The 565,081-nt window shown below is 39.2% G+C and overlaps 1 protein-coding gene and 2 long non-coding RNA genes across 5 annotated transcripts; all 3 read right to left on the minus strand.

Moving 5' to 3' along the window:
* Nucleotides 1-4,350: 4,350 nt before the first annotated feature.
* LOC133217968 (uncharacterized) lies at nucleotides 4,351-7,341 on the minus strand. Its single transcript, XR_009727020.1, has 2 exons — nucleotides 6,272-7,341; nucleotides 4,351-6,233 (listed from the first exon to the last, which is right to left on the minus strand). It is a non-coding gene; the product is annotated as an uncharacterized LOC133217968 (long non-coding RNA).
* A 2,258-nt stretch (nucleotides 7,342-9,599) lies between these two features.
* PDE3A (phosphodiesterase 3A) lies at nucleotides 9,600-257,826 on the minus strand. 3 transcript variants are annotated; one of them, XM_061363860.1, is made up of 16 exons: nucleotides 256,707-257,826; nucleotides 99,767-99,817; nucleotides 49,510-49,770; nucleotides 46,521-46,675; nucleotides 43,694-43,809; nucleotides 39,766-39,985; nucleotides 35,263-35,348; nucleotides 34,633-34,802; nucleotides 33,212-33,349; nucleotides 27,958-28,069; nucleotides 25,238-25,351; nucleotides 23,623-23,822; nucleotides 22,192-22,395; nucleotides 18,719-18,874; nucleotides 14,931-15,171; nucleotides 9,600-11,921 (listed from the first exon to the last, which is right to left on the minus strand). In XM_061363860.1, exons 1-16 carry the CDS (start codon nucleotides 257,571-257,573, stop codon nucleotides 11,674-11,676), a joined length of 3,339 nt encoding a protein of 1,112 aa, XP_061219844.1. In that variant the 5' UTR covers nucleotides 257,574-257,826; the 3' UTR covers nucleotides 9,600-11,673. The 3 variants fall into 3 exon arrangements, with proteins under 3 accessions (XP_061219844.1, XP_061219845.1, XP_061219846.1); XM_061363861.1 differs by having other exon boundaries at nucleotides 9,600-11,910; nucleotides 14,923-15,171; nucleotides 256,707-257,171; XM_061363862.1 differs by lacking the exons at nucleotides 99,767-99,817; nucleotides 256,707-257,826 and adding an exon at nucleotides 94,727-95,300.
* Nucleotides 257,827-266,389: 8,563 nt separating this feature from the next.
* Nucleotides 266,390-283,046, minus strand: LOC133218025 (uncharacterized). The gene is made up of 3 exons (XR_009727032.1): nucleotides 282,869-283,046; nucleotides 267,545-267,769; nucleotides 266,390-266,812 (listed from the first exon to the last, which is right to left on the minus strand). It is a non-coding gene; the product is annotated as an uncharacterized LOC133218025 (long non-coding RNA).
* Between the last annotated feature and the right edge of the window lie 282,035 nt (nucleotides 283,047-565,081).

Here is a 565,081-nt window from a genome sequence, read left to right on the forward strand (position 1 = left end):
AGCACAGTAATAAGCAATTGCTATGTGCAAAGGATTGTGAAGGGAAGTAATTCACCAGCAACAACAAAAGTCACTTTAAATGAAGCCATCATGCAGATCAAAGAAGAACCTTCTGCTTTGTATTTCCTGGCTTCAGAGAAGCAGATGTTGCAGCATGTTATCTGTATCAGATTCACAAACGATTACAAGCACATATATCCCAGGTTATTTAGCGATTATAACTAGCAGTCTGGATTGGGTGTGACACAAGCTATCAAAACCTTGGGTAAATCTTTAAAGTTGCATGTTTTCTTCAATGGCTCATGAATTAATGCAATGATGGTATCACCCCTTGTCTGTGAAACTGTTCCAACAAATTAGCTGGCTTTGACAGTTTCTATCTCAGCATGCCAAGTCTTTGGGATCCTTTTACTTAAAAAATCTCTGTTGGACTGCATGAGATGACTACTCAAGAGGTACAGACCCTACCGGTCAGGGTAGCACCTGAAAGTTACACGTGACTTGTCAAAATAATTTGCTGGTTTACCCCTGTATGAATCACTGGCAAATACACAGGGAGTCCATGGTGGCATGAGGGATAATGTCAATTTCCACAGAATTTTGGTCAGAAAATTGAAGAAATGTTAAAAGAAAGCATTGCTAAACAGAGCACTGAGAGTTCTCTGAGATTTCTATTTTCAGTGAGACATTTTAAGTGCTTTTAGGAAAGTGAATTTGCTGGGGCAATTGAGAGTAATTTGAACACCTGGAAAATGAAACATTTAATTGAGCTTGTACTGACTGTGCCTCATGGCCTCCTTTATGTTTCACCAGAACCCCAGGAGAGGCATGCTCATGTGTGGTCTCATTAGCAGATTGACTGCTTCTGCTCTGTGTTTTGTTGCTCATCAATTCCCATGGGAACATATTGCTGTTTGGAGAGCTCTAGAGAGACTTTGCAGTTTTTCAAAGACAGTGCTTTCTTTACCTTGGTAGGTCCTATTCTTTGTGAAAAGCAGTACTGAAAGAAAAGTTTTTCTTTGCTAATCCAGTTGTATGCTTCTCTGTAGGCAGCAGTGAATATTTGGATCAAATAATTCCATGCTATGAAGTTATTAAGTGTTTGGGACAGACCAGCTGCAGGCTTATAAGCAGTTCCCTTAGAATAGGTATGACCAGATTCTACTTTCATACAGGCAATGATGCAAAACAGTACCTTCCTAATCACGCTCCCTGGTGCAAATTTCCTTACATTTTTGCCATTCATAGTTTAAGGCAGATGCAAAATAAACCTGTGTGACTTCAAAACTGACAGCCAGATATTTGGCTGACCCTTTTCCATATTTTGAAATCTGTTAAATTTTAAATTGTCGGAAATGGGGCTTTGAATACACACTTGATCCAGCTAATCTGTATGCAGCCATTTCAAATAAAGCAGCTGAAGAGCTCTCCAGATCTTTGATGAAAGAAGGCAATAAAGCTAAAAAATGGGGAAAACTTTTGACAGCTGGAAGATGCTTTTCTGAAATTGAAAGCAGTGAGCCAAGAAAGTAGCTAGATGTCAATCCTAGCCCACATAATGGACTAGCAAAATCTTTCACTGAAGAATGATGGTATACATACCAATATAATTACAAGAAAATTGATTTCACTTACTGATATCCCACTTTAACAGATTACTTCTGTGATTAATAAGGAAAACACTGTTAAGATAACACGTTTCATTTTCTCTGGAAGCGTTAGTCACTCTGCATCACTACGGCTGAATAGCGCCACGTAATACAAACCACATTCAATCAGTATGGTCCATATTAATTGGGCAGAACACACAGATGACACGTTGAAATATCTGTCATCATTAGAGAAAGATATTTACAATGAGACCTTTCACAGATTGGTTTAGCCACACAGCATTTAACATGGGATTTATTAGTGATCTGACATAAAGTGCAGAGTACTTAAAAAGTAAAAGTTGCAGGTAACTGGATACCAATAAATGCGAGCACGGTTCACTAACATCAAGCAGGGCTGGCAGCTAAAATGGTAAATGAATATATGCTAGCTTTACTGGATTTGAATCAGTGTTTGAAGAGGCTACAGGTGCTTAAATTGAGAGCTGGGCACTGAAAGCCCATTGGTTCAATAAAGGAAAAAGAAACACAGCAAACAGGATACCACAGAATTATATTTATGTTGTACATTTGTCTTCACATTGCAACATCCACATTGTTCATTTTGTGACAAGTATTACTAATAATATTGAATACATATTTACTGTATAATACATTTTACCAAGAGGCACTTCCAGTAATTCTGGCAAAAAGGAGCTTCATTATAGTGTCTAACTTACAAAACAGTAAAAATAAATAATGTTTATCTAAAAGATTTTTTTTTCCTGTACAGAATCTATTTTGTACAAAACATTTATCAGCCATTAACTAAATCACTTAACAAATACTTGTGAAGAGAATATATTAAGTATTGCTACATGTATTGAGTGCAAGATACTAGTGAAAGGAAAAGAATTACTCTGTTTATGAAAATCACCTAAAAATACAAGGCCTTGTTCCCGAAGTGTTTAGAAAGGAGAAGCTCGGTTACAATATTGACAATATATAAATATAAATTAATGTATGTAGTACTTAGTGAAAAGAACACTGTGTTAAAAACTGGTGTGTACAAATCCTAAACAAGATGGCACTTTTCTGCATTGCCACTTTGGCTGGCAGTTAGTTTTTAAAATATTGCTTCAAAAGAATTATAAAGGTACACAAAACCCTTTTCAAATAGAGCCGTATAAAATTACATTCCCCCCACACACTCCTTTTTCTCACTTTTTGAAGTGAAAAAACTCATGGAGGGATTAATTTTGAGATACACGGGTGATTTGCAGAAACTTGTTACTAGAGCTGAGTCTGAATGAGCATCATAAAATAGTTCTGTCTGAGGCACAGTGCCCCAGGGTCTCAAGCCAGGAGTCAAAACTCACAGCATAGGATGTATAGCGACCAAATTTCTCCACGTTTTCTCCAGTAGAAAAACTTTGGTTGGCCTTTTGGGAATTTGAAAATACAAAATTTTTATGATTCGGCCCCAAAATCTGGTCGGGGATCAAGTGCTTCAATTATTATCGAGACATGTAAAATTTTCATTCAGAAAGGGTTTTGACCTTGCTGGATTAATTTTGTGATTACTTTAATCAAAATGAGATTATCCGCTTTTTAAATCACATCTTGTACATGATATAAATGCTTGTATACTGTTACCCAGATGGCCAAACTGTACTGGAAAAAAAATATATCTGAAAAGTATCACTTCCAGAACTGGAGGCAAAGGTTACAAAAATGTGTTGCTGTTGGAAAAAATCCTAGATTTTCTTCTATCAAAAGCACTAGAAAAAAAACTGCCACCCCTCAGTGAAAATGTTAACCCGTCAAACAAACATACAGTATGAATCACGTCTTTTTAAAAAGTGAACTTAAATTACTTTCATCATGCAAACATCTTATACTGATTACTCAAGAAAAGAAGACTTAACTTGAGAAAAGTAATGACCAAATGTATGCTGACATGGTTGAAATATTAAAAATATTGACACCACATAGCAGATATTAATGCTCTCTTTGATCTTTCAAGATACCATCTGCAGTACAGTATTAAGGTTTGCAAACACCTGAAAAAGAAAATTTTGCATTCAAATGCAGATTTTCATCATCTGTCAGAGTCAGGTAGGAATTCTGAAAAGGAAAGATAGTTTTAACTGACAACAGGCTTTCTACCTCGAGTAGTATGTACACACATGGCTAACGCTGGAGTGTTTTCTCTCTGATCAGATTACAGACCTTTTATGTGTTTTTCCTTTTTGTGAATGCATAAGGGCAAAATTAGTAAGGCTGGGGAGGAAAAAACCCAACCACAACAAAACCCAAACACTTCAATATACTTTAAATAAATATTTAAAAGCAAAGAGTGATTGCTAATTCACACTAATTGTTTGTGTTTGTTGTGGTAAAGGAAGATGCTGTTGAAAACTAGAGCATCTAAGACCACTGCCTTGGGGCTATCACTGTGAGCAAACCATAGTGAGGTACGTACAGAGTTGGAATACTTAAAGTATTTCTACTTTGACAACAGCCACCTGAAATTCAGCATTTGTTCTTTACCTTCCCCCAGTTCCTCCCCCCATGCCATGCTGTGCTGCCTGGGACCCCACACCATTCGCAGGCCAAAGGTCCAAGCGCAGCTCCATCTGTACTCCTGAGGGAGACCAAGCTAACTCACACCTGCCTCGTCAGGGCCACAGCACACACTGTCTTTTGCTTATTTGATCTAATTTCTACATGTTGTTCGCTTTTTTGGTTTGGTTTGGATTTTGGTTTTTTTTTAATTAGGACAAGAGAATTCAATCATGACAGGTACATGGTCCACAGCTGTGGCAAAGTCCTTTATGCATGCTCTTGCACTTCCAGACAGACAGAAGAACTGGGTGTCCCTATATAATTCACTGATGGCATACATTTTTCACACTTGCAGATTTCAGAGCTACTCCTTGCTGCACACAGCTCCCATATGTTCTGCCATCTACAGCAGAACAAGTCTCATCTGTTGTTCCACTTCTATACCTTGGCATTGCAAGTAAGAAACAATGGCATGGACTAACCACCTGAAAAGCTCAACTGAAATAAGTATCATCATAATTTTTCCTCCTCTAGCACCAAGAAAATTTTCTTTAATGAGGGAGAAATAAAGCACTTACATCAAAAATTTGTCTTAGTTTACTAGTTTACTACTAATGTCTTTCAGCATGATAGATCATGTGCAAGACTAACTGGCTTTACCTGAACTCATCACCTTCCAGAAGAAATAGTTTTACATGTGCAAGCACTTGGGGAATTTTGGCACACACCTCTAGTGACATTGGCAAGCTTTCAAACTCCATAATGATTACTGGTGTTTCAGTTTTATCAAAGAATTGTTTTAACTGGCTCAAGCTTTTGCCCCCTTTTGTCATTGCAGGAATAGAATCCCCCCAAGTCCACCCGCACTCCTCTGCCTGCAGGCTCCTGAGGAGCTTATATTGTCCTAAGAATTCAGGTGGGTGCTCATGCAGGCAAGTTCTGCATCCTACCGAGGAGGCATGATGTATTTTTCTTCAAGAGAACACCTGCCTGCCAGGAAAATCCCACTAATGGCCTCTGAATAAATCATAATGAGGATGTAAATGGAGGATAACTCTCGCACTGCTCCCTTCACCACTGGGATTCAATAACTGCCACAGCAGGGGCTAAACCCCTGCTTTGATTTACCTCCAGAGGAATGTTGTTTTGCTAAATGAAAGCGATGAAAAGTCAAAGAAAGATTTATCACACTAAGTTGTTTTCAAAAGTACTGGTCCTATTTTGCTCTAATTCAAAGTTTGCCTCCAATAAACAGTATTTTTTGCTCGCTCTCCCAATGACTGCTAAGACAGCTGCCACGTAATTTCAATTATTCCCCCACCTGTTCAGAAACACTTAATATGAATTTTCTTCAGCAGGCATGGACACTCTTATTTGTTGGGTCACCTAAAAATATACATACCAAAAAAAGACACTTCCCCCCCTCCCCCAATGGGAACAATTACCTTCTCTGCAGTACTGCCACTCTTTTGACTAATGTTGCAACATCAAACAGTAATTAAAAGCCCAGAAACTCCATCGCTACTTCTTTCTAGGGGGATTACATTTGATTTTGAAAGAAAGGGAATACTGTGCTGTACAAAGTTTGTTTCATACTGGACTACAATTTCCTTTTCTCTTTCCCAAGAATTGCCAGTTTAACTTTCTCCCTGTATTATCTACAGCTCCAGCAACTTGAGGACTAATTACACCAGAGCTGTGCTAACAGCTGATGAATACCCCAAGTTCTCAGGCCAATGTCCAGGCCAAAGACTGGAAAGAGAAAGCAACCATCCATGCCTGCCTCCCAGCTACAGTGCCTGCAGCAGACCTGGGAGAGGCAGGTTCTCTTCTCCGGACATGTGACTCAATCTAATCTTCCACCTATGAGGCAACAGAATAGATGCTGAAGCAAGTCTCACATTTGTCCTTGAATTAGAAACCTTTCTTCCTTAATCTAATAACACTGGAACATCTCAAACATAATAGTACTTGCAAAAGTAGTAGCAAATACACATTTTTATGAATTGCAGGTTTTCTGACAGTCAAAAGTCTCACAGAAAAGACACAGGATGTCATTGCTGCCCTCCCAACCTCCTGGATGCCATGTCAGATGGCACAGCTTCAGAATGAACCACAGCACATCTGTGTTGCCTCTTCCATGCTTGAATCAGCTGGTGCATCTCATGGGGTATTTACTGGTCAAGTGTCATGTGCCTTCTCTGGATCACAGCCCTGGGCAGAGCTGGGTTTGCTGGGCTGCCCAAGCTCACACTGCCTGGCGTATCTGGCTGTGCGTATGGAAAATCAGTGAGAGAGTGGACTCAAACCTGCAACCATCTTTATCAACACCAAAGCCCTCACCATTACCAGCACATGATCACACCACATCGACCAAGCATCATGTGCCACATATTTAACGAGACTTTGCACAAGCACTTAATTAACACCTGGGGCCAATCACAAACTTTTTGCTGGACTATACTTACAGTAAAAGTTACAAAAGTGCCTAAATTCTACTTTGGAAATTGACAAAATTCTCTAAGATACCAAGTCCCACTAAAAAATGGTAGGGCTTAGGCTGCCGAATACCCAAACTGACAGCTACCCCAGACCTGCTCAGCTCACAGCTCAGCAGCATGGGCACAGTGCTGGATATCAACATGCCTCATGGGCTGCACCACTGACTGATGCTCAGTGTGATAAGATCCTTGACTTCTCCACAAGGCATTCTACTTTCTGGGATGTTTCTGAAGCAAGTAAGAAAGATGTGGCCTGAATTTCAGAAAAAAATTGTATCTAAAAAAGCAAACAGAAACTTAGGGGATCTTTCTGAAGGAAACATATGAACTTAATGTCCAGCATGGAAAGCATAAAAAGAGAGGTGGGTACAGAATTTGCTTGGATGCTAAATGGCACTTTAAGAAGCATCCATCTGAGCCATTACAGACTTCCTTTGAAATTCAGACCATCAAGATCTCATGAACTTTTAATAGTTCACTAAGGGATAAAACCTTGAGGTTTTATCCAAATGCATCCACTCAGAAGGTCCTGAGCAAGCACAATCTTGGATTTTAATTGATGATGATACAGAAAGACATTCACACATGATATCAGGGTAAAAATTGATGAAAAACTATCCTTGCATTGCTAAAAAATGCATTCTCAAATTACATCTGGCCTAGGAACCATTTACTACCGGAATGCGACTTATTTGCCACATGGGTGGCCATTGCTGACACACAGCTATTTCCCCAGCTTTCTGTAAGGATTTCACTCTGAGAGGAAGGGAGTTCCCAATGCTGCCAAAAGCACAATAAAATCCCTTTTTCCTAGTAGATTTCTGCAACTGACTTCTGACCCATGGCTTGCAACCGAACACCCTCTTCCTACTGGAGGAGGTAGATGATTTTCAGAGATGCGCATCAACATGCTCTGTGCACAGACTCAAAACAAACCAAGAAATGCCAGGTTCCCTTAAGACCCAGAACATAAATAGTAAACTATGGCCCTTCGTATATGGTGGAAATTGTTACTTGTAGACACAGGCATTTCAGGGTTCTTGGATACTAAAGTCTCAGACTTGTCCTCAAAAGTAATAATATAAACAGTTTGGGGCTTTCTCACTCTCTACTTTTGTGTGTTACTTCTGCAACACAAACATAATGAGAGAAGTTATATTCCACTATTTATAAACAGCACGTGACTACTGAGCAAACTGGGAATATGGGTACAAAAGGGCTTACATGTAATTGCTACATGAGGGGCAAAGTGTTCACTGCACTGGAGCTGCCAGCACTGCAAAAAAACTTTCCCTGCTTTTAAAGAACTCAAAAACTAAAATACATAAATTTTTGTTACTGCAAAACACTGTTTAAATGGGGTTTGCTTTCTCTGCTATCTAACAAACCTCTCTGCATACTGTATATACCAGAAACCCCTATCAACATTGTAAACCCACCTGAGTTCTGATCACTTTGCTGATAGAATGCAATTATTTTTCATTATTGTTTTTTCTTTTTCCATAAAAATATTGCACAGGCCGTGGTTTATTTGGGGTTTGCAACACCAAACGACTACACAAAGTGGAAAACCATCAAGATCTAGACTCTGAAAGTTTGCTGCAACTGCAGGTCAAAAGCTTTGCTTCCTTTAGACTAGGAACTATTATAACCCCCCCTGAACATTACCTGTTTCATTATCTACTAAAAAGCCCACAAATAAAAAATGGTATTCACATACTTGTAAAATTTCTCTGAATTTTCTTTTGTGTTATATTTAATCCAAGCTGGGAAATTTCCTGATCGTTGCCTGCCAGAAATGCACGGCAAAGACTATAAAACTCAGATTCGCAAGGATTGAACACCTGCAGAAACTGGATTCTATTACTAACCACTTGGAGTGTAAAAAAGGTCACCTCTTACCAAGTTAACCACTCCCAGCTACTTCAGCTTCTTCACTGGTATTCCTTCCAGTTTGGACAGAATCAACAGTCATTCTGATTTTAAGCCTGTCAGCAACTCATTTGCTGTAAAAGACCTCAGTTAATCAACTATATCCACAAACAGGTTTCTGTAACAATTCACTAGCAATTTATGACAGCTACATTGGCAATACAGAAAGAAACCTTAACAAACTAGAAACTGACACTGATTTTATGTAATGGCAACCAAAAATGATGACTAGAAAATGAGTAATTCCAAATACAGTAATTCCATTTTAGACCACTTTTAGGATAATTTGTCTTAGTTCAACCCTGTGTACGCCTGCATAGGGGAGTATGTGAAACTCCACTTGCAGGATTTTGCCTCATTCTTGAATGCCTCTCTGTAATTTTAACAACTGGGCACTCATTAACACTTTCTGCTATAACTTCTTTTTCCTTCTTCTAGCAAAGACAATATAAAAATAGATATAAAAAATCCAGTCCCAGTGATCATGCACTGAAAATGGAGAAGAAAGTGCTTGGAGATGTGACATTTTAAAATATCTCTTTAATTTTTATAAGGACAGAATGAGGCATATTAAATTATTTTCATACTGTAAGGTATGAGAACTTGTACAAGAAAACCCCAAATAAAATGATTAATCCAAGTGACTGAAGAGGTGTGAAAACAGTGCAAATTGGGATTGGCAGAGACTTGCTGAGGTCTTGGAGACATCTGTTTTTTCTTTTGAATGAAGTCAGCTGTATACTTTCTCTTTAAAATGAGTGCAGTTTGGATCTTTGCTTTTCCAATTTCATTGAGAAACACTTACTGAATATTTCTGCTAAGAGCATTCAGAGCTATGCTCTAGAGTCACTCTGCTGAAAGGCAAACACCTTCTCTAGTGGTAGGAATAAGACTGGGGCAGTATCAGGCAAATACAACTTGTAAGAAATCACAATCCTGTTTTGAGTAAAAGCTCATGCTAATTGAAATGCAAAGCAAAAAGAAACTGAAGTAATAACACACATGATGATTGGCTTTGATAGAAAATGTTTTCCAACATTTTTTGGGAGGTACCAATAGGGTCATGAAATACAGTGAATGTATAACAATAGCAAAAAGTGATGGATAAAATGTTGGAAATTCAATATAGAAAGGACTTCTACAAACTCTGCCTTTCACAAGCATCCTTACACAAGCAATCCTCTTCTTGGCAAGGGGCTGCAGGATCAAAATATAAAAAGCATACGCAGTCAAATGATTTCTGAGTGATACTGAACTTTATATATATAATTCATTTTGTGGGAACAAAACTCTAAATTGTGTGGTACTGGTTGGTGCTGCCAGTCCCAAAGAGCATTAATATATTAAAGCCTTGATTCTGTAGACCACTGGCTTCCCAGAAGGGCCTCTACAAATTACTCAAGACTTTATTTGGTGGGTTTGGAAATGGCTACACTGTATACAAAAATTTTTGTATTTATTTTTTAAAAAATTAGCTTTACAAAAAAACTTTTCCCTTTTTTCTTTTTTTTTTTTTTAAGATATCATTATCTACAGGAACCCATAAAAATTTTTCCATATTTACATCTAGATAGCTAATCATTGACAAATATAATATCGTGAAATAAAATATTGAAAGTGAATATCCAACCTTTTAAATAGACATTTGGCTCACAGCATAAACAACAGAAAAAACAAATAAACAACAACAACAAAAAGATCTGTTCTTCCTACAGGCCTGATCTTTTCCTTTGTCTTAATAAAAAAAAAAAAAAAAGAAAAAAAAAAAGTATATTGGTGGGGTCAAACATGCTGCTTCTAAGTAGAATGCCAGCAACAAACTGCTCCTATCCAGCACCTCACACTGAAAAAACAAGTTCTCTGAAGCTCATGTGAGTGAACTGAGATATACACGTGTCCTGTTGATGCAGAACTGGCACCTGTCTCCCACACTGCTCCTAATGCATCGTTTGCCTTTTATTCTGAGGAAGGGCATGGCCCCACACTCCCCTTCTGTTCTTAAGAGATACAGTCTAGCTTCATTCTTAAATTATGTATTTGGCCACTGATGCATGGAGGCGTAAGATTAAGGTAGGAAGAGGACAGCATGCCTCTGCCTTCCAAGGACATACATTTGCTCTCACCTCTTCTGCCCAAAGATGCACACTGCCCCACACAGCTATTCGCGCACTCAGAAGTATACAGAGGGCCAGGCCCTCTCAAGAGGAACAGACCAGCATGCCACACTGACCCTTGTAACCCCCTTCGGAAAATAAGTTTCCTGGCATATCCCTTTTGCCAGCAGTCTGGGAAGTGCCAAGGAGAAGGAAGAAGAGGAGACAGAGGAACTCACACAGCTGGATGGGGCCAGGCCAGCAGCCTGGGCCACCATGTCCCCTGCTGAAATGCTGCTGCTGGCAGCTGTAAGTGCAAACTGGGACTTGGAGTGAATGCAAATCTCCTCAAATTGGTCTCCAGTTCCCTTGTGGGGACAAATTCTCTGAAATTCAGGCCTTTTGTTTGTTGTCGTGTACTGGGACATGTGCTACAGCTATTGGAATAAGAACTCAAACTATGCTATATTACGTTACTTCCACTCACACCCACAAACACCTCTTCATGCACACATAGATGTTGGCAGGTTATATCAGCATTCATATAAAGCTTTGGAACTTTTATCCCTCAGCATTAAGAGCAAAAGCTACTTAACTGGTACCTTACTGTTAACTGCAAATGTGCTTTAGAAGCAGCATTTCCTTAGATAACTTTCTTCTGTAAATATCACAGTGACCATAATATATCATTAAATGTATTTTGCTGAAGTGCGCAGCCAATAACCATGGCTATATATATATTTATATAATTCCACCCACCCCCAAATCTCTTTAAAGAAAGTCTGTAAAAGCCGGTGTCGCAGTGTGAAAGCTTCCTTGAGCATAGGAGTTTAAACAATGTACCTCACCATTAAAAGGAAAGAGAAACAAATTAAACAGCTGTAGGCGCATTATCCCATACTTCTACAGTGTTGTGTCTAAATGCTGTGCTGGCTTGAGAAAGCATCTGTGCACAAATCAATCTGTCTTAAAATACTGCTGTAAATATTGTCATTGGTTTGGTTCTACAGTTGTGTTCTCCTCTTCATCCCTCTTGGGCTTCCCTTTCTCTTCCTCCTCTTCCCTGATGGCCTGGATTTGTTCTGAAGACTGATGCAGTGTGGACTGTTCCGTGCCTTGCTTCTCTGTCCCAGCTAACCTCTCCTCGTCCTCAATCACTTTCTTCCACATTTTATGGTTCTGAAGCAGGTGCTGAGTGATCTGGCAGTAGATTTTCCTCCTCTTGAACTTCTTCTTTCCTGCAAAATACCGTGTGGCATTAAGGTACTATTTTCTGTGAGAGAAGAAGAAAAAGGGACTGAAGGTGTAGAAAGCACACAGGGTGTACTACGGCATATAGGAACTGAATCAACAGATTTTGAAACTCACAAACTTTAACAGTCTTAAATTCAAAAAGCTATGCCTCTCCAGACCTCCAGAAGAACAAACTGGTTTCCTGCATAGTTTGAGCCTCAGCTTCATCCTATCATAAGCTGCATGCTGTCCCTGACTATGCAGCTCATGAACACATCCAGCGCTTCAATGATTAGCATAAAACATGCTGCTAAGCTGTTCCTGCTAATTTTTTTGTATCAAGTACTTAAAGACTGATCAACTTACTCCGTAACACACACATCACATTCTGTGCCCTCTCCCCCCCCCCGCCCCCAATGGATCCCTGCTGAATGCCCTGTAAAAAACCAGTCACAATTTTGTTGTCTCCACATTTTAGCTCTGATCTGAGCTGTAGAAGAATAATGAATGTGCAAACATTAGTAATTAAAGGAGATAACACATTCCTATGCTCCTTTTTCAAAGACAGAGATTGACCATTCCACCTTTGGGGTGGAGATGACCTTAAAGCCTTTGCACAGCACTGCTTCAGCAAAGGAGACTGACCACTAAACACTATCAGGGAGCTTGCTCGTCTTTGGTTTGGAAGCATCAGTTCCCTGCTGCTAAGCTATAAAATGTTTTTCAAGTGGTAGTTCTCATGGCTCCTGACACAGCTGCACTGCAAGTGTTTTGCTGTCTGAAGTGTGTTTTTTTCTGTATCAGTATAGCCTGTTCAACATAGATTCTTAACTCCTGAATGGTACAGAGCTTGAAAATTTCCCTGGTCATCAATAGTGGCAATGGCAGTCACACAACTGAAATAATAACCCCTCCAAAGACAACTGCTTATTTCTCTTAAAAAAAAAAAAATGACGCAGAGGAATGTTTTGTACCAAATCAATTTGCGTAGATTAGTACTTGCAGGTTGCCTAAAGTATGCCTGTGTCAGGTTCCAAAATGTTTAGTCCTTGAAGCTTTTGAACTGGAAACAAAGAGCTTTTCACTGAGCACAAACCAAATCCAGTTCAATCCTTCATTAGAAAGCCCTTGGTTCCCTGCAGGAAACCTTCAGGTTTAGCACTAGTAAGAAGTCTCTATTCTGCCAAAGTTGCAGCAGGACATTCTCTTCTGGGTTTCCTGGGTGACCCCGCATCTTGCTGCTCTCTGCAGACACCAGCAAGCACTTGCTGTGCTCTGAATTACTAAAGACTGAGTTTGGTTTAATTCTTACGCTTGCATCACAACTTTGGGGGAATTACCTACATAATATCAAAAAACAATTTTAAGCTACCTTAAGGTTCAATTACTATTTTTCTCAAATGCTTTAGTGAATTATCGGGACCTAAGTGAAGTGTTTTCTTCTACAATTATATTTCCACCTGCCTAAAAGGCATTTCCATCAAGAAAAAGAGTTTTCCCAACGTTTTCACAACTCTCTGTATGTATGTATCTGACATCTTAACCTCTTGTTTCACTGAGAAAGTTTAGAACATCCAAAATTGTGTAGATGATAGATATAAATTTCTAATGACCTGTAAGACCCCTATATTGGTACAAATTTGCTGTATATACCTGATTCAGGTCCACACAATCACATAGAATTCAGGGAACTGGAAGAAAACAGTCTTCAACATGCTCGTATGATCAAGAAACAAGCACCCCACATTTGGTAAGAATGAAATAGAAATAACTCATTTGGGTATTTCAAAACTTCTGATACATTAATTTTTAAGGTTTTGAAAAAATGATAAAGAGTCTAAAAGCACCAGGTTGAGTATTAAAGTACTGTCATGGAGTAGAATGTGAAAAAGAAAACAGAAGACAAATAAAAAAGGTCTGTTTGCAATGTGACAAGGGTTAAAATTGGTCCGTGCTTTTAACCTGAAAGTAGCACTGCTGGACTTGACTAGCAGTGATACAGAAGGTAAGTTAATAGAGAAATGAGGTGAAAGGGAACGAAGGCTTTTAAAGTAAGGCTAGACACTCCAATGGATAAATCAGAAGATCCTTTATCTTTTTTTTTAATACCGCAGTATCATTTTCAGGCTTTGGGGTCTATGTTGGTTACTTGCCACATAAGCTTTCCCCCTCTAGGTGATTCCGTAAGTGCCAGTCTGCCACTTCAATATGTGGCTCTGCCTGCTATTACAGAGCTGATAGACCATAAGGTGCCAAAACAAACCTTTGTGGGCTGTATTACCTACTATTTGGTGTTCTCAACAACATCTTTTGTGCATGAGAACCTGCTAAACTTATGATACAAGCAAATGTGTGTGACTTAACAACAGCAATGATTTCTTAATTATAAAATGTATAACCCTGGATCTTACTAGATACGTAAGGTCAATTATGCACATCAAGAGATGAAAATTTTAGTTCCACATCCTTATGTGACTTGTTGTAATCATCAAATCTTTCTACTTCTCAGCTTCCAAGACAGAAAACAGGGATAGGCATGAAAATGTGTGGGAAAGAACAGAAAAAGTGAGGCTGTTAAGAGAAAAAAAATAATAAATCACTATTTCACTGGTGCATGTAAGGGTGATGCTTTGCAGAAGGATTAGATATAGAGGAAGGGGAGAAAGATGACCAGGAGGAAGGAAATAAAAGAACAGTAGTAGGAAATTTGGGGGAAGGAGGAACACAAAAGAGAGGAAAAGTTAAAGCATGCAGGATTAAATGAAGGCAGAAATGAGTAGCAGATAAGAACAGCAATACACATCAGTCCTGAAAACATGGAGGATCCCCATTACCAATGTAACTGGCTATATTCCAGCTTTACCAAAGGCAGCACTGAATCACTGTAACTCTGGAGAAGCCCATGTTGAACTTCACCAGTTCACAGTCTCTATGCTTTTACAATATGTCTGTTTAGCTTTTTGGCCACAATATGAAACTTTCTCTGTTGAAAAATTTAAGTGTGACCATCTTACTGGATTCAGCATTTTCACAAGTTTCCATTTCTGCTGTTTCTTCCTCTTCATGCTCATCAGTGTCTTCTGATTCATCACTATCTTCTATCCATTTTCCTGGCATCAGCCCCGCTGAGTCATAGGAGTTACACAGTGGTCCCACAATGTGAGTGATGAAAGATTCCTGGAGGTGTGCCAGCTGAGGAGCAGAGCGATCCATGAAAGGGCTGATCGGCAAGCCCAAGCTAGCCTCTTCATCGCCCTGCAAATGAAAAATAGCGGTAATTTCTCTGAAGTAAATGAAAAAAAAAAGTCATGAAAAGGAGCAATGCACATCAACCAATTAAAAATGATGAAAGAAAAAGAATTCACCTCTAATGCCACTTCCATAGCACACCAGCATGAAATTAGTGACATCACATCAATTGGTTAATCAAAATTACAGCTTTTTTCTTGTAAGAGAACCCACCAGCGATAGTGTGAATTTAACAAGGATGTTAGTTGATGACTGTGCAAAATGATACCCACTGCCCTTGTCCTGTACTGTACACTGTGAGTGTGAAAATGTGAAAATAATTAATTTCTTCCTTTCTTCAAGTTACTAAAAAAAAAAAAAAATCCCGTCTGATTCTGTGATTCTTATTAGTTCAACAACCCTGTAGTCAGCCACCTGTTTGCAGGGAACAAGACTGAACTTCTACATGCACAGGTTATCTCACTGAACTAGTTTTCTTATTAATTTTGTCCTTACTAAGCATGGAAGGGTCCTCTTGGCTTGATGTTGTAAGTATTTGTTTTCTGGGACTATTAGAATGATCCCTATGAAAGCAGGGGTTACTCAGAAGCAGTAAATCTTTGCCATAAGGTTTTTCCTAGGTTTTCTTGGGGAAAGAGGGTAGAGGGCAGGTACAGGAAGACCTTTTTTCTCCCTCCTCTCATGATGTAAAAGAAAGTAAAATTTGCAGAACCAAGTCTGGCATACTCACTCATCCCTACCACAGCAAAGATTCTGGTGATACCAGTGAGTTTTCAGCTGAGTGGACATGTCAAGACTGTATGCCATCTGCCCGAGCAAAAAATCTAATCCCACTAATCAAGCCTAATATGAAAATTAGTTTTTAATACAATACAGAGATCTATATTTGAGAACAAAGATTAGAATTTGGAAAGATATTTTCAGTTTCCATTATTTAGGTTACAAGGAGAATTTATCTCCTTGTAACCTAATTTTTCCAAAAGTCATGGACAATGAATTTAATCAGGCCAAAGAATAAGAGTTAAATTTTGAAGTATGCACAATGAATATGTAAGTTCCTTGTGTTTCGTTATTTTATGATAACCTATCCCCAAATGTTATGTTCAAAGATTAAATGCAAAATATTAGTATTAACAAAACACTGAAACATGCCATCCAATCCTGAAATTGCAAGCAAATTAAGAAGAGGTGGCAGCTCACTCTTCTTTATAGTAACACATCTGAGATTTCCTGGATGTGAGGTGTCAGTAATGGGAAGAAAGCTGACTCTTGAATATTTATAAGTTCTTTTTTCATCATCTGTTAAAACATAATTCATTATGTGAAACATCTTGCAGTGTGTTTTTAGTTCTTTTTAATATGTCTAACCTGTCTTCAAATAAGTGTTGAGTATGGAGAGGGAAGAAAAGGAAACATGCTATAGCTATATAACACAGGATTTTGAATGTTTCTATTCAACGTGCTTTTAATTAGGAATTTTTATTTATATATGAGTTTTTTAATTTGGTGTTTATTAAAGGAAATTTAAGAAATATTTCATTACTTTCACAACAGAGGTTGAATGCACATATGTTTTCTGATAACAGTCTTAGGGAAATGCAAACTTCCCACAAAAAACCTCTTTTTAAAAATGAGAAAATAAAGACGTTTTCTCTCTCTGAAAAAAATCTGATAATCAAAAGCACTTGAGAAGCTTGATACACCTCTCAGACCATATTACATTAAAGAAAATCAGCTTTTAACCTAGGTTAAATAAATTGAGAATCTAGATAACATGTTATTCTGAATCAAATTTTGCAGAGAGGAGAAATTGTGAATGTAGATTTATTTATCGATTTACAGGATTATGAGAAAGATAATCTCCAACAGCACTCTGGAGCAGCTTCCAAGAGCATGAAAACATTACTAGCACACCTTTCTGACTGGTGGAAAGTAACCCAGACTCCTACTCTGGAACAGATAACACAGTGTCCTGACACACATGCTCCTCTCAAGTTTGATTTAGATCTCACTATCCAACACTTTGACAATATTAACGTACTGGAGCACCTACTACCCTCTGACATTAATTACGTGGGACCAAAGAAGAGTCATACCATTTATCTGAGCAACAGACTTTGTCTGCATGCAGTAGTCACCCACATAAGCTATGAACACCACCAGAATTAAGTGAAGTACAGTTTGTTGGGAGAGTTTTAATGAAAACAAATATGAAGTATCTCCTGAAGGAGTACTTGGGACATGAAGGTTGACCTCTTTCTATGGGACTCTCTTTCTTTAAGGAAAGAATGAAAAGAAAAATGGAACCAACTATGTATGTAATACATGTAAGGGTTATTGTTCTCTCTTTTTCTCAGGACACCTAACATAAATGAAGGAGCTTCAGGTCAGTGTCTAAATTTTATCCCTTTTCCTATTTCTTTACATACTCCATATGGCAGCAGCAGCAGAAAATCCTGTTTTTTTTTCAAACTGTAAGTACAATAAATTTAAGAGAAGATGAAAAGGCTTTAAAAGGGATTAGTCTGAGACTTCAAGTTACTGCACAGCCTCCTTGAGAAATCTGTGGGGTGTCTGGTTCAGTGATTTAACCTGCTTGCTTCTTCTCAAAAAGACAGGATGTAGAGTTTTGTCTAATCAGCACATTCAAAATATGTTCCCACTTTGGAAACAGAGGAATAGTGTGGGAACAGCCCTGTCCCTTGCACTCAGCAGGGCTAAATAGGTTATAATGAGAAAAGGTTTAATTAAGGGCTCCTTTACACCTAGCAGGAGAGGACCAGTGCCTGGCTCTATTCCCAGGTCTTTGTAAATCAGTGACTGTCCTCCTTCCTTGTGCTACCATCAGCTGAGCCTTGCATAATTACTGCAGTTCTACTGACAAATCCTCTGAAAGCTGAAAGTATTATCTTCAAAAATAAGAACAGTCAGGATCAATGTGTAGCAAGCAGATATGGTTAGTCTGTAATAAACTGAAAGTCAATGCTATAGTCGTGTTCAGCCCATAAGGGTCCTGTGTGTGTGAACAGAGATGTGGCCCACAGGGAAGCTAAAAATGATTCCTCTTCTCTGTTTAGATCATTTCAAAAAGGGTGTTGTGTCCACTTTTGGAGTCTGCATGTCAATAAGCATGACAGCCACCTGGAGTGACTGCAGAAGAGAGCAATGAGAACAAGCTGATGTCTTGAAAAGAAGAAAGGATGAAAACGTAGATTGCATTAAAGAAGACTGAAAGGAGACATGAACACTGCAAAAATAATTTAAAAAAGAAAACATCAAAGGAAAGGAACACTTGTTCACCATGTCCACTGTAAAGGTAGTGCAATAGGGGAACAGTTAAGCCTGTAGAAACCCCATTATAAAAGGCCTTTGAGGACACATCAGAAGCATCTGTGACAAATTGGCTTCACTGATCCAGCAAAAAGATGGACTAGTGTAGCCATCCCCTTCACCCCTATTCTCTGTGATTTTCAGTTATCACCTGCATGATGCAGGACTGTTTAACACAAGACTTGCAACCAGCAGATGTCACTTTGGACATGCATTTGTTTACCTGTTCGTAAAACTCATTGACAATGCCTTCCGTCCATTGCAGATGCAAATCTTTGCATTTGGCAGGGCCATTTATATCGGCCAGTTTGATGCACATCTGACAAACCAGCAAGCGGTCGTTCTCATTAGTCCAGTCAATTCCAACATCATCATTCACCTAGTAGACAGAAAAAGGAAAGCCTTGACACTAATCCTGGGTAAAAGGATGCATCCACAAAAAAGTTCTGCCCTGGGGTATCTTACAGCATATTTAGCTGTGTAACAAAATCACGAGTGTAAGCAGGTGAGCTAATCCAAGGTTGGAATTTGCAATCAGTTGTAGAGCGATATGTAAAAAGAAAAAATGTGAAAAACAAAGAACACTGAGATAAATGATAAGAAATTAATATTTAGCAAATGATGTGCTTGTTTGAAAGCCTTTGCTAAGAAAACAAATGCAATCTTCCCATAGCATTTTAAAAGAAGTTATTACCTAATTGGTGTACAAAGATAAATTACCATCAAACACCATAGTGATTTAATTGCAATGTGAAGACACATGTAACAAGCTTATTTCTCTATTTGATCTAAGTCTGTCTGAAAGTATTCCCTATGATTTTCCTTTTCTCTGTTTTTCCCATACATCCCACCATAAAAGTTATATATACTAATAACTGCTCTAAAATAAAAGCATCACATTAAAGAACTGAAGAAAGGTTGAGGTTGGAAGGCACCTTCGGAGATCATCCAGTCCAACTCCCCTACTAAATGCAGGGTCAGCTAACACAGGCTGTTCAGGATCATGTCCAGTTTAACTGTGAGTATCTCCAAGAAGCGAAGCTCCACAACCTCTTTGGGCAACTTCTTCCAATGGACAACCCTCATCCCTTCTTGGTTTTAAATGCGAATTCCTGTATATCAGCTTCTGCCTGTTGTCTCTTGTCCTGTCACCAGATACCACTGAGAAGAGTCTGACTCCATCTGCTTTACTCTCTCCATCAGGTACTTATACACATGGCTGCTTCCCATCAGGTCCCACAGGCTTCTGTACATCCAGTTTGTTTAAGTGCTCCCTAACCTCATGCCAATGACTGAGGATAAAGCCTTCACCATTTCAGACTTTCTCTTACACCTCAGGGACCTGTGATTCCTGAATCCAGGTCTTAGTTCCAAAGACTGAGGCTGGGAAAGCATTGAGGACTTCAATCTTTTACATCTCCAAATGGTCAGCCATAGCGCCCTTTACTGCCATTAGACACATTTTCTCATCTCAACCTTTACTTCTAGAATATCTCCTGGTGTGGGATGGGTTGTCTTAATTTTTGAAATTCAAATCCCTTCATGAAACACAGCTTTAATTGTCAAGCTTGCAATAGTTAAAAATGGATAGAAAGTTGTTGTGCTATGACTAGACGAAACTTCCATGTCCTCTGTCAACATGTCCCCTGCTCCATATGCCAGTGGGCCCATATGGCGAGGGCTTTGCTTTTGGTGCACTAATAACGTCAGAGAACAGCAAGTGCTCCAATGCACTGATATCATCAAAATCTTGGTCACTAAGCTTCCTTCATTATTTCTTCTTAGTACTTTCCAGACTGCAAGTTTTCTGGTGGGAGGATGCTTACATTACATACGTTTACACTGCTTCTGAACAGAAGGGTCTCTGAGTGTAGCCTTGATATACTCAACTACAGTTCAGCAACTCAATCAATAATATGATCATTTAGAGCTAATTTTATCAGTTATAATGCCTCCACCCATAAACTAACATTTTGTGTCTGCTCTCTGAAAACACTCTAGTACAAAAGCCTTTTTTGCCAACCAAACATAAGTAACTTATTTTAAAGCAGTGATTACTCTGGGAAAGCCAGGCTCAGCCAGAAGCACTGGTTAATATGCTCACCTTCGCCACTTTTTATTCCATGGATGATCATTTGACTATTTGAGCAATAAGGAGAGAGAAAAAAGTTAACAGATGTCCTTAACAAATCTACAGAGAGCTGGCAGGACTTGATACCTCAGACTGTTCTCCAATTTATCTGCAGTGTCTTGTGTATCACCTTCCTTGGTTACAACACTGCTGTCCAGCCCGATAGGTTTAGTTTTCAATATCCACAATTTACGCCTAATACTTTGGTCAAACTTGTCCTCTTCCACAGTTAAGACAGTCTCTGTGACAAAGCCACAGTAATCACTTGGTTTAACCTGTCTTTCTTCATTCCTCGGTTACGTTCACATAAGTGAAGGTCTTGGTTCAAACTGTTGAATTCAAAGGATATATTCAGACAGCTTAAATTATTTGTGTTTTATTGTCATTGTAGCCCTGATAGATAAGAATCTGCCAAATCTGTTCAATACTTCATGAGGAAATCAGGCTGGTGAAAATGGTCCCAGAGCTTAAACTTTAAGACCTAAAGAAACCTCCCCGATACTACAGGAGGTTTTAGGACATGACTAGGAGGCGTGCAGAAGGTATTCAGTCTTTTACGGATCTACAGATCAGTTCTGTCTGCCCTGGACCATAATTTAAGGCATTTCTTTACAGCTTCTTAAAGCCTAACAAAGACACGGATGTTACAGGGAAATGGAAAACAAAACCAGTCATACAACTGGAGGCTTCAAACTTTCAGGATACAGATCCATCCTAAGCAACATCACAAGAAAACATTTTATGTCACCAAACTATCTAGGAGGTCCTAGTCCTGGAAGAGAAAAATGCTGTGCTTAGTGTGCTTCTCACAAGGAACAAGAAGGCAGTACCAGCTCCAAAGACAGGTATAATCTAGGCAACATGCCAACAGCTTTGACGGATGATGGAGTTTATTAAAGTAACTTGATATGTGGTGATTTCCAATAACTTAGGTTGAAACTGCACAAAAATTTTTAGGAATGGTTTCACAGGGTTGTAATTTTATATTCACTGAATGGAGCATGCAGGAAAGATCTTTAGTCACCTTTTTTCTGGGGTCTACCCTTTTGAAACAAAGTAGGACAGAAAGATCATGCTTTCACAGCATTTGAAATTAGAATTAAATAATTGTTATTATTTCTGTGCTTTGATAATGCAACAGTATGATTAAACCAATAAAAATTCACATTAAGTATTTAGCCATTATGGAAACTTTGCAACACCTTTGATTTTCTTCCCAAGTGCTTTGCTAATAGGTCTACAATGCCATTAAACGAGAAAACAATGTTGAAAAGTAGGATGTAAGTGGGATTTATATTCAAATAGTCTGCAAGATCCTTAGCCTTAAACTGCTTTCTGAAGAAAATAAAACATATATAAAGAAAAGAATCTGTACTACTAAATTAAGTAAAAAATAACAGCTGTATTACCATTCAACAGAATGTTTTACAGCAGCCAAAAGGACATTTAGAAGAAAGAGCAACCCAACAGCCTTTCTAGCTTTCTAGCCTTTTTCACTATTGTGCTACATAGTGATCCACAATCTGTTCTGACCATCCACCACAAACCTGAACCCATCTTCTTACCTTGGCATTGAATTTGGCAACAAAATCAAAGTGTTTCTTCAGATCAGTAGCTAAAATGGCTTCAATGACAAGGAAGCGGAAATGCTTGAACTCCACATGGTCAAGATTGACCAGGAAGTTGTACTCTGGCCTGGACATGAAAAGGTTCCAGGCAGCAGCAGCATGGTGGTTCTCCAGGACAGAGCGGTCATTGTACAGCACTGCCTGTGAAAGCAACAGAGGCAGCTGAAAGTTGAGAAACCTCTTAGCAAAAGAAACACTACAATGCAGAAATGAGAATGACACGGGCATGACACAGGAGTGAGGTTCTGGTTGGTTATTTGCGTGTTCAGGTTTTTTTAAAGAACTTCTCAAGGTTTGAAGATGTGATTTTGTCAGGACTAATAGCAGACACTTAAACTGTTGTGATGGTGAAAAATTATTGGAAGATTTGATTTGAAAAATCTTGGTCTTTCATGCTCACGGGTTTTCAGCTCCTGACTGAACTGCATCATATGTCAAGAGATTATTCTGTTTCAGGCCACAAATTAATGACTAGTATAATATAGGTGTGTGCTTCCCCGATTTTAATCTCACTTAACAGGGATTATTGTCTTTGGTGTTTGTACTTTGCAACTGTGTCCATACTGGCCTGATTCCAAACACAGAAACAAGTGCAATTCCAGTTTGCAACCTGTCAACACACACTCAGCCTGACACAATGCTAACATCCAAAATTGGTTAAATCTTTACCAAAATAAGATGCATAACTCTCACAGTGATAGCAATATGGTATTCTTGTTTTTTCAGAACATTACGCTGAAGCCAGGCAGGTCAGCTGCGTAAAGCAAATATGATCTCTCATCTAAGCCAATAAACAGTGACTCAGAATTGCTGAATTCAACTTCCAACACTGGCAGCAACTTCTGTGTAACCTTAGGTAAGTCTCAATTCTTCATTTATAAAACTGAGATTCATTTCCACACATACTCCTGCCCTGGTAGACGCATAGTGTAAAAATACCTTCATAAAAGACTGCAGCTGCTCATACTCTATAGGAACAACAGAAAATAAGTTACAGTCATGCATAAAATAACTTGCATGGCACATCGTGTTTTTTATTGTATTTTAATCTTTCTGTGGCTTACTGGGTAGAATAATTCTTCCTTTATTTCACAGTTACAGATTCTCTGTCAGTCAGCAGAGCGTTAACTTCTCCTTCACTAAGACATTTTATCAGTACCTTTCTTAACAGCTCTACTAACTGAAGGTGGTGAGGGTGGGTAAGAAGACTCTTTCTGGCAATCCCTACATGAAGTGATTTTTTTTGTCACTGATAAGCTGTTTAAAAATATTTGGTAGACTTGTGCATAATGGAAGCCGCAAGGCAGGAAGAAGCTGCTACTGAGAACTTTCCAAACTTAACAGCAACACTGCTTGAGATTTATTTACCTGCGGAGCACTTGTTGCTACCAAAAAGGCATTAGTCCTTCCTGGATGATCATAATCATGCATGGCTGCAGCCACATAAAGAGCCATCAATTCAAGGGCAGGGATGTTGCCAGCTAGGCATCCGTAGCTGTCATCTGTAGGTGTGTATGTCTTCGAAAACACATAACCCATATGGCCATGAGTGATTCCACTATCAGAGTCTGAGCAGAAATAAAAAAAAATTGAGAAAAAAAATAATCCTTACCACTTTTTCAGTGATTTATTGAAACTGATAGAAGCAACAACACAGGAAGAGAAGGGACAAATTTACAACACATAATAGAAGAATAAACACATCCTGACCCCAGCAGTTTCTCATACTGTGCACATGATCCAGTGCAATAAGGCATACAACTGGAAGAAACAAACTCATTCCATCTGGGGATCTTCCAGCAATGCAGCAGAGTCAGTAGCCATAAGCCATGGATTCATGGCCATTCCAGAGTTTTGTGGGTAACTCAGTCTTCTCACTCCACCATCTAATTGCTTCACCATATAGATTAGCCTATAAGACACTAACAGTCCTTACTTAAAACAATGGACTAGTATTTATTAATTCAATTATGCTTCATACTTTCTAATCCAAAGGTCTACACTTTGGATCTTTGCTGATAATCCTCCTCTGTTTGAAGCAGCTTGAATGTGCCTGTCAGACACAGATAGTAACTGAGATGTTTTGCTAATTTAATTTGCTTGAATAGGCCTTACATGCAGCTGAACAAAGCCTTTCAAATAACAAACACCAAAAAGCCACAAAACTCAACCCCTTTCATTCCACCTGTTTTATCCCACTTAAAAAGCCTCCAACAACCCCTGCTAATAAAGTTTTCTAGGAATAAAAATGTTTCCCACCCCACCAAAATATCCTGAAGAGTTTAACAAATGATATGCCACAAAAACACCACCAAAAAAAGCAGAAATGGAAGAGGTTTCCTTCAGAACTCCCACAAACTATAGCAAGGTCCTCTAGTTGTTACAGCTGTACCTGGAGAAGTTAATATAAAAATGGAGTAAGAGCAGCTTCTTGCAAGGAAGAAACATAAAAAACAGACGTGTGGTCTTGCAAGCTGGTTGTAAAATGGTAACAAGTCTCCTTCCTTGGAGACAGCCAGGAGAAGCAAGGGAACAGTTCACGACAGCCAAGTAGTGGCAATGGTGTATGCCTCAGAGATTTTGTAATAGTGAAACAATGCAGGGTTTGAGGATTTAAGTCTACACTGCTTCTGGAGCAGCACTGAAAAGCACTACCAATACAGTGAAATACTATGAAAAAAGTTATTGTAAAAATCAAACTGTAACAAACTGTAGCACCCATTGCAAAAAAACTGCCATGGGTGACACAAAGGCTTGCATTCACACGTTGTTAAAAGTATTAGGCTTTGAAGGACCAATTCCATTCTCTTCAAAGCTATATAAACATACTTTAACACCCTCAACATCCAAGTTACCATTGAACTTAAAAGTCTATATGATAACAAATATCGTACGCAATCCTCAACTGCTGGCATTCTTACAGCAAATCTCAGGACAAAAAACTTTAAAAATACAACATATACACTTGCACATTTAAATATACCTGAATCACTTGCTGACCCGTGATCATTAATCACAGTTGGGAGTCCTGGGATGGGCTGAGTAGTAAGGTACCAAACAGCATGTAGAACATCAGTTGCATGGATTCGGTTGTGATCTGTGATACAAAGCAAATTACCCTGCTATTAAACTCTGATTTCCCACAGAAGGAAATCAGCACCATCTAGTGGGTACTGCATGGCAGTCAATCCAGAGACAAATCAAACATTACCAGACACATGCGAACCAGCTGTATTCAGTAAATGCTCAGATTTTCTTTCACTGAAGTCAAAGCACATTCAATGGTATGTATCACAACAGTCCAGAAAGAGAAAACAGAGAAACAGTGGGACTTCCTATGCTACCAGCTCCAATCCTTTACTCAAGTGGTTGCTTTTAGCTTCTTAAATGCCATCATGTAAAATATGCACTGTTAATCTCTGATTCAAATGAAATCAGTGGGAAAATCTCACCCACTTCAGCAGTCAAGGTTTCACCTAGCTTCTAAATACAAGGCAGGTAATACTTACCTGACTCTACCTGAGGAAATATAAGTGCTGTGCTAGCAGCTGCTCTGCAAAAAAAAATCAAATTCAGGATAGGTGTACACTGCACAGTTAAATTAGGTTCTTTCTGAGGATTTCTGGCCAGAGATAAGAGTTATGGTCCTGCATCTTGTAATCTGACTTACTACAAACTCTCTTTGCAGAAGTGAGAGATAAAAGTCACCCCATGGCTCATAATACCAAATCCTACAAGGCAAGATAAACTATTCCAGAGCCAACACAACTGGCTGAAAAAGAATCACACGCTAGTTCAGCACAAAGTATGATCTAAATGCACATTAGCAAAAAGTAACCATGATGCTGAAAGAGGGCTAATGCTTTGCTGCACCAGGACCAAAGCTTGCACTTGGGGTTAAATCACCAAAGGACAAGCAGTTCAGCTTGTGATTTAGGCTAATTCTGGGCAGAGCACAGGTATCTTCACAAGCACACCTTCACAACACAAAGAAATCTGCTAATCAAAATGATAACCTATGGCCGCATTACTCCTACTGCAGTTCTGGAAAGATGCATTTCAGAGGACAAAGCACAGAAATGTGGGACTCTATTGCTTTGTCACTCCCATCAGTAAATCTCACAATGGTGGAAAAAGCCCTCTGTACTCTGGGGGAGCAGAAGAGACTGGCAGCAAGAAGTGCTAGCAACCTGGTTACACCTGCTGCATCCTAAAGATAGGCAGTGTATAGCAGATAGGGGTTTCTCAGCACTGACACTGAACTTCACCTTGAGGCCACTCCATCTATAAGGTATTTTTGAAAAGAAGAAAGTAAAATCAGGAAGGACCCCCCCTCTCCCCTGCCTTCCTTGAAGTACTAAGAACATCTCTCCTGAGACACCAATCTCTCTCATGCAAAACCTAGATGATGGCCCTGCACAGGGGTCTAATGCTTTTCTCAGGAGTAAAAGCTGGATTGCCTCTTCTGAAACTTGTATTGATTTAATTCAACTGGGATGGTCACCATAAATATTGTGTGAATAACCCATTTTTCAGTTCAGCAACCAGAAGAAAGAAACGGTTAAGTTCAAACAAGTTGCTTAGGTTTTTACCCCTTCACAGAAATGAAAAATTGGAAGGCAAATTAATTTTTATGAGACAAAATATTCTGCTTTATTAAACCAAAACATGCTTAAGAAAAACCAATGTAATGAAGGGCTAGATTCATAAAAAAAATCCTGAGACTCTATGAATATTTAAATGTTTTAAATAAAGAGGAATGTCTCCAGTAGGACAGACCAACTGCGGGACATCCACCTATAACTCCTTTAGGCTACACTCTGCTGCTTCAAATCCCCAGTCTGGCTCAAACACAAGGAAAGATTTGAAGTTTGATCTCTCACTTTCCAGAAGAGAGTCCAAAAGTCCTGACTGGAAGGCAATTTGAGGTAGCTTTCCTTCAATCCCTTCTACTGAAGATGTTGCAATTGGTATTTAATATTTTAAGAGAAAGACTATATGACTTATTAAACCAATCTTTCAGCCATTTTTCTGGGAGGTGGGAGGAAACAGCGTGCCCTATATTCCTCAGCACTGGGGTTATCTACCAGCTAAAGGGGGTAATAACTCCCTCTCTCCTCATGGAAAAAATGAGACTTTTGCAGTTCGCTTAGTAAACTTGATTTGAATTAGTAAATACTTTGGGGATGACGGAAAGCAGGATTTTCAGTGAATGAATGATTCACATGGAAAAATATCAGCTGAGCTGTAGTTTCAGTGTAGTTGCACTCAACTACTTGGCATATTTTTTCTGCTTTACAAAGCTCCTCTCCTTTGGCTGCATAGTACTGCAACTGTGCAAAAATCCAAATTGCTTATAGGGCAGAAATGTTTCAGTAAACTCCAACTGGGGCACTGGGGTACACTTGCAGCATCAGCAAACAGTTCTTTGCACTTATAGTAGCTTTATATGGTTTTAGGCTTGCATAGAGTTTTGCCATGAATTGCTATGAAACAACATGAAACATTAAACACAATGAGAAAAAGAAGAGAGACTGTGGTTCAGCATCAGCCTGAAACTAGAGAGCCATCCATTTGGTGTGATGTACCAGAAGAAAAAAAGTAGCTGTTATAATGAGAGAAGAAAGGCTTCAATAGCAAAAAGTGTGAAAAATACCCCAAACTTTAAGGACACATTATTATCTGCTGGGAATTTTTACTTACAAGGTATATCTCGGTATCCACACTCCAAGGCATGAAAGTAGTTCATAAATTCCCTTACTGGTATTTTAAAGGTTTCAAACAGCCCCATGTCTTCAAATAGTCTGTATGATACCTGAAAAAACAAAATAACCATGCTGCTAAGTAGGCCAGAAAAACTAATAAAAATCATTCTATTGAATTATCCCATGAAAACCTGCTTTCTGATCTGTGTATAGCTGCACCTATTTGCACTTCCACAGGGATGTGGCTACATAGCCAAACAGACAAGCTATTAGTACCAAAAAAGACCTCATTCTTTTGTTATACTGTTGCAGACGTTCTTATCGTCCTTTCAGGTATATGGATCCCCCAAATTTTGCAACACCTCAGAAACACACACACACAAAGGATGATGTCTAGAGGTCTTTAGTGTTTTTTGTAAAAATTCCAAGGAGAATCCATGAGTCAAGTCAATTCTGAGAAAAATCAGGAACAAATGAAGGAAAGACAAAAGGAGAGAATAATATGAATCTTATGCATTATCTCCTTTCTCCCCTATTTTAGAAGTGAAATGACAGAAGTGACTTCTCCAAAAGGATTTCAAAGGCAGCAAGCAACTTAGGAAGCAGAGGTGCTCTAAGTGTTCCTGCATGAAAATATGACTGTAGACATCCAGGAGAAGCCATACTGGAAGGGAGACTGTGATGGATGAGTGAGGAGCTGTTCAGAAGGGACAAGTGCTTGGAAATACAGACAGAAACTGCTGCAAGATGGAGACTTTTGAAGACAAGTTTGAACACGACATACAGAACAATGGGACATAGCAAATTTACTGCCTGACCTTTTGACTTCATTCACAAATGGGACCCTAAAGCCATTTGCTTCTTTATTTACTGCTGTTAGCTAAATTCTGTCCTTTTGATGCCATCTGTCTGGTAATGATCTGCCTAGAGCTAAGCGAATTGAAGCACACTTGGAATGGTGAATGCTGCAGCAATAAGAAATTTGTAAAAATTGTATTTCGTGTTTTACACCCAAATGTAAATCAAACAGCTATCCACACCCATTTCTTTCACAGAATCACAGAATGGTTTGGGTTGGAAGGGACGTTAAAGCTCATCTGTTCCCAACACCCTTGCCATGGGCAGGGACGCCTTCCACAAGATCAGGTTGCTCAAAGCCCCATCCAACCTGGCCTTGGTTTCTTTCCGTATGTTGTGTATAATTTTTTTTCTGAATATTGTGTATGTAAATTGGGACCTGTGAGCTGCACCTAAAGTTTAATGACATAAACTTCAAATGTCCTGTCACTGTGGATTTTTACAGTAAGAATAATAAAAGAGGATATGAATTTGCAGCAGTAATAATCTTCCCCTGCCTAGCTATTGCCTACCAGGGAAAATCTGCATGTGACAAACTCTGCTAAAGCACTGCAACAGGCAGTGACGATGCAGAGACACAATGAGTGTCATGCCTGACGCTGTCCACGATGCCTGATGACACATGTTTGAAAGCTGGGGTTCTGCTGGTGGCCCCAGCTCTTGCTTCTGTTTCTACCATAAGTGTGTAAGTGCCATCGGCATGCCTGTGGTAATTTCTCTTTGTGGCCATTGCTGTTGCTTATAAAGTGAAAAAAAAGTACAAAGTAAAAAAAAGCAAGCATAAAGAAATACTGTTCTGCAGAACCAAACCTCCCTGGTCTATGGTACCAATACCAGACAGGTATTTCACACAAAAAATGTTATAAAAGCATGTTTTTCCTCCCCTTGTATTTTGGGGTGTGGGAAATTCAACAGCAGTTGAAAACAAGCAAAGCTGACTGTGATGGATATGAATGATAGCTCTTGCCCATGACTTGGAGTAAAATGACATTATACCCTATGATCATTAGAAACAATAAACAGCCAAATAGGTAATTTTGACATTTTTGTGATGTTTTCTTTCTTTCTTTCTTAGCAAATGGGGAAGAGTAAGGGATAAGGGCAGGCCAGAAAGAGGAAAAAGCACACTGATGTCTTCCAGAAAATCAACTAACTAAATTCTTTCATTAAAAAGAAAAAATGAAAAGACAAATTGTGCAGTTTTGTTTATTCATTGCTCTGGATTAAACATTTTTAAATGCTCCTGTCTTTTAAAATCCTTCCTTCCCAAACCACATGCTGTTTCATTTAGCTCCCTGGGAGTTATAATCCCATGGGCTGAGCATGGCACCCTTGCAGCCACAGTGTGGTCCCTGCTGCCAGGGGCAAGCCCAGGGAATCTCCAAGGGCTTGGCAGTAGGTGCTCCACACTGCCTCTTCCTTCCAGCCTCCATATTCAGCTTGTCTCCGCAATGATTGCTAATGCTTGAATGAGTCATGTATAACTCAGATACTTTTGGTGGCGATGCCTGAAGAAGGACAAGCATTTCTCCTGAATGGACACGCGCAAAGTTTAGATTAACGGTTCCCTACTTGTTTAAAGGCAACCCTTTTGCACTTCTCTGTTCTCTTGCATTTACTTTCTTCAAACATACATTCCTTCTAAGTTACTGGCATCCTGTCTCCAGCTCTGACAGGCACAACTCCTCATGAGGGCTGCTGTAATGATCCCCAGAACATCCCATTCCCCAAGGACTGATTTCCTTTCCTCCTTCATTTAATGGCTGCAGTTTCTCTCTACAGAAGCCATGCATGATTATGAGATGAACAAACAATCCTCTTGTCACTATCCAGGGACACCTCACAACACACACAGGAATGATGCCACCCTGCCTCAATGCTGCTCATGTACTGAGAGCACAGGAGCGCCACCATTCATCATCTCTATGGGCCCAGTAATAAAAGCTAGAGAGACACTTTGACTTCAGCCTATTCTTTTTTTATTTTTGCTTTCTAAGGCAAATGAGTTTCTCTTCCACAGGTTTTAGTTTCATAGGAGCTTTAAGAAGAGTGTTAAGTGTGACTGAAGACATTATCTAACTTTATGACCTGATGTGAAGCATCAACTCTGTTGAAAGCCTGCTGCTCCTTTCTGAAATGAGACTGGTATGTAAATTGCTCTCTAACCCCCATCATGTGTAGCTGTTAGTGCCACACTTAGAGTGCATGCCACTCTACTTTGCACAGATACTTTTATGGCCGCTGACTGGTTTGGGGTCTTTTTATATGTCTAAACCAATTTAACATTCTGGAAAGAAGAAACAGACATCTCAAGCAGCTTTAAAGATGCCAAGCCAGCACTTGCTTTCTAAACTGAATGCTTCCCTGGAGGCACGTGTCAGCTCTGCTTTGTTCCATCTCATAAATTTAAGCTAGCAAGGCAAACATAGTTAATTCAGCTTGTTAATTTACTTATTTTTAATGGATGAGTCCATTTAATGGCAAAATATGGAGAATAAATCATTACAGCTTTTGTTTTCCTCTGTTTATAATATCCCAGGATTTAAAAAATATACAAGAAAAAGACAATACTTCTGATTGGGGAAAAAAAAAAAGATTTATTTATTTTAGTTCTCTTATTTTGGAAAATAATTCTGTTGGGAGCATCTGAATGGGTAGGGAAAGAACTAAAAGATATATCTTTATTTCATGAACAAAGTTGAACTTGCCACATTCTGCTCTTAGGGAGTGGGAGTTACTACAAGCAGCTGCTACAGAAAAATGTTGAATTTTGATCACAAATACTATTTATTAAAGCTTCCCTATTTTATTTCACAGGTCTTACTTTGCAGCACTGCAAAATGAATAACATGCTCAGAAGCTGTGCAAAAAGCAGATGTTGGGAATCAGAGTGTGGAGCTTTAGCACAAATTGAGGGAGGCACAAGGGAATTGTACTGAGAGGTACAGAACTATGCAACTTGGAAAAGCATTTAGAACATATAGAGGTACCCATGTAAAACCAGAACAAGTTTTTGCTCATCCAAACTGTTGGATATGCCATTAAATAAAGAGCTCTCTTTTCCCTTATGTTTCATTTTTCATTCTATGCTGTTACAAAACAATATGAAAAAAATACGCTCTAGAAAAGCATTTTAATCACTATCGAATGCTTGTTATCTAATGTGTCTCAATAATGATCACTGAATTTATATCAATATCCCCATCCAGCCATAGTTTGCCTGTTTCTCTAAAATCAACCTAGAGAGCTTGCAGACTGTAAATACAAGCCAACGAACAATAAAAGGAACACCACAGGGTATATTTGAATTCATGCTTTGGTTTTCCTGGTTGACCACTGGATAACTGAATCTAGCTGAATAATAGTTAAACACCAATGGACCCAGATTTGATACAGCATTCTCTGGAGCTCACTGCACTGAGATGTGCGTGACACACCAACCTCTGTGTTTGTGGGGAGTGTTAATTATCCCACATTATACCAATTAACATAATCTCTTCTTTCCAGTACTCATCACTACATAATGCCTTGTAAAGTGATACTAGACCAGTCAGATTCTCTTATTGCTTTGTTTTGTGGTTGCTTTTTTTTTCCCTTCCATCCCTCCATAACAATAATTACTTTCCTTTGCTGCTTTTCTGTAAGAAAAAGAGGCTGATTTGTTAGTGTGCAAGGAAAAGGGGCATAATACAGTAGAAAATTCATCCAAGAAAGTGGTTCTAGAAGTGACACTGAGGTGGGTAGATATGGGCTCTGCCAGTACCTGCATTCAACTAGTAGGAAATAATGAAAAAACAACAGTTGAAAGAAAGTCTAGAAAGATCTCACATCCTGATTCACAGTAAATTAGTCTTCCCTATGTATAATGACATGAATTTATTATTAATGTGCTGACCTTTTAAAGGTGAGGGAATATAGAAAGGACTATTTTCATTCCCACTTCCTGAAACTTTTCTTTCTTGCACAGCCTGAAATCTCCAGTATAAAAAAGGTACAAAATTTTTGTATTTCCTCCATCAACTGAATGTATTTATAGTTTAGCCCTCCCATGCTGAAACCCATGAGAAATCCTTTCACAAAAAATTCAACAGAGGGTGGCAGCACCTCCTGCAGATAGAAAAGAATATTCAGACAGGTTTATGTACACTCATTGGCAGAGAAAACCAGGAAAAATATGTGTGTGTTTTTTAATTTCACATTTTTAAATTTTAAAGTATATAAATTTAAAACTAAAGGGTGTAATGAGACGGAGTTCATAATGGCAGCTTTGAATTAGGTGCCACAGATCACAATTCATGGGATGATGACCTTGTAAGGACAATGGGTCATAACACTACTTTGTCTAAATCTGTCAATTATCTAGCCAGTCTCTGCAGACAGGATATCCTTCTCACCTGACTGAGAATCCGACCACACTTCTTTCCAATTTTTTCCACCAAATCAAAAATTGGGAAGTTCCAACTATTTAGCTGCTCCATCAAGGGATCCAAGTTGTCCATAATTAGAGGCTCTGGAGCAAGTACAGGCTTGTCCTGTTCCAGAAATCAGAATAAAGAGGAAATTCAGTTCTGTGAAACACCTCATGCAAAAACTTACGCTCTTAAAAACTAACATCACATTGACATCTTCTGTAAATTGTCGGTACTTTGCTCAGCTCAGTGAAGATGTCCCTGTTTCTACTAGCCCTACAGCTAGTCACTCTTCTTTATAATTCGTTTCACCTGAACGAATAGGAATGTCTGTGTATGAAACGTCAGCCTCTGAACTTATCCATGAGACACGTTCATTTGTTCATTCATGGGAATCATTCATTCATTTCCAAAGAAAATGTTTTCTTCATTGTAAAACATGCTGCAGTACAGAGGGAAAAGTGTTCAGTTTCTACGCCTGTATTCATTACAATCTAACATGGCTAAGCTCAGTCCAAGTGAAAACTTGTACTTCTTAAACTGAAACCTACCTGTTTTTCAAGGTCTGCAAATAAAAGATGGGTTGTGCCCCTCCTTTTACATTTCTCCCTCTATATTTTGTTGAATTTCATTATTACTAAGAAACTGCAGATGAGTAAATGCCAAAATATCTCAAGAAAAATGCCTTCTTTCAGCATGTCCAACTCCAAGAGATTACAATAAATTTTTTCAAGAGCTCAAGCCAACTCAAAGTTATTAATGTGGTTGCGAAATAGGCTGCTAAAAATTTAACTAAACAAAGCTTTCCCTCTCCATCTTGATCAAGATGACAGCTGAATACAGCAGTCATGAGAAGATCAGCCCTTGTTCGCCATACCACAATGTTCCTATGCTCAAGACATCCACCACCAATAACGTTATGCCAGCGCCCTCAGAAAAGTGTTAATTTATATTAAAATAAGGATCATTGTATATATTAATTAAGATTACAAGGCCACTGAGAAGGCTGAACAGGAAGACTATGTATCATGCTGGTAGTCTGAGCAGATAATTTCTCTTCCTTACAATCCATTCCCTTTAAGGTCAGGCTAACACAGAAGCCAAATATTTCAGAAATGACTTATGATGGATCCATAAACTTATATTTATTCATTGAAATAGATGGCTAGTGCTCCACAAGTGGCCAGTGCTTAGCAGCTGGTACACATTTCAATGGTTCCTTTCCATTCTTGAAAGACAATCCTCCTACTGCAAGGTAGAAACCTGCTACAATTGTTGCTTAAAACCATGGTTACAGTCTTTAGACAACTCTAAGGGTTTTTGGGGGGGCGGTTTGGGTGTTTTGTTAGTTTTTTATTTCTCCTCTCTCCTTTATCTATTGTGTGAGTGGAACTTAAACAAGCTACCTCAGGTGGTATCAAGGGATGCAGAATGATGGTCTCAGGTGTGTACGTCCTACAGACGGATCCCTTACGTGTCTGCTCTTTGGAGCAATCTGTCTCATCGTCATTTTGTACAATATCACTGCTATCACTGTTGTTGGTCTCATAATCAGAAGTGGCTTGCGCAGGATCATCTACAAAACAAATCACAAGGCTTGTTGTGTTAACAGCAAGGACTGCATCAAAGTCATTCTGTGACCTTCTGAATAATGGCAACAGGATCTCTGACTCATAATACATATGTGCTGCTTGGCTGGGTCCAAAGACAGACAATCTGTCCAAAGGCATTAAAGCGTATACCCTGCAGAGTGCAAAAAAATGGGATCAGGGACTGAAGAGTGAGAAAAATTTTAAGGACCATTATCTGAACTGACAAGATTAGATGAGGGAAACCATATCCCCCTCATATTTTAACTCTATTCTTCGTTAGCATTTTGCATGTTGCATATACAAAATAGAAAGAAGCCTCAAAGACAATTTGCATGGTCTCACCTATTTAAGATCTTCTTTTATGACAGACAGGCATATATACCCTTTCAGTGAATGACTACTGAATTTTAAGGGATGAGAAGTTTTTGGTGGACAAAAAATTACCTGTTCTGTTCAGGGTGTGTGTGGTACCACCATTTCTATCTAGTGTCCCATCACTGGCCGCTATTTGGTTATAGGGTCTGCCACAGCTGAAATAAATCAAGAAATGTGAACAATATAAAGAACCATACACATTAGACAGTCTTATGTAAAATTATGTCCTGCTGAGAAGTGTGAGATTATGTCATACAGTATAAGCTATAGTACAGAGTGCATTCTCCAGACAAAATTACAAGAGTGAGCTGCAGTTTATTGGAAGCTAGGAATGTAAAAACCAACAATATAAAGATGTTGGGTTAACTGGCCACCACCATTAAATCTATGTTACCTAGGGTAAACCTATACCATGTGGGGTTTTTTTTTAATGCATTTTTTTTTTTCTTCCCTAAGTTTATCAGTTAAAAAAAAGGATAAATTCCCTGGTTTTGTACTACAGCTGTCCTATGAATTAAAATGATGAAAATTTGCCAGAGTGCCATGAAATTTTATATAATTCAACCTGAACACGGATATCATGTGGCTTTACTCTCCTTTTCTTCCTTAAAACTTGAATATGTTCCTCTTAAGAAAGAAGGCATTTTGCCACTACTTCAGTGACAACATACCACGTACATCAGTACTAAAGGGGTTTTTCGACAGAGCACAAGGTGTGTGATCTGACATTTAGATGTTTAGCAATGAAACTAGAAAACAGAGTTTGCTTCATTATTCCCAGAACAGAAAGACATCGTGGGTGGGATCACAATATCATGGCCTTTCCAAATGACTGGCTCTTCCCTTCTATTAAAAGGCCTTATTCCTTGTGTGAATTCCTTGCCCTGAACGTGAACTCAATACCAGCTGGAACATTTAAAATTACAAGGTCCCAGTATGATTGAGTCTAGGTCCTGAAGGATATGTATCATGACATCTCATGAAAACATGAGAGAACTTCATAAATCTGAAGCCTCACTTAGCAGTATTATATCAAATCTGTCCATGAAAAAATGACACCTTAACATTGCTTTCTCTGGCTTTCCAGGTGGCTTTTAACTGGGTCATCCAGAACATATTCTGAAGCTTGGTATGCCCTGAAAATGGAATGAATTCCTGAAAAAAATTAAATAAAAATACAAATCTGTATACAATGATACCTGTAGTGCACAGCCAAGCAAATAAATCTTGTATCACTCAGTTTTATGAACAACATGAAAAAAAAACCCTATTAATTTCTTTTTCCCATATTTCTTGTGGTTTCTATAAGGTCAAGGCAAACAAATCAAAAAGTAAGAGAAAAAGAACCTTTGACTGGTTGTAACGCTACAAGGCTTTTGTGCCATTATGAGTGTACCTCTTTATTTCCAGAACATATGCAAACTCACTGATTTATTACGCATGGTCCACATAAAATACTATACTAAGAAAAAAAATTACTGAGCTACCTAGTAGAGCACTTGAAATCTGCTCTACGTCAGAGGTAAATGTGCCCATGCAACTTTAACTTAATCCCCTTCATGAACAAGCATTATAATACACTTTTTAAGCACAGGATTGTTTATTTTTTTTCCCCACAGGATTCCTGCATCATCCACTAAGCAGAATTAAAAATTATTATCACAGTATCACAGTATCACAGTATCACAGTAGGTTAGAGATTGGAAGGGACCTCAAAAGATCATCTAGTCCAATCCCCCTGCCGGAGCAGGAACACCTAGATAAGGTTACACAGGAACGTGTCCAGGCGGGTCTTGAATGTCTCCAAAGAAGGAGATTCCACAACCTCCCTGGGCAGCCCGTTCCAGTGTTCCGTCACCCTCACTGAGAAGAAGTTTCTTCTCAGGTTTAAGTGGAACCTCTTGTGCTCCAATTTGTACCCATTACCCCTTGTCCTTTCATTGTTTGCCACTGAGAAGAGCCTGGCTCCATCCTCGTGACACTCCCCCTTTATATATTTATATACACTAATAAGGTCACCCCTCAATCTCCTCTTCTCCAAACTATAGAGACCCAGCTCCCTCAGTCTTTCCTCATAAGGGAGATGCTCCACTCCCTTAATCATCTTAGTTGCCCTGCGCTGGACTCTCTCCAGCAGGTCCCTGTCCTTTTTAAACTGAGGGGCCCAGAACTGGACACTTCCAGATGAGGTCTCACCAGGGCAGAGTAGAGGGGAAGGAGGACCTCTCTCGACCTACTAACCACCCCCCTTCTAATACAACCCAGGATGCCATTGGCCTTCTTGGCCACAAGGGCACAATGTCGGCTCATGGTCACCCTGTCGTCCACCAGGACCCCCAGGTCCCTCTCCCCTACACTGCTCTCTAAAATTATTTACAAGTTATTTTAACAGCATTGCCTGGTATATGTTCTTGTTTAATGCAGTTTTCAAACTCTGCTCTCCTTCATGTTTCACTTCTCAAGTGAAAAAAAAGTACAGTAAAACTGCTGCCTGGATGCCACTGCCTGAGTGGATCTGATTTAAAGCACTGAACCCATCAAAAGTTCATTTCCTCCTTTGTTATTATTGGGGGAGGGATTGGTTTGGTGGTGGTAGAGGTTTGCTCACTTGGTATTATTTCCTAGCAAGGCATCATTTTTGGCAGTAAATGTAGGGGATTGCATACCATGAAGGCTAGCAATCTATGATGTGAAAGCTCAAATATCAGAAGACGTACTTCCAGTTTCTGTTAATTTAACTCTCTTAGCTTGTCTGAGCCATTTAAGTTCTGTGGGGGGTGTTTGGTTTGTTGTTTTTTTTGGGGGGGGGTATTGTTGTTTTGGGGTTTTTTTCCTTTTTTTATTAAATTGTGCTTACATTACTAAGGAGAGCATTATTTATGTGCTGTTGGCTCAGCTTTAATCTGTGGATATAACATCTCTATTTGATTTTTCAATGGACAATACAGGAACATGACAATTAGTGGATGCCAATCCTAATAGCAGTCATTACACCATAATATTTTAAATAATGTGTATGTTTCAAATAATCAAGAACAAAGTCTAAGCAGTGTAACTACTTGTAATGCCTACACAGCTTAAGCAATTGAAACAAGGAAATTAAGAACCTACATATGCCACACAACCCACACTGATCACACAAAAGAGCAGCCACATAAAAGCTAAAGAGCATTTTACCAATGATAACACTGAAATCAAAGTCTACCCATATCAAATAAATATATTTCATTACTATCTACAACTTTACATTGCTGCTTTTGACATTTTTTATACAACTATTAACTGTTCTTTTTAATAGAAGGCTCCCACAGATAACTGTTACTAGTTAAAGCAATAATATTTTGTTGAAGGAGTAATAAAGGAACAGTTTAATATGACAGTAGCATGTTTATAGTATTTTTCTTACGTGTAATAGCCTTCATTTCAAATGAATCAGTGCAAATCCCCAGTTTTGCAATGCCTTTGGAAAACTTTTAAAAGCACTTGGTTTCTATTTATTCGAAAGTGCTTAGTTTCTATTTAGTCACCTAAATATGTCTTAAAAGCCTGTCAGGATTGAATTCTAGTGGGAATGACTCCTTCAAACAAACCTGCAGTCTCACTTCTGACTTTCTGACACCCACTATCTAGGCCAGCATACTGAGACACATCCAAAGTCATGTGGCAAAAGCCAGAAACGAAAAACTGCTTCCGAAGATAGACAAACTTGGTAACATTTAACCCAGCCTCAGATGATGTCCACTGGCTAGCCGATAATCACAAACCACTCACAAAGTAACATCTAATGAGTAAGGTAAGCTCAAAACTGCACTGGAACAGGATTCTGAATACCAGTGTATCCCACTATTCTGAGCTGGACACATACTGCAAACTCCAGTAATTTAATTTAGCAACTGAGTCTTTTTGAGAAGATAAGCAGATCAACTTTCTTTCCAAAATGCTGATTTTGCAGAGCAGGTCTGTGTAATATGATAATAGGCTACTCTAAAGTGTGAAATTATAACTGTAGAAAGAACTTGGATGTAGTTGATTTCTAAAAAAAAAATAAATAAATAAATCCCAATGCTGCATAATCTGACTCTGACTAGGGAGAATAGGAGCCACTCTTTCTGAGAGAGCACTCAAAATTCAGTAGTCTTCAGGCACTGTTGGCATATCTTTATTTGAAGGCTGCAGGCCAGCAGCTTTTAGACCCTACCAGTCAGATTTTTCTATCAAACATCATGTGCCTGCTCTGAAAGATTCTGCTTGTGACCTGAAAGTGACTGTTCATGTTAAGGGCATGCTGTGAGAAATCCAGCTTTGGGATCTGTAAGCTACTGATGAAGAATTTATGAATCAGACTGTGCATCTGACATGAGTAAAAGCAAGGGTAGCTAACCATCTTGCACTTTAAAAGCACCTTGTAGCATCAATCTACATTATTACTCACGTACTAAGAAATGCTTAAATATAGTGAAATATCAATACACAATTCTGTAGCAAATCACAGAAACTTGCATGTGAGCCAAAGGAACTTGCTCATGAGAGCAACGTGAAATTACTCCAATACATGTGAAATTACTATCTTACCTGCTGCAGATGACAGAGGGACTGATAACAGGGTCTGACAGGCTAGGGGCGCTTTGAGTAGAAGTTAAGACTTTGTGTGGCTTTAAGCCTTGCTTGGTGTCAATATCACTGTAGTCTGGAAATGACACAGAAGATGTTTTTCCAGTAGGACTTGTGGCAGGCGTCCCCTGAATTGGTGAATGGCATGGGGAGGATAGAGGTGAAATATTTGGCGGGATACCTGGCAAGACAAAAGAAAAGTCTTGTCAATTAACAGAAGTGGCAGATGGTTGTATGAGTTCACTGTGCAGAAATACACCTTTGAGATGCATGGGTACCAGCATAGCTTCCAAATGGAAAAATAAGAGAAAACCCTCCTTCACTCTGAGCCAAGTCCACTGCTGTCATAGAGAAATGGAACTCCATTATTATCAGCCTCTTCTACCTGCTGAAGGTTTGGCTCAAAATATGAAGCATATTTTCCCTGTTGAGCAGGATGCACTAACTGGCAGGCATGAAATGAAAGACATACATTAGTGGCATGACTATTGGTATCAACATGCTCTAGTGACAGAAACCGCCAAATAGGCAGCTTCCAGACCCATCTGCAGTTTCTCTGTGCTTCAACGTCTCCATCTGAAAAGGAGAGACAAGAAAGGCTTACGCATGTTCCCACCAAATTTGAATTTCTACATGTTTGAAGACTAGCAAAAAACAACAAAGCAAATGTTAGTAGTCATACATAATATGAATATAAAATATTGCACTTCTGGTGCCATTTCTGCATTCCTCACAGATTTCAGCCTTGACCTCATGCATCTTAAGTTTATTTTTCACTATCTGTGGCTCACTATGGGATCCTTGTGACCATCACCTGTACCACATGGTATTGTACTCCCAAGCTAGTGTATCAGAAACTGCAATATCCACGTGTGAGCACTAGCAAGATGTAGTTCTCTCTGTCCTATTTTACCTAACCATCACTGCCAAGATGAAATGCATCATCTAGTCCAGTGTTTGAGATGAAGTGCTGTCTTCTTTTTGAATCTATTTACATTTTCTAATCTCAGACAAAAAGGTCTCATTCACAATAAAGCACAGATAAGAAGACATAATTTATCTTAAAAGAAAATGCATGTAAATTGACTTACCTCCTGTTCAAAAGTTTGTAGGAACTCAGCCCCAGTTCATTTAGCATGTTCATCTTCAAAGCCAAATGATATAATGAACTTAGATACTTTAACTGGTTTTATGTTTGAATTGTGCCCACTATTTAAATACATTCCAGGCACAAAAAATTATCTTAGAATAAGGCAATATGTTGATCTAAGTCTGTGAAATACTAACCTTGCAGGATATATAAGTACAGCTCCAGTGCCTTTTCCTGATAACAACTTACTGTGATATGAGGTTAAGATATGATTTATGGTTGACAAATCAAGAGTTAAAAATGATCCCTGGCAGTTACTACACTGTAATTTTGAGATCTTCTGAGTAGGGTACTTCTTCAGCAAACATATGGTATGTATTACTGCCTTAATTCAATGACTGCAACTAGGATACTACGCTAGTCTTGAGAACAGAAACCTACAGCCTACAGAGCAATTAAAAGTTATCAGATGGCCATGACATATGGAAATTGCTTTAGAATACAGAAAGCCTGTTTCACGTTTATTAATCCTTTGAGATATCTGCTTTCTTTCCAACAAAAATATGCGTTTAAAAACATCTCAGAGTCTGTTAGTTGCACGGGGGATTGCGTTGGAGTATTTTCTATCTCTGAGCTATATATTACCAGGTAATCTTCATGAACGCTAGAGAATACAATAAATACGGTCGTCTTTCAACAATTTAAAGCAAGTCCTGGGAATTTAAACGGCAATTTTCACAAGAATGTTTCTAATCACAGCTGGCTTTCTGCTGCTAGTCTGGGCTCACATCTCTGGAAATATTTTTGGTTGTGTTGTTTTTTTGTTTGTATGGGTTTTTTTGTTTGTGATGTGGTGGTGGTGGTGTTGTTTTTTAACAGTAATTTGCCAGGGTAGGTAACAAAAAAAAAAAAAAAATTTACTGGAGAAATGCAAACCTATTTTCAATAAGCCAACATTTAACCATTTATTGGCAGCAGTGAGAGAAAATGTGTCTTGCTACAGCAAAGGATATTGAACAACCAAGAGAAGAATAACAATATAGGGATAATTTTTTTAAGTACGTCCATCTGGTTAGGTCCTTCAGAACTTTTACACATGTGCAGAGTTGAAGAAATAAAAGAGTAACTTCAGTGTGATTTGAAATTACATATAAAAAGCTCGAGCTTACCCCAGAATTTTACCAAAGTACAGCTAGCAGTATTCCAAAATGCTTTCATGCATGCAGACACATTTTATAAGTTAACAGATTATAGATTTAGCTGTATCAGCTTCTACCAAGAATTATTATATATTGCCAATTGTGCTAATGTATAAAAGTCTATTTTGTATTAAGTTTTGAAGCAATTGTTCTTGCAAATTGAAGCAATTTTTTAGTTGGAACACAAAACCAATTCACAAGTAAAAATGCATGATTATAAACAGTCTAAAACATGAAAGTATCAATCTTCTGCATAAAATGCTGAGCCAAAATTTTTACTCCTATCAATTGGTACCCTTAGGAGCTCTCCATCACATGGGAGTTTATGTATTCAGGCAAGAGACATGACTACTAACACTTTTTGGAAGCAGGACAAAGGTAAAATTTACTGACAGAGTTAGTAAGTCTTGTTTTCCAAATATAAAATATTATAAACAACTCCCCCGCTTCAAATTAATGGGTTAATCTTCAAAAAATCACGTCTTAAATTGAATTTGTTTTGTTCTAATTCCTGGATACCTGGTACTTTATTTCCATTATTTTCCTGGTTCAATTTTATTAATTTGCCTATATGCCTGTTACCTTTTGAGATTATGTTTTGCTACCTAATCTTCACTGCAATATAACAAGGCAGCGTCTGTAGAAGGAGACTAAATAACCTCTTCAGTTTGAAAAGGAAATGTGTTGTGACAGTGCTGGATACGCAGAATAATTGTGCAGCCATATCTTCAAACCCATCTCTAAATTAGGATTCTCTGACTTTTCCAATGTCAGGCCTGAGGCATCTATCAGTTTCCATATGATGTCTGGGTGGTCAGTATCCCTGGGTAACATTATCTCAACATTATTCCATGGGCTGATTTAAAAAAGGAAGGCCTTGCGATCAATTTGAACTGCAAGTTAAAGCATGGGTAAACATTACTTTATCCTGCATTTGTACAAGGAAGAGAATCACATTACTCTGGATTAAGGCTGCTTCATGGCTGTCATACTGCACATTTCATAATCAAGAAGCCACCTTCTCAATTTCTTTCCCTCAGTTAAAACTGGAGTAATTTTTTAAAGGCCCCAAAACCTGGGTAACAAGCCCCATATTTCTCATCTCTAAAAATCAGTAAGAACTATCTGGACTTTCGCAACAATGAAAATACATCAGATATAGATCACTGAGTTATAACGTCTTTGTCTTGGATATGTTTGTGTAAGATAGGTCAGTTTCTGCCTACAGCTCCAAATGGCATTATGTAGGTTGTGCTTCAGGGAATCTCAGGCCAAATACACAGACAGTTAATCTAATAAATGTTATAGAAAACACTGTTCTCAGCCCTGTTGTCGTAAAGGGAATTACATGGACATAAATCACAACACTTGCTGTATCATATCATGACTAACCTCTATAAATCATAAAAGTCAAAACATTTACAATAGGATCACTATGAGCTGTATTATTTTAAGCCACCGAGGGTTTTTTGTTTTAAATAAAGGAAATAACTATATTTTAGAAAAGTCACAGATTGGACAGAGATCAAAAGCAGCTACATATACTAGTCATGGAAAAGCAGCTGCAGTGAGCCTGACAGAGTCACGGATGCCCACTCACCTTGCCGGCTCTGCCTTTTGGTATTCAGGTGGTTGGTAGAAGACATGGTGTAGGAGGTGGAGAAGGACCTGCTCTTCGTGATTGTCATCAGAATTGAGCTGTTCCAGGAATCACTACTGCAATACCAGAGCACAAACAAGCATTGTTTGACACACTAAGAGACGTCAATGACAGATCTTAAGAAGCTAGAAGCCATTGCAAGAAGTACACAAAACTGAGATAGTACAAAATCTGACGAGGAGAGCAGCATCTATCTGCTGGCTGAACTGCTTTTTGTGAGGCGCTCAGTATTGTATTCAGCAAAAGAAACAATGCAGACACTCCAAAGCTGGACTTCCTTCAGTGCTGAGGCCTATTCACTTTATTTATACAAAGATGTCTTCGTCATATTGTTCTGACAGTACAAAGAGGCTTAAAAGTTGACTCAAAATAAGTTAAATTTATATCCTCTTTTAACGCCTCCTTACAAGAGCCAGAAGTGTCAGAAGTTTCAGAGTAACTGAAAAATCAGCCTCCTTGACTCGTCTGCTGCAATCACCAAGGCAGATACTCAGTAACCCTTCGGGCACTGGATTTGCTCCTTAGGAGGCTGGATGAGGCTCAGAAGAGCCCTGCATTACTGCTGCTAGTGGTGTGCCTCTTCTCTGGTGAAGCATTTTACACTCTAGCCAACTGAAACACCAGGTCCATCTCAAGAAAAAATTCTGTTGACAGTCCCTGAAGACACTGGTCACTGATTCAAGAGAAACTCACTGAAGGAAAATAGAGTGTCTGTGTCTGTGCTTGTGGGGAACAAATGCTGATCCCCTACAACAGGATGGATACGTGCTTTCAGCCTTCAGGCTGCAACTGTGTATGAGAAGAGGCCAAATACTTCTGCAAAGCAAGAGAATTGTATTTATCATTGTTTCCCTGAATGACACCTATCCTATGTCAGCTGTTTGCACGGATGCAGGACTGGCTCTCATTATCACAGAATCATAGAACAGTTAGGGTTGGAAAGGACCTTAAGAGTTCTATTTCCAACCCACTGTCATGGTTGGTGATACCTGATGAGGCTTATAACTTCTCTGGACAGATCTGCTCTCTGCGAGTGGCCTCTCAGGCTCCACATTTTTCCTCATGGCCTCACATCCAGACAACGTGATGACACGCATGGCAGAAGACAGCCTTTCAAACCAGCCTAGTCCTGGCTAAATTTGAAAAAGAAGTGTTCTGTAACAAAAACCATGTAACATTGTCTTAACTCTACAAACACCTTTTTGTTTTGGAAGAGCAAGTACTACCTACAAAAATATTTGCTGGGTGTCTTCATTGGCCCAATCTGTGGTGAAGTAAGACAAAGAAAGAATCCAGCTGTGTTTTAATTTTCTTTTTGCTTTGTGGTTTTGTTTTTTAATTGACAGAAAAAATATAACACACTGCCCCACTGTAAAGAAAAACCAACCCAACCCTCCCAAACCACGTTCTCTGACTTCTTAAGGGAGAATCACTCCATATAGAAGTGACTGAGGAAAGGAATGAGGAAGCTTTATTGTCCTTCCCAAACCATTTGAAACTATAGGAGGATCATGTCTTACCTGTTTAGTGACATAGGCTTAGAAGTGTACAGGATTGCTAATCTTAAGAACAGGCGATTTTTGCATATATCCAACTACAGAGATCCAGAGGCAGTGCCCCAGACTGTTGAAAAACATGCAAATTTTCTAACTGCAGAATCTGCTGCAGGTAATTCCAGTGTAATTTTCCCTGTCCTACCCTTCAAGCCGTGAAATGTTTCTTTCTCTGTTACCTGTGGCATGCTTGAATTTGGTACAGGTGAACTGGCAGATAATCAAGATTTTTTTTTTTTTTTACTTCAGTTCAAAAACTCTTTTCCTTGAAATCAAATCTGTTTTGGTCTGCCAGAATGTTTAAAGCTAGACTTACAGGATTGATTTTTCCCCTTTCTAGAATACACATTGTTTTTCCTACTGTAAAAGAAGAACTGCAAACAGTAGGCTGGGAAGCTTGAGACAGAGCTATAATTATAAAATTGGCTACATTAAATGCAGGAAGAATTGACAGCCTGCTTAGCTGCTCATCAAGCAGTTATATAACATCCATAGAAAAGGTCCAACAGCAATATTTAACTGCTTTCCTGTTCCCTCTGATTCCCATCTTAGGATACTCACATACTACGTAAACAGTCAGGGATCTACAGTATAAATCAAATGCACCCTGAGAACCACAGGCCAGTGACTGAAGAACATTTCCATTTGGTTATAGCTTCTTTGTATTTACTCTCACTGAGATACAAGGGACTCCTCACAAAGGGAACTTAGCATAATCATGTATTTTTATTGCACCAGATATTCAGTGTACTCCGCTGCCTGGAGCACCTAGGTACCCTACATGAGAGCCTCATCTATAGGAAAAGTCTACATATTCGGAAGAGAGCTCTTTGGGGCTGCAGTCACACAAGATACCAACAGCAAACACTGGTGATGTTGGGCCTTCTCAGGTCCTATCTTTTTCTCCACTACTGGCACCAAATTTTGAATTGTAGAAAAACACTTGAGTCTTCTATTATCACAGCTCTGAATTCTCTTCTTGAATTTGGTGCTTTTGCACTTTGCTAGCACGAACGGATTTATTTATTATTTTGGTTCCTAATAATAGTAATAGTTTTGGCATAATCTGACTAAAACTGGGAATGGTACTTCACTGGTAACACAATTTGGAGAAGCATGAACAAGTAGTTCAAATGCACTTTGGAGTCAGCATTTTTAAATGAGGGACATCATCACACAGAACCAAAGAAATTCACCCAAGGAGAGACACAAACCTGGATGAAGATGGTTCATGAGGTTTGATGCTGGCACTGCGATCCCTTCTCACTGGAGCTGGCTCCAGTGTAGGTAATCCTGTGGCTGATGTCGTTGTGGTCCAAGTTGAAGACACTCGTCTCAGCAGTCCTGGAGGCAAACTTCTCCTTAAGCGCTAGAGAGAAATCAGTTGGCTTAAAGTTTATATAGGTGTACAAGAGCTTTAAACATCAGAAGAAAACCATTTCTATTTGATTAATTCTGCCTGACAACACCGTAAGTACTTTAAGTATCTTAAATCTGTATTCTCCCAGGTATTATAGTGCCTGCCTTCTATTCAAATCAACACAGCTGGTGCTTTAAATGCTTAGAGGATCTGGACCATCCTCCCTATTTTAAGGTTTAAAAAAGTTATGTATCCACAGCCCCATAGCCACTGATGTTCAACACTTGGAGCTCTCGCTGAAGTCAGCGAATGATAGTTGTGCTCTTTAAAAATGTTGGTCTTATATGATGTGGCCAAAGGCACTTAAGTCATCATGGCCACAAAGCTGACTGATGGATTGAAGCATCCATCATAAAAGGAAAGGCTGAGAGAGTTAGGATGGCTTAGCCTGGAAAAGAGAAGGCACAGGGAACATCTTACCAATGTATATAAATACCTGAAGGGAGGGTGTAAAAAAGATGGAGCCAGGCTCTTTTCAGTGGTGTCCAGTAACAGGATAAGAGGCAATGGGGCACAAATTGCAATATAAGAAATTACATTTAAATGTAAGAAGTGTTTTTTACTTCAAGGATGATTTAACACTGAAAGAAGTAGCCCAGAGAGGCTGTGGAGTCTACACCCGTTGAAATACTCAAAACCCAACTGGACACCCTCCTGAGAAACCAGCTCTAGGTTGAGCCTAGAGAAACCTGCTCCAGGTTCAACATGCTTGAGCTGAGGGACTGGATGAGATGATCTCCAGATGTACTTTCAACCTCAACTATTCTGTGATTTAAGCTGTCATGAATGGAACAAGAGACTCAAGGTAAGACAGGCTGTAAGAAAAACAAGGAAGGGGAGCTCCAACTTCTTTTCCTGCTATACCTACCCAATGTAAAGATCACTGACTGAAAGTAAACTTTCCTGCTCTGGGGTATGTCTTCTCCTGAAAAGCTTAGAGAAAGCATCACCATTTACAGCAGTTTCTTCTTGACCACCCTGCATTTTTCTTTCACCTGACTCTTCCTTTTCTCCACTAAGAGGACTCACACTGTTCCTCCAAATTTTTGAAGTCAGAGGTAATAAAAGATGATGAAACTTTATGGGTCCAGATTTGGTGTTACAGATGCTAAAATTCTGTAAGATATTTCCCCTGTACTTTTTCTGAAGTATTTATACAGGTAAGAGCTAAAATAATTAGTCTCTGTGATGCAGCATTTTGACTTTGCCAGAGGGCTAAGAGATATGAAATGGAAGAGATTTGTAGTTCTAAAGCTCAAACTTACAGAAAAATATGTTAACATACCATCTCCCTATCCAAAGTGCTCAGTGTCAGATGGTTAAGGTAAAGACCCCAAATCTGTATTTAGACACTTCAATAAAGGACTGCAATGTTAGTCTTATGAACTGTAATACATTTAGGTCAGTGAGTTCTTCAGTCAAATTAATTCTCTGTAGCATTAACTCATTTCTTCATCCTTCACTTCTTTTCTCCTCACTAGATATTATGCAACAGCAAACTGGTATCTGTTTGCTGTGTTTGCTCATGTGATGGCACTGTTCTTCCACTTAACTTTTCCCCTCAGAGCCTAGAGTACAGCAATGATAGACACATACACTAAAATAAACTGGGAAATGCTCTTAAGAACATGTGAACATCCTTTTCATACATACAGCTGCTACATAAGCAAGTAGCGTGGTTATTATCATCACACTGAAATATATTAAAGGAAGAATCACAAGTGTTGCAATTCAGATGCCGGGAAATGCTAGAATGAATCCTGGCTGTGCCATTTGGACTGCTGAAAGCTTGTGCCTGTGCAATGTACTCTGACTGTATTTAATTTTACAAGGGAAACTGCAGTACAAAATTCCAAAAGTATTTTGGTTTAGTTTCAAAAGTGAAGTGTAAGCCTTGCAGGACAGCTAATTAGCAACAAACCTACAATTCAAACTACTTCAAAGCTGATGTGTTCCTTCTAGTTGTTCATTTACTAAATGTGGGTGGTTATTTCCTGTTGGATTCGTGAGCATTTGTAAAGCCATCTGTCAAGGCAGTAATGTACACATCTTTTTGGTTCAGTCCTCTTTTTCTTCTCAAAACTTACTTACAATGAGCTTACAATATTTGTCATACTAAGTATTGTGGAGATCTCTTCTGTTTGTTTGGCATACAACATTCTAAACTTGATCCAAAGCACCTGGAGGTCCCCAGGAGAGACCTTTTCATAGACTTCTACAGGTTTCACACCTCTAGCTAATGGAAGGAAGGAGAGACGGATTTTCAAATTCCAATCTTCAAAGTAAGCAAAAAGGTTTCCCATACTACTACTTAATTCTCCACTGCTCATTCATTGACTAGAACAGTCACCCTACATGCAGTGCCTCAAATCCTTTGAGTGGGAGGGGAATTTCTGCATGAGAAGTAATAGAGCAGACTTGTGAGGCTGGATGCTGAAAGGCTTTGGCTTGCTCTGCTTCCTATCACTTCTTTTCTCTTAAGCTCCGAATAGGAGAGGAGAGGAAATACACATACCACCTATGATGTCGGCTATCCTGTGTCAAATATCATCTTCTGAAGATGCCTGAACCAAAGTCAACCTAGCTATGAGTTGAAGGATATACAGGAATTGTCTTACTATGAAACCTAAATTCTACTTAGCTGTCCATTTTATATTAACAGTATGATCAGTGTATAAAATGTTAATCTGAAGCAAATAAACAAAAAGCACAGTGACACACTCCATTGCTGTCCCTTTAGGGATAGACAAGTTACAAGACAACAGACAGGGTCCAGTACCCACCTTGGGGATAGCTAGTTTCTCTCCCTTCTCTGGACATTCCTCTGAGTCGGAGCAGGTGTAGTTCTCACTGAAGGACACCAAAGGGTTTACCCTTGGTTTGTGGATGGCCTGGAAGGTTAACTGCGTATTAAGCAGGTTGCTCACTGTTCTCAGTGAAGTACACACGTTGGGGGGCAGCGAAGGATCTGCCAGAAGATCTGTAATGAGCCCATGTGCTTCTCCCATGACAGCAATATCCACTGTAATACTGGTGCCAGAAGACTAAAGAAGACAAAAATAATACATGTAATACAACAGAATTGAACCTGCTGAGCAGTATCGAAAGCTGTGGTGAACTCTCTGCACAACTTTTGCTAAAGCAGTTGCCCATAAAGTGGAAAAATAGTAACATGAAATAATTCTTTAAATAAGAAGAATCATGCTGAATAGATTGATCATCAGGCATAACGTTCACCGTCCGCAAGGAGTTTGGAATTTCATCGTATCTAATTTCACAGCTTTCACCATCTGCAGCTGACTTAACCCCATCTGAATGAATTGTTCAGGCTCCCTACAGAGACATAGTCAATGGCCAGGGGCTATTTGTCCAAATAATTTTGGAGACATAGCTTAGGATGGGAGGAGTCCCTCTTGAGACTCTTTCTACTAACTGGAGGCATCTAAAACAACTAATGTCCAATGAAATGAATCTCACGCATATACTGAGATTTTTTAAATATCTGCAAGCTATGAATACATAACATTCTGGTATGGTGGCAGCAACCTTCTTCTACCAGCAGTTGCAAATTGGGCATCTATACCAAAATAAAAATTGAGTGAAAACCAATTTTATTCAGACAGAAGTGATGAGAATAGTTATTCAATAGGCTTGTATGACCAATTCAGCCTGCCCTTACTTTCTCTTGTGTTTTTTTTTCTGGGTTTGAAACATATAACTGCTTTACATATATCATTTAGGAAGAATTATTACGTAAAGTGATGCATGAACAGAAATAATACCAAGGAGCAGCTCAGATCAGTGGCAAATCTTACACACTCTTTGCAGTACATGTATATAAATGATCTGTAATTGATGCACTGCAAACCAACTGTGGCCCAGGAAAACTGTCTTCATATATTCTTCTTCACACCATTTTTCCTATGTTGTGTTTCTGACACATAAGCTCAATTTTGCTGTTACTGTTTGGGACTTTTCAGCAGGTGTAGGTGTAGTTTGCCAGAGAGACCATTCCAGAAGATTTGTACTAATTTTATTATTATTTTTTTTTATGTACTGCTGAAAAATCCCCAAGATACACAGTTCTCCAAAAAGGGAAGTTATACCTGTGAAAAGAGCATGCGGGTTTCTTAGAGTGGCAGGTATAGAACATGAAGAATTGGGCAGGCTGCTTAGCAGGAGGGTGATCAGAGCCCCAGCCAGGAGTGACTCACCAGTGACAGCATTTATCACAACACATCAGAGAACAGCATAACAGGGCTTGACACTGCTTCATTCTCAGAAATGGCTCTACCGGCAACAGCAACGTATTTCTGAGGTAAGCGATATATTAGCTAGGTATTGCTAAACCCGTCCCCACTATCTTCCCGGTTGCGTAGTGTGGACATTAGGCTCTTTGCAATAGCTGTTTCACTCCAGTAATCCAATCCTCATGTCCTTTTTCTAACATAGGATCCACTCCTCATGTCTTGCTTCTTGCTAACACAGAAGTAAGCTGCAGGACCAGAAGACAGGGCTCCTCACTCACCATCCTCCCACAGAACCAGAAAATCAGCCTCTTCTTCCCACATTTATTTTCTTTGCCATGATATGAAATCAAATAAACCAGAAACCTCTTGATATACTGAATCTTTATTTCATCCTACTGAAAAAAAATTAATGGTTGAAGTTAATTTAATGGCTCTTCCATTGCTTACCCTCTCAGGAGTGCATGCAGAAGGTTCTGGCAGATGCTAAAGAAAATTCTTAAATTAAAAGACAAGGCTTGGGATGGGAGTAATTAATTATCTATCTTAACCTCAGCCCTGAAAAACAGACCAAAGGGGAGTGCAAGAGAATACATCATTCAGAGTGGGATAGAAGCCTCAGATTTTCAGCAAAACTGCATTATCTACAGTTTGAAAATTCTATTAAGCCTGGAGCCTGGAGCTGTTGACTGCCAATCAGAGACAGAGATTAATACTTCAATGAAGTAAACAAGTCTGACTCAGCGAGCCATAAGCAGAGGCCCAGACTTTGTACAGCACTACTAATATTTTGCAAAGCAGCCAGCATTGTTCTCCATGATTAGTACCAAGTGGGAAGAGGGGAACCCTTCTCCTCTCAGCAGTGAATTTCTGCCACATGGCATCTGACATTGTCATGGGAGGCCTTGTCACGTCTTGGTGACTCCAACCTTGACTCTGGGACCCAGCAGACTTGTCCAACTCAAATGCCAAGCTGTGCTGAGTTACGCGAGAAGCTGGTGCTGAGGCCACATGGCACAGGAAGAGGGATGCCACACACTGGGTCTGCATCCTCCCTCCTAAGCTCTGCCTACACCTCACCAGCAAGGACAGTCTGCACCCAAATTGAGTTAGGTACTTACACAAGTTAGACAGTAACAGTGCTGCAGCCCATGCCCCACTAGAACTAATCCATGGAAACAAAACAGTTCTCTTTGGAAGACTGAGAAAGGCTTTAGAGCATGGGAAGAGCACATCTCATACCAACTCACCCCCTGCACAATGTGCATGGTGGCAGGACCTTCTGCACTTTTTGACCAAAAGGGCACTATCTGCAGATCTGACATTTTCAGTTGACACCTCACATGAAATCCCTGCAGCCATCCACCTTGCCTGCATGAAGCATGCCCAGATAGGTCAGATATATACCTATAAGAAGGTGCACGCTGAGCATCCCTCACCAGATCTGAAACAAGACATAGATCCTGCCAGCACAGACCAGCCTCGATCACCATAGTGATCATGCATCAACAGTTACCAGTGTATGCAACATGACACACTGCATTGCAAAGACGTCAGGTGAAAATAAAGTTTTTCAAAGGCATCATTGTAGTGAACTGCTTTTAATGACACATATATACCATACCTACAGTACTGACTGAACTACACAAAATGCTTAGAATCCTTAGTGAGAGTATATGCAAAAGGAGAACATACCCAAGCTTAAATTCTTCTCAAAGAAAGAAGAGGGCAAACACTGATATAATGCATCATTTACAGTACACTAACATCACATCCTAATTTGGCACGGTTTATATGTTGTAATTTAATTGCACTGAACTTTTATCCAGGAAAACAGTTTCTTTTTCAAGCAGTTTGAATATTTCATCTATCACAGGATGAATTTAGAGCACTATCAGACTAGCCTGACTAGATAAAATTACAGTTATTCAAATCATCATTTTCTAAAAACGGTTACCAACTGAATATATGAAAACATTTTAAAACAGTTTTTTGATTCTCTACTATAAACCAGTAGAGAACAGTGTATGCTTTGCAAACCACTACTCAGAAAGTAAACTAAAATGCATTTCCCTAAAGGAAAAGGAAACTGAAATTTATTATAAAATGTGTAGGATGATGTGAAACAAAAGATTCACATAAGACAGTAAATTGCTGAAAAGTTTAGACTGACGTAATTGCTTATATGCATATCCAGACACTTGCACACGTATAGACACATATGGTCTTTTTTAAGGGTAAAAATGCATACAAAATCCATGCTCAGACTTTGTAAGTAGTTTCCTACTAACATGAAAAGACTCTGCATGAACTGATCTGGATTATTTCCAAACCACTTTACTCATCGAAACTCAAAAGCCGGATACTTGGGAATAGAGGCATGAATAACATGTTTGCATCACTAACAACTAACTTGGTAAAACAAAACAAAAAAGCCAAAGAGTTAAGCTAAGGCGAATTTAATTTCACACTGGTCAGTATTCATTTATCAATCTATGCTAATGATTGGAATGTTTCCTCACATGAATTTTGGAGAAGATTGGCTTACTGTTCACTTTGTGACTTCATCTGAAATCTGATTTAGGAGATGTCATGCAGTGACTAAAACTGTAATGCTCTAGGGCATGAGAATGAGAAAGCAAAAAGACTGGAAACAAAAGCCTACCAACTAAAGAGGATCACTGATAACCCAGGTGAGGAGCAAACCAAATTCTTTTTAATGCTGCAAACCGGCTGGTGTTGTGCTTTCCTTCCCATGCCCCCGCCCCCTTTTTTTTTAAACTAGCATTCAGGTGGTTTACTCTGTGGTACCACGTGAACTCCTGAGTCCAAATGTGCTTGCTCTATGTTTTGTGCCATCTTTTTGTGTTCAAAAATAAAAGAAAGGGGTTTCCCCTAAGGAACTCATATGAAAAGTAAGATGGCCAGATCCCAATAGGATGCATTAGAGACCAGGAACAGACATATGCAGTACACAGCACCAGTTGTCCAATCATCTAAATTTGAATAGGTGGGAGCTTACTTGGAATTTGCAAGAAAACTTTCATGTACCAAGCAGCACACATACTGATGCACCTGTAGAGCCAAATCACAGGTAGAGTGTCCCACTGTCACACAGACAATTTCTGTCAGGGCAGGAAACCTAACTTCAAGAAAACACTCTTAAGTGAAATATGAAAAAATATTCTGGCAAATTTTAATGATCGCTTAGAATTTTTAGGTTTGAATAGTTTGGTTTGGATTCTGTAACACGGCTAGAATACTTTCAAAATCTGCATAACCTTCTGTAGCCTTTTATGTTACATTTCACAAAATTCCATTTGTTTTCCTCTACTAAATTATATTATGCATAAACCCCTAAGAATAGATTTTTACTTAGTAGAGCAAAAAGCAGATAAAATTGTATAGAAAAAATTGATTTAGGAAAATAGGAATAATAAATTACTTTATCCGTAAGAACTGATAGATAAATTTAGTTTACAAATTGGTACTAGTTAAGAAACAGCTGACCCAACAGTGAAGCCGATTTGACATCATTATACTTAACAGATGCCTTACTGCAAATAAAAGTCATCACCCCTTCCCCCCCACAATTGGTGTTTTGCATATGACTCATAAAACTGAACTCATCCACCTTAAGTAAAAAAACGCTGCTTCTCTCCACCCTCTAAGGAAAGACGATTAACATGACAACAGAAAACCAGTCAAAACTTAAGCACAATAAGAACACAGAAGAAAGGGGAAAAAGTAAACCAGTTATCAAGCACAAACCACAATTCATTTCACACAGCTTCATGTTAGGGAAAAAATAAAATCCTCATCTGCTGTGGCTTGTACAAGGAAAAGCACTGAAGGCTTTTCATCACATTACACTCAAGAACACTCTCTAAGTGAAAGAATGGGGGAGGCAAGGAGGAAAAAAAGGAAAAAAGCAGCATCTAGCATATCTTCAATCTTCACACAATTATGAGCAACAGTAAATCACAATCTAATACAGTTTCCAAGTCACATCATGAATGTTCAGGCCAAGCTGTCTGGAAACAAAATTAAAAGCAAATATAATTCTCCATTATTTTAATGTCCACAGAGCGATTTGAAGGATAAACATGAATTGGCTTCTATGGAAATAATGAATCATTTTAAAGGCGCCACAGACTTAACTACTCCACCTTTCACTAGACGACTAAGGAGAAAAGAAAAGTGTATATACAATTTTTGACATTTTACTTTTCAGTATTTAAATCTTCAGGACTGGAGTTTTACCCAGAAATCTTATTTTACTCTTATTTTGTACTAACACAAGATTTCATGTTTTCTCTTCTCTAGTGAGCAAACAGGATATTTATGAAACACTTTCCCCCACCTTAATGAAGCACAGCTTTTCCACTGCTCTCTGGAGCTAGATCAGCTGCAACCTCTGTAAGCTATATTCTTTAGTGGTACTGAATATAGCGCCTTCTTTTTTTCTCATCACATTGATCAAATAAAACCTTTCCTAACTCATCAATGCAATCACTGATTTTGCTGCTGATTATTTAAAGTACTCAGAACCATGCAACTGAAGCACAACAGATGAGCCCATAGTGAGGGAAAACTCTAAACCTTGAGCAAGCCAAAATGATTATGGTTTTGACCCCTGGGATGGCACCACCACAGCTACACAGCCCTTCCTGGTAACAATTACACTGAACTCTGATCTGCAAAGCAGAAAATGTCATGACTGCCACACGCAGTGCATCTAGAGTCGGAGCACTTGCCAGCACGTTGCCTGATTCCAAGGATCACAGCGTAGCCAGAGGAAATACTTGACAGCAGTTCTGCAGAGGATCTAATGAAACGGGGCTCAATGAAGAGTTGTATGTTTTGCCCCCTCAGCACTCACCGTATTTGCAATAATCTCTTTCCTCAGCAACAGCCCCGTGGCCACTCAGTCAGCAGGACGCAGTCGTGTTGGGGACTATGCGCATGCTGATGAGCAAGCAGGCTTATACGGGGCTCCTTTCTTAATCTCACACTGTTTTAAACTGTCAGTCATCTACTACCATTAATTTGGACCTACCTCTGGTATCCCACCATAGGTTATCATAAAATTTCCAGGAGGATAATCCTTTCTGATGTTTCCTTCCATCTGCCATATTTGCCTGAAACTGTTGGACAGCATTATCATGTAAGCCTACTTTCTTTAGAAAACCAGGATGAAAACATCATTCTTAAATGCCTCTAACATTTAATCTACTGAGAGTAATTACAACCTTTGCAAACATTGAACTGTAAGCCTTTAAGAAAGAAGCACTGGTTTGAGAAGGAGATACATTTTTTTTCTTTATTACAAGACTTGTGGAATGTATAACTGTTTATAGCACACTTTGTCTGGGGCTGCAGTTGATGTCACCACATCCTGCACCTCTACCTTAGGTGACACCATTCATAGCTAAATTTCTTCCATCACAGGACCTTTCAGTTCGTGATAGTTTTGTCAGCCAAAGAGCTCAGACTGAAATGTACGCTGCCAGGTAGTTGTCTGGGATGAATTATTTCAGCATTTGAGAAAAAATTGTTCAGACATTTACAAGAACACTGTTGAAGTGTTTTATTCACGCTAAAAATTCCTAGTAAACTGATACCATTTAATCTGCAGCAGGCACAGAAGGTGCAGTAAGGCCTTTTGCTTTCCCTGTCCTGATATGCCCAGATTTACTTATATAGCTTCTGGGAAAAATAAAACAAGGCTAGCCTTGCATGACCTTCGTGGGTTGTCAGAAACCATCCACCAAAGTGCCTGAGAATGCTGTCTGCCCTAAGTGCGTACACCTCCACAAGATGCCCACATGGCCTTGTGCACTGTGCTCAACATCTCTAGGGTCAAAGGATCTCATTTAATTCAAACTGCACTGTCAGTCTGCAGCTCAGACTTACACCTCAATTATACTTCCCTCTTGTTGACTGACAATGTTATAGTAATTGTTAGCACTGCTACCACCGTGATAATTTCTCCTCTCTTCAATGTGCAATGCCCAGGCTTGGGTCAGCATCTCCCTGGATGGAAAAGTCTCTTTCACAGCTTTAGCAAAAATTACTACATGTTTTAAAAAAAATTTAAGATTCTTTTGCATATCATAATCAATAGACAAACCAACATGCCCTCAGGAAAGCATGGCTTTAAGGTCTTCACAGATAAGCATGAGGGAGGGAAGTTTTGGTGCCATCTGTAACTTTCAAGGGAGTTCCAAGTTCTTTCTTTCAGATCACCTAGCAAGCTTTTCCAGATTTGTAACTTACATCAAAACAAAACCTCCTAGTGGTTGTTGACAGGCAGGCAAGCAAGCAACAAGAAAAACATAGATGCAAAAATCATCTCAAGAAGTGCGATAATTAGAGTTGGTAAGATTCAAGACCTACAGACTAGGAAAGTCTGCACCTCTGTGGACACAAGTACTGGACATAACCCAATGCAACAGAAATCCCCACCATTTATATCGGACAGAGAAGACCTCGAATTAACAAACTCTACTGGTACTGACATAAAGTACTACCTAATTTACCACATTTCCTTCTCACAGTAGAGCACAAGTATTTCAGCTACTGCTGGAAAGCCCCAGAAAGCGTAGGGAAAATGGGCAGAGGGCTGTCACCCAGAGCATGTGCCATGGGTAGCACCACCGCCACTCTATTGCAAGTAAGAATGGCAAGGGGCAAGCTGGAACCAGCCATACATGTGCTCTGCCTTGGGCTCCTGGGGAAATCCCAGCTCAAATGAAGATACTCAGAGAGTTTGGTGACCTTCTGTGTAAGGCATCCCACAAGGACGATCCAGGGAATGCAGCTCCTGGAAGGAGGCGAGATCACAGGGTGAACTTCCTGGCTAATTGTCACCGGCCGCAGCTTGGAAACCTTGTGGAAACTCTGACGCTGATGTTTGATGTTCTCGGCAGAGCCTTGGGGATTCAGTCACCCAGTTCCAAGGGACTTTCCATGCAATTTGGCTGCCTAAAAGCCTTAAACTATCACGACTATCCCAGACTGAAGAACTACTTGACGACATAAATCAGATAACAGTCAGTCACAAACGATCAGTGTTTATTATTTAAAACGTAGACACCACTCCAACTAAACTCAGAACTTTAAAAATTATTACTTTTCTTTAAAACACAGCAGATGGGAAAAATTAAATTCTAAATGGGGCTCAAATCTGCTTTGAATAACACAAACTGAGGAAAACAAGTCTGTACTTCAGAGACTGTCCTCAATTGTCTTACATTATTGTTCTTCAATTAGTACATCAGATGATCACAAATTGGTAGCTTGAAGCTGATAGTCTGTGTTCATGTGAAGCAAACAGTGACAACTGTCTTCAGTCTCAACTTGAGATGCAGGAACACCAGCTGGGACCCAGCAGGAGCAGGACGCTGGGTGCACATACAGCGGAGGATATGCCATCTATTAATACCTGGGATCTTAACCATTTGAGTTTACAGCTCCAGTATCCTAACTGCCTGCTTAACATAGGAAGCTATTTTAATTGCAGCCAAATACACAGCATGAGTTAAAAAAAGACCCATTGAAAGCAATAATCACCATTCTGTCTCCTGCATACTAACTAATCCTCCCCAATTTTCAACTTGACAGTCTCAGTTACACTAGAACAAAGGCAAAGGAGCCACTCACTGCCATATTATCCCCTTTTAATATATCTCAGAATCTTTAGGGAGGCAACTTGTGAAGCAACATCACAATTAGCAGCAAGTTGCAGAAATACGTATGAAAATTATCCCATCAAAAGATTCACAGCAGTCGCTAAGGACTGTTTAACAGTATTAAGCAGAACAGCATTACTAAATATCATTAAAAACATACTGCAAATAAATGCAGCCTCCAAAATAGGACAAAAGATAAGGTACAGGGGGACAGAATAAAGAATTGATACGGAGGGTGTCTAACGTGCCTTTAAATACTAAAAAGAAGTTGCCAACAGAGGAATAAACTTTAAAAAAGCAAACTTGGTGAAGTTTTAAGAACTGAGTGTTGAAAACCAGGATAAACTAAAACAAGAAAATAAGAAACTAGGAAATAACCATCACTGAAGTTGCAGATACAGTGTCTTTAAAGTTCAGACTGCTCTTATTGAATTTACAACAGGGATTTAGAAGTGACAGCAGGAGCCAGATATGTATCTTGGGCCATGTTTTGCATATGCCGTAGCAATAGGAACAGGAAGATCTCGTGAAACTCTCCAGGTGATCAAGAACATTAATAATATTTAGTGGCCCATTTTTTAGAACATGCTTTCACAGAAGCAAAGACAGGGAGAGATATTCTGCACCTTCTGAAAAGGATAAATCCTGTGCTTATGGAAGTGATTGCCTCACTGCAATCAAATTGGTCAAATTTTAACACATTTTTGTTCTCCATCAGACCTTGTGGTTTGCATTATTTTAGTTTTCCTGATACAAAGCACTCACACTAATACCAGTTAATAACCATCTAGTGTTACAGATGCTGCCTCCTCTTTCTCATGACTTTATGGCACTAATGAACTCCTCTGTGAAAAGAATTAATCATTTTTTCTTTAAGACTTGACTTTGGATTCTTATATTATGACTCATTCAAGAAAAGCAACTGTAGCCTTAGGGACTTGCAGCCCCCAAATCTTTCATCATAAGTGCTGCAGAGCTGTAATTTATCTAAAATACAAGCTGCTTCAACATCTAAAGACAAGATCTGCAAAAGGCAGAAAATCCCCCTCCTTTCCTAGACTATTTGTACCAGGCAGTTCGATGAAGATCAGAACAGAGAGAAACAGTAATTCATACAGAAGAAAAAGAAAACACTATCATCTACATGTCTTCTATGATATTAAAATGATTTTTTTTCACTTAGCACAGATATAAGATGACAGACTAGCAAGCCCTGAGGACTGCTTCCAACCTACTTCATCCTTGCCCTGCAAGGATCAACTTCAAGACACTAGGTAGTTTATAGTATAGGCTTATTTTGACTTTGTTGTCACAAATGAGAAAAAATATTTGCTTGCTGACACACAAAGTATACAGACGAGCACAACAATTGGTTAATGCTTATGTAAGATGGCCATTGTCAGCCACTATTATTCTGGCCTACAATCTATGAACCAGATGTTAAAGGTTCTAGGACTTTCCGAGCAACCTCAGCAACCACTATATTTTTTCATCAAGCTGGTGACTGATTTGTCCTGTGCACAGTTTTAATCTAAGAGAATTCCCACTTTCTACTTGTGGCTTTTAGGTTGTGAGAAGTTTTTGACTTGCATATCAGAAAAAAAAAAAATAAAAATTACAGACAGTATCCCTAATGCTGGCTGCTTCTTAATTCTATTTAGGGACTGCGCCAATCTGCACTTCTGCATCATGAGTATCTCGCCATACTGAACTTTGACCATCTGGCTGCTCAGGGTCTACGCTTTTTGGTGAGGGTCAAACACTTCTTGTTTTTGGAAAGCTTGAATTCAAACTCACATCTAAATTTAGCAGCACTGGCTTCTCATTTACAAAAGGCAACATAACCATAGAGACAAAAAAAAAAACAACAAACCCACCAGACACAGACTGTGAAGTGTTAGTGCTTATGCTGGCAACTCAACAAGACAATGATTTCTATTTCTACAGTGACTTGTGTTTTCTGCTTGGACATCGGTATTAAGAAAACAAAATATCACCTGTGGGTTACATGTGTTTTTTTAAAAATGTTAAATCCCCTTGTGAAGCTGAACTTCAGCTGAATCTACTCCAGCAAGAAATCAGTGATTATGTACCAGTGAGTGCAACAGAGTCCCTTACTACTACTGTGTGGACGAGACAGGCCTAATTTTGAGGGACAAGACAATCCACTGAAGCTCTGTATCTAGAACTGCTACTGAACTCTTACAAGCGAAACACTGAAATCACATTTAGAAGAGAACACTGAATGCAGCCCACTTAAGGCATAATCACAGAATAGTTGAAGTTGGAAGGTACCACTGGAGGTCACCTTGTCCAACCTCCTGCTCAAGCAGGGTCACATGGAGCACATTATTCAGGATTGTGTCCAGATGGCTCTTGAATATCTCCAGGCAAGGAGACTCCACAACCTCCCTGGGCAATCTATTCCAATGCTCAGCTACCCTCACAGTAAAGAAGTTCTTCCTCATGTTCAGGTGGAACTTCCTGTGTTTTAGTTTATGCCCGTTGCCTCTTGTCCTATTGTCTGGCACCAACAGAAGAGTTTGGCCCCATCTTCTTGACACCCACCCTTCAGATACATACATACACAGATCAGATCCCCTCCTGAGCTTTTTCTTCTTTAGACTGAACAGGTCCAGCTATTTCAGCCCTTCCCCATATGAGAGACACTTCAGACTCTTAACCATTCTAGCAGCCATTTGCTGGACCTGCTCCAGGAGCTTCATGTCTCTCTCTTACTGTGGAGCCAAGAACTGGACACAGTACTCCAGGTGAGGCTTCATCAGGGCTGAGCAGAGAGGAAGGATTACCTCCCTCAACCTGCTGGCAATGCTCTTCCTAGTGCACCCCAGATACCAGTGATAGCACTTCTGGTATCATGGTATCATCACTTCTTTCTTAGCACACAAACCATCTGACACAGCAGACACAGCATCAGTGCTGACGTTCTGGCCTTTTAAAGCTACAAGCCCAAAGTGCTACTACCTGTGCCGACAATTAAAACCATGTGCTGTAACAGTGCTGCTATAAAATAACTACGAAGTCCTACGTGACCAATGCAAAATAAGCAGCATATGATGGGTAAGTCACCTGCAGCACTAACAGTTATTTCTCTTCAGACAAGTAATAAGGTACCTCTGCCTGGATGCATGCACATGCAGGTATGTGAATAACTAAACATTTTATTTCTTCAACACCCAGTTATCCATTACAGACTGGGCAAGCTCTACCAAGAGGGTCAACAATGAGCAGAGTGTTGTACTCTGCGCCGCCAGCTGGCACACCGTGTACAACCCTGGCACCAGCTCCTGAGGGATGAAGCCTGCCAGCACTGGAAGAGAGGTCCAGTGCCCAACCCAGCCACCACCAGGCATTATCAGTATCTGCCCTTGAGGGCATGAAAAGCAAAGAGAAGTATGCAGATGTATGAAAATGTATGGAAGCATGGAGGAGTATGGAAACATATGGAAAATGTGGAAAGGCAGGACCAGAGACATGAAGAGGAAGAAAAGCTGACAAGCTGAAATCAAGGAGGAGGACACAATGAGGGCCAGTTTCAAAACAGCTGGAAGTGGTGCATTAATCCCATATAGAAATTCACATTTTCTGACAGACAGGTTAAAAGGCTGCTCTGAATATATACCTCTTTTTTTTTAATATATAGAAAACTAGTATCAATATGCAAATCTCTCTTTTAACACTGAAAATCAACCACTTTAAAAGATACATCAGCACAAGGCCTTGGTATTTATCTCTGGAGGAATTCTGTTAGTCAGTGGACACCATATTGAGCTATTTGCTGATAACACTTCACTTCTAATCACACAAATTTGCCACAGAGCTCCCTTAACACTGAGAACAATGATGTCCTCACAAAGAAACAGCAGTTCAAACTAGGCAGCGGAAGGATTCTTGCTGTATTGACAGCTTCAGACAAACATCAAAAATATTTTCTACTCTGACAGAAAAATTACTGGGTTTGTAATTTCTGGCAACTGAAAGGGGTTGTTTTGACTTTGCTTCAGCAATTCTAAACCATTTTTATTAAAAGATAAGAACAAGAAGTCATGTTAACTTTGCAAAACTTAAATCTTCACTTTGAAAATACTTGATTTTTTCAAAAAAGTTATGACTTCCCCTGCATGTTTTGTTGCATCAGACTGCTGCAGAGGCTTCGTGTTTCTCTTCCAGTCAGAGGCTTGCTGCTGCCTTAAGTGAGACTAATCCATAACGTATTGGACTCTAGAGATGACTTCAATATTCAGGTGTGCTAACACTGGTGACCTAATAAAGGTTTCTAAAGGTCTCCCCCAAAAGTCAGTTTAACTTTGGGTGGTTAAACTCAGAACAACAAAGATAAAAGACAACTTTAATCGCAAGAAAACACTTGACTTCATACCACTGACCTTCTTCTCTCATTGAAATGTTTTACGTAAACATATTTGCTAACACATTGGAAGAGACCACAAGTAAAATTGTTTGCAAAAAATACAGTGTTCTGACAAATCAGTTGATGAAGCATATGGATCCAGTCTTCTTACTTGTGTGCCATCTCCCTGACTGCTCCAACCTGAATGTTACAAGTGGCCCCAGGTACCATGCTTATTCTATTAAAAATTAAAAAAGAAAATGAAAATTATTGATCAGTTCCCTCTGTTCACCCCTCTTCTACTCCTAATGCATTTGGATGAGATTTTTGGCAATAACGTTAGGAAGAAGCATTCTACAGAAAGAAGAATTACTTCAGTTAAATTATTTGTTCTTTTAATTACTGTCATTCCTACCAAAATGCTAACATAGAGCAGAAAATGTGTATCAGGAATGCTCGCTCTGTGCAACACACCGGCATTTTGCCAGTAACGTGAAGATTGCCCTTGATCTGAATACAAATTTACTTGTATCCATTTCCTTTTTTAATGCAAACTACAATTGCTCTGAAGAATAATGCTGAAGCATTCTATATGATATTACAGCAAAATGAAATACCCAACTAAATTAAACATGCACCACATTTTATCCACTTGCCCTTTTTATCTTCACTGACAGATGAAAGAAATGTGTTTGACTTCCTGTCAATAGAATCAAAGTGGCAAAGAAGGCAATGTGATGAGGTCCCACTTATAGGAAAGATGCCTTCAATTAGGATGTGATTTTTCCGACATGATATGACTATGCCTTTAAGCCATAACTAACTATATAATGATCCAATTCTACGCAGAGCCATTGTAATATACGTCGCAGTTAAACATGTTAATAGCTCAGTTTAAATGGGGGGGAGGAGAATTAACTGGAAAGAAAGGAATTAACATTTAGTTTGCCTTTTTTAAACAGAGAAGAATATGCAAATTGAAAGCTGTCTGTAAAGACTAGCTAATCCTTTGTGGATAAAGAGAACCATATGAACCCATGCCAGCTAAAAACAGACAAGTTACAAATAGATCGCCATATTTAACTCTAAAGCCTGATTTGTGTAGATTTGGGTGTACTTAGTAAATAGTCAATAAAGATAAAATCATATTCTGACTCTACATAAAATTTAAGGGTTTCTACTCTGCTTTAAGGGCTTGCTTATGTGATCAGCCTAAACGAGAACCAGTTACAGGATGTTTCACCAAGTGCACAAAATAAATTATTTTAAATAAAACCTGTCCATTGGCAGACTCCTAACCACAGACAGTATCTATTTTTGCTTGTAAAATGATGTTTGTTTAGCTCTGTATAAACAATTTATGAATCTATCTTTAACATAACACCACCTTTTCTCCCTGCACCAAGCTGACAGCCGTGCAAAACCTCACATGGCTCAGGAGCAGCAGACTGAACTTTGCTTCCCCTTGGGCGGTGGCAGCATTAGTGATGATCTGCATGCCAGCCCTTCATTACTGATGAGAACATAATGAGAAAGGAGATCAGAGCGCAGGTCTTCTGCTGGAAGAGAGCCACTGCCTCACTTAGAAACTGAGCGATTCAGACCGTGAGTTCCCAGCAGGATGGAGCAAGGAAGCACAAACTGTCACTCATCTTTCTACGGGTTACCGCCTCCCGGATGGCGTTCTAGTGTCCCATGGGGTCAAAGACACAGTAAAAGGAGAGAGGGCAGGAGACGGGTGTGAAGCACAGCTATGAGGACATCCAGCTGCAGAAGTGAAAATCACAACAGGAAAGGGGATGAAAGCTTCATAGTGGGGATGCCAGTGAGAAAATTACAGAACAGCTGGTTTGAATTCATATTCAAGGCTATAGCACAAATATTTCCATCAGTGAGCACACTTCCTAGGATACCTAATGCTAGACAACCTTTTAAAATGAGTCAGTGCTTCAGGAAAGGGTATAATATAACAGCAGTGGTACCACTGAGCAGAACTTTAATACAGCATATTACGATCCTGCAGCTTTAGGTGCAGGAAAGCCTTTCTCAGAGATCACCAGGTGGCACTATTCTTCCTTCAAATTGAGACTGTAACTGCTGTGCACATGAAATGCTACCATCAATTTCGAAGGAAAAAGATCTTCAAATTTTTTATATATTAGCCCAGTAATCTCTTACTGTTCACATTCTTTCCAACGAGTCTGAAAATCCTGTATGCACAAAAAATAAATTACTGCATCTGGGGGAAGTGAAGGGAATCTCATAAAATTTTGAACAGACCCCCCTACTAAAATATTTCCTCATAGAAGAATTACCAATATTTCTGTAGGAGCACAAGACTCCCCAGCAATACATGCAGTGCTTTACAGCTCTATTAAGAAAGCAGAATTTCTTTCAGAGAAATAAATCAAACATATAAGGATAACATATACATGTCTCTCTTCCTATTTTTCATTTGTCTGCTACCAGAGCTGCCGAAGATGCTAAACTCCATCTAAAATTGTGCAGTCTCTAATATGAAAGTACTCCCTAAATTTTTGCACTTTTTTTTTTACCCTTTGTAAATTATAGCATGGGGTTTTTTTGTTGGTTATGTTTGTTTGTTTGGGGTTTTTTTTGTGTGTGTGTGGTTTTTTTTTTTAGTAAAGCTGCTGACAGTATCAACATACAAGTAATAACAGAAGAGAAAAATTTAAGAGTATTCCAAAAAATGCTAATAATGAAACATCAGCACACACACAGACACAAAAGACAGTGTCAACATGTGCCTGTTGGTGTAAGCATGCTTCCTATCAGTTTGTGGATGTGATTTGCAAAATGATGCAAAGCATTCAGCAACATGCTGGCAATTAGGTACAAGCTACAGAGGCTGTGGAAGCAAATCCAGAATACAGCTAATGTGGGATGGAAGTACAGAAGGGACAAATTCATACTGAAGTCTCAAAAACCTCTATTCCTTGTTAGGAAAAAGTGTTCTCTCTTTTTTTTGTTTAATCCACCAAAGGACCCATCTGCACTCAAGACTCTAACTTCAGCAGGAGTCACAGCAGAACTTTAGTCTGCCTGCTGTGTACACCAGCCGAATTCCCTCACAAAACAGATTTTGTTTTCCTCCAAGCAACTCTTCCCCCTTTCAGCACCCTAGAAGTTAAGAGGCTGCTTCCTGTTCCATGATCTGTGAATCACAACATGAACACCAATTGCTACTCCCCTGTGAAATTCAATTAGGTATCAGAGCACAGCATGAGCAGTAAGTTTGCCTAAGATGCCAGCCATAAAGAAACTGTACTCTTTCTTCCCTCAGCTGAAGAATGGAGTTATGAAAGCAGGGTCAAGATGGTTATTACTCTTCGTACTCTGCACAATCAACCAGTCTGCTCCGAGCCAGCTTAATATACTTTCTCTACTTCCTAGTCATGAATATAATGGTACAAAATTCAAAGAGTCCAATAATTCATTATATTTATTTGTGTGTTTTTCTGTAACCACTTAACGCCATGTGAACTGCAGCAATACTTAACATATACAGAATACCATGATAAATCACCAGAAGTTAGTGCATGTCATACAGCTGGAAAACTGGTAAGACAAGGGTAAGCAGTATTAACACATGGTTTATCAAGCAGGAAAGGGGAGTATGTGATGCTGCTTGTCTCAAAGTGCCTTTCAATAGCACTTTGTTAAGCCATAAAATAGTCACACTTGGAAAGATCATAGAGTTATGTTGCCCCATTTTTTTTTTTCAGACAGATGGCCCTCTGTAACTTATGTGCATCTTTGTCACTGTACTGTACTCTGAGCAAGGAAGCACCATAGGAGCACATTTGAAAGCTGAAATGGGTAGAAAATACAATAGTGATGTATTAAAACAGTGATGCATATTAAAAATATGATATAAAAAAGTGATGTAAAAATAGTGATGTACAGGTAAACTCATACAGGTTTAGGGGAGTTTTAGCTTTAAATTGTGATGTAGGAGTCAAAACCAGACTACTTAGCCTCCTTTCTGCATCACCACAGAGCCCATGTGCTCCAGCAAAGATACCTTGCATTTATCTTCAGATAAAAATTGCTCCTGCCTTTCAATCTCAGACAGAAATGCACTTATCCTTCCTTTGACCTCTAAAACTAGTTCAAGGATCAGCTTCATAATCTGCAAGATGCAGGAGGCTTCTGCTGATTCGTGCTCCCCAAAATTAAGCCTGGTTTTTCCTTCTCCAGTACCCATGTGTTCCCTGGTGGGCTTTGCAGGATGACTTCTCCTACGACTCAGTCCACTGAAAATCTAATCACGAGCCCTTTCTCTTCTGGATTAGCTGCCACACAGGGGCTTCTGGTGGAGTTACCACATCAGTAAGAGACTGTTCTGCCCTTCAAACATTGCCATGTCCCATGCCCAGCTGCTGCAGGGATGGCTCAAGCACAGCAAAGTAAATTGGTTTAATCTTGTGCATCTGGTACCGAGTTCCCAGTCATCTGTTTACGGGTATAAAGGGACTATGTTCCATTTCAGCACTTTGATCATGTCACAGTCCAGCTCTAATGTTAGAGCCTAAAAACTTAAAAAAAAAAAAAAAAAAAAAAAAAAACCAGATAACTCCTCTTCTCTGCTAATATTTTCACACTGTTGGACTTGTATGTTTGTTTTGCAAGCTACTGAGTCACCTGGACCTGAGAGACTATCAGTAGCCTTCTTATAGCTAAGCCATAGGTCTGTTTATTACCCTAAGTTTGCAAAGTATTCCTTTGTCATTTTAAAAGGAAATCCACAAAACCTCTGCAAAGCACAACTGTCTGGAGGTTTTTGGTATTTGATATCCAAATGAAAGTGCAGCAAAACTTTGATCTATGTGTGCCTCTTATAGGATTCACTTAAGGTAACAATATCCCACAGGAGGCCCTCTGGGTCTCTGGAAGGTGCAGAGCACTGCCTGAACAGTGAGCAAAAAGCTTTAGACCACTTCTGGGAATGCAAATGAATGGGATCCACGTGACCTTGGTAATAAAAGGCTCCTGTCTCTTTGCAAAGCATTGAAATGCCATCTGGCAATTCTGTTGACGTCAGCAGGCGCAGAAAAACAACCACCACCTCCCCCCAAAAAAAGCAAAAGCCTTGGGCAGGAGGGGGAGGAATGCAGCTTTCATGGTGCGTGTGTGCTTCAGGCTGGTGTCACTAAAAACCTGCAGCAGTTCTGACAGCCCAGAGACCCGTAACTCTGTGGGAAGCAGCACAGGCAGGCACACCGTCTTTCTCCTGATCTTGCCCGTGTTGACTTCCTTAAGAAAGGGGGGGTGTCTCAAGCTACTGAGGGTTTTCAAAGGAACTGCATAAGTCTCTTTCAGAAGTTGTTTTCAACTCTTAGGAACTGTTGGTAGCACAGGGGGTAAATGAAGAACACTGTGCATCTAATCTCTGATCTGGCAGAAAGCAGGAGTCTGTCACCTTATGGTACTCTCTATTAACAAGCCCCAAAGCATGCAGAGAATGCACTATAACCTGTTGCCTCTATTTTATACCACTGAGCAGCCATGGGTTCTCTTGCACCTTAGTATCAGAGACTGCTACCAAGCAAGATGGGAGACAAATGGAGGGAGGAGGTCGACCTGACATATAGGGTCACAGATTTTGCATGCTCCAAGTTTTCTCATTGGTGTAACATAAAGCATATTCCTAAGGCTCTACAGGATCAAGGTCTCACTGACTGACATATACAAACCTGCCTCAAGTAACAGTCCTTCTTTTCCCTGCTTACTTCCCCCCCTTTCTCCCTCCTTCGCCACATCTCCTCTTACTGAATGAAACCGAGGAATTTTTGCTTACAAAACAGCTCTTTGAATTCCTAATCTCTGCCTCAGTGTAATTTTTTAACAGCAAGTCAAAGCGGCACTGTGTAAATAACTGCAATGAGACAGCTCTGCCTGGAAACTGGAAAATTTTCCTTGCTTGTATCTTAAGCTTGAAAGCTTATGCTTAATTCAATTAAGAAAATTTATGGGTAATTCCACAGTTTCACCCTAAATTCTTATGTTTTCAGGCAGCCAACCCAAAAATGAACAATACCCCTGACAACTGACTACCTTCTGCTAGCACATGGGCAATTATGAGGAAAGTGTGTGTTTAATTGAGTTAGTCATAAATCCCGATGTAGGAATGTATCAGAGGATGGAGAAGAGATACAGCTATTTCCCTGCTGCCATTTCAGGTATAATCACTTCTGCTTCACGTCTTTTTATTAACTTCAGAAAAAACATAAAAGCCAAAACCAACCTTCCATAATTTTATGGGTATTAAGCCCCCACTTGAAGCTGTAGGAGAAAAAGCTACAAAGGTGACAGACAAGACACAGATTTTCCAAATTTTCCTCCTATCTCTCAGATCTGCATTACATCATGTCTGTTTTAAATATAAAGAACTTTTAGACTTTATAACTAAATCCTACTCATTAATTCTGGTTAGAGCAATCGTCAGTGAAGTTTACATTCAGCAATAAATAAATTTTCATGCCTTCTTTCACTGGTCCCAGGCTAATACTTCAATGAACTAATGAGAAATAGAACCCCTGTACCTAAATGATCATCCAGAGGACTGTGTTACTTTCAAAAGCAGCAAGCTTCCCCTCCGTCCATTCCAAACTTTCACTCAAAAGAAAGCCAACCTATCAATGTCCATGTGACAAGTGCATGAGCTTCACCTTCTGAAGCTGTTACAGGTCCTGGAACTTTTCAGCTAACCAAGAAATGGCTGTTTTGATATTCCCAAGGAGACCCCTCAGGAGCTCCACTCTACTGAACTTTCAGCTTCTCATTAACACGAAGTCCAGAAGGACAGCCAAAATTCAGGACTCTGAAATTAATCTCATTTTCAAGGTTTGTGAGGATTACCCAGACCCTGACATTCATTTTAATATGCGTATGCTAAATATAACACATTTAAAGGGAGCCCATCACTCTGACAACAGTAAGTAGCATGGCAGGAAACCAGTGCCAGTTGCAGATTCTCCTCTACAAATACCTGTTTATCCTTGTATGAACACCACTTCCTATTGCTATTTCCTCTTTTACAGTTGTACTCTTCTGCTTTCATCTCTCTCATCAATGTTCCATCTTCCCCAGCCAGGAACACCTGAAACTTTATTTGGGTAAATTTGTCTACTGTTCCAGCTAATGCAATACCCCAAAATAATGGGCTCCCCATGGGAAGTAAATACACAGGCCTTGAGGAAAACACTTGTCCCTTCATTGCCCTTCCAGATTGATTGCTCTCTCTTGGAGATCCTTCCATATTTCTGTTTGGAGAACAGAGCTGAGCAACTAAAACCCCCAGCAGTCCAAAGTGGGCTGGGAATTTTCAACCTGGCCGTTACTGGGATAAACTCAGCACAGAAGGTTGACAGGTGACCAGTGGCCCTGAAGGACTTCTCTAAGCTAGGAGGCTTTGCAGGTAGTAACTCAGATGATCTGCTGACAACAGCATACAAACACAGACCCAATTTTATGTTACTTGCTTTAATTTCTTACATAGTCTCTGTGTGTGGGATGTGGTGGGGAGTCAGGCATTGTTTATCCAGTATTAGGCTGATTCTTGTAAACTGAAAGCCTTTAAAAAATGTTTCAGACTCCTGAATTTAATACTGAGTTGTTCAACAAAAAAATTATATAAACCCAAGAACATCCATGCAGTCATGCCATTTGAGATGATTCTTCTCCCTGTATGTGTGCCAACCCCTTGCCCAGAGCTCTGCATTTCCCTGTTCACAGCTGATAGTGCCGTAAACACCTCTGGCAGTGGAAAGAATGTGGCCTTGACACAATCTGGGCAGCCACTGCAGACCCAGTGAGGGAGGTAAAATATGGAAATCCTAGCATCAAGCACTGGTGGCTAAAATGCTTGCAAGGTTCCCTTTTCATCACACTGGTGAAGCAGAGAGCACCATGCTTACCAAGTGCATGAAAGGGTCCCATGGAACCCTCACTGGCTTCCTCCAGAGACTGGGCATCCTCATCTGAGGACAGTTTCACAGTTTTACAACACCACTATAAATCACAGTCAGAAACTCAACCAAAGGTTTACAATGCAGGTGCTATGCTTACATTTTTATAGGCCATTCTCAAACAAGCTAACTAAACCTTTCCACTAGGCCAGACGTGCAAAAATATTAATATCCTGGGAAGAATAAAAATGTCAAAGGCTCTAGATAAAATCTTTGTACTAAGATGAACAACAATAAGAAATTACAGGTCATTTAATTACATTACTGATATAACTGCCATGCAAAGTTGTGGATCACTGAGGGAGTATGACCTTACCCTCTCCAAAGAGACATCAAAGAGTAAAAATTGCATAACAGGTTCCAATCCAGCTTGTGTTTAAGTAAACACAAGCAGGTGTTTACTTAATTATTGTATTAATTCATAATGGCATTATCAAATTTGGTTTTCATGCTAAGGTCCTTTAACACCTTTATAGCAGCCTTCAGAAGCTGGTGTGTACAACTGTAATTTTTTCCAAAAGAACAGACCTGTGACTAATGACAAGTCACAAGTAAGACAAGTAACTAAAACCATGCTTAAGCCACAGTTTCACTATCACCACAGTGAGAGAAAGGATTTCAAGGTAAATGGGAAACTACCAAGAAGCCACATGAGACTTCAAACTATAATTGTGGTTACAGGCAGTTCTCTCACCAAATCGGGGCCACTGCAAGTAAGAGCTCTGCCAGCACATCCAGTGTTAGCTGATGTAGAAACACTGCACTTGTATTTAAGCTTTGCGATCACTTCTTTAACTTTCCAATTTTATCAAGAGAAAATTATTTCTGACAAAGGGTAGCTAATTCACATTTGAGAACTTGCCTTTTTGCTAACCCCTGTGGTCTCTGCTGTGCTTGACAATCTAGCATATATATAATTGTGAAGAGTTTTAAATTTAACTTACCACTGCACTGAATTCTTCAGCATGGAGCAACGTGACAAATTTTACCAACACTTATTAAAAAAAAAAAAAAAAAGAAAAAGAAAAAAAAGAAGGGAGCAAGCCATAAATAAAATAAAGTGCTAGCAAAGCCTGGAATGCAATGAATACATCTGCACTTACAGCAGTGGCCAAACCATAGTGCTTTATCATAGAAAAGTAGCTTGAAATAACTTTTCAGTGTATTTGATATATGATACTGCTTTTTTAAAACCAAGACTAAAGCAAGTTTGGGAACTTCAAAGAGAAGCTGTTTCCGGTGGGAGGTTTATTTTGTTACGAGCTTGACATACTGTAGCTGTGACACTGAGCAGAGTTGCAATGTCAGGGTTCGGGAAGTTCACCCACACTCTAATGACAGGAGACCACATGAGCTTGGCTGCAAAAAATGTCATGGGTGGGGGGTTCTTCCAAAGTTTAATTTCCCAAGCAGTTTATCTGCACACCCCATACTCAAATCTCAACACAGGATGATGGCTGAAGCGAATCTCTGAATTTCTTTCTGTCTGGTGTATAATAAATCTAATTCATGGAAGGCAGTTCTGGCACTAAGTTATGTATTTGCACATTTCTGTTGGCTTAAGTCACACTTTCTGTTAGGAAAGCTGTTCAGAAAAGGTTTATTTCCTCCACTGTTATAAATTGTTGGCATAAACAACTATTAAAAAATTTAACCTCAGTTATTTGGCATTCTAATGATTTACACTGAAGCCCGCAAACCTGGTTTCTTGCTAAAATCAGTGTGTGAATTTAAGTGTAATAACCTTCAAAATATTTAAATTCAAGCTCGGAGAATAAGAAGGGGGTGGAAGCCATCTGACAGCTACAGCACTCGTTTCTCATTTCCACTGCTGTCTCACTGGAGAGTGGCACGGGAACCCAGTTCAGGATTCGTCTGAATCCTGATGTGAAGTGCAAAATAATTCATCTGAATCCTGAACTGCGAGGAAGATGAGATGGAGAGATATAATATTTTTCCTTCCCCCCTTCCATTTCTATGCAAGCTTCTCTGCAAAACAGTGTTTCCTGTCTCAGCACTGCCGCCTTCTTGGTCTTGGTTCCTTTCTACTTCAACTATTTTTCAATTATTTTTTGGGGGGAGTTCGGGGTGAGAAGAAGCTCCACAAATAGCATAAACACTTTAGATAAGAAGCTACACAGTAACTTCAGAGGAGTGTAGTCATATGGGGCAAACGGTTTGGTATGGAACACCAGAGTACTTCCACAGTGGCATGGATTCACCTGAGTCATGCCTGCCGAGTGCTGCAGTATATTCAGTCTGAAAATGGGGAGATGAATAAAACATGCATTCAGTCACTGACTCATACACATGCAAGCACACAAACTCTCTGTCATTTCTTCCCCCTCTGAAATAATGCCCACTCCAAAAAAAAATCCAAACAAAAAACATAAGGAAAATGATTTTTCACTTCACAAATTCTGTTATATACAGAATATATACAAGAAAAATATTTGTTCATGCAGCTGGAACTGAGCCTTTTGAGAAAAGTACTGAAGCATTGACTAAGTCTTTTGTGACTTCCTTTACCTAAAACTCAATCAGCCATTGACATGAAAAACACACTTTTCAAAAAGGGTTGTAACACATCTACCATGGGAAGAGAAGCAGTGCCAGAATGACATCGTACTGTTCCTAGCTTGCTACTAACTCAGTATCTGGTCAGTTAAGAGGTCCTTAAATGAGTTTCCTGACACCTTTGCTATGCCATCTGAGACTGGGAAATCAAAGGCAGCTTTCTGCTCCCACAGTTTCATTGGTGATAAACACTCAGCAGCTGAGTATGGAGGCAGTGTTGGTAATAGTTTACAGGCAGGATTAAATCTAGTTCACTCATTCAGAGGACTTTTTTTCTGTCCACACAAGAAAAAGCAGAAAGAGAAAGCAGGCCAGTTAGGTCAGGAGTGCTTTTCAAGAAGCCCTTACTCCTCTGACGTGAGCTGCACATTTAGCTAGTGCTAATGCAGTATCTGACATAGCAGGAGAGCAGAAAAGCAATCCACCTGGTGCAGTTTCCTGCACAGGATGATTACAGATGTGGAGTTTCCACGTTGTACAGTATCTTTTCATTACAGCCCAAAGATAAAACACTCTGATCTCAGGCAAGAGGGAAAGTCTTTGTCAATGAGCATGAGGAGGGAATTTCCACTATATCCTAACCCTGGGATCGAGGTGCTGGGGCAGATTTACTCACCTGAGTGGACCTGCCACTGCCTCCCTTGTTACCCTGTTACCCCAGCTGCTCAGGAGCTCACACAAGCGCTTTGTTCTCAATGTACCACCACAGAAACAACCTTGTGTCTCTGTAACTTGAGCCCCCTGCACTTACTATGCCAAACAGCGCTGCTTTTTGGTTTTAGCTGTGTTGGGGTGGGGTTTTTTTTGATTGCTTTTGATACAAAATTTGCTCTCTCTTGTAACTATATCCACTGCACCTGGTGTCTTCCTCACATGAAAACAGTTGTATTTGAGTAATCTTTCTCCAACTGTCTCAGAGATGAAGGTGAAAGAAAACCAGAACACAAAAACCAAGTAAATAGTTGAGCAGTTACAGATAGTCAAGGCCCCTAACACTTGCCATAAGCCACAGATGCTCAGTGGTTTAACTGTGGTGTTACAGAGTGATGTAGCATGGTACAGGGATACCAAAACTAACCAGGAAAGATCTCTCCATTACTAGAAGCAGATAAGCCAGGTGAGCTAAGAAATTGATTGTGTCATTGAGGATATCTACCTGAGTCAGTATAGCCTGATCTATTCTCAATACCAAAGCTAGTTTGCTTTTATCTACACATCACTGTACTGGCAAAATCAGTGCTCTTCCCACAACAGGTTCATTTTGGTAAGTTAGGTAAGAAACAAAGATGCCGTACTAGAAGAACCTTTAATCTTGCAGTTAATAGCTTGTCAGCTCAATTCAAAGACTTTTGTTTTGCGCCTTCTCCCTATGTTCTTACAGGTTATGTTCACCATGAAATTTTACACTGGAAGTCTTGAACAAAAAAAACCCAAAACCAACAAAACAACCAAAACCAAACAAACAACAGAAAACCCCAACATCCCAGACCCCACCAAACGTACCCCTCAAAACTCAGGTAGTGACTAGACACTGTCACTTGTAGGTAGGCTAAGCAAATTAGAGATTGGAGAGGTCAAAACTGAGGCAGACAAACATACTCCTTTACTGCTTCTATACCCTTGGCTACCTCCCCTAAAAACACACGTCCCAGCAATGGTGACAGAAACTCTGTCGGATCACAAACTCTATTTGAAAAGAGTTTAAAAATATTTCGCTCCTATTTCTAATAAAATAATTCAGATATGAAGACTTATACTGTATCCAATTTTGGGCTCCCATGCAACACAGCAGCATTTAAGCAGCACAGAAGATGGAAATTTGTTTTGCCTCTTTGCTGTGATTACATACTCCTTTTGTTCTTTTTAATGTTAATGTTATTGTATTAATTTTATCAGAAAACAGAGGGAGGGAAGGTGATCTAATTTCAGTGGGAATGTCAAAGGAAATTTGTATCTGATGTGGCAGCAACTAACGATGTGTCTGTATCAAAGAAATGTATTCTTTCATTTGCACTCCTGCTGGGAAGTGCAAAACTTCTTCTGAAAGACCTACAATCCTGTTCTTTAATATATGTATTTTACATGAATGCTACCAAGTATATTATTCATTTTACACTCAAACATGGAAGTAATCAGCACAGTAATTACAGATACGTGATAATCCACAATTAATAAGCAGTCCTGGAAGTATTGTATGCTCCTACGCATGTCAACAAACTCCAACACACAGCAAACAAAATAATTACCAGAACAGGCTAAGAAATGTTTTAGTCTCAACAAACCATTCTTGGCTGGAAATACCAGTTATTTGTAACAGTCTAGTAGAATCATAGAATAGTTAGGGTTGGAAAGGACCTTAAGATCATCTAGTTTCAACCCCCCTGCCATGGACAGGGACACCTCACACTAAATCAGCTCAGCCAAGGCTTCCTCCAACCTGGCCTTGAACACTGCCAGGGATGGAGCATTCACAACCTCCCTGGGCAACCCATTCCAGTGCCTCGCCACCCCAACAGGAAAGAATTTCCTCCTTATATCCAATCTAAACTCCCCCTGTTTAAGTTTTAACCTGTTACCCCTTGTCCTGTCACTACAGTCCCTAACGAAGAGTCCCTCCCCAGCATCCCTGTAGCCCCCTTCAGATACTGGAAGGCTCCTATGAGGTCTCCATGCAGTCTTCTCCAGGCTCAACACCCCAACTTTCTCAGCCTATCTTCATAGGGGAGGTGCTCCAGTCCCCTGATCATTCTCATGGCCCTCCTCTGGACTTGTTCCAACAGATCCATGTCCTTTTTATGTTGAGGACACCAGAACTGTACATAATACTCCAAGTGAGGTCTCACAAGAGCAGAATAAAGGGGCAGGATCACCTCCTTCGACCTGCTGGTCACACATCTTTTCATGCAGCCAAGGATATGGTTGGCTTTCTGGGCTGCGAGAGCACACTACCGGCTCACGTTCATTTTCTCATCAACCAACATCCCCAAGTCCTTCTCCATAGAGCTGCTCTGGATCTGTTCTGTGCCCAACCTGTAGCTGTGCCTGGCATTGCTCCGACCCAGGTGTAGGACCTTGCACTTGGCATAGTTAAAACTTCATGAGGTTGGCATCAGCCCACCTCACAAGCGTGTCAAGGTCCCTCTGGACCCTCCCTTCCCTCCAGCGTATCAACCGAACCACACAGCTTGGTGTCACCAGCAAACTTGCTGAGGGCGCACTCAATCCCACTGTCCATGTCAGCGACAAAGATGTTGAACAGGATTGGTCCCAACACCAATCCCTGAGGGATACCACTTGTTACTGGTCTCCAGCTGGACATTGAACCACTGGTCACAACTCTTTGCATGCGGCCATCCAGCCAGTTCTTTATCTGTCGAGTGGTCCATCCATCAGATTGATGTCTCTCCAATTTAGAGACAAGGATGTCGCGTGGGACAGTGTCAAACGCTTTGCACAAGTCCAGGTAGATGACATCAACTGCTCTACCCCTGTCCATCAGTTCCGTAGCCCCATCATAGAAGGCCACCAAATTGGTCAGGCAGGATTTCCCCTTAGTGAAGCCCTGCTGGCTGTCACCAAGCACCTTGTTGTTTTTCATGTGCCTTAGCATTCCTTCCAGGAGAATCTGCTCCAAGATTTTGCCAGGCACAGAGGTGAGACTGACTGGTCTGTAGTTCCCCGGGTCATATCATCTCTTTTTATACATTGGCAGTATTTTACCAAAATAGAGCTAATACCGTGGTACCCCTCTTCCTGTCCATCCCTTAGAATCCTTCTGAAACAGCTGAAACCTCTTGGCTGCTCTCAACCAAGTCTGACAGCAAAATAAAAGCTAAATGTATTTAAATTCTGGCAAAACTCTTTTCCATGATCACCAGTTTTCATGAAAGGCATGCTTGGTGTGGCCTCCAAAGTGGAGAGGGAAAGGCTTCAACATAAGGTCAGTAGTTGCCTGGCCTGGCCAGCACACCCCTACCCTCAGTTGTCCAGCTGATTCTTAGCTGATATACAGCAGTGACAGGGATTAGGGAATCGGGGTGTATATAGGTGAAACATAAATTACTGACTAATTAGGTTTAATCTGATTTTCTGCTTGTAGAGCCACCCATTTAGCTTAAGCTGTAATTTCAAGCTATCTAAACCTAAATGATTACATTTCGACTAGGAGCACTGCCTAGCTGCTCTCCATCAGCACTTACTCCATGCTCCAAACCGGAACAGTTGCTCTTTCCCAAGATTAGTACTTTCTGTCTGCCTTCTAAAAGATAACAAAATGATTCAATCAACAGAAAATGAATCACTTTAAAACAGCCAAAAACTCATTACTTCCCAGAAAACTCCTCAAACTAAGAAAGGCTTCATGCAACTTAGCTGGAGAGCCAGAAGACGTGGAGCTGCAAACCTACTCACTCTTCTCCACAGGACTCATTATCAGGGAGCAAACAACAGCCAAGAACTTCTTTTAAAATCCTGCAGTGCAGACATGTTGTATAGTCAGGAAGTAATTTCCAGAGCTGAAAATACAGGCTCTGCCCAGATGCTGCTTCTGCTTTCTCCATAGCTAGTCCTGGAACCAAACAATCCAGCACAACACACACCTAAGATGTAGCTGGTTCTTCAAAGCAGATTTGTCTGATACATCAAACTCAAATAATCAAAAACAGAAATAAGATTTTTTTAACAAAGACATGAAACATTTCCTCATGCTTTAAAATACTTTTTTCTTTTTATATAAGACAGCTTTTTAAATGCAGGAGACACCCACATCCCTCCCCTGTGTGGTCTATACATATACCTATGGAAAATATATTATTTAAACATTACTTACAAAAACTGTAAACCTGAATAAACTCCAGCTTGACAGAAGGGCAGAAAAAAAGCTGTACTCAATTGCTAGACTTGTTCCACAATATCTGACAACCCAAGCATCTGAGAAAGGGATGTGATCTAATACCCTTTCTTAGATACGTAAGGTATATGTTATGGGCTATTATGATATAAAGTCATTCAACATCACAAGTATAAAGTGCTGTCATTCTCTTGCTGAGTCTCTGCCAGAAATGCCTGGGAGAACATCTGCCAAAAGGACAATTCTGCATCTGACATCATCAGCTCCCAAATCAGCACACACAGCTTCATGAGAAACACTCCCTAACACAGGTTCCCAACTTAGTTTAGGTAACAAGGCACTACGATTACTTCACTGCAGGCATCATCTGTGCCACTTACCAGCTGTGAATTGAAAGTGTTACCTGTCTTCCCTTTAAACTCTAGATAGAGAAAAGAAGGCACACCTTAGCAAAGCATCCAGGTAAGTTCCTGATTACAATACTGACACCAAAATTGTAATAGGAAAAATAAATCAATAAAATGCAATTCTTGATTGCATCTAAGCAGTATGTTCCTCTTTAACTGCTTTAACCAGGTAATCTAGGGGAGAAAGACAGATGACTGGCAATTTACTCCATCTCCTGCAGCTATTTGCTCTGGACAAGTCTTCTGGTTTTCTATCCCCTTGTGCAAGATGGAATATTTGTTCTGCCTTTTTCTTCAACTGCTTTTTCACATAACCAAATGAAATACAACTTTAAAGGGGTGAACGGCCATGAAAACTCAGTTCTTGCTCTCTAGGACTGGAATCCTTCCTGCTCCTTTTTTTCTCTGGAATTAAGTTACAACATATGAGGAAGACTACAGGGATGTTATAATGTTATGCAGGGAGAAAATTAGAAGAGCCAAAGCCCAGCTAGAGCTTAATCTGGCTACTGCTGTAAAAGACAACAAAAAATGATTCTTTAAATACATTAGCAAGAAAAGCAGGGGAAGGAGAATCTCCACCTTTACTGGAAGCAGTGTGAAACATAGTGACAAAGGATGAGGAAAAGGCAGAGGTACTTAATGCCGACTTTGCTTCAGTCTTCAGTAAGATCATTTGTTCTCCAAGCACCGAGCTCCCCTGAGCTGAAAGCCAGTGATGGGGAGCACAATGAAGACACCATAATCCAAGAGGAAATGGTAAGATGTTACAATACTTATACTCACAGCAGTATGGGGCTCGGTAGGATCCACCCAAGGGTACTGAAGGAGCTGGCAGAAGTGCTCACTGAGCTACTTTCCATCAGCAGCCCTGGCTAACCAGGGAGGACCCCACTAACTGGAAGTTAGCAAATGTGACACCCATCTATGAGAAGGGCCAGAAGGAGGATTTGGGGACCTTAAGGCCTCTTCAGTCTGACCTCATTGCCAGGGAAGGTTATGAAACAGATCACCTTGAGTGCCATCACACAGCACATACAGGACAAAGAGGTGACCAGGCCCTGTCAGCATGGGTTTATGAAAGGCAGGTCCTGCTTGACCAACCTGATCTCCTTCTATGACAAGGTGACCTGCTTAGTGGATGAGGGAAAGGCTGTGAATGTTGTCTACTCAGCCTTTTGTAAAGCCTTTGACATGATTTCCCTCAGCATTTTCCTGGAGAAACTGGCTGCTTATTGCTTGGATGGGTATACTGTTTGATAGATTGTTTAGACTGGGTATTAGGAAGAATTTCTTCACTGAAAGGGTTGTCAAGCATTGGAACAGACTGCCTGGGGAAGTGGTTGAGTCCCCATCCCTGGAGGTATTTAAGAGATGCGTAGATGTGGCACTTAGGGACATGGTTTAGCGGTGGACTTGGCAGTGCTAGGTTAAGGGTTGGACTTGATGAAAATGTCTTTTCTTACCTAAAGAATTCTCTCATTCTGCTTTACAAGATTAAAAATAACTTTTATACTTGATTTATGTTCTTTCCTTTAATCAGATACCTAGACCCACTCTAACTTACATCCAATTTACCCAGAAAGTTGAATCCTAGCTAACTGCAACAAATGCAGCTAGTTGATGTAAACAGTCTTCAGATGAAAGAATAAAATAGCCTATGAGCAGATTAGAGAAAGCAAACACTATCTAACAGTCTGATGGCTGAGAGGGGATATGGTTACTCTTTAAAATACTCTGGAGCAGGGGCTTGTTTATGCTACAGGATAATGTTGGATTTTAACAAATGGGATGGACATACAGGTAGGAAATTATCACTTACCACTAGAAGATAACTGGGGGGTTAGGGGGAAAGGGAGGGAGAGAGATGTGAAGTAACTGTTACACAGAGCTCGGATTAGGTTTATGAAAGGATTATACAGCACTTTCTTGCTATAGGAGGCAGCATCAGAATTGTCTTTTCTTATTAACTCAAATATTGCTAATTCATTCCTATTTCTTCCTTCTACAGCAAACATGGAGCATGGAAAAAATCTTGTATTCTGCAGCTGGCTTTCTCCTAGTATGGGAGAAAGCCAGCAAGATTTTTTGCATTAAGTTTTTGCCTCAAAACTTAAACCAGAGAGTCATGAAATGAACAACTTGAGGCAAATGGTGACGTCAAGGTCTCACAAGGCGTTCATCCACACTAAATAATTGATAAGTCTTCTGACAGTTACTGAGCCTAGAAGGCAAACCTGCGTGCAGCAATAACAGCTGAGGAGATGACACAGTGCAGGGCAGTTTTCTGCCAAGTTTCATTTCAAAAACTGAATACACAGTGAGTGCTCTGGCGTACTGGCAGCAGCGGAAACCCCCAAACCAGGCTGCTATCCCCCCAATACCCTTCCACCCCCATGGCATACTCAGTGCACAAAAGAAATCTGGATACATGAGTACCGAGCATATCCTAGATGCTGGCAAAAAGTAAAAGGCAGTAAGTCATTTTCTCACACTTATGCAAAAATCTTGCTTGATGTTAGTATCACACAGACAGAACAAATTAAGGCATCACCTGGATGGCAATTCTCACTGAGCAATATTTCCGGCTGCCAGGAATTTAGAAATGAGGTTACACCCCGCTAAGGCATCCGGAGCACATTAGACAGACACAGGGCAAGCTATTCCATCTCCCTAAACAGAGGGGCAATCCTTCCTTGGATTTTCACAGTTTTTGCCACCTACTCTTATTTATAATTGCATAGCCCTGGTACTTTTAAATCATTTATCCTCCTTAGTGAAGCATGATGTAATTTTTCTTTAATGGAAAGAAGGCAAACAAAGTCAAATTACATAAAACAGACAAAGACTAGATTTTTACCAACTGAAATACCAGTACCAAATTCACTTTGTCCTTTGAGTGGCATGCCCCCAAAATGCATAAACCATCAAAAACATGGTCACATCATCTGTTATGATGTTTCTGTGAAAGTACAGTTGCAGAGATGGGCATTTTTTACCACCCAAGTAAAAAAAATATAGTACTATGAGAGACAATTTTTGGTTGTAATTTAATAAAGGCCATAGAATTTGGCTTATAAAACATAACAGCAACAAAAATGAAAATATATTCTGAATCAAAAAACTCCACCCAACAAACACTAAAGATCAGCAGAAAAAGAAGAAAAAAAAAAAAAAGAGAAGTTATAAAGATGTTTGAGAAAGTCATCTTTTGTTTTCCTGGTTTAGAGAGAGTCACTAGTCATGTGGCACAGTGAGAGCTAAGTTCAGATACAGGATAAAAACTGAAAGGTATACACAGGCTCTGATCAGAGCAGATCAAAGCGTTAGAAGGAGTAAGAGATGGACAAGAATAATGAGAAGAATTTGAAGATTTTATCCTTAACTGAAAAGGGCATTTTTTAAAGATCAAAATAATGGATGTTGCAAGGATTAAGGTTTAAATACTGAGAACCCAGATTGCATTCTGCAGGTGGGAAAAGTAGAAACTGCAAAAGGAAAAAAAGGTTGGCAAGGCTAAGGCAAATTTGCTTGGATTCAAGAGCTCAGGCAGAGTTAAAGATGATCCACAGCAAGCCTGAGAGGAATCTAGAAGGGCATTAGGAGGAAGTATAGGTCTGAGTTCTATATCCTAGGCTTCTCTCAAGTCAAAAAGTAAAGTTAAGAGACATTCAAATTTTTTTTAAAAAGGGGGGAAAGGGAAGAATGCAGGCCTTAATACAGTAAAACAAGCATATAAAAGAATATCACCAAATGTGGAGGCAAAGAAAAGTTAGTAACCCTTGACACGCACCCTGGTCAGCTGAAAACATGTCTGGGATGGCACTAGTACACAGAAATTTTCATAAAGAACTGGGCAGGCATTACAGTTGAATGGGAGTAGGAGTTAGGCTGGGGTCTCCGAAGTAATATCCGAAAAAATAACAATCATACTACTGAGCTAAAAAATTGCATTTAAACCAGTCCAAGAATCAGCATGCATAAGCTTTTACGGCAGTGTTAAGAAACTTACAGACAAGACTCATTTAAATTCCAATGTCCCTGTAATTGCCAAAAAGGTCCTTTGATATCATCAGTGTTACTCCAGCATGGCAGGGGATATGAGTTCTGACCAGTTAGCTTCATACTGAGAGGGAGGATCAGGCAAGTGAGAGGAAAACAGAGAGAAGTACTCCAAGTGCTGTGATGGGAAGAACCATACCAGTTAAAATAGCAGTGCTTATTTGTCTTCCTAGCCAAGGCATCTAAGATCAAGAGACACCAATTTCTAATTAAAAGGAAATAGGAGGTGCACTTCAAGTATCACCATAAGGAAAGCCTTACCTGAAATTGTGCTATGCTTTTATGTCACCTCGTGTGGTTCCCTCTAGAGCACACATGAGAGGTGCTGACAAAGGAAGGCTCATCTACATTACTACAAGGACTCCAAAAAGCCTGACTTTGAGAAACTGGTAGAGTGCAGGTCACAGATCCATTACCCAATAAACACCTTCCAAGCACTGAAGAATGAGGCAGAGTTTTCAGTGAAAGAGAGGTGACCATTAGAAACTGGACTGGGACCACCAGATCTTTTCTCTCAAGTCAGCTGTTGCTAACATTGTCTTGACGTTTAAGTAGAGCACTTCCTTTCAGCAACAGAACTACGTGTGCCATATTAAAATATCTTGGATTTGATTCTTTCTGCTCCTATGGTGAGCACTTGCTAAAAATTTCTGGACTTCAGAACTCCAGCAATAATTCCAAAACAAAATGTTGGAAGTACATTTTTTTTAAATGCCTGCTGCAACAAAAATAGCACATCCCTAGGACCTTGAGAATCTCAGGCATCCATCACCCAGTTGCATAACTTCTCCAGTTTCTTCCCAACTCTAAGACTCAGTATTGTAGGGAGGAGTAGAGAAGGAACATTGCAGTCCTGAAAGAAAGGTGCTGTCTATGCCATCCCAAAGCCAATGAGATAACCCCCACACATCAAAAGATTAAGAGATTTACTCTAGAAAATGTGTCCGGTACAGGATAAGACACAGGACGGTGTGCCTTACTGATTCACACCCCTCTTAAAGCACTTACATTTCAGTTTCTACTTTTTCTCCTCTTCCATGCTCTACTTGCTTTTCAGTAAAAATAATCATATACTGCACAGCATGCCATTTTCTGCTGTAGCCTAAGCATGCTGAGTGGGGGTTATCACAGTTGAGATGCTGATGTACCACTGTTCATCTGAGCTGTATCCTTTGACAAAGGAGAAACTGTGACTTATGTTGCTCCTCCACCAATATCAAGCTGTACCCATCATGGATGATAATATCAGTAATAGCTCAAAAAGGAAAGCTAGTCTCTGTAAAACAGGGCGAGGCAGCTACATACAGAAACCACATGTACAATCATACTTTTTAACAACTCCTATCTGGACAGAAATGAGTCAAAATCTACAGTGTGATTTTGTCCAGGAGCTGTTTCTGTGATGAGAATGCAACCACATCAAAATCCCAGCAACAATCGCCATTCTGAGACAGAGTTGTCTCAAAGGCGACGTTGATCCTTTAAGATCCTAATCACTGACTTCAGCTATTCATAACTTCCACGTCCCACAGAGTTGTAAGGAATAGAAAGTACTACTGCAGCTTCTCTTGTCAGCTACCCCCCTTCTTTCTCTGCATCTTAATGAAAAACTTAATATAAAATAATTATTCGCAGATCGCTCACTAACTCCAACTGTTAATTTAAAAGAAGCAAGTACATAAAACCCTGCAGGAGTCCTGAAACACAATCTCTATATGCACAGTTATTATTTTTAGACACCTATAAAAATTGGTTTGTGATAATGACACAGAAAAAGCTTATCACCATTCCACATTTCTATCATATCCACCACCTAACTTTGAAGATTCAGGTCCCCCTATCCTGGATGTAAAATCTGAAAATGCCGCATATGTGGGGTTTACTCTGAAGCTGAGGGCACATATGTGAGAACAGCCTATGAACTTTCAAAACCACACATGACATTTCAAATTGTTTGCCTGTCAGATAACAAGAATAATAATAGACAATATTAACGTGACATTTTCTCATTTTTTAGCTCATTTTTGGTGAAGTGAGATTTTGGGCTTCAAAAGCAAAGTTACTGGAAACCGAAGGAAAGGTTACCTGGGTTTCTACCAAAATACTATCCATGTAGTCTGAAAAGGGATTATATGTTTTAAATCACTGCCTTGGTAGCCAGTTTTTAATAAAGCTCCAGCTCTGCTTGGAAAGATTTTTCTCTGGCTCCCCCTCTACATCTACAGCTTTTTTCCTTCCTCACGATCTTTGCATGCGTGTAGGGAGAGGTGTAGGGAAAATGAGAAGGCAAACATCTGCTACTGCCACCTGTCTTCCAGCTACTGGATAGGGCTGGGATGTAGAGACGATGAATCTTTACAGCTCTGCAAGCCCACCTTCTGCTTCCACACCCCAACAAGCAGGATAGGATCACTAACACTGTGAGCTCCATTCCCCTTCTTTCCAGATGGTTTCTCTGACTTTTACCAGCATCATCCAGACACAAGAAGGACACCAGTTAACACATAATGACCTGTAAATCCCACAGAATAATGTGCTGCAGCACTACACTCAGCAGCACCTTCTTGGCAATTCTGCTTACCCGCAAAAATGTGAATATTAGCAGAGACAAGTACCTAATAGCACTAATGCACCTCATCACAGATTTGAGATGCTAAATTTAGTGGGAAAAAATCCAAACAAACCAAAACAAACTTCCTGTAGTTTAAGGGAAAAAACCAGTGTCCCATGGAAGTCAATCTTCATGACAACAAGGGACAGAAGAGTTGAGGGTAGGAAGGGAACTCTGGAGATCATCCAGTTCAAGTACCCTGAACATAGCAGTGTCACCTACAGCAGGTTGCTCAGGACTGTATCCAATTGGGTTTTGAGTATCCCAGAGCATGAAGGCTCCTCAACCTCTCTAGGCTACCTGTTCCAGTGCTCAGCCACCCTCACAGTAAACAAGAAACAAATTTCTTATTTTTAAATAGGAATTCCTGTATTTCAGTTTGTATCCATTGCCTCTTGTCCCATCACTGGGAACCACAGAGAAGAGTCTTGTTCCATCTCCTTTACTGTCTCCTGTCAGATATTTATACACACTGACAAGATCGCTCTGAGCCTTCTTTTTTTCAGGCTGAAGAGCCCCAGTTCTCTCAGCCTCTCTTCTTAGCACAGATGTTCCAGTCCCTTAATCACTTTTATGGCCCTTTTTTGTACACATTCCAATATTTCTGTGTGTCTCTTGTGCAGGGGAGCACAGACCAGTACCCAGCACTCCAGATGTGTCTCTCCAGTGCTGAGCTGAGAAAGATCACTTCCCTCAACCTGTCAGCAATGTTCTGTCCAATGTAAGTACATGATTTTGTCAGTTTTCTTTGCCATAAGGACACAGTACTGGTTTATGTTCAACTTGGTGTCCACCAGGACCCCCAAGGTTCTTCTCTGCAGGCCCCCTAGCCAGTCAATCCATAGTCTGCACTGGTGCCTGCAGTTATTTCTTCCCAGGTGTGGGAGGACTTTTTCCTACTGTTGAACTTCATAAGATTCCTCTTGATTAGTTTCTCCAGCCTGTCAAGGTTCCTCTGAATGGAAGCACAACCACCTGGTGCAGCAGCCAGTCCTCCCAGTTCTGTATCATCTGCAAATTTACTGAGGGTTCACTCTGTCCATCATCCAGGCTTATTAATAAAGGTACCTTTTTTGTGCATTGTTTTCTTTCTTTTTTATATTTTTGCAGTTCAGTAACTGATGCCTCTACCTCTCCTCTAGGGGCTTTTCTACTCACCATAACAAGTAGTTTTTTTAGTCATGCATGAAGCCCAATAACTCAGTAATTATGAACTCTAGATTCAATGTCTGATAATCTCTGGGCTTCCTTTATGGACTGCATGAATTCATACTGCTCTTGTAACTTTTGAGGTTATTGAGGAATTGAAAATTTGAGCAATGCATAGCCATTACACAATGAACCTTTGATCTTTAAAATCCAGCCCAACATGAAATTTTCTTTCTTTATGACTTGCCTTCAAGATTTACTCCAGCTCTGGCTTATTCGAAAATCTCAGGAGGCTGCTCCAATAATTCATTTTGAAACTTTGAACACTGATCCATCAGACACAGAACAAAATTATGGCTCACTACTAAAATCAAGCAGAAAAAGAACATCTGCTGTTGAGAACAGCTGATCAGTTGTGAGCCTTTCCACTGGGAAATTCATGAAATGAGCTACTAGAGAGTTCAGCATGTGTTCTTCTAAGGAAAGAACAATAGGAAATACTTTCACTTATTTATGCTTTAAAACTATCCCAGGGAGCAGCAATTACAGCTTACGTATCTTCCCCAGTATGGACACAAAGCACAAGGGAAAAAAAACCCAACAAACCAAAACAGTATTAATAACAATGCTTTTAAAACAAAGTTTCCATTATAGAGTGAGGTCATTCAGTTAATTTTGTCCTTGTTACAGAAAACATCTTTCGACACTAACGGCATTGTAAACTCTGTAAGGAAGGTTAGAGCAGCCCACATCCTCTAGCAATACTACTATTAACGTACGGTGGAAGAATCTTGGCTGAAGACTAGGTATAATCACCACTCAGTAAAAAAATATGTACAGTAATCATGTTCCATGTTCATTCCCTAACTGGGTTAATCTCTGAAAACAGGAAGCCAAAAATTTGTAATGATTGTGTTCAACAACTTGTTTTGGAAGGCAAAAAATACCTGAAGCACACATATGCAATAAGTGAAATTTCAGATGTTACTGGAAATGAAAAGAACACTGTGGCACAACTCTCAGATTTAATAGTTGTGAGGAACCAAAACTTACGTCTTTATCATCACAAAAGCCACAGTCCTACATCATTTTAATGTGTTGGATTTTTTTTCTTGACAAGGAAGCTATCTATATTGCCCATTATTACATTGGCCATCGCTTCCTTTCATAAGACCTGTTTTCAATCATTTATACTTTTTCAAGACTTTAAACATTTGCACTGACATTTTGCCTTGCCTGCTGGTTAGCCTGTATTTGGAAAATTTTATCCAGCATAGCCATTTCCAGAAGATGAAGGAACACTGTTTTATTCATCATTAACTACTAACCTCTTTGAGGTTCACCACTTTGAACTCAGACCATTCTCAGTAGAGTTTTTGTTTCAGAGACTGGCATATGGATGCCCCAATTTCAGCAATTTGAAGAATCTGCAGTCTGAAAACCTGCAGATAGTTTAGCTTGTGCTAAAGCAGAGAAATTGAATTTCAGCAGAGTGAACCCTCTGAAAGTCTCTACATTTCTCTATGGATACTTAAAGGTAACCAGCATCTTTAACTGTGAGATGCCAATACATTTCAAATCCCCCTAAATCCAACACACAAGTGTAACGGAAGCCCTAAGCATTTTCCCTAACAGTTTGCAACTTTGATAACTAAAAAAACAACCAAACAACCTGAAGACCATAAACCTCTGAACAACTTCAAAGGAATTTGCAAAGAAGCAATTGAGAAATGGTCCCACAGTCACAGCTAGTGCCTGTGGCTCTACTCCACACTTGCAAAGAAGCAAGGCCAAATCTGAGGCACAATATTTCTCCAAGATAGCTTTCTGCATTATGTCACTCATTTTCCACATTAGAAAGCAAAAAAGTATTTTATAGATCATTTCTTAATCACAGTCTCAGCTTTCTGCACCTTTCCTAATGTGCAAAGCACCTTTCTTCCTCTAGCTCCACCGCCATATTCCAACCAACCCACAATCTTCCCATGAGGCCTCTTTCTCATAAAATCCCAAACTCCACAAATCTCTGCTTTGCCAGTAAAGCTTTGAAAACTTGTCTGCTGAATGAAAGGATAATGTAAGGTTTTATTAACAAATAATAACCTAGAAAACCACAAAATCATACTTAAAATAAAATATTTATTAAAAATCTATTTTCAGGTACAATAAGAGGGATTGGATTAGATACAGGATCACTGCTGGGATGTGTCCCAGCAGGAACTCTGCTTCAGACATGTATTCCCCATTCTAATGTGAAGGCTGGGGGAGAGATGAACTATGACTGAACAGGCTGCAACACCTGGCTGCATGGACGTGAATAAGCTGGAGATGCAAGGGGAGCTGGGGACTTCCACTTTGTTCCTGTGGTCATCTGCACTGCTGCTCCTGCAGCCCGTCTGACACTGCTGGCACACACTTCTAAGTAAATGCAATGAATGCAATGATACAAGGCAGCACACTGCCTCCACCTTGGCTTATTCTGCTTCTCAGGAATGTTTATCAGTGTATGTTTATTACTCTGCTCCCATTGAAACCTCCTCAAGTTATCATGTATTGTGGTGGTAGTGCAAGCATACCTCACCAACATGCACCATAGCCTCCCTGGATTGTTACGCAAAGGGAATAACCAGGCACAACCCACAGTCAGAGGCGCTTGAAAGGAAAAGTAACATACTGGCCCCAGCTCTGTTGCACACCCTCCTAATTCTTAGGCAATCTTAGAGCCAGAAAGACCTACACAGTTCCACACAAACTGCCTCTTCGCCCACAACCATCGTTTCATACCCTTCCGTGTGAAGAGCTTCATGCCTTTGCACAGAAAGGAGGGACATACAAAGAATCATTGCTGCACTGAAAGTTTTCTTCCAGGTCCCTAACACTGTCCTTCTTGTAAAAGCCTCTGCCATGGCTCTTCCCTATACAGACATTCATACTGATGCATTCATGCCTGCTGTTGAGATGCAAGAAGTGCTCTCTTGCAGACTCTTCTGCTTCCTCAGCATGAAGCTCCCAGTGAAGCTGGCTCTGGCCAAAGACAATCAGCAGTGCCATACTGCTGTCAGGCTGCTGGATGCAAGGGCAGCTGGACCACAGCAGGGAAAAGTTTGAATTTAATGGACATCTGAGAGAAAAGTAAAGCACTGGAGCTCCAGCCTTCTCATAAAGATAACAGATACGATGCATCCATCCTCATGGGTGTATAGGGGTTATGAGTGAAAATCATTAAGAGCAGAAAGTCAACTAATTAGGCATTAATTAGAAAAAAGTGAAAACATAGTTCCCAATTCTGACAAAGTGAACTTCTTCCATTTCTTTAAAAGCAGCTTTATTCCATCAGAATTATATCATACAAGAACACACTGAAAACATGGTAGCTGTGTGATGCAATGTTATATTAAACTCTCTTAGAAAATCCCTTGATTTATCATTTCACAGTTATGATTCAAGTGATACTGGGATCAGTTTATTTGCTGTTTAGCACACTGCATGGGTTGTAGGCTATGGAATTTCTCCTATCTGCCAGATCAGTGGTAAGGAACAGGATACGGCACTGCACGTGTAAACTGACTTAGGCACTCCTGTGCTATAAATCACTAGCAGGTAGGAGAGGTACCACTTCATGGGATTTACCAAATCCACCAAAAATCATGGGATTTACCAAATCCACCAAAATCTAAACTGGTGATTTAGTAGTACAGAAATATGAAGCTATTTCAATTTATGTGTTCAGCTGAAGTTCAACAAAGGCAAGTGCAAGGTCTCGTGCCTGGGCTGGGGCAATCCCAAGCACAAACACAGGATGAGAATTGATTGAGAGCAGCCCTGAAGAGAAGGACTTGGGGTTGTTGAGAAGCTCAACATGAGCTGGCAGAGCGCACTCAAAGCCCAAAAAGCCAACCACGTGCTGGGCTGCATCAAAAGAAGCATGACCAGCAGATTGAGGGAAGTGATCCTGCTCCTCTGCTCTTGCAAAACCCCATCTGGAGTTCTGCATTCAGTTCTGGGGCCTCCAACATGAGAGGGATGTGGACCTGCTCAAGTGAGTCCTAAGGAGGGCCATGAAGATGCTCAGAGGGCTGGAACATCTCTTATACAAAGACAGGCTGAGAGAGTTGGGCTTGTTCAGCCTGGAGAAGAGAAGGCTCTGGGGAGACCTTACATCAGTCTCCCAGTACCAAAATGGCGCTTACAGAAATTCTGGAGAGGGACTTTTTACATGGATAAGTAGTGAAGGGATAAGTGGGAATGGCTTTAAACTGGCAGAGCAGAGATCTAGATTTGATGTTAGGAAAAAAATCTTCACTGTAAGGCTTGTGAGGTGGTGGAATAAGTTGCCCAGAGAAGCTGTGAATGCCCCATCCCTGGAAGTGTTCCAGGCCAGGTTGGATGGGGCATTAAGCAACCTGGTCTAGTGGGAAGTGTCCCTGCCCATGGCAGACGGGGTGGTACTAGGTAATCTTTAAGGTCCATTCCAACTCAGACCACTCTATGATTCTATTGGGTTATTTAGCTTTTACATTCTTGTATAATTCTAAAATTTTAAAATTCACAGTCACCAAAGAAACAAAAGTTTCCATTATGGGCTAATGTGTGAAGATTTTTCTTGTTGTAGGACTGGTATCAAATACAACTTATGCTCAAAGACTATGGCTCATGAAATCTACAGGAATTTCAGGCAGAGGGGAATACTCAACATCCTTACAGCATATGTTTAACACCTTGTCACTTTTAGGTTATTTGGTTACCACAGCATTTTAAATACTCAGCCATTCAGTGAAATCATTCTCAGTTGCAGTTACCAGGGATAAAAAAGTCAGGATCAGTCCAAGAAACAAGATCCTCAGGCACATGCACAGAATAAAACCAACAGAGAATTGCCACCCAAACCTTTACTGAAACTCCAAAAAAATACTTTCAGACAATCCTATCTGTTGCATGGACAACAAAGAAAAGCATTCAGAAATTCTTTCCTTAGATCTATAAAGGTAGTTCCTTCTGAAATTACTGAGAGATATAAAGACATTCAAGATTAAAACACTGATACTACACTTTGTTGATTAGAGGCTAATATATGTAACTCATCATCATTCACCTTAAATTTACCTATGCAAAATGCCCACAGGATAAAGCTCTTCTACATACAAAAATGTATAGCCAGGTAAGGCAGTTTACATCAACCAAAATCAAAAAGATCAAATTTAGTGCTCATGCTCAAATCCACTTTCCTCAGTCTTTCACACACGCAAAATGTGAAAAACCAATCAACCAACCAAAAAACTCCCTTGCCATAGCAGACCCTGGAAAGACTTCTATATAATGTCTGTGAGTGTAAACGATGCTCAAAAGATCAAGAATAGTATTACATAACAACCCAGCCCTTCCACCCTATACCCCACTCAACAGTATTGTCTATAGCCATGGTAACCACTCTTGTTTTTTCTCTACCCGTGCTTCTCAGCCCGCTCACCCTTGCCGAAACAGTTCTGCGTTTAATTCAATTTGACGTTAAGAACGTACAGTTATGAATAAAAAACACATAATGACTTTTAAAGGATAGAAAGTATGTTCAAATAGAGTATCAGACTTCACTGTGGACTTACAGCTCTCATGTCCTTACAAGTCAGATTTGCCATATTATTTTAAACTAGAAAGAAGATCAAGCAAAAATCCAACTTTCATAAATCGATTTTATTTCCTTCTTTTAGTCTTAGAAAAAAAAAAGAAGAAAGTAATAAAGTAAACCAGTTTGGAGAGCTGTTGTCATTTTTAAGATAAATATCTTTCTTCTCCTCTGAAGAAATAACCTACAATGTTGCTCCTTATCTATCAAAACACAATATTATTTTCTCAAGGTTAGCCTAGAACATCGTAAGCTTGTGCATCTCTTTAAGGACTAAATAATGAATTGTCATCAAAAAGCAGAGCTATTATTTTTAAATGAATAACTACGTGAACAGGATCAATCCAAATTGCACTTTGTGGTTGCCATCATGCACAGTAACTCCATTTTCCTGTGAGGCACTATTGAGCAATGGGGAGAACAAGTAGAACAGCTCCACTCCACCTGTGCCACCCAGTGTAACAAGCATTACAAACAGCCAGAGAAATATTTGTCTTTGAAGCTGAATATCATCTTCCCTCCCTTAGTTTACATTCAGGCAATCTCTACACATTCACACTATGCTCAAGTCAACCCTATCTACATGCATCACTTACTGTGTCTCACTTCTCCCAGACTGGTAGATGGGTCAAGGAAATTTCCTTTTCTCTTTTAAAACCTTACAGAGGTGTTGAGGGGCTGATGAAGCAAAGGATACACCAGCTCTGTGCAGTCAAGCACACCTCACACCTAGGTATGGAACACTTACTTTTTTGTCAGATATATCATACTGTAACACAGTATGATGCAATGTAACTTCAAGGTTAGAGTGATTAAAAGCAAAGGAAAGCACTGGCTAAAATACAGCTTTCCTTTGAAAATACATTAGTGCCTCTGTAACTTCGTAACAGAAAAAAAGATGACAAGTGACTCACTTCATAGCACAGCATTTATTTACCCTTCTTTTACCAGTAGATTTAAGACTGCCTGATTGAACTGGATCAATTCAATTAATGAAATTGGATTCATCAACAATGCCTTATTATTTTTATTGTGAATTACCAGAGAATCTGATTCTTTTGCAAATTAGTATTTCAGCTAGTTTAAAGGATAGCAAACCAAAGTACAAGAATTATCTAGGTAGCCATTCAGGAAAAAAAAAAATTCTGAAAGAGGGCTTTTTAAATTTGGCATTCAAATTGTAGCAAATTGGTATGGTGGAAAATTTAAATTAGAAGAAGTCAAACAATAAGGCACTATGTTAAAAAGAGACAACATTTTAAAATACAAAAATGTTATAAAATACGGATTATTATTCATCTGAAGTCTTTAAATTAAAACTGGATATATTAAAAAGACATATTTAACCAGAAAACATGGGCCTGATGTGACAGGACATGACAGCATGGCATTTTCTGACTAGTAATATGTCTGAGATCTCTAGATGCTCATAGTGGTCCAATTTGGCTTTAAAAATCTACAACTCTATAAAATATGGTATGCAACCTGCACTTCTCTTTCCCTTCTCAATGAAAAAGGATCCTTCTCAAAAACTGGGAAGTATTTCTGTAGCCCATCTGTCTTTCTGTTGAAGAATTTTCTCCCAAATTGCCTCTTTCCCAATGATAAAGACATCCCTTCATAGTCAACTGCTTTATAAAAAGAAAATTTATTACAAAAAACTGAGTTGTAATAAGCTACTACCTCCACTTTACTTTCAATATTATTTCTAGAATTATTTCCTCTAGTGTCTTTACATTCCAAGGTATTAAAAGTGAATTTACAGAATCTGGAGGGGCTGGAGCAAGAAATAAAAATGTACTAATTATACTCCCGTTCAACACATCTTCATCCTTCTCATGGTGACAATGCTCGCTCCAAACATCATCTCATGATTTTTACATTACATCTGCTTTTCCCAGCAGATCTTTACATATATTCTGTTTACATCTGCTTTACTCTCATCCTTGTTAATGCATTTGAAATGATGCATCAACCAAGATGATGCACCAAGAAGGTGCTGAGGTTCTGTAAATGCATTACATCTATTTGTAATCAGAGATTTCAAACATACATGTAAGATGAAATGCAACAAAGACATGGCCAAGGAACCCATCAGCAGTAGACTACACTTTTCCTTAGCAACTCAGTTTTAAATACTCCTAAGCCCTTTAGAAAAGTCTCATTTTTGAGACAGGGGATTCTGTTGGTTAAGTAAGTCTGCAGTAGTGGGCTGTCATGGCACGGCAACATGTACAAGCACATGCTCTTGCAAAATCATTTTGCACATTTTGTACTATTCATCATGGAAATGACAAGTAACTATCAGCTGGTTCTCACTGTATGCAGAAGACCCCAACCACCACCATTAAATCACCATAAATCTCTTCACAGTGGCATTGCAAGGGAAGACAGAGACACAACATATTCACCAGAGCACAATACCTGGTCAGTAGCGGGAATAGACTCCCACCTACGCTTCAGCAAATACAGAGATTTCCGGCTCATGATTTTGAACCTGCTCTAGAGGTTTTCCCACACTTGAGAAAAAGGCTTCTCCTAAATCAATGTCAAGAGCCTTATTCTGGATTCCCGTGCTTCATTTCTGTAGATGGCAGAGCTCCCCGATATACAGAAGTTTTTTCAAGCTGCAAGGTTGAGACTGGTCACACGCAAGCTTCTCCCGTTTTTCTAAAGCGTTCGTTTCCTTACAGTACCACAACAAAGGGAGTCGGGTGAGAGAGTGAAAAGCCCAGCTTTCACCGACGAATTGCCTCGCAAAAGCCTGAAGTAGGTAGACAACACCAGACGCAGTCAATCTGAAAATAGCTGTTGCTTAGGAACTGGAGGGGTAAAATGCAGCACCTCAGAAATATAATTGAGAGCTTTTATATTAAAAAACACTGGACATCTGTGTTTCTCTCCCGATTAGCATCCTTTTATAATGTTGAAGGAATGGTTGCTTGATTCCACTTGCTCCTGGAGCTACGCCTACATCTTCAGCAAGCCAAACAAGTCTTGACGACAGAGCAACAAATAACTCCCACACACTCAAGGTCCCTCCTAAAAACGTGTGCACAAAGCGTGCCATGTGTCCCACCTAAAATTTCTTAGAAGTATCAAGCATTATGTTTTCCTACAGCTATTAAAATACAGTTTGTGTATTTTTTCTGCAGAGAGATAATATGACAAGGATGAATTCTGCTAGTCACATTTTCTTGTAGCGTGTACAGATAAGAGAAATGGCTTTGACATTTTCTCCTCACATCAGTGAGATGCTGCGGTTTTAAAGACTGCGTGTGTGTATTTGAGAGAAAGAGTTTTCTTTAGGTGGGTTAAACATTTCTAAACGTTTAGAAATATCCTTAACTTGGAACTCAATTTCAAAGTTCTGTGATTAATCGTAATCTGTATTAATTTTAAAAACTAAGTAAGGAACATAACAAAGTTCACTTTGCACTTTCTGCATGATTTCAAATCCAGAGAGTAAGTTCTCTGCATGAAGCATTTACAGCAGGGAGTGTTATCAAAAAAAAAGGGGGGGGGGGTGGGAGTAGTAGGTAGCGAGGAATTCATTGCTCTTTGTAAGGCAACCTATAATTCACTCTAATTACGGCAGTCTTAATAGTAGGATTATTCTAAAAGAAAAGGAATCCTATGACATATACATATGCATACATATGTGTGTAATCTATAAAAAAGTGAGTGTGGTGTTGGTGTGGAAGTCAGGAGCAAGTTAAATATTGTAAAGACAGCTTTTTTCTTATCCCATTTACATTCGATTGTATCACAGATGCTTATCAGGAGACAAACTCCTGCAAACAGAAATTCCCATAAGCCTCAGTGTATTTCATTTGACATCCATCATTACCTGTAACTATAGCATTTTGCATTAAACTCCCACATGCAGAAAAGGAATGTATTCCAAGTGGGCCATTAAGAAGAATGACATGCACTGTAGTAGTTTCCTCTTGTGTTTCAACACATACCAGAAAAAACCTACTTGCTCTTAAGAAAAGAAAAAAAAAAAAAAAGGCTTAACAGAATTAGTTTTCTTTAATGAGTCTTGGTAGAACAATTTTACAAGTTTATATGTGGATTTTAGTTTTATATTATGGCAAAACATTGGTTCCATTTCCTTTCTCATAAGTTACACTACAAACACTCAGACATGCAAGTGGCTTCTTCAGATCTATCTTCTCACTTTCTTCATTTTACTCCATAAGAATATAAGATCATGGAAGACTAATAGATCGCCTTATAATAATGTAAACCTGAACTCCTTCCTCCCCTCTCGCTGCTTGCCAAAGCAGCGCAGACTACCACTGGCCAGCAGAAACCTTTCCTCCCAAGTCCAGTATTTCCCTGCTGCAGGAAAGCCTTGCACACCTAGGGAAGCACCATAAGCAACCCTGGCAGATCCTAAAGGCAAATCTTTAAACACCTGATGCACTGAATTTGAAGCAAAAATCTTTTTAACAGATTACTCATCTGAATTTTTAAGAAATCCATTGTTTAACAAAGTGTACATTTATTAAGGATGCAAATTGACAACACTGCAACTAAATCACTCAGGGATAAAACAGGTCTTTTATATTACACACAAAACCAGAAAGTTTCTAATTTCGCCTAACCTTTCAAGCAACTACTTAAATCAGGTTTAAGACCACTTCTATCAAAGACAGTTTTCAGAGACATATGAAAGACAGTCTGAGGATAGAGTGGAATAACTGAGGTTTATTTTCTTCCTCCAAACAAAGGTTTTCTTCCTTGCTTCTTGTGACTGGGCACTAGGATACCATATGGTAATCAGAGAGTTTGGATCATTTTCTTTTCCCACTCTATTTAAGATCCTTTAACATTTCTGTGTTACAACACCTTGATTCTTGGTTTTATAATGATTAGCTTTCTAGATGGTTTGCAGAACACACAGCAGAAATGAAATGAAATAAAATAAACATCATAGGATGAAATTGACTAAAACGATGCACCTCTTTTTAGATGGATTTAGAAGGAAACACCTCACTGCCTTGTGAAGGTAACCTTAGGCAGGCCGATTTAATCCTGTTTTGAAGGAATGTGCTCTTGGGGGTGAAGTATTTTTGCTTATTTTGTTAAAAAGATTAAAGACATTCTGCCTAAAAAAAAACAATAATCAGTTTTCTACATGAAAAACTGATACAGAATTTTCTAGACTAATGTTTTTAATGAATCAACAATATCCTTCAGGAAAGGTTCAAACAAGGCTGAATTGCAGAGAATACCACCGGACTTCTATCCCTCCCCTCTTTTAGTTTAATATGAAATGCTGGTGAATTATCTAAAACAACACACAGGGAAGACACAAAACCATTCTCAGAAAGAGAAATCTTTAAAGTTTATATAGTTACCTTCTCACAATTATCTCAGCCTCTACTGAAACCCAGAGAACTTCATCTACATATTTAGCAACCAGTTATCTCATTTTGCCAAAGTACAACCTTCCCTAACAGTACCCTACAAATGGCTTTACTTGCACTTCGTATAGATGGGCATTTGCAGCAACTAAGTTAATGCCCTGGAGACCTCCTTCTTTGAAATTTGGCTGTGCCAGGCAAGCCCTCCTTATTCTCAGGAAGGGGTGAAAGAGAGAAACCAGGCAATATATTAATTTCTCTGGAATGCTCCTTGGAAGAAACCATGGCCTCATGAGAAAAAATAATTAAAAAATTCTTTGGCAACTATTTCATCCTGTGAGCTCACTTTTTCAGAAAACTCAAAGGGGATCTATTAAACAGCCCAAGTCCAATTTCCTGCAGCAAAATACATTTTTGATAGTCAACTTGATCCATCTTACCTTTTAATTTAAAATCTATTTAGACCAGACTTATTCTTCTTACCTTCCACTAAAATCCCTTTCTCTAACATTTCTTATTGGCTAGTTGTAAATCTTCAAGCGTCTAGCCAAAAACAAGAAAAATCCTTCAAGCATGGAGGCACATAGCCAACAGGATTGTATCAGGCATGAGGATTCAGACAGGACTTAGTTGTTTGTCTCTGATGCAACACCAGCACAGACTTCATATGCACCCCAGTCACCAGTCTCTTAATATTTTGCTGCCACAGGCAAAGCATTAGGACTCTAAGACATGGTTCAGAGCACACAAAAGACTACCCGTATTTTCAGATGCATACAAAAATTGGATGAAGATTTGTAACAATGCTAGAAATGTTTAAGAAGTCTAAGTCACCTCAAGAGTCCTTCAAGTGACTGCCTTGCTCTCAACAGTAGAGTCCAATTTATCTTTCACTCTTTAGACCAGAAGAACACAACATCAGATGAGGCAGGAGACATTACGTACTGAACTGGTCTCACCTTACTGGATAGGCTTTCCCTGATTTCTGAAATGCCTCAGTTTCCACTGAAAACTAGCTTACTTTCTGTTTTATCTTTTTGAAATGACAGACTGTCACCTGAAAAAAACAGACCTACAACCCATCTTAAACTGTTTAATGAAATACTGCATTTCCTGCAATTTCAACATGGTTTTGAAAATAAGATGCAAGACAAAAGCTTAGAAAGCTAAAAAAGAAATGTAGAATTCTGCCACAAGCGCAAAAATTTCAAAACTTAGTAAATGAATTTTGCACTCAAACTAGTAAATCTTGTCTATTAAAATAAGTAGCAGCTTCCTGATTAACATGAAATTTCTTCCTACTGAGATTAAGGTTGCAAACATAGCTCCACAGCAGCAAAGCCTGTTTATGATAGATTTCGATATAGATGTTCACATTCATATAAAATCCTTCACTTGAAGGAAAAGCATTTCCAAAGTACCAGAGCCTTAATAATGTATTTACAGAATTTCAACACCAGATGGGAAAGACTGCTTTACCCAAGCAGGAAAATTCCTGAATATCAGTATTGGTAGGGATGTCTTCTTCACAGCAACTGTAATTCTATGGGTAATTTAAAAATATATCAGCATGATGGCACTGACATTAACAGCACAATTTCCTTTCAGTGATGCACCAAGAGCAAACCAGTAGCAACACGTTTTTCTTGCACCTCCCCACACAGTTCTAACACCACTAATCCCTTTATTACTGAACAAGGTGACAGGACCATCCAAGTTTTACAAGTTTGTCAGGTTTAAAAAGCCCAAAACACCACAAACCATACACACATTATTTGAAATCACATTCCTTTGATATCCTTATGGAGACAGCTGAGTAAGAAATGCTTTCTCAATACATCTAAGCTATCTTTCTGCTACTGAAAGAAGCTTTCTGTTGCATGACTCCACTCTCCCTGAATCAACTGTTTGGATTACAGCTCAAAAATTAAATTAATGAAAGGTGTCACGGGTTTAGGCTTTTTTCCATTGATTCAGTCCTGCAAATATTAACAAAATGACAACATTGACAACCTCAGATGGAAAACTTGCTTAAATACCTCCAACTTTTAAAAAGCCAAAACCAAACACAAAATAATGAGTAACTGACCTGTGAGCCTCTGGGTCCTCTTTTGTGATCCCATTCAGAATGCCCCATGAGCTGGAAACCACAGAAAAGCAAAGGTAAGTGATAGATTGCACTCATCAGCTTTGATTAAAACATTCACACTTTCATATACATTACACAATTTCTTTGAAAAAAAAAAAAACAGGTTTGCTTTTACAGTTTATTTCTCACAGATTTTAGCTTCATAATGAGAGTGAGAAGACTTGGGAGTTGCTGCTATAACTTTGTACCTTTACATTCAGAGCCAAAACACATCTAGCATCACAACACTGCTCCTGCCAATAAAATTCCCACTGCCATAGATATGGCTTTAGGCAAATGTTTAACACTGACCTAGCAAAAGGAGAGCTAATATATCAACAAGATTACCAAAACCAGGTGACATTTGATTAATCAGCAAAGCATGTTTTATCCTAGGAATGAGTTAGTGAGAGCTTTAATTCTGTCTACCACTGAATTATTCTTGGTGTAATAAATAATTAGAGGTGCACCCTCCAACAGAAAACATGTGGGGGATCATTATATTGCAGGGGAAAGCAAAGAGAGAGTTTAGAGATGATGGGTTCTTGTGAAAATTAAGATCTGCGATGGTATACAGCTCCTCAAGTTAAAGCAAAAAATGAGAAGGCAAGAATTAACTGTAGCCCAAATTTAGCTCTCAAATCCTCTTGCAATCCTACAGTGCATTGTGTTGTAAGACATGGTCAGACACTGGATGGTACAGATGGAGTCCAGAAAAAATAATTTGTCTTCTCCCATCTTTTTTTCTACTGTACTTCATAACTGTATGTTAACATAGGCATTCACTCTCTCTCTTTAAGCAACATGCAATATGCACACATAGGCTCTTTCAATGTAAGTCATAGTGGGGGACAAAAAAAAAAAAAGGAGCAGAGAATACCCAGCAGGCTTTAATATTGCTGCTTTATGTATCCAAAGATTATGGGCAAACATGAACTGCTGACAGACTGCAGAAGAGAAGGCTGTGTGGAGACCTCATAGAAACCTTCCAGTATCTGAAGGGGGCTACAGGGATGCTGGGAATGAACTATTCATTAGGGACTGTAGTGATAGGACAAGGGGTAACGGGTTTAAACTTAAACAGGGGAAGTTTAGATTGGATATAAGGAGGAAATTCTTTACTGTAAGGGTGGTGAGCCACTGGAACGGGTTGCCCAGGAAGTTGTGAATGCTCTATCCCTGGTGGTGTTCAAGGTTAGGTTGGAAAGAGCCTTGGGTGATATGGTTTAGTGTGAGGTGTCCCTGCCCATGGCAGGGGGGGTTGGAACTAGATGATCTTGAGGTCCTTTCCAACCCTAACTATTCTATGATTCTATGACAATAAAGCTATCCTCAGCCTGGAAAGCACCAGGGAGTGCCCAGACACAACCCTGGTGAAGCCCAAGCTGTGCAGGATGCAAGGCAATGCTGCTGCTAATCCTGCCTCTGATCAGTCAGCTAGTATGTGTTCCAGCCTGGGAGCTGGTTTTTTTTTGACAGCTACTCAGGGATCTCTTCTGGGTAATGCTTTTTTTTTTTTTACTCATATGAGCATAGCTTAATGCAACTATAAAAATATGTGCATAAAAATAGGAGGATTAATGTGACATGTAATGACTTACAGTCATGAACATTTCTTTGCTCATTTTCTCCCCAACACTGGCTCCCAAAGGAAATGCCTTCTCCCAGGTCAGAGGTAGGCAGTGAGATTTACAACCTAATTATTGCAGAACATGCTTTCGAAACACTCATCCCAGGACAACAGATTATAACTACTTTGAAAAATGAGGAAAGCCACATACATCTCTCTTATTACTTAGAATTACCTACCCCATAACTGGAGACAAACCACACATGCAGATAGGCATCAAAGATCGGAAATGTCACCCTATTTTTTTACCTGATACAGCCTCACAACTGACCCCCTCATTTTACTGTTATTATTTCCTTTTTCTATTCACTGTTGGTGGAAATACTGTCTGTTCCAGGTTTCCTTGTTTGTTTCTCCATACTGTCATGTTTACTCATTGCTGTATGAAACTGAGCTTTGATGTTTATGAAAGCTGGCCTCTCAGTAAATAACTGGCATGCAAAAGCTACCAAGAGATGCATCTACCAAAGGTTATGTGCTTCACAGAACCTCTGCCAAAACCCTCATACCTGTGCTTCCTCCCTGGCTCCTGCCACTCTGGACCAAGAAAACCTCTTCAGTTTTAACTCCTCAGCCCCTATGACTTGGTGGGGAAGTGCTGCCTGCTGCTTTCTTAATTTAGTTGGCTAAAGAAAAATTAATTTAGCTTGAGTCTGACCACCTGCAATTCCCAGCATGGTAAGAGATATCTTTATCTGCAACTTCCTACCAGTGACATAAGCACAAAGAGTATGCCTGTTATTTCACAGTTAAGGAAAAAAGATTAATGTTACAGGTCTGGCTATGGTTACTGTAGTTCTCCAGGCTCTGACATTTGGTTTTGAGCATGTGGTATGTGCTGCCAAGTGTAGCATAAGATCCCACTGCCAGGTTTTTCATGCTCCCACCCTCACTGAATCCATATTTTACTGAAAAGTGATGGGATTTCTTTACTATTGTCACCAAAAATAGGAGAGTTAAGAGTCAAGCTTGGAGTTACAGTTACCACTAGAGGAGGTACACTGAATATAGGGATGCTTCCAGTCCAGCCAAGTCCCAGGAAACCAGACTGACGTGTGCCAGGGGTGGTTACTTGTGATCACCAGCAACCCTCAAGTCCAAATCAAGTTCTCTTAATGATTCATACTTCTTCAGGCACAATTTGCCCACCCTGTTCCCTGTTTCTCAGTTATTGCCTAGTGCTTCACATCAACACACAAGAGATTTTCAGCCCCCAAAGTGTTCTCCTGTGCTTCCTCAGCCACACAGCCAACCCCTGCTCTACTCCACTGCTTCTCCTCCTCTACAGTTTGCAGGTGCCTTTTGGCCCTGGTTCCCCATCTCTAGCCCTGCTCCTCTAGGAGTGGGTCAATCCTTGGATGCTCCACAGATGCAATGTTACAGCAACAACTAATGTTACAGCAAAACATAAGTCTGAAGGCTGTGACAACTCATCCTGGCTCCATTTCTCAGCATCTATCAAAATCACAGTAGAGAGGCCAAACTCATCAATGAAGCAACCAGTCATAAGCCTGTTGGAACCAACGGCGTTACCCCTTGCTTATCCTGGCACAATTTTATTAGCAAACTGCTAACTCCTAACAGCAAATTACACAACCTGCATTTCATTTTATTTCTCTACAAATGTGCCTTTGTGGAATCAGACCTGTTTCTATTTTTGCTGATAGATCCATTGCCCCTAGAGTAAAAGCATTTCAACACCATTGTTCTTTCTTTGTGTGTCACACACTATGCCTAGATGCTCTGCTGAATTAACCCCTCTGGTTATCACCTGGTAAAAGGGTGAGCACAAGGAAGCAAAGAAAGAGTTCCAGGATGGTAAGAGATCTTGTCAATTCTAGGCAGTTTTTAAGCATGGTAGGAATATTCATGACTGCAAAGCCAGCCTTTTTCTCCCATTTTTATAACCTACCAAATCTTACTTGGCTTTAAATGTATTTCTTCCTCACAGGCTAGAAAACAGTTTTTATCTCATGCCAGAATGTTTCTGGCATATCTGTAATGGTCCATAGTAACAAGGGAGTGAAGTAGGGGAAAAAAAATAAATTAAGTGTATCACACAAAAAGGCCTCAAGCTTTAAGATGAAGACGGAAAACAAAACAGGTCGATCAGTTATAACAAAATCTCTGAAAGGCCAACAGAAGCATGATTGCCTCAGTATGACACCCTTTAGCGCAATGTTGTGCTACACTACTGCTGAACCTGGGAAAGATTTTCTTTGAATGGACAAAAAGTAAATGCTGAGGAATATGCAGAAGTATGCAGAAGAGGAGGAAAGCAAGCATGTCTGACCTATTGGGCTACTGGAAGTCACAGTTTCTACAACAGAAACCAAAAGATGAAGAAAACAGCATTAAAAAAAACCCATCACAAGCCAACACAAAAAGCCCCAAACACCAACCAACCATAAACACACAGACAGTGTGCATAAATCCCCCTCAGTCCAACTCAGCCTTTTGAAATCAGAAAAAAAAAAAAAAGTTATGTCTTTTAATTGGTGCAGGCATGAGAACAGAGACTTCCATCTCTAAAAATTATGATGAACTGATCTAGTCCAGAGTGATGGTAAACAGCCTCACACCATTCAATTACTTTATCATTTTTACTGATCAAGTTGCTGAGGCTGAGCATACCAGCATCAGAGAAGGAGGGATGAAACAAAAATCAGACTCCCACAGGGCTTATATTCATGCAGTCTCCCTCAAAAGGAAAGTATCTACTCTGCATTTCATCTAAAACTGTCCTGGAAACACAGCTCTGACAGCTTTAACACTTAGAGATGAAGGCAGCTTTCAGCAACAAAAGCAACTCTTGCATGCACAAAAACATGGGCTTCACTAAAGCCAGCTGGCTCAGTCTACCCTACTAATTCACTAACAGGTCTCCATGGAAAACAGCCTCCCCCAGTACAACTGTGAGGACTGTGAATGGAAGACAAGGAAGGAATGGAGAAGACCCCAATACCAAAATCATGGTCACAGAAAGAAAAAGAGAAGTGCAACATGGCTGGCTCACTCTGAACACGTAGGGTGGTAGTCTGTGTTCTAAAACTCAAGCTTTTGCTATGAACAGTATGAAGTCTCTAGGCCTTGTGGTTGTAAAACCAAATTTGATATGTAAACCAGATGTTCACAAATGCAATGATACTGGCAAGTGAGTAAGGAATGGTACAAGGGACTGTCTGTATTAGGTATACCATGCCAAAGTAGAACAAAACCATAAAAATTATCATCTTCAGCTCTCACATCTCTAAATGCAGTTGGTCTCCTATTTGGTGACTTAATTAAAGCCCCGACATATGATTACATAACAATCTCAACTTTCATTAAAATTCATGAATCGTGAATTTAAGTCTCCTTAGTATTAGAGAACTGCAGGAAAATGTGACCCACACATGCTGTAAAAGATAGAAACAAACAAAAAGACAGAAAGTAAAGAATGACAATACAAACTTTCTTAGCTGTTTCTAGGTCTTGTTTTTTCCTTAAATCGTCTTTTCTGGCCTAGGTTTTTGATTTTGGCACCCCTGAACCAGCAACACTGCTAACTATGTCAACAAGCAAACAAACAAAAAAACCAACTCCCCAAAGAAAAACAACTCACAGAAATAGAAAAGGCACAATCTTATAATGAGGACCTCCCTAGTTGGGCACAAGTGGGAAAAAATACCAGTGTTTAGAATACGAGCAGTCCCAAGTATATTCACAGGGAGCAGACAGAGTCCTCAGTAGCAGACTGCAACAGCATTGTGAAACTGCAGGGGGTTTTTATTAAGTAAATCTAACACTTAGCACAGTTTCATTAGAAAGAATGAGCAGATCTTTTCACGGCAAGTTTTTAAGAGGACCAATGAAGAAATCACGCTTAGTATTTAATAAAAGACTTTAAATAATTCAGAACCTATTCTAATTTCATTCAGATTACAGTCTACAACTCTGGATTTTTATCTAGCTATATATTTACATATAAGCAACACTTCCAAAGTTATAAAAAAAATCAGTTGTTGATGACAAAGGTGAGCTATGCCAGCCATAACACACCAAATCTTGTAAATGGTATTCAACCAGACTGAAGCAGGATCACATGGTCCAAATGCATATGTATTCTGGCTTCTTCCCTTGGACTTTAAAGCTTTCAAACTGTAGCCGGACACCACATTTCCATTTCAGCGAGGAGAAGACAGCCCTACTCTAGTGAATAAATGAAAGGCAAGAACAAAGGAAAGCACAGGAATGCTTGGGAGACAAACATTTGGTATCAAGTATTGCCTGTTGAACTGGCTGTTACACATGAATAGGATATCCTGAGTTCCCCAAACATCTGAGGGACCTGTAAAAATGCCTTTTTGCCACTCCTGCAAACATTTAGAGCATTTAGTAGCAGGAAAAATTAATTATCAATGAGATTCTGAGAAGTTTTGTCTGGGTGGTAGCCAGCAGTTTTAAGAATTGTTTAATATTTGGGAATCAGTGTCTAGTAGAGCCAGATAGAAGCATCCAATCTGGCTGGCACCTGGTTTCAGCTTTTGCCAAAATAGAGGAGCCTGTATTTAAACATGAGCATAACATCTTCCCTCTTCGGAAGAGATTTTATTGAATGGACATGTTGAGGATGTGGAACAGTGTCTTACTGTTGAGTTCTTTGACACTGCCTCCTTACAGCTTGGGCTGAATGGACACAGTATGATACATATTCTCTGACTGAATGGGTATTAGCTATGCTTCAGTCAGGATCATATTTCCACTGGTAGAAAGAAACTGTTTGTTACCAGCATGTAGGCACAAAATGTTTCAGATAAATTTCTTTTTTAGTAACAAGAAAAGAACAAATTATTTCCTTGATTACATATTAGAAGAAACATTTATTTTTGCAAATATGCAGGAGTCTGGTCATACAGAAACTAACTGGGGTCATTTTGCAGATGCTATTTTGAACAGGATTCCTTCTATGTGACAGACTGTTCCCTGCACTTTCATGGTAATCATGATATAAGAAGTGATTTACTGACTCAATTGACTTGGGGATTTGGTTTTGATGTGGACACCATCAGCAGAAGTGAAGCAGGCTGTAGCTGCTGAGATTTGGCACTGCCAGATCCTGATAACATAGCGGAGGAGCAACTGCGTGTGTGGCTGCACTGGCCACCCTCTCCATCCACTGGCACAGCTGCAGCTTTCCCTCCAGGCATCCAAAGCATCAGAAATGTCCTCCTTGCTGTGTGGTAAGCATGATCATACACAGGCACGTGTAGACTATGACACACAGATAGCAAAGTGCTCCAATATTTGGAAAAACAAGCCCTTTTCCACAACCACTTGCCAACTCCCAGGGTCAGCTTAAAGCACAAGATGTCAGCGCTGCACTGTTCAGCCAGATATGTGAGCTGCACGCTCGCCCCATCGTGGCCTCTGGCTGTGCAGTTAGCGGGGAGGAAACTCCCCACCCAAATGCTCCCAAAGCATTGGAGTCCTGCAAATCATCAAGGTCAGCCCCCGTTCTGAGGCTGGCTAAAAAACAAAACAAAAAACCCTAACCACAATAAAATAACTAAACGAGTAAATTGGGGGGGGGGGGGGGGGGGGGGGGTGTAAGAGCCTTTCAGCTGCCTCCTAATCAAATAAGTTGTTTCAAAGATTTGTGGGCTGCTGGACAACAGCTGGAAGCAGAGGTAAGATTTCTGAACGGAGGCACAGGCAGAAATGCTTTGAAACTTGGCACTGCCTTGAACTGGAGGCAGGGGCAGCCAGACAGAAGGATGTGAGAGGAGCTTCAGCGAATGGCTTCCCTGTGGGATAAGCTTCATGTAGGGATGGAGTTAAGTCCTCTGAAGCTGGTATCCTGGTGAAGCTGGAAGCCTTAGAAGAAGTTGCCTCCTTGACCCCTACGGCCCTCTCACAGCCTGGCTGGCAGGTCAAGCAATGAACCACAGCACTGCCAGGCTACACAAACAGGTTAAAGATATATATGTCAAGCAGATACCCTGTCGAGACAGTGAACATGATACTGAGCTGCTGTGGCAGAACGGAATGCAGAAAATAGGGCACTTGGTGAGGTAAGGCTGAGGGGAGGCAAATGAGCACTGCAGCACAGGAGAGCAACGTGAAAGGCACCAGCAATGACTGTCCCACAGGCACGACAAAGAAACCATCCCCAGCACTTAACCAGGGACTCAGCTCCAAAGGAATGAGATCATATCTGGCGCTGGGTGAGACGGCAAGAGAGAGACTACATTTTTGAGGACTTTTCTCATGGCAGCATATGACCTTTTAGAGTATTTCCAGACAATAAACTGCATCTGACTTCTTCAGGATCCTGGCTCCCTTGCATGGGGGCAGGAGCACAAAGATGTATGACACAGCAAACTGGAAGCGGTGGGTTTGTGCACAACTATTGTGCCCCTTGCCCCACACCACTTCTTGAAACGAGCAGGTTTAACTTTAGACAGTATGAAGGCACTGTGAAATAAAAAAACGTAGGTGGAAAAAGAAAAGGCATGGGAATATCCACCTCCACACCCTGTATCTGGATTTATAGAAATTTTTGTCACAACTACTTAAACAGATGACAGCAGTAAAACAAATTCATACAGGTTTCTATTATTTTTAGTCCCACCATTGCATTCCTTGGGTTCCTATTAATTTTTCACACATCAAACAAGATTTTAAACAATGGGGTTTGTAGGCAGAGCTGCAGTAAAACACAGAAAATGACTGTTTTTTGTTTTTTATTAAAGAAAAGCAACTCAGTAATCTCCAAGAATGGATGCAGATGCGGAATAGATTTCTTTCAACAAAAGATTCCTAGGTTAAGAGCTTTATCTTAATCTGGATATTTAAAAGACTTCCAGAATAAATGAACAGAACAAATAAATTGATAATAACAAGATTTCTTATCCCTTACACTGATCTGGAGGATTAATAATAGGCAGGTTGATCTGATGCACTAGTATTTAACAAGCAAAATGTTCAGTTTTCCACGTAGTCAATTTCCCATTCTGAGCATAATCATGAAATCAAAAGCCCTAGAAAAAAATACTATGCAGATGAGATAAAAAATGAGGGCACAGATACTCTGACATCCTCCCACCTTAGCCATGGCAGTAATTTACAGACAGCAACCTACAGAAGAAAATTCCTTGGTATGGGGATGCCAGGGCAACACAGCAATATCAAGACTCCTAAGTGTAACAGCAAGCTGACAAAAGAACAATAAGAGATCGTTAAAAAGAAGAAAATTACTATTTAAACCATGCTTGCTATTCAAAGTAGACACATTAAGTTCCTGGATTTCAAAGCCATGCAGTCAAATCTATTCTGCTGTAACTAAGTTCCTAGAAAAAGTCAGAAAGCTTATTTACTTTTTTTCCATTGGGAATCATTAACACTGCATTAAGAACCCCAGTCACAATACCAAGCCTGGCACAGGCTTGATATACTAGCTAGGTACTGCAGCAGACGAAGTCAGCATAGTTGGAAAGTACACTTAGATATCGAAAGCATATTATGCATTTTTTAAGGGACTCTAAGGACTTCTACAAAAAAATCCGCTCTGCAACGTGTTACCAATGCCATTCTCTCTTTAGTGCACAGTTTTTCTTTCACTTTCCACCTTTTTAGAGATTCTGGTCTCATATACAGTATTTCCACTTTCAGTTGCTACTCAACACAAGCCACAAAGATGACATGCTTTTTCTGGCTAGTTATCAGTGCATGGGAGGGTCTCTGCTTCCAAAGAAATTACTTCCTTGAAGATACGAGAGGATGTCTTTTTGCATAGCAATTAAAACCCCACTAAAAGAGTAAGAAAACTTTTAAGGGATTTTTCAGTCAAACTCTGATTTTAGGTGAGTCATCTGCAATACTAACACAAAACATGAAAAGTCATATTGAAGGCAACTTAGTCCAGTTAGTTTAGTAAGTGCATTAGTCAAACAGCTGACCACTCTGGTAGTCTGCATAAAAACAGGGATTTCCGAATTCAACTCCCAGTGGATAAGTGTCTACCTCACAGGAAAAAAAACAGCACAAAACACAAAAAAAACACAAACAAACAAAAAGACAAAAAACCCCCACCAAAACATCAAAGGAAAAACAAACAAAAAAACAAACCACCCCTCCCCCCAAAAAAGCCCATAAACCAACAAGAAATCCAAACAAAACCAAACCCCAAAATATTGTCAAATTGACATCCTTACTGGCAGTTACAGCAGAAAAAAAAACCCTTAGGACTGAGTAAGCATGGTGTTTTCACCAGACACGTGACCTTCAGAAATGGTTCCTCTGCAACAGAACTGAGCCACATCAGCAGGAGTAGGGACAAGCACGACTTGCTTGTGCCTCCTTTGTACTTCCCTTGTGGGTGCAGGATGGTGTTTCATCATAGCTGTCAATGCAAAACCTCTCACCAGAGCAAAGGGCCAGTTACCAAGAGGAAGGGGGTAGAGGAGAAGGACAAAGAGAGAGAACCTCCAAATCCCAACTGCCTGTTCAGAGAGGTCAAATAAAGGCTGCCATACCACTGCCCCCCAAAATTATGTAAGCAACAGAATCCAATAGTTTGAATAAATCAGATTGCTAGCATACAGGATGAAAGAAACTTTGCTTTTTTTTTAATATCACAACTTAATGTTCACATGGTGCAAAACACAGTGATTACAGCAATCAGCCTTTGGTGATGCTAAAATACAGCGAGGCAGAAAGCCAGAAACATAATTTCTTACAGTTTCAGCAGCTTGTTTTCCTGAAATGCATTAACTTTAATGGTAGCACACTGAGCAATAGCTGAGATTTCAAAATGAAAATTTTGAGATACTGAGAACTCAGCCTCCCTCACAGAGCAGGTTGACCCACAGTGCTTTCTCCCACCATAAGAGCAGCACTACATCTGCTCAGGTGAAGCTGCAGATTCCAGGGTTGGCCTGGAAAAGACGAGAATATTGCTCTGCTAAGCAAGTTCCAGCTTGACACCCACACAAACGAGCCACTTCTTTCATTAACACACCATTTTCTCGGTTTTGAGGCTTCACAATGTAGAAGAATAGCACTGACATTTCAACAGCTAGATCCTAGCTAGCAAATGTCCTGAAATTACACTGTAGAGCTTGGTATCTTACTAAAAAACCTCAATGTCAAAACTCAAAGTACATTAGTTTAAACACACCCCTGGGGGGATTTTATACTACTTTCTATTTCAGACTATTCTCTTTAAGCTCAACCAGCAATGCTACATCACTCATCCAGGAAAACTCCCCTCTCTGCCACCCAATCTCAATCAACCTGCCAAATTAATTATCACCCTGCATTTGTCTATTGCTAAGGGGAGGGGGGGGGGGGGAAGGCAAATAGATGAACATAGCAGTGACCCGAGCAAAACTGAATCCTCTGAAACAGAACTAATTAAATCAGTTCAGTGATCTTCTTCCAGCACAACGTTTCACCCTCCCCTTCCCCATTAGACCAGTTCCCGCATCTCCTTCAACTGTCCTCACATGGGGCTCAGGTGTCTATCCAGCAGCAACCTAGGGATCTTTCCTACTCCTCCTTGTAACTGCATGGTTTAAAATAAAGAAGAAAACAACTGTCAGAAAATTCACCATGATAATTTCACACTGACATTTACATGCAGGTTCCTGGCCACAGAATATGTGTTGCAGCCAGACAGCAGTAGGATTCGATTACCTACCTCAAATTTATGGGACCACAGGCACCAAACCTTGGTGCTTCACTGGCTCTACAAAATGAGCAGAACTCAAACCTCTGGCAGAGCAAGGCTTCCCCTTTGGTCCTGCAGTCAGGCCTTATAGGAGAGCTGGCAGGACTAACACACAGAGAAACTACAGAATTTGTGGATTTAAATCACTGCCATGAGTCAGACACCAAACCTTGAGCTAACTACATTCCTAACCTAGCAAGTACATGTGCATGCACGACTGCAGAATTGGTGACACTGCTGACTCAAAAGCAACTACTTCAAGGAAACAAGTTACACATGCATTTTAGACTTTCCCATCCTATAATTTTAGGTGACAGTCCAGCTGAAATGCATGCAAAAATACAGTTGGGCCATACATTTTCCCGTCAATGGAAATAGTGTAATTTTTGTTGCACTCATGCTGTCAGACAAAGCATGAAATTATTTTGAGGCTGATGACATTAAGTGAGAATATTGGAAGTTACAGGTGTAGGACTGCAATAGAAACACCAATCTCTCCTCTCTCAGTGCACTTCACTTCCCATTATTTTTCTCTTTATGCAGAACATGTTCAGAGCAAGAGCAGAAAATGGAAAGGGCAAGAAATGCAGGGTGACAGGCCCACTTGTGGAACAAAAAGAAACCAAAGAAGGTTTCCCTTTGTTAGGGAATTTGAATATAAAGTCAATCCCAGTTTGCTTTTCTCCCTATACAATTTTTAATACGGTCAGTGGTTCCTTAGAAAGCAGGCACATCACGAATGGAGTACTGAAAAATACTGAAATCTGGATGTCTGCATAAGATTCCTGTCAAGATAGGTAAAGGTTCAGAGGCAGGAACCCTGACAGTGCCATCTTTGATAACAGTACACAGCAACAGAACACCACACAGAGGTAGGATTCTGAGTAATCTCTAGGTGGGTGCCTACACAGGCAACAGTTTGTCATTCACACCCATCTGCTACTCCAAATCACACACACAGGCTGTCACACACTTTTCCCCATCTGGATTGCAGAGATGCTGGATATAAACAGGCAAAAGCCAGGAAGATGAGTATCAGGCTTGTGCTGTACAAAGGGGAACATTCAGTCAGCTTCATTCCCTCGAATGAGAATAATTTCAATGGAGATTTCTAGAAGTCAAAGTAAAAACAGCTATTTCACAATGGCTGCAGGTTTTTCCATGATTTGAAATCCTGTCTTTCAAACCAGTATGACTCTTTAAAAGCTTTGCTTCTGAGATTTTATTTTTAAAGTAATAAACCCACGCATGTTGTCTTAAGAGGGATATCATAAAATACATTCCCCTGCAACAATGTCTGCCAATGTTTAATTCCACGTAGTCACCCAAGCCATATTTCCACAATGTCACAGTACTGCTAACAGCAAAACCAGAGCCCACAAAAGGTGCAGTCTCTATCATGGTGCAAAGGATGCAGAGAATATATGCTACCCAGGGGTGTCACGGTGCAAATGGATATACCAGGTGGTGTTTTACAGTGAGAAGGAGAAAGGCAGAGCAGAGGAGAGGATTGGTTTGGAAGGGCTGACCTCAAAAGAATGGGCTTGAGACACATATGGCTACCACATCTCCTTTGTTTTGGGACCCCAGTTTTGGTTCAGTTAAATCGAGTCACACAAAAGCTGCTGAAATATGCTCTGGCAGAAGAATCTTCCATTGAAAATATATCATTTTGACTAATCTGCCTTTCAGAAACAGGTTTCAACAAAATTTAGGAGCATTTCTGTGACTGAAAAAAAAGAAGTTGCCTGTCAAAAAGGTCCACCTATTCAAAATAGTTCTGAAATTTGCTTTCTTTCATATGAGCAAATACTTCCTCTTCTACCATTGGTCTTCCCCAGAATTTCTGTCTTTGCATAACTTAACTTTGTATGCTGTTGAAAGACACATCTAAACCGAACTTCATCAAAAAGGTAGTAGTTCCTCCTCTTACAACAAGCTGCCCAGCACTCTATTAATCTCATTATGTTTTTATCCCCTGCTTTTTTTGCTGAAAAAGTAATTCAAGTTCCTTCTTCCTGTGTCCAGATATTTTTCTTTCATCTTCTTAGGTTCAACTTGTGTAAAAATGTTATTTTGATTCAGCAGAAGTGGTATTTTAGTAGACAGTAATACACATCATTTTACCCTAACCAGGAGAGTCTAGATGGAAAGGTATTTACATTTCAAGCTACAAAAACAACAATAACAAACAGACAAAACCTCCAAAACACTACCCCCCCCCCCCCCATACCCCTTAACCAGACCAGTCAAATAAAAACACACACAAAAAACTACCCACCAAAACTACACATCTTGGCAGTGCTAAGCAGCTGTGCAGATCTGGTCCTATGACTATGAAAAGAGATTTCTAGATTGTATTGGTTAGAGGTGCAATCCTGATCTCCTAATGCTAACAACACTTTGATCAATTCAGCTTAGCCTGGATGTTATTCTTCGCTTTTCCTTTTGTACCTGGGAACCAGCCTCGTCTTCTGGGGGACACAGCTAAACACAGCTAGTCTGCCACTGTAAGGCAGTTTTGAGTCTCTCCCTGCTACTATATATCAGCTGCAAATTAGAGAAATCTCAGAGACAACCACTTCAAAAGCACATTTCCAGACTACCATAAAAACTGTTAACGCAGACAGGACCTTTATGAGAAAAATAATGTATTTATCTCCATTTTACAGATGGAAAACTAAGACATTTACCCAGCACAGCACTACAAAACTGGGAATAGAAACTAAGCATCTTCAGTTCCTGGGGTTAGATCATAGGCTTCATTTTGATCTACCATTTACGCCCAAAGTCTTTTCTGGGGAAGTCGAGCCATAGAGCAGGGAACAGAATTATTCTAATTTTCAGCTACCAGGAGATCTTATCACTCTTTTTGAAAACAAACTGTTCAGCCTTCTAAATATCATCAAGAGGACAGGCTTTGCATATCAACAACTTTCTCTTTTAAGAAAGCACTAAAGTGAAACAGAAAAGACAGGAAACCTCAAGGGATCAGAAAGTGAAAGTTTCTCCCCTATATCTGTGGCATCCTGCATCCTCTTTCCCCAGTTAGAAGGACTTTAGCTAGAGAAGATGACTTGAACAAAGTGAAAAACCAACAGCTGTGCCACAGACCTGAACTGAACCTTTAAAGAAATTGAGTCCACTTCAGCTCTTCACATGGAGACAGAGATGAGCAGTGAGAGGAAGATATGAAAAGCTGAAATGCCAGGAGAAAATGCATTCTTATGAAGTTTTCTGATATATTCATCAAGACCAAATGCATGAGGAATCTCTAGCATGAGTGTTCACCACAAAAGCTCCATGAATTGGGAAGTATGTTCTCTCTTACACTTCCCATTTTTAGATGTAATTCCTTTTTCAGAAAGAGAAATCATAGATAATGGAAGTTTACCTACTTTACTGGTATCAAGACCCATATGACAGATATTGCCAGGAGATAAGCAGTTGCATACTGAACATTGGGTGCCTGTGTGCCTTTGGCCTTCTCAATGAGTCCCTTTCTTAGGACAAAGCCTCCTTGAAGGAGAACTAGAGCCACCAACAACCTTGGTTCAGGCAATAGTGACAGAGGCCGAGAAACAGATGCTTTATAAGCTTGAGAGAACTGCAGAAGAAAAAAACTTCCCTTCTCATCCCTAAATATAGAATGTAAATAAAAATATGTATGTCCTAAATATTTTTCCTATCCTAATATTTTTCTTCTCACACATCTGCCCTGCTCCCCCCTAACACAGAGTGTGGTCCTGGAACAGGCATTTTCATTTGTTTTCAGGGAGTGACAGTTCATGTTAAAACACCCGTGCTGGTTAATGAGGAAGTCAGAAAGCCCAAGGTGGACCAAGGAGCTGCCTACATGCAGTCTGATGAGAGAAAATTAAGTTCTTACCAAGGAGCTACACAAAAGTGAGTATGTGAAGTGTAGAGAAAACACCCTCCTCAATGGCAGTGTGGAGAGTGATGCTGAGGAAAAGGTGGTCACAGAGGGGAATAGGGGTTCCCAGGCAACACCCCATTAGAAGTTTGTAATGCCACACTATGTTGGACCTATGACTAAAAAGGGCAGTTGAGCCTCCATATACATAATGCTACCAACACCTTCCAGGATCAAGAAAAAAGGGGATGGAATACGGGAATGCAGGCAGTGCCCACACATGGAACTAAAAATAAGCTCAAAATATTTGAAACCTCTTAAGATGACAGTACTAAATACACTTATTATAACTTACAGAAGACACACATGCTGATTTTGTGCAGTTGTACAGATGACATCTGAAGTGACAATATTTCTCACAGCATTTCAAGTTTTCTTAGAAACTTCAGTTCCTGGAATCTGAATTGTAGGAAAACAAAACAATAATAAAAAAGAAAATAAATTTCCTCTAAGAGAGAAAGAAGGTTTCTAACCACCAGGCTGCAAAGAGGAGGTGGAAATTAAATACAAGGACTGAAACCAGGATTCATGGATGATCTGTGATCTCCAGAACACAGACGGCTGCCCCTGTATTGATGGGAAAGCTGCCAAAAGATAAACCTCAGCTCTGCCTGGTATCAAAAGTCATCACACTAGATATGGTAAACCATCATAAATAAGCTGCATCCTTCAACTCCATGAGGAGGATGGGCAGGACAGAACAAAATACCAGAACTAAAGCAAGCAATTGCTAAAAATAACTTTTATCTCTCCTTCTTTATTTCAAGGGCCAAATTATCTCAGTTGCTACTTGAGAAGACTACGCAATGCCAGCATCAGAAAGGTCAGAAAGCATGTGAAAATTTACCCAGTAGCTTTTCCACTGCATAAATATCTGCTATTGCAACAGGACATGAAAATTCCTACTGTCTTGCTACACAAATATATGCTCAATCTTTATCTGAAGAGCATGAGAGTTAAACTTGCACTACAGAAATACCATAGCTCTAATGTCCTCATATACTAATACATAAGGGGTTTTGGTTTAATTTTATTCAATGAAATAGCCTTCTGATTATTTACTAAAAAGTGCTTTCAGACTGAAATGAAGCATCTTGAAGAGGTACAGACTAATTCCTTGTCCCCAGAATGCAAAGGGCACCTGACTGCAAGAATTAAAACCAGGTTTCTTCAATACTAAAATGCTTCACAAACTGAATTTGCTGAAGATTTTGTTTTGGATGCAAAATGTGGAAAGGAGAAAGACATCAGAACCTCCTGTTTTAGTATCTAGGGACAACAGTGTTACAGTTTTGTTTTAGTACAGTGTTGAAATTAAAATTTGAAACGGGGGGGGAATCAAACAAAAAGTCCCAAACGAAGCCCGGGTGGGGGGGGAAACCCACTACTGCTTCAATGTCTGAAGGGTTTTACTGACCCAAATTAGCTCTTCTGCTGTTGTGGTAAAGAAACTTCATTCACAGTTTTGCAAAACACTGAAACTGCTTCTGCTTGGGAAGGAAAAAAACAAAAACAGACAAACAAAAAAAAACAAACAAACAAACGAAAACACCAACACCACTATTCCTCCCCCCCCCCCCAAGAAAAAAAGAGAAAAAGAAAAAGCAGCTGCATTTGGAAGTCTTTCCTAAAATGCTTCCCCAGTCCTCCTTGCAAACCCGGTCATTGACTGGCTCTCAATTTAGAAAGAATGGTGAAATTTTCTGACCTTACAGGCCAGCCAATCTTTCTAAGGTCAAGAGGCACAAGATGCACGCACTGGAGAGCTCAGGGGAAAGGGAGCCAGGATTGGTTCACAAGCAGGAGCTGACAGCAGCTCACCAGGCTGTCTGATGCCTTGCTGGGAGACGCCCCCACAAGGCTGAGAGTGCTGTGGCTCTACGAAAACTCGCTATGCTGAAGCCTGGTTTCCTTCCTCACCGTTTTCAGTTCTGGATCACCCCAGGGTAGTGCAGACATCCCAGAGACCTGGTACACAGGAGCAAGTCAAGCTCCTTGTGAGCTGCTTGAGAGCCATCCTTATGCCACTGCTTGGGCCCAGCAGAACAGCTCCTTGGGTGCAGAACAGTGAAGATAACACTAATAAAGAGAAAAGCTGTAAGGACAAAGGACCCAGCGGATTTCACAGGATGTAGATGTCAGAGAGCAAAGACAGAATGAGGTCAGAGTCTGATCTATAACCCAGGGAGCCCAGCAAGCTATATCTAGGCCAACAGTTTGCTGTAATCTTATTACTTAATGGGAGGCAGAGGGAGAAGAGGGAATATCTTTGGAACTCATACAACCACCAAGTAATATGTGCTTAAAAGCAGGCTAGATTAGGAGTACAAACTTAAACCACTCTAAACCATACCACAAGCACTTCAGCTCACTATCAGGCACTGTCTGTTACATAGCTACAATGTGGTGCAAAATGACTTTTGAATTATGACTGCAGGTTCTCCCGTTTGTGACTCACACCTTGACAGCCATCTTCTGCCAGGACAGCATCAGCTGTGTGTCTTCTCACGTGCAGACTCACCTCTGCTTGGGGACCCAGTTCTAACACATTCCTACCCTTTTGTCTTCATAACTGGGACAGGGCAGAGTATAGCTGTGTTTATTCCTGGAGGAGCCTTTAATTTTCATTACCATCTAAGTTAATTTCCTATTAGGAAGAGGTTGGAAGCAGAATGTCAACTTTCTTGGAAGGAAGAAGGAAAAAAATTGCAACCAAACAACAAACGCAAAACAGAAATATGCTAAGAACATGGCAAGCAGATGGCTGTTTTTGTTTTGCTGTGTGTGTGGGAGTCATAGGTCCAGGATTTCACTTTTACAGCTATCAGCAGAAAGCCTTTCTAATGCTGCTTATATAGTGACTTTGAGCCAAACACACCCTCTGTACATCACATGCTTTTGATACCCTGGCTACTCTGCTCAGTACCAGCCCACCCTGTGCTGCTGTGTAGGCTTTGCCTGGCTGTATACAACTGCTCTAAGGCAAACATGCAGACAAGTGCCATGTTGTAAAGATTTGTCCAACATAAAAGCATGGACTCTCTCTCTGATTAAGGTGGGGCAGAAGGATGAAGCATTTTAACAGGGAGGTAACAGGCTCACCAGGAAGGAAATATATTTCCTCTCCCGCTCTTAATAACAGCATGGAGAATTTTCTGACTCTCAAAGTATTAATCATACATAAGTTATGGACACCAATCTGCATTTAATGACAACGGAGGGCATCTCTGCAGAAAGAGATGATTAATAAACAATACTTATGGAAAGCCTTAGGCTCAACCAAATCTCCATGATCCAACAGGGATAACACTGGGCATGCCAGGCCATGGTGAACCTTTTGCTTTGGCTCCAAAGATGTCAAGAAAATATGAGGGACAGGGCATACAGCTCACCCTTCTGTCTAGTTGCTACACCTAACTGCTCAATGAACACAAAAACACTGACTGGGGTTTTTTGCTTGTTTTTTAAAAGGCCACACTATTACCAAGGGATGCAAAACCCATCTCTAGATTAAGCAAGTGAACAAGAGTCAGTGATCAATCAGCCAATTTAGCGACTCCAGTCTTCTTCACCTATCTCCTCTAATTGTCCACAAGTCCCTCTGGAAACAACAGAAAGCAGTAACATCACATTAAAGGAGAAGAGACCCATGGGACTAGCTGTACCAGCGTAGTGTTAATTCATGATTTTTGTCAGATCCTAGCCAAGCCCAGAAGAAAACACCTGTCCCACTGACAGAGTAGAAAGTAGCTTGAAGACAGTAATGGCTCCATACTCAATGAAATAGAAATGACTCCATCAAGAAAAATTCCAAGAAACAATTGCACAGTGACTCAGCTGTACACAGTCGCTTCTTAGTTCACGGGGTGCGTAAGGCATCGCCCACACTCTGCACACCTAGTAATTCTACCTCTTGCTCTGGGTGCTCCACTGCTTGCGCAGGGTATCCCACCTGCTTCAAGAGAATAATGATAAAAAGCACCCTCTGTGTCACTCTTGATGCACCAGGATTTGAATTAATTTCCACAATAACGCACCAATTTAATCAGCAAGTGCAGAGTACAAAGTAGTTTTAATGCAACTTGAAAACTATGAAGTACTTTATCACTATGCAGTACTATCGCTATGCAGGCTGTCTCTACCACAGGGCAGATAAAGCTAAAAAAAAATAAAACACAATAATAAATAAATAAATAAATAAATAAATAAGTTATTTTATTGCCAAGGAACTTTCTGAACACAGGCATTTTGTGTGTGCATTTCAGACAGCCGTAGGCTTAACTATGGGAACCTGAGATATGAAAAAAGCATGAGACAAGAGGTTAATTTGTATTTTGAGGAGTCAGGAAAAAAACATGAAAAGAAGAGCCCAGCCTTCTTTTTAGCTCTTGCCTCTTTTTAATTTTATTAGCATGTCTCCTAAGCTCTAACTATTTATTTTCAGTTTTTACCTCATATAGTGCATTCCCCAACAAACTCTTAACTGCTAAACTGGTGACTCTTCAGGACCAAGGAGACTATGCACTGCTGGGCAATTTTTACAGCCCTAAGAGGATGCAATCAGTACAGCAACAACACCTCAGCTTTCAGCGGCCAAACAGTTGCTTTGTCACAGTTGCAAAAAAACCCCAGTAAAACAATCCACTGCATTTTAGAATATGAGTTTCTCAATGCAAGGGATATGCTCTGATATACGCTGAATATCATATCGGGGATGGGTAGTATTGAAACAGTTCAAGGTAAAACTTTGTTTAAGCCAAAACTCAGTTTGACTGTAAATTCTCTGGGATAGAGAAAGGGTCTTTCTGTCCTGGTTTTATGCAGCTTCTAGACCAATGGGGTCAGGTCCCCCTAAGGGCTACTGTCTTGTACATAGCAAAACACCAAACCAGCATTTACACTTGACAAAAATCTCTCCAGCTACCACTGTAAATACGGATTTAACTACGTAATCAGCCTGAAAGACTAATAAAGGTCCAGGATGATCATGTAAAGTACCAGTTATCACAGTAACTGATAAAGGAACAGCATGATTGTGCAGATCTTAAAAGAGAGACTAGATGCCTAGATCTAAGAAAAGCTTATTACTGAGATTGTTAGGCTGCAAGGGAAAGAGGTTTTAAAAACACACTCAAATAGCAACACTCCTTGAAAACAACTGTGCTTATAGGATCCTGTAATAATAAACTAACATGGGGAAAAGCAAGCAAGCAAACAAGCTTGAATATCTACATGAGATAAAATAATAACAACCAAAAAACCCAGGCAGTACTGAGTCTATTCTGAGAATGTTCTCAAAAATAAAACTTCCTTCTCAAAACAGAAACTATCAGTCCTGACAAACTCACTTCACTTTATATACAAAACAGATTTGAGTTAGTTACAACATGATAACTCCAGTCGAAGAAATCTAAGGAAAAAATAATACTGATATCAAGTTTCTGCTTCTCAGACTCCTCAACCTAGGGACTGATTCAGTTTAAAAAGAAGTTAAACAACAATATGATGAAAAAAGAGGCCATGCCCCTGGCATATGGTATTATAAACACAGGAAAGTGCCAGTATAAACCTTTATTGGGAGACTGGTTTCTTTGTCAAGCCGTGCCTTTCTTCCAAAACATCCTTGCTGCCATATGTCTGCATCTCGCCAGCTGCAGACCTAATAAGAGACTTCTTATTCATGCTGTATAATGTTTTACAGGTTTGCCACGGGGGTCACTCGCTGTGAGTCATTTACGTCACAACCCCAACAGCCTTGGAGCTGCCAGGAGCCAAGAAATGTAGGTTGGTGGAGGGGAGAGGAGGGGGGTGAGAGGAAACGACACATCAGGCTCAGAGCAATGTGATTTTGTCTCCTCACTGGCGCGTTGAAAGCTGGGCTTTCTGACTTGCTCTTCTGCCCCAAAGGGCTCTGAGGCCTTACTGCTGTTTTTACACTTAAGAGAAGAGGGGAAATTAAATACACATATTTAGATGAAGGCTGCTGAAAAGATTTTATTCCCCTTACTCTTGTTCCGCACCTCATTATTTGCACTAACTCTGCAGTTATAACAGGCCAGCCATCAGTTTTTGCAACCTATTTCGAGTATTTCATGCATTTCTAAAATACAGATGAAAGACACGCCACGCACGCGATGTAGAGGGTGTAGGCATTTATCTGAGGAGAAATGGAGCTCGCTGCCTGATGAAGTCAGGTTTTCAAAAGAAAAACTGCTACCCTACCCTCACAATTTATCACCCTGATCTGGCTCTCCATAGTGGTTTTGGTTTTGCTTCATATTTGAATGGGTATCCACTAATTGTAGGGAAAATGGCTTTTCAAATCTATGCATTACTTACTATGGTACCGGAATCATGGAGAAGAAAGAAACAATCACTACAGCAAAAAATAAAAGGCAAAGGACTAAATCTGAAACTGTGACTGGAGGGATCAGCAAGCGTCTTCCATCTGCCTTCAATGTTGAAGGCAGGGAAATACTTGCCTTTCCTCCTCACTCCTTTTCCTATAAACAGAGAATGACAGAGATGGGTGGAAAAATGAGGGCAAGGTAGAAATTTGCTCTTTTTGCTGCTGGAATAATTTGCTGATTTAATGGCCAATGGACTCAGTGTTGAACAATCCAGTCCGGCACACCCGATTCAGAGCCATGCCAATGAATCTGTGCACTGTAGGCAGCAAAGTTGCCATGTATTCACCCAATAAGTGATGAACAACAAAAGGTGGATCTTTTAATTGTTCATTTCCAGTTGAGTCAACATTTCAAGGACTTTTGGTTTTAAGAGCTGGTATTCAGAAGGTGTAAAACTGAAAAGGGAGGGGGCACATTTCCAGTTCTTGCTTCACTTTGCACAGGGCTTTTGCTTTCCTTTCTGTCTGACTCGGGGGCAGGAAGCATTTTACTTCAGTGTACCCCCATTACCTTTTAAAGGTTTCAAACTATCCAAGTGTGAAGTCCACAGAAAGGTGAGGCTCACTCAGATGATCACTTTTTTTTCGAATGCTAGCAAGTCACTAACAAGGCAGGACATTTTATTTGGTAAGGAAACAGTTGCAATGGAACGTATCTTGGAAAATATGAGGCAGGTTCTTCCATGGAAAGTTTAATTGCTACAAGAGCCCATTTGCGAAAATTTTCAGCATTTAAATGTGTTAGTTTTTTGGGGTATTTTTCAGATAAAAGTTTTCTACGTACCTCACCTGATCGCTATACAGCCATGATTTGAAAGTGCACATCAGTGTGCTTTAAGAGCTCCAAGTCTTGAAGTCATATAGCCATATGAAAACTGCAACTAACCTTCAAAATGCTAGTCTTCCAGACTGAGCCCGTCACACCAAACCAAACTTAGAAAATCAGTAAGGACAGAAGGTGAAAGCCATAACCAAAGCAGCAAAATATGCCAAAAGACTCTTTTAAATAACTTTCTTTGGTCAAAACTATGTATGGCTGAAGATGTAGCACCAGTCCTTGTAGGCTATAAATTCACTATCTGCATAAGTGCAACAAAACCCTGTGCATCCTCCCATCTGCAGCTTCTGTAGGAGTGGAGAGGGATGGAGGAACAAAGCAGGCTGGGCAAATCCAGAGAGACATTTCTGAATTCAAGAAAGCCGCTCACCAGAGAAATACAGATCTTTCAGGTCAGCAATCCCTAATCAAGGCTGAAAATAGCACTTCACAGCTATGACGCATTTTATAGCGGCATGTTAAAATTAGTTCTTATGAGCACTGAAACTACAGTAGCTCTGCCGAGAGTCCTGTTAATGAATGTACAGGAAGTGTAGCACTAAAGTCCTGTGGCACATACACGTGCACACGATCCTGTCAACTAACCTATAAACATTATGCGCACTAAATCCAAAGTCACGGCCCTAGTCTATTTTTTGCCATTCTTCCCATAAGAGAAACTAAAAATAGGCCCATGAGAACCATGCATGAGACTCTACTCTCCAAACATTTAACTTTTCCAGCAAGAAAACTGCCTAGCACTGTTTTTGAAGAGATTCTTCAAGGAGCTTGCATTATATAGATGAAGAATATATTTTTATATACACACACACACACACTAAGTTAAACATAAACCTAAGAAATTGTGGGTGCACACTATTACCTATTTCCATATATCTCCAAAGTTTACCTATATATTACTTATAAAGATAAAAATAAAGACCTGCAGAAATCAGGCACATGACCTCATGCAACTCTTCTGCATAATCACTGCCATGTAATCAAGGGTGGTTACAGAGCCAGGTGTCAAAGAATCATGCTGATACATTGGAAAAAGTAAGAGCTGTTAAATTTAAAATGAAAGACATGCCAGCCAGAAAAAAAGGAACAAAACCTTGCATATGCAGCACCTGCTGTTTCTGCTACAAGGTCTTTCCCATGCAGTATGCAAGGCAGACAAACTGCAGGCAGACTACCCTCAAACGCTGCAAGTATCAAAAAGCCATAGAAGAATGGGAACCAGGAAACCTCCACATTCCCCCCCTGCTCCCCCAGAGAAATGCTACCCTGGTATTAGGATAAATAATCTTCCTGTTGCTATGCCTCTGACATCAGAAAGGGCATCTACAGTCTCTGGCTGCAACAAGCTCAGGGGAGCAGATGGCTGCAGAGGCAGATGGCAGCTTGCACAGGTTCTGCCGGGCTGGGAACGCACAGTTCTGCATCTTCCAGTGAGGAAAACAAATGCTGAGAGACACCAAACCAAGGCTGAACTGACTTCCTTAAAGCCTAAGATGTTTAGTTTCAGGTGCCAACACTTCAGAATAAAAGTGCTAGATTTCTGCAGTGAAATGTCTTGGAAGACTCCCTACACCTTGGTGGAAAATTGCCTGAGTGTTTGCCTCAGCCTACCATCAAGAACTCCAGTTATATCTCATTTCATTCATTAACAGTAGTACTTTGTGCTTACGGACTGATGAACTGCTTCTTCACAGATTTTTAAATACCTTTGAGGAGACTGAACAGCCTTATCTCCTTGGCAAAATAAGGAAACAGAGGGGTAAAAAGTTCCATTATCTTCTGCTGTAAAGCTGAGAGTCACCGCCAGGAAAAAAGCCTGAGTGGCTTAGCTCCAGAGCATGCTATGTCCACCACAAGTGACTGCAAAGTGATAAGGTCATGGGGAACTGGAGGGAAGGCGGAACAATCCTGGTAAGAAATCTGCAGTACCAATGAACAGGGACACAGTGAAGCTTGATACCCATGGTGGGACTCAGCAAGGAGCTGGGATTAGCCAGATCATAGTGGGAACCGATGGAATGAAAGAGAAGGGGAGCCCATAGTACAGAGGAAGAGAACAGGACAGAGTAAGGACTCGGATCTTCAGCAAAAGATGCCACCAGTGAACTTCTTAATGGTGACAACAGGCTGGGGACTATGAGGATAGATGAGAAATTTGAGCCAGGTGAAAGACTTGTAAGATGCATCAAAGACAGAGAGACCTGGGAGAAGTGTGCCAAAGCATGCATCCCACAGAGCACACACACATTTGAAACATGGGCTAGGAGACGTGACAATGTCGTGGCCAGGAGGCAGTCACAAATCCAGTCATTCTGGGTTACTGGTTCACCTGAAGAATGAAAACTTTAGGGAGATCTTTAACTCAAAAGTCCAATTTTACTTCACTCTGTATTCTATTATGCAGCATGCAGCGTAATAAAATGGCCACAAAATATTTCACTGCAGAGTCTTGTCTCCTTTGGCAGGCCGAATAGGTGCTGCCTACAAAAATGTCTGAATGATGAGGCTGCATTTTCTTCAGTATATATAACACTAAAATTTCTTAACTCCAAGCTCCGGAAATTCTCCGTATCTTTTTTCCTTGGAGCTTTTAACATTCATCACCATAGCACCTGCAAGCTTCAGAAATACTTATTTGAATAAGAATTCCTTAAGAAGAGAGCAATAAGACAAAGACTGTCAGGTCAAATACATCTACTAATTTGAAAGGTACAGTATGAGAAAACAGAGGCCTATTTCTGAGAATTCTTCATATTGTATTAATAATTTCCACATTCAAAACAGTTCCCATTGATCTCTGGAAGCATTCAGTAAATAAGATAAGGAGTCGAGCAGTCATAAAAACAGGAACTCACTCATAAGAAGCTGGATTTTAAACAAATTGCCTAGTACTGCACAAAAAGTCAGCGCTCTAGGGCATCATTCACCTATGTTAACCCTGAATTTTTTCCTCCTGCAATCTCCTGACTCATTCTCTAAACACATTCTGGCATCCTCAAAAATGTAATCTAAAAGCACACTGCTTCCCTCAGTACAGAGCAGTTTTACACCCAGCAGTGACTAGGTCAAGGAAAAGAAATCTGCAGAGATGCATAGCAGACGTATGTTATCTTTTTAAAGGCTTAGGAACCAAAGTGAATACGAATGGGATAATGGGATATAGGCTAGTTAAGCTCATGCAGGCTACCATAATTTTAGCCTTCTCCTTGTTTCTGACAGCTCAATAAATACTTTTACAATGTTTTTCAGTGGAGTTTTATGAGGTATACAGTCAGAAAAGTGAGACCTGTCTTCATTTCTGCTTCAAGTTTCATGAATATTTAAAAGATGCAGCAAGTTAAATCATCCAGTGTGAACAGGCTCAGAAATTGTGTCTTGTTAAAGTATAATCAAAAAACATTTTAGGCTCATATTTATTTTTTTCTCAGTTACACAAGACAGCTTCCATTTACCTGATTCAGCAGAAACATTAGTCTCTATCGGAAAGAAGAAACCAACCCTTCAATCATAAGTACATGTAGCCACATGCTGTCTTTAAGAAGAAAATAAAAAAGGTTAAACACCTCTCCTGATTTCTAAAAGTATTCTTTATTTTAAGACCAATACTGCTTTGCTAACTATCTATTATCCTGAGACCTTATTCCTTACCTAATAATTTCTAAACTTGAGTTTATTTCAATAGTGTTCTTCCAGATGGGGTTTTTGACATGCACTGTTATTTAGTTCTTGGTGCTTCTAAGTAATTTACTTCATTCTGGAGGAAAGGAAAAAGGTGAGAAACAACATTACAGTGAAGCCTGCTGAAGGATAAATAAGCACTTGCATTTTAGACTGCTGCTTTATCAGATGCCCAATTCAATGAAGGATGTTGATGTTTGTGCTCAGACCAGGGAAAGACAGACGGAATGAACATTTGAAGTCCAATTGGTACAGCAGCGATTAGCTGAGTTCATAGAGACTGTAAAAACAAGGGAGATCTCAAGGTCAATTTGCTATTTAAGCCCTCAGACTTTCTCCCTCATTCAGAGTTAATTCTTAAATTTTTTTTTCCTCTAGCAAACAAGTCTGTAAAGCTGAATATTTACTGATTCCAAGCTCCAAGCAGGAAAGCTGCAAAATATCAAAATAACTAATTACAAAGAGGATCTTTATATTGAAACATAAAACTTTCTTACAACAGCCCTACTGCTTACAGTAGCTCTAGTGACCTGGTCAACATGAAGAAATCTGCTTTATTAAAATATTAACATTTTTATATCCCATATAAGTGCCTTTTGGGGGGGGAGGGGTTTTGTTTGGGGTTTTTTTTGGGGGGGGGAGTGTGGGGGTTTTGGGGTTTTTTTGAAACCATATAAAGGTCTTGGTGTTGAGTTCAAATTAGCTTTTACTCTGTACTGGGTTTCAAAGACTAATTGTATCTACTACTGCACATTTAGCCGAAAACATATGCTTATTATAATTATGTTTTTAAAAACCCTAGGCTTCTTCAGAAACACAGATCTTTGGCTACATGTGCTCTATTGCCCAGAATTACCTTTGCCTAAAAAATTTAAATTCTACCAAAAAATTAAGCTGCCTTTTTTTTTTTTTTCTTTTTTTTTAACTCACTCTCCTCAATCCAAAACAAAATGGTTAAATTAAGCTACACATAATTTTGCTGGCTCACTTTAGACTGTAAAGATAGGAACATCAATGTTCCAGACCAAATCGAACTCCTCCTCAGCAAACAAGACTCAGTGAGACACCACACTACTGGTGCTAGCTCTAGCCTACCATTCCCTAAGGTTGCAAGACATTATCCCTCCTGAGCTGCTGAAAACACAGCTCTCACTTGACTTCATGGGCATGACAAATCGGCTGCACAGTCACGGTTTCTCTGATGCAGAGGGTGCTAGAGCCACTGGGGTCTCCTAAAGTTGACAGGTCTCAAAAACTCCACTCAAAGCCACCAAAGGAATGGGGAGAACTTCAAGTAGTATCAGGAATTAAAGAGGTCAGATTCAGCAATCAGAAAATGCATATGAAAAAGACTAGTGTCACAGTGAGAGTCATAAGTGCTTTTTGGACAGAAGGGGACATATCAAACATGTTTACTGCACTAACAACCACACAAATGATCACTTTGTAATCAGAAACATCTGACTAAGGAAAACTTATAAAGTCCAAAACACAATTGCTTTCTCCTTTTCTACCTGTAATAGGGACTCATGTTCAAATATCAGTTGTGTCCCCACCTCTTTCTCCTAAAGGAATAAGGAAATGAGGAGAAAAGCTAGAGCTGGAGAGAAGACACAGAGCTCCAGGCAAGGAGCCTAGGGAACAGGCAGTACCTTCTTTTGATTTCAGGAGCTTTGACATGTCTCCCCCAGTAAGCCATGAGGAAGAAGGCCAGTCACTTCATCTGAGCTGTGGGTCTTCATGGGGGACAGAGGAAAATAACCATAAGGAGAGGGAGGAAGGCCTGGTTTTGAACCAAGGAACTCAGGAATGGCTGGCCAAGCGAACCATTTGGTCCTCACTGCTGCCACCAACTCCCTTCTCATGGCTGGAGACAGGGCAAAAGCTCCTGTGTCTCTTCATGAAAGGTGTGCAAAGGCAGTGGAGATACCAGGCAGAAATCTGTCCTGCCTGTCCCTCCTCCATACCCCTTTGGGCCAAATTCTAGCAAGAAGCAGAGAACGGGAATGGTGAACAAATATCTTGCCTTTTTCTATGTTATTTAGAGCTCCAGCTTGCTTTCCACTCTGCTTTTGACAGTTTGAAGTAGTAAAAATAACATAAGCAATATCTTTTGACTGCTGCCCTAGGCAGGGAGATGGCACAGAAGTCACATCTGGGTCAAAACAGTCAGGTTGCACATTTTAATGTAAGTTGCAGTAAATTCTACAATATAAAAAAACCTGCTAACTTGATCAGGAGAGGCCACCCAGCATTATTTCCTTATGAGGCGCAATGACAGTACTTTGTAAAAGATACAAAAGGTCTTGTCTCATGATAATTATGAATTCAGTAGAAAAACATGGGAATTCCTAAAGGTAGGAAAATATCTCCATTCTGAAAATACTTAGCATTTCATTTCTCTGCATCAGACCCACAGGAGAGGCTGCAGTAGGTAGGTGAGTACTGCAGAGCTGCTATCGCAGTATCTTCAAAAGACTGTTTTAAGGTTTTCCCAGTGAATCAGCTTGTACTGGTGGGAGGGAAAAAAAAAAAAACCCAATAAAATAAAAACCTCAACAACAACCTCCACCACAACAACAAAATAGAAACAAACAAACAAAATACCTAACCATCAAAAACCAAAACGCAGAGAAGAACCCAAAGCAGCCAACTGCTCATCAGTGCCTCTCTTGTGAGGAGAGGTCATACTTTCCAAAGTCAACATTTTTTCTTCCCTCTCTGGTTTTGGGGGAAGAAAAATAATTTATTGACAATTTACAGACCAAAATAAGATGAAGCAGAATGCTTTTTAATTTCATCTACACAGTGACTAAGACAGGCTAGAGAAAGTTCTTCAGTTCCTTTGTCCAGACCTGAAGTTGGTTAAGAGCAAGATGTGAAAGGTACCACTTCCACATTTTTTTCATTACATCACTAAATATGACTTCACAAGCAAAGGAGCCTACATGATGCAAGCTAAACCTCTTTGGAGAGGAAGACTGTTTCTTTTGGACTTCCTTACAAGCTTCTGAGGCCAACGGCACAGTTGAAATTCAAGTATTTGAAAATCCAAACATGGAATTTTCTTCCTCAAATGCTCTATCTAGCACCAGTAAGTGAAGGAGCAGCAAAAAGGCCGATTCTCCCCATCCCTCTCTAATTTTCCATTTTTCATTCATTTCTCTTCCAACTTCTTCCCCCTCCCCCCCCCAAAAAAAGAACAAAAAAAAAAAAAAAGAACCAACAGGAGAACTTTCTTGCTTCCCTCCTTTTTGTGGGCAAGGAATAGGAAATAGGAACCTGAAGCAGCTTCCCAGACCATTCTAAACATGTGGGCAGCCTGTTCAATTCTCCAGCTCTCCCACTGGCTCCTTTCCATAATGAGCTCAGAAAACACGGAGCCATCCCCAAATATTACAAGCACCAGACTGTTCTGCTTCTTCAGACTTCATCAGTGAAAATGATGAAGCAAGTCAGGAAAATATCCCTCCTGCCCCTGCCTTTAATTTATAATTGACCCCTTAGATCCTCTCCTTGGAAGTGTCTGAACTTTTCCTTGAGGTAGGCCAGCCTAATGACAGAAAAAACAAAATCTCAATATTCACTTTAAGAAACATCAGGCATAAAAGAATGAAGTCCCTGAGGAAAAGTGAAGGGGAAACTTGGAAGTGGCAAGACTACCTACCTCCTGAAGGAGGACAAACCCATGACAATGTAGTCTTTCTTGCAAGCATGTCTGCGAATTCCTAGATTACTCAAGCAGTGCTTTTCATACTACTTGCTAGGGAAACAAGCAACAACAACAACAAAAAAAGAACCCCAAAAGCAACACACTTTTTATAATTATTATTATTATATGTAGCTTGTCATTTTTGTCAGAAAGAACACCAGGGACCCATGAGAAAAAGTAGATAATGTAATAGGTACTGTGTATCTGTGAGTAGATAATAGCACCTGAGATACAAGGAGCTAGTAAGAAATAGTTATTCTTCATAGTTATTCTGTCTAGAGACTGAGAAACTCAATACATTTGTCTAATACATTTTATCATCTGTGTTATTGCAATAACAAACATCCTGAAAAGACACGGAACTATTACCTTGTCATCTTGACCTTTCAGGGTACATCACCACCACTGCGAAAAACCATGAAGCCACAAAAGCCCACAGGACTAGCTACAAATTTGGGGTTACTATGCATGATGATAAAGGCTAGAAGAGAAGCTGGTACTTCACTGCCACAGATCAACACTGAAGGCGCACTCCCAAAAGAACATTACAAGGTTTGGTCACAACCTGAATCCAAAGCCCAAACCTGCACCAGTCACAGTTCTACAGTCTCACATCCTGAAAATTTAGATTTTATTTTCTATGAATGCAAAGAAAAATCTTGATCTCCAAATCTAACAAAGAAACTATCAAGCTTAGAATGGCCAAAGTTCTTTAAGAAAACAGGACAATTAAAACATTACAGGTAAATACCAATCTGGATTAATTATGAGGTTACTGAACTCTGAGAATCCACTTAAACATGCAGTTTATTGAATCATGAATAATTTAGATTGAAAAGTACCTCTCAAGGTCATCTAGTCCAAATGTCTGTTTAAAGTAGGGTTCACATTAATGTTAGATTACTTTAGGGTGCTTTTCAAGCGAGCTTTCCATCCCTAGGGTAGATGTGCCATAGACTTTCTGAGCGTGGTTCTGGTGTTAAACTACCCTCGATATGAAAAATTCTATTTAATCTGATTTTCTTTTGCTCCACTGATTGCCTGTGGACTTTACAATATACACCTTTGAGTAAACTTGGGTCCAGCTTCCCTATAATCTCCTTTTAGTTAGTCTGAGGACAGCAAAGAGATCACAGCCAGCTCCTCAGCCCCTGTTCTCAGCCTTGGTGGCCCCTCCACTCGACTTACTCCTGCTTGGCACAGGAATAAAGCACACATGGCATATCACAGGATGCCTTAGGATCCTGGGAGGGAAGGATTACTTCCATCAGCTGGCCAGCTGCACTCTCCAAAGGGCAGCGGGCTCATGGTGAGCCCCCATGGCCAGGCGGGTGCAATGATGACTCAGGGTCTGGCCTGACTCGTTGCTTACTCATTTCCCTGGAACCATGGTTGCCTTTTGAGCTAATCAGTCAAGAGTGCTAATGGACTGCTGAAAAGGGTAAGTTGCTACTTTTGTCCTCATTAATGTATCCTGATTCAGAGTATTCTGCCTACTGCTGACACCAGAGTGCTTTGACCCAGTGCACCAGGACTAACTGATACTGTGACAAATGTCAAAAAAGTAGTTTTTGTGAGAAAGACAAAAAAGTGTCAGTATCTGACTTAACATCACCTATACAAAAAAAAGACTTTGTATGGAAGAACAGGCAGCTGTAAGGCTGACAGCTGTTCAACAGATCCTGGACTAATGCCATAGTGCCATGAAAATCTATCCTCTTAAATTAAAGAGATTCTTAGTGTTACAAAACAAAAAGACAATCAGTAACCCAAAATAAATCTCCCTCTTACTCCTAATATGAAACAAAACAAGAAAACCACATCAACTAATCATCAAACAAAACACCTGCTTTCCGGCATACAGCCCTCAACTCTGCACTCAATCACACTTTTGGACTTGTCATACTATGAATAGGGAGGAAATACTTTCATCTGAAAAGCAAATGCAATTATATTAATGAAAGAAGGCAAGTGTTCAATCTGCTGGCATCATAGCTCCATCTACCTTCCTAGCTTCCAGAGCATGTCCAGCTTGCAGAGCAAACTGCAAGTCATTTATGCTCCCAGGTGTTTCTTCCGAGAACAGACCCACACTGCTTTAGTAGCACCCAAGTAAGTGTCAGTGCTATGTAGAGAACATTTACCCAAGGCTTCTGCACCCCCACCCCCCGCAAAGAATACTTATCTTACAGCAGGCACAGTATAATGCTATCTTAATTGTTTTAAGTTCTTCCCTCCATCATGCCAAAAATCTTTTGAGGTTCTGCCAAGATTATTTAACTAACTGCTCCCTTAGGTGGTAAAGGAAAAGCTCCATTTCCTCAATTATTTTTTTTTTTACTGTCACATTACCAGAGATCAACTATGAGCAATATATGTTTCAAATCCTACCTACCAACAGGAGAAAAAAACACAATTGTCTGGATCTCTCCCTTGCAAAGTCCAATCCAAGTGACTATCCGTGGCTTTCTTGGTATGGACTACTTTCCAAGCCTCAGTGAAATATAGACTATTTAATAGCCAATGCAGTCATTGGCTAGCCATCAAATAAAGACTGTAAGAAGTTAAAATGACATTTTGCAGACAGACACAAGTCACTTTGTTCATGCCTCAAGGAAATGAAGTTTCTTTTAGTGTAATGTCAAACCCAGGTAAAAAGTTGGCTTAAATTAATCTGGTTCTCTTCATGCTAAAATTAAATGGGAGCTCTCTGACACTCTGTGTCTCAGTTAAGGGAGAAATGAGGAACAGCTGTGTGGTGGTAACCCTGTAAACCAGTATCACTGAACGGTGAGCAAATATCACACTATGTCCCAACCTCAAAAGAATCCCGAACACCTTTGGTAACCAATTAGTGTCTGGTCTTCCGGACTGGTTAGTAAAGAGAAGCACATGATGGATACCACTGAGCTGCATAACTGTCATGAAAAGCAATTCCTCAAAACAGTAGAATCCATGTGAGGAAGGTCAACTCATTTCACTTTTAGTCAGGCTCAGTCTGATTGTCAGCTGGATTCCTTCTGTAGAAGACAGAGGAAGGTGGGCATCTTCAAATATGTCATCATTCATCTTGTACAGCAAAACACCTGGCAACCTTAAAGGAAAGAACTGATGATCTGTTCAAAGCAAGCAATATCAACACGGCTATCTCCTGACCCTACCGTGTCCTTGGGTCATGCTGCATGGATGTTTATTTCCTTTACATTTTATCCCTAAACTCAAAGTCCACTTACCACATTCCACCACTATCCCACCCCTCTCCAAGTCTTCTATATAATACTGTGCTTTCTTATACATGATGTAGCAACAGGAATTGATTTAAATAATATCCTTCTCCATACTGAACAAAATAAATAGAGCTTTCCAGGTTATCTCTAACAGTGAGATGCAGCATGTCACAGAGAGGTCGTAAGACTTTCCTGACAGAAATGCCTTTTCTCTCTACTGACCATGAAAATGCACCCTGGTGGACAGCTCAAATGCAGTTAATTTTGCCAAACAAATCGCATCTTTACAATCACAAGTTACCCATAAAGCATAGTTGGAACTCAACTATTACGGACATGTGCTTGCAACAACATAGGGATATGCCTTGTCTATAAAATCCTTTTCAAGAGTCTTTCCTGTGTACAAAACAACCTGTGCTACATTCACCTTTAACACCAACAAGTTACTCTTTTTCCCTTAGCAGATGTTATCCCAGGATTGGGCCAACTTCCTACTATTTGCTTGCTCCAAATGATACACAGGGCTTGACAGGGAGATATGTTTACTTCTGTACACACAGATGAAGTTAGACTCCACTTTGCCAGGCTAACTCACCAGCCAGCTGAAGTTAGATGTTAAAGACTACCAGAAAGGAAACTGATAGTGGTGAGACTATTAGCACACACAGATCTCTTCAACAACTTCCTTATTTTGGGGTGGGAGTTGCAAGGGAGTGGAGGCAGGTGTGAAGCAGGGAAACAGTCACTCCTCTGGAGAATGCTCAGATCTGTTTAGTACATTATATGGATCACTACTACTATCCTTTTTTTGACACCATCTGAGAGTATCATGCTGTTATTCTTAACACTGAAGTAATTATGCAGTTACTCTACAGTTATTAAATTGTTCAATCTATTGCTTGGAATGGCATATAGCTTGTAAGGGGCCAGGCAGGGGTTGTGACGTGATTGATGGAGCTGTTACAAACATGTAACATGCAGTGATGGACAGGTGTATCCAACAGGCAGCAGTAAGAACTCAGCATCCTTGGTTTCCAGTACTGACATGTCCATAAGTACAACAACTCTTTTAAATTAAATAAGGTCATGAGAAACCAACTTTTCTAGAAGTCTAGCCTACAAGGGAAAAAGAAAAGCTAGAAAATGAGCAACTTTTTAATCTGACTGGATGACATTTTAATACTAGCCTGGAGTGCCAACAAACTGGAGTATCAAAGATTTGTTGGATTAATAAACTGTACTACATTATGAAGAAAATAAAGAAGTACTTTAATAAAAAAGCCCATCAGGATTTTACTGATCTTACTGCACACAACTCAGAGGTCAGAGGGCTCTGTGTGTGCACATTCACGGACAAGTGCACACGGACTTGCAGAGACTCAGGAACAGAAAAGCACTCATACCTATATATGGCTCTGTTATATGGCACTGCAAATAAGTGAAAACACAGTAAAATATATGGAAGGACTCATACGGTGATCAAAATAAAAACACAGACAGATTGGAACATTTCCCACTAAAACAGAATTCATTCCTGAGGTATTCATTTCAATGGAAATATGGGGTTTTTTCTTATTAAATGTATTAAGGAGATCTGCCAGTTATTACAAATGCAGAAGAAACAAGTTACCCTGAAAGTCAAGAACATTAAATCCTACAAGTATCAAAAGGTTTGTCACTTTTAATAAAAGGCTCAGTATGGTAATCAAATCAATTCATTATAACTATTACACTGTACATCAAAGAATGCAAAGCCTCTGGAAATGGGATATGGAACTTGTCAGCTCACACTTATCAGGTCAAATCTAACCCAGGTCAATAGCAGCCAAAATCATTACCTGTCTGATAACTGTTTGGTAGCTTCTGCAAAACAAGTTAGGTAAGTCTACACCATGTAATTACAACACTGTGTGAGGCTACAGGAGCCAACTCAGGTACAGGAAGCCGCCTTGCCACGTCAGTGTGGTACAGTGCCCAGGCTAATTAGTGGCTTCTTGGAGCACAGCTACCCTGCTTCCAAGACCACAGCTGTACTCCCGGTACTGCACTTTGCTATCCAGACACACCAGCCCATTCAAAGCCAGTGCTTCCTGCCAGTCCTGCACAGCTCAGCACAGAAAGGTCTTCAGTATAAGCCATCACTGCACTCGTGCTGGCTCTAATTTGGAGCCCTGACCAGAGGTGCCAAGGACAGAGCAGACAGGAACTCAACCCATGACACGTCCTGAAAATGTCCTCTGCTGACAAACATAGGACTAAGTGATGAAAATGAGCTGCACAGATTTGCTCCAACTTCCCTGGTCTAATCACAAGCAAGCTTGTGCTACTATCCGTCCAGCACTCTGGTGACGGGTGGACCTCCTAAGTAACACAAGAGGCCTGCTACCTTGCATGCTGAAAGTTTTAAAGAATGTTACTGTTCCCCTTTATACTGTAAAAGACACATAATAGTTGGGTATACAGGAGTGCCGCAGGCACTTTCAGTTAACCTAGCTATTTTGACACCCATATGTCGTGGTTGTTTAACCCCTGCTGACAAGTACCACACAGCTGCTCACTCACTCCATGCCCCCATTTTCCAGTGGGATGGGGAGAACTGGACCCGTGGGTTGAGATAAGAACAGCTTAATATTTGAAATAAAGCAAAATATAATAATTATAACAACAATAGTCAGGAAAATGAGCCTGCAAAAAAGAAGAATAAAACCCAAGGAAAACAGGAAAAACCTCAGTGATGTACAAAACAACTGCTCACAGCCCACTGACCAATGCCCAGCCCATTCCCAAGCAATGACGGATGGCTCCCAGCTAACTCCCCCCAGTTTCTATATTGAGCATGATGTTCCATGGTATGGAATATTGGCTAGTTCAGGTCAGCTGCCCTGGCTGTGCTCACTGGCAGAGCATGGGAGACTGAAAAGGGTGCTTTGATTTACAGTAAGCATTACTTAGCAACAACTCAAACATCGGCATGTTATCAACATTGTTCTCAGACTAAATCCAAAACACAACACTGCACCAGGTACTAGGAAGAAAATTAACTCTATCCCAGCCAAAACCAAGACACCACATGAGAAAAAAATATCAATTCAGAGGCTGACAGAATTGTTAAGAAACAGAACATTGTGGTGTGTAACTGGTAGCAGAGCCCTCGTCATCCTTTGCTCTGGCACATTTATTATATGCTGGATTTCAAAGCAAAGAGCAATTTGCTTTCTACTCTCTGTAGGTAAAGCAAATGTGGTAATGAATGCAGCACTATTTCAACTAAGGAGCCCTAAAAACTCCAGAAGTGCAGAACATTTGCTCGCTCTACTGAACTGTGACGTAAAGCAACAGATGACAACCTTCTGCTTCAGTATCTTGTGACCCTTTTCTTAATAACAAGGATGAAGATGACAGTCAATAAAAAAGCACATATTTATGCCATTACAAAAATCTCACACCTGATGCTCTTTAAAACCAGTAAAAAAACCCCCAACATCATTCCAAATGACAGTAATGATGTCTCCTGTGCTAACAACAGAAGGGCATTTCTAATTTGAAGTGTAAAAATGAATACATATTGCAGCTATTTTTTTAATGACTGTTCATTAGTCTATGATTTCAGTTCCTCTGTCCTCCAATAGAGGAATTTAATTTCTCTATCCTATGATTTTAAATTCCTCGACAAGGAATTTAAAATCAGCACACCTTTACATTTTTTGTAAGGTACTGAGCTATCACTTTAAACAAGTACTTATGTCTCTGAGTCTCTATGCAATTACTCACTTTGCATTCACAGTTTCAGTATTCTAGCTAAATGAAAACACATATATAGCTAATGGTCAGTGTGATCGAAATAAAGCAGTAAATAAGGTGCAGGAAAAAAAGAGAGAGACACAGAAAGAAGTAAGGGTCCAAATGAAGATTGGGAGGAAATAATTTTAAAAAAGTTTTTATCACAAATGCTAGTTATATTATCTCCCAGTATTCCTACAGTATTATTCTCCCTTTGTTTCTTGAAGTTGAACAGCTGCTTCCAAAACTTCACCTAGTTGTTCTGGTATTTCTCTGAATGGCTTACATCCCTCTTCCTAATTTTTAGCTCCACTGCAGAGAATGGATTCTACTTCCTCCAGCAAGTTCTAATCAAATGAAAACATTCATCACTGCACTTCTTAACCTAACTATATTATGGCAGACTTCACCCTAAAGCAGCCTTCAAAAGGGTCAAACTAAATATCATTCGCATTGATGTGATCAAAAAGAAAGACAAAGTAGTGTACATTTACTAATTTGACCAGTTGCATGTGTACATACGAACATATTCTTCCCACATTAGCTTTGATCTGGAGAGCCAAATCCCGATATAAAGAATTTTAGGCTTTGGTCATCAAAATATCTATGTGCATAATTACTGCAAAAGCCCAAAGTACAATACAGATTGCCATTAAATATAGAAGTTGAAAGCAGCAGGTTTATTTCAAGTACAAGGCTGTCCTCATTCTTCTCTCAACCACGTTTCCTTGCCCTGTATATTTTTCTAGCAAAACTTAAGAATCATTTATGAAATGAAAAGAGAAAAAGCAAGCTACAAACTGTCATCTAGAATCAGATTCAGTGGTCATGATTGCCAAAAGCTCCGCTACTATGTTGGGAGTCAGAGTATGGCCACTCCTGAAAGAAATGAAGACTGGAAGGAATCTCTTAAGTTACCTAGGGTCATACCCCTGCCTTAACTCAGGATAACTTCTGGTGGTGACACTCCTGACAGACACCCAGTTACCCCTTGTTTGACAGCAGTGGTTCCAGCACCAGTGCAATTAATCCTATTCTCTAGTAATTTACGCAATAAATGATTATTTCCTCTTCAGGAGAGCCTTTTAAAAACTCATGTTACTTCTCCAGTGTTTTTTTTTGACTCAGCTCAAATCCTGTCAATCTTTGTTCAGATGTCACATTTGCTTTATCTCCAGTCATTTTAAGTACTCTCCTCTGGTTCATATCTTTCCTGGATATGGGGCCCAAAATTAGAAATAGCCAAATCTGAAGCCAAAGAATTTCAGTGCAAAGCAGAGAGGTTATGTGATTCATCTTGCTGACACAATAGTTTAGTTTATGTATTCATTATGGCACTAACCTTTTTCACAAACACATAACATTATTTTTCCAAGCGCAGGCTGTGATCCACAACAAACCCAGATCTTTTTCTAAATAGCTGCTCCGAGCAAGTTGTTCCCCATCCTCTTTAGGATTATCGAGCTACAGTAATCTCCATTTGTCAAATCAAGCTACGGTTCATTTCCCACACTACAAATGCAACTTGACCAGATAAATTGTTAAATTTAAACCTGCTCTGCAAGGTAGTGACAGTCTCTCTTACCTCTTTGGGGGTCTTCATACTTAATGAACATTCTTTTCTTCTTGAGCTGTCACATAAAGACTTTGGGTAAAGACCTCCCCCTATACATAGGATCTCAGAACAAGTACATAACAATTATACAAGGATGTAGTCATACTCTTGACTGCTCTTCTTGAGCCAAACAACCACTTCAGTATTAATCTCCTGCTAAAATTACTTACTAGGTCCTGGGCGATACTGCTTATACTTATCCATGAATTCTTTTATGGTACCCCCTCTCATTATATTAATATGCTCATATCAAAACCAGCTCTTCCAGGTTTTTTCCCCTTACATGTTTTTTCTAACCTCTTTTTTCTTCTTTTTTTTTTTCTTTAATATTGAAATACACACTTAACTTTTGTCCAACAAGTCAGAGCTCATCTGGGAATTTTGGTTAAACTGATTCCTTCTCTTTATCTTAATAAGAAAAAATATGCTTTATCCAGATCAGTGTGTGCCACTTACACAGTGATCATAATAATTATTTCAAAGTTAGAAATGAATCGGTAAGTACTACAGACTGCGCAGTGAAGAAATGAAATCAAGAGGCTTCAGAGAAGGAAGACAAAAAGAGAGCATAAGAACATGCAAGAGAGAAGTCAGACAAGCAGGCTAACTCTCTTCATAAACAACAGTGACACTCTTGTTCTATTCTCTATAGCAATAATGAGCACTGCCTATATTGTCAATACAATTACAAGCCAAATGTATAATTTGTTAACTGCAGCAGTTTGGAATAGGCTGATATAATGCCTTTGAGATTTCACTGTAACATTCTGCTTTTGATAAAGTGAATTTAAGTTTGGAAAGACTGAAGCTTCTGAATTATCCATGGTTCACATTGTTCTCAACATATTAATAACTGCTGTTCTTCCCATAGTATCTAGTTTATATTACATTGTACTACATCAGCTTTCAAGAAACAGTAGGTAAAATGGCATGCAATTTTAAATTACCATGTAGATATCAATGTAGTGTCTATGTCCTCAAAAACAATTAGTAATTTCAGATCAGGAAGTCATCATCATTTGCTGTTAAGTCCACAACATGGATGCAATACACAGCTCTGCTGCTAAGAGATTATATTTCAGATAGGTCCCTTCCTGCATCATGAATCAGTCAGCAGTCCAACACCATCACAATAATTAGGCACAGCTTTTTGTTCTTCGATGAAGATGTACTGGCTAACAGCTTGATTTTAATTCCCCACTGGAACAAGTAGCTAATTACAACCTGCATTAAAAGTTTGCTCCAATAATTTCGTAGGGTAATTTTAGAGATCTGACAGACCTCTAAATTACGTGTAAATAGACTGTTATGAATGCTTGAGAAATTAGATTATAAATTTAAAAGCCTCCTACAGAGCAAGATGAAGACAACTATGCACATGAGTCCCTTATGACAGCAATTTCAAGAAAGTCCCATCACTGAATTTAATAATGCTAACAGTTCCCTATAGCTTCTGGCCCAAATAAGTCATTAGCTATCCAGACACAAATCCAACTTTCCAGAATGAAAAAGGATCACTCAAAAAAAAAAAAACAACAAACAAACAAACAAACAAACAAAAAGAATGACATGAAATGAAGTTTAAAGTCTCGGACAAGAAAATGGTAATTCCACATCAGCCTCTTTTAAAAATACAGACCTTTATTATCACAGGATGGCCAAGATAAAAAATCTTTAGGTTTTGTCCCTAAAAGCTGATGACCAGATAACATAATAAATATCGAATAAACTGGACTGATTGCACCTGAAGTTCATTAGTTAGTACTTCGCTTAAAAGAAATAAAGGCAACAACAGTGCCTGTTCTTTGGTGACCAATGTATGCCCTTTTCCTGTGGTCTTAAAGTGTTAAAGACTGTCTTCCCAGAGGGCAGGTTAAAGCCCTTTTCCCAGAAAAATGGTGGAGGGGAAAGAAGGGGAGGCAGATTTACTTACTTAATATCAGTTTAAGAAGTGAGAATGGGAGGGTATTTACAAGAGAATTGCTGAGAGTAAACACATTACCCACAACTTTCCTGGTTCAGCAGAAACTCTGTCTTATTTCAATGAACTACACTACCACACATTGTGATTGTAAAAAACGTAATGAAAAGATTAAAATCACTCTAGAATTCAACCTGAAGATTTAACAAATCTTTGTACTCATGCAGTCAATGTCCACGAGATGCAAAAAGTTAGTTTCAGATCAGTTTTGCATTCCTAAAAGCCTTAAAAACCTCTCCTTTCACTTAAGTGGGTATGTAACAAAAGCATGGCCAAGGCAATATTGCTGTCTTTCATCTCTAAATTCAATGAGAAACTTTTTATCTTCTCAACAGAAATACACAACCTGTCACATTCCTGAGTTTTATCACAGAAATATTTCTATTTCTTTTCCATCTTTTTCACGTTTCCATCTTGCATCTGTTCAGACCTAGTTTTTCCTTTCTCAGTATTTCGAAGACAATTGTGCATGTTATGGGAAATGTGTCTGAGAATTCCTGGGTCCAAAAGGCACAGCCACCACAAGCCATCCTTTTAACACACTAAGTAAGGAGTGTCCCCTGAGTTCTGAGGGCTCCCAAGCTTCCCTGTCTGTAGCACTGATGATTCTAGCACCAATGAAAACCAGAGCAGTATTTCCCAGTTGTCAGCAAAAGGCAATGGCAAATTAATAAGGTTAAACAACTTAATCCAAGAATGGAAAAAATCACTGCATGGTACAAAAAATTAAGTATTATATAAAGGGCCCTGACATAGCTACTTTATCAGTAAGACTGCTAACATTTTAGATGTTTATTATACAGTTCTTTGGCATTATTAGCTATTCAGACATTCAATACTTCCCCTTCAAAACAGAACATAATCTGAGTTACCAGACTATGTTTGCTTTCACAACATGATGAGGTGAAGCTTTTTTCCTATACTATTATGGACTTAGACATTTTCTAATATGAACCTTGCTAATGTTTGCCCAAAGTATACTCTGTAACTAAAACATATTTTCATTTTTAGAACAATCTTACCCTCTTAGATCCCTAGCTTTCAATTTGAAACTTGAATGCCATATGTTCTAAGGGAGTTGGGTAACATACATGTGAAACAACATAACTGCCAATGTGAACAAAAGAAAGTAAGAGAAAAATCACTACCAATTCCACACAGTTTTTTTTTTATTATTAAGCGTCAGCAGTCCTTAAAACTTCCCCATTACTTTCATGTTCACATGTACTGGGGTAAAGATACCTAGTTTCTTTTTTAAAGAGCTACGTGGATTTGGTGGCTATGGCTTAAAAAGGCAAAAGTCAAGCAACCTTACAGAGGATTTTTGGGCCTTTATAGCACTTGAGAAATAAGACAGAAAAGTCTAGAAAAATATTTAACTTAATGGAACATAACTCTTGCAAAGTGTGATTAAGGTAGCTCATGCCTAAACCAAAACAAATTGGCAACCAAGGGGACTGTAGTGTCCATTCAGTGCCTGTGAAGAATACAGCTGAGTTTCAGCCACCCTCTGGAGGCTTTGGGCTGCAGGTCAGTAGTGCCTTAGATGAAGGGACACTAGAGAAGGCTCATCAAAAGTTGTCCTCTGAACAGTACAACAGAATTATTTTCCAGGCAGACCCAGAGCTACTTTTCAGGCTCCACATTTAAGTAGCAGGCAGTACAGCCCTTAATAAAGTGAAGTTTGAGTTAGTAAACATGACAGATTTGAGCTGAATCCACCCAGAGCTGCTTATGCACCCAGCACAGGGCACCAGCACCTCTGGAGCCATCAAGGTATGGAAGCTCAGTTGATAGGTGTGCAGGAGGAGGCTGCAGGCACCATTTCACTCACACCTCCTGTGCTGTCTCCACCTGGCCCTCACCACTGCCCTGGACAACCCAACAGGCACATCTGAGTCAGGATCTTGCTACAAACCCCATCCCCCCAGCCTCCCACTCCTTCGGCTACAGCACCCCACATCATGCTCAGTGATGCATAACTGGCTATCCCCTTCATCCAACACTGGGTACTGGTATGTCTACTGCATGAACTGCATTGGGCAGTTGAAAAAAACAAGAAAATAAAACAGAAAATGGAACAAAGACTCCAGGTAAGACATCCCTGTTCTCTCCTGCCCTGTTGATAGTGTCATGAGGCACTGATACAGCAATGTACGCCTAGAAAGTGCTTTAAAAAACTGCAGGTATGTGCAGAATAGCTTTGGACAGCACAAATCAAACTGCAACTCAAAAAGATTCCTGACCAAGTATGAAGCTAAAAAATCTAAAGGGAAAAGGAAGTTGTTGCTGATAAGATGCCTTTTATCTCCTTCACACATCAACTCTCACTTCTAATGGGGAAAGCTCTTGCATAAGCTTATGTAAGCAGAATAAGCTTGAAGTCGAACATACATATGTAAGTAAGATCTTCTGCATTCAGACTATTTATTTTTCCAGACGTTAAACTTAAAGACACTTTGTTACTAGAAGCCAGCCTGGTTGCTGTACTTATCACTGATCACAGACTTCCCATAAGTCTATACCTAGACATACTAAACTCCATTGGACCTACTGGCTACTTTTCACGCATCCAGACACATGCTAATGCTACTGGTGCAGAAAAAGGAAGAACATAACACCTGGTACGTGGCAAATATGCCCGTACTACCACAGAAGTGCAGAAATGCAGTTTCTTTTGTAACTGTTAAAAAGTTGCATTCTCTTAGCAAGGTATAAGCAGTTACTCTCATTCATCAAATTATAGTTCCTAAAAACTCTTCAACCTATTAAGTGTAGCTCAAGGCTGATTACTATGCCTAAAGCTGAACATAAGATTTAGGTGCCCTTCAGCCTCTTTAAAGGATTTTTTAAAAAGACCCTATCTTATTTCCACAAAATTCACCCCAGCACCAGTCAGATATTAGAGTTTTATCAAAAAAAAATGTATGATTAGACTGGCTTTCTTGAAAAACTATCCATGCTTAATTAAGCATATAAATCAGCCTGATGATAAAGAAAATTTGTCCTCTGAAGATACAGCCTATGCTGTCAACTTTAAGCCAGGAGCTATCCATACACTATTTCATTTCGCTTCATTCATCTTGCTCAGTCTGTTGTTGCTGAATTACCAAAACACGTGCACTATGCATCATGACTTCCTGTATCTCTCTGAATCAGCTCCTCAACTCTCCCCCAGACACATGCAGATGCAGATTCCTATATTCATCAAAATCATCCAGACTGTTCTCGCCTTCACTTTCTACATACCAGAGCATCTTTCCGTGCTGTGTTCTTTTGTGTTCTGGATTTTGGATCGATCCCACACTCTCCAGGAAACTCTTTCTGCATGGTTTCACCTCATACACAGCTAGACGTGGCAGAGGTTATTCTCTTTAGGGTTTATAACTCAAGATAGGGTTTGTAACTCAAGCAGTCCCAGCAGAACATGGGACAGGCAGATGTTACCTACCACCACAGTGCTCTGAGTAGGGCTGAGAAATGAGTGCTGGTCATGTCAGTCATTTCCTCTCAACTAAGGAGACCAAGGAAAATCATACAGCTCATTAATTTGTCACTAACTTTGCTCTTCTGTGCTGAAAAGCCATCTTTGTTCTGTTTTGATGAAATAGTTACTTCAGGCTACCCTGTATTACCTGTATGTGGGTCAATTTATCCACTTTCACTCTGGACTCAGCTAGAAAACCCCAAAGAAATTCCATCTAATCAGCTTCCCAGGCTTAAGTTGTGTTGCTTGTGGTTTTGTGTTCTTCTTAATTATTTGATTTAACTTGTGAAAAATATAAACTTGTAAAAATACCCCTTGGAATGTTTTTAACACTTGCCTGTAGAGACACAACTTCCCCTTTGCTGCCTCTTCCTATTTGCATGAAGCAAACCTCAGCACTCAGACAGTGCTCCTTCCACGTGCTGACCTTGGCATGCTCAACTGACCCAAATGAAAGGAGAAAGCTTTCCCTCAGACATGCAAGAAGCCACTGCACAAAGGATGAAGAGAGGCACTTGCCTGGCAACTGGTAGCACTAGAGAGATAAGGGCATGGTCAGACAGAATCTGTACTAGTGCAACTGATAAGCCAGCTGTCTACTATAAATATCAGATAATAGATGAATCCAGTCTTTCAGCCTCTCAGAAGAATACGCAGATTTTGTTTGCTGAATTTAACACACTCCAGAAATCATTCAGTCTTCTGTTTCTTTACAGATTCTTGAATACTCACCAAGGTTTAGACAATGATTTGCTACCATTAGGTTATCAGCTAGCACTCCACCCCTGGCCTTCTCTGAAGATGACTCTCACATTGCTGCAGCCCAGTAACCTTGAAGAAGTTATACAAGGAATGGAGATTCTCTTTAAGGACCAAACCCACCAGATTAATAATTCTACAACAGTATCCCTTGACTGAGGTTATGATTGCCACCTGGAATATTGTGTTCAGTTACAGGTCCCTCACTACAAGACACTGAGATGCTAGAGTGCATTCAAAGAGCACCAAAGCTTCTGAAGGGTCTAGAGCACAAATCTTAGGAACAGTGGCTGAAGGAACTTATGTTGTTTAGTCTGGAGTACAGGAGGCTCAGGGGAGACCTTATCACACTGAATAATTACATGAAGGGAGATTGCGGCAAGGTGAATGCTGGTCTCTTCTCCCAAGTAACAAGCAATAGGCCTTAAGTTGCACCAGGAGAGGTTTAGATTGGATATTAGGGCAAATTTCATCAGCAAAAGGGTTGTCAATCATTGGAACAGGCCGCCCAGGGAACTGGTTGAGTCTCCATTCCTAGGGGTATTTAAAAGGCATGTAGATGTGGCACTTAGGTATGTGGTTTTGTGATGGACTTGGCAGTGCTGGGTTAACAGTTGGACTCAATGATCTTAAAGGTCTTTTCCAACCTAATTGGTTTTATGATTCTGTACAAAAAAAACTCCCTGGAGTCAACTATTGCGAAGCAACATAAGCTTTAATTTTGCCAAACTGGAAACTGGCCTATGCAACATCTAATGAAATAAAGACATGGCATAATCCTATAATAAGAAATTGTATCCACTAAGATACTTTATCAAGCTTTTGAGGTACTTCAGGAAAATAAATTTTATTTCATCACTGTCTGGATGGCCATTAATATTGATATGTGAGGAAATTGTTTTTAACCAAGATTCATTTTGCTTTCTACAATATCCCTACATGGAACGTTCTTGAAAAAGTAACCAGGCCCTTTGAACTGATCTTCTGTCCCCTCAAACTGACTTGTTAATACCCTCACAAATGGACTGCTTTCCCACGAAGGGTTTAGTGTCTTCTGATGCTGCATCAATCAGCCTCTGCTGCAGGTCAACGACATTGTCAAAATCATGGCTTTTAACTTGTCATGGAAATAAGGTGAAGGAAAAAATGGAAAACAGGCTGTCTAGCTCACAAAGCTCTCATTCCTGCCATCAACAAGCTAAGCTTCCATTCCTGCTATCAACAAGCTAAGCCGTAGTAATGACAAGTAACAGGAGGTCTGGTGAAAGACTGCTGTGTGTAGAAAGCTGAAGAACAGAAATAGTACCATGGGAACCCAAGCTCAGGTTGTTTCAAAGAACAATGAAAGAAAGTGATTCATAGAGCGAGGTTTCAAGCATTTGCACATTTCCAGCCAAGCATGTAACCACTTATTGGTGTAAGTCTCTTCGTTAACATAAACAAAACCATACATCATATGCACACATATGGAATAGTCTGTGTGTTTAAGATAATTTTTGGTTTCTCTTTAAGGGAATTCAATCATAGTTGACACTTCAGAGCTGCTAGTAGGTGACCTTACATAACATCTGTGTTGCAATGCCTAAATGTATTACTAGGGTGAGCTAAGGATAGAAGTTAAGCCTCGGCTCTAAATTTCCTGGCTTTTTTCAGCTCATGTCAGTCCTTATTGTTATTTCCACATAGGGAGAAGAAGGTGAGATTAAGAGAAAAAATACTGTTGCTCTGCGTGACTGTTTCTTGGCAGTTGGTGAATTTTGCTAAAAACCTTATCAGAATAGACCTCTCCCTTGCTCCTGTGGCACGTACTGGAAGCATTTTCATCTGCAGAAAAAGACATGCTGTAACCAAACTGTTCCCCACCCCAATATTACAGGCAACCTCCCTGTCAGCACAGGCTTGATCCCTCTAACCTGCACACAGGAAAGAAAAGGAAGACTGCAGCTGAATCTCTTTGAAGTAGCCCTTCACCTCAAGTTACAGTACTTACTGGGAAACAAAACAAATGAGCGCACTCAGGCCAACAGATGATTCACTCCCAGCTCCACCACTACCTCATTTTACCTTTCCTGGAAACACAATCAGCTCAGTATTTTTAATTCTTTCCCTCCTCCCAGAAGTCCAGCTAATACTTGTCCAACTGTAGACACCTGTATCCCCCAACAACAAGAAGTACGAGATGTAATATGAACAATTTGAAAGTCTACAAAAGATGCTTGTTGTTCCTAGTAAACAATAAAGAAGGTCAGCAATTCATCACTGTCTGCTATCTGCACGTAAAAAGTGACAATTATTGATTAATGTGTTCCCACTTCAAGCATATTACTGAGAACTATGGCTGGTGAGAAGTCTGAACTACTACAAAACCTGCAAAAAACAACTGGTCAAACAGCTTTTGAGGCCAAATACCAACCTTACTAATTGAAAAGATGATGTCATTGGACTGATTTATGAAAGGCACTGCTGATGTTCAGGTTAGGAAAATTTACTTGAGATGGCCAAAGTAAACTTCATGACCTTTGTTTTGGATACTTTAGTTTATGAAGCTGTCATTTAAAAGAGCCATTAGAAATAAACAGATACGTGATATAATCTATTGAAAAGGTCACAGTGGTGGTGCCGCTGGATTGTTTTGTTTTTAAACCCACATACAACTACCACAGCAGTTTCCTCCAGGCTCCCACTTGTGTCCTTTCTCTAATGAGACAAGTTTCCAATACAGTTTTCTGCCTAAAATACCATTAATGATAGCAGCATATGCTGTTTACAACATGGGTCCAATCAGTGATCCAACAGCTAAAAAGTAGGGAATATTCTATATTCCCAAGAAAGACAGATGAAAACATTCTCCCCAAGTCACAAATATTCCCTAGGCCATAATTCAGGTGGTCTCCACAGACTTCAAACTGTGCCTGAAATTATTTACAGTCAGACCAGTGGATAAAGCATTCATGATGCTTGGAATTATTATTAGTTTACAGAATTTAATTACAAGTTGGTTTAGTTTTTTTTGTTTTTGTTGTTGTTGGGTTTTTTTTGTGGGTTTTTTTTACAATTTAATGTGTTTGACGTTTACTACTTTATCGCAGCTGGACACTATACAGCAAGCATGTTTTAAGGAACCTTACCTCAAAACCTTGGAGCCTTTCTTGCTTCCTTGTGCAACAATAAAACTTGTGCCCTCACATATGCTGCAGACAGACCACATTGAAACAGTGCCAGGAACAGAAGCAACCAAGTGGCATCCATCACCACAAGAAAGAGGAGAAACTAATCCAACATCTGAATGCCAGACACTGGCGTGCATATATGAAGAGAAAAGAATAATACTGTGAACTCTTTTTTTTTTTTTTTTTTTCTGTATTTACATAGGCTTATCTGTTTAACACAAAGACATGACATTACTGTGTAAAAGATGCTGTTCAGCTGAATGGGGGATGGCTATAATATACTAGTGATGTCAGTGGATTGAAAAAAATGTAATGTAAGGGACAAACAAGGTACCAGGCTCAGCTGCTCAATACAAACCAAGATCAAAGAGCATTTTAAAAGTGCCTGATTACTCACACAGAATGTGGGCTACAGACAGTCACCTCTAAAGAGAATTTACAGGCACTTGAAACAACTATACAAAGTTTGGGGTTAGATTGCAGAAGAAGAAAAAATAGTCAGAAGAATACAGGACTAAACAGAAAAGTAGTAAAGACCATAGCTGCTTTGTAATAAGGGAAAGAGAAAAAAGGCATAAGGGAATAGGGAAAGCAGCTGAAGGAGGACATCTGTTTCAATAATTTCATTGGACAGCAGAAAGAGAAATTACTTAAACGCTGGTTTGGGAGCCAGCAGCTCTTGCATATGGGGGGAACCCAAGACCCTTTTAATCATGGCCAGAGTAAAAACTAGAAAAACAAGATGCCTGATAAGTATCACACTATTAGATTTAACCTGGAATAATCTTAATACTGCAATGATAAAACCAAAGTACTGCTCTGAAAACGTTTCAGGTCTACTAAACTCCATCCCTGTCTAAAATGATACATATTGATTTTAAATGGCCCTTAATAGCCAGACAACTAGAAAATAATAAATATGGTACAGCTTTGTATTTTCTTTTTCTGCAATGAGCCTCCAAGAGCAGCATGCAAAATCTCCTTTTACACTACTGAAATATCTGTGTCCCCAGTCTATATGTTTACCTATGGATCTTAACAGTAAAGTAGCTTATGGAGGATGTAGAAGTTGCATTCACCCATATTTACCAACCTCAATGTATACTGCTTACATTCTCAATGTGCACTCAATGTACTATATTCAAAGGCAGTTATATTAGAAAAAAGGAACCAGTGAAACAGCCCAAGTCATACTGGAATATTCACAAATACATTAAAACTATAAATTCTCTTGATAGGCATAACAAATTAATTTAAAGCCTTTACCTTCCAGGTGTTGCCCTCTTTTAAGGTATGAGACACCCTAAAATGGTGTTGCTTGTAAGGCATGCTCATGAATATGCTGTTGGTCACAAAAATATCAAATGTTCTTTGAAATTATTAAGGAAGTGTTGCAGTTTTGAAATTCCAAAGACATTCACCCGTGCTTGGTGGGGGTTTTCTTCAAGCAAAAGGGAGAAGGGATATTACTGGAAGGGAAAGTTTCTACCTTACTATAAAGGCAATAAAAAAGCAAGCAGACCTCAAAATTTCCAGCTTTTAAGACCCTTAGTAGAATTCAAATCACCACACAAGTAATTCCTGGGAAGTTTAGATAAGCATTAACCAAGGAGTGGAAAACAGACTTGTTCTAAGAGGATTGCTGTGTTTTCTACCCTCTGAACCACAGTAGTTCAGAATCTGCCCTGTAACAAGTAAAAGTGATTCCACTTGGCTTCAGTAGTTTACATTGAATTTTTAATCAATGTATCTATATTAATCAATCAATCAGTAAGCAGCTTGTCAAGTCCTAGTACAGGAAAATTCCACACATGATATTCCAAATAGGAATTAAATAAAAGTGAGAAAATTTAAACAAAATCAGACAAACCAAGCAACACTTCCCCCAACTTCCCAAAAGCAACGTCTAAGGGAGTACAAAAAGTAACTTCAAATGTAAAAAATAAAAGAACTAAACCAAACAAAAAATATCCAACATACATTCTTTATACACACACAAAAGTAAAACAAACAAAAAACCACCCCAAAACAGAAAGCACCCTCACTGGAAAATGACAATGCACTCTAAGTGTCTGATCATTTTTTTTTTTTTTCAGTACTAAAATCTGTGTGGCTGTGATAACAAATGTTATGGACACAAGATGATTTCAGCTACTGAAAGGACAAGTGATGTTATGCTGCTGGCAGTTACTATGCAGTGACATCTCTAAAGGCTTTCTCAGCCTACAATAAACTGAAAGGTTTGTCAGTTCCAGGGCCCATGAGTAAGCAATTACCTGGACAACAAATCAGGATGTAGTTAAATTGTCTCCTTTAACAATACATCCATCAATCAGAATTCCTGTAAATGACAAGGCAAAGGAGTCCAGCAGTTGGTTCACACTTTGATTTAACGTAACTTTCTAAAGCAGCTAATCTAACTTAACTTCAGCTGGACACAAGTGTGATGAAAAAAACAGGCAACACAGCAAACTGCATTCATTAGAAAATCTGAGCTTAAACATTTTTTAAAGCAGTGCTGGAGCTAGAAAGCCTTATGTATGATGAAGTGCAATCACAGGTCAAACCTGGCAGGGTCCCACTGAGGAAGATGGGTTCCCCTTGCGTCTGGCTCACAAGAGCCTGCTGCCTTTGCTGCTGAGGGCAACCCAAGCATTTATTGAAGTCTGCACCATCTAAAACACTACTTGCCTGTGGATTCTGTGCTGTCTGGTAAGTAGTGCACTCCAAATGCTCAGTCTTTTCCACTACTTCCAAACTCCAACCATGGTGTGCATTTCCCTCCTGTACCTGGCTACCTGGACTGAAGAAGCTGATAGAAACTTAAGAGTTTTACCACTCTCTCCAGGGCAGCTAAAACTACCTAACAGATTAAAAGACAGGCTTTTGTTTACTTTTTGGATGCAAAAGGAGAAAATAATTGGGCATTTTCATTGAAACTAAACAGTGTAGTCATATGGCTTTATTTGGAGTGACATTATCTGCATTACTTACACAGAAATATATTTAAAAGTAGTACACAAAATAAGGGACATGCATTGAGTTATCTCTTAGAATCTGTAGTTATATAAAAAAGCAACCTCCCTCAACAAACTCCACCTCCTGATATTTCACATCATTTTGACAGAAGTTGAGTAGCAGCAATGTCTTCCAGAGTTTTACTTTTGCAAAAATTCTCTAAGATGAGGATTTAAAGCTCCAGTATTACCTCAACAAGATTATGCTGAAATACTTTAGCATACACCTATAAAACTTTTTGTAAACACTTACTAATTCATCCCTAAAACAGGAAGACAGAAGGTCTTTCGCAAGCCTACTCAGCAAATCAACAGCAAAGCAAAAATTAAAACTTTCACTCTAGTAATGCTGTGAATTTAGGAAATTCTGTTAGAATAGCATGGTTAAAGATAAAAAAGGTCTCCTTCAAAAAAGATGTGCACACTCTCATCAAAAAATGTCAAATGGCATTCTCCTAAACTCTCCAAATGACCTTCTGGAGTGTGAATAAAGAAAAATCTCAGCTCTGAATTGCCTGCAAATTCACAGCTCCTGTTTTCACGTACTTCTAACAGAAAACCCTCATTACGTAACTGCAGTGTTGTTCTTGCCATAGGAAATCTTTCAAATGATTTCCATGTAGCATGTGGCAGGTCATGCCCTTGCTGGAACAGAGACAGCTCCAGCAAAGCTGTGCTTCGGCTAACAGCAAATGATAATCAACTGCCGTATCCCTCAAAAGCTTTTGCGGTAACATCACAGATAAGCTGCAGTTGTGCCTGCTCCAGTCTAACAAACTTCAGCTATTGCACAAGATTTCCTTCACTTCTCAGAAAAAAAACCCCAACCAACCAAATAAAAACCAGCTCTAGTTGATTGACTACACTTACCCACTACAACCAAAACACTAAATCATGAAGCAACTGGTGTCAATGGACACTGTGGTACAGCTGCACCCATTTAAAAGCACAGCTGCTCAAGAAATAAAAGTACATTCTTTTCATCCAGCCACAAAACTTTCAGAAACATGAGTGACAAATCTGCCTAAGTAGATATTTATTAGTAACACTAAGGGCTCCTCCTTAGATCCCCAGTGTTTTGTTCTAGGCCCAAATCTTCTGCATAAAATTACTCATTTTTCTGACTGCCTCAGCTTCTATGAACAGCTGCTTTTGCCAACATTAATAATTATTTGTATTCAGATTTATCATATACTAAATGTTGACCATACACATGAGCACACTGTGTAAGGCTGCCAAATGCCAGCTGCTCTTTATAGCTGTTCTTACGCCTCCACTGAGCCCAACTCACCAAGGCCTGTGATGATACAGTCTGAAAGACCAGCCTCAGCATGAGCATCTGGGTTTGTGGCAAAGAAGATTTTACTTTTTCCCATGGCCTCTGTGTCATATCCTGTTTCTCAGAGTCCTCCCATTCCCCTAAACATGACTTATCTCTGCAGCACTTCTCTTTCTCAGACTCCAGGATGACTAGCCTGCTGACAGTGGAGCAGCATGAATGCCAGCTTTGCATATAATTAGATAATGCTCTGCCATTTCTTGGCTTTCGAGTACTGTAATTCCAAGAAATCAAAACTCAAGAATCTGAGGTTTGTAAAATGTTTTTGCCATTGTAAGATAAAAAGTATTATGCAGAAGTACTGTTTATATTTATTTGTTGTAATAGAACTTAGTTCAAATAAACCTTGTGAGTGATGGAAGCAAAAAGTATCAGTTTGCAAGACTACACTCTAAAATGAATAAAATATGTTTCCAGATTAAAAGTTACAGATGCACAAACAAAAGCCAAGACCAAATTCTGCTGTCCTTTATCAGGCAAGCTGACCTAAAGCTACAGCAAGTCTAAGACAGTTTACAAGAGTAAGCTGATGCAGTTTTGCCATGCCAGTGTATCAAAACTGTAAGGCAATCAGCCCGTATAAAGGTACTTACATATGAGTCTGAGAACAGATGCTGCAATAGTACCAAAGCTGGGGTGAAATTTGACAGATTTGGTTTGGTTGGAGGTTTCTTGGTGGTTTCTTTCCTTCCCTGGAAGTAATCCAGGGACAGCATATGGAAAATAGAACAGAGATTACAAAAAGGAAGGACTGTTCCTGAGAAAAACAGCATTCTCAACAGAGCTATGCATGGCTCAGGAAATGGACAACTGACCCCTGCTCAGGAAAGATTTTATCAATGAACGGCTTTTTGGTTTTACAATCAACATTACTGCAGAAGGGTGGAGGAAGGCAACACAGATTATTATATCTGCTGTATTATTTCTCAACTTTACCCAAGAGATTTAAAATACCAGTATCTCAAAGCTGGCCATTAATATGCAAAAGCCTTCTAAGGAGGAGCATAGAGCAGGGGTGAGTATCTGTTAAGCAGTTCCATCTGCTGAAGCCAGTGGTCCAAGCAGCCTCTGTGTAACCTGAAGCCTTTTCCAAACACACATTTTGCCCTGCTAGCCAAAAAATAAATAAAAGATGTACTCACATTTGGCCCAAAATTAAAGCCTAGAGATTAGTAAGGGCTATAGTGAGCACCAGTAAAAAAATTCCTCCCCCAAACACTTTTCAGGCGCAAAGGTTAGAGCAAAAATTGACTCAGTGTTTATTCAGAACTGTACAAAAAGCTGTATATAAGCCTGCTCAAACCAGGTGATCAAGCAGTCCCAGAAAAGGGGAACCCAAAAGCAGGGTGAAGTCCTAGAAGAGAGGAGATAAGGTGGGGCAGAGGGGGGAGCACAAGTGACTAAGATCAAGGCTCAGTGCTAAGTCTGAGCTCAATTCTCTTCTCTACTAGTAGGCACACATCATTACTTTGTAAAACGGACTACTGCGGTAACACACCAGAGCAGCAGTAGCTAGTTTCAGAAGATTCACTAATATATATGCCAAAAGATGCATGCAAATTTGACATTATACAGAGCCCTTTCTGTATTCAAGGGTGAAGTGAACAACTTGTTTTCTGCTAAAGCTCCTGTATCAGAACCGCACAGACAGCACACAGAATAATGCTTCCGTATTTTCCTGTTCTGAACTGACGGAAGGTGTTGGCTACAAACTTAAGGCTCACATTACTGGACTCAGTTCAAATACTTCCCAAGTTCAGTCCACAGACCTCAGAAATGGGTCTCCTCATTTTATTTTTCCTTCTTTTTGCAAACACAAGGCAGTAATGCAGACATTAACATTTATTTAAAAGACATTAAAATGCATTCTTAAGTATTCTTCATACCACAAAATACCACAAGAGGTTTCAAAACTGCTTTTTCAATATGCATCACTATCAGCTTACAGAAGTGCACCCATTTCCACAGTACTTGAGATACAGAGATAGGAGATGATACACACTTTTAAAATTGGATGATCTGATGCAGTGCAGGTGTTGAATAAAGAAAGAAGCAAGGCTCTCTCTCTAGGACACACAAATCTTTTTACATCCTTAGATCACCATAGCTACTTCTGCAATCATCTCAGGATCTCTTTCAAACACACTGATCCACTCTAAATGCATTTGCTACCTTTGCAAATTAAATTAAGTCCATTTGACGAACAATACCCCAACAACTTACGACTGAAATGCCGAGAATGGAGACTGGGTAGATGGATAGCAGCCTATACTCAGCAACAACTGTTTATCTAATCAATAACATTATTCTTTGAAACGGAATGCGGTTTGTCCTAGTACAAAAAATCAGTGTGTCAGTTCAATTGCATTTTTACACATACTGCAAAAAAAGCGCATTATTTCAATGGGATTGTGAAGAATAAGCTAGAGACTAGAGTTCTTGAGCAAAGATGAAATCCTTTTTATAAGGACAAGTACTAAGGAATAGTCTTTGCCTTGAAGAGGGATTTAGGAGGAATCTAAAAACAGGAAGAACAAAGCGGCTGAGAAGCAAACAGTAAAACATGTATTACATTAAATCTCATCTAACTCTTTGAGTCAGTGAACAAACACGAACTGTTACTGTCACTGGGACATTACATATGAATTTTTTTGTCATCTTTGTCTATCAACTCTGGGATAAAATTATATCTTAAGGACATTCCACAATTAAAAATAAGCATTTCTACACTACAGCTCCACACAGGTAGAACTGGGTTCAGTCATCTCTAGCAGTATGGACCTTTATTATCAGCCCACTTTACCCAACACACACGCTTTACTAGCAGGAGTAGCAATCCCCCAAAGGCTTAAAACCCTAATTCCAATAAAACTGCAGCAACATTACATTTGACCATTACATGAGCCATTTGAAAACTCTTAGGGAAGATTTTCAAGCCCTCTTTGTTACATTTATGTGGGTGGTGGTTGTTTAAATTCACCCTTCAAGACTTTGGCACTTCAGGGACTTGGCAGAGGCTGGCATGGGGTCACTCCTGCTGCAAATGGCTGCCAGAGGCTTGGCTGGAGAGGCGGCAGGGAGAGCACTTTTGCTGTCCAGAGAGAGGCAAAAAGCTAAAATCTGCACCAACCCATTCATGCATTTAAGGGACAATCCAGTCAGCTCCATTTTCTTGTGTCATTTTAGGAAGGGATTGACTTTGCAGTGCTTTTACCAAAATAAAACCAAAAGGCTGTTAGTCACATTTGAGGCCACAATCTGAAACTGTGTACTCCGTTATTCCTTCTATTTGACATGTTTTCCCTTTGCCCTGAGACATTCTTTCCATTGAATTTGCAACAGAATGAACATAAACCAAGCCCTAAAAAAAAAAGAAAAAAAAAAACAACTACTCTGAAATAATAACAAACAGACAAAGCCATAGTAATTTCTGTTGGCGTAAGACAAATTAGTGAAACACAGAGCCTGATGAGTACTCACACTAAAGAATTAACCATACACAGATGAAAAGATAAGGATTAAGCACTGCCAAATAAAAATTCTTACTGAAGCTAAGAGAAATCAAGTTTATAGGAAAGTTTCAAGCAAATACTAAAAGCATTGCAATGCTTGCAGAGTTTCACGCTTTTTCAGTAAGTCAGAATTAGAAACTTGTTTGATTTATGAAGAGGAATGCATAACATGCTTGACCATGATAGGGAAAAATTGGAACAGATCACACCGTATGTCCGTTCCAGACCTAAGATTTTAAGATGACTGGATACTGAATGCAAGATTATCCAGATAGATATTTGTCAGCCTGCTACCCTGCCCTTGTGATTCCTCCTTTCCTTCCCAATTCCATTTTCTCCCAGTTTCTACTGTTCTTTCAATTTCAAACAAAACATGGTCTCAGGAAGCAGTACACTAATTCAGAGCTCTAAGTTTGATGTAATTTGTTAGTGAAACAGGGTAATAATTTTAGTGATCAATTAATCTGCTTAGCATTCTGAAATGCTCGATTATATGGTTAGCATAAGCATATTAAGAGCTTGAAAGCACGGCTGAATGAGTAATGAAATTCTCTGCACTTGTGGCTCACCAGGAGGAGAAGGGAAGAGGGGGAGCAGAAATCACCTTAGGCCATGAAACAGCAACATTTCAATTTAACTCCAAGAGTAAATTAATCTCAAAATAAAGTTCTGCATGTAATTTTTGGTTAGCAGTTTTTTTAATTAATCTTTGAAAAGTGAAACATAGTTTAACATCTAAGCACAAACACCAAATTCTGTTCTCAAATAAGGCCTAACAAATTCTGTAACTAGCTTAGTTTGGTATATCTAGAATTCCTCCTATTGCCATCTTTAGTTCTGTGACAGAAACGATTCAAATCCTCATTAAAGGGGTGCTTTCATAATGAATGCGCCACTTCATAACAAGCATTTCTGTGTCATAGAATATAATATGAAATAACTGAACTTAAGAAGTAGAGAGGCAGAATTTAGGAAGCTTTTGAGAATTTCCCTGTTCAAGATACAGATCATTCTACAGATCAAAGAAATGCATTGGTTTGACAGGGTGATGGAAGGGATGTGTTTCTCTACTGACCATACTTCTCTTTGCAAAAGTCAGCAAATGCTACTAAGGTGACTCAGGAGTCTTAAAGACTTCACCCTCAGAACTATGTACACACAGCTGATAATGCCAATGTACACACACAAAAAAACAGGGGAACATGAAAAGATAGCTCATCTTGTGTTCCAAAATGACTTCCTGAAAAAGTGCTGCATAAGGAAACTACTGAGAGACAGCTCAAAAGAAAACATGAACTGTTGTCTCTGAAAAATAGTCTCTGCCATATGACAGATGTACATATATTTTACTGAAAACAAACAAACAATATTCACTGTATAATTTCATAATCTGTACAACTTGAGAATGCATTGTTAAATACTTATTTCCAGTGTAACGAATTTTTGATACTGCAGAACAGAAAAACTGTCTTGGAACATGAATGGCAGTAGGGTTCACTTTACATGATTTCTCCTTTTCAAACATATCTTTACACTTCACTTAAAAATGTAGAATGGCAGCATAATACCTCATTCATTGCTAACAGCTCTATGAATGAAAGGCTCTCTGAACATCTGTTCAATGATATTTAATGCATGGTCTAATAAGCATTGGCATTTCCCACTCACAGATTTGTAGGAATTACATATGGGAATTACATAGAATTACAAATTCTATTGACAGATCCTTGCTCTTCTGGAAAGACTCTTTGCCCAGTCCTCTAGGCTTTAGTTTAATTCCTTATGGACATTACCATATGCTTGTAACTCTGGCCAGTTTGCTAAGACAGGTTTGATCATGGCATTGGATACACATTGTCTAAATACCATGCAGCGTTAAAAGCCACTTCCCAAATTAGCTATTGCTAGGAGAGAAAAGAGGGACAGAGCAACACAGGAACGGAACATGAACCAAAATGAACCCAACCAAGTTTTTCAAAGGAAACAGAAACATTGGGGTTTCTTCACAGAGCTGGCATTTATGAGGCATTATAGAATCATAGAATCATAGAATAGTTAGGGTTGGAAAGGACCTTAAGATCAAGTTTCAACCCCCCTGCCATGGGCAGGGACACCTCACCCTAAACCATATTACCCAAGGCCTCGTCCAACCTAGCCTTCATACAGGTTTTATAGCCATGTCCACAGCCTCTTCCCAGCCACCGTTCCTTTAACTCATAGAAGAGTCAAAGCAGCTATCCCAGACAAACAGCACAGAAGCTCAGGAATCACTTTCCGTATTATAATGCAATGAAGCACAAAAAAGCACCTTGACTTTTTACAATACTTGGAACTGCAACACACATAAGTTAGTTTTGATCTGTAAATAAAAGAAAACTCATTCCCTATTTAATGTTTTAAAATCCAGCAGGGGAAGTTATTTCAAAGTTTTACTTCAGGGTAGTAGAAGGATAAGCAGTACAGAAAGGTTTTTAAGGTTTATTCCTTGTATCTGAGCATGCATGGAGATGAAAAGAAGATCTGATATTTGTGCAATATTAGTCACATTGAAGAGATCCAAGATAATGACAATGCAAAAGTAAACACAACATCTGTGTGGAAAGAAACCTGATCCAGCATCAGTTATATCTTTCTTGGTTTGTAAAGCTCCCTATGGATTTCATCCAATATACTTGTAGATCTGCTTTCTTTCCAGTCCTCCACTATAAATGTGTACTCATCTCAAGCTGGCTGCCTTCTCTGCTCTCCACATAACCTTAGCACTTCTGCTACACAAGCCAACTCCTCTTCAGTTCTTGCTTTCTGGAATAATATTCCTGAATATATCTACACCTGTATAGCTCTTCTCCTCTCTCATTCTCCCCTTCTTCAATTACTCAATTTCATGAATGGTATTACACAGCCTTGCAGTTTTGAAACACAATTCAAACCAAGAAAAAAGAAAACTTTTAGTGAAAATAAAGCCTCTGGAAACAATGTGGTATTATCTAGCATACCCACCTGTATGCAGAAATGACTGAACAGGAAAAATACAAGGATGAAAGCATGAGTACACGCAACTTCCACAATGAGGAAAAGTCCTTACCAGACACAGTGGCTGCTGCATTAGTCTGCACTGCTCAATGTTTTTTATCCTGCTGGGCTCTGCATATAATTTTCAGAAGAGACCCTTAGAAACTTTCACTAGATAACACAGTGTTTAAATATCAGCAAACTATTCTGTATACTTAATATAGGCATTTTTTTCTTTTTTTTTTTATGGTGTCTAGCACCTTCAACAGACTGGTACAAGGTCATCCTGCCTCTTGCTCACCTTTGAAAATGAGGTGGCTGTCCCCTTACACATGTACCACACATATTTACTGCTCACTGACAAAATCTCAATGCAGATAAATTGTTGAGGACAACATGGACAATGGAAATTTTAGAGCAATATTCAAACTATGCTTAGGTCAAGCTTGAAAGCATAAGGAGAAAGCTTTGCACTTCCCCTCATCCATATGCAAGATTACTCCTCTCTGTTAATAGCTCTCCCTGATAACAAGTTCTTGTAAGGTAGGACAATGTATTTTAGCACTGCCTAGAAAAACCACTCCCACACCAAATACTTTCCAAAGAGCAATGATAATTCTCTGTACTTTCAGGAAAGTAATTATAATCTCCTCTTCTTTTTTTCTTCCCTTTTTTTTATTTTCTGAAGGGGCAGTTAATTTTAGTTAAATATATACGGAGAATACAAAAGTTGCACAACTGAGGAAATCAGAAATTTATATCCCGAATTATATCCCTCAGAACCAGGTTTGTGTGAATATTACTTGCCTGCTTGGAACAAATTCTGTATTTCCCTGATGTTGAGTTCTTTTCACTAGACAGCAATACAGATTAATAAAACTTGCCTTCAGGAAAACATGTAGATTATGAAACACTTTAGACAACCAACCTTGGTAAGAACAGTGGATTCTTACAAATCAGCTTTGAATGCACAAAACTCATGTCAACAAATTAAATTGTAGGCTCTCACTTCTTCCAAGCCACCAGGTATGAAAAGAATGGTAGAAACCTTAAACATTTGGTCACTGGGCCCTGAATGTTTTGTAAGCAGCAGGCATTTCCCTAAGCCTATTAGCCTCTTGACACAAAGGATCACTTACGGCATGTAGGAAGCCTTTCCAATCTGTGTTTCTTCTTTCAAATTAAATTAAACAATAACTAACAAAATGAATGATACAGCAGCATTTTTCCCTTTATACTTGATATTAATGTGGTGATCAGGATATATCAAACAATGTTTTGCTTCACAGAGGCTGAGCAACTGGATGCCTTACAAAGACATGCAAAACATCTAGCCATTCATATCTAAAAGACCAAAATAAATTCCACAGTTGCCATAGTAAGAGCTGAGAAATGGAAAAATACAAACACTTCCTGAATATTTCAACCAAAGTAGATGGGAAAAAAAAAAAAAAATCAAATGAAGATACACTCTGGAAAGTAAATGGTAACAAACAACAACCAAAATAATTGGTTAAACATTTTAACATCATTCAGCCTATTCCAATTTCTATTACTATATAGACATATGGGATTTAGACAACCTACAACTTCACCACAGCTAAAATGAAGTGAAATGAATTCCCTCAGTCAGCACTACAAAGGACACCTCACCAGACTCTCATCTGCCCTGAAGCATGAACACACCACCAAGACCTTGATCTTGGAAGAACCTATAAACATCCTGAAGCAATAAGCTTAAGCAAATGTTCTCATGATAGCCTGGAGAACTGAAGCTAACTCAATAAAGCAAATACGCTGTTCTTGCTAGTTGGATAGTAGGGAACTGCTTGTCATTCCAGTTCACATCACTTTCTTCTCAAAAAAAAATTATCTTGCTTGTCAGATCCAAAGTTTCTCACAAGAGAAAGAAGTCGTTATCTTCCTAAAGCCAAGTCTTGATGCTGTTAAAAAGGCAAAAGCAATTCAGAAGGCAAAAATACCAGTTCAGTCGGGAATCAGAATACAAACACAACTGAATACACATCAGTCATGTTTTAATAGTATTTAAATCGTTAGAAAATTGGCATGCAAGGAGGCTGCATTCTTAAATGAAGATGACTCAAAATCTCACTGTTTGTATTAGAGTCTTGAACGCTAACCCCAAATCATACAGCACCTTACAGAAGTAGAATTGTTCCTGGCAAATGGGTTGACTAAAACAGTCAGTGACACTGCTCCTGTGTGCCTGGTATTTGCTAAGGCATCTCTACATGATCACCGTCAGCTCCTGCTGCAAATACTGCCACAAGGGAGAGAAAAAGGAAGCAGCAGAACACACAGTCGTGGCTACTTTTAAAAATGTGAACAGAATGAAAACTGTGTAAAATGGAACAGAAAAGTAAGACCAACAGTATTTTTAATTATAAAGCATTTGAAACAAAAGGAACATCCTACACACAAAAACCTTCAACATGAACAGCAAAAAGATTCAGTGCTCATTTAAAGGTTTTATCTTCAACCATCTTTGATTTAACTATTATTATTTTATAGTCATGTATCACTTATTGCTACATACTGTGAGGGGTAGGGAAGGAGGGCTGGGGGAAAGACACTTAATGACAGCAAGCAGAGTACTTACTAATTTTAATAACTCCCAAAAATGTTCTTATCTACTGAACAAACATTCCAGTGTTTTAATTAAGTCAGGCAAACAGAGATCAAATTAACATGTATATAGCAACTCAGGAGTAAATCACAGCAGTATAAGATGCACTTCTGTTCCTGAGGCCAAGATGAGCCCTTGACTTTCTTCCCCCACACTTTAAGACTACATGGGGGGAAAAAAATGTTGCGTGGGGTACTTTGTTACTTACTCCAAAATTAATTGTTTTTAGCATTTAGCTGAGTAGATAAATCACTAGTAATGCTATTACTTAAAAATAAAACTGCTGCTAGGGAGGCAGAGCATTTGGCAGTACACATTCCAAAGATTAAACTGGAATTATCAACAACTGATTGAAAGGAAAGGTTAACATCACAGGAATCAGTGTCTACTTACATTGCTCCTGTCCATTAGTGCAAGAAGCTGGAGACCAGACTGAGCTGCAGGGGCCTCCCTGACACAAATCTGAACAGCCACAAATTTCACAATGCCTTTGAAGATGCATCATTAGGCTTTTGTAGGAAGGAGTCACGCTGATTTGTTTGCTCAGCATCCATCACTGCTAGACATCCAATGCTAGAATTATGTATGGGTGTAAAATGGAAGTCTCAGATAGGCCATAAAATGGCTCTAGCAATCTGCTCATAGAGTATGCGAGGAAGCAAGACCAGGACAAACTTCAGATCTTCCTTACCGTGCTTTTGTGCTTAACTAAAGACAAAGCAGTGACAATACAAAGATGTGGTCTTAAGAACAGGTAAGACTGACAGGCATGCCCATGCAGTTGCCAGACCGTGGGTCACATCATTAGAATAGGGCAGAGAGGGAAAGAATATCTGTTTCTGAGACTGGAGGAACAAGACATGATTTGGGTCTCTTGGACTCCAGCCCCAACTATACTACTGCATTATGTGCAAGACACTTAAACTCTACTAAGGGTAATCCACAAGAAAATGCAGCAGTCCTTGACTGCTTGAGTATTCTTAAACACTTTTGATCTCCTACGTGAATTTGCTGTCTTTGAAGATACTATTTCTTTTGATTTCTTTTAAAGAGAAAATGTTTATCTTTAGAAAGCACAAGCGTGAAGTAACACATCATTGGTCACCTTGAGACTCAAGTCAAACTGAGTCAACAAGCAATGCATTACAGAAGATAAACGTGGATGGGTGCATCTTAGAGCAAATATTTCTCCATGTTATGGAAAACCAAATTTACAAGCATTCTGAAAGATGAGCAAAGAGCTTAAGGTGCAGGAAGTTGCCGTAAGATCACAGTCACGTGAAAATGGTGCAGTCCTTAATTGACAGAATAAGGAAATTACAGAACAAGTCTAGGTATAGAATTTTTTATATTTTTTTAATAGCATTCCAAGTGATCTGTTCCTTGTAATGTAGAGGAATGGGAGAATTTTCCATCCCCAAAGAATCTAAGAATATACTTCAGAAATTGACTTCAGCAGGAAAAAAGGGTAGGATAAAGAACAGTGTAGTTCTCTGTTATTTGACAGCACAGTTCTTTTCCCTTCAAAGCATCAAAGAGTTCTTCAAAACTGCTCACTTGAATCATGGATCTGTTATGGAATACCTCATTTCTTAGATATATGTCTGCTCTCCCACATCAGCATAATAATTTCAGTTGAAACCAATGCAGGTAACCTATAACCAGCAAATTTATGTCTTATGGCTGTCTTTACCTTATCACCAATCACATAAATATCTGGGGCCTCTCTTTCAAAGCAGATCTTAAATACTTCCACTAGTCAATCAAAAGATTTATAGAAGAATGTTCACTTTCTATAGGACAATTACAAACACAAAGCTCTAGACAAATCTCACTGTGATTACTTAAAAAGCATCAAAATAAATACTGTAGAATTGGTTGGCTGTATACATCCAAAGAGGAGGATAAGAACAAGCCCAATGAATTACAGAATGCATTGGCAAAATGAAGTCTGGTGACTCATGGAGAAACTTCGTGTTTATATTTAATATTCAGAAGTCAAACATAAGGACCCAAACTCTTTACATTTAAGTCTAGGCTGAGGTAGAGGATTCGGAAGAGCAGGACAGGACCCCAGTAACAAAGAAAACACACACTGATGAAAGTTTTCCCCGAGTCTATGAATTCAGGTTAATATCACTTAAAGCTGCTAAATGCTCACTCCCTTAGGTGACTCACCCTTCACTTAAGGTTACCTGTGGTTTTTTTTTAACTCCTAAATTAATGTGTTCATATGTTCCCCATTCTCAAGAACTCAAGAAAAAAAGCAAACATGAATATTGTTATTAAAATCCCCCAAAGTTACACATAAAAATTCTTTTCAAGCAAGAGACACAAGTAATCATCTTTTAAAGACCAAAAAGACTGTATTACTCCCATTCCTACTAAGCATTTATAAGTCCAAAATTAGCATTATTTTAAAAATAATGTTTAGCTAAAAATAAGCTGAGCAAATTAAATGGGAGAAAAAGAGTACTTTAAATCATCACATGTAGAAACTTTACATACATCATCTCCACAATGGCTTTTGTGTTCATTTAATTTCTCTGCAGTTCTAACCCTTCGTCTCTCAGTCATCACCATTACAAGACAGACTGCTATTGGGAAAAGAGGCTAATAGACTATATACCTCAACAGGACTTGTGCAGTAGAAAGAACAAGTCAGCAATTGTGTAAAATAAGCATTCAAGTAAGCATGAAAATAACCTTGTGTAGGAAAATTTTCAGACAGTCGGCAAGAGGCGGTAAGAAAAGGGTAGAAACATGTCTTGGTAGAAAAAGAGAAAGGAAGCAGAGCTTTTACTGGGTAAGGAAAAGAGACGATTTGGAAAATGAGGATTTTGAAGATCAAGGGTGGAAACAGGCAACTTAAAAGAAGCATACTGAAAGTCAGAAAATAGCTACATGAGAAAACAGTAGTAGGTAATGACACAGGTCCTTCTGCCTACCCTGCAAAAAAGCAAGCTAAATACTACAGTGTAAGTCATAAAACTACTCTAGGGAGTTCAGCAGGTTCTAGTCACTCTCATGCAAAGCAGGCATTTATGATGGGGAACAGATTTAACTGTGGGGACTAAAGAGAAAGCCACAAAAATTATGCTATTGCCCAATATTTCTATGCTGAAGATACAGAGATCATTAAATGGAAAGGGAGCTAGAAAGCTCCTGGGAAGCCACTTGGAGCACAGAAAGAAGAAATCACTTTAAGGGTAACAGGTCTTTCAAAAAAAAAAAAAAAGAACTCTGATCCTGAATGTGTCACCCACTGTCACAGCAAAGTCTTGCCAGGACTGAAAACAAATCAGATTTCCCCTGTGCCATTTGTGTTCTGCAGAAACTAGAAGTCAAGACACATGCATGTTCTCCTTAAAAACATCCAAGGAAGAATACAGCTTGTTAGTTTTTGGTTATTATTTTTTGGTTAGAATTCATGTCTCTTTCTCCTCCTTCACCCTCTCTATTCTGTGCGGAGGATGCTTTCTTATATATTCTTCTCCATGAAAAGAACTGACGTTTGTTTGAGACAGACATGTGAGGAAAAAGGAAGTAAATTTTTTGCTGTTTTTTTAAAGGCAATATATTTCATGAAAATGAGTACAAATGTTAAATGGCACTGTAAGCTTGCAAACCTACCACAACATCCCCCAGTTACCTCAGCATTGATATGAAGGAAGCATTGTCTCTCCAAGGGACAGAATGATCCAGTCCCAGTGAAATCAAACCTTCATGAGCCAGAAGTTCCCAATTCATGTGCTAAATTATACATATAGATTTTTAATGTGAACTCCTATGGTCAGAGCTTGAAACAGAAACATTCCATTTTAGCATCCCAAAGAGGAGGTAACAGTGTATTTCCCCTGCCACCTCCAATACACACCATTTCTGATTGCTTCTGTAAGTTTTCTTTTCCAATCCTGTTGCCCAGAACAATCCTAAACAGAAACATCTCCTGCTACTACAGGTTTTACTCACAGTGTCTAAGGCCATCATTGATCTAAATCCCACTAGCTGGTAATTCCCTTTATCATCTGTTAAATCAGTCCCAAACCTACAGAGTACTGAAATAAGTGCACTGCAGCAGCACACATTTATGTACCACTGATCCTATTCAGACCCTCTATCCTCACAATCTGTTTGGTTTTTTTTCCAAGGAGTCAGAAATGCAATGCAACTAGATACTCCAGCATCACATCAATTATGATATCTGCAACATTTAACCCAAAGGATGGAAACAATAACACTCAGGAATAAGAATTAATGACTGGCAAGGTCATGTGGTTTGATTTCAGACTCATATTTCCAGAGATTTGCATTATGAAGTTTCACTGTTCTGACCATTACTTGCTTTTCTATATGCCCATAGCAAATCCAGCACAGAACCCAAAAGTAAACAAGTCTCAATACACAATCCTTCCCATACTATCCTGGTTTTTACAGCATGCATATTCACTGCAAATCTTAGTGCACTTATGTAGGGAAGTAAACAGTGTATTAGAGGACATTAAAAAAAGATAATTTACTAACCTGAAAGGCTTATTTTCAATCCACTCTGCTTCTTTCTCTATTGTGCTCATGAAAGCTCAGAGTTCAGTTTCTTTCAAATTCCCTACAGGCAGAGCTAATTTGCTCATAATTAAGGTGAACTGGTAGGATTGATAGCTCTTTATCCATCACCCAAAGGAAATTACAGAGGGCACTATCAAGTTTGTAGATGACACCAACTTGTGGGGGCAGGGGAGGATGGCTGGGAGAGGGACAGGACATGACAGGAAGGAGAAGACAGTGCAGTAGACTAGGGGGCACAGGCTTCCATGCAGAGGGACCCAGACAGGAAGAGTGAAGGGGCCACCCAGAGCCCAGTGATACCCAGCAGGGCTGAAGGCAGAGTCCTACTCTGGGGAGGACAAGCCCCATAAGCCACATGGGCTGTGGCCACCTGACTGGGGGCAGCTCTGCTGAAAGGCCCAGGGGCTTATGGGCAGAAGAATTCAAGAGAATGAAGCCAAACTCTTCACAGTGGGGCATGGCTAGAAGTTGAGAAACAAAAGACCTCTATTTTCTGAATGGAAAACAGAGAGTTTCAGATTGGACATCTTCCCCATCTCTTCTTGAATTTGATTCGTCAAATATGGGAAATGCTACAAAGGAGAGGAAATAGTATTCTTTTCATGAGGAGGAGGTCACTACCCAACTCAACTCTTTAGCAAACAGGACCTAAATAAACTGCCTGCCCGCTACAAATAGCTTTGAAAAGAGCTGAAAATGCAACAGAACTTCTGTGAAAGCTTTTAAGATCACCACCTTAGATTTGGACCTGACTTTGGACTTGTTCCTAAAGTTCCAGTCAGCTAAATTGATTGCTGAGTGACAGGAGGAGCATTGAAGTTTGTTTGTTTTTTACGAAGTAGGAGTGTTTTGGTCTTTCACTAAGCTATGTACGTCAGTAGCTAGTAACTAGGCTTTCCAAATTTAATCTGTCTGCTAGCATGTGATAACATCAATATGATGTGAGATAGATCACTCAATGTATCTAGTACTTCACTCATTTCTCCCCGATGAAAACATCAGTTGACTGTTTAGCAAAGACATCCCTTATTAAGACCACCACATTGCAATTGCCAGTTTTCATGAAACCCTGAATCAAAAAGGAGAACTTACTGATTGGTTCTGATTAGAAGGAAGGAAAAAAAAAAAAAAAAGGCAAGCCAGCAACAACAACAAAAAGTCCTTCGTATCAATCCCCCATAGAACAGGCAATTTTCAGAAGGATTTGTTCACAAACAGCTACAAGGATGGGAAAAGCAACACCACCCTGGCCCTCTGACATCCAGGTTGATGGCTGCTAGGAACAGAGTGCAGGCAGTTTTCAAAAGCCACATTGCATAACTGCATAGGGCTCAGCACTGGACAAAAGGGTGGGACTGGAAGCTCACAGGGAGTACTTGGACATAATTTAAGAAACCAGATTTTCAAATAGACTTTATTAAAGAGGCCTCCAAACTTTATCAGCCCCTGGAGCAGCCGCTGTTTTATCCAGTCTAAACTAGAAAAACTTACTGATTGCATCTTTCTTTCTCTTTTTTTTTTTTTTTTTTTCCTGGGAAGCGAAGGAATCAGTCTGGCACACTGATTCATGGTGTTACTACACTGGCTTTCCTTAGCTGGAACATTCCTTCAGCATCCCATGAAGGGCTATTAAAATAAGTAAATCATGAGAACCATCTGTTCTGTGCAGAAAGGAGGGAATGGGGAACTGCAGTAGGTTTCCTTCTTGCTGCACAGTGTTGATCCCTTCTGCCTGTGAGACCAGCCCATGTTACCCTGAGAACTGAAGGCCTACATATGATATACAACATTTTGTCTGTTTAGTTAAGTGTTCAAGTTGCATAGGAGGAAGAACTAGACCTGGGGTCACACAGGACAAAAGACAGCATAGAGGTATTCTGGGAGTAAGGACATCATCTTTCTCTTCCCCAAACCTTCATCATCTGGGGATTTTTATGTTACATTATCTTCTTAACCTTTAGTTTATATCCTTCCTTTAGGCTAAAAACCACTACATGCTCATCAGTATATATAAATGAAAAAAGAACTTTACAACTATTCTTACAAGAGAAAAACTGAAATGAAAATTCAAGAAAATTCCATGAAAATTTACTCCTTACAACAGTGTCTGCTTTCAACTTTTCATTAAAACAACACTGTACTGAATTCTCATTTAAACCAGCAGAATATTTTTCTGTCCTCTGAGCAAAGCTCTTTACTCATCTGCTATCACCAAAACAAAGGAAGAGTAGAATGCAATTAAGCAATTAAGCAGAGAGGTGATGTGATATACAGCCTTAAATGAAAGCAAATAAAAGAGGAAAAAAATAGGCACTTTAAAAGAATCTTTTAAGAACAGTATGTTTTTGCTTTTAGATAGGCATCTAATCCTCTGTGCCTCATCAAGAGGAAACACTACTTGTCATCAAAGGAAGTTATTGTTCCCAGTTAATTAATGACTGTAACATGCCTTGGGATCTTGGAATGCAACTTATCATTGCTATTACGCAATGGTGAGGTCTTTTCAATCAGTTAAATATTTCTATTTATGTGTATAACCCAAGTGTGTTGAGCTGTTTATTTTGAACATATTCTTTCTAGGCAATTTCACAATCTTCCCCCAATCCTGCAATATACGGTTTGCAAAATCTGCAAATAGCCATAACATTATCATCCATTGCTCATTTTCAAATGAGATCCACATCCCACAAATGTTTTAAAAATGCCACTGCTTACTTTCAACCATTCCTGCTAAAGGTGGGATTATCCAACAGGACAAAAGTACACAGCGCTACTACGTTTTGCAGACAGAAAATACTTTTATAAAGTCCTGAATACTGGTCTGGTGAACTTGCAGATATGCATACAGCAATTTCTTTCACAAGCGCTGCTCCTGCGGCAACTACTGCACATGAACATCTCTCTTTACTGCAAACAACTCCTCCTGGCTTAATGGAGCAATGTGTTGCATACCACTGTAATAATCTTTGCAAATTAGGGACGTAAAGGGGTCCCAGTCACCAAGCCAGAAAACATTAATTCCTTTCTATACCAAAAGACAAGCAGTGAAGATCCACATTTTTTACTTACGATCAAAGGACACAGTGGAAGATGGCAGATTTTCTGACTTAGACCATGGACTTCACAGGAAAAGAGTAAGTGCTATATGCTGCAATACTTTCCTAATACACATATAACATTCATCTCATCGACCTCTTTACAATTTCGTTTTTTTTTCATAACCATCCTTCTCTACCTTATGATTTGAAAGTGAGTTTTGTAACTTCTTTTTTAAGAACAAAGTGGGCTTAAACCAAAACAATACCATGTTTGTCATTGCTAAATGGTGCTAGACACACAGAAGTATTATTTATGGCAACCAAAAAGATACAGTGAATCAACACATATACACAGGGCACATATTTGAACCATTCAAGTGTGGAGATACAGAAAATCACCCAAAAAGTTTAAAAAAAAAATAGGAAAACAACATATTTATATTCACAGATACAGAAATGTTCTGTTGTGCCTTAAGCATTTGCCAAAAGAACAAATTGGAATTTGATTGTTAGAACCACACAGCAATAAAGAGCGCCCCAGTCAGAACGAGCGTAAAACCACAAATAAAAAGCAGTTCAACATGCCAAAGGCTGCCTAAAAACAGAAGACTAAAGCTTTTCATTTAGCAAGGATGAAAAAGAAAAGTTCTGATGTGACTGTCAGAGAGGAGCATGTTTCACAGCCACTGAGCTGTGGAAGTACAGATCTGCCCTCTCAGAGCTTCTCAGTCCCACACAACTAGCCCTGGCTTTTCACTAGAGCCCTGCACAGCAGCAGTGGCTTCTGGCTTTAAGGTCAGAATAAGTACTCTGATGCCAAAGACACGGCAAGAAAAAGCCCTCGCAGAAAGAACATCAAGGAGCATTGCTAAGGAAAAGTTGCTCGCCACTCTGCATCTCATGGTTGAAGAATACAAAATAGTTAAGAAGTTGGATGTGCACTAACAGTTTAGAGATTAATCTAGCTCTTCAGAGTAGCAAGATGATGCATCTCTTCTGGTCCTACAGATAAAGCCAAATGAAGCCAAACACTAGTGGGCTTTCAGACTGTGAATCTTTGCCTCATCAGAAAACCAGTATGCTAAATGGTGCTGCTGTGCATCAAGACTCACCTTCTGGATCATGCACATAGAAACCTATACCTGTTCAACTCACCTCTTAGATTAATGCAAAAAGTATGGGCCTCACGAAAACTGCCTTGCCTACATGTGTCGTTTGGGACATGTTGCGAGCTCTTCAGCTAGTAAAGCATTCACCAAACCACACCTGCACTTCTCATCAGGACCTACAGCCTAAGAAAGCAAATTGCCAAAAAAGAGCAGTATTTAATATCAGAAAATGATACATTGCTTCATCAACTATCTCCTAGGAGAAAGAGTTCATGAACAGCAGTGTTAGGGCAACAAAAAGGTCTTTGCGGCCACGGTACAATCCCACTGGAAAAGTGCACAAGATGGTGAGAGGAATCACCAAGTACAACCTATGCTGCCTGATTCAACAAGTCTCTCTCTTGGAGGTTACCAAGAGTTATGTATGGTTCTGAACAACCACATATATCAAAAACACATTTACACAAGCTAATTAAGAAGTCAGTAAGAGGGCAACCAGGATGACAATGTCAAAAAGCAGTGCAGAAACGCATACAACAGTGCTCCTACCAAACCCTTACTGTCCCTGTAATATCAGAAAGCATATATTAGACAATCTAAACATGTTTAACCTTCTTGCAATCCAACATTTAGCTTTCTTTTTATCTATACCATTCAACTGCTTATGTTTCTTAAGGAGCTTTGACTACCAGAAATACAATACACTGATAGTTACACATGTATTTTACAGATGTGTCAATATTCCATCTGTATTTTAATATACGCACATTTTAACAGAGTACTCAAGAATTAGCATTGAAGTAGCCATCCTATTCAGTTTAATAAAGAAAACTGTGATAACACGTACATGAACTAACTCTTTTACTGCTTATTGGCATGAAAATTGATTTCTTTGAATTATCTGCCCTGTAACAAAAATTGATGCCAAAATACAAGAAAACAGAAACAACTTTAAAATATACTTCAAAAAATATAGTTGAATTAACCTCTCCATAGTAATTTACAGCTATACAGTAGAAAATTCTCACGTACAGGTTTTCCTTAAGGTGAAATATTACTCACAAGCTTGCTTAGTTATCAGGTATTGATTTGGAAGAAGTCTCATTGTTTATAGTAAAGACATAAAATGAAGTACAGTACTTTTGACCATTAGGAAGTTGCATTTTAATCAGTCTAGTAAGCCAAAATATAAACCAACAGTGTGCTGATGTCTCCTCCCTAAAAAGAAATTTAGAAAAAACTGTTTTAATACAAAATTCTTAAAAAATAACCTCACATGCCTGAAAGGACATGAGTGCAGTGTGATAAGAACATGAGTATGCCACTTAATGGCTACAGATCTGGATCCTTCTGAAAAACAGACCCACTCACCCAAATGTTTTCCTGATCTGATTTCTGCACAATAATGTTTAAGAGCATGACCCATTTTTTTTAATACATTTTTTATGCATTTGGATTATTTTGTATTTTGAATCTTGTAACTCACAGCCTACCAAAATCACAAAACAGGTTCTAGCAGAAACCAGCATTTCCTGACCTTTTTTTGTTATAGCAAAGAATAATATTCTAGTTGATTTACAATACACTATGTAGCAGAATTTTGAGTATTTTAGACAAACACATCCATCAAGTCACAGCTTAAACCAATTACAGACCCTTGTTGACTGGTAAACATAAAACTGGCAGTCAGATAAAAAATTCAGCTGCAGTAAATGTCAAGTCAACCCCAAGCCAAAATAACTCAGTTTTGGTTTACTGTGTGCTTTTGTTGGTTTTATTGTTGCTACCACAGCAAATAAAAATACAACTGAATAGAATACACACACTGGCATTGAGTTAGATCATGGTAACTCCCTGTTATCAAGGTTCTTCCAGGCAAACCAGAACTAACTTCAACCTTCCAAGCTTGTTTCTCTTGACCAAATAAAATCCTGCCTCTCTTTCTGCATATAAAGAAAGGTAACAATTAGAATAATTTTAGAAATTCCTGACCTAACAGACTGGGTCTATTTAACAGCTGTCAGTGCAGCTGACACAGTCTCCAAACAGCCTAATGTAAGTACTTACTGTAATTTCTAACTACACTACTTACACCTCTTGTATATCTGCGCTTGGACCAATCAATACATCATGCAAGCAGAAGCTATGGAAAGGAAACTGCATTAACACTCAGAAGAATATTCGGTATTTAGCTACAGTAAAAAGGCAATTTATTTTCTTTAAGCTGTATCTTCCAGATCAGAATAGAAACTAAATCTGCTCATGACTAAGAAAATTAGCTCATGAATCTGATGTGTTTACCTAGTTTCAAAGAATAAAAATATTTAAAACAAGCAGCAGCAAGTTCCTTTATGTTTGGACCTAGTTGCTGAGCAAAATATTCAGCAACTGACATAAATTTATTCTGTAAAGATTTATTGATACATTTTTATTGTTTTTCCTTAATACCTTATTTTGTGATCAAATTTCTGTTACAGCAACAAGCCATTAAAGATTACACATTTGAAACTGTAATATCTTTAGAAGGCATGAAATACTGAAATGCTATGAATGCATAATTAATGGAGCTCTTCAGTAGGTTTACTTTGGTGTAACCCATGTTATCTCTTGAAGCAAGGTATGGAAAAGAATCTGGGTTATACAGGTAAGAGTAATAGAAAGCCTTTTTCTTTCTTCACCTACAACAGAAGTATCTCTTTTTTCACTGCCATTAGGTTAGTCAAAGCAACCCTGACAAAGCAAAGGTTCAGAGTGTGGTGGCACATGGCACTTGTGGTTCTTCCGAATACAGAAAAAAACCCTGCCCTACTCAGGAGCTGAGAAGGGGAGACTCAAATCTACAGCTTGTTTTGTATCTGCCTTTGTCTTCAGGATTCAACCAAACCTGGGCTATATTTCAGTATCCCAGAGACTTTAGAGTAAAGTGTCACCGGTTGTGGATCCTACCTAGAAAAGCAGGAAAAATATCTGCCCGACCAAAAGGGAAGAACACACAACACAACTTGAGAGATAGGCATTCAAGACCTACCCTTCATTTAGCTATGAAGCCTCTCTTTATATTTTTAGGTAGAAATAAAAGTAATTTTCTTCTGGCAAGATAGCTGGTTCAGAAGAAGAGGTGCCTGGAGAAACAAACCCGCACTTGTTTTCTTGCAGAAAAAGAAACCAAGATTTGTTTTCCGTGTCCTGTATGGTTCTCTGTGTGGAGACAGTGGTGGGAGCTCCATAATAGCTGAGTGACTGGCAGAAGTGGCTGACAGGACAAGGCTCTGCAGCTGCTTCCACTTACTCCTTTGGCTTGGCAGAGGCCTCCCTCTCTCATCAGACTGCTGCCTGGGAGCGTGCAGCTCTCCCCAGGAGCCCAGCTGAAGCCAATGCTCCCTGGGAAGGGTCACACTGGCTGCAGCAGGAGGACAGGTTCCCACCTTTTGCATCCGATTATAAATACTCTGTACTATTACTGAACTGGACCAGCAAAAGTTCATCTTTCATTGCCCACCCACTTCTAAATACAGTAGTGACATCTAGAGAACTCGCTGGGTCTTGCTAAAATAGAAACAAACTGAACAGTTTCCTGCAACCGCCGAGCCAAGTTCCAGTGCAGTAACTGAGTCATGACATAGAAAATTAGTCTTGAACACATCAGTGCTCAAGTGCTCTCTTTAGGACAGTAAATAAGGAGACAAAAAAAACATATCATCTCACATCGCTCAATTCACACTTTCTCATGCACGTTTTTAGGGTATCTTTTGAGTGTCAATATGTCTTTGGGAGTTTCCAAGATTAAATCTTTGCAAATCCCCTACAAAATACCATTATTACAAAAGATGTATACAACAGCCAAATGGAAAAAAAAAAAAAAGTATCAGGCCTGATTCAGGAACAAGTTAAACCAGTGATTCTAATTATGCTTTTCCACACTGTTCATGGTGCTGTCCTCATGTTGCTAGTATTTCAAACACTCCACGGAGCAACATTTTCACGTTTAATAACCTGAAATTCCAGGTTAATCAAAGATTAAAAGAATCACACTGTCGAGGAAGGAATAGGCTTAAAAATCTAAACACAAGCCTTTATGTGATACTATTCCAACAGGAAAACAGTAACAGCAGGATATACAATTCTCCATTTGCTGTTTTTTCCATCTCAGTCATAAACAAGGTCCTTTTCAAGAAAAAAAAAAAGTCACAAATAATGGGACTTCCCTGAGATCCAAACATGAAAGTTACAGGTGCTAAACCACTATTTATACAGGTTTACTGAATGCCTATGGCATGTGGCTAGAGAAACAGAGTGCACCTCATGACATTCAAGTAATTGTGAAACCACAGCCTATACGCACTTTGAAAATCATGGTTTCAGAAACTCAGTTTCTAAGTATTTTGTCTAAGAGGTTTGTACTGTGATTGGAGGGGAGAAGGAAAAGCACAAAACAAAAAAAAAAAAACCACAAATACTACAAATTGGTAAGGGAATGATGCAGCAAGTTATTGTCCTTTAGGAAAGAAAGATATTTGTCTATATTTTGGTACAAAGCCTCCCGTTTCTGTATAAATGTAGAATCATCTGCAAAGTGAATTCTACTTCCCTGCATAAACCATGCAGGTTTCAAATTATTTTTACCCTCCAAAATAATAGGAAGTCAAGCAGCTTCCCCATTGGTTGGAAAAATTAGAACATGATTAAGTAACAAATAAATTCCTTTTTACAAGAAAACTTGCCTTGCTTGCATTACAATGCAGACATAATAATTTATAGATGAGTTAAGGTGAATCTCTTTATAACACACTCTCCAAATTGCACAGCCTTTTTATTAATGCACTCAAAGCATTAGGAAAGAGTGTACTTGAACATCTGGAAAATGGATTCTGTGATTGTGAAATCCAGTTTGTAAGCAGAAAATCCGTCTTCTGGGAGAGAAAAGAAAATGGACAGCCAAAGAAATTCCAAAGGAGGAAGATGGTGGGATTTTTGCCTGCCTTCAAATTCATCATGAAGGAATGAAAACAGGTTAAATAATCCATCCTTCCGGTGTACTTCACAACCAAAACAATAAAACCTAAGAATGAGGACTGCCACTCAGTGAAAGCCAAGCCACTTGTGCATTCCTGACATCAGGGGCTTCTCTAGACGGAAGAGAGGTGCACTGAAAGGTTTGAGAATTAAAGTAAGTCCCCAAAATGAACCCTGCTTCCTTCAGTGTTGGCACTTCAAGAGGAAGAACAAAACATCAATGATCATTTCTACACGTTAAGAGCTATTTTTTTCAGTTTCACAGGAATGGATGAATCTCCCAGGTGTTCCAACTTTGGCTAGCATGGAGCAGCTCCACCAACAAAATACATGGCTCGTCTTATACCACATATTTTTACCAGTATTTTTAGTATTGATGTCTGTATTAAGTAAGACCATATCATACCACTGTAACACAAAGTCTAGGAAGCTTTGTATTAAACAGCTTAAGTGTTGCTAAAAGAGGTAATATTAAAAACTGCAGAGATAAGATTAAAAAACCTCATGGAAGATACAGCTTTAGAATCTCTGGCAATGCCAACTGTCTTCAAGTCTATACAAATAGAGTAAAAAAAGGAACAAATTTGACCTCTAGATTTACCAAGGAAGATGGAAAGCCAAAGATCAGATAACTTGCCAATACACCCAGAAATATCTGCAGAAACTGGCTTCTCATATAAGCCAACATGAATGCTTGACTTGCAGGCATGATGCTGTCCAAGCGAAATAGCTGTAGCATCACAGGAAGAGAAAAAGGAAAAAAAAAAAAAAAAAAAAAAGACATCAGCTGCTGGTATGAGAAAAATCACAGGAACTACCCAAGACAGACTGGCTTGTGGTTTCCTTTGGGTTGGCAGGAATCATAAGAGTACTCTGCTGATTGCCTTACAGTAGGTATTCACCAGCAAATTACCACAATGGTTTGCTCCTAAGAACAAAGCTCAGATCCTACATCACTAAAATAGAGAGGTTCTGTTACTGATTTTGATGGCTGTTACAAGAAGTTCAAACCAAATCCTTCCTATATGACCTCTTTGGGAGCAAAATCTTAACAGAAGTTAAAAGGTAAGAGAGGGCTTTGCAGCATCAAGCTAAATGAAGTGCAGTGTGGTAACTTTTGGCAAATGCTATCATTATAAACAGCGACCATGGTAAAGAGCAGGATTATTTTTTTACTCCAGACCCTGGAGAAAAAGAAAAAATCACAGACATTTCTCTCAGAGTACATATATTAGTCTTTCTACATCATCACAATGTTTGTGTGTCAAGACCTCACTTTAGAACAGCTGCTCGTTTACTTAGCCTAATGTATATTCACATTGATTTCCTGCTAAAAAAGGAAACAAGACACATACAGCTTTTCTTTCTTCTCTCCACTGGTTGCCCAAAATGGCACACCTCTAAAAGGAGACCTGAAGAAGTTTTCAGCTGACAAACAAGGGGCAGAAAAGGGAAGCTGAGGATACCTAATAAACAAATAACAAAACGGCAGCCGCACTTTGATGTGTTATTTTTGACCTTCTTTTGTTTTTTCAAGTATATCTGTTCAGAAACAACCATTAAATTACTTTCCACTGCAGCTAGCAGGGAGAAGAAGGGGTTATAAGGTTACATATATATATAAAAAAATAAACTACTAAGCATGCTGATAGCTAAAAAATGGCTTCTTTGTGAAAGTGAGGATCAATTTTAAAAAAAGGAAATAAAATAAAATAAAATAAAATTAGAAGGCTACAGCTACCTACCAAGTTATAAATCACTTCTCAGAGTACACTGTGGTACAGGAAAATATTCTGTGCTGAAAGCAGTGTCTAGATCACATACCAAAGCGGCATCACACTACTCAAAGCAACACCTATTGTGTAAAACTGGTGACTTTGAAATCCCACCACTACTTCAATCTCCTTTCAGGAGATGCAGCAGAACAGCCTGCCCCCCCGCTGGCTCTAACCCACCAGTTAAAATCAACTCCTGTTTAGCTTTCTTAAAGGTGTGATCCACATGATTAAAATTTTCAGCTTTTTCTCTTGGAGCATAGACTTGTGCACCAGTGTATTTGTACGTAAGTGCTTAAGGTACATATAGTGCTCCCATCCTATTTGGCCATCACTGGTTTGCCTATACAAAAACATCACAAAATACTATTGACTGGAAGGGACCTCTGGAGGTCATCCAGTCCAAGCCCCTGCTCTAAGAAGAATCAGATGTCAATGTGAAATATGGGAGAAAGCATTCATACTGAAACAACCTTATTTATGAAATACAAAAAAAAAGTCTCGGAGTGATTTACTCTCTCACATGGATAAATGCCAACAAAATACTATAGAAACCTGAGCATTTCTGCTGGATATGGAGCAGCCAATGCACAGAAGGGGCCAAAAAATAACAGACCTGTTTGTCTGGTCATTGGGCTGATGCACTAGGATACAACTGGTAGGTCATATAATCATAGAATGGTTTGGGTTGGAAGGGAACTTTAAAGCTCATCCAGTTCCAACTCCCTGCCATGGACAGGGACACCTTCCACTAGATTATGTTCCTCAAAGCCCCATCCAACCTGGCCTTGAACACTGTCAGGGATGGGGAAGCCACAGCTTCTCTTGTCCCAGAGTCTCACAACCCTCACAGTGAATACAGTGAAACAGATACCCAGCAAATCCAGTTCTCAGCTACCAAAATCTCATCAACTGCACCAGAATCACATGCACATACTTGTGTTCTGACTGTATGAAATGAAAGTTAGTATCACGATTTCCTCATGAAATTGACTTTGAAGACAACTCTACCATATACTCACTGCTCTTGTGTAATATCTACCACGCCCATCATTAAAACTTCCCAAGAACAACCACAGGAAAAATGAACAGCCCCCTCAAACTCACCATCATCTATGAGTCACTCCTAAGAGTAAGCACATTTTTACTGAAATTAGGATATCTTACAATTCTGAATCAAATTCATATTTTCATTATTTTGTACCCTGCTGCCATTCTGCAATGAGGCACTGCCTTTACCTCCAAAAAATTCTGTGTACTTGAGGACTGTCACTGTGTTTAAAAAAAAAAAGGGGGGGGGGGAGAGGGGAGAAGCTTTGTGACCTAGAAAGTAGATGTACTGTATGAATGATGCACTGAGCCCAGAGAGTGAGACGTCATCATTCTAATTATATCCATAGGCAGAGGAAAAATGAGTCCTGCATAAAAATTACGTACTTCATGTGCTGCAAGAATTTTTATTTATATGAACAGATTGAAAAAAAAAAATCATGAAGACAAGAAACTTTGCGGTACAAAGAATAATTGAGCAAATGTTGATCAAATCTCATCATCTTGGCCAATTTGTTCTCTTGGGTATTTAGGTTGCCAGATCTCCAGTTGTCCAACATGAAGCAACAATGCTTCAAATCTGTGGTTTACAAGTATAGTATCAAGCCCATTTAAAAACTGTGTCCAACTGTTTCTAGTAATCTCATCAGATATTTTGAAATACCATGGGTTTTTTTTCCAGCTTTTCTGCAAGGAGTATATGTTTTCTGTCCTCTCCTGTGGCTGCATACTGAAATGGACAAGTGAGCCAGAGACACCAGTGTGGCTGAGAGGTGTCAGACCAAAACACCACCTGGACAGTTTATGGAATGGCTTTCAGAGTTTACAGAAAACAATGCAGACTTCATACCTCTGATTTTATTTCAATTCAGATTAGATAAAGTGCAAGGAGGAGGGATAGGAGAATCTATTACTACCAGGAAATCATGACATAGGACAGGCTTAGTGTCCACAAATCCTACTGTAATCTGCTAGGTGCTTTTCCTACTAAGTCGCCCTTACGTTGTCTACTCATCAAACACCATCGACACTGAGTGGAAGAAAAGCCTCCAGAATTTCTCACTTGACATCACTGGAGCCCATTTGTAAAACGTGATAACAAGAATCACTCTCTTATCCCTCCTCTTTGTTTAAGACTTAATTCAGACAACTGCCTCTCCCATTTTTATAATGTTCTGCAAAATCACTGGCAAGCATAAAAGAGCTCAGGGACCCACTCAAACACATTTAACCTATGCAGAAAGAGCTAAGGGAGGTATTTCAGCCCTGTCTTCCAAAAAAAAATAAATAAAAACACATGCAAAATCAATTACCAGTTCTTCCTATTTGAGCCCCTGGATCTAACAGATGTAGCTTACAGACTCCCTCATATCTTATGTTTATATGACAGCCCTAAGAGTACGTATTTTAGTCATGAAAAAAACAAAGACGTTGATTGCTGTTTCAGTTGTCATCAAAACAACCAGAATCTTGTCTGTTTTCATTCTGTATTTCCTTCTTTGTATTCTCCACTGACTTGCAGCTCACTGACTTGCAGCACACCCTCAAACTACCTTTTCTAGAGAATTTCCAATTTGCAATGAAACAAGGAGCTGCAGTGGTTTCACAAGCAGATTTTCTGACACAGACACCTGCAAAACATTCCCCCTGTATTATTCTTCCAAAGAAGAGGAACACATTCTCTTGGCAGGCTAAAGCTGAAACATACTAGTGAATAGGTCTAATCTCTGGAGAGAAGAGATCCACCAGTGGTCTACTGAAACATAACTGACCAGTCACAAAGTGGTAACGTGTGCAGTATAGAGGTACTAAAAGAGAAGGCACGTAACTTTCAAGTATTTTCACTAATGCAAATGCCAGTAAATAGTCTTATTTACCTTTTTTAGCAACTATCAAAGGACCTTCTTAATCCTTGCATAGATTCTGTTGCTTCAAATACAAGCAGCTCTTAGGATCACAGAATAATTAAGATTGTAAGAGACGGTCCTAATATATAGCTAGCATAAATGCCAGACCAATTCTATAGCAGCTCTAATCTTAAATCCATTTGTAGAATTAACTCTTTACAACCAAATGAAGGAACACAAGCCTGACCTAAGGAGTTAAACAGCCGATTGCAAACGCTTCCAACAGCAACAAAATCTGTTCTTCATCTATTTTTCTCACCTTTGGTTTGCCCACATTATTCAGTGGAAACTATTGTTTGCCTTGCATGCCAGCAGAATCCCAGCTAGAGTCTGCCAGTTCTGCACCCAGCCATGTGTTGTGTTCAGCATGTTGAAAAATGTTTGGTACAGTCAGACCCAAGAGTGCCAACTCATGGCTATGGAAAAACATCAAATGGTTACCAAGGAGAAAACTTAGATAAATTACCAATTGTTCACTAAGTGATTTACCCTTCTCTCTTTTTCATTGAGTCCTTCTGTCTTCTCTTAGAAAACTGTAGCTTTAGAGCTAGGACACTAGGTACTTTCCACCCGTAATACTAATCACTATCCCTAAGCCATAAAAACTACCCCAAATTAAGTAATTTTTTTTCCTTTTTAGGTCATCAAATTCTTTGACTGGCTAAAGTACTTCATTAAAAAATAGGTAACCAAGTTATGATTGTTTCTTTTATCTGGCTTATATAAATACAAAAATAAACCAGACAGCCTGCTGTTCATGATAGGTTTACTTTAGTCAAGCAATGAAGTTAGCAAGTCCAATTTTTTTTTTTTTTTTGTTTTGCTTTCATCAAGTTTTAAAGCCAAATAACTTATTTTACTGAGAAAGACTTAGGACTACACATAAACAACAGCATGAAAATAGGTCAGACTTTGACAAGTCTGAGTTACCTCACAGAAAGTCTATGAGGAAACTGGAGATTTTCTGGGAAACTTACCCACATCGTATTTCCATTACTGAACAAATAATAAAATTATGAAAACAGGAAGGAGGTTTTTCACTGTAGCCTACTGTATTTGTTTCTTTGTTTCTCATTATATTTCCAATCCTCTGGATACTTCTGAAACAATTTATTCCTAGAATGAGGAACTCCATACTTAATTTTATTTATTTATGTGTACAGTGATACAACTCATCTGCTATTATAACAAACCAATAGACAAGTCAGCCATGGAAATTTATGCTATTTATTTTCAATGAGCCAAATAGTACACAGTATGGCAAAATAAGTTATCATTCAAGGAAGAGTAAGTGTGAAAATCTAAATGTTCAACCTTCTGTGTTTTAGGTTGAGAAAGCAATTCGAGGTAGGTATGAGGTAAAAAAAGACAGGAAATGCCATACGGGAATCAGTAACTTCAGTAAAGATTAAGAACAGAGGAGGATCCCCTGACCTACTAGAAAGACATGTTAGAAAACGTATGGTGCTACTTCACCCTTTATGGAACTCCAGTGAAGCAAGATCAGGAACAAGTCCCGTGTCTGCAAACACCAAACTTTCAGTTCTGATTCATTCAAGTTAGAACATAAGGAGACAGCAAGATGCCCATTTAGGATGTGTAAAACACAGGACAGACAAATGTCAGAAAGGCAAACAGAGCTAAGAACTGAGGAGGGTCTTGCAAATTCCCATCCTACACCACCCCAGGCTCTACCAAGAGGGGCCATATTGCACAAAACCATGCAAGCAGGTGCTCAAAAGTCAATAAGAAAACAAACCTCACTGAAATCCTGCAGGTCTTCACTTTTTACTTTTGGGTTCAACACTCACAGTTAAGAGCTCTTCTGGTTCAAGGCCAAAGTATTCAGTGTTATACTTAATCATACCCATAAAAAGGATTATCAATGACCTACTTGTACATTCTTTTGCAGTGTTTCCATCCTTCCGACTACCCACCTATCTGTGCTGAAGATAACCTTTTTTACGACGTTCACAAGTTAATGATTGTCAGTAGTATGCAAGGTGTACACCATGTGCTCAACGGAGATAAAGACTTGGTGTGCCCATAAAAGCTCACCATCAAAGCAGCCAAAAAAAAAAAGGAAATGTGTAAGTCAAATTAGCAAATTTTTGAGCCCTGCCTTAACACAAGACCTTAAGACCTCAACACAAATATAAGAAGTGAAAGAAGCTGTTAGAATTCTTCTGTACTGGCATTAACAACCAAAATCCAGAATAACCACAGTATTCCAAGCAAACCTCATTAGAGAAGCTTGGGATGAGAACTCTGCCAACTGAACACACCATGATCTCCAGAAGTACAGTGTACGTGCACATTTGTATGACCCTCACAGAGACTGCCATAAGGCTATATACCATCAAAACCAGCACCTAAAGACAGTGATACCAGTGTTCAGCCTTCTTTTGTGGTTGTTTCATAATGAAAGACCTTTAACTTTCTTCAGATTTTTTAAGTTTCCCTCACACTTATGAACCTTGCTCGGTTTTAATGAAGCAGGATGCCATTTGCTTCAAAACCCTCAACTTCCTGATGAGATGCCATTTGAAAATAGGCACCTTCCATCTTACATGGATGCAGACAGCTCTCATGAAGATCTGCTCCATGCTTCAAACCACCACTACTCCAATGAAATGTAGGTCTTTTAATTTCTTGGTCCTAAAATGAAACCTGAGATCAGACTGAAAATGTCTTATTTTGTTCAACTTTCAGTGCTTGCAAGTCTACAAGCTTACAATAGCTGAGGTTTTCTCTCAAAATTGTCAGTGCCAATCTCAGAACTACATCAAGATCATCTTTTTCACTTGAAGGGGAAAAAAAAAAGATCAATATAAACCAAAACCACTAATCCCTAGTGCTGTGAGGGATATGTGTGAAGAGAGCTTGAAACACACAAACCCTGAAGATTTTCTTTTTTTTTATAGCAATATTTACTTAAATGAAATAAATAACCTTAGAACATTTCTTATCACATGATTTTCAGATTCGTCTCCTGAGCTTTAAGATGTGACATTGGTTTAGATTTTGTTGGCTTTTAACACTGTGGTTACGTAGCAGTAGATCTGAGATCAGATACATGCAGGTTGTATATGACTATTCATGCACTTGAAGTGAAATTAATCTAAGCTGCTCCAATCAAAAGCTGTAATACCAGTAGAGGGAGCAGTCATTAAGTCCCAGATTCAAGGGCATCCCTTTGAGGAACTTCCATAAACTTTTAACTGCAGGGACAATAAACGCAGAGTGCCAGCTCACATTCACTGGAATAATAAAACAGTGAGCTTATTTCTCCATAATGCTTTTGAAAATTTTATCTCAAGTAAATGATTTATGGTACCAGATTCTGTCAGGGCTGCTCTTCATTCTGCCCCCCATAGTCAAGACTATCCTTCCCTAAGGAGAAATACCTTTCAAAAAGTAGAGACAGTCTTCCCTCAATTTGTCTACTGTTGCGAACAGACTTTTAAAAGGTCTGTTTTCCCTCCTGAACCTAGACACAAACTAAATGAAGTGCCTGTTGATACTTCACTATGTGGGCTTATTCGCATGATGATGTGAATATGCCTTTTCAATGCTGTGCAGGTGCCAGGGCTTATTGGGTAAGGATCCCCTTCACTTGCACTTGAAAATAAATAAGCCTTTGGAGTGTAATCACCTCCATGTTCATTTGTCACTCCCCTCTCTCTTTTTTTTTTTTTTGAGAGTTATAAAGGATGCAATGTGCTCCTCTTTCGCTCCATGGGCCAAGAGACTTCTCTGCTCTCCAGAAGAGTGACAGAGACAGGATAAGAGAGAAAACGAAAAGACCTCTCATTGCCTATGGGATTTGGTTCCCTGCCAGAAGATACCAAACTAAACTTCATCTTCCTGACACCCTTCTGCTTCTGACAGGATACAGCAGCAGCTCCACCTTCATGCACTACTGATCTGAAAACATGCTAAGACATGCGTGAGGCTAATTCTGCATTTATGAGCAAGTACCAGAGGTACCATTTTCTCTCTTAGGGATTCAATGCACCTCCAAAGTAAACTGTGTAATTTTCATACCCACATGAAAAGCGCATGTTTTTCACCTTCTCCAGTGGACTGGCCATACTGAGATCAGAGGCCACAGCCTGCTCGTACTGTACCACACACCTCCAGCACTGCTACAGGGTCTTCGAGAATTGTTTTATTCAACCCAGAGATGGGTTTTTCAGGCAGAGAAGGGGAAATTAAGCACAGGCAGTCTGTAAAATACTTCACAAATTTAATCCTTGATTCTGAAAAACCCTAAGGTATTTGCCTTGACATCCAAATGAACTGGGCCACTGACTTCAACTGTAACACTGAACTGGAGATCACAGAGCACAGAGCATTTCCTCAATTTGAGCAATGCTCAAAACTCCAGATTATTTTGACAGGAAAGGAGGGTGACCCAGAAACACTTGCCCATAGTAACAGGCAAATTTCAAGCATTAATCTTTCCTTGTCTGTGATGATACTGTCACCAAAGCTACTTCTCCAAAGTAAACTGCTAATTTGCACAAGCTGTCTAACAGCTTAGCCTATTTATTTACATTTTTCTTTAATGACTTCTTCACCTAAGATTCTATAGGCAAAGGAATAAAAAAACCCCAAACAACAACCAACAACAACAACACCTGAACTGCACTTATTTCTCCTCTCCTTCCTTGCCCACAGCACTTCACCATGAGGAGAAAGAAGAGCTCTATTTCAAAGCAGGAGAGAGGAACAGAATGGTTAGGAGATATACCTATGGTCATGAAGACAGTCATTGCAGGAAGTAGCGTGAGAACCTGGATCTAAATACTGCTGCCCACACTAATTAAAACATTCAAATGCCCACACTTTCCTTTCCCCTCTAATGTTTTTCATTATTGACACTATGTGAAGCTGCATTTAATAGCCCTTGTGGGTGGGCATAGGTCATTTTCTGCTTTTTTTCATCTTCTGTTTTCCCCAAGAGAGGCTTATGCAATATCCTGATGTTCAAACAATAATGGAGTCATGGAAAATGTGCTCTTGCATGAAAACTTACGGAGGGGGATATGATGAGATGGAGAGTTGTCGCATTATCCTCAAAAAAATTAAACCCGCTGTACAATAAATAACTTCCTGCACTTTGACACAAACACACTGAAAGGCTACTCTCAGGAAACAAATATTTTGGGGTCAAGTGTGTATATACACTATAATGATTACACAGTGAGTACTTCCTGCTAACTCAGCAACAGCCACATGGGATTCTAACACAACTTCATTGATTCTGAACACTGTTCTGCTTCAAAACCAGGACCCAGTTTTCCACCTCTCATCATACCATTTCAGACTGGATAAGTAGTTTCCCCCAGTGTTAAGAGAGAATGGCTTCTCTAGGGAAACCTGTCTGCAACCTCTTTTATCTCTTCTATGCCAGTGATAAAACCCAAACTTTACACTAAGACCACGTACATCCCTGCTCACATCGAAGTTCCCATGTGAAATTCAAGCTGAGGTCATCTTAGGTTTTTCCTTTCAGTTGTGAAAAGGAGGGAACTGCATCAAGTCCCTTTTTCTCTCCTCCATCCAGCCACTTTTTTCACATAACTTGTAAGAAATAAGTTCCTTTCACCTTTCTATATCCTCTGAGAAATTTGGCTGCAAATAGCCACCAGGCTCAAAAGCTCTTAGAAGACATGGCAAAACACATATTAATCCAAGCAGCAAAATAATGGAATTTGTGTGATTCTAAACAAAAAAAAAAAAAAAAAAAAGCTAAAAATACTTTATGATACTTTATCATAATGTTTTGCCATATAAAAAATCCCCCCCAAATTCATTAGCAAGATACCACAATACACAAAAATTATACAGATTTATCTATGTTCCCATCATTTAAATAGTTAAGAATAAATACTACACATTTCCATTATATTAGATAATGCAAAACATGGTTTGGGTTCTCTTATTTCTGCATGGAAACACTCAAAGTATGGCCAGCTGTCAAACTCTTACCCCAAATCTCTTGTTAATTTGTGTTGTTCCCTAAAAGTTTTGATGCCTACAAGAAGATAAGAACGGGGAAACATCTGCTTTCATTCTAAAGGAAAGTTTCCAGTGACAACTAGCTAAAAAAACCTTGAGAAATGCACCAGAAAAAGAAAAAACAAAACAAAACCAAACAAAACTCTCCCAAAAGGCAAATAAAATCAATACATACACACTGTTTTATATTAACAGGTATATACACCCTAACATAAAGGCCTGTTTCTCTGTTTTTATAACATGGGCATGACATGGCTCATTCAGGTGACTATCACAATAATTCGTAACATATTTGGTTGGAAAAGTGGAGCAGTATTTCTTTTCTATCAAAACTTTTTGTATTTGTTTTGAGATTTGCTGTCCAGTTTTTCCAGCTGAGGCAGCTTTAAAACGTGCCTGATCAAACAACCGTACAAAATATACATTGCATATCTAACCTGAATCTATCTGTCAAGTCTTTGGGGCTTCAACAGCTTTACCTATGAGGCTGACTTACTCTCTTCAAAATCTTTTGTTACGTTTGAAGGATTTTTTTAAGACCCTTCATAGAACTTCAGTGCAAAAGACCAGTCATGCTGGGGGAGATCAAACCTCTTCTAGCTTCTGTGGATGGCAGAATGATGCTCTGCTAGAAGACATCAGTCAGGCATGTATGATCTCCAAAGACCCAAAATAACTGTGCAAGGCCCTGCAACTCAGAAGCCACATTCCCTCTGGGTTTCTTGTCTTGATCCACAAACCACGCAATTGTTGCTGAACCAGGCAGCTCAGCTGTTCCAAAATATCACAGTGAAGAAACATACCATTAAATTACTTTCCCATGCACATATTAATAGGTGCAGGTAGTCCATGCTGGGCTGGAAAAAATAAGGAGTGTAGGAGAGGGATGCAGCTGTTCCTTATAAGCTTTGAGATTGTGTGAGTGCCAGGCAAACACTATAGGAGTGCAAGGTGAGAGAGCAAAAGAGCAAGAATGCTGAAATAAAAGCATTGCTCCTTACTTGCTGTCACCCACTCTGTGGCCATGAAGCTTTATCAAGTAGCAAGTCTCTACCTAAAGTGAGAGGTTTTTAAACCCATTGCTCACCACTTTTATCTATGGAACTATTACAGGAGGGGAAAAGTATTTGGATTCTCTTCCTCTTCATGTTAAATGTTTGTACCGATTACTACCTTAAAGGAGCATATCCTCCCTGCTAAGATCCTGCTATATAAGACAGACACCTTTTTATGTGTGGGGATTTTTTTTTTTTATTTTTTCCTTTGTTTTGGTTTTGTTTGTTGTGAGGGATTTTTTTTAAAGAGCCTCCATAAGTACAAAGTAGGACCAATGCAGCCACAAAACTTGTCAGCATGAAGACTACAGCCATCTCATGGTATAGGGCTTTCAGTAACCTCGCAAATGTCAACCTCTGTCCTCTTGCTCAGCTCCTGCTCTCCAAATTCACCACTGATACCCTCTGCAACCTGTCGCTCCATTAATTTTTCAACATTCAACCTCTCTCAACACTATCATAATGAGGAAAGCTATTGGAGACTTTCCTGCTAATTCATTAATAATCCATAACCCATCAGTTGTTAAGAAGATCTGAAACAGAAAATTAAAAGACCTCCTTCGTTTGTTTTTAGCAATTATCTCAGCATCACAGTTTGGTGTTTTTCTCCCGTACACACAGATCACTTATCTCTTTTGTTCAGTCAGAGGCAAAAAGTAGAAACAGATTAAAGCTTGTGTAAGCATTTGCAGAGACACAGGGAACAAAGCCACAGAAGTCCTGGGGTCTGTTTGCTTCAGTGCAATTTGACTCCGGCTCCTGAAGCCCTACAAACTGACTCCTCTCAGATGAGATTCAGTGTGCTGGCACTTCCAGTCCCCTGCCAGGAGTTTTGCACAATTAATGGGAATAAACCAGAGCCATCACCGGGCAACTGCCAAGTTTGCCCCTGCATTAGCCCCAGCTGCCACCCAGCCCCTCCTGGCCTCTCCCAGCACCTGAGCTTCTCTGGCTGTTGGTCCCTACACATCTGTACTGTCTGTACACGTACCACTCTGCTGGCTTACCCCTGCAGCCTGCTTTTCCCATCTGAGGGGAATTTCCGAACAGTGGGACTATTAAAACATTAACATTAACCTAGCCTGATGAAATCCTGATGGCAAAACAGACAAGGTTTGCTGGCAAAGCATGAGTAGATAAATAGACACAAAATAATCAGTGTAGAAATGGTGCTTTTCATTCCTGTTTGATAAAGTCTGCAAAATCAACACATCAAATGCTCAGCATAGCAAACATCTGCACATAACCAGAAGGAGGAACACACCTGGCTTTTTGCAGAATTTACCTTAGAGCATTACAACAGAACTCACGAATATGACAGAAATCACTTCAAGACTGGATATAAAAGACAATACATCCAACATGTTGGAAATAAAACCACAATAAAAAGTTAATCTGACAAGTTTAGTATTACCTCCTTTTTTTTTCCCTATAAAATCTCCCCACATTTTTACTCGTTCATGCATATAAATACCACCTTTGAAAACACTGTGGTCTGAATGCATTTTTTTATTTCCTCCCTTGCTGAATCCAAAGGCTGAGGTAAAGCAGAAAGAAATGGTGATTACTAATTCACTGCCCCCCACATAGTAGAAGTATGTCTTATCTTTGGATAAGAAGACATATTAGAGAGAGAGAGCATATATAATTGCACGTGCACACATATATATGGTAGGAACTGTTTTTTCACTGTTAAAACTATTTGCTTTGAGACTGGAACATTCTGATCCTGGTGAAATGACGCAACTTATTAGTGGCAAGAAGTGACTCAGTGCCTTGCACTATTTTAGACAGCCAGATGAGACGATCATTAACTGCTACTTCAAATTCGCACACACTTCCATATTCAAACTTTATTATGGGAAAAGGAAAAAAAATAGAAGCACAATGGAAAAAAAAAACTTCAAAATAAACCCATAAGAAAGTACAAAAAACACTACATAGCTTTCAACTTGTTCTTCATAAAGCGACCAAAAATGAGAAAATACAAGTACCTGATGAACTATACTAATCAGCTTTTCTTCTAAAAGCAGATGGCTAATGTCAATGGTTTCGCCATCCGTAGCTCTTCTAATAAGCAAGAAAGAAATCAATTTAATCTAACTGCATCTGTATTTCACAAACACAGTTATTTCCTTCTGTCAGACAACCTATCTTCACCAACAGATAATCTTCAGAGACCTCTCCTCCAGGTTGCAGTTGTGTCTGAAATCCATGCTGTGTCACTGGCACAGCACATGCTACATCAGGCTAAAAAGAACATCCCAGTGGCTACCATAGATTTGCAAAAATAAAGATGGGAAGCTTTGCCCAGTCTTCAGTTCACTTTATTGCCAATCCTATTTCTCTGTATCCATAAGCAGTAATAGTTTTGTCTCTTTAAGCAAATCTTCTGAAGAAGCATTTTATGTATTTTATGTATATATGCACAATACAGATACATTTATATATGAAGGCTGTGCAATAGAGTGGTCACACCATTAAACAGAGCTAGAAGACACAGATTCCATTTTGAGCAACATCATTTACATACACTAAAATGTGAATAAGTTATCTTCTCTCTTAGTTTGTGCATCCCCAAAGTGGAACTCCCTATACCTATACGCTTTGAAATTAAGGCTTGAAAAAGTGCTAAGAAAGACAAGGTGGTATCAGATGCTCCAACTGTATCAGCCAAGCCTTCTAGCGCTCCCAGGCACCAGAAAGTGGTTTTCTTCACACAGTTTATGACCAGTTTGTACAGTGAAACAGGCTACATTAAATAAAAGTAATTTAGCTGTAATATATATATATATACACACACACAGAGGCTTGTAAGCATTAATAATGAAGAAAATAAAGTTCCATCTGTAAGTTCTAAAAGTTTGTAGAACAGATTTAACCTAAAACATATTGTGGCTCATTTATTTAAAAAAATAAAAATAAAAAAAAAAAAAGAAAGAGAAAAAGGAAGGGCTTAACATTTGATATTTCTTAGAGAATACAATAATGCCATACCGATTCTACATCACACCGAGTCTTTCTGCCCTTATGCACACATTCAACACAGAGATGCAGGCATAACACCCAGAGAAATAGGACTCTCCACATGAACCTTCCTAGCAATAGCTAAGAAAAATACAGCTAAGCATTTCTTTTATAGCTATTTCCAAAACTGCCATTTCTTTGTGGATTGTAGAATCTAGTATAGATTATAGGTGGTTTGTGTTTTGAAGCCATAGTCGACTACATAATCCTGTAATTGCATTTAGCAAAGCTTTCGCGTTCCTAACGGTGTTAATATTATGCTCAAACTGTACTACACCAAAGTTGCTAGTAATCATGTTTGATACCTCTTTATAAAGAGATAGAAACCAAAATGTACCTAGAGAGGAGGGAAAATTAGAGTAGGAGGATGAAGACAGGAATGGAAAAAACTGCCAACAAACCAGGGTGGCAGGGGAAGAGGAGAATAAATAGGGAGGATTATTCACTTAAGTAAGTTGTCTTCTGTATTGAAAGGAGATTGCAATCAGAGATCTGCCACTTACTCAACAATTAGCCTGACTTTCAAAGGCATCCTTTAGCAGATGTGTGCCATGGAGTAATCAGTGCACCCATTACATGAAAAGCCATTTATCATAGGAAGCAGGATTAGACTGAACCAAGGAAACAAAACCAACTCTCCCTCAAAGAAAATTTAATTAAAATCAAGCAGTGTATCATTTCAGACAATAATATGTTCAATGTGAAGCACCATCAAGTATGAAATGTTGGGATTAATTGGAAGACTAGAATTCAGAGATTTTTTACATCAATTTTTTCCCAGTTTAAGCCAGAAGCTTGGGTGTAAGCTGAAACACTCCCTAGAAAAGACAAGGAGTGTGCTTTATGCCACCTTCAATATCAGCCTCCCACTTTATGCTCCTGCGTAAACACACAAATTTATTACACACTGTAAAAACTTGGTTTCTCAGCAACCACAGAGCATGAGGGGTTTACTCTCCAGATCTGCACTCAGCTTTAGCACATCACACCCCCTCTGTTCATCACATCTCCTCAGGGAAGGTCATGGGCTGAGAGCTGCCTGGGACCTTCAAATGTGCTTGGTGAGCCACACATTCACGTACACGCCCCAGAGCAAAATCAAACAGCAGCAGGGGAAAGGACTTAAATGCGGCCACAGGCTCTATCAGTTGTGAACTATATCATGCCTATTGACAATAAATTCTTCACTCCAGCTTTGCAGGACTGCAACCACCAACAAAGATTTCCAGCACATAACACTCCAGCAAGATTACTAGCTCAAATGCAGGAACACACATAAAAGAGGGAAAAGATTTCTATCACCCAGTATTAAAATTATAAAGGTTTTTGCCTTATGCTTTAAAGCACTTTGGGCCCACACAGTAGTACCAAGAAGTTGTTAGCCTTCTGCTATCTTCTTCCCTTTCATTATCCATCTCAGCTGTCCAGCCTGGCAGCCTAGCTTGCCTTTGGGTCCTAAAAATGATCTGAAGACTAAGAAGCCACAAACTAGGAATGCAAAGGCGCCCATAATTACAGGTAAGAGGAAAACCAAAACCATAATAAAAATACCAGGGACATGCTTTTGATTGTAGTATCTCATTCCACAGCTAGTGGCAGCAGTTTAATAGTTAAAAGAAATTTATGGGAAATGCCCCGCTCTCCTATTCCCAACTTCAGCACTGATTTCCTGCATAACTCTGACCAAGTCATTTAACCCCTCCCTTTGTTTTAATCAGTTGTAATGGGAGGATGAAGACCTGTATCACTTGAGGTCTGAAGAAGCTTTTTTAAAGCTAGAAGATGTTCTGAAGAATAAGAAAGCAACTGAAACAGTATGAAGCATAAATGCATGGCAGTGAATCAGCTGCCATAAAATAAAATATTTCTCTTTAAGAACCAAAGATAAAATGTTTAAGTTGGCTTCCTAAGAGGCAGCAAAAGAGGCAGACTCAGATTCTACCACATCATATTATATTGCTGGGAAGCTCTGAAAATTAAGTTCCCTAAACAGTGAGTTTATATCCTATTGAAAACATTGTTCCAAAAATGCACAGTTTTATATCATATTTACATTTCTGACAGTGTCCAAATCTTACAGATTCATTAAGGTTTTAATTCCAGCTTCTTTAATATATGTGTGCATTCCTGATAATTCTCTGTGATTGTTTGCTCAAGCAATCAGCAAATGCAGGTACTGAACATGGGAACCCCTCTTCTGCATGCTAAATGTGCCCTAAAAATCCTAAATGGTTTAGCACAGACAAGCAAACACATAAGACTATGTAATACGAGCTTTTGTACATTTGACCTGGTTTGGAAACCAACACATCTTTTTCCAGTTGGTTTCTGTTCTTTCCATTTACGCAGACAATGCCATGCCCTCCCAGCATTTAGCTTCTCTGGTTAAGGAATTAATAGCAGTCATTCTTTGCTCCAGAAACCTACACACACACCCTTTTATTTAGCAATACATCTGAATGGAAGAATGAGTATCAGTGGATGAACATCTCATCTATGCCACAGTGTCATTCTGGTGCTTCTAAAAACATTAAAGAACAGAGCCAGGGTCCTAGCAGTTACTGTATGGATAGCCTTTTCATAACTCACAAAAAGATAGATGAAATTCATCTGTAATCCATATGTTTTATTCTTTGCATTGCTGACACTTTCTTGTCATTTACAATGCTGGTCATTCAACTGCTGCCCACAGGCATTCCCTGAACACCCAGCATCTAAAATAAATTATGGAACTGCTCCCTTGACCTTAAGATCCATTAAATCTATTACACTAAATAAGACTAGAAGCAAGGGAAAGCAGCTGAAATGCAGGTAACAGCACTTAATTTTACTGTCAATACAGAGATTAATTAATTCCCAAATTCACTAAATCTGGAGTGTATCACTGTAATCAACTCCATCCTGCATGTGCGACAACACAGTGCTCGGCAAAAAGCCTCACTTCGAAACATTTTGCTTACTCATATGCATATTGTAGTAGAACACCTTTAAAGTTGCAACCTGACCTCTTCCCAAGAGTGGCTTTTGCACACTATAGTGGCTGATTATGTATTTTTAACAACTCAATTCCTTAGTCCCTGTTATGAGGGAAATTTCATTGTCTCAAGTATTTTCTTGAGACAACGTAATTTCTCATTGGATGCTGAAAACAAGCATCTAAAGTATCATCTAGTACTCTAAATTATGACACTTCAATACCTGTCCCTAACATATACCTCCCTCCTAGCAGCAAAGCAGCAACAGGACTGAACAAGTGCCTGTCTAATTTGCTAGTACCAAGCTCCATGTCAGGAAAAAAGTAGATTTTGGGTTTGGGGTTTTTTTTTTTTGTTTGTTTGGGTTTTTTTTCTCTTCACTCCCTTAATGGCTCTCATTAATTGCCAGGGTCCACCTTTCAAGCAAGCAGCTCTGGTGTTTAACAACATACACAATTAGCTGGCCCTGTTACTGTTTATCTCTGAGGCAGGAACGGAAATTTCCAAGTGTGTGGTGTCTGCCATGCCCATTAGAAGGAAGAGTAAGAACAGTAGTCTTTGTGACATATGGTATTCAGATGCATCCCACTGACACAGAACATAAATGGCCTCGGGGCACTGATGGCAAACACGTAACTCCTGAAGCCATCACAGTCCAACTGTCCACCAATTTATCTTTGTCTTACAAAAGCCATGTGTATTCACTCACTCCTGGTAACTATCAATTCAAAAGACGCCGGCATGTCATTACAAAAGGGACAGTCAATAAAACTGTCAGTGTGCTCCAAAGGTTTTTCCACACTGAGCGCTTTGTTGCACACCAAGTTCTCTCATTAGGTGGAAATTACCATAAGAAATTCTGTGTGCCCACTTCTCTCTCCCCACCTGCAAATGCACATCTGTGAGCAAACATTAAAAGAACATTACTGAGGGCAATGTAAAATGAAAGCCGAATCAAACCTTCACATCTCATTTTGCTTTCATGCTTTGCAAGTTCTGTCAAATTTCTTGTAATATTGCAATTTAAAATAGGGGCATATGCAACCAGAGGAACTAGTAAGTAATTGACTGTAAGTAAGTACTGGAACAGGCTGCCCAGGGAGGTTGTGGAGTCTCCTTCTCTGGAGACATTCAAAACCCGCCTGGACACGTTCCTGTGTAACCTTATCTAGGTGTTCCTGCTCCGGCAGGGGGATTGGACTAGATGATCTTTTGAGGTCCCTTCCAATCTCTAACATACTGTGATACTGTGATGCTGTGACTGTCTGATTACCATTGTCTGCTCCTATGCAGAGCTCATTTGACAATTATGAGGAACTGCAAATAAGCTATGTAGCTCTATGAATGAATTTAAGACCAACATATTGGGGGAGTGGTGGCGGAGTAATACACTGGATCACGCCCAGGGGGGTTGTGGAATCTCCTTGTTTGGAGACATTCAAGACCCGCCTGGACACGTTCCTGTGTAACCTTATCTAGGTGTTCCTGCTCCGGCAGGGGGATTGGACTAGATGATCTTTTGAGGTCCCTTCCAATCTCAAACATACTGTGATACTGTGATCACATTTTTTATACCACTATCCCTTTGTACTGTCTCTCTTATTTTGAGCTTACCAGATCTACTACCTCACTTATTTTGAGCTTAACAGAGACACCCAAGTCAGAGATTAATGTTTTGGCTGCTACATTTAAGAAACACAAAAACCTTGCAGTAATATCCTAGCATGGCTCATAAAATATAGGTCTTGTATTCATTGTTTATCTTAATCTACATCTTTACAAGACCAATTTTCTTTCAGCTACACATAAGTAGTGTGGTTGACATGGGAAAATGGCATATGTCCAACTTCAAAATTACTTAATTTTAACATCCCCTAAACAAAAACAATCTGTTACTGACAACAACAGACTGTGGAAAAGATAAATCAAATAATGCAGGAGAAAAAGATTAGAAGGTGAAAGCTGAATATGATGTTATGTTCACTAAAACATAGAAATATTCTTTCTCTCTGTAGATATGGAACTCTGCTGGAAGGCCCTCTGCATCTGCCCTCCTAAGTATCTTTCATTGAAGTAAACACAAAATTAAACATGGGAGCTAGCTAAGGCCGCTTGAGCAGGTGACTGACTGCAACACCATGACAAGATGTGTCTGAATCTCTATGGGAGAAGACGTTCAAAGTCCCGAGAAAGGCATTCCCATACACCCCAACGTGCGGGCTCCCCTGTCCCGCGTCATTCTGGAGACTCAAGGAGATCTCCCTCGCCTAGGAAATAAATCCCAGGCGTGTCATAAATTGGGGAGATTATCAGGATTATATCCAATGAAGGGATGTGAATTTAATCCCGATTGGAAATTGATCTCCTTGATTGGCCTTGATCTCCTAAAGTCTCCAAACCTGTACAAAGCAACCGAAGAACAGTTCCCAAGAGCTACTTTCTGAATACAGTTGGGTATTTTTGATACTAGTTTGTAAGGACAGAAAAGAACTGCATTAATACGAACATAGAATAACTATTTTTAAAATCCCCCCGGGGCAATAAAAAGCTGTCACAAGGAGGGAAAATAAACTTTTCAGTTGAAATATCTTCCCTCCTATGCTCAGTATTTCTGCAAGATGGAATACAGTAATAATTAAAATAGTAGTTATGATTCCCGCCTGTTTCTATCTTTCCAAGTCTCACATATGGAGGCAAGAATTCATAAATGATTCCATAACCAATCCACCAAGGCATCTTGTTAGAGAGGCTGAAGGGGCAAGAATCCCAAGTTTTAAGTGGTCAAACAGCAAGTATGGGGAAAAAAAAAAAAACGCTGATTACTTCTATAAGAGTATTTTAACATTTCACGTTAGGTAAAAAGAATGGAGTGGAACCCTACGCTCTTGCCCTTGACATTATCTAGGAGGGAAAAGCAAACAAACAAACAAAAATCAGAAAGTTAAATACCAAAAGTTGAAAGTAACGGAAAAAAACAGTTTAACTGCAGTTCACGTAAAAAAGAAACAAAGAAAAGCAAAGTTATTCTGGAAACAAACACAAATAGGTTTAGATTTAGAAAACAGGGCATTTTAGCATTCAAATCCTCCCAGCTTCTATTAGACTCAACCTGAAGTGATGCCAAGTATTTAAAGGCCTGAATTTGGAAAAATACTATGCAAATGCCCAAGATACAAGCTGGCTAATTCAACTGCTTGAATTTCCAAAGAGGGGATATCACGACCAGGACTAAGACCAATTGCTTTTGCTGCAAGGTACAAAGACTGTCCAAATACCCATTACAATTAGCAGTGGCATGCACAACCATGCCCTTGGTGACGAAAACATATCAACGCATACATTACTTACAATATGCAAAATGTACATTGTGCTCAGTTATCACATATAAACCTGAACAAAAAAGCATCCAACACTTAAATAATCTATCTTTGCAGATTGATTTGGTTATTTCCAGTACTTCTTACTGTCCTCTAGTCAGTGCTCCAGACTAAAACTGGACTGAATACGAACACTAACCTTTTCACCCACAAAGAACAGGAGTTAACTACTCTCTTCTTTCTTAGATTTCTTTTTGAAGTGGTGTGTCTGTGAGGAAACCTTCTTCCATCTCCCACGCCCTCATCTTCGGTACCAATTGTACAAACTTGAAAACAATTCTCATGGCATCCAGTGCAAATCAAATTGGGGTATCAGTGCTATTTTCCAAATGTGAGGTTACAGGGGCACAAACACAGAGAACTGTGATGCCTTAATCCAAGTCTTCTCATAGGCTAACAGCAAAGATGAAATAAGACTGTAAGAAAACACCTATCAGCTAACTATGAGGCTGCAATGACATCTTCCACAGCATTTGTTTTTCAGCTGTTGTCACCTGTACTACAGGATGGCATCTTGCAAGCAGCTTACGGTGGTCAGCAGCATTCGATGCAGTTGCCTAATTTCCATGTCATAAACCTGACCACAACACTTGCACCAAAAGTCAACATTGATAACAATCATCCTTATATTTGACAGTCTTACGAATACAAATTTCAGTGATGTTGAAAGCCAGAAGAGGACTCTTCCTCTTCTTTGGAAGTTACAAGAACAATTTTACTATAGATCCTATTTACAAGCATCATTCAGACAGAGCGGGAAAGCTGTCAGAGAAGCAGGAAGCAAGGAATGTTAGGGGGGTAGGGCGGTATACGTGTGTGTGCACGCAAGAAATTTCCCTTCAGTAGGTCACTGGCATGTATTTTAAACCCCACAAAATAACACAGTTTTGTTATACATTTAAAAATCAGTGTCTCAGAAAATAAAATGTCTTTGCCTGTATTCAGAGCAAGTCTCAGCTGCAAGCATGGGAACATTTTTTCTACAAATCTAAAACCTCACTTTCTTCAATAAGTCACCCAGAGGACCAGATTACAGTATTATAGTCTGGATGTAGATAACATATTTTCACTATCAGAGGAAAAATCTTGATTTGTTCAAAGCTTTACTCTTGCATCAAACACACTTTGGAGCAGCATTTCGAAATCATTAGAAGACAAGGTCTTATGTTAAAAAAAATCAGACAATCTTTCACAAACTCAAAATGTAATAGTGTAGGTTTGCAAAATGAGGTTATCTACGCTAAATGTTGTTGCAAGATGGGGTAAAAAGGTATTTATTCTTTTACTATTAACAAAATGGAAAGATCTTTACATAAAGCTGAATACAAAGTGGGAGGAGTACAAATGCCTTTGGCTAGACAACTTAAACCACTTACGTTTCCTGAGCTTTAGTATACCTGATTTTTTTCCCTTAAACATTTCTCAAGGTCTCGAATGAATTTAATCCATTCACCTTACTGAGCTGGACTAAGTAGTTTTACCAAGTTCTGCTAATTTTCCATAGAGCAGCTTAGCAGAGGACAAGCACGCCACAGCACAGCTCCAGCAGCCCAGCCAAGTGCTGAGGCATATGGAGCTCGCACAGCTAAATACCATGGCTCTGCACTGCAGCAGCACTCCAGCTGCACCAGAAACAGTTTAAAAACTGTAATAATAATAAATACAGAGATTTCCCACAAGTCAAGGTGCAAATCCTGATAGCAGTCTATTATTTGTGCATCTCTAGAGCATCACAGAGATGAAGCTGAAAGCTGCACATGGACAGCACTATAAGAAGAAAGCAGGATTGTGACTGACACAGCAACAACCTACCCTTCACAAAGAAATGGAAAGCACATGTGTCATTTCAGAACTCCACATTCAGTCCCATTTTACAATGCCAACTGCAAAAAATACAACCGCAAACAGTTTGCCCGCTGACGAATTGGTACCAAAGCCCTGGAAAATCCTACAAATAGTGGTAAAGTCTTTTCATGCTAAATAATATGTCCACAGCAGAGATGAATCCAGTTCAAGGGCGATCAGAAGCAGGAAGTAATAAAGAGAGTTAGCGTCAGATTCAGTAGAAAGTCTTTAGCACCCAATTATAACTATAAACAGCAGGGAAAAGTTTTAAAATTTATTGAAATCAGGCTAGCAGTGTATGCATCCCATTTAGGTATTTTTTTCTACGAAAATCCCTAGCATATCAATCAGCTTTAAGGAATGACTAATAAATTTTAATACTGCTTTTGAAGTTCATATTAAAGCATTTTACAACAGGAACTATTAGGCTTGATATTGACTTGCCATACTAGAGTTAATGGGTATTCATTACTAATTTAAAGACAGCAGAACTGATAGAAAACAAATATTAGAAAATATCATTAATAAATACTCAGTATACATAAGATTTTGAAGCTCCTTCTGCTCGAAAGGAGGGAATCCTAAAAACATCTGAACTGCAGTCCTGCCTTCACTTGCCATTATGATTACAACTGGATCAAACAGAAAGGAATGTTACCTTATCATCCTAAACTACAACTGAGTATAAAAATTACATTAAAAGTCAAGTCTTGTGAAACTACACTTCTAAGGCAACACTTAAGAGGAGCCACCAACTACCAAAATGAGAAACTGCAGAACTCAGAAAGCCTTTTTCCATCAGCCTGAGCAAATTGCACTTACAGAGCAGGGATAGCGTAGGTAAAACGTTATGATGCTTTAGGACTGAAGAATAACTACAAGTGTGGGTAGGTCATCTGTGGGCTACCCAGTAACAGGAAAAGCTCCTGAGTCCTCTTCTGCATCTTGCCCAAAAGGTACCATTATAAAGCACTTGCACTCCCCTCCAGCCCTGAAGACATAAATCCAGCTTCCAGCAACAGTCAACAAGCCTCTTTATTACCAATAAAATTGTTAGTAGCAAACATATAAACATATTTCTAAACTATTTTCTTAAGTCAAGCGCCGTGAACTAGTTAGATTGATGGTAATTACTGAATCCTAAAATCCTAAAATCTATTTTTGCCTTGGCTGAAAAAAAAAAAAAATAATCTTAAATCCCAGCCTTGCAGTAAACACAGATTTGTTTTCTATTACAGTGTGTGGAGTTTGATGATGCAAGTACCACGGCAACAAAAAGCTTTCACTCAATTCTGTACTTGATTCAAAGGCAACTGTAGTACAGGCAGGGCTGGCAGCATCAGCTATTAGTCAGAAAGTGGCACAACACTTTCCATGATACAGCTTATTTTAAGTCACATCTGCAATAGTTGATTCTTCATTATTTGCCCATATACATAATCCATATGCATATAGCCATAATACTCATGGATTATATATATGGGTAGCTAAATGCTCACTGTGCAGGATGACAGGGAAACAGTATAATTTTATCCATGTGAAAAACAGAATTTATTTTCTCATGAGTCTTGTTTCAGATCATGAACTTGAGAGTTTGGAGGGGGGCTATGGTATGAAACATGTCATATGTTGTCCTTCCCACAAGCTCCCCAAAATTGACTATAGTATAAGATAATAAAAGTATAGTACTTCAAAATTACTACTGGAGAAACCCATTAAAACATTCAACACTGCTGCTAAGATCTCACCCATGCCTGACTTGCTCCAGGGATGGAATAAACTACATGAGGTGCCCCAAAAGATAAAAGCTTTGGTGGCAAGGTAAAATCTTGGACTATGCATTAAAACAGTTTTATTCCATCTCCAACCTGAGCACTTAACAGTCAGATATGGAAAGAAATAAAGGTACAACTGTTTTCTTTATCTGGGAGAAAATGGTGGGGACAGCTTAAAGAGAATGACAGAAAGGTGAAGACAGCAGAATCACTGCAATGCAAAACATGCTGGAATTATGAGATATGATAGAGAAGGAGAAACAGGACTGAAACAAAAGAAATGAGGAGGGAACACAGACCTATTGGGGAGCTGCGGCATCATTCAATGAGGAGTATGCTGCCCAGGGACAGAAAAACAGATTTCTTCCCCCACTTGCTCAGCCTGAGGAACCACAAATGAGAGGCAGTGGAAGCCAGCAATGGAGTACAGATGTAAAAAGTTCATGTGAGACATCAGAGCAGAGGAGATTCTGACCAAAGCCTGGGATGCCTTAGTCCTGCAACTCCTCTCCTCTCACAAAATTGCCAGCTGCCAGGGCAGGGGCACACAGCAATAACCAGCAGAAAGGACTTCACTAGCTCACCTGGCAAAGTTTGTATTCACTGTTTAGACACCTTTCATGCCTCATTTTAGTTCCGTATAAAATCTGCAAAATTTATCTTTAATGAAACACCTATTTAGTTCAGTTAAGGCAAGCAAACAAATACACAAACTTGGAATAGCCTCCCAAATGAATTTAAAAGTTAACACAGAAAGCAATAAATAAGTTGTGATTCAAGATATAAGGGCCTCTGAATTCTCTCCTGTGCTTGCTGTGTGACCTCAGTAGACAAGTAATACCACTCGTGCTTTCAGTACCTGTTTCATTATGATTTCTTCCTGCAGAGGACAACTGGAAAGCTATGCATGAAAGAAGAACACAAGGATACTGAATAGGACCTCATCATTCAGGCTGGTATCAAAACACATGAAAAAAAAAATCATATGAGAAACTGTGAGAACCCAGGTTATTAAGGTTGAAGTCACTATGAAAAACTGATAATTTTTAAAATGGGGCTGACTGTAATGTCTTTGATAATATACAGATTCCAGCTACTGTACATGTCAGAATTCCTTGGAATGACAAAAATTTAAGCCCTGTGTATTTTCCTTTGGGTCACTGATTATTTCTTCTGAGATTCACAGAGTTTTATTTCCCTTTTGCACCAAAGAAGAGGCACCTGTGTTTCTTCAGTCACTTATAATATTCAGATTCTGCTTTTGAACTTTCCTTTGCCCCAGTTTCTTGTCATCACTGCTTAGTTATCAGCATGGGGAAGAAAGCAAGTAGCTTTCTCTCTTCCCTCAGGCAATGCCATTGCTGCGCTTTGATTTGCGTCACAGAGACAAAAAAAGTAGAACAGCTGCAGACCTTAATTGCAGAAACCACGTATGTGAAGCTGCAGCTCAGTTTCACTGTTGTTCTTTCAGCTAGAAAAATTTATTAAAGGCCCAGTCCTGCTTGCTGAAAACCAAGCTGTACACTAGCACAGCATGCAACTTTCAGAGACACTGGAATACAGTCAAAAATTTAAAATCTCAACAGTTTGAAGTAGAACAAAGTCACGTTTAAGAAACACAGACTCTTGTACCAGCTTCATCACCTGAGTGCTTCCCAAAAGCCTGTTAGGCAGCAAAACCATTGTTGCTTGTTCCTGTTCCCCAGCCCTATCCTCAGAGAGGATGAATGGGCACAGGCAATTTATACTGTTTGTCAAAGTGGGTTACTGTAATAGGAAGGGTCAAGTGCCTTAGTTGTTGATTAGGTGTAGGTAGTACATTTATGTTAATAAATACAAGATCAAAGAGTCACACCTGGCATTTGCAGTGAGAGAAACACCAGCAGGCTTGGTAATATATCCCAAGTTCCTGTCTTTCCTCAGACTTCAGCCCTAGTTCTCTTTCCCACATAAATCCCCTTCTTTAAGCATCCACAGGTGTATTCCCACAACAACAACCAAGACTGGTTTTGCACTTCATGGGCATGTAACTGAAGAGCTTGTCTTTTGGAGAATTCCCAAACAGTAGAAGCTGTCACTGTGATACAGCCTAGCCAGGAAAACAATCATGGAATCATAGAATCATAGAATAGTTAGGGTTGGAAAGGACCTTAAGATCATCAAGTTCCAACCCCCCTGCCATGGGCAGGGACAACTCACACTAAACCATGCCACCCAAGGCTCTATCCAACCTGGCCTTGAACACCGTCAGGGATGGAGCATTCACAACTTCCCTGGTCAAACCATTCCAGTGCCTCGCCACCCTTATAGGAAAGAACTTCTTTCTTATATCCAATCTAAACTTCCCCTGTTTAAGTTTTAACCCGTTACCCCTTGTCCTATCAATACAGTCCCTCGTGAAGAGTCCCTCCCCAGCATCCTTATATGCCCCCTTCAGATTCTGGAAGCCTGCTATGAGGTCTCCATGCAGCCTTATCTTCTCCAGGCTCAACAGCCCCAACATTCTCAGCCTGTCTTCATATGGGAGGTGCTCCAGTCCCCTGATCATCCTCGTGGCCCTCCTCTGGACTTGTTCCAACAGCTCCATGTACTTTGTATCTTGAGGAAACCAGGACTACACACAATACTCCACGTGAGGTCTCACAAGAGCAGAGTAGAGGGGCAGGATCACCTCATTCGACCTGCTGGTCACACTCCTATTGACGCAGTCCAGGATACGGTTGGCTTTCTGGGCTGCAAGCGCACACTGAAGCCAGCTCATGTTCATTTTCTCATGACCAGCACCCCCAAGTCCTTCTCCGCAGGGCTGCTCTGAATCTCTTCTCTGCCCAGCCTGTAGCTGTGTCTGGGATTGCTCTGACCCAGGTGTAAGACCTTGCACTTGGCATGGTTAAACTTCATAACACTGGCATCAGCCCACCTCACAAGTGTTTCAAGGTGCCTCTGGATGCCATTCCTTCCCTCCAGTGTATCAACTGAACCACACAGCTTGGTGTCATCGGCAAACTTGCTGAGGGCGCACTCAATCCCACTGTCCATGTCAGTGACAGAGATGTTGAACAAGACTGGTCCCAACACCGATCCCTGAGGGACACCACTCGTAACTGGTCTCCAGCCGGACATTGAGCCATTGACCACAACTCTTTGTGTGCGGCCATCCAGCCAGTTCTTTATCCACTGAGTGGTCCATCCATCAAATTGATGTCTCTCCAATTTAGAGACAAGGATGTCATGCGGGACAGTGTCAACTATATAGCCAGACAGATGCTTATTTGGACTGGAAAATACACACACAAGTTTATCACTTTAAACTGCATCATATAATACTTTTTTCCTAATGAATTACTGTCTTTCAGATAGACAGCCCCACTGGATCTGAATGGCTGCTGCAGGATTTTATAGACACTGATCTGTTTACATACTGTCCAACTTACCAGATGCTTCCACAGAGTATTTCAAGATTTAGTTTGTTTACTGTGTAGCAGGTTATAAACAAAATTTTATATTAAGAGCATCATTATCTAATGATGATCTTTCACTTCCAAAAAAAAGAACAGACCAATTCTGAAAGGGATAATACACTAATACATTAATATTTGAGAAAAAGGATTGCATATGGAGGAGGGCTCTCTCTTTAAGCAATACTGAATACTCATCTGATCAAACCTAGAAGTGTGTTTAAAAAATTTTCCATATAGAAGCAAAAATGAAGTGTAGAAAACATTCAAGACACTGAGAAAGATAGGACCATCAATTAGAATCATAAACAACATTGATATATCATATTAGGAAGAAAGCCTGCAGTACCTCAAACCCTTAGCAAGTCACTAGACAAATTCAGAAGCAAAATGCACTCAGACTATGTAATCAAGACTAAGTTACACTTGCACTAGCCATGTGTTGGTGATGCAAGAGCTGGATAAATCCACTCCCCCATCCAACCTCCACCAGCCGACTCAATAACAGAAAGGAGCATGAGGAAATTTTCATTACACCGTTACTGTATGTGTGTTACACAGCCCTGCTTTCATGAGGAAAAAAGCCTGAAATAAAAATGCTCTACCTTAAAAGGGTACTCTATTCTCAACATAGTTACAGTGCTGCAGAAGCATAAAGTTTGGATTACTAATGTGGATTATTCACCAGCAAATTCTCAGGAAAATGCAAGCTGTAGAAAGTCTTGCTTGTTTCAATTCCTTCAGCAAAAGGCAAACCTCTTCCAGGCAACCCTGCAGTCTACTTTAAAAATGTTTCGATGCTTCTGAAATTTGCATCTTGCAAACACCACGCTTACTACCTTATAAAAAAAAAAACTTTTTGAAACACTGTTCCATTGGTTCAAAGAACAAACATCCAGTAACAGAATAATAAGTCACTAACGTGTTTTTGCTGGTATTTCCATGATCATTTTCTCTACATTACTTGTTTGTATTGGGTGAATACACTGCAAGTTCTCATCTTTACCATGATGTTTTCAGCAAATCCAGCTGTTTTGGGGAGAGCTCAATTCTGCCATTAATGTAAAACAGTCAGAAATACAGGCTTTTCTGTACTCAAGGGCATTGTTTAAACATACCAAATAGCTCTGGCTTAAAGCATAGATCTGTACATTTCTAGGAGTACTCATTTTTGTGCCTCACAACCAAGCTATGTGCTCTAAGGGGTTCTGCCCATGAACATGCTTTATTCCTGAATCTCCCTCCCAAAAATAAGGACAGGAAAAGATGATGGCAGAAACCTCTGTATCAGAGCTGTTCTCGCACATTTGCTGTCAAGTATAGAATGTACTTTTGGGCTCACAGTTGCTGACTTACTCTAATCACATTTGTCATGGGAAATTTTAACAAACATGGGGGATAACAATGTTTTCCACCTACAGTGAAATGTTCTGAAAGGCAAGATGCCTGGTGGTTAATTTTCTCCTTTTGGTAAACATGCATATAGCCTGTCTTGGTTTTGACTCAGATAATATTTAAAATATTTTTAGAGGCAACCACCAGTTAGACCAAACATTCTCCCTTTCCTGAAACAGTAGCTCTGTTTTATGGTCACTGAAGCATCCTTACTCTGTCCCTGTCTACCCTCCAAATTAAACTCAGTTCTGCTTATCTGCTTTATCAGAGCTCTCCCCCACACCTTCACAGAGACACAATTCTATACAGCCCATTCCAGCTTTTGACTACCTATCACCTAGACACTTCACTTTCTGGTCTGATCTGGAGAGAAAACAATGTGATGGTATCTCTACTCATTATATAATTATGTACAAGACAGATGGTTCTGGGCCAATGGGATCATGTGTGGAAAATGGGCCTGTTCTCAAACACAACTAGCAAGAAGAGATATGTAACAAGTTCATCCCTCCATAGGCAGTGAAACTCTTACACTAAAGATGAACCTGACTACCAAGAGTGCTGGCTGAATTTTACATCTGTCTTTCAGACGAGTACCTAATGTACCTTGATTTCATTTAAGTTTAACAAAAGCATCACAGAAGAACAAGGCGTGCATACTGGAAAAGCACCAAATGGCGACACATTTGTACTGCTACTTGGCTAGAACAATACAGTATTTATTACAAGTTAAACATTTACTCAAAACAGGGCTTCTGAAAACTTTCTGTCACAGTGTAAATTGCTGTAATACAGCATGAAGTTCCATACAGAGGAGCACACACAATGGAAGACGTAAAACAATCCTGCTGGCTTGACCTTTTCTCTTTTGTTTTTTTCCTGAGCATGGGGAGACATATTTGAATATTCCATATTTGTCTTCAAGAAGATAATGAATTACCACAGCATCTTTTCCTCTTTGATTTCACCTTGATCTAACTTAGTTAAGGAGAAAAAAAAAGTAATACAAAGATGGGGGTACAACAAAGTAAGTAATGGACTTAGGCTTTGTTAACCATGTGGCCTTGTTTGAGTTTCAGCTTTTGTTTCCAGTTGCCTAAACAGGAAGGAAGAGACAGAAATAAATTACTCGGTCAAAATAATTTTACAACACGTATCAGTACAGCTTCACCCAAATTATCCTACTTTTGGATGACAAGGAATTTGCCTTAGGGCAGCATACTATGACTTGGGCACCAACAACATGAATTTCTGGGATAAAATATCCCTCTACTCCCACCTCCCAGTTTAGAAGAGTAATGGCCTGTCCCTAGAGGGATCATCAAGCAGCTTTGCCACATAAAATCCTGTCTGGTTTTTTGCTAGCATCCAAACTTTAAAGACTGGTATTCCTTTAATGCTGTATTGTCAGTTGAATGATGATGATTTTTGAGACTGCTATAGTAAGCAGCCAAGGAATCTAGTCTTAGCTTTACTTGAGACAATTCTTATACGCTCCCAGCCCCCAGAGGAAAGAGGCTGGCCTGAAGTCTCCAATGTTTACATATTTATAGACAAAAACACACATGGACAATTCATCTTAGACTTCTCCACTGAGAAAAATGACATGAAAACCTCTCCACCCCCTAAACAGTACAACTTGGCAGAGGGACAGCCGTAACTGAGATGAGCACACAGCTGAAGAGCTTTTTCCAAATGTACTGGCTGTCCTGCCCTACTGCGAATAGTGTGCTTCTCCCTTTGAATTGACATCTGATAAAGACTAGAATGAATTAGTCCATCCACAGAACTGAAACAGCGCAGAAATGCATTTAAACAGGCGCCACAGAGACACTTACATAATTACCTAATGTGCAAGGTCACAATGCGCTGTACTAAATATTCCATGTATTGTAAACAGGCAATTTCTGCAGAACAAAAGCATGGGCAACATTGTTTTGCTCACCTATTATAGTGGCCTTATCAAGAGCATCATTACAAGAACAGGATATGTGATTAGAGAAGAAAATAATACAGATTTTGTCCTTTGCCAGTATGACTGGAGACATGGTGGTGGCCCTGCTTTCCATTACATTCAACAGATCTGTGATGGCTTTTGGTCAAAGTTTCTGTAGTAATTGGCTTCTTTCAGAAAATGTTGAAAATTTTACTACTCCCATCCTTTGCAGTGAGCTTCAGTACTCCAAGCTTTCAATGCCCTTCAGCAAGCCATTCCTCCTCACAGGCCATCACCTCTCCATTCCTCAAACATTCTCACAGCAAGCACCATGGTTTCATTTACAGAGGGATGGTGTTTCTGCCATCTGGCCACCATATTGGTGGCAAGGTTTGAAAACAGGATAGAATAAAGCAGAGCTTGTCCCTCTCCACCAGCCAATATGAAGCCCATACTGGCACTCAGCAGGCAGCCTCTACATCAACAACCAGTCAGTAATCTGTGAAGGCTAAAACCAGCAAATAGTCTTCTTGTTTCTGAGAAAGACTTTAAACAGAGTTGAGACTATATCAAGAGCCAGAAAAGGGCCTATTGAAAAAGAAGGAGGGGGAAAAAAAGATCCCATCAACTACATGTGTGATAAAACTGAGGCAACACAAAAATCCAGCTGACATTCAGGAACCAAAGATTTATTCATCCCCCTTCTGTGAAGCTCCTTGGCTTACAGCTGCTCTACCAGCCTCTCTTAATTCCAGGTACTGACTGGCTATGCTGGCACCACTCCTGAAAGCAGATGATGAATTTACTGGTGCCTGTATTTCTGGGCTGGTTGCTGCACATATTGCTACAGCCAGCCCTGATGTTCAGAGAGCAATTCCCAGTTCCTGGCTGTGCAACTGTGGCTGCTGGAGCAGCAGGGTGTTCAGCCTGACCTTGCAAAGGCATGGATCCATGCAGTCTGTGGGTCCAGGTATGCAGTGCTTTAGTAAATGTGCTATCTGATTGACTGCTTGTTCCTGGCTGGTGCAACTGCATCATACGTCTGCTAATGGCAGCACAGTGGAAGTTTTGTCACAGCCATACTTTCCTGTTACAGCAGTCAGGAAGAAAAGACAGCTACTGGGGAGAGCCATAATATGTCTGTGTGAAATTAGTTAACACAGGCAAAAACTACGTAAGAAAAGGATGCATAACTTCAATATGGTCAAAAGCTTTTGCAGAAATGAAAACTCTTTACTGGGAGCTAATTATCTGTTTGTTATTATATTCCTATTGTCTCCCATTCGGTTTGAGACTGCAAGCAGCTAGGACTGAAGACACCAGCTGCTTCACGCTAGAAGTAAATACTGCAGTGGTAATAAGTGATGCCTATGGCATTAGTGTAAAGTAAAAATCTTTGAACAGACTAAAAGCAAATTTCCGAAAGTAGGCCTTATATCAGCAAAAAACAAAAATGCCATAGGGTGCTCCACCACTCCCTCAGCCTAGAGTCTACCTTCTTTTTCCATCAAGCAGAGCCATAAAACAGTAAAAAAAAATCCCAAAATCAGATCCCACAATATTTCTAAATAGGTGCTAACAATCTGGAAATGAGACTCAGCTGGATGTTTAGTAAACAGCTACTGGAACAAAAATCATGTGTGACACAACCCAAGCACAATACAAGCATTGATCTTGCCATCTCAACATGATTCACAGCCTACTGCATTACACAGCTCCTTGATCAGTTATCAAAGGCAGAAAAAGGAGGTGTGAGCACAGACTGGAAGAGTTAATTATTAAAAAAAGGTAAATAAGTATTAAAAGAAGCAATAAATTGAAGACCTGAAACAAATCTTGTAATTTTCAGATTAAAATAAACTAACATGGTCTGAAAATTAAAAACATCCCAGATTAAAACTCAGTCAGCCACACCATTAGTACATTCCTCCCAACCAAGTGGTCTGAGGAATTTATACATTTGGCATCGTATAAAATGTGCTATTCCTGGCAGGACTTCGAAACAGGGGAAGTGAAAGGGCCAGCAAGACAGGCAGAGCAAGAGGGCCAGCCTCAAAGGAGGTTGGGGAAGGAGCCCTAGGGCTGCCCTGGCAGATTTTAATCACAAACTGAACGTTGTCTTTCACAACTAAGTAAAAGCACATTACACTTAAATGCATTATTCACCTTGCCAAGTCAGACCCCTTGCTGCTCACCCACTCTTTTCTCCTACATAAATAGCTAAGAATCTTTCACTCACTTTCAACATATTCATTAAGGACACAACGACACAGTCCTCCAGAGTACAGGTGCTAATAAACTACCTGCACAACACAGCTCGCTATTGCACGTCCTGGCTGCAACTGCCATTTCAGCCATCTGCTATTGGGTTAACCAGTTTAACAGTCGGTTAAGATTTCTGAGCACCACTATGAGCTATTTGCTGGCATTAAGCATTTTATGTCCCAAACCCAGAGCATCAAAGACTGTTAACAAGACATGCTAATCAGCCTGCCCTTTGATTAACCTACAGCTCTGATACATGTTGCAATTTGTAGGAAATACACAAGTTTAGTCACGCAATTTCTGGGTGACAACATATAGACTTTTCTTGTTCATTTAATTAAAAAGTGCAGAAGCCATGACTAGGCAGAGAAACTCCTTTTATGAGGTTTAACATGGAGCAATTCTGAACTACAAAATACTAAATCTTTTCCTTTTTCCATGATAAGGCGACACTTTGGGGGGGGTGGGGGGGGAGTGGTGGAAACAATAAAACACCAAAACCAATAGAAAATTCTTTTTCCACAAGGAAAGGCAGCTTTAAGTACAAGATTATCTTCTACCGACCAAGCAGCTGGTCCTCCTCAAGGGGTGGAAAGACTTGGGAGGTGTCTGTCACACAAACAGAAAAAAGGTAGAGGGCGAAGATAAACTGAACGACATAACAAAATCATAGAGACTCCCAAACTACCAGTAGGGATTAGACAAAAGGACTCTTGCAAATGACCATGTTTTCCGAAAGCAACAGCATCTACATAGTAAACAAAAGATTTGTTGGTTGGGCTTGATTTTTCTGATGTTCTGAGCATTGACTGCAAGTATTGCGATTCTTCCAATTTTTAGGGAGGACTCCCACATCTTAGAAAACAAATCAACTCACACCTTGTTTTCTAAGCTATACAACAGAGGTCCTTTACTGAATTCCTGGATGAAAGAAAAAGAAAGATTACAATGTTACTGGCATCTGTTCAAACAAGCTAAACGGCAGGGGATATTAAATGTACCAACTCCATCACACAACTCCAATAATTCACTTCATAGATCAATCTCATCAACCCAAGTGCTTAAGTCAGCCTTCATGGCTTACTGTCAGACATTGATTTGTGCCTCTACAACAGAAGATCATTATTCCTGTCACTCATTTAGGACCAGAGAAGTGAGAGCTTGACTGCAGAACAATCATTCACTCCAGCAAAAGAGGGAGAAATGCTATACTGTGCTTGGGAACAGGGCTGTTCTGCTTCTCTATGGTTAACTAAATTGCTGCCCAAGATAACATAGGCCTAAAGACTATTTGTTACCGAACACTGTGTTATGCCTAGGTGTTTGCTTCTATTCAAAAATGTACTCAAGAGGAATGAGCCACCTCATGACAGTGGCTCATAGTGGTCGTGGGTGCTGGCAGGGAGGGACTGAGAAGAGCTGTGGGTTATGAACTGAATGTAAATTCAGCTGCAGAAGTGCTAATCAGAAAATATTCTGGAACCAGTTGTCCAGCTTCTCCTGACATAGACAAAGAAACAAACAAAGAAACAAACGGGAAAAAAAGCCAAAATACATGCCTCAGAAGACAAACAAGGAAACCTGTACCACTGGAGTAAGAAACTATTCTCTTGTTTCCTTCTGCATCCCAGCCACGATGGCTCTGCAGACCCTTTGGCATACCTGGCATTATGTCCCACCCTGCTCTCTCAGTTTCCTGAAGATCATAAGAACAAGTTTGATTTGCAGAAGATAGAACAGATGTAGAAACAAAAAATCCTTTAGGTTTAGAGGCTAGAGAATCTATGCACTTTTCTATTCCCAAAAGCAAGGAAAAGCGAATGCAGCACTATGAATCAGAGCTTCAATGCTGATGTAAAAGGAAAGACACTAAGTAGAAAGGAAGGCAGTGATAACAACCAAAGAAAGAATTTTTCTAAATTTCACACATCCTGACATTGCCCACTTCCTTTGCACTCCCTTAATTGAATTTTGTCCATCTGAATAAGCATGTGTAATGGGAACTCAGCTCACAACCTTGCTCCCATTACCATATCTTGCATTTAATTGAAATGTGGAATCCCATGGAAGCCCAGATATTAACCCATTTGGGTGGAGTGACTATTATTACAAGCCTCATATTTTTCCTAAATCTCCAGCTGCTGGAACTGTAAGACTCTGTGAGAATATCCAAGGGCCTGACTTGCAGTATTTTTGATTTGTTTATTTTAGAAGATATCTCATGTTCTCATGCTTGTGGAGAAAAACCAAAAATAATTTTTTTAAAAATAAAAAGCTTGAAAAATGACTTGTGAGTTCCTTAAAGGCTCAGAAACCAGAAGAGCAGAAAAAGGATATTTTTTTGCCCTTTTTTTTTTTTTTTAAATCATGATTCTTTTAAGCTAGTTTCTTGACTGCAAATTCCTTTGTGGCATTTATTCTATAATAATTTCCCTCCAACAGCAATTTTTTTCAGAATGCAGTTATCCCTGATGAAAGTGATAGATTATAAGGTTCATTCTTTCTGTAGCTTTACTGACAGTGAGCTAGAGTTAGAATCATAAGAAAGGACCTTAAGATCAGCTAGTTCAAACCCCCCTGCCATGGGCAGGGACACCTCACACTAAACCATGCCACCCAAGGTCCTGTCATAGAATAGTTAGGGTTGGAAAGGACCTTGAGATCATCAAGTTCCAAGCCTCTGCCATGGGCAGGGACACGTCACACTAAACCATGCCACCCAAGGCCTCGTCCAACCTGGTCTTGAACACTGCCAGGGATGGAGCATTCACAACCTCCCTGGACAACCCATTCCAATGCCTCACCAACCTAACAGGAAAGAATTTCCTCCTTATATCCAATCTAGACTTCCCCTGTTTAAGTTTTAACCCATTACCCCTTGTCCTGTCACTACAGTCCCTAACGAAGAATACCTCCTCAGCATCCCTACAGGCCCCCTTCAGATTCTGGAAGGCTGCTATGAGGTCTCCACACAGCCTTCTCTTCTCCAGGCTAAACAGCCCCAACTTTCTGTCCAACTTGACTTTTAACACTGCCAGAGATGGAGCAGAGCATGCAACACTTCTTTAGGCAACCTGTTCCAGGGCCTCACCAACCTCACAGAAAATAACTTCTTCATTTAATGAGTTCAAGGTCATTTCTCTTCCATGCATATAAGCAAATGTTAAAAGTATTTCATGTGTTAGTTTAGACCATGGTGCCAGAGATGAGGGAGAGAGACATGCATCTGTTATCCCAAGAATTTTTAAATAAAATATAAAAAAGGTAACAAAATATTTCAAGAAAAAAAAAACAACCACCCAAAACACCACCACATTGCCTAAAAATTTTTTAATTACTTTTTAATGGCAATTTCAAATTATTTTGTGACTGTGCTTTAAGTCTCATCACATGGTTCATGGGGTTTATTTGGTTTTGAAAATGCCCTTTAGAACTAGAATAGTAGCTTCATGATGCAATGTGTTTCGTATGCACTGTACCATGCAGCATGCTAGCAAGACCACCAGCTGCATTCCCTCCACCAGAAGAGTAAGATTAGTTGTCAGAACTCGCTTTCTTCCTAGCTGTTATGAAAGAAATTGAGATATACTTTGTCCAGCTCTAACATGTTGATGTTTCCATTGAGAAAAAGAAAACATTTTTCTCTAAATATTTTCCAGCTTCGGGAGTCTCAATTTACAGAACTGAAGCCCAAGAAGCAACATAGGATCATCAGTAATAAAGATGAGCAAGAGAGACAGAATGAAGTGCAAGGAAGAAAAAGCATGTGTGTGTGTATGTACTATTATATTAAACTATGCATAAGCACAACTTGGCCAAATTAATTTTACAGTTAAACTCCAATTACTGAAACACAGTTACATGCAGTTAATTAAAAAATACATCCTAATGATGCTCACTGAGTAAAGCATACTACAGATATATAACGGTAATGGAAACATTTGCCAAAATTCACTCAGACCATTGTGCTAGCTAAATAGGGTATCTATTACAGAAGAAAGCAGAGGGGTGCACTGCTATCTCACTGTTCATGCTGCAGTCCCAAGAAGTCCATCTGGCTGAAGTTCACTGAGCTGCTTTAAAAGATCCAGCCACTTTAAATGCACTGCTCTCCCTTCTCTGCAGCATGAAAGGCTACTGACCACAGGTGGAAGAGCTAGAACAGAATGGGAAGAAGCCCTGGCTTCTAACAGTACAAACCCTCTTACGAAAAATTAATAAAAAATATCTTCTTTATTTCACCTGCAAGAACACTTCATGATTCCCAAGAAAACTTTACTGTTAACATGGATCTTTGCCTGAATGCTAAAGCCGGTGATTAAGCCCAAACTTTGCTACACACTTGCAATACCACAGAATGATGCAAGAACTAGTTTAAAAAAAATAACAAGTACCTGCTCTTGAAGCAGCCCCCATTTTTATTGTTTTTCTAACATGTCTAAAGAATTAATGGCTTTCATTTTCAGGGCAGTGACTTCTCCAACCAAAGGAAGGAAGGAAGGAATTGTTTCCTTTGGCATTCTTTTGTATCAGAACATTTACCAAACAGCTGTTACGTAGAGCTTGTCATGGTGATTCATTTTATTGCATGCAAGCCCCTCATACTGCCTCAGTAAGTATTCCAACTACAAATGAGTCATGGAACCCCTGAATGGGGTGTTGTGTAAGGAAGGCTGAATTCTCCACCAAAAGAGTTTCCAGGAAAAAAAAAAAGAAGAAATCCTATCACCATTACTTGGGGGGAGGGTGATAAAAGAATATATGAATAAATAACATGGAAGTACACAAAGTCTTTGCCCTTTTGAGCACAGCTGTTCTGCAGCATTTATAAAGTCTCTAGTTACATAGTTAAGGCCATTTCCCCAGGGAAAGAAATGCACTATATTGCACAACATGGGAATATGCACACATAGGCAATATGCGTTGACTTATCAGCAGTGAGAATAAAATAAAAATAAAAATAATAATCAATCTACAACAATTCTAAGCTGACAAACCAACCTGATCAACCTGATCAATGCTGTCAGAGAGTCTGCATGGAAATGATTACACTGGAGTCAGAATTCTTACAATGTCAAGATTCAGCTTACCACGTCAGATATCTACCTCTGCACAACAAATTTTACCTTTGAAGAAGTTATGTGGATTAGAGAATAGACTATTATAAACTGCAGACACCAAGTAAATCATTGTCCATGCTTGATTCTGAAACAGAGAACAAGCTGTTCTGCTTTGCTCTGAACTTTTCATCCACGTTCAGCATGTGTATTGACTCTGTGTATGTGTTATCTCTTGACCTATCCATTCCTGCACACAGATGTGAAGACAAGAAGTTAAATAACAATTACGCTGGCATTAAAAGACGACCAGCAAAGCAAATATGTAGGAAATTTATCAGGTACAGCATACTGGTGGAGCAGAGGCATAACACGGCCATAGAGTTGTTCAGTTTACATTAACCCAGAGAGCACAATTTTCCAATGAATTCAAAGCAATCCATGGGAGGTACCGCTCTTTTTTTTTTTTTTTCCCTTGGGGCATAAATAAACAACCAAACCTGCAGGAAACAAAGTGAGAATACATCTTTTCCACCTCTGAAGATGGGCATATACAAACACGTAACTAAAGGCACAGTCTTTTAAGACTTAAGACTACATCTTCTCATCTTAATGCAGTGTGGTACAGAGCTAGTTAAAATACCTAAAACAGTATAACTGAAGAGTGAGCCAGGCTTAATTCTCAGCCAGAGAAAAGTCATATTCGTTCTAGTAAGGAAACCAGTTGAGATTTACCCATGTCTCAGTGTGTACGTGTATTTCTTTGGCATCATACAAGTACCATAAACAAGTATCTTACTCCTGTGTTTATTTCCATCAGATTTATTCACACGAGTCATCCCATCTGTTGCAAAACCAGGTTTTCTGTGTAATGTTTATAGCTGATCCCGGTGTGACAACTTCATTGTGAAAATGAAAAATCCCTGCTTTCCAGTTCAAGACAGTAAACCATTAGTCAGAGCAATCTCCTGGCGGTAAGAAACCACTGATTGAGTTTTTACTCCACCCAATTCAAAGGTCAGAGAGTAGTTTTCCATTCTACATGACTCTGTACCACACAGACCAGGAAGCTGAACCAAGTCTTCCACGTCTCAAACCAGTCCCTTAACTGCCTACCACACATCTGCACACGCACATGCACACACTTTCTCTCTCAATTTCTTCAGAACTCTTTCATATTCATTCCCCACCCAAAAAAAACATCACCAAAAACTCACGAGTCGTGTAAAAGATTCTGGCTCTAAAAAGAAAAAGCATTTCAACAAAATTTCAAATCCAAGTTTTCTGAGTAACGCTAGTATTGTCAGCAATTGCCAAGATAACAAAACCAAAGTGCACTGGCAGAGTAAAACTAGTAATACAAGACCATGAGCTAATTAGGATGGGAAACAGATTAAGTTTTAATTAAGTCTGCGGTATTAAGCCTGTATTGCTCAGCACTTGTGAGGTTTCAGGTGGTGTTAGATCTGTAGTCTCCACTGGTACGCTGGCATGCATCTAAATCAAAAGCTATGCATGCAAAAAGGTTGCACCAACATTTTCAGGAGTGCAAAGACGAGTTAATGAAAAATAGACATAAATTTTAACATAGCCTATTTTTTAAGCTGTCAGGAGAAAAAAGCATTCTGTTTAGAAAGCCATTTTACTCCCATTGACTGTGGGGAGGGCAAAAGGAAAGAGTAAGGAAAAAATAAAAAATCAAATCAGAAGTCACATTCCTACTCCTTTGCCTTCTTGAATGAAGCCATTATGAAGCTGAAAAGGAGATTTAATTAAATCAGTTCCACTTACCAACCAAACCCTACCTGTTTCTTTGCCAGAGACACCATTCCTCCTTGTTCCCAAAGGGGTGTTGGGAGGAGGGAGAGAAGAGCAGAAAAACTGGATTTTAAAAGCAGGAAAGCAGAGGCTGCTTTTACTTTCTGTTACCCACTGAGAAAAATAGTGGGAAAAAACCAGTGATATCTAGGCATTCATTAGTGCCAAGGCACCACTGCTACAACTCTTCTCATGAGGATGTAGAACTCTTGAATACTATAAATATTCTAAAAGGGCTTCTGCTGAATTGTAGTTTCACAGCAAAAGCTGGACCAGGTCCAAGAAGAACCATGAAACTGAGACTTTCTGTATATTGCAGCCATTAAAATATGCAGTAAGTTAAATGACTGCAAGGAAACCCTGTACTGTGGTAGCCCTTGCTAAACCTCATAACCATCTCTTTCTCCTCAACTGTTGTATAAGGGGAGAAAAATTATTACCCACTGAAAATTAAGAATCAAGTTCTTTAAACAGATGAGTCAGCAGATGTAAACTTCAGCAAAGTTAATTCCCCAAGCTGCTGACATCACCACACCCAGAGACCACCTAGGAATTACTGCAAGCACGCTACCGTCTTGAAAAACAGGGGTAAAGCAGAACAATCTCCGTGATGGTAGGTGGTGGTTTACTGTGATTCTACCGAGGGTAACAGAGCCTCTGGTTACCTCATGTATTTCAAGTCCTATGCATTTTGTTCCTCAAAAGTTTTCACGTAGCATCAGCTCACGTCTAGCTGCTTTTCCCAATGTGATTGGCCTTGCTCCCATACCCTGAGCAGACAAAACGGGTCTTAGCCCTGTCTGGGGCTCTGCAGTAGCTGCTGAGAGCAAAGAGGAATCCACTTCTGAAATGGCACAAGTAACTGCCACTGCTTAGAGGCACACAGCCAACAGCAGCATTCACCCACCGCTTTGAGGTGGCTCATGTATCACCAGTGATCAGTAGCTGGGGAACCTTAACTGTCACATTATATTGCCCTAATTTGGATTTCTGCCGTGAACTAAAACAGCGCTGTATTCAACCATTTGGATTAGGAAAAGAAGGAAAACACAATGCTCTCAATATGCTTGCTGCAGATAATATTAAAAACATGCAACTGCGTCATTCCCCACACCACAAAAAAAGAAATGTTATTATTAAAATAATTTGCTGATAAAACACCTACAGTATAAGTTGGGCTTGACCGGAGCTGCCTGTGTAGGCTCACTGCCAGGGACAGAGCTGTGAAACCACGCACACAATGTGCTTTGCCAGACCCCCAGAGCAGCACCAGGCAATGACACAGCGCCCCACAGTCTGGCTCTGCCCCAAGTTTCACTTCTGCAGGAGGAGAGGGAAATCCAAGGTCACCCATCCCTGAACCTCTGTGGGCTGCCTGAGCTTCACAAAGCTCAACAGTTGCCCAATCTGATAATAAATCATGCTGCCGTCTCTGCTCTGACATTACAATGTAGGTTCACATTCACTACTGGACACATACCATGCCACAGCAGGATGCCAATTCTCATGAACAAAAGATCCAGCTAGTTAAACAGAAAAATAAATCTCAGCTGCTAATAGGAGAGAAGTGAATTTTCAGGCTAGATATCTGCAACATGTCTCAGGATTTTTGTTTAAAGTTTGGAATAGTTCAGATCTAGAAGAGTCCTGTTATACCAAACACAGTAAGGTAAATCCACAGCTATGCTAGAAATAGGCATCTGGCTTACTAATAAAAGACTGTACATTTTGCACTCTACCTAAATGTCACTGTAGAGGAAAATCTCATCGTGGCAATACCTACAGCCTTAACAAATTCCTTTGACAGTAAAAACTTAATACCACTTTACAGACACAGAAAATGATGTTTGTAGTATGGGCAATATCCATAAACTGGGAAAAGATCTCAGCAAACCGTTCTTTCTATTTCTTTAAACAAAGAGGAGAAAAAAGTAGATGAAGGAGCTGCTCACTATCTGTTTTGTAGATTAAGGTGACACTGACAAATGAACAGTCATTTTGCCAAAAATTCAAAGAATTGACTTTAACAAAGTTAACAGATACTCAGTGTATTACACCTTGCCACTGACTTTATAATGAGAACCACTGTCCTTAACCATGAAAATCAAAAAGTCAATCTGACTTGAAAACAGATCACTGTGCATTTTAGTATAAGCCATAAACAGAAAAAAGGTTTTTCTAACATATATTATAATGGACAAAAAGCAATTTTTTCCATCTGACTATCTGTCTTTTGCTATTTGTGTCTTTTACAGCAAATACACTATTAATCACTTCCCCAGTAGGCATTCAGTGCCACCCCAGTGTGTAGCCAGTTCATATTTGAAGTGCCTGTGCAACACACGGATTACCTGAGAGAAAAGCTCATCCCCAGTCAAACAAAACACAAATTGGAGTTTGACTATGTAACTATATAGGCAAAAGAAATTATCAGAAGATTCAGCACAGATGATTATACATGCCTAACCAAGTTTGAAAACAAGCCCCATGGAGTTTTAGGCTAGGATACTGATCTTCACAGCTATATGGGAATCTGCAAACAGAATAAAAATGAACAAGATGACAGTACTCGGCTACTCCAGCAGGGCTGTGTCGAAAGCCCCATGCTGTATTTACCCACAAGTCACATTAACAGATGTTGTTGATCCTTTTGACATTTCAAATAAATATGTATGAACTGTCACAAGGTCTCCAGTAAACTGATGTGGTTAACATTAAGAATATCAGTTTCAATTTTTCCTAATATATAAAACGTTAGTCCCCCCTTCCTGATGCACTTCTGCATGCTGTCCTGCAAGGGGATGAAAAAGGGTAAGGAAACACACAGCTACCTAACGTGACTTCAAACAGAGATCCTCTGTTCAGATGTAAAAACTAGGAAGTGTTTTCAGAAACGTTGCAGGCTACCAGGACAGCTGATGGGAGGAACAGCAGGATTCACACTTAATGTTGGTGTTGCTTCTGAGCTGTCACATGGTGTATCATGGAGATAAACACTGCACATGTGAAATAATTATCAGTTACTTTAGGCTGTCAAACATTTCAATGGAACATTGTCATCTCAGCGGCAGACAAGTAAAATAACTGTGTTTATGCAAGTCTACATTCATCCAAAACACACCTCATGAAATCCTAGGTTCTCAAGAGGGGGTGGAGGGAAAATAGATAGAAAGCACGCTTCATTTGCCCTTACCACACACTGAAAGTTCATGACAAACCCCTTAATGCCACATTTTGTGCCCACTCTGTGAAGTGTACCTACCTAACGCTGCTAACGTAATACAAATCCCTACACCACAGTGGTGCAATGTGTCTGGGTCTTAAAAACTTTGTTGTTTTAGCTGGCAAAGACAAAATGAAACTAAAAAAGAAATACAGTCATGCATACAGAGCCTCAGCTCTGCAGGCAGGCTAGACTGGGCCCATGCTTTGGTTATAAAATGGAGAAGATTCAAAGTCTACCACGGAAAGCAGCTATTGCCACCGTGGCACTATCTCCATTAGTGTGTAACATGGACATCTTGGAAACTTAATTGTGGTTACATCCACTATGGGGATGCCAGATAGTTGTATCCCCCAGGGCAACAGCATACTTAAAACTCACACAGGGACCCCATTATCCCTGCTGAGGGTCATGACCAGCCTCTTCAGGACATCCTCCTTGCTCTCCTTAACATAGAGAGGAGCATGTGTGCAGAGGCTTATTCACATTCATCAGGAACTGGTGTCCTGTGACTGTGTGATGCTCGCCACAAGAAGAGACGTCAGTGACCCCTTCCCCTGATATTTTGAGAAAGAAACAGTTTAAATTCCACCATGCTACATCAACCACTGCAACACAGCGCATGATGTTCATTCACAACCCCCATCCATGTTAATAGCCGCTTTATCTGTAGGAGTAAGACAATGAATCCTTAGGAAAAAACATATGGGTCTTATACCTTTCTCCCAGAGGTACAATTCTTCACTTCAAATAGTTAAATCATGACAAACCTCACACAAACGCAGCTCCCATGGTGAAAACATGCTAACCACAAATACACTTATCTTTCACAAGAGGGGCTTAATCATCACTGATACTATTACATCTACATTAGGTAGATGCATTGGTAAGAGAGGAGTTATTTATCTATAAAGGAAGAACTAAAGTAGTAAGACATGTGTACAGTCTTTAGCTAAGCCCCTTCTCTTCCAAGCCTCCTCCCTGTACATTTTCTTTCAGCCTTTTTCATTCACCTTTACCTCTCCCCCCAGAATGCTATTTTTTCTTCAAAAGTTTTAAGAGAAAAGACAGAAATACATTCACGTTCTACACGATGTGCCCAGACCTGGTCATTGCTCTGCTTCTGTCCCCAGTACAGAATCACAGAATACCAGGTTGGAAGGGACCCCCAAGGATCTGGTCCAATCTTTCTAGGCAAAGAAGGACCTAAACTAGATGTCCCAGCACCCTGTCCAGACAAATATGCAGGGCTCAACACAAAAATTGAAGTAACTGAAGCCCTGTCCATCAGGAGACTCAGTTTCTCAAAGAGAAGGTATCCAGATAAGTACCACCTGTCCAGATCATTTCATACACAGGAATGTTAAGTATTAGCCAATCTTGCAAGAATGATAAATTGCCAAAGCAAAGTAATCTGATTTTAACTAGCTGTTGCCCTGGAAAAAAAATGTGTAACTTGGTAACATGGTATAACTTATTTTCTTTAGGCAGCAACTGAACTGTAAAGCTAATAAGCTATGATTTGTGTACTTCTGGAGTTATTTCAATTCCTGAAGTGAAAGCCAAACCCTCCAGGCCTTTTATCAGGCTCTAACTTTGAATAGGATTCACCACCCTATCAGAGACCTTTTATCCTTTTATCAGGCTCTAACTTTGAATAGGATTCACCACCCTATCAGAGACCATATAAATAATGATAAAACTGTTTCCATACACACACCCTAAGTGCAGTTAAAAAACTCGGCGCACACTGGCCACAGAACTGTACTACAGAAACCCTTCCTGCTTATCTTTTGCTGCTGTGACATGCAGTCAAGGCCACATCAGTACCTAATGCTGTGCCTGAAAGTAATGAAATGCCTGGATTTCCTGTTTAAGTATGGGCAAGTCACCTACCTGGTCTACACCAGTATTAATTCACCTCTAAAAGGACAACATCTGCTTGCAGTACACTGCACAGTGCTCAAGACAGGGACTGCTGACCACCACAAGCAGTGCAAACCCTGACAGATGTTGCCTTGACCTGACCTGGTACCGCCAGAGTTTTTCTGGTTATATCAGTACCTTGCAAGCACAATGCCTGTGTAGGTTAAGAAAGAGCTGATAAACATGAAAAACATGTAGCACAGAAGCCAAGCGGGAAATCTGAGGTTGAGAGCAATGAAATCAGTCAAATGAAGACTTCTGGAAGGGCTCTTCAGTTCTGGAAAAGCTAACAGATTTTCAAAATGACTGCAAATGGCCAAGAGCTGCCTTCTCCCAATATTTAACATCTAAACCACTAGCACTAATAAAAAGGAAATATTTTTGTGAACTAAAACATGGAAAACAAAATCATTTATTTAAAAAAAAATTAAGCTAGTCTCTGTTTCTGGAGGCCTGATCTTCATTAATGTAATATTTCTGTTAACAGCCTTGTCTACATAAGGCATCTGTAGAAAGTTTTTATTGTTAACTTAATACTGAAAATCTAATACAGGTTCCATTTGAATTTTCCTATTAAACTGACGTCAATGGCAGTCTGAGAATCAGATTGTTACAACCCAGACTACGAAACAAACATTCAAGTCATATGCTATAAATGTAGCCATTGCACACTGGTAAGTGTGTTTTAACATTTTTAATCAGGTCTCTGGGTAAAGCCAAGATACACTTGGCATAGAGATGAGGGGAAAAATTATAAAAATGTAGATGTTTTTACTTGGAAAGTCAATTATAGTTTATTTCCAGGAAGACTGAAAAAAAATTGAATACATACACAGAATTGCACTTGTGCAAGCTTACGCACAAATACTGAAGCATGGTCAGATCACTAGAGCTTGATGTCTTAATCAGTACTTGCCACACAACAGACTAAAAGTGAGACATTATCTTCCCTGTAAGGCTACCTCCCAGGAACGTATTTGTGGCACACCGATCCCAAAAAGTAATAGGGAGCCTATGGCAATATTGAAGCAGCAGAAGGGACTGCATAATTGTCAGGAAATTTGAACATTCCACCTGGGATTTCAATCAGTGGGGTCCCACACCTCATCAAAACCCTTACGTGCTTTGGAAGAAACTCACCCTCCCCAAAGTTTCAGATTTTTATAGAGGCCGGCAGAAAAACAGATAAAACAAATAAATCACCAAGTGGTAAGACTGAGCTGTGCTGGAAAAAGAGATGGCTGGGATGGCCTTCTTGGCCTCTCCCATGAGAGTCTCTGGAAATCTGCTGGTTATCAGCACAGGGTCCCTGCAGCCATCCCTGCACCAAGGATGCTGCGGAGCCTTCTGCCAAAGCAGGCATGCCAGGGTGCACCAAAAAGCACAGCACTCTAGTACGTGCTGATCTCTTCTCTTGCCAGAAGCCATGATAAGATCAAAGGGAGCTTAGAAGAGCAAACAGAAAGTAAACACACATACACATGCTGTATTATTTGGAATTGTTTATTACTACCAAAGAGGGCCTGAACCCTTATCAGATTTCAAAACCTTTTAGCCATGTGTAAGATGGGTGAATCAAGAGTAGAAAACCAGCAGGTTTATGTAATTTTTCATGTAGAGATGGATTACATGGTCACATTTTCAACTCAGAAAGGAAAAGCAGTGGAGTTTTGTGATAATTATGAAATTAATTTGAATATTAGCCAAATTACAGATTCTTTTAACAACAAGAAATCCAGTGGGGTAAAAGTTTTCTTCTCCTCCAACCTATGAGATGTTTCTACAGCCTGCAATAATGAGGTTTGAAATCAAACAAGTTTTTTAAATTAAAACCAAACAATACTAAACTGCCTTTAGTAAAAAAAAAAAAAAAAAAAAAAAGATAAACTACAGTTCCCAGAACTTAAGCCCAATTCTTATTTGATGCTGAAGAGGCTGTAAATTACACATGACGTTAGAAAAATAAATCCTGTCCTCAGAAATATTTTTCAAGACTCTTAGCAATTCTAACCAGCTCAGGTTTGGACAACAGATTACTGAGAGATGTGGCACTGAAGGATAATGAGCCCTATGACCCATACTGCATGTTAGAGTAAGATCAAGGAACAGCAATGCCAATGCGGGCACAGGATACCTGCTGCCGGCCTGATCTGTGTGGAAATCAGTGACATGCTGTAACACCGTGCTGGAAAATAGTGATGGGTGTTGCTCTTTACAGAGATGGCAAGACTGGATGGGGCTTTGAGAAACCTGGTCTAGTGGAAGATGTCCTTGCCCACGGCAGGGGGCTGGAAGGTCCTTTCCAACTCAAACCATTCTATGATTCTATGTCAATACTGCAGTAGAGGATGAAGGTGCTTAAGTCCCCAACCCATCTCTCTCCCTTATAAATCTACATTGGTAAAATGCAAATAACCAACATTCAGAAAAAAGTTGTTTACTCCATGCAAAAATAAAAATATTCAACTTCCTTCCAGCAATAACCTTCTGAGATGCTGTAGGCACTGAACTTGTTACCCATCACAGCACATGGGAATGCAGCCTTGTGATTATACGCCTATGGACATTTGCTTTGCACAGAGCACCAGGCTTCCTGTGCAAGGCTGGAAAGATCCCAAGCATGATTTATGGTATATTGTTACACCACCGTCTAGACATGACTAGCTAGCTCAGGAACCGATAACAGCAAGCCCATGACAATACAAGCTCAACAGAAGCTAATATACCTTGCCAACACTGCAGTCGGCATACCACTCCAGGACAAAACCTCTCTTTCATACAACCTCCTCCACAGACCGGTCTCCTTTTCCCAGCCTGCTCAAGGTGAGGGAAATGCAAACTGAACTTTTGGAAGCTGTGATGCAGCTTCCACAATCTTCCCTGTATCAGCTATGGGGATTTTACAGCCCCTTTGTGACTCTGCCCAGCTGCAACAGGGAAGGGTTACTCAAGTTATGACTACAGTTAGAAAATTCAGTCCAAGCTGGAGCTCATTTTGCAGTCACCTCATCCGCACACCAGCAAAGTGCTGGGTGCCTGCTTCAGGGTCTTGGAAAGGATTTGATGGCTTACTTTTGCCACACCAGTAAATGCCATTGCCTAGCCAAGACACAGCTTACTTTGGCAGAAGATTTTGCACGAGGATTAGCAGCAGCATCAAGAGGACGTTCGTGCTTGGAATATGTGCAGCTACACCTGGGCTTCTGTTGACAGAATTATGCTGGTAAGAGTGGAGGGAGAGAAATGGCTTCCTGACCAACCCAAATATGCCAGCAAAATCAGTAAGAGCAGGGTCAGGCTTCAGAATAAACAACACTGCAATTCCTGGCACCCGTTGTTATAGTGGAAATTTCAATCACAATAACCTGCAGCAATTAAATGGACCACGGAAGGACTTTTGCCCTCAGGGAAGGGATAAAAAGAATAATATTTCCTTCAACAAGCTGGATTACATCCAGCACCGGCGCAACTGCGCAGGACTGGGTGTAGCAGTATCAACATCTCACGTGACAACCACTGGCAAGAAAACCAGATACAGAGGTGTGGGAAATCTGAGCATTTTTTATTTTCTCGTCAGTCACGCAGCTTTTCCTTGATATCTGAAGCTCCTGGTTCAAGGCAGAGAGAACGAGTCAGCACAGCTGACCCGATTTCAGCCGCTGTGCACTGCTGCATGGAGAGCTAGGTGTGAAACTCAACAGCAAGTCTGGAGTGTTCCAGAGAAACACTGGTCTGTTCTTCCTTCTTTCCTTCCTGCAGTAAGCTTAACAGTAGGTTAACAACAGCAGGTCTTGGAGCAAGTCTGGCCAGCCAGGACAGCCCTCAGAGGAAATAAAGGATGCAATATGGAAGGCCTAAATCAGCAGAACAAGCTAGGTAGGCTCACCAGAAGGTTCCCATCAACTGTTGCAATCCACACACTGAAAGTGTATATGGCTAAGAAAATGTATCTCCTATGCTTTAAGGTCCTAACGCTTAAGGTTTTCTTCTCTGCCACTGTTATTTCAGCATTTTGCAGACAGCAAAGATGCTGTGAGCAGCTGGCTCAGAGAGCTGTTGGGATGGATGCAGCACTGAGGCCAGAGCCCAGAGCCTAGCTCAACACAGATGTATAGGGAGGAGAGCACAGGAAAGCTGAAGCAATGAAAGAGGTGTTCCATTTCATGCACTCACATTCTCAAGCACAGATGGAAAACAGAGCTCTGTATTTTAAAATCTATCTTCATTTTGGGAAGCTGAAAAGGGCTTAATTATTCAATCTAGCACCTTTATACCATTCCACCCTTATACCAGCTTTTAGAATCTACGTATCTGAAAAGACATAGGGTTACCTTGCCAGTTCTCCATATAGTAACATCCATCCTATTTCCTGTTACTCCAATGCAGCCTTGTTTAAAGACATGTGCAATTATAAATTTATTCCTTTCTGGTTGACTTGGCAAATATTCCCCAAATCAAATGTTAGTGCCACATACATTCTCTAAAACTTAATGCTCAGTAACATGCAAAATAACATACTCTACAGTCTTTTTATGAGTCAATTTGTCTGCACTTGCCTACTAAATACCATCAAACTCCTTTTCATCAGTTGGCACAAACATTACTATGGTTAACTCCAGCCACACTCATGTATTAAACAGATACTTCTACTTGAATGTTTTATCTAATACATTTGCAAGTTTTTAAGGAGGAGAAGAAAAAAAAAATCCTTGCATTTCTAAAGTTTTTCTTCTGTCAGCAACGGTTCCTTGCTCTGGACAGTAAAATCTAATCGCTTAAAGTCTTGACCCATGTTAGACTGGCTCTTTAAAATAAGTAAATATCAAGGCACAGAGCCACAGTTACAATTCACAGCCACCAGTGATGTGCAGATACACAATCTGGGATCTCTGTAAACTTCCTACAGTACTAGGGCATATTTTCTTCCTCCTGCTTATAGACTTCTGCTGGGACAGTTTCTGGTACTATTTTTCCAAGTTTGCTTGCAAACATCTCTACGCTTTTAATCTTTGCTTCAGAAGCACAACAGCAATAAATACAAGTTTCATTCCCAGCTGAAACGCTAATTGCAACACGCAAGTCAAAGTTCCAGGAGTGAACTTAGGTCCTATGGCCTCAGGACAGGCTTGGTAGCACACACAAGCCTCCCCTGCCCATCTCCTCCAGGAGAAGAGAAGCAAGCAACAGTTTCCATCTGGAAAGAGAACATGACCCTGCCAACAGCAACACCAACCTCCAGAAAAGCAAGTCTTCAACACCAAAAGCAACATTACATTAAAAGCAACCTGAAAAAAGTATCAGTGAGAACAAGTCCTCCTGAGCTACGAAACTAAACATAACTGCAAGTGTATGCTTGGCAAGGACATAAACACCATTCACATTTACAATACCTCTGTCTCTCCAGCTGCTGGACTTGCGTGGCTCATTCAAGTCCAGCAGCTGCAACCAACTTAGGTCTCAGGACCAAGAAACAAAATTTCTATTTTCACAAGCACTTTTATCTGTCCCAAGAAAGATCTTGTAAGGGTTAAGAACTGTAGAGAATGAGAACCTCTACATTATGAAGTTTGGACTAGAAATAAACACTTAGGGCTTTTGACTGAAAAACTTGCATCACATGAATCAAAGTAACAGCAGGAAAAGCAGAACAGAACATACGGTAGCCTGTGTTTTCAACTCAATCTACGCATCCGAATTTTTATATATTAAAAAGATCCTATTTTTCCTGTAATTGAAAATGGAGTTCAAAAATCATATATATAAAGAAGTCAAAAAGTTCACAAAAAAAATAAAATAAAATCAAGTCTGCATTGATATGTAGGTGGCTAGTAAGATATAAACAAAACACTGCTGCAAACAAACGCTTACGATAGGTTAACCATTGCACTGATACAGGAGGACATCCTTCAGCAGGGCAGAACAAAGCAAACCCCCATGGGCTGGTGGGAGCAAATGGCTTCAGCACATGAGCACAGCACCTGGGAAGCTACACCGAAGTCCATTCCAGCTGCCTATGCAGAAGCAAAGCGGAGGGGATGTAGATAAACAGTACCACAAACAGAGAGGGTTTCTAAGATAAATGAGAAACAACTTGTGACCACACTACGAAGTTAAAGCTGGATCAGTTTAACAATTTACGACTCCTGTCAAGCAGGAAGAATCACGCTGTTTTTCTCAGCAAGGGGAGCAGGAAAGGAAGCACACCAGAAAGGACACCAACAACTGCCACTGCTGTCACCCCCCACTCAGCACTGCTGGCTTGAGTCAGCTACAGACAATGCCGCAGGGAGAAGAGGAGCCATAGAAGAGGAGGTAGATTCCCCTTCACAATATATGAGATCTGATTCCCCCAGCCACCTGTATTGCAGGTATGTGTATCTGCAGGTTAGAGACTGGAGGCAATAACCATGCTAAGAAGTCTGACTTTGCCCCAATACATCAGTGTTTATTTACACTACATTAAAAATAATGAATCAGATTAGGACACCATCTCTTCTGTACATATATATATCTATATATACACACTGTCAAGCACAAGGTGATCTTGATCTGCTTAGGGCCTCTAATATCAATATAGTATCAGGAACAATTAAGAGGGATGTTTGACTTCTGATCTGAACAGAATTTCTTTAGTAGAGAACAAAGTAGTAATTAAAATAAAATATAAAAAATTACCATGTTCTTAACTGCAAGCCTATACTAAGCTTCAAAAGCAGAATTAAACCTCTCTCCACAAAGAAGAAAACACAAAAAAGAATAGAAGTCCTAGCAAGGAGTTCCAGTTCAGAAGGTGAAAAACCATTTAAGAAATGGGCAATCAGAAACCAGTAAGCAGGGCAGCATACACACTTGTGCTTTCTGTGGAAACCATCCTGAATATGGTTTTTGCAAAGACCAAAATGAGCTTTGCAGTTGAATACATGTTTGAGATGTCACATAAGGGCAAACCAACCTCATGAGAAAAAATTAACCTGAAGACAGGATTATTTTGTTGATGATGTATGCATAACTTCCAGAAAGCTGCAGACAGGAAAGGCAGAAGCAATTCTGCACTCATGATCCATTTCAAGTAATTTGCTGTTGCAATCAAATTTAAAACATGCAATCAATAAATAAAACTTACCAGAGGATTCAAAAGCTTTCGCATATGTATTTAATTCTGAACTTTTTTCATTAAGAATCATTAAGGATACATCCCGTTTCTGTTAACACTGATAGTATTTCATTACACTCAATGCTATGGAAACACCATAAACCACGACATCTCCATTTTGATTAGCAGACCACTGCAATTTAAGCTCTTATAACTGACAAGGTTTCTTAAGATAGAAAGGATCTTAAGTCCCTTAAAGCTAGTTAATGCCTGTTTTAATGGAAAAAATATTTTTTTTCAGCTGTGAAGCAACCCTAAACTCCTACAGGCCTAAACTCCCACAGCCAGATTTTACTGCAGAGCATTTTCAGGATTAAAAAATTGGTTTGAGCTCAGGGTGTACTGTCAGACCACAATAGAAGGAAAATTAATACAATATGCTGGAAATACTAGTCACATTAAGAAAACACTTTCTGACAACATTAATTATGACACTGTGACTCCCTACTCTTATCACGCACAGCCTTTTCATAGCAGTTCTACAGACCTCCACCCTCTGCCATCCTAGGCATGCAACAACACAACAACAAGCCCTCTGGAGGACAGAAAAAGAGAGTTACTGCTAGTTCAAGTTCACAGAAAGCACCTGCTTTCACCAGCTTTTTTCGTCTGTTTTTCAGTTCCTTCTGTTTCACAGAAACCTCTGCATCTGTCTTTGTAGAAAAAAGTAAAAGCAAGCAGGAAGGAAGGAACAAACACTAGCAAACCAAGGAAACATCACTGTTTCCATGTTTAGGGGAAAAACAAATGAAGAAGATGGTTTAACATATTTCCATTGAAAAAGCTTGTCCAAGCGGGTGGGAAAAAAAATAAAAAAAATAAAGTGTGTTTCAAAAAAATCTCTTGGGACACTATGTCAGCTATCCAAAGCTCCATCAAAACCCTTGCCAGAGCATCTTTTAGACCTGAACACCCAAGTCATCTTTCCTTTTGTGCTGCAAACCCACAAATGAGAAACTGGTACCAAATCACACTATTTACGAGACAATCTTCTGGACCACAGCTGCAATGCAGCCAGTGGGTGATGTGCCAGTTTAATTCACACACCTGCAGCCCAGGTATGTGGCTGTGGCATCTGAATGCCAGGAGAACAGGGCTGCCCAGCAATTAATCCTACAGTGCTCTATCATCCCCACCGGAGGATGAGAGGGACAAAGAGGTGGAAAAGTCATGATGAATAAAAGGCAGTATTGCATACTAGGATAAAATGATGCATGCTGGGAATGAGGTTACAGTCAAGTCTGTACTTGGAGCTCTCTATCAAGACAACCCTACACAACCTCTTGTCTTAGCGAGACTGTGGTGCAATCTCTTCATGTTTGGGTAGACTGGACCTACCATTTTCAGACCTGCACAACAGAAAACACAGAATTAAACCAAAGCCCATAATACACAGGTGTAAGGCAGAGCTGTCCTGCAGGAAGCAGCAGCAAAGGCCTCCCCAGCAACAAGCCGAGTGTGAACACCTGCATCCCTGCTTTTGCTTTATTTAGGTAGTGGTAAAACCAGCATTTACTGCCATGGCAGCAAGACCAAGCAAAACAACAACAGCCATGTGCTCAAAGACAGAATAAACAAGATTTACTGCCCTTATGCAGAGGGCAATGCCTATGACTGCTCCTTATCACAAAGCAGTTCAAGAAACACATGTCCTATACATAGGTGCTCCTACCTGTACAGGGAAATGCAATGCTGCAGGATCAATGACCAGTAAAAGCTGGGCAGCAACTGCCTGTATGTTGCTGTTCTGGCATCTGCGGCAGGCACACAAAGTATTACTTAAGGTTTCTATAATTGTCCTTGGGTCTGTTGAATGATGGCACAGTAAGAATCCTTCAAATGTGGAGGACTTAAGTCACACGTACAGCCGTTACAAGAACAAGTCTTGAGACACAGAACTTGAATTTCTGTATTACTACAAAACTTTGACCAAATTGTCTGCTTGATGAGGACCAATTATTTTTCCTTGATAGTAAACAACATCCTAATTCTACAACAAATTGCTGTCCTACACAGTAATGCTCCCTTTAACAGAATCTACGTGTGTGGTAGTCCTTCAAAAATACTTGTTTAAAAACACACACAAAAAAGCCCCCAGACACACGCACACCCCCCAAAACACCCAAGTTATAAAAGCAAGAAACAAAGTTAAGAATCAGCCTTGTTCAACGAAATGATGTATGTACCAGCATCTTTATCCGTACTGTACTAAGGAGATTAAGCAATTATACAACTGCATGTCCAAAATCATTGGAGTTTTGTTATAAAAACATCCAGTGCATCTAACTACCTAGAAATAACCTGCCACCCTAAGAATGATGCAGATGATGTTAGTAATTCATTTTCTGACAGTCACAGTATGGCTTCTCCTGTTCAGATGTCTTTTTTCTGGATTCTGTATCACCACCTTGCAAACCTAGCCCCAGTAAAGTACCTTTATTTTTTCTTCTTGATTTTAAAACACAGGTGGTCTCCCATAGTCAGTAAACATGTCAGCACTTACATTCATTTCTTAGACCTTTTCCCACTTTGTTGTAGCAATTGGGCAAGTATGATTAGAGAGTTTGTCATATTTAGTGTGTTACAGTCAAGACACTCCTTCGGAAGGTGCAGACACTGAAATTACACAAGAGTCCCCTCTTAAATTAGTAAATTAATCTCTTATTTTTAAATCTTAAATACAAGATGGAAAGACCAGCAGTAATGAATCTCTGATGGGAGTTAAGGAAGCAGTTAGCAATCTCTTGTTATCTCCCAGCAGGAAAAAGAAGGAGCTGCTTGATTGTGCATCTCAAATAAGCAGAATTAAATAAGTACTGCCCAAATTGCTATACCCAGGCACTACAAACCACTTATTCTTTGAGTAACATAACAGAACACAGGCTACAGAATAGCCTTCCTTACAGAGTTAAATTCTTTCACTGACCTAGTTATGTTACTACTTACTCCTTCCCATTCCTGGGCAAAGCAACCAAAGCCTGTTACCTCTTTTCCAGGCAGATGAGCCAATCCCACTTCCATCAACTGCTTCTCTCTGTGAAGGATGTCAGTCAAGTCCAGACTCTAGAGATAGGTGGTGCCTGTCTGTCACTGATTTAAAAGGGAGACTTAGAGCACTTAAAAAACAGATTTCAATTCCTCGAGTCAACTCATCACCCTATTTTTATTGCTCACGTCAGGAGCAAAGCACACAAAGAATTTCTTTACCTTCAGTAAGAGGATTATTTTTTTGGAGCTTGACTGCACAAACTCCTTTTTATTTTGAAGGAACCTCAGCATCACCACAGTTTCCAAATTAGACCCTTTAAATGCTTGTTAGGCACATGTCTCCCATGTGAGCTAACAGCACAATTCGCCTTGTCAGCAAAAAGTTAATCTCCTTCTAACCTAGCTACTTTCCTCCGCCATGGCTACTCATAGATATCTCCTCCCTCTTCTACATTTCAACTCTTAAAAGAAAAAATACCAAGTAATGTGCTTGAAATAAATAATTTGCATCAAGTAGAAGAAAGTTTTACTAGCATTTTCTGCAATACAAACATTTGAAATAGATTTCAGGTTTGGTCAAAAATCTATTCAGTTACTTTAACTAAATATCACTTTTATACATACTGAGGCAATTTAAAACATCTGGAATATAAAATACTTCTTTGTATGCAGTGTTTTGGGTACAGCTCCATTAGTTTCATTAAATTTACACGTGCTTCAAAGTTGACTGAGGTGATTGAACCAGGTGTTACCTCTGAACAGCTGAGCCACAGGTAACTGCTTGTGTACAGAGCCCTTCTTGCACCCACAGCAAGAAAACACAGCATCCACAAAATGCCTTTGGGAGCATTTGCTAATGCCTTTGGGAGCTATCTGAATACCACCGGCTCAGTCACACATTCAGGAAATGGCAATATAAGCTGCATTGTAACAGCCCAGAGCACAACTGCAGCACCACCGCCTTAAGCAACCACACAAGCATTTCCTTCATGTGGGAAAATGCAAGACTGTCAGCAGGATAATCCATCCACCACCGTAAAATAAAGAAGTTATGTGCCTGACCTGATAAGGTAAGACAACTGGCAGGGCATTTTAGGATTTTTAAACGTGAGGCAGGAAACAGAATGTCATGGAACAGACATTTGTGCATCAGCAGCAAATCAACAGCTTTATGCACAGCAAGTACAGCTAATAGTTGCAACTTATTTTCCACTGGCTGCTCCTGCAGCCCTAAGAGAACCCACCAGCATCACATAGCTCGTAGATGACCCTCACATCTCCAACAAAATATCCAGGAGCATTTTTGGAAGCAGGAGAGAGGGTAAGTGTTCACTAGTCAAACAATGGAATTCAGACCTCTACACTAGTAAAAAAAAGAAAAATGGTTTTAGATTAAAAAAAAAAAGGACAGATTTAAATGTCAACTGCAAGGTTACTGCCAGGCCTCCAAGCTATTTTAATGCACTTATCTACAGTAATAAAGATCAAAACCAGTAGCTTTGCTGTTTTTTAATAAGCAGGGGAGGTTTTATTCACAATGTGAGCTAACCAGGACAAAGCAGGGGGGCATCACACCAACAGTGCCCTCAGGAAAGATGCTGCCCACAGGTGGCACATGAAGCAAGGCAGGCTCCCTCCTGCTGAGGATGCTCTCAGTACGTGTGCCAGCCACAGTTGCTGAATAAGCTCAAGGTACTGATGCAAGCTGGTTTACCCCAGTGAGCCTGTCCAGCAGAATTTGCATTTCCTATAGGTTACAAATATTTGAGAGTAAAAGGAGAGAAGAGCCAGGATTCTGGCTGTTCTTTGCAACAATGTGTGGCATTGCAGAAGGAAATAAAGAAAAGAGTTCTTTCAATCTGCCTGTAAAAAATGCATCATAGAATACCTTCCAGCTTTACAGACACTTTGTTGAGAAGTGTATTCCCTATATGTCTTCCCAGTATGGATGGCAGCTCACAAGGGAGGTAAAAGTACTTTGTATCTACCTGTATAAATAGCTGAATACCAAAAGACACCTAATACTAGGACAAACTAGTCCCTTAGTAAATAAAATATTCTTCTGTGTCTTAACTGCAGTTTGGCCAGTTACAGCCCACGAAGAACAACAAGCAGGAGATACTGACATCAAGCTGGAAAACAGCTTAAGCTTCCCTATCCCCATTAGATCAGTACTTTTGGGGTTGACTGTTTCACTCCAACATCCAGTACATAATCAGGAATGAATTTAAGGGTGTCAAGTGAGGCTAGCACAAGGTGCGGTTTCCAGGTATATATAACCATGCCAGCTAGCACTACATTGGAGATCCCTATTCTCTGCCTTGAGTGAGCTGGCCCACTGGCTAACATACTGCTGCATTATGTACTGATAATGGACCAGGCCTTGGAAACCTGCTGGTCTGTGAAGACTGCACCATGCCTGGGCTAAATTCCCTCCCCTCTTTTTTAATTCACTGAAGGTCTGTAAAGCAATGGCACTCTCCAGAGGTATTTTCTTCTGTAATTTCCAGCAGTTACAGACTCCTTGTCAGACCAGAGACACAACAACTGTTATCACGTGCACTGACATTCTCCTCCAAAAAGTCTCTTAAACCAGTGTTAAGATCTAAATTAATAAGGCAAAAGATAGGAAAAAATGACACATTTATAATGTAAGCCATAGAAACTTCAACGTAACCCGACAAAAGCAGCTAAGCAACAGGCAAGAACTGGTGTCAAATCTACGTCCCAAATTGAAATTTATTCTCAAGACCATGCAGGATGCTGAATAAAAGCACACTACTGGTACAGTTCTCCAAAGCTATTCCATCGCTGCCTGCAATTTCCTGACCTGTTCCCACATCAAGAGTAATTTCCTTTACCTTCACGCTGACTCCTACTCCTGCACAAGGCAAATCACTGAGCTCTTCTCTTCCCCCCCTCCTTCCACTGAGCCTCAGTAACCAACACGCTCCAAAAAGACTGCTTGCACAGTGCTTTCACTAGGACTCCGCCCATATCGCAAAACACATGGCTCAGCAGCCATGCAAAGCTATGCTGGCATATGCAGGGTTCTGCTGCATCCAGGGAATAAGGGTTAGGGGCCCAACGGCTGCTGCCCCTTTGCAGTGTGGTTTTAATTATCGGAGAAGAAGCCAAAGACATGTCTTGAGCTCCCCATGCAACCAGATCATCTGCAATGCAGGAGCAAATGCCCCTTAACCACAGACTCCTGCAAAAACCTCTGGCTCTTTAAATGCTGGAGCCAAAGTTGCATTTCAACACTACCAGAAACAGTTGTCTCTCACTCCTTTCCCTCTCTCTGTAATTTCGCTTTTTCAGTATGTTTAGAACGTAAACCAACATTGTAAAATACCAATGTCATCATTAAATATCAAGAAGATCACAGGAGAGAAACACAGCCACAGCCTGAAGTCTTATGCACAGTCCTCATCTATCATTTTTTTTCCAATCTACATGCTCTGTAGATGCTAGAAAGGAGCTCAAGGTTATGCTTCTCACAAATGCTTTTCTGTTATGTATTATCAGCCACTATTACTTACATTTTCATTCAGAAACAGCATCTGAGTAGTTTTTCAAGGGAGAAATTCTTTTTAATCAAGTCAGATCATGGATGATGTTAACCAGATTTGGTTTTATTTCTAGTCACTCTTCAAATTATTCGTATCATTCCCTGTAGATAAATGGTGTGGTTTTGCGATACACATTGAGTGGGAAGTGTTATTAGCACAAGGCGTTCAAAGTTTTTTTGCCAACAAGAACTGGGAACCCTTTCTGGGCAGCAGAAAGTAGAGCATCCATTTCAGTAGTATTTTCCCTCCCTTTTTTACCTAATAAAGACCTTTGGCTTCATTTCCTTAATTCCTGTTTTTGACAGACAACTGAAGCAGGAATGTTACTAAACAGTTAAAAAAACCCTTTCCAATAACAAAGATAAAAATAATTGAATGTAAGAGAGGTTTAGGGACCTGCAAGGTCATAAGTGAAGCACTGCTCTCAGACAGCTGAAGTTGGACAAGATGAACCTGCAATGTTACAAGAGCCAGATTCAACCCTGTGGGGTCTACCAGGCATTTTTCAGATGACTTCACTTAAAGCATTTAATCTCCATTTCTCTGGTTACGTATGGTGCCTGACCATTTTTCTCCCATTCCATTGTTAGTTCAGATGTTTAAGAGCTGGAAACAGATATTATGCATAGAGGAGAAAGTTAATATTTTCAAAAAACAGTTTTAGATGTCAGGTCAAAAATCAGTTAAGAAGCATTTGACAAGAGAAAAGAAATGCATCTAAAGCAAAACAAAACAACCAACATCAACAGAATCAGAGAAGGGACTAAACAGTGACTTAAAAGTGACCCTTCATGGGGACCAGGGAGGACATCTGTCTGATTTTCATCAGATACAGTTGGGCAGGAAGTCATTGAGGTGGGTTAAAATACCTTTCCTGTACATGCTTTACAAAGAATTTCCTCTGATTACTAGAATAATATTTGTTTTCATGTCAATCCTGATAAATCACAGCTGTGGCACTTTATTTCCTCTCTTCCCTCTCCTTATTTTCATCTATTAATAGGACTGCATGTACCCACACATCAATTAAAAACATACATATATACTTATTCTATGTATAAACACTTCCATCTCACAATCAAATTCCCTACATGACATCGTCCTAGTTCTGAAATGCGTCATTTGCACTTGTACTACTCAGCTCACAGCATGACCCGCTCTCCCCATTGTGAGCCCAGGATCCCAAGTATATCCTAGACTGCACAGAGCCCCATGCACCTGGGGAGAGCCAAAGGTGTTGAGAAGGTAATTCAATTAACAGCTCTACACCCACTGCAGGCTCACAAGTGTAAGTGCCGGAACAAAAGAAGTATAAGCCTATGCAACACTGCCTGTTTGGCTGTGGTTTTTTAGCTCTGATTCCCCAGTTCAGGAGGAAGAAGGCAAGATTCTGAAGAAACTTTAGTGTAATTCACAACTATTCAATTTGCAATTTCAAAGCTACAAAAGTCTATGGAACAACTTTTAACCAGGTATTTTAAACCACCAGTATGGTCAGCATCACTTCCAAATGACATTCTCCAGTATTTCCACTGCTGAATTTTGGAGTTCGGCATAGGAAGGAAAGGATTTATTGTTCAAGTTTGATCCACAAAAACTCATATTTTTTATACCATTTGACTTACAGGAGAATTATGAAAATCTTTGTTCTTGTCACAGCTTATCTCCCCCAGGTGTTGCCTACCCACTTAAAAAACAACCATGAACTAGCTCTCAGGTCCAAACACAACACACTTTCCACACTCCAGGGAGAAACTGGAGACCAGTCTGCAGCGCCATAGCCCGCTGAGTTTCATCAACTGTTCAAGTCTAAAAACTCTTTCCAACTTGAAGTTTTTCTTAAAGCCTCAGACAGTCATAACAGCTGCTTTATTTCTATGCTGAGCAGTATTAACAAGAGTTACTTGCTTTCGTTACAAGGATTTAGCACAAATGTAAAAGACTTTTATTACAGATCCCACTAATCAGTTACTTAATTCTGCACGAATCAGGTAGATACAGTTTTGAAAACAATACTCCCTTCCCAGAGAGCTACCTGGAGGCATCTGACCTATTCCTAGCAACAGTCAGTGCATTCAAAGGTCTCCCCCAGGAAAGATTATCTCCTGGAGTTAACTATGCAGTTTTACAGCTGTCATGCTGAGGTTTTAAGAGCCTTTGAGTATCAGTTCAGACTCAAATGACTTCAAAAAGGAAAAAGAAAAAAAAAAACAAACAACCAAACATGAAGTGACAATGAGCTTATCAAAACCAAGCCGACGAGAACTACTGGGCTGGGTGGTGGAGAGTAACGCACAGAACATGCTGTACCCAGCCTTATTCACCTCCTACTCCGGGAGCTGTATGCCAAGTCTAGCGCTGCTAATTCACGTGAGCAAGGGTCAGGAGGTCTGGCCCTCCAGTGCTCTTTTGTATCCTTTAAATTGCTGTCTCTTATCTGGCTGCTAAGAAACGACCCGACACACAAAGCCTAACAACTCCCAGCCACTTCATCTCATTTACACCATGTAACACCCTTTTGGCAGCCATAAAAGCATTAAGCTAACAAGTGGACTTGATAAATCAACCTACAGCTTGGCAAAAAGGAAGAGCATGTTAGGAGCCTACTTAGGACTTGAACACTATCACTCAAAGAGAAACAGTCTCCACCAATCAGAATTTGATAATGCAAACCAAAAACCAACTCCTGAATCCGAGAAGCATGAAAGCAGAAGAGATGCAAGTAATCTATCCATTTTTTTAGTAATCCTAAAGGCAGACACCTAGACTGTAAGCTCCTGTCTCCACAGTAACGTTAACATTGCACATTGCTCACAGATTGGAACATAAACAAAGCTTACTGGTTGGGCTCTGCATCCCAATAGCGAGAGGAACTAGCACTGCATGAGAATGCTGGCCAGCAGATGGGGGGGACAGCCCACATGCAGATATAGGCAGGGGAGGAGCAGGCTAGGGGAAACACTGGCAGAAACAGCTACATTTGCCTAAGAAAAAGCAGGTATCTAGACCCACTTGGAAGAACATCTTAAAGGCTATTCTAGAAGAATCTTCCATGTACACACATGAAATTTCCCTAGACAGCTTGTTGAGGTGCTCTACTACCATTATTGTTCTGAAAGTTTTCCCTTCTTTTCCTAGAAAATGAACAGGATGAAAGAAATCAGCTACCAGCAGACATGGAGCACACTATTCTTTTCTGATATCTTCTGATATATCAGGAAAAATATGGCTTTTGTTCATAGCCATTTCTGGCCTCTGGTCCTCTCGAAGAATGTTGTTTGTATATACAAAGCAGGGAGGAGCTGTAAAGTACGAGAAGAATTCAGAGGGAACTCTGGAGTTCCAGGCTTCATTCAGCAGAGACCAGATACAATGCATTTGGCTTCCCCGGCAAACAGGGGACCTCTGAGACCCACACTTCCCTCTCTTCAAACTGAATTTTATCCAGATACTTCTGCACCCTCATTTTGAACCAGCTGAAGCTAGCTGGTCTTAGGTAAATCACACAGGTGAAGCAAGAAGGTTAAATGAGACAGCCAAATACAGCACAAATCCACCTCAATTTAGTATTTCAGTTGCCTCAAGAATGGCAAACAAGATACAGTCCACCCAACAAGAAGAGCACTCAGGCTTTCCACCACTCCCAGCTTCCTAGAAACCTACAGAAGTATACAGCAACCCTTTAACTCGGAAGAGCTCACCATTAAAACGGAACTAAATTCAGTAATAGAATAGAATTCAGAATAGAACTCACGTTCTAAGCATGTCTCTGACCCAAAAAGAAATAACAGTAGCTTCCACAGCTTTTCCACAACAGCATTTAATATGAAAGCTAACACAGGATTAACCTGTCAGCAGCATAGTCATTCTTGTGAGATGCCAAGTGCCCTTACTGTCCACCCAGCTCAGCACAAGTTGAATATATAACTCACAATGTCAAGCCAGAAGTCTATGGAGTTTGCAGGATATCAATCCCACCTGCAACTGCGCAATACAGGATGCTTCCCACTGCTACCAGGTAAGGGAAAGGGACCGAAGATCCCTATGGCAGCTGTCTCTCCAGGTCCTTAAGCAGCAACAGCTCATGGTGAATATATTACCCTGACAAACATTAAAAGATACATATGAGCTTCCCACCCAGACAGGGCTTCTTTCATCGTTTTTTTTTTTCTTCACTTTGTTGTTGCTTTGGTCTTCTGAAATGGTTGCAACTTCAGTGGCAGCGGTAATAGCAGGTATGAAAACTACAGGCATTCAAGAAACAGAGATAAACAAATAGTCAGATCCTGCTCATAAGCCAGCCCTAAAAGCTAATTCATTGCTTCCTATTTCAAATCAGTATGTGCTTGCATCTGGAGTGAGCTTTGCGTATCTTACTTGCTGGGGAAAATAATACAAATATGGAAAAAGTACAAGACTCAATAGTACATGGATCAGTTACAGATCTAAACCACAATGTCTTGACTAACTACATGCCTGGGTAATTACAGTAACAGTTTAAAAGAAAACAGAAATTGTTTCAATCACACATTCCACAAGAACAGGGAAAAAATGTTCAGAATACTGGAAATAATTTCCAGGACAAAAACCTCTACCCATATGCCAAGAACACACACAGGTATTTATTTACAAAATATTTTTGTACATACAATGCATTATATCGAAAACAGAGATGAGTTTCCTAAGCAGAAAACCTTACTGCAGCTACACAGACAAAATCATGTGCCTTACTTAGCATGCAACAAACATCACCAGGCACCTCTCTCAAGGCCAGTATCAAAACTGCTAGGAAGACCTTTTCATCCAACTTCTGGCAAGTCTTTCCTGACAGGCGCTGAGCTCACTTCACTGTTGTTGCCCATGCATTTCAATTTTCACCACCCCCTGGGCTGAACTGAATTAAGACTGAAGGATGTTTTCTTTCCAGCAGTATGATAGAGGGACTTCCACTACAAACAGCAAATGTGAAATAAGAGTGCTGGGCGTGCCAAGCAAGGCACTGCTCTTGGGAGCTTTTGACAGGAGTGCCAGGGGATCCCATGAGACTTTCAGAGCCACAGACTAGGCAAAATGATACATACACAGGACACAACAAATGCACAAAACTCGATTAGTCACTAATGTTCCGTTTCCAGAAAGCTAAATTATTAAGGGACTTCACCAGAACCACCTACCATAAAGCCCATTATGAACAGCTGGACATCCTCTATGAAGGTCAGACCTTGCCCTTTAGAAGTCTGGCTAAATTTTAGATCCAAGTACCAAAAAATGAATTATGATTTCAGGTCCCTGATACAATTTCTTTCCAGCCATCACATACTGTGGGTGAAAAATATTTCCCCTTCTTTGTAGGGAATTTTGATTATGAGCACCATAAAGCATCTAGGGACATTTGGTGGTGCTGAAAGATCTCACAGCACAGTTACCATTAAATCTTTAGTGAGAAAAAAGGTAAGACATCTGGTTTACATTGTCTTTGAAATAATTAACTAATTTGTGCGTTAACAAGTGAAAATTAATTTTATTCTACTGTGAGAACGTTTGGGAAAAGTGGAAGTCTTTAGTAATCTTTAAAAAGAAAAAAAAAAAAGAAATCAAGATTAGGCCAGACAAAGAGCCAGTTCCCACAAAAGGCATGATGGAGCCGTGCCAAATGCTTCTAAGAACACAGCATTTTTTGGTTGTTTATTTGGAGCCAAATTTCTTATGCCTTCATTCTCTCTTTTATGGGTATTAATAAGATTTCCACATAAATCTGTCTCTACTTAGTCATCTTCACCACTGTCAGACTTCAGAATCCTTCATGAGGCAGGACTGCCAACACAAATGTTTGTGATGTCACACAAGCCGCACTATCACTCCAGCCATCGCTCAGAACAAACAGTCGCAAAAGGTGAAAGGCCACTACAGCATATGGAAAGCAAAGGATTAAATATATAGAGATACATATTATTAGAACTAGGAGACTCTGAAAAAAGGGCAAAAGAAATAACTCTGGTAATCAACTAAATGCGTTACCTGATGGGGTTAACAAATGAAAAGCCAGTGAGCATTTTTCTCCAATTAACATACATCCTTAAGACAGACTTCAAACGCTATCAGGAAATTTTACCTGTGCTTACCTGAAATTGCCTTTCTTTGATTCTTAAATAAATTTATTGTACAAGCCCCTCACATTCATATCACATATTGTGACCACAGTATGTGTATCATCAACATATGGAAATTTCCTCCAAGAGACCAACAGATTTTTGCATTAAAACTTTAGCATTTAGAGCCAGGTAACACAATGATCCCTTAAAATCTGAGATAGCATTAACATAGATTCAAACTTATGGATGGAGATCTCTGGTTCAGCAAACATCCAGCCCACCAAAATAAACAAACAAACCATCAGATGCTCTTGAATTTGGTTGAAGGGAAAGAAGTGAGACAAGCTAAGGAAAAAAATATTTATATATATAACCAGACAAAACTGTAGTGTTTCTTCGATGTCAGTCACTGACAGTCTGAAACGAATCTAACCCACCTTTCTTGTAAGTGGAAGTATAAGCAAGTGTCCAAAGCTCACCCTTAACTTGTTTGGCCTGTCTTTCATGAAAGAGCAAAGGGGCTTCAGATTAGCTGGGCTAAGAGGTAAAGAATGATTTAGGAATAATCAGCTCGTTTATGTAAACACTCTAGATCAAAAAAGCACATTGACTATTCAGAAGAGTGGCACTAAGGAAGCTGTTAAAGCCTGTGGGCATCCATATCATGACATTTCTCTTAAGTTTGCTTTTTTTAAAATAAACACTTGGGGAAAAAAAGGTAAAACCCAACATACATACATCTAAGAAATTAGACATATAAAATTTCATTGAAAACATCTGAGATTGCAAATTCAAGTATTCAAAAGATAGTGTACAACCTAATTATGCTTACAAACACTGATTCACTGTTTCAGATAGCAATCTGATCACAGGAAAGATAGAAAGCAACTTTCTGGCCTATCAAGTTTCTGCCTGAAGTTCCCATCTCCTTAACCTGCTATTACGAATGATTAAGACAATCAGATCTTTTCTTTTATCTCAGTTCTAAAGACCTTAACCAAATAAAAGACCCAGAGGCCCCCAGGCCAAGTTCTCATGAGTAAACTGAATGGCTGTAAAGGAAACTGCTTTGTGACTGCTCCCACTAGCTGATAATTTTTTGGGTTAGGTTTTTTAACTGCATATCAGTAAATTTTGCAATACACTGACTTCAGTTTAAAAATCAACATTTTCCTCAGCTTGTTTACACTTTCATTTGAGAAGAGACAATATGTAAAGCAAATCAGAACATGAAATGAGCACATACATTTCCCTTCCACTAAGGAGTTGTACTAATTCATGGCCAAGAATTTTATCATTGTAGATCACAGATCAGTTGCAGTTTCCAAAAGAGTAACAAATTCTGAAGATTTAAACATGACAGCATGTCCAGGCAAGAACACAGAATTTAAAATTCTGGGTTTACAAAAAGTCTGCTGAAGTGGCAGATCACAGTCCAAGACAGGAAATCTTAAAGATCTTCTTCCTTTCCTATGTTATATAAGGAAAAAAAAATTCTAGGTCCAAAGATGACACCAGCTAACACACTGGAATGAAAACCACTGAATCTATGTCTCAGCCACTGCTATCCACAAATATACAGCCTCCATCATCCCCTACCACCCTAAGACATCACATGTTTTAGGACTAGATCTACACAATACAGCAGAAGAGAAATCTGAAATAAAAATTGGATAGATTTAAGAGAAAGCGGGTGGACAATCTACCTACTACTTCACTTACAAACGTTCAAGAACTCTCCAAGAAACAGGGTTTGCCATCTCCCTCTGTCTCACCACATCACATGTATCCAGAAAGCTAGGTTTAGACATCCTAAATTTCAGGTAAGCCCCCATGCCCAGTATTTCCTATAGCTGCTCTGACTCCAAGGGCGCCTTGCCAAGAAGAAACAACAGGCTTGGATCATCAAGTAGAATTTAAGCTGGAATACATGCTTTGGTGCTAGCACCTAAATCCATCTAATTGTTGCTCTATTACCCCATGCTCCTCTAATAGAAACAAACATGGCAAGCTTTATAACAATTAGCATTTTGTACTCTCCAACCCAGAAGTCAGTTTTCAATAGCAATATTACACAGACAGTATTTGTCACTGAACAGATTTCTCAGTACAGCCTCTATAATGAGGCATGTACAAAGCCAGTGCTGCCTAAAATAATCGAATTGTACACACCAATTGGTATACCTGCCTGCTTCTGAGCAGCACTAAATGTGTTTGCTTCTCCACAAGCCACAGGAAAGATAAATGCTCTGCAACTCTGAGCAGGTCTTTCATTGGAAAGGGTAGAGCCCCCGTTCAACCCTTGCCATCCTTTAAACTTCTGAATCTCTGGCAGAGTCTTCCCCGCAGCTCTCTTCCTTGCAAGCACAGGGGAAGTACAGCATTAAATTCTTTAATAGAAAATGTTTATTCATTTGCAGCTTTGTGCAATCAGTAGACAATTAGGACTGCATTTAAATGGCACTTGCATATGAATTAAATGGTCTTAAAAAAACACTACAACTCAGTAATGGCATATGAATTATGTTGCAACATTTCAGTTCATACAGAATTCAGAATCAACAGAAATGCAGCAAATGTCAGGAAACTGTTGCAATAAATAAATTTTCAGAACTGTCTTAACAAGTAACAAATACTAACTAGTTCACAACTTCCCCCAGAACAGATACAGCAGCAATAACATCTCCATTACACAGAACAAGTTTTACCAGCTAAAGCTCATCAAACTTACCTGTAAAAATTTAAGTTGCCTATTTATTTCAACTGGTCTTGTCAAACTTCATGCTGAACCCCCATTTATGACCACAAGAATGACACCGGCTTAGGCTGTGGAGGGGCCTTATTAGCTCCTCCTGCCCAGCCAGCCCGGAGCTCCATGTCACAGATAAAGCTAATGGCAAGTGAGTCAGGGCACCAGAGATACTATGCAAAGGACCTAGGCTTGGCACCTCTATTCTAGAGTTGGAGCCCAAGTCTCCAGTTTTAATATTGGAACACATGTTTGCAAGACACCAGCATTTACTTGTTGATCAAAATCAACACTCAAATATTTTACAAATAAGAAAATTTCTACAAAACTTGGCACATATTTGCAAGTCAGGAAAGAAAAAGACTAAAACTATAACAAATAGAAAGTCAAGCCTGTGGAGACATTAGAAAATGCTATTATATACCCAGAAAGAGCAATGTCATACATAAATCAGGCTGCAGACTGCTCTCAGATGAAGAATTCCACCCCTCTGGGCTACACAATACAAATCTGAGTACATATATACACACAAGTATGTATACATGAAGATGTATGTATATGTGTGTGTATACACACATCTATAAAAGCTTGCTGCAAGGTCTCAGGTGACATTTCAAGCAGCACAACCAACATTAGCTTTGAATTACTTTAAAATAGGAAAGAAAATGGTTATCTGTTTAAAGAAAAAAATAAAAAAGAGACAGAAAGCAGCCCTCTGCAGATTCACGTATAGGAACACCGGAACACACCCTTCTGCACTAAGGATCATAGAATCATAGAATAGTTAGGGTTGGAAAGGACCTTAAGATCATCGAGTTCCAACCCCCCTGCCATGGGCAGGGACACCTCGCTCTAAACCATATTACCCAAGGCCTCGTCCAACCTGGCCTTGAACACTGCCAGGGATGAAGCATTCACAACCTCCCTGGACAACCTATTCCAGTGCCTCACCACCCTAACAGGAAAGAATTTCCTCCTTATATCCAATCTAAACTTCCCCTGTTTAAGTTTTAACCCATTATCCGTTGTCCTACCACTACAGTCCCTAATGAAGAGTCCATCCCCAGCATCCCTATACACCCCTTTCAGATACTGGAAGGCTGCTATGAGGTCTCTACGCAGCCTCCTCTTCTCCAAGCTGAACAGCCCCAACTTTCTCAGCCTATCTTCATACAGGAGGTGCTCCAGTCCCCTGATCATCCTCGTGGCCCTCCTCTGGACTTGTTCCAACAGATCCATGTCCTTTTGATGTTGAGGACACCAGAACTGTACACAATACTCCAAGTGAGGTCTCACAAGAGCAGAATAAAGGGGCAGGATCACCTCCTTCGACCTGCTGGTCACACTCCTTTTGATGCAGCCCAGGATACGGTTGGCCTTCTGGGCTGCAAGCATACACTGAAGCCGGCTCATGTTCATTTTCTCATCGACCAGCACCCCCAAGTCCTTCTCTGCAGGGCTGCTCTGAATCTCTTCTCTGCCCAGCCTGTAGCTGTGTCTGGGATTGCTCCGACCCAGGTGTAGGACCTTGCACTTGGCATGGTTAAACTTCATGAGGGTGGCATCAGCCCACCTCACAAGCGTGTCAAGGTCCCTCTGGATGGCATTCCTTCCCTCCAGCGTATCAACCGAACCACACAGCTTGGTGTCATCGGCAAACTTGCTGAGGGCGCACTCAATCCCACTGTCCATGTCAGCGACAAAGATGTTGAACAAGACCGGTCCCAACACCGATCCCTGAGGGACACCACTCATTACTGGTCTCCAGCCGGACATTGAGCCATTGACTACAACTCTTTGTGTGCGGCCATCCAGCCAGTTCTTTATCCACCGAGTGGTCCATTCATCAAATTGATGTCTCTCCTATTTAGAGACAAAATGTCTTGTGGGACAGTGTCAAACGCTTTACACAAATCCAGGTAGGTGACATCAACTGCTTTACTGCTGTCCATCAGTTCTGTAGCCCCATCATAGAAGGCCACCAAACTGGTCAGGCAGAATTTCCCCTTGGTGAAGCCATGCTGGCTGTCACCAAGCACCTTGTTGTTTTTCACGTGCCTTAGCATGCCTTCCAGGAGAATCTGCTCCAAGATTTTGCCAGGCACAGAGGTGAGACTGACTGGTCTGTAATTCCCTGGGTCATCCATTTTCCCGTTCTTGAAAATGGGGGTTATATTTCCCTTTTTCCAGTCGTTGGGAACTTCACCTGACTTCCATGATTTTTCAAATATGATGGCCAGCGGCTTAGCAGCTCCATTTGCCAGCTCCTTCAAGAGCCGCGGATGGATTTCATCAGGACCCATGGACTTGTGCACGTTCAGATTTTTAAGGTGTTCTCAAACCAATTCCTCTCCTACAGTGGGCCCAATGTCTTCATTCTCACAGTCCCTGCGTCTGCCTTCCAAGACTTGGGTGGTGCGGTCAGAGCCTTTGCTAGAGAAGACCGAGGCAAAGAAGTCATTCAGAACCTCAGCCTTCTCCAAATCCTGTGTAGCTAGTTCACCTGAGAGCTTCCTGAGGCAGCCTACGTTTTCCCTAATCTGTTTTTTATTTGCTATGTACCTGTAGAATCCCTTCCTGTTATCCTTAATATCCCTAGCCAAGTTTAATTCTAACTGGGCCTTAGCTTTCCTAACCTGGTCCCTAGCTTCCCAGACAATAACCCTGTACTCTTCCCAGGCCGCCTGTCCTTGCTTCCACTTTCTATAAAATTCTTTTTTCATTTGAATTTTCCTCAGGAGCTCCTTATCCATCCAAGGAGGTCTCCTGGCCCTCCTGCTGCACTTCCTTCTAGTTGGGATGCAACACTCCTGAGCTTGTAGCAGGTGATCCTTGAAGATCAACCAAGAGTCTTGAGCCCCCCTGCCCTCTAGGGCTATATCCCATGGAACCTTACTAAACAGGTTCCTGAAGAGGCCGAAGTCTGCTCTCTTGAAGTCTAGGGCAGTGAGCTTGCTGCACGCTCTTCTCACTGTCCTAAGGATCGCAAATTCAACCATCTCGTGGTCGCTGCATCCAAGGCTGCCCTGCAGTGCCACATTTCCAATGAGCCCTTCCCTGTTGGTGAGCACAAGGTCAAGCATGGCACCTCTCCTTGTCGGTTCCTCTATTACTTGCAGAAGGAAGTTGTTTTCCACACAATCGAGGAACCTCCTGCATTGCTTGTGCCGGGCCATACAGTCATTCCAACAGATGTCAGGATGGTTGAAGTCACCCATGAGAACGAGGGCCTGTGAGCGTGAAGCTTTTCCTATCTGCCTATAGAGTGCTTCATCCGCAGATTCCTCTTGATCAGGTGGTCTATAACATATCCCCACAGTAATGTCTCCCATCGCTGTTTCCCCTTTAACCCTGACCCACAAGCTCTCTGTTACCTGCTCACCCGTCCCCAGACAGAGTTCCACACACTTCAGCCTATCCCTAACATAAAGGGCAACTCCCCCTCCGCGCCTGCCAGACCTGTCTTTTCTGAAGAGTCTGTAATCTTCCATTCCAACACTCCAGTCATAGGAGCCATCCCACCGTGTTTCTGTGATGCCTATAATGTCATACCCCCTAGATGAGCACACATCTCTAATCTCTCTTGTTTGTTCCCCATGCTACGGGCATTTGTTTAGAGGCATCTGAGCCGAGCTTCAAATGTAGCCAGCTCATCGGCTGGAGCAGCCGGAATATCTCTGCATTGGTCCAAGCATTTATTATAGGTGCTGGCAACTGACTGGGAGTGTTGGGATGGAATGATGCCCCCCTCCCCCAACACATCTAGTTTAAAGCCTCCTTGACCAGTCTGGCAAGCCTCCTACCAAAACTGCCCTTCCCCTTCTTTATCAGACCAGCTCCACCAGCCCCCGCTAGTCCTGGCCTACAAACTTGGGTCCCATGTTCAAGACACCCAAACCCCTGACTGTGACACCACCCTTTTAACCATTTATTAACCTGGCTAATCCTCCTAGTTTTTTTCAATTCCTCCCCTGTATCCTGGAGAATAGATGAGAAGACAATCTGAGCTCCAGAGCCCTTAACCACCTCTCCCAGGGCTCCTTCTTTATGCTCCCCAGGCTACTGCTATCTATATCCCTAGCACCCACATGTATCACTAGAAGTGGGTAATAGTCCATGGGGCTTACCAGAGCAGGCAGCCTCTCTGCCACATCCCTGATCCGTGCCCCTGGTAGGCAACACACCTCCCTTGAGACCAGGTCAGGCCGACAGACGAGTGCTTCTGTGCCTTTCAAAGTAGAATCCCCTACCACTACGACCCGCCGCTTTTTCCTGGCAGCACCAGTAGAAATCTTCTTTACCAGTGCATCACCAGGCTGTTTCTGGCACAAGTGCGTTTCCTCATGAGCCCCCTGCAGGACAGCAAACCATTTCTGCGTGGGGACAACAGGTTCAGGAGGAAGTCCCTTGCTTTTAATTGTCCTTTTCCTCCTTTTTTTGTTTTTTTTTTTTGTCCCCAATTCCCAGCTTCGAGAGTTAACAACCTCCTTCTTTCCTCCCTGAGCTACAGGGGAAGCTTGAGGACTCTGCACAGTTTGGGCAGGGATCAAGCATTCCTGCTTCCTCTCAGCTACCCTGACATCTTGTAGCCTATTAATAGCTTCCCGCAGCTCAGTCACCTGCTGCAGGAGAGCCTCCACCAGGGAGCACCGAGTGCAGCCCTGCCCATTGTGTACCTTTCCCTCACCAGACCCTTGCAGGCACTCTCTACACCCCAAAGTCTGCCCTGCAGCCTCCGCTCTCATCGGCTCTGTCTGGGTGCCTACGGTGGCCCACCCCGCTCGCCTGCCCGCGCTCCCTGGGGCAGGTTTTTAACCAATCAGGGCTGGCGCCGTTCCTCCTGGCTCCGCCCCCGGTGAGTCCCTGCTCGCGTCAGCTGAGCTGCCGGCTCCTGGGCAGCTGGGTCCTGTCGAGGACTTGAGGCTCCCTCGGTGGCTCTGCTCTTGTCGCTCTGAGTTGAGGCTCCTGGACGCTGATCTCCCCCGCTCCGGTGTTCAAGGCGTCCTCTCTCGAGCTGCTCACCTCAGCAATTGAACCAGCAACTGCTACTCGGAGTAGGCAGTGTTCAGATTTCCTAATCACTGCCTTGCTTGGCATAAGGAATCTCTAAACTTCAATAAATAATAAATACAAATATCTAAGGACTTAGGAATTGCTTCACTTATACCTCATGACACACATGTTCCATGATCAGCATATATTTTTATCTCACACATCCAGACTTTTCCTAGCAGTTTCAAACTAAAACACTGGTGTCTGGAGGGGAGGTGGGGGTGGTACTTAGGGGTTTGGCTTTGTGGTTTTAGGTTTGGGGTTCTTTTTGGTGTTTTTTTGTTTTGGGCTTTTTTGGGGGGTATCTTTTTTTTCCAAACACCCTTCTATTTTTCAATTTTCACAGAAGTACCTATTCAGTACTCCTCAGTTAGATCAATTTTTACATATCCGTCTAGTCTCTTCTTAGATGATGATCAGAGGTTTGGGCTGTCTGTGGACCCCAGCCATCCATTGTGGCTGACCAAACCTCAATACAGCACTCTATACTGGGAATTTACTAATCTAATTTCACTATAATCCTTCACACACATGGACTTTTTTGGTGACCAGCAGTGCCAGCTGAGAGTTATTTTCCTGACAGGTTCCAAAATTAACAATGGAATTTCACCAGCCAAAGTCTTATAACCAGTATTTTTCCTGTACCGTATATTGTAACTTTCATTTGGCAACCCTTCAGGTGGCATTAGGAAACTATCCAGCTGCCTCCTAGGTTCAACAGTAATGAAGGGCCATTTATCTCATCAGCATATTCTGCTGTTGCACTCTTCATGTGGTATTTCCCATTTTATTTATTGATAGTTGTATATGTGAATAGAGCCATGAGGTGCCACAACAGATAAAGCAGTGGTGATTTAGCCTGTTTTTCTGGACTCTTGATGGATACAGAAGCAGCTGCTTCTTTGGACCATGATCTCCAATGATGCCCATAACTGGCTTTTCAAAGGCCAAAATCTTCCACTGCTCTTCTTCCAATTATTCAGCCTGAGAAGGCTGCAGGGAGATCTTACAGCAGTCTCTCACTACCTAAAGGGGGCCTGCAAGAAATCTGGAGGGGGACTTTTTACAGGGCATGTAGAGACATGACAAGGGGGGGATGGCTTTAAGCAGGAAGAGGGTAGATTTAGATTAGGTATTAGGAAAAAATTCTTTACTATGAGGGGTGGTGAGGCACTGGAACAGGCTGCCCAGAGAAGTTGTGGCTGCCTAGAAGTGCTCAGGGCCAGGCTGAATGGGGCTTTAAGCAACCTGATCTAGTGGAAGGTGTCCCTGCCTGTGGCAAGAGCGTTGGAACTAGATGATCTGTAAAGTCCCTTCCAACTAAAATCATTCCATGATTTGTTTGTTAGCACACCCAAAGAGCCCAGACAAATGGAGTACAACCACCTTTTGCAGCAGGTTTGTTGCTTTACCCCTACCTCATCGCGCTTCCCCAGCCATTCCACTAAAGGCAAAACATTTGACCCATTGCAGTGGAAAATGGTAAAAAAAAACAACAACAAACAAAACAACAACAAAAAACAAAAAAAAAAAAATCAAACCAAACAACACACAACCCACAATAGAAAATTAAAAAACCCAATAAATCAAACAAATAAAAAACCACAAAACATGCACAAACCCGAACCCCGATGCAGGCCCAGCTAAGTACCACGGACAGATTTTGTTTGTTAAATCAGTGACCGGTTTGGCAGGAGGCTGGGAAGGCGCAGATTGGGGCTCTCGTGCCCTCTAGGGGGCCGGCCCCGGCAGCGCCGGCCCCGGCCCCCCGGTTGCGCTCCCTCAGCACTGCCCTGGCTCCGAGGGATGGCGGGGGGGAGCAATGCCCAGCACCGCTGCACCCGAATGACGAGAATAATGCTAATGATTGGCTTGTAGCAACTGCATGAACCCACGGCGAGGGAAAAGGAAAGCAGCTCAAACTCTTCATTTTAAAAGTAAAATAGGAAAGTAAAAGCTTGGCAAAGAGGTATAGCAATTCTTCCTCTCACAACTCATTTATCTCCAAAGACATCTTAGAAAAAAGAAACATATTCCCCACAAATTAAAACTTGGCCAGAAATCACATTTAAGTGTTTTAGGGGTTTTTTTGAGTTATTTTTGCTATTTAGCAAATTGCTACCCTGATGAGAGAACTCCTGATGCTACCACTGTACTTGCAGCAAGTCTTAGAGCAAGCCAAGTTCAAATTAAAAAAAAAAAAATCATCCAAAAAAAAAACCAACTGAACACCTGCATAAAAAATGCAATCGCCTAACCCCCCCCCCCCAAAAAAAAAAAAAACAGCCAAAAAGCCCACACAACTGAAAAACTAGAGTCCAAATGGAGGCGTTTATTTCTGAGCAATAGTTTGACTAACACAGAAGAGACTTTGAGGAAAGGGTTTGGTAATACGAGAAACTTTTTCAAAACCAACCAGAGAAGAAAAACCACGCACAGAGAAGGTAAAACCCAACTTCCACTTTGTTATCTGAATCTTTACATTTGTTTCCTTATCCATCAAGTGGTATGTTAAAAACTGTGTATCTCACATTAGATTGCCGAAGTAAATCACAGTGACTAGCCCAGAGCTTTAACTGCAGCAGTGTTCTTTTTCTGCTCAAAGCAGTTAGGATGCAGGCAGCTCACCCCCATTTTCAGCCCTGCAGTTTGCAGGCACCAGAACCCAGCACTCATTCCACTTCCAGGCTGGGGTTAATTTTTTTTTTATATATATATTACTTTTTAAAGAAAAAAGCCCAAGCAATATTCCTTCAATCTGCAAAATGCAGCTATGTCTCAGTCTCTTCCAAATAAAAAGAGTTGGAACATAAGCACACTAACAGTAGATTAGGTCAAATTCAGACAAATGTCACAGTTAACATCCAAAACATCATGTGTCACTGTTTTTCCCCTCCAACCCCCAACAAGCTTCTCAGAACACATTTCATACACAGGGTCACTGTTCTGGCTGTTTATTTAATTAACATGACAACCCAGCATACACAGGATTTCTTTCAGTTCCCCGGCTTTGCATTTTCACACTTCAGGCAGAAAGAGCAGAAAGTCACTACTGTAGTTTGCTTTTTTTTGCCAATATGCCATAATGTACATTTCTTCATTTAACCAATTGACAAAAATAGATTCTAAACCAATCGCCTCAGCAGCAATTTTTACATTTCTGTGAGGGTGAAAGAAAAAAAGGAAGAAAAAAAAATCTAAGTAGAGCAGGTTTGCGTAAATGAAGCCATGCAAAAGAAAATAAAGTATTATGTCTGGAATCCCTGGGTGATTTTTCCTGGAGCCTTACTTAAATATTTTACACAGTTGTGTTTCAGCAAGTCACCAAATGACATAACTCCTCCATATTGCTTGGTTTCCAGTGACCTAAATGGTAATGCCAGTAAATCTTATCAGAGCAATTACAGCTCAATAAAGCTTATTAGCAAAAGGAGTTATATGGCATATAAAACCAGGTGTCTAACAGAAGACATAACTTTGACATACATGAAGTACAATATCTAGATTTAATCTGCCTTCTCCTGGCCAGAATTTGAAATCTCTGTATGCCACACTCTGATCTCTCCTGTTTTCAGGCCAGAGGATAGGATACATACTATTAAAAACTGGTTATAATGTAAGGGTGCATCTGTCATTTCTTTAGGGCAGAAACATAAAGAACAGGGGAAAGGGAGGGAAGCAATGTGTTCCTGCCAGTTACAAAGTTCTCACTGTCAAACAATGAGAAGAATAGATAAAGCCTTAATTTTCCCTTAGAAAAAAAAAAAAAAATCCCACCAAAAAAAAAAAACCCTAACACCAAGCCCAACAACAAATACATTTCTTTTTTCTCCTCCATTTCTTAGATCTTATCGCTGAAGAGATATCTTTGACCATGTGAACTGTTACAGTATTGTCTTCTCAACTCTGCAGACAGCCAGCGATAACGACAGTCCTGGCTCACAACTTTCCCAGGCTATAGACTGGGAACAGGCAGAGTCACCATCCAGAAAACCATGAAAAAATGGTCAAATTGAGCAAAAAACCTTCTGCTGCTGCTACAGGAAGTCAGAGGAGTCTGGCACCATAGTTACTTATCTGGAAAAGTAACTTTTCTAAAGCAGAAACAGGCAGGGAAAGATGCAGCAGCACACAACAGCTACCAAGCCTCAAACCAATGAAAAGTAAGTGACAGACCCTCAGATGTCCCTCAGTAAGGCAAACAGCTTTCTGCTTGTCCAGCCACTCAGAAGGGGAGAAAAGCAGAGTAAGAAGGAAGGAAAATGTTTAGAAAAGGTCTCTGCCCCTGGAGCCACAGGACACAGACACAGGTTTGCTCATGAAAGCTGCTGGCCTGGGGTTGAAGACATCAGAGCTGCAGGAGAAATGCCTCAATCCTGGTGCTACCCCCTGCGTGGATCGGGGCTTTTTAGCAGGGCAAGACTCAGCACCTCACTACTGCCTTCTCAAATGGGCTTGTGTCACCCACTGGTTTGGGGACTAGGAAGTACTTTAAACCCTGATGGATGCTATACCTGTGACAGAGTTCAGACTAAGGAAAAAGATCTGAGAAGTCAAAGCAGATTGAACTGCTTTCAGCAGCTGCTCTTGTTCAGTTAACATACATTTGTAATAAATCCAAGTTAGCTGCAAGCTTCCCATTTCCCCAAACAAAACAAACAAGCAAGGCTTTAAAGCAAAACTGGGAGCCTTTGGCATGGTTTAGAATTGTCCAGCTATTATACCCTCTGGAGTATTTTACCCACCAAGGCAAAATCATCCCTTTGGACTGTTGCTTGTTAGGATTAACACACACAGATCAGAGACGCAGGCTCCAGAACATACAATATTTTAATGGGAAACACCACAGAGCACATTTCTGCCCTGCCCTCCCAACATCCTCTCCACACTTTTAGGGAAAACTATTATGTTTGCAAAAAGGTGATGAAGAAACTCCAAAAGCCATTATGCTGGCAGTACTTGTGCATTTGTCAAAGAAAAACAAACAAACAAACAAACAAACAAAACCAAAACCAAACCATTTGTTCATTCATTCACTGTGTTACCCATCCATTCACAATTTCTCTCTGCAGCCTCTTTCAGATCTGGGTGAGTGAGCCCTCAAGGAGCTGAGCATCCTCAGCCAGCATTAATGAAATCACGGGGAGACAACACTCAGCTGGGAGCAGGAGGAGGCTGTTGCAAAGCTCACATTTCTCAATGACATCTACACACACACCAAACTGGAAGCCTTAATAATTTGCCAAAGTTGAAAAAGAGAGAGAATAGATATAAAAATCAACTACAAAAAATAGAATTAAGTAAAAACCTACTTAAGAACACTTTTAGCAACAAAAGCAGATTAAATCTTGGTGTGTTTTTAATTTGGATGGTGGCTTTTTTAACGAAACAGGTTTACTTTTTAAATTATTTTGGAACTTATAAGCAACTAAGATTAGACATTTCTACGAAGGAGTAATTCATGCCATAAACATTTCCAGCTACTTCTACCAGCAGCTTAAACAGAAGTATACTTTCAGTTTTAAATATGTTAATACCTTTGTGCGTGATGTTAGTTTGCAAATCCCGGTACTCTCCTTTATGGTACAAAGCCACATGGATTCAGTTCTGTATTCTAGCAGGGAAAAAGTCAGATTATAATTGAGATGTGTGTGACTAAATAAATTCAGAAATTCCGACTTCTGTAGACTCTCATATTAATAATAAGGAGGGAAACGTATTCCGGAAAAAGAAAAGCTCGATGAAATGGTCAGCAATAGGAAAGATTACACAACAGTCAATGGGAAATATCTCCAAAACTTCACCTACTGTTACTCACCAAATGAAAACGCGTATTTCAAAGCAATAAAGTAGCCAGATGTATTAACAAGCTATCTTTTGGATCAGAAACATTCAGAGCATGTTTTCTTAAAAAACGTCAGGAGGGAAGGCCTAGTTTTGTTTATAAAGCCCTCATCTCTATTTTTAACATGTTATATTTAAAAACTGCCCAAAAGAGAAACATTTACCTATGGTTTCTTTAAGTCTATGAGGAGCCGATTTTTGCTATAAACAAAAACTTTGCTCTAGGAGAGTCCTACTTCTCTCAGCATTTTTTCAGGGTCCCTACAGAGCTTTGTTTCAGCTTTTTCCATTTTTGTATCAAACATTTGTTTTAGAGGACTGCTTTTAGGGAGGAAAGGTCATATACACACAGCCACATTGTGCTTAAAAAAATAAAGACAAAAAGTCTCCCCAAACTCGAAAGTAGTCATCCCTTTCTAATCACACAGTGACGCAAGCAATACCAGACCCTGATATTGATTAATAGTGAGTGAGAACAAAAGAAAGAGAAATTTGCCAAAATCCTGCAGCGGGTAAGCTGAACTGTCGCCAGCTCCTTCCAGTGCAGCTTGCATCTTGGAAATGGGTATCGCCCGGGGCAAAGCTGACCACTGTCCCAAAGTAATGTACCACTGGGGGGGGGGGGAAATCTGCCTTGTTATCCATCACCAGTTTAGCACTTCGGTAATCATCATACAGGTGATCTGAATCCCCTCCAAAAGAAAAGGACATGATCACAAACCAGTGAGCACTGTCTCTGAATGATTACATTTAGAAATGTTAATAAAAAAGCTGCTTTTATTTGAAGTGTGAGAGTGAATGGAAATACGCTTAACACCTTACAAATGATTACTATAAGAAATCACCAGCAATACCTAGTGTCATCAAGGAAGTATAAACAATTTTAATACCTTGCCTTAGATACTGTATTTACAAATTATCCTTACACCTTTTTCTCTGCTCCTATTAAAGTCAGAACTGAGTCAGCTTTCTACTTTTTCACACTGTATTTGCCTGGACACTGTGGTAAATATTTATTTTACCTAAACAAAAATGTTAAATAAATAAGTACAGTTATTTTAAAATAAGCCTCAAGTATAGAAGGTTGTCAGGCCCTCTTCTAGAAAATGTCACAACCAACCACAAAGGGATGTAATCAAACCATTTCCAGAAACAAACTAGCCTCCCACACCATATGGTTAGATGCCATCACTTTGAAAATACTTAGCTGCTTATCCAGCAAGCAACCTGAAAGAAAATCTTTGGTGTACGGCAACACTCTTCAGCTGACCACAGTGCACAGAGTAATTTTCAATACTAATTGAAAAAGAAAGCTTAACACCATTTGCCATTTATTTTCCCTTAGGTTTCCCTTTCCACTGCTCAGCAAGGGTTGCACTGACTTTCAATATGCTCAGTTACACTCAACCCACGAAACGATCCTGTGTGGCAATCTTAAACCTCAGTTAAAACACAAGAAAAAGCTTTGAGTGCAGAACTAAGCTGACCTCGTGTCTATGACAGGACTCTACAGAGCTGTGGAGTTGAGATAATAGCGTGTGTTTCTTTCTTTTTCCTTTTTTTTTTTTTTATTTTGAGGTGTGCATTTAAGAGAATGCATTGCTGCTAACAGAGTAAGTTCTCACTGATCCATTCAAATCACTAACTCTTAAAGGAAACAAAGCTGAAAGAAATAGCATGTGCCTCGTACCAGTTCCAACAACCGCAGCGGAGCGGGACCTGTTATTGATCACAGGCGCAGGGAACAGCCCTAGGGAGGCAAAGTGCAAAGATGAGACCAGTGCTGTGCGGGACAGCCTCAGATGACATGCCATCTCACCCTGATAAGGGACCTCTTCCACGGAGGACAGGCTGCTCAGCTCACACACGCACATCCCCCTTTAAAGCTTAAAGAAAGTTTAACAGGGCTAAGCTACCTCTCTGAGAAAATAAAGGTTTGGAAAAGCAAGGTTCGTAAGTCATGCTGAACACCTGAGGGCTGTGCCGAGGGCAGGCTCCCACCATCTCCGAGAACGCAGAGGGTACCATTTGCCTCAACCCTCTGCCAGGCTTAAGAGAAGCAAGCGCCGGTGATGGCTGCAAAAGACAAGAAAACCCCGAGCTCCTTTCCCCATCGCCCGCAGCCGGGGCGAGTCAGGCTGGGGCCGGAGAGCCCCGCTCCCCCCATGACCCCAGCCCCGGCCCGGCCCGGCCCGGGGAGGCAGCCCAGGGTTCTCCACGCCGCGGGGCGCCGGGTAGAGCCCGCACCGTGCTCGGCCCTTCCAGCGGGGAGCGGCGGGAGGATAGAGCTCCAGGCGCCGCCGCCGGGACCCCCCTCAGCCACCCCGCCTCCAGCAAAGTTTGGACCCGTCCCGTCCCCCTGGCTCCTGCCCTACCTGCTCCCGGGGGATGCAGGGCAGCGATGTCCGCCGGTGGGTCTTGCTGCTGCCGCCGCCGCCCGACATCTCGGGGGAGATCATGGAACTGGACCGCCGCCTCCTCCTGAGCACTGGGGCTTCGTCCGCGACCGGGGGGTCGGCGGGAGGCTCCGCCAGCGGGGCGGCCCGTCGCGGGGGCCAGAGCCGGTCAGCGTAGCCGGCTAGAAGGATGCCCAGCAGCCCCAGCAGGTAGGCAAGGTAGGGCCGCCAGGACGCCGGGACCCTCTCCAAGGCGACGAGGGACGTGGTCCTGGCCGCGCTAGTCACGGCGAGCATGAGGACGCCCTGCCTCAGCTTCAGCACCAGCCATGTCACAGCGGCCAGGCAGCTCAGCACCACCCCCGTGGCGGCGAGGGAGAGCAAGTGATCCTCCCCCGCCGCCAGCGCCGTCTGCGCCACCGCTTCCCCCCCACAGCAGGCGACCAGCAGCAGCGCCGCCGTCCGCGCCCGCACGCCGCCCCGCACTAGGTACCGGCCCGCGCCGAAGAAGGCGCCGGCCAGGCCCAGGGGCACGGCGCCGGGGGGCACCCAGCCCCGCGGCCCCGCGCCGCCCTCCGCCGCCAGCTCCCGGCCGCGTTCCCCCCGCACCAGCCTCACCACCAGGGCCAGCAGCACGGCGAGGGAGCCGGCGCACAGCGCCGAGGAAAGTTTCCGGCGGCGCCAGGTCTCCCTTGGCGGCGGCGGCGGCGGCAGCAGCAGCGCAGCCCCGGCAGCCCCCCCTCCTCGCTCCACCGCCCCGCCGCCGCCTCGCGGGGTGCCGGCCTGCCGCCCCGTTGGCGAGCAGCGCCCGCTGCAGTCCGAGCTGCGCGCCTCGTCGCCGGCCATGGCCCCGACGGGCCTCCCGCGCACCCCCGGTAGGGTGGGCGCCCGCCTCGGGGCTTACTGCCAGGCGGGCAGGGGCCGGGAGAGACCCCCCGGCCGGCGGTCAGCGTCGGGAGGGCGGGGGGGCTACTGGCCGGGGGCACTCCCCGCCGCAGCACCGGCATTTCCTGCGGAGCTCGCCCCCCGCTCGCCTCCTTCCCAGAGCCCAGCTCAGCGCATGAAAGGCTGGGGAAGCGCGTCGCCTCCTCCGCGACCACCTTGGACGGCTGTACGTTAATCACTGTGTTCTTTCAAAGTAGGGAGGAATTCTACACAGTGTAAAAAAGGGGAACTGGGAGAAAGGTAGCTGTACTACCTCGGAAGTGCTGCTTAATTTCTAGGCCATCATTTCCCTGACCGGCGCTCCCGGCAGAGCCGGGGGAGGAGGTAGCGGCGCTGACAGCCGGAGGGTCCCGGCCGCCCCCCGTGGTCGCAGGGAAGGAGCCTCTCGGTCGTTACGGACCACAGGGACGAAGGAATGATTCCCCCCAAAAAATACCCCAGGAAAATAAATCTCTAAGAAAAAGCGAGCGGAGCCGAGGGCAGAAGTTGAGAAGTCCTGCCGGGAGGGCGAGAGAGAGAGATCCGCGGGAGGGACGTGGAGGGAGGCTGCTTAGGAAAAGAGGAAGAGCAAAGAAGGAAGAGAGAGAAGGAAAGCGCTTCCCTCCTGAACACTCCCGGGACAGTCCTTGAGTTTTGCACGGGAAAATCGGGTGATGAGAGCTCCCCCCAGCCGGGAGAGGAGGCTGCCGAAAGCCCAGAAGCAAACCCAAACATTGACAGAGCAACAACCCGAAAAAGAGCAGGGGGGGAGGTTATCGGGAGGAGTGTTTGAGGCAACGAGGAGGCGGGGGGCTGCCACTTCCAAACAGCCGGACCGGCTCCTAGGGAAGTTTTGCACCGGCGGAGGAGGCTCCGCAGCGGGAGGGCTGCCCCGTCCCTCCCGCAAGACCCGGCGGTGCCACCGGGGCGGCGGAGCTCCCTGCCGCAGGGCGTTGGAGGCCGAGGCATAAATCCGCCTGTCAGGGAGGGGGCAATTATGAGGTTGTAAAAAAGTCATAGAGATGGATGCTTGGGAATGATTATTACTATTTCTGATGTTTTAACGGGAAGCCCGATCTGGAATCCCAAAGCCACGGGCTACGGTCTTCTGAAGCATTATGGATTTGTAGGCTGTGGCTCCATCCAGACCCCCAAAACTGTTTCCTTCCTCTAAACCTGCCTCGCCTTCTCGCCAGGGGGAAGACTCCGCTGCCGGGGAGCTGCACTGTGCGGCGGGAAGCCCCCGGTCTCTGGGCTGCTGGAAACTTGCTCTTTGCGTGAGTGGAATCAGGTGCAGACTAAAAAAGCCCATGTGCAAGCTCAGGGCCTTACTCTTAAACCCCCAAATCCCACCGAAGGGCATGGAGTAATACATTTAGCACATAATAATACAAACCACAGAAAAATACAATTGCCAGCTGTGAAGTTACAGAGCATTAAGAGTCAGGTAGCAGACAGGTTAGAAGTCAGAATTTCCCAGCCTTCTCCCTCCCCCCCCCCCCACACCCACAAATCACTAATTTGAGACAGATTTATAGCATTTATGTATTTATTGGTGTAGCTGTCTGGATATTATGCCTGTCATCCAGATCTGAGTATCTGAGATGGTAGCATTAGTGAAGCATTTGGGGTTTTTTTACTAGAAATGGGTCATAAAAAATGAGTATGTTCTTCAGTAATAGTTTTCCAGCCTATTATGGAATATGGATTTATTAGTCATTTTTATGTTTGAAGCTTGGTTTGAAAACAACCTAGATATTGTTCGCAGTTTGGCTCTGAGGAATGGAAAGCCTTTGGGGTTTTTTAAAGGTTAAGGGTCCAGATTAAGAACAGCTGGAAAGGTTTACAGTTTGTTCTGGTGAGACAGCAATCAGCAGGTTTTCATACGCATCTAGAAAAACATAGCTGGGTTCCATCTCCCCCAAACATCAACATCCCAGAGGCAGAATCAGGGCCGTCATAGTAATAATCATATGACTCCCAACTCCTTTTCAGCTTTTTTATAAAGAAGATGCACCTCTTGAATCCATTTTTAAGTCTAGATGCATCAAAACAGAGTGCAAATAAATGGATATTGCAATACTGGATGACGACATGTGCAACAGTTGCAGTTCAGATGGATCAGACCTTTGACCTAATCCTTCCTACCAAGTAACACTCACATCTTGATTTATCTCCACTTTGTTACTTTACAATTAGATCTACCGATATCAGCAACATTGATACTTTAAATACAGTTGTAAAAAGAAGCAGAACAAGAGGAATAAATACTCCCTACCTTTATTTTTTGCTGCACACCCTCTTTGAATATGTGTTGCTTACGTAGATCAAAGCAGACAGTGGTCTATATTCTTTCAGTTCCTTCAGATAAAACATGAATTATTCACTTTAGATTAAAAGCAGCAGGATTTTTTCTTTGTTGTTGAACAGATTCTAGAAAAAAAAAATTGAATTTGCAATAGCTGTTAGAATAATGGGCTGATCCTAATAGGAGGGAAGGGGGGCTTGACAGTGTTTCCAACAAATTAAATGATTGAAACATATTTCTGAACTCTGCCTGCCTGGATCTCCGAGGTTACCATGAGCCCAGCTGGCAGACTGGGGTTTATAGATGTTAGGCTTCACTGAGGATCATGGCTCAAGTAACCAGTGGCTGAGCTTGCCTGAAGCTGGCAACTCTATGCCATAGAAGGCATCCTTCCAGTCTCACATGAAATGGACTAGACCTCCGCCAGACACCTGCTACTTTCTGCACTGAAGTTTGCAGAAGAAAGTCAAACTTTGGTTTGTTTTTCCTGGTACCTTGATTCTCATATCAGGGAGCTTTTAGATAATACAATGAAAGTCAAGGCTCACAAAAGCAACCTCAACATCTAGTACAAATTTGATAATCTCTAGATTTCCTAGAAACACGACTCAGACTCTTACCAGTTCCTTCTTCAGAGCACTGAGTTTTTATACTGAGCAGTACATGGGAAGCTGATCTTTGCTGTGCTCTCTACCATGTGGGAGATGATAAAATTACTTCACATTTCTGAATTAAGCAACATAATTCCTCTTATTCATCTACTGATTATGTAGGTATGTTTTAAGCATTTAAGTTCTGAAGATCTTTAACAAAAAGGCATCAGTCATGTAATTTCAGCATCTCCATTAAAATCAATGCCAGGTGTCAGAATGTGGTTGGTGATGGGCCAAACAGAAAGTAAGTTTCACAAGTGAGCAATGTTGACCATTGAGGAGGCTTTTTATGCAGAGAGACACAAAAAGAAAGGGGGGGTAGGTATTGATGTTAGCTCATTCTTTAGGATACGACTCCACCAGGCTGGGCTGTCTAGATATGATAGGTACCTCTTAAACAGTATGTTGAACAAACAGTTAAAGTAATCTGAAATGCTGTCTTCCTTCTCTAGTAAACAGAAGAGAAATTCTGGGAAGGCAGACTCGAAATAGCGAATAGCTCAAGGCTTCATTGAAGTTCTGGGGGTGTGAGCTTTTCAGCACTTGCAGAATCAGGGTCTTTTTGATTAACAGAATTCTATAATACGCCCCCCCCAGACATGGGAACCATTACATATAGTAAGGTTGTTATATAACTGTGCTGAAACAATATCAGCCATTCACAAAAGAAACTACTACTTGCACAAGATCGCGCTGTAGTGAAAACCTAGCAATACCACCCTGTTTTCCATCTGAAGAGCAACCTTACATGTTAATGGTAGAGATTTCTTAGGGAATTCAAAGGAGACAAAACTGGGAAGTTTAATGGTTGCCATCAGAGAAAGGTCTGGAAGAAAATAAAGGTGAACATCTCACTAAATAAGAATATCAAAATAGATTTACCTGGGGGAAAAAAAAACAGTTTGTGCTAGATAACAGTGGGACATGTAAGGAGGTTTTGGGGCAGTTGACTGTTCCCCAACATGTAATTGTCTCTCCTTATCCTTAGTAGTCACCAGCTCTGCTGTCATTTCTCAGTAAAGCAACCTGTCTTTTCTCCAAAGTTAAACAGTGAATTACTGGAGAAGATGAAAAGCCTTTTATTCATTACTGTGTCCAGCAGGTTTTACTCTTATCTAATCCACTCAAGAGACTTTTCATAATGCATCCATGCAGAACATACAATTCTCCATCTAAATGGGGAAAAACAATGGCTCCCCTGACTGTTAAGGAAAGGATAAAAGATTTCATAATGGAACCGCTCATACAGAACCCAGCTATCAAACAATCACCATTTGTTTGGTTTGTCCACACTTTCCTGTGGTCTTTTCTCATACCACTGCTGGTTTGCGGTTGCAGTAAGAGGGCCACAGCTGGTCTGGAAAACCACAATAAACATGTATAGGGCTGTATTCCATAAGAGGTTACGTGCCCTGTCCTCCCAAAAGTAGTACAATAAAATGAAGGTCTCAGATCGTGCAGAAATGCTGTGATTAAGCTGAAGTGAGAGGAGGCTTTTCTGGGGGTAAAGGAGCCATAGAGAAAACCAAATAAATTCCACACTATGTCATACCAAAGAGTGCCATGGGGGAAGGAAAAACAGAGGATGTCCCTAGAACTTGCTCATCCAGTTTCACCTGTATCACTCTTGGTCTGTACTTCGGGTGATTATTCATGTAGTTTTATAATTTTTCTCCTTTCTTGTAATTAAACTTTTCTCACGTTCTTACGATCTTGGACAACTTGTAAGGATAATTCTTTATCAATTTTTATAATTCCACTGAATGTTAGTGCACTGAATAAAGTTTGCCTAATTGTGAAATACACTGTGATTAAAACCCCTACGTGATGGTAATGTCCTGGACTTTATTGACACTTTTCTCTGTATCTCAAATTATTTTACAAACATTAATGAATAATTCACACCACCTCTGTTTAGGTCATGTAAATTCTCAGAACTTTAGGTGATGACCAGTAGGTTGCATGACAAATTTATAGATGTTTATCTACTGGAGCACTTAAAAATGTGCTTACTTTCCTGATTTCAGTGGCATTTCACAAAGCATATCACATGAAATGCAATTTAAAGTTTTGAAAACCATAAATTTTTCATGTAACTCAGCAAGCATCCAGATTATTACATAGTAAAAGATTTTATCATGGGTTGTCTCACCGATCAAAGATTTTGATAGTGAATGTAGCATTGAAACATTTACTATATGAATTAGATTAATTTTTATTCCATTTTTAGCAGGGGAAATAGTAAATAGAGTTATTTTGGGGTTGAATGCAGGCATGCTCAGAACACCCACACTGCATCTGCTTCATTTAATTCGCATTTTCAAGGTTTTCTTTATAATAGGATGACTGAGGTATGTAATGAACAAAAATGAAGTCCTATATTGGAGAGTATCCATTTGATAACAGATAACTTCATCAAATTTATTTGTTCACGAGTGCTTAGAAAGATTTACAATTACTGTGTTAGGAAAACAATTGCAGTACTCACACATTGTAAAGAGAGGGCTGTGATTCAGATTTTTCTGAAGTATAGAAGTGAGCTTTTCAGTCTTTGAAAATCTATTATACTTTCACTAGAGGCATTAAGGAAGTACAGACTTTATATTTCAATATAAACATTATTCAGAAATGAATGCATTAATTTTGGCTTACTACAATGGTCATGCTATAATGAAAGAGTAAAATTCTGATTTGGGGAAGGAAAGAATGTAGGGCACCCTTTTGTAGGGTATATATTGTGGCTTTTGTTTATTACTTTTTGTCTAAGTATCTTTTGTTGGTACACATGTATGGAATATTGTGCTTAGGTGGATTCCCAGTGAAGGTAATGCAACCTGGCCCCAGGGAGCTGCTTACAAGTTTGGGGTAATATATTCAGGGATTTCTTCCTTATTTTAAATACAAACTTCCACCTAGTTTTAACTGCACAGTAGTCACAGGATGTTCATTATTGACAAATGATTTTAACAGCTATTAAAAGTACAATGCTTTCAATGGTGCCCATGAAGGAAAACTAGTTTTCAAAGAGTGATGATATTTTACCACAACTGAGAATTCACAATTTGCATGGGCCACATTGAACATGATGCTAGTTACAGAAAAATTAATCTCCTGTGCTTATGCCTATGTATATAAAAAAATAACTTAAAAACATTGTTCTGGAACAAGGCATGTTTGCATTTCATATAGAAACAAGTTATAGAGCAAGTAGAGCTATAAGAAAATGAGGTATACTAAGGTATGCAGAAATCCTTCAGAAAAGCTCAACTTCCCTTTTTAGGGCCTGGAGCACAACCCTGTCTCCTCTCAGGGTTTGGCAGAGAAAGGTTCATTCCCACTGACATGCACCAAACCTTGTCCACGTGAGCTGGCTCTCCAAGGTGCTGTTCTGAGTATTGCTTGTTTTGGGAGGTATAACACAAGTATTTTTAGTAGAGTCATTTTGGAAAGAAATATTAATAGTGACATGATCACAAGCTTTTTTTTTTTTTTTTAATTTTTCAGATGGCAACTGGAAATACTAATACTAGAATGATAGGCCCAGAAATCTGGTTTTCTAATTTTTGCTAACATTAGATAATTATGCCTTTTTGTCTTTCTCATGCAGGTAGGCTCAGGAAAAGAAAATAACAGAAGAAATGCTGTATGTTATAGTTTTGAAGCTACCTGAAGTACTGGTTTTGAAGGCAAATACTCAACTCCTTTTAAATACAATAATTATAAGGACACTGGCTGTTTGTTTCAAATCTAATAGGACCCTCTTTATTTTATGCTTCAAATGGTGTTCTGTTTTCTGATAGCCAGGGTAAGGTTAACTCTTCCACTGTACTTTTTTTTTGAATGAAAATATAGGTGCTCTTAAGTATTCCTGATTTTACATTCACAAACTGCTCACTTAACAAATTTAAGTGGATACCTAAATGTTTGTGAGATGGGGCCCTACTTCCCGTAGGCTTTATTTTCACTATACTAACCAGCTGCTTGGCCTCTACAGACCAAGATTCTCTTGATCTTTCTCTTTATTTATTTTCTTCATATGTTTTCTTTTATCTATCTATCTATTTATTTATTTATTTATTGTCAGATGCGTAAGAATACTTTACATAAGACACGAGAAAAGCACAAGTGCATCAAAGAGGAATTTCAGTGCTGGTGTTCAGCTTGCCTCTCTAACATAACCTGTTTTGTGTCTGTCCTAGGAGGTGATGCTAAAAAATTGCTGTATTTGCTAACATGCATACTGTCTTTTGTGCCAGTTCCATTTTGTCTTGAGTTGCAGAGCTCACTCTACACAAAATGTTAGCAAACAGCTATTATTTTAATATAGTTCTGTATGTATACTAAGTTTTATGCCTTTTTTGTGTTTTTGTGATTTATAAGTGTGTATGCACACTCTTAACAAGGCACTCCCAGAAATGGGACGGATATTTTAAAGCATCTTTTCCTAGTAAGATGAACAAAATGCATTTCTGCTTGAATAGCTGAGAAACAGAAATGTAGGCTGGAAAAATGTTTTAGTTAGTGTATTCCAAGCAAAATGGCCAAATGTCTCAGAGTAAAGGGATGCTACAAATGATCAGCAAAAAAAAAATAAGTCATTACACTGAAGTAATTCTCACTTGACATGTAATGCAAACAATCGAAGTTACAGTGTCATTAATGACTTACTAATAACTGTCTCCCTCTGAGTCACATTAGGAAGCTGGTTTTAAAGTGGAAAAATGTAATGTGAAGTCTTGAAATAACATGCAAGAAACACAGGTTATTAAATTGATCAGGAATAAAATTGTTGCAGCTAGATAGGTATCTGAAGATGCAAGTAAATATTTAGTGGTATTTTGAAAACCATTGCTCATCTTAAGGACCCTACATCCAAAAATTCTTCAGCTATCCCTATAGTCTTCTGCTCCCAGTGTTAAACCAGGTGCCCAATGTTTTACTTTTGGGCATGTCTAGGAGTCTTACAGTGTCAGCAGAGCTGAATTCTCCATGTCTAATTCATGCTGGCAGGATCCACAAGCACAGTTCCTCCACCTGTATTGCCTGAGGAGCTGATCCCAGAGGCATGTGGTAGGCACATGTAGTAGGTTCCAAAATCACCACAAAATGGGGAGTGCTGGGTTGCAAATTCTTCTCATTCTTCAATAGAGTGCCTTAAATTCCTGGCTGAGGAATATTTTGTTAATCTTGCAAACTTTGTTGATGAATGTGTTTCACTTTGCATATATAAATAAAAAATACTTGTGGTAAAAAGAGGGAAGCAATGAGCATGATTCTGCAGCCTTGTGGCAGGAATATTCTCTGAGGGGCAGACACACCTGGAGCACAGCCTCTGTTCTGGGGGCTGGTTTAGATAAGATTTATAATATAAATATTGAATAAAAGATAAAAACATATTTAAAATAGCTAAAGCAACCAGTGGAGCAGGGACAGGTGTCTCCTTCATGATTATGCCTACTTTTTTGGGTTGCCAGACTCTTTGTCAACGAGAGCTTCAGACCTAAGCTTTTATATCTCTTGAAGCCACCATAGGTATCATGTGCTGTGTGCTGTATGCTGCATCACTCACGACACCAGAGCTAACTACACAAACAAGATGCCCCTACAAACTCTCCTTGACCTGCTCAATAGCTGTACATGGTTCAGGACTGTGTGAGCCTCTTCTCAAGGGGGAAAGATCTCTCTTATTTTCTTCTTGCCTTAGAAAAGACTTCTAGCCACACTTCAATGATTAAGGTAATTTTTTCTTTTTTTTTTTTTTTTCTGGTGGCATACAGTACTCGTGTCAGTGTTTTATAGGTAATCATGCTGTCTTTCAAAACCAAAAATCCTTAATTGTTTCTTGTAAATTTGCCCCATTTCAGGTCAGTGTGGGAAGGGGATGAATGGCCTCATGGCTTTTACTACAGAGTAGTGATTAAGGTAGGATATGTGGAGGTGTAAGAGAGGTCTGCAGTCAGAAAAGGAAATTAAACCCCGTTGATAGTGCCTTTTGTTCCATGAGTTTTAAATGTAAAATCCATGAGCCAACCCTGAAGAAGGTACAAGAAGCTGAGACTTGCTTTCCCCTTTTTTCTTACTCCCAGGTATAGTCCTTCTTTACTAGGCTGCTGCAAGATCATTTTTCTTTGCTGTCTCTTGAGCTTTGCGTTTCCCTCATGTTGTAGCTCCCTCTTGGGGATTTGGTCCCAAGTGTCTCACTGAGAAACAAATAAATCAAGAATATCTGTAAAATATTTCTGAGTTTTGAATTTAAGTCTCACTGAAAGCTGTATCTTACACTGACAGTGAGACTCATCAGCCTCTACAGGCTCCTTTCAAGAATGCTGTTCTAAATCCTGAAATCTTGACATTTTTAATCAGTTAAATCAGTGCTTAAAAGCACAAATCAGTGCTTGAAGCACAGAGAGAATATAATTAAATCTAAGATGATTGAAACACTTCCATTTTAATATCAGGTTGTTTCATATGTTTAAATACTATCTATCTCCCCTACCACCACCAAAAGGAGCAAGTGACATCCATTTCTAAGATCATGTACTCCTGTTTAGTGTCTGGATGTTTACAGGTGCTGTGCAATGTATATGTACAGATATTAGTGCTGCAAGATCTCACACCTGTCATGAGATGATTTTAGTGGAAAACTGAGAAACTCACACGTATACTCAAGTGGCTTGCACCACCATGGTAGAGGTGGGTTTAATCCCACTAAAATCAAGGGAGCTGCATATTTCCATCTCAATTCTGAACCGACTCACACAGCCTTTCAAACCAGTACAAGAACACAAGAATTTTTATCAGCAACTTTGTGGACCTTAATGAAATTAATTTCCTAGTCACACTAGCTCCTTCAATTTGTTTCGAGGTCTAATATAGGAACCATATGGAGAGAGGCACAGAAAGATAAATAGGCATTGAATGCTATTACTCACCATCTACTTAGGCAAGCTGTGCTGAGCTGAACAAGGAATGGGTCACAGCTCCAGCGACATTCGCAGGTCAGAGCCTGTCTAAGAGCCAATGTGGAGTACGACAGGTCCTAGGGAACACATGGGAAGATTTTCCTGGGGTTACTGTGCAAGTTGAGGACAGGAAGTGATCAGCTTGTGAGGGAGGAGCAGTGGATGAAGAGAAGTAAGTGCCTGAGAAGTGAAAGCCTGTGTTGAGAGAAAGGATAAAAGGTGAATGAGTTTTACAGGGATAGATGGTAAAGGCATACATGATACGTTAGTGCAAGATGCTGGCATGCAGATTATTATTGCAATACAAAGCCCTGCATTTACTAAGAGTTGGACATTTTGCCCTAGGTTTCATAACTTTATAATGTAATATTATTCCAACTGGCATTTTATCTGTGAGACCCTGTCTCTGCATAAATTATAAAACCATAAATGTATGTTAAATCATATGGCATGCATTTACTGAAGATTTATAGATTAACTTATCCACTGTAGAGCAGTGTTCTCAGAGAACCTGCCGTGCACTTCCCTGCACCTGCAGAGAGCTGGGAACGGGAGGATAATTATGAGCCTTGAGAGCCTAAGCCAGATGTGCCAGGAATGGAGAAATTTCATCTTTGGTTGGCTGGCCCCTAAAGGCAGGAAAACAGAAAAAGGAAATGTCCGTGTTTGAGCTGGCATGTGCCATGCAAATCCTTGCCTAGTCAGCGCCAGGCCCCTGCTGCTGGCAGCCAGCCACCCTTGTGCTCTTTGCCTGGGGTTATTACCACAGACCAGGCGAGTCCAAAGCCAAACACAGAATGTACGGGGAAGGCTGAAGTGTTAAGGGAAATATGGTTGTGAAATAGGAGCACATGCAAATGAAAGGAGTACATGCCCTATACGGTATACTAACAACACATTCTACAGTGCGTTGCTTCAAAAAGATTAGGTGGCATTTCTGTGCTTAATTAGATTTCAGCATTTTAGCTTTTTATCAGAAGTATGTAAGAAAATAATCAGCAGGTATGTTTATGTCATGTATCTTCGTGTTTTGTTACAAGATGATTCATATTTTTGTTTTTAAGGCAAAAGGAACTAAATAAAAGTTAGCCCCCATCTGTTAAATGACCAGCTTTGGACTTACGCTTGTCCCAGTATTGGAAACATCCATTTTCACTTCTTCTCAGCATATTAAGCAATACCAGTGAGGCAGCCCTGCTTACAATTTAGAACGAGAATTTCCACCTCGAGACAGCAGCCTTGATTCTTAAAATTATGTATTGTAAATTGAGGAACAAAATATATTCTAAATCATAGATTTAAAACACATTTTATTCAATTCATTCTTTTAATTTTCTTTTCAGAAGAGCAACTTGATACACAGTCTGTTTAATAATAATAGATTAATCTTTGTCAGCCACTTCCGGTTTTCTTAATTCATGCAAAACTATCAACATGTCCGTGGACTGCAGCATTTGATTTCAGAGAGGTCTGGAGGAGGAAGGAAAGCATTAGGGCAAGTGCAAACTGGAATATCTCAACTGAATTATACAGAGAGGTATTGTAAGATTAAAATAACAAACACTCAGAATGAATGAAAATGCCTGATGATGCAGTAGTGACAGGCACAGAAATAAGACTGTTCAGTTAATGTTTGGTTGATATGTGTCCTGATAGAATTCACACTTTTCCACTCTGAGGTGAAAAATGAGGACTTTATTTTCTATTCTTATCTGATGAAACATCACCAAGCTATCACAGTGCAAATTCTATGATGTAGTTATCCAGCTTTTGGGTGAAGAAAGACCCTTCTATCCCAATTTGGGCAACCTCTTGGGTTTTGACTGTGGAATATCTGATGCTGGAGCTGTGTCTGGAGTCCACCCAACACCATGTCCCCATCCATATATCCCTTCACTTCTCAGGCATATCCTACACTCCACACAATTGAAGAAAGGCTTAGAGGATGGCCTTACAAACTGATGTCACCTGTCTCTCCGCAAGATTCTTCCTCTGCTCAAGGAGGAGGTTGATGAACTGCCTTGCAGAACTTGAGCCATTTACCAAGGGCCGCTGCTGTGGTCAACAGGAGAACTGCATATTCTCCAGCAAGGCTGTGGTGCCCAGAAGGGCAGCTGAAGGCACACAAAGGTGTTAATGAGAGAGGCAATACCTTAATTACCTTTGTTTTCATTGTTCACGGGCTTAATTTAACCAAATGAACAAATGGGTTCTCTACCAGTACTGTTGTTAGTAGTTGTGTTGGGCTAGGGGCTTTTTGAGAGGTCTTTGTTGTTGTTATCTTAAAGTAAAAAAAAAAAGGAAAAAGAGCAAAATCAAAAGTTTTGAGGAGGCAGCAAAGACCAACAGAGGCCATTTCTTTGCACTCTACTATTCTACAGGTCCAAAAGAGGTGAGCAAACCTTGGAGTGGAGAGTTCAGCCCTTCCTGACTGTGCACTGGTTTCAAGCCTAAAGACAAACAAAACTGTGAGTTGTGAGGTAGTTTTGATTTCATCCTGCAGTCAGCAGCTGGCTCTGAAGCATAATCAAAAGTTGCCCAAGCCTATCAGAATTGTTTTAAGACAATCTCTAAAAGGGATCTGAGCCCTTTCAAATTCATAATGAAATCTTCATCCGAACAAGTTTTGTACACAGCTGACACTGATCTGGACACAGGTGATAAAGAAAAAAAAGATATTTCAGTCTCAAGAGTGACAGAATAGTTTACCTGCAAAGCAAGAAACATGCAGCTGTGATGGATCAGGAAGCTATTAACTAGTCACTGTTGGTTTAGCAAGCTGAATTTGGCATGTACTACCATATATGATTGCTTTTATTTTAAGAATAATGTAAAAATGCAAGCTTTTAAGAGTTTACTGTGCATTGAAGGCCCGCTTAAGAGCAATATGTTACTTGAGCAAACAAAATGTGAGAGTACACACATGCTCTGGGTATCTTTGTTATCTTATGGAATAACAGGAAACTTTGCTAGAGCACTGAGAAATTAGGCATTGTTTCCTACTTAGTGAACATGTTTTACTGAATGATGGTAGTTAAAATATCCCTCCAGTAACAGTAATCTATTTGCATTCCTAAGCACACTCACAGATATGTGAATGGGACACAAGCTATTAAGACAGATACCGCAGTAGGTGTTAATTCAAAGTTTAAATCACAAAAATCTATAATACAAGGACAAAACTATTTTAAAGAATTGCATTTGTTAAGCTAATGGATTAATATGCCAACTGGGACTTGCTGCTGACAGGTCCACCTCATTATATTCAGATACATTGGCACAACTGAGTCTAGTGGGAGTCTAAAAATCTCTGAGAATGTTCAAAATGACACTTGGGATATCAGGGGTGAATTTCAGCCAGGTCTTTCATATGCCCATTTGCTGCTCTGTATTTTTGGCTCCAAGTGCATGCCAAGATCAAATTCCCAGACTTTCTCAGTGCCCGAGCAAATATTGTTAAACCCAGATTTCGAACATTCATGAAACACAGACACAGCATGTTACTGTACACATCTGCTGTCACACAAACACAGTCAGACAGTGGGTCGTGAACCAAGGGTGGTGTGCAGAGCCTTGCAGTGCTTTGAAGCATCATGTCATGATGTCATGAGCAGCAAGACTGCATCTCATCAGGAATATATCACGAGATATTCACAAAGTGTAACTTTATCCTGGGGAGGTTAATCTTCTGAAAATCCTCCAACAGGCTTGGAGAGGGGAAGACAAAGCTTCCTCTAGGCAGCAATTTAATGACTAGATCACACTCCACTTCTAAATAGCTCTTTAGAGGAAACTCTCTCCACCCCAGTTCACTGTGGAAGAAGCTTACAATGTAGAGCTTGGTTCAGTTAATGCAAACTAGTAGAAAGGTAGGCTTCAATTTGCGTTTCAAATCACCATTTCCCTCTCCCTCCACTCCCTACTATAAGCTGATGTGGCCCATGTTTTTTTAACTGATAGATGACAGCAGATAAAACTGTAATGTAACAGAGCACACAGGAGTTATGGCAAGCTGTTCTTGCAATACAGTTTCTAAAATCAAGGCTAAAAATTATGCCTGCCTCAAGAAAGGCTCCCAGGGCATGGAGAATCCCCTCCCTACTACCTTTAGTTAAGGAGATTCATCCAAGAGGATGTACAAATATGAAAGATGCCTCCTGCCATCTAAGTCTCGTTAATTTTCATAAGAAAGATACTGCTGCCTTCCTTTATGATAAGCACCTGCTTGTAATTTTAAACATCCAGAAAAATTAACTTTTTTCAAAGATGGATTTTTCAATCCAGTTATATAGACGTTCTTTGTCCTAATACCTTCACTCTATTCTTCAGCACATAAACTTTGGAAAGGCAAAGGTAATAGATGATTATTGTTGTAAGGAAAAAAAAAAAGGAGTTAAAGGTTTTTAATTATAAAAGACAAAATGAGTTCTACCTCAGAGAGTGCTTTATGGGGCTTTAAAAGTTCCTCCATGGCTGAGGCCAGCATCAGGAGGGAAAGATCAGAACTTCTCAAGCATCTTTTATTTTTTTTTCCTCCTATTTCCTTCTCTCTTTTAGTTACAGGCTTGGCTTTATCTTATTAAAATTACTTGCCTGGCTTAGTGTCTTAAAACACAAAGTGGGATTTACGGCACTTCATCAACTTAAACTGAAGTCCCAGGAAGTGGAAAAAAGGGAGGAAAAGCAAAGGAACAAACAAAAAGAAGAAAAAGGACAAAAAGATTCACATGATGGAGTATACTGAAGAGGATACACCTGTATAGGTTCCCAGCTAATATTTCTTAGGTAACATCATTTAGGGACTGAAATATAGGTATTCCTGGAGAACAGTTACAGCTGTGGTGATATTCAGGGTCTTGGGGTTTTTTCCATATTCAAAAGCAAAAAGGAAAACTCTATGAAAATAGAGTTCCAGGCTCCAAAGCAGCCCTACTTTCAGAAAATACTAAGGTATCACAGCCAAACAAACAAAACAAAACAAAACACTCCAAACAACAAAAAACAACAACAACATGCACACCCCAGTGAGCTCTGTCTTGGCTGGTGGATGAATGCACACTCGCTAAACCACCAAATTGGAACTTACTGTCAAAGTGAAAGTTGCCTTTCAAGATTAAAAAGAACTCCAAACTACAAAAATAAAACCAAAGAAAAAAAAAACCAACTGTATGGTTAATGCCAACACTATTTAAGTCATGCTCACCCCACTTCAAAACAATAAAGCCTATGCAAAAGAATTTCAAAAACAAGTTCACTTGTAAATTGCAATACTGATCAGGATAGGGAAGGGTGGTATATTAGTCCTATGTAGCCTCTTTTACTTTTTTTGAGTTGTCAGTAACACATCTTCATTAAATATTCTGAAGGATTTGATTATGTTTTTCTTATTCTGATAACAAACAGAATGTCTATGTGTGCATGAGACAGAGGGCGTGAGGGTACTTTTCTTCCAAAGACATTAAAAAGCATTCAGGATAATATAAATATAGTTCTCACATACCAGCACATCATGGAATATTTCTGAGTTTCCTTATGATGCCAGACTGCAATAACACAAAAGAAAAACAAGACATTGCTGCATCCTGTATACATGGCTACCTGTACAGTTACTTGTTGCATATTAATTTCTATACTTTGTCTATGTCTGCAAATGAATATTGAAAGTTAAGATAAATCAACTGAAAATGTAACGTCAATTACTCTGAGACAAACCTCTAGATAATATAATTATATCTGAACAAAACAATCCATTTATCCTGCACTTTTCATGAAGAAAAGATTTCTAAGCACAATATTTGGAGCATACATCCCCAAGAGATTATTTCATCAGACTACTTATAAATTAATACTTTCTTTATTAAAGGGAAGGAATTTTTATCCAGTGTCTAAATTTCCCCCCCACCAAGATAAGAGTTATGATTCTGAAAATGTTTGACAAATTACCTTATTCAGGGCAAATACATCCATTAGGAGAATAATTGCCTTAAAAATACAGAAGTGCTACATCTTGCCTTCGTTAAACTGATGTAACTGGAACACCAAATAATATATGACCTGATACTTTTAAAACCTGCTCTTATCATTCAGTGACAATGCATAATAGGAATATTTGTCATTTAAATGCAATATTGTAGCATTATTTAATTTTCATATTTGATAAGTGGCTGACTACAGATATACACATACAAATTCATGTGAATAGTAATAATAGAATCATAGAATCACAGAATAGTTAGGGTTGGAAAGGACCTTAAGATCATCAAGTTCCAACCCCCTTGCCATGGGCAGGGACACCTCGCCCTAAACCATATTACCCAAGGCCTCGTCCAACCTGGCCTTGAACACTGCCAGGGATGAAGCATTCACAACCTCCCTGGACAACCTATTCCAGTGCCCCACTACCCTTACAGGAAAGAATTTCCTCCTTATATCCAATCTAAACTTCCCCTGTTTAAGTTTTAACTCATTATCCCTTGTCATACCACTACAGTCCCTAATGAAGAGTCCACCCCCAGCATCCCTATACACCCCCTTCAGATACTGGAAGGCTGCTATGAGGTCTCCACGCAGCCTTCTCTTCTCCAAGCTGAACAGCCCCAACTTTCTCAGCCTATCTTCATAGGGGAGGTGCTCCAGTCCCCTGATCATCCTCGTGGCCCTCCTCTGGACTTGTTCCAACAGAACCATGTCCTTTTGATGTTGAGGACACCAGAACTGTACACAATACTCCAAATGAGGTCTCACGAGAGCAGAATAAAGGGGCAGGATCACCTCCTTTGACCTGCTGGTCACACTCACACAGTATCACAGTATGTTAGAGACTGGAAGGGACCTCAAAAGATCATCTAGTCCAATCCCCCTGCTGGAGCAGGAACACCTAGATAAGGTTACACAGGAACATGTCCAGGCGGGTTTTGAATGTCTCCAGAGAAGGAGACTCCACAACCTCCCTAGGCAGCCTGTTCCAGTGTTCTGTCACCCTCACTGAGAAGAAGTTTCTTCTCAAGTTTAAGTGGAACCTCTTGTGTTCCAGTTTGTACCCATTACCCCTTGTCCTATCATTGTTTGCCACTGAGAAGAGCCTGGCTCCATCCTCGTGACACTCCCCCTTTAAATATTTATATACACTAATAAGGTCACCCCTCAATCTCCTCTTCTCCAAACTGTAGAGACCCAGCTCCCTCAGTCTTTCCTCATAAGGGAGATGCTCTACTCCCTTAATCATCTTAGTTGCCCTGCGCTGGACTCTCTCCAGCAGGTCCCTGTCCTTCTTAAACTGAGGGGCTCCTTTTGATGCAGTCCAGGATACGGTTGGCCTTCTGGGCTGCATGCACACACTGCTGGCTCATGTTCATTTTGTCAACGACCAGCAACCCCAAGTCCTTCTCCGCAGGGCTGCTCTGAATCTCTTCTCTGCCCAGCCTGTAGCTGTGCCTGGGATTGCTCCGACCCAGGTGTAGGACCTTGCACTTGGCATGGTTAAACTTCATGAGGTTGGCATCAGCCCACCTCACAAGCGTGTCAAGGTCCCTCTGGATGGCATTCCTTCCCTCCAGCGTATCAACCGAACCACACAGCTTGGTGTCATCGGCAAACTTGCTGAGGGTGCACTCAATCCCACTGTCCATGTCAGCGATGAAGATGTTAAACAAGACCGGTCCCAACACTGATCCCTGAGGGACACCACTCGTAACTGGTCTCCAGTCGGACATTGAGCCATTGACCACAACTCTTTGTGTGCGGCCAATAAAATGAACTTACACGCAATAGCGATATAATGTGAAGGTATGTATCTTCACATTATAACACTTTAGACATTGGCACTATTTTAGAATGAGTTTCGAAAATGAAAATGTGCAGGAAGAATGAGGAAAGATCGCACTTCTGGATACTTAAAAATAAATATGATTTTGAGATACATGGCCACTGTTATCATTTTGCCTCTTAATATTTTATGTAAACCAGATGCTTTTTAAGACACTGACCAAAATTCAATCTAGCATAAACTAAAAATCATATAGGCTATTCAATTTTTGACATATTCTTTCAGTGTTAGTTCCCTTTCTTGCAAATGCATATGGGCAGGCTTACTGAACTGCACAGGTGACTGGATCAAGATAAAAATATTTACATGCCTATGTATACATAGATGTATGTATGTGTATACACACATATATACATATATATGTATGTCTTGGTAGATTATTCGTATAAACTCATTCCAGCTACAATTTCAGTAAGCATAAACTGGGACCTCAGTGAAAATCGAGTGACAAGGATATTTAGACTTTGACAAACCAAAACAAACACAGATGGTTTGCATTATCCATATTTCTGACTTAAACCTCAGCTTTTTTTTAGGATGGACAAGCTATGAACTTGTGTGATTAGATTTGGCTATACCATATCTTTCACATTATTAAGGCTTGCTTTCACAATTGGTGCGATTTGTTTGAAATACTGATCAGCATAATTTGCATTAAAGTTTCTGAGTATTTGGAGGATGTGAAGAGATGAGGAATTTTATTGCTGCTTCAGCAAGATGAAGAAGTTCTGCAGTTCACAGTATCACAGTAGGTTAGAGATTGGAAGGGACCTCAAAAGATCATCTAGTCCAATCCCCCTGCCGGAGCAGGAACACCTAGATAAGGTTACACAGGAACGTGTCCAGGCGGGTCTTGAATGTCTCCAAAGAAGGAGATTCCACAACCTCCCTGGGCAGCCTGTTCCAGTGTTCCGTCACCCTCACTGAGAAGAAGTTTCTTCTCAGGTTTAAGTGGAACCTCTTGTGCTCCAATTTGTACCCATTACCCCTTGTCCTTTCATTGTTTGCCACTGAGAAGAGCCTGGCTCCATCCTCGTGACACTCCCCCTTTAATATTTATATACACTAATAAGGTCACCCCTCAATCTCCTCTTCTCCAAACTATAGAGACCCAGCTCCCTCAGTCTTTCCTCATAAGGGAGATGCTCCACTCCCTTAATCATCTTAGTTGCCCTGCGCTGGACTCTCTCCAGCAGGTCCCTGTCCTTTTTAAACTGAGGGGCCCAGAACTGGACACAATATTCCAGATGAGGTCTCACCAGGGCAGAGTAGAGGGGAAGGAGGACCTCTCTCGACCTACTAACCACCCCCCTTCTAATACAACCCAGGATGCCATTGGCCTTCTTGGCCACAAGGGCACAAGTTGTTTTCTTCTATATTAGAACAGAATTATCCTGCTAAGTTATGAAACTCTGTGTCACTTTATATGCATTTTAAATTCAGTAGTTCATTTAAAGTCTCCTTTAAGAGGAAATCCAAGTTGAATGCTGCCTATGAAAATTTTACCTCTGGGAAGTTCTCAAAGACTGTTCTGAAGTTCATCGCTTAGATTAAGAAAGAATATTTTAATTAAGCTCTTTTCCCATGTTCACCATTCATAAGAACTCCACATGGCACTAAGGGATCTTCCTAGAAACAACCAGAAGTTGATTTTGAAACGGTTTACATTTAATGTTTAAGCTTACAATACAGAAGGGGGGGATGCTCTTAATAATAAAAATCCTGTAAAATTACAGAATTTGTTGTTATTCTGAGAGAGTGATTAGCTGTTGAAATTAAGGGCAACTAAGCACAGAATAACCACCAGAGCTAGGAAAGTGACAGTTATTTCTGGTATGTTTTAGAAAGATAAAATACATGCAATATAATGTAGAGATCTATGCTAAAAGTGGGACTCCACAAAAGTGCTTAGGCCTACTGAATTAACTTAAGTTTTCTCTGTTATAGACAGGCATGTACAGAATAAGAAAATACTTAGCTAATATGAGAATTGAGCACATGCAAAATGGATTTTTCTGGGCAGAGACAGTATTACTAGCATCCTCACACTGACACATATTCTTAATTGTTACATGTAATTGGACCTTTCAAAGTATTTGGAAGTATAGGAAAAAACTCCCACAAAATAACTGAACAAAGGGAAAAAGGAACTGTGAACTAAATTTACCTATAATTAGTGAAATAATAAGGATACTTCACATTTAAAAATGTGCTTTGTTCTGCCACTCTCTCTAGAGAGGGTACAGATTTTTAGTTTGAAGACAAAGACTGTTTTGTCTCTTGCGAAAGAATTTGTTGGAAAAACTCCTAATAAACAGTTAAAGGTCATTAAAGGAGAATATATATACAAAATAGAATAAGTGGCATAAGAAGAAACACCTCTTTTTTTGACACATGTATAATATAATCTTAAACCACTGGAGAGATTTCCACATGGAAATGTTAATGAAAAATTGGTACTTCAGGTTTCCATCCTTCCTCTAAAATACTGGGGGGGTTGGGGAAGAAGGAAAGGAAGTTGTCAATGAGGGAAAACAATTAACATAAAATGAGTTTAGTTGAATTCAAATTTTCACCAGAAAGACCATTATTTTGTTGAGAATACAATTGGCTCTGGTGCTAAGAAAATAGCACAAATTTTATGCAAACTGTCAAAAGAGAATGAAGACTAAGCTAATTACTATAAATCAACTATAAAGTGCCAAGAAGCTTCCAATCACAGTTCTTACACTTTGGGGTTAGCATATCCCAGATCTAATTTACCACTGAAATGGCGTACAGATGCCAGTAATTCCAGGATTAGGCACAGTCCCTGAACAAGAACAACTGGGAATACAATTTATTATTGCATTTGATAGCCAAAGTCAGAAGGTTTAGGAAAAAAAAATAATTAAAAAAAATATATATATACTGGCAGTTATAGCTTTTTTAAATTAGGAATATTCCCTGTGGTTGAACCATCCCAGGAAATCTAGTAATTGCTTGCCTTCACAGTATCACAGTATCACAGTATGCTAGAGATTGGAAGGGACCTCAAAAGATCATCTAGTCCAATCCCTCTGCCGGAGCAGGAACACCTAGATAAGGTTACACAGGAATGTGTCCAGGTGGGTTTTGAATGTCTCCAGAGAAGGAGACTCCACAACCTCCCTGGGCAGCCTGTTCCAGTGTTCTGTCACCCTCACTGAGAAGAAGTTTCTTCTCAAGTTTAAGTGGAACCTCTTGTGTTCCAGTTTGTACCCATTACCCCTTGTCCTATCATTGTTTGTCACTGAGAATAGCTTGGCTCCATCCTCGTGACACTCCCCCTTTAAATATTTATATACACTAATAAGGTCACCCCTCAATCTCTTCTTCTCCAAACTATAGAGACCCAGCTCCCTCAGTCTTTCCTCATAAGGGAGATGCTCTACTCCCTTAATCATCTTAGTTGCCCTGCGCTGGACTCTCTCCAGCAGGTCCCTGTCCTTTTTAAACTGAGGGGCCCAGAACTGGACACAGCATTCCAGATGCGGTCTCACCAGGGCAGAGTAGAGGGGAAGGAGGACCTCTCTTGACCTACTAACCACACCCTTTCTAATACACCCCAGGATGCCATTGGCCTTCTTGGCCACAAGGGCACAGTGTCAGCTCATGGTCATCCTGTCGTCCACTAGGACCCCCAGGTCCCTCTCCCCTACACGGCTCTCTAAGAGGTCGTTCCCCAACCTATACTGGAACCTGGGGTTGTTCCTGCCCAGATGCAGGACTCTACACTTTCCCTTCTTATATTTCATCAAGTTATTCCCTGCCCAACTCTCCAGCCTGTCCAGGTCTCGCTGGATGGCAGCACAGCCTTCTGGCATGTCAGCCACTCCTCCCAGCTTAGTGTCATCAGCAAACTTGCTGACAGTAAACTTAATTCCCTCATCAAAATCATTGATGAATATATTAAATAATACTGGTCCCAGTACCGACCCTTGAGGCACTCCACTAGATACAGGCCTCCAACTAGACTCCGCCCCATAGACTACAACTCTCTGGCTTCTCTCCTTCAGCCAGCTCACAGTCCACCTCACTACCTGATCATCCAGACCACACTTCCTCAATTTAGCTGCAAGGATGCTGTGGGAGACTGTGTCAAACGCTTTGCTGAAGTCAAGGTAGACCACATCCACCGCTCTGCCATCATCCATCCACCGTGTTATTTCCTCATAAAAGGCTATGAGATTGGTCAAGCACGACTTCCCCTTGGTGAAGCCATGTTGACTGCCCCTCATAACCCTCTTATCCTTGATATGCCTTAAGATGGCACCAAGGATAAGGTGTTCCATCACTTTCCCAGGAATGGAGGTGAGGCTGACTGGTCTGTAGTTACCTGGGTCCTCCTTCTTGCCCTTTTTGAAGACAGGAGTGACATTTGCTTTCCTCCAGTCCTCAGGCACCTCTCCCATTTCCCAAGACTTGGTAAAGATGATGGAGAGTGGTCTAGCAATGACCTCCGCCAGTTCCCTCAGCACCCGCGGGTGCATCCCATCTGGACCCATGGATTTATGGATGTCCAGATTGCTCAACTGGTCTTTAACCCATTCCTCATCGACTAAGGCAGACCGCTCCGTTGACCTGTCTTCATCTGAGGTCTCAGAGGTACAGGGCTCTTCAGGACTGCCTCCGGCAGAGTAGACAGAGACAAAGAAGGCATTCAGTAACTCTGCCATCTCTGTATCTGCTGTCACCAGGGCACCCGTCCCGTTCATCAGCGGGCCTACATTGCCTCTGGTGTTAGTTTTATCTGCCATGTATTTGAAAAAGCTCTTTCTGCTGTCCTTGACCCTTCTCGCCAGCTTTAATTCCAAGGAGGCCTTAGTCATCCTAGCTGCCTTCCTACATCCTCTAGCAGCAGCCTTATATTCTTCCCAAGTGGCCAGCCCCTCCTTCCATGACCTGTAAACTCTCCTCTTCCACTTGAGCATACCCAGCAATTCCCTATTTAGCCACGCAGGTCTCCTGGCCCTCTTCCTTGACTTCCTACATGTCAGGATGCTCTGATCTTGAGCTCGGAAAAAGCAGTCCTTGAATGACAACCAACTATCTTGGGCCCCTTTACTTTCAAGCAGCCTTGTCCATGGGATTTCCCCTAGCAATTGCTTGAAAAGGCCAAAGTTTACCCTGCTAAAGTCCAGGGTTGCAATTCTACTTGCTATTCTACTTGTCCTACCACACAAGATCCTGAATTCCACCATCTCGTGGTCGCTGCAACCAAGGCAGCCGTCAACCTTCACTGCTTCGAACAGACACCCCTTGTTAGTGAGGATGAGATCCAGCAGCGCACCTCTCCTGGTTGGCTCATCCACCGTTTGCATGAGGAAGTTATCATCCATACACTGGAGGAACCTCCTGGACTGCGGCTGGGTTGCCGAGTAGTCCTTCCAGCAAACATCAGGGAAGTTAAAATCCCCCACGACGACCACGGCCTGTGACTGTGAGGCTGCTCTCAGCTGCCTGTAGAAGGCCTCGTCAACTTCCTCACCCTGATCCGGTGGCCTGTAACAGACCCCCACAACAGTATCGCCCCTGCCAGCCTGCCCCTTAATTCTCACCCACAGACTCTCAACTCGCTCATCATCTGTCCCCGGACAGAACTCAACGCATTGTAGCTGCTCTCGCACATAAAGAGCAACCCCACCACCCCGCCTGGCTGGCCTGTCTTTCCTGAAAAGGACATAGCCCTCCATGACTATACTCCAGTCATGTGAGCTGTCCCACCACGTCTCTGTAATTGCCACCAGGTCATAATCTCCTGACTTAACACAGGTTTCTAGCTCCTCCTGCTTATTTTCCATGTTGCGCGCATTGGTGTACAGACATTTCAGGGAGCGAGCTGAGCACACCGGTTTCACCCTAGGATTATAGGAGGCCCCCCAGTCTTCATCAATTCTGGAGTGCTGCCCCACTGGGGCAAGCCCAGCTACAACCCCATCCCCCTTCAAATCTAGTTTAAAGCTCTCCAAATGAGCCCTGCTAATTCATGCCCCAGCATCCTTTTGCCTCTGTGCGGTAAACCTTTCCCACATGCCCTTGTCCAGACTGGTGCCCTATAAAACCAGCCGTTATCAAAGAATCCAAAGCCCTGCCTGCAGCACCAGCCTCGAAGCCAATCATTTATGGACTGAATTTTCCCATTCTGTCCCACATCATCAGCGGAAGATGGAAGGAGTGAGGAGAAGATCACTTGAGCCCCAGAGTCTTTCACCATCCGCCCCAAGGCCCTGTAGTCTTTCTTCATCCCCCTGAGACTGCGGGAAGCAGCTTCTCCCTCACCCGTCTGGAAGACCAGCAGCGGGTAGTAGTCTGTTGGGTGCACCAGGCTGGGGAGCGCCCTGGTGATATCCCTGATCCAGGCTCCAGGAAGACTACACACTTCCCTATGATGAGGGTCAACTCTGCATATTGGGCCCTCTGTTCCTCTCAGAAGGGAATCACCTACTACAATGACCCTTCTTTCTTTCTTATCAGAGGCAGTCTTGAGGTGTGAAGTTGACTGCCTTTTCCTATGTGGCCTTGTAGGCGGGCCTTGCACCACATCCTCACCTACCTCTCCTTCAAGATCCAGGGCCTCAAACCTATTACGGAGGGACACCTGAATGTCCAGCAGGGCAGGAAGGGATCTTGCTAAAGAAAAATCACTGGGCCACCTAATTCCACAAAATTGTAACAGCAGCCAAGAAAGCCTACCAGATGTGGTGATGAATATGGTATATGGCTCTTTTGCAATCTCCTGAAATGCCCACTGTTGGTGAACAAATTATACACACATATATCTATGAAAACAACAATTTTTATATTTTTATATATAACACAATTTGCTTGGTACAAGCATGATGCCATTCTGCAAGTGATTACACAGGGATGTATCATGAATAGGGAAGGATGGAAAATGTGCCTGTGATACCATTTTGATTGCAAAATTTCAGTGGAATGAATAATAATAAACATGGTTTTCCCCTGTATGATGAGGAAAAAATATGATCTAAAATATCAGAACTCTTTCAGGAATTTGTTCCAATCAGCTAGATGAATGGTAACATAAGAAATGTCATCAGAAGGCAGCATCTTTATCATATTATCCAACAAATTTCAGCAAATATGTCTAAGCACAGAAAAAGCCATTAGACCTCTTGCTGTAGTGCAATCAAAGAATGAGGGTTAATTCTTTGTTTAGCAATAACTACTACAAAATTATTGTAGAGAAAATATACCTCAGGTATAAATATATGAATGTCTTATTTTACAACTCTTGTAAGATAACTGAGTGAGTTATTGAAGGTAAGTTATAACACAAAAAGTGGAAAAGAAAGCAGGGAGTGCCATGGGGTTTGTTTTCACTTTCGTTTTATGATTTGATTTCCCTGCTGGCTAAGTCATCACAAGCTTGGTTTTTCTTGGCTTCTCTTTGAAATAATCTTTCTACAGCTTTATATTTCCTTTACCTTTCAAGTAGCTATAAAATAGTTATTTCAACAGGTGAGACACATTCCAGCTCACAGATGTCCTGACACAGATCCCACCAGCACTGGCTATGAAGGCTGTAATTATATGTGGTCACATGTGAGTAAGCTTCCCAGAACAGGATCAAAGGCCAGAAGAGGTTTTCACAATGCCTGGAAGGAAAATATGTGTGAAAAGTGACTTTACATAGGTCTGTCAGAAGGTATTTAATTTGTTAGCAGCACAGGCAGGATACGTCACTTCAAATAATACAATTTAAAAAGACAAACCAATATTAAATGATACTGTTTGAGCAAGTGACACAAGGAGAAAGCTGTAGAGCAAAGCAGGTGAACAACTCTCAACCCAAAAGGAAACACCATAAAAGGCACAGGGGAGGAGGAGACACAGCTGGTGAGGGGCAGCACAGGGAGAAGAGTAAAAGCAGAGGAGAAGCAGCATCTCAGAGAAGGTATATGACCACAGGACTCACTGCTAGAAAGTTCCTCTGTGAAATTTAGGAATAAGCGACTGTCACTGGGAGATGTTATTTCTCTTATAATTCGCTTCTAGAAACAGTATCCAAATCTATATGCGCAGGCAAGTAGATAGGTTTTTTCCTTGTCTTTTTGTCCAGACACATTATTATAATTTGGGTATTTTGACCAAAGCTTGCAAAATATACATACTTTTCAAATCTGCAACTTTATTTCAAGCATAACTTGGTTATATTTAAAATTTGGTTTAATCAGTTGGAAATTGAAATGCCTGGAACCTATATTTTCCATAACAATTTTTGTTACTTGGCTTCTAAAAGGAGCCACTAGAAGAACGATTTCTGCATGAAAAGGTTGCCATATCGTGTTGCTGCCAATTGCCAAAAAGGCTGTACCTGCCTCCAGTGCCCGTCACATTTTGGGCATCATCAAAATAAACAGGCCACGGGTCTGATTTGATAGAGTGGTTCCCATGCCTATAAAATCTCACCAGATTTCAGTTCATCTCAGCAACCCTCCACCGTTTCTCTTTCCACACCCCAAGAAATCAAATTCCCATGTTTTAGCTTTCTGCAATAAATCCAGTTCAAATACTCACAAATACCTAATTACTGGAATTACATAATGCCTATTGCAATTTCTTTCTGTCATTATTCAGCAGGAAGATTCGTGTTTTTTTGTTGTTTTGGTAACAATTACTTAGTTCTGTGGAAAGGCAGCTGTGTGCTGGCACTCAGACCATGTGTCAGTCCTGCTCCTTGCTAGTGTTAGCACACAGCGTGTCAGGGTCATGGTACAAAGTGAAGTTTCCTCATTAGCATCTCTTGACCGAAAAGGGATAAAACTTAAAATGAATCCATCTGTTTTCAGTACTGCTTTGTTTACACTTTCTAATGCTGGGGTTTGGCAGGCCCAAGCGCTATTTATTCATCACTGTTGTCACTTACCCATTCATCTAGCCACAGAATTTTGAATATGAGCGTTCACTTAGGCAAAATTTTCTCTGCATATTTGTCTTTTTGGATACAAATGCCAAATATTTATTTGAATATAAAATCCCGAACAGCAGTTATGTGAAAGAGGCCGGGAGGGAAAGGGAATAAGGTATGTTTGATGGCACTCAAACTGTAGTTTCTGTCAACAGATCACACTTTTTTGTGTGTGTGTAATGATCTTTCATTGCTTTACTGGGAATCTCTCCCTTATCCTGGGAAAGAGCAAGACAGCTTGGCACCTGTTTGCAGTTTACGTATTTGGCAGTGGGTTTATTCTTAGACATATGCAAACCTCTGCTATGATCTGCAGAAAGGAATCCCTTTGAGACCCAAATCAAGGAAGAAGAGAATTACAAGGTGGATGGACACACATAAAATAGTGGAAAAACCACCAGCAGCTGCTTAGAAGGGAGCTGTGTATTATGAAAGGGCAAGCAAATGAATAGTAAATGCAATATATACATTGCATAATCTCTCCAGAAAGGCAGAGAGTAGTAGCAGGGGGGGAGCATTTGCTGCAAAATTATTTTCAGAGATTATAGAGCAATGACTGTGCCAATTCAGGGCTTCAGTGACTTTACAGTTGGGGTGCAGGTGATAGTTTCAGTCACAGTTATTAGAGTTAATGTGTACAGAAAACATAGCTTAATTGTCTAATTAAAAATGTCTAAACACATAATGGAATTGCTGAAATGACAGCTAGAAGTTCTTCAGTCACCAAATGCATGCTAACTATTTTTTGCCCTGAAAATTCGCATCATACAAAGGTCAGAAGGGACAAAATAACGAGGAAAGATTAAAATAATAGTCTTTAGAAGTCACAAATTCCTCATGAGATGTTTGATTTAAAGTCTGAGGTGTCTGAGCCTAAATATTTGTTTATTTAGCTGTAACTGACACTTCAGTTTGCAGAAATAGTTGTGAATATTTTAATAACTGTAGTCTAAAACTAGACTTTGTAGTCCACAGTCTTTAATTTCTTCACTTTAAACTCCTTAAAACTTAATCTCTGTTCACCACAGTAAATCTAGCATTCTTATATTCAGAGGAGTTAGGAAAGAATCACTCTGAGGGGAGTCATGCTCAGCAGAAAAAACATTGCATTTATGATGTTTTATATCATATGTAATTTGGGGACTGGGAGGTTTTGGCTGGCAAGAAAGAAGATTCCTTATTTTAAAGTAAACTTTTATTTACATAACCTCTACTCAAGTCAAAGACTATTTCAATGCATCTGTGAAACTACAAAGCACTGATGTAGTTGCACAGCTTCAGAAATAGGTTCTATGACTTACTAAATAGTTGTAGCTGGATCATCTAGTAACTAATCAAGAGATAATGCAGTCATATTTGAAAAATATAAGAAATTGAAGTTATTTGTTAGAAAAATGAGGTACTGTGAATAGAAATAAACTTGAAAGTAATAGGATAAAGGCTAGAATATGTTCATTTAGATAAATAAAATAGCAGAGTGAATAATCTTTCACTTGCAGAAGGATACATATAGGCATTGTATAATAATTGCATTTTTCAATTTTAGTTACGTTCAAATGAGAAGCTGCAGAATCAAAACATAAACAGAATTGTAAGTAAAAAACACATCTACATAAGAAACTCATTGTTTTATCTATTGTAATTTAATTCTGAGGAATGTATTTTCAGTGTCATTGCAGCACTTCAGAGGTCACAAGCACGTTATCAGAGTTGTTGGAATCTTCATCTTTAAATGAAGCTGCTCCAGTGTGTCAGATGCTAACTTTCACTTTGTTGCAACATTACAGTGTTTGGACCAACAGGTTTTTTCCATTGCATGGGATAACCTCCTTGAAGCCTTCCCGTCATCTAAACAGACAAGGCTGGTGGAAAGTAGAATAAAGAATTGATCTTGATCCTATTTTCTCAAACATTTGAAGAAGATCAGTCCTTCTGGTGGCTGGCAAATATTTCCTTCTCTGCTGGAGAGACTCCAATTCTCCCACTTATTCTTTGAAGCCTGTGATAATTTTTATTCTTTATTTCATAGAAAATAGCTTACATAAAAAATAGAAAAATCACTTCCTCTAAGCTCTCTCTATCCTTTTCTCAAAGTAATTTTTTTTAGTTATTCAACCAGGAATTCTAAAGTTCCATTCAGTTCTATATTACAAAGTGCTGTGACTGTTTTCAAAATAGCATCTCTCTATAGCTGCCTTTAGCATCCCCGCTGTACTGACCAATAATACAATATTAAGACTGCAAGATTAAGAACTCAGATAAAAATGTAAGAAGCCAAAAAAAAAAAACCCCAAACTAAAGGAAAATAAAATGCTGCTCCTCAGATTTCATCTAAACCAGTTGAGAGATCTTAATATGTTCCACCATAAACCTTAGGAACTAAAAAAAAACCATAATCTTTCTAGCCTGAGACACTAGTCAAAATTTACAGCTTTGCAGGATTATTTATATTAAAGGGAGAATTTGAGGGTTACAATACACTTAGCAAAATGCATCCAACTTTTTTTCCTGGCTTTCTACTTTCAACACAGAGAGTTAGCAAGATATAACTGGTCTCTTTCTTTACAGCAGGACCATCCATAAAGCTCTGGTGTGACCTACACACAGACTAATGCTTTTGGCAGTATATCAATCCCCTCAGCACTTTTTATTACATTAAGGGCACTTGGTCATCCCTCCAGTTGAAATTCTAAATGTACTTTACCTATTAGCTGGCTTTAATGCGAGCTACAGTTCTGTTTCTGTTCTACCTGTCGTCACCCATTTCTCCCTAGAGTATAGATCTGCTGCATGTAGGCTGTCTGGTTCAGTTCAGCTACTATTCTTTACCAGGCATTTAAAACATCTCTATTATTACAGTGGTACATAGTAAAATAGTATGAAATGGTTTGGTTTAGGGCTCAGCAGTCTTTTATTAATGAGCACAGTCATTAAATTTAATCTTTCACTGTTAAACTAATGAAAGAGACATTTAAAATTGAGTCAGCAAAGAGCTATATTGAACCATTAGACTTGGAAATTACCTGGCTTTCCATTCAATACCCCTTTAAAGTATGAACTTTCACGTTGAAAAAGGTTCACTAGCTCTGTCCACAGAGACCTTCAAACATTTAGATTCTCAATTATAACATAGAGTATAAGATTTAAATCTAATAATTGGTCATTTTTTAACATTTTCTTTTTTGTGCAGGTGGATGTAGCTTGAGAAAAGTACCTGGAAATCGTGAATCTGATTTAGCTTTTTTATAAAGTCTCAACACTTAGTAACATGGTCTACCCCATTTTCCTGTTAGACAAAGGTATTTTCACTCAGTGCACAAGAGATTATGAAGAGGTGTCATTTCATATTTCAGTGTCTTTGGAGATATCTGTAGATTGGTATTTTTGGTTGGTAAGCCATCTTATGGTTCTATGTCAATGAAGAACCTAAGATCATTCTTCATTCCTTAAAGAAGTAGGTGATATTAAACATTACAATTTTCATCATTCAGCTGACATTCTCTCTCCCCCAGCAAATCCTTTCATTATCTTAGAACCATGGTAGTTCTTATGTTCGAAGCTTTGTCTGTTTTACTTGAATCCCAGCTAGACATTTTGTGGGTTGAACACAGCTCTTTTTTTGAGAGACAAAAAGAGAAAACTCACATTTTTCTTTCAATCTTTTAGAAACTAAGTGAAACCTAATTTCTGGCTATACCACTTCTCAAATGTAAATTACATTTCATAGCTTACTAACTCCCATCTCCATGCTCTGAGACTTCACAGCCGCTGCCTTCCTTAACTCATTTTATTAAGTCTTTCCAATTTAAATAAAGGAAAAACATGGTTTCTGTGTCTTGGATGCTGGCATTTGTCTCTGACCCAGATGGAGGGAAATTTCCCCTTTAAAGTTATGTTTATAGAGTTAAGAATTTTAATCTATATAACCTGCTTCAGCATCACTGATCTACTCTATTTTTCTCATCTAATTTGGATTCTAGACTAAATTTCAGTGACATTTGGGGTTTTTCTACATTAGCTCAGCCAGTTACAGCTGTTCTCTATATTGTTTTCTTGATGGTTGTGTCTTCTAACCCTGTTTGATATAGTACTACAGCTTTATCATAAGGGTTAAATCTTCCTCAGTTTAGCTCATGTGGGAAGTCCCACTTTGAAGTCACTGGAACTAATTGTGTGTATAAAGTAAGCATGATACAATACACATAATCCAAAGGTGCTTAATGTGCAGTAAGCTGTCCTACATTTGGTAGAATTGTCCTACATTTCAGGAAGGCATTTTGCTTTCTTCCTCTATAATACTAAATTGGCCAAATATCCTACTTTTTGTCATTACATCTTACTTTCTTTCCTTCAGGGGAAATAAGGAAGATAAAGCATAAAGGGAATATGCAGAACATTTTTCCAGGCTATTGTGTAGTGTTACTTCTGTATTTATTTTCTGTTGTTTTTTTTTTTTTTTATTATTTTGTTTGTTCATTTGTTTTGTTTGGGGTTTTTTTGTTTTGTTTTGTTTTGTTCAACATTCATCTCAGCACCAGAAAATATAACATTAAAGGCAGACTTCGCTTCAGTCATGCCTTGCATTTAAATTAACCGATCAAGGCAATTTATAGAAATATATTAAGCTGGATTGAGCTCAGGACAGGTGCAGATGTATGTAAGTTTGATTTGTTACTGCAGCAAGAAAGGTTAAAGGATTTTTTGTGGTCATACTAGTCCTTCATAGAAAAAAAGTACAGGTCATAATTACTATGCCGTTCCCTATATTGCCTCTATTTCATTATTTTACTTTAAGAACTAGAATGACATGAGTCAAGGTTTACTATGATGTCCATTGGGGTTTTGTACATATATTTAACAGGAGAGTAAAGACAAACGAATCAGGCTATAAATAAGAAAAAAATTATTAGGTAATCACAGTTAATCACAACCACAGTTAAGCAATCAGGAATTATTTTCTATTCCAAAGTGTTCACATATCATGGACTGATATGAATAAATGATTCAAATCACTAGTAGCTGTGATGAAAACAAGGTGTTGACTTGGCTGAACATTTCTGTAACTTCTCCCTGATACTCTGCCTCTGTTCCTTTGATTCTGGATTCCTAAAGTTCAGCTTTGTTTCCAAAACAACTTTCTTTTTTAACAGAAAGTTGATTTTAAAGTTCATTGAGCCTGGGTTTTTCTTTCAAAATGCCCACAAGAAGTGGTCCCAAATGACCCTTTAGCTGGGCAAGACAGACCTTTCATAGTTCCTTCCACTTGTATGCATTCACATTCCTCCTTCCCACTCTCACACCAGAAGATGGTCCTCAAGAGGGTTCTACTCCTGCCTGAGACACATACTGGTATCCTCTTACTGCTCAGGTGTGTATAATGTCTGAACTTCTGCATGTCATGTCACAGTCTATGCAGACAGAGGACAAAGCTTTTGTGTTGAACCTGCTAGAATGTGTGGTAAAAGTAACACAAAGTTTTTGCCTGTTTTCAGCAAGCATTTTTGCTGAAAATGTATCAGTTTTAAAGGTGACTGGCTGAAGGATTGGAATGAAACTAAGGGCCCATTTAGTCTTTCTTAGTTGTAGTGTGAAAGAAAATTTCTTGTCCCAGTTGTCATGTGTATCTGGATCATAAATTTTCATCATTCCTCTTTCACTCTGAATTATGAGAGTTCTCTTTGCTGACTTATTGCAAAAAGGAGAACATATGTGAGGACACGCACACCCACACAATGATATAGGATCACTGTCTTTAGAGTGTAGAATTGTGGACACTGAAGCTAAGGGCTTAATCCTTACTTGCTGAAGCAATGACCTCTTCTCCCAGAATTTAAACTAGTACGTCTTCACAATTCAAAAAGTTGCTACAAACAGGGAAAGAAAGGACTTTAGGATATTATAACATGATGCAAAGAAGTAAAAGGAACCATGTTTGCCCAGTTCTGAAGCTAACCTCTGCCAAAACCACACTGCTGTGACTATAATTGTCTTCATTGTATATAACAGATTTATGAAGAAAAATTAATATATTGAAATGTTCAACAAACAAAGCAACAATAAAACTATGAAAGCTTGGGAAAATCCAGCTGGGATGTTCCCTTTCTAATTTCTTTGCATATAAACTTATCAAGTGCCAACCTTAATTTTTTTCCCCAGTTTTACTAAGTTACTTCCAATGCCTGAGAAAGGTGCCAGCTTGATATCTCTTGGTTTTAAGTTCATTTATTGTCCATTTCTTGGAAATGTACAATAGCCACAGATGGAGTTTTCCCATCCTATGTCAGCACTGTATTACAGTTGTGGACAAGAAGGATCTGTTTAAGAGGTAACTGTCTGGATTCTTTTGAATGCTTTCCTTGCAGAAGCTTATGATAAGCAGAAACTTTAATTAGCTCATTTGCTCATTGGCTTCTTTGTAGGAAACAGTGCTTATTACAAAATTACTGATACCTGGGCATATTTGCAACAAAACAGGCTAGCAGACCTATTTCACAAAGATCCAGAGCCATTGTGAGAAAATGGAAAGTTCTGCTACCAATGAACTGGGCTGGATGTGAACCACTGACCTGTTTCACACTCTTCATGGTTTTGTGTCATATGACCAGTACCCTTAGGCAGCCAACTTCTAATATTATTGCTAAGCAACCTGACTGAAGCGTTTGCTGCTTTGGAGACTTCTGTTGTTAAAAGTATATCAAGTAAGGTACAAATTCTCATCCATGAGCTACATCCTTTATCCTTGATAACTATCACATTTTGCACACTTACTGTAAGAATAGAGAAGCCTTTCGCCCTTTTGCTGTCCATAGCCATAGTTAAAGTACATGTAGGAACATTCTTCCTACCAGAAACTTTTGCTCAGCTGTCTAAATTAAATTGTTTACCCACAGCAATTGTTGAGAGCTCAACCATTTTGGTATGGCAGATAGCCAAAGTGCTCCTAACAAGTCACTGAAATTCCAATTTCTCAGCAGGGCTTTATGTAGAAATTCAGCCTGAAGTTCACTAGAAGGCTGCCCACGGAGATAGTGATCAATTATTCACTTATGAGTAATCAATTTATTTCTCTAACAAAGACTAATATATATTCTAATAATACTCAACTACTATTAATTTGCTTTTAGCCCTCACTATGTTATTGGTGAACCCCATTAAAGATAAATCATGTGACCAGATACAAATTAACATATTAGGACCCTTTACAGCACACATTCACAGAAAGGGACTACTGCAGTCAGCAACAGGGGAGCTCAAGGTCAACTTTTTCATTTATGTCTACAGACAGGACTTTTTTCACCAATCTGAATTCCTCTTATTCAACCTAAGCCACTTCCATTATGAATTCAGCCTCATGTTTCACAGACCCACCTCAGCCAGAAATAATTGTGCCTGCAAAATGAGTGATGGGAGCCATCCACAGCAAGCATATGCGGGACCTGTGACAGGCACCCACTGAACTGCCATTTACCCTAAGAGGATTCTTCTCAAGAGAACCCCTAACACAACAAAGCCACCCTGCTTGTAGGGGTGCTTGACATAAGCAGTACCTCCCAGCCCTTCCTGTGACTGGTCAGAGAAGCTTCACAAACCCCTTCACAGTGCTACTCACATTTCACATAAACAATGTGGCTTCCCTATGTTGACTTGGCATCCCCACTGGGTGTTTCTGTGAAGACAGGGATGGTACAGTGGGTGCTGTGGGTGTTTCAGAGTTTCTTGGTGCATTAATAGACTCTGTAGTAACCTGACAGACTGGTGTTTCCCAGCGGATCCACTAGCCTCTGATACGCAATACTCTGAGATTCTCTCCTGAATCCTACCACATCAGGGGGCACCTCACAGCCTTAGCCAGAAACATCGGAATGGTTGCACACCTCATCTCCTGTGCTGCCTGCGTACCTGGCAGAGTCACCACAGTATTACCACTAGAAAAGCATTTGTAGCAACATAGCCTCCCTGACACAATAGGTCTAACTGCTGTTAACAGCCCTTTGCACTTAGCAGAGCACCTGCCATATATTTATCTTGACAGTCTTTATCAAAAAATGTCTACACAAGAAGAAAGACACCATAAATGAGCCATTTTCATTCACAAAAGTGACAGTAAAGGCTTGCCAAATGCTTCCAATCCCACTAGGCCTCCCCCCCCCCCTCCCCCCCCAGCCCTTTGTCGGTAATCTGAGAAATGAGGTGAGTTATTTAGGCAGCTTGCAGAAATTGACCAGAACATTGCAGTTTTAGCACCACGTTAGAAAGAATTTATCTAGGAATGGATACTGGAAAGGAGCCAGAATAAACGTAGGTGGAAGTAGCTGCTTTTACAGACTCCTTTCCCTAGTCTCACAGAAGATGTGCACGCTCCAGCTGCCAAACAGAAATCCAGCTGCAATATCTGCTCCCTTCTCACAGATGTAGGGGCACTCCAAAGGTTCCTCATCTAAAGCCCAGAAGTGATCAGAATAGATGATAATGGCAAAACTAGCAGTTTTGTAGCAGTTGCTGTTTTTCCTTACACCTCCCAGATTTGGCCTATTGCTCAGCAGCTACACTCCTGCTTCTCTACTAGGAGCATTTTTTTACAGCTGAACAGGAATTCCGTAGCTGATCACTGACATCTCACACCATACTTGATCCCACCTTCATTTTGGGTTTGTCTAAGTTCTAATACAAGCTCTCTTGCAGTTCTTAACAGACCTGTGACATACGTGTCAACATTAGGATTTTTTTCCTCCTAGTTTTATCTTTGCTGGTGACTTCCTGTATGTGCAGTTAAGCTACAGAGTTGTACTGCATGATCATTGCGTATTACAAATTTGTTGGACTTCCGAAAGGTGTCCAAGATTAATTGCAGTACTGTTAAAGAGGTATACATCTCTGGCTATTTAAACACTTTTAATCCAGAAGAAATACTTGAGGATTCCATTGTCAAAAGCAGAAGACTTTACAGTGCCGTATCTTTCCAGGCACATAAGGAAGGCTCTTGGAGCAGAGTTGCTTCCAGAGAGTGAGCTACTATTTTCACTGAAATTTGGAAAAAAAAAGGGGGGGGGGCAAGGATGGGGGAACAAATTTATCTGTGTGTTGTCTGATTTTACCTATGTGTTGATAGCCTAGTCAACATAGCATATACTCAGACTTTGTAATTGTTTTATTCTCCTGCAGCAGGAAACCAGCTTTTCAAACCTGTCACTGTTTCTCAGAGAAATATCAGATTTCTAAAACACTCTTGAAATCCTCAGATGAAAAACCAAAGCGCCTTATAAAGGCCTCTGTGAATCCTGCAGCCCAGCCTTGTACCATTCATTTAGCAGGGTTGTGTCTTTTGTGATCATGAAGCGACGAAAGCTCATTGAATGCTTCAGTGTTCCAGAAGGCCCAGGGCCAAATGCCACAGCCCACAAAGTGGTCAACCTTGGCAGGAGAGATGCTCTGGTGTAGCACATCTCTTGGATTCCCCCTATCTACAAGTGCTCCAAAGGAGGCTTGTCAACAGTCCCAAACTACTCCCCTGGTTGGACCTTGAGAAAAGTTGCAATGGTACTTGTGCTTAGGATTTCCATGTTAGTGCAGCGTGGGTTAGTTTGCATTTTTTGTGTAAGCCTCTCTGAATCCAAACTGGCAAAGGTGAACAAATCCTCTATCTTACTTTTCATTCCCTTATTAAATGGTAATATTAAGCATTGACCTGCACGTCACACATTTGCCACCTAGGTCTTTAGAGAAAGAGCCTCCTATTTTAATTACATTTCTGTTCAGTAGGCTATACTGTCCTCTTACTTCAGTAAGGCTACTTGCAGATGAAGACAAAAGTCTGTAACTCTATTTAAGCATCTAACTTCCTTTAATGGTGCTATCTAACTGCCCTTCGAGACCTGGTCCCTGGCAATACTGCCATGTAAAACTTTAGGGTACTAATCAAGGATTCCTCTCTGCCATAATTACTTCTGTTTTACTCCTGCCTTACTCCTGCCTCTAATTTTCTCATGCCCTAAGTTTCCATTTGATGTGGACCAGGCTTGTAGACCGTGTGCAATCACAGTAAAATATGTGGGCTAGAGCTATTATTGTATATCTCTACAAAGCCAGCAAATTGGTAATGTAATCAATAAAAAGACTGCAATTAAAGGGTTGACAGGTGTAAATGTTATCTATCATGCAGTGATTGATAATTGTGGTGATTGTTAATACAATCTTTCCTTTACAACAAAATGACTGTTGTAGGTCTCCACAAATATCACACTTCAAATAATAACTTTATAGAGCCTTTTAGCTATTTTTTATCTGTTTTTCTTGCATAAGATTCATTAAAAGCTGTGCTTATTTCTTGAAAGTACTTTAACTCTCTGGCAAAAATAAAATATAACAAAAATAAATTAAGAACACATTCATGCAACACTCCATAACTCCGTAAACTATACTTCTTTTGAAAGTGTGACTAGAGCAAAGAGAGAAAAGAGGTCATAATCCAGTTTGGAATATAAAGAGTACATGTTTATAACTGAAAACAATTGCATAAGTTAAATGAGACCGAAGATAAGACAGTAAAAATGCATCCAAAATAGCCAGTAATCCATCATTTTGAACATGTATTTGAATGGGCAAGATAGATAATGTGATACCTCTTATTGCAACAAGAATATTTTAGAATGTTCAAGCTGGAGGTCCCAGAAATTAATTTTCTGGATGTGGTATTACATTAAGATTAGATTATTCTTGGTTCAATAAAAAGGTACCATGTTATCTGTACTGCCTTAAATTGACAATTCTTGCTCTTGAACCAATAGAGCTACATTTATCCTTTGCATACCAACAGATATTCAAATTTTCCATTAATTAGACTAAACCTCACAGTATTTAAAACAGTTGTTTGGGAAAAAAAACACCAACAACCCAGTAGTGAAGCACACTTAAATGGCAATTTTACACAGACATTCAAGACTGAGTCGGAGTCAAACAGTTTCACAGCTAACAAAACACCCCACTAAAATCCAAGAGAAATGAAGGTCTGATTTTAATTTGTCAGAACCACAGAATACAACTTAACCCATTTTCTAAAACATTGTCCCTCATTTTTCTGTTTAAAATTAAACTCTATACAAAACAGTAAATCCAGGAAAAAGGTCTGCATGGGTACATGGAAGAAATCAACAAAAGTTTTTGGTTGTTGTGAATGTGTCTTTTGTCAAAATATGATTTTGGTTTTGATACACAAAGCCCTGGAATTTGGAGATTGCTGATCTACTAATTTGTTTACTTGGTAGACTACCATCACCTACTACTATCTTCTTAATGAGATGGTCTATGTCTGAGAATTCAGAAGCCTTGATACTCCTCTGCAGTTTCATTGTGGATTTCACTTCCTCCCCAGGGCCAGGAATTTGGGCTCAAGGATGTATTTGAATTCCCATACACTGAAGACTTAACTGACTGCCTAATGGGGTTAGATTCACATTTTATTCCACAGGATAGAAAATGGCCTTAACAATTCAGCCGAGCTAATTACAAATCTGCTAATATTACCAGTGGATGAAATAAGCCATAAGAACTTGGCAAACACATTAATAATCAAGGTGTACAATCCATGAGCTACATCATCAGTAAGAATTGCAGGATTGTACTTTACGGTTTCTACTTTAAGATGTCATTGAGAGAAGTAACTTTAGTGCTTCAAGTTACAGGCATATTTTAGCTCAGCTTTGCTCATGCTAGGTTGACTTGTATTACATAGTTCTATGTCCTTCTATAAACAACTAACAGCTATATAGGTTTACATTAAATATTTCAATAATATCATGCTAGGAGGCTGCATTCAATTCTTCAAGAAGTCAAAAAGCTTCAGCTGCAGCTCTCTTAAGATGCCTGCTCTTATAAAGAGTTGCCTACACTCTAGCCACGTGGCAACAAGGGATTTTTCTTTCCAAGTGCACTCATATGACAAATGTAGAGTACAGTGTTGAAAAGTTTGACAGCACAAACACATCAGGACTCTTTCCTCACCACTCAAACCACAGAGTAATTTAGCTATGTAAGAAGGCCAGACACATTATGATAATGGGGTCCTAAGAGGAACGTGGCCAAACCACACTTGATTTTGATTCAGCTAAGCTAATCAAGAACTTCCTCAGTATCCTTTGTGCCATGGTTTAAAAGGCAGAAAAACCTGACTAGAGGAACCAGAAACAAAAATTCTTACATGAAACCGTAGTCCAGAAATGCTCTGAACAATGTTTAGACACTATGAAGAAGTAATTTCTTCTATAAATTATTTACATTGACTTTATAAATCTGTTTTCCAGTAGAAGTTACAGACATAGGGAACCCAAGAGGAGCTTACATGTATACACATATTCATGCAATGTTTGCCCTTTTTTGGGTAGATGGGGCACTTCTAGTGGTCCTGGATAGATCTTGATTAATGATTGTCAGTGAGTTCAAATGCAGTAAGTACTGTAACAAGGCTGAGGAGGAGGATGATGCTTCCCCAAGCTATGAATAGCAGTAATTCCTTGGTGTCATGACAAATAAGATATTTTTACAGAATCTTTGTACTCTCAAAATCAGAACAATGGAAGCAACCAAGCCAATAGGGAAAACATATGAATGGAAACTTTTAACTGTAACCTTTATTAATTTCAAAATATTCTTACAACAATTATGTTTTGTATGGAGAGGGAAAATTTTATCATTGTCTTGTTTTAGCTCCAGGAGATGGATTAGAGTCTTAACCTTTGGGCTTGGAGAACATCAAGTCTTCTTCCTGGAACTGGGAGTCCATCTCTTGGCAAAGTCAACTCGAATTCTCATCCTTAAAGAGTAAACGTAGGTAATATGCCTGCAGGCACAAGGAAAACGGTTAATGTTACTGTGCAAGAATCATTGCAACTGTGCCTGAAGAGGGTTGGGAATTAAGTTCATTTGTTTTCCTATGCTTTACTTTATTTTTTATGTCCTTTTTGACACGATACACAAGGGTAAAAAAGAACAGCAGCCACCCTGGGCTGTTAGCTAGGTTAGACCTGTTGAAGCCAGTACATCAGGCTTATAGGGCAATCTTATCAGTTGTCATTTATGTAGACCAACACACTGGGGGCATTGAGACACGCTGTCATTAAAATTAATGTACATTTGCTAACAAAAGGTGAACGTCACCATTCAGAACATTCACTGCAGTGCTTTCTAAGGAGAGCAGTGCCTCTGGGAGGAACAGAACTCTACCATGCTCCTAGGCTGAGGGAACTGCTATGTGTCCCAGGCCTGGCTAGATCTGTCACCCTCTTTGTTGCAGTCGCAGTCTCTTCAGCTATCTGAATAGTCACTACTAATCAAGTTTTCTACCCCAGCCCCATTTTCAGCAGCCAGCAGGAAAACAGCAAGCATCCAGGAGTACTAGTACTGCTAGTACCTTTTACTCATATAATTGAGAGCATAAATCACAGAATCTTGGGCTGCACATTGAAGTATGATACGGCCACCATCTTTTGTAGAGCTAGATAGGTAGCAAAATCCCTACTCATGGCATAAAAAAGGAAAGAACAAGCAGACTCAGATTTTCCTTCCTCTTGGGGTCTAATCTTGGGGATCAAACATGATGAGCCATTACATAAGAACTTCCTACTGAAGTTTCTAACTTCAGTGAAGTTTCCACTAAAATGGGAGTCTTCAGCCCTTTGGGCCACTGTTTTACTGGAGCCAAAAGCATCTAAAAATGGCTGAAAGTACATATGAAATTTATAGACAGGATGTACCCACTGGCTTGCTTCTATTTCTTTTGTTTTTCCATTTTTAAGTCCACTGTCCTGCTTTTACCATCCTGTATCTTCAAAAAAAAAAAAAAAAAAAAAAAAGTGGGTGATTTTTTTCTTACTTCTACTCTACTCTTTACTCCTAGCAGTTTCACTGACAGTACATGCACGTGTTTGCTGTTATTTTGAGACGTAGCTTTTTCTATCAAGTCGCAGCTTCTCAGTCTTTGTCGCTTTCATAACTAGTATTGAGAAAAGACACCAACACACTCTAAATAAAAAGGGAATTGTGTCTCCCTGCCTTTCACTAATTCTTTGGGCTTCAGTTGGATTTCCTTCCTCAGCTGCTACTATCACTGAGGTGAAGTGAACAAATAAAAAGACACAGGAATGAGAATTTCAGAACACTAAAAAAAACCAACCCAAAACCAAAACACTTTTAAACTTCCTTCAGTTTTCATAACTATTTCTTAGAAAGTGACTTCGAACACAGTGTTAATTTTATTGCACAGTTCCATGCTTCCCTATAATAATCAAGCTGTACAGAGTTTGGACTTTTACTGCCAAGAGTATATTGTTTTGCAATCAGTATTTCGGCAGTTTGTACTGACCTTGAACATCACGACCAGTAGGAACACCAGTTCATTTCACTTTTGCATACATTTTCAGTCACAGACTCTTATCATATATATAACGCTTACTACACAGAGCCTTTTATTACAAGCTGCCCTAGTCAGCCAGCTTTCAAAGGTTGCTTGACTGCTCCTCAAAGTCATGATCACACTAAAGTGGAGGATTGTAAAGCAGGTAAACTGAAGTGCCCTGTCATTTAAAGAGCAGTCTTTTCAAATGCATCTCTGAAAGTTTAATAAAATGAAGATCTACTCATTTCAGGCTAGAGCTTTTTTGAGAAGACAATCAGGAAATATGTGATGCCTACTTAACAGCCTTATGAAGATTGTCTAATTTATCAATTAATTGTACATACAACACTGCAGAGTTAATACTCTTAAAAAAAATTGCCATGAAACAAGAAATTGAATTCTCAGAGTTGCACTAATACAAATTAGTGGACTGCAGCCAATGGAACTAGTTCATGGGAAAAGGATGCATCATTTGCACATCAAGTTTCTTGGGTACAAATACAGGATGCCTCCTCTGCCCCTCTCCAGCCTGGAGCACAAGGAATATCTCAATAAAACTTCATGTTGCTGTGATCCCACACACTGCGGACAGCTGCTGGCTTAACTCAGTAGTCTACAGAGTCAACTAATTTATGATACCTCTAGATCCAGTGTCTGAAAGTGCCCTCTGGGATTTTCACATGCCATCATCTAGGAGTGCCCAAGATGATGACCCATCATCCTTCGCTCAGCCTCATGATTCCCATCTCCTTTATTTGCATTTCATATGATAACATGAATCTTTAGGTAGACTTTGACCTTTCGACTTCTCTCTTGAGCAACAGTACAGGATCCAAGTCTTCCACTAGTTACACCCAAACAATCCCATTTATATCAGAAAGGCTTACTCTAGAGTTAATGGGAAGCGACTGCTAAATTTGACCCTTAATTTTATCAGCATTGTAGAATAGTTCAAACAAAACAAAAAACAACACAGCGCAACATCAAACAGATCTGATAGTAAGTTGCTAACATTTACCACCAGCAGGAAAAGATGGCTTTATCCTGGAAAGTGAATGAAACCAACAAACCATTTCACAGGTCCTAATCACCATGACACTGAAAAAGTATATCAGAGCATTAGCTTAGCATTCCCTGTGGTAAATGGTAGCAGATCTCCATTAAATCAATAGCTCGGGCTAGCACAATCACCTTTTGCTAAGTATGTTTGTAAAGTGCAGTAGAAGTTAATATTCAGTGAAAGTTCAACAGCCATCATTGATTCAGCATATTAGTCCACAGTGAGAAATTTTCCTGATGAAACACCAGATAGCTAGCATCAGCCACATCCTATTGTGCATTTTAACATAGGCCACCATTATACAGCAGATACAGTAGAGCCTGAACTTCTGCTGTCCTCCTTATGTAGAACACCATTAGCAACAATTATCAATTCCCTATAATCATTGCAGTGGGAGTACTGAAGCCTCTCTACACACTCATCAACATGCTGATGCATGAGCCTGGTTTGCAGCATCACAGTGCCATACTGTGAATCCAGTGATGTCCACAAATGAAGGTGTATGGAAAACAGCACATAGCTGACACAGTGCATCCACCAGTCCAAGCAAGCATCACTGGAAGAGGTATCCTCAGGTTTAGAGCATTAGATGGATGCTCTGAATTTCCAAAGCTGGAAACAATGAGAGCTGTAGGTTATGCTACTTCAGCTGAATTAACTAAACTCCAGCTAGACTTACAACTACATTCATACATTCTCTGTGAAGTTATGATAGCAGTAAAAAACTCCAAAATATATAAAACATGTTCATCGGCATTTTAATGACACGTCAGATGTGCAGCTAATTGTCTTCAACAAAGAAACTAGTGCAGGTCACAGACTCAGCTAGAGTGAGGTTCCTTCACTTGTGCCTTGCTTACCCAAAATCCCAGCAGTCCCGCCTTTCACACTTTAACACTTCCTCTCTGTGCAGAGATTAATTCAATTCTAGGAAAAATATCAAGGTTCTTAAAAGATTACTAAAAAACCACCAAGCCCAAGGCCTTAAAAATATTTTTGGTAGTTCTGTCTTCAAATAACGTATGATCCTTCAGTACACAGATACCTTTCCTCCACTTGTTTTTTTGAAAGGATAATCTTAGTTCCCCTCATAGAATTGATTTTCCATTATTTTAACTTAAGTCTCAAATTACTCATGAAAAAAAATGTATATAATTATATACAAACTAACAGTAAATTCCTTGAATTGCCACGTACATCAGTGTTACCTGCATAGAAACAGTGATGAGTTCAGCTGATTCTTCTTGTGGTTTCTTAAAGCTTCCACGGCAATATAGCTCAAAAGCTACATATGTAGAGCACTTGCCTGAGCCATAAAAATTAATCTATGCAGAACTTGCTCAATTTTATCTGCTTCTAAAAAGTCTAAAACTTAGACCACATTAAAATAAAATAAAGAGGATATTACGTAACATAGGTAGAATCCAGGTATACTATACTTAGTGGAGTTCAATTCTGCAGTTAAAAACTGCAACTCAGACTCCAGTTCTGGAAGGGATAAAGTCAAGTCTTTGGATATGAAATACTGCTAACTTTTGGTAAACCAAGCTGTCTTGCTACCCATTGCCATAAAAATCACATTTTCCCAGCAATTTAAGAATCATCTCACAATACTCCATGCAGGGTAGGACGTAGGGAAATATTTTAACATAAAAAATTTCTTCCCTTCTACAGAGATTCACACAGAAGAACCACAAATGAGAAAGGACTCAATTCTGGCCTAGTGCAATAAACTGCACCTGCCTGTGTCAATTCTGAAAACACCCAGGAACAGAGTAAAATTTACTCACTGCTATTCTACTCTACTATATAGACAGTGATTGGTGGTACAGCTACTTAACAGAGAAGTCTGCGTTAAAATTTAGAGTGATAAAAGGGTTCAAACTATCCTAATTAGAATGAAACAAAATGCACAGAGCAAAGCATCATGTTATAATGATTATAAGTTATAATTAATCCACTATTACATCACAAAGCTTTGTGCTCCAGACATTTAGTCCAGAGAGGTAATGAGCATGCAGAGCTCCGTTTTCCTTGGAAGCAGTGGATATTCAGTACCAGGCAGAAATAGTCCAAGAAGATGAAATTGAAAAGAGTAACCAGTCTGTTATTATGTAAGGATTCGCAAGACTGGAAATTGAATTATACAACTTGTATTTGAATCCCTGAAACATGTCATCACCTAAAAGGAAATGATTTTACAAAATGTTACTCTACCTTGGTTTAGAATCTCATCAGCCTATGATATAAATTCTGTATAAATGCTGCTGGTTTTCTTTGTTTTTGTTTTGTTTTGTTTTGTTTTGCAGTAGCTTCTTTTCTTTATTTTGAGTCATAAGCAGTGGATTTCAGGACCTAATTATAAAAGAGAGACAAGTCCTGACCATCTTCCAACACACAGGAGACATTAGCAAAACTCATAGCAAAAGACAGCCTATATAAAAAATAAAAAGCCCAGAATAAGTATGTAGTAACAACAGATTCCAAGTACTACAAACAGTACCTTGCAGAGAATTCAGAGTTGTTTATAAAACATAAAACATTGCAACACAAACTTCTTTGCTACACAGTAAGAGACATTATAATGTGATTATGATTCTTTGCATCTAGATTTCCAGGTACTTTAAAAAAAATAGAGCTATCTACATTTTATAAGCGAGAGAACAGAGACAGAAGACACCTGGCTCAAAGTCTCACAGCGCATTAATGGCAGAACCTGAAACTTGTTTTATATCTCTTGATTTTCAGAGATGTCTCACTGAGTTTGAGGCTTTTTGAAAATAGGATAGATTCCTTATAAATTAATTTAGGAAGTTCAGCATCTGTTAACAGATCTAATTAACTGAAAAATGGCCACGTCAAAGTTCCCCAAAGTTGCCTTGAACACTTTTTTTAGAGCAGGTATGCTCAAGGAAAGTCCCAGAATATTTTTAATAAACAGAAGATGAAATAAAGACTGTGATAGCCCCTGAGAATGGTAGAAAGCAAGAAAAACAAATGCAGCAGCTGAAGTATAAATCAACTGCCTACAGTGTTTGGGGCTGAAACGATTTTTTTTCTGATAGCTTCGGAGGAGACTGTGAGTCACGGCAACTTTTTTCATTGATTCTCCAAACGAATAGTTTTCCAAGACTTCAATTATACTGTATGGGAATATGCTTCATATCCTGTCTTTGTTGGAGGAGCGCCTGTTTTTGTGGGTGCTTAACCTAGGTTGGCTACATCGATTTTAAACAACAGTCAAATCTGTCATTTAAAGTAAGCTTTCCGTAGAAATTCAAGTCTGTGAGAGACTCTGAGCTTGAATTCAGTGGTTTACTTAGCTAAAAATCCAATAAATTTGTTTCACTGCTGTTTTAATCCAGGTTAATATACTCTCATTTATCTGTAGGCCAAATATATTGCTGATATCAAGGTAAGTAAATATCATTGGGTACCATAATATGTACCCATGAGATAAACTCGGTACCATTTTGAGTTACATGCTAACAATATCAAGATAAACCCAGGCCCTGTTTACTGCTGGCACAGCCATTATTTAAGTTTTTCATTTTGTTTCTATCTGTGCCCAAGGCCTGTTTTGGGTAATTCACAAGCTTGTTCCAGAAGACAAACTTCATCTCAAAGGCTGCTTTATTTGGGAATTCCATCTGCACCTCAGGGATAAAAACATACTGATGCCTGTAGATAGAAAAATCTATAGATTATATCCCTAAATTATTCACAGTAGCCACTGGGTCCATTTTCCCAGACTTCTTATGCAACAACAAAACAAAGTTGTCTCATTTGTGTGAAAAATCAGTCTCCAATAATATCATCTTTGTTATTATCAAGCTTACAGGGACCATCATTCAAAAGAAAGGGATCATTTATAGAGGTTGAATAAGAAGCCAAGTATAACTGAAACTTGTTTTGCAGTACATGATCCACTACGGTTTAGGGAAAGTTGCAGAAAATCAGGTTGTGTTTAAAGAGCAAACACGTTTTGTTGTTTTCTTTAAATGTATTTATGATGTGCTGGAAGGCCAGCAGCAAGTCACAGAAAACTCATTTCTAATAACCACGGTATACTTAGGAATTTCAGTTATGCTGATTGGTTTGCTGCAAGCAGAATGGTAATATAGCTCATTATTAAGATTGCATAATACTTCTGATTTATAGGATCTTGTTTGATACCCAGGAAAGTCATAAAGATCTAAAGCCTCTGAGGCTGAGGTTCCCTATGCTCATGGTATGGCTCAGGCTGAATTTGTTTGGACATTTTTAACCAAAATGATTTGGTCCTCTGTAGGCATGAGATTAGAGAGCTATATTTTGTTACTTGGCTCCTTCCACTCCCCACCTGTTATTAAATAAATAAATAAATAAATAAATCAGGTGATGCTTTCTCAGGTTATTTTAGTGTTTTGAAGCATTCATAATATTTTGAAATGCTGAGAATAACACTTGGAAGGAAGTGATCTAAGGCACACCATTTCATCCGCTTGAACTCAGCTCTAATTCAACCATGTTAAAAGCACTGGAAAAAACAGTTTGCACATTCTCAGCAGAATTTTCTTCAGTTTTGCAGTGAAAACTCCTCCAAAGATGTCAGCATTGATCACATGATCAACATTCCCAGCTGCTGGAGAATAAGCGCCTGTGGTGGGTTGACCCTGACTTGGAGCTGGCTGGTATTGGCTCTATCAGACAGACGGAAATCTTCTAGCAGCTTCTCACAGAAACCACCCCTCTAGCTCTCCCAGCTAACCAAAACCTTGTCATGCAAACTCAATACAACACGTGAAGAGCAAGTGCAAATGTTGTCCCCTGTGCTCTCCATTCCCACATTATGGCACTATGAGCAAGTAGCCATTTCACTGAATGTAACACTGAAAAGAAATTTCAGGACAGGAAAAGAGAGGATTGGGCAAGGACCAGAGACAGCTAGGACAAAGAGGAGAAAAGACACCAGGGCAAGCCAGGAGACCATGCTTTCCATGTGATTGAGTAGACCACTGAAGAGAAAGAATTTCTGGTGTTTCAATAATCCCTCAGTCTGAGAGCCAGGGAAGGAGCAGACTATAATTTGCTTCTGAAACACTGAACTGTTTGTGCTGCGGAAACAGCCTCTGCTTTCTGAAATGATATAGTGTTAGGTTTTGGATGGATAGACAAAAAATGCAGGTTTTGGGTGCTAGGGAAAAAGGAAGATGTGTCAGCTTGGATTTGAATGAAAAAATTGCTGAAGCTCAAGAAAATATTCATGTATTTGGAACATTGTCTCCTGGCTGGGTCTGGTATTGAAATGGAGTTCTGCAGGAAGAAAAGGCAAGTGAAAGCTGACCAAAACCTGGATTTTAAGACTGTGTCTGTCAAAGGATGAGTAATTGTTAAAAATAAAAATTTTAGCAGCAATTAATTCTGTGCTTTGATTTAATGTACATCAAATTTATGACTCTGCAAAAATCCCAGCTGCAAGTTACATAAGGAGCTAGGCAATGAAATTATAACACTGTGATTCAATAGCCAGGAACCTGAAAAAATGCAGGCTTGCCATATGAAAAACTAGTGTGTAATTTCAACTCAAGTCTGCCTTGGGCTTCATTTTTTCTGGGTATCAGATGGGAACCTTATCAGCCCCTCATCTCACGGGATTGGTGTGAAGCTAGAAAGCCTATGTTCAGACATTCAGTGATGGGCACTGCCAAAAGAGCAAAAGGGGAAATAATTAATTCTTTCTTCTGACAGGGTTTTTGTAATGGGGAATAAAAGGCCTTATGACAAACAATGAAGTTAATAAAAGGTTATTAAATGATCACCATCTATTTTGTGCACCAAATGAAACGGGAGTCTTGTCAGAAAAAAAGTGTAAGATCATAATTAAAACCTGCCTTATGTATGGCAAAAAGACCAAATTAAAACTGTGTAGGCAGGAGTGCGGAAGCAAGGAATTATTTAATGGATTCTTCATTTTTCAAGCTTAATAAGGATATTTCTTTAAAACCTCACTTACTGTTAGCATCTTGAAATCTACAATGAGGAAATGGTTAGTTTCTCAATGCACAGCTATAGCCTTTTTTCACCTGACTTAACTCTTCTTTTAACTGACTATGCAGAGCCAAAGCTAGGTCATGCTGATGAGCACAGACTTACATAAAGTGTGTATTCCCAATTGTATACAACCTAACTGCATCCATTATAGATCACTCTAAAATGCCTGACTCTACACTGATACTTTAACAAGGTCATAGTCAGCTCCTCCCCTTTTGGTAAGGTACAGCATACATCAGACATGCTGTTAACTTCCATAGTTTTCTTAACAAAAGGTGTCAAAGTAACTTCTGTTTATTAAATGAGCCTTTCCATCTCTTTTGAAGGTAATTTTTTTTCCAAATATTAAAAGTATGATTAAATGAAGGATGTTTACATCTTCCACAAAAGGATGATGAATTTTGTCATAAATGTTTAAGGGCTCCTTTAAGGTTTCCAGAGTTAAAACAAAAGAAAACAAAAAAACACAGAACCTTTGCGAGTACAGAACATTCACAGGAATTACTTTACCTGCATTGCAAATATATCCACCTCTGGATTTTACGAAAATGATTGTTTAACATTTCACGTAAATATCACAATGAGAAACAGAGCTGGAAGCAAAGGAAATTACTGTGTCTAACTGCAGACAATTGTAAAACAGAATATAATTAACTGAGATGCAATCTTCCCTCTACCCTAAGACTGCCACATGGAAACTAAAAGAAAGAGAGAAAAAAAAAATAAAGGAAAAAAAAATGCAATGAGATGCTTATATTTCCAGAAAAGACAGGACTTCAGATTTTCCCTATCACCCTAAACACTGCAACTCTAGCAAGAAAGCTTTCTGACGCACAAATTCATTATGAGCTTTAGAACAGCCACTATTACAAATGCAAGAAGGAAATAACTTGTATTTTTGCTTTGACAGATTTGTTAGATCTAGTCCAAGAAAGTGAGTAATAGAACACATTCTCTACTGTTAGAGAAAGCCAAAATTTTAGCCAGGTCCTTAACCAGACCTCAATGAATCCATTTTTCATTGTTCATCTCTCTCTAAACTAGACATAGGGATGGCTTCGAACTTCTCCCATTTTAAAAGCAAACTTCCTCCATCAAAAAATCCTCTACAAAACAGGAAAAAAAACAGAAACCCAAATAAATAAATCTGGTTAACTCACTTTCTTCTTACAGTGAAAAGAAGATATTTTTTTTTTACATTGTCTCATTTCAATCAGATTCTTAAAAACTAAAATTAATCTAAATAACTGTCTCAAGATTTGGAAGAACCCAAAAAAGAGATAGAGCTGAAACTGTTCCATAATGAAGGGGCATGAAGTCAGCACATAATCATAGAAAGAGTCAGGTTTACAGCTATGGAGCTTACTCATGTCTGAGTTTAAAACAAAACAAGACAAGACAGAATCCTTCAGAGCTGATGGGAAACCAAACCTTGGATTTGTCTCAGTTTGCTCTTTCATGCCAAACAAATCAAGCTAAAAGAACAAGCAACTTTTAAAATGATACCTTCCATATAGTCACAGGTGAATACAATAGGCTTGAATATTGCTACGTCAAATTAAATGAAGGACTGAACTTTTTCAAAATGTATTTTCTAGCTTAGGCTAGAGCAAGGAAACTCAAGAGACTGTTACATGACAGATGGTAAAGAAAGCAGGAATTTAAAGAATAACAGTACTGTAAATTACGGTATTTCTTCATCCTGTATTCCATAATCAGTTTCAGTTCTGGTAATCTGCTTTCAAGAGCACATTATGGAGGAGTATGTCATTGACCAACTGTTTGTCCTGCAGAAATAACCTTATTTCACCTTCCATGAACTGGAAGGGTAAATGAGAGCTTCAGGTTATCAACTCCTGAGTAGCAATCATTTCATGTATGTCATCTTAACACATTTCTGTCTGTTCTATCCTAAAGTATCTCTGGAGTAGTCTATGACTAAGGCACAGAACAGACATGTAGCGAAACCACCCAGGATGCAAATTGCAGCAGTGAAGTATATAGAGTAAGAGACTATGGGAAAAGAAACCTCTTGCTATTGATTTATAACAGTTCAATACTTAATATTTTGTTTCCTCATTTACACTTAAATAAGGACACCTAGGTTAAGACAGTGTACATTATTTCCAAAATAATGAAAAAACAAATCAAGGGAAGGCTTCTAGCAGAGGAACTTAAGACCATCCTGGTTCCATGTATTAGCAGAGTATGGTTGTTTTTGTAGAGTTCAAGAAGTTAATCAGAAATATTAACATAAAAGATTAACATAACTCTGTGTGATAACCTTTTCATAAACAATGATTGGAAATTTCTCTAAGGTCAGATGCAATTGACTTTACCAATCGTTTTATATAAACTTGTCAATTTATATAAACTTGTCTATCCCAACTGTTTTATATAAACTTGTCAATTTCTTTCAGCACGCACTGTACACCTGACATTTTATTAAACAACATTAAAGATGAGACTCATGATGTTTTCAACTTATAAAATTCATTCTAGTGGTGTTCTAACATGTAAATATAACTGTGTAGATTCCAAGCACAGTAAGAAAGAAAATTATATATATTAATTATGCTGTTCTGTTCAATTTTGATTTCTTCAGTCTCTACTTCTTAAGTCTAAATTATTGGGGAAAAAAATCAGTACAAAAGTATCCATAATACCCATAATATAATAGTAATAATAGTAATAATATGGAATGGACTGTAGATAAGGTTATTTTTTGAACTATTTGAAGTTATTTAGTCACCTGAATGGAACTTTGAACTTTTATATCTACTGATTTTTCTTGCTGTTATCATAGTCTGGCATGTTTTCCAAATGGAGCAAATAATGTTTTGGAGCTTGGTTTCAAGAGAACAGAGTATATTTTGTAAACTTTACGTAGATCGTATACTAACACAGGAAGATAAAGAAGACAGGAAGCTTCAGATACCTTCAGAGTATTATGTCTTGACAGTTCTAAGGTGTAGTTCTTCAAAGGGTAATAGACATGTCTGTGTGAATGAAATTTGCAAGATTGAACCCTTAGACCCCCAAACTTGATAATACTTCTGAATGACTTTGCACATGGGATTACCCTCCTTGATCTCATCTGAGCACTCTCAACAGACTGCACAGGAAAAAGTCCAATGGAGTCATCAAATGCACAAGCCTATCCAAGATCACGGCACTGATCTGTAATCTGGGAAATGCCATGAGCTGACCTTCCATTTAAACTTCTAAGGAGCTTCAATATTCAATTAATCCAGTAAACTACAAAATTCCTATTTTTTATGCAAGAATAATTCCCACTCCATAGTCCCAGATGTTTTCCTGGATGTAATTTCAACACTATGTATCTTATTCAATGCCTTTGATTAAATTTGTAATACATTTAAAAGTCAGTGTGTCCAATCAAGTGTAAAGAGACATGTGAAAATGAAATGATTCATGCAATGGGAATTAAATCTTACACTGCCTTGTCACCTATTTATTTTAGGGATGAATTTAATTTACAACTTAAGCTTCTGTCACACATTACCAGCGACACAAACAGACAGAAAACACACTATACACTCATTAAATGTGCATTTTGAATGCAGAAATCTTATGATAAATTTTTAAACAAATATCATAGGTTCTGTGGTGAAGCCATAAATACTCAATCCTTCTTGAAAAGAAAATGCATAAAACTAGTACTCCCAGGATTTTGTAGAAATACCATAATTCAAATTTGCAGAGGTCCGTTACAGGAACTAATTTGGCAGTAAACTAAAGGTCTGCCTTTGAAGAAAGAAGCAGCCCTTTTTTCCAAAACATCTTCATAGCATGCTCAAGTATATTTTCAAAGAGGAGAAGTTGTCAGTAAATTGAGGACTGAGCAAATATAGTAGGCCAAACCTTAAGCCTCTCTAAGTTGACAACAACAGAACAAGGTTAGTGTCAGTGAAACAGAGTTGAAGTGTACTGACTAAAGATGTAATTCAGTATATGAGGAAAACAAGTTAGAATGACATGGACAGGACAGTAAGAACAGTTTCCCACTACATTTGCTTTCCTTCTCCATCAGAGTATCTGATTCAAATAAAAGAAGTTCCTGCATTTACTTCTGTTTCTTAATGTGGTGTGCTTGCCCTATATGAATAAAAGAATTACAAGAGCTAGAGAAAGATAAAACTCATGTACAACAAAATCTAGCTCTGGCAGGATGATACACCAGAACAAATGTTGCATCCAAAATTCAGTCTGAGGATGGCAGGCATGCATGTGTGTGTGCTTTAGGTGGTAGGGCAATGTTGTGTGTGTCCTACGTCATCTGTGCACACCTTTGGGCTGTTCAGTTCTTTTACCCTGGTATGTTTTGGAAGAAGGCACTTACTAGAGGTGCCCTCTCTACAAAACAAGTCCTGCCTGGAAAGTTTCAGGTCAACTTCTGAAAGTTCCTGTAGCACAGTTTCCTTACTGGCTCTGAAAGGACAGTCCTGAGGACTGGAAGCTTCCCTTCAGAGACAATTAAAGCTAACAGTGGATTTTGTGGTCAGGCCATCTGGCCACTAGAAAGACGTAATCTACCCTTTTCATGCAGTCAGTCAGGAGGAATCTCTCTCGCTCTGGGGAGAAAAGAGGGGGGAATAAGGAACTGGGATGAAAGACCAGTTGGTTAATTAACTTAAATGCTCACTGACATATACAAACTGTCCCCAGTTTCAGCTCTTCTTAGGTTTATTTACACATGCTATCTTCATCACAGGTAGAATAATGGAAAATAACACAATGCTGATAATAACAAAAGACAGAAACTAAACACTCAAACATTTACACATCATCTGTTTGAAATGTCATGTTAGAAAGGCAGAGCCATTAAATTAGTTTTTGCAATGATCTTTGGTGCTGCTTGTAGGGTTAACTGGTAATAGGAACAATGCTACATTACTAAAACTTCACCACATATTTTATGTATGTTTCTAGGCTGACAGGAACTAAGTTACACAGGCAATCTTCAGATCTGTGATCCTTTGAGGAACAGCTATTTTGATAATACTTGGAAGTCTTTGTACTAACTTCAATTCTGTACCAATTCTGTATTTCGAAACGAATTTTGCACAGGATTTTTTTTTCTTTGAATAACATAACAAGTAAAAATTTAACACAAACTTTCCTGAGTTATGACACTTCTAGATTTCAATTTGGTTGAACTATGTATTCTGCCCTGAAATAAAGGTCGTCACAAAGAGGCAGCATTGGGCAATACAGAGATGTGAGACTCCCAAAATAATTACACTGACAGTAATTTTCTGTTTTCCTTTGTTTTACTGTGACTGCATTTGTTTGATTACAGGCTTTTCCTCTTCTCAAACGAAAATTCTCTTAATCTTAATAGGGTCACAAGCATGTGTTTACAACTTCAGAATCTATTGTCTTGGAAAAGTTTGTGTGGACCCATGTTGGGCCTTTTTATAAAAAAAAAAAAATTCTTTATGCAACAAACTTATTATGAAAAAGTACAGGAGTAGCAGAGCCCCAATAGCTGCATTTTTAAATACAAATAGCTGTATTACTAAAAATACACAGAAAGTAGAAGATATTTTGCTTTGGCAGACTTAAATCCAGAACACAGATCAAAGCTAAGAGATTCATGAGAATTGTAGGAGCTACTATCCCATTCCTGAAAAATTAGCATGCTTAAGTAACAATTTACAGGCATCTGGTACATACTCATCCATTAATTAGTGATTTTCACCCCTGCTTCTTTTCTAGAAAAAAAAGCTAAAAGCAGAGAATCAGGGAGGTCAGGTAACTACATAGACCGAAGCACTGCATGCAGGGTGAATGTGCTACTCCCTGCCCTCTCTACCTAATGCTAGTAACTGCCACATGAAACGCACCAGAAGAAAAGTCAGCAAAAACTGTATCAGCCCTCAAGCTATGCTTTCCACGTGTGCATTTCTGCAGTTTCTAATCACGTTGTTTCATTGTTTTACTAGCTTTCAGGATTCGTTGTGATATGCATGTTATTTGTTTTATCTTAAGGCCTCAACAGCTGCAATCAGAAAGACAAGCATTTTCATTTTTAAAGAAGGACCCATTACTCTTAATCATAACACAGAGCATCAGAATGATTCAGAAACAGAAAAGAAAAAAAGAAGGGGAGGGTTTTCTTCAGGGTAATTTCACCGGTTTTGCAGGAAGGGGGAGGGGAAGCTAGTCTTCAGCTTGAGATTTATTTTAATCTAGGGGCAAGCAGCACATTTCTGCTACTGTTCAGAAGAAACACAGTTGTTCTTGCTATGAGTAAGCTGTTGCAGAGAAGGATGCTGTTTCCAAGTGGATGAGGTTTCTTCCTCCAGAACTACTGGAAATTTGAGAAACAAAGATATATATATATGTGTGGTATTTATTTGCATCAAAAAGGTTTGCATCTGAACGTTGAAAAATGTTATGAAACTTCAAGATAATTCCTGTTTATGAAAGTCAGATTTACATGGGCAATTTTGCAGATTTCATTTGATTAATCATCACTTCAGATATGTGCGAATGAAAACTAAGCATTAGAAACCACGGTTGCTGTCAGAATGAATCTGCAGCTTTGCTTTGACTGCAGTATATTTTCATTATTCATCCATATATAATTTCTTCAATGACTTCTGGGCTAGAGAGGCAGCAAATTCATTTCTGAGGTTTATGGCTCACGTCCTCAGAAAACACATGGCATATACTTCTGCTATTTCACATTCCAAGAAGATGCATTCAGAGATAGATGATAATGGAAGAACCATGTAGGAAAAAAATCTTAACCTGGGGAATTCAGAGGTCAAAAAGGAATAATCCATTAAATTCTCCTGGGCCAAACTCTTTGCTGGTGTAAGAAAGAGAAAACATGCCCACTGATTACAGCAGAATTGCAACAAGCTACACTGGGGGGAAAAAATAGCCTAACCAAAACAACCCACTAATAAATAAATACAGTTAGCACAGTGGCCTCTGAGAACAGCTGCTGAAACAGAGAGCACTGTGCTCTTTCTCATGTCCTAAGCAGACAAAAATATATACCTCTGTTTTACACTGCAGCTACTCATACCTAAATGTGAAAATAGGGAGTGAAAGGTGAAGAAAAAGATTTAAATATGTGTGTCTGAAGAAGTCTGGGTCATTAATGTGTAGAGATTTATTTAAAATATTTTTTTTTTCTACTAGGTTTGGTAATGCCCTCATGGTCCATCCTCAAAAGACTCTGAAAGACACCAGCATGTGCAAGAAGGCAACAAAGGAGAGCAATATTGATTACAGACTCTTAAGTGCAAACAAAAGTAATTTACTCCCATTTCTTTCCAGGCGACAAACAAGAAATCCTTAACCAAAGAAAGACATGTTCTCTCTGTCTCCTCCTTGAAGGTAATTCAAAGGAGATGAAGTGAAATGGCATCTCATCCACTTTTTGATTCCAGATTAAATCGCATGTTTTGAGCTTGGCACAGGGACTTCACTACCTGAGGTTTTGAGCACTGGCAGCAGATTTCAAGGATGGCCCAGTGGGCTCAGAAGACCACCTAACTTCTCCATGATGAGGCACATCCTACTGAAAGCACACAAAGGTCAACTTCATACCTTCTTCTCTCCACCAGGCTCTTTGGTACCCACTTTTTAGTCCTTTTATTTTTATCTCTTAAAAAAAACAGAACTTCTATATTAAAAAGTTACTCATCTAACCTGTATTCATGTGTCCCTTCAGGCAAATCTTTTTCTGGCTTGTTCAGAAAAAGCAGCCCGGATAATTTGCAACACAACCAGCAGACCCCATGCCCTTTCATTTATCCTAGCTACACTCCAAAGAAGTTCTGCTGCTTAAAGCAGCAAAGCCTCAGGGTCATGACCCCTTTCCTTGTCTTAAAATAATTTTTCAGAAACCAGCCCTGTGCCTGACATTTTTTTATAAAATAAAAAGAGTTTCAACCGCCCCCTGCAAATGGCTCCATTCAACTCAAAATGGAATATCTACCTTGGGGCAAGTGCTCTTCAGTTACTAACAGATTAAACTGGAGACTAGGGGAGCCGGAGGAAAGAGCTATTACTTTTTACTGTGATTCTACACTGAAAATTACACTCCTCGAGAAAGACAGGCCCCTACAACTATTTCTTCAGTACTGATACCTTTGTGTACCTCTGTCATAGCTAAATGATCAGCTTTCCAAAGTAACACAACACAAAAGAGTGTTCCTTCTTATATTTCTTATGTATTGAGAGATATTGAACTAATATTTAACAGATAGAAGCATCATAACCTGAGACTTTTTGGAGCACAATAGTAGAAATCTATGCAATTATTTCTAATGTGACTTATTTTCTTGAAGCAGCTAGTTTAACTGCTGATATTAATTATCTTTGGCCCACAAGCAGCTTCTTCCTTGTGCTGAGGGATGTATAAACATAGCTTCTTGTCTGACTTGAAAGACTCCAGGCAACCTGAAGCTTAAAGAGACATTCTTCCCACTAGATCTATGCCATTTACACCCTATACTTCCCTAGTATGCAGGAGTTATTAATCTGTCTTGAAACACAGGTCATGAACATGGCTAAAAGTAGACTAAGTTCAAGAAAAAGATCAGGAGTTAATTTTGACAAAGGTATTCATCAGTTGAACAGTATTTAACAGCTGAAAGATGATTTTCAAATATATAGAGCTAAAGCATATAAATTCACATTTTTCTCCCTAAGGAAAGAACTCATTTAACAAAGCTCAGCAGATTTTGAGAAACCTAATTACACTCCAGGTCCAGATAGCACTGGATATTTTGGATTAGGAAAGTTTAACGGAGTTGAACATAAAACGGACCAAGCAGGTGGTTTCTATTAAGATTGCTGATGTCATGCATTACTTGGAAGCCACACAAAGCAAGCAGGGAACATTGTGAAATGAAGTTAACGAGAGGGTCACACACTCTGTAGCTTCTGTAAGCTCAGTTTGCAGCATGCCGTAAAGGTTTTTTGCCTTCCTCCTGAGTCTGTCTTCCACACTTCCCATCTGTCCAAATCAACCTTTGTTCAAAGCCTCCCTCCCCCTTCCCAGAGATGCTGTGTCTTCCACATCTTTTTCTGTTCTACTGTACCAGTTAATGTGCAAAATTTCTACCCATTCACTTGCACTGTCCCATTCCACAGCAGTGAGTCCTCTCCCATACAGCACATCACCTACTCATCTCTGGCAGAGCAGGATCCTACAGATGTACCTTGCAGAAACTTCTGATGTTGCAGATCCCCCCTTCAGTCCACACCCAACCACTTAATACCTCCTTACTGGCCTTGAACTTGCTCTAGTATTTCTTCTTTCTTAGCAACCGAATCTCCACTTTTTTTCTGGTCCACAAGAACCAGAGAAATTTGCTTTTGAGCAACCCATTTGCCTCCAATAACAGCCTTTTTTTACCTTGGCTCTGGGTACTCCTGTTCACTCTTTCTGTCCCGGCTGGTATTTGAACTGATATCTCTCCTTACCAGGATATTCTAACTCCACAAACTACTTGTACACACTTTCTGACATCTCCCTTTTTCTCCTCCATTTCCCACCACCAACACTTTCTTAGGAAGCAGCTCATCGACATAACAAAATATTAAACAACTGTGAAAAGGAGATAGTATTTCTACTCTGCTGTACAGGAACCTTTAACCAGGTCTTTGACATAAAAGGCCTCTAGGAGCTACATGTATCTCCCACTTTCTCTTATTATTTTTCTGTGAAGTCAACAAGGTTTTGACTAGCAAAACCTGTAACTTTCTCTAACATTTTGAAAGCAATAGGGTATGATGCTGGTTTACAGACATACAGATAAATTCCATTGGGTTGAGTCTGTGTCCTCTTGAGCTAAGCCAAAAAAACAGAACAGAGGTCCTCCTCAAATAATTCCACTACAGCTGCAATATAAAATAGGACCCCGCTCAGTTCCAAAACACAGACAGTGAGGTTTCTGAAAGTGCACTTACATAAGACTTGAAGGGAAAGAAAAAAATTGGCCTCTATCCCACGCTCAAAGCTGACAATTAAGCCATGCTGAATTTTGCATGCAACTGGTTTCCTGGCTCCAACTGCAGGTTTTTGTATTTACTAGGCTTTGTATTTACAGTTCTGTGTAAGTCAGACGCAGACCCAATCATCTACAAAGCCTGGGGGTGAGAACTATATTTAGTGTTCTTTAGCATTCCATTTCATAGGTGGAGATCAATTGCAAACTTTAAATCAGACACATCTCTCAACTCAAGTTATGGGGTTTTATTCTCAGACCTCTCTCTGTTTTCTTATTTTTATTAACAGCAAGAAGTTCATTACTATTATTTCTTTTGCTTATAACAGTAAATGAAATAATAGCATTATTTAGAATTTTGTTTTTGAACTGGCAAACAAAAAGAAGAAAACCAACCCAAAACACAACAAAAAACTGGAGCTGTGCAGTTTGGAGACATTTTGTTCCAAACAGACTTTCCCAGTTGTCCTTTATAAAGCAAAGACTGTCTGTCAAAAGTAATATAGAGCTGTTCTTTGAAAATCAAAGGCCATTCATAGGATCCCTCATCCTGTGCTACTGAACTTGGTGACACCTATACATATACTTCACATCGGCCAAATTGACTGTGCTTCATAATGAAGAATAGACTGTTGCATAGCTTAACGTTAAGCACAGTTCCAAATTTAAAGCTGTACTACAAGAAGCATTTTGAAGTATAATTTCGTTTGTACATTTTCATTTACAATTATTCCTTTTTCTTCAGCTTCAAGAGCAGACATGCACACATCCTGTGCTCTGGACACATATGATATTTCTGTGAACTGGCAACAGCAATTATCCCCCTAAAATATTTCTGATGATATCTTAAGTGAAAAAAAGCCCATGAGACCAGAAGAAATTTTCCAAAGTCCACAAATGCTCATAGGCCTTCTCAAATCAGAAGAATCCCAACTTTAGCATTTCTACCTAAAGATGGTATGCAGAGGGTTAGACGATTATCAGATTATATAGGAGCTTTGAGAGCATGACCAGTATCTCAGAATCTGCTGAAAATCTAAATTAGCAAATTTAGTGACATAACGATCAGGAAAGATTTCAGCTAATAACTATCTGTTTCCAAATATATTTAAGACACGGTCCGAAGCAGAAAGGCCTACAACAGTCAGATTCTCAGATGAGAGAGGCATGATTAAGGGGTGGAGATCTGGCAGCCAAATGTGAAGGCCACATACCAACTACAGCCAAATTCAAATAAAAGAAAGCTGTCCTGGCTACTGCTTGATTATTGTCACCCAAGCATAGTTGCAGACCTGGTTGTGTTCCCAAGCTACAAACACATACAAGTAAACACTCAAATTCAATTTTATTCTAATTTTCAGCCTATCAAGATTAGGCAGATGTTCTCCAAGAGACTGGGATGTAACCATCCAAGAAAGAAAGCAAACAATGAATTCAACCATAGATAAAATATCTCTACTGCTTTCTTACTGGCCTTGGAGCCATCTCAATGTGTAAATGCAAACAAAGACAAAATGAACCCCCAGTAAAAAGCCTGATTAGAGCCCACATAAAGAATAAGACTTCAAAAAACGCCAAACCTCTTGAACACTATTCTCTAGAAAGTACAAAGACTGAAAGCACTTGACATTGACTATATATTCTTCCCAGTCCTGAGAGACAACTTAATGTCCTTTTGAGGTCAGAGGTAAGGCAAATGACAGCTCTAATACTACCATCAGGATTTTAAAAGCACATGTTAGCAGATACAACTCACCACTCGTACAGCACCTGGACTGCTATCTAGATTGTCTGGGCCAAGAAGTGCAAGTAGCACAACTGAAAGTTATTAATGAGCTTCAACAGTAATTAAATACTGGCATCCACAGGAGGACCACAAAGATGGGAGAGCTGAAGCATGACTCCCATGAAGAAAGTCTGAGAGATTTGCTCTTGTTCAGCCTGGAGAAGAGAAAGCTCCGGGGACACCTTATAGCAGTCTTCCCATATCTAAAGGGGGCCTATAAGAAATCTGGAGAGAGACTTCTCACAAGGGCATGTGGCGAAGGAAAAGGGGCAGGCTTTAAGCTGACAGAGTACATTTAAATTAGGCATCAGGAAAAAAAATCATTACTATGAGGGTGGAAAGGCACTGGAACAGGTTGCCTAAAGAACCTGTGGATGCCCCTAGAAGTGTTCAAGGCCAGCTTGAACAGAGCTTTGAGCAACCTGGTCTAGAGGAAGGAGTCCCTGCCACCTCCATGGCAGGGGGATTGGAACTGCATGATCTTTGAAGTCCCTTCCAACCCAGACTATTTTCTGACTCTGTGATAAAATAGCACCTGACTTGACTGTCAGCATGCTGCAACCTTTTCATGAGCAGCAGCTGTACCTGTGTTCCCTGAAGACAAGCTGAGTTTCCTAAAAGAAGGGAGAAATGGCTGCTGATCAGTATTATCAAGTTTCTTCTTTTCTGATGTTCTCAGAGGGTGTGCACCTGAGGAGCCAGAGCTTGGATCAAGCCCAAAGGCTCATAATTTTGCCAAAGCCGCCTTTGTCTATTTTGTAATAAGCACTACCTATTGGTCAAAATTAGCTTTAAAAAAAATCAGTACGCATTCTGCCATCTTACTGAAAAGAATAAGATGATAAAGAATCAGAAGGAAAGTTGTAAAAGAGAAAGCAAAATCACTTCTCCCCAAAAAGCACATAAAATGATCACACATGCAGTTATTTCACTTTTGCCTCTTGTAATTGATTTTAATTGTCGTCTATATGACCTGTTTCTTCCTCTTTCCCAATTAACTGCTGAAGTTGCATCACCATAAAAGTAGCTGCTCCTTAGATATGTGAAAGTCAGTGCAACAGGATGAGATATGGCAATGCCTAAAACTATTTTATTAATCCAATTATCATTTATTATGTTCTGAATTTACTTGCAATATAACTCTTTGAAGATGTTTAGCTTTCAGACAGCACAGTTTACTTAGCTGTCTGTTTTATCTTTTATATATTTATATTCTGATAATCACTACATACATATAAATTACTCTGATATATCTTGCAAATGGGCTTCAGCCACATGTTCTGCTGAAGCCTTCAAGACAGTCACTAGATGAGTTACTGTCTACAGCAGATACGAACTTGGGTTTGGCAAATAAAAGTGTTCTTTATGACACAGGCATATTAATTTCTGTTTACTTCATGGCTGAAAGTCTAATTTAATATTAACCCTTGTTTGGGTCCTACTAGTTAGATGTAGAGAGCACGTCTGTTTTAGTAGATCTTTTTTTTTTTTCTCAGAGGTAGCTGTTCCCACTGACATTAAGCTTATCTAGCCAAGGCTTGTAGTTTATATTAAAAATCAATATAAATCCACAGTTATCATATAAAGAAAGAAAGAGAAATAATAGAAGACCTAGCCACTTTCCCATTCCATTGAAATTTGCCTGTAGGTTGTGAAAATGACCTTGGGTTTGTCATGCATGAAGTTCATGTCAGCCAAAATTCATAAAATCCATCTTTCTCTTGCTACAGGAATGGTACCAACTAGCTATGCTACCTAAGGCATGCTACCAGACCTCTCGTACACTAGAAACAGAATTACTTCTTGAGACGACTGCTATTTTAAGAACCAGGCAGAAATGTTCTGAAATTTTCTGCATTGAAAGTTGGTTAGTTTTGAGTCCTGTTGTTGGTTTTGGTTGGTTTTGTTGTGATTGGTTTTGGCTGGTTGGTTGTGGTTGTTTTGGTTTGGGGGTTTGGTGGGGTTTTTGTGGTTATTTTGAGGGGTTTTCTGTTTTGTCATTGTTTTGTTGTGTTGGGTTTTTTTGTTGGTTTTGTTTGTTGGTTCTTTTTTTAATAAATATTTCGGAAAATGAAAATGAAACTGATTTGTTTAGCCTAAAAATGAACAATATGGGTTTTTGTTCAGACCTGAAATGTTTCTTCACTTACATTTCCTTTCTGATGCAGAAATCCCTTTCAAAGTTGGCATTTGTATCTGGCTAACTACTGCTATAGTATGAGAGCTAACATCTACCAAAAATTCAATCTAGATGCAAAGGACCAAGCTGCAAACACATTAACCAGACTCATGGCATGAAGTGTATCTTGGGAGACAAATTCTAGACAACAGCTATGATAAATGGCCATTGTTATTCTATTTATTCTCCCAGTGTTCATATGGGGTTGCTTAACCTTTATGATGACTGAGTTTCCTCCACACCTTGTTTCTATCTTACTATGGGAAAAACAACAACAACAACAACAACAAAAAAGGCATTTTAATTGTATAAGTTTAACCAGGGTATCTTTATTACTAGAAGGCATTGGAAGACTTATGCATCTATAAGCAAAATATGACCAAGGACTTTTTGAGTTGTTTCAGGACGTACCTATTTTCCCAAATGTCATTTGAAGATCTTGAAAATACTGGCTATGTAATTAATTTGGCTACATGGTATATTGCATAGATGCTACTGAGGGAAACACATTTTTATAAAGAAAGTGCTAATTTACTGTTTTAAATTGTCTTTAAAAAAAAAAACAAAAACAAACACAAACCAAAATTAAAACAAAACAAAACAACCCAGCAAAAACAGCACAGCAAGATCCTTTCTCAAACTGAGCTGAAGTATTAAAAAGTCACTTTTAATATTCCTCATTTCTTCTGGAAGCACCAGCTAGTGTCCTTTGCCTTAGGAACTCTGCTTTTATGTTTTCCAAGGCCGGATGGAAAAAATATCATTCTTTCTAGGTCACATATTATGTGGTTTCTTATCCAGTAATGTCCTGTTCAACATTTAGATAGTTTTCCTTTTGACATTAGGATGCTGGTGTCCTGAATCTGTACCAGCAAACTCAGACGAAATCAGCAGCCATTCCTTAGTCTTAATGGTTTTACTATATAAATATGTTTGGTTTGGATTGTTTAATATGCACAAAGCTCATAGAAGTGGTAGTGCATATCAGAATTATTGCATACATTATTTCGTGACACTGTTGCCGCCTCACTTTCAATTTATTTATTCTGCTTAGCAGCAATAATGATATTCTGTCCTGTAGATGATAAACTCCAATAGGCAGTTCATAATCAAATGACCCGTCTGGCCACTGTACCAGACTCACTGTAGTACTTGTTCTGTCTCCTCTGTCAAACAGATACCTCAAGCAGCCTTTTGTAAAATGTCACACTACTTAAAGAACTTCTTGTTTCAGAAAGCCTGCCCTTTAACGTGCTTATTATATTTCTGCGGTGACATCTCGGGGGGCATCTTATCACTATTTCTTTTATGTCTGAACATTAAATTGTGTCTTTTCCCATCTTCTGTCCTATTGCCTTAGTTTTCATGTCTCTAGTTACTTGCCATTATGGCTAATAATTCCACCGGATAGATTCTAATTGAATTATCAAGCTTTAATACAAAAAAAAAAAAAAAAAGGCAAAAACAAAAAAAAAAAGCCCACAACCGAAAAGAAACTAAAACAACCACCCCCCCCAAAAAAAACTCAAAAAGCAAGCAAAAGAATTGTCATTGTTTAAGCCCAGCCAGCAACCCAGAAACCATGCAGCGATTCGCTCACTCCCTGCCCTTTCTCTCCCCACTCCTGGAGGGATGGCAAGGAGAATCAAAGGAATGTAACTCCCACGGGCTGAGATAAGAACAGTCCAGTAACTAAGGTATAACACAAATCACTACTGCTACCACCAATAATAATAATGATAAGGGAAATGACAAGGGAAAAGAATACAACCGCTCACCACCCACCGACTGATACCCAGCGTGACCTGAGCAGTGATCTAGCCCTTCTGGGTAACAGTCCCCAGTTTATATACTGGGCATGACATGCTGTGGTATGGAATGTCTTTGGTCAGTTTGGGTCAGGTGTCCTGTCTCTGCTTCCTCCCAGCTTCCCCTCCTCCCTGGCAGAGCATGAGACTCAGAAAGTCCTTTATCAGACCAAACATCTCTGGGCAACAACTACAAACATCGGTGTTATCAGTGCTGTTCCCAGGCTGAAAGTCAAAAACACAGCACTGCACCAGCTACTAAGAAGGAGAAAAAATTACTGCTACTGCTGAACCCAGGACAAGAACAGAGAAACTTATCCCAATGAACAAACCTCATTTCCACTTTTCTTGGGCTTAGGCAATAGTGCCTTTCAATGTAGTTTAGAAGGAAAACCTCCAGTTAAAGACAACATTTGAATCCAGCCCTTTCCCCAAAATCTAACAGTTGTACTATTAGAATTTTTATACTCCTTCTAGGCCAGAATGCAATTCAAAGTTCTGTTTAACACTGAAAGCTGGGAAACACGACTCTATTTGCCCTCAGCGTGCGTTGTTTCATTCCCAAGAGGGCTTGGATACTTGGACACATCTTTAAAAGAAGCTATTTACCCTGTTACAGGCATGATCAGACAAATCTCTCCCAGTGGTACCTCTTTGGGTACCAGCCTCTTGGTAAATTCACAGCTCAAGCTGACTGCTCAGATGTGATAATTTTGATATTGGGATTATCCTGCTGGAGTAGTTTGCAGGGGAAAGAAAGATGAGTAAGAACCACCATCCAACAAAAGACACAAAATAACCTTGCTTCAAAAGCAGTCAAACTTCTAGGGAGCTCTTTCAGTCTCATGAAGATTTGTCACATGTGTACACACATATGCCAGTTATTCTTCACTAAGTTTTGGAAATATAACAAAAGTAAACATTTGAAGTGCCTAGACATTATATCTGCTCAGTACTGCCATCAGTGCCACTGAAAGCACCACTATGCAATGCAGTCCCAAGAGCTGACACCCTGAGAGGAAGGATCAGGATAGTCCCATTTAATTATGTTTCCATCTTATATCCTTCTAAATAGAAAAAAATAAAATAAAGATTTGCTTTCTTTTGAAGCATTCTGGAGTGCAGGACTTACATCCCAATATCTTCAGGCTTTGAAAACAGTAAACTGATTTTATTTTCAAGTCCTGAAACAAATAGATCTTTCAATACAAGAAAAAGCTGTATATTTCTAAATGGTCCACCTTGCATGATCTCTCTAAGCATTCAGTTCACCACACAGTTCATTGTAGTTAACGTCGTTCAATACCTTCTATACTTAGCCCAATGTATTTGCTACTGCTAAAGCTGTAAAGGTGCTACCATTTTTTGCTTGATTTTACTTCTTTTTTTTTTTTTTTAATTAATTATTTTAACATTCCAGGTACCAGTGTGGTCCAATAACTACTATCATAATCTTCACTGGATTTCATTTTGAGTGCATCTTCTTGCATATAACTTTGAAGAAATAGTCTAAACCTTTTATAATATGTCCTGCATATTAGCAGCTCAGTTCTGAACTTCAATTCCTTTCGTGGGATTTTGGGCCCCACTGATCTTCCATATCCCTGGTTATTCCTATATTTGGAGAGTTTGGGTTGGTTTGTTTTAATAACAAATAATACAGAAAACAGTATCATCTGAAGCTTTCACAAAAGTACAGTAGTTACCAAGAGTATTCCATAGAGCAGCTTAGTTTACCCATGAGTTCTGTAGGCCTTCAACTGAGCTGAGGCCAATGGTGTGAGCAGGGACATTTGACTTGCCTGAGGTAGTAATTCACATTAACAGGCTCTAGGTCTTAACTCTACATGATGTTTCAGATGTATTCTATCGGTCTGTTACAACTTCATTTTAATAGATGCTAAGCAGTTTTACAGTATCAGTAGTCCAAAAGCATGTAACAGAACAACTATGTGGCTAAAGATTAAACTTTAACAGTCAGGAACTGAGCTGCAGTGCCCTGTATTTAATCACTTTGGTAACAAGTCCTGTGTGAAAAATACCCACAGGCAAATTTGTTGTGCTTCATGAAATTTGAAGAAAATAAAACCAGAGAAAACTTACAAGAAATATGCTATTCATAAAAAGAGCAGTCTTAAAGAATTCCGTCTTTTTTTTTGCCTCCAAACAGGATGCATTTTTCTGTGAAAAATAATACAGAAAATAATTTTCTCTAAAAATGTTACCAATTAAAAAGGCTAATAATTCACCACACTGTAGTCAAATGTGTCAGTGGAAATCTTACTAGAAATAGTCCATCACATTCTTACTCACCAACTCAGATACCTTCAGATATTTTTTCTGGCTTCCTTCCCTCTCCAGGTGGCAACTTCATTTTCTTGATCATAAACTGGCTATTCCTTTTCCTAGTAAGCTAAGCGGATAGATATCCATATTCTGCACTGTACAGTATGCTGTGTTGCAGTGCTGAGCTAGAAGCCTTTCATTTGCAGAGAAATCATTCATTTGCTAAACAATTAGGAATATTCATCTGTTCTATACCATGCTTCTGTTGCTATTTCCAGCATCTTGAGATGGTAACAAAACACTTTAATCTCATATTTACTTGGTCCAATAACCATGAAAAATACATGACCAGATATCTCATCCTAAACAATAAATCTGGTATTTAAATATCTCAAGGGACAGCATAGCTGAAATTTGTCTGAGAGTTTCAATTCCTAGCATGTACTTAACAAATACTGTAATTGCTGTCACCATCAGAGAAAACCTTTGTTAAAGGTGGTATATCTTATCAATTGTAGTTATTGCCTAGTAATTTTTCTCTTGAATATGAAATACACACAAGAAACTTCTGTTTTTAAGAATTCTCTGTGATGTAAGGATAAAACACCTTTGGTTTAAAATGCAGGTATGTAAAATACGATTTTTAAGATCAAAACCTCACAAAAACAGATGTTATATAAAAAATGGAAACACCTTCATAATGAATAAACTGTGATCTATAGGTGTCAGATGGTAAGGAAGGTGCACAAATCCTGGAATACAGAAGGTTAAATCACCATATGCTATCAGCTTGAACCAAAGTCTGTTTAATATGCCCTCCTCCACTCAAATGAGAAAAAGAAATATGAAGAAAATGCAGCAAATGATACTGTGAAACAAACTTCTTGCATCTATCTTTGAAGCACTGCTTTTCCCTGGAAAATGACTCTGCAGGAATTTATTTTTAAAGGAATTATAAAGCTACTAAACTAACCAAAAGATAACCCTACCCAGCACTCCACTAGGGATTAGAGTTTCCCCCAAGTTGATGCTGATCATGTCCCGTTAAGTAAGTGTACAAAACCATAGTGTATTTCTAATCCCCAAGCAAATTTCTCAGTAGTAACTTTTTTGCAATAATTTGAAAAGTTACTGTAATTCCCCATCCTGGAAAAAAATACCCTCGGTTGCAAAGTATACTCTTGGAGTTTGTCAATCATGTCTAAGTGAAATGAAATCAGAATATCCATTAGAATAACTTACTTATCAGTTAGTTGTTTGGTTTTTAAAGATACGTAACCAGCTATCAGGTACTGACTTGTGATAATCAAATGAAACTAAAATATGAAGTACCTTCAACACAAAATTTGACTGGCCACCCTATTTTCCTTCCTAACATTCTTCCCCATGAATGAGCTTGAGAGAAACGTTGATGCACTCTAAGTTAACTGGGCAAGACTATAAACTGGTACAATCAACAAGAAATATTTACTAAGATAATGCTTCTCTAATCAGAGTGGAGATAAAAGTACTGCTTACTCTATGAGAAAACTTTACTTACAGAAGAGGCTTGGTTCATCCCTCTTCAGCCTCACAGAGCCATATTTACAGGAGACACATGCTATACAATTTGGGGAAATTTTCAGTACTGTTAGTAGTTCTGGGGTATTGCTTCTGTTCTTCAATAAAGAGCAGGCTTGCACTGTGTTGAGCACTAGAAGTACGGAATAAGGTACTGCCGCCTGAAGGTTCAGAGTTTAAAAGAGTATTGTATCTTGGTAGCTTACATTTGGCTGATATTTGAAAACCACGTTCCTTATGCCTGAAGTAAGGACCCCTTGATCCAGGTCTCCTCACCAATGGGAATGGATGAAGGAAACCAGAGGATAAGAAAGATGCAAGGAAGGACCATAATGCCCTGCTGGTGGTGTTCTGTCCTTTACTGACATAGCAGGTCTTTAGCAATTCAAGTGTTGAAAGGTGATTTCCCACAGTCTGCAAAGTGGCTGATGTACAGGAAGGAAAGGATATACACAAGACAGAAACAATATTTTTTGCAGCAGGCTCTCCTTTCAGTTGAAGGCATAACCAAAACTTGACTTCTATGATTCCCATTTAAAATTTGCTCTTAACGCCAAGGAGAGAGCTGTGCACAGATGGAAAGGAATCAGCAAGGGTCAAGCTGATTAAATGAGTGACCAATACTGAAATATGTCTCTTTTCTGTCAGCGTATATGGACTTAAAAGACTTTTGAAGATGTGCCCACTGTCATACATGTGACTACCCACAAAAAGGAAAAACAGTATGATTTTTCAGAATTTTTTAAAGATGTGAAAAGAAAAAAAGTCTGCTTAAGAAAATAGACGATAATGTGTTTGTACAGTTCATATCAATGTGTACACATTTTCCTTTAGTGAACAGGTTTATTGGTTTTGGCTGCACTCTTTGACTATTAAGAAGGTAGTTATTACACTAATTTTTGGCAGTGATTTAGTAAGAGGTGGTTACTTTAAAAATTGAACTTCAAGCACTTAAAGCACAGAGGCAGGCAGAGAAACAAATTTACTTCAACTCAAAGAACATTATGGGAGCAGTTCATATTAGCTACAGCTGCTACAGCAGTTGTTAGTGCGTGGAACTTTGTTTACGACTCCTGCAGTTTCTGACAAATTCACAGGAATCTGATTCCAAATAAAAAGCTGAAAAGCAATAATTACACATTTTAAATAAGTCTAATTAAGGTCATTAGAAAGAGTTTGGAACAGGTGCCCAACATACGCAACAATGAGGCAATTCTGATATATGGAAGGAGCAAAGACATTAAAGGAAACAGCAAATTATTGGGCTAAGTGCTGTATGAATATATGGGAAGACAAGACATGGCATATGCTTCGGCAAGTGCATATGTGAAAATTATACATCTCAGGGTTAAAAACTACTCTAAAACCACCTTTCATTTTGAAAACATATTTCATATTGTTTGAATGCACACATTGAAGCATATTGTTACTAATAATTTCCTTCTGGAAGGCATCTAACAGCTTTCCCACAGGCAGAATTTGGATTGTGGCTCTGGAATAGGTGCACTGTAAGAAATTGTTTGCACTATAAATACTTCTATGACATTTATGGCTGAGGCTCTGAAATCCCTTTTAATCAATTAGGAATGCTGTTGTGAGGTAGAATAGCAATTATTTTACATACAGACATACAAGAGTAAGTTAAAGGAACTGTTGAGATTAAAAAAGAAAAATTAAAAAAAAAAAAACACAAAAAAACAGATCAAAACAAGAAAACACACAACCCCCCCCTCAGAAAGACTCTGAAAATAAAGATACTGAGACTTCACCAGCTGAACCTGGGGGGACAGTCTAGCCCACATCTCCTGAGTTTTCTCAAGAAACCTCTGGGAAATATAGCTCACAAAATCAAAGGCTAAACAAGGAAAGTAAGGACCCATTTCTCAAAGGAGCAGGTGTATGGGAAAAGGCTTCCCAGGGAAGTGTTCAGAAACCATGTACATGAGGTCCTTGGCATCATGGTTTAGTGGTTGTCTTGACAGTCCTGGGGCAATGTTTGGACCTGATGATCTTAAAGGTCTTTTCCAACCTAGTTGATTCTATGATTCAGTGACAGTGGACAGGTGAGAGGTAGTCATTGCCTTCTCTGTCCAGTCTCTACCAACTAGGTCTTCCAGGTCTCTACAGACAAGGTTCTAGGAGGAAAGAAAATACCAGCAGTGGGTGCAGGCTGAGTAAGAGGTTAACTGTGAGAAGTTGACCCATATCAGTATTAGTCTGAGGGTATTGAGGAAACTGGCTAGTGTCACAGTGAGACCCACCTCTACTGTCTTTCAAAGGTGGAGATCAGGGGAGGTCCTGGTGAGTAGAGAAAAAACAAACTGTACCCGTCCTCAAAAAAAAGAATGGTACTTTGGGTCCTCCTTTTTGGGGTCTTTCAAAAGAATGATTCAGGGAACTATAGGCTCATCAGCTTCACTTCAGTCCCTGAAAAAATCAAGAAGTACTCTGAGAAACCACTTTCAGATGAAAGAGAAGCAAGTGATTTGGAACAGTCAGTATGGATTTACCAAGGGTAAGTCATAGTTGACCAGCCTGATTGATTTTCAATAGTAAAATGACTGGATTTGTGGATGAAGAAATCACAGTGGATGTCTCTGATCCGTACTCAGGTTCAAAGGACTTCCCTACCCTCCTGCATACATGGCAGCTAATTCACCAGTGTCAAAAAGATTGTCATAGGCCAGCATGGGCCAGTTGCTCCCTGGAGGCTGGAGCTATAGGGGGTCCCACTAGGCTGGCCAGGCAGGGTCTGTCCCACCACCCAACCAGGAGCAGGGCAGTTGGGGCATTGGAGACAGACCCAGGCATGGGGTATATTCCTGGGGATGGGCTGATGACAGGAAAGGATATGGTCCCATAGCTGGGCAGGGTTGTGGGAAAATGGAGACTACAGCATCGTTACAGCAGGGGTTGACTGTCCCAAGGGTCTGCAGCAGGGTCCTGAGCCACGGGGTACCCCCAGGCAGGTGGGAAGTGCTGTCAGACCCCCTCAGTGCCCTGGGACAATTGTCCTTCCAAAATCAAATATAACTGGAAAGTCTTGTCCCCCTTTACACCTCTCAGATAACATTGCTGCCTGTCAGAGCACTTTCCTTCTTCTTCTCCTCCTCGTCTTCTCAAGGGGAACACAGCCCCACAAGGACTCAAACATAGTGGAGGTGCTCTGTGGAGGCCCCCACTTCAGGCAGAACTGATTGATTATTTCCTACTGAATTTCCTTCTCTAATAAAAGGCTATGCATATTCAAACATCCCAGCTATCACAAACACAGAGAGCACATAAGAGCAATAAAAGAAACCAGAGGTGAAAAAATACAGGCTAAGGAGGGTATAAACACCTGTGGTACTGATTGTTCCCATCTGGGGGGATGGTGAAGCTGCAGTGTTGGTACTGGGGTGCTGATGGATTCTTCTCCGTTGAACCAGCTTCTTACTAGAGCCATATGCACTGCTTACTGGGTTTTTAACCTGGCTTCACAAGTAACAAAGCTGAACTACTTCACACTTTTACGTCTTTTTCAGAACACCATAAAGTCACCTCTCTGCTTTTGGCAAAATGTAAATTGTTGCTCTTATCTAACCTCACCTTGCAAGAACACCACAGGGATATTGAGACCTCTTACTCATCAGCCAGTTATGTCACCTCTGGAGATGAGAGAGGAGTGGGAGCTTAAAGGATTTTGGAACGTTAAAAAAAATGTGGCTCATTCACTAGGAACTAGTGTGTGGGACCTACTCAGCAAGCACTCAGATTGTCATCGGCATGTATACTACGTGCTGGTGATACGTAAGGTTAAGGATGCAAAGTAAAATGCTAAAGAGCTAGGAATTACACTGACGGAGTTAGGATGATTTCCTTGAAGAAAATTTGTCCTGGTGTAATCCTAGAAACATACAAAGGAAGTGCCATTAGGGAAAAAAGAAAAAGCAACCCCACACTATTTTTCTAATAGCTAATCATCTTCGGTATCTGAGGTATTTGAGAGGAAAAGTACTGCTTTCTGGGTGGAAGTATGAATTAGCATCAATGAAAAATATGAATAAGTACCTGTGTGGGAGACTGCATTGAAAAAATTCTATTGCTTCTACAAATCAGAGTGGTATTAAGTGGTTCTCTGCTATGCAAGTGGACAGTATTTTTCAGATAATTATTATTCAAACTTAAACAGGGGAAGTTCAGGTTAGATATAAGGAAGTTCTTTACTGTGAGGGTGGTGAGGCACTGGAACAGGTCTCCCAAAGAAGTTGTGGCTGCCCCATCCCTGGCAGTGCTTAAGGCCAGGTTAGACAGAGTCCTGGGCAACATGGTCTAGAGTGAGATATCCCTGCCCATGTCAGGGGAGTTCGACCTAGATGATTTTAAGGTCCTTTCCAACCCTAACGATTCTATGATTTTATGAAAACACATTTCAATTACATCCATATTGTGTTTACCTATGACACAGATGTGGAATGCACACACATTCTAACATCTGTATTATACACTTTCGAAGCTCTCTATCGCCTTGTTTCTTGCTAAGATTGTAGAATAATCTCTGTTGAAAGCTACTTGCTTAAACTAAACCAGAAACATTACCTTCTTAGAATATCCATTAAAACAACACATTTTGTGAAGGTAGAATTTTAATTTTATTTTTAGAGAGCTGTTTGAATAGATTTGATTTGCTTTTCTCTCCCAGTGATTTTATAGGCAATGTTCTATTTCACAGTCAACATTCAGAAAACAACTCTCCATTTGAGATGCAGAGGATAGGAGAAAGTTCTGTCCAGATGGCTAAACTATGGAAAAACATTACAGAAAAAAATATAGAAATCACAATCTGAAATGGGCTACATTTATACAAATATATATGTTTATATTTGAGACAGTCACCTAGACTTCCCAGTGGAAAGTGTTCCTAAGGTGTAAATCATTTCATCCTTAAATAAGTATCTACAATGGATTAAATGAGGCAGTCCTAGTACTAAGTGCCTTGCTCTCTCCTTCTGCATTTACTATAAACAAACAGAATAAGGGTTCAAAAGTGAATATTTCTCATAATATCTAATCCTAAGGTATTCTGGCCATAAGATTTCTATGATGTTAGTTCTAGCCAAAATTTTTTAGGTTTAAAAATAAAAATCAACTAGATTGACCTCCAAAGTTTAGAAACACTTCTACCAGAGATTTACCCATCTTGTTTGATTAAACCAAATGCTCTATCTCTGCATCACTCTTTTCTGAAAGTGGGTCAATTTCCTTCCTCAGAACCATGGTAATTCCTTCACTTCCAACTGTGGGATCGCAGCTTGCTAACAAAGACCTTATTTACGGGAACTTTGCACTTTTGTCCACAATGTAGGAAAACAGCAAAGCAAAAAATCTAGAAACAGTTTAATACTCACTTAGGCAGGTAGAACACTGCCTAAGAAAACAGACCTGATCCACAGATTTAGGATTCAAGTTTTGTCAGAGCTTTTGGGCATTCAGATTAGGGATTTTTGTCTATGATCTTCTCAAGATCCTAACTCAGGAACAATGCTCTGATTGCTGCACCTCAGCCCTGAGGCTGCTGGAGTCAGGGAATATTTTCTCTTCATTCTGTGCCAGTGGGAAACTCTTGACATACAAGCTTATTCACACTGTTGGCTGAATGCTTGCACAGATTCCCCTTCTTATCTCACTGCAAAGGATACAGTACCCAAAAGTTCTGGTCATCTCTCTTGATCCTACTGAACATTCCCTGGGCACTGTTCAGGTCTTCTCAAGATATCAGGTACAACCACCCTCTAGATGGCAGACAGCAAACCAAAGCATTCAGTCTACTACTGAATATATACCTAGTTTCACAATCCAAGCCCGAAAAAGTATCATCCTCAGCACAGTGGTACTGGACCTGATTTTGCTGCTGTCACATCATGCTGGGCGGAAGCCATACATTCAAATAGACACAGTCTGTCACATATGAATGTAAACACACTATTCTGGAGATCATACACTAATGCGTGATGCCTTTCAGTTCCTGTGGGAATGGAATGACATTTGGTATTTCTAAGGAGGCACCAGCACACTAGAGGACAAGACCCAAAGACCAGAATTTCTCCCTATTTACATTTACTAAAGCAGTAGTGTGGCATAAGCACAGAGTAGGTAGCCCTGTCTCCATGGGTTCCAAATATGCTATGGAAGAGGAAAATATTTTTGTTTTAGAATCACAGAACAGTTAGGGTTGGAAAGGACCTTAAGATCATCAAGTTCCAATCCCCCTGACATGGGCAGGGACACCCCGCACTAAACCATATCACCCAAGGCTTTGTTCAACCTGGTCTTGAACACTGCCAGGGATGGAACATTCACAACTTCTTGGGCAACCCATTCCAGAGCCTCACCACCCTAATGGGAAAGAATTTCCTCCTTATATCCAATCTAAACTTCCCCTGTTTTAAGTTTTAACCCATTACCCCTTGTCCTGTCGCTGCATTCCCTAATGAAGAGTCCAACCCCCCTGCCATGGGCAGGGACACCTCCCACTAAACCATGTCACCCAAGGCTCCGTCCAACCTGGCCTTGAACACTGCCAGGGATGGAGCATTCATAACGTCCTTCAGCAGCCCATTCCAGTGCCTCACCACCCTCACAGTAAAGAACTTCTTTCTTATATCTAATCTAAACTTACCCTATTTTATTTATTCAGTTCCTAATGCACTACATTTCTAACTAGCTGGACTCACCACTCTTTCTCTTCCTGAAGATGGGGGCAAAAAGCTGCCAAAAAGTAGCCATTTTGAATTGGTCTTCTTCAGTTTTATATGAAAACTGTATTTTTTATGTCTTTGAAAACATGGCTAAGCTACTGCACAGCGCATGCTCACTTTGCAACACACTGCATTGAGACCCACAATCTGTCTGTCATGTTCACACTTTATGTGATCTCACTCTTAGTGTCAAGATAGGGAAGACTTCAAATGACAAAAGTTCACAGAATGCAGGTCACTGCAGGAAGGAAGGCAAAGGCAGAAGAGTGGTATTAGACAGGGTGTTAGATAGAAAAGTGTAATGCAAGGCTGTGTCAAATTGAAAAGACATATCTTATTTTGAGTTTTTTACTCAGAAGTATCTTGTTACAATAGTGGGAAGAGAATGTTCCCTTGGGAACAGCAATGCTCTCTTCTTCCACTGCAGCAGCAAAATTGCTTTGGTTTAAGTACCAGGCAAAATATTCTAGTAAGAGATAAACAGAAAGATCTGCTCAGGAAAAACAGCGAAAACAGTGAAGATACCCAGATAAGAAATAGATACAACATAAGCAGGGATAAGAAGCCCAAAATGAGGCATCTAGGTACATAGAGACTTGAATAAGTACCAGGATTTTCAGAGGCGCTGGCCACTTGTGCCTCCCTGCTGTTCATGGACTTAACAGGATTTCCAGTTCCCTCACCTGTGGGATCGTTCTTGTCAGTGTGAGACATTCACATATTTGTTATACTGTCTGAACCTGCCTGAGGCAAGCCAGGCCTGTGCGGAAGTAGGGCAGCAATGTTAATGCAATCATAGGCACCAGCTAACAAGTATTCTGACCTATACCATAACACACCAGTTTGACTAAATGCCTCCTGAGCCAGCTTGTGCTTGGATAGCTCTAATTGTGAGTAAAAAGGATACATGACCACTTGTATGTATCCAGGTAAATATGACTCCAAGTACATTGTTGTTACAGAGACCTCATGCCTGACACCATCCTATGGTACATGTACCTTGAATCCCCAGACAAGCAGATCCAATCCTCCCCTCCTCAGCCATCTAGCCACTTAGCTATATTCTCCTGGTGACAACCATGCTTTGTACCACAGCTGTAAATCTTTGGTTTCTAATTAGATTTTTGAGGGACAATATGACAGATAAAAAAAAGAGCATCGGCCTTCTTAAGGAATTTCTGAGCCACAGACAGTTCACACTCAAAAATGACATCTGAAGATCTAATAGTGCTTACAAAGGCCCAAACTTGCTCTTTGCTTGCCATGGCATCTGCTATAAACACTGAGTTTGATTAGCAAACCTTCATTTTTTCCCCTCGCAGAGTTCTTTTTCTCCTGTTTCAATTTAACAAGACTGGAGCTCCCCAGAGAAGCTCCCAAAATGTAACAAGTGACACAAAAACTTACAAACTGTCTTCCCATGTGTGAAACACTTGGGTGTATCCAGTCCAAGGCAGAATGACTGTGCAAAAGCTGAAGTACGAGCGGGCAACTGCACTCTGCCAGGAACTCAGGGAAGACACCTTTCTGTCCTCCTTCAGAGAGAAAACATGAGCTGTGCCTTGGCACTGCCAACAAAGCTGTCAACCACAGCCATAGCTTAATCAGATTTTGAGAGTTCTTAGGGTGTGTAATGGGGCCTTTAATTTGCCTTCCTTTTCAAAGAAGGCATGAAATCAGCAGGCACTTGCTGTCTGTGTATCAGGGGATTATCACAAAGAATTGGAAAGAGTCAACACGCTTGGAAGCACTGCCATCGCTCTCTGAACATTTTGCTTAGGAGGCGATAGGCAAGGATCTGAACTTGAACAAGTATTCTAAATTTCAACATTGCCAGCAACAGGTCTAGAGATGAATATTTTTATTAACCACAAAACTTCATTCCTGGTAGTAAAAGTATGTAATACCCTCTATAAAGCGTGACACTTTTACATTATGTAAAATTCCAGTATTTACAGGGTGCCTATGCAGCATGGGGTTGTATAAACGATTCCTTGTTTTGCTAAGGATATTATTACACTGTATACACATCACAGTAGGGCTGAAACTAGTTCAAAACTACTGTGTATGGGTTTCTTTTTTTCCTTCCTGACTTAAAAGATATATAAATTGTACTGTTGTTTATTAAAAAAGTCTGCAAATTATTATCTATCCTTCTTAGAAGAATAATTAATTACCTGCATTTTTTTTTTCTTTGAGGAAAAAACAAACTGATGTCTATTGTTTCTTTGCTTGTTTTGGGATTTGTTCTCTTGAAATGATCTAAGGCACAATATTTGTTCAGGTTAGTTGTGAAATAAGGGAGGCCAAGCTGCTAACCAAAATAAAAAGCAATGGGGTTGTCTAGTTTGTAGCCTGAAATGGGCAGAGGAAAGTATTTTCTCTTTTATTTGTCCAGAGGGCCTTTTGTGAAGGAGAGAGCTTGAGAGGCAGAATTGTTGGTGTGGTGTTTTTTGGTTTGGTTTTGGCGGGTTTTTTTGCAGGGGAGGGAGAGTGTTTGCTTCTTTTTTCCCTTAAGAGGGTAGATTTCTTAGAGAATTTTTTTCAAGTTACAGCACTATCCGTTTCAATATCTTATTATTTGGAGTTTCAAAGCCAAAGCCCAAAGGAAAATCTACTTGAAAGCTATCCTTGTGAAGTATTTTCAAACTGTAATATACTTCTTATACATTAAGATATATTAACATATATCTGTATGTATATATATTACACATATGTAATATATTACATATATTTACATACAGATATATTAACATATACATTACAGATATATTAACCCTTCTTCCAGTGTGTCAATCCATGACAATGAAGTGTGGTGGTTTTTTGAACAAAAGAGCTACCATGCTAAAACACATTAAATTCAGAACTCTGAATTTTATTTGATGGTCAGCAAGACCAGTATTTAGTGGACATTAAGTGCCATGCCTGCATGCTTAAGGTTTTACAGTAAGATGTCTATTGCAGGTCAGCAATCTAACAACCATAATTGCTTGAAGCACTGGATGATGGAAAGGGCGTTTAGACTGTGTTCTTTCCCATGCAAATGTGTCTTGGACTTGCTGGCCTCCAGGTTCATGTGCCACTTTTTCCTATGTCGTGATGTTGGTACTTACAGTACGCTAGACACCACTCACAGAATTTAAAAACAAACAAAAAAAAAAGTTATTCATTATCTAAGTGAGATCAGAAGGGCAAAAGAAGGGCAACAAACAGGTGAAAAGAAGACTTCTGACAGGAACTGGCTTTCAGGAATGACTTGGCACTATTCTGAAATATTTTAATATATTCTTCCAGTTACTGTGGGATAACTGCACAAGGCAGCACTGTGTGAAACACTTTTCATTTTTCTTCCAAGAGGAGAAAGTTTTAGAAGGGAAGGCCATAATTCCTTACATGCCTTATTCTCCTTAAATCTCCATACCATTACTGTTACAAAAACACTAGATATATTGTTTTAAGCGAAACACTGGTGTGTTAAAATATTAAATAAGGTTTTTGGAACAGGACACAAACTTTTACATGACAGACACCTCTTCCTCAAAAATTGAATGAGAAATATTGTAGCATTCCAGACTCTTGGAGTAGAAAACAAAGAACCAGCTCAGAACTGCTAGGAAGTAATGAGGCAAGAAGGATTTGAGAGAGAAACTCCTGGCTTCTAAAAAATCATCTGGGGGGAGGAGGAGGGAGGGTGTTGAGGAAGGAGGGAAGATATTATAAAACTTTTCTGAAGGACTAATGGGCTGCAAGGTAGCTACCACAAAAGTTTATAAAAGCTGGGTTAGGGACAGATTGTACTGTAAAGGAAATCTTTCTGAAAGTCTTTAGTATTTCAACTGCACATTAATGAAGGGATAAGATCGATTTGGTACTGGTATAAACAAAATCCTACAAATAACACTCAAATAAACATCCTGAGAACTTTTTTCTTATTAAGATCTGGTGCATGAAGTATCTTAACTCTGTTAGCTGTGAATCAAATCCACCACATCATCAGTGCAGGGGAGTCAAGCCTCCCTTTCGCAACAGGTCAGAAGGGATTCAGTGTGAAAGGAAAATTCTGGAACAGTATAGAAAGAGGTAGTGTTTGGCTGATCTATACATGTGTGCACGTATGTAGCTATCTGACTTTAAATGCTGAAAAAGATGGGGTTTTGTCTAAATTCTAAATGTGTAATTTTTATCTTATTTTTCATTCTAGTCAGATTAGGGTAGTAGAAAATATTCAGAACAGCAAATGCAAACATTTGGCTTCTAATTAAGCATACTAATTTAAGTTCACAGCTTTTCTTTAAGCCCATCTTTGAAAGCATTCAAAATCAGAAAGCTATTGCCTCTGTAAAAAACATTTTGGAAAACAAACACAGTGACCTTATATCCCATCTGCCTCCAATAACAAGACACTGTGCCTGTTCGTTTTCTGCCCTCATCTCTGCATCTTCTCCATCAGCTGCACCAGGCATTCATTACCCTTAGAATTTTCAGTGTTCTTGGGTGGGTTCAGCACCCATTGCCATTTCTCTCCTTTCTCCACAGTTAGAGTAATACAATGGGAAATTTACCATCCAGCAGTTCTGCACTGATGGGATCATGTTTGCCTCCAGGTTGTTGTCAAGGCAGTAGGCATGGATCCTTTCATTTAATATTCCCACCCTCCTTTTCTTTTCCTGGGCAAATTAACTAAGTCTACAGAGGTAAAGCCACGAATTATTACCTGGCGTCTCAGTTAAGCTGTACATGATCTACAATGTCCTTGTTGTAATACTGAGTATGTACAGGGAAAAAGAATAATAGAATCCTAGCTTTCTAGACACACCAAGGTATTCTTAAATGGTAGCATTGTTTTGGGAGATGATGATACAATTTGGACAGCTATTTCTACATCACTGAATCTTTTAGATTCTTTCACCATTTTAGTAGAGGTCTTTCACCATATCCTTGTACTGGGTCATCAGTTGACTGTCATTTTATTAACTACTTTATTTTGATCCTTTCTTATTACTCATGACAATTCTAAAATTAGATGTTTTACACTAAACCCCCTCATTTCACCACAAATGAGGTATGGAAGACACAACCATAGTAGAAGATATGCTACTATTATGGTGTTTTTACCTGCCCTAAGCCTGCTTGAGAGGCTATTAGAGTAAACAGCATACGTTTAAGGTTTTGTGAACTTTCTGTACTTCTGAGTTTGAAGAAAAAAAACCCAAACAAAACAAAACTCCAAACAAAACACAACCAATGGCCCCATCTTGTCTTTCACAAGTAGCCTAATGCAGCTATGCAGCTTGAATGTGAAAATCATGTTTTGGCTGGTGTTATGAATTCCTTAAATCTGAAATTTTGCTATATAGTTTTATTTTCCCTTTTCCTCTGAGATAGAAATTCACCATAGCCTGAAGGAAAATGGAGAGTTATCTTATTCCTAGATCAATATCTCTTAATCGTAGAGGCCTCCGCCCTAGCCACCTTCCTCAATTAACTCAGACATCAGATAGATTTCTAGACTGTGTATTTCTTGAAGTTTATGGAGAGGGAGCCATGAGTCACTTTTAAATATTACCTATGCATCTTCCGTACTTCCTTCTGTCTCTTCACTGAACTTTAAGCAGTATATGCCAATATCAAACGTTTATTATTTCCTCCAACTTGAAGCCCAAACACATAAAAAGTGGTGATACGAAGCAGAAATCACTACCCATTACCACATGTAGTTCTTCCAAAGGACATTCACACTTGGCATGTTAGAAAGATTAACAACAATCTTATAGGGTTTGAGTTGGAAGGGACCTTAAAGATCCTCTAGTTTCAATCCCCCTGCCATGGGCAGGGACACCTTCTACAAGACCAGGTTGCTCAAAGCCTCATCAGGCCTGACCTTGAACACTGCCAGGGATAGGGAACCCACAACTTCTCTGGGCAACGTACCCCAACCCAAGTGCAGGACCTTGCACCTGCCTTGTTGAACTTTGTAAGGTTCACGTGAGCCCTCTCCTCAAGCCTAGCAGGGTCCCTCTGGATGGCATCTCTTCCCTCCAGCATATCAACTGCACCACACAGCTTGGTGTCATCAGCACACTTGCTGAGGTTTGTTGTGGTTTAAGCCCCGCCAGCAACCCAGATCCATGCAGTCGCTCTCTCACTCCCACACCTTTCTCCCTCCACTCCTGAAGGGGTGGGGAGGAGAATCTGCTGAACCTAGGACAGGTTTTACTCAATCCCACTGTCTATGCCAGTGACAAATATGCACTTGTTAAATAGTTCTGGTCCCCATACTGACCACTGAGAAATGCCACTCATCACTGATCTCCACTTGAACATAAACCCATTGACTGCAACTCTAAATGCAACCATCCAGCCAAATCCTTTTCCACCAAGTGGTCCTGTCAAATCAATGTCTTTCTAGATTAGAGACAAGGATTTAATGTGGGACAGTGTCAAATGTTCACTTGAGCAGCTGTTCAATGCCCTTTTAACACTTCTATATGACTAACGTCTAACAAAGCTCCTGACAAAAGCATTTTCATCTGGTATGCCTAATGACATCCTCCCACTCCACACAGCCTCCTTCAACTTCATCTAAGCCCCTTTTAATTTTCATCTTTTATGTTGCCACTACAATATAGTTGAGGACCATAGCAGTAGCTGTCTGAGCCAAAGTCTATTACAGTCTATTGAGTTCTTCCGTTGACTAGACTTTGACTAGACTTTGGACTCTATGCTTCATTTCTCTGTATTTTGCAATTAAGAAGTTAATTAAATAATCCTAGATAGATAAAAGCTGTATCCAGGCAACATATGAATTGACATTAGTTAGTACATCCCACACATTACTTGTAAAATGTGCTCTTTATTTGTCTACTACAGGGCAATTAGTTAGCATGTCTGAGAATGCCAGATGATAGTTTAGTAATCTGAGAGCATGAGAAAGGAAATTGGTGGCTAACCAAATAACCATCATCATGTTTTTTAATACACTATGATAAAGTTGTATTTAAGTCTCACAACAGAAATCGCCTTGTTGAGCTTTACAACACATGTAAAAAAGGAAATTAAAACAAGGGGCAATAAGAGTATGGCCTGGAAAAGCAATTTCAGTTTAATCTTAAAAGTAAGAGTTGGAGTTAATGTCACATCATGGTACATTCTACAGGAAAAGTCAATGTGAAGAAGAAAAGAATTTAACCTTACAGGACATCTGTCTTCCTGCCTCTCTAGGGTTTCTGATGTTCATCACTCTGGTATGTGCCTTCAGCTGGAACAAAAAGCATTCTCTGTTTTGAAGATCATAAAAGCCTTGATGGACTATACACAAGTAATTCCAGGTTCTTATTAAAAACAGACTTTTTTTTTTTTAAGAAGGTAGAAAAATTACAGCAATCCTCCATCATTCCTCATGAGGAGACATCTTTCTATTCTGTTTGCTGCAACAGAAAGTGTATTTCTTGTTCTTAGTGTCACTGAACAGTCACAGAATGGTAACAGTGAAAACAGTAAGGCATCCAGTTTGAAATGCAAACACAGAAACTTTTCTGTCATATCAGAAGAAAAACTTAAGTAATTAATGTCTTAAGAACTATGGCTCCAAACTAAACAAACTTATTCCTTCAACACTGCTACATATTTTCAACAACCTGAGAGCCACCTTCACAGTTACTCACAAAAAATCTGAATGCTCCTTACTAATAGTGGGGCATACTACTATGAAAAAATAATTAACAAAAGCAGCATACAAAGACAATCTAAAGCAGTATAAATCTTCTCCCAAAGAAGTCCAACAAGTCAGAAGATACAGAGGAGTAGCTGAAAAGTGGACAACAGCCAGCAGAGATGGAAGATAAGAAGTGGTATTTGAGCAAATAATACTAGCCAGCCAAAATGGAGCAATTATGTACTGAGCTGATATGAAAGAGCTGTTTTAAAAATGCTGCCAGTCTGTATAAAAGAAAAGGTGAAATAGAGCAGTTTCCCTGTGGCTCTGCTCTAAGTACATGTTGCACACAATACTTCTTTTTTGAGCGCCTTCATGTTATGTTTAACACATCTGTAAGAGTACAGAATTGTTTATTAACTTTTAATATTTCTGTATATAATATTTTTCATATTAATTCAAAACACTTCAATCTCTGTTACAGAAAGGATGAGTTTATAATAGCTCCTAGGAATGAAATGAATCTTGTGTCTTAAACTTCCCAGCTGATGTCCAATGCAGGTTGTGAGAACAGCCTCTTAATACAAAGTTATCTCCAGGTGCCATACAAAATGAACGTTGAACGTCTGCTATTCAGCATTTTAGGCACAGTTCTCAGGGTCTGAAACTCTTAACAAAAGCATTGCTGCCAGTACTTAAAACATAATCATTATTCTCACACATACTCACATACTGAAGTAACCCCGTTTTTTATACATATTAGGTGGAGGGCAAAGAAACCACAGTAAAAGTAGTAAATGTAATGAATAACCCATAATTTAGCTACCAAAACTACTGGAATATTTCAAATCTATGAATATGAGGAAAACACAGCAGAAAGCATGATGAACTGTTCACTACAGGTCAACCAGAACCTCCTCTAAATAAAAGATAGTTGCCACAGTTTTCTACCCTTCCTCCCCCCCTTCCATCTGCTTGGTGGAAGAGAAAGAGATGAAGAAGCAGTGTTGGAAGGTTTTAGTTAACATTATTCCATGAGCTGACCTATGAAGCATCGCAAGTAATCTGATATACCTAAGACTGCATCTTACTTATTCCAGCAGAAGCACAATGTACTGTTTATGGGGTCCCTCAGCAGCTCCATTTTTTCAGGCCTATAAGAGTCCTGAGATACATCTGTAGTAAACATTAACTGGCTCCACACCAGAAATCTGTGCCATCAGCTTATGGCAGCAAACCCAGTTAAATGCACTCTGCTGAGATGAATACAAAACCATGGGGGAGGGGGAACAAAAACCAAAACACGCACCAACCAAAAAACCCCAAATCCATATTTTCTTACATAGGATCAATCACATTAAAGCATTAGAAAACAAATCAATCTGTTCTTAGTCAGATAAATATGTTCTTGCTCACCTTATCTGGCTCAGCCAACAGTAAGAAAAACTCACTCTTTAGGCAAATAAAGATTCACATGGCTGTGCACATCTAAGGTAGACCTGTGGTAGCCCTCTGGTTCCAATATTAGGCACAAAACCAAGCTACAGTCTTGGGATCCAAATCCAAAATAATTTGGACCCACTTTACTGTTTTTAAGCTATCTACCAACTTATTTCTATCAACAAAGGTCAGTTTGGCTATAGAATTTTTTTACAAAGTAACTTTAATTCCTTAATTCCTGCCTATTCACGTTACTGTTTCTTCTCCATCCCTCTAATTATGCCTGAGTTGGATTTGAGTGCACTGAATTAACAAATTTTACATCAAATTCTTACTTTCCCCAAAAGGTCTGCTACATATTCCCAGGATAAGACAATCACTCCTTTAGAGTATTACAGAATATCTCTGTGAGCCAAGCTATACTAAAATCAGTTTACAAAAATGACTTAAAGTTCTTCCCATATCAACAGGCATTTAAATGACAGAGGTTTAGGCAGGAAATATGGCATTATACACATAGGCAGCAATTGAACCAAGTTGCTATTCTTGTTAAGAAACAAACTTATTCCTTGTTATAGGTTTATTTGTGTGTTGGTTTGTTTGGCATTTTTTTTTAATAATAAAAAAAATAAAAAGCCCTTAGTGTGATTTTATGTAGGAAGTTGCATTTTTTCCCACACTGGAAAAATTAATCAGATTCTGTGTTTGTTTTATGGATGTAATCTGACATAAAAAGGTAGCTTGTTTATCCACTGAGAATCCAAACAAAGCTTACTGTAAATACTTAGAACAGTTTCAATTACTGATCAGGAGCTGAACATCAAGAGGCTTTGTTTGATTGCATGTTTAAGGGAGGCTTAGGTGATGTCCAAACAGGTCCAACCAGAGCTTCTCATCAGGCAAGTAACGATTTTGTTCATCCCTGGACAGCAAACAAGGTGGCCCTTCTGCCCCAGACTTCCCTTAGTCTAGCACAAAACAGGTCAAGAACTTATGTAAGGCATTATCTCAATCAATTTTGATACTGTGACTTGATGTTACAGTAATAAACTTATGGGAGACTTCCATCTACAATCTAGCAATATCAGGAAACAGTGGGCTTGCAGACCTCTTCACCTCTGTTCGGAGGGAAGTTAGGAGCTATAGTCACAAAGATTTCCTACCTATGGCATTTCTCAAATCTGTGGCTACTTATGTCCATGGTGTCATAATTCATCATAAAGAATTAATGATTTGCACTAGCCTATCTTTTCCTGTATAGGTCTTGTCTACCTCTGTTTTCTGAGGTAGTCACATTTGCCAGTAAATATTTAGTTACAGGGTACTTCCTTATTAAATTTGGGGAATATTAACAGATTTCTTACTTTTTTGTTGTTGTTGTTGCATTGAATATTAAAACTACAGTTGTTCAAGATTCAGTCACTTCAAGAAAGAGTTGCTTTTCTTGGCTTATTTTGGCAGCTTAGTTTCACCACACAGCCAAATCATGGACACAGAAAGAGTGGTCCAGTCTGCACAGCATGCTAAATGTTAGCCTCACAATCTTAGTTTCACACACAGAAAACAAGAACAAATCTGTTAAACCTGTCAGGTTTACAATCTGGAAATGTTAATGGTTGATATGGAACATAAAGCATTTTATTGGAAATGAATTGCACTTGAGGAATGCAAGACATCTCTAATCCTGGAAAATAAACCTTCCTAGAATGAAGGCAACAGACTTTCAAATAAGCAAAATAATAAAGACTATATAAAAAAAGAAGGGGAGGGGAGAGGCAAATAAAAAAGAAATGGGCCTATTATCTTAATTTTAAACCATTTTTTTGGTTCAAATCCAGTAGACAGTTTGTCTGTGATCTCAGTATGAGCAAGATCAGCTCTTTCGTGTTGGAGTTTATGAAGTTGCATACCTCCCCCTCCTTGCATGATTTTGTGTCTATGCTTCTGTGTTTCTTTTCTAGTTTTTCAGAACCCTTTTCTGGGTTTTGACTGGAGACAAATCATCATAACATTCTATTAAAAAAACAACTTGTCTTTGGTTAAATGCTCTGTAAACTATAAAAAGAACTCACATGTACTCCAACCAATCACACCACCCCCTTCACTGACAGCTCCTCTAAATGATACTTACAGGCTGCATGTTTTAACTAATCTGTGCCCATAGGATTGCTGGCCCCAATCAAGCTACGCTCTCAGGTTTTTGGATCTGGCCTAGCACACCCTGAAAATAATTCTTACCACCTCACCAATTTTCCATCATCACAAATAGACAAATTTTGTGTTGGGAAACATCTCGAGCACTTCAGTGTTTTAAATCCTGTACAGTATTTGGAAAGCAAACAAACACACAGACAAAAAACAAAACAAAACAAAACAAAAAAAAACAACAAAAAAACCCACAGAACAACAAACAAACAAAAAAACCCCCAAACTTTTCAGGCACTATGGATTTCTTGTCTTGATGTCTTTTAGATCACTGGGGAGCATTTTATTCACTTTATGAACTCACCTACTTAAAACTGAGAATTCACATTAGTCACCCATATCCATCCTTTCTACCACTACCATTTCTGTGGTGGCATTGCTACTTTACACTGCTGCTACACTAACAGGAGAAAATACTCAGTTCCAGTGTTATTACTTGTGATGACAATTATTCCACTCTAAGGAGGTTTCTCCCTACTTTTGCCCACAGCTTCTGTTTGTACCCAAGAGGCGTACACTGCTCATCAGTGGGAAAGTCACTGGTGTGTAATGCAGGGTGGCCTGGGTTAGAGCTCTGTATCCCTTGGAATTAAATCAAGTCAAAAATTAAACTGTGCCATTTCTGCAAAAGTTCACAGGAGTATACACACTATTGCAGGCTTCTTGGCAGGGTGGCAGGCAGGCTTCTGCAGTCCTGTACATTCCTGGGAACATTATTTTTTTAAAGGGTGGTAGAATCTCAGTCCTTCATTCCAAATCTGTGACTGGGGCTCCCAGACCAGATGTGCCTGGCTTTCATATGGCTGTGCAGATTAAAATGTTTCCGATCTTTAGAGTACACAATCAGGATGAAGTATAATCACAGGCTTTTCTCTTAGACAATCTTTCTCAGACATGCATGAAAATGCAGGGTGCAGGGGGGGAAAGCAAGGAGGGGAAGGGAATGGATGTATGCACAGAAGAGGTACGTGAGAAAACATTGCCAAGGCCAGCAGGGCAAATGTCCCTAGTGTGCTAAAAAAATTCAGTGCTGTTCTTATCCTGACCCCATTGGCTACGTGCTCTGCCTATTCCAGTAAACAGAACAAGGCCAGGACACAGACTGAGAGCTGAGCTACAGTCATCTGTACCTCCTTACTCTTGGCATGTTTCCTGGCACAGCTAGGGCTCATTCGAAGGCTTACTCTCCTGGTCAGTGCTTGGCCTTAGTTCAGGTGACAGGTCATGCAAGGCATGGCTCATGGTTAGCAGCCTGGATGTAGCCACCTTAACGGGTGGATCTAAAGCCAGAGGGCATGAGGAAGAATGAGAACTTAAATGCACAGGCCTAAGCCATACTATATTGTGCTACTTGACCGGGTCATATCCATTTTTTAAATGGTACAGATATAACCATTACTAAAGTACGGAGATGCCAGATGTCATACATTATTGTGGCTAAATATACACAATTAAACAAATATAAAAGCCCATCCATACATGCCATAAACAGAGAAATATTCCCCGGGCATGGTCTTCTGTCCCTACACTAAACCAACCTGCTCACAGCCATGGTGTGATGAGTCCAGCTTCTGCCCCTGTTGGCTCCAAGCTAGCTCAGATACTGTGAATCCCTACCCCTGAGACCAGAATTAAATAATAAAGGCAAAGACAAAGCCTTTTCAGAGAAGGCTTCCTTTTTTTCCAGGGTCTAGTTAAAGCCTGCCCTCCAGCACCTGTGGGGCATCCTGTACTATGGAGTCGTATAGCATCTCAGCAAAGGCACCAGAAGAGAAACTGGTTCTTTTATGTAAGTATGTGCAAATAGCCTGTGTGACAAGAAAGTGACAGAGGGATTACCTTCCAGCAGCCTTCCTTTTCCCCCACAGATGATATTGAATTGCACACTCTATATTTTCTCATTAATGTGCAGGGCTTTGAAAGCCTTGCCAAAGGATTTACTGTGAAATCTATACCTTTATTTAGAGGATTACTCACAGTGGTGAATTGACTGAAATCTTACCATGCTGCTGTACAGTGCTATTCAGAACAGCAATCTTGGCATAAATTTTTCTCTGGATTTTGCAGAGATCTTTGTCATGTTTGTTTTCACAAGGTGTTTTATTCTGACTTGCCAACTCAAAACATACTTCTTACTCATTTCATTCCTTGCAAAAGCATTGTTTGCCTGGTAAATTAAAAAGGCTGTTCTTAAAAATAATACCTCACCAAAGCTGCCTATAGACCCTTCTAAAAAGAATTCAAGCTTTGAAATATATGTTTTATTTATAGAATGTCCCTCGGAAATCAGGCCAGGATGTTGCAGCTGCTGAAAAGTTAGATGTTCTGTTTAATTTTTAAACAAAATTCTAAACAACGTATTCTAGTATAAAGAAGACTTTTATGAACCATGAGTCATTTTCTGTTGATGGGAATACGATTGGTATCTCACATGACTTATTACTTCCCTGTCCTGCCCCCGCTCCTTCTATTGAAGGTATCTAACAATCTATCTTTGCTATTTATAACACACCTAAATAGACTGATAACCAACGAGAAGAGAGACTGTGCTCGAAGTCGCCATTCGAAAGGTCTTTCTGACACTACCTACTTCCTCATAACTTACCATATTCCACAGTCTCATGCTACTACTAAACGTTAAGTAGGATTGAGTTTAAACATGTATACAATTTAACAAATTTTGGATCTTTTGCCTATATACTGTATTTTCAAAACATGAAATACATTATTATTTCAATCCTGTAAATTACTTTTTACCTGAAATATCTCAGCAGAGCCATCTTTTACTTTGAGTTTTAATACCAAATTTACAGACAGGTATTTGTTCTTCATTCCTTCACATTATTGCTTCTCTGCTGGTTGCCTTTTACCTCAGGACACTACATTTCTTGTGCTTTTCAAAAATATATTTCCTAAGAATCATCATTTGATGTGGATATGGAATTCTTAGCCCATTCTTAGTCCAAAGTGGCTGCATAAACACAACAGACTGTGAAAATTCAAAAAGTTGGAATAAAGCAAGTGATAAGCTGCTACTCTCCAGATTGTAATCCTTATGACAGCATCTAGATTAAAAGTCACATTTTAATACATTTAAAATAAAAAAGGGAGCAACACAATATAAATGTACTTTAACAACTACAAGGCACAAGTATTTGGGCTGACAAGCTCACCATAAAACCATCTTGACACCACTGCCTGATTTGTGAATTAGATCTTGCTTGTATATGGTGAGTGTAGTAGTTGAAGTAAATGAAAACAGGGCCATATGCACATCTCCATTGATACAGCCTGTCATTTAGGCTGCTTGTATAAATAATGATTTATAATTTTATCAGAAAGAAACCAGCCCTGTGTCTTGATGAAGATAATGTTCATTTATTACCTGCAACATTGAAAACAGGAACTAGTTTTACGTAGGTACATTCTTGAAAAAGGGTTCTTGCCTTAAGCAGCTTACTTCCAAAAGTAGTGGCAAGTTTGATAGCTCCATTTACTGGTATGTTTTGCCAGCATCTTCTTCCTCTGGCTGCCGCAAACCTGCACTTTGTTACAAATGTTTCCTTTGCAAACTCAGGAATACAGAAGAATTCCTTTGGAAGTCTATTGTCCTGATAGGAAGCACTTACTAGCTAGTAAAGCAACACAGAGAGAGACAGAGTAGAAGCAGAGGATGCCTTACTTTCACGTATCCATGCAGAAGGGAGAGATGAGTTATGACTTTCACAGATGTCACTTGCTTAGGCATCACTTTTACTTTCACCTCTCATTGCAAGCATATCCAAACGCACAGAGCCTACTACATGAAAATAATATGGATATACCCTACTATACCAAAATGAAGTGGTCTTCCCTCAGAGTACCATTTTTTTTTCATCCTAGATGAAAACACAGAGGAAAAAAAAAAAGCTTCTGATCCTTTGGCTAAAGACATCTTGAATCAGCTACAGCAAGCAACATACCCACAAGTGGTAGGAAATGTCACAAGCACAGATGTAAGGCCTATAAATTATATAATAATCCAGTTATGGTTAGCCTAGCTTGTTTCATTTGCTTAGCATTGCACAGTTGTGTGCCTATACTATATGTATTTCTGTAACTAACAGTAGCAAGAAAGAGTTATTTGTGAATAATGAAGTATCAATCACTCCAGCAAAAAAAGACTTTTCTTTGAGAAACACAGGCACAGCATGATAGCAGAGCAGAAGCAATGTGGAGGAGTTGCATGTACAGGTTGGTATAGGATCAAGACTACAGGATGATTTCAGGGCTATAAATCCCTCTGCCACAGTAATTTAAAGAACTGGGCAAATATTATTTTAGGGTGTAAAAAAGTACTCAGTATATATAAAATATCTATGGTAAATTTGGATGCAACACAGAACTGCAGATCAAAGAAAAAGCAGGGAGCAGAGCACGTTGACAAACATAAAAATGACCACATATGGAAACTGAAAAAAACAACCCCACCCAAAACAGAGGAAGAAACAACCTACACCCTCCTTCTGGTAAAGGACTTGGGCTGCTGACCACTTGCCAAGCCCTGTGACCTTGCCAAACCAAAGCCTTTAATCCTGAAACCCAGGAGGACAGTGGAAAGGTAAGCATAGTATCAGAGAAAAGGACAGATACTATAAAGATTCTATGTACAGTGTATAATTGCAACCATAAGAATTAATATCACTGTAACACAGCCAATAAATATTTGATTAGACTGCTAGGAGTTAGATTGACAAATGAACTTTGCATATAAGGTATAATTCCTCTGCCCTTAACAAAAGGTTGAGCGAGACAAACTAGTGGGAATTCAAGCAGCTGTTCTGTAATTTGGATACAACAAAAAGATAACCCACACAAGAGAAGGGAAGAGGCCCAAGAGTGCAGATCTGCAAACAACTTCCTGCAAGAAAATCTGTTTGCCTTGCCTTTCCCTTTTTAAAAAAAATGGTGCATTAAGGAAAAGAGGTTGTTTCTAATAAGCCATGAGATCTGTTACATTAATATAGGTAAACAAACTGCAGAAATTGAAAGCTGTGGTTGCTGAGATCATTAACAGCCTTATTAGTTGGCCCAGCATCCTATGAGTTTAAGAAGCTGCAGTAATAAGCAGTTTTAGAAACCACGATTGAGTGTCTGTCTTCAAGAAGCTCTGGAGAGGATCACTGGTCTCAACTTTGCTGTGCTAATAGCTCTCTTGTGAGTGTGTAAAATACCAGGGATGCTCAGGAAGTGCTTTCAGCACCAGAGAGAGAAGGCTGTGCTCTGCAGAGGAGAGTGCAGCTTCAACAGATCCCGCATTCCCACACATGGGAAGTATATCAAGAAGGGTATAAAGCACAGCACAATAATAGGAGAGTGGAAGACAGACTCGAGTTATCTCAGCTTTTCGGAAGGAGCAAATGCATAGCTCTAAACATTGTGGTCAGGTCTGGAACCTGAAAAGCAAGCTTGCAGCATTCAAGCCAAACTGGTTTGTCCTGATAACCTTGTAAGTTGTTTTTTCCACTCTGGAAAATGAAATGCACAGAACCATAACAGTTCAGCAGCAGAGCTCCTCAGCTACAGCAAAACATCTTAGCAACAGAGGAAGCAAGTGAGTATCTTAAATGCTTTGGCTTTTTCTTGCTCGTTATGGAAGGGATAGGAGCAGCAGAAATGGTCTTGACACTTATATATGTGTAATGGATTTTAAAGTGGCTCTTGGCAGTGCAATGTATCCTTTTTGAAGGACCAGTGAGATAGCAGCTGAAACTGCAAATTCCTACAAACCAAGTATGACTTCAGAACATTTTAGCACCCAGAAGACACTTTTTTTCTCTACCCAAAGTTAAAGTAAACTTTTCATTATTTTTCTCATAAGCTCCTAGCTGTTCTTTAGTTAATATTTAGAAAGAACTGTCCAGGGTGAGGCATATCTATTTAGCATCCTTCTTGAAGGGCACCCAAAACACACTCTTAGTCTGCTCCCATTCTTCTACTTCTATACTCATTAGCAATGATTCTTAATTTTGCTAATTTGCTCTTAAAGACACTGCACTGATGTGCACGAATGTTACGTAAGTCCTGTAGGCATTGACCTCTCTTTCCAGGCAAATGGAAAGAATTATTGAGTCACACTGAATGGAAACCATCATATCACATAGCAGACTATCTGTTGGCGCTCTGAAAATTTTGGGTTAAAGAAGGGCACAAATGTGTTAAGATTGATTTTTAATTTTTTTTTTCCCAAAAAAGATTGTGTAATAAACAACAGCTAGATGGTTTTATTTCTTCCTTCATTTTTGAAGGGAATATGATCATTGCAGAAAGTTTAAAAAATAAAAACCAAGACAAAAACCTAAGCAAATCAAAAATCCCATAATCAACGAAACAACCCTGAAAAGAACTTAAAGTTCTTGATTAATTTCATTGTTTAATGGCAAGATTGGGATTTTTCCCCCAGGTGATTATATGCTGCATAATTACCTACATTAATTTTTCTTTTTGTTGCAATCTGCTTGCTAATAAAAGTAATGAGTTTGAGGGGGAATTAAATGCCCAGTTTTCTTGCTATATCATTTCCATCTAACCAAACCTTTTAAACACAAAAAAAGTTTACGAACTGTTCAGCATGAAAATAAAGTAATCACCTCCTGCCAGCAGAAATATCAGTACTTAATTAACAAGCCAGTGGAAAAAAAAAACATTGTTATTTCATAATTTTGTATAACCAAAGTATTTAAAAACTGACATAAAAGTTAGACACACTTAAGCCTTTACAATCTCCATACAAAAGCCTTTTTAATATCATGCAGACACTGCAAATGTCCTCCAAAAGTCTAACTAAAACCATTTCAAAATATTTTACACAATACAAACAGAAACAACCAAAAGGTAGATGGGATTCAAGTTGCAGACCCTCCAAATAGTTTTTCACTGTAAAGATACAAAACCAAAAAGGAGTGAATAAAGATGGCAGTGTTCAGGGCCAGGTTGGAGAGAGCCTTGGGTGACATGGCTTAGTGTGTGGTGTCCCTGCCCATGGCAGGGGGGTTGCAACTAGATGATCTTAGGGTCTTCTCCAACACAAACCATTCTATGATTCTATGGTGCTTTATCAATTAGCAATTTCTGTGAAGATGGTAAAAGCCTAATAAATTGAAACCAAAATGTATTTTCTTCTTTTTTTTTATTCCCCTACATGGACAACCCAGTGTACATCTGTAGGTACTAAAACCAGAGCATATCCATTGGATGTATGGAGAGTGCTGAGAATATGCGTGGGAGCAAAAAAGATTTCAATCATTTCCTTCCATCATCTTTGTTAGAAGTAGTTTCATGTTGATCTATACTGCAATAAAAACAATTTATTGTTTCAGTGCCTATTCCACCTCCACAGAAGACAGTCTCAGATATGGTCGTGACTGTGCTGTTCCAAGTGGGTCTTCACACTGACTTCTCATCAGAATTTTATGATACTGAATTTACTGGAATAATTTTCACCAACATGTAAGCAAGAGCAAAAATTCGTTATTGACCACAATGTTTAAAATCAGCAAGGTGCTTTTATAAGCACTAATTATTGCTGTGATTTTTTGATTTCAATAGTAATTTTAGCTATTGTTCCCCATTAATAGGCCTACTCTTGCTAATTTCTAGCTCCAGCTTAGCTTAACATCTGCTTCCCCTTTTCAGCTTCACCAACCTTCCATAGTCAGACTAGTACTCTCCATTCTCTGCATGTTTTTGTCTTCCCACATCTTTCCTTTTTCCTAGTTTAGCCAGACAAATCCACCCCCCAGGGGAACAGAATTCTATACCTGTTCTTCCAGCTGTTCCACCTCCTGTTGTTATCCCCGCCAGCTGTTATCCTCTCCAATTGTCTGATTCAATGCCTCAAGCAATCCCTTACTTCCTCAGTATCATCAGTTTCTTTCAAGAACGTGCAGAAAGAATGCGTTATTTCACTATTCCCACCTTCCTTCTCTCTCATATATTTTTGTTCATCTGTATTTTAAGTTCATCCATTACTATAAAGGATAGAAATTTCTAAAATGAAGGAGAACTGTAACCTTCATGTAAATCACTAGGCTCTTGGAGGGGTCTTTGAAAATACAGTTGAGCCAATCATAAATATTGGAAGTAGTAACATTAGGAAGACAAATTATGCTTCAGAGTCCTACAATACATTGGATTACATTCAGGAAATTATTAGAGGAAGCCTAGAGACTTAAGTTTTGGAAGATTCTCATTTGTCAGTGTATTCTGGGAGACACGACACATAGCTCTTATAAATCATTTTGATAGACAAAGAAAAAGTTATTTGATCTAGTGTAGAATTATGCATATAATACTGTTTTTAGAGTCTACAGTTTTATAAAAAGGAGGTGACAGGTCTGCAAAGAAAACTTGAGAAGTTAGGAAAAACATTAACTGTAAAGCAAAAAATGCGTAACTGACTGATTCTGATGGAAATACACTTCATGAATCAATAATTCTGTGTGTTAGGAACATGGCCCATTGTATAGTAGTTGTGAGATACACCAAGAGGTAGCTTACCATAGCAAAAACTAACTCAGTTTTTGGAAGGCACACTCTTCAGTGAAAAAAAAAAGAAATACGGGGGTGTTAAAAGCTTTAGAATGTCATGTGCTACTTGGTCTACATAAATTTCATTATTGTAGAGTTAGCCTCACTTTTCTGTTTCCTTTCACCACTTGATGAGAACCACAGAATCATTCAGGTACGAAGTGTTGCCTGGAGGCCTCCTAATCTAGCCTGCTGCTCAGAGATGCAGAAGGTTCATCAGAGCCTTACACAGTCACGTTTTAATATCTCTAAGGATGGAGAGTCTAGGTCCCTGTTGCAGTATCTAACAACCCCGCAGCTGAAAGGTTTTTATTTCTGTAGAGGATTCAAAGGTTGTTGTTGATTCAACAGACCCCTACTTTAACCAGTCTTCATATAGTATTTGGGCTACTTGAATAAGGGAAACTTCATAAAATTTGTTTTCATTGTGTATGACTGAGATGAACGTAGTGCTGAAATATTGTATAAACTATGTGTTGCTATCTTTGCAATTTATAAGTGAATCCAATGTCAATTATATTTTTTGAAGCATCTTTCAAATACTATATTAGGAAAGAATACAGTCCTACAATATACTGTGTATAGGGGAAAGATCCTTAGAAGCTGTAGACTACAAACACATTATTTTACATCAGATAGCACTAGATTCAATAAACTTCTCTAAATAAAGACTACCAAAGTGATTTATAAACATGAAAATGGCACAATCTACACATATTCTTTGTACAGGCCTCCTGAAAATACTTTCCAGCAAATTCATAGGCACTCATAAGAACATAGCAATGAAAACAAAACAAAACCTTCTTTTCTTTTTACATCAGCAGTATTCATAACTCTTGAGAAAAATTGCTCTAACAGCATTCTCATTTTATGTATACACTCCATCAATTTCTCCACTGTCTGCTCTACCAGCTAACCTTAACATTTAAAGGTAGGATAAAGCAAACCATTCTCGTACCCCTTTAAAATCTAACTAACCTTTAACTTGTATTAAAATCAAGTTTTCAAAAGTCTCATCTCATGTTTGTATAAACATTCACTTTATGAAAAGAAGCATTTAGGCCTTGGCTACTCAGAAGATTGCAGGCAGACTGTTGTCTGTCCTGAGCCAGGCATGAGCAGCTTGCTCTGCAGAACTGAAGCCTTGGCAGGCAGACCCTTCTACAAAAGATCTTTTCCAAAGAAAATAAAGCTGGTCCCTAGCCTCTTCTCAAATCCCAGACACCATTTAGTGGCTATGCACTTACATGATGGTTGTACAAAGGCTGTCCAGAGCTAAAAACCAGAAAGACCATAGGTACAAAGGCCATTTATGGCACTTGGCATCAATATTGGAAAGCCTAAGGAAGATGCCTGATAGAAGTCTGAAAGGAGGTGGGATAAAGGGGGCTGGGATACATGGAGGCTCTTTAGGCTATGATGCAAACAGTTTCCTCCAGAGAGAGTGGAAAAGGATTTAGGAGAGTTAGGATATACAATGCTGAGTACGCAAGCACAGAAATGGTTTCAGTCTGTCATTTGTGTCTTCTCACAGATTTTGGGTACTGTGCTGAACCTCAGTACCTTCATATTAAATTGACTGAATATATATAGAGCCCACCCTTTCAAAATCAAGTCCTTGTCCACCCACTCTCCCCATTTCCACCTACTGTGCAAGAGCAGCATTTTTATGGACAGAAAGTCTCATGGAGTGCCTTAGAAACTTCATGTCTGCCATGTTGCCACTTGCTTTGCTAATAAAGTGCCTTCATACAAGCATTTTTGTTTTACATCTACTTTAAAATTCTGAATTGTGCAGTTCTAATGAGAATGGACCAGGTGCCTCTGTCTTCCCCAGTGAGTGCTGTTGCTGTTTTTGCTCCACTTGACATCTACCTATTCCTAAAAACAGGTGAAAGATCTGAATTAAGATTATCAATATATGTTGCCACAGTTACAAGTATAGAGATGAGAGGTGGGCTTGAAGCACAGAATTTAAAGTATTTTAAAACCTACAGAAGAGATTGTGTTTGAAACTGCCAATTTATGAAGTAGAAATTATTATGCTTTTAAACTGTTAAACACAGGAAACCTGTCTGACAGAAAATTGAGGCTGAGAGATTAAATAGTGAAAACCAATGACTCTCTCAGTTAGTTTGGGCATATTGCACATAAATGACAGATGTTCTCGTTTTATTTGTCACATGCTCATAGCTACTCAAATGATGTTATATCCTTGAGATAAGCATGCGAACAATGGTTCTTTTAATAAAACATTTCTTTCGCATGCTTGAAAAACTTTGCCCTTACTGTAAGCAGTTTTAAAGCAATTTAACAAAAATAAGGAGAGTACTACTGGCACAATTTTGTCCTGGACAAGAGCATAATCAGCTACTCTAAAATTCACCAGTGGTTCAGTGAAATGAGGGAGAGATTGACATTGGAAGGTTTACTGCATTCTAATGTCTAAGCAAGAAATGACTAGGCTTAGAACTAGCACTCTAGTACCTAAAGAAAACTAAGAAGGAGCTAAGAACTTCTAATTCACCACAGTATGCTGTATCTCCCTGGGAGTATCAATTAGTAGCTCTTACTGGAGACTACAGGAACACACTGTACCCAGATTTCAGGGACTGTGGACTGGGTGACTGACTCACTCCATTATCACCTCACACCTTTCATTTAATGACTATAGTTGTAGGTGCAACTTCATTACAGTGAAAGCAGATGCTCCCAACTGTGTTATAGATAAGCTCTCTAACCTATGGGAAGCAGAAGGCTGTTTTGACTGCACATAAGGAAACTAAAATAGTTACCTCCTATAGTTTCTCTCATTCCCGAGATAAAGCCCCATCAAAACATTTTAGGATATAATAGCAATCCCCCCCCAAATGGCAACAGCTCAGAGAAACCAGTACAGCCTTGCTAAAGGAATGAACTCAGAAAGTTTTAACAAAGTCAAAAAGTTTTGAAAATTGCTTCAGAAGCAAGAAAGATTGGCAATTTGAAATTTGTGATATAAAACCAGTATCTAGATAGGCAAGAATATTTGCCTAAATTGCTGCTGTCAAATAATTAGATTAGTTTTTGATGCGGGATAAAACCTTGGAAAAAATATAACTGTCCATAGTTCCCTTCCACTACCCTCCACTCTGAAGGCAAACCAGCACATTCACAATTGCAACTCTGCTGCTTGCAGGACATGCAGGCTATTTCTCTTCGAGATGCTAACAAGCTTCTAGTGACAGTATTTACACCTAATGCAGAAGCTAACCTCAGCTTTACACAAGACAGCAATTTATTTAGCGCATCTGTCATGTAGGCTTTTAATCATCTGTGGATAGTTTTGAATATGGTAAGTTTTCTTTTGCAAGTCCTACAAAGTCAAACCTTGGTGTAAGGAAGCTCAGCTCTGCTTCTTTTTATTTATTGATAGCTTTTAATTAAAAAAAAAAAAGTGTGTTCACTTTATACTGATTTAAAAGCTGTAAAGTAGCACAAGTATAAAGAGCAAATCTGGTAGCAAGGGCATTGTAACCAGTAAACAGGACTCAAGACTACTAGCTGAATATGCAGGCCTGGGAAGAAGGTTGTCTTGTTTTCAAGCTTGTAAATAGAATGGTTTAATGCTTCAAAAGCTGTTTAGGCAGAGCTAATAGATTTCTAGACTGCCTTCTTGCTTTCTCCTCTAAAGTTGCTATTGCAACAAAGATTTGGTAACAGACAGATGTTTGCTGTTTTGGAAGTGCAGTTTATTGAATGTTTTCATCTGCTCTGACTTTGAGCTTCCCTTGCATTTGCTATGTTTCCTTCTGTTCTTTCTCTCTCTCCTTTACGCTGTAAGGTTTGCGTAAAGATCATCTCTCATGCAAGTAACCAGTAAAAGTTAGTCGCATACATAGATGCACACCTGCAGAAAAAAAACCTTCCAGCACATAAAGCCAGAAGTCTTCTGATTTGATATAAATAACCCCAATAACAGCAAAGCCCCTTCCACCCTCATTAACTATTGATTCACAAAGTTTTAGTGTTTCAGTTCAGCAAAGAAAACACAGATACATTAGGGAAACCAGCAGCATGCATCCAGTTCTACAGATTCTTTGCTCTGAGAGTTTTCTGCCAGTATTGCTTCTCTTTTCAAGAATGACAGAATGCTGAATTGCAATTGCAATGACAGTACTGAAAGGCAAAGTGGTAAAAGGGAGAACAATTTATATGATTTTTTTAATTATTATTATCAGTTTATAATGATGTGCTGGCTCCTCAGAGCTTATGCAGGCAAATTTGTGATTAACAGGTCTTCAGCTGAGTGAAAAATGCATACCTTTCTTCTGTCTATGCCTGATTAAACTAAAACCCAAACATAAAGCCTTTGTAACATGCCTGTTGATGCCAGTTCATTTATCAGGAAAGATAGAAAGGGATCTGACTGAGCAGTAATATTTACTTCCTCCACAAAGACTCTGTGCTTGTAATGAATTCATCATGAATTTTCTACATCCCCTGTGCTGATAATCTGAAGAATCTCTCTTGCTTGCTTCGTTTGCCTACTGTTTGGCCCAGGATCTGTTTGAACAGAGCTGGACTGTAAATGCCATCATCGCAAATCTAGCATTTAGCTGGCACTAGGGAGAGATGAGGTTCTATTTATAGCTCTTCTTGGCAGCATTAGCTGTGTTTCGGCTCTCACCATCCTCGAGAAAAACTTCACAGGAATATTCTTTTTACTTTTGATAAGCTATGACAAGGCCTAAAGGTTTCTCAGGGTGTTCTTCTCATCTCCTCCCTTCACCTCTGGTATATGGGAATTGCTTGAATGTATATACAAATAAAAGGCATTAGAAGCAGCTGCATCTTCTGAATGGAAATCAGACAGGGTTCAAGCAAATAAGATGCTTGCAACATAAGGGTCTTATCAGATGAAATATAAGCATAAAATCAGACAAGTTTCAAGCAAATAAGATGCAAATAAGATAACATTCTGAAGCTGATAAACACTGTGAAAACCTAGCAAAAACCTAACAAAGTCTCTTGGACATTATGAGTCCCTAAATTACCCTTTTATTTTATTTTTTTAATTTTTTTTGTTCTCTCTAGCCCCTATTCATCTGTATTGAAAGAGAACTTCTTTCTTCTCAAGTAATGAGTAAAAAGCAGCTTAACTAGAAGACCTGTGAACTTGTAGACATTTAAGCAGAAATTTCTGGGTGCCAGTTCTGACTGGGAGCAGAAAGGTACATTGAGTTTTACTCTCATTAAAATATTGTACAAATCTTGAGTTAATACACTGAGCAACAACTCACAGTGTGAGACAATAGAGATGGATGGGCACATATGATCATGATATTCATGTCATTGAAAGTATAACCATTATGTGCTCAATTTTATTATCTTAATATCCTTTAAAATATGAAGTGCATAAATTGCATCCATAGTGACACTTGGAGCACTGAGAATCACAACAAATATTGGTACAGTTCTTTGGATAAGAACTCCTCAACAAAAGTATTTCTAACTTGACGACTGTCAGGTGATGTATGCCATATAACATCTTCCTGGGGTGGTCAAATACCAACAACAATTAGGAAGTAGACACTCAGTTACTGCAAGACAGTGAAACTCCTCAGAAAACAAAGAATTGCTAATTTAATCAAGAAATCGATTCACCTACTGTGTACTATAGTGTACATGAATGCCAGACTTAAAGATTTGCTTTTAAATACTCATTTCTTTAGAGAACCTGAATAAACTTTTTAGTTATACCTTGCCATGTTAATTCTGTGTTGATGGTTGAATAAATGACTGCTTCTTGCCAAGACAGCCTTGTAAAAGCAGCTGTTGAAATCAAGTGGTTCCTTCCTGCCTATTTTTAAGATTTAACTAAACAGTGTTTTATCAACAAAGCAGCCTCATTTGAGAGCTTTAGTCTGAGCTGCAACAAATGGAAGACAACCATCTCAAATGTTCTAAGACTAGTTTCAGGGCAAGTAGAAAAATAGCACATAGTGAAGTGGGGCACCCAGCTATCACTCCATTTTAACTCTTAAGTTAAATACTGTATACACAGGCATCATGTTAATCACAAATCTTTGTTAAACTCTGGCTAATAATTACACTTTGTATTTATTCAGAGCCTTTCATTTGATCATCTCAAGCCCTCTGCAAACAGAAATTCATTTTCACAAAATCATAGGAGTAGCTATGCAATTACTAAAGATCTCTGGGGTAGAAACGGACCCTCTGCCTGTATAGGAGGCCAGCACTCAACATCCTGACTTAGAGGTAAAGGAAGATGCAATAGTACTGCTCTAGACTGCAGGAATCTGTAGTTTCAGCTGCATGGGAGGTTTTAGGTTAAAAGTAACATAGTGAAAATGAAGCGATACTTTCCTTGTGTTCTTTTCATAACAAAAACCTAATTATTTCTCATAACTAAAGGTCATACTCTTAAAAAAGTGACACAAAAGCATCCCACACAGCAAACCACAGACCAGAAAGAGTTTGAAGCACAAATATTAGGAAGGCAAATAAGCTATTTTAATCTGATAAACTACTTTTGGTAACAAATTAGAACAGTTGCTTCATGTTAGTAGCTAGTTTTTAATGGATTGTTCTTGCTCTTTAAGGTACTGGCTCAAGATTTCAGGCTTATGACAGAAAGTGTGTTTAACAATTTTCTAATGTTTTTGATGCAGTGACTACAGCAAAAGGTAACTTACATCTTCTTCATTGGAATCAGTAAAGAAATGCCTCAAGGTGATTAACCAGTATAAAACAAATTATGTATCAGTTAGTACATGAACAGAAACATGAAAGCTCTCCACATAACCAGCATGGCAGATGGCACATTAAAAACTAGCAATGTAGGAAACAGAACTCCAGATTAAGATTTCCCCTCTGAAACCACCTTATAGAAATAACTTCTCCGAAAATTCATATACATATTAACACAAGGACCAACTACCTCCTATGTCAAAGGACACATCTAGTTTTCATGTTGACATGGCCAGATTTTTAACAACAGAGGCATGGAAGATAACCACTGAAATAGGGGACATGATGGAAAACAGTCAGATGAGCACAGTTTCCTTTGCTTTCCTCTACTAGAGGAATTTGCAGGCATCAAGATCCTCCTTGCAGTGAGGATAACAGAAGTGACTTTAAGCTCCTCTTGTGTTCCTGCTGTTAAGATCAGTTTATGCTGGTCTGGTCTTTCATATTTCATAGAAAACCCCACGGTCATCTTTAAACTTTGCAAACTGCCAAGAACATAGAAGCACTGGTCTAGCAAAGAAAGATTGCTTGAGCAGCACAGGGCTGGCCCCAATCTTCTACCAGAATGGGCACTGTGAAGTAAGTTGGCATTAGAAATATCAACAGGCCTTTACAAACAAAACAAACATGTAAACTGGAGACTGAAGCATGCAAAGCTGAGTGATAAGACCATATGTTCATGATGTCCTCAGGAATTTTACCATAGTTTTAAATCCATGCATTTTCTTCCAACTTCCTCTTTGAGGCTTCACTTTAGCCCTTAGGTATCTACTTGCCTTATTACTCTTTTCTCCTGTTCCCTTCTGGGGTTACTTCTGTGCTTCCCTTCCTATGTTTTTCTCTATTGTTTTTTCTTTTTTTCTAATCAATGATTTCCTTCCATTTTTACTAAGCACCATCTACTTAAAATTTAAACAGATTAAGTAAACTGAATCAAATTAAATAAACCAAATAATAAAAAAAACCAAACCCTGCTCTCCCTATGTAATGTTTGTTTTGTGTTTACTATAATCCACTGCTTTGCTTTTTGGCATATTTAAACAGTGAAGTCTTCAGCCACTGACTGTCTGTTTATACAGCATGTAGTGAAAAAAAAAAATCTTATTCCTAAATGGCATCAAGGTTTTCCCATAATAAGGATAATTAGTCATATAGCTGGTGGTTAATAGCACCAACAGCTCAGCTATAAGCAAGATGTCTAGGCATATAGAAGGGAATAAAGAAAAGTAACATAGTCATTAACAGCAATTAATACAAAGTAGATATTCTAAACAACACCCACCTTAAAAAAAAAAAAAAAAACCAACAAAAACCAACCAACCCACATCATCACCAAAAAAAAAAAAACTCCAACAAAAGCTCCTACTATTAAAGTTAGTTCCTTTCTCAGAAATTTCCCATCCAAAGCATTATAAATTATTCCTGCTTTGAGCTGAAGTTCCAAGAAGTTCGAATCAGTTTTGCATCTTCCAGCAGCTAATGAAGACTGGATATTGGTAGACAAAACATTCTGCTGTTATCTCAGTCATCAGAAAAAAAAACAAACAGAGTATTTTATAGCTTAAAATAGTTCATCCACAAAGCATTTTTAATACCATGTGACTGTGCTGGAAAAAAAAAAAAAAGATATCCTAAATTAATTTGTCATTTTATTTTGAAGTATATAGATGGCTCTTCTGCCATTTATCAAAACACTAAACTCATTTTTCACTAGGCATAAAAGCATCTGGGTATGTACATCGTTAAATGTCACTGAATATGCAGTATTTTTAGAAAAGCTACCTTAATGAGCAAGAAAGCACTCCCTTTGTGTGCCATCAGCCTTTTAAACAAATGCAAACAGAGCATTCAAAGCTGTGTATTCTGGCCAGGTAAAATAGTAATTCTACATTCTGGGAGAAATGCCTGTTAGAGCTGTCTGAGTATGGCAGGGCTCATAGGTATTGCAGCACTGACGGCAGCACATTGGCTTCCACTGGGCACCCTGCTCTGCAGCACACACGATATTGGGAATGCAGTGCCTCTGCACCCGTGCTCCCAGGTCTGTAGCAAATCGTATCCCAGCTTTAGTTCCCCTTTACAGTGTTGTTTCCTTGTGTACATGCATTTATTCCTACAGAAAGTCAACAACGTTACACGAAAAATCAAACACATGGGCCCAGTGGTAAATGCAAGGCAGAACTTACCAGTGCAGACATCTGCTGTACTACCGTGGACACCACATTTGTGGGCCTCCAGCCAATTTTTCCCTGCGTGGTACAGTGCAACAAAGTCAGCACTACTTCTGGAACCTCCTCTCTGAACTTTGCTACACAGTATTTGTTGATATTTCAGCTTGCTGAGCCTAGCAGTAAGGCACTAAATGTTCCTATCACCCACTAGAATATCTATACTTTATTCAGCAAATTACAGAATGGAACCATAACCCATGTTTCTTTCCAAGTGAAATTAACACAGGATGTGATGTTATCATTTAGAGCCATATCAAAGCAAATAAGAAATAACGTCTGGTGAGCCTTCAGTAAGACATTAATACCAAGCCAGTAACCAGCCAATTCAGAAAGAAACAATTTGCAGAGAATCAAGAGGAATCAAAGAGAGGGAAAACATAAAATCTCTGCTTTGTCCTTAAACATCAGAATTTCCTTTGCAGACTTTTGTAACTAAATTTGCTTTCTAAAAGACAATAATTTCCCCTAGTCCAGGAGTATCTATTCTCTGTTACATCCAGTGTATTTTCTTCCAAGTTTATCTATCCCCTAATGCTGCTGGAAAGATTTTTCCATTCTATTTAAGTCCATGCTGAGATAATACAGAGACTTTTACCTACGTACTGTAGACAGGGAAATAAGAAACAGGGAGGCTAGCTGGCTTGCTTGTTAGCATAGAAATAATTTGCATGTAAGTGGGAACTGGACGCAGGTTTACAAGTCCAAACCCCAACCAACACGACAACCTTAGCTGTGATCCCAGGACACCACACTTTACTTTTCCTATCCAAGTAAAGACCAGGCAGGTAAGTCCTGCTGATAGATCTCCAAATGGGCCAATCAATCACAAACAAGTGCCCATGCTATCTGAAGTGGCCACCTCCTGCGACCTTCTCCACTGTCACCTTGAGAGTCCTCATACCAGCATCTTACTTCCCATAGCCACAGACCTCACTGACACCATACTCACTACTTTTCCCCATGAGTCCCACAGTACATGCCGTCCTGAACTCTGTTTCATGCAGCGTCTCATCTTTCCTCTGCAGGTCCAATTCTGCTGCATGCTGGATTTGTTTTTCTTAAGGTGTAAATTGGGACTTATGTGGTTGCTCTGTCTAGATACCTGGGTAACCCAGTAAGTTGATTAACCATTGGTACTAACCATCGCTGATGTACAGACTAGCAGTTCTATGGGCATGTCACTCACCCCCTTTCATCAAGTACTTTTGATCAACCTCAATGGAACAAGGTATGTAAACACTCCATGTCTCAACTTTAATTCACACTTATGCCTTTATACCATTTATTTCTAGAGGAGATTTGATAGCCCTAGACAACTATTTAAAGCTGACATTTTGAGCAGCATAGGTCTCTGGTATTTTTGACCTTAATATTTTAAAGAGCAGGACATAAACAAGGCAGCCAAAGTGGCTTGTGGAATTTTTTTTAAATGTTATATTCTGCTTTTAATATGACTCGATTGTTCTGGTGTTTTCATCTATCCCTTGATGTCACAAGTGTCTTCAGATTATTTTTTTTATCTACTTGTTCTGCTCTGCCAAAATATACTGTACAGCCAGCTAATATGATTATTGTTTTCAGTATGAGCCAAAGGTAGAAGCCTTTCTGATAAATCTGTGCAAGGCAAAATCATGGCTTTGAGGATATAGCTGTGCAAGTCTAGTCCAAATCCTATCTCTCAGAGCATAGGTGCATTTGAAAAACTCCTACAGCTGGCTTTGCAGTTTTATAATATGTGAAGTCTATGACTGTATGCTAAATCAAGTGCAGGGTATAACATTCTCCAGGGAAGGTTACAGATCTACTTGCGGAACAGAGCTATAATTTTTCCTTCTCCAGTGGCTGATGGTTGAGGAAGGTTCCTTTATGCCACTTGACATATACACAGCAGATGCAATAAAGACTGCATTGGACAGTGGGGAGAAGCATACCCAGTAATAACATCCACTACTGGTTTTTGTAAATAAGAAACATGTACCTTCCTCAACAACATCTGCTGGACAATAGCAGATGATAGACACTATCACAAAAAAAAAAAAAAAGCTCTACTTCTCTGTAAGCTTTTAAACTATCCTTCAAAATGAAAGAGGATATTTTTCCTCAACAAATCTCTGTTGGAAAGTACAGTCCTTATGAAATCTTTGTTAGGGTTTTTTTTTTTTATTTGTTTCCTTAAAAAGACAAGAAACAACTGTAGCATCTCAGCAATATCTAAGCAACTTACTTTAGCGTTCCTATCAGATCTATAGGACTTTCCTCAAAGAGTTGAGCACACTGTGAATTTAGACCTGCTGTAGTTAAGCACACTCTCCTGAGGCAATAGGTCTCCACTACACATGTGGTTATCTCAGAGAGTTTTTGAGAAGTGGCAGTTGAAAATACATTTTAAAAAGCGGGGGAGGGCAGGGAAGGAGGAAATGACAATGATGCTCTACCCAAAGCTCTTGCACAAAGTCTGCATTTCTTTTGAAAGGAGTAAGAAAGAGGGTAAATGTTAAATAGGGCTTATGACCAGAAGGCAGCACTATGACCATTAATCTGACTGCCTGAATAACACAGACCAGTAATCCAGACATTTCAGAAATGGCTGTGCCCAAAAACTGTTTGTACCAAGGATTTTATTTCCAAATTATCTGGGAAAAAAAGCAAACATTAAAGGAACATTTAGGCTAGAAGTGATTATACTGTAACTGGAGTTGCTTTCATGTTTCTTGCTGCAACTGTTTCACAGATGGCAAATCATCTTTAATTAGAGTTGAGGACTATAAAGAGTAGAGCATAGCAATGTTAACTCCCTCTTTCTTTACAGAAGCACTCTGGGATGCAGTGTGCCAATTACAGCTTGATCAGGGTTTTCTGATGAAATTATTTCTTTTGTCAGAAACTGTTAACATCTGAAGAGCAAAACTTTTCATGGAACAGTACCAGGCACAGACAAGTTGCAACAAGAAAAATGGAATTACCACTAAAAAACAAAAACAAACAAAAAACAAAACAACAAAACCCTACAAAAAAACAGTCACAGAGACCAAATGAGAGGCATAGCAAAAGAAAAATAGTGACAGAGAAGTCCAGTGCTTGAGGCTCATTACACGAGCAAGTTTCAGTTCTACTTTTTTTGGGCAAAAGTGACTGTATCCACAGAATTCACTTTAATGCCAGTGTACCACCTGGATGAGCTTACTAGTGGGCTGCTCCATTTCTTTTACTGTGGATCTTCTGTATAAACAGCTAAGGTACCTTTTGCCTCAGTGTGAAATGCTCCCACAGCCCAATTGCCACCGAATAATCATTTACCTTGGACATTACATCTCTGATGTAGATTTCATTATATAAAGTGGAACTGGTTTTTAAATATTTTTTTTTTTTAATAAAGATGCCAAAGAAACCAGTTGACCTTGGCACTCACCCTAGACAAAGCAGACTCAGGTTCAAGTCTTTATTCTTGATCTCTTGTTCTTCCTTCTCTTCCATCCTTTTCTTCACTAACATAAAATAAATAAAGGTAACAAGCACGGTTTTATCACAGTCATGAACTGAATTCCACCCACCCACCTCCCCCACTTCAATCAAGCAGTAAATCGGTTTTGTGCCAAGCCCTGCTTTCTCTAGTTTTGTTTGGCTACAGCAATACTGCACTTGCTTTGCTTGCTCCAGGTTCCTAAGTTATAGCCACAGGAAAAACTTCTGACAGAAATTCTAATATGGGACTCAAAAAACCTCAGTGCAAAGTTTCACACTTAATTTCAGCTGCAAATTAAAAACTCAGGCTTGAATTTTGTATATCCCTTCTGCGACCAGGTCTGTGCTCACTCAATCCTGTATCTAATTGATTTTAGAAGTCTGGAAAACCTTCTCTTCCAATAATCTCTGCTGGGTCATGCAGAAAGGGAACTTTGCAAGTAGGATTTAAAGGAAACCAAACAAAACCCCACCCAAAACAAACACGAAACCCAAAACAAACCCTTCCCCCAGCCTCATCTCTAATTCACGTTTTGAATAAAGCAATTTAAATCCTTTAGAGCTTGGATTTTCGAGGCAACCACTGCTGTATTGGAAATCATGTGCATTCAAGCAGAAGACATTTGTTTTTCCTTGGATGCTTATCCTTTCCCAAATGATGGATTTGCAAAAAGTGCAGCAGCAATGGCTGGTAGATTGGGGTTTTTTGCCTTTAACTGATTTCTAACTTCCACAGGTTTAATTATTATTGACTATATGATTTATGCTTTCTTGAAGCACATAACTCTCTCTTGACAGTTTCATGACCAGTTGCAGGGTCAAGGAGGAATCTCATCTGTTGGCTTATTGTAAGATAAACCTCAAATAGTCTGAAGGTCTCATTTTACATAGGGGAGCCAACTTCTGGTAGACAGTAATTGAGGGGGAGGATGTCACATGGTTTCCTAAGGTTGGTGAATATTTCAACAGATAGTTTTATGGGAGAAGGACTTTGATAAGTTGGCAGTGGCCAACTTGAGGTTTTTTTTCTTACCAGTGCAAGTAGAAGGTGATTCTTGAAATGTAATGATTTGGAAAGCAAAGATTAAAAATATCATGCATTTTTGTGCAGTGTATTTAGTTAAATGAACACTAATGTACATGAACATTAATGGAACTACCTGGCTATGAAGAGGCAACCTCTTAGGATGCAGAACACAATGCTGCAGGACAAAAGATGCAAAAGGAACCAACAGCTTGTGATTAGGGTGCTATGCTGAAAACAGACGTGGCCTCAGCTGCTTTTTTATTCATATATCTCCTGTGAAGTGCAAGTCAGTTGAACCCAAATACATTAAAGCATAAACATCTTTGCCTGAAGTTCAAGCAATGTGCAAGGCACTCAAGTTGGTATAGGGGTGCAGTGTCACGCTTGTGCTAAAACATGGCACTTCAGAAGCAGTTCAGCAAGAGCTGGTTTGCTATACAGAGATTTGCTGGTATCCAAAAAGCTAGAGATGTTCATGCATTCACTTTTTTCCATGCTGCTGCTTTTATTATTTCTGAGCTTACCTAACTTCACATTAAAGACCTGTCTCAGTTATGAGCTCTAAAAACATTCACAAACTAGGAAGAAATGAATCCACAGAAGCAACCTCTTTTAAGGATACAAAAAAGTGGGGAGAAACAGATTTGAAACAACACTTGCAGTGATGCAGGTGTGTAGGGATAGGGAGAAGAGGGTGACATTCTGCCTATTAGTACAACATGACATGGGAATGACATTGAGAACACCAGTCTCACAGAGGCATGGTGAAGTAGGCAGCCTAACCCACTGCAACACTCTAGTAAGGGGATAAGGATGAGATTTAATAATCTGGCTGAGATGAATAATGATCAGATTCCTCCAAGACTGGTGATTCACCAGTAACTTCAGTGGATTTAAGTTCAGGCTGCTGCCCTGCCTTGACTCCATTACAAGCCCAATTTATTCCTTATTCCTCCAATAAGGCTTGTGCCATCCCATAGGAAAACAAAGATATCATACAGAAAATTTATTATTAGTTTTGTTGCTGAATTTATTTTCAGTTGGATCAGTCCAATTGTCTTGTTCACCATATAGATGTTATAATCAACACAAAGGGGGATCTATGGCTAGGGATTGGGGAAACCCATCATTTTTATTGATAGGCCCCAGGCAAATGAGCTTAAAGTGAATGTGAAACTGCACTCCAAGGGAAAAACATAGATAGCTGTTAAGAATTAGGTGGTCTGGAAAACCCTTCCTGCACAGCTTTTGTCTTCAAGGGCTGAGCCAGCTGTCTTGGGCAAGATGATCACAGGTTCTCAGTCCCAAGACCGTCAGAGAACATACAGAAAGCAACAACTGGGTTGTTGAGCTCATTTGTGTCATGCCAGAGAGAATTTGCCTGTCACTGTCTTGAAGGAGTGCAAACAGGTTTTCTGACAAGGAAATAAGACATGCTTTGAGCACAGTTATTTCATTTGCTTACTTGAGGGGGTCAAGTCTGAACACGTATTGACTAGCTAGACACTGAGCAAGCTGTGTGGGTCTGCTGGGTGTTACTGTATTTGGGGAAGGATTATGCAGCACTGAGAAACCAAGTGATTCTTCTCAGACAGCTTTTATAGGCTTGCTCTGTTTTCTCGAGGTTATAAGGTTGTTTTGCAGCCTGGGTTATTGACGTCAGCAAGTCACATACATTCAGACTCGAATCTTTCCTAACAATGTTTTTATGCACCTGTGAGCAAGTAGCACATGCAAACACTAAGAAACAATGGTGAAAGAGGCTCTCATTGCCAGCATGAGGACAGATGAAAGCACGGCCCCTGAGGAAAGGTTGAGTAACCAAAACACTTGACAGAGGCATTTGACACGAACTGCAGCTTACAAATACATAAAAACTAAGCAAAAAGTAGTGTTGTTTTTTTGTAACAGAGGAAGAAGTTGTGAGCTTCAAGAGCTGGGAAGGGCAGTTCAGCGGTGACACAGGAATAAAACTTCCTAACAGCAAGGACAGTGGAGCATGGGACCAGTTTACTGAAACAGACTGAGGACTTTTCTTTAAGAATACATTAGACAATTCTGTCATGAACAATTTAGACTATCTGGAAGGAAAAGCAAGGATGAGGATTTCTAGGATTCTGAGGTAGTCGTTAATATATTTGAATAGAAGCCATTAAAGTATCATGGTCAGCATCACCCTGTAGCTTATATCCTGGCATAGAGCACAGTCAGCTTCAGGTTGTGATAACGACTATTTTCACTGTGATTTCAGGCATTCCATAGCTCTGCCTTATTTGTGATAGTGAAACAAAATTCACTATCTTGCATCAAAAAAACTCAAACAATCCAAAACCCCCAAAACAACCCTCAAAAACCAACCAAACAAAAAGAACCAAAACCCAATGTTACTGTTACTTGTCACAGCTGGTGTTCTGAATGTTTACTATGTATTTCTTTAAAAATGAAAACAAAACCAACCCCTAACAACAAAAGAAGTCCAACAAAACCTCTCTTCATGCCAAATTAATCTTCTGAGGCCAAATGGTACAAAGAGTAACTTCTACTGTTTGGTCTAAAAATTGTGAAGTACAAAAAGCTGCTTTTGGTATATTTTTTACATTACTATCCGATTCTTGTTATCACATGTCCAACATCCTCTGTCATGAGGCTGAGGAAGAACTGGAAAGAGAATGAGTAATCCTGGACTGCATTCTTTAGTAATAGTCCAAAGGGAGGCATTTGAGACAGGCCCAAAGGCTGCAAACCAGGGCAAACCAGTTTCAATAAGTGAAACTCACTGGCAGCAGGACTCTGTGGACTATACTAGGATTTGTGCTACTGAAGAACCTAGTCAGGGTCACTTGACCATTTAAAAAATTTAAATTGGAAGCATAAAGTTGACAGGAGGAATGAGAGAATCAAGGAAAAAGAAAATCCAGAAGAGAAACACATACTCTGACCTTATTGCTTCATTTAGATCTTGTCTATTCCTAATTAAGTGACTTATTAGAAACTTGCAAAAGTCTGTGTTATGCATCTCAGCTGTGTTGAATATCTGGCAGAAAACCATAATGCTCAAAAGGTGGAAAAATCTCCAGAAACATGCACTTTAGGTGAGGGAAAGGCTTATGTCAAAGTTCATCATCTTTAAAATAACAAAGAAGCTACAGTCATAACTATTTACCAGACACTGCTGGTGCTGGTCTAAGACAAGGGAAACTTGAGACTGAATATATCACAGAACAAGTGTGCTCAGGAATGTCCTACAGGAAGCAAAGAATAAGTGACTTTATTTTGGTCAAGATACCAATTATTGGTAAAATAGCAGGTTTGAACATATTTAAGCCTGAAAATAATAATTTCCTCAGTTCCTTGACTAAAAGGGAGCATTTAGGGGTAAAAAATATTTAAAACAAAAAAAGAATAGAAGATTGATGAATGCCTGATTTCAAGCAAACCCTCATTGTTGCACATTATTTCTCATCTACCTTCTGCAGTTTTTATAAAGCAAAACACCCAAAACAAAACAGACCCATAAAACACCTACAGTTATGCAGATCAGAACAAATTGCTGACTTTTTTTCTACTATATCAATATTGCCTCTACAACCAAACCAAACTATTTTGATGTTTGTTATGGGAATGGTGCTGCTACAAGGATTTACATACATTTTCCCTCTGGCTCCAAAACAACCTTGCTGGAATCAACAATATACAGACACAACATAACTCTAATTTCACAGGAATCAATTGCACATCTGAAGCCAGACTGTTATATACTTGGATACAGATAAAGAAAAATCTGAAAGAAGTCTTTCCATTCTTTTAACCAATGCATATTTTAGAAGAGAAAAAGAAAAAGTAACAATATTGAATGCATTCACCTCAAAGTGGATAGATTATTACTGTGAGTTAAGCAAAAAATATTGATACAGGTAATATTTTCCAGATGCAGAAGAAAATGCAAAAGACACTATCTTCTAAACAGTGCACAGTGCTGTGGACAAGCTGAGTAACTTGTGTACATTGTGAGAGCAAGTTTTAACATGACTGAAATAAAAATATATGAGAAGAAATAGCTTTGGGAGTAAACCTTTGTTCTGCCAGGGCAAAGCAATGGATATTTATTTTCAGCACTTAACAGTTTAGAAGTTGTAACTCATGCATGATCTCAAAATGCAAATTAGTCTGTGATCATTGAAACAATAAGGGAAAAATATCTACCTCTACAGAGCAAGAGTATACCAAAAATAGATTCTAAATAGCAGCAATTAATTAAATTGAGTAGACCAGTGATAAGTAAGCTCTCTGTGTCTAAAGCAGAGACACTGCAGGCAGACAGGTAGTTCACAGAAACAATGTTCCCATGGTCAGGCTATATCAGGAGCCTGATTATTCTGATAAAGTTGAGCACAAACAATAGTATTCCCCCTCCACAGATATACCACTGACTTTTAAAAATAATTATCCAAGTTAAAATGAAGTCTTTTCCAGTTTTTGTGTAAGTTCTAGAAATCCAAGATCTGTGGTTACTGTTGTTGGCATTTCTTGGTGCAGAAGTGTTTGTAAATTAGGTGTTTGAAAACATATTTGGCTATATGTTGGCTATATTTTTTGGCTATGGAATTATTTTAACTGTGAAAATTGTTACATATTTGATATTTAAAATTGCATAGGGTTCTTTTTACATTTATTGTGGTTACACTGTCTCACAGATTGGTAATTTCATGTTGCTAAAATATTAAATTATCTGAAATTACAACTGGTGACATAGAGCACAATTAACCAAAAGGTAAGATTTTTGCATACTTGTATATGAAATATGAATATATTTTATATATTTTTCAATAACCGACACATATGTAAAAAAAAAAAATCTTCCTGAAAATTTACTTCCCAATTGTGGAATAACAGAACAGGGAGAAGCAGAAGCTTATATTGTACTAATGTTAAGAAGTGGCAGCACGTACCCTTTTGATAGTAATCAACCACTTGTGAGTAAAATTCATAGTACTGTGTTTGGATAAGAGGAAGAAGAGGCTTTAGATTTATTCTTCCCAGTACTCCAAATCACCATAACCATTCAAAAGGACCATGTTGTAGTATGTTATTATACCAGCAATGATTATAATAATTTGCATTCCTGTATCATTTTTCTTGCTGAAGGATTCATAAGTGCCTCTAATTTACATGCAGCCTGCAGACTTCTTTTTCATGCTCTCAGGCATGACAAAAGGAGGAGAAATATCAACACTGATAAGAATATAATCACATAGAAACAAGTACATTCCAGCTCAGGACTATGGCCTGTCACTGGATGCCATACGTGTTAGCAACACATTCCCATTTTGGGTTAGCAATGTTTAAGTTCAAATTGATTATTTTGAGTGAAAACTCTCTGAAAATGAAATTCAGGGAAGACTCATACTTTATGCAGAAAAAAGAACTGTAATGAGCAGCTGGGGGAAAAATGAAATAGTAATCTACTTATTTGGGTCTTACTGCTGCCTTGGAAATTGGTGAACATGTTATTTCTCCTGTCTTAGAACTGAATATAATCAGTAAATACTGGAAACTAAGTAAGAAAGAACAAATAATTGGTCAAGTGCTGTGCCTTCCATTAAAAAATATTTTAAAGAGAAGTAAAGAGTATGGGAAAATAGATTATCAAAATTTACCAATACAATTTAAGATTATGTGACTATAACTGCTAAATGCACATTGTTCAAGAGGTCCTTCTATGTGGATCCAACTGTTTGGTGTTTTGAGAAGTTTCAGTTCAAACCTGAAGGAGAATGAATTAAGATGAAAAGCAAGCACCTCTTTAGCTTGATCATGAACATAGTGACCTGAAGAAAAGTTTGAATAGGGAAGCAAGTCTCAAGGAGGCCGTGAAGATGATCAGAAGGCTGGAGCACATCTGCTACGGAGACAGGCTGAGAGATTTGGAGTTACGCAGTCTGGAGAGGAGAAGGGTCTTGGGAGACCTTACAGCAGCCTTCCAATAACTACAGGAGCCTGCAAGGAATCTGGAGGGGGACTTTCTTTTTTTTTTTCTTTTTTTTTTTACAAGTGCAAGTAGTGACAGGATAAGGGGGGGGGGGCTGGTTTTAAACAGAAAGAGCATAGATTTTGATGAAATATCAAGAAAAAAATCATTCACCATGTGAGGGTGGTGAGACATGGGAACAGGTTGCCAAGAGAAGTTGTGGATGCTCCATCCCTGGGCGGGTTCAAGGCCAGGTTGGATGGGCCTTTGAGCAACCTGGTGTCATGTAAGAGGGTTGGAACTAGCTGATTTTTAAAGTTTCTTCCAACCCAACTCATTCCATAATTCTAGGATTCCATTCTATGAACTAAACAAAGAAAAAATTCTCCTTAAACTGAGAGATTTCAGCTGAAGATTTCCAAAACTCAAAAGAAAAAAAACAAAAAAACCCAAAAAACCCTAACCCACCCCAAACAAAAACCAAACAAAACAAAACAAAGGAAAACACAAACCCAAAACATTTAACATTGAGCAATAAAAGAAAAGCATATGTTGGTCAATGAGAAACTTAACATGAGCCAGCAGTGTGCGCTTGCAGCCCAGAAAGCCAACCGTATCCTGGGCTGCATCAAAAGGCGTGTGACCAGCAGGTTGAAGGAGGTGATCCTGCCCCTCTACTCTGCTCTCGTAAGACCTCACTTGGAGTATTGTGTGCAGTTCTGGTGTTCTCAACACCAAAAGGACATGGATCTGTTGGAACAAGTCCAGAGGAGGGCCACGAGGATGATCAGGGGACTGGAGCACCTCCCGTATGAAGATCGGCTGAGAAAGTTGGGGCTGTTGAGCCTGGAGAAGAGAAGGCTGCGTGGAGACCTCATAACAGCCTTCCAGTGTCCGAAGGGGGCCTATAGGGATGCTGGGGAGGGACTCTTCATTAGGGACTGTAGTGATAGGACAAGGGGTAACAGGTTAAAACTTAAACAGGGGAAGTTTAGATTGGATACAAGTACGAAGTTCTTTACTGTAAGGGTGGTGAGGCCCTGGAATGGATGCCCAGGGAAGTTGTGAATGCTGCATCCCTGGTGGTGTTCAAGGCCAGGTTGGACAGAGCATTGGGTGACATGGTTTAGTGTGAGTTGTCCCTGCCCATGGCAGGGGCTTTGGAACTAGATGATCTTAAGGTCCTTTCCAACCCTAACTATTCTATGATTCTATGAATGCTGCGATTCCAAGAAAGGCGTATGGCACCTTATTTGACTGCCAGTAGCCTCAAGTTCCTTTATTCCTTGTCTGGAAAATAATTGCTAAAATTACAATTTAAAAGGTCAAATCTACTTCTTGTTATCTAAAGAATTTCATTCCTCCCTAGCTAAAATATATATCCTGTGCATTCCAGTGGCTTGGTGCTTTCACCTGCATCAAAGAAGTAAGACCAGGATGTAACAGGCATAGCCACTGCTCTACAGGTTCCAGACCAGTGCACTTCAAAATATAGTATTAATAAAAAAATTGGAAATTATGTACCCTGGAAGCAGCTTGTCTGATTACTGCACATTGATAATTAGAGCTGCTTCAAAGCTACAGGTAGGGCTTGATGTCACCTGCTGCTGTCAGTAAATGACTGGGTCATTGCCACCCTCCAGCAATCATTGTCCCTCTGCACCAGTCAGCTTCACAGAGTCCTATGATAAACAGAGGTGGCACTGATACGTAGGTACCAAAACAGCAATACACAAATAGGGCAGCAGCTGATTAGAGAAGTAGTAGTGAAATCCTGTTCTGGAAGGCAGAAGAAAGGATAATTTTTTCTGAAGTGCTCAAAACAGGTGCATTTTACAAAGCTTTAAGTGTTTTCCTATTTCCTTTGTGCAAATGTAGCTGAAAATGCTTTGAAGATGAGTTTTGCTTTTAAATATCCTGAAAGTCATTTTCAAAGGTATAGTGACCATCCCTGATGTCTACAATATGCATATACGTATTAAAAATATAGGGATACTGGAACTGAAACTCCTAAAAATGATGATAATGCCAAGGCACTTTCACAGGAAGTTCTGCTTAAAAGCTGCCATTTCTGTACAATCGTATTGAAACCAGTGTGGTGTTTTACACTCCAAATGATTCATCTCTTCATATTTCACTAATTTTGATTGTGTATTGTAGCTTATTGTTATTTATTCAACCCGGATGGCTTAATTAAAAAAACTCATTTTTAATTCAGCACTATTTAAAACTACTTATTCATGTCATTATAATAACAAGAAGAAAATGATATGACAAAGACAAGTAGCCTAACAGCCCACTATAATTGGATCCAATTCACAAACACAGCAGCAATCTAAGTAATTTCAAGAATTTTAGAAAACTTGAAAGACTATTTTTCTTCTAGCAATTTTAGAAAACTTAAAAATCTATTTTTCTTCTAACAAGAATAAAGCATGAAAATTTGGCTTTCAAACCACTTTTTTTTTTTTTGGACTCCACCAATACTGACAGCTCTTATCAGCTGCAGAGTCTTATGGCTTAAGGAATATGCAGCAGCACTTGCTTAGTCCTTCATTCACTTAAATGAACAGGGGAAGTTTAGGTTAGATATAAGGAAGAAGTTCTTTACTGTTAGGGTGGTGAGGCACTGGAACAGGTTGGCCAAGGAAGTTGTAAATGCTCCATTCCTGTTCAAGGCTGGTTTGGACAGAACATTGGGTGAGATTGTTTAGTGTGAGGCGTCCCTGCCCATGGCAGAGGGGTTGGAACTAGATGATCTTAAGGTCCTTTCCAACCCTAACTCTTATATGATTCTATCATATGAAGGAAAAGAAATGTAGCCATTACTCAAAAGTGTGGATGAACCATGTTGCCACAGTGGCATCTTTCATTTTGGTCAGCAACAGGAAATGAGAGGAAAATCAAAGGCTTGACAAATTAAAAAAAGCATATGAAGCAGGATAGAGGTAAAAGTAAATCGTCAGATCCCAGCTTCCAGGCTACAAGCCTTGAAGCACTACAATAAGCCAGGAAGCCCTACTTGGTTTCTAGTGTTTTCAGAAGTCTTGAAAACACTCTTGTAAGGTTCCTGAGGTTTTTTTTGAAAAGACAGCAAACGAGCTTTGCTCCTCCTTAAGAGAAGCTTAAATGCTCAGATTGACCCAGATGAAATGTTCAGACAAAGGTGATACTTTTTAGTTTTTATTGAATCACATGGCTTTGGAGCAAGGTGTATTTGTTAAATAGGACTCTGAGACCATGGGAAACTCACCTGTCTACTGAAAAATCAAATCATGTTACGGCATCTCAGTCAACACGGCTCTGTTTCAGTAAACCATGATTTTTTCTTTCCTAATAGGAGTGTTTGCTGCCCAAAGGAAATCTCATCTGTAAGGAAAGTGCACATACAGACAACAAAAGGCCCAATTAGTCAGGTTTAACAAGTCAAAATGGGGATGGGAAACCATACACCTTCCTTCTTGTTGCTGTTTCCTAACTCTGCTCCAGACTACTGGAGGTAATTTACTGTGGTGTACTATAAAATAGCTTATCAAAGACATTTAATCATATACACATGAATTAGTTACTTTCTGGCTGAGCTAAATCAACATGCAGATCCTTACAGAAGGACCATGGAAGGGAGTTTCTTGTGATCTCAGATTCCCGTGGTGCCTGTTTGAACCCATCAGGCTGAATTATCTCTATGTAAGCATACTGAACAACTTGGTATTTGAAGACTGGTGAAAGAGTTGGACAAAGCCCTTTCATCCAGCCCATTAGTTCTTGGCACACACTGAATAGGAGTGTGCATCTCACAATGAGTAACAAGCATCGATTTATAGGATCAGCAATCAGCTGAGTATTCCAAGAATGTGTGCCACAGTCATGTTAATAAACATTATTATGGCAAGCCAATTTGAAGGCTCACAGAGGCTGCAGAAAATTAATAAAATATTTGTCTACTGTCTGGAAACAAGGAATAAACTAACACCAGTCACTAACACTGAAAGTTCAAAACACACTATTCCAGTCAGGCTAGTGAAAAAACCCAAGATCAGTAAAGTTTCACTTCTGTGATTCCCTAAAAAATGGATTATGTTTCTTTACAAAGGATAGCTTTAAACCAAAATTCGAGCCAAGCACTCTGTCATATGGAATTGGAATAGGTTTAGGAAAAAACTAGCTGTCAGTAGTATTTAAAATTCTGCCAACAGTCAAGAGAAAAAAAATAGGACCAACAGGCATGCAAGTTACAGGCCAATCTAAAGAAAAATCCTGGGTCTAGAAGCATTTTTAAGCAACAGAGGAGGGAAAAGGATTATGTATAGAGAAGTGTTTAAAGATAAGGAAAATGAAAACAGAAGGCTAAATTATTGTCCTCATTCACAGGAAATCCATGACAGACCCAAAAACAGAAGCTGAAATTCTTGTTTTCCCTCCAGTCTTTTGCTCTGAGGACAGAGCATTTTTTAAAACAGATTGTTTTATTAATTGCACCCAATTTTACTATCCAGTATGTCCTATAGAAGTTGTTTATTAAACTAAAACACCTTGAAAGCTAGCAGGCTCTTATGATTTCCAGTAAGTTCCAGCATATTTCTTGTATTTAAATATACAATAATCATTACATTACATAGTAAAATAGTAGGGACTTCAACTTACTGCATTTAATGAAACACACACACATATTCCACACTAAAATTTTTGTTATAAGTAAAACAGGAACTACTTGCATTATTAAAGTTCACTGAACACGGTTTCCCATTACTTACAAAATCACTAAACTAACTGTTCTGGTTAAAAGCTTCCAGGCTCATTTTCTGTCTCAGACTGATTTTTTCCTTTAGCTTAATGGAAGGGAAAATGTAATGTTTCAGCCAAAATTGTTCAATCATTACTAAAAATTAGAGCAAAAGAAAATGAGACTTATTTTTCTTTAAGAACAGCCTACTTACCTTTTTCCAAGAAATAGAGACTATTCATTTTTAGGAGCAACAATTCTGACACAGGAAAAAAGGCAGCTATTTACATTCATCATTTATTCACCCTCTGAAGATTCACCCAATTTGGCCAGATTATAGCCAGTTGAAAATTCCCAGTTAATAGAAGCTTAAAAGAGATTTGTTTCATTTTACCAAATCAGTTTCTTAAATATTCACTCCCCACTAGACATTTTGCAGGTAAGGGCGCACAAATGCAGTACTGCTGATGGATTAAGCTTTATTCACCTCACCTGAAAGCTCTGGATCTTTGACAACCGCCTTTTTTGCACCTCAGAATCTGACTTGGTTAAACCTGATGTAAGTAGAGAAGAATGAAAACTGTGTCAAAGAGGTGAAGGCAGGGATTGAGACTAAAGAGGAAAACAACACCTGGATATTAGCATGTCAATTTAGAAACTAATCAGACCAGGAATGGCTCAGTAAAGAGACTCTGATTGAGACAGAGAAGACCAGGAATGGTAGTTGTGGAAGAAAATGAAATGAATTGAAGATGGATGAAGGGAAGTTGGAGTTTACTTGATAAATAAACTGAGGCATAGTAGTAATTCCCATGTATGGTCATTCACGTTCAGTAAATATTAATTCAAACTGTAACAGGTACAGACAAAGTCCTTCAGAATAAGAAAGGAAATAGCATATTTTAAAAGAAAACAGCAAAGTCTTGAATTATTTAGGCTATCAAAAAGTTATTTTAAAGGATACGTCTGTAAATATTTTGCTATTAAGAGCTATTAAAGGCATAGGACAAATTGAAACCTGAGTGTATATACCAGCTACAAATAAATGTAGGCTATAAATTATTCATCAACTGTTGGAAAGAGGAAATCTTGAAACAGCCTTTCAAGTGGATTAGATAGGATAAAAAGCAACGTATATTTAACATGAGGTTTTGATAACTGGAGTTTGGCATAAATGACTCTGACAGTCACTGTTCAAAGAGAAAAAATAGTGAAATGTATCCGAGTGCACAGGAATAATACTGAAAAGCAGCAAAAGAGAGGACAGGTAGAGGTGGAGTTGTTAGGGATTTTGGCATGGCAGAGGTCAGTTATATGCTACTAATTGCAGTCTGAAAAAGTGTATTTACTTTGCGAAGGCAGGGAATGGTGGCAGGAGTCAGTGAAGAGCAAGGTCAATGCTCACAACCTCTGGAGAAAGGAATGTGGCATGCAGAAATTGAAGATGTTTTAAGCAGGTATTCTGACATGAGAAAGTCTAGATTTCCCTGCTGGATTATACTGGATGTAGACCTGGACATCTTCCTCCAGAATTAAGACATAAAGGCAAAGTAGAAGGAAAACTGAGATAGCAATTGCATATGATGCTAAGGAATCTTCAGAATTTTTCTGGGCAATTTCTAGGGGAAAGACAAGAGAAATAACAGTGAAGAGCCTTCAGGATGGCGATAAGGCATTTATGTTTAGTGAAAGAAGATAGGTGCGATCAGCAAAAGGTTGAAAGTGAAAAGGAAAAAGAGGCCTAATTACATGTCTATGTTTCCTTTTAAAGTCATGAGTAGTTGTTTCAAAACCCCACTCAGCCTTCAGGAAATACTAAACACCTTTCCTTGACTGTACAAACAGAGCTCAGAAGATCTGCATGTGTATCTACAATTTTATTAAGAGGAAAGGACCACAGAACTGACTTGTGAAAATGCATCTATGGATAAACATTATGCTTGCACAACATAAAGCAAAACTTAAAAGCTCTTTTCAGCTGTCATCTGTTGCCCAAGAACTCTTGTTAGTTAGCTTGCTGAGCTTCTCCAAAGTCAATTATTCCTTCCACAGCCCTTGATGCTGCCTTCCTTCTCTGCTGCTCTTCCTTCATGGTTTGGTGACAGGTGTTAGTGGAATCCCTCATTTTCTAGTGCAAATGCCCACCTGCAACTTCTAGCAACATTGCTCTCCGTCCAGATTTGAACTGCTACATGGCACACACTGTTTGTGTTTCTTAAAAACTGTGTCACCATCCTGCTACTCTTCTGCTCCCCTAGTTCAGTCCCAGCTCAATGCCATATGCCCCAGCTATTGTGTCACCTGAATGATGGGTATTGTCAGTGCAAGTGTGTTGCACACAGTTGCCTTTACCAGCACACTGAGAGGCAATAGACAGGTTTGTTGCATGACCACAGTGCATTCAGCACAACATACTGTGCCTGTGGCTACTTTTTGGGTCCAGCTGACTATCAGGAGGCAATGCACAGGACTGCCTCAAACAGTCCTTGTCCTCCTGTTCTTAGTTTTGACCACACCAGAGCAGCCTAGCTCACTTCTATGGTCCTAAAAAGAGAGAAGTAACTTCTTGGGTACCCTCAGGAAAAAAAAAGCAAACCCACAAAACAAAACAAAACAAAAACAACAAAACCAAACAATCCCAAACAAAATCCATGTGCCTCATTGTCAGTACAAATCAAAATCCTGCAGTCTCACAGCTATGATTTGGCCATCAGATTCATGTGCAGTATGAGATCCAGAAGGAGAGAAAAAAACCCCAATACCTTTCCTAAAACTCACAAATCTTAAAAGACTGTACTATTCCCATACCAGGGGCCGAACTCCCAAATGTCTGGGGAGTCAGAAATGAAGAGAAAGGCCATGGTGATGGTTCATAGGTGCTTGTACCCTGAGAAGAGCTGTTTTCTGCCTTTGTTGCACTTACTTTATATTTACTTTTAGACAGACAGGGATAAGTGTGATAGTTTACATCCTGCCTAATCAGGAACCTCTTTCTGCAGATACAGCAAGTACTTAGACTCTGTGAGAGCTTGAAAACATATTTTCTTTCTTATCCTTACATTTTTAATCATTAGCAATCAGCATCAGTATATCATTAACAATTCAGTTAATATGCATATTCAGTTTTCCCAAGCATTTGGTTGTGATTAGATAGTATCTTGAGCTTTTTTGTGTACCCATTTTTTTGATTCAGATGGTTGTGTCCCATGACCCATCCTAGGTCTTCAAAAGTATTTCTAATGTGGGCTGCTCTGAATAGTGTATTCAATGGATTTTCATGGACCCTGCATGAAAACTGGCTGGGGAACCCTACAGCAGGCAGAATAAATAATAAAATTGGATCTGATTACAACTCATGCGGGTGGCCAATTTTCTAGAGAAAGCCAAGTCTAAATCCCAGAACTGAACAAGATCAGGTTTTAGGCAATTACAGATTTGGCCATTGCACAGCCTCTCAGAATCAGTTGTAAAGACGTTGAGCTTCACCTGAATTCTTCCCTTGCACTCTAGAAAGATTTCTCAGCATTTAAATACCAGATATAAATTTAATCAGAAGAAGCACAGGCAAAGAGAACCTGCAAGTGTAGCTACAGAGACCTCCAGTGTGAAAGCTCAATTTACAATCTGTAATAATGAATTCTTGCTTAACAAACAGCTTATGGAAGGGATCAGACAGAGGCAGCCCAAGAACTACTCTGAATATTGGCAAGTTCACAACACACTAAATGTTAAGTCAAAGGAAACACAACAATCTTATCTAAAACACACAAAGGGCATGAACTGATATGGATAATGGCAAATAAACTATATAAATAACCTTAAGAAGATGTTATTAAAAGCCAACACTTCCACACAGCCAATGAAAAGTGGGATACGGTGTTGTTTGCTGTTCCTTTTCAATTGGACTATAATGGAAACTAATTTCCCTACTCTTTCCTTGGACATCAAAACAGAGGTTTCACTAGGGCAAAATAGCTTATAGATGATGTTGGTAGTCACAATGTAGTGCTCATTGCTTATCTGAACCCACACATATGAGTGCTAATAAGCACTCCCTGACCTGTAACCCAACATGAATGGCAAGAGAAAATGAGTAGCAAGTTGCCCAACAATTCCACCGCAGGCTGCTGAAAGGAGCAGCAGTTCACATTTCATGGTGAGGTTTTCTTGGGTGCTCTGCCTTCCCTAATTCTTTGAAAAGCGGAATTCTGACACCAACATCTTAATGCTCGTCACTATTGTCTTCTTGCCACTAGAGGAAATTCTTAGCATCCACACCCTCACCATATCATATCTAGGGAGAAATGTATGCATTATAGGAGACAGTTATTATTTGGACCCAACTATGTTAGATACTGTAAAAGAAAAAGAAAGATAGAGGTATTTCTGTTATGAAGACTTTGCAGAATTTTAAAACACTTTCTCAAACAGCCATAACAAGAGAAGAGATTCAGTCCTTTAACACTGCTTCTGAAAAACAGCAATGAAGCAATACAAACTTTTCCTCAATTCTCCCTGTCTTTAATGTCCTTTCCATGAAACTTAGCTCTCCAGGGTTCAAGTTACATTTCCATAAGATATAAAACCTTGGCATTAATTACTATTTCACAAGTAACTCTCAGTACCATTGACTGGACAAAAACGGATGTACAAGTCCCAGGAGAATGTTTCCAGGAATTGGAAACAATTCTTATTCAAAGTCTAATATAGAAGCCTAGTTCTATTCATTGTCATTCATCTTCTAGAGCAAATATAATGAGCGTTAATCTTTTCTTACAGCGACAGAAACATAAATTGGTTGATATTAGTAGAGCTACTTCTGGAATAAGATTCAAATCAAGGCCACTCTTTGCTCTTGACGTGTAACAAAGTATTCCTTCTTTTGCAGTAAGACATATCTACAACATATCAATTATCATCTGTGATGTGTGAATTTTAACAATGATTATTTATATAAATTGAGATCTTTCCCCTTTCATGACTGACACACAGCAACAGTGCAGCTAACAGCAAGAGATTAATTTCCTCTTTCCTCACGCAAAAGTCAATTGCTATAGGAAAAAAAAATGCTACTTCTAAGAGGGCCATGCAGAGAAGACAAACTGTGGGGTGTGCTGCTGGTTTGATGAATTTATTTTTTTTTTAACTTGCCAAAACAAAATGCAATTGCTCTTCTGTTCATGGATTTTTATTAATAAACTGCTGATGATGCTGCTGGCACCTTGCTTCTGTTATTGAAATGAGTGCTTCCAGCTTCTAACTGTGGTGGTGTTTTCTCTTGGGAAGGGATATGGTCTGCAAGAGTTCCATTAGACTAAAAGAGAAACATCTGCTTGGATTATGGAGCAATATATTGGCTGAGCAATAGGTTAATTGCAGCTGGTCAGCTCTGCCCTATCTTGTGTGCGTTATGGAGACCAAAATGAATTAGCATTTACTGGTTTTCAGTGAATTCTTCTAAGGAGATATGATTCAGATTCAGAAAATGATTATGTTGGCCATTTTCCTTTAATATAGCATTGAGTTACAAGAGTATATTTTCCAGAAAGACAATACTGTGGAACTATGAAGAAGGAATAGGCAAACTGTTGCTACTTTTTTTTTTGTTTTTTACTAGACATGGAATTCTAAGTGACTGCATTCAAAACCGGCCTAGAAAGTTACCAGGGTGGGACTACCTGAATGTTATTTTGGCTCTAAAGCACACTGGAGGTCACTAGTAGCACTGAAAAATAGCACTGCCAATAAATAAAGAAAGTTCTGCTCACGTAACTTGGAGTCGTCTCTACATCATGAGGTGCTTAATAGCTCCTGTTCCACATAGAAGCCTATGACACAGTATCTGCTTCCTATGAAATATTAGTCAGAATTAAATATGTTTTTTTTCAAGGAGATTATTTCTAACTTCATGAAAAAGGTAGCCCTTAAAGTACTAGCTATGAGAATTCACAATTTTTAATTCCATAATTCATAATTCACAAACGTACTATTCCGTTTTATAACAGCAAAACTCACATAAAAAGAACCAGCTCTGTAAAAAAGGAGCTTGATTAATTTCTCTGTTACACTGCTTTTCAGTCCACGATTTACACTAATAGTGCAACCCAGACTGGTTAAGTTGATGTTACCTGCTTAACATAGGTTGTTTTAACATAATTAATTGTCAAATCTTAACGTTTCTGGATATGTCTGCAGTATGTTGACAGTGTAGGTTGTTTTAATAAGGATAAAAGAGAGAGGGGAGATAAAAAATTTCTTGTATCTGTAAGTTTGCTTTGCACTATCTCTGTGTCCTAACCTGCAACCCAAAGAGTGGCATGTTTGTTTTGCTACGTATGTATGCTTTTATAAGGTGTTTTGGGATCCACCAGTATGGAAAAAAATATTACTACCTGCATGGCTTTTTTCCAAAACTTACAGAAGAAATAAATTTCTTGTGGAGTGCAAATGTGAATTTCCATACACTGCCATCAAAATCCTGTTTTTTTTTAATATAGAGTTTCAAGGATTTTCTGACTTCTTTCTCCCTGTAGATATAATAGCAGCATGTTATCTCAGGCCTGCCATATGCAACTTTCACACCCAAATCAGTCTTCCTTAATTTTATGTCAAATGACACAAAGACTATAGTACTAAAACAAACTCCCCTCTTTTCACTCTGTGAAATTTATAGACCCACTAGGAACAGCAACAGAGGTATAATAAACTAGTAGTGCAAATACACACACATTTTACAGAGGAAAGTTTTATAAACAGAAAAAGCAATCAAAATGACCCATTATAAAAAGACCCTTTGTGAGTCAATCCGGTAGAGACAAGAAAAGCTCTCTGATCAGTGGTGGAAGCAAAGACCAGCACTTGTATTCATATTTCTCTTGTTGCTAGTCGTGTCAAGAAGCAAAATTGTCACTTTGTTATTGTTTTTAAGATTAATATTAATCTACTGTCATTTTCTTAAATATTACTTCTAGCAGATTGAGAGTTGTAACACCGCCACCATCTGCTCTAAACTCAATACTTGGATGGCTGAGTTCTAAAACCTTGAACAGCTATCAGCTTGTATGTCAGCCTACGGGATATGTTTTATAGTCTTCAATTTCAGAACCTCAGTTAAAGATGTTTTGGATTATATTTCAGGTTTCAGTGCATTTGCTCAGGTTTGCCAGCATCCCGTTATACAAGTTTTATACCAAATCTTCTCATTTGATTCTATCACTTCTTACAATATTTTTTCTTTCTTTTATTTTGTCAAAGATACAGATAGTTCCAATTAATCTACTTCAGTTTATCTTAATAAAGCCAGTATAGTGCTTTTGAGGAGTGTGGTACAAACCTATACACTTACTGACTGTGAGGCCCTGCCCATCCCTTACCACTTTTGAAGCTTCAGACTATGTTGTTTTAGATGATTACTATCCTTGAATTTTCCCCGAATTTGTGAATAACTCAAGGCAAAATTCAGGAGACAGGATATAACTCTTTTCTTTTACAAGTATCAAGAGACTATTATTAATTCTGGAAAGGATATCTGTAAGCTAAGAGTAAAAAAAAAAAAAAAAGAACCACAGTTAAAAAAGCATGTTTTAGTAAAGAAATATGATTTTTTGCTAGCATTATCTTGGTATGAAGGAGACATGTTATACTACGCAGCTGCAAGAAGCAACTGCTGTCCTATAACAAGGGTAACCATGAAAACACCAAAAACATTTGGAAGGAAATTTCCATTGAGTAATGTGGCATTTGAATTAGGGGTTTGGTTGTCTCTTTTCTTCTCATACAATTCAGTCCAACCCATCCAATCCAGTGGATGTCAGAGAGGGCACTCTCACACACTACAATAAAAAGTGGTTTACCTCTACGGACTCCAGCAATAATCATCTAATAGTTTTTCTCGACATGCACGTAAGGAAGCTCTGGTTAACAATTCAGATATTGTCCAAGTAAAAAGTAAGTGAAGGATTCTGACAAATTCAGCTTGGGTTTATTCTTTAATATTTTTAATTTTAGTTTTTTTTAACTCTTGAGAATCATGAACAGAACACCAACGGCTACTTTGTAAAAAACTCAACAAGACTCTAAGATTTGGCCAAGATAGAACAATTTCATTCCTATCATCAGGTTTTCCATTTGTGTTTTTGAATGGGGTTTTTTTTAGGTCAGAAGGAGCATTATGATGTCAATTTTATGCAGAGGTGGAGTGCTGTGAAGAGATTTGCCCAAGTCCTCACAAAAAACTATGTTCAGGACTGAGAATGCAGATGGTAAAACTCAACTTTTCTCCAAGAAACATTTCTTTGCTGTTAATAAAATTTTGGAAATTGGCATCATGCACCAATCTTGATTTCATTTCCTGTTGGAAAAACACAGGCAAATCATGCTACTAGCAAAAGTTCTTGGAAAATTAATGAAACCATAAATCACATACACGCCTGAAAAACAAACTGATAAAAATCCTAGGAAGATTGAAAAAGTGTGAGTTTGCAGGAAAAACGTTTCTGAGAACAGAAGGTACTTTTGGGGTTTGCGGCAATTTGTTTATAACCAGAAATGGCTATCATAGAATATTATTATTGGACACTAGATGCTGTGCTCACACTCCTTGGATGGCATTCTCTGGCAGGCAGATCTACGCAGTGGTCAGAGAGTGTCAGTGCAGCGTAGATGCTAGCAAATGTGAGCGAGTGCAGAGTTGCTCATATGTCACCTTCATTGGAGTGCAAATCATACTAGCCTGGTGGGAAGCACCAAGACCCAAGCAAGCTAGGGAATGGTGTTGCATGCTGGAGTCACCCCGACTGTAGATTAAGAGATCCACAGAGGTCAGCTTGATGAAGATGACTTGGAGCACTTAAGCAACATAATCAGGTGTAGGAGGCCATTCTGGCGTAGTCTAAAAACGTAAGGCACATTTCACTTGGGATAACAGTAGAATGTGGGTAACATTCCGCACTGAATTTCTACAGAGTTGGTGATGCATTAAGCTGTTTGCTTATAAACATCACAAAATTAGGCAGTAATTAGATGTTGAGATGTGAGTAGTTGCTAGCACCAAAGAGAATCAGCTTTCATTTCTCTAAGAGTAAGGTCTGGCACCTAGAAAACCTGCACATAGGTGGAACATAGGGTCCACAGCCTGTCAAATCCAAAACAATTTCTTGCCAAGATATTCAGCTTCATGGGAAAAAATAAAATAAAATTAATTTTAAAAGGTGTATTCAGATATAAAAACTGAAATTATCCTAATAGCCAAAGGACAGAGTATTTTTGAAGCTCAGGACACTTACTTCAATGCTACGTTTGCAATTCTAGTATAAAATGTATACATTTTATATACATTTTATGATGTATATATATAATATATATACAATGTATACATTATGTAGAAATTGTATACATCTTTGCAATATCATAGGATTTCCTTCTGGATTAGAGGTGCTTAAAATTTAAAGAAGTATACCTTTAAATCTTCAACTAAATATCACAAATTCCATTGGTGTATAAATATTATAAAAATTCACACTGCACAAACACAGGTAGGCAGGAAACTCCCCAAATAAAACTATTACTTCCTGCTCATAAAATAAAATGAAAGCCAAAGGATAAATGTAAAACATGGACTATGTAGCAATAATGACAAAATTCATAGAACGGTTTGGGTTGCAAGGGACCTTGTAATCATCTAGTTCCAGTCCCCCTACCATGAGCAGGGACACCTTCTGCTAGACCAGGTTGCCCAAAGCTCCTGGTCTCTCATGAGTAGTCTTAGGAATTTGATTAATTTTAATTGTGGGGCAAAATATGTTCATGTGACTCACAGCTACAGTATTTTACCCCAAGGATATGAGGCAAAATAGACAGCAGTCAGTGGAAAGATTGTAGGTGGCTTTAATGGGCTTTGGACTGGGTCCATAGCGTGTGAGGCATATTCATTGACATTAGACAACTCCAGTCAACTTTGTAAAGACTCTTTGTCTTTGGAGGAGCTGTAGGCCTAGGTCTAAAAATCATTTATGATTAATATAAAAGATGAAGACCTTGCTGAAATGCATGCCAAGAAAAGACACATGCACAAAAAAATCTCTTAAGAGCCTGCAAATCTTCAGCTACCAAGTGTCAGGGGGGATCTGCATGGCTCTCAAGTGCTAAATTCCATCAAGCAGCGTAAAAAAAATGCTTTACTCCAGCAATTCTGTGTGATGCATGAGCCCTCTCTTTTAACAGGAGTCCCCTGAAGACCAAGAAGTTCTTTTGATGACCAACATCAAAAGAAGTTGGTCCAGCTTTCAAATAAAACTATGGCTGTTAGGTTTAATAAATATATTCTGCCATAAATCTGCAGATTATAGTTAGGAGAATGAAAGAGCAAACAAATATTGAAAAACCTAAATGTTAGAAACATATATATCACTTACTTTTCGATTCACATTGTCAACATATGAGAATAACAGTAGCTGTGTCTGTATAACTGTTAATGTTTAGCACGAAATTGGAGTTTGTTTCCCTATGTTGTAGCAATAGCTCTGTGGTAATTCACTTCCAGAATTGTCACTCCAGGTGTTTTCCTTCAGTTTTGTTACCATTTACTTTTAAAAAGTGCAATGATTTGTCAGAAGCATCACTGTGTACTGCTCTGAAGTCCAAGGATTTTTTTTTCGTAGAGAGCAAGAACACCCACAAGCTATCAAACTGAACAAATCAGAAGAAGCATATGGCAAGAATGCAAAAATACAGTCAAGAAAACGTGCAAAATAGTTTTACTTGAAAGGAAAATGGTACTAGGATCAGATCTAGTTCAATGCAAATCTTTCTGAACAGGCAATTAAAAGCTGCTCAGGTATTTTATGAGGAAATTCATGTCTTACTATATCCCACTATGAATTTTATTTGCAAGAGGGATAACATCCCAGAAAGGTATTCTTGAAGGGGTTCCTCAGTTTCCTTCTGCACAATGTTGTTCATGTAACCAACATTCATTCTGCTGTGCAAAGAAAAGTAATAGAGCAGAAAAGTGAAACTTCTCGTCATTCAGTTCTAACATGGTTCTGTCATTGACAAACCTATATTTTACAGTCGCATACTTAATAGTTAAAATATGTATCTCAGTGTCTTCCCACATACAAATCACAAAGCAACCCAAAAACCTGAACTGAAAGAAAGCAATTAATAGGTTGCCTATCCCTGGCTGTCATCTACTTACCCAGGCGCTTAAAGTGCCATATCTGAGCACTCCACACAGATTAATGTGGTTTTTCAACACCTCGTGTTCAGAAGTGCAGATGTAATCCAAGGAAAAACAAATTGCTCACACCAAGTCAAGAAAGCTTGTCAGGGGTGAAAATTGAGCACAGGTCTCTGAGCCCCAGATGTGGTGCCTCAATGATTTTCTCTTGATGGCCATTTCTCTCTGTCTGACCCTTTTCCTCATCTCAAGAGGAAGATTCTGCACCATTCAACAAAAAACAAATTAAAAATGAACAGTTGCAGTCCCTAACCAGTAAGTTCTGCAGTAGGATTAATAATACCACATACTAATGCATGGTTGGAGTGTGTTTTTTCTGCTACTCCCATCAGTAACCACCAGTTATGCCTGGTAAATTACAATGTAAACCACCTGCTCTATTTAAAAATGTCTTTTCCTTTCCCTACCTCCACTCCCTTCAAAAGCACAAAAAAAAACCCCAAAATAAAATAAGTTTCAAATTCTACTGAAGTAGGCATTCATTCAAATAAAATCAAGAAGTACCTGAGGAAAGTTAAAGAGCCTGAAGGAAACAAGGTTATTAGCAAACCCATATCTTCACCTGTCCTTGAGAATTCTCAGAATTGCCAGTTTAAACCTCGGACTTCACAGAGATGTACCTGACAGAAGAAATTCAAACTGGTCAAGTAATAGACACATGAAGCAAAAGCCAGGATGGTCAGACCCTGCTTTCATTCATGTGCTAGCATTCCCTTTTGATGCTAGGAATTCACTGGGTCCCACTGCACCATATCTTTTTCAGAGATTATTTTTATGTTTTTATTGACACTGGGTTACTTTATTAAGTTCTAAAATTGCAAAATATATAAATAACAAGTTCTTAATTCTGTCAGTCATTTCAAAGGTACAGAGAGAGGATATAATGTGCCTTACTGCACTTGCAATTGTGCTTTCAAGGTTTTCACAGATATCCTTCCTGAAAATATGATGCATTCCTTTTTTAAAATTTTGCAGTTTTTTCAGAAGAGGAATAAACAGAAAGAAGAGAGAAGCTGACGAATTTTTATGATGAAGAAGAACATTCTAACCATTTTAGGATTCTTATGCTGGTAATTTCTCTCTCTCACATCACCTCTTTGTCACATCCTCCCTGCACCTGGGCTTTGATATTTTGAGAAATGCAAGTATAACTAGGAAAGCAACTGCATGAAAATGAACAGAAGTTAGATGTTAAGACTTAGCTGCCATTTGGGCAAATAATTCAGTCCTTCAGTCCTAAAGTATGACTTTACATCTCTTCAGACAATAGACTTATGAAAGGAGCAGTTTTATTGTTCCACCTCACCTTAAGCTTAAAAACTGCCCCCCTATGGCAGCAGGATGAAGACAAGAATTTAGGATGCTTTTTAAAAACAAGAGATTGAAATGGACTTGCTGGTATATCTCATTCCCTCTCTGCAACTGTAGGCAAACACATAATCCCTTTCTTAAACAGTAGTTTATGAAATCCTGTGTTAGCTAAATTAGGATTTGTGTTTCAAAAGATTAGCATTTTTGTTTTTCCTAATGGAAAACAGTTTCATTACATTAATCTTCCCTATTATTACATATTGTCTTTTAATTTTCAGTTAATTTTTAATTCTGGGCCATGTACATTCATGTCTGTTTACATTGGTGAAAGCAAGAGAGACATGAATGCTGACCAGTTAACACACTGAACACTCATGCTTGATTAGGCCTGCAATCTGAGTATGAGTTATCACATTTTATGCAAACACTCTAACCTTTGGGCTAGCAACTTTTCTAGGCAGGCATCCCCAGCTCCCAGCCCCAGTTCTAGTCCCACCAAATTCTGCCTTAGACTCAAAGTATCTGTGCTGTTTAAAGTTTTATTAAAGTAGGAATATTTCAGGCAAAAACTTCGTGGTTCAGATCAATTGCCACTTTCCAACACACATATAAACCATTTCAGAAAATAATTCCCAACCACATTCTTTACATAATTAATTCTTTAAAGGTACCTCAGGGAATAAGTGGAGTCCAGTCATGTTTTCAGGGAGATCTCTGGGTTTACTGATTTACTGTGGTTATATTCCCAAGTAGTATGCAGCATTCTACAGGCTATGATTTGCTGAGCAACTGAAAGTATATTTGTTTACACCTTTATTTTCAGCCAGTCCGTATGAGCAGGATCAAACATTGCTGCCATCTTTTGATGAAAGTACATTTAGCTCTCTAAAGGGCAAGGAAACATTGGGTCATAACTGACAAATATATGAATTAGGCAAATTATTTATTTATGCAAAGAGGAGAACACATCTCTTTTTAATAAAGAAGAGCCAGGAGACTGTAAAGACCCTATTAACTTTATGCACTAGCTTTAACCAGATACTGGACTGGGTTTAGTGCTGAATTTTCCTTACATCTCTTTCAGTCGTCAAGTGAAAACTGAAAGTATCATGAAGGCTCTTCTGCCTGGGGGACTGGATTGGGTACCTTTAAAGAAAAAAAATCTGCCCCTTTTCCAGTATTGCTCTCAGTTACTTTTCTCAAAAACAAGAGTGTGCGTGGGAACTGTGACTCTGTGAAGTTAGGGCTAGGTCCCAGAAACATAATACAACCCCAAAATGCCTGGTGAGCTTCTAGGGAGGTGATGATTAATTTCTGTGGAAATTTGTAAATCCTGAAGGGCTGAGGATTATTTCCTCTTTGCTAAAAGGTCAGCTTTTACACAACCTATTTGCAATGAGCACCATTTTAGTGTTGTGAGCAAGCATAACTCAAGTGCATCACATGAGCAAGCAGAAGCAGATACTCAGTGTGAACACTCCACTGAGACAACAAGCAACTTTCAATTAAACAGTTACAAAGGTCTTATGCAGTAATTTCCCTTTAAACAAGCTTACACCATGATCAGGGAACATCAAATTTCAGAGGAAGTTTATTTTTGCAAGCTGTTGAATGTGATAGGGTGTTTTTCTTCAAATCATAAATCTGCTGACTTTTGTGGAAGCTTTTGGAAACTATGAAACATGCAATTGTTTCAGTGAGGGGGTTGCTGAAAAATGCCTGATAGTTATCTTTGAATTATTAGTTTAACCAAACAAGAGGGGTTGAATAGCTGTTGGACAGATATTTCTCAGGGAAGTACCTGGCTGTGCCTGCATCATCCATCTATACTTCCCAGCTCTCCTCAAAGCCCAACAACAAAAGCTGCTTTGGGCCTCAGTGAGCTACTTGGATAACAGTAAGGGATTTAAATGCATTATAAATATACTGTGAGGAATCTCTGCAAGTATGGAGTTAAAATAAGTCCCTTGCCTAGTCCGAAACCCATACAGTGAATGATAGCTTTGGCTTATCACTAGAAAGGCAATTTAGGGCTTCTCTCAGACTCCCAGCATCCCTTAAATGGTCACTGCAAGACCATTAGTGTTGAACTTTTCATACTTTAATGGCAGCCTTATACAAAGGAAAAGTGGATTCAGACTTGAGAAGAAAGGGACAGATCTAAAGGGCATGTAGGACTTTCCACCCACTGCCTCCCACCCCCACATATTACAGGATTTTTCTTCAGTGTTATTGATGGAATTAGGGCTTTTTCCTCAGGGATAAAATTCACCTCAGCAGAAAGGGTCAGCAGAAAAAAATGATACAGCTTCTCAAATCTACATAAGTCTCAAGGGTTTAATGTTTTCTTCACCTTCAATTATTTTTATTACCAATTAATCCAAAGAAATAACAATCATTGGCCTATCGTTATCTGACATTAGCTTGTACCAAGCTTAATATGCTTTATAAGCATGAGCTCTAGCTCACAGCTGCTGTGGAACAGGCAAGCTGGTTTTATGCTCCTTTAACTGAAAGGGAAGTTAAAGCAAAAGAGAAATCGTACACCTGATGATAATTTCCCAAAACCCAAAGAAACATTGTCTGGTATCTCAGAATGGAAGGACAACTGGAAAGAAAAGGACAAGAAAGGTAAGAAAGTGGGGTTTGTTTCACCTCTCCAAAACTGTGCTAAGGACTCTGGGATAATCAGAGAAAAGGACATGTCAACATGGGTTATTTCTAATTTTTTTGAGGTCAGGTTGGGAAACCACAATATGCTCTTTTCAGGACCACTCCCCTCCCCCCCCCCCAAAAAAAAATAAATCATTATGCTTGGTTCTGATTAAAGAAAATTAGTAGAAACTTGAATTTCATTCCAGAGTTTCTGCTTTTCTATACTGATGAGGATGATGCTTGACTGTGTTATAAATTTAATGTAAATTATGATAAAATTCATTAGGCTAAGCATGCCAACGGTAGTTTCTATAAGAAACAGCAAGCAAGGGACCATTTAACTATTGTCACATCTGATCAATTTGAAGCTTCCAGACTGACCACAGCAGGGTCACATGAGGAGGACAAGTACTGAATGGATGCATCATGATTTCTAGTGACAGGCTTGCTTTTACCTGTTTGTTCACCACACCTATAGCTTTCAGTCCCATTGAAATAAGGGTGGAAAAGACCCTTCTCTAGACAAAGAATCTGTTATTTCCTGAACAACTCTTATTGTCAGTTATAACCCAGAATAAGCAATTGTTTCTGGTATATTCTAATGCTATTTTCAAATGGTTTTTTATGAACTTTGATATAAATTCTATTATTTTCAGTGTAGATCAGCAACAGATTAAAATTAAATGCTTATGCAATAAGTCATTTTGTAATGTTACCAAAATAATATATTTGACTTAGTCTAACTAGTTCCTATGAAGTGACCTAAAACTTTGTCCAGGATTTATAACCTCTATAAATTGGCAGTGGTAGGAGTTAGCTGAAAAATATGAAACAATTGAATGCTAGTGTTAAAAACATTTAACACTATATTTTTCATTTCTTTTAAACAAGCATGGCTATAGATTTCCTGCAGGAGACATTATTTCCCACACAGTACAGAAATTACCTCTGGGACTTCATTTTACTTCAGACAAAGCATGAATTCTTTTGCAGTGCATGTGAATTTCTCTGCGTGTGAGTGCTATTTATCATTCAATAGGTTATTTAGCCTCCTGCAGTTTACAAATAATAGAAGGAAGTTCTTATTACTTCACTACAATGGTAGCTTTCTAAAGTAGAGAAGTAAACCAATTTACAGTTTGAAATAGGGGCCAGTATTTCATTGACTACTTTTGTCAGACCAGGACAAGGAGTACACTTCTTTTTTTGTTTGTTTTTTTTGTTTGTTTTTTTTTTGTTTGTTTTTTTGGGGGAGGAGGGGAGAGGGGGGAGAGTAAAAGAGCTGTGTCATATAAGTGTATTAATGAAATAAGATGATCCTAAATGGTAAAGAGATTATGGCTGAGGCAACAGCTTTAATCAGTGTAATGGTTATAAACGTGTTTCGGTATTGATGCTAGAGTTGTAAAGTATAAGCTATCATATAGAAAGAAACTAGTTGTTCAGTTTCTACTGCCTCTTACGCACTGCTACCTATGACAAAGCTTCTTATGAAAAGATGGTATTGTTCTGCCAAACCAGAGGCTGGGTCACAGGGTTCAGTTTCTGGCTCTGTCACCAGGTTAATCAGTGACTTCAGTGTGTTTATCATAACTCCATTAGTAACATTGTGGCATTAGCATTTCTTCTCCTCTTCTTTTTTTTAGATTGCCAGCTCTTCCCAACAGAGTCTCCCATAGAAATGACCTCCTGTTAGCCTACACAGCATTTCATTTAAATGGCTGAGAGAAGTGGGAAGAACAGGCTGCACAGTTAGAATGAAGCTCTTTGTAAATATAGAGAATCTTGCCTAACTTTTCTTGCTCCTAAATCAGAACAACAACAAAAAAATCATCCAAAACTTGTGCAAATGCTGCTACTGATAAAATAATGATGATAATGAAAAAGGATCAGCCCCCCCCGGGGAAATTACTACAGAATTTCAACAGGAAAGAGGTTCAAATGAAACATTAGAGTTTCTTGAGGTTTGCTATCTCTATCTGGCTTTTCTAAAGAAAGCATGTAGCTTTAACTTGTAATTTTGGCTTCTTTTGTGCCACCACTATTTTAAATGATTATTACATACAATACCAATTTTAAACAATGAATTGCAATGAAATGTGAAATTTTTCAGATTTTTTGTCAATCTAGGAATTTTTAAAATTTTGCATTTCCCACCAGAAATTCTGTTTACTGGCCAAGATTTTAGCTTACTTTTTTGGCCCATGGGTTCCAGACAATGGAAAAACTCCTGAAAGTCATAACTGACTGACTGAAAAGTGAAAACAATACCAAAAAGACCACAGACAAAACCTGCAATGTAAATATATTGAGACATGTGCAAATTGCCTGATAACTGTCACTATTTCTTTCTGTTAAGGGCCTAGCAGGGGAATTTTAGAGTAGTGTAAGAATATCCTTCAGTGCGAAGGCTCTTGATAAAGAGCAAAAATGTGGCATGGAGGGAAAACAGCAGCTTGCAAAACCTGCTAATTGTACATTAATATTGCCATTTTTTTACATTGGTTTGACCACTGTGTCATCTCCTACCCTAGTCAGATAAAAACTTTCCCAGGACACTTCTGCAACAATGAATTACAGAAATGATGAAGGCACGGTCATAAATCCAGGCAGGGAACAACATTATGCTCCTTTCCCATTGGCTATCAGAAACAACTGTTGAAACAGATGTAATGTAAACTGTCTCTGTCACACATACTTTTAGGATGTGATGTACTGGCCAAAGAAGGATACAGATTTGTTTATCACAAAAAGAGACAAGATCACTGACCTTGAAGATCGGATTAAGTATAAAGTGTCCTAAAATAACAAACAAAATGTATGCCATATCTAAAGGTTCATTCCTCGTTTGTACATGAAATTCATGAGCAATTCTGGAGATGCTGACCCTCAAAAAATGTACTGGGAATCCAGATGCCAAGAATCTCCCAGAGGAATTTTGGATATTCAACACCTTTCAGGATCACTCGGATGGAAAAAAAAAATAAAAATCAGAATGCCCCGTTAGATTAAATCAAAGGGCTTAATACTGACAGCTGGCTGTGCTTTACCTTGATTTTAAAGGACTAATTTCTGGAGCAAGAAAGACTTACTCTCAGTTGAGGAGGACAAGGTTAGGAAACACTTAAACAAATGGGGCATACGTAAGTCCATGCGACCTGATGGGATGCAGCCATGAGAGTTGAGAGAGCTGCCTGGTGTTGTTTTGTTTCTATATTGTCTGTTAGACCCAGATAAGCAGTGTCTAACTATTTCCTCTAAATACTTGCGTGAGGTTTTTCATTTATTTTCTTCAGCCTGCTTTGCGACCCTCCCATATTCAGTTTCTAAGTAAAATAACGCATCTGAATTTCATCAGTGCAATTTTTAATCTCAAGCTTAAATACTAATGGAAAACAAATTTTAAATCTTGCTTCCACAAGCAGTTTCTCTAGAAACATAAGATCAGAATTGTGTTCACATAGTCAGGGATATACAAGTCTTAGAGATAGTGATCAGTCATAATCCATAAACACAGCTTGAATTCCAGTACTTTAAGATTAAGAAGACTGACATGGCAAAAATAAAATTCACCCAAAGTAGATGTGGCTTTCTATACCTTTAGGAAAGAACGCCATAGGAGCTGCTGTTGTGTATTACTTACACACTTTATGAAGCTGCAGATGCATTAACTAATTAATATCTGCATAATATTAGGCACGAAGAAAATATTCTTATGCATCTTATTGCACATTTTTCATATCTATAAAAGTTGAGTGAATCACCCTGGCTACACACAAAACAATGGTAAACCTACATTAGGCACTCAGAAACATCTAGTGTCTAATCTAGTAAGTCACATCTGTATCTTTTTGAACTTCATTAATAAATCAGCATTATGATCACTGAATAATAAAGACTGGATTGCACTATCCATATCTGCACTGCAGTCAAATGCTTAACTATAATCAAAGTTCAAAGACCTTTCCAAACATCTACATTCACTATAATGTGTATTTTGCTTTAGGCAAAATTTATCCCCATAAAAAGAAAATTCCTATTTTCTAGACTTATGAGGCACTTACACAGTGATAAGATTTGTGCTAACCCACTGCACAGCAGTGCATCTGACTCTTGGTGACCTCAACAGCATGTGTTATATTTCAGAAATCCCAAGACCTCTGTGATTAATTCAATAACAAGCCTTATCTCTTTTGAAATCAATGGCAACATAAAGAGAGATATACTTATTTTTTTAAGCAACATGTATTACTTAGAGAAAAAACATATTTGATCACATTGTAGAAAAGTGGGAGAGAAAATAAAAGATGATTTTTTTTCATTTGAAATTCCTTGGTATTAATATGAATCATGTGAAAAAGAGACAGGCATATGAAAAGAAATAGCGTATAGCAAGTTATTGAGACTTTTATATTAAGGAATGCAAGCTCTATATCAGTCACTCCATAACCTCTGTTTTGAGTGATGCCACAACTTCCTGAATGTTGCATAACTGCTTCACATTTTACATACTATTAACATTCTGGGCACAGGAAATAAGTCAAAATGGGAGAAAGGAACAGTGTTCAAGGATATCAATAGTTTTATGTTGATTTGATTTACACAGTACAAAGGCAATACAAAACAATATGTACTGCTCATCCGTTTTCAAAGGAAATAAGCACTAAAACTGAACCACTGTTTTGTCAAAGATAGAAAAAAATGGCATAAGAGCACATAAGTTTCACAGTATAAAATGTTTAGAATGGAACTAATAGTTTTCCAAAGATCTTATTGGTTTGCATTAAGTAATTCATATTACAAATAATGACTATGCAGAAAGATATATACTTTCTATCATAGATTTTCTATGATGAGACAAAAGCAGCAGTGTAATGCTTTATAGATTTCTGGGTAGAAAATGTGAACTTGTAACATTGAGCCAAAACAGTTGGAACAGAGATACTTACTAAAACTGGTGTGGCAAACTGGATTGTTGCCAATACAATATGTTGCCAATATAGGAAAATAATATCTAAAAAGTCCAAGTTTTAAAAGGTAGCCTCTTATTCACTTACCACATTTTTCATTTAGAAAAAAAAAAAAGGAAACTGAGAAAGCGGACATGATTGCTTGCTCTATTTTATCTGAGTATTCAGGCTGATGCATTTCACAGCACAAAGAATCAGGAACTGCTTATAGGAATTCATCTTTGCACAGAGAGAAATTATTAGTACAGTTTATCTTGTTCAAGAGAACAGTTAATTGTACACTTAATTCTAACCCAACACAAACCTCTATTGAGTTCAGCTATAACAAACTGTATAAAAAACACCAGAAAGATCAGGCAAAGACGTCAGCAGAACCGCAAAGGTGTTATGTGCAGTAGATCTGAAAATCAGGGAGGCTGGGAACAGAAAGCAGGAGCTCATGCCACAGGCATAAGAATGCACTGTAAGCATGCTCCTTCATGAGATTTTATTATAGTCCACATTTAGTGGATATAACAGTACAGTTAGTCAGAACTGATATAAAGCTCCAGGAAATTTAACATATAGTGCAGAAATGAGATTACTATAGTTTCCACAGTTGGGCAATATTTTGATTGCCTATGTTGCTTCATAAAAGAAATAAATGATAATTCAGGAATCATTCCACAATGTTTTGCTAGTAAATATCTAAAAAGGCACTAGAAGAATAATTACAGCACATACTTCATCTTTCAGAATTGCAAATGATAGAGCTACATGTGTCAGGTACAGTTTGTCCCACCACTAATATATTTCGAATTTGAGTTCAATTTTGCTTGCTTTATTAAGTAGATCACATTTACTTGATTTGAGTCTAGCCTTTTAGTCTGAAAGATGCCAGCGTTTCTCTAATAAAGATGCTTTACAACATCTCTTAGAAGTGGGTAGCTAAGTACTCCAGTTCTACAGATCTGTAAACTTAAAGTAAAGAAAGGGCCAAATGACTAACAAGAAGCAGGGAATGACTCCTGTAGAGGTCAAAATGGACTGCAAGAACCAGACCTCTCAGTCTGAGTTCTAACACAATGTTATCCAATGCTGGCAGTCTGCAGACTTTTTCTAAGGAATACAGAGTGGTCACAAATAATTAAAAACATACTGCCGGTTTTTCTAAATTCTGCAGGTTCCTACCTCTATCATCAACCTAAATTTTAAAAGTTGCCAGTTTGAAGAACATTGGAATACAGTTAGCTGGTTTTTTGACCTTGAAGTCTGTCATGTCTTTTGTTTTAAATCACTGATATTCATCTTCGCAGAAGTTGGTCTGTTGAACTTTTTAACTTCCAAGTTTTGTAAAAATAACTTTCATTTTTAAGAGCAAGTGTGAAGCTACATATAAAACTGAGGTAAGCAGGGACCTTTGAAACGTATGAAGATAAAGTCTTCAAAATGACAACCTCTATTGACCAGGAGAGGAAGACTTTTATAATGAATCCAGGTCAGCTGGTGAAAAATACACAGATTATACAATGTAACTTGTGATTGGAGGACCTGGACTGAATGATGCCCTGCATTTATCTTTCCAGCTACGAAGAGACAAGACCAGCTGCTTAGTGGGAAAGAGGAAGGGAAATGTTGCAGTTCATTATCGACTATGACCAAAATTCTTGAAGACCTGTGCCTATTTAAGCTTAGAGACTGTCATGCAAGCTGCACAAGTACAGTTGTAAGCCGAGATTTTTTTTATAGTACTAAGCTAAGAAGCCTTAAAATTTGATATTTTAGTCCTGCTTCAATATTGTCTAGGTTCATACAAAGTAAGTCAGATCCCATTTAGGGTCCCTCTGGACTGCCAAGATAGATAGGACTGAAAGGACTAGAGGCTCCAAATGTTAGCTTGGATTTCAGTAAACATTTAAATCCTTAAGAATATATTACCCTGTAATAAAAGTTGTGAATAATTCATGGGAATACCCCCAAAATGCATTTGTAGACCAGCTACTTTCAGTATTGATAACAATGCAGCCATTGGAGTGCAGAGCACAGCTTCTTCAGCAGGTTTTGCAGGCTTTGCAGAGCTCTAGATTATCAGTCCCAAGGTATTTGGTTTAAAGCCAGAAATGAGGTACATTTACATCCAACTACAGTATAGACACAACCATATAAAGGAGAAACATAACCTGTACAATTCAGTATGTTTAAAGAAGACCAAAATCTCAAGAAAATGTACAATGGTATCTTTCATGATGGAACTGTCTGTGCTTTCACAGTGTAGGAGCTTGTAAAAGCAAGCATACAGGTTAAACACCAGAAAAAGAACACTATTCGTGTTAGCCTCAATGATAAATCCTCTAGCTCAAAGCCCCACTGAAATAATGGATAAATTACATTGTTAAATTGAAATTACTGTTGGACATGGTGGTCAATTATTCCCCAGATTCCCTATGGATTACAGTTTTCCAGTGAAAATGCTATTTCTACAAAAGAGATGGTAGAAATGTGCGTTCTGCAGTTTAAATGCTATTGAAATTGATGCCAAGAAAAACAGTCGTGCCTGGCTGACATTGGAGATAATTTGGCAAGTTACGGAAGTTTTACAGTACACCCCAATTTATTGCTGTGTGTACAAAGCTATCCCATAAGCCAAAAGCTATGTTAAACTATAACATCTATATTTTATGCAGAAGAATAAAAGGTGACAAGGAAACCGAACATTTTTCAGTATTAAAATGCAGGATGAGAAAATATTTTCTACCAGAGTGCAACTATTGGAATGCTTTTGTGGTAGAGAACTTTTTGTTTTGGTAAGTTTTAAAGCCTGTAGGTCATCTGGAGACTGTTTCCAGCTCAGGAAGTTTTTGAGCATGTGGTTAGACCACAAAGTGATCTAAAACACTTTAAGAAAACGTGGTTTCCTTTTCCTCCTAAATTTCTTTATGTCACATTTGTCAACAAACATATAACTGCACAAATGGCATGTGATCCGACAGCAAACTGCCTTTAGGAGTTGAGATTCTGCCTGCCAAGCTAATCTAAGACTTTCCTAAACTACATATTCTTCTCAAGGGCCAACACATACCCTATCATGAAGCTACCTAAGCTTTGTTACTAGACTGCTCTGAAACGGTGTTATTAACCTGATAGCTGATGACACACAGAAGGCAAGGCATTGTTTTGTGAAGCTCAAAATCAGTGAAAGACTCCTTGACTCTTCCACCAGCAGTGACAGAACCAGAATTGTTTCATAAACACAAGAACAAGTAGAATACTCGGTACTGCAGGCGAAGGGAGAGAATTTTTTTAATCCCTTACCCTGACCAAAACTCAGGAAACTTAGGAAAGACTTGATCTATTTTAGGAAAGACTGTCAGTATGTTAAGTATTTTAAGGAGCAGAAAGCAAGAAAGCCTTTCCTATAGTCTCAAACCAACTTGGACTTCAGACACCTTCTATACTTTCTGTCCCTGGTGGAAATCCATTTCACTAAAGTCAGCTATTCCAAAATTATAAGCAGGGTTTCAAAAACTTGTGGGCTTTTAAAAATGCTAGGACTCTAAGAAAAACATCATTGAATACTGAGGTCATGGAAGCTGGCACTGCTAGTGTTGATGTACTGCTTTCGGTCTGAAGGAGGGCGGGCAGACTGAAGGAGGGCAGGCAAACTGAAGGAGTACATGTTCCTGCTGGCCTGATCACCATCTGGTTCAGCTTCTGAGACAAATTCTCCTCTCAAATTAGCTCCTCTAATTTGAATAAAAAAGAAATTCAAAACAAGTCATAATTGAACCATAACATTAAAACTACTGATGCTATATTTCTAAGCATAAATATAATTTCTTTCAACAAACAGGTAAACAGAATAATGTTAATTTGTGCTTACATATCTATTTATACCTATTAGTAGTTACATTAGCTGTTGCTTCTCATAGTGACTCAAAGTAATGATAGATTCACATTATAAAAGGCAACCTAATTCCATAATAGAAATTTGGTTAATATGATGCAAGTTACCAAATTAAGATGTCCATACAATCCAAATACAGAGTATTAAAATTTTTCTATTTGAAACAAAGAGACAATAGAACATCAACAATTCACAGAAACAGAAAATACAGGCACTCAGTACACAAATGTATTTTACATCTAACTAGTTAATAATTTGATGGACCCCAGATGCTGCAGAAAAGCAAAATCATAACTCTGCAACCTATTTGAAACAGATATATATTATTTAAATTTATGCCTGTAATAACAATGTGGTGGACAGGGTATGAGTTTCAGACTACTACACACAACACAATCTATAGACCTGTCAGTACGCTGCCCCTCTGGTCAAAAATGAAAGGTGCTCTAATACTTACTGTGAGAAAGTAAGAGTTGCACAGATAGCCTACAAGAAAAATAGCAAAACAAAACAAAACACCTTTTTTTTTCATCCAAAATACGTCAATTATAAAGCATTTTAAATGAGGAGCTGAACTCCTGCATTCACTCAAGGCCCTCTGAGAACTCTCGCAAAGTAATCTTCACACTGGAGGTATGTAAACAAATACAATCCATAAACCACTTCAGACCTGACAGAGCTATATGGCACAGCAAAAGGTATGAGGAAGGTCAGTGAAAGATTCATTCACACTCAAAGCCTAACAGTGATAAGGCAGGGCATAGAAAGCAGGAATTCCCACAGACAGTGGGAATGGGGGTTGAAGACCTGTGAGAAGGGAAAGGCTCGAGATATTCTGAAGGTGGCAAAACTCAGAGACATCTGCCTTGTTCTCTGGCTACAGCATGAAATGTATTTACAGGAAGACCAGGCTTTTCTAATATTTTATGTTTGCATGAAGTTATTTGGGATTACCTTTTGTTTCATGTAGCTATAAAAGTGATGGGTCTTTTCTCCTTATCCCAGTTTTGGAATTTTGCCTAACACCATGTTAATAATAGAGGGATGTTTTAATTACTGCTGAGCAGTGCTTACACAGAGCCAAGGCCTTTTCTGCTCCTCACACCACCCTAACACTGAGTAGGCTAGGGGTGCACAGGAAGCTGGGATAGGACACAACTGGGACAGTTGATCCCAGCTGACCAAAAGGATATTTGATATCATACAATATCACACTCAGCAGTATAATCTGGAGAAAGAAGTTGACTGGGAGACATTCATAGTGATGGTGTTTGTCTTCCCAAGTAACTGCTATATATGATAGAGCCCTGCTTTGCTGGAGACAGCTGAACACCTACCTTCTGATAGGAAGTGGTGAATAAATTCACTGTTTTGATTTGGCTTTATGCATGGCTTTTGTTTTATCTATAGAACACACAACCTCTCTCATTTTTACCCTTCCAGTTCTCTCTCCTATCCCACAAGGGAGGAATGAGCGAGCAACTGTATGGTGCTTAGTTGCCAGCTAGGGTTAAACTACAAAAGGTTTTTTCTCATTTAGCCTATTCTAGTAAATTAAATAATACCATATGACAATAAACCTAAGACCACATTTCTTTTAGGACTCCCCCACTAGAACAACGTGCTTTTAGCTGTGCTTCTAAGCAGATACCTGCAAAGGCATCATTTCCTCAAGTACAGTTCACAGATGTTCTCAAAGTATCTGCATCACATTTGACACTCAACTACAGAAGTCACGGCTCCCAGCCTCCCACTTCCTCTTCTGCCAGCGGTCACCATGATCCCAGCAAGGAAGAGGCTGAATGGGACATGCATTATCATATTGGCGTCCAGGGTTTATTAATTGAAAATCACAAGTTACATTGATAAGTCAAAAAGCAAACTGCAGACACTCAGGTGATGCTAGATGTCACATTTAGATTTCCTGTCTGAAGGAACACCTGGAAGACAGGCCCTGGGCACCTACTGTTGTAAACCACTGCAACTGCCCCTGCAAAGCTACCACCTTGAAAAACAGCAGCTCAGACAGCACTCTTCATGCAGCTGAAGAGGTGAAGAATTTGAACACAACCCCTAGGTCTGCCTGAGATGCTGGGTAAGTACCCAAGAAACTGGCACACACTATGTGCCACACCATCACCATTGTACCGTTTGGAGTGCTACGGGGTTTGACTAGTTTAAAGCAGCACTGAATACAGGAACATTACAATCTGACTGACAGAAAACGTAAAAACACAGAGGACATACAAAGTGCAGGTCTCATAAATAAAGGAAGGTTGAGATTACCTATGTCACATGGGAAGCACCAGAAATTCAACTGACCCATGAAGATGCTGTCAGTCACTTGTCATCATGTTTCAGAGGGGATGGAAAGAGTAAAATTGCTTCTCAGCAACTTTCTACTCATTGTTCAAGCATCAACTGCTACTGCTGTGCAAAACACTGCACATTCTCCTTTCTAGTGATGCCTGAAGATCATAATCCCTCACTAACTTCTGTGTACCTTCCCAAGAGCTGGTCAAACTAGGGGTTATCAATAAAAGGGAAAAAAAAAAAAGGAAAAAAGGTAGGAAATGTTGAAGTTAAAATTTAGGTAACTAGAAAAAATAAAATATAAAAATGAAAAATGTATGGAAATACCAGCGATTACTCATCATTGCTGCATTTTCTAGTTTACAGGTTTTGCTAAAAAGTCTCTAGGTAGTTGCAGAACTCACCTTCAAAAGGTATCATTTGTAGGTTGCACATATAAGTCAAAGTATATGAGTGTGTGTTTATATATATTTGTAGGGTGATTTGGCCTGAGAATTTGAATTAAACTTGATAGAAAAAAAAAATAAATTCTTCCATAATCCAGGACTCAATGTTTCTTCCATTTTTTACTCCTGCCATTTTAGCTGGGAAACCATATCATCTATTCTTATCGTAATTAGACAGGTCCACTAGTTACTTCACTTTGTTCCAATGAGTACTCTACATCATTTCTAAAAACAGTTTAAAAAGCAAAGCCTTTCTAGACCTAAACCTGCCTGCAGACTCACTCTGGAGCTCTCACAGGAGATTGTTTGTCACAAGGTCAGAAACCTCACTCACAGCAGTTATCTCATCAGCAGGATTATACATATTTTTTGTGTTATACACATGGTCAAGTCTATTGTAGAATGTTCAAATCTAACATTAAACCTTCCATGAGAAGGGAAGAAAAAAAGACCTCTCCTCAGGTGAAAATGATAAAAGAGATGGATTAGCTAAAAGGATTATTGGTAGTCTAAAATATATACACTACTAGCTTAGTTTAAACACTTGTTCATGTCACCATTCTTAAAAATACCCCTCCTACCAGAAAGGATAAATTTTGAGGCTATGTATAAAGCCTTCAATGGAGAGGAAAATATTTGCATATCATGCTCCACTTTTACTGGAATTCTAGCCATGAAATACAAGACATGCTCTAATTCAGCCAGTGCACAGACACTTACAGGGAATGATTAAGATGGCAGGTTAAGAATACAGTGTAAAGCTTTAAGTTTACTTTATATTATGGCATTTAGTTTAGTTCTGTATATACGTAATTTTAAGAATCTTTATTGTTGCAGAGTTGGATCTGGAATATAAAGCATTGGTGGCTTTTATGAGCCTGTCTGAACTATCCAAACAGAAAAATCCTTGTAGTAGGCAAGTGTAAGACAGTACTACTCATGAATTTTAATGAACAGGCCAGCTTACATATGTAATGCAGAACTGTGCTGAATGGACTCACAAGTGTTTTAATGTGTTACCACTGGCTGAATTCTGAGGAAAGATGGAGTGGTTGAGACATATGCTTTAGATCAGGGTGATGTACATATTTTCTTCTGACATCTACAGTAGCTTGTTCTGGCTATAGTATTGTGTGTAGAATACAGATGACCAGGAAACAAAAGTAGCCAAGTCTACCTATATCTAAAGACTATCTCAGTCATTTTTGCCTTTTTTTTTTTTCTTCCATACTTTTAAATTGTCACTGAACAGTAACTGATGAAAGTATTCCTTTTGGGTATTGCAGCCAAACGATTTCAAATGGAAACAAATGCCCATACCGTGGATGTCCCATTCATCTCTCTCTTTCAAATGCCAGGTCATTTCTTGGCCTTCAGGGTTCTTTCAATAGTAGAGCTCCAGAAAATCAAGTAAGTTAAAATCCCATTGTTGTATGTTCTGCAGGATTTTAGAAGTACACAACAACATATTTCTAAGACTCCAGAAAAATACTGTTATACATCCATGAAATGAGAAACCTATGAGATACTGACCCCCCAACTTAAAAGTCTGCTATTTTGTTACAGAAAAAAGTGGTTTCCACCTTCCTGAGTGCCTCATTGTTTCCTTCCTTGTCCTGCCCTCCCTCCCCCTTCCCTAAAATGCTACCTCACCTGTGACATGTCTGGTTCTGAACTACTAAACCTGTGTGCATACACATACAGGCACACACATGCGTGAACAATCTTCATTGCTCATAAAGGAATACGTTTTTTTTCTAGGAACAGGTTTGAGAATATTTAGAGTCTCTCACAACTGACCCTGTGTCCTGACTGTTGTGGCTTTTAGATCATGGTCACTGGCCAAACTCAGAGATCAAACTGTAATTTTATGAGGTTAATCCTTTTCTTTTCTTGTCTGCAGCTGTCATGTTCTCCAAAGGTACAGAAAAATGCTGTAAGTAGCTAAACCTGAAAAGAAAATAGGTCAAGTGCCAATGTTTTTTAAAGCTATAGGGAAGAAGCACTCTGTAAGGATTTCCATGAAAAAAAAAGATAATCCAAACATATTTTTTTAAATGGTCTGGGCTTTTTTTTTTTTTTTTTTCCAGATTTCTCTGATTCTAATCCTATAGCAAAATATGCAGACTGCTTTATTTCCCTTTGATCAGGGCCAAACCTATTTCAAGAGTATACTTAACTCAGACCATGTAGGCTCCAGGCTCACAGTTGGATTAATCTGAATGTCTGACCTTGTTGCAGCAAACCATGGTATTCTGGAGATGAACAAATGATCAAGAAACAACCCACTGCCTGAGCCCCACACGGTGGTACCACTTACTGGATATGGCAAGGCTACTGGATAACCTGCCTGGGACAGATATGACCTCTGCAGAAAAGAATTTCCTCTTCATTCACTTCTCCATTCACTGGGGTATCTCTTTCCTCTAGGAGGGGCAGCTACTCCTGAGAAACCAGACGCTGTCTATGGGCTGACTCAGTCTGACTTTCCTGTGACTAAGGGCAGCACAGTTCTGGCAATCATATCCCATGCTACAGGGGACATGGACCAGAAGGAGCTGTCAAGTTAGATGTTGTCAGCCTGCTGTGGGACTCAGCAGCACATCAGAGACAGCCCTAGGATGCAGTGATGTGACCTCCCAGGAGTTAACAACATCTTGCTTGTGAACGTCTCCTCTGGATCACCCTCCTCATAGCGCAACATGTGCATGTCTGTGGTCTTGATCATAAGGGGATTTGGGCATGCCACTTGGAGGGTGTGAAAAGCAGATCCTATGAATGTTTGTCAAAAGCCAGTTGTCCCAGAAATGGGCAAGGAGTCTCCTGAAGTAGTGCTAGGGAACTAGCTGCTAGGGAACTAGCTTAGGTGTGGTTAGCAAGACAGTGGCAACATTACACAACTTAACATGAGTTCATTTATCTTTTAAGTCAATTCTTCTCATGCAGTTTCATCTCGTCATTAACTGGTTTTGATTTCAAATCTCCTTGCAACTGCATTTTCCTCTGAAAACAAAGTCAGGTACACATCTGACAGGTAGCTTATGCTTGCATAATCTTAGAAGTAAGCTGTGGTGGTAAAGATGTAAGTCAGGCTGGATATCTTAGGTGTGGGGGCAGGACAGAGGATGCATATCTTACTAAGCCATCCATTGAACCCTAAGTACTCTATAAACTAGTCTACATGGGCCACACTATCTCTGTGTGCCACTATCTGTCATGTTAATTATTGGTGGAAGACAAGAGAATGTATATGAAAGATGTCAGCAAGATGTATTTTTTGCCTGTTATCAAGTGGGAGTAGAGTTTGAGAAAAAAAACTTCAGGCGATACACACACAGCTTCCTGGACAGACCACTCAAGGTTGACAGGGAAATTAACTGAAAACAACACAGACATAAGCTCACCAAACTTGCTTTCTTTTGGTGATTAGGTTATTTTCAACCTCTCAAGAGATCCCATCCCACTTAAATGTAACATGATAAGGCACATTCAGTGATACTCTTGAGAGCAGCCACGTCTGGAATAGCACGTAACACATACTTGTCTTTCCTTCCCAGTTTGAGATTTGCGATGGCTGTGACCTTCACAGGCCATGCTTTGTAGGCAGTGAAGGGGAAGAACAAGCTGAGACACAGTGAGTTTCCCTGAACCACAGAAAGAGATGAGCTCTGGCACTGCTGAGAGTTACACAGCTGATTTTGCCAGAAGCCAGGTATGAAGAGAAGTAACCTCCCAGGAGGTTATGAGAGAGGAAAAAGAAACATCTGTGGCAACTAGTCCTTCCTTACATGAATATTGTAGCAGCTCAGCTATTTCTGGTTACAGGTGACGCAGTACAAACCACTGTGGAAGGATTGACCTTATTCTGGAAAACACACTCAACTGACAAGCAGTGGTGAAGTGACCCATAGTGTCCCACTGCTGCCACTCTTTCTGATGGAAGCAATTTTTTTGTGATTGATTTTCTGGAGCTCAGACTGGCTCTGTTCATATTCCTCAGAACTATGCCATTGGAAGCTGATCTCTATAAGCTGCAGCTGCTTGGCACTGGCAGCAATCAATGCCCAGGATTCATTCAGTATCATTTGTAAATGAACTTGCTGAATTCAGAGTCCAGCAGCTCTAGTCTGTCAGGTACCACAGCTACCTTCCTTTGCCCGTCTCCCTTCTACACCTCTTCAAAAGCAGACTTTTATTTGCAAAACACCTTTCCACAACTGTAGCATAGAGAAAAATTAGTGAAATAACACATATAATTCCTGTTATCTGGTTACAAAACTGTTACAGAAGAAAGAATAGATGTTACAAGCTGGCTCTTAATAACTGAAATCTTGCAACTGGTTACCTTGCCTAGGACATCACTAAGTGGGGGAAAAGAGATTGATCGTGAAGTCAAAACAAGATGCCTGCCTAGCAATCCTGGCCAACCACAATGTGCCCTCTTGGAAATGGAAATTAATATGCCAATGAATCATATCTCTGCTGATGAGACCTCTGCTGACAAGCCAGTTGCAGAGTGGAAAGCACATCAAGCTGAACAGGAAATTTGACCCAAACAAAGAACCCAAGAACCAACACCACGCATTCAGGTCATTAACTAAATAAAATCACAAAAAGGCAATGGAACAAACAGTGGTGGTTTATGTATACCTCATGCTGGTGAGCTACAGGACAGCAGTGGAGACAAAACTAAAGACAAGAACAAACCAGTGACAGTGAATATAACCCAGTCTGGGCCACTATCATGATGACCCAGAAAAATCCTCAGATTTCACAAGATATCACAAGAACATCGCAAGAGATGAAATGCCCAAGTACCCAACACAATGAAGGCAGGAGTTACAAGATAAAAACATGATGCTACTTTTACAAAGTCCAAACAAATCTACTGATGTTGTAAATCCAGTCGTTTAAAAGAAACCTGTATCAATTAATCCTATATCCCTCATCATGCTCAGTTATAAAGGATTCCTCCAGCAGGCTAGTAGCTCTTCCAAAAAGAGGCCTTGATATACAATCCAATCCATACGCACTCTTAGCTAACTGAGCTTTTCTTTCCACCCTGCTGAACATTCAACATGTACTGAATGTAAGTTCTGCAATAAATCAAGACAATTAAAAATAGTTAACAGTTGTGTTTACATGAGAGCAAGAGTTTTGAGATAATTATTCTGAAAGTTGGGAGCACAACCAAGCAATCTGTCTAATTAGCTTTAAACTTACTTCTGCTTTTCGAAGTCAGATTGGAAAGGATTTGAGGGACTTGAATTTCAGAAAGTGCTGCTCAAATACTTAAGCTTTAACACCAGTCTGAAAGTTCAGTATGTGTCACAAACCACTGGAATAATAATGATGGTGATAATAAAACTTTGATAGCAGCCATCTGCCCATTCCAGAGAGTTGAATCATTTCCAGTGCTCCCTGAGAGCCAGCACTGACATGGATTTTTATACACTATATCACAGACAGTATATGCAGAGTCTGCAGTCAAGACCTTTCTGTAATGACGTCAAAGAGGTTGTGCAGCCAGCTTTTAAAATCACTGCAGGCTTGTCCTAATGACATTAGGATATAACAAATGAGGAAAGGAAGATATGTATATCAGAGTTACAATAACAAGCAAGGACAGCACTCTTAGCTTTAGAGGCAGCACTTAGGTTATCCTCCATAGAGTTGTTCTCCAAAGTTTGCGTCAGTTAAGGGGGCGAGGTGTGAATTCCATGACGAAGGGGCATAACTCAGCTGGAGGACTCTTTAGTGTGAAGCCTGGAAAAAAGTAAAGAAAAAAGTATTAGAATCATTAAAATAGAACTTAGAGAGCTGTAAAGAGAAGAAACATTAGTAAGATGCTTCAGTGTCTGCTTGTACAAATAGGAATCAAGTACACTGTTAAGAACAGTCTATAAGACCTAGCTAAGAAGCTTTTCCAAAAGCAAACTAAAACTCTCAAAATAAAGGACCAAAATATTGTATGTGCACTTATAGACCACTGGCAGAAATGTAAAAGTAGGCTTTTTCAGCCCTGTTGATAACCTATGTACAGCCACATCTGCGGGTGACCACTTCTGAGCTGGACATTTGCAGGTACAGAACATAGGGATGCAGTAGCTGGCCTTTTCCCTAGCCGGCCTTTTCCCTATAGTCTCCTAGAAGCCTAAAAGCTGCATCTCTTCTCTGATGCACCTCAATCTGTCAGCACTCTTGATAAGCTGGGAAGCTTACATCAGGTATTTATAAGAGGGATGCAAGAAAGCCCATTTCTTAGTAGATGCCAGAGAAATAGCAGAATGTGAGTCCAGTTGCAGGTTTTATAGGCATTCATTTAAATCAGGACAGTTTTCAGGAAGCTTTGATGGCCAATTTTGTATTCTTAAAGTCCAAACTAATAAGTGGTTGACAGCCTTTTAACAATAAGCATACCTGTATGCCTTGGTGGGTGAAAAAAACCAAACATATTGTACCATAATTTACCAGTACTTGTGAAATACATTGTAGATCAGTTCCTATTGCAAACAGGTACTCTGTTCATTGCATAAAATATAATTCCTGGAATGCTGCCATTTAAACTGAGTAAATACATATTCATGTAAATGAGACTACTACTACTGGAATGACATATGTTAATAAATCTGCATTATTTTCTTTACCTCTAAAATATCCTGTTATTTAGCCATTCATGCTAATAGCATAATGAGCACATTCAGTTTCTTTATACCCTTATTTATTTTTTCCTTTATATTTTCACTCTAGTTAGCAGTACTTGCAGTACTCCAGATGTATCACTCCAAATAGGTACACAGCTTAACATAATTACACTTATCTATAATTATCAAAATTTAAAAGCTACGGATTTATTCCCTGTACTTTTACTTTTGTCCTATTTTCTGGAAACCATTAAAAAGAACACCAATTAAAAAAAAACAAACACATGTAAGAGTTAAGTTTGGTAATGTTTTCAATCTTTGCTTGTAACTATCTAACTGTGTAATAGAGACAAGGGTATTTTTTACTTACTGTGGATTGTTAGTGTTGAAAGGTGCATTTGGAGGACATTTAAAGGTTCTGAATCTCTAGATCTGAGCAATGAAGAGCAAAGGCATTACCACATTTGAAGGCATCAGGTGTTCTCAGGTACTGAATTTCAGTGTATGGGGAGGTTGAGGGGAATCTATCTTCTGGATGATAACAGGTCAGATTGGCAGGGTGCAGTGTGGGGTCGCAGCAGCATGAGGACTGGGGGCAACAGGGGACCTCTGGACCAGCAGCAGCACAGCCTCAGGCATGGGCACCTCCCTGGGGATAGTCAGGGCTGTGTGGGGCTGGAGTGGAGACTGGCCCTGCTGCTGTGCCACTGTGGCAAGGGCTCACGGCCTCAAGGGGTTGAAAAGGGAGCTTGTGGGGCCGAAGTCAAGTCCTGGGCTGTGAGTAGAGTTGAGGAAGTCCCAAAGGGCAGGCAGGACCTGTCAGGCTCCTCAGGGACCTGACAGAAGTACTTGAGTTCTCTTGCATAGCTTTGATTTTATGGAAAACAGATTCAATACCAGTTGCTTTGCAGAGAAATTGTTCTGCCAAAGGGTACAAATCATGCTAAATCAAATGTGCATCCTTGCAGCACTCTGCAAGTGTTAATAAATACCTAACCCAAGTCAAATCATAGTACCGCATGATAATTTTCATGAAACTTGGACATACTGCTCAGCTGCCATTTCTGTGGTTTGATCTGCATTCTTCCCTGCTGATGTCTCTACACCACTCTTGTGTGCTTCCCCTGTAGATTTTTCAATTTTACTTCTTTATCATCCAAAATAGTCATAGCTTGATTTGTTACTTTTAATCAAGCGTGGTGATCACCTCTGATTTACTACATGATAACAGCCATGTTGTGTGAATCACAGAATCATAGAATTATAGAATAGTTATGATTGGAAGGGACCTTAAAGATCACTTAGTTTCAAACCCTCTGACGTGGGCATAGACACCTTCCACTAGACCAGGTTGCTCAAAGCCACATTCAGCCTGGCCTTGAACCCTGCCAGGGATGGGGCAACCATAACTTTTCAGGACAACCTACTGCAGTACATTGCCTTTCATGGTGGAAAGATAATGTAAAAATACTTGCAAAAATCAGGAAATAAATAAATAAACCTAAAGACATAATCTTCCTGGGATCACATTATTTCAGGTGTTTTCCTGTCCTCCTCTAGTTTAGTTATTACCAGCTGTTCTTCATCTATAAATTCTCATTCAAACACTTTGCCATGCTGGTGGCAGTGTTGTGTATAGAAGATAAGTAGCAAAGCATCTTCTGTTCCTTGTGCTTTTTCCATGCTTTTCCTGGTTTTAGTCATATGATGCACTATGACAAGCAACTCAGAAAAGCTTCACCCTCAGAGTCTGTTACTTTTTGTAAGGCAGTAAACCTAGATTGATTTCTGAGATAAACTAAAGCAATGGAAACTTCTATAAATAATGACTCTGATGGAAATAATTATTCAAATCAGGTGAAGATATAGAAGGAGACAAACACAAAAAATTAGAAATGTCAGGCTTCAGGGCAGCAAAAGATTATCCCAGATCTCTGTGGGGAAATGAAGAACAGCTGAGGATCAACAGTGTGTGTGCTTGGTGCCACTCCTACATGAGGCCTGAGGTCAGAATCAGATAGGCATAACACAGACCAGAAAGCCTCCTGTTACAGTGGTTGTTCTCACTCTCTTCCAACCTTTTGTTGAACTCGATAAAGTGGTAGAAAGGATGAGCAAATGCTTCCATGATGATACTTCCACTAATTCTCTTTAAAAAGACTCACTTGATATTGGTCTCCAAGGACAGAGATAAACCATCAATTGCAGCACAAAGGACTTAGCATTCTACTTGGCTACTGGACTTCTTGACACTTTAGTGTCAAGTTTCCCAGATGTTCCCACAGCGTGTCTGAAACTTTTGCTATCCCAGCTGCCAGACTTTTTGCACAAATTAAAGAGGGAAAGGAACTGAAGAGATTAGGCATTTTGAACAGAGAAAACACCACGGCAAAAACATAAACACAGAAAGTGAATGGTGCCTTTGCTGACCTAAGAAAGATCAAGAAAAAACAACCCAGTATCACATGTTTCAACAATTTATTGTAACCTAATGTATTGATGCTACACTTCTGCTCCCAGATTATTCACATGGTACCCTAGATTCATGGCACAGAAGCCAAAGACTGTCTCATGAGATGTAACAGACTGGAAATAGAGGATACATATTAATTTCAAAATTTCTGGAGAAGATGGGAAAAAGGGTAAAAAAAAAAATCTGATCTTTAGGGTAGCCTGAACTAAGCCTTTTAAGGCTTATGCATTACTCAGAGGTCAATTTTTCCAAATTAGAGAGATCGATTTAGATGTTTGACTACTCAGATTTGAATACTCACTGTTCATATGGACACAGATTTTTTATAGACCAGGGGTGGACTTAATATACCTGGAACAAAAACCCTACTAAAAAAGAAAGTGGAAAAGTGGCTGCAAGACTTTCAACTTTGCAGCAGTGAACTGTCCACTTCAGGTGTTAATATGATGATACCTGGGGAAAAAGTCTGATAACAGTAAATATGAGTCAAGTAAATACGAATCAGGATGCAATTTTTGTAGCTAAAATATCCCCCTAATCATAATTTTCATAAATATTCATGCGATGCGATCAGTGTTCTTTTGGTTTTGTGCCCATTTAAGATTCTGGTTTCTGTGCTGGAATCCACCACCTGTTAGGATGAATTCCATAAAAGAAAAAAAGAGAATTCTAGGAACATGGATAATGTGTAAGAATGGGATTGTTCATATGACCTTATTTTAGCACATGTGAACATGACACAAGCAGATGTTGTTATGTTCATATTTTTACTATGCAAAAAAAGCATATTTTCATATATAACATCCGATGAAAAGCATAGCTTATTTCCCAATTTCAGAAACTCATTTATGATCTTCCACTATCTAAAACCATAATAAATATGAAAAATTAAACTCCTATAAGATGAAGTAATGACATTCTAAGACAATTATAAATTTTGGAATCTACATAGCTCTTTTCAATTGTCACAGCATTTGTCCATGTAAAACAACAGTTAACCTCTCTTTTTGTTCACAGATTTTCAATAAACAGCTTTTGTTTCAAATCAGTATCAACTCCACAGAACTCTCACAACTCTGTGTGCGGAACCTATAATAACAGGAATGATTCAAATGTCATTATTTCTCCTTTTTTATATCCTACTTTATATCTTCTCACTTCCCTGACCATCAATAAATTACTTCTGCTTTTTTTTCCTATTTGCCCTGGAAGTCATTGATTTAAAAAATATTAAATCATATTTTAAAACAAATCAGATCAAAGAATCTTCTCTCATACAAAACAGAGGAGAGAATTCAACTCATGCAAACAAAAACAAGCTTCTTAAAGCTTAATTGCACTGAATTAATCTTGTTTTAGTAGGTGAAGAATCCCACAAAGAGAAAAGACAACAAAGGTCACCTAACATATTTTGCAAAACTTGTTTCAGCCTGCAGAGCCATATCATATTGTTCCATTAATTGGACAGAATTTCTTTGCACAATAGAATGCATGAGTTTTTTGTTTTACCAGGAGGCTCTTCTTTTCATTGCCATTTCATGGACCACATCCAAAAGCAAGACAGAAAGTCTTTGTGTGCCTAAAGGTACAAGATTCATACCTTCCTTCTTTTATGATTTACCTCCACACTTCTAAAATACATAATTGACTGAGTCCATTCAGTGCGACCATTTAGGCTTTAATGTCCTCATGAGGTATAATTATCTAGCTTTACATATGGACAACCTCAAATGGAAGTCTATGTTAATCTTATCTAATATTAACAGTCTCAGTCTTAGTCATCTAGGCTATTTCAATGCTCAAGAAAATATAAAAAGCTTGCCCAGGGAAGAATTAATTCGAAAGTCAGATCAGTGGCTGAGAAAGGACGAATGATCCTCTGAAGGGTCCCCTGGCTACAATGTGATTTTAGACATCCAGCTTAAACTACACAACTTTAGCTCCTCAGCAGCTGAATCTAGATGAAATGAGTAACAGCCACAAAATGATTGGAGCAGAGAGGGAAAAATATTACAGCATCTAATTTTAGGCAGCTAACCTGAGGTGGTCATAGTGTCAGTGAAGCTTCCTATGAGCTTAGTTTTCAGAATTAACACTGGAGGCTCAGCTGTGTACATGGATGTCACTAAAATCAGACAGTAATAACTATGACATTATGGTTTCTCCTAATAAAGAGTTCACTCTCCATCACCAAAACCCAGAACATAGGGTTAACATCTTCCAGTACAGGCTTCCTGCCAAGATTCAGTGCTTTCCAATATTATCTCCCAAAAGGCTCAACTGAAAACCTATCTGAGTTTTAGGATATGCAAGTATATTTTCAGTTGCAGTATTAAAAAGAAAATAAAAAGTGAATTTTAAAAAAAAGGGATTCCATTCCTAGTTTCAAAATTTTGAATAAGTCTACAAAAAGGGACATCATTATGATCATTATAACCACCATAAGCAGTTGTTGACTGATGGAGTAAAAATATTTCCAGAACATGTTATCTTGAGAACTTCTGCCAATATGCTGCAAGAGCAAATTCAGAATGACAAACTGAAGAACTGAAGGTCTGAGAAAGCAGGGAAATATTTCATAGGGGTAACTACATGTCTCTCATCTTGTGTTGAAAAACTAAACCGAAGGGAGGAAAGACTGTCCAAGTTCTTCAGCAGACAGAGAGGCTGTCCGTGCCATTCAAGCTGCATATCAACAGGGCCACACTGTTTTGATGTGCAATCAGAATAAAACCACAATGGCAATCTATCTTTCTAGGTTATCTAGGTCCATCAGTAGTTGTCCAGTCCTAGGCACCACACTTCAAGAAAGAAGCGGGCCATGTGAAGAATCTCTGGACAGAGAACTAAATATAAATATAAGCAAAAAATAATGGGTGAGAGAATGCTGAAGAAAATAAGGTTGCTCCACCTAAAGTAGAAAAAGAAATCCAAAATAAAGCAAAACCTGAGAGAAGACATGACAAATATATTCTGTTATAGAAAAAACTGTAAAAAGGAAGAGAGTTACTTTTTCCATGGCTCTGGTTGATAGCTTTGAATAACAGTGAAAAAAGAAAACCTAGGTAAAATCATGAAGTAGCATGTAACATTATTTAGGGAGTTCCCATCTTGGGAGGTCTTAAAAAACAAGTTGGAAAATGTCGACAAAAGATGAGAAAAACAGATGGATGAGACAATCTTTTTCAGTCAGTCAGGTCATTTAGATCCCTCTGTTTTTATAATTTTATAACATCTAATAAGAGAATCTAAACTAGGAGTAGTGGGCATGGTGAGATAAGGTCAGCACAAGATTTTTCCCCAGAAAATACTGGGGAAAGCATTTGGCTGACTGACTGAAACTGCAGCTCCCAAGACTCATTGGTTAGGGATATTTTCCATCATTATGATACTGGAATATATCATATACCATGAGAATAATTCATTTTATCTAATCAAAGTCAACCTGCAATTCTTCTTTATCTCTTCACCAGCTATATATAAATAGCCAGTTCTGGAAATGCTTCAAAAAACCCGTTGAACATATTGGCCCATATTATGATAAAATCCAGATGTGTGCCACCTACTTCTCAACACCTTTACAAAAAAAGGGAGGAACCGCATGGATGTATAGCATTCTCCAGCCAGCTCTGAATGCTTGCTGCATCAGGACTCCAGGGCATGCCATGAAGCACTCCTGGGCTTCAGTGAGGACATATGGCTAGCCTGATGTAATACATCAGATGGTAGCAGCTTTGGCGTTTGGAGTGATTTTTCTGAACTCCTACCCTTTCTATCACCTCCAGTGAACCAGTAACAAAAATTGTGCATGCATTCGCTGAATCTTTCTTATGCTAAACTCACCTGAGGTACACATGGACCTACTTATTTTGAGAGATTATTCTTATGTTTTCTTCATTTTACAGTTTTTTCATAGCATTTTATTTACAAGGTAACACAAGTATTTACTGCAAATAAAACAAAAAAGGAAAAAAAAAACTGTATTACCCACTATTAGGAAAGACAGTTGTAGCATGCATGCTTTTCTGTGGACAAAAAAATTTACATAGAAATACCTGTATACCTTATAAGAAACCTTATAATCATCAAAATGAAAAAGGGTAATAAACTAATTGTAAATCTAACTTCATTTTCTCTTATAAAGACAAAAACATTTCAGGGGCAGGGCATTCTCTCAGTGAACTTTCTGACTTTACTATTCCTTTCTTGCTTTCATATGTTTCAAATTCTATAAAGAAGAAAACCCACTAATTTATAATTAAAGCAAAAATATTAATAATTCATCCCATATTTTCAAAAGCAATAGTCTTCCAATATTTGGCAAGTTATGGTGAAACTACATAAACCAGGCTTCCATTATGGCATAATTCAGATAAACAGATCCATATTAATTCTCAAAACACTTCATAGATGAAGTTTTGTGAGAAGAAAAAAATGATTGACAGGTTTGCTGTCTGTATACTGTGTTTCCTTGAAGGTTACGGTGATTATTTTTTAACTCCCATTGTAAGAAATCACTAATATGAGATATCCTTTTCTAAAAGCACATAATTGAATTAGAAATAATTTTAAGAAGTTGCATTCTCTGGTTTTGATAAAGGTTCACCAGTTCAATAAATGCAAATTACCAGTTTCTGGGACTTAATGATCAAGAATGAAACTAAGGGGAATTTCCTTCTACAGAGGTAATTTTAGTTGTGGACAGTTAATGGCAGCATTATAGGTTAATTTTCCTTTTATATACAACTTTATTGAGTGAATTGAACCTTATGCACTTTGTCATAATGGGAAACATCAATAAATTCTGAGGGAAATTTCATTTCACTTATGCACTGAAGATTGCTGTTAAGAGTTCATGTTATTCAGCTTAGACACAGCTGCATAGCATTTGGTAGTTTTGCCTGGTTTGTTAAACTTATGTTAGGCAAAAGAGACCATTTCTCATTAACATTTTATAGACTGTATTTTAAATATGTTAGTCAAAAGTGAGTTAGCAAGCTAAGCTCAGAGGAAGCAGAAGGTGAGTTCCTGATAGGAACCAAGAATAACACGTAGGGAGCCTCTAAAGTTAGTACAGGTTCAATGACAATTGCCAGAAGTTTCTCACGACCACCAAATTATCTTCTTAGTAGCCCAGATCCCAGAAGTATTACATTTCATCACCCTTCCTTCCTCCTCCAACATAGAATCATAGAATCATAGAATAGTTAGGCTTGGAAAGGACCGTAAGATCATCTAGTTCCATCTAGTAGGAACCTAAACCATAGGGCTCAAGTAGGTCTAGACAAAAAAGCTATGCCACCAAAGGAAAAACCACATCGAGAAACTCAGGCTTGCAGGTTTCTCAAAGGCTTTGGACACCTGCAGAGTGTTTTTGGCAGTTGCCAGCAGAAGCATTCTGCCCCTGGCACAAAACAGCCATACAGCAAGCCTTTGCAGTGTCTATCCCTTTCAGCGGACACCAGACCCACCAAAGCAGCAATGTGTCTCTACAGCTAATTGCATTCTAGAAAGCCAGTGTAATTATTTTTTTTTCTTCATCTGTTAGCTCAACAACAAAATGTAAGAAGTCTGTTGTCTTAGTATCATGTTTCATGCTTTTCACATGTTCCTGTCACCCAAGTCCTGACTGCCCTTACAACTTCATCTTTCTTCTTCTAGATATCTTTCTCAACACCTCACTCTTTCTGTTGATCCCATTCACTTTAAAGCTACAGAAGGTATTAAATGATATAGTAAATAATAATTGAATTAATGCAATATTGTCACATCATTAGTCTTCTTGTTATGTGTTCTCTCTCTTTTCCTAATGTGCTTGAGAAGCATGACACAAACAGGCAGTCAACAGTAAGTAAACATGACTTTTGGAGTGTCACCAACATAATACAAAAAAAAAAACCTCAATGAATGAGGCTCTCCTGTACCTCAGGTTGCTGTTGTAGCAATAAGGTGAGGAATGAATATTCATTAGTTCACTAACTTTTTCTGCATCAAGAGAAAACACTCCTGCATGTACCAACACAGCAACATGAATGGCCTCTCCTTTTGTGCATATGCCGATAGGCAATACAGTCATCTGTCTCTGTGCACTCACTTCTGCTGTGATCTTTCTATATATAACTTGACAGTTCGGAAATTTTCCTTCTAGAAACTCCAATGAACTTGAAGAAGCTCATCAATAAGTATTGAAGGAATAATATAATTTGGTCCAGCTCCCCAGGTTCTTTCAATTCTGAGTTAGTTTACTCTGCAAATATAAATGAAGTAAAATGGGAGGGAGGACTTTACAGCTTTTTGTTACCTGTATCACAATTTTCAGACACAGCAGGGTTCAGAGAACTGTTGTTTGGCTTGACCTGTCCCAAATTTATCTCCGCTGGGCAGATTCCAGTATCTGGACAAGAGCAACTATGCTGACTAATAAGGAATTAAGCCTATTAAAATTCTTCTTAAATGTCTCTGACTGCCTGAGCCATTTGATCAGACTATTTCCCTGGAAAAAGCATAATGCAGTAGAAACAGAATAGAAGGCAGCTCTGGTGTCGTATACAGCATATTTAGTAATTGGTTGTGCAGAGAATGTTGAAATAAAGGTTCATGGTGACAACAAAAATCAGTTCAAGCTCTTTTGCATAGAAACCTATAACACCCAGGAAAATCTTTCAAAAGAAAAAGCCAGTGAATTTAATTCTTGGTCATGTCCCAAGGAAACAGTCTTGTTATTGATGGCTGACACATTCAGCTGTGACCATCATAGCAGTGATTCCAGAGCATCCTATGCAACATCAAGTCAATGTTTGTAGGTGCACTGTGAATTTCATACAGATAATGTAGCTAAAACTAAAATAATCTGCTGACAGATCAGATGGCTAGGTTAAAAATTATTTCAACTCTATTCAGTTACTCTGTTGGCCAACCTCTTCTACCTCACCCAGCCAAGGACTCATGCCAAGCACTGGACAGATCTCTGGCAGCCATCTTCAAGATATGGTTGGCTTGAAAAGATATGGGAGGAATTCCAGCACTGAGAATTCAGCTGCAGGTGGAATCTGGCCACAATCTGGCGTATGCAATGGTAGTCATCTCCACACATTGGCATTTATAATCTATTTTTCTGGCTCACAAAAAGTTGTGCGATCATAAGCACCTACTGTAACACTCAATTACTGCATACAAGCAACTCTATCAACGCATGCACAACAACATGACTGAAGCTGTTGGCCTGACTTTGAATTAAATCCTTAGAAGTGGCAAGCTCTTAGTTGATTTGTATTTTGTTCAGTTGGTGTCAGCATTCCTCAACAGAAAGAAAAAGGTGCTTCCATTCCATCTCTTAATGAATGGCTGTGACTCCAAAATCACAGAAAGACACATAGCTAGTAATCAGCAACAGTCTTTGTTCATTGTAATAGATGAATGTGGAGTTAGCAGTTATTTAATATTTTTTAATGTCTCTATGGGGTGGCAAATTCCTCTCTAAGGGTCTCCCTTGTTAACAGGCAGTAAGGCAATTTAATGATTTCTGACTTTCATGGTTTAGTACTGATTAGAGAATCAGAGGGAAAGGCTCACTTCCCTTGACCTGATTCCACTTTCATCAATAAAACCCAGTGCATGTTTGACCTTGTAAGAGCTCACTGCTGATTCATGTCCAGTTTGTGCACTAGGACCCACAGGTCTTTTTTTTTTTTTGCAAAGCTGATTTCCAACCACTTGGTCTCCAATCTATACAGTTGTGTGGAGTTTTTCAGTGTAGAGGAAGGACTTCTATTTGCCTTTGTTGAATTTATCTCTGGATGCATTACTGCCATTTATTTTGTTGCCACAGCACAAGAAAACAGCAGTGATTTATTTAGTTTCATATTCACCCTATTTAACTCAAACCACTTAAATTCACCTAGAGCATTTTGAGTTATTTAACAATTTTAGGCTCAGCTGACTATAACCAGCACACTAGTGAAGGACGCTGTGGTGCTTACAATTCTGGAGAGCACTCCCTGAAGTTCTTGCTACAGTTCAAATGCCAACTTAGAGATACCTGATTTGGGAATCTCTTAAAAAAATTCTAATCATCTAGCAACATGAATGTTGATTATCATCTCATAACACACTAGGCAAGGTGCAGCAGTATTGGAGAGATTCTCCCTTCAGCAAATAGTAGATAAAGAAATAGTTCAAATGCTTTGCTCACACAGCACTCATGATCCTCACAAATCCCCATACTGCCATTAAGCTTATTAGATGTCACTGCCAATGTAGAGAGTAGTCTGTGTGTGACCAGTTAAAGAAATCCCTGTTCAGCAAGGTCTTCAACATTCTTCAGGTATAGGAATGGGATATTGCTGGCCTTTATAGTGATTATATACAGGTGGAATAATGCTGGCAGTTCCTGACAGCCTCATAGTTGTCAAGAAAATGTTTCAAGGATTTGGTCATGTGGAAAACCTTGGAAAAATTGCTGATGAATGCCTTGGACTTTGGTTTCCAAGAGCATACAGAAATTCTTATCCACAGGCTCTTGCATCAAATGACTGAAATAATGAAATGCAACATTTCATAGAAAGTACCATCAGAACTTTCATAACTGGTTACAGTGTTGATAGACAAATTACTGTAGTGTTGAAGACTCTTTAACCAACTTGATATTATAGGAGGATAATAAGGAAAAAATGACAGAATGCATCTTCATTGACAACAGATATCTCAGAATGTCTTCTATTTTGCACCCATGTAAAAAAAACAGCCAGTTCAAACATTTCAGACACTCCAATCCCTTCCTCTCAGTATTCTGAACCTTCCGATGTTTCTCCACTTTATTGTCAAAGGAAATAGCTGTTGGTTTGGTACCTGCAGCCAGGAATTTTTGCCATAGTCCTTTTGCTTCAGACTGTTGGCATTTGATTGACAGTTGACTAACAGACTTGTCTTACAGGGTTTGTTTTTTTGTTTTTCATGTATAGAATTCAGAATCTTTATATATAATTCTTGTTTCTCATTTCCTATACCATGATGTTAAGCTCCTAATGTTTTGGTATGTTGGTGAATGAAGACAATACTTCCAGTTTTGCAAGGAGACATTCATATTTCTTCATTGCATGTCAGTTCAGTACATATTCAGGCTGACTCAGTGGTTAGGCCCTTTCGTCTGCAATCATAAACATCAGAGATTGATTTAGCAAAGAGATGACACTGAAATGCTTTGTCTTGACCTTAGCTTCAAAACACTTAAGTTAAAACGCATACCAACAAAACACAGCTCAGTAATGAGGGCAATGAAGCTTCCTAATTTCCATTTGTGAAATTGAAATCTCTACAACGAAAAATGGTATAGGAAATAAAGGAGTCTTTAGCAAGATTATTGTTTTGGTCTTAAGCACAGCAGGACCACAGTGACAGTGTAATGGCAAATATCTTAGCTATTTTTGTCTGAGACTGCCTCTCTGTCCAAGATAACATGAGCATCCTCATGATTAAGATTCCCACAGTGCTGTCTGACTTAAGGCATACTCCTCAGCCTGTCCCCACCAATGCCATGTCAAGTTCTAGATGAAATGTCATCCAGATCCCTCATAAAGGACTTTCCCCAGAAATCTTACCAGCTGTACTGAAGCTAATGACTTTTTTATTTCTAGAGCTCGTCCATATGCTTCCCATGACCTGTAAACCAAGAACTGTGTGTGTGCAATTAGCAGAAAATGAGCCTGTCTTATCACCAGCAATGTGACCAGCAGCACAGAGACAGGTGCCTCCTCTAACTCCACAACTGCTGCTAATATGCAAAGAGAGACTAGGAGGATCCAGGTCTGGCGTACTCTTTCCACAGAGTGAGATACAATATCCTGGAGGTACAGGGCTGCCTTTCCATCAAGCCCACCTGGCATAGAGGTCAGGGTGTCCTCTTGTGCACAGTGAAGGCTCTTTAAGCCATTGACTCCTCTTTACTGAGGTTGCAAATTAGCTGGTCTTCTCACAGGAACAGCAATACTTCTGTTTCATGCCTATATCTCTGGAGTAAAAGCCAACAAAAATAAGTATTGTTTTCCAAACTGGAAAACAAAATGTTTTCAGAAGAGCAAAAAAGTTACTTTGGATCAAATATTAGTGACCTTGGGACTGTAGCAACTAAAAAGTTGGAGTTTGTTTGTTTGAGTTTGTTTTGTTTGTTGGTTTGTTTTTTGCTTTTTTGTTTTTTGTAATTTTAGAAGAGTAGGAAGGACTGTTTTCATGTCAGTTTGGAAATAGCTAGAATGTAAAGCCTGATGTTATCTGGACCACTGGCAGTTGACCACAATGCTTGCTGTGCTTAGTGTTTAGCTTAAAAACTTAAGAACTTAAAAAAAGATATTAGTGTTTGAAAATTAATGCTAATCTATTACTGAAGGGAAATTGGTTTAACAGTGAACAACTTTCAAATCCTACTAGTATCTCAGTCCTTAAGAAGTCTTTGAAATTAAATGAACTTTAATTGCACTGAATGAAGCAAAATGCACAGGAATTTGCTGTCACAATAAGAAAGTAGTTTTTAATTTTTAAATAAAAATATCAAGACCTAAAACTACTACAGCAAAGAAATTATGTTATCTCTGATATAAAGAGCAATCCAAGAGAAGACTTTTTGTATCATTTAGAACCATAATTAAGCAAGATAAATGGGACTTAAGAGATATCACAATGATTTTTGCTGATATGCACCCTGCTCTGACACAAAATTGTGATGGCAGACTAAAGTACAACTTGCAGGAGCTAATTCCTGACTGCTAAAGAATTACCAGATTTACAGCAGCTAAAATTTTACTTCACCTGTTTGCTGTGGACTATGACCTTAGCTCTTCTATTACAATCTCTTATCCCTCTCTGCATTACTGATAATCATCTCCCCTCCCATGAAAACTGGACCCTGTCTTCCTAGGATCATGAAACAGGTCAAGGGATAGGTAGCAGTCAGAGGTCAAAACAAACCCCAATGTTCTTTGCCCTAGGCTGAGTCATGTATTTTTTTATTCACCGTGAATTATACTGCTCAAAAACCTCATCAATATATAAGAAATAAAAACAAGAAAGTAGTTACAAAAGGACAAACCCAGAGCTCCAAGTAAAAATTCCTTCAGATTATGCAGCCTTCAGTCCCTGGATCATAAACCAGATTCATGGTTTTGGCCCTGGCCCCTGTGCAAACAATGCGGAGGCCCCTCATCCAGTGAGGTTCAGCTATTGCCAAAATCTCTAAGGAACAGTCTGTCACTTTCCTGAGATGGAGAGAAGTGATGAAACTTTCACAAAGGAGCAGCTGACCCACATTGCTCAAGATGAAGACTGCCCCAGAAGATGAGAATAAGGGACACACTCCCATTCTGATGAGAAATACCACCAAGAAGTTTGCCAAGTTCTTTGACTCATATAAATCAGAACCTGACTCTGGCCTTGTTATGGCCATCAAACCTAAATTCTGTCCTATGTCTAAACCAGATATCAATGATGTCCACTGAGTCTACCATAATCATAAATATTACCAGCATAAAGCAAAACAATCATCATTTCTGATTAAGACTGTGGGAACATAAGCTGTACTATTTCTTCCTCTTGTATATAAGGTAATAAATAAAAAGGACAGGAAAAAGAGTGAGAAATGTGTTCTGGCTATAAATAGAATTCCTTAATTGCTTAACTTGCTTCAATTAATCCATTGCACAATTACAGTTGTCAGTTCTTCACTATGAAGAATCCTTCTTAACTGCTACACCAGAACTATGATTTAAACAACGCAGCATTAAGAATTTCCATGTGCAGCAAAACACAACCAATTATAATCAACACTGGCAAATTCTAATTTGACATTAGACATAATTAACCACATGAGAAATTACCTGTATAATAATATTCAATAGGAAGCAATGGCATCTTCAGTAACTCATGCTCAGTAATGTATAGTCACAAAGTTCCTGTTAGCTCAGTGATTGAGTACCCGACACAAAGGCTGAAGGTCCAGTACCCAAACCACAGAGGCCTAGGATTTTCTGGGTAGCCCAGGTGCCTGTGGTACTAAGTTCTTGCAAGTGAGAATTCTGTCTCCTAGTGCTGCAGAGGACTAGGTGATTCAGAAGAGGGAGCCGAATCCTAGGGGCAGACTGAAGAGAGCACAAAATAGACGGTTTCATTTTGGACTCCTAAGTCCCTGATACGGGAGAGAAATATTAAAGTATGTTCTTGAAGCTTTGTCAGCCTTTCAGCTTAGCATAAGGAACTGATTTTTTTTTTTAATTTTGAAAATTATTTTACAATTTCAAGGCCATTTTCTATCTTGCTTTACCTCTGACAGAACATTTTAATCTCATGTCTTTCAGCCTGAGGATATGGTCACTCAAAGGTATCTTGTTATAGCAGCTTAATGAATGACAAGTTCTTAGCCTAGCTTGGTAAATTATGAAATTGATTTTGTGGAGAAAACAGTCCCTCCTGTATCCAGAAATTCTTCTTGTTGCAATCTTAGTTACCTTTGTTATATCAACAGTGGGTCAGAGGTCTCATTTTACTTGAAAAATGTAACATAAAATAGGAACTGCTAAATCAGCTTGCTAAGCTTTGAAAATATAGATAACCCTAATCAAAACTAAAGATATTTTTGTATTTTGAGGGTTATTCTGAACAAAACCAAAAGAAGGTGAAAAATTATATTATACCAGGCAACGAAGATTGAAGAAGTGATATAAGTGCCAGTATTGAAATCTGGTTATGTCAAGTTTCGTAATTGTGATTGCTTCAAAGAGTTGAGTGTGACAGAGAAAATCAGTCCCATGTGGGAAGTCTGGTGACAGTGCAAAGACACAGAGAAAAAATTCTGAATTTCATAAAATATGTTGTTGTTCTTGGCATGCTTCACTTTTGTATATCATTGGTAATATTATTTCTTCATACTTGCATTCTGTGGTTTTAAAAACATTATCAGAAACCTTTAGAATGAAATCCTGGCCCCCAGTGAGATTAATCCAAGTTTGTTCAGTTTAAGAGAGACAGAGCTCATATTTTATAATAATCTCATTTTCTGTTATCGTGCATTCTTTTTCAAAATTTCCTTTTTCCATTCAGAAAGTGCTCTTAGAATTACAAAACAAACATCCAGTGGATATAGAAACCTGACAACGAATAAGCCTCTTTTTCTAAAAGCAATCCAGACCATTCCACTAATTTTTTTCATTAATTAGCATTTCTCAGAATTTTACTGATTATCCTCACAGCTGTTTCCAACACTTCAGTCTGAAACTCCCTAATAACTCCAAAACCAAGTTTTCACATATTTAAAAGCTAATAGCTCACAGCTTCTAGCTTTTATGCAGGCCAAGATGACCAGAAATAAACTGGACAAAAAATGAGTAAGGAAAGCAAAGAGAAGTTGCATGAGGAACCACTTCAGAAACCACAGATGAGAAAAATAAGAAAAAAAAGAAATTGCTCTGAAATTGTGCCAACCACTTCTTGATGAAGACCTGGTTTTTACTGGCAGTCCTAATCTTTCTACAGTTAAAATACTGTTAGATAGTACCATACACATATGTGCCTATGATATCTTCAGTGTTGCTACTGCAGATAAAAGGTAACGTATAATCCAAAAAGCATTTTGGACTCCAGATAATTCACTGGCAAGGAAACATGCATTTCTGTAAGAGCAAATGTAGTAAAACAAAACACTGACAAAACATGTAAAAAGAAGATGTGACATCACGTCACTTCTATGAAATGAAATACCTAGATATTAATTTTGCAAACAATATTACTATTTTACATCAGGGCTAAGGAAAAAATGCATCACCTATCAACTCATTTTCTGATCTAAATGTAAGACCCATTTTCCTGACCTTGCCTTCGTTAATAAATACATACTAACATGCATATTTAAAATAACAAATTAACAAGACACTTCACTGCACACGCATCTCTGGGGAGAAGATGAGAGAACAAACAACATGTGACAGATGTTAATCACATAGCTTAATGCACTATTGGAAATGGGTCAGTGATGGCAATGAAGAGTACCCCATAGGAACCATAATAGGATGGAATAAATTATAAAGACCTATCATAGAATTGAAATATGAATAATGAATTTGTTTTGCTTCTGTTATATAAGAAAGTTAGTTTTGAATATGGTATTAGAAGGTAGTGTCTCTTATCTAGCCAACTAACATCAGAACCAATATTTAGTTTTGTAGATGGGAATTAGCTAGACATATTATACACAGAGTTGTGGCTAACATTGATCAGATACGGAAAGTGAATAAGAGCTTAATTGATCTTCTGAACTGCATTTTTCATACAAATGTCCTTTGTACAGTCTCTTTCATAAGAACGTAGAATAAGAGCAGGCAGTATCTTTTCACAGAATAAGAAAGGCTTTAACAAATATACATTTAATTTTTTAATGATGATTTAGATTTACTTTGCTTCTCACCTCTGTTCAGTATTTGTACTAACTGCAGCATTATGAAATGAAGTTGCAAGAACTCAGAACTCACCCTAATGATGGTTTGTTTTGGGGGGTTATTTTTTTAATGAAGTAAGAGGGGTGATCTAATTAGTAAATCATTGAATCAGGATTCCAGAGACAGGAATTCATTGTTACACACTACAAAAGGCCTCATAAGAACACTAAAAGCCTTTGCTAAGATATTAACAGTGGATGACAGGGGGACTAGAGGACGTTTTTTACATCGAATAATTTTGGTCAAAGTACAATTCTAGGCAGCACATTTTATGCTTACAAGTCTCATCTTCACCGTTGTAGCTACACTGTTTGAGATAGCTATGAGCTTTCTCCTTCAATTCACTAAAATTTTCATTTCAGTTAGCAATCTTGATTCAGGAACACTTCTTGTTTGGCTTTTTTGCAGTGAGGATAAAGTTCAAGCTGCCTGTAAGAGAGTGAATAGTACATTCTTTTTTTCCTTTTTTCTATTTACATTAACTCTTTAAAAGGTTAACTGAGCAAGATTTGCTTCTATATTGCTTCTATGTATTAAACTAATACCTAAAATAACATGCCTATGATTTTGACTGGGGCCTCAGATGACTGTAACAGAAATAAGAAACAGCAATAATAAGTCCTTTGAAAGAGCCCTTCTTTTTGTGATCTGCCCTAAATGGAAAGGATTGTACAATTTTGAATGATATTTTATCCTGTACTTCTGTAGAAATAGGAAAACAAAAATCATAATATTGACAGAAACATCATCCTTCTAAACTAACTTTGGTCTGGCTGTAATTTCTCACATCATTGTATACAGCTCTAACATCACAAGATAGAGATAAGTAAATTAATGCCAAATTTGACCCCCCAGAAAATCAGAATAGTTTCAAACGTCTTTAAAAAATAAAAAAAAAAAAAGAAGAAAAGAAAAAAAATAAAATCAACCAAATAACCCCTTAGGTCTAAGTGCATGCCAGTGAAGAACAGAAATCCAAACATCTCAAAAAAATTATATAAGACAAATGGATAACTAGGAAACTAGGACTGCATTTTAGGAATTCTATTAGTTGGATAATCAGTCATCTGAAGACTTAGAAACCAAATGATTCTTTCATCATATAGTGTCCCTTTAATTTGTATGCATGCAATCCTCTGTGACTGAAGCACGAGAGAAAGAATGTTGATAGCACAGCTTATGCTACTACTGACTCCTGTTTCAGAGAAAATAGCAACAAAAACTTGAAAGGAGCAATGCATATAGACTAATTTAAGGCCAAGAAACCTATGGAGATCATCTGGTCCAACATTCTGCCCAAAACACAGTGCTCCTGCACAGGCTGCCATAAGGGGGGGAAAGGAGCTGTGCCACAAAGGCACTTGCTCTGCTAGCAGTGCTCCTTCAGGGCTGTGGCCTATCAAAAAAGCCATAAATCATTCATCACATGTTTCTTAAGTACTAAAATAAAGCATTTAAAGATGTCTTGTACATGCAGGATTTTCTGCTTCATGGTTTGACTAAATGTGTTATAGCAGATATGAAGAAGAAAAGTTACTTTGAAACTGAGTCCTTGAGCTCTCTTGTCATGACATGGTTAAGTATTCCCTACATAACTCTTTATATCATTTAAATCTCTGGTGTCTTTTATTTTCTATCAGAGTTTTGGAGTATATTGAAACTACTCATATTAGTCTCAGTGACTCTTGAGAAAAATGTCAAAACAAAAACATGCTGGAATTTAGGAGGAATTATAAATACACAGTGGGATGAAATAGGGACTATCTTAGCTTTAGCTATCATATACCAGAAGTTATTTACTAGTGGGTTTGAAACATGCTTCTTCACTATATTTTTAGTCTAGGACTGAGATGAGGAAGGTGTCAGAGCATAGGAACAGCTCAGGTTAATTATTTGTAGCAGTCTATGAGGTTCATAAAGGGTGAGAATGCATCTGCTAGCAGTAAGCCTGAGCTCCTCAGTTACTGGCAGGCCAAATTCTGGAGGGTACATCTGAAATTTAAAACAAATTTTGTATCCAAGCATATCATTGACACTGTGGACTTCAAAAAAGGATTTTTAACTTGGCATGTTTTATGCCAAGTCCACCATCTGCCAAGTATCAGAATGCATGCAAGCTGTCAAGTGCCAGTCTTAGCAGTGGTGTGTTATTAAATTACTGCAGTCCAAAACTTAGAATATTAGTTGTCTCTCTTGAGATTGTTTCAAAAGGTGCTTATAATGTTTGGGCTGGCACTTATTCTGTTTGTATTCACACACCTATGTGAATACTAGACAGAACAAAACTCACATGCAAACCTGGTTGAATAAAAATCCCTGAAAAGCTTATCACTGGCTCCAAGAATTCACTTTAGGTTATGAGAGGCTGAACCATGTCTGTCTTGCAATAAAGCACATTTTCATTATTTGACCAGGGTAATCCCATAAATCACTTTCTTTAAAAAGGCATCTGAAAGAAAGGCCCTGTGGGAGACTAATTGTGATTATAAAGACACTAGCTGAGCAATTTGTAAGATGGAGATGTAATGGTGAAACATTCCAAGAGATGATAATAGGCCCAATCTCTACCTAAATTAAGTGCACAAAAGAATCACCCAAGAAGAAATAACTTCTATCGCTATTTTACTCATTCCTAACCCAGCAATTTAGGATGAAGTCAATCAATATTTTTACTGATTCAAATCCTTCAGCCAATAAAGATAGTATTTTCTGTCTTTTTTTCCTCTGGCATTTTTATGAGTGGTGTTTGTAGACCTCTGCAGTAGTGATTTTCTGTCAACTCCAGAAACAATGCTCAGAAAAGCAGTATTATTAGAAACCAGAGAAACATGACTGAAACTTCAACATGGAAATAAGCTAGAAAACAACCTCAAAACAATATGTCTGAGGTTATTTATTCATAGGTCTTGACTACCTTTTCATGAAAAGAAATCACTGTGGGAGGGAATTAATAAAGCAGGGGGCAAACTGAGCGGAGAATCCTGAGCTTGATTATAAAAACATGCAGTAATTTTGTTTGAGCACATTCAAATCTATTCTGTTCTCAAAACAGCAAAATTTGTGGAAATAGTGAAAATATGGTTTATCAAACTTGCTAATTCATAAAACTCAATAAGAAACACAGTGTCTCACTTTACGTGTTGAGGCAACATTTCTACCATATCTTATTCATTCCCCTTTTGCTTCAAAATATCTCTTAAATTTACCTACTACCTAATAAGGTATCCCCTCTGAGCTAACCTTGTTATGGGTTATGAGCAATTCTCCTGCCATTCTCTTATCATATGATCCTCTTTCTTATTACACATGAAAATATCTGGTCTTAAGAAGAATTGTTTTCCAATTCCTCCTTAAAAAAAAAAGAAAAAAAAGAGAAAAGATCAAGAGAACTGTGTGCAGCTCAAGTAGATAAAATTGCTGTAGCTTTAAATATACTAGCTCTAGTTATGAAAATATAAATACTTGGTAGAAAGGAGTTATCAGCACAGCCTGCACATTAATGGTTATCCAGAGTTTTCAAAGGGAGGACCCATTAAATAAAAAACAAAATACTTTATAAATATGTTTTCAAATTAAAACAAAAAGAAGTTATCAAAATACATGGCTGGAGTACCGTGACGTCAAAGCAATGCAAACTTACCTAGAGAGCCTGCAGATGAGGCACTAGTTCAGCTTTATGAAAGTTGCTGAGTTAGTCACCAAACCTGTCATAAGACCTTCTGCATAGCCAGTAGGCTTTCACCTTTCTTCTTGGTACCTCTGTAGCTTAGCACCTCTGGTAACCTAAGCCAACAGGATTTTAGAAAAATATTATGAGCATGGGACTGCTTCACCATTCTATTTTTCTCACATTAAAGAAACAATAGATCACCTGTATTCTGAGTTTGTCTAGTTTCCACTGCCTGAAAACGGAGTTTCCACAAGTGTTCTTTGTTAATCAAAACACTGTGGAAACACAGAGGAGTATTCGGGAAAAATAGGCAATTGGATCCCATCAGACTTATGACTGTACCAAACCCATCGGACTCCCTTGATTTTGTTTTCTCCAAAGAGACTGAGTATTTTGTTCTTTACTGTATGCTCTGAAGACAGAAGCTCTTCTACAACATCCAAAGTATTTCACAATATATCACTTTATAGCTGTAATGGCCGATTAGGAGTCCAAATTCTCCTAACCTTACATATACGACAACACCCAGTGGTTTCTGTGGGACTGCTGAAGTAAGCAAATTAATGTTCCTGGGCAGCAGCATACTTTAACTCTATGTAAGATTACTTCCTGAGCATCTCTTCTGTACCTATAGGTACTCTTTACCTACACATTGCGTATTAATTCATGCAAAGCCCTTGAGATTCAGGTCTCTGGGCCAAATTCTGCAGAAGAAATTAAAGGCTACCAGCAGGAGTTGCAAAGACACACAGCATACCCATAGGAGAAGCTCTTCAAAAGAAGATCTAAATGTTTTATGGCCTTTCCTCCACCCAGCTCCCCATATGTCCTTTCCAGGAAGATAATAATAATTCTATATCCTGACATTGAACATTGGTGAAATGTCTGGAAGTCTCTAGAAATACTGAAGAAAGCAGACCCTGCCAAAGGATGGTGCAGCACCAACTGGAGAGCAGGGACATACCTGTGTTACTCTGAAATTTCACTCAAATCCCAGCCTTCACAGCAGTCCTTATTCATTTTCCATATCTGAGCCTAACCTATGCTCAGCTGGAAAGTAACATCATTTTACTGTTCTCTACAAGGTACTTGATGCAGACCTGAGATCTTTGGACTACAGAATGTTACTAGAGAAATATACAGATGGCTTAAGAAAGAAAATAATGCGTAATTTGGTTTTACATTTTTAATAAAGTCAATAAGGCAAAACGATACAACACCAGTTTAAACTACTGTTTGGCCAACTCTGCTACTGACCTTTTATCATTTATTCTGTGGGGACACTTTACTGACAACCTCCATGGAGAAACTGAATGACAGAGATAAGAACCACATAACTGAAAGGCAAATTTCTAGACTTCAGCCCCAATTTGTTTTATTTAAATATAGCTATTGCATAACTGCTTGCAAGTATCTTTTGAGTTCTCACAGCTCTAAGATTTATATCACCTTAGTTAGCTAGCATTCACAAGACACATAACGCTCGTAAAAACTGATAACAATAAGAATAAAAAATAATTCTGGGGGAAAAAGTTGATGATTTGCAGACACTATCTGACTAAGTTATGAGGTTTGGTTGATACACTGGAGGGAAGGGATGTCATCCAGAGGGACCTTGACACGCTTGTGAGGTGGGACAATGTTAGCCTCAGGAAGTTCAAACAAGCCAAGTGCAAGGTCCTACACCCGAGTCAGGGAAATCCCAGGCACAGCTACAGGTTGGGCAGAGAAGAAATTCAGAGCAGCCCTGTGGGGAAGGACTTGGGGGTGTTGGTCAGTCAGAAACTGAATATGGGCCGGCTTCAGTGTGTGCTCACAGCACAGAAACCAACCATATATGGGGCTGCATCAAAAGAAGCATGACCAGCAGGTCAAAGGAGGTGATCGTGCCCCTCTACTCTGCTCTCGTGATACTCTACTTGGAGTACTGTGTGCAGTTCTGATGTGCTCAACATAAAAAAGACATGGATCTGTTGGAAAAAGTCCAGAGTAGGTCCACAAGGATGACCAGGGAACTGGAGCACCTCCCATATGAAGATTGGCTGAGAAAATTGGGGCTGTTCAGCCTGGAGAAGAGAAGGCGGCGTGGAGACCTCATAGCAGCCTTCCAGAATCTGAAAGGGGCCTACAAGGATGACCGAGAGGGACTCTTCATTAGGGACTGTAGTGATAGGACAAGGGGCAACAGGTTCAAACTTACACAGGGAAGTTTATGTTAGATATAAGGAAGAAGTTCTTTACTGTGAGCGTGGTGAGGCACTGGAATGGGTTGCGCAGGGAAGTCGTCAATGCTCCATCCCTGGCAGTGTTCAAGTCCAGGCTGGACAGAGCCTTGGGTGACATGGTTTAGTGTGCAGCGTCCCTACCCATGGCAGGGGGGTTGGAACTAGGTGATCCTAATGTCCTTTTCCACCCTAACTATTCTGATTCTATTAATTAATATCATTCTGTTGATATACTAGCAGTCAATAAATGTGCAAATATGGCACAGTCAGGAAATTGCAGGTTTGTTTTTATAGCAATGATAACCTCCGTGAGGGGAGCCAAAGCTCTTTTCTCACACAACTCACAAGTGAGCTCCATTATATGACTCCTAAGTGGAAAGAAGTATAGTTTAGTGATGCTGAACAATGTGTTCTTCCCCTCTTTTTCAGATATAAGATACTTGCTGCCCTTCATCTTCTCTTCCTGCTGGTAAGAAATGTGCTGTGTGCTTTTTGATTCATCCAGAAGTACTGACTCTTTGGGTGTTACAGATGGACATCTGTGCACCTTGGACTTTCTTGGAAGAGTTTGATGTCTAATGCTTTTTGAGTAAGTCCTTCTGTGAACTTGTGTTTGCATGCGAAACAAACTGTTCTGATGATAATACTGCAAATAAACAACTTTAGCATTTTGGCACCATCAGTGGCAATGTCTGTTTAGTATGGCCTTTTGAAGACAAGAGAGTTTCTCCATGTTGGGCTATTGATCAAGTTCTGTAACCATTACATGCAAAGTAAAACCATTAAACCTGTTATTTTAGAGTAGTGCTAGAAGATTCCAGCTTTCACCTATGTCCATATATGATGTAATTTATTAAGGTGGAAGCCATCAAGGGTGAAAGGGGTGTAATTAATTTTAGAAAATGTCTAATAAAGTTAAAACCACATGTTTAGCCAAGCTCAGATGGCCTAATGATAATAAAATAAAATAAAAATGCTCTGTGACTGAAATCTCTGCTATAATTTTAAGAACACTAAAGTGGGGAAATCTGAGATGTATCTCCCACAGCTGCAGGAACTCAGTTATATTATACATGTGATTACAATGTGCCTTGGACAGGGGAGCACAACTCCCACTGAAGCCAGCTGCACTATATTTTCCATCTCTGTCTCTGATAGGTCAAGATTTTTGACTGATATAAATCAACCAATTCTATTAAAATCAGTAACAAGCTGCAGTGATTTACACCAACTGAATATTTGGTCCGATCTCTTTCCTGTCTTGCAGTAATTGCATGGACCACTTGTAATGGCTCTTGGAAACCAATTTCCTTTGTGCTTTTAGCTCTGAGGCACATTGCAATAATGGGGTCACACCGTTCCTCTGCCCATGCAGGTAATGGGGCAACATGTCTTCTTGAAAGGGAAATAGATATTATTTGTGGCCCAGGTCTCTTTGCTCAGACCCAACAGAAGGCCCTGTTCACCCGTAGCAGTGGTAAAGGCTATGCAAAGGCTCGTTAGTTCTAAAGAAACAAGACTAGCAATCACTTCTCATCTACAATGCAGATCTGGTAGTTCTTATGGTGGTAAAATTTATAAGATGGAAGTTCCTCGTCAAACAGCAAAGACACCAGAAGACTAAATAAATAAACAGATGATATACCACACACTGTACAACTTGGCTTTCCAGTATTCAGACAAAGAAATGGCTGTAAGAAAAATGAAGACATCTTTGCCTTTAACAGCTTGCAGTTCCATAAATACAGTGCAGAACCATTTGTAATGCACAAGCTGTTTTGGGTAATGAATCATTAACTGACAAAATAAACACAGCATTTTTATAAGAATGCTGGAAATGTTTTTGTTCGTGTTCAATGTCCTTTGGGAACTTGTTGTACTCAAGATTGCATCTCAGAAGGATTTCCACCCCCCCTTAAAAAAAAAAATTGAAAAAAAACAGTAATTTATTTGAAAGCTACAAACAGTTTATAGTGTAGCTACCAGAAAGGAGAATGCTGACCCTTTTCCTTCTTTTCCATTTCTTTTGCATAAAGAGCCAACAACATTATAAAAAATGCAACTATAATTAATTATATATGTCCCAGCATAAGTATTTACCATTTACAATGTTTGACAGGATATACTGATCTATCATACAGGGATGAGGTGATGTTTAGAGTATTGAACTGCAAATGTGAAAGCCCGAAGACTACTACTGTGGCACTGCCTACACTTTCAAGGCAGTCATTTCTTGTTACTTGAATCAGTTTTACATGGAAGAGACAAACATGTTCATCACCAGTCACCCTTGTGAAGCCTATTACAACAAAAGTAACTTCACATGTGCAACAAAATTAACTGCAAGAAAAAATATTCCCAATGTAACCAAGATCTGCACCATTAAGAGCATGACAAGGTTCTATAGAGGCACCTTTAATCCTGTTTCCCCCCCCCAGCAGTCCTCAATGTTTCTTTACCTGCATATGAAGAAAGAAAGGCATGTGTTTGCATATGTGTTGTGATACCTTAAAGCATTATCACTAGCTATGTCCTTGACACAACCTGCTCCTCTTGCCAAAAAAAAAAAAAGTTTCTGGGCTCTGACATGGAAGATTAAATAGGGAAATAAAGAAAAACAGAATGACAATCAAGTAAGTCCAGCAATCTTCCTTGGAACTCATCACATAGGTAATGTCTTTTATCTTTTCACAGGATGCTATTTGAAGGGAAGGGCTAGGTGAGAGCGGAAAGGAGAGGAAGGATCAGTTTGGTTTTGTGCACCTTGCCTAATCTATGTTTCTCTTTAGGCTTGCAGAGAAACATTGTTTACAGCCGCATGGCTGTATCCAGCTCGAAGTCCCAGTTAAGACCTAGAGAAAAGCCTTAACCATTTCAGTAGGTCTTCAGTCTCCCTTGTCCAGTGAGAACCAACTCTAACTTTGCTTTCTCTTTCCTAGGCCAGGAAGAGTCAGCCAATTTTGCTGCTGAACTGAGGCACTGGCTATGTAAAAAACATTTTTACTATCTTTGCCAAGCAAAAATCTGTTTTGAAATGCCATAGTTTCTGACAATGAATACTTTCGGGTTTAAGCTATATCGAGCAATATCCAAACCATGTTATAAAGAGAAGAACAAGATAGAGAAATTTCTGTAGCTACCATAAAGCCTTGCCAAGAAATTAATATGTAATGAGATTGTGGGCTATCAGTTTCTCTGTGTTTAATTTTTTTATGTCTCTGGACTAAATCTTTACAGGGAAACATATTGCATCATATTTAATGGAAGATGATTTCTTCTGCTGAAGAACATCACAACAAATACTCTCTTTTTCTGGAAAAAATATACTTTTCTAATAAAAGGGAGACTTTTTAAGAAAATTATTATTTTTCTTAAATCCCCTAAACAGTTAAGATAATTCAGATAGTTCAAAATTAATATTTTTAATGATTCCAAGGCAGGGGTAGCTCCATTGAAATTGAGAAGTACTATATGTATGTTTAAAATATTTAATACTTAGTAATATCCAAGTACAAATGGAAGATCAAGGCTTCATATTTTTTATAATATGAAATGAAATTTAGATTCTGTAAAATGTACCTCTTTTTGTACAGAAAAGCATGTCTCTTAAAACAGACAGGCTAATCAGATATAGTAATTTAAAAGTATCTGTCAAAATTTCCTTTGTTGCATGTTATATGTCATCCTCCAAAGTGCAAATAATATATATCACCCTAGTTGAATAAACACTGCTATTTTTAAATAAAGGGCATGCTACTTTACAGTTTTCAACATTCTGAGATCTCAAATGTAATGTCTTTTAGACTTCTTTTAATTTAGTTCATCTTTTCTTTCATTTTCTTACAAATATTTGCATGTTGTGGGTAAATATTTATGTAATTAGCTGTGTTATTATTATCTGTCTTTCCACCAAAGCCCAGACTCTGTAGGCTTACTTTGTTGCTTCAAATTTGCATAGTTGCTTAGGTTATGAAGAGACTGTATCCAAACTAGTATCTAAAACTATATTAATTTTAATATCACAGTGAAGGAAAACCAGACATTAGTGTGTGATATTTCTAGGTTTTGGAAATAGTCGAGTACATGGTGTCTGGTGAGCACAGCAGAATTGACATGGTTTTTCCCACATAAAAACTAGTCATTGAAGCACCCTAAAAGAGTCGGTATCCCTTCCCTGTGTTTCTTCTGCTGTAGATACATCATGTGTTTGTCTTCTCCTTTAGTGATATTTGGTTCATCAGCAGATAGAAAAACACTAGCAGCTGATGTTTGTTCAATTTTAATGCAGTAAACTTGCAAATGGGAATAAAATGGGAAATTCACATCTTTAATACGTCATTGAAAGAGAGGCAAAAGGTACGGAACTAACAGTCGTGTATCATATCTGCTAAATCATATTTAGCCTGAACTACTGCTGTTGCATTCTCTCTCATACCCTCCTTCTCAAATACCAGAGATTCTTTTCTGTGATGTTTCTGATAGAGACAACAGAAGGGTTGCACAGAAGTTTAAAAGCAGTCTATAGAGAAAATGCATAACCTGAAAAGCATTAGATTTACTGCTTCAGTGCCAAATTTAATTTGTATCCACGTGAAACATGTAAACAGTACTATCTACTCCTCTGAGTAAACAATTAGCATACAGTACTGTTAATGGGAGATCTACACAAGGAACAAATACAAGAAGCTGCTTTAATGATAACAAAGTTGAAAATTGTGTCCTTTGCATTCAGTATCAATATGGCAGGAACCAAATAGCTAATGCCTATAATTTCAGAGTGGCTGTTAGTCTTCAGAGTTAACAATATCAGAAAATTATTAAAAGGCAGCTCACGGTTCACAAAGATGCACTCACAGTATTTTCATTTTGCTGGAAGACTGGTTGTTTTAAAGGGGGGTTATTGGTTGTTTTTTGGGAGTTTTTGTTGTTTTGTGCTATTGCTTTAGGTTCTTTATTCTAAAGAGTGACTGAATTTTCCATTAAAAATGGAATAATAGTAATAAGTTACCTGAACAGAATTGGCAGCTATATCACTCCTATACAGAAAACAAGTACAGAAGGACCTTCATTATTTCTTCTTGTGTAAAAAAAACCAAACAGAATAATGACGTTTTGAAAGACGTTTCAATAAGAATTTACTTGACAGAGTTTACTATCTGCCTCTGTTTAACGACAATTTAACACACAAACCAAAGAGCAATCTGATACATTGAACATCTGCAGGGAACAAGGGCTATTTCCCTGGGCTTTGTTTGCTAGGATACACCACTGCCATGGAGCTATGCCATCAGAAAGTCTCATCTGTGTTACGTTTCACAGGTATTTTCCTTGAGGTTGCTAAAGAAGGTATTATTTACTTCCCTTCAAATCCACCACAAGCCAGGAAAGAGTTAAGTGAATGCTTAACTTCCCTGTAAAAAAAAATAAATAAAAATTATTTGGGGTTAGTTAGAGTTCAGAAACATAGTTCCAGTAGATTGGATTCCAAAAATAGGAGGTAACTGCAGCTGGCCTGCTTCTTGCTCTCGGTTTGTCCCTGAACCAGAAAACCTGGAACTAGTGACAGCAATATGGCATTCAACCTTTTTGAACAGGCACTGAGCACAGCACTATGCTGTGCCAAATACTCACCAGAAAATTGCCTTCAAAATACAGAGTATACAATGTGCAAGTTCAGTCACCGAGACCTACCAGCTCAGAAGCACCTGCAATCTTGCCAGTGTTTGAGCAGACTAGTAGTGTTGTGCAAAATTGATTTTATGGAAACTCAGGAGCTTCCCTAAATCTGGCGAGACTGTGAAGAATGAGTCCTCTCCCTCTTGAGTTTTCAAGAAAGCCTGGGCTAAGAAAGTGCTCCCCTGCTGCCATGTCATGAGAAAACTTCTAGGCCTTGATCTGTAGAACTGCCTTTTTTTTTCAGAGTACCTCACTGATAGAAAGCACTCTTCATGCACCAAGCAAGCAGACTAGTAACTCATTAAAAAAGACATTATTTTCCTCCTTGTATGAAAACTGGAAGAGCTGAGAAGAGAGATTGTTAAAGACTCTGTTGCTCAGTCAGCTAACAGTAAATAGAATTTCTGCCCTGGAATCAGCATTAAACACTTACAGGAACATAACAATAAAAAACAATGACAGAGACATTTGAATTATTTTACAACAGTAAAAATAATTGTGGAAAGTTCCATATCGGTTAACATTTGGCAACATTAAATTAATGTTATTGTTTTAATTAGTTTCCTTTTCAGCTCATGAGTTGACTTCAGAAAGCTGTTACTCTGTTTTGATAGATCAAAACCCTTGTTTTCTGCTAGAGCAGCATAACATTTAAAAAAAAAATATTTCTCCTTTCTCTTCTTAAAAAAGATGGTTTTGTTCATCCAGCTATAAACCAGCATATTAGTTTAAAAATAACCTAGGAAACTATGTCTTTCTGAATTGTGATTTTGCCAACACAAAGAAATAGTTCATATATTTATCTATCATTACAGCCTGGTTATGGGAACTAGAAAAAGGAATGCAATGATAGGAGCATTAACCTTTAACGATGGTTGAGCTATAACCCATTCTTGTTCCAAGACTCTAGTTGCACAATGGGTCTTTTTATGATAGTTTAAAATGTCTTTTCTGATAGCAGTGTTTATGGAATTAGCTTGAGATGACATCTTCTTTTCGGTTTCTCAGGGCCCTCGTAAGGCAGGAGAAAGAATGCCTCTGCATGGCGAAAACTAGACAGGAGCAATCTCTGTGACTATCAGGGAAATGAATCAACCAGATATTTTGTCAAGATTTCCACTGAACAAGTCAGCATTCCCTGCCTTCTCCTTTCTCAACCGAAACACTCCTTTTGAGAGCACTTAGATATGCACTGTCAGATTCCTTGGGGCACACAGAAGTTTAGGTTTTTTTCTTCCCATTTCCCACCACACTTTCCCCATTTAGTTCCTCATGGGCCTTGCCCTTCACACTTTAGGCAGGTATCTCACTTCCTTTTCATACTTTACTAAGAACTGATAGCAATCTCTGATTAGCTATTTTCATACTACATACATACTGTCTACACACTACATACATTTTGCCATGAAGAACTCTAAAATTTAACTTTTGGAAGCACACGGGAGAGCTTACGTTAAGAGATACACAAACAGCACATTTTACTTTGTTTGATGTCTGAAAGAGGGTATAAACTATTCTACTGTTTGAGTTTACTTCTGTATAGTATTGAAGTGCTCAGTACTTGGAACTGTGTTCAAACCATTTGAACCCTAAAAGGGTACTTTAGTAAAATTTAAACCCTAAATAATTCAGAAAATTTTTCTGATAAAGCAGTTAACTGTGTTTGAATTTGAAAAACTCTTTTGATTATTTTTAACCAGACATTATGGGGGACAGGGACTGTGTTTGCAGGTATAGCTAAGGTTTGGGAAAGTGACTTTAAAAAAGGTAATAAATTAAGAAGATACGTCTGTTTTGAGGTCTTCTTTTTCAGATTATGTTTTGGTACTAATACACGTCAGTCCATTTTTATGTGTAAAAATATATGAGAATCAGGCTGTGAGTCACTAAAGATTTTTCTTCCAGTCCAAGACTATTGGGCAGCAATAAAACTTTTCCATAAATTGCAACACTCATAGTACCAGTATGTCATTTCCAAAAAACTGAGTTGCAACCATGTCAGTAGAAAAAAACCTACTTATTGCAATGTGAAGTATGTTAGATGAGGCTAAACAAAAGACATTGTAGCAGTTATACCAATTAAAGTAATTCTTCGCATGTATGATCATTTACATTAACAAAAAAAAGCGAACAAATGCATATAAAGATTTTGTATTTATAAAAGTCTCATGATTCTCAGTATGAATCCACATTTGAGGTTAATTGCAAAAATTACCTTTTCCTTTTTTAACTCTTCTCAGTCATAGGATTTAGCTGGGAAACCTGACCTGTGTTCAAAGTTAGATAGGATTCGGCTATCTCGCATTTGAGTCAACAAAATTCATTGCTGGTTTTCAAATGAGTCTTGCAGCATTGCCTGCACAAAAAAAAAACCCAGGTTTTTTTTATCTCTAGTTTTATCTGGATAGCACAGACAGACCTTCTTTACCATGTTACCCTTGCAAAGGAGAGATGATGTGACACCTACATTTATGTTTTGGTGCAGTTTTGAATTAAATCCTCCAGTCATCCCCTTTTCCTTGGAATTAGTTTGGAGCATAGTGATTTTACTACACATGGACTACATTTCTTCCTGGAAATTGAACTTTGTTCCAGATGTGCAGCAAATGCACTCCAACTCCTACCAGAGACACAAGGCCTGGAGGAGAATGGCACTGTGGACAGCTTCAAATCACATGGAACCTGGGACTTTCATTAAAGGACACCAGACTAAATCCAGTCCAAAACAATCCCTCCCTCAAATCACAGCTAGTGCTGATAGTACAGCATCAGCCCCACCTGTTTTGGTTTGCTCTCTGCTTATATTGCACCTAACAGCTTTCCAGTGTCCTCAGGCAGATGGGACAATCTGACAGATACTAGGACTCAGATAGAGCTATCACAAGAGCTAAAACAATATGCACTGAGAGGCGCATCCTCAGTCTTTTGCACAGAGAGTAAGGTAATAATGTTCTGAGCTCCTTGTAATTTATTTGCCCAGTATTAAGTAGAAATAACTATTTTGCATTTTAAAGATTTGTTACAAAGTTGATCTTTGTCCTTAGTGCAATTCCTGGTTATTTTCACCACATCTGACCTTAGCTCAGTTACATGCCTTTCCTTGAAGCATTTAGTTTTGTATTAGAGAGGAAAACACATTTACTGAGTAAAAATTATGAAAGAGCATTTATATGTTGTGCCGTGTCCTACAGTTTTTTGAGACCACTTAAAGACCTCTTCTCTAGCCCATCAGCTCTTGCTCGTCTATTCCAATGGTTTTGCTTAACAAGAGTGGCATCACATACTGACTGATTTGGCAAATGAAAGACCAACTGACTTACCCACTCAGAAAGCTGGGCTGCTGTCTGTGTAAAATCTTAAGATCTTATATCTTACAGACACTTCATACAACACAGCACCAACATGCTGAAGACTTCACATCCCAGGATCAAGTCTCTAACAGAAATTGCCTTGTTGACTGAGTTCTATAGACACATACTACTGGTAATCGTAGACTCCTGATCTAGTTTACAGAACAGTACTATTATAAGAAACAAAATATGTTTTCCATATATAATGCATTGCCTAATATTCTAGGACTAATTTACTGTACTCAAGTTTTCCAATTGTGAGCAGGGATAGATGTTTGCAAATCATTTATTTTGTGACTTTTGTACTTAATAAGCTACCCAAGAAATATCAAAATGCAACACAAATTCCCTTTAAATATCACCTTGCTTTCATTTGTAATATCTCAAAAAAGTTTCATTTAGAAGCATAAATTATAAAATCGTGCTCTACTTCTATACACCCCAGGGTCTCTGGTCCTTTCCTTTGATTCAGCAGGCATGGCTTGGAATTTCTCATAGAAAGTCAACCTTTGAAATAAATCACATCTCAAATAGTTCTTGATTATTTGGTATCAAGGACCATCCCTTTTTGAACTGCATAAATTTTTACAAGGGGACATCTGACTACCTGATGGTATTTTACCTAATATTTTTATATTAGGGTGCATATTTGATCTGTATTGAAAGTGTTTATACACTCCTACTATGATTCTTAAAATAGTTTTAGTTCCATACATATAGACTCTCAAGGAATTCAAGATGAAATTTGCTCAATTACCAAGATGATTTCTGACTGTCAGCCTTCTAAACACATCCTAAGATAAAAATATACTAGAATTATTGGACATAGTAGCAATACCTATTATCAGAGGATAAACAGTCAATATTTCTGAAGTTTGTTCTCCATGTGAATTTGTATGAACAATTTTTAAAAAGAAAAACCTCACCAATTCAACATCATGCACGCTTCTTGGGAACATGCTGATATACAACAGCCATCTAGCACAGATGTTAATCATTTGGTTTATGCATGCTGAAGTTACTGTGGTATTAACATAGCGTGAAACTGTACAAATCAGGCTGCACATCAGAATCTTTCCTGCTGGTTGGTTTTGGCCATAGCTATGTCTTAAGTCTTACGAAAGAGAGCAAAATCTACTATAACCTTCAACTGGGGCTATTTCCAGTGGCAGTGATACTTTCTGAACATATTCCTGAATCTAAATCTATTTTGTAGCAATTTATGGTTTTAATTCTCAATGGTTTCTTAGCTAATTAATGAAATAATATGGGATCTCTCGATCGCATAAATTTACAGATGTAATTCATATATATGTAGATATTAAAAGCAGCTGATCACAGTGTTAAACCACATAAGAAACTGTCAAGTTTGGGGTTTGTCATTATATTTTAACCTTAATAAACTTAGTTGCTAAGCAGTACAATTCTGATGGTCAGCAGCACTATTAAAGTTTATACAAGCTGAAGATTTGACTTTTTTTTTTTTTTTTTCCCATCAGTAGCACTCCAGTCTATATTTTCAGGTATAAATTTTGGCTCTGGTACATACCAGTTGACTCACAAGGCAAAATATGGCTCTTAAATACATAATGATTAATGAAATAACTCAAGAGCCTCTTTTATGTTGATTCCTTTTCTTGATGTCTGCACTTTTCCAGTGGAATATGTCCTGCTGTGGAGTACAAACTACCTAATGATCCATAGTTTTCCCTGCCTTCTTTACAGGGTGCAAAACGTAATGACATAGTCAGGTCTGTTAGTCATAGCAAAACTGGAAATTCACTTGGAGGTATGCAATTCTTTTCTAAATAGGTGGGATGAAAATAACTTTGCAGTTGTTTGAAATCTGTGTTTAAATATTTCAAACAAATAGTGCTGTGTTGATTTTAAGGCTAGAAGGAACAGTTACAATTTGCTAAAAATGTTCTTAATAGATCACAAAGTATATTTCGTCAAACTATAACATAGGTTTCACAAAGTGTTTAGCTGTATTTCAGATTTAATAACACTTTATATCATTATGCAGCATAGCTGTATTTAAAGATATTGAATTCCGCTCTGTAACTCCTTGCTACTTCACCTTGACAATATTTCTGTTAGTAAACTTCTGTGGGACTACTCATATTGACTTTGCTAAGATGAGTGAGTAAGAAGGGTGGAGAGGTCCTAATTCAGTCCAGAGTTTGCTTAATGGCTGGGGGTGAAAAGTGCACTTAGAGCTTGATCTCTCACTGCCCCAAGTAAGGCTCCCTCTGTTGTCAGGGGGAGCTGGCTCAGGTTTGCAAGGCATCATCTGGTGATTAGCACTGTACGGAGCAGTACCTCTGCAGGGCTGTACCAGGAGGAAGGTCCTGGGTCTTTCAAAGCAGTTCTGGGAACAAAGCAATTTGCTACTCCTCTACAAAGGGTTACAGCACACTCTTTGTTGGGACTCTTAACTTTGCTGGAGGGAAGCTTATAATTGTTTAAATACAACACTTTCTAAAAAGTAAAAAAAAAAAAAAAGTAAATAGATTTATGTTAAAAACTAACAGATTTAAAAAGAAAACAAACCATGTATGAGACAACATCAGGAAAAAGCCTGTGCAGACCAGTTTTCTCTTTGAAAAAGCTGCTAATTTAATCCACCATCTGGCTTGGGTGCAGTGAATTAGTGGTCTCAGTCAAGCTCTTGAAAACAAAGCCACAAGCACAATGGGTTGGATTCTGCCCCATTAAGTCAGCTGGAGACTCGCCTGTGATTAAATGGGATCAGGATGACACCTAACTGACATGGTTTAAGATGCTTTCTCACAATTACCACTAAAAAAGGGTAAATAATGAATAGGTTTCAGACAGTTCTGTGTCTGCCTGACAACCCAACTGCTTTGAGCAGCAAGGCAGACCCTTCATATCACATTTACCTGAAGTGTCATGAGCACTGTTTTACTGACAGAAAAGGGGCCTTGCAGGTGGCGTCAGCTTTCTTGTAACAGAGTTCCATTCCAGTGCTGTCCCCACCATATCCAGGGTGAAAACAAATTGTAGCCAGAGCTAGAGCTGAGGAAGACACAGAGCTGGGCCTTGCCATCACGTTGCAGAGTGATAGCTTCATAATGCCAGATGTCCTTCCAGAAAGTTCATAAAACAACCTCCAAAATTATGAGATCCATTGGGGTCAGTGAACACAAACAAATTACAAACAGAAGGGTCAATGAATGGTATTTACAGTTAAAGCTGCTGAACTGAAATTATTTAGCAGGACTATTCTGTATTTCCACCAATCCTTTCATTTACCTCTGCAGTACTTCAATCATGATCATTTTTATCACAGAAATTTTCTTTCTGAGCAATCCAACCACAGATGCAGATATAATAAAGGAAGCATTTATAGTTCTCCTCAGTCTCACCATGATTCTCTAGCATTAACACACATCTGTGAATACTGCTCATCAAGATAAGATATGGGCTTAAGGCTAGAAAGAGGTTTAATTTATTATGTTACCTGTATCATGACCAGATGAGGATGCTTATCCAGTACCTACTGTAACATTCAAGCTTGCAGAGTGGACACATTCATGCTAGTTTCAGTTGAGGTCAGAACTGGGAAATGCAGAGACACATGAAAAACAATAGAGGAAGGAAATGTTTAAGAGAGTTTTGTTGTGATGGAAATCTGACACGTAGTTCTGCTAAAGTTTTAAATGCAAAATTGAGTCAAGTCTTATTCTCCTTGAAATAATTTTTCAATTAATCATAGATCAAGTTATCATTTAGGGTAGTCTGATAGTGAAATCAGAGTTACTGTTAGTTTTGCCAGTGTTTAAACTGCCTTATCTTGAGATGCATCAGTCTCTTCTCATCCCTATGGTGCAGGACAACCACACAGAAGGTAACCCAATTCCAAGGATAAATAAACAACCAACCTGAGCTCCTCCTCGCATGGGTCTAAATAAAGGATATTATGGTGTTACGAGATGCTGCCCTGTGAGACAGGAAAAGCCTGAAATAATAAAGAAAGAGATGTACCATCGATTACACAAGCAGGCAAGCAAATGGAAACTTCCTGGTGCTAAATCTTTCCCTAGTGAAACGTTAAGAACAAGCCCAGTCTCATAACTAGCGCCGGTCCTGGTGACAGCTGCTTGGACAGCTGCTGTCCTGCTAAAGTCAAAGCCAACTTTATAAATTTGGTTTGCAATACTCTGAGCTATTCTGTTAGTTCCCATCCAACCAGAGTGCTACTCACACAGCCTGTGACGCAGTCTTGCTTTTCCTAGAAGACAATTTCCAAAGTGAACTGTCAAGTTATTTTATGGGAAGAACAGACATATAAACCTGATGACCTGAGGTGAAGTGTGGAGAAAACATAGTTTCTTGTTCACAGGAGATTTTTTTTCCTCTAAGTTTGATCTCAAAGCTTCAGACAAGTACTAGACATTGTACCTGGAAACTCCACATAGATGTCAAAGTGCTATTTCTGTGCTCTTGCACAGAGCATGGGGGGATAGGGGAAGGAATGACTGTCCTCTCTCAGATGCTGCACAAACAGCTCAGGTGAATACTGACTGAGTGGTGCTGCACATAGCACCACTCACTGAAATTCAGATTCATCAGCACAGCCAGGGGGCTAACACGCATCAAGAAAAAAAATGATTTTCTTCTACAAACACAAGTATCATAAGCAACAGACTAATACCAGACCTACTCTTTTCACTACCTCACTCAATTGCTGTTCAGCTCCTTTGAAATGCCATTAAAAAAGCATGTACCATACACGAGGCCTCAGGATTTGCAGACCCTCCAGAGTTTCTCTTCCTAGAAATATCTACCTTACCCAGGTAAATCAAGTAGACCTACAGTAAAAAGCTTCCACTGAACATGGTACACTCCTCATTAACACTTCACACTGCAGCATTACCGACCAGGAAGAATAATGAGATCATGTAAAATTGTGTCTATTTTTAATTTAACGAACAGCAAACCAGATTGACTGCCTTCAAAATCTTCTTCCTTACAGTCCAAGAATGATTTTATGCCTTGCATTTTATGCATTCTGGGAGATAGAAACAAATGTAGAAAAATAGTGATGCTCAACTTCAAAAACAGTGAAGCAAAACCCAACCTTCCAGGTTTGTAGACTTTGAAAGTAGGGGTGGGGGGAATGTTCATAAGCTGTGAGCCAAGCTTAAATGTTCACATACAAGTTTTTGCAAAATTTTGACATGTTGTTAATAATAATACTAATATTATAATAAATATATATATTTAAAAAAAAAGCTTCACCAGGCAAAATGGTGGTTAGGCTTTGAGTTATATTAAAAGCATTTGATGAGTAGTTTCCGTGGACTGGACAGTACAACCACAAACTTAGTAAGTCAGAAGACTTAACAGGATTGTCTCACCACATTAAGCAAATATCAAATAGGATGAATTTAGGTAGCATATGCACCTGCCAGACTTATTCAAGGTCTATGAGATTGCTGGATCTGACATCATTTCAGCCTGATATTTGCATTATGATGCATATCCAGCAAAGCATCTGAATGTTCCTTTCAACAGTTGCAGGTTACACAATACTTGTGGCATAAGGATGGCTGGCTATTTCTACACCATGCTTTGCAAAAGAAACCTTGATCTAGGCTCTTGGATGTGGTTGTCCTGATGTTAGAACACTTGCCAAGAGAACATGCTTGAAACACAAGTTTCTGGATTTGCTAATCATAGGCTCCCACATGATAATACCCAGCACACCACAGATGTTTGCTTACTTGATTCCCTGCTGCTAAGGAAGTAGCAAGTACTCCTCCCAGTCACAGTTCCACAACATAATCATACATTTAACGTCGCAAGCCCCAAAACTCTTTGGGGTTTAGAGCTAACCATAGCAAATTCAGATGGCAGAGCATTAAGCTTTTGTTTCTCCCCATTATATGCAGAGAAAAGTTACTTGCAGAACTGAAGTCTAGATCCATACATGTTGCAAACACCACAAAGTTCAAGAATGTTTGGACTCTGGATTTTGGCATAGAATGTTCTCAGAGAAAGCAGCCATTGCTCAAAATTATGGAAATATAGATTTCATCAGATAAAATAATTTTCCCATTAGTGCATTCAACACACAAAAAAAGTCTGGATTAACAAAACAAAACCTTCATAAAGAGCATAAACAAAATTAACAGGAATTCCTCTAGGCTGAATGTTAGAATAGAGCCAAAACTATTGAAAAGTCCGGAACCCAGACAGCGCCTAACTAGCTCACAAGTTCATTCAGGGTAGGGAAGGGGGGAAATGTGGTCAGACACTTCTGTCATTTTGAAGAATATCTGTGGGACTCTGACAAACAAGATGAATGTTCTCATTCAAATGCACCAACAGTTATTTAGCTTACTTCCCCTGAATGTCTAGACTTCAGCTGCCTGAAAGACTAAAATATTTTGTCCCACAAGCATTTCTGGTGTATTGATTTATTTGTATTCTGCCTTGTCCCCTTCTCAAAGACATATTCCTGTTTTGAGCATCCACATCTATAAACAAAATAGGTTGTCAGACCATGCCACTAGGCTGTTTTACATTTTACACTAGGTTGTTGATGCTCTTTGGGGAAGTTCTGAACTGTGGCTTTTGCTGAATAGCAGCTTAAGGAAAACTTCCACTAGACTGTCTCTCTTCTTTGCTTTTAGCTGCTAAATCACACTCAAGACACGTAAAAAGAACATGAGTGGGTTTTTTTCTAACTAACTTCAGTGTTTAATTCACTTTCTTTAATTGGCATAAAGGCACTAGAATATAAAAAGGAAACAAGCTATATCCTATACTTTCTGTTAATTGATGTCCTATGGTAATACTGAGAAATCCCTAACTCTTAGGGATATAAAATGTTTATACTCTAACCTAGTACCAGTTTTACTAATACAAGATTCTGGGCAGTGGCAATTCAGGTCCATTTTGCAATACATCCTTCTCCTGGGAAGGACTGTCCTGCTTTGATCTAGATTCAGGGCTCATTTTTAAGAATAAATCACATCCTCAGACCAGTGAATTCATATGGAAAGAGAAAATGTCATTAAAAGTTATACCATTAACCCACAATGCACTTTTGCAGAGAGCATTGCACAGTTAATAATGGGACAGAAAACAGGCTCCCTGGCTTACCATAGCCATGAAGTTAGGCTTGGCACTGTGCAGCACACCCTCTGTTTTCAATCTCCACAGAGGAAAGCCAACACCATCTTTCACATGGGCTTAGTGCTGTGGGAGTTCTCTTTTTATAAATGCCCAGAGTCACTTCAGGATTGGTGCTAAATAAAGCAGGCAGCAAGAATGTAAACTACAGGCTGATGTTTTGTTTGCTGCATATAGCCACCAGGAAAAGTGAAATATTTCAGAATCCCCAGAGTATAAGTGGGAAAGAGTCTGCAGTATAGCTCTGTCTTATTTTGGCTATGCAATGAAAAGAAACATTAACCATTCTCAGACTACACATCAGTGCTTCTCAGCCAGTAGCTGTGTGACCTGGCATCAATATTATCCCTGAACATGTTATGATGTACATAATTTTCCAGGGAACTGAGAGAATAGGAAAAGCTCAGCAGAGGTATCACTATTTGTTGAGGAAAGCCACTAGTTGTACCTGTTTGCTACAACTCCTTCCTGAACTTTAAAAGGAAATATTACAGCCAAATATGTTCTATCTTCAATTGTCTTCAAACTATTTTGTGTTCCTAGCTCTTTCTTGCTCAGGAGCTGTTTTAGGCAGTTAAGAGAAAGTATGACGAATAAGAAATTCCACCACACCCCCCTTTCAAAACCACATATTAGATACAGCAATCCTGGAGCTCCAGTGGCTATTACGATCTTGCCATGCTGTTTCCAAATAACAGCCCATCTTCCAGTTCTAGTACTCTCTTTGCACTCTAGTTTCATTACTTCAATTTTCCTCTCCAGCAGACAGCAGGTCAAATTCTCCTCTCATTTCCAATCACATTAATCTGCAGTTACTTCATACATCTCCATGATGTTCTGACAAATTCTTACTCTGCTCCCTCTTGTAAATGATGTGAAAACATAAGTTTGAGAGAAACAGAACATTAATTCCAGATCCTGTTCAGGTCAATAGTTCTGTCACTGGTTTCAACAAAAACACAGTTTGGCCCCCATGTAACGAATAAACCCAGTGCAATTCAGTACATATCCATTTGGCAGGAGAACAAATTGACTTCTGCTTCCAACTAGTGCTACACAAACCCTCTTATTTTAATGTGATCACATACTCCCTATTTCATTCTCAGGAGATCTCCTCCACAAGATTTTTTTTAAGTAGTGTTTAGTGGTACATTCTGTTCACATCAAGACTATAGCAATACTTTCATCTACTTCAACATTGGATTCACCTACTGTATTTGATGTGAGGAAGGAAAAAGCACTTTAAATAGCCATCCTCTCACCTCCTTGTTTCAGATGTAAACACTTGCAAATATAATGCAAACAGTAATGAATTTAGGAGACTTCCGTGTTGTACTGTTTATGGCAATGCTGTCAGAAGAATAACGTAAGATTTTCGTGCCAACTGATATGCAGGAACTAAAAGAACTCTAATGGCATTATGTTAATAGTTCAGCAGTTTTTACATAAAAGAAGATATTATTCTTAAAGAATCATTTAGTGGAGAAAATGACTCTCTTTCTTGATCAAAATTCCAGAAATTGTTAGCTTTATGCTCCTTACAATGTTCATTCCCCAGTCTGAAGCTAGAAATTTGTCTGGACTCTGAAGTTTAACGTTGACTATTCAGATAAACCAGTATTTTTCAACTGTGCTAGGAAAAATATTATATTGATGGATGAGATCATTTGGCTGAAAGTGCTCCCCTAGTCACTAATTGATTGTCCTGTTTCTCTAGAACAGCTCTTGTTCTCTTTCACAGCTGGTCTTCACCTGAAAGGAAATGAACCTTGAAGGAACACAGCAAATATAATTGTGTCACTTAGTGACTCCTGTAAAAATCTTAGTGTCAGATTGTTAACAGTACTGGGTTCCCAGTCTTGAGAGATGCACACATCACGATTTTGAACAATCTGTTGGGAACACAAATATTTATTTGAAGATGTGCTATTTAGACCATGATCAGCATGACTAGAGCTCCCTCCTTGTCACCATATGTAACACTTGATGCATTTATTTTAAAGAAAGGAAAAAGTCACCATCTACTGCGTTCAAGATTCAGTTCAATCTACTTAGTAAAAAAACTTGAATATGCTCACATTAAAATTGTCTTAGTGCTTTATTGCATCTTTTTTTCCTCTACATATCTACTTGAATTTCAGAATACTAATGTCTCTAAGGGGAGAAAATGGGAAGGGACGGGGAAAGACTATTTTACAAAAAGTCTAATGCTGTGCTTGTAGAGGATCAGTTTACTAACATCGATTGTTTTGGGATATGAATCTCACTAAGCTTGAGATACTAAGTCACAACGTAAGTTCAAGTTCTTCATACAAGAATCTTAGCATTTAGTTTATATATACAGTAGTGTATACATAGTGAATAGAATGCAAAGAGGCAATGTAAAGTAAGCACTATTCCAAGCATAAGAAAGTACACACATATCGAAAAGTTCTAGTGGTGTTTGGTATTTTCAATAGTGGTAAATATCAGGGAAAGAACAAAGACTTTATTTGAAATCTCTTAATGGAGACAATTTGAGTTGCAGGTGAATTCAGTCTAACTTTATTGAACTCTCTATGCTTATGTGTTGAAGGAGAATTCTAAGAAAAAACATTGAACTGCTAGAAAGCCACTGTTAAATTACTAGACCAATAGGCTGTTAAAGTTGATTAAGTAAAAAAAAGCCCAGTTCACTAAATTCTACTGTAATTCTGCAAACAAAAGAACCATATTTGAAGTTTCTTGTTTTTCTGAGCAAAAATGCTGCTTCAGCTTCTATTTGATGATAATACCTACCATATATTTGGAAGACTAATCTTGACCATTTTTCCTTCAGCAGTTCACAGTCATCTCCCTCAGGGATGTGTATGTCAGCACATTACCTAATGATAATCTGATAGCTGAATCTTCTGTTAAATATATATATATATATATACCATATAATAAAGTGTCTGGGTTTTATACAACTGTGCATCTTTTAGTGCTACAGAGGGCTGATTTCCAAATAAGTTCAGAAAAAGGAGGAGCTACAGAATGCTGCATGATAAGTAGAAATAAAATGGACACATAGTAGTGAATAATGGAATTAAACATGGGAGATTTGTCTTCATAAGACGATCCTTCCAAGAAATGGAGAGGGAAGGGGGTGGAGATCAGTGAGGGCATTGGAAAATTCAATTTCCAAATGGTCTTGGATGCTTCTCAAGGGAAATAAGGAGCTGCAAATAAATGTGAGGACAAATGGCAACAAGTCTACAAGACCTTTTTTCCCCTCAGGAAATGATGGAATATTATTTATGGGCAGCAAGCCAGTAGAACAGTTCTTACCACAGCTAGTTCTAATCAGCTATACGTTTGGAGTATAGATGTAGACATTTCAGAAAAGTTAATGATGATTGTTATAATAAGCAATTGCAAGTCAGTTGCAAATTAATTTATGATAAGCTCTTAACATTTGTTTTGAGTGTTCCTGAGTTGATGAACCACACCAAGGCAGAAGAAGGCTCATGCCAAGTGTATGCACACAAATAAAGAATTGCTGAGACGACATTACGGGTGATGCTTTCACTTTTTTTGGGAAATCAGCATTAGTAAATACATCTCTGAAATTCCTGGACAGTAACACACATGGTGTGGGGAAGAAACAGTACTAGAGGCTTGTGCACAGTCGTAGAGCTGTAAAATTACTGACATCACAGACAGGTGGTGGGATAGGACACGACTATAGTGTTGCAACTGATGGATACAAGCTCTTTAGGAAGGAAACTAGAATGATGATGAGAGATTTAAAAAACTGAGAGGAGAGAATAATGCATAAAGTGGTTGTACTGCCATTCAGAGGGACGTGAACATACCAGAGAATTAAATAGAGAGGAACATCATGACATTCAATTGAGGGAAATGCCAAGTCCTTCCAGGAAGGAATATCAGCGTCCACCAGCACATGCTGGAGACCAACCAGCTACAAAGCAACCTGTCAGAGAATAACCTTGGAGTCCTGGTGGGCATCAAGTTAAACATAAGCCAGCAGCATGCCCTTGCAGCAAAGCATTAGGGTTACATTAGGAAAAGTGCTGCCAGCAAGGTTGAGAGAGGTCACCCTTCCCCTCTGCTGAGCACGGTTAAGGCCACATCTGCAGTGTTGTGTCTAGCTCACGGGTCTCAGTACGAGAGAGACATGGTATTTTCAGACTGAGTCAATTTGAAGGCATGAAGGAGAGAAAATCAGGAGTTGGAGTAGTGATGCGCATCCTCTGGCACAAGAAATATTCCATAGAAAGGAATTGCTTCTAACATTGCCTGATGAGAATGGACAATCAGAACATCATTCTCCACACTGAGAAGTGCCCCAAGAACACTAGTCATCACTCAGAAAATCCAAGCTTTTGTCACCATCCAGAAAGGTGTGAAAACTAGTTTGCAGAAACTAGCTGAACAAAACGTGGCTTGATGCAACAATCAGCCACTGAATGTCATCACCAAAAAAAGGAAAAAAAAATAGGTTGGTTTGATTGTTTGGTTTAAGGATATTCCTTTCTTCTTCCTTTTCTTTATTTGTGGACTAAGTTTTATTACAACACTAATTTGTTTTACATTTTGCCTACAAATAGGTGGGAAAAGTTATTTTTCCGTTCAGCTATAATAATCCTGGAGCAAAACAAAATTGCAGTCGGAAGAGAAACTGATATCCTTTCAAAGAACAGCTCTTTAGATAAAATCGTAGTTTGCTATACCATAATCACCAAACATATAAAATGCTACCTAGATATTATTTGCTTACAGCTGAACTAGTCTGCAAGTAATAAGTTTAACAGTTATTGCTTTTGGAAACAAAAAGGTACTGATCCATCTACCTATAAAATCTAATACTGGGAAAAGCATGGAGAATTTGAAAGGCCATTTCTTCATCCTGAAATGGCTCAGGAAGTTAAAAATTTTAAAGCATTTCTTCAGAACAAGCCCCAAGACTTTAAAGCTTCTCACAGAAACTTAGAGTACCCCATAATGGAATAGGTCCAAGTGGATAGGACATTTGCCTAGATGTCAAGTTCTGCTATTTGAGGTTAAAACAGGAATGACATTGAAAAAGTAACTGTGCCACAGTCCTTTGGTGATTCTCCTTCTTTCCAGAACTGGGAGATGCCCATGGATATAAATATAAGAGTTGCTGTCAAATAACTTATTTGAGCCTTCTAGAATCTCCAGAATGGCCTGCTTGAAGTCCTCTGAAAAAAAAAAAAAAAGACTTATTTTCACTATTGGTTGTTTCCTAATACATATCATTAGATAAGAGTGGGTAAAGTGTAGAGGAGAAGAAACAACGAAAAACTGTAGAAATTTGATTATTTTGTAAGTTACTCTGTCATATCCATTACTGTGGTATTTGTATGGAGCAGAAGAAAAAAAAAGAAAAAACAGCAGAGACCTCAGCACAGGGAAAGAAGGCAGTGGAAGAACTTCTGATGAGAATAATTATGAGTTGCAGTATGGGCTGTTTAACCATGTATCCATTACGATTCATGGAAAATTCTATGGCAAAAATTTTTAGCTTTCACACAAAACCCTCACTAATGCCTAATGCCATAGACGTAATCATTCTCATTTGCCAGTTTATGCTTTGCAAAACATCTAGCCCTAGCAAATCACAAAGGTATTTCTCTAGACATGAGAATAGATAAAGAAGCTAAATCACTGTTGGATCTGGATGTCAAGAAAAAAAAGTTCAGAAGTTTATTAAAATTTAAATTTCTATAAGTGCTGCAATGTACAACCATCATTTGTTCTTCAGCTTCTGTGAATTTTCTGAATGAAGCATGCAGTGCATTGAGAAGGATTGCTGTGTTCATCATTATGGTCTTATATTCAACAGCTTCTTCATTTAGTGAATCTCAGACTCCTTTACAAACCTGACTTACTGCTCTGTGAGCTAAACATTTTGTCAGTTCACTCACCAGTGAATTCATGACCAATAAGGGGTGACAGGCATTTAACAGCATCTGGTTAAGTTATGCAAATCAAGAATAATCTTGTTTAGAACTTGACAAAAACGTCAGAGACAATTTGTTTTTTCTTGCAAAACTACTTGGAGTTTTCCTGACACTCAAGCTGGGGTTTCGCTGTAGAATAAGGTTTACCTACACTTTACCTACAATCTAGTGCAGAGCAAGGCATATCATTCAACGGAGCTTTGAGAGCTTGCACCAAAGTAGCTGACTTACCTCAGCTCATCCCAGTATAAACAGCTAGGGCTCAGTTAAGTTGTCCAAGCATGGATGCCTGCTGTCACCTGAGACTTCCTGATGGGGCTGACAGACGTAAGACACAGGCTGTCCTGGAGGAGTCGTTCGAGGCCAGGTATGGTACTGCTGGGAGCACACACTGGAACTCGTGCCTGTGTATGAAACAAGGCTCTAGTGACTCGTCAATTGCTTAGCTAGACTTTCCTGATGACACTTACTAGACCTGTACTGAGTAAAACAGAAATACAAGCTCCTAGGTGACGTGCTGATACCTTTATATTGAGGCACTAAAATTTGTCTTGAACTGAAACCCATCATCTTGTCCATGCAAAACTTTTAGAGCAGTGTTTTAATGCCTGTGTCATTGGGAAGAGATACAAACATTACTATATCAGATTACATCAGCTTTTCAGGTCTCCCAGTGCCATGCAGAGCAGCATTTATGCAGGCATAGAAATGAACAGGGCAAAAATCAGGTTACATTTCCTAAGTACAGAGAAACTGCTAGTTAGCCTTCACTGCAACTGTAAATGAGTACCTGTGAGGTTCAAACACTATTAGACTGGAAAATGAGAATGGTATACCAAAATTTAGAAAGCTTTTTTTTTTTCTTTTTTTTTATGTAAAGTAATAGAAAATGAGTGCAGGGGCATGTGTGCAAATCTAAACCTTAAACAAACCTTCAGATCCACCTACAGAGCTTCCCAGTCCCAATTTCACAAAATGTTTAAAGTTGAAGACTAGATGGGACTGAGTCAGGAACCAAGGGATTGGGATACACAAGTCCCATAGAGATTTCTGCACTAAAGGGAGAAGGGATTGGATTAAAAATTGTTGCTTCCTTTGTAGGCAAGGTATGCACTTCATCAAGAGATTGGAGGAGATGGCGTTTTCCTATCCAACAGCCTCTCCCTCAGATGAGTTTTCTTAAGGGAAGTGCCAAATTCCCCCAAAAAGCAGTGGGCTTAGTCTACATCAAAAGATAAACTGTTTCTCAAGCCTTCCCAGATCAGTTCTTGAGCCTCCCTCTTGAACAATTGCATGTCAAGTTGCTGTGAGATTTGTGGAAAACAAGGAGAACCATGTTCAATGCCTCCTTTCTTTGTAACTTAAGCCAGAAGGGAATACAGAACTGATAACTAGTTGCATGATGTGTTAAAAACACAGAGGAAGCATTTTTAAACCTCTTCCATAAGTACCATTTGCAGACTTACAGGGACCAAACTCTGCTTTCCCACAGCAAATCTTATTTTAGCTCAAGGACAGCTTCCTAGGTTCTGAATGAGTCAGGCAAACAGCAAGATACTATGAAACTGTGCATATGCTTTATACCTGCTGTGGGGTTTTTTCCCTTCAGAAAAAGGTGAATGTATTTTCACATGCTGAAGAATTCTAAGGAGTATGAGAGAAGGGAAAGACACAGCAGTTTATCTCCTAAAATCATGTCCTTTCCCAGTTTTCAGGATGGGGCTATAGACAAGCACTGTATTGATCCAGTGCAGTTATTATGCATATTAATGAGCTTTAGCCTTGGTTACAGCCATCAATGCTGAGCAAAATTAACATATTATTTATCAGAAAGCATTATTATTCTTGTTACATGCACTCAGAGAACTGCAGCACAACCATTAAACCTTCCTTTGAACATACACACTGGATCAGCCTTCATAACCACAGCAGGAGTTTGATTTGTGCCCTTAAAAAACAAGTTAACTTTTTTATCTTAGCTTCAATACCCTGCAGCATTATGAATGATCTTAATTACACAGCTCTCTTTATACACAGGTTCATGAATATGAAATACTCTGATTAAAGTAATGCTGAAGTTCTATACACATTCATTTCTGGACGTAGCTCCACCTGAGTTAATGGACTTGCAACAGGGATCAGTTCTGCCTGCTGTTCCAAAGCACCATCTCACATTATGTGTAGAACCAACAATTAGATGATGAGGTGGCATGGCAAAAAGGAGATTTAGCTTTCTGGGGTGAAACAGGGTAAGAGTCATAACTGCAAAGAGTCATACGTGAGTTAGCTTGAGGGAAAGCAGTTACACTGAAATAAAATAGCCCTGCTTTCATTAAGGTTGAATCTCCAGCTATTTTATATTTCCTCCTTAACCCACTCAATAATTATTGTGCACATCTTGCCAAAGCCAGCCATGACATTCCCAGTCACAGAGAAGAGCATTGGCAGGACCTCATCCAGCACGGCATGAGGACTCTGGTGTAGTGAGTCATAGCCTGATTCTGGCTACATTTGCTGCTTCCATTGTCCCAGAACAACCCTTCTGGCTGCTGCTATCACTCCGGCCCTGCCCAATACTGAAGTGAGTGAGAAAAAACAGAGGAGATGGCAGATCACAACCTTTGGCCAAGTTTCCAACATGAAGATGACTAATCTCTTAATCAGTGACAAGTATAAGGACCGTTTTTCTGCAACCAAGCTTCCAGGGAACAGCCGGAGTGGGGCAAAGCAGGATTTGACATGAGATAGAGACAACTAAGGGACTCATGTGAAAAAGAAAGGCAAAAGTCCAGTCCACCATTTTTGGTGGAGGTAGTGTCATGGTCAAGAGTCAGAACCAGGTAGGACAACAAAAATGGCCCCACTGAGTACGGGGAGAAGCAAGCCTAACTAGGAATAAACATACTTTTACTGAGTGACAGGGACAGTAAAGGCAGATGTCAAAAGATCAACTGTTATATCTTCAGGCAGAACTGGCCAGTTTGCTAAGTAGATTGTTATGACTTTTGATTTTGGCAGCCAATTTTGTTTGATTGTTCTAGTATGCCAGGGACCTCCCAAGTGCAAAAGCTGAGGAAGAGATTAGATATGAATTGGTTTTGTTTCCCCAAACTAAGCTTCAACACCAATCACTTTTACATATTGCACTTCCAAATGCCAAGATCTGCTAACACACCAGTAAGTCAACAGCAAGATCAGCTCTGTGTATTGAGGAAGGGAGTTTCTTCTGTGAAAAATGAACCCCTGGAAGCTATGGATCAGGAAGCCTTCCCCTCTAAGAAATCTCTTCAAATATCACTTCTGTGGAAGAATTATAATGCAGTACTCTTAATTTATGTTATTGGTAACAGCTAGTAAACACCATTCTAATGGAAAAAAATTCAGTTATGATACTCTGTGCCTTAAAGAGGAAATACAGAGACATGTATTCATCATGTGCCTGAATATTAGGTGGCTTGAGAGAGAATATTCATCTTGCTCTTCTTGGTATGTGTGTAAAAAGCCTAGAGGCTTTTAACCTGTGGGGAAGTGATGAACCATTTCTAAAAAAAAAAAATAAAAATAAAAATAGTAATAGTAAGACAATTATTAAACTGTTTCAGAGAAAAGCAGAGCAAAATGTTATGAATCAATGCTTCGCTACTCCTTTAACATACCCCATCATGTGAATTGTGTCTGTATTCAACCAAAATTTTTTTCTGTTTGGGGAAAAGGGAACAGAAGAGAAATTATATTACACAATTCTCAAAAATGTGAATGTGCCATGCTTAATAAATCAGAGCATTTCTGAAAATTGACTGTTATTGTTCCAAACATATCCCCAATCTACTTTCTGGGATTAGAAAAGTACCTGTACTTTTTATTTTCTTAGCTGAGAGAGTCCTCTGGGGGCACGTACAACTTCCCTCTTTATTTATTTATTTGTATGTTAATGGCAAAAATAGTTTATGATCTTACGACAGAAAAATAACTTGCCATAACACTACAGGGAAAGGTTCAGCTTTACGCTTTGTGAAGGGGTTACATTTTTACTGGCCTTTGAGTCATTAGCTTACAAAGGTGTGATGGCTTTGGCTGGGATTGGAGCTAGCTTTCTTCATAGTAGCTAGTGTGGGGCTGTGTTCTGGATTAGTGCTGGAAACAGTGTTGATAATAAATGGATGCTTTCCTTATTGCTGAGCAGTGTTTACAGTCAAGGCCCTTTCTGCTTCTCACACCACCCCACCAGCGAGCAGACGGGGGCTGCATGAGAAGCTGGGAGGGGACACAGCTGAGACAGCTGACCCCAACTGACCAAAGAGGTATTCCATATCATATAATATCATGCTCAGAAGTAAAATCTGGGGGAAGAAGGAAGTGTGGGACATTCAGGATGATGGTGTTTTTCTCCTGTCAAGTAACAACTACATATCACTTGATGCAGCCCTGGACATGGCTGAACATCTGCCTGCCTATGGGAAGTGGTGAATGAATTCCTTGTTTTCCTTTGATTGCATGCAACACTTTTGTTTTACTTATTAAGCTGTCCTTATCTAAACCTACAAGTTTTCTCACTTTTACTCTTCTGATTTTCTCCCCCATCCCAAGGTGGGGGGAAGTGCATGGTGCTTAGTTGTCAGCTGAGGTTGAACCACAACAACAGAGAAGAAAATAAAGCCTACTTCCAGGGCTTGAAATAATGAAACAAATAAAACTAAATAAAGTAAGGTATGATATGACCATGTTTAGAGCACCAAAAATTCCCTGACATCCTCCTGGTGTTCTGAATACTGCTTCTTTGATAAAAATAGGTTGGAGAAAAGTGCATTTACATTTTACTGCCAGCTCATAGGGCTGGGCACTGTGCCACACTGATCACAGGTACTGATCTAAGAACCAGCCCCTCACTGACTTGACAAAGTCCAGAAACGTTTCCTGTGGGGAAATCCTCAAACAGTACGTTCTCAAGGAGCATGCATCTGTCACTGAGCAGAGACACATAAGACAAACAAAGAGAAGGGCAAGAAACTGTGAGAAGGGGAGCACAGCATTTGGATGCAAGTCCAGAATCTGTCCAGATGTTCAGAACTGACAGTGGACTGGGATCTGCAGCTAGTTTTCATTCCCACAAAAACTGAATAAATCAGCTCCAGCGCTCAAGCAACTCATCCTTACTCCTCCCAGGGCTTCTTTCACAGTTGTCATGCTTCCGAGTTCACTGTGCTCCGCTAGCCTTACTTTCCTCTCCTCTGCTCTCTCACCTCATCTAGTGCCAGAGTCTTCCCTGTGTCTCCTTATCTACTGGCGTAAATGAGTAGTTTCTATCCATCTTCTGAGTTATTGCTCAGCTTCTATATGTCTCATTGCTGTGTACAGAGCTCTAGACATCACTGGCAAATAAAGAACAAGAAGCAGAAACTTTAGCTCTGTGGAGGCCTGTTTGTTTTGGCTGTCACTGTAGTTTTTATTAATAAATGCCTCCTGGTAGACTAGACTCTATTTATCATGACATATGTTATCTAGCTTATGTTCCTACACAGTATTTATTACAAAATTTAAGTTGTGCACAAAACTATTTTTCTCTTTCTTCCCAGGCAGTGAGAAGGGTGGTTATGTTATTTTAATGAATATGCTTTTCTTATGCTATTATTGAGAAGTTTTGGTTAAAGAAGTGATCTTTGTATTTTATTTAAAAAAATTAGCAATCTGTGGTTGCTGTGGTCTTTTCCCATTGGAGAAGTATTTCTAATTCATCTGCACATTAATAATTCTCCAACTTCTTTTTTGCTTAGATTTCCCAATTGTGGATTTTTCCCAGACCTCTTTAGCTACTTCTTTCCAGCATTACCTATCTGATTGGTTTGATGCATGCTGTCACACACCACAAGTTGTAATCAGGAGGGTTGCTACAGTAGCACAGCCAAAATAGGGAAGGTCCATTTCCATGCTTGCCAGCACCTCCTCCAATACTACAACTGTAGTTTAACTCGAAAAATCCTGTTTAGTATTACAATGAAATCTTGAAAGAAAACACCTAACCCTAATTTGAGGGCATGAAAATCTTTATAATTGTAGTAGTTTTCCAAGTGAAACCTCTGCTTCTGAAAAAACAGGGTGCAACTCTTAGATGGAGTCTGATCTCGTAGAAGGGTGAATACATTTCTGGGGCACCAAAGTCAGGTTGTGTTGAGCAGACAAGTGAACTGGTCAACATAGAGCCTAGATTTTGCACTTCACCTCTACTGGCAAAATTGGGTGAAAAGTGCAAATAGGTCTTATGGTTATCTAATGTTAGTAACAGTATCCTAACAAAAATGAAGCAAGAATGTACCTTTTCAAGTCCCAGAAAGACCTGGATTTATAAAATAACAACTCCTAAATTTGGTTAGAACAGGCAAAGTTTGCAGATAGAATCATGGAATCATAGAATGGCTTGGGTTGGAAAGGACCTTAAGATCATCTAGTCCCAACCCCCCTGTCATGGTCAGGGACACCACACACTAGACCATGTCACCCAAGATTCCATCCAACCTGGCCTTGAACACTTCCAGGGATGGAGCATTTACCACTTCTTTGGGAAGCCCATTCCAGTGCCTCACCACCTTCACAGTAAAGAACTTCTTCCTTATATCTAACCTGAACTTCCCTTTTTTAAATTTAAACCATTACCCCTTGTCCTATCACTACAGTCCCTGATGAAGAGTCCCTCTCCAGCATCCTTGTAGGCCCCCTTCAGATACTGGAAGGCTGCTATGAGGTCTCCATGCAGCCTTCTCTTCTCCAGGCCGAACAGTCCCAAATTTCTCAACCTGTCTTTGTATGGGAGGTGCTTGAGCCCCATGATCACCCTGGATGATACACATAAAGGACATAAAATGTTACTTAAAGAGTACCTAAAATCTTTCCTTAACATGAAGCTGTGTACTGTCTTCTTTTCTCTTCTCAAGACAGCTTTGGTAAAGGTATGTGCAAAATAATGTCTTGGGTAAGTTCTATTATGCTGAGTCATCTTGATAATTTTAGGGTTTACTGTCTCGCTTCACAGGTCCTTACATTCATAGTGATTTATAGGAAGTGTTCTGTTTAGTATCTCTCACAAACTGTTTTAATACTGCTCTAAGTAAACAGAATATCATCAGATTTCCAGTCCTTCCTGGGTAATTTTCCCTAGATATGTAAATGTTTGTCTTAATTCTACGTCTTCCTTTGCACTTTTAAAAAAATGTTTTTGCTCCTTCTCTGTGCTGAGCCAGTGTGATAACTGCTATGCAGATTCAAGACAAAAGAATACCAGGGCTGGATGCCAAGGAGCAAGGCTGCAATTACCCAGCTAACGCGAAGTTTTTGATTACCAGTTATCCAGGAAGGTGTAAAGCAATACAGAGATCCTGTTTAGCGTTATTACCCAAAACCTCCAGATACATGCGGTAGAGTGTTTCAGTGAGGTAATTCAGCAGTCTAGTTCCTTGTGTTTATGTAGTAGATCTAGTTGCTCCTGTAATCATGTTCACAGGTGTGACAGTGCCAGACATGTATATAGCAGTAGAAGTTTATATCAAGACTTGATTCCCCTGATTATTTTTCCCACCATGTAACCTGTGTTGTATCTGGCAAACAAGCTTTTGGAGAAAGGGAACACATGCAAAGTGCTGGCAGCAGTCTGTCTGATATGCAGAAGTTAACTAATAGAAAACAGCTCATGTCAACAATGTTTACATTTCTCATGCTTTCTTTCTTTAACCACTTGAACTGAACTATATAAAAAGCTCTTTAGAATCTACTGTGTGTATAAAAAAAATCAGTACTCTTCCAAATAAGTTTAAGTTTGTCAGTGTATAAAGTTGTTGATAGGTTGGGGATCAGTTCCATAGCCAAATTGTGAATCTAACTCAGCAGACAACACTGAAACTTCAGTGCAAGCATCCTTCGAGACAAGCTCTGCTTTTTTTCCAGCTCACAAAAAATATAAGATACAGGACCAGATAACTACAGAAATCCACAGATTTAAGTGGGTGGAATTCTGAAGATAACCACCTTATTTCAACAGACATTGAAAAAACACTAAATAAACAATTCAGCTTAGAAGAGGTTGACACATTAATCTTTCTGATTAGAATACCAAAATTCTACTTGCTCCTACTATAAGGATCGTCATATTATTCCTTTACACAGACACCCATCTGCTACCAGTTTCAAGGATGGTTAGAGAAATGCACTTAGCTTAATAAGCATGCATTTTAGTAGCACGGATAAATTTCTCCTTAATTGCTCATGCCTTCTATGTTAGGTCTGTAAATATGGACACGTAAACCAGAAGCCTACTCAGATTCAACAGGATTTGATGGCTTATTTCTTTAAACAGTCATGCAAGGCATGAGCTTCTCTCTCTCTCTTATTACTATACAAGGAGCATAAAGGAAAAAAGACCAATTCCTAAACCAAGTTTCTACACACTTAAAATGTTTTAATTTAATTTTGTGAATATCCAAACCCACTTAATCACCCAAAAGTCAGAATAAGTACCATAGCACTTGATACTGGCTCATCAATCAGCAGCTGCGAGCGCTAACGCAGTGCTGTATTTATTGTGTGAGTCTGGATTTAGGGACGTTCTGTATATGATTTATGCTAATGTAAAGCAAACGAGCTGCTCAGCCTGGATGAACTTAACATCCCTGTGGTTTAGTTTACACAGAGGTAAACCAGAAATAACAACAGTCAAGCAGAGCCAAGTCAGACAGAAAGGCTTTGTGTGCCAATATGATATGCAGACGTCCCTGGCTGGGAGGTAGCGCATGGTGCCACATCCTTCACAGAGGACTACACTACACGTGGATCAGTGGGTGCTTCTCCATGACAGGTGCTCTTTTGTCATGTAGTCATGCACCAAAAAAAAGCAACTATAAACTGCAATTAGAGAGGATACTTCCCTCTGTAGCCTCCCTGCACTTCCTGTCACCCTTATAAGTCCCAGGGGTTTTACTGGTTTGTTTTTGTCTTCTACTAGTACCAACCACAGAAAATGGAAAACAAGATACATAGTTGATCTTCCCAGGTGAAATGTTGGCTGAAGGAGAAGCCAAAGGTTATTTATGATCTCCTCCATAAGGCCAAGAAAAGGTTTTCCAAAAATGCAGAACTGAAGTTAATCTATATTTTGTTTCCTCCAGCTGCAGGAAAAACGCCATGCTTTTGCTGTAATACAGGCTTTGGCAAGGGAAGAAATGGCAAGAAGAACTGGCAAGAGCAAAGACAGAAGGAAACAGATTTAATTTCACACAAGCTCATTTTCACAAATTGTAGAAACAGTAAAGAAAACATGAACAGTATTTGCACTGAATATGATATGGAACTTTTTGGACTGTCTCTTTGAGGGAAAAATATCCAAAACATCTTTAAGGCTGAGCTGAACAAGTTCATTGAAAGTTAATAGGACTCATTTTCCTAAGCACCCTGGGCACTTAAGAAAAAAAGTCTTGTAATATACATACTTTCTGCTTGTTGCCAAAAGGAATCAGCTGCTTTTAAAAACCGTGAATGCACAGAAAAGATAAATTAGTTTTCCATTTCAGCCTGACTACTTCTCTTGCATCTGGCACAGGCACTCACTTCCAGGAAAAGTAGGTTTAAAATCCTCCTGTTTTATCCAGTACCAACCTAATCTTTAGTATTCATGGGCACAAAGGTAGGTTAAAAGTACTTGAAAAGAATGGAGCTGACAGCTGGGTCTGGCAGCAGAACTTGCTTTTCCTTTCTTCCCACAGAAGTATTTACAGCCTTTCTGACTCATGTGAGGATACACACATGCACACCTTTTGTATTCCCCAGTTTGTGTGTTTATCCCACTCACATACCATGCAATCATAATGCACAGACCTGCAAAGAGTATACTTGAAGCCTTCAGTTAAAAGGGGATGCCACAGCTTGTGCAGAGTGATTCCAGCTACATGAAGTGAATGCAGAATCACACTGTCACACCCATGCTAGCAATCCAACCTCTTCTGGTGCTGGAGAAAGGGAAAGAGGTTGCAGAAGTTATCACGTCACAGTGATGAACTGAAAAAAAGTTAAGCACATCAACACTTGGAAATTTTTGAAGTTTCTAAGGAATGGGATTTAGCCTTCAGATTGAGGTTAAACCTACTGATTTAAGGTTAGGCAGTTACTGTCTCCTCAAAGGGAAGGCGCACTGGAGTATTTTGCACATGAAAGAAAAATTGGTAAATTTTGCCTAGTTTACATGCACAAAAATTATAGATGAACATTGCCCTGAGTATGTATTTTTCCCCCTAAGAAGCCCATTTTCCAGATCAAACATACCTTGGACTATGCTCTGAAGCAAAGGACCAAGAAGAATTTCTCTCTCAATGTTCCTTCAATAGGGTATAAGCAATGCTTAAGGAAACCATTTGTTCATTGATGGGACTACTCAGCAACAGAATAAAAACCAAGAAACAACAGTTTTTCACTATTGCTTTTCCTCTATCAAAATACGAAGGTTTAGCATTACCATTCCTCTTTCAGAAGAACAAAATTAAGTAAATCCATTTATTCATAGAAACCCCTTATGCTCAAAATCAGTGCAAGGTTGAAAAGGTCCAGCCTAGTTTAGGGTTTAAAAGGGTGGGACGGAGAGCAGAAATGTTCTTTTGGAACCCTACCACCTGCTCTGCCTTCCTTGCTCAAGTGGTTGACCCTCAGGGATGTATTAAAGCCGATGAGTTTATCCCTTAAATGGAGTGACCTGGGTTTGTTGAGCGGGTGTTTTCATTACAGTTTCTTGTAAACAGCCTATCTGAAACTATTGTGCTTTCATGCATATAAAGGAAAAGCAGAATAAATAAACTAAAACCAAAATAAAATCCTTTAATACAGGTATGCATTTTACTTGATTTTTAAAATACCAGGTTTTAGAACTGAAATGGCTAAAATTATTTTTTTACAGTTTTAGGGGGTTTTCTGAAAGTCGCATGCTTTCTTTCATTAAAAAGTCTAATGTTTTGATATTTAAAATGCTTTTGACCTGGTGAAGTGGTTATTTTTACAACCAGCTTTAGGAAAAGAAAAAAAAATAGAAAAAAAATAGAATCTCCAATAGATTTTAGCCTGCTGAACCCAGGACAAGCATGAAACTCTGGTTAGATTTAATGGAAATGCTAGGAGAAGGTACATATCAAACCTACATTCTTTTACCTCTTTCCAGCCTAAAATAAATCTAAAATGCCTCTAGACTTCTCACTATTCTCATTCCTGATACAGGCAACCTATTTAAAAGCAGCTACTAAGCATGTTGAATACACGCTAGCCCTTTCTGGTGGTGTAAATCATCTGCATCAGTACATGCAAGAGGGCAGGAAGGAGGGCACCACTAGTGCAGCTGGCTTCCCCAGGCAGCATGGGACCTTTGCAATAACTGTGTACCTCTCCTTCTTCGGTTCCCAGTGTGAGAGAGGTTGAGGGAACACGGCCAGAGCATTGCTCTGTTTCAGCTATTCTTGGCCATGATATCAGCCTCTCAGGGCCATAGGAAGTGTAATATAATGCTGTGCTAAATTTATGTCCCAGGCTGGACCAAGATTAAGGGAAACTTTTAGGTCTCCCACTGCGTTTTCAGCTCTGTTTCCTGGGGCAAGGGAAAGGGAAAGGAAAGGGTGAAATACTGACTAGAGATTTAAATTGATTTAACCTGAAGAAGGCAGAAAATATGGATCTCCTGAGCAGCATGTTTGAAAAATGATTTTTTAATAGGATGCCTTTGCTTTTAATGTCCGTTTCAGAACTGTCTCTTTAATCCCTCTCTACGAGACACTTCTCTCCCACCTTGCCCCTTCTGCTTCTGAATTAATCCATGCATAAGAACCAAGAAGAGATGCAAGTCTGGAAATGCACAGAGGATGAGTTACAGTGACACCAGCCAAATGAAACTAAATGTGTTCAACAAAATCAGCTCAAATGTATATTGATTAAGCGAATCTTTATCTCCCTTCAGTGCTAAGTACAAAAACATCACTTTCAAGGTGAAGAAACTACTTGTCAATGGCATGCTACCTACAAGGATTAATTGTGAGGAAATGTTATCTGTGACCACAGGCATTTATTCTTTTAACATTTATGCTGTATGAGTCAACAGTAATAGATTTAAGTTAAGCTGGGATCTGGAGAATCCCTACAGAAAGAATGCTACACAGAGGATTTCCCAGTAAACTGTCACTGGCCAAGCTCTGGAATCTGAATATTCATAATTTACTTGTACAAGGTGATATGTGCCAGACTGTATACAGCAGTAGATGGAATCTAGAAACATATGTTTAATAACATAATGAAGTTTGAAATTTATTGTAACTTTAATATTGAAGGATTTAAAAAGCAATTAAACTGCTTTAAAATAGCAAAGAGTTTATGGGAATGCAATATGAATTGGAACAAACAGGCCTAAATCAACAGTGGTTTGGAAGTCTAGTAAGGCCTAGAACTATGGGAGGTAATTCAGGAACAGATGCATCAAATTAATTCCAGTAATACTGGAGTGTTAAAAATGGCAACAGCAGCCAGCTTTGTTCAATGGAATGGAAAAATAATCATCCATTCTCTCTCTTTCCACCCCCAAGGACTTGGATTTTCCCGGCACAGCCATTCACTGGTGGCAGCAGATGCACCAAAATGTCTGGCCCCGAGAAACTGAAGACAAATAGAAAACATACATGGGGAAACAGGAAAGAAAAAAAAAGTAGAAAAGATATAAAAGGCCCTCACAAGTGTATGTAATGCAAAGAGGTGAAGCTGCTTTTCATGTTTGACACAAGACTTAAGATAACGCACTTGAAATACTGGTCAGTAGAGCACAGCTAAAACATGGTAAAGGTTAGGAATAAGGCACCTCTAGAAGCAATTTAACGTACCTCAAAAACATTGTATTTTAGACACTGTGTACACCCAGTCCCAAAAGTTGTTCTGCAAATGTGGCTCCTTACCACCACTGGATTCACTCTGACATGGTCAGGTCTCCAGGACAGACAGTGCTTCGAAGCACCCAATGATCCCATATACTGGGGATATATACAGCCCATATACTTGGCTTGATGAAAGGTAGGCGTAGGCTTTGGGTAACGTGGAGACTGCTAATGACTGGAGTTTTCAACAGAGACTTTCATCCAAAGGCCTCACATTTACTTGAAAGCTACACTGAAACTACTCCTCAGGTTACTCATTCACACCACAGCAGCAAGTGTGTAGAGTCTCACAACAAAACTACAAAATTGTTTAGGAGGAAATGAAAGAGGACTGTGTCTCAGAGGCTTGTGTGGAACTTACACCAGTTACTCATAGTAATTTCTAGTCACAACTGGAAGTGGATGTGCAAGTCCCAATTTGTTCAGCAAATTTATCACTTTTCTCAAGAATTGTCTGTGAACAGACTGTGAGTTTTATTAATTTGTCTCCGGTTGGCAAGGGTACACCAAATATTTTATGTTGAATGAATCCTGGCCAACGGATTGCTCACAGGCTTATGCCTGTTCTAATTGCTTCAATATTCCCACTTTGACGTTCAAGCTGAGGAGGCTTAGATCAAGCCCTAGTTACAACAGATATAGTTTCATTCTTAAAGTAATGAAAACTTTACCTTTTAGACAGAAGATAGCCATAGAAATCTTCCCCTCATTTGAAACAAAGCACAGTAAATTGGAAACAGATCTCTGTCACTGACAGAAAGGCAAGGAGGAAATAGAAAAAATATTGATTAATGAGATTTACTTGTGCTGCGGATGGTGATCAAAGGGGAGTGAATGCAGCATGTAGCACTCACCATTGCTTTTAAAACCAAAATTTCTTTGATGTGCAGCACAGTATCCGGCCATTATGAGAATTAAAAGAAAAAGCCATGAGAACATTATTAGTAAAGATTTAAACTGAACTGCTTCAGGCACCAGGCACACAGTACCAAGGTTTTTGCATTTTAAATTACTAGTTGGTGAATATTTATAATAAATTATGTTTAACTATTATTCAGTTTAATAAACAAAACCTCTTGATGCAAACACTAATATAGTTTCCATAGAGGGCAGCCTGCATATTTGCAGAGTTGATAACATTTTAAGCACAAAAAAACCACTCCAGAACAAAGAAAAGGCTTGCTAAGAGCAAAGTGGCCATGGGAATGGTCCCCAGCAATGCCAGGGAAGTTACACCACATTCATCAAGGAAGAACAAGTATCACACCACTATGTGTGCTGGAAGGGTTTACAGCTTTTACACATTCCTCTCCCATTTCCTCCTTGCACATCTCTACTGGCTTCTCCTTTCCCTCTCTGTGTGAAGGCCTGATCAAAGTCTGGGCTACCCCATGGAGACTGCTCAGCCCACCAAAACCAGTTCCAGTCCCCACTGGTGTCACTTAATCCATCCTGTGGCAGCTGGTACTGACAAGAGCTCAGTGCCCTCAGCCCATAAAGGGGCCACCCCTCTTATTTTCCCACTCTGCGGCTCTCTCAAAGTTTTCTTCATGGCCAGGGTGAACTTAAGGCTTCTTATAAGCTCAGACAGCAATGAATTTTGCTAGCACCCAACCTGGGCAAGATTCTTACCTACCATGGAAAGGGCAGCAAGCCAAAGAGAGGATTGTGGAGGGTCAGGAAGGCAGAAGCTCTCCACCAGGGAAGGCAGCAGCTCTCCACCAGGGAAGGCAGCACAAGGTTGGAAGCTTCAGTGAGGAGCTCCCACCTGCACTTGCAGCCTCTCAACATCACCACCAAAGGAGTCATGGAGCTCTGACAATAAGCTGCCTTGCCAAAGGCTGCAGCCAATCCTACCTGCAGCCCCTGTCCAGAAAGCTGATCATGCCTCCTCTTGCCATAAAAGACCTCACCCATACAGGCGCTTGTTGCAGCAGTAGGTGTCTCTCATGGTGCTCTGTAAAAGTTCTGACACTTAGTCACATAAAATGCATATAATTACTTTGGAAGATGCTATGGATTGAGATAATATACTTCTTTAAAAAAAAAAGCTGCCTGTCAAGCAACTGGACAAAATACAGAAGATTGACAGATATTCTACAGCCTTCTGAAAGAGGGATTTTTGAAGAATATGAGAGGTTGAGAGGAAATCTAGTTTTCCAAACTCCGTATAAAAAAAAAAAAACTTTATATTTTCAAAACACCTTTTAAAAAAAAACAGAAGTTTTGCACATAAGTGAATACTCCCCTAAAATAAAACTTTGACAGGTACTTTGCCACCTTAAAAATTGATACCACCTTAAGTTTTTGCCTCTTCTATTGTTAATCACAAATCATTCTTTGCCTACAGAAAAAGAAGCTCTTCTTATGCTATATTTCTACTAATGCAAAATACCGAACTACATCTTGCAAAAAAAAAAAAAGAGGGTTTTCAGGAGGACTCATCCTACTTGTCTAACAGTACCCCACCTTCGCCACCTTTAACTCTTTTATCACAAGAAAAATAGGAACTAAAAAAAAAAAAAGAAATATCAAGCAAATTATAGGAAATCTAGTAAACCAAACCCACTGTAAAATACTGGATTTTTACAAAGATTATCTCACAGTTCATTTGCTTTGGTTAGTATTGGCACAACAGTAGTGTGCTATGTTAGTACTAGTGCTAACCTACAATGCAGACTAGGAAGATGATAAGTGGAAAGGATCTAATAATGAACTAAATAAAATGCATTTTTTCAATGCATTGCCTTTCGTGGTAGAATAGAGTATCCAAAGGCTACAAAAATAGTTCATTGACTTTAAAAAAGTATTAAATTATTAGTTTCATCCAAAGTAATATCTTGAATATATTATGTGGGGCTTCACAAATCCTTTTTGTTCAGAATTTGAATCAAAAATGCTTCTTTGAAAAACGTACTCATGTTGAAACTGTAGAAAACACTTTAATTATCGTACTGGGGGTGCGAGGGAGAAAGAAAAGAGGGTGAGGGAGAAAAACCTGGTTTGTGTCAAATGAACCATCCCCTCCAACTGAATAAGAAACCTTTTCTTTCAGAACTAAGAAAAGCAAAGCAAATAGAGTTACACCTGAAGTTCTTGTGATTCACACAATCACGAGATTTCACACAAGAACAGAGGAATGATAGGATATGACCAGGATAATGAAGACTGAGATTCACATCTCTGTTTTCCTTTTCAGGTGTGAATGCTATCTTCTTACACTCTTATCTAAGTATGGGGTACATCTTTCTCCAAGAAGATCAGGGTCTTTTGCTTAAATAATTGAATGTTTAATTGTAGAAAGAGAATGTATCATAAATGGAATATACTTGGCTTCCTATTACAGGTAAGTTCTGTCAGTGGCTCATGCAGTGAATACACAATACTGAAGTGGAAAGTCTCAAGCAGGATGACCTACCACATAAAACTCTGGGATACAGCATTAAAGGCAGAAACCCCATGGGTAAAAGGTGAAGCTGAGGTGGGTCTGATCTATCTACACAGCCTACGTCTGTCTCCAGGTTAGTAGTAAGAGAGAAACTGTTGCCACCCTAATCTCCCTTCACTGCCAAGACTAATTTCAAAGATTCATAAAAGGTGTATATTTTTTCTTCATGATTTAACTGTTTCTTGTCATATCCCTAGGACATGAATTCAGAAGAGCAATAGAAAACAGATTCTGCCATCAATGATCCTAGCAAAACTCCACTAGTCACTTCAGAGAAGTTAGCACTAATTTTCCATAGACCCATCATACGAAGGTAGTGACCCAAAGCACCGTGCAGAGAGTGTTTTTTCTGGTGCTGGTGCTTTCATGAGCAGGGTACCCTGAATACCCACAGCAATCAAACAACTATTTCCCTTCTTGGAAAAGCATAACCATCTTGCAGCATACTCCTAACACAGAGCTGAGGAAGACGGTGCTATTTCCTTAGCAATGACTTTTATAACATATGAGATCCCTCAGAAGCCTGGGCAACTAGAAAAGGTCCAAGATCATGTCACTGTTTCTGAGAGAGCCTAGGGCTGCAGCAGGAAGTTACACACACATCAGCTGAAGTTGATTTGAAAACAAAGCAAGCTATTTGAACAGCTTGATTAATGATGGCCAACCAGGCTTCAGGAAAAGCAGTTCATGTGCTGCTAACTGGCTGGAAATCTCACAGGGAATGTCGGCCAGGGTACACTTATGGGGGACAGCTTAGAGAGCATTTCCTGAGAAATTCAGAAAACATTTAACAACCTTCACAGAAGATTAACGTTTCAGATGCAACAAATGTCTTGAACAGAGGGGACAAGAGAAAGAAGTTGTGCTTCCATGAGCTGAGACTTGGCTAAAGTACAGAAAAGAGAGTCACCGTAAGGCAGATTATCACTGGCTGACAAAAAGTTACTTGAGGCAGTGTAGCTGTTTGCAGTCAGGCTGTCATTTCATTAATCTCATTGGAACTCCCTTCAAAGCAGCTGACAGTCATCACTGCCAAACAGAGCTGTGGAAAAGGTCGATGTGTCGATCCTTGATTATTTTAGTCCAGGAACAATCTATTATTCCTAAAGTATTTGTGACATATTCCTCCCTCCTGCCCTCCCCCCTGGACAGAAGCAAATGAGAAAACCATTTAATTACAAGACAGAAAGGGTAGTACAGAAAAACCAAAAATACAAGTCTGCAAATAGGATAGACTGGGAGAAATAACTGGCCTGTTCAAATTACCATTCAGAAGACAAGTGCTAGATTGAAATAGATGCAGGAAGTGGAACTAACTTACTTTCATATGATGGATTGCTCCTGCAAGAGAAGCTGCTTACTGCTCATCACAAGCACATGGGTTTACATTTGCCAAGAAACACTTCTTTCTGCTGTCCCAGGTATTGTGGCCAACTGACCCTGGCTGAGCCTCAGAGGGTAACCGTGAAAAATCCCTGAATGATGTATGGAGAGGTGGGAACCCACCTGGTTTGAATCCTTTTCAGCAGCAAATTTGCTGCTCCCCATGGAGCAGGATAGCAGAGCCCTCATGTGCTATCCTCAGCCAACTGCTACCACCAAGCTGGGCTGAGGACAAAGATCAGCAACAGCTTCACATTACTTCCTTGGTCACCATCATCCAGTTACATATTGTGTGATGGCTGAGTAAAACCGTATTTTTTAAGTACTAAATGAGGGCCCATGAACTCAGTTCAGTTCCTTGCTGTATTTGTATTTTCCCTCCACTTGACACTGAAATCACAAATTATGTATTTTGGCTTGCTGATGGGAGCCCCATTCAATAGGCACAGATGAATGTTTCTCCTCTCTGTATCTGCAAGTTCATTCTATTTCAGGCCCCATAAGGTTGGATTTCTCCTTCTATTTCAAAACCTCAGCCCAGTCTTCACACTTCACTAGCTACCCTTGCCTTTCTAGCCTTAACGAATTCCCTGCTTATTATGATCTTTTTCAGATTTTCACACCATTTCATCAATACAAGTACCCGAATAATTTCACAATTTCAAGTTCATCTCTGGCATTCAAAAATGTCAAACTTACCTCATATAAGCCATTGTGACATTAGAAATAGGATAACTTGAGTAAGCCTAACATGACCACTTTGTCCTTAATATTTGCAAATTTTTATGGCATCAAAACCCCCACTACTTCATTCAGCAGCTTTCTTGGGCGAAAGAAGTAACAACATGATCATTATAACTACAAACACCAAATGAAGAATATACTCTATGCTTTCTTTGAAACAGTATGAAGTTTTTGTTTGCTTGTGTAGCTGTACTATATAATTACTAGCCTGTAAGCCCCTCATAATGTGTTGCTGTCAGAAAAAAAGTCAAAAGTAGCAAAAGAGCTGCACCACGGAAATAAATAAAATGAAGGTTCACATTATTCTAGTGATAAGTGCATGTTAAACAGTTCTTTTAAATTCACCAAACTGATATTTGGTCTGTATCATATCACTGAACTAATAAATAAGTGGCTTTTCTATTTTTAACATACCTTTAAAAAAAATCCACTCTTTTTTGAAAAAGTTATTTCTAAATGATGCTAATGGAATTCTTTTTTTTTTTTTTATCTCCCATATTTACTCATCCTGCATTTATTTTTCCACATTTCTTATTGCACAGAAATAACCATCTTACCTAGCACGAGAGATGCAATTTTGTTTATGTTCCAGAAAAAAAGACAGCAGCCTTTTCACAACTTCTCACATTTCTAAAACTATTTGTCTTAATTCAGCATCAGCCATCCTTGAAAAGATTCATTTTGCCATATAAGATGCACAAAAGTAATTCTAGGAAATGTTCCATTTCAATTCCTACAAAAATTATGAGCTCAGTGGTGATACTTCACTGAACTATTTTTTGACTACAAATACTAATTTGTTCAAATGCCACTATTTCTAAGCATTTTCCAATTTTTTAATCTCAAAGTTACCTTACATTACAAAGTTTTCTTTTTCTAGTATTTGTACTTTTTTTTCTTTTCCTATTTTGAACGTATAGCTTCATATTTGTTCAAGTTGCCAAATCATTAAATTAATTACCAATAATAACAATAACAAATGACCAGTCTAGATACAAAGTGAGCAAAACAACAATTTATTTACCAATTACAAGAGCACTTCTTGGCTGACAAGACCAGTGCGGCTGACAAGACCAGTGCAGCAGACATACTGCAATTTGAGGCAATTTTTATGCCAAATCTGGAAAAAGATGACAAAAAGGGGTTTTTTTGATTGTTTGCTTGCTTTTGTTTTGGTTTGGTTTTGTTATTGGTAGTGATTTTCCACAAATACTGGACGAGGCCTTGGGTGATATGGTTTAGAGCGAGGTGTCACTGCCCATGGCAGGGGGGTTGGAACTTGATGACCTTAAGGTCCTTTCCAACCCTAACTATTCTATGATTCTAAGTTAAAGCAACTTCAAACAGAAAGAAAAGATTCTATTTCAGTTAAAGAGCAAACAATGAGTTCTTTCTCACTTTGTTGAAATCACTTTTCTTCATTCCTACTACAGAGAAATGCAGACTAAAATCTCAGATTCAATAATTGCAAACTTAAGCCAGAAATCTGATCCAAGTTTTACAAGAGATATCTCTGGCAATCAGGGAGAGTCCTAATCTTTTATATTTGCCACAACAATTCAGGAGATAGAAAGCCTCTCTAGGAATGTGGGTATGTGCTTTTCTGACATCTCCATCACCTGCCTCTGCTGGGGGCTCACAGTAACCCAGTTTGACCCCAAAGAAAGAGTGTCAGCCAAAAAAATGTTGTAGACAAATGAGGTGTAGGGGGAAGCAGTGGTACAATTCATCCTAGGGGCAACCTACTGCTACAATTTAAAGGTACCCTCCTTGGCATAAAACCTCAAGGGAAGGTGACAACACAAGCAGTATTTACTCACTTCAACTGTTACAAAAAAACACAAATCTATGAGTAAATTAAACCCAACATGAATACACTGAGCTGAGTGTGCTTTTATAAGTATTGCGGTCTATGAGAAAAGACAAAATAATTTGCATCTTAATTATCGTTTGGGCCTAGGCCAGTTTGTAAATGAGAATTGAAAGCACATATAATTTACTGTTTTATCCCCTTTCTCTCCATCTCTCCACCCACACCAATCATGTTTTCCTGTACTTCAGGCTCTCCTTTTGTTCTACTACAATAGAATCTCCAAAACAATTCCCAGGTCAAATGTGTTCTGTCTTCCTTCTATTAGTGCAACAGCTGGTGCTTATCTCTTAAAATTCCTTTACTGACAGCTAATGCATGTCTTTCCATTCAAAGAATTTCTAATATGACTACCAGTTCCAGTCCCTTATTGTTCTCTTGATCTTATTTTAAAGATTAGATGGGTCCACACCAAACACAGATTCAAATGTCCTCATATGATGCTCAAATCTCAAAACAAGCACCATCAGATTCCTTCTCCTGATGAGTGAAATGAAAACAGTAATCTGAGAAAAAAAAAAAAAAACAGATGCTTGCTGTTTCTTGCAGAAATTTAGATCAATTTTTCCAGCAGAAACCCCATATTTCTCAAAAAAAAACAAGAAAGCAAACAAGCAAACAAACAAAAAAACTACACCAAAAAAAACCCCACAACATCCCTGTGTGATAAATGTATCTTTCTTCAGTATATTCCAGATCTATCAAAGTACTTGAATGAATGCCAACTTTTCAATAAGCAAGTAATAGTACCTATTTATGCCTCTTGGAAGACAGAGCCATTGTCACCTCCTGATAAAATGTGGCACTACTTCAGATATTTTCCAAATAGCTTATAATTTTCTGAAAGAACTGGTTGTTCAACATAGGTCACACTTTTTAATGGGATGTCCAAGAAGGAATACAGAATAAAGGCAAAAAAGCACTGAGAACTAGTAAATCTCTCTGAGACAAACAAGCAACAGGCAACTTACAAATGTTTCTGACACTTAAGATGAATACGGCTTAGGTAGAACTTCCAAAATAGCAAAGGGTAAGTCTTCAATAGTACCTTCTTTTTCAGTGTTAGAATTGACATCTCTTTTCACTCACAGGGCAAACTTAAGCTTGGCAGATGCCAAGCAGCCTGGGCAGGTTTCCTTATTGCCCTTCTGGGAGGCAGAGCACAGCATCTACAGTGCAGCAGAAGAGACCGAAGGAAGCTTTCAAACATCCCAGTTCTAGGCCATTAGACTTCTGTCTGCAACATAATTTAGACAACCCAAAAGCTAAGTGAGAACTTTTATAGACTTTACCCTGTTGCAGGCTACAGTGCTGCTAGGAGTCAGTCAAGTACTAAATGTCATTGCCTACACCTGACACACTCCTCTCTCACCTTCCTAAAGCCATGGATTATAAAGGCTTTTCTAGACGTTCCCCATAATGTGTTTGCCCTGTCCAGGAGCAGACTTTTGGTAGCCACTTTATACTACATCAGTTTTTTCACACAACATAAAGGGACAAAATACCTCTTAGTCTTTATGAGCTGCTTCAGAGTATACTCAAATGGGCTAAAGACCTGGAGGATCTAAACCTGTTTGACCAGAGGTTAACCCAAAACCCACTGAGACACATGGTGTAGAAGAATTCACTGACTTTAGTGAGCTTTGGATCAGGCTCCACACACCCCTTTAATGATATTTTCTATTTCAAAGTATTAGAGCTATTTCAGCAGATGCCCAGCATCTGTAGCTTGATGGGGTGCTAATCTTATTACAAGGTGATGATTGGAAGCCTATAGCTTATGCTTCCAGATGGTTTCAGGATTTGTTGACCACATATGTTCAAAGAGGGAAGAAGGAATGTTTGGAGACCTGTCTAGTTGTCAGAGTTTCATTAGGTATTTGCAGAGTTTGAGAGCTTCCGGATAGCTAGGGACCACAAACTGTACATACATTAAACAGCAGAAATTCACAGCACTCTTGAAGCTTTGGAAGACTTGCAAAGACTCTGCACAGCAATATGCAGACCTGTTAATATTCCCACTGGAATGTGTCAAAGATCCTAGCAACTCTTGCCATGGTATACTTGGCAATCAGCCACTCAGGTTTCTTTGCTTCTAGGAAAGTATGGAGGCCTTGTACTCATTTTCCCAGTCTTTCATCAGAATGAAAGGTTCAGGTGACTTCATTTGTTCCAATCTGCCACTGCAGATGTGACAATCCATGGGGGCCTCAGTAGGGATCTCACTAATTTCCTGGTCTTTATGTTGTTTATAATTCACAATGACTTCCTAATATTGCACATATTCATAGCTAAAGGTTCCCACAAAATATTCCAAAAGAAAGAAAGTAGCATGGATAACCATTCCTGCATGCTATTGTGGAATCTCACAAGATTTGATAACTGTCAAAGCTCCAGCTGCTGAAATTTGTGCAAGAAAAGATTATTTTCTAAGAAGCTTAACTTGCAATAAGTGCTAGGCTGCAGGAGGAAGAAAAAGGTGAGAACTGGAGGACTGAAATATATTCCAATGTTTGCAAACCAGAATGCTAACATTTACAAACAGTAGCTACTAGTAGCATAGGTAACAGCAAGAAGCTTGTTTGCCCGTGTGCTTCTTTTTTTTTTTTTTTGTAATGCAACATACAAGCTAGCCAAGACAAAGTAAAACAAATACAATATTTGAGCGAGTTATCAGTAGTGTTACTCTGTATCTGTCAGTCTCACACCTCTTTTGACTTACCTGTATCAACAACATTTCATAATTAGATAGATGGTCAGTCAATACATCCTTACCTGACACAAAAAACAACTACATTGGAAACATGGTAAAGCAGAGCCTGGAAACCATTTTCTATAAAGCATCAATAACTCAGTAGGCTTCAGTACAAGCTTATTAGGACTAGATGTAAAGGCTTTAAAATTGGGTGTACAGAAGTACAAACTGCTCAGTTAAATGAAATTCCTTTTCCACCACAGGTGTCCTTTGCTAAAATGGAAGCATTACTGCTGTCCTTTCACTAAAGTATCACATATTACCTATCAGCTCAGCTGGCTGAACTGATACCAGTTTCTAAGAATATCTCTGTGATCATTTTCTATTCCACAATTTTTATCACCAAGTTGCAGAAAAAAAACATGTTTGCTCTTGAATAAGCAAAATATAAAAGGTTCAAAAAGTAGTTTAAAATAGTCTCTGAGTATTGTCTCCTCTATTGCTGTTAGAGATGTTGTCATACAAATGAGTTGGGTGAAATACTAGAAATACCTTCTTCTCTAGTAAGGGTGTTTAGTATGTTTATATTCATATGTATAGTGCTAAAATCACCAAAACTACATGAGAAAACCACCTCTGGTAATATTTTTCTACACATGTTTTATAGGAGCTGATATAGGAATACCCACTTAAAAGATTTTTAAAGAGAATGGAGTAGTGAATTAGTGGTAAGTGCTATGGACCTTTGAGCCTGCTAGTAGTCGTAGAAAATACTTAACTTGTTCAGAGTTCAGTTTCATGTTTTGTTCTGTGAGTGTTGGAGTTATCACACTGGTGCATGCTTCACCTGGTGAGACTTCAGTTTTATAAGCATAGGTCTCAGCCTCACAACTAAACCCATTCTTTGAGACCTCTGAGTATATTTAACTATATAAGAAACACTACATAGTTATAAAGATATCCATGCCACTGATCTTGTTGCAGAATCAGTCCCACTGGGAGCAGACTGAAAGAAATAACATACTTTATACTGCTGCATTGTGCCAAGAATCCCACTTTTTATAAGTCTTAAAACTTTGTGGTCTAGGAAACAGGTCTTCATTACTGATGCATTGTAAAACATCTCAAGTTCCATTTTTGACAATCAGAGCCTTTTCAAGCTTCCATTACTGCTCATTACTTACCAACAGTTTCAAGACTGTTCAGGGAGCAGATTTTTCTGCTACCACCAGATTTTTCTCTTCTGTCATGTCAACTCTCAAAACACCCTTCAGAATCACCAATATTTTATGCATTGAAATACCTGTTAGAAGCAGTTTCTCATTTAGTTGCCATAGAAATTCATGGAAAGTCCCCTGGCAGTTTTAGAGGGAGTGAGATCAGATTGCTTTGATGCATGAGACACTGCCAACGTAGGTAATATGTGGGCACCATATCTAATTAGACTTGCAGAGCACTAAGGGCCAAACTTTTCTTCACAGAACTTGACTACTGATTTTGACAGTAACACAACTTTCTGAATAGGGACTGTTCACCACTCTTCTAATAGGCTGTAAAGGCAACAATGTTTGATCCTTCTTTATTTCCATCTCACCCCATAATCTGAGGCTGAAACCTTCCTAGAAGTATATAGTTAAGAGGTACAAGTGAGTGAAAGAGGATTTTCACTCAGCTTTTAGTTATACAACCACAGATTATTGCTGTTGTTCTGACTGGTTTTAAGGGTCTCTAGTATTTGCCTGGAAGTGCCAGTGATGTTACCAGCAGGAAATTTGTCAAAACTACTGAAAGAAACGTACTGAATGGAAATCTAACAGGAAATCAGATGGATGAAGCAATAAAAGCTGATGAAGCAATAAAAGCCCTATACTACTCTCACCAGAGTGGTCTGACTCTCTCTGATTATATAGATTTTAGTAGTAAACTGTCATCTGCTTTTTGCTGAAGATATCTGCTAGTACTATGAGAGAGTGAAGGGTATTTAACACAGCAAAGGCTAAATGCTTGATTTTTCCAGTGTGTAGTGGGAGAAACTTGGGGCAAAGCATGTTTTTAGACCCTCTGACTCTCAGACTCAAACTGTCATGCTAGTCAGCATACTCTTAAGAGTGGATTACACTGATTCTTTAGGCAAAGCGACTGGAAAACTTTACCTGCCCGCCTTAAGCAGCATTTACATGATTTGAAAGGAATGAGCATTCGTGGCCAGGACAAACACACAGGGAAAAAATCTGCCATTTTTTAAGGCATAAGTATGTATCTGCAAGCAAGTTTATAAAGTATATATACGTAGAATGTGGACAGATGGATGGGTGCATTTATCATGGTAAGCACCCCATAACACTGGGGTATTCACTATGGATCATAGTAGGGCTCTGTATGTTTGATCTTTTCAAACTTTTAACTATTACAAAAGCAAAACAGTGCAATCATGAATTCCTCTTTGACAGATAGTAAGAAAAAATTCTCCTCTGAAAGGTATTCCAGAAGGTATGTTCCTGTTAAAGGATCCCACAACATTTTAGGCCTATGGTAAACAAACACTTCTCTAGTGACTGCCATTTTCTATCATGTTCTTGATGAAAGAAAACACCTATCAGGTTAGCTTTATCTGTAATCACAGTAAGAGGTTACTGTATCTACTTATAGCATTTGATAGTAAAGTGCTGTTCATACAATTAGCAGTATTTGTTTACACACATACATTTTATCTCCAGGTACACAGAGTTTAAGAGCCCTAGGAGATGTGCCAGTTACAGTACAGGATTATAGTCCTGCGAAAATCTCTAATCTTTGACTATATAGGTTATATTCCTGTAAACATATGACCAAGCAAAAGTTTTATTATGCTGTACAGTCTCTGAAGCAATGAGGTTCTATAAACAGCTTACATAAGCATCCCTGAGATGCTCTCAGGCAGAACAAATGCCACAGAATCTTTCTCAAAAAATCAAATAATTTCAAATGTTTGTATAACTTTGCAAATACAAGTTTTGAAAAAAATGTTAATTTAATTTCCCATAGGTACTTAAAATTAATTTGCATATACATCTGGAAAACAAAATCCAATTGCTGCATGGAAGTCACAGGAAGTATTGAGGGCTGTAACTGAGTTTTGCAAGCAGTGACTGAATTTAAAATGCATTTCCAGATCTGTGTGTTTCTGCAAGCCAGGGGGAGGCAAGCATGAAGCTTAGATATTAGTTAAGCTGCTTTAAATTCTGAAAGCAGAACTTAGTGGAAGGATACAGAGACTTCAGTAGGAGGGAGAAAACATATGAACAAAATACAGAACTTCAAGTTGAAGGTTAAGTTTGAAAAACAGTTCTGGCAGGGATTTTCATTTGTATTTTGCAACAGCACTCAGTACAAAAAAATCACATTCCTAACTGGGAGCTTCTAGTCACTATAGCATTACATATATTACAATAGAATGGAATGTATTCTTTGTTAGTTAGTACTTACACTGAAAGTATATCTCTTGTTATATATGCTCTCATCATTTATAAAGTTATGATCTAATGAATAACTGAGTCCAGTATTTCTGCACACAAATTTAGATGTTCTGGGACTTGTCTCCTGAGAGAGTAATTCCCAAGAATCAAATGTAAAGGCCACAGAGTATAAGTGACTTCAGTAAGAGTTGGATACATAATTATGACCACAGTTTTCAAATCAGCCTTTTTATAACTATGTCTAATTTCAGGCTTATGCTTTGATTCAAACAAAGCAAAGCAACTTGCATGTGAAAAGAAAAGCTGTTTCATCTAAACACTAGGCAGTTCCAGGCACTTTCAGCACAAAACTTCTGGTTGAAGTTTGTTGTACCATTTGGTTTTTCAAAACCACCTTCATTGCACTAACATACAGGTCACATGTCCCACTTTTTTTTAGATGAGCAGAATTGAATCAGTTTTCCAGAGCAAATAGTCATTATTATGAGCTTAAAATTTCCTTCCCACAAATATTCTTTTAGTTGCTTTCAGTGACCATTGCAGTCAATCCCTATAATTCTACTTACAACGTGAGGGAAATTTAATGAATATGTGACTTTATTCACTCAACGGAAACCTCAGATAGAGCTGGAGTTAATTTTCTAGCTGTGAAAGTCTAGTCTAGTGACTTTGTTTGCCAGCTATGAGAACATGAACTTCATAAAATCAGAAATACAACAGTTGTTACTCAAAAGTCAACTTTAACAACAGTCACCATAACACAGGATCCATGAAAACAAGGGGGTTTTCCATTTCTGAATGTGACATGGAGAAATGCATGTAAGGACAGAATTTTAAAGCTCAGACTTCAAACAATGCCTTTATCCAACACACATCTCAAGCCTGTATTTGTCTCCCTGGATAAATGCATGCAGTTTCTTTAAATCATAAAACTTGGTTTTGCATAAATAGCTTAATTTCACAAATACTGTTTCTCCAAAATGTTACATCAAGAGTTTTAACAGTTCCTCCCTGAAGTCAGCTGTGAAACATCCAATACTTAATAAATTATAATTTTCTCTTTTGAATTGCAGTAAGTGAATTATCATCTTGACAGTAGACTGTTGCAATTGTGTTTCCTATAAACCATGAATAGAAACAAACATTGTAGGTAAAGTCTACATGGAATTAATTTACTTATGACTCTGTCATATCTTTATGGCAAAACCAACTTGATGAAGGTTGTCTGGGACAGCTCCATACTACTTCAAATTATTGAGATTTAAAAATACCGTACCATGACAGTTACATCTGCAAACAGGATATCAAATCTTGCCAGTTTTAAATAACATCTCAGGTGTCCAGAGTGTTACAAGGAGCTGGGGAAAAGGCTAGATTCTTATCATAAATGCTCTTTCACTGTCTATCATGGCTTCTAAACTGTAATGGTCCACAAACATGACAGGGAAAAAAAAAAAAAAAAAAAAAAAGAAAGCTTTCCAATTTGGATTTGAGGAGTAATTTGATAGTTGCTCTGAAATTTTAAAGAAAACTCTAAATAAATGCTTGGCATTGAATATCTTTCTCCAGAAGTACAGATTTTTTCACCATTTGTGTATTCTCTTAATCCTGGTAATTTTTCTTCTTTCCCCAGACAAATTGACTGTTGCTTTCTGGCCAGTGCACATTCCTGTAAGGTTGGATCAATATATTGTGTCAGACAATCCAATAATGTTTGCTGGTTTCCTGAACTATTTATCACTCTGCAGTACAAAACTGAGATTTTTCTTAACTTGCTAGACAATATTAATAGTAATCAACAGTTAGTGATGTTTGGAGGTAGATTCAGTGGTGTACATGAAGAGCAGTCACTCCCTCAGACCATTTCTTAACAGACAGAGGTGATGTCAGTTAACTTTTTCTATGAAAATTCACTTTAGTCTGAGCTGGCGTCTCAGCTGAAAACATCTGGATCTGAACATGTCTTGCTCCTAAACCTCTTACCTGTAAACAAGCCATTCAGTAAGTAAACATGAGCTGGGAAACACATTGGCATGATGGCTTTGGAGCATCTGGAAGACATTACACCACTTATCAAATACCTTTCAGATACACTAAATACACCAGAAGAACGGGTGGTGCAAAGAAAATTAGTATTAATGAAAAAGCTGTGACAGCAATTATACTTAGGCTGTGTCTGCAATATACACATAAACTAACAGCGTGAAGGGATGCATGTGATAAGCTGAAGCTGTTAGCACATGCTACCAACCAGCACCTGTTCTGAACTAAAACACCACAATGTTTTCTGTATTTCAGATCTTACTCCTAGACAGACCAGTAATTCTAATGGAAGCAATTTATGCAACATAGAGAAAGTAAACTGGAGCAGCAGGTTACTCTTGAAAATAAAGAGGTAGGAACTGATGCAGTTAGAAAAAACACTGTTAGCTACACAAAACAACAGATAAAAAACAAATCCTTCTCAAGATATGGCATTATGGCTATGGAGGAGTTCACTTCATAACCAAGGAAAAGCCTGTTCTAAGGGATTGATTTTGGCATGCCAAGCAGTATAAATAAAAATATTGGACATATTGATCTTCTAGGTGTATTCCCAAACACTTACAGAGGCTCTTGCTGGACCATGAGAAAGCGCAGCTGGAAAAAAATCCATTTTAAATGGTATTGTATTTAATGGAAAAAAAAAAAAAAAACCAGCTGTGAAATTAACACTGAATTTTACTGTACAGAAGACAAAGTATTCTATACTACTTCCATTATAAAAGCAAGAAAACTGTGACAAGCAAATTATATCAACATAATAGGTAAAGCAAAGACAATTGCATGATTTTTTTAAATACAGATCCACTTAGATGTTTCAGTTCTGATGGTTCAGGCTCTATAGGTAACAATTTCGTTTCTAATTTTAAGCTCTCACCAGCTGATAACAGTGGTAGCAAAGCCTGCAGTTGAAATATCTGACTCTCCACAGTTAACTTTGATGAATCTTTCTCTTTTACCCAATTTCATCTCTTCTGAAATCAATTAAGAAAGCACCTGGATCTGTACAAGGATGTTTTACCCAGGCTTAAACATTGCTAGTTTGACTTGAGACATCAGAATTCCTATTAATTAAGCCTGGATACTGTAAGAGGTAAAAGTAGGTTACTCTCAGAGGTGAGTGGCAGAGAAAAGACAGCACTGAGGGTAAAAAAAACTGGTCACTTATAAGAAGGTAAGGAAGAATGGAAGGAAGGAGTTTTGAGGCAGAGCAAAATGTTGAAATAAAGCTGCTCTGACAGTATGAATTAAGAACTACAGCAAGCAGCTAGGAAAATTTGAATTCCAGATCTGGCTTCCTTGAAAAAAAAAAACAAAACATTTTCCCGGTTGGGACAGTAATATTGATGATCTTCATGAACTGCTCTGAGATCAGTAGGTAAACAACAGTATATACAGCTATTACCAAAAATTAATTATGGCTGTTACTACAGCATGACAGCTGGCATTTTTAGTATCCAACATCAGATGCATTTTTAAGAATCTGACCCATACAATAACATGCAAAATAATTACTGAGCTAAATTTCAGAAATGCATCAGGTTCCTACAGATCTTTACTTGCTATTCTCAGCATGTAAGATAGCCTCCCTATGACATCCTTCAGGTCCCGTATCAAGATCTATTTTCTTCATATGGCCAGAGATTTTACCTCTTCTCTCTCATGCTGTAGTATCAGGGATGCTTATAACATTTCTTACATTTCTTTATTTCCATCCTCAATCTTTCTACTATAAGCAGGACAATTTATTAGGGATCAAAAGGGTCTCGAGACATTTTACAGGCTTAACCAGAGAATGATGTGTAAAAATTGTATGAATTCCAGTTGCCTACATTCCAAGCTTTGCAAAGGTTTCTGCGCAATTAAATCACATTTCAGTGTCTAAAGAACTTTGTGTCCACATCCAAAAGTATCTGTATCTACTTCTACAAGATTAATTTTGGTGTTAAATATGCTTTAATGAAACCTTGAGTTAATAGATGTCAAAGAAGAATCAAAGACCTTTATGAAACTGGGAGCTATCCACTTTCTTAAAGCTTACAGGCTCTGCTCATAAGATGCTTGCCATAAAAACTGTTAACCCTTAAAGAAAAAATGTGACTTTTAAACAGAAGAGTATGTAATCACACATTTTCCAGGACTGACAGGTAAATAGCTCCATTACATCGAATCAGCTCATATTTTCAATTACTACAAGCAAGAAGAAACCTAGTTTGATAGCCCATATAAAATTGGCACTTCTGTAGCCACACAACAACCTACAAAAAAGCACTAAACAAATTTGAACACCATGTACTAGTTAAGAAATTTTGCATACGTACAAAGCCTCACATAACAAGTTACCAGAAGTACTAAAAAATTGCCAGGATGAAATGTGCAACTTTCACATGCTGTACTAGGCAAAGTAATTTTGACTAATTCTTCCTGTTTTCTAACAAAAAATTCAAGACTTCAACCTCAGTTGAGATTGCAGGACAAAAGAAAGTGGTATTTCATCTGAAAATGTTCTCTGACCATGTTTTGCAGAAATTTTACAATATTTCACATGGTATTTATGATATTTTCACCATTTCCATTCATTTTCTTTCTTTTCAGAGGAAAAGATGAAAAAGCAAAAGCCTGAAGTAGTGAAGGATAAAACAAAAAACTTTTTTTTCTTATTCTTTAGGCATTTTTTCCTTGAAAAACATAAATAGAAAATTACATTGTCTCTCTTATCTCTTACTTCCTCTTCAAAACCATTTTTGAAAGGCTGTTTAGAAGCAACACGAAAAGTTTGTTTCGATATATTTCAATAGTTCTGATGGCAAAAAACCACAACTTTTTTCTTATCAGAAAAAATAGGAAGCAAATACTTTCCATTTAAATAAATATTCTGGGCGGCAATTTAAGAGCAAACGTTTTCCCAATCACTTGCAGCTATTTCTGATTTTAAGCTTCAGTTTCTCATGTTTTAAACGTACTTTAACTAACTGAAGTTCTAATGTGCCATCTTCAGTGCAAGTGTTACACATTTACGTTGCAATGAGAGGAACTCTTCCTCCCAAATGGATGATCAAGCAGCTTGAGGATTTAAACCATGTGTTTGAACACAGCTCTTAGCTCATCACATTCAATTCATAATTAAAAAAAAAAAAAAACAGACATTTTCAGTAACATCAGAAATTAACATAATGAAAACACCAGATTGACAGCTCTAGTGACCCATATTCTTTAATATTCACAGGATAAGGATTGTATAAACACCTGTAAGAGCTTGTCTAATATTAGGAAATGGCTGTAACTAATAACTTGGCACTAGCTCACCACATGCACGCTCTTATTTCACAGTAAACCTGCCTTCACACTATTTAATTTACTTTATATCCAAAACTATCGTGAGCTAAAATGTAAGGCAAGCATCTATGTGAAAGTTATTACAGAATAATGATTCTGACCTGAGATCATACTTTGACTTATTTTTAAAATTATTTCCTCTAAAGACAAGATCCATCCCTATATTTTCCAACTGAGACCAAGCCAAGCCAGCTGCAGAACCAAAAAAGGAATTCAGACTCAAAAATCCCTTAGGCGCCTCTGCTAAAAATGCCAGCAATTGACCTGATTATCTTCCCTCTCTATCCTCAGATTCTGATGAGTTGCACATTCCCCTACCAGCTCTCCTGCTGATTTCAAAGGACCACCTGTAGTCCACATTGAATCCAAGGTAAGATATAAAGAGCAGCCTATCTGTACTTAAAATAGAGGCAGGCTAAAAAGGGTTCTTCAAAACCCAAGTTTGCTGTCAGAAGGTGGGAAATGGGCAGATCCATGGCTGTGCTTCATGGCATGCATCAGCCTGCAGATCAGAACCCATGAAAATACCTTTTCCTTACAAACAAAACCACTTGAACCACAGTTTTTCCACTGCAATACTTAGGGTTGCTATGGCAAGGTTATGATCAAGGAGATGCCTTACACTGCAGTCTGTGCAATAGCACAAATCCCTTCAGTCCTAATCAGAAGTAAAGGAAACTCAGGACAGGATTTTTGTAATACAGACCAGAGGGACAACGGTGTTTTTCTTGAGTGCATCCACATGGGCATGTGGGAAAGGGTAAGCAAGTGTTCTGGATAATTCGCCACTCTTGGCAGTTTTTATTGTAACTACTTACCTTTGATGCAATGCCTCATTATCTGTGTACCAGAACACCTCTTTTCCTGACAGCATTTTAGAAAAAAACAGTTTAAAAAAGAAAGAAAACAAAAAACAAATGACTTCTGATAACTTCAGTGAGATGGCATTTTCTCATAAAGAATTCTCTCTTAATAGATCAGTCTAATGAATATGCACAAAGACTTGGCATATCATCTTTTTCCTTTTTAAGTCACATTGACCACAAGGCACCAATGTGTTCAGCTGTAATGGGAAGAAATGCTGTGGTCCAATATCCATGACACCTCTTAGAACCACAGGAAACTCATCTGTTCACTGCTTCACAAATTGCCAGAACATTTCACAACGTAAGATCAACGAGCAGCACAGAAAAAGTTCATCCAAGAAAATGTCCTTGATGTGTCTTTGATGCTTCTTGAAGGATAATATTTATTCTTGGACTATCGAACTAGTTCACAAATACACTTTTTACAACAGAAGTAACATTTTAACTTCTCTATGCACATAAACATGCATAGTTATCATATATGTAATGTTTAAAAAGAAAACCTATTGATCAAAGATGGAGAAAGATGGCCCTGAAAGAGCAGTGAGGTGGTTCTTCTACAAGAAAACTAGTATCTTGCTAACATTTAAACAAACCATATAGCCTCACACCACCTTAACATGAATCTATCTAGTGAAAATTCAGGTCATAGCAGTTCATGAGCCAAATTCACTCTTCCAAATACTTTTTAATCAAATAGTCTTGACACCTCATTCACAACGGGTGATTAATCTTTATTGTGTTACACTGCAAAGTTTTACAACCACAAAAATAATAACAGTAAAACCCAGTAGAACTGATTAACAAAACAGTGACCTAGAATGCAAACAAAGCTGTTGTAAAGAGGTACAACATAGCAACAAAGCCTAATAAGGGCGTTCAAATTCACTACTTGAACATATTTTTTCACTCATCCCTGATATATTAAAGACTAGTTCTCTTTTTCCTCTTCATTTACAAAGTACAAGAATGCATTGGTAAATTGTATTTGCATACAAAATGTGTGTCTTATCATAGGAATAGCTCTCCTGCAATATGAACATGCCTTTGCTCTGTCAAAACCAACAGTGTATTCAAGACTCATGACTTACAAGGCTGGGAAACATGGAAGCTCTAGTTTGTGTGTTTGGCCTCAGTCTCCTTGGGTGAAAATCATATTGAGTCCAACAGTTCTGACTGTAATAATACATACGACTAAAAACATCCCATAGATGTTTAAAGCCTTCCAATGAAAGAATCTTCACTACTCATTTGGTGTTTAATTTTTTCATCTTTGCTCTTAGCATATTAACTCTATATGCAATTTAAGAGGGTTTTTTCTTTACAGCTTTGTGATACCTTTACCTGCTAAGTTCAAGAACCTGTTATGATCCTCCCACCATGCAAGCACTCATACCAAGAATAAGCTATTTCCTTTTACAAGCTACAAGTTTCTTAATTATTTCCCTGTAAAGCAAAATATGAATCATCACTGTGATCTTATCTCCAGTCTTTTTAACCCAGTGTCTTGTCCAGACAATGGTACCTTGCATGCAATAAGAATTTCCCAGAGAAAGCACAACATACTTTTTAACCTTCCAGTTTTGGAGATACTTTTTATCAGTGAAGCCTGTCTTTTCCCTCAATCTACACACTCGGAGTGTTGCCACAGCTAAATGTATGGATTTGTGATTCTGTGTTCCAGAGTTCAAATTCAACTGAGAGAGCTGTAAGTGCTAGTTAGCAGTAGACATTCAAACTGCAGATATACATAATTCACCTTCAGTATCCATAACTCTTAGCAGAATATAGGAGCATCAGGGGGTTTGCTTCTCTGTTGAGCTTGGATACTATGTTCAGGTTTATAACATCATTTACTAATTACTCAGTCTAAAGGATACACCACTGTCCACTAATATTTTTCCATTTTCTTCCTCCCTGCTCAATACAGAAAATTAAACAAAACTCATAAAAGCGATCCACTCAGTCTTGTAGGTATTTTTCACTGGCTGCATGAAGATAAGAACATATGCAAATTTTCCTCCATTGATCATGTCACTCTTTAATTTTTTTACCATGCAGCAAAATAGTTAATGTTGACATTTAAACCAGATTTTTACATTTATTCTGGATGAGGTGATCTGTTCATTTCCAGACCAACTGATTCATACTACTTTGATTTGCAGGCAGATGTGAGCACTTCTGTCATTTTTATGAAAGTTTTTCTCCCAGTTAAATCACCAAAGACTTTCAGTCAGGGAGAGGGAAAGAAAAAAATAAAATAAAATAAAAGAGAAAAAGAGAAAAGGAGAATCTAGAAAGCAAAATGGCAATTCAAGTAAGAAATCAGATCCCACTAATCTCAAATACTTTTCATTTTCAAATTAAAACCTGCTGTGTCAGGAGCAGACCTGGTGGCCACATCCTGCATTTTCTCTTTTTCCAGTTCTGGGAAAATTCCCATTAGAATTGAGATTCTGTATTCTCTGCTCAAGTTTCCAACACAGTTGTATACTCAAAAAGCTTCTGTCTGCTTCTTGGTAGTCTGTTTCTTCTGAATATGAAGTCATAATGTCAGGTTCATGACATCATACTAATTTCCACGGTGACAGCATGCCATAGCAAAAACATGGGCTTATAAATTTCCATTAAGGGACAAACAGAAGTAAAGAACCCTGGCCAGGGGAAGAAGGAGATGTCAATTTTGAAAACAACTCATGTGAAATACCTACAGCTTAACTCATATTTTAAGAATCTTGGAGTTTAGGTTTGAATTGTAAGGCTTAGTGCCTGAAGTAACAAAGCAACAACAGAAGTACTGGAAAAAAGAAAAATTACTCTAGATCAACACTACACCTATATCATCACTCCACTGTGAAAATTTTCCTTGAAGTCAAGCAACTGGTATGCGCAATCCTCTGAAGATACATCACCAGCAACACAAAAACAACCCGTATTTGCTTCCTACCAGGCACAGCCAACAGCTTTTTTTACAAAAATAAAAATTTATTTATTTTTAAAATCACCAGCAAATGTTCCAAAGTAGGGGAGAATAGTCCACCCGTTATAAGTACATTCAGTCATCCCTCACAGCCTTCCTGATCAGCTCCATCTCCTGAAGTCTAAGACAGTAGAGCATAAACACACTCTGGGAAACTTTCCATATTCCTAAAACAGTGAGTCATTCAACAGTTGTTTTAAACAGGATCTGAAAGGGTGCCACCAGCAACACTAAGGTCATCTCCAAGTGCACACTAATGAACCGCACAGAAAAAAGCAGAGATGTTTGCCACAGATTGTTTAATATTTCTTGACATCTCAGTACTTATATGGCACTCACAACTTTAATAGGAATGTCTCAAAATCATTAATGGATCTTACCCTCACATCACCCCTGAAAAACAGAGTTATCTCCATTTTGGAAATGGAGAAACTAAACTAAGGAGTAGGTATGTAAAAAAAAAAAAATCTTTAAAGCTACAGAAAGGATATGATGAATTACAACGTGATCACAGGTCTCTTGAATCTTTGAAACTTCACGAAAACAGAATAAAAGGCTAGCTAACGCTTGTCTGAAATACCCAACTTTCAGAAGGAAAACAAAATTGCAATCTGTCATTGTTTTTACAAATATGCACTTTCTATACATAGTAGTGCACTTTCTATACATAGTAGTGAAAATTATTCTTGCCTAAACCCAGGACAAGCACGATGTTATTGTATTGGAAAGCATACCAGATATCTATGTGGTTTGCTACTGATCACCCTTATTACAAGATCACAAAAAGTCCCAGTCCTGTTAGGTTTCCACTCGTGTTGTTCAAATATTTATGTAACACAAAGAAAGTCTTTACCCAGGGAACTCACAGTCAAAGTGTCAGTGCTGCCTTCAGGCCATGGAATCTTCTTTAAATATAAAGTGGTATTAGTAAAATAAATCACATTTCAAGGAGTTTTCACAGACTACCTGCAGGGCATTTCACAACAAATACTGTTGGGGAAACAACAAGGATCTTTGATTCTCTTTGCCCACCTATTGTTAACCAGTTATAGTCCCCTGGGTTCTCATTCATCTTGGCCAGCTAAGCTGTTTATTAAGCCTCTAAGCTTTTTCTATCATTCTTAAGGCAAAAAAAAAGGAAAAAAAACCCACCAAACAAACAAAAAGAAAAAAATAATTCAGGGAGGAATTCTTCTCATTGTAAAATCTGTTTCAAGACAGACAAGAAAAAGGACATCTTTTCTGACAGTTTGATGGCAGATTGATGACTTGGTTCAATTGTAGCTTTTAGGCAGCTAATCTGAGGTTTCACCATCCCTTCCCAAGAAATTAGGGGTACTGGTAGAAGCGTATTCTAATTTAGCTAATCTATCTCAACAGATACGGGGGGGGGAAGGGGGGGGAAGCAGAGGACTGGAATCATCTCACCCCACCTCATGAGAGGTTCCTGGATCTATATTTATTTTTGGAAAATATATTACCCAAACTAGAAGTTAGAGAATGATTATTGTAGCCAATGGCATGTATGACAGTACCTTGGGTAAATTATTAAAGTTTGCCCAGTAAGACAAGGATAAACTAAATTTGGAAATTCAAAACAATTCAGTTTCACTTCATTTTTGCCTTTATCAAGATTGAATATTTCTCCAAGCTTTCAAACTAAACTAGAAAATTGTTGCTCTTATGCTTTGGCAAGTATAAGAACAGGCTGTTAACACAGGATGGCCTGTTCGATTTTGATTGACAACATGTTTTCATGGAACAAGCCACTGATTACCCAATTTCATGGCAATCAATTCAAGCTGCTGATTTTAACATGGGGATGTGTAAATGAGCAGGCATAAGGCTCATCTCTCACCTGTGGAAGGACGAGATAAAGCAGATGAAGTTCATCAGTCACTTCAATTGGACTGACCCACGAAGAGGGAAGGTTGCCCCGGAGCAAGAGGCGTGTCCCGGGTGCCCTCTTGTGGTCCTGCCTGGTACAGGGCTTCCGAGGCGGGAGGCACCCAGGGTAGGATGCTTTCACTTAAACTACAAACATAATACAAGAAATTGATAACCATAAGTCCTAAAACTCCTTAAAAATAGATGTAAAAAAAAATCGCTTTTCTTATCTTGCCCACTAGAGCTTACCAAAGATTACAGACAACGATCTTAAGGGACCAGAGTGCTTTTCACTGAAGTTAAATACAAAACTCTGCTTGTTAGCAGTCTCAATAGGTTGAAGCCTAGTATGGTTTCCTATCATGACAACGTGCATGTACTATAAACAGAATTAGCTTAAAGAAAGGTAGGATCATATATATGTGCTAATAAATATATTCTTTTCTTATGCCACCAGGAACAGTTAAGTTTACTTCCCCCAGCAACAGTGATAAAGACAGGTAGGCTACAAGGATGCAATGTTACTATATTCATTGCAAATATGCCTTTGCAGAAAACATAGAGCTGGAGAGGATAGAACCTGGAGATCATGACTGCTATTCATCTTGGAATCAAAAGACAGCTTCAAGCCATTCTGCACTAAGAATCTGGAGAGGAAACTAAGCTTTCCACAATAAGAAATGAAGACATGGCAACTCTTCGTGATGTCTGCAAAACACGGAGCTTTAAGTTCACTATTTCAAGAGACAGGATCAGAACACTTCCATCTCAACCATACTATTGTTTCACAAAAACTGAGTGTCTTAACTCACATATGACTCAAGGTTTTTGGGTGTAAATGTCCATACAATCACTTGTTAAGTCACACAATTGCCTGACTCACCAAAACAAATCAAGAGTTAGAGCAGAAAAGCCCCCCTAATCAAGCTGGAGGCTCAACAAGATATGGTTTGCAAAAAATATGCTAGCTTTCTGCTATTTCTTTGGATAACATAGTGCTTTCATTTCATTTAATTATTTCCTCACAAAATTGCATTGAACCCAATAACAAGAGTGGGAACAGGGTTTGTATGGCCAACAAACCCCAAGTGCCTAACACCATATGTCATGCTGCTGCAAAGAGCACTCTGACAAAACCCCATTGCTTCCATTTTCAGGGAACATGGGAAGCAATTTGGCCCTGGCTTGTTCACAAAAGTATATCTGGATTATATGACTATCCATGCCCATGACAGATTCACGTAATTGTGTAAACAGATTAGGAATGAGGTCTCCCTCTCTTAGCATCTCTCCCACCATAATATCACTCAATAGAAAACTGCCTAGTATCAAACTGTCACATCGGAACGTCACATATCGTAATTTGTCTGTACCATTTCTGCTGTGAAGTTTTGAGGAAACATGAGGGAACAGAACTTTTACAGAGTTCTAGTTGTGGTGAGGATGCTGAGGAACTACTGCATGGCTGATCTTCCTACCACATCTTCTCAGATACCCTACAGGTGACCCCCAGCTATCGATTACCCCTTTTCACATTTTTAGGAATCTGCAGTCAACTATGCATGCCTAAAATATGCCTAATTTTTCAACTCTTCTAGCCTATCTTGCTGCTTAATCAAATACGCAAAAGCCACAGGGTGTTTCTCAGCACCAAAGCAGCAGCCAGATCTGCTCTACTAGAACCCGTACACTGTTAACCCTTTACACTGTAGTCACATTTTCACTTTTCTCTTTGAAATTACATAAAAGTGTCTGTTTAATCTTCTACCTTCCTTAAAACACTTCTTAGGGTTTTGCAGGTGTCATAGAGCTGTGGGACCAAGAATCTACACCTCTGCATTAAATTAACCAGATGCTTAAAATAAATTAAATGAAATAAAATCACATTCTTATAAGTAACATCTTGACCCAATGAAATTCTGTTTGACAATAGAAAATGACATAATTTGGATTAGGTCTGTATGTGATTTGGTCCAAGAGAGGTCTCTGGAGAACAAATTTTGATTTTGTGTTTGACACATCCCTGAGGGGAATGACTGCATTGATTAGACTCTGCCCAGTGTTTCTGCCAGACTGAGGAAAGAGGGTGGAGGGGGGGTAGGACTTGAATCAGGGGTGCCTTCTGTCACCACTGCAATATGCCTCTGGCTAGACAAACATTAGGGTAAGGATTTTAAGGAGCAGGCTGACTTTGGGGAGTTTAAGTTGGCTGTCAGAAAGCATGAGACAGCATTGCACAGTACACTCGATATTTTCTGTTGCTCATTCAGCAGCAAGTAACATCTGTTCCTGTCATTATGGTGCTAATTCACAGATTCAGTGTGTTCTCTAATTGTAAAATTAATTTTAATAAGTTAAAGCCTTACACTACTAGGTTACAAATGAGTGGGCTTTTCGATTCTCTTTTCAAATGAAGGATATTGTAGACACTGCCTGAGGTTATTACTACCTACATAAGCATGGACTTTAAGTATTTGGATAACATTAAATCCTTGATGTGCTCAGCTATCAATCTGATCTCCTTATGTCCCTGTTTTACAAGAATTACATTTGGTTAGTGTGTCCCTTCTGTTTCCTCCATGCTCCAATTGCATGGTACTAGGACAGATGTTTAAGTAATTGGGAGGATGTTTATTAAGGGATTTTTTAGATAAAGTCTTAAATCACAGGGGAATAGGACATTAAGCTGCTTATTTACTTTTGTGAACATTTAATGGCTTATGATCATAGAGATGAGAGCCACTGCAAAAATCAGAGCTAGAGATAGCCATTTTAGCAAAAGCATGAGAAAGGATATGAAAGGGAAAAAATAATCCCTTTTTTGCTTAAAAACAAACAAAATAGATTTTTATTTTAAAAACCCCATACTAACAGATTTTATTATAAATTAAGTTCACAGCGCAAAAAAAGGCTTACTCTCTCTTGCACAAACTGCAACAAAATTCCCTGTGAGATATACATATGATGGAGTAAAGAAGACTTTAGAGAAATTCCATTAGCCCACTGTTGAGTTCAAGGAAAGCTATTTGTATTCCGTACATACCCACTTAAGAAAAACCTGAGCTTTCAGCAGTTCTGAGTTAGTCTACAAACAGAAACATATGTCAGTAGGAGAAGACAAAAGAGTGATGAAAAGTGATCTTGATGGTTTAATCCTGGGGACCTACAGATAGTCATTAGGTTTTGTGAAATGACCACTGGGGCTCGAAGGACAAGAAAACTGCCAGAAGTCTATTGTACCCATGTATCCATGAAGCAAGAAAAAAGGTAATAGCCTAAAAGTTGCTTCCAATGTTTCCTAAAGGCCTGGAATCTACTGCAATCACCACCAAAACAAGTATCACAACCACTCCTGTGCAATGGCTCTTACATGTGACTGAAAAACTTGCACTAGCAGTATCCCATGCTTGCCAATTCTCATGTCGTCGGTGAAAGTCTTATGCTGTTGTTTTTTTCCCTTAGAGCTACAGTTCTTCAAAACAAGCAATTACTTAATGATCTTTTATTTTCATAATGAAAGATAAGTTTTAAGCCCTTGTAATTGTAGAAAAGAGCTTGAAAATGGGACTTGAGGGAAGTTTAAAGGTTTTATGAAAATACCCACAAAAATCAAATAAAAAGAAGCAAAAGAGTTTACTGTTATTGTTTTGATTTTTAAGCCTTAAAACTGAGCATGAAAACAACTCCGCAAAAAAGAAAGAAAAAGCTAAAACTACGGATGCTAACATGAGCATCATATAGATAAGATTTCAATCCTATTAAGACTGGATAGAAATGTTTTCAAAAGAAAGCTTTATGCTTTCCACACTACATTTTGCACAGGAAGCACCCGAACCCCTACTACATTTTTACTGCAAACAGTGCTGCTGCACTTTCCCCACAAGAGCTGCAAACTTATCCACAGCCTCCTCTATGAGATATTTTCTCTCTGAAGGCATCACAGTTACTACGCTTTCCACCATGATCATACCATCTCTAACAGTGGATACTGATGTTTGAAGTAGATAGATTAATAGAACATGGAACAACAAAAGAAGAGGTCATTATAAACAACTCTTAAGTAGTGGCCTGAAACAATGCAACAACTTAGAGGCACTGACATGCTGACCTAAAACAAACTATGAATTTCAGGATGACTTGACAAATATTTTTTTCCCTTGGCAAAAATGATACATTTCCACAGAAAATATCAATTTTGCTGTAACCACAAATGTCTGTCAAACCATTTCAACAGAAAAGTTTCCAACCAATGCTAATCATTATTCACTTGAAAATGTACACTAAAACAAAGGACATTTTGGTGTACATCTGCAGCCAATCAACAGACTAATTTGAAACAAAAGAAGTCCATATACAGTTGGAAAAACAAAGAGACCAGCCAAACTTAGTCGCTGCCAAGAATGTAGTCTTGAGAGAACATTTGAACGACACCAAGATACGTTGTTCTACACTGATTTTGGGAAAACCAATTTGATTGTGATGAATTTCTATGCTGTATCATACTTTTATGCTCTATCACAGTTTTGCATTTTTAGGGCTACCTAAACCTGAGATCACTCAAGTCCATCTATTCTATTCCTCAGTGGCTTTGTTCAAGAGAGATTTGCTCCATCATAGGAGCCTTTACTGGGGAAAAAAAAAAAAAAAAAGGAAAAAAAGAAAAAAAAAAAAGCATAATACCTCTCAACTAGGGCAAGCTTTATGGTTCTCAAGGATAGATCAGGTCACAGTGAAAACGGCACCACTGCAAAACCCTCAGACATATTTAATGTGTCCTGCCTGACATTTTGTTTAGAAGAATAATAAGTTTAGCAAAAAAATCTTAGCAAGAGTCCACTGCCATTCAGTTGCATGTCAGACAACATCTGATAGCAAGTGACATGAATTTTTACCATTCAATCAACAGCTCACTTTGCTGTTGTACTTCTTTTTGTCTTGAAAATCATTGCTGATATTGCTGTCCTGTACTAATTTATAACTAGCCTTAGAACTGGCATAGTAAGGCAGAATATAATACTGGGAAAAATAAAAAACAATTTTTAACTGCAGTGGGGATCCTTCCCTTTTGGCTATAGTAAGGGTAAAAAAATGTGCTGTGTTGAGATGTTACACAAAACTTCTCAGCCTCATATTCCCCTTGTGAATTGAAGTCATTTCATATGTAATCCACAGCACAGATAATTCAAAATCAAACGAGAGAAGAAAGCAGCACCTGACCTAGAAAGGAAACAGCTTTTATTTTCAACTAAATTTTCATGACAGTCTAAATACCTTTAAAGTAGTGAAATATTAACTGAACAGCACAATGGAGTAAAAGCTACATTCAGCATCCTAAAATGTTAGTTATGAAAATGTCTTCCAAGAAAAAGGGTCCATTGTTTGAAAAAATAACCAAACAACGTAAAATATTCCTCGTGGGAGTTCAAAATTACTTCTTTGCTCATGTCTTTCTAACAAAGTAGATATCTGCTTAAGTAATAAGTAAAATGATTGGCAGCCCCTTTTTTTTTTCTCAAATATACCAAAGATATGAAAAGAAATGTGAATATTTCAAATAACCCCTTTAGGAAGAAGGAAGATGAGAAGAAAGATGACAATATGTGAAGTATCCATCCAGAAGCTGTAGCTGCATCCCAGGTAGAAATTTCTTCAAAACCCAGCATACTTCATACAGGAAGACCTACAATAATTTGGAGTATGGACATGTTGTGCACATCCATCTACAAGGTCCTTGCAATATTTCATTTATTCATTGAGAAAACAGAAATGGAGACCAAACATCAGAATAGATACTATTTTCTGAAAGACAGCTATCATTCTAGCATGGAAAAAGAAACACTCCAAGGTCATGCAGTTTCTAAAATGGGTCCCGTGAGTTGCAAGATGATACTAAAAACGTGTGGCTGTTTTTGAAATGGGAGTTACATATGCCAGACCAGGATTTCTATGAACAGTTTGATAGTGGGACACTTGCCTGGGACAAGGAGGATTCATCACAAGAACATTACAAAACTGTGTTTCTTGATCTGTTTGTTGACATGGTAATGTTGACAATCAGTTAAAACTGGTCCTTCATTTTGACAGCATTAGGGTAGTCAGTCATGAGGATCATGTTTCTCAAGCTCTCATAGTTTAGTCCACTTTCCAGCACTGCTCAGATGTCTGAAAAAATCACTGTGTCAGGGACCATGAAACATGCCAGGCCTATTTTTTGTCTTCTCTTCCAAAAGCTGCCTTCTTGTCTCTTCCCTTCCTTTTTCCCCTCTCAAAATATGGTGATTCATCACCTCTCAAGTGGCATTCAGCCATGGGACCTGGCAGGATTGATCAAATGCTGAAAGCCAGCTTTGCTATTTTGGGACTTGTGATTGCACAGGAGCAGTAAGTGGGAGCTTAAGGAAGAGATCTGATGAAGCTCTGCCCAATAGCAGAATTTGAATCACAAACTGACTTTGCATTCAGATCAGCCAGGCTTTACCATTTATCAAGGTCAGTAGCAGTTTGGAAAGAAGAGTTCGGAAATATGCACACATTTACAGGAACACCTTCCAAGTGAGCAGCTCCCACATAACATTCTCTTTTATAACCTGATTGAAATAATCGTCACACAGTCAAGCACAGTTTGCTGGTTACTCTCAAAGCAAAACATGCTTCCAGCTGTGAGAGATAATTACTACTTATTGACTGACTTTTGAGAACTTTCATGCTATATTTAGTTGTAGGGTTGTTTGGGGTTTTTTATGTGCATCACAAGCATTGATAAAAAAGGCTATTGCTTAGACCAGTCAGCTGCCTTCTAATAATTAATCTCTTATTTTACTTCAGAATATGTTTAACCTGCAAATGTGCTTCATTTTTCATTTGAAGGTTAATCCTGGTCAAACCACCATGAGTGCTCTCTTGAATCAGCAACTGCATCCATCAGCATTAGCTACTGATAGCACTTTGTTCTTTGATTGTGGGTTATTTTCATTTTAATATCTTCACAAACACTGGAAAGGACAGTTAATTATAACCATCTCGCTATGGAGGGAAGACTTTAGAAACAAACCTACTAGCTTGAACTAGTATTCTATATAGTTAAGTGTTCTCACTCCTTACAGTGGCCAGCACAGTTGCTCTAGAAGCAGAATCAGAAACCAGAAAATAAGCACAGAATAGAATCATAGAATAATTAGGGTTGGAAAGGATCTTAAGATCATCTAGTTCCAATCCCCTGCCATGAGGAGGGACATCTCATCCTAGACCATGTCACCCAAGGTTCTACCCAACCTGTATATGGGTGGCTTTCTGGGCTGTGAGCGCACACTGAGAGTCATGTTTATTTTCTCATGCACCAACACCCTCAAGTCCTTCTCCGCAGGGGCTGCTCTGAATCACTTCTCTGCCCATAGTTTCTCCACCAATAGTTTATAACCCTTTAATCTCCAGTAGTTACAGTAAGAGTAGGATTACACCCTTAAGCCAGTGATTGTTAAACCTCTTGCAGGACATTTTTCTTGGATGCAATTTCTGTTAGCCTTTGTCTTTGTTCCATTTGTTCTGCAGATGACTCAACGAAAGCCCAGGGAGGTAGCTTCAGATATGAATTTGAGTCACAAGGCTGTGAGGGCACTCAAGGAAACTCTGACTGTCCAGGCTCTCCTTTTAGTATTGTCTTCTGCTCTGGTATGATGTAATGACAATGCAACTGGACCTATGCAATAAATGCAGTGGCAAACAGTAAAGGCCAGATTACAGATCTAGTTTAACAGTTCTGGCAGACACGAGCAAAGAAGGACCAGTGAATCAAAATAATTAAAAATTCTTGCTAAATACACTTTCTTAAACCAAGATGCTTTTCTTTGGAACTGGGCCTGAAGTTTGTCAGGTAAAACTGAAATATTTCATTTTGAAGCAAACAATTTTGCAACTGAAGCACTGAAAACTTCTCTTTTTCCTTGTTTTGTTTTGCTGATTTGCTCCTAAGATTGTCTTCTGATAAATCCACAACAGTTCCCATTTCCCCCAGACTGTTTAATATATTCATTAGGGTCCCAAATGGAGTCATCACAACATGCCAATTGCAAAACTCATCCCTTGTCTGCACAGAAAAGTTGATTATGTTTCTACACAGCTCTTTGGAGGACACATGACTAATTGCAGAACTGAAATAGATAAAAGCAAGAAGATCGAGCAATAAGAATGCTGACTGTTTAAAAAGATACAGAAACACTGGGTATTAAAAAGGATGGAAAAGTAAAGTTTGCAAGTGATTTTGAGGACTGTTGTAATGTATGGGAAGAAATGGAATTTATTATGTCCTCCTTGTGAATTAGACATTCAGATTCAGATAATATGTTGTAGAAATATATCTTTAAAGTAGTATTGCTATCAGCAGGGTAAACAAACAGTATTAATAAGGAGTTGATTTAAGGCTCCTATGAGGAAAATAAGAAGTTTGGAGTCTACTTTCAGTGTTTATCTGCACTGAATGTAAAGGTGGGAGAAATAAACAGAAGAAAGAGTCGCAAGGCAGCCTTCTGGCTCTTAAAATGACAAATCACTTTGTTTTGCAGAAGATTAAAGCATCAGACAAGTAGGGACGTATACTTCTGTTAAGATTGGGATACAGCCTGTCATCTGGTTTACTGTAAACAAAGGTTTATTATCAAACTATAATCTCAACTGTAATTTCCTATTTAAGGGCTCAGTCAGCAAGCAAGTCTATGAACCAGGTACTGTTTGGAAAAGGATTAAAGTCGGCCTAATTCTGCTTCTCACTGAATTTAATGGAAGCCTTGTTGTTAACTTCAGTGGGAGAAGGATTAGACCAATAATGAGTGTTTGTGAAAATCATAACGTGGGGCAAAGTGAGATTAAAAGATTCTTAACACTATGAAAATTAATGATTATTAAAATTACTGGACTGTTCAAAACAAAATTCAGGATGATTTGTAGGGTAAGGGTGTTTGTAGGATAATACATCATAACATTTAAAATTAAGGAGAATAAGCAGACATTAAAAATTTTAAGGCAGAACATGACATGCAAATAACCACCCTGTCTAAACTCAGTCATGCTTGTATAAGCCACTGCCACTGAAGCAAATAAGATGGAACTTGGGATCAATGGGTAGTCATGATTGTTGCAGAGCAACACATGTGGCCTTCCAACAGTATTGCTAACAGCAGAAAGAAGCAAAAGACTTGAGGCATATTCTTTAAAATTCTCCATAAAATTGATTCTAACCAGTTTTCTCTCTCTTTAGCAAACCTTAAAAGAATAAGAGCAAAAGAAAAGGTTGGGGTGGGGCAGGTGGGGAGATCCCCTCTAGTGTCATAACATTTTTCAGTGCTGGTTTTCTAACCACAGCTGGTGGCATTGAAATATGGTCTTGTTAAATGTGGCCCAACAGAATACATCAGGTAGAGTGTTGACATCTTTCTCCACTACAGGACAAAATGTGGTATACTTGGTCCACATGTAGAACTTCTCCCATTTAACTGACTACCTTCCATTTTTGCAGGTGCTATTCCATCAGGTTCACATCTCTTATTTTTTACTTCTGGGATTGCTTAGTTTTCTGTCTGTGGAAGAAGTCCTAGAATGAGTCAAGAGTGCATAGTCTGCTTTTTATACCAAACTGAAAGTCAACTTTCTGCAGGGAAAACTATAACATCTCTCATTGTTACTGAGGTTTATTTTAAAAGGCTTTCTTTTCTTTGTGAGTCACCCTTTTCCGCTATTGCCCTGATTACATTCTCATTAAAATCAGCTGCAAAGATCTGACCCTTACTGGAAGAGGAGCAGGATCTGCAGTAATCAGTAATTAAAGCAAGTACGTATGTTCTTACGGGCATATTAAAAAATAAAGGCTTTCACATTTACCCTTCACATGCATAAAACAACTAGCTGATGTGGGTGCTTTGCACACTTCAGATTTATCAGTAAATGCTCTTGCAGCTGTGATAACAGCACATCAGTAGTGACCTATGGTGTCTATTGGTAAAGGGGCAATATGCACTTCAGTACTATTAATAAGATGCTGCATTTGCTGCATTATTAAAAATCCATTCTGTTTCCTCATTTTTAGTCATAGTCTCTGTTTTGTTCCCTACCCCCAAAAATCTACAGGGCAGATGTGACAACGAAGTTATCATTTAAATATTCTGACATCACACCATATAACTGCTTCAAACTAGAGGGGAAAAAAAAAAAAAAACTACAACAGAAAGCAAAAACAGAAAACAAAACACTATTCTAAATACTGCATGTTCAGGCACTTACTTGATAAAAGCTGTGAAAATTAATTATATTAATCCATTTTGCAGTAAGAAGGTAGTCACATCATCAACAGTAACCTCTCCTCCCTCAAATCACCCAGAAATTAAAAGGTCTGGAGAACAACCTGTTTGCATAATTAGAGATCAAAGCTGAAATTATATGTGAGAGTGCCTGTGTGTGTCTCTGTAGAGGAACAAGGGAGAGTTGGCTTTACTTCTCATTCGTGCTGTATCTTGCCTTTTAAAAATTACTTGTTCTAATTACCAATGAAGTAAACCAAACAACTCCCATTGTCTTTAATAATTAATCTAGTCCAGAAAATAATTTCAGAACTTTTCAGCACCACTAAATTAATTCAAGAAGATGAAGAAAGAAAAGAAATTACCCAAGAAAAATATTAAAACTAAATTCCATCTTCTGGTTTTAATATGAATTGGTAGGATGCTAGCTTGTGACTGAAAAATTGGCTTCAGTTCCCTCTGCTATTAACTTCATAGAAAACTTCTAAAGGAGGAACTGAAATTGAAGTATCTTCAATACATCAACTATCTTCTGATGGTTGGGGCACTTTTTTAGGAACAGCACATCTACAGCACTTGGACTATCATCCCACATACCAAAGGGAAAAGTCTGGACTTGATGATCTTAAAAGATTTTTTCCAACCTAGTTGATTCTATGATTACCATCAAATGCTCTAACCACAAAAGTGTTGTGTAAATTGGAGTACCATCACCATCTAGTCCTCTACACATTTTTCTCATGAATACTAAGGCTGCTGGTGCACTCCATGTAGAGCCTTGTCTAAGAGATATACCTTGACTGATATCCTAATAAGAACCACACCATGGAGGGAATGCACAATCAGTGTTCAAATTCTGCCTGGATCCATATAGAGATCCAGCAGATTACTCTAACACAACATAACAGAAGCCACTAAGTACACTATTTACTTCATGTGAGAAAAAACTTCACTAGAAAACTAGTCCGTAGGACTAGCTGTGCAAGTAAGGTGCTAGTAGTCTTGGACTTGGGCATCTAAATCTCCCTTCCCTCTGTCCTAAAGTCTTTTGCATTTGTCAGTCCAGAGCTCAGTTTCCCCCATCAGGAATGGAGATACTACAATTTCCTGACCTAAAAAAAAGTGACATAAAGACAAATAGATGTAAAAAAAAAAAAATTAAATAAAATAAATAAAAAATCTGAAGTCCTGAGATCTAAACAGATGTTAAATTTATATCAGAGAGAGAAAAAAACTTGAAAGGTGATCATCTCTATTTCTGTGTGAACCTCCATGAACTTCCCCCTTGGATTATGCCTTTCTTGCTGTGTTTACAGGAAACTGAAAAATGATTGTATGGAAGAATACTACGGAAGAGTACTATTTCTTAAAGGCTTCAGTTTGCAGATACTATAGCAGATAGCTTAACAGATATTTTAATAACTGACTAATGCTGTATTTCCTTGTAAATGTATAAATATATCATTTTTAAATAAACAGTCCTCTAACTTCTTGTAATTGCACACAGCTGTAAAAACCTGTTTGCTCAAATGTCAGGAAGCAACACAGAACTTTTTGCCTCTTCAGATTTTCCCATATCACTAGGCAATTTATCCTGAAGCTTGAGCTGGTATATTTATCTTTTTCCTTCATTCTTTTTTTCTTCATCATTAGAAATAGAATACCTTCTTTATTCTTTTATGGTGCATTCACTACAAATGATACTTACGTTTTACCCTTTCCTCAGAGATCTTTGCTTAGACAAAGCTTTTCATAAAGATTTTAATTAAAGCTAATTGGAGGAGGTCAAGGTTGGAGGTTGGTTGGTGGAGTTGGAGGTCAAGGTTGACGGTCACAAGCGTCAGCTTCCTATGATATCCACAAGTTCATTATCTGCAGACAGCTCTGCTGTACACTTTGCCAACTTAAATCAATATGATGCCTAAAATGTCTGAAATGTATTCAGTTTCAAAACCAAAAAAAGTGGGATCAGAAACCCACAGAAGCCATTTAAAATGAAAGACAGCTCTAAATTAAAGCCTTGGTCCAGGCTACTGACTGCTGGTGAAATTTAGATCCAAATCTATTCACTCAAAACCCAGTGATAAGAGACATAAAAATATTTTAATACAAATAAAATATTTTAATGCATAGGAAATGTTTTAATACATATAACATCCTGCCTGGTTTCTTTCCTTAGAATGAATGGAATCAAAATTCAAAACTTTATCAAATCTGGGAAAATTTAATCCAGCTTGAGACTCTGAGAATTTGTCTCCCTATTTGAATTCTGTGCCAACTAAGAAGTAGGATTTCAGTTTTCCACTCAGCCCAAGATTTAAATGCCCAAATGTCATTGAAAGGAAAAAAATGTCATAGCCAAAAAAAGCAATTCTTTAAGCTCATTTCTTTATTTTGGAAAAAATGCTGCTTATCTGTTCATTAAATAACACGCTATTGCAAAGTTTTATTTCTTTTTTCTGTGCAGTACAGACATGCTATTATTAAAAATCAGTCCATTTCATTAAATACTGATAATCTGTTTCTAAGCAGAAATTTTAAGAATAATGAATTCCAAAGACAAGGAGAAGCTCTCACCATTTTTAGATGAGATGGTCTTAACCAACAAGAGAGAACCATAAACATTTTAAAGTTGAATTGAGCTGTAGGGTTTTAACTTAGAAGAGTGTGAATTTTATCTCACTGGATACTCGCATTTTAACCACACAGTCCTTCCACTGCCTATCCCCAAAGTCCCATGGCTGCCACAGAAATGCACGTCAAGGCTGGAAGTGCTGGGACTGAAGCAGGAAATGGACCAATAAGAAAAGTGCATGGGACTGCTTAAGGCTGTAAACTTGGAGCATGCTCTTTTACTAGCTCCAAAATGTTCACTCATAATACTCCTTCCTGCATAGCCCAAGAGGATATGGCTGACAAATTCCAGGTGCAATGAAAACCTTTAGAAAGCATCTTAAAAACACAAATCCTTCCCTGAACTGTAATTCTTGACTTCCGTCTTCCCTTTTGAAAGCAGAGCTATCACAGTAAGTACCTAACAAAAATTCATTAGGATGCATTCTCCCGCTAGAAATAATGAGCAATGAGAAAATTACAATTGTTTCGGCAGGAGAAATACATTTTGATCACAGGAGTTTTCTGTAATAGATAAGCCAGGCACTTTTTGACAATGGATGGAGAACACAGAGCTTGAAACACTGCTCCAGCTTTTGATATCTACTAATACATTTCAACCAAAATCTTTTCTTTTTTTTGTATTTTGTTTTCAAGAAAAGCTAAATAGCATCTTTGTGCTAATATGCAGATCGTCAAATAGATTTCTAAATTGATGCAGGGTGTTCTGAGCTGGATTCTAAAGCAGATGGGAGTCAATGTAATTGTAGGAAAATAAGGTTGATATTCATGTTTCCTGACACATATATATAGGAGGACAGACTGCAGCATTCTCCTCCTGCTGAAGAGCTGGGATTTTGGCCAGAGAGCTGCAATAATCAGGTTGAGAGGACATAAAGGTAAAATGATGTCGTGCATGGGGAATGCTGTATGGCTTCCATGATGTAGTGCAAACAGAGGAACAAGACTATTTCAGTGCTATTATTTACCACAAAAAAAAAAAAAAAATCTGTGCTTCTTTCCTCAGATACTGAGCCTTCAGACTTTTCTGTTTGTCAAAGTTCCTGGGACCAGGAATGCCTATAGCTAGTGAAAGTCCTCTTATTTGCAATTTAACAGTAACAGGATATGAAACTAAGTGCATTAAAGAATTTGGTGAAACATAAAACAATTTAACAATGCAAGTCCATGTCCTTTTCCTTCATTAATTATTTTAATCACAGACACTTCCTTGAACAAGTTGGAGAAAAGGCTGTTTTCCCTGTCCCAGGACCTGTGTTTCAGTTCAGATTATCCCTTGCAGAAAATAACACAAAAGACATGATGTCTTTCGGTGGATATATATATGCCAGCTATCTCATCAAGAAAAGAAGAAAACAAGCTACATCAAAATTCTATTTAGTTCAGATACAGTTTGCCTTAGGAAGCAGTCTTTTGGGCAGAAGTTTCCTCCAGCTACCATGGCCTACAGTGATTAGAAACCGACTCTTACATGCTTCCGTTAACCAGGGACTCGCAAAGGAACATTTCTACCATCACACTTTTTGCCATCTGCCTCGCAGTCACATGAGCAATGCATTCTTCCCATTAACCGAAATCCCCTTTTGTGCTCATAGTATTTACAAGGACCAGATGTTCTCAGGTCTCGCTAGACCTAAGCCATACAGATACAGCTGGCAGTAATCTAATTAGGCATAAACAGGTCTCATCTTCCCTTAAATAGCCATTCATTTTATGGCCAACAGTTCAGACACCTTAAAATTTTCAAGTGGCTAGTTAACTTGCTTTAGCATCAAGAAGGGGGTGTATATGTAAAGTCCCTCCATTCAGTAGATGTCTGTCCTTTGGGATACATGCCAAGACCACAAAAATACACCATAGACTCAGATTTACACTTTCCTCTGTTAAAGCAATTCACATCTACAATAGTTCCTCCAAATTCAACTCAGTGATCTAGCAAGTAAATTACTTTGCTACGTTTTTATTTCAGCATTATCTTATTATGAATGTTACGAACATATGGACTTTGTTACAAAAGGTTTACCTGTTGATTCAGTTTGGGTGGGAATCTTCTTTCCATTACTCTTTGCTTGTTTCCTTTCCTTTGAGTCCTTGTTTTATCCTGGAGGCACTTACATCATTTCACAAACACACTTCTCATTAGTCCACAGGATTCCTTTTCTGACATCACCTGAACTGCAGGACATAGATGCTTTGGTCAGGACAGGAACAAGCTGCACTTCATCCTCTGAGCATACAGATGGGGATGGAGCATTGCTGTGTGTTCCAGTAGGCCTAGATAAACACAAGCATAAAAAATATGTACCAGAGTTAAGGAAAAAAACAAGTTGCTCTTTTAGAGATCTGTGTTTTCTGAAGAGCAGGCACTCCCAAAAGTTTGCTAGATCAGAGATTTTATGTTCCTTATCATTGTTGCTGCATTCCTGAATGCCAACTGTGACACTGAATTGTTTATGCTACTTTATGATGCCCTGGAGAGTGCAATCTTTCACTGAGTTGGGCAGTCCTTGCCACTGGTTATTCAAACTTGTATTATACCTAAGCTCACTTGATATTACCTATTTCTGTTTAAAGAGGTCCCTGAACTCCACCAGAAGCCTTATTTACTGCAGACTACAGTTCTTCATGTGAGGCAGACTGCCATGAATGCATAACACATATACTGCAACCTTTCCACATGGTCATTTTAACTGAAATAATTTCTTCGAAGCACTATCTGCATTTAAAATGCTAATTATATCACTTTAGCTGCACTGTTAGAGAACCTGAGGGACAAGTGGGTGACCTGTCAACTCCGTATCACAAATGAGCTTGTTTCAAGAGTATGCCAACCACCTAAGCTCTCAGGATCAGCTCTGGAAATCCATTAACAAACTGCCACGGGGTGGTTCAGTCACATATCCTCCACTAAACAGTTGTATCAAGAGTCACAATGAACTACAAAGAAATCTCCACATTTTTATAACCCTACGGTGTTCTCCTCAATTTTTATAATGTGGAGGATCTTAGTTTGTGCTTCCCAAGATGACAAAAAACCTGGCTTAAATTTCAGAGCATCTGTAGGCAGAATGGTGGACAGCTCCTTTACTCCATTAGCCTAAGGAGCTGAGCAGAACTCAGGAGGTATTGCCGTTCCCCCACAACATCTCAATCTTTTGAACAAACTCCACAAACCTGTTGGCACACAGCACAAACCATAGGTATCTGCAAACCAAACCAACTGTCAGCAGGTACAATCCCTGCTTTTTCTTTAAGGGACTCACTTTCCAAAATTTTCCAGTGGACCTTATTCCCTTATTGAGTGAACAGTACATAGAAACCAGATAGGCAGTGGATTGAGTGTATCTTGCCTTTGTTTCTTATTACATCCCATCTCTCCTAGCCATTTATTCTGCTGATTTTACTATTCTAATGTTATTTATACTGTAAAAGTACAAAGAAAGGCATAAAAGCAGAACAGCAAAGCCTGTTAAACCCATATCTGACAGGTATAAATGATTAGATGAAATTTAGGGAATTAGGACCAGAGTGCACAAGCTCTGAATAAAACAGGAACTGAAGCTGGCCAGATGATGTTCCAAACACTACATTTTTCCACTTGGAAATGGCTGTGTCTGAAATGTCCTACTGGAATGAATTTGTTCAGAGAGAACAGTTTGGAAGCCTACTCCTTCCTTACCCTTAATGCCAGAAGTCTTCCTCAGGTGACATCTGAAGTGTTACCTCATGTCCCAGGTGACAAGGAGATGAAAGCCTGTTAACAACCATAACCAGCCTTCAACTCTTCTGTAAGTGCCACCTCTCAAAGTGGTCTGGGATCCCAGACTTTGCTGCAGATCAGCCTAGGCTCTGCCATCTTCTATGCAGATGGCTATAGGCCTGGGAGTCTTCAAGATAGGGGCATCTCCGCATGGCTAGATCCTTTGCCTTTTTTTTTCTTCCAAAGATCAGCAGCTGGCTGCAAACTGAACCCTTAAAAAAAAAAAAAATAAAACAGCTACAAAAAATAGCTACTATGCAGGAGCAGTTTCAAACCCCCTGAATTTTTGTCAAAACAGAAAATTCCATGACTTCTCAACTCCAGCAGGGAAAAACCCCAAATCCCTTCTTCCGGTCACAGACATGGAGATATTAAAATTTCAGTGAAAAGGGACACAGAAAACACCTTTTCCTGTGTAACCCCCGAGAGCTGAAACGTCTGCACATGGGGTGTAGAACACAAGCAATTTCCCTTCTCATGACTTGACAGTTGCCAACTGCCAGCAGTGACCCATCTTTCAGTCTACACAAACCCTCCACAGCTGCTCGTACTTTTAGGAAGATCCAAAGTGAAGGCAGGACACAAAAAAATGAAAACCAATCAGCCTCCTGTAGGTGAGGCTGAGGAGTGACTCTGAACTCAAAAAAAAAAAAATACTTTTGAAGTGAGAAAGGCTTTACTGTGTTAATTCAAACTTCTGCAGGCAATTGCAGGCAATCTGGGCTCCATTTTGAGGTTAAAGGAGTTTGCATATATGATTCGTCTTTAAGAGAGATCAGAATAAACATCATCTAGAGAACTTCAGTATTTATGACTGGAAGCAAGCCTGTTAATTGATGAAGTGAATACTGTTTAAAGTAATGTTTTCAAATAAGATATGAAAAGGCACTAAAGCAAATATAACATCCCTAGGAAAAAAATCCTCCTGAAATATCAAAACAAAAAGGAAAAAAGAGATGGAAGTGACTTAGGTCAGGGTTAGTTCTTGAGGAGGACAAGTGGAATACAAGAAAGTTTTTATAGTATGTTTTCTTCTGTTAAAGTAATCATCTACTAATTAGCTCATCAGAAGAGCTATTACCATCACATATGCCCGCATCCTAAAATTACAGCTGGCAAAGAATTCTTCCTTCTCTTGTAGTATTTGGAAAGTTGCATAAACATTGACTAATATGAATCTGGTATTGAAAGGCAGCCCTGGGTAGAGAGGAGCTTGGACAAGGAAAAGTTACTGCCTTGAATGGGTGTCGGGGGAGAAGAAAACACACCCAAGCAAGAAGGAAATCCAAGCAATGAATCTGCTCAAGAGCCTCAAAATCTTCTTCTCACTCCCAGTTGTTGACTTGGCTAACAGAGACAAAAATTATGCTTTCCCTGAAAGACACAGAACAGATTATTCCATGGTAAGAAATTGCACCAGCTGAGGACTTGTAGGGAGAGATAAAACAGGAGAACAGCAGAGCTAAGATCTTAAAACAGAAAACCTAAATCTCTGTCTCGAGTTGATGCAAGTCCTCCTAAAGGAAACCAAACAAAAGAAACTTACTAAAACCCCCCTGTGGTTGTTGTTAGTGCTCCAGATTGGGAGTGGATGACTGAAACTGTGGACTAGTTCTGGATGTTACTGGAAAGGAAATAGTGAAGTCGACTCATGCTAACATTACAGAGAAGGGGTACATGCATTTTATTCTGTGGGGTTTTTTATGGATTCAGTTTCTGGCTTTACCAAATGCATTTGACATTTCTCAGATAAGAACTATTTTGTACCTGTGTGTGCAGAAGGCCCCAGGAAGGATGCACTTATTTATTTTAAGTTTCTGCATGAGGGCTCAGCCTGATTTAGAACACACTTGGGAGGCAGCCTAAATATTTTGATTCCAACCACTTTTGCTGTCACTAACCACCTGAAAACTTATAAGTACAATGACAGACATCTGTCCAAATCAGATGCTATTTTCTTTTAGTAAGTTATCCTACCATCACAGGGAATACATCTAAGTAAAATAAAAACATCCCCACACAGTTCTGCATCAGTACAGACAAGACACACCATCTTCCTATCACATCCCTATGGACTGCTGCAGTAGGAAACAGAATTTGTAAATAGCTTTTTAATTTTTTCCAGAATTACTAAAGCTCTGCGTCCTCTGCAAGTCCAAGGAAACTAATCTTGGATCACCTGGGAAGAGAGGAATTTTTTTTGCAGTTAGCCTACTAGCAAGCTCTGTCTCGATCAGAGTTTCAATTTTTAGGATATGTTGGCATAAAGACTTCTGTCTGGATCCCTGGCAGCCTGAGTCCAAAACGGAAAGACAACACAATACAAGGCAGAGACAGACAACAAGGATCTGTATGAGCTGATGTGGGAACTAGAGTTAGGGCTCACTCCCAGCTCACATCTCTTCTTGGAAAGGTAATACTGTATCTGATACTCACCTGAGCTGGTGTTGCCAACTCAGTGCCTGTGCTGTACTGCCTTGTTCAGTATGGACATGGGAAAGGGAAACAACCTTCCTTCAAATGTATTAGCAGATGTAGTGTACAAATGGCATTCCCACCTTTCTTTGTGTCAAGGTCTCTATGGAGGAGAGCATGTCCTTGAAAAGTGTATTCCCCCAGGACATCAGCTGAAATCCTGACTCTCTTGCCCTTAGAAAGCCCTCTCATAAGGTATCATCTCACAGGTCGGAAGCACTGGCAGCTGGTGATGAATAAATCATACACGATAATCTCTTTAATACTAGTCTCACTCCTACCTCCTAATAAATGAAAACACTATGTTTCCTTTAATAAGAAATGCATGAAAGTGTGCCATTCATAAAAAGATTCAATCAAACATATGAAGCATATCCTGCTGTGACCCACATTTCTGTAACAATGTGTGGTGGTGGGACTTGTTCAGGCAACTTTTGTTTTTTGTTGGTTTGGGGGTTTTTTTACATGCTAGTCACCTCATTCAGAAAACCTGGACAAATGTTTAGGGCTAATTCTACAAACGCAAAATCATTTTCCCGTTCAAAAGTGGTAAATACAACAATTTATTTGAAGAGAGGCTGACAGATCATGCTTTTTCTTAGAGGAGAAATAAAAAGTCCCTTTTCTTCCTCTTACTGGAAAATATGGGGGAGTTTTTCTTTAGGCCAATTAAATCAAAAGGAATAATGGAGAAATTGTTCTCAAGAGAAGGAACCCCTTCTTCAGGCTTTTCTCTTATAAATAATTGCATTCAAGTCTGAATGTAAAAAATTAAAATGTTATTTTAAGAGCTATTTTGCAGAAATATTTTAAACATCTTTTGCCATCTTTGATTTCAACAATTGGAGACAAAAATATGAGAAAATTAATGAAGCTGATTCACCAGAACAAGGGAGTCTAACATCAGTAACAAGAGAGGATACTCCACAAATGCACTATCTCACCTTCTTATTAATCGCTTGCACAGTCAGAAATCACAAAAGTATTTAACTCACTGTCATGGAAAATCTTTATCCTAAGCAAATAGATTTCACTAAAAGTACTCAAAGCAGTTACTGAACATTTATCTTTATAATAATTTTTTGGAAGAACAGGATCATTTAATTAGGCAATTAGGTTGAATACTGGCTCACTGAAGCCAGTGGGATTCTTCTACTCCACTGGTGTGACGGTTTAATATTTAGAATTCAAGAGGACTGCCTACCTGCTTTAAAGTTAAGCAAGCGCTTAGGTGTGCTGCTGCATTGGGTCATTAACCTCCAGTTTATTTGTCAGGTTTCATAGAGCTTCATATAAGGGCAAAAAAAATTAAAGAATTATTAGAAATGAGAAATTGCTTCATGTCTAATCCCAATTGAATGCCATGTCCTTCTTTCAATTGCACAGAGAAACTATAAGTAATGTCTTTTTCATTAGTTCTTACCATCACAAATTAGCTAAAGGATTTATCCCATTTCTGTGGCAGATGCTGAGTCTTAACTACAGCAGAACATACCCAGACAGAACACAGCTCCCAGTAAATTCTGATAAACACAGATACTGTGTCAGCCCTCCTCTACAACTGAAACTATCATCAACAGCTCTCACTGTACTCTCCCATCATGGCTTCCCTCACTAAAAAAGCCTAATGCCAGGTCACCATTCTTATCTGCTCATCACAAAGTAGCTTTTGGTTACTGTAGGTATACACTTAAGACCTCTCCCAAAGCTGCAGAATGAAAATCATGTTGTCAGCAGCAATGACACACTAGCACAATCAGCTATGTTTATGTAAAGGTGAAGCTCAGCTGTGCAGGATACCAAGTTTTCCTGAAGGACATTCAAAAATTTCCCACAGAAGCTAATACAATCGTTACCACATCCCAATCTGTATGCAAAGCACACTTTAATTTTGCCCTTTTCTCTTTCTACCACAAGAACACAGCTGTGGATTGTTTTGTAACAGAACCCATACAAAAGTGTACAAATAACAGCACGCACATTTGTTCTCCAGGGGAAAAGCTAAGAGACTAAACAAAATGTAACAGACATTGGCTTGCATCACTTCTTACAGACTGCAACATGCTTGGAAGATGACAGTTGCAAAAGCCATGGTGGCACAGAGCACCCTGCTCCATGAACAGGCTGTTCAGCCCACATTACAAGTACTGACTTGGAACCAGCATGCATTGTCCATTTTAGGACAGAGGCAGAGGATTTAATACTGTGAATGCTCAGAAGATAACTGACCATTACGAAAAGAAGCCATATCGCTTTTATATGTCACTCAGTTCCTCACAGTAATTGTCTCACACCAGAGATACATCGCAAACGAAATGCTTGAAGATACCCATATCTAAATGCCAACCTGATTACAGCACACAGGCAGAGTACCTGTGGCTAAGTTTCTCCCTAACCTGTCAGAGCCAAGGTAGTAATTTACAGGGAGCTCAGTGATCACTTGAACTGTCCAGATTGGGGTACAGCACACCAAGGTTGTCAAGTTTCAGTGAAATCACTTGGTTTACCATACCTTTTTGGTATATTCCTTCAGCAAGCACCGAAGACTTTTATCCTTGCATTGAAAATTCAGCACAAATAAACTGCACATGGGGAAAAGAGTTTATGATTAAAGTACAGTGAGGCCTTAACACCTGTGGGTGTACGATTACTTGATATGCTTACTAAAATGAAAATGTTTAAAAAACTAAAACATAATTATAATGAAATATCTGGTAGCATAAGTCTAGGTAGTACTGGTGCTAAATTGTGCATTAAAAAAATTGACCAAATCTAATAAAATTAAACCAACATCCTTGGAAAATATGTCACCATGTTATTAAAAATGCATTATTTTAAAACTCTAGCAAAAGTCATTGAAGTGCCATTTCAGTCTATGTAGCCTAAAACTCAGTTATAACAGAAGATCAGTGATAATTCAGTCACAAATCATTCTTTCAGTGCCCTATTTTTGGCAAGGTGTTCAAGCAAATCTCAGGATTATCTCATAGGCTTCAGTGTTGCTGAATTAAATGAAACGTTTACCACAAAAAGCAAAGGCAATAACCTGTTGCACGTCTCAGTTGAACTAAGACACATGGGAAATACTTGCTGGAGTTTATTTTAAAAGTCAGCATTTATAAACAAAACAAGAGAGGTCTTCAGAAAAAATATAGTTCATTGCCATCAGAGTTCTGGGAGAACTTGATGGAGGCAGGCTGCACTCCCCAGCAGCAGCCCATGTATAACAGTCGCCAAGAACATGACGACAAAGAAATTATCTGCTCTTTGTGGGAGCTTAGTGCTGCACTACGCACACCGAGATGGTAAAAGTCTGCGCCGAGCAGAAGAGTATGTCCTGCCACATGGACACCCCTGGTGCACAGTGGGGGTCCTGGAACACAGAGAAATGCAGTTTGCATGAGAATGGAAAGCCAACCCAAGAGACTGTCAAGCCTGCCCAGGCAGTTATAATACCGTAGTTAAACACCGTGAAATTTGCTTTAATCTCTTTTGCTTTTTTGCTCTTTCACTGAAATTTGCTTTTTATCTCTTTCTGAATACAGTTTAAGTCTTAACAGAATAGGAGAAATAGTTGAGTTTATTTTTGTTTGCTTCTCTGGTAAGCTAACATTCACATTAAACTATATGAAAACAGGCATTCAGTATTTAGGGCCTTTTATGTCATTTTGATTGTCTTTTTTTTAAACACAAGGACTCACCCTCAGCTAGTTGCAGCTATATGCGTATGTACAATTGCCACTCTGCCCTTTGCTATTCAGTATTTTAAGGTCATCTACAGCATTAATCCTGTTTCATATTTTATTAAACTATCATTCTCTTCCACCAAAAACTGTTATGTTGATCTCCTAAACCCCTTCTGGCTTCAGCTGTAATTCTCTTCCACCATGGATTTAGTCCATTGCTCATCATTACAGCACCAAGTACACTTGCTTTAATCAAAATAGAAATGAATTTAGTTAGCAGTTGTACCAAAGGGCAAGGTAATTAATAGCTAAACAGACATGAGTATATAACCATTCATGTAAAATGAGTAGTGTGGGATACCTGGTTGAAATCCTTATTAAACCTTTACTTGTTTTATCCTAGTTTCGACAGAATAAGGCAGAGTAGTCAACTAAGCTTTTGTAAGAATGATTTCTACAACAGGCTTAACGCAGACCCTTAGCATTTCAAGATAAAGCCACAATTGACGCTTCAGAAACATAAGCAATTGTGTTTGACATCTTTGGGTCAGAGTTTTACCTTCTGTCTAGATGAAGGATATTACTACTGCGGTCAGAGACACTGGAGTTCTTGATCACTTACACAGTACTGTCAGCACATCACTTTGAAGACTGATAAGCAGAGCCTGCTCCCAACATGCACACCAGTGCCAAGTGAAGCAGGCTGAACAAAGAGCTTAGTACTCAACCTGCCACCCCCATTGCTCTCTTTTAAATTGAAAGACATTACCTTTGACTCAGGAGCTATATCTTTGCCTCACTCATCTATTCTGCCTTATATTCCCACTACTGTCACTATCAGAGACAAGGTACAGGATTAGATGGATCTAGCCCAGATATGTCATTCTTATTCCACATGAAGTTTCATTAGCGAACTCATAATGTGGTAGAAACCTTGAGCTTTACAGAATACTAACACTACTTTTCTATGTAATTGTTAGTATGAGTTAGTAGCAGCTCTCACTAGGTATGTAGGGCTCTGCATCTTTCTTCAGTAACTCTGCTTCTAGGGCCTCTACTGCTGAATCAAGAGTATCCACTTTACCAATAGGGATATTTTACTCTTGTATTGTGATTTTTACTGAGTCTAATATTGTCTGTCTTCCCAGTGCTGACATGAAAGCGAAAGGTCAACATAAATCATGTTGATTCAAATCTGCATCATAAAGTCCATTTAATTAAGTTATAAGGTTATTGCTTCACTATTCCTAGTTGAGATCAAGCATGTAATAGTAAATTATCCCACATTGGAAAAACTAAGTATTACTGATCAAGGAAAGCCCAGCATCATTTAAAACCTCTGCATTAGAGAGGGCAGCAAACGAAACCAGGATTAATACCCCCTCAAACATCCAAGGTACTTACCCCAGAAAGAAAAACTGCCAACTTATTTACATTTATATTCCAAATACCACAGCAGCAAGTGATGCAAGTCTTCAAAATATGTTTTTATTGGATTAGAAATAGGAAGCAAAGCATAGGGTAAAAAAATCCAAACATAATACAGTGAGAAGTAGTCACTGCCTATGACTGAAGGAAGATACCAGTGGTTGAGTAACTCCAGGAAAACTATACCTTGAGGCTATTAGTTCTCAGCTCGGGAAGGATAGGGCTGAAAGACTGGCAAGAGCTTGCCAGCACAGAGTAGTCTGATGTTGAGCTATAAGCCTATCTCTCCAGCTTTGTCTCAGAATGCAAAAGCAGCAACTGACTGAACTGTGTGGACTTTAAGCTTTAAGCCCCTCATATCTAACAGTAAGAAAATGTCTGCAGTACCTTCAGAAAGAAAATTTATCTAACTAGCAGTGGTTGGGTTAGAATAGAATTACAATAGTATTTGACTCATTTTTCACCAAGTGTTTCTGCTCTTTCAGCTAAAATTTGACCTTAAGTCTTACTTATTACCTCTAGCATGTTATTAAGCCTTCTCAGCATTGTGGGAACAAGGAGAGTTGGATGCCTGGTCTTCACAGAAATACTGACAACAAGAAAAACACATACACACTAGCACATCAAAGACCTGAGACCCATTCAGGTCTATAAAGACCACAACCTGAAGAGTGTTTACTGCAAAACTGATCTGAAACCTGCTATTATATAGTGCTGAGTTTTGGAAAGAAGTGTTGCATAGCAGGCATACAGGAATACAGATTACTTACATACACATTTCATGAACAAACCAAGAAGTGTTATACCTGATTTTTGTGAGATTATTAAAGAAACAGGTAATCCTCCTAGTCCAGTCAAATGCTATCCTGCTCCTTAATTGTACCATTGTATCAATTAATGATTTGTTCATACCTTGAATAGTATATGTTGTTCTAGTCTCATTACCTCAAAAAGAGTATGTTAGAGTTCCTCTATAAGGAAGAGGGGTTTTCTGCCTGAGAAAGATGATGTGGGAGGTGTGTCTGAAGTCCATGTAATCTTGAATGATAAAGCCAGCAGAGACAAGGATTGGCAATTCCCTGTTCCTTCCAAGGTGAAATAGGGTCCATTTTATGAAGCCGCTGTGAAACCAGTACAAAAAAGTTGAAGTGTAGTTCTCAGTACAGTGAGTAGAGCAGATGTGTGAAACTCCTTAGCACCATGCAGTGCACACAGGTTTAAAAGCAAACAGGTATTTGCAAAGTTGCATTGTAGATCACAAAGCAGACAAGGCGTAAGAACGTCAGGAAATTCTCGGGTGTAGCCTAAGTACTAGGGTAGACCTCTTGTCACACTGCTCCAGTGGACATACATCCCCAGGTATGTCTGCTGCCTAGAGATAGAGTTCTGGGTTTTGTGGACAATATCTATAAACAATTATGAATGTTCTTATATCCCAGCAGGCTTGGAACATTGTTCTAAATTCCACTTGTCTTGCTGCAGCATATCAAATCCTTCTTGTAAACATATTTTTCTTATGAACATGAAGAACTCAAAAACATTTCAAAATCTGACTTGTCTTTCCCTATTTGAAGTTACCCCATGCTTCAGATCTCTCAAAGTGTATATAACAGGTCTTTGAAAACATAGTGTGAGTTTTCTGTGCAGAACTGTCAGTTCTGCACATTCCGAAGATTACTGTAACACTTAAATATTTGGGTTTTAAAAGCACTGTAAAGATGGAGAAGGTGACATTTTAAAAAGTCAACCTAAATAACACAGACCTATCACCACCCAAGACAATGTTTACATAATTTAATAATCTGAATTTAACAAAATGCTGTGTAAATCCATATTTAATACATACCACATATTTGCTAGGAACGCTGAGCAACTGCTGAGTTACTTTTAGCAAGAAAAATTCAATAGAAGTGTATCTAAAATACAGGCTATAAAGCCAGTCTTCCTTTCTTCTTCTTTATTTCAGTTGCTATTTTAATTCCTGATCATTCAGACTTGTCAGGTGTTCACTATTTCACATCGTGCTTATACATGCACTGTACACACACATTTTTCTCTCTTGTGCTCAGTTAACAATAATTAAACACATTTTATCAAAACTAAAAAAGATCTAATTAAAAATAAGAGGCCAATAAAATCCTCCTCTTAGTCTGCCTCTTTGGTTCTCAGCAATTTCATCTTCCAAAGTTATTTTTTGACTCATCCAGTACTAATTTGTGTATGTGTGTGAATCCACACATAGGTTTATGAAAATTAAAAACAGTCCTACCACCAGAACAGAGTAGAAAAAATGTTTCAGAAACCTACAGATTTTTTTGCAAATAATTGTGGTCTCTGAATGGAAGTTTTCTTTTTTCACCCATATGTAGGTGCTAGTGGTTTCCATGACAACTTTGTCAGTTTTCCATTCGCAGTAGTATTTTTCATTAAAGCTTACATATGTTATTATTCAAATATTAGCTTTAGTTTTTGCAGAACCTTAAAGCCTTTTTCACAAAGGCTGTTATGCCAATAATATTGGAGAAATGTTTAGAGTCGATTTTGACACAAATGACATAGCCCTCTTGATAAAAGCGTAAAAAAAAAAGAAAAAGCAATGATGATGTATGTAAACATACATTTGAAATCTTGCAGCCTCAGCAGTCTATTCAAAGCATACCATGCTATCATTCGAGCATATCAATACTTCGAATGCAGTTATACAAGATATATGCAGTTATACAAGATATATGCTCTGGCAGCATTCTGAGCCATGACAATCAAGACTAAAACTGCTGCATTTTCCCTGGTTTGTAGTCAAAAGCTCATAGATTCTTTAAGTTTCATAAGGTCTCCCTTCCAGTCATAAAATCAGCCTTGATTCTCCCAAGCTTATAATGGGTGGGCTCATGGAAGTAGCCATTTTCAAATCAAAGGAGAAAAAGATATATATAGAGAGAGATATATATATATATATGCAGAGAAAAGTGCTTCTGTAGAAAATAAATGAGTATTCAACACAGGAAAAGAATGATGAGACTTCATTCATGGCAGAAAACGAGATTTTCAAGTAGCAATGTTGCAGCTGAACCACTGAAATCCTCAAGTGGGGCCCAACTTACCCCTGCTTGGATGCATCTGTTGTCATGACAGACATGTCATTCTACAGTGAGATATCCCAGAAAATTAAGCCACATGAGGTTGGGGTTTGGATTTGGGATTTTTTTATTTTTTGTGACTTAGTTTCGGGGGCTTGTTTTGTTGCTTTGTTTTCTTAAAGCAGAACATTTGATGTGATGTGTAATTCAGATTGGCTTGAATAAAAACATAACCCTGTAAAGCATTCAAAATTGGCATGCAGGCTGGGGTGAGCATTCAGGCAGCACAGCTGGGTGCCTGAAAAGGGAGAATCCAATCAGCAGTGACTGCACATGTATAAATTGTGTGAAGATGGCAGAAAAAAGGAATGCTGGCAATTTTCTACCCTGTTTAGAACAGGGAGAACCCTGTACTGACCCCAAGCAAGGGGAACAGTAACATTTAGTGATTCAGACTTAAAAGGGCAAAATGCTTCCTCTAATGTTTAGTGGTAGATGTCTTTCAGGAAGCATCTGGACACATGAACTGAAGGAAGGAATGAAAGCACATTTGGGAAAGCCTCAGACAGTGCCCAACTGTGCACATCTGTGACTATGCAAACAGTTATGCAGTGCCTCATATAGCCAAACCTCTTTTTGAAACTGAACATAAAGATTAAGCAATACAAAGCCAAACCAGAGAAGTGGAGAGTTTCAGGTTTTCTAAAACCCAAAATGACAAGTTTCAAAACCCTTCTAATGCCACCCACTGCCATATTTGGGTGATGTGCATTAGATTACATGCACAGAGTTGCGCAGTTGCTATAAAGAGCTTTTATCACACAAGGATGACAGGATAGCAGCTCCTCCAGTCAGAATCATCCAAACAGGTCTTAGGAGCATTTAAAGTGTGTTTTAACACTTCAGTTCATTAATTCCTGTACGCTGCAAAATGAATAGGAAGACACCATTAGCTAAGTAAGCCAGTGTCTTAATACATCAGAGCTAAGTCATTCTGAGGGTGAAGGTCTGAGGAGGGGTTTTATTACCTTGTGGAGTTGCACTTAAGCGGTTTCCAGGAAGTCGCTAGCTTCAAGTGCAGTACCACAAGGACCCTCTCCATTGCTTGCAGGTTTCCCCATTTAGTCAGAAGACAGAACACAACTGTAGCAGCTTCAAGGGTCTTTTCTGTTGCCTTTGTCATAGATGTTTTTTTAACTTTATCAGATAGTTTATCTATTATGTTCTGCCTCTTCTGTTGCTTCCACTGTATCCAAGGCAAGTATTGCACACTCGTTTTCAAAACCTCAAAATACATCTGTGCTACTATTTACATTTGGGAGGTTATGCAGAAACCAAGCTACTCATTTTCAGTGTCTTAGGAGTCAGATCATTTGGCTTTATAAGTCAAGGTAGACATCTGATTAAGCAGAAAGGACTCAGTGATATATCCTTGAACACTACAAGGGGGAAGGGAACTGGACTGAACTCACCCTCTGAACTATCAGTTCTCCTCCTTACAATATCTAACTAAAACTGCAGATAACAGGCAGATACTGATAGACTGCATAATCTGATTCTCTTCTCTTAGGTGAGTCTGTTCAAAGGTTAGCATTGCAATGAGGTTTTTGTTGCTTTCTTGGATGTCACCAAATTTTGCTCCTTTCCATTAGGGGAAATCACTGTCCAGAGAACAACAGAAAAGGAGGACTCTCACCTTCTGCAGCAAGATCCTGTCTATGAACATTTAAAGTATTTCTGAAGCAGAGAAAAGGTTGTTGTTATAATCCATTGCTGATTTCAGTATTATTATACTGATTTTAAACGTCATGCAGTGAACTACTAACTGGGTATTGAGTTCCCCTCTGCAGTGTACATATAATAAGAATCCAGTTCCTTTCTGTAACAGGAAAAAGGAATTTCTTTTAAAAGTCTGTTTCAGCTCATTATCCAAAATGATACATATATTGCATTATATGAGGTTCACAAAGAGGCAAGCTGTCTTGATCTGATCAAGCAAATGATTAAAGACGGTTGCAGTGGCAGGCTGTAAATCTATTAGCACAACACTAGGAAAAGAAGCTACTCTGCTGGCTTTTCACATGCATAGCAACTTTCTTTTCTCATTATTCTCCTCATTCCTACCTAGGGATGAGCCTGTTTAGAAGGTGGACCTCAATTTGTAAGGATTTTGGGTTTCTCCACTACATACTAGGTCTATGCCAAGGTTTCATCTCTTTATTACTCTATTTATTCATACTAATAAAGCTACAAAACACACTCTTATAAGCACCTCTTTTTTATAAGAACCTAAAAAGGAGATTTTAAACAAACAGAAAAAAACCAAACACAAACATGAAGCCTTTCCCTACCCGTCTCCTCGGATACAAGAGACTGACCTCCGAGTAAGACAAGGATTCAGCTTCCTGCATCTTTTAACTTATAGGTGTTGCACCAAAGCTGTGGGACTGTTAAAAGGGCAGAAAACTCGAAAACACTAAACACATTATTTTCATAAAGACAGTAAACCTGAGCAAAGTGGAGCTGCAGATGATCTTGTCTGGGTACTTCTAAACCAAAGCAAGAGATTATGTCCTACCCCTTGGGAAGCAGCTTGCAAATCCTGCTGATCAGCTCTTGAAGAGCTCTCTGGCAAAACCAGGTAGTGAACAAACATTCGGTGACACCTGAAAAGAAAATTATCAAGTAACTACAACAATGCAGTAATAAAATGAAGGTAAGTGGGGGTTGCAATTTCAGCATTCATGCTCAGTCTTAACATCTAAAGTTATTTTCTATGCGTATTTTTTTTCAGGGCCATCGCTGCTTACCACAACTAAACCTAAAATAGTACCAGTTTTGTTGCTTTTTGTTGGACTCTGCAACATTCTTTAATGTGGGAAGTTGAACTTTAAGAAAATAGTACAATTCCCAGTTGTCACTCTGCCACCAGAAAGAAATCTCTATTCCCTTTTAAAGTCAGCCCAAGCACTCTAGACTTGCCCTATAGAGGTTGCTTCAGCATTCTCCCAAGTGATTTTTCTTTTGCAGAAGATTTTATTACTAACACCTGGTGCAAAAACACCTACCTTTACTCAAGATCAAATATCCTTCACATCTATTCCAGGCAAGGTTGTTGCTCTACATTGTTTATATTATCCCTATGATTCCCGTTTCACTTCCCCTATTGCTAGCATAAATTTCTCCCTCAGGGAATTGCTCAGTCCCCTGATGTTAGCATTCAGTCTTTTCCACCGCTTCACACCAGCTACAACCTCACCAAAGAGGACATTGAATGCCAGTCAGCAAATACCTCCTTTTGCCTGACCAGTGGCAGAAGAGCCCATTTCAGAGCATTTGTGTTATCTGGTTTAGTAAATTATGGAAAATTTTATTATTAAACCTTACCCACAGGGAGGGGAAAAAAAAATAAATACAACCTTCTCTTTTTCAAAACTACCAGAGAACAAAAATATGAGATTGGTGAAACTGGTTTCTTCCATTTCTTCATTAGTCAGCTCAGAAGAACAAACAAACCAATTCTTCCAATGACAGCAAGTGCTGCCATGGTGTTTTTGTATCACCATGGCAGTAAAATAAACGTTACATATTTGGAAATCTTCAATGCAAGAAGGCAGCACTGGTTGAAATATGAAGATGCAGGTCCACATTTAAAGCACTAACAGTGTGACACTGCCACCTCAGTATTTCCTTAAAAAAAAAGCTTCAATAGAATATACCAAGAAGCATTTGTACTCCTGTTCATAGCCAGAGTAGTTCAGTCCCACATATGGCAGTAGAAATTGTTTGGGGGACAAGAGATGCAAAATAAAAGGAAAAGGAAGAAGGGAAATTCTTCCCAAAGACATCTTTCAGTCCTGACACTTGGTTGCCATGTGCCAAGAACTAAATCAGAGCTTCCCTGCACAACATAGATTCGTTTTTAAACAGTTTTCAGTAAATAATTTTCCTCAAAAATAAAGTTGTAAGTAAAATATTTTCTGTTAAAATACTTTTTCAATTGAAATTTGGACTTTATAATAAGTGTTGGGGAGGAATATGAAAGGGAGAAGTGTAGGTTTGCCACAGAAAAAATCTATTCCATCTCAAATTTGAAGTTTGTTTTTATAAATCGTAATAGTCCAGGAACTTCATGTTGTACACTTTGTTTGAACTGGGCTCCTTCAACAGATTATATCTAACTATCCAACAATTTTGCAACTTTTATTATGAGATCTATCCAGACAATATATCACCTCATATATTGGGAACATAAAACAACTAATTACAGTTTCCAACAGTTTCTTTCAACAGTGCTCTTGAATCAAATTATTTGGTGCACAAGCAAAACTTTCCAGTCATGTCAGAAAAGTAATTTTTTCACTGTATTTTCTGTAAAAGACAATGACTTTCCAGTTAGAAAAAAGGAAAAAAAAAAAAAGAAAAAAAAAAGAAAAAGGATGTGCAGGTTAATTAGTCCACACAGGCGCTCAGCCAAAATCCATGCATAGCAAAATATAGTAGTAAAGTAGATTAGGATTTTAAAAGGCAGAAGGAATGTTCTGTACTCAGTCTGCTTCAGTCCCAGCCTAGCCAGGATAATATCTTGCTTTTAACTGATTTAATCCCTGAACCTGAGCTTAAGGGGCCAGTCTACTTACCTACACAATGTTGCTCTCAGGACGAACATTCGTAATTTCAAGCATTAGGAAATATAAGGATAGACAGAAGGACAGTAAGATATATCACACAATAAAAGTAAGGCTGTCACGGTTTAAGCCCACCTGGTAACTCAGAACTTACGCAGCTGCTCGCTCACTCCCCCTCCTACTTCACCCTGGCTCCCATGTTCCAAAATATGAAGTAAGCCTGAATAAATAAGTATGCAATTCTTGCATATATTAAAGACAATCAGCTAGGATAACAAAGGAATAATTTGGGTTGTGGTTTGTCCTCTTTTTGCAGAAGTGTCCTTGAAGTTTATATAGAGAAAATATTTTCCCTATGTAGGCTTGCTTATGAAGATATATATTGAATTTTACAGAATTAACATATGGAAGGTCTCAGACCATATTAACACATCATCTAAATATAATCAGTAATTATATATGATGTCATCTGAAACTAATTCAGTCCCCTTCACAGCAAGCCTAGATTTCAAGCTCACATCATACTGGCCATGTGCGTTCCAATCTGTTGTGTCTCCTATCTCCTTCTTCAAAGGCATATAGGTACCTCAGTGTCACCTTCCATGCTGCTCATTTTGCACAGGGCGTGCTGTCCAAGTCCATCTGCCAAGCTACCTTCTCTGTCAACATTTGTTTTCCATGCTGCCTGTAGGAACAAAGACAGTTAAACACAATGTCAAATCCGCAAGTGAAACGCACACCTCCTCAAGTTGACCATATGATTGTTTTTCTTCACCCTTGTTACCTTCTGTCTGTAACACACAATTATTTTTCATATTATTTTACATCACAGACTAGGCTTATTTGGGCCAGAATCTGCAGACTGAATACGTGGCTTGCTTCTGACCACACAAACGGATTACCTAGTACAAAACCAACATAATAATTATAGCACCAATCTTAGTTATTTCTTTGCTACTAATTCTGCTGGTGTTAATAGTAGTTGATGAGTACTTGACAGTTTTAAAAAACAATCTTCCGTATTAAGTAAATAAACATTGAATGAGGAGCCTATCTTTAGAGACTCATTTATTGCAATGCCTTCCACTGCATGCTTCTGTTTTCCAAGCTAAATGAATTGCAAGTATTATCCTACTGTTAATATCTACACCACTAAATGCCAGCATCAACAGATTCCACTGACAAGCTGTGTTTGGGTTTCCCCCTGCTATCAAATATGCCAGTGCTTTAAAAATGTCCTCAAGTAACTGGAATTACTCATTCAAAATAAAAGCATTTATGAACTCCCCCCATGTCATAAATAATTAATTCTGGGCATCTTGTCCCTTTTGACTTTGGGCATTTTCTGCAGATGCCACCTAAAATTCCAGAAAATGGGCTTTTCTGTCAAGAATCACAGAAAGTAGTCATGCCAGGAACAGTCACAGTACCCAAGAATGCTTAAAAGAGGTCCTCTATTGAGATATGGGTTTTGTTAGACAGTGACTCATTATTGTGAAAATGTGCATATTATAATGCATTTCAAGTCTAATAAAAAATAATTTAAATTATTAAAATCTTTAAAAGGAAGCATGCATGCAACATATGCTGAGGAAAGCATTTGGCAACTATGTTTAAGCCAAGCTGTTAATGTCAAAGCATCATACTACTATGAATGTAAATAACTGTAATTATTAATATTACATATTGTTAAGCACGAAATGTGTGGTTTGTAGATTGCATGTATCTTTAGAAATTACACTGTAAACTGAAACTGTCTTCACTCATCAAGAAGTCTATGAAGGCACTTGTCAACCCTAGTTGTCCCTACTGCTGAAAGCACAGGCAGATGCAAAAGGTTGCCTCACCATACTTGTTAGGCTCTTGTGGAAGTAGTAATTTTGCTACTTCTTGTTGCTAGCTTTCTTCTCAAGAGGATAACAAACAGAATTATAATAGCTTGGTGCTTGGCTGCCTAAAAATGGCAAAATTGTGGAAATAAATATGAAAGCAATATTAAAAATAAAATAAAAATATTAAACAGATGATCAAATTGATCATCTGTGATATCAGTGGTATCACACATAGGAACATAGTTCCATATCTGGAGAGAATCTAGTCACAGCAAACATGAAAACATTTCAAAATGTTTGAAGATTGACAATACATTTGACAAAGCAGAATACAGTGAAGACTAAGGAAGTGTTGGAAGAAAGGAATGGTCAGATATTTGCAGAATTCATTTTGCGCAAAAGACTTAGTGTTAGTTCACATCCCAAGAAAGCAGCAGAGAACATGAGACACAGTAGAATAGACCAAGGAACTGTTGAAAATGTTAATGAGTTCACCTTAAGTGAGCAGAAGTGACAGTGAAGATCTATCTTTTGCAATTTGTGCACTGACAAAGTCAATCACAAGTATGATGCCATGACCCCTGACCCTCCAAGAAAAATCCCAAAACCCCACATGTAAGTGTAAGAAAAACCCAAATTTCAGACAAGTCTGACCTGGAAACAAACAAACAAACAAAAACCACAACCAAAATAAACTTGGAATAGAAATGCAGAACAGGCAGAAGATACCACACTAATGACAAAGCAAAAACAGATCCATGAAGACACAGGGAATCCTTTGCTATTAAGGAATTTTACTGAGTCTAAATATTTCCAATTTCTAGAACAACTTAAATCATAAAGAAAGTGAAGAAGTAGCAGAAAGCAAATTAAGACTCTCTTTTAGGAGTATCCAGATCAGTTAACTCTAATATGTCATTTCTTGTGTTATGGGTAGGCACACTGGAGAGCTATTAGAGGATTGTTACGGAAGACTGTTAAAACTATTTTAGTAATAACGTTTATAATGACATAGAATTAATCATAGTTCAAGGATACACACAATATGTAGTTACAGAACACAACATACTGTCTATGGAACAAAATGTCAGATGGAGAGATTGATAAGATTCAGGATTGGCTCTGAAGACTCATCTTGGCAACCCTGAATAAGACTGGCAAGAGGAAAGCACAGAGCGAAGGCCACTATTGTTCTAGTTTATTAGAGACTTTTAGTACTAATGTTTGAGATGTCTCAGAAGAGGCTTATGTGAATACCAAGAGCAAGGAAAACAGGCCCAGTTTATTGCAGCTGAAGGATTTCTCAGTAAAAAGCATAAAGAATTATAAGAGAACGGGATAGTGTTACCATCAATGAGATGAAAAGGAGCTGACAAACATGTGAGCCAAAGTGGCAAAAACTTAGGGAAAGCCTCAGGAATGGTTGTTTAAATTTGATATTAAGCTTGGAAGGAAATCCTGCAGCTTGTTGAGCGACATGGAGCTTGGCACAGTCAAAGCAGGATCAACTTCCACAATTAATGAACCCACAAAAGGCTCCTGTACAGCTCTGTAATAGTAATCCCCTGCTTCAGCTTACTGCTACAGCTGTCCAGGCATACAACACTCAGTGGAAATCTTGGCAGGGTGCTTTTTTGGAAGCCGCAGAAGAGGACTTAGAACAGAGACTCAGAAGTTGCCTTTTTCTTCCTTCATCTTCTTTTATATTTTTTTAATTTTTGTTGGTTTGGATGCAGATTTAGTGAGAAGAGCAATAGCAGAAAGCAAGTTTCAAGGAAACACCCTGAAATGTGGCGAAAATACAGCATAGCTTCCAAAGAAACTGTATCAGCAACCGTTTCAATTCATATATTTGGATGAACTTCACTAAGAGTTGGAGCAGAAAGGCATTCTTCAAAAGCCTTTACACAAATCTCTCCAAATTTGGTCAAAAGGCATCTTTAATTAAATCATGTTTAAAGGAAAAAATAAAGAATAAAAGAAACAGAGACTCAGTTACCACCACACATTTCAAAGTTAGATATCTAAGCTACATGCTTAGCTTTTCATTTTGCAGCACAGTGGTACATTAATAAAGCCAGAATCAATCGCTGCTGTTTGGTCTGAGGGGTCATTTTTTTCTTCTCTTCCTTCCTCCCCAGAAAAGGGACTGGTCAAGGCTACAGTGGCCAAAGTCCGAAGGGCAGTGTAAATCAATTCTCCAAAGGCAGGAAGAAAGGGATGAAAGGTACTGAAAAAAAAACAGAGCAATCATTTGAAAATAAAAACAACAATATGACACTGAAGCGCAGCCAGGACTGCCACATGCCATTGTAAACAGAGACTGTGTGAGCAGCTCCATCACTGCAGTCACAAGCAGATGCTCATGTCAGAGGAGCGCTCTGCATGGACAGGTCACAGAAGGCTGTGCTACACCCCAGGGGGAGCAATCGATGACGTAGATCTATGACAGTTCAGCACAGCAGGATCAAGTCACTATGGGACAAGGATTCAGCATATAGCTATGTTGTCTTATCTAGCAAGTTTTATTTCTGGCTGACAGAGCTGGCCTTTAGGGCCTCCAAAGACGCAAGTCCCAGGCTGCTTTGATTTGCAAAACTGGAAACGCTTGCTCTAATCTCAGCTTGTTTAAAAAATAAGCATGTTTCTATCCCTGGTCTATCCTCTATCTTTCAAAATAATCTTGACAACAGATACTGACTGATAGAGTTGAAAGTGTCATAAATGTTTTTTCACAATAAAGTTATTTTCACAGTCAGGACAAACAACTACTCAGAGTTGACCTCAGAGTTTTTTCTCAAGTTTTTTAAAGGATCTCTGTTCATTTCAGCTGTGAAGAATAGCACTGCCCTGGCTTCCAGGGCCAACTGCAATTGCTCACAGCTGTAACAACTCTGGTGTTCAAGCTGTGTGATGGCAAACCACTAATTTCAGGCCAGGGCTGTGGCCTGAAAGCTGGGCATAGAGGGGACGTTGCAGGAGTCTCATTTGTCTTAGAGTACCGAAAACTTAACTAAGCCCAGCAGGAGCCAAAGAAAAGAAAGAACTGATCAAAACTCCTGTTGCTGCTGCTTCTCCCCCTTTATCCAAATCATGGGCAAACTCCTCAGACTCTCTGCAGACAGCAGAACTCCTGTCCAGAGCCGGTGACTAGGGCACCCCTAAGGAGTCTACATGGTCAGATTTGCTGAAACTCAGAAACATCTTCTGTTTAAAATTGTGGATGATGTTAGAAGTGAAAAAAACAAAACCACAAAACAACCCAAAACCAAAACCACATCTCTATCAAAAGCTCCTTTATCTCACCAGCTTTCCTGCTATTCAACATTCAAGCATTGGCACTGCAGCTTTTCAAGAGTCCCAATCTTTTGCAGCTAGGACTACCATGGGAAACAATAGGTAAAAGGGTTATTTCTAAGGCTGCTGCTAATGAAAAAAACTGAGATAAAATACTCTAATGAACTGAACAGTAAAGCACACACAGATGAGCCTGTTCAGGGAATGATTGAGTGTCCAACAAGTGCTTTGATTTTCCACTCTTAAAAGCTAGCACACACAGCATGAGAGCTTTAAAAATTCACCCTCATACAGGTTTTCTGAATCTACCTAAATTCAGACACAGTTTTTTGAAGGATGTTATCAGAACATAAAATGTTATTGCCTCCTCCTTGTTTCTGAATTTTTAAAAACATCTAAATTAGCAGTTTTATGTACAACACAGGAATTTTTTTACATGCAAAACCACCTTGCTTTTACAGGGGTATGCTATATAGAGAAGTTATACCTTTCAGCACTGGCACGCATACCAAGAGAACCGCTCATATATGAAATGAAATGGCACAAATTACTAGAAGGTCTTACAAAAAAGAGAACGCCTCAGACAGGTGTGTTTCTATGAGATAGTAGGTATATTTTCCTCTATGATATCACTGTAGCTGTGGGATTCTTCCAAACAGTCCTTTTGCTAACATATCAAACCCTTTCAGTTTACACATGAACACTAGGGCAGTGAAATCAATCCTCTGAATCAACCAGCCCACCCACAGGAGAAGAGGACTTAAACCCTCCAAGTAGCAAATCTTCTGTTCCATAACCTAAATGCCACAGCTTGCACTGTACAGTAAATCAAATATTTGACATTTCCACTGTCATTATATTATCCCTACATGCTCTTATCTACAGTAACAGTCTGACATAGCTCTTTTCTTCTATAGCTATTATTCCCATTTCATTTGCCATATGGGAGCACTGAAGAGCTGCTGTAATAGGAATGCATTATGCCAGACCCAGTAAAGAGCAACAAAAACAGTCCATGTCCTAAAGATTTTCCGTGTCAAAGTAATTTTTCTTTGGATTTAATCTCTGTCATTGATTAATCCATTTACTTTATCCTTTTCACATGCTCAAATTTTTGTCTGTCTTCCACTCTGTTTTTACTTTTGTCAAAAATTGTGTCCTGTGTGAATTAACCATATATAGGCCCTGTGTCACCTTTCTGCAAACCTCTTAAGAATATATAAAGTTAAGTTCTCTAAACCATATGGCTGAGTACGATGAGACTAGGGGTTCCTTTAGCTCAGTGACTTGTAACAACCAAAGAGAGTACCTCAAGAAAAATAGAAACCCTTCTCCAAACAAATCATGAGTACACTTTACCGGACAAGTATTTCCAACATACTAAGCATCTAGTAGCAGCCTTCCAAACTTGTGCAGCCATCTTAGTGTAGTTCTTTTTTGATTTGTAGCGCATAACATAATGCAATACTTCATCAAATGTCTTTCCAAGAACAGAGATATTCCTTTTTTATTTGAATTCAACTAATCTTACACATAAAAAAATAACTAACTATAGGATGAACACTCTTAATTTAGTCTGCTATGATATTATGTGACTACTGTCTTCCAGTCTGTACGTATGTTGTCTCCCTAATCAGTCAATGATCCAATCAGATATTCAACCAAAACTTTTTACCTACTCTTTATCATACAATTTCCCAAGTTTCTGCTCTGGCCAGCTGAAACTTATCTTGACTCATCATTTTAAAATCTAACTGCTGCTGATTTTCTTATCTCCTCAGATATTTTCCTGAATTTAACACTTCTCAGTGAATGCCAATTGCTACTATATTTTTTATACTTCCATGGCATCCTCAAGAAGAAACAGAGAGGACCCAAAACTGTATTTATTTGTTATTATTTTTTACAGATTCTAATTGATGTAAAAGAAAAGCAGTAGGTACCATTATTAAGTATTCTCACAATATAAATACAAGGTAGAATATCAGACTTTTCCATATAACTTAAACAAAACTCTGCATGTAAGAGTTAGTTTCAGCATAAGCTTAGATTACACTGTTTTGATACAGTTTCTTCCCGCTGTTTCATATTCCTCATTATAAAAAATAAATAAATTAATAAATAAATCCTCTTCCTCTTTTTCTGCAATCTACAAGTGATGTGTAATCTGCATCCAAACGTATTTAGATATAAATCTAAACCACTTTCAGAAACTTTAAGAACTATTATCTGGAAAACAGTGAGCTTTGAGTTGTGTTCTACATGCATCAATGTTTATTCACATTAGGAGTCTGAGACTGGGGGCTTCTGACATCAGTATCCATTCTGCTAGACATAGAATAAAATCAGCCTCACATCTTTCTAGAGGACAACATAAAGAGTGGAATCAGCCTACATGGCTTACATGGGTTAATTGTGGAATCCCAGAAAAAAAGATCCCATGATGTCAGGAGGAATAATGGTTTATAGGTTCAATCCAGAAATCATATTTGAGGATTCACAATCACTGCAAGGTAGATAGAACCATCTTCTTTTCTCAGTGACTGCCTTCACAGATTCTACTTTTGATGAACACTTGGTCAGTCCTCTGTATGTTATAGAACAGACATGAGGAGACACACCTGAACAGAGACTGCTGGATAGCACACTGTCAGGAAGCCTATGCCTGTGTATAGTTATAGTTAAATGTGAACATGAAGCTTCCTGTAATATCTTGGGGCAGAATTAAGTAGTAAGGGATCCTGACAAAGTGAGGGATTGTTTTCTCACCTCTTGTTTATTACTTACACATATATGGCATTATCCACCTGTATAACTAATCCATGAGGACAGGAGAAGAAAACTTCTTCTATCTATCGGTCATAGGCTTCAGAGTTCTAAGATATATCATAGTATATCATATATCATTAAGTGTACGTATACTTATGCACCGCTTTCCAAGTGGTTTAGGGATCCTGAATTCATTCAGATCAGTTTTCTCTCTAGAGTCCTGAGTCACCACAGAAGGTTAACTGATTGCATCAGAACAGTAAAGCAGACATCTTGCATCTTTTAGAACAAGGATGAAATGTAGGGAACATGGATGAAGTCATCATTCAAAATTTTAAAGGTAAAATACCGTAAGATACTAGAGATGAAGTGTGCACCTCCAGTCCCTTTGCTGCATTGAAAGCATCAAGAAAAAAGACAAACCTCTGAACTTTAAAAGCATGCTCATCAGCAGGTCCAAACATAGATCACGATTATCCTCCTCCCATGAAAAGAGGAAAAAAAGAATAAAAAGAAAAGAAAAAGAGCAAACAACCAAGGGAATTGAAAGAATCCTAAGCTGTGTAGATTTATCTGACCTAATACATTTCAGAAAACAAAGATCAGTAGATCTGACAGAACTTCATGATGAAGTCTTCCTCAGATCTCAGGGACAGTAGAATGAAAAAATAGTGCAAAACACTCATACTGTTGTCAGCAAACATACTACCTGTAGGAAGCCTCAATCAAAGTATGGTGTGCTTTTTCTGGTTCTACCTTGTTAAATCTGTGAATCTTAGTGGCTGGTGACAGAATAGCACCACATTAAAATGTGCTACTTGTCACAAGTTTTCTGTTGTCTCATTTTGGATTTCTAAGGAATGATGACACACAAGCCCCACAGAACTTGCCTGAGAGCATGTTATGATGTGGAAAGAATCACATACACCATTGATGAAAACTACCTCAGACAGATGTCCTCAACTGTTATATGGATCACTCAGACAATTTGAAAAAGGTAAAATAATGATGGCATCCACACAAATCATTGCATACTTTGGAGTGCCAGCTACATTTAGTGTAACCTAGAGGCATACAAGGCAGCAAGATTAGCTTTTTGGAGCTATAGCTAGTTTAGCAATCTTTAATGAGTTACACAGGTAGATTTTATAACGAAAACGATAACATATAATCCATCACTGCCATTTTAAAAAAATGCAGGGTAAACACCTTCATACAGAATGCTTCAAGGATATCTTTTCCCCGCAGAATGCACTCAGGGTGGATCTTCTACTTGATTTCCTCAACCACTGCAGTCAGGCACAGGAGCAAAAAAACACGTTAAAAAAAAGCTTTTGCAGGAGCTTGATGTCTTCCGTCTGCTTATTTTGGACATAGCCAAAGTCTATACAGGTGTATGCCAGATGGGCATGGTTACACCGCTTGTGTTGACAAGTGCAATATTTCCAAAGGTTTTCTTGTTTTTCTTGGACAACCTTCCGGAGAATGCCTAAGGCTCCTGCCATGTACTTCATTAAATCCTGGAAAATTTTGAACTTGCTTGGAGAAGCCAGGAGAAGATGAGAATATTGCAGCTGGGACTGGATGTTGTTCTGCTGGAGTTTGAAGTTTTTCTCCATCCTGTCAGATAGCTGGTGTTGGAGAAACAGAGTTGTATGAGAAGATTTAATGTACCCTTTGAAAGTAAAGAGCTGTTCTTTGGAAACAGTGGGCAATGCTGACTTTTTGGGCTAACAGTAAGTGGTACAGCTGAGTGAGAGGAGATGGCAGTTCAGTCATGACAACGAACACAAGGAACTACACAGGGGAATATGCAATAGATGAGACAAGTTCCCATGGAGTCCTTGCTGTAACCTCTGGGCTTTTTTCTGGAAGTTTTGCTGCAGGGAGAGAACCTGACAAAAAGAGAACAGAAAAGTGCACCCTCAAGCAGAAGAGGAGTAAATCTTTTTGTGTTGTGTTGAGACCACCAGTCTGAAGTCAGCTCTCCAGGTACTTAAAACCAGAATTGTACTGTGCAAAAGCTCTTTTGTCTTAGTTCTGCGTGGCTTTGCTGGAGTTTTTTTCTAGGCATCTTCACACACTTATATGAAGTGTAAGATATTAATTCAACACTCATTTTCCTTCTTGGTCTAGGTTTGCTGACAGATTTGCCAAGTAACATCCAATCTAGCCTTCACAGCTGGCTCAGTTTCCCAAACACCTAGCACTGTTTGGGAGTTTTCTCTGTATCATACACAATACAGTTACAGTTTTCCCTTTGCCAGCCTATCAGCAGCTTCTACAAATGTTTATTTCTTAAAAGAGGCCACTCCTTGGCAAAGGATCATGTCCTGGCCATTGCTGCTGAAAAAAAAAGTCATTTATGCTTTACCAAGTTCCTACAGAAATGTTAACTTGGATGTGCCACCACAAATCCAGTCATGAATTAATATGTTTTGTTTCAGCGTTACAGCAACTAGTTGAGTTCAAATGACTCTATTTATATAAAAATAGACATAGAGGCAGACAATGTGAATAACAAATATAACCCCAGAGCACTGGCACTGGTATTAAGATTGATTTACTATAGAGGAAAGCACCATACGAAGGAAGGCACCATATGTGCTGTCTTGGACATCAACACAGGGAACCTAAAAAAGAGCTTAATCCTTTTAGCCAGAAAAAAGCCTATACTTGCAATGAACCTTTGCCTCTTTCCATACACTGGCAAAACCAACCCATGCCTATAATACATGATTCTTTATACCCCAAACTAGCACTGACACAGATGTAAAAGAAGCCTCATTTGCCTGTACTTATCAGTCATAAATAAAGAGATCTGAAGATCTGAGGCCTCACTGACAGCAAAAACAACCTGTAAACTGAGGTTATTAAAAAATTTCTCCTCCAGAACACACCAAATTTCCTAGCAAAGTTTTATCCTTATCTCTATCAGACAAGGCATTGAGAGCATTCACAGATAAGCTGTGCTAGACTTGAAACTGTTACTTTCTTTAAATCATGGAGAGAAAGCTTCTACTTACACATTTAATCTTCAGTTCCTACGGTATCAGAGACACATGGAAAATAATTTAGTTCTCTTTAGAGTTTTGTGTGTAGTTAAAAATATATACATATATATGAGAAAAATCACTGTAAATTTAGATAACTATATATTCACTGACCTAAAATCTGGTCTATTAGATAAGCACTATCCATTAAGATGTATCTACCATGTTTATCCATACTGAGCCTGCCTTCTAGTCTCCTGGAGACTAGCAGTACTTTTCGCCCCTTTCTGAATAGTACCCCTAAAGGGATTCTAGGTTCCTCGGTCTCTTTTGCATAATTTGGCAATTACTCAATTGCTAAAGTGTTCAAGGAGACACTCTTTCTTAACACAGGATCCAAAGTTTTCCAACCTCTTCTCTTAATAGCTTCTTCAAACCTAAGCGGTTGACAGTTGATGAATTCCTGTATTTCTCAGAAATTTATGTTAGCAATTCAAAGTTTCTAGATCTCCTTCTGCATTTTTAGAAGACTTACAACTTTCAAATAGGTTTATTAAAATGGAACACTGGAGATTCAGTGATTCACTCTAAACTGCAGATTTCCCAAAATACAGACAAAAGCTGCCAAATGCAACCCTGCCTTAGCCAGCTTCTGACGTTTTCATGAGGATATAACTGCCAAGATATGTAAACTGAGTGACTTTTTTTCTGTCTTTGTCTTCTAGAATCCAGATCCTGATTTCTCATTACATTTATTTGTAGGGTTCTTCCCTCTTCTGCCCCCAAAAAATGAAGAGCAACTCCCTCTTTTTTGGATGATTTTCTTGTGTTTTCTTGTCCCTGATTGAACTGTCACATCAAAGAGCTACATGATCTACATGGAATTACTCTAGTATACTGTTATCAAAGCATGTAATGACTCAGTGTGCATATCTGCAAGTTTTCTCATAATGAAGTCAATAACGAGACTATTTACTGGAGGTGAAAGGATGCATTCAAGTTTGATGCTAACATCTGAAATGGATCAATTGTTCGAGTTGATAATTAAGAATAGCATCAGACCTTTGTGCTGTTTTTCTTGGCACATCACACTAAAACATTCCTTACTGGATTGTGGTGGAAATTTATAAACAAAACCTGCAGATGTATGACTGGCTTTCCTCTCTCTTGCATTTGATGGCCTCTGAGGATTCTTACAGCAGAAACCTGGGCAATTCCTGATCTTCCAGGCTGAGACTGACTTCGCCTTCTTAACTTTCATTGATTAGGTCTTTTGCAGGTTCTTCTCAGGGATGCTGCGTAATATTGCACCAGTATTTGCCATAGTTTTCTTTGGTGCGTAGGTGGCAATGTCTATTTATTCACTGATTTTCCCAATCCCTTGCTTCATTTAAGTCAATAATTTTATCACTTACCTTGCCTTCATATACTTCTGTCCCTTTTTACGATTACCTAGTGTTTGACTAGAGTTTTCTCACATTTTTTAATGTTTTTCTCTTTTAATGCTCTTAGACTCCACCACTTCCTTTGTCAATGTCCTGGAGAAATAATACACATGTAGCACTGGCTGAATACATTGCTTCTCATTGCTTGTCACTCCTCTGCAGCTAAACTTTTTTACCCCAACTCATCCAGACATGCAGACTTTGCAGGGAGGATTTTTCTGGAGGTATTGCAGCATCTTCCTATCACTGTCTTTAGCAGCAGTGTCAGTTTCAGTGGTGTTTTATTCATGTACTTCCTTCAAGCTCATCTTTCACTGTAAATTATTGTAACAGTACAAACTCATTACAATGTTATTGGAACAGCACAACACCCTAGAGACCCAGCAAGTGACTTTGCCTTGCAGCAACAGCCTGTAAGAACAAACTCAGGGTTAGTTGGACAATTCTGCTCTTTATGCCCTCAGGCAGGGTAGACACCCAGAAGGCTTAGACAGCTCATACATAAGGTACCTGCACTTCAGATTGTTTCTTTGGAATTCATTTGACTAACCTAAAGAAAGCTCAAATCTTACCATTCACTTTCTAGCTTCCACCTCCTCTCTAAGAGCACTTTTTCCCTTCCCCTCTCTTATCTACACTAAGTTCCATGCCCAATCAACATAAAGATTTTTCCTTTCTGTTAAGAAGAGTTATTTTTCCATTACTACTTTGGTTGAAGATGACTGGGAGAACTAACCAGACTTCCACAAGTCATTTGCAAAGCTAACCAGCATATTGACATAGCATATATATTCATCTTAGATATAATATACCTATAAACTTTTTAGATATGTGCAAATGATGTGCTTGCACTTTTTACTTATGAAAATAAGCAAGCTATCAATGTTTATCTTCATGACATATTAATTTTATAACTTGTAACTCTCAGACAAATTATCACATCTGGTATTTTTCTTGTCTCAGAATATCTGACTTGAGATGACAAAGAACTTTTTGAGCTTTTGTGTCTTCAGGTAGTTTGTACAATGTTCAGACATGACTTAGTGCCTCCTCAAAATGCTCTTCTAAGAAGCACATATCATTTTCAGAGCAGAAAAGTGACATGGAAAGATAAGCCCCATTTTCACAATCATCTGGAGCATTCAGAGACTGCTAATAGCAGCTGCCATTCACCTATATAGCTTAGGCAGACTTACAATGCTGGTGTGCTAAATACATCATGCCAGACAGGGTTTTCTGTGTAAAATTGCAATTGCCTGTTGCTTTGTAAATGTCACCATAATTATTACATTCACTCTGCAATTTAACCTCCACAGTGGATTGAGATACCCAGCTTCAGTCGAAAACTGACTGATGTTTGATAACATCTGTCAATTCTGACACCATGGTTGTGCATTTCATATGCTTGGAAGAAAGATAACCATATGACAGCCTCTCAAGCCAACATTTAACTGTTTAGGTTGACCTGTGTTCTGTTCCTTTGTGATCACGTCTTTGATCTTGCGGATCCTCAATTTTTTCACTCTTGCTTGTTGAATGATCATGTTATTGTGCTCACTGGTGACGGAAGTTTTTCCAGGTACTGCTGCACGGAGGTGTAAATTCTCAGTGCAGCTTGTCATCTCTATTGCTGGTACAGTCTAATCCCAGCAAGGCTCAAAGACACTCCTGCTTTACACCTTTTCGCATTATCACTGCTCCTACTTCATGCTTTGATTTAGAATCTTAAGGTGAATATTTAGACTGATTCAGAAAGAGCAGAAAATTTATTTCATTTTTTTCCTACCCCGAAATGCACAGCCTCATCTATCACTGTGATACTGTCTTTTATCCATTACTCATTCTGCATTCACATTGTACCATCTGCCCACTCTTAACCTGGATTTTCTATGTCTAATCTGTGCATCACCACCACCCTCTCAGCTGAAAAATATAAAGGCTTTGCTTGAATTCAGTTAATTAGGAACTACACCATTCAGGGAGCTGTACCAAAAATCACTTGATTTGTGAGTTGGCAGTTTAAGTGGCCCCTTAGCAGCACTTAACGACTACTGCTGATGTAAGATGTCTCTATTGATTTAGGACCATCGAGGTTTGAAGTGAGTAAGGTAGCTCCAGCTCACATGCACCAGAGCTGGCAGTTCACGTCTGGAGGAATATATCTGAGACACAGTTTATGAGTGAAATCCAGTTAGAGAGCTAGTAAAAATTTACTATCAAATCACTGTCTGGGGTGGGAATGGGGGGAAGTAAAAGAGAAAGAAAACAACAACAACCTACCACACCTTACATCCAGAGTGCTATTAACGTTTTTGCCTTAAACACCAAGTGAGTACGGGAAAGTGAATACCTCAGTTCTGTACACATTTTACTTACTTTTTCTGTTGATATCCTAAATTATAGAGAGATGGAATATATTAGCTCTAATTGATTGTTTTAAATACAGCTTAGACAGCTGGTAGTTGCTTTCAGGACAGCCACTGAAACGTGCTTTAAAATGCAAGAAAGGAACAACTTCTGCTTCCTCAGTTTCAGATCACACTCACTTAACACGATCCTATGCTATGATGGAAAACAAAAGGAACAGGTGAAACTTACTGGGTGGTGACTCAAAGACCACAGGATTGAATCCCAAGTCACTCTGGTGATCCCAAGAACATGCGTCAGCCAGGGTAACATTTACTGAAGTACAGGGAAAAGTGAAGCGTTGTAATGTAAGTTTCCACACGTTTTTCTTCTGCACACCTTTCCCAGTGCACACCACTTTTTTCCAGTCAGGCTTTCATTGTTGCAGGCACAGGTCAAAGCCTGAATTCAAAGCCTTGCCATTCATCTTTGCAGAGGATGCAGAGACCAACAGTCCTTCAATACCTTTTTCACAGTATGCCTCTACCTACAACTGAATGAGAAACACTGAGTAGCCAGTGGTTCATCCACCATATATGTATTCGTACCCGAGTTTTGAGCACCGGATCTGAGCCAATTGTGAGACCAAAAGGCACCCCTTTGCATGCACAGATCTCAGAGAGCAGGGCTTTCAGTACTCTTTTGGCCTGGGGTCCCTGGAGAATCAGGGTTACTGACATGGGAAAGGAATGGGCATCTATGAAAAGACTTAGATTTGCAGCTGCAGAGGCTCAAGGCTGGGGGAGAAAACTTGCCACCGTCACCTCCCCAAACAGGGGTGGAAAGAAGTAGCACTGTGACACTTCATTCAGGAACAAGCTGAAATACTAACAGCTCCAGCTAAACCCTAGAGGAATGTAAGTCACTCTAAATGAATCAGATACTGTTGAAAAGTCTAAAAATTAAAAAAAAAAAAACAACCTGGAAGGAATCAGTTACAGCCAAGATACAGCCCATACAATGTCTGGAGGCAGAAATAGACTTAAATAAATTTGGGGGTAGGGACTACTATCCTTGCAAAAGCAGGAATAATACCACCCCCATGCCTGACAGGCGATAAAACACATTATGGAGCAAGGCACCAAGAGGCTACAGTGACTTGGGAGATCAACAGATGAAAGGAGTGAGTGAAAATGTCACTATATATGAATAGATGCATCTGAGCACTCTAAAGATTTTATAATCTGTTACCCAAACCAAGATTCTGTAAGAATGGATCCTAGAGAAACAGGGACAGAGAAATAGAGAGAAGTAGGAGAAAGAAGATAGGAAATAGTGACTGATTAATTCTCCTTACACATAAAAAAAGTTTGGAAGGAGAGGAAGGGGGAGTCGCACAGCTTTAAACTCACATGGTGGTAAGCATGAGTCCTGTGCTTCCTGTAGCTATTCCAACAATAAACACATCTAAGCGAGAACAAGCCCATGTGACTGTGACATGCACATGTGCCTCACTGAAGGAGATGTCATGTAGATCACAGATAATTCATCTGATGTGGCATTTGCTCGGGTAACCGTGCAATTTTCTGTGAACAGCAAACCAAGCAACTGTGTAAAATCAACTGTGTTCATTGCTCTCTTCTTCCCTGTGGTTGAATCAACATTTTTTTGTTAATGCAGTATTCAACTATTCGATCCATTCATACTTCTCCCTCTCATTTTTCAGCTGATCTCCCATTTATGAATTTGTACCGTATATGAGTGCACATTGAAATTCATTCAGGCATTCTGCATTCATAGGGATGCAGAAAAGACAGACACATTCATAGACAACATAGACATATCAGCGTGGAGGAGACAGTGACAGCCTTAAGTCTCATCAGGGAATGCAGAGTCAGTCTTTCAGAAAATCCAACCATTAGTGGACTTCCTGGGGGGTGACATCCTGTAATTCATCAAGGCATGCATCATACACAGAGCCATCTCTGCTCCAGTCTAATCAGCTTTCCAGTCTCAGTTCCAGTTCTGAGCATGGAGCTCGTGTTCCATATATGATACCTTGTGTCTCACCCATTGGCCATGCTGCATTACATCTGCTCTCCCCACCCCTCTTTCTCAGATTCTGTGTGCTAGACATGGGTTGCTGGCTGTCCTTCACAGTGTGGATGGGTTGGAGATTTCTGATAGATTGAATTTTTTTCCTATGAATGTTTTATAATTCAGTGAATGATTCAAATTAAGAAAATTATCATTATTGACTGGACAAATGCTACCAGTAAGTTTCCTCTCATAGCATACTCTTGCTTACAGTTTCAAATGTACAATCACAAAACATACAGTGCCCAGGGAGGTTGTGAATGCTCCATCCCTGACTGTGTTCAAGGCCAGGTTGGACGAAGCCTTGGGTGGCATGGTTTACTGTGAGGTGCTCCTGCCCATGGCAGGGGGGTTGGAACTTGATGTTCTTAAGGTCCTTTCCAACCCTAACTATTCTATGATTCTATGATATAGAGATTAGCACCATGTTAGGATTTATGAAGCTTTCCTGATTTAATGGCACTTTGTTTTTTATTTAAATATATGCATAGAAATCTCTGTAGCATTTAAAGGATATTATCTATGACCACACACAGAGATGCTTGAATCTAATATGTTTTTTAAAGCCTGCTTACCAGGTGGCCTTATTTTCTCACTCAAAAAACAAGGCACATGCACAAAAAATTGCCTCACGTGATTTATCATAAAGTTGTTTTGCTGTTTAAGTGATTAGGTAACATGTTCCCTGCTTATACAAAAAAATGAAGGTGTGCACATGTCAAAGAATTTCAAAAGGAATATCCTGTAGGAAAACACTGCATCTGGGAAGCAGCAGGAAACAGACCAGACCAGACATCTGTCTCTTTTTCCAGTGCAGCAGTTATGCATTTGGTAAACTGACTCTCAAAATGAGAGTTATGCTTCTGCACAATAATTCACTGAATTCTAACTCATTATCAGGGAAAGGTTGAGTATTATGGCATTCATAAAACCAGTGATCCACTGTTTTGAAACTTACCCATGCGTCAGGCATCATGCAGGCTGATCACGCAAGAAAAGAAACTCCGCACATTGAGCCACATGAAATGGGAGCCCATTTTTTTGCCAGCAAGTCCCATGGTGGATATAGTCCTGTGTTGTAGAGCTATACTCAAAGGAAGCCCATCCTACCCCACAGCTGCAGCATGCTGCATCTTACTTGCCATTCCCTTTGCCATTGCAGTATGTGGTCTCCCTTGTCATACACTGCAAGCTGACACACTAATTGAGGGTGCACTGGCATGAGACTAGGAAAAAATACTAAGGTTCTATTGCTTTAGTAAAAGTACAGGATATAGATGAAAAAGTCCTACACATGAAATATGACATGATATTCAGGTGTGATGTCTCTGGGCAATTTGCCTCAAAGATGTTTTAGTGAGATAACACCGATGAAAAACATTATTGTGGAGCAGTTGAAAAACAATAGTTAGAATCCCACTGAACAATTCTGAACAAAGGTGCATTTAAAACTTATATGAAAGATAGCTAAACACACAGTCAGTCTGCTGGCAAACTGGACAGTATTTATCACACAGCAAAACTTGTGCTGACATTCCACTTGCAGTGAAGTACCTCTACAAACTTCTACTCATCTTAGACCCTGTATGTCTTAAGAAGCATTTTAAAGTGTTTCCCCTGTACTGCAGCAATGACAAGGCCTGAAGGTGATTATACTAAAAAGGACATCCATCATCTGTAAAATCCCTATTGAAATCAAGCAAATCAGGGGTAGGCAAACTCGAATCTCTTCCTCCGATTCCTCTTACCCACAGGAGCAAAGCCATTATTTCCAGAAGGGAAGCAAATTTTAATTTGAAAACACAGATAGTTCGTGTGCCAGTAGAATTTTGCAGCAACACTGATGCAATAAAAAGCAAACTTGTGCTTTGGACAGGTCCTTAACCATCGATAGGCCTCTGCCATTACAAAAACTTCCTGTTTCTCATTAGAACTTGATTTGGTTTGCTGTCATTTCCTAGCTACTGACTAATGCCTTGACAACACCATAAGCCTTTATTTCATTTTGAAGGTTTAGCATGTTATATAACAATAACCAGGTCACTCCCCCTAACACACAAAAAAATGCTTTTTTTTGTGAAAAAATTGTATTGCCTAGAAGGAATTTCCTATTTGCGCGTCTACAATTTGGTGCCAACTATTTATTTACCATATGAGTTTAAAGACTTTTCAGAAGTAATTCACAAACCAGAAAATCCATCAGTATCTGTGAAATTATTCCACAGGTTTCAATCAGCTGCAAGATTAGCTGTATCAATTAGGTACAAGTAAAACTAGTGATTTCCTCCCCCAGTGAAGCCCAGAAACTTTTTGTTATGACATTCATGAAACATACCCTGCACTTATAATGGAATGAAAGAGGAAAACAAGGCAGACAACATTAAATTACTTCTTTACTTACTAATAGTCTCCCTGTAGCCTTTCCTTTGAGAGACTCAAGAGGGTTTTAGGTGGGCTTCAAAAATACCCTCCAAATCTGCTGAAGATGAGGTTCCTGCTCCTTTTGAAAGCCTGCAGAATTAAATTCGATTGAAAACTTCAAGAACTTCATCAATTGGAGAATAATTGCTGATACAACTGTTTTAAATATGGAAACCAGTAGAAAGAAGATCTTTTCTACACATGACTCAGCAGTGTGCACTCACAACCCAGAAAGCCAGCTGCATCCTGGGCTGCATCAAAAGGACAGTGACCAGCAGGTCAAAGGAGGTAATTCTCCCCCTTTATTCTACTTTTGGGAGACCCCACCTGTAGCACTGCATTAAGCTCTGGAGCCCCCAACATAAGAAGGACATGGACCTGCTTGAGCAAGTCCAGAGGATGGCTACGAAGATGATCCAAGGGCTGGAGCATCTCTTCTATGGAGACAGGCTGAGAGCGTTAAGCTTGTTCTGCCTCTCTCTGGGGAGACCTTGTAGCAGCCTTCCAGTATATAAAGGGGGCCTACAAGAAATATGGAGAGGGACTTTTTACAGGGGCAGGTAGTGACAAGTGGGAATGGCTATAAACTGAAAGAGGGTAGATTTAGATTAGTTATTATGAAGAAATTATTTATTGTGAAGGTGGTGAGACACTGGAACAGGTTGCCCAGAGAAGTTATGTTAAAGGCCAGGTTGGATGAGGCTTTGAGCAACCTGGTCTAGTGGAAGGTGTCCACCTTCTCATGTCCTTCCCATGGCAGGGGTTGGAGCTATATGATCTTCAAAGTCTCTTCCAACCTAAACCATTCTATGATTCTGTGACAGCCAAATAAGCAAAAACTTAGGTAGTATCCATGCTACACCTCTTAAAAATAATACCACCACGTTTCTGGTACCTTTTTTAAGAACTAATACTAAAATCTAAGAGTTAAATTCCAGTCAATCATAATTTTTGTTACCTTTAAGTAATGCTCTCCCATACAAACTGAAGGTCACTATTTATTTCTGATTTCAGCATTTGAGAAAACTTAGACTTTGCTGGCTGTTATTTTCCACTTCTGCATACAGAGGTACACACAAGAAAGGAATGAAACACCTAAAGTTCCTCTTAAATAGATTCATGCCAGCAGATCCTACCTTCTTTTGGGAACTCTCTAGAAACAACTGAAATGTAAGAGAGGGAAATACATAAACATAAAAGCTTCAGCTGGGCAAAATCTATTAAAGGACTGGGATCCTAAGTTGACCACACATTATTGCTGAATCCATTAATATTATGTTTGCAAAATGTATTACCAAATGATTCATAGATGTTTTGATAATTGGCTATATGATAAATCATGTTTTTATAAACTTCTGGAATATGCTAGATAACCACCTTTACCTGTTTTATAAATGAAAGGTTTAACAAAAACTGCAACTATGACCTTTAATTTTTGCACACTAATTTTGAAACTATGACACATGCAGAAGACTACATCAGTCAGAAGCTACATAGCCTGCTATTCCAAAAGAATCTTAGACAGAACTCCAAGGTTTGGGTTTCTGTTTCTCAAACACTAAGAATGAACTTTTTTATGTTGTCTGAAACAAGCAGATTTTTCCTGCCTTCAAACAAGGAAGCCTGTGGGCTCAGAGTGGAAGAGTTGGACTAAATGTTGACTGAAACACTTAATGGCCTTCAGGAAGCAATACAAATGCCAGGTGCTAAGGTTCCAGAGGCCTGTAACCAGCACCCCATGAAATTGAAATATTGCAAATAGTCTCCTACTCTTTGACAGATGTTGCAATGATGTTGCATTTTTCTGTCTTCCACACTCACATACTTGTCCTCTGGACACTCCTCATATTAAGCTCATGTTCGTATCTGTTGTTTGCAACAAGTCTCTAAGGCAACCATGGGGTTGGGCAAATAGTTTCACTTTGTACAAGATAATAGGTAATTCAAAACATCTATTTTTTTAAGCAATCAAGTCATCTACACATCAAGCATTGCAGTTTGTAAGAGTCCAAGAAAAACAAATCAATGTGTCCAGCTAGACAATAACAACTTGATCCCAAAGCTCTGCAGCTCCCATTAATTTACAGGGTCAGGGCTGAATTTCAGGGGCGTGTAAAACTCAGCCGGCTGCCAAACATCCACCCGTTGTAACCACAGGGTGAGGAAAAGACTGATTAACTGCAGGTTTTATTGCCAGAGAACACACATAGCATGTAGTTTCACCTAAAGTGAAATTCACTTCTGTTCAAGGTCTGGCACCTTTACACAGTAGGTACATCTCATGCAGGCTCCAAGAGGGTCTGGTCCAGAGCTTGAGCCAGTGGACAGACCACTCAAAAAAACCACGATAGTAAACAACTTTCATCTCCACTGAGCTAAGGTGAAGCTCTGCTTTCCTATCACTACAGGTCAGAAAGCAAGGGCTTGATCCTGGTAAGACCTGAGCACCTGTGATTCCTGAGCTTGACAGGATGAGTCTAATTCAACAACACACAAAACAAAACTGTCTGATGTCCTTTCAGGTGCATGGGAACAGAGTTAGTGACACTGACAAAACTGATCTTTCTGAATGGCTGTTTGTCATGAGAAAGCAGCTCTGCTCCAAAATTTCCAGTTACTCTACAATTTCTAAGAGATCAGAGCAGAATTAAGTTAGAGCTCTCAGGACAAATCAACTCTTAAAGGGTTTCTGCAGAGGGAGTTGAAATAAGCCACGTTGATCAGAGTCAGACTCTGACAGTTGAAAGCAGGAGTGTGTTGTCACGGCTGAGCTGTGGCCAGCACGCATCTCCTCATACAGCACCAACAGTACCACAGAGCCCAGAGCATCTAACAGGTGATACTGCTGCCATGGCAGGACTGCCAGGCAGCCACAGGGTTTCCAAAGCCCTAGAGGAGCTGTCTACTTACCTCCTCCATTGCTTCCCGAGCTGCAGTGAACTCATGGCTTTATGGTATGGCTTATGCACTGTTCAGCTATAACGTCGCAAGCAATACTGCTGCTCTGAGCTCCCGTGTAGAAGATTATTTGAAGAAAAAGGATAGTGTATTAAAAAAAAAAAAAGGTTTTGATTGATTGACATGTTTTGCTTGGAAAAAAGGGGGTGTTTGTTCTGCCTCACACACTGTAAGCCTCCGTACTCACCCAAAGTGCTGCTGGCAGTTGTTCACTCGTAATACAGACTTGCCTCAGTGGCTGAAGTACAATCACACATCACGTTGCTACTCTGGAACTGAACAGCTTAAAGCAGAGCTTCTTCAAAGCTTTGCACATGCTTGTGGACAGTTTAAGACTTCATCCTGCAAGCACCTCACTCACCAAACAAGACCCCCATTGAAATTGGCTTGCATCCTAGATTAAGAAGAATTGGGCCCTCAACATTTTCTTCAATTTCATCATATTCCTGCCTTCTGTGTATTCAGGTGTTACTAATTTCTAGCCCAGCTGGTGCCTGTGCTTAATGTTAAGACAGTGATCCCAGAAATATCTGAGAAATAGGATAACAGTAGGTTTGCAAGTCAGTTGCAGCAATGTCGATGAATCCTACTGACCCCACAAAAGATACTATTGCCTCTGAACTCCAATACTCTGAAATCAAAATACGCATGATATCCAAAGTGTCTGCAGAATAAAGAAGGCTCACTTAGCTTACCAGTAGTAATACCGAGTTACCAGTCGGCAAAGGTCTCATCTCTGATATTTGTCCCTCTCTTGGGGCAAACTCAGAACCTGTTGAAACTCTGGTCCATCTTGTGGCAAACATCCGTCCCTAATGTGTCATCTCCTCCTCTCATGAGCGAGGCATCAAAGGTGCAACATCACTCTTCTAGAAGCTGTTTTATTTAACTTCACAGTACCTGGAAGGACAAGAGCAGAGGTAGGTTCTAGGTTCCACAGCAGAAACATCTCAAATGGTCACAATTAGGCAATTAGGAATCAGGCAACTTATTCCTCCTTCAGTAAGAATTCAGCACAGATCCCGCTACAAGACACAGATCCCTCAGCACAAGAGAAACCTTGCACAGCTAAATGCAGATGGGAGAAGCAATATTCTAGATGTGTTATCTGACAGTGCAGACTGCTTAATTCCATATTGCTGCTCAATGTATCAGCCTATACATCTGCTATCAGTTCTTCTCAGGACACCAAGAAGACCATCCAAGTGTGATGGAGGGAGCTTCAAAGGCATCAAGAACATTAAGTTTTTGAAATATCTGTACAGTGTCCAATGACAGGAGACACAGTATCAGTGGCTGCATACCAGAACTTGCTGAGCGAGTATACTTCAGCTGAGTTAAACAAAAAACCAAAGTATTTTCACAGATGTATTCAAGGGCATCAGCAGCAAACAAGCTTTCCACTTGGTACCCAATAACATCTTGGATGCCGTTACAGTCACAAAAGCAACTCCATTCCAGAAATCAGCAGTGTTGCATCATATTCAGTGCATCAGTTAGTGCCACAAGGACCATCAGATTGTCCTTATACTATTTTATTAGTGAGACACTTTAAAAAGAATAGCCAAACTAAATCTGAACTCTACTGCAAACAAATCCTGGAGTCTTATTAGTAGATGGATTAGTAAGTTTAGAAAAGACCAGATTGTTAGTCACGTCTAACAGTGCATCATAGGTAATGGTTGTAATAGGAATAAACCATTCTCAGCTGAATTTTTTGTTGTTGTTGTTGCTATATTGGAGGCGAAAATATTCAATTGTCTCACACGACAGAACAAGCCTTAGCTTCCTGTAGACTCCTGAAGATCTGAGGATGTTTATAAACTATGGATTCAGCAGGGTGCTTCCTATTCCTCAGGTCTAGGCAAATTCACAAGTCTTACTGAATCTTGCAGAGCTGAAGTCCAAGTATATATTATTTCTGCCCCCCACTCCTCTCCAATTACTGGTTTCTTTTGGAAGGATAACTGGTGAATGAACAGAGAAGGGCCTATTACAAGTGGAAAGAGCATCTTCTTCTCAACTTAGACACCACCTGAGACACAAACAGCTCTGGCATGACCTTGATGGGCTTCTTAAACATGATATGTTAAATCCAATACATTTGAAAGAGAGTAACCTACAAGGAGCAGAGAGAAGAGAAAGAATTGAGTGTAGCCTCAACAAGTTTGCTAATGACACCAAGCTATGTGGTGTGGTTGATGTGCTGGAGGGAATGGATGCCATCCAGAGGTATCAGACCTTAACAGGTCTGAGAGGTGCAGCTACGTGAACCTCATGAGGTTCAACAAGGCCAAGTGCAAGGTCCTACACTTGGGTCAGGGACAATTCCAAGCACAAATAGAGTCTAGATTGAGAGCAGCACTGAAGAGAAGGATTTGAGGTGTTGGTTGATGAGAAGCTCAACATGAACACACTGCTCTTGTTGCCCAGAAAGCCAACCATGTGCTGGGCTTCTGCAAAAGGAGCAAAGGCCAGCAGGTCAATAGAGGTGATCCTGCCCCTCTGCTCTGCTCTTGTGAGACCTCACCTGCAGTGCTGCACTCAGCTCTGGGGCCCCAGCACAGGAGGGACAGGAACCTGTTGGAGAAAGTTGAGAGAGACACAGAGATGCTCAGAAGGCTGCAGCACCTCTCCTATGAAGACACGCTGAGAGAGTTGGGCTTGTTCAGCCTGGAGAAGAGAAGGCTCAGGGGACACCTTACAGCAGCCTTCCAGTACCTAAAGGAGGCCTACAAGAAATGTGGAAAAGGACTTTTTACAACAGCTTGTAGTGAAAGAACAAGGAGGAATGGTTTTAAGCTGGCAGAGGGTAAACTTACATTAGACATTAGGAAGAAATTCTTCGCTATGAGGGTGGTGAGGCACTGGCACAGGTTGCCCAAAGAAGTTGTGGCTGCCCCATCCCTGGAAGTGTTCAAGGCCAGGTTGGATGAGGATTTGAGCAAACTGGTCTAGTGGAAAGTGTCCTTGCCCGTGGTAGGAAGGGTTGGATGGAACTAGATCATCTTTAAGGTCCCTTTCAACATAAACCATTCTATGAGTCTATGAAAGAAGGACTGATTGGCCATTCCTCATTTGGGAACTGATAGGTAAAATACATCATTCTGTGTCCTGAGGACCAAGACCTGACAGCACAGGGGTAATGTTTTCAGTACTGCTGTCCTGGTTCAGCAGTAGCAGTCATTTTTTCTCCTTCTTAGCAGCTGGTGCAGTGCTGTGTTTTGACTTTCAGCCTGGGAACAGTGCTGATAACACCAATGTTTTTAGTTGCTGCTCAGGTGTTTTGTTCTGGCCAAGGACTTTCTGGGCCTCATGCTCTGCCAGGGAGGAGGGGAAGCTGGGAGGAAGCAGAGACAGGACACCTGACCCAAACTGACCAAAAAAGTATTCTATACCACAGCACATCATGCCCAGGATGTAACGGAAAGTGAGCCGGAAGGGGCTAGGACTACAGGGTTGGAGGAGGTATCGGTCGGTGCTTGGTCGGGCTGGGGGGGTGAGTTATCGGTCTGCTGATGGCGAGGTGTTGTATTCTCTTCCCTTGTTATTTCCTTTATCATTGTTATTACTTGTGGTAGGAGCAGTGGTCTGTGTTACACCTTAGTTACTAAACTGTTCTTATCTCAGCCCGGGGGAGTTGCATTCTCTTCGATTCTCCTCTCTGTCCTTCCAGGAGTAGGGAGAGGGCAAGAAGGGGGGGAGTCAGTGAATGAGCTGCCTGACTGGGTTTAAACCATGACAACTGTCCTTAGTTACCCAACGAGGGAAGCACCTCACTCATCAATAAGCTCCATCCATCTTCAAATATCTTTTTTCCTTTTAACCATAGGTGTTATCAGCGGAGTATTTTAGATAACAAAACTCATGTGTGTCATGAAACTCTAGACACTGCAACACAACCCACCTGGTTTGCAGATGCTGATATGGAAAGAGCAATGTCTTCCATAGGATCTGCATGATCTCTGCCAGCTTTGTGCAAATACTCTATAGTTTAGAAAGTATACCAAATGCCTATATTTAGGTAGGCAATTGCTCCCCAGATAGATGACTGCTGTATCCACGGTGGAAGCTGTTGTTCATTGTAGTATTTTCTACAAACATTTGCCTTTTCTTTAGGCACTGTAGCAGCACAAGCAGGAGAATAACACCCTCTTCTTCCCGTAGAGAACTAGTGTACAAACCAAACTCCTGGCTAGCCTGCAAGGTGGTACATATGAACCAGTATGTAATGATTTTGTTGAGGGTCTCATCTTGCATGAGTCTTTGTGGAATTTCATTTGTACTAGACGTGTTCGGTTTTTGAGCCTTATAGCACAATTTTTGAATGTAGTTTAACCAGGTTGACTGCTTGGGGTAGATGTTCCGTTTTCTGAAGCAGGAGGGATGTCCTGTGATTAACATTGTGACAACCTTTGCAAAATGATTAGAGGTTAAAGCACCAGTATATGCAATATCTCATTCTCTGCTCGCCTCTGTTTTTTTGGAGCATTTGAAGTTTAGAAAAAAACAGAACAAAAATTAATGAGGAGTTTGAGGATGAAACAAACAGCAATGATGAGATACTCCCCAGCTTCCATCTTGTCAAGAGTGGTAGGATAAAAATAAAGGTCACAGGTCCTGGAGAGAAGCACAAGGAGACACATGTTCCAAAGGACATCAGTTTTCAGAAAACTACAATGCCACTGCCCTGGGGGCATCTGCACACCTACCAGGAGATCCACACCAACTTCTATTTGAATAACTTTTTCTTGAAAAGCCTCTTTTGTACATCTGAAGAATGGAATTATTGGCACGTCTTGTTAGAATGAAACAGAGGTACCATTGTCATGGAGCTGCTTTAAAAAAATTCCTAGACTGAAAGAAAAACAACTGGAGTCACAGTTGGATCAAAAGCAACTGAAGCTCTTGGGCTTGCATCCATTAGCTAGAGGTGAATTGAAATAAACTCCCCATTCCACAGAGCTTTGGCAATCTCCTGGGAACTATACTCACCTCCAAAGCTATAAATAAATAAATAAAAGCAGCAAGCCCAGACCTCCCACGCCATCCATTTGACATTAGAGTCCACACTTGGGTGGTCCAATTCGTAAACCAGCCTCTCTTTTATGACAGTGGAAAACACTAAATCATGCTTGTGAAAACTGAGTATAGTTCCCGAAAAGATAGGAAAAAGAAACAGAATATAAGCAATAGTTAAAGCAAGTTAAGCACTCAAGGAGGGAGCTGAATGAAAGAAGCCATTTAAAATTAGACTTGTATTGGGTACTCCATACCTCCAGTGCATATTGATTCATTTTGGCACTTCCCATAGCCCCCTCACATTTTGGAACATCCAAGCCTACAATGCTATTGGCCAGGACAGACTCCTGCCCCCCACTATAGAATCTCAATGATTCCGCATTTGCAGTGTCAAACACTTGGTATCCTCTGTAAAAAAGAGATAAAACTTCACAAGACCCCTTCTTTCTCCTGCTGACATACATTTTCCAGAAAAATGGCTGTTGCTGAGGGGAAGTGCCAAAAGCTGCGTGATCCCATTCTTCTACCTTATCCTCATGCTGCAGGTAGCGCTTTTGCATTTCTCCATCACTGTTATTTGAACAAGCGCTTTTAATTCTCCCTAGAATAACCTACATCTGCAATATGACAGCACAAACCTGGTAAAGACCTTTTTTTCAGTTCTGATTACAAAGCTTAACTGGAGCACATTTAACTGTAGGGCTAGAGGCTCACCTCTCACTGCCAGAGCCTGTAGTTAAAAATTGTAACATCATGAAACAAAAACTAAACTTAATCCCTCTTGTGAGATACTCTGATAAAATAGGAACAAGAAGGAATGTTTAGAGCTTGTCTTAAGGGAGATTTATAACAGCAGCCCTTATATGAACTGATCTGGGACTAAATACCATGAGACTGCCAATTGCACATTTTCACTTGTACCACTGGTCTGATGGCAAATTTATCTATTGATCGTTAAGATTGCTTTCAGTTGCTTAACCCTATCTACCAAAGAGTTAATGCTGATGGATGTTACTTCCACCTCCCCTTCCACATGTGCACTTTCTTGCCTTCCATGCTCACACAGTCCTCTGAAGATCCTTGTGTTCAACAGATGCTAGACTAGACAAAGGCCTCATTTCGGATGAGATTTCAGGTGCCTACAGGAAAGCTTCTCCTCCATGCAAATTCCAAAATATATCTGGTCTTCCTTTGTAGCACAGCTGACCCTCCTGCAGTCTGAACTTTCAACATTCGTATTTTAATTTCTCATTACTTTTCTAAAAATGTATCCATATTATGATGTACACAGTATATTGTTACCAACCAAAATGATGAAGAGACACCTATAATCACAGTGTATACATTCTGTATATGTAACACATATATGTTTTGGTTTATATGTAAATAAATACAGAATATAAATAATATCTTATTCTGTATTCTATCAATTATGTTGCAAAATAAAGCTGAAGAGACCCATAGGCAGCTTTATTTGTTAGCACTTTTAAGGATTTATGGGTGTTTCAGAAATCACAGTAGTATAAAGCACATATAATATTCAATTTAAATAATGCATAATGCCATGCCATTGGAGATTGAGGAAACCCATCTACCTGTAAACACTCTCATCAGCTTATCCTGTGACCTCAAAGACATTGAAGTGTCATCTAACTATAGCCAGTTTCATATTTTATCTGTTGCATGTAATAGCCTGTATATAGGTCTTTGTATTTTGTCTACAGTAAAATGATATTTTACTTACACAGCTTAATTTTTGACATAAGGTCAGGTGCCCAAAATAGGAATTAGCCATATGAATTGTATGAAAGCCTAATTATTGTGACTACATGGTCAAAGCCCACTTACCCTTACTGCAGTGATTTCTTTTCCTCGGGCTAAAAAATGAAGAGAAGCAGCTGAAAGGGGACAATTTTTGTTGAATCCTCAGACTTTTAAACACATGCACTGGACAAGAAACCAAAATTGAAGGACAGGGTATAGGGAAGCAAATGGTAGGGCAAGTTAATTGTTTGATGATATTCTGTAAGGAATTTCCATTAAGGATTTGCAGTCTAACAGGCACTCTGTACCAATCCACTGGTCGGGTAGCTATGCCATGAATACAACTACACCATCTGGCATGCAGACAAGGTAAGCAGAAAAACATGCTACTAATCACGCTCAGCTAAGCACCGAGCTCCTGGTTTCAGTGAAGGCTAAAGCTGCATTTTGGAAACCAGTGAATATTGGAAGAGGGGTAAGTTTACCTGACAGAACTTAGGATCCCACACCAGTGAAGAAACCAAAGCTCTGGTAACAGCTGAGACCCCAGAAGTCGTTCTTGGTACCGCTGACCTGTCAGAAGAAGAATCATAAGGCTGTAGAGCAGCTAGGCTCATTTTGGTATTCAAACTAATTCACATTAAGATGGAGAATGAAAAGGGCATTCTAATCTGTAGCTTGGGTGCTAAGCACTCTATCACCTTTTAAGAACCCAGACACAAGGAAAAGTTGTGTGCTCTCTTGCATATATGTTTTCAGTGTAACCAAGAAGACAGGTATCATTCAGAGAAACAGACATTAATCACAGAAGTGATTAAGTGTTGTTTCTGTACTAGCTCTTTTGTTAACCTCATTTCAAACCTTATTTGACCTTGCAGTTTGTTCTTATACTACAGGCAGATGCCATTTCCAATGCCTCGTGTTTTATTCCTGTATTATAACCAGCAGCAGCCTGCTGATCATTACTAAATGTGCCCTTACTCATGCACTAGAGCCTGCTGTCTTTCATTCTCACACACACACTTCAGACTAAGACTAGTTAATCTATCACGATCTCAGGGATGGAGAACAAAGCCTACACTGAAGAAAGCTTACAAAATTTTTCCTTTCACATAATCATCTCAAAGACAGCTGCCTGATAAAGCAGTATTAACATAGTGAATACTTTGTTAATTTAGAAATACTAGTACAGCTAACTCAAGCGTCAGTCCTAGACATGCTGTACTCTCTGCTGCTAAAACAGGACTTTCCAGTAACTTCTGTTTACTGAAAGACTCACTTAATGCATCCAGCCCCTGGATTTCTCATGGAACCTTGCTAATAATAGTGAACAGGTCCAGAAGACTGCAATCATTTGGGGTCATTTATCTAACAGCATTAAACAGAGCAGGAATGTAGCAAAAAGACCAATCATGCCAGAACCCAAAAGTTCATGCGAAGGTAACCAAAAGTCCCCTGACTAGTAGGGCAAATAAGAGGTGGATTGAGGCACTAATAGGAAAATAGGTTGCCCTTCTCCCCCTCTCAGTGATGACAGAGAGACTTCAGGCTCTAGCCCTTTTCTGTCCACCCCACCCCACCCCTTAACTCTAAAATTGTTTTTCCTTTTTTGAAAAATGTACAGCTCTGGAGTCCCAGACATCAAATATTTTATGGTTTAATACATTTGAACTATAAGCTGCCTTACACTGAGAAAACAGGAGCTTGGCTGCACAGAAGTTTTATCAATACAACATACCAATACAAGCTAAACTCACCTAACAATGTAAGAACAAAGGTATATTTAACCCAATCACTTTTCAGTCTGGCTTGATGTCCTCTCTCATATACATCTAATTGAAGAAAGCCCTTGGTGTCACTGCAGAAAAGTAACTACAAGCAATTCACATCTTACATCAGTGTAAGATTTTGGGTAAATTCAATCTTTCAGGTCCAGATGTGCTAGCAAAAGCAGTCCATCTGTAGGGACTACCATTGCAGCAATTTACCGCAAAGCATTCAGGTGATTACAGGTTAATTCTCTTCAGGTAGAATTAGGTTAAACTAAGCAGTTAAGATAGTTGACCTCATGTGACACGGAAAACACATTTTGTTACTGAAAGACAGAGGTATAAGTTTCTCTAATCACTCCTTGATAAAACTGATCTGAAACAGTAAACAAAAACTGCCCTCTTCTTTGTCAAACACTGATACTGCCTTCCTTCAGCAAAACATTTTAGAAAATTAGGGAGGGAAAGCTGTGTATGTGAATCAATAAAGATACAAATTACAGATGTAGACTGAACATAGCAAAGTGTTGGGTTTCAATCTATTTTTTGGTATGGACTTCTGAAGTCAACTGGGCATCAGAGGAGAAGTTTCTCACACAAAAAGCCACTACATCACACTTCTGTTGCATTTCAGCACTTGCAAGTTTGGCTTGGTTTTGGTAGCAATTTTAAGAAGCAGCAGGGAGCTCTTATGATTTTTACAGTACAAAACTTGTGCTGGAATGGAACAACAGCAGCAATATAATTTTATTTGCTTGAAAACACATTTTTATATCCACTGTTAATCAGGAGAATTAATATTTTAAGTAGCTATGGATATAAACTGGGTTGTAAGAAGCATATTCCATCCTCCCCCTCATTTTTATTTTGCGATGCTGGTTTCAAGTCCAAATCTTCATGTTTCTGCTCAGTCATGATTTGGACAGAAGTCCCATCAATCTCCCCAGTTGTCCTGAACAACCTTCTGATAGGGATGTTGCTTTAGCACTGGAAATATAATGAAGATCAGCTTGGAAATACACTGGCAATATTTTATGCTTTTTATGTGTGGACCATTTGTTCCTTTCCTGTGGGTGCCTCTTTTCTCTGAAAAAGTGGTACAGCTTCTTTTGGGGTAAGATAGCAAAAAAAGAAAAAGAAAAAAACAAACCAAACTCACCAACCACCAAGAAGCCCCTACAAATAAACTGACACCAACAGAGCTTCCAAGAGGGAAAGAGGAAAAAAGTGTACACAAGAACAGAAGGACATATTGACTTTTTGGAATTTTACTTTCAAAATATACAATCACTCAAAAGACACATCATCTGTACAACTGACAGCTAAAAGTTTATCCCTTATTATAAAAGAAGCTGATGAAGTGCAGATGGCAGCTTGTGTATTGAGTTGGCTGCTTCATAAACTGTAATTATAGTGGATGCAGAATGGATCACCTCATCCATCTGGAATAAAAATGGGATTATCACTTAGCAATTTTGTTCTATATAGAACTGCAAAATAGCTTGCCCATCCCTACTCTTTGCCATGGCAGAGGTTTGACAGAAATAAAAAAGAATGCAGAGCCCAGATTATCTTTTATTCACAGAAGCGATAAATTAACCACTGGAAAGATAAAACCTGCCCAAGGAATCATTTCTCCTCAGTGACCTCATGCTTAGGCACTGCTTGGAATGAAATCAGCTTTGGAAAAAGTCATCCATAATTGAAAACAAATGGTGACAATGCACAAAAAAGATACACCAGTAACTGACTTTTAGCTCCAAGACAGTTTCCTAAGCTCCTTGAAAGCCTGAACCTTTCCTAAATAGGCAGTATCTAGTGACATACTCACCACCACTTGACAGATTATTGTCATGTGTACATCACACATCAACCCATGGATTTGTTTGTTAGAAGTCTAATATGAATACTGTGCTCTTTTTAGCTGTGCAAACTCCAGCAACAGAGGTCTCACCATAAAGTCCACAGTACGTCATACAATGCACATAGTTAAGGACCATGGAAACACATCTATTATGATTCAAATCCCACTTATATGAAATGATCTTAGGCTTTGTGATACACATGCAAGTAATGACTCAATTACTCAGCATTTACTTGTACACTTACATCCAGGAGGTAGCTCAGGGATAAACAATAAATAGCTACCAGATTTATAAAACTAGTGTTATAAAACTTTAAAGATTATTCGTTGATGCCACTACTGTTGGAGGCAGAGAGAGGAACCACACAGAGAGTAAATGCACCATATGCTTTGGCAAGAATGACAATTAGACCTTTTGCAGAAATAGAAAAAACAACTTATGGATTTCAACCAAAAGACAACCTGATTTCTTCTGTAACTTCTGATGAGCAGCTTGATACACAAATAAGAACTCAAAACCACCTAGGTCATTGGAAAACAGCTTATTTCACACAAACATATGTGGCAAAGGAAAAAAAAGTTACCTTTAAATCACCAGAAAAAATGTCAGTTTTCAATTGTGACTCATTTAGCACTATCCCATTAATAATTCTAGTTTCATTCAGTTAATCGTCTGTTACATTTCCCATCCAGGCAGAACAAGTACAGAAATTCTGTATTTCTGCTTTGGCAGTATCTTGCATCCATTTTGGATGACTACGGAGTTGAACAGCAACACTGAATTTGGCTCAACAAATTCTTAACGTAACTGAAACATTGGCCAAAAAGCCCACACACTCATGTTTACTCACTGTCAAAGAAAGAACTGGGTCTGGAGGAACAGAGAAGAAGGCCTGTCTAAGAAACAGCCATCTTGCACATTCTTGCAAGTCTTTGCTGTAGCAATAATGTGATTTATGTCTTAAGTCAAGGGACCAACTTTGCATCAGATTTATATGTCATTAACCTACTCCCATGGTTTTAGCTTTCATCGTTGTGATTAGAAACTGGAAAGTATGATGCAAGCATACACAATGTACTGATCTCTACCCGAGACTGCAAAGAGCCTTAGAAGTACAACCGTGAGTACAGAAACTTCACAATGACATTATCGGAAGGAAGCCCTAGAAAGCTAAAGAGAGAGTGATGAGAAGCTGGTCACTTTCCAGACAGCTGCTGAGTGAAGGGAAGAGGGCTGTACCCAAATGATTTGGTATGAGACACGGCTCAGGTTCTACAGTTCCTGGGCACAGCCCATCCACCGTGCTCTTCCACATGTGGCCATGCAAGATCATTTCTGAAATGCCAGATTAAAACTTCAGGCTTTAAGCTTGAGCAAGGCAGACACTATATGTCAACAGCTCTGTGTTTACTATCTTGCACCACTCCTGGATTGATGCAGAGTAATTCCTTTTCTTCCTGGGAACAGAGCTATGTTGCATGATCTTTCACTTAATAGAGGATAAAGGTTAGGTAGGTCATCACTGCAAAACAGAAGATGCATAGCAAAGTTTGGGGCATCAAAAGCTATTACAAACCTCACACCACTGAAGAAATACAGTAGAAGCAAACCAACCAGCCGGCCACTTTCTGGAAAAACAGGTTTTCTTCAGAAAAGTTCTATAAATACCAACACTTGGTACATCTTGCTGCCATCACTTCAATGCTGCTATTGGATAATTTTTAGGGCAACTGCAGCTCTGAGTTTAGGAACTTGTTTTTAATCCTGCCTTGTGTGTGACTTACTTAGACACCAAATACAGAATTCCATTAACATACTGGCATCCTGTCGTGCCCCTTTAAGAAAATAATCAGGTAGTCAAAAGTGGAGCCTTGGGTCCTGGCAATGAAAAGGTGTTTAAAGTGATCAAGCACCATAATTATCCAGCCACATTTTCCAAACTTTGATAAAGTTCAAAATAAATTTTCTGTACTTTAATAATAAAATATTTATTTAAAATATTTTCACTTTTATTAGTTTTATTAAAAGGCAGTTTGCATTCTGCTCTGCAATTATCTGAGAGATAATAGTCCAAACAGTAAAACAGGAAAGCTGTTAATAATACGCAATTCCATCTTATAGCAACAAGGGCAATAAATTGTACATAAGGAGTCTGGTTTAGAAAAGGAACTAAGCACCCTAAGCAATATCACTACAGAGTGATACATTTATGCATAGTCATAGTATGGTAGATTGCTGCCACCTTTTGGTTACAGATTGCTACAAAATTAAATTACCTAACACACAAGCAATGGAAACTCATACTGTAACACATGGGATCCTAACATTTAAGAACAGTGGGGTGGGACAGGAGCATCATTTTTACTTTTCACAAGCTTCACAGTGTGTGGTTGCACGTCTTGACATCTACTTACTATCTTCCAGGTTAAAATACCTTCTTCTATTGCTGAAACCAGCTTCCATTGGAATGCATGTAACGGTTACTAAATTATGAAATACCTTGAGATTAAAACTCACAAATGTATTAGCTAAGAAAAAAAAAATACTCCAAGGAGATAAATACATCAGAAACTACAATGTGGAGTTTGTCCAGCTTGTAGTAGATTACCCAGATGAGACTTTAGTCAGGATAAAGCTTTCATCTTGCATTTCTCTCCGACAATAATTCACTCTGAGCAACAACAAATGCTGTTTATTTTAAGATAGAGGCCACCTTTCACCCCAAACCCAGCTCTCTGAAAATTTTACAGCACAGATTCAACTTTTATCCTCATCTGTTTACTTTAAAAGTTATTACTAATGAGTCAGTGAGATGTAAAACATGCAAAAAAATTACTGCTACCATAGATTCCACCTATGCAGCCTGTGCTACAACTTGGGAGACTATGTACATAATACATGAAGCAAACAAATCCAGCTAGTTCTACCCATGAAGAAGGTATTTCCAGACTCTGAGATCTGACTGTAACATAAATCCTCAGCCTTCCAATCTATGGCAAACTCTCATCAACTGGAGAGGTAACAGCCACAATGAAACTAAGAGATGAGCTATTGAAAGGCTATTGAAAATATCTTCATATCTATTATCATCCTTTCTTAAGGCTATGCAACCCAATCAAATGTTATTTGAATGAGGCAGCACATGTGTCTGGTCAGTGACGACATGAAATTCATAGATGACTGCACAGCACAATGAAAAAGCAGCAATACTACATGATGGCTTTGAGTACGGAGGCACAGCCAAATTTTTAGTAAGTAATTACACATGAACTTGCTCATTGTCAGCAGAATATCTCCTGACATCCTTTTATGTTCCCTCACCTCCCCACTTGCTTAAGGAGAAAGAATCCAGCTGCAGGCAACTGCTAATTAAATACTTTGGCTTTCATCTACAGTTGCTGTATGCACACATCTGCTGTGCAATAAACACTGATTTAAGTACAATTGACATATTTTCCATGCTCTAGGAGAGAATATTTATGACATGAAGAAAGAAAAAGGAGGCAGGCATTCACTAGAAAGTAAAAGCTGCAAAGTATTTAAAATGGTTTAAAATGCCTTTATTGCTTAAGGGCAGTATTTAATCTCACATTCCAATGCTTTGCTCCAAAAATAACGTATTTACTAGTTTTCTGGCCTTAAAATTATGTAAATCCAAACATGTATTTCAGCACCTAAACATGTTTAAGTGGCTCATGTTGAGCATTTTGGCTTAAATGAATCATAAGCAACATCATGCTCCTTTCCCCATGGTTTCACAATCTGGGTTTCAGGCAATGGATTTAAACACGAGGTAGACAAATCGCGTATCTGTAATCAAGTCCTTCTGAAGCCAACGAAGCATCCAGATGCTTCATCAGACTCCATATGCCTGCACAAATCTCACTGAGCGACGTGAGCTTAGACATAACATGAACGGTACACGCCAGAAAAACATGACTGATCAATGGCATTCAAACAAAGGAGATCTCTGAGTCTGGTCAGTGGCATAGAATCATAGCTAGGAAAACACCTTAAAGATCACAAAGTCCAACTTCTATCCCAGGATTGCCAAGTCCACTGTATCACTGAGGGCCTCGTCTACAGCGTTTCTGAACACTTCTACGCATGGTGATTCCACCACTGCCCTGATCACCCTTTCAGGGAAGACATTTTTCCTACTATCCAATCTAAACCTGCCCTGGTGCAGCTTGAGGCTGTTACCTCTTGTCCTGTTGCCTGTTACCTGGGACACCGACCCCCACCTCACTACAACCTCCTTCCAGGTAGTTGTAGAGAGTGGTAAGGTTCCCCCTGAGCTCTTATAAGACATTTAGTCCTATGTCCTTATGTCATGCTTTAACCCCAGCTGGTAACTCAGTATCATACAGCCACTTACTCCCCACTTCCTCCTCCCCAGGGCAGGATAGGGAGGAGAATCAAAAGAACGCAAAACCTGCATGTTAAGAACAGTTTAAAGTATAATATAAAACTAATAATAATAATGATAAGGGAAATAATAAGGGGAAGAAATATAAAAGGGGAAAGGAAAAAAATCCCAAACAATAAACACAAGTACTGCACCATACAATTGCTCAACACCCGCCAACAAAATACCCAGCCTGACCAAGCAGTGATCTGGGCCTTCCGGGTAACTCCCCCCAGTTTATATACTGGGCACGATGTGCTGTGGTACAGAATACCTCTTTGGCTAGATTGCATCAAGTGTCCTGTCTCTGCTAGCGCCTGGCTTCTTGTGCCAAGAAGCTTCTCACTGACAGAGCATGAGAGACTGAAAAGCCCTTGATCAGGGTAAGTACTCTTAGCAACAACTAAAACATTGGTTATCAGCATTGTTCTCACACTAAAACCAAAATGCAGCACTGTACTAGCTACTAGGAAGAAAACTCTATCCCAGCTGAAACCAGGTGCCCTCCTATCCCTTTCAGCTGGGATGGAGGTAATTTTCTTCCTAGTAGCTGGTACAGTGCTTGTGCTTTAGATTTAGAATGACATTCGCAACAGAGATGCTTTTATTGTTGCTGAGCAGTGCTTATCCCAAGTCAAGAGCTTCTCATGCTGTCCTGTCAATGACAAAGCTAGAGGGGCACAAGAACCTGGGATGGGACACAGCCAGGACAGCTGATCAGAGTTGGCCAAATAGATGGCAGTCCACTGCTCAGGGACTGGCTGGACATTGGTCACTGGGTAGTGAGCAATTGCATTGTGCATCACTTGTTTTTTATATTCTTTTATCATTATTTTCCTTTTCTGTCCTATTAAACTATCTTAACCAACAAGTTTTACCTTTCCTTTCACTAATTCTCTACTCATCCCACCACAGTGAATTGAGAAAATGGCCGTGTGGTCTTTACTTAAAACACAACATATTATTACAGAATGAGTTTTTGCTGTGAAGTTGTTGTGCATTACTCGTATTCAAGTATGACATAAGTCCCTTTGGAACTTCTGGTGAAACATTTTGCTGGATATTGTTGAAAGCAGCTGTTCTCACAAACAAGTACTACAAAAGAAGAAACACTTCCAGATATTCACCTATCTAACATTCTCCTTAAATACAGTGCAATTATACACTCTCAAGGAAAAAGAATAAAAAAAAAAAATCCCAAACTCCCCATCCCAGAGTAAAGGGGCAGGATCACCTCCTTCTTTCTACCTGTGGGTCACGCTCCTTTGGATGCAGCCCAGGATATGGCTGGCTATCTCAAATCTGAGCCAGTTCTTCATAGTAAGTATGAAGGGATCTTGTATCTTTCACTGAGACTACAAACACAGGCAAGGTATTAAGACAAAAGGATATTACAATTTGACAGAACTTTTCAACAGCATCCAGTAGACAGCACACAAGTTTTCTGTAAGCAAGCCAACACAAGGGTATGCTGATCAGCAATTCTCTCTCATCTGGGATGAAGTAAACAGATTTATCATATTACTATTTGTTAGTCTACTGCCAAGGAGGATTTACAAGACTGAAAAGAACCATTTTTAGAATTAGTAAAAATAAATAATGTAGCACAAATCACAGCACAATAATTTTCATAAACAATTGCACGAGCTGAATTTACCCATAACCAGCCGCCAACCAGCTGGTCAACTGCCCACCTCTAGTATGCGGTTTTATTCTCTTTACATTTACATTTCTTTATTCTGTTGTTAAGCTACACTGTGACAGCAAAGACATCTTGACTTTTAATTCTTCTTCGGGAAAGAATCAGAGATGGAAGTGCAGGTATGTGTGTGGGAGAGAAGGAGAAATAAATACAGTAAACTTGATGTACAGCTGACAGCAAAATAGCACTGGACTGAAACAATAAGCTAGAGCAGAACAGTGCTTTTCTTTTTTGCCTTAACAGAAAACAGGGAAAACAGTATTACTAACTCTCAACCTCCACCCCTACCAAACCGACAAGTTGCATCTCTTTCTTCCCCTCTTGTTCCAAGTCTGCATGGAAGAAAACATCCACTACTAGTCTGAGTTAGTCCACTAGCTCTAACATGACAGCTCAGCACAGTGAGCCTTGTGGATATCAACAAGTAACTCCCATTACTGCTATTGCCCCTGGAAATGATGCTATATACTGGAGTTAAATAATTTAAGAAATTACAGATCAAAATACTTCAAAATGAGACTGCAAGCTGAGATTTCAAAAATCAGGGCACACAAGAATTACAGATACATGTGGAACCTTACCGTAGTCCATCTCTATATTGTAACTACTGTGTGCTGTGAATGGGTTAACATGGAAAGTACTGGACAAAAAACAAGCAAGTTGGTTAAATTTTAAGGATTGCAAAGCACTAAGCAGCAGACAACGGTATTCCAACTTTATGTTTCATTAAAATGAAAAACACAAAGCAGTGATTACAGGATATTGATAAAGCTGCATCAAATCCCAAACATACATACGGATTACTGTACAGAGTACTGTATACTGTAGTATGAGAACTAAGACACGTGGACATACATAGTCTGAGGAGAATTTTTGCTGTAAGAACAGCTGCTGTAATAAACACAGCAGGAAAACAAATTCTCAATATTGCCATTTCCAGTCAAAACCCAAAAACAGAGGCTGCAACACTGGTCTATGCTCATGACCAGCCTCTTACCTAGAAAGAGTAAATTCACAGCTCCTGTCTCCTGGAAGCAGTATTCCGCTTTAAACATAAAACATTAAGCACTGGCATTTTTCATCTCTCCAGCAGATAAGCTGAGATTTCACAACATACCTAAATCTACTTGTTTTTTTCTAGTTTGTCAGCTATGTTCACAGAAACGTAACAGAATAGATGGTTAAAAAAAAAATAAATCTTAATATTCCAGAAGTATGAAGTTTATTTTTGGTCAGATTTCAGTTTGTTCTACATTAGAAATAATTTTGCAAAAGAGATTACAGTAGTGAAGCCCTTCAGCACTGTAATAATTCTTCTCATATACTGACAGATTCACCTCTAGTATTTATACCTTAATCTTCTCATTGCAAGCACACAGAATTTTACAAAATGAGGCCCTATTCCAAAGGCACTAACAAATGGACATTCTTGATTTTAAAATGTTTTCCATGATACTGCTGAAAACAGTAGTGCAGGTGGGGCTTTTTTCCCAAAAACAATGTAATTTAGAAACTGTTATTAGAAGTTGAAGTGACAAAATTTACCAAAAAGCATTCTTCGCTTGGAATAAGTAACCACCAGGATAAAACATCTAAAGGCACTTTTACTTGGCTAAGAAAATCCATATGATGTTAAGACCATCTTCTGCCACTGGAATGTTTCGTTTAGAATATCTTGGTTTAGGGATCAAACTGTTTATTTTATTTTCACAGCCATGTGCATATAGGAGACATTCACAGAATGTCTCCTTAACAATTTATGGAAAATGACTGAAAGAAACCACAGATTCTGCTGCTTTTTTGAAAGCCAACTATCCTGATAATATTTCTTTTTTCTGTTGTACTTGTCATACATTAACGTGACAAGAAAAAGTTCATATGCAAGTTTAAAATATCAAGGCAAGAAAGCATTAAGTGAAAATATATTATCAATTTCAGACTGAAGTATTAAAGACTGGTTTGCTATGATAATCAATTCACATGCTGCCCTGAAAAGCTGAAAGGAACAGAAATCAACTCCTTAAATGCCTATAATTTAAAATTATGCATATTTAAATATAATTAACCTATCTGTTCCCAAATGAAGCTATCCAGATTTAATACAT

Source organism: Neopsephotus bourkii, unplaced genomic scaffold (assembly GCF_033783945.1).
Source record: "Neopsephotus bourkii isolate Nb327-2 ecotype Australia unplaced genomic scaffold, CSIRO-AGI_Nbou_v1 NB_1183, whole genome shotgun sequence".
Taxonomy (NCBI): domain Eukaryota; kingdom Metazoa; phylum Chordata; class Aves; order Psittaciformes; family Psittacidae; genus Neopsephotus; species Neopsephotus bourkii.

Coding starts and splice junctions, on each gene's coding strand:
- PDE3A (XM_061363860.1), bottom strand. CDS start 257,573: ATGGCCGGCGACGAGGCGCGCAGCTCGGACTGCAGCGGGCGCTGCTCG. Junction 39,986..43,693: donor CAAAAGGCAGAGCCGGCAAG/GTGAGTGGGCAT, acceptor TTGTCTTGCCAG/GTATCCCGCCAAATATTTCA. Junction 15,172..18,718: donor TCAATGAGTTTTACGAACAG/GTAAACAAATGC, acceptor TTTCATTTGCAG/GGCGATGAAGAGGCTAGCTT.